Source organism: Chelonia mydas, chromosome 5 (genome assembly GCF_015237465.2).
Source record: "Chelonia mydas isolate rCheMyd1 chromosome 5, rCheMyd1.pri.v2, whole genome shotgun sequence".
NCBI classification, from domain to species: Eukaryota; Metazoa; Chordata; order Testudines; family Cheloniidae; genus Chelonia; species Chelonia mydas.
Genome location: NC_051245.2, coordinates 99692837 through 100269552, shown reverse-complemented (window position 1 = coordinate 100269552; position 576716 = coordinate 99692837). Strand labels below are relative to the sequence as shown.

The 576716-nt window shown below is 41.3% G+C and overlaps 3 protein-coding genes and 1 pseudogene across 6 annotated transcripts; 3 read left to right on the top strand and 1 right to left on the bottom strand.

Annotated features, from left to right (window-relative positions):
* The first annotated feature begins 6554 nt into the window (after positions 1–6554).
* LOC122465763 lies at positions 6555–7341 on the top strand (annotated as a pseudogene).
* Positions 7342–7487: 146 nt separating this feature from the next.
* On the top strand, positions 7488–91451 carry SPATA6L (spermatogenesis associated 6 like). 2 transcript variants are annotated; one of them, XM_043547209.1, is made up of 13 exons: positions 7488–7830; positions 9022–9159; positions 11474–11522; positions 11697–11738; positions 15864–15988; positions 22170–22247; positions 23382–23657; positions 25396–25507; positions 28234–28277; positions 31842–32035; positions 38639–38732; positions 41236–41352; positions 89846–91451. In XM_043547209.1, exons 1-12 carry the CDS (start codon positions 7519–7521, stop codon positions 41332–41334), a joined length of 1563 nt encoding a protein of 520 aa, XP_043403144.1. In that variant the 5' UTR covers positions 7488–7518; the 3' UTR covers positions 41335–41352; positions 89846–91451. The 2 variants fall into 2 exon arrangements, with proteins under 2 accessions (XP_043403144.1, XP_007065656.2); XM_007065594.3 differs by lacking the exon at positions 89846–91451 and adding an exon at positions 49377–49941 and having other exon boundaries at positions 7604–7830.
* On the bottom strand, positions 69226–139427 carry SLC1A1 (solute carrier family 1 member 1). Of its 2 annotated transcripts, XM_043547208.1 has the most exons (13): positions 139355–139427; positions 139199–139321; positions 114346–114486; positions 94250–94342; positions 92431–92545; positions 90004–90046; positions 88417–88524; positions 86731–86915; positions 85399–85506; positions 79836–79958; positions 79049–79243; positions 78172–78306; positions 69226–71304 (listed from the first exon to the last, which is right to left on the bottom strand). In XM_043547208.1, exons 2-13 carry the CDS (start codon positions 139287–139289, stop codon positions 71058–71060), a joined length of 1584 nt encoding a protein of 527 aa, XP_043403143.1. In that variant the 5' UTR covers positions 139290–139321; positions 139355–139427; the 3' UTR covers positions 69226–71057. The 2 variants fall into 2 exon arrangements, with proteins under 2 accessions (XP_043403143.1, XP_037757808.1); XM_037901880.2 differs by lacking the exon at positions 139355–139427 and having other exon boundaries at positions 139199–139346.
* Positions 139428–219649: 80222 nt separating this feature from the next.
* On the top strand, positions 219650–477036 carry GLIS3 (GLIS family zinc finger 3). 2 transcript variants are annotated; one of them, XM_043547249.1, is made up of 12 exons: positions 219650–220195; positions 220813–221284; positions 231388–231870; positions 274368–274575; positions 280432–281557; positions 392078–392239; positions 396325–396435; positions 418700–418841; positions 434927–435095; positions 458187–458368; positions 473864–474046; positions 475955–477036. In XM_043547249.1, exons 3-12 carry the CDS (start codon positions 231486–231488, stop codon positions 476089–476091), a joined length of 2805 nt encoding a protein of 934 aa, XP_043403184.1. In that variant the 5' UTR covers positions 219650–220195; positions 220813–221284; positions 231388–231485; the 3' UTR covers positions 476092–477036. The 2 variants fall into 2 exon arrangements, with proteins under 2 accessions (XP_043403184.1, XP_007065654.2); XM_007065592.4 differs by lacking the exon at positions 220813–221284.
* The last annotated feature ends 99680 nt before the right edge of the window (positions 477037–576716 follow it).

Below are 576716 nucleotides of genomic sequence, written 5' to 3'. Positions count from 1 at the left end.
TTTCAGTGTTTTTTGACAGGTGGGATATGAATTTGCTCCACAGTTAAGAATCGAAAACAGATCCAAAAATCAGGTGTGCTTCTTCCAGGTCCAGTTATAAAGTAGCCAAAATCTCATGAGCGGGTCTAAAAATGGGATTTTTTTTTCATGAAAGCAAGGCCAGGGCCGGCGCTGACTCTTGACTTTCTTGGTTTCCTGTAGATGCCAACAGACTTAACAACAACAGTCTATTTGGATTATCTCCATCAGCTTTTTCTATCCTATGCTTTTCCCAGGTTAGTCATTACTGATGGGGAATTTACATAAAGCCTCTGAAGACAGTTAGTGAAGAGTTAAAGAGAAGAGTTAAAATGGCCTGCTTGAAGAGAGGTTACAGCAAGTTACTTCTATGCTTTGGCTGGGCCAATATTTTTCTTGCCCATTCTGTCAAAGTAAAGTGTCTACACTTTATATGCTAATCTCTAGTGTTTTCATTAAAGCAATCTTCCCCCTCAGCAGGTCATCCAAGTTTGGGAATATAGAAAAACCATGATGCTACTTGTTTGTATTATAGTGTAATATACCACTTTTTTCAATTCTGTGTGGTACATTATCGAATGCAATAAAGTATGGGATCGTATCTGGGTTAGCCTCACTCCATATCGGTTTTGCAATTTTGACATCAAACTGATTTATCTTGTGCTTCAGAACAGCTAGCGTGCATTCTGCTTGATCTTTGCTTTAGAGTTAGGCAAGGAAAAATGGTCAGACAAAGGGATAAAATAAGATGGCATGGATATGGAATTGACAATTTTGCCATTTGTCAAACAAGCATCATTTTGTTCGGGGCCATGCACATACATTGTGCTTCTGTGCAGAAGATGACAATTACACCTCTACTCCGATATAATGCTGTCCTCAGGAGCCAAAAAATCTTACTGCGTTATAGGTGAAACCACATTATATCGATCTTGCTTTGGCCTCAAGCATTTCTATTATTAAAGCAGCCCCGCCCCCAGAGCGCTGCTTTACTGCGTTGTATGCGAACCCATGTTATATTGGGTCATGTTATATCAGGGTAGAGGTGTATGTATTAGCAACTTGGAATGCACTAGCTGGTGCATAGCTTTGCCCCCTTGTCGGTGAACCACATTTCCTTGGGCAATGTAGTAGCGTGGGGTACCTGGACTGAACCTTTTAACATTATCTTGAGCACTAGATAGATACCCCATATTTGGGAAAAGGATCACGACACCTTATTCTGGCCTTGTATCTGCCTAGTCCTGAGAACTCCCGAGTTATTGCTTTTTATTAGGTGGAGCACCTGGTTTCCATTGCTATTAGTCATTAAACTACCCTAATTATCCAAGGATCCAGGATTGTTCATTCTAATCCAATGTGTTCAAATAAATTCAAAAAATTTGGTAGAAGGTTGTAAATAAGGATTAAGAACAAATCAATACTAGGGCTTTTTTTTTTCCCTTAAGCTTGAGGACATACTATACATTGTACATCTTAAGTTCATCGACTGCTGCTTATCTACCACATATCACCACTGCTTATGACATTAGAAACAACTTGCTATGGAAGTTATGAGGTCACAGAAAAGGGAAGATTATGGTATGCAAATATCCTTAGCAAGAAAATGAGGCAAGAAACACAGAACACGTGCGGCCAAATGGTGTCACCTCTCATCAAAGCTCAAAAATCTCTCTTTCGGTGGAATATTTTGCCCCTTAGCCTGCTGGGTTGGCATGGAATAGCTGCACTGGTGCTCTACTGGTAGAGACAAATGGGGTTCCTATACACCTCATACATTGGTTGTCACCTACTGCAGAACAGACCTGTCTAGTGGCTACACCCACAGCCCTCCATTCTGCTGCAAAGAAAGGCACGACAGAGTCCAAGGGGCATAGAGACTTCCCAGCACACACCCTGCTCTCAGTACAGTACAGCAATTCTGCTTGTATTCTGGTTTTGTATATAAACAGAGGATAGGGCAGCACTTGTGACTTAATATAGTGGTTGATTAGTTTCTAAAATGTTTGGGAGGTTTTCTACTCTAGGAGGTCCTGGCTTTCATTCTGTTACACAGCAAAACTGAGCAAAATCGAAGGACATGACATCTGATCTTAGGAGGTCTTGCCCAAGAAAAGCAAGTATGTCTTAGACCACTTCACCTATTTCCATTGTAGAGACAGTCTCCCTTTGTACAGCTTCTAGCCGGTCTAGAATGTCTTATATCCTGAGACGCAGGTCTGAAGGAGATAGGCCTGGGAAATATTTCAGTAACCGCAACACATTTGCAATGTGTATATTTTCCTCACATAATGTGCCTGAACCGTTTTAAGCATTTTGCTCAATTTTACATAAGGTGGTTACATCTTTACAAAAGGAAATATGATCTTATGTATAATGTATATGTGCAATGTAGCACGTACAATATAAAGTGATGCTTCTTGGCCAATGCAATGTTATAACAAATATATACATGTGGTACTCGGTTATGGCTCTAAGAGTGGGAGGGGGAGTTGCACTGCCTGAGTGGTGGAGGCTAAAGGCATTCCTAGTCTTGGGAGCATACTCTCACAGTGCCCCTCAAGTGGCAATTGCTACATCTACAGACCAACAATAATACATGCTCTCTTTGGTGCAGGCCGACACACACTTGCCTGGAGGGTTATAGCCACCCCCCCACCACCACCACTGCATGTGCATAGAAGGGGTGTGCCTATGGTCATGCTCTTCACTCACCGGCCACACATGACCTTTTGGTGGGGCTGACGGATACCAACAGTACCTTCCTTGCACTCAGGCCACGCCTACACTATGGGCACTACAGCAGCATAGTTATGGTGTTGTAACTGTAAGTCTGTAGTGTAGACAGACTACCGCAACGGAAGGGGTTTTTTTTTCCTTTCTTTCCATTGCTGTAGGAACTCCATCTCTGAGCAACGGTAGCTAGATGGACAGAAGCATTCTTCTATTGACCTAGCTGCAGTTACATTGGGGGTTAAGTTGGCATAGCTACAGTGCTCAGGGATATAGCTCTTTCACACCTCACTGCCATAGCTATGTTGACCTATATTTTTAGTGTAGGCCAAGTCTCAGTTAGTATATGCAGACATATTATGGCTGCTTCCTCTACAGAGACTATGGAGAAGGGGTTGCTTTCACCCCATTCACCACTAGAAATAACCATGCTGTGTGGAGCTGCTATTGTTACATAAGGATGAGGGTGTAACTGCAGAAGCAGAGGTCATCCTGCATCTTGAGAACTGGAACAGCAGACCATAACTGCAGGCCCTGGTTACTGTGTTCCACTATATTTAAATGCAAATAGCTTGTTAAATACAAGCTCTCCCTGCCTTCCTGTGAAGTACCCCACAAGCAAAGATTATCATAATTTTGGCCCTTTTTATCTGGACTAATTATACTTCCATATTAGTTAAACAGCATTTCACCAATGGAGTTGTGTATACTATTGGGTGAAAACATATCACAATCACAATGAGAGTCCATGAAAATGTTACATTTCTTCTGGGAGGATTGCTCTTCAGCCAGGCTCTCCCCTTTGATCAGTGCTTCAGTTGCTTGGTGTGGTGTCTGTAGATGTAGCTGGAAGAGAGAGAGCATGGCAAACGTCTCTCTCTTTTATCATGTTCTTTCTTCCCTCTTGGCTTTGCCTCCCCCCCTTCAGAATCAGGTGAGCATTACCTCATCGCAGTCCCAAACTGTCCAAAGGAAGGGGGGATGGCTGACTTGAGAGTCCGACAGATTCTTTTGTTGCTGCCTAGGCCAGCGTCCTTTGTTCCTGTGAGGCTTGGCTGGGTTTGTCCCATACATGCCCTGATGAGGTGTGAACTGCCTCTCTGCTCTTGGAGAGTTTTCGCTTGGGCTTATTTTAAGCCAAGACGACACATTTTTAGCCTCACAACTATACACATGAAATTATAACCTCTAACATTACTCTAACATTGCTGTAACAACAATTACTATAACATCACTATGACCACAATGCTCAGTGCAGCATGAGCCTTCCAAAGACACCCGACATGACAAACTTTGCATTAGATATCACACAATCATATTATAAGGATGAACATGGGGGTGTAGGGTGTTCCTACGAAGTACAGAACGTCACACCATGAAAATGACACATTTCTTCTGGGAGGATTAGATCCTCAATAGTTGAACACATCTTTAGGAAACTTGCAGCCAGAGGCGGCACAGGCCCTGGCCTTGCAGCCAAGCAAGTCAGTATGTACAGTTTTCCTCTGGTTGTCTTCTTAGGAAAAGGATATCCACAGCTACATGCTGAAATGGAACCTCAATCCAACATTTAAAATTCTAGTAATAAACCTGCCAGTTGCATCAGATCTAGTGAGGATCCACCTCTCTACCAAGTTTGGTGTAAGTGGATAGTAGTTTCAAAGAGCTATAAGTCAAGAGTAATGCTGCCAACAACATATTTCAGTCACAGCCTAAACATTTGAGACTTATTAAACATTTATGAAAAATGTTTGGCCCTTTGTAAACATTTTCTGAAATATATATATATGTGAGTTTTTGTTAGAAAAGAACATCTCTGTAATGAGAAAGTATAACAAACACTCATATAAATACATATTTTAAAGAGAATTTTCTCCGGAAAAGTTCATGCAGATATCTTGAAAGCAGTTTTGAACTTGAAGGCAACCAGCCTGGGAACAGACACAATAGCATTGACTCAGGTGAACCATCATACAGAACAAGTAGCAAATGCATAGCAAATACTCATAGGGAAAAGATGTGGTGAGGAGGTCCTGAGCAATCAGAGTGGAATGTGTATAAACCATTTGTCAAATCATTTAAAATAAACACATTAGCACCTTCTGAATTTATTTGCAGATTATTTGCAAATAGGAAAAGGGGCTAAACTAATCTCTTATTTCACATTCAAGTTAAGCTGGCTGACACAGATGAAAAAATTCCAACAAAATTTCCTGCTATTTTCACTGAAATTTAAATATATAGTATTTCATCGAATTCAAGCAAATATTTCACCCAGCTGAGTCTGCATCTAAGCTTTCCCAGAAAACAGGCGAATGGCTGATGCAAATATGCTGCAAGACTATGTGCCTTTACTTCCATTGCTTTCTTATTTTAGCTTTTCTTGTTAAGATTCAGATTTTAAAATTTCTCTTTCATATAAATATTATCTCCTGAAGCTTCAACTTGCCAGGACTCCCACTCGAGTGAATGTGAGATTGGGGTGCAGAGCCTCTGGTATGATTGGGTCCCTTTAAAGTGATACTGCATTCTTTAAAGTGACACTTCCAAATAGTTTAGGCAGAACTCTAGATTATGATTAAAGAAAGTGCTTGAGGTGATGGGGCAGGGAGATGTAAAAGAAGTGACATGAACAGACATATGTTTATGTTTTCTTCTTTTCCTTTTTAAAAATTAATATGAAAAAATTCCTTTTCAATTTTTGGGTTGAAAACCATTCCCTTCACTGATGGAAACTCCAACATGACAGCCTAGTGCTATGGTATGAAAAAGAGAAAGTGAAACTTGCTACAGCATGCATACTTCATTCATCAGACCACTTGAATTTCAATGTCCAAGCTCAGTGAAATGCACATTGAGAAAAGAATAAAGCTTGAATGGTGAAAAGGCAAACACATTTGAAAGTGACATTCCTTTATGTCACTCGCTCTAACATATTTATTACCAACCACACAATCTTTCTGGACAACTCCCTTCCATGTCACTACACTACATCACTGGGAACTACTCAGAAGTGCCCGAGAAGTTAGCATGTTCACACCCTTCAACTGTACCTGTTCCTTGGGTGTTTCACAGCTGATATCAGTTTCTTAAGTAAACATCCCAGTTTCTTAGTGACCTCTGTCCATCCTCTGGTATTCCCTACACACATGGTTTTTCCTCTGTCATATTTCAAATGGCCAGGAAATTGTGTGAGATTAATAGAGACTTGTCTGGCCCCAATCTCTCATAGGAATTTTTTCCATGCTTATCAAATTTTAAGAGGTCCTTATAATGTTAGGTTGGAAAGAGGGAATGAGGCAGCCAGAGTATAGCAGGGTTTTCTGATTTTGAGCGCGACACCAGAGAGGGAAAGCTTTCCACCAGCTGGCAAAGTGAAGGAACAGCAGCTTTACACCACTTCACTGCTGTTATCTGCAGAGTCGAGCAAAAAGAAGCTCTGCAGTAGTTCCCCCCACCCCCGCCCATCTGCCAAAATTCATTGTTATCACTTAAAAACATGGATAGTCTTACTGCTGTAACAGACATTCAGACCTGCCTAGCAGTGCTAACTACAGGAACTTGGGAGTAGACAGAGAGGTCCCTGCTCTAACCTGTAACTGGATGACACTGTTAATCATCATACTTTTCTTACCCTTTAAATTTTTTTTAATCTAAAAGGGCGGGGGGGCCTAAGGAAAGAAATGTAGGGATTCTTTAACATTAAAAAAGTTAATGACTGTGGTTTTGTTCTTCTAATGACTTGTTCGCTTCCACTAAATAAAAAGAAGGAAACTGAAAGTGAAAACCTCAAGCAGGAAAAACCCTGAAAAGTAGAAAGTGACGAAAGAAAAATCTTTTCCTACGGAATACTTAAATTCAGAGACATGGGTCAAAAACATAAAAGTCTACGAAAAACCTTGAACAGGCACCAGTTGGTCAAGTTCTACACAAACACAGGGAATCTAAGACATCATCATGATCAGCAGGTGGTTGCTGCAGTGTTGCCTCTTGCTGCTCCTCTCCAGTGAAATCTCATGTCTGGACTGTAACGGGATGTCTGTTCTACAAGCCAGAATGACCAGCAAGAGTTTACAGCGTCTGTAGAAAATGGGTAGAAACTTTCCCTTCCAATGTCTAAATGAAATGACAGCTTTCAAGCCCAGAGATATCCTCAAGATCCGACTATCCCAGCAAGAGAATGCCAAGGTAGCCATCCAGCAGATCCTCCAAGAGCTCTTCCATATCTTTAACAACAATCTCACCCAAACTTCCTGGAATGGGACTTCCATAAAGGACTTCCAAAATGGTCTTCACCAGCAGATTGAGAAACTGGGGACGTGTTGGAGGGCTGAGAAGGGAAAGGAGATAACCTATCCACGAAATGAGAACCTCCTGCTCACCAGCCTGAAGCTGAAGCGATACTTCCAGACAACAGATGATTTCCTGAAAGAAAAGCAATACAGCCGGTGTGCAAAAGCATCTGATTCCACAGCACCTCATCTCACGCCAGACACACTTCCACATGGCACAGGTCAGAGCCACATGCAGAGGGCTCTATTCCTGCATGCACAGGCTCCAACTTTCCATTGTGCCCGGGGCGGGGCTTGACCAGCACCAGCTGTGCCCTAGGTCCCACCCCCTCTTCACCCCTTACCTCAAGGCCACAGCCCTGCCCCCACCGTACCCGCCCCAATCTTCATGCCCCATTCCGCCCCTCCCCCTAATGTGTCACATCCTCGCTCCTCCCCCTTCCCCTCCAGCCTCCTGCATGCTGCGAAACAGCTCATGGTGGGGGGAGGGAGGGAGGGGGAAGTGCTGATGGGGGGGCTGCTCCGGCCCCGGAGCACCCACAGAGTCACCACCTATGGCTCCAGGGGGCGCGCGCCGGCTGCCTCCGCGTTCCGAAGGCGAATGTTGGAACGTTTGAGTCTCCATGGCAACGCGACGCTTCCCCTGCCGGACAGCAGCGCGCTGATCCGGGCGGAGAGGGCCGGGGCTGCGGCCGGCCTGAGAGCGGAGGCGGCGAGAAGCCACCGCAGCCCCCCAGCGCGCCCCGGCATGCCGCTGAAGGTGGTGGTGGAGCTGCAGATCCACGCGGTGAGGCGGGTGCAGGGGCCCGAACTAGCAAGGGCAGCGAGCGAGGGAGGGGCAGGGCTCCCGGGGGCGGGAGAGCCGCCCCCCCCCCGGCCCCCACCGCACGACCTTCCCAGCTGTGTCCGCGCGGCCGCGCAGGGCCCCGACGTGCAGCACCACTCCGCTGCCCTGGCCAAACGCTGCCCCTGCTGTCCCCACCGGGCCGCGCGTGGGCTGCTGCTCCGTGTTATCCCAGCGGGGTCAGCGCTGTCGCCTCCCTTCTCGGGGGCACTGACAGGAAGCTGCGTGTTTAAAGGATTCTGTGCGGTAACTTGTAAAGAAACAATCAGTACTCTGTGAAGCACCACGAAATAACGTCCTAATGGCTTTTACATGGCCCTAGCCCTTCAGCCCTAGGGCACGCCCTGTTTTCACATAAGCTGTACACTGCCTGTCCCGTGGGAACAATGGGAATTACACCGAAGGGGGAAAGGGGCTTAATGGTAAAGGTTAGGGCAATGTCAGGACTCAGTTCTACAACACTGTGTGCAATATTCACTGTGTAATAGTCTTTTTCAGGATTATTGTGTCAGTTCAGAGTCTGGCAAGAGCAGATAATAACCACCTTTTGTGTAGTGCTTTTCATCAGATGCGAAATAGTTATTTTTAAGGGTTTCTCTTATCTCTTAGCCTTTGAATTCCCTCTTCTGGCATCCGATTAAAATATTTTAGTTTCTGTTCAGTAAAATGTTAAAATCTATGACATTTCATCACCAAGGATACAGTTATTGAAAAAAGAAAGTCCCAAATATATGAAGCATAAAACCAGCAAATGCACAACATATTAACACTTTTTTAAATAAAAGGAACAAAAAACTAAAGAAAACATTCTGGACCAGCTCACATAGGCCAGCCGTGGGTGTTTTTCTGCAGTGTAGACGTACACTTTTAGCCACTTTTGAAAATCCCACTCCAAAAACTCAATTCTGCCCTTAGTTATACAGCTGTAACTTCCACTGGTGTAACTGAAGATAGAACTGGACCCTACCTGGCACCTTTGTCAACAGAGAAGCCCAGGGCACAGACATTGTACTACCTACTTGACCATAATGGTAGTCCCTGCAGATTGTGCAACAGGCACATTGGTGGGACAGAGTGGGGAAGGCTGCCCTAAAAGAATTCTGATCACCATGATTGTTTTCTCTCTTTCATAAGGTCACTTGCCCTGGTGTGGTCCTGCCAGAGAAACATGACATTTACCTCAGTGTCTGCATCATGGGCCAATACAAGGAGACAGAATGCCTTCCTCCAATTTTCCCTCTCTTGTTTCATGAGAAGATGTGGTTTGAAAAGGTGATTCTCACTTATTACATGCTTTGGGCTTGATCCTCTACTGCCTTTCACCATGGATAGTAATTTACACTGTGCAAAGTGGGTGTAAAATGCTACCACCAGTGTACAGTTAGTAGAAGATTTTGATTTACTATAATTTTACACTTGCTTCCCATGCAAGGTAGCAAAGAATCAGATCTGTTTTATCTTTGACTGGGAACAGGTTCTAAAATTTAACACTTTGCTATCTGAATTTTTATTCATGGCAATAGCACTGGTGGTTGTGGATCACTGGTTAGACTGGAGTGTGCTCCAGGGAAACAATCCTATATAATCCTAGGAAGGACATTAGTGTGTTAGTTCTCTTGCTCGGGATTTATTTGGTTGCGATCCCATTCTGTGGAAACAAAATAACATCTCCTCTGTGGGATGACTATCATCTGATTTTCATGATACTGGCAGGCATAGAATTAAAGATAATGACAGATGAATGCTTTAACCAACATTTTACATGCCATTTTAAAATCTGAAATAACCAAGAACACAAGAATTCAGCCTGAATTTCCTTGGGAGTAAATGGTTTGGCTAACTCTAAAATGTTCATAAAAGATTTTTAAAAATACTCTCTCTGCTGATTGGCTATGATATTGATGAATGGTGATGTATGCTTGATGATGGTTTTTAAAAATGGTTTCAGCACAGTTTGGCTGTGACAAGAAAATTTTGTTGAAATCACTACAGGTAACATAGTTTTAATACATAAGTAGACATTTTTTAAGAGTACAGAGCACATCTGTTACCGTTATTCTTTCCCTAATGGCTCTTGCTCTGCTCTGTTAGGAGCATCTCTGCTTTTTGCAAACAGCTTTCTGTGTGGCTCTGTTTTCACAAATAAATCTTTCCACATCTCTCATAAGATTCCACTTTCTAAGGAATACGATTAAATGCCTTTCACTTCCTAGGCCTGTAGTGACAGTTGAAGATTACTTGACAGTGAATTGAGCCTTGTCTTCACTAGGAAAAAAGGTGTGTTCTTACCTTGTGTTAGCTAATTCGCGATAATGAACATGACGTAAAGTCCTGTGAAGACAAGGGAGTTATAGTTTTAACAAGTGTTAGGTCAAGATAAATCCTAGGCTCCCACATAGTCTTTACTTTGACTGCTAACATGTATGAAAAATACAAATTGTCTTTTTTTTGCTAAGATACGACCTCATTTTTATTACCGTGTGTTAGCTTACACGACATTCAAGACCATACCTTTTTTCCTAGCGAAGATGCGCTCTTTGAGTTTCCTTTCTCCAAAAAGGCTGTTACTGAAGTACTGTCCTGCAAGCTTCAATATTATCAGAGGTAGAAAGATGTTGACAAACTGGGTGGAAAACAGAAAAAATCCTTAATCCTATCAGCACGGAGGGATGGGCTAAATGACCTCCTGAGGTCCCTTCCAGCCCTACATTTCTATGGTTCTGTGAAAAGCAACAAAAATTATTAGGGGCTGGGTTAAAAGATGAGTCAGTGGAGATATAGCTGACCACAGCTGCTTGAAAGAAGTAAAATACTAAGGGTTAAATTCTGGCCCTATTAAAGTCAATGGCAAAACTCACATTGACTTCAAAGAGGTCATGATTTCACCCTAAGGCAGAGGAATCTCTTTTAAGGTGGACCAGCAAATTGTGGCTAGGAGTAATGGGATGAAATTAAGCCAAGTCAAATGTATTTATATTTATTTCATGTTCATAAAATATTCTGATTTTATGTATAGTCTTTAAAAATTACATAATAACAAATAGGATTGTCACCTTAGGCTCCTGAACTCCTCTCTTGTCTATATTGGGCTCGTCCTGTGCTTCAAAGTGGTGGCAGCCAGGGCACTGATGATGCTTTGTGGGTTGAGGCCCCTGGTTTGATCAAGAACCCTGTATTCTCAAAAAAACCTGTGCCCCCTTTACACTAGCCCTTCCACCACTGCTCTATACTAATGTTAGTGCAATAGTGGGAGATTTCCTGAAAAACTCTTTAGACTTACTTCTAAGTCTGACTCAGAGGCTACAGTGTGTGAAATTTCAGGTTTAAACAAGTAAGATTTTCAAGACTTTAATAACTTTTTAAACAAATTGTTACAGTACTTTACAGCTGAGATTAATAAACATGTAACACGCAGTAAAATATATAGTATTTTCACAGGTTTGTTTGTTTGTTTGCTTAATGACAGCACAGCATGGCTTAGGGAAATATTTGTTGAATATATAAAAAATGTTCATATAAATGCTAGATTATAAAAATGCCCTTTGTATTATAAAGAACAAATATACTCTGTATTACTTTCCTGTAGGTATTTGAAAGTGCTGTAGACCCTGCTGCTGTAACAGAGATGCTTGAAAGTAAGTATAATTTAAAGAATATTCAGAATGCATGTATAACTGAAGACAGTGTAGTTGCATCAGATCTATCTATCTATCTATCTATCCTTATTTTTTATTGTTGTGCTACAGGAATATTTTGAATATATCATAATTTTTCAGCCACCTTGACATCATTTATTTGTCTTCTTTTAGGCAATATAACAACGTTTGGATTACTTCAACTAGTATCTTCAGGTAATGGGCTAGTAAATATTTTACAAAATAGCGGTTAATTAGACATTAAAAGGAGCATCCCAGTGGGTGTTAACTTTGAGCCTTGCCTCCCCACTTTCTCCCTCTCTCCCATCTCCTCTTCCAGGGGCCTTCAAACATCTGCTGTCCCACCCCAACCCCAACTCTGCATACACTTTGATCATCTATCAGTGAAAATAAGATACATTTTCTGACTAGTGACTTACTGGTTGATTTGTTAGAAATATGCAAATTGATCTAATTTCTTTCCTCTAATTTTCTCATCTCTTTCGCTATTATTGTTCACCAATGATATTTAAATGTAACATGAATAATAATTTAGAGTTCCATTTAGCAGATATTAGCACTGGCACTATAACAACTTTTTATTGTGGTTTTTATAAGTTAGAAAAGTCAAGTGGACACAGGGTGGCAGAATAATCCTACTCTTTAAGGTAATCAAATATGGAACATTTGTATGTAGGGTAAAATCACTGGCAGTTTTCATTACTAAAAAATAGGTAGTGCTCTACCACTAATATAATATATTTTATGCATTTTTATATTACCGGTTGCTGTGTTAGGAATATTCAAATTACTTTAATTTCTTTTTCCACATTTTCTCATCTCTGTCACCATTGTTGTTCATCAAGGATATGTAAATGTAACATGAATAATAATGTAGGGCTCCATTTTCCATGATTTCAAGTTTCAGAGTTAAGCTGTTTTTTGTTGTAGCCCTGCAAAAATATGTAGTTAGATTTTTTTTTACAATGGGAAGTTTGTATATTTTTCACTCTTCCTTCACTCAAAAAATGGCTGAAGGGATTTTGCTCAACTTTTAAAAATCCAAATATAATGCTTGTTAGCGAAACCAGAACTGACTCCAGTTTGTCTTGTACCAGGGTCAGCACCAGTGCAGTGAAACTGATTGCTGCCATGTTTCTATTTTCTAGTGTAAGCAAGGCCCAAGAGGGAGCTCTAGAGAGCCCCTAAAAATGACCCAGCTATAAAGGCTCAAGCTGAGAAGGATTAAGAAGCTTGCTCTCTTTATTACCTTTTACTGAAGTTTTCTTTCTTTTTGACTTTTAGTTGTGCCAGCATCAGAGCTGCAGGCTCTAATATACCATTGCTACAATATGCAGTATCTTTCATAAGGACAAACTGCAGCGTATCCCTCACCCTAAATTTTGAACAAAAATAGTTGATTTTCATTTGACGCGATACATCTCTCTGTGTTTTTCCCAAAGCTTCACCACGTTCCATGAGAAGCCTGATTGCACATTCTGCAGGGTGAGAACTGGCAGCTGCTCATTAGACAGAAGTAAAGGCCAGATTTTCAAAACTTGCACAGTACCCGGTAGCTCCCAGTGCGGTCATTCAAAACGTTGAACACTTTGAAAATCTTACTATTTCATTTATGTGCCGACTTACGAGTTAAGGTCTTTGAAAATCTGTCCCAAGCCTTTTATCAAAACCAATAGGCCATATGTTGCCTTTGGAGAAAAGTCTGAAGTTTAGGGTGTTTTAGTTCAAAGGTTGTCTAAGGGTATGTCTCCACTGCAATTAAAAACGTGAGGCTGGTCCATGCCATTTGACTTGGGCTTGTAGGGCTCGGACTAAGGGGCTGCTTAATTGTAGTGTAGATGTTTGGGATTGGGCTGGAACACAGACTCTAGGACCATTGCAAGGTGGGAGGGCCTTAGGCTGAGTCTGAATGGCCAACAGCCCCTGAGCCTGAGCCTCGTGATCCCACGTCAGCTGGCATGGGCCAGTCACAGGTGTCTAACTGCAGTATAGACATATACTCTAGGTGGATAAGGTTTTGTCTTTAGTCTCATTATGAGTGGGCCAGGGCCCTTGTATCTGAATGTCACAGAACCCATTCAAGCAGGGGAGTAGCAGCTTTTGTGGCAGGCATTCAGAACATGTTCTTATGAGAAATTTGCAGGGCTTTTACTTGGGGTTCATGAGCTGGTATTTGCTTGACACTGCAACAAGTTTAGATTTCAGGAAGGCTGTGCCTCAGTCACAGTTTAGCAAATGGTGTGTCACAGTCCATCTCCTTGTTAGTCTGCTATCCTGGGGAAGCAAAGTGATGAAGGAGAAAAACGAGTTGCTTACCAAAGTGACCTTTGTCTCTGAATATATAGCTTATATAATGCCACACTGACCCGCCCTCTGCCCCTCTGCTTCAGAGCTCAATGTCATGGGCTTCTAGAAATAGAGAAGAACAACAGGATGGTTAGAAAGATGGGGATATTTATACTCTAAGTCAGGGGAATGCTGGACTCAGCAGTACTCATAAAGGTTCCATGGTTGGGTGGCTGGGTGTGTGACTCCTGCAGTGTGGCTGTCTGGAGGGAGTACATTCAAAGAACAAAAGTTACTTCGGTAAGTAACCCCCATTCTTTTTCCTGTCATCACTTTGTGATGAAGTAGTATCTTTTATTGGACCAACGTCTGCTGGTGAAAGGGTCAAGCTTTCAAGCTACACAGCGCTCTTCTTTAGATCTGAAGCAGGTAACCAAGTGTCCAAGATAAACACAAGGTGGGACAGGTTGTTAAGCGGGAGGGGTACACACATGCTATAGGAGACCCCTTAAAATGAAGTGGGCCAGAAAGGATTAGTTTGTTAAGCATAAAGAGACCACAGCATGTGTGAACCCTTTATACTTAACAGTCTAACCTTTTATTGCCCACTTATGCTTAACAGTCTGCCCCACCTTGTGTTGAGCTCAGACGCTCTGGTTACCTGCTTCAGACCACAGGAGTTCAGTGTAGCTCGAAAGCTTGTCCTTTCCACCAACAGAAGTTGGTCCAATAAAAGATATTGCCTCTCCCACCTTGTCTTTCTCATATCCTGGGATCGACAGGGCTACAACAACACTGCAAATCACTTTATGACGACAGCTATACTGAACAAACATAAGAATGTAAATATGATTTTTATAAGCACATTACAAACATGTCTTGTTTGATTTTATTTAAATAGACAATTAATTAGGTGAATTAGTAGTTTGTACAGTGCTTCAGAAAAGTAAAGCTCTCTCTAAATGCTAATGAGCTAAATCCTAGTGTTACAAGGATATTGAGAAAACTCCCAGTGTACATCTGTGGGATCAGGATTTGGCCCTGTATGGATAGACAGATATATGGATAGACTCTGCATATTCTGGAAGGGCCATGCTGTGTAAAGGCAGACTCTTGAATGCTTTCTTCTCCTAATCACATCAGTGAGATTGATGGTGCTCAGCTCCCCTAAACTTGGGCCCTAATAAAGGAAAAGCAAAGGACAGATTTGAATGTGGTGTGCTCTCCGAAGTTGCACTGCTTTGGAAATTCCCCACAATACATGTGGATTGTTTGTCTCTGAGGTTATGCAGTCATTCCGATCCCAAAATAGTTTGGGGTACCGGTGACAAACTGTGTGTAAAAGATGGCATCAAGCTCCAGTGTTGCTGTGCTAAGCCTAATCTTTCATTACAGATGGAGGTGTAAATGGACTCTCTCCCTTCTGCCTCCTTCATTTCACTTTCAAGATAGAGACATTAATCAGAAGCAGAGTAGACAGCGCAATGGAAATGAGACTAACAAGTCATTTGATTTAAAAGCAGTTATTTTCTCAGTCCCTGAGACCAAGTATGACCTTACTGGAGCCTTTCTCACAAATTAAAAATGAGCACACAGCAGAACAGAGAGTGTTCACTGATTATCAGTGTTTCTTGTTGTTTTCATTACACTGGCTGCTCAGGGCCCAAACTGCGGGTCCCCCAGTTACCATTTGGAGCTGGGCAATATACCAAAGAGGAGCAAGGTGCCGCTGTCCTGAAAGCTTCCTACATCGAGCCCCAAAGGGCTTGTGCGTCTCCTCATACAGATCTCAAAGCAGATCTACAGGGGATACCACCCTTTGTGGATTCCCTGTGACACTCCTGCTGGAGCACACCTATCCCAAAGACCTCCTGTACTTCTGACTGAGTCATTCCTGATGTGGAAAGAGGGGCAGGTCTCTTGGTGAGCCAGGTAGGGCTTGCACACTCTGCGAAGGGCTTGCTACAGAATGTGTGACTTCTAAAAAAATATTAACCATTTTGGAAACAGTTCTTCCTTTTTTCACTCTTTCAGTGGGGGACAATCTCGCTTTTTATGAAGAGAATACTCGAGATTTTCTCTTCCCAGAGCCCAAGCTGACTCCTGTGTATCCTGGTGTGGAGAGAGAGTTACTAATGAAAACGTCTCCTAGTTTCCCAGTAAGTTGTCTCCAAATGAGTGTTTGCCATGGGTAGCTGAAAAGAATAAAGTGGGAGAGGTCTGGCCCAGCTGGCTAGTGTAACAGGGCATGCTACTTTGTGAGGATCTCAGTTTGAGACATGAATTTATACGGCTCTTGAACAGAGAGACATGCTCAAGTACCTTGTCTGGCTCTGTAGCGTCCTGAAAAAAGTACAAGGCATCAATTGACTGAAGATTAAATCTACTAGCCAGAGGCCAATGTAAAAGATGGGTGAAGGGGCTCAGCCGCAAAGCTCCCATCCTCAGCTGCTGTGAAAGGGCAGGGTGTTGGGTAAATTTCCAGGGCACTGCTCATTGACTGTGTTTGGGGACACAGTCTTTCCTAGCCATTTATACACATGCACACACATACATACATGCACATACATACATGCACATGCACACACATGCTAACGCACACACACACACACTCTCTTTCTCTCTCTCTCTTCCTTACTTTACTCTTCTCCAAATCATCTTTTTTGGGGGTCTTCTGTCCTTGTAAATATGTCCAGTGCCTGTCTTTCCTGATGCTCTTAACTTTCTGAAGCAGAAACAGAAGAATAAAACTGACAAAATTCTCAGCAGTTTCACTGAGGCTGATTGGATTATGCAGTAGAAGCAATAAAATTGACCAAGGTTTTGTTCATTTCATTCCGTTACTGCTTGGGAAAGCTATGAGCAGCAATATTCTGCTGGAGCAGTCTTCCTGCGGACTCAAAACTGCATTGGTTCACATTTAGAAAATTATTTTCAATATCATAAGGGCTAGGCATGTAATTATTTTTAAATAAAACGTTAAATTCTGTATAAATTGCTGGCTTAGGTTTGCACATACCAGGAAAATTTTTCTACTCACCATGGGCAAGTTCTGCCTAATACAGAGATACTTTAATGGCTCCATATAAATATATAACACCTGAGTTACTGGTATACATTTAGTCCAGTTTTCTTTGATGAGAATGGAATATTATAAAACAGTGTAATTAATATCAGCCACATGTGTTTTAGGTAGGTCAAGGGCAGATTATCTGGAGATGATCATGTTGAGTATTTTGATGTGGTGTTGAAAATCTGAATATTTTATTAGCTTGCCACAGTAATGAGAGAAGAATAATTTCTCAATGTTAAGGCAGTCAGTGTTTCAGGTAACCAGGCTGTGAATGGCTTTATTAACCTCAGCTTCCTGATGTTTCCTGTAATTAAGATTAAAGAAAGTAAATTACCATTGCCTTGATTGAGAGTTTAAATTCATATACACATTTACTTCATGATGTTCTGTTCTTTCTCTCATTCTGATTGTCTGTTGAGAGAGACAAAAGTGACATCTACTTCAATCATGCAATTCAGTAAAACAAGTCTAATTCTGCTCACCTATTTTCTACTAACCAACTTGCCCATGCACATCCTGATATTTTTCACCAGGGGAGAAAGGGTCAAGCTATGATCCACTCTAAAATCCTGGTAATTTAGCTAACTCATCACTTAGAATATTAACAATACCCACTATTGCAGCAGATTCTCTTTTTCTAGATATCATTACTGTCTCAGTTAGTAAGTCTACTGGTACTGATGTTGTACGGCTCCCCTTCAAATCTTCTCAACTGCCCTGTAGGACTAGTGCTGGAACTTCATTTATAAAGAAGTATTTGGACTGCAAGGATTGAATGTGTAAAAAGAGCCCATTGTATTTCTTCATGCTAAGATTTCAATGTGGGCAAAAAATAGAAGGCAGCATTAGATTTAATTATCTAAAGTGGAGCTCCACTAATACTAGCTAAGATTACAGAAGCTAATAGCTAGGTTTTGATTAATGTTGTCTTATTAAGACTAATTCTGTTAATTATTATAATACATTACTATATTCTTGATACCACATTCATCTCTTTTGCTGTCATCCTTAATTTTTTCAATGTTCTAGTCCATGTGACATTCTAGGTTTATCTAACTACTCTTATTTGGTGTCTGCTGTGTCTGATTGTTTCTGTTAACAATGTATACATTTTTCAGTTTAGCTATCTTGATTTTCCAGGTCCAGTCTTGTGCTGTTTATAATTTTCTGCAGAGTACATTGCATTCTTACTATAATTGTGACATTATTTACTGCAATAGTCTAGATTTTCACTGTTATATTCATGACTTACTACTAACACAGTGGCCTTCTCTCACTCCCATTTATATTTTTGACAGGATGGTTTGATGACTTACAAAACTGGATGAGTAAACCCTTTGTGTCCTAGCAAAGCAAAAGTCAAAAGTCAAATGTACTGCGCTGGGCTCTCCAAATTTTCGGTCACATTGCTAAGTCCCATATTATGATCCTGACTGATTGAAAGTCTCAGTTCACAGTTTGAGTCTATTTTTGTACATTATTTGAATTTTATATTGAAACTATATGTTACCTAAGGGATCAACCTGCAGGCTGACTCATGTGAACACTTCACTCATATGAGCAACCACATTGAAATAACTGCAGCCACTAATATGAGTAAGGCTTGCAGGATTGGGCCCTGAATGTGCCCTTTCCTTCCTTTACTGCATTTCATGTGATCCATCTTCATAGGAATTTGTGTGGCCAGGTGGACTTTCTCGGAACAGAATCTCTGGAGACTGGGATTTTGATCTCATGCTGTTGTTACATTGCTGTAAATCCATTGAGTTCACCACATTTACTCTTGATTTACAGCATTGTAAGTGAGAGCAGAATCATGTCCACTCTGCATTTAATCCAGTTGACCCCCTTTGTGAGGTTTGGATTTACTGACAACTGAAATATCAAGAAGTAAATATAAGCATCTTCCTAAGTGTAGCTGTTCCTAGGGTTTCCCTACAGAGATCTCTCTGTCCTAGACTCAGGCTCCCTATGCTCAAAGCCTCTGTCACCTCCTTCAGATATAATGTAGAGTTAATGAGCCACATCTGCCACAATGACTTAGCAGGAATCAAGCAGCATATCCCTGAGGGGTCCACCATCTGCCAACAGGGTGAATCAACAGAAGAACCTTGCCACCACATTACAGTTTGATACTCCTAGACTGTCAGACTGTGTAATAAAGAAAAATACCTGTTTTTCAATGCTTTTACAGTTGACATAAAGCATTTATAATATTTAGAGATTAAATGCAGTAAAGCTAGGCTAGTGCAGTGTTAAGGTTGCACAGTTAAACCCTCAAATCTGGAAGTGCAAAACTTAAGTCCAAACATGCAACCTTAAAAACTGTTCTACTGTGGAAGTGAGCTGTAGCTCACGAAAGCTTATGCTCAAATAAATTGGTTAGTCTCTAAGGTGCCACAAGTCCTCCTTTTCTTACTGTGGAAAGTGACTCTGTAAAACACTAGTTTTTTAGGATTCCAGTTTATTGTCTTGAAATTAATTACATCTTCAGTGTCCTCCCCTTGGGCAAAAATTCTGGTCACTTGTCCACTGGTACCTAAGAATTCAGCTCTGGCTTTTCAATTAAAAAGTGGTTGATCCAGTTGTGGGACTGTATCTCTTTCTCTTAAGTAAATTAAAGTTAAATACTGTTGTTGCTGTGGTTGTCTAAGACATTTCTCTGCATTCTGCTTGTTCAGTTTTATGCTGCTGTGACCAGGTGTCCCATTTTTATTCTCTTATTTTTAGTGTGTCTGACTCTCACTTGGTGTCATGTGTTTTATTTTGTCCCTCCTTTAACATAAATGTAAATGCCACTGCCTCCAACAGTCTGAGACAATGAGTCAGAACTGAGCGTATGTAACAATTCATTTAGAAACGGAGAAGAAAATTCTAATAATCAATAATATTAAGTGAAGTGTCCAAGTGGACTTCTAGAAATCTAGATCTGACAGTAGGGCCTGATCCAAAGCCCACTGAAATAAATGGAAACACCTTGACATCAGAAGCTTTGGATCAGGCTGTACAGAGTAGGACAAGTGAAGTGCTCCATTAGCGCTACTTTTTATAACTGTGACTGAATCTGTAAATGTTCCCTGTCAAGCCAGAACAGAATAGCCTGATGGGGCTGGAAGGTCTTCTTCTCTTGAGTCATTTACATGTTTCTACATCAAGTCTTGGCATGTGCTTTGTTGCCTATATGTGCCTGGGCTTGTTTAGTTCAATTAAATTCATACAGAGACCCATGTTCTCCCACTGTAATGCAATTGAACAATGAAAACGGTATTTCCATCAAGGTCAATATGTCCTGAAAGCAGGTGGCCTGGTGATTAAAAGCTTTGTTAAATGTTCCTGCACTCTGTCATTTGTTGCAAATTTCATAGTATTTAAATGTAATTTTAGAGACAACAACTGACATGTTCCTCTCCTTTCCCTCCTCACTCAGCACCTGGGTAAAGTGGCCTAGCAGATAGTCAGTTTGTACATTGTCATAATGGGTTGATTCTTCTTTAGTCACTAAGCCACTATGTGGAGTAAAAGCACTGAAACAATGTGAATGCTGATTTCTATAGCCTGGTGAGGCTGCTGGCAACCAAATATTCAATAGCAGCTTCAAGCAGATACATCTGATTTTTCTGCAGTGTTGGCAACACAGTCCCAGAAGTTCTTGCCCCTTCAAATTTGCTACCCTTAAGGAGTTCAAAATAGTTTTCAGTTGGCCGTTAGTAGCAAGTGTCGTTGACCGGAGATTGAACCCAAGAATAAAATGTGCCTGAATGCATCTTGTAATCAAGGAAGCCGCTCACTGTGCTAACTTGATTATCTGGTTGTTAATTTTGTTGTTCTGATCCAGCTAAAGTCATTGTAGTTAAGCTAAAAGTCATGACGGGCTGAATGGATTTGGGGAGACATAACATAACTCAGTTTTGAAACCGACTAGATTGGAAGTTGAATGTCTCCCTCTAGGGCTAAATTGTGCCTCTTAGAGGTTAGAGTGATGTGAGGGAGGGGGAGAACTTTTGGAGAAGTGTGGTGAGCAGCAGAACTTGCTGCTACACATTTAGGCTCTGGCTACACTACAGAGCTTACAGCGGTGCTTACAGAGGCGCAGATGCTCTAAGCCAATGGGAGAGTGCTCTCCCGTCAACTTAATTACTCCAGCCCCCATCTGCAACGGTAGCGCTGTCCACACCGACGGTTAGGTCCGTGTAACTTATGTAGCTCAGGGGAATGGCTTATTCACACCCCTGAGCGACATTAGTTATACCGACATAAGTGGTAGTGCGTAGAAGTCCTCATAAAGGTATAGCCAGTGCTTCCCACACAGGTCCCTTGCTTTCAATTGCTGCCTGTCCACAGGATAGGGCCCTGACCCGCCTTTCCCCTGTGCAGATGCACTTTCTCTAGGGCTTTGAGCCTAGCAGGCACTGCTAGCTGGCACTACCCTTACACTTTCTAATACCTGCAGAAAGTTTATGGCTTCCTGCTCCCTCTCTCGCCATCTCAGTGCACAAATGTAGGAGCAGGTATAATTTGGTCCTTAATGTTTGTACAGTTACCGTGACTTCATAGTTACTGCTTTTAAAGAAATCGGAACTACATTAAATGCAAATTCCAAAGTGATTACAAGTTAACAGATTGTGTTTGTTAATTACAGATTATAATTGTCTTTCCGCAGTATTTGTCACCCTTTCACCTGCTTTGAAAGGAAAACTGAAATATAGATTCCGTTTTCACAGTTGTTTGGAGGGTGTAGTTTGGAGCATGAAGGGCCCTTTAGGAAGACTGGTGTTTAGTAAATACAGCTGTTAAACAGGAAAGAGCTGCCTGCCTTCTCAAATCTATAAAAAGAATTATTCTCCCATTTCATCCCAGCTCTTGTTCTTTGAGGAATGGGATATCTCTCTGGGATTGTGTTAGTGTCTTACATATTTTTCTACATTGTTGGCCTCAACCATCATCTTTCCCCACTTTGCAAAGATTAGGTCCATAAAAAGGGTCCGTTGCCTCCCTGCTCAATATTGTGTTACCTGAATATGCAATCTAAGAGCACTTTGCTTCTTTTTTCTGCCATATTGCATTGCAAGTTCATTCTCATTTTGCTGTCTGCTATTGCCCCTTTTTGGTTTTAGTGTTTCCTCTAGTCACTTCTGATTCTGAAATAATGATTAAGAAGCTTGAGGAAATGTCACTGAATTAGAGGTGCTGTTGCTTATCTCTGTAAAACTGTAACACCTGCACCATGACATTATTTTTAGTGATTTCACCTCTTTATTATTTTTAAGGGAATTGCACCAAAAATTGAGTTTTCCACGAGAACAACCATTACTGAGCTTCCACTTCAAAATAGAAAGCAGTTTTATGTAAGTATTTTAATTAAAGCACACAAACATGGACAGAAACATCAATGTTTGATCTAATCTGTCACAGTGCACCTGTCACCGTTGCATTTAAGTACCTCAGACAGAAATAAGAATCACACCGATTCTGCACTGAAAGGCAAAATCTCTTTATTCTTCTCTCAGTTCACCTGCTATGACAAGGGTCTCATTACTTGGTGATTGTTGTCAGGAGGATGTTGCTGATTATTCTGGAAAAGGGCAACACAAAAAAATGGGGCTTGCATTGTCTCCTAAAAGAGGCTAGACTTGGGCTGATCGTGATCTCTGGTGGGAAGGATTTCCCTGACTCATGGGCCTTTACTGAGAATGGTTTGCTTCTGGCTGTGAGTGTTTCATTTTTGCATGCTGTTGGTTGCTGTTTCTTCTGCTTGCTTCGCCCCCATCCCCCCCAACATAGCTTCAGTTTCTCTGGATTGTGCTATAACCAAGTAGCCAAGACACAATCTCCAGTGTCATTTGTTCCTCTGCACCAGCAGGGTTAGGTACATTACCAGATAATTATTCTTTATGGTCCAAATTTTGCAGTCCTTTCTGGAACAAAGTTCTCACTGAAGTCAAGGGAGTTTTTTCAATTAAAGGTTGCAGAATTTGGCTCATTCAGAATTACTGCTTCTTTGGAGCCAAATGCTCAGGTCCTTACTCAAGCAAGGTCTCATTGAAGTCATGACCTCGGGATTTTGATTTTGGGTCTCAATCCTTTGAGCTGCTGAATGCTTCTTTAGAGATGCTCTTAACTCCAGTTGAATTCAGTAGAAGTTGGGATTACTGAGCACCACACAGAGGGCACTCAGCATTTCACAGGATCAAGCCCTCGATGAGAAATTGTCAAACAAAGGTAAAATGAATAAAAAAGATAGGCATGAGTCCCTGCTCCCTTCTTTCTGTTATTGACTTTCTGTCACTTCTCAGCACAGTCACAGATTCCCCAGTTTTAATTTGTAGCCACATAGAGCCATAGTCTGCTCTCAGATGTGTAGAAGCCTCCTGTTGACTTTAAACTCTGCTCAGCCGATTGTCTTTTACAGAGAGGTTTGCAAATAGCTTGTACATGTTTCTGCTTGGATAATTATTTTATGAGACAATTAATTTATCTAGCAGGGCAGAAACAGAATGAGGACACAAAGATCTGCATCTGTATCACCCAGGCGAAGGAGCATTTCACCAGCACGATGTAAGACAACAAAGAAAAAGGATAATAAGATCTGTAAGAGCCTTACAAGATTATTAAGATCCCGCTCTCCATCTCCAAATGCTACAAAGCACCTATGTCAGCTCTGCAAAGAAAACCAACTGCAGCAGTCAAGGTTAAGCCTGGGGTCTGTTGGATACAAACTGGATGCTGAAACCAGGCCGCCATTTGTTGTTAGACATGTAAGTCTTAAAATCGCTGTACTGAGGGGTTTTTTTGTGTGTGTGATGATATTAGAGTAAATTGGGTGCTCCTGTTATCCTTCCTCAGAAAGCTAGATCAAGAGGAGACCCAAAGAAATTAACCAGCAGCAAATTTTAAATGTAAAAAGAAATGCTTAATTGATCTGTGGAACTCACTTCCACCAAATAGCATTGAGGTCAGCTAGTTAGCAGATTCAGTAAAAGATTAGACATTTGTATCATTAATAATTACATCCAAAGTTACATTTAGATGGGATAAAAATTATAAGAGACTTAAACCCTCATTCTTTAGGCCATAAACAAACCACTAGCTGTCTGGGGTTAGGAAGAAGCTGTCCTCCTGGGGCAGGTTTTTCCTTCATGGTTAATCATAAGGTTTCTTCCACCTTCCTCTGAAGCATCCAGTGCTGGCCATTCTCAGAGACAGGACATAGGACTAGATGGGCCATTGGTGTAGCAAGATATAACAAACCCCATTTTTTTCTATGTTGGACTTCTTAAATGGCGAATCTAGAGAACATTCAAGTCAGTGGGAAGACTTCCATTGATTTCCTTGGGCTTTGAACTGATGGGGCCTTTCATCTGAAGATCTCAAAGTACTCTACAAACACTAGCCAATTAAGCATCACAGTGCCCATGTGAGGTGTATATATATATATATATATATATATATATATATATGGAAAAGGGCGAGTGGGGGATTCAAAAGTGCTGTATCTCAGTATTTTTATATGTTAAGGTGATGTGCATTGTAGAGAAGCCTAAATTAGATCCTGGCAGAGAGAGACACACACACAGATCTATCTAAACACCCCAGCCAATCCACTAAATTATCTATGTATCATTTTCCCCAATTTGTAGTTTTACTTTATTTTAAATGGTCGTTTATAATGTTTTAAATTCCTATAGATACCCTGTTGCAATCCATGAAGGGCATATTGTTTGAGTTCCCTGTTCCATGAAGATGAAAGATTTTTTGAGTCCCCATGAAGATGAAAGCATTTTTCAAAACTGTCCTAACCACAAATTTAAAAGAAAACTCAAAAGTTCTAGTGCCACATCCACTACCTCTTTTATAACAAGATGGTATCTACGTACTAGTCATTTCCTTATTCTAAAAGCATCAGTAATGTCAGAATTCCCAGTGTTTTTTAGACTAGGGGGTTTTGCTGAAATGTCTGCACTGTGCTGTGTATATTGTTCTCCTCTTTTGTTTATTTTTGTAGTTGTAAAAGAAAGAAAGAAAGAAAGAAAGGGAGGGAGGGAGGGAGGGAGAGAGGGAAGAACATTTTTTTTTATTCTTTTCTTTATAGACTGTAAGAAGCTGCAAATATGTTCATGTCCAGTCCTAGTTTTCACAGAATAAAAATAGCAACTTCATATTATTCCTTCATTTTAGATAGTTGTTTGCAGTGTTTCTGATTGTTGTCACATGCTGAATATATGAATAGAGACACTGGTTTTATGGCCCATGACAACTGTTTGTGACACACCCTGCTGTCTAATAACCCTCCATTGGCCTACTTCATTTTAAGTGGTTTCCTACAGCATGTGTGAACCTAGCAATCAGTCCCACCTTGTATTTAGCTTGGACCTCTGCTAACCTTCTCCAGACCTGAAGAAGAGCTCTGTGGAGCTCAAAAGCTTGTCCCTTCCACTAACAGAAGTTGGTCCAATAGAAGATATTACCTCACATACTATATATCTTTCATTTTAGGTAGACAGTTCTAACCCATTTGGTGAAAAAACTTCATCACAGTTACCTTATCGAAATCCAAAACAAAATGTGAGCTCAGCAAGGAATTCGCTTGAATTTCAATTGAAACAAGGTACTTAAAATTTGTTTTTAATAAATTTATTATAGAAGTAATAGCACCATTTATCCTAATTGTAAAGATGTTTGCAAACTATGGACTGCATTCTGCCACTCCCATTTCAAAGGGGCTGTTTGCGGAGTGAAGCACTACTTGGAGTGAGTAAGGGGAGCAGAATCTGGCCTGAAATGCAGAAATGTGCTCACAGCTGAATTACAGCCATTGCTGGGGTAGAAGACCATGGCTGTGTTTTACAGTACACATCAGTACTGCATGACAGTTTAGCGTGGGAGCTGATTTCTCTCTTGTTTAGTAGTATGCTGTTTTGAAGGAAAGAGTTGTTGTCCACAGACCAACATTACCTCTTCTTCTCCATTATTATGTGCTACCACTGTCAGGAAGTCTTTTCTCTAAGGGACTTATCCAAAGGCCATTGAAATCAGTAGAAATACTCCGATTGTCTGCAACGTGCTTTGGATCAGGCCCCCTGAGGCCATGAAATCTATAATTTTTCGTATTCTTTGTTCTGATCCTTGTCACAAGCTGAATATTCATCAAGTAATCAGCACATTGGGCAAAGAAATAAAGCCATATACTCAAAGGGGAACTTCTTCAAATAGTCACTGATAGCAGTGAACTTCTACTCAGAAAAATGACTTTGTAAAAATGCTACCTTCTTACTCAGATATTTCCTTTAGTGTAGTGAGAGTCATATCTGTTGCATTTATTAACAATGCTATGTTTATAGTTCTCTTTGCTCCTGTTAGCCCTGCAGAGCCATCACAGGTAGGACTGAGGATATGACCCTCCAATGCATTTCACCTGACAAAACTTAAGTGCCGCTAGAGCCTTTCTCATTAGTAATAATTCACAAGATGGAGAGAACAAAGTCTGACATTCAGATCCCCCTCCCTGATCTTGGCAGCTCCTCCTCTCTGTGCCAAACGGATGTTTGAGAAGGAGCGAAGCTGGACCATAATATTTCAGTTTCTTGGTCATTTGAATTAACCTCAATATATCTACTGTCAGGGGTTCTCAATCTTTTTCTTTCTGAGCCCCCCCCGCACATCATGCTATAAAAACTCCACCACCCACCTGTGCCACAACTGGTTTTTGCATATCCCGTAGAGAAAAAGCCAGAGCTGGTGTTAGCGGGTGGCAAGCAGGGCAATTGCCTCAGGCCCCACGCCACAGGGAGTCCATGAAGCTAAGTTGCTTGGGCTTTGGCCTCAGCCCCAGGTGGTGGGACTCGGGCTTCAGCTTTCTGCTGTGGGATCCAGCAAATCTAACACTGGCCCTGCTCTCTGCTTTATTTTGGCAGACCCCCCTGAAACCTGCTCGCAGCCTCCCAGGGGTCCCCAGATCCCTGGCTGAGAACCACTACACTATGTATTACTTCTGCAGTTGGTGATCTAAAGAGACTAGGTCATCTGTTGCAATTCCTTTGATCGATGGGAGGTTTTAAATTACGACTGTTATATCAGGCTGTAGAAGATGTCAGTGGCAGTGAGTTACAGAGGGATCTCACAAAAATGGGTGACTGGAGAAGAAAATGGCAGATGAAATTCAACATTGATAAGTGCAAAGTAATGCATATTGGAAGAAATAATCCCAACTTTACAAATACAGTGATGGATTCTAAATTAGCTATTGCCACCCAAGAAAGAGATCTTGGAGTCACCATGGGTGGTTCTCTGAAAACTTCCTCTCAGTGCACAGCAATAGTCAAAAAGGCTGACAGTATGTTAGGAACTATTAAGGAAGGGATAGAAAATAAGCCAGAAAATACCATAATGCCACCTTGAATACTGTGTCCAGTTCTGGTTACCATAACTCAAACAGGATATAGTGGAACTGGAAAAAATTCAGAGTAGGGCCACAAAGATGATCAAGGGTATGGAATGGCTTCCCTATAAGGAGAGTCTAAAAAGATTAGGGCTTTTCAGCTTAGAAAAGAGATTACTAAGGGGGAATATGATAGAGGTCTATAAAATTATGGCGTGTGGAAAAAGTCAATAGAGAAGTGTTGTTTACCCTTTACCACAATACAAGAACCAGGGGTCACCCCATTAAATTAATAGGCAGCAGGTGTAATGCAAATAAAAGGAAGTACCTTTTCACACAGCACACAGCTAAACTATGGGATTCATTGCTTTGGGATGTTGTGATGGCCAGAAGTATAACTGGATTCAGAAAAGAAATGGATAAGTTCATGGAGGATAGGTTTAAATCTGTGGCTTTAAACCAAGATGGTCAGGGATAGAACACCATGCTTGGTGTGACCCTAAACCTTTTACTACCAGAAGTCAGGTGTGCAAGACAGGTGTGGATCACTCCATAATTGCTCTGTTGTGTACACTCCCCCTTCTTCTTAATGTATGTGCAACATGCCTCAAGTCGCACGTGACCAGGATTCATCACCAGATTTGGTCTGCTTGGTTGGATCATTTGTTTCCCTGGCCCAGGCTGGGTACTGACGGGGAGTGTGACATGAACGCTGATCCATGCCCCTCTGAACTCCCCTTGAAGCTCTGGTACAGGCCACTGTCAGAGACAGGGTACCGGGCAAGATGGTCTGACCCAGTATGGCAGCTCTTATATTCTTATGCTCTACCAGGAACATTTTTAGTCATCTTGTGATTACGTTCTGAGTTCAGTGCTAATATGTGGATGAACAGTGAAAATAGTAATGTAAGAGTAACTGCTAATAATCAGTCATTGAAATGTCTTTTTTCTTTTAGCTTTATCTTTTGATAGCTGTGAAGCATCAAATGCCTCAGTTAAGGTAATTTAAAAAATAACTGTAAAATTACATCTCTTCTGTTAGTAGTTTAATCTACATATTTTAAAAAGAGAATTAAATGAGGGGAGTTGATGGCTCAGGGGACAGTAATGGCTAAGTCTGGTTATCTGTAATGGGAAATGATGGGAAAAGCCCTGCTCTGGTTATTGCGAGAAAAAAACTCACAAATTTATAGAATACAATGTCAAAAAGTTACAGGTCACATTGTTTTCAGAAAAAAATCTTTATTTTGCCATAAAATAGGTTGAAACTATTTAAAAATCAGGCCAGTTACCCAGACATCATTACACTGGACATCTACGGAGCCAAATTTGTAAAACTCCTTAGAAGAATCTACCGCACTAGAGATCTGGCCAGGGTGACAAAGACCCATGACTTTAGATATCAAGGCTGTGACAAACCGACATGGAAATCTATTATAATAGAAATCATAGCCTAGACAAACATACAGTTTTAATAATGGAATATGGCGCCATTTGTCCTGAAGTCATCAATTCAATTCAATCTCAGAGCAGTATTAACAGGAAATCATTACTATCTGATAGCTGTTTGGTAAGCTACTGTATGTCTCTGTGAAATTAGTTAATAGTCTTAATTTGGACTGGTATTCACATAAAAAAAGCCGCTGCCACTCTGGTTGATATGGTTCTCAGCAACTTTAGCAGAAAGGCCAAGAAATAAATGTGAACTATCTCACTCCTACATGGTCTCTACACATCTGGGTTCAGGCACGTCGGTAGGATAGCACCGGAGGGTTTGCATTACTGTTCTGCAATACACATCTCCATCTCCGGTGCTCCCAATCTACCACCTTTCACCAGTACTAAATTCACTTTGAAATATTTAATCCTACCAATGTGCCAAAATCTAAGATCACATCGGAGGGAAAAAGGTTGCCCATTCTCCATTCCCATTCAATCATTGGCCACTGTAGTAGGTGTTTTACTTTGCCCATTGTGATTATATTTTTTCTGATTTTGACACTAGTTCACAAAAGATCAGACCAAATCATGTCACACAGACCATCAAACAGCCATCAGATACTGACAACTGTCAGTCATCACCAAGCTAGCCAGATTAACCGAGAGGTGGAAAGTTCCATATCCTATTACCAGTTCTAGGCTAGGAGTCAAAAAGTGCCCTCCAGTGTTCACTTTTTACTCTTCTCTAAATAAAATGGCTCTTGAAAAGTGATCTATAATATGAATAAAGTGTGGATTGTTAATAAATGCTGGTTGTTTTTCTCCCTAAATATCAATTTCATAATTCATGAGGTATAACAGATATTAGATCAGAGAACCCTTCCTCACCTCCTTGCTCTCCGTTGATCCAAAATGATGTTGTATGGATAGAGTATAATACAGCTGAAGGTTAAGATTCTGCAAAATCCCTAACCCAGAGCCATTCCTGTTCTTATAGAATGACTGAAAGAGAATATGAATGGAATAGAACATGGTGAAAGGATAACGATCTACTGCTATTAGATGAATGTTGAGGCATGGGAAAATCATTTATTTCCAGAAAAGGAGATGCTGATCCTATGACACTGTTCTCTTATAGTGACTTTATTTCTATTGTCCCAAGTGACTGATGTAAATGTAATTATTTTAGCTATTGGATAGTCATGCCACAGATAGGTGTACTAGTGTGCTGCACTCTTACTCACTTGCCGTGTTCTGGCTAGCTTAGAGAATTTGCCTGTTGTACTAAAGGGGAGAAGGGAGAGGTGTCCAGGGGATTAGCTGTATGTGTCCTTCATCTCTGGAGAGATAGCTTTAAATCCTGCTTTAGATTACTAGAGGAAATGAGTTTGTTGTTCTTACCCTGGTTCCCATCTGCCCATAAAACAAAAACACCAGGCTGTCTTGCACAGTCAGAAGTCTTGGCTCAAAAGAGATGTATGGGGTTGAAATAGATATGGTCATTTTGGATCAGGATTGAGGTGCATTATGGAAAGTTGCACCACATTTACCTGGTTTAATCAAGATAGCACTATCAGTGTTAGTTCCTAGCACTACAATCTACCCATAGAATAAAAAAGACTGTGATCAGAGACTAGCTTATCCATCAGCATCCATGACCAGGTGTCAGCACACAGGACCATGTGCAGGGGAGCAAAACGATTGAGCTGACTTGCCCTGGTAGCTAGGCTAGGAGGAGCTCATTAGCTTGACCTCAGGAATGTAGAAGACTAACGAGGAGTTCTCTGAGCCAAGAGAGAGTCACATGGGTTGACCAGAGCTATTACAGGGAGGATCCTGAAGCTTAGGCTGCTCAGGAAGGAGCTCGGGCTAAGATTTGCCTCAGCCCTTGCATTAGTTAAGAATAAATGCAAACGCCAGGGATGGGGTGAGTTTGGACCAAAATCTGTTGTGCTTGTGCTGCATTATGAGTGAAGTAAAAGTTTTGCCCTTTTACAGTGCCCCTGAGTCTTTCTCCGTAGCAGAATATCTGATGAGTGAGCTCATTTGGAAGTCACCCTGTCTGTGGTTGAATTGTGTTACACTGCTTCATCACTGACTTGTTTGAACAGTAAATGGGAAAGTGTCTTACAGGTACATTTTTGTGGCAAACAATTGAATGAGGTACTTGTGCCCTATGTGGCTCTTCTAGAGAAAGTGTGCCAAATTCTGTTCTCCTTATTACGGAGCAATGTCATTACTCCAGTGAGGTGTGTTGGATGGGTATAACTGGGACAGAATTTGACACATCACATTGCAACAGGTTTGGATTCTACAAGGTTTCTGTTGGGTTCTAGCCAGAGAACTGAAGAGCAGTATCCAAAGTCGGACTGCTTCAGGGACTGAGAGAATGGAGTTGTTTGCTTGGAGTGACATTGTTGCACAAGCTCTGGCCCTGTATTTAATTATAAGCTCTATAGATAGACCTCTTTGTTGTCCTATCACAAGCACCTTGAAGTCGATATTACAAAAAACTCCCAACTGGCAAATTCCCAACTGGCAGGTGCGGGTTGTTTATAGGCCTTTTTCACTGCCCCACTTTGTGTTGTTTTTCTACTTAATCTCTTGCAACATCAAAAGTTAAGATGACTGACTGTGTGGGAAGGAGCTTCATTCTAATACAGCACAATTAAGGTTTAGAGCTTTACGGTAGAAATAGCTTGCTTATCTGATCCTACGCTACGCTACATTTTCACAGATAAACTTGTTTCTGACTGGCTGAAATATTGACTTTTATTAGCCTTTGTTAGTGACTAATGGTTAGCTGTCCAACAGCGTGATAGATTCTGCTTATTATTAGAAAATGTGGCTCACAACTAATCAGAGCTTCTGTTTGGTCCAGATTTTTGAAGTGTTCCCATTTACCTGTCCAGATCTAGGGTTTGCTCATACTTAAAACTGTCCTTTTATACATATGGCATTATGAGTTTTCAACTTCAGCCTGATATTCCCCACCCCCTCTTCATTGCAACAAAATACTGCAGACTGTCACTGTTTGCTCCCTTCCTCTCCTTCTCTCTCTCCCCCCTTTCCCCTTCTCCCTATGTCCTTTCTAACTAAAGAAAAAGGTTTCTTTGTTCCACAGGTTATCAGGGAACCGGATGAACAGACCACATCTGAACATGATTCATCATCTCTTGAAACAGATGAACTTGTAAATTACCCTGGCAGTTCTCCTACTCAAGGAGATTTGACGTTTCACCGCACAGCATCATTTGCCACCTCCCCACATTACAGATCACCTAGTCCTGTTCGGAGTCACTCTCCTCTGCAACAAAGGTATTGATCCTTTATAAAAATCAGTAATTGAGTGACATGGTGCTGTAGGTAGGAGCAGAGATGTTGAATGACCAAAAACATTCACATTCAAGCTAATTTCTAAGGGTGTTGAGTTTGTGACTCTCAGATACGTTTCTGTGGATCATTTTGACAATACTCAGAGTGATTATTGAAAGATATAGACCTGTGAGAACAAGTGTGGGAACTTAGGAACAGCAATACAGCAACAAACCAGTGGTTCTTCGAGTCTAGTATATCCTGTCTCTGACAGTGACTAATACCAGATACTTGAGAGGAAGGTACAAGAACCGCATTATGAACAATTGGGGAAAAATACATTAATAGAAAAAGTTTCTTCCTAACCCCAGTCAATTAATGGTTAATGGCTTATGTTCTGATACGTGAGATTTATGTACTGTACAGATCTTTTAAATCATACCTAATGTAACTGGATGTTCTTATTAGCCTTAAAAATGCGCTTTTGACCTCAATAATATCTAGTAGGAGTCAGTTCCACACACAACTAATCCATTGTGTGAAAAACAAACAGACAACAAATGTATTTACTTTCATCAGCTTTAAATTTGTTGCCTTTAAGCTTCACTGACTGCCCACCTTGTTCTTATATTGTGAGAAAGAGTAGCTAGGATTTATCTTCTCTGCACCATTCACTAGTCTTTATACCTCTGTCATGGCCCAAGGTATTTGACTTTTAAAACTGAACAGTCCCAATCTTTTCAATCATAGAACCATAGAATCATAGAATATTAGGGTTGGAAGAGACTTCAGGAGGTCATCTAGTCCAATCCCCTGCTCAAAGCAGGACCAGCACCAACTAAATCATCCCAGTTAGGGCTTTGTCAAGCTGGCCCTTAAAAACCTCTCAGGATGGAGATTCCACCACCTCCCTAGGTAAACCATTCCAGTACTTCACCACCTTCCTAGTGAAATAGTGTTTCCTAATATCCAGCCTAGACCTCCCCCACTGCAACTTGAGACCATTGCTTCTTGTTCTGTCATCTGCCACCACTGAGAACAGCTGAGCTCCATCCTCTTTGGAACCCCCCTTCAGGTAGTTGAAGGCTGCTATCAAATCCCTCCTCGCTCTTCTCTTCTGCAGACAAATGACCTCAGTTCCCTCAGTCCTCATAAGTCATATGCCTCAGCCCCCTAATCATTATTGTTGCCCTCCGCTGGACTCTGTCCAATTTGTCCACATCCATTCTATAGTGGGGGGCCCAAATCTGGACACAATACTCCAGGTGTGGCCTCACCAGTGCCGAATAGAGGGGAATAATCGCTTCCCTCGATCAGCTGGCAATGCTCCTACTACTGCAGCCCAATATGCTGTTGGGCCTCTTGACAACAGGGGCACACTGTTGACTCATATCCAGCTTCTCGTCCACTGTAACCCCCAGGTTCTTTTCTGCAGAACTGCCGCTTAGCCAGTCGGTTCCCAGCCTGTAGCAGTGCATGGGATTCTTCCTTCCTAAGTGCAGGACTGTGCACTTGTGCTTGTTGAACCTCATCAGATTTCTTTTGGCCCAATCCTCCAATTTGTCTAGGTCACTCTGGACACTATCCCTACCTTCCAGCGTATCTACCTCTCCCCCCAGCTTAGTGCGAACTTGCTGAGGGTGCAATTCATCCCATCATCCAGATCATTAATAAAAATGTTGAACAAAACCGGCTCCAGGACCGATCCCTGGGACACTCTGCTTGATACCAGCTGGCAACCAGACATCGAACCGCTGATCGCTATCCGTTGAGCCCGACAATCTAGCCAGCTTTCTATCCACTGTGAAAGGGTCAGGCCAGATGGCTACAAGAGAGTGCTAGAAGGCAAATATATTAGCCCCAGGTTAAGTAGGTCCCTTTTCCCTGGGTAAGGTAACAGGGAAGGGTCCAGAACAATCAGGAACTTTCTGGAAACAATTAAGGCAGACAGGCTAATTAGAACACCTGCAGCCAATCAAGAAGCTGCCAGAATCAATTAAGACAGGCAGGCTAATCAGGGCACCTGGGTTTTTAAAAAAGGAGCTCACTTCAGTTTGTGGTGTGCGTGTGGGGAGCAAGAGACGCAAGAAGCTGAGATTGAGAAGGCATACTACTGGAAGACTGAGAAGTACAAGCATTATTAGACATCAGGAGGAAGGTCCTGTGGTGAGAATAAAGAAGGTATTGGGAGGAGGCCATGGGGAAGTAGCCCAGGGAGTTGTAGCTGTCATGCAGCTGTTACAGGAGCCACTGTAGACAGCTACAATCCACACAGCCCTGGGCTGGAACCTGGAGTAGAGGGCGGGCCTGGGTTCCCCCCATCGCTCCATCCCCCAACTCCCTACTTGATACCGGAGGAGTTGACCTGGTCTGTGGGTTCCACCAGAGGGGAAGGTCTCTGGCCTGTTCCCTGATCCACTAGATGGATCAGCGGAGACTGCGGGGATTGTTCTTCCTACTTTTCCCCATGCTGGCCAGTGATGAGGCTAACTGAGTGAACAGGAGATTTGAGCCACGAAAGTGGCCAAACTGAGGGCTGCTGTGAACCTCTGAGGCGAGCAAATCCGCCAATAAGCGCAGGACCCACCAAGGCAGAGGAGGAACTTTGTCACACCACTTTATAATCCATTCATCCAATCCATACTTCTTAAATTGCTCTTTCTTTAATGTATCTATCTATAAATAGAGTCTGAGTCTTACTTTAACCTGATAGTCAGAAGTTGTTTGATATCATTGCTGAGTTCAGTCCACCTATCACCCTGAAATATGTTAAGGGCTGTTGATTGCCTTGGCTGAAAGGGGAAATTTGTTGCCAAAAGTACATGAAGAATGATTTCTTTGGTGTCCACTGGTCCTGCATTGCAGAACATGCAGGTCAGAGGTTAGAACAGTTTGTTGGCAGCCACATGTTGCATCGGAGGAGGCTGCAGCTAGTTCGATATTATTTTGGAGAAGAAATGGAAAAAGCTCCACACTTCAGAGAGCACATGGGAAACTTAACAGGACAGAAAAAATGGTCTTTTTTCTGAGACAAATTGTGAAGAACATATCTTATTGTTTGTTTATTTGTATTGAACCAGAACCTTGTTGTGCTAGGTGCTGTACAAACACAGAACAAAAAGGCAGTCCCTGCCCCAAGATCTTAAAATCTAAGGAACAGTTGTATCTCTGGTTGGGTCTTTCCGAATAAATGATAATACCACCTTCCTCCCACCCACCCCCCACAGCCCTCCGTACACAGAGTATTTTGGATATCAATCAAAATAACTTTTAAATCATTTTCCATTTGGCATCAATCCAGCAAAGCACTTAAGCATGTAGTTAACTTTCAGCATGTGTGTAGTCTCAGTTTTGCTACAATAAAGTCACTGGGAATATTCATACGCGTTTCATTAAGCACATGCTTCAGTGCTTTGCTGGATCAGGCTCTTTGTCAGGAATGGCTCGTTGCTGAGTATTCCTTGTCCAGTTTTCACTGATTCTCTGACTGCTAGGTTCTATGTAGTATATAGGCTGAAGAGTCCAGAAAGATAATGTTCCATTTACTTTCTGTTTATAGGTCTGTGTAACGGATGGGAAAATAGGTGCTTCTGTGTGAAAAAAGAGGTGCTGACTAGCCTCAGACTTAGGATGGTTTAAGTTGGCTAAATTCCCCTCCATTGCGTGCCATGTGAAAATAAAGCACTGGTGACTCTTTATCTTCAAGAGATCATCAACAACAGAAAAACACAGGGTTGTAAGAGGGTTCCTCTAATATGTTTGTCTGTGTAGATGGGACAAATTGTATTGCAAAGGATTGTGATGAGGTGCTCAAACAATTTTAACTATACTATAAATGGACGATTAGGGCTAAACTTTCATATTCAGATGCCTAAAGTTCAAAAAGTTAAGTATCCAGTCCCTTTAGTTATACAACCCAACAGGTACGAAAATAGCTGTGGTGTTTTAGATGAATAAAGCATCCTTTTACATGCTATTTCTTTAATAAAGAGCTTTCCTTCCTTCATGCTGCTCCAATGGTTTTCTGGCATGACCAGTTCTCTGCTCAAGCCCCTATCCTACCCTCTCTTTCTGGGCAGACAACTGCCTAAATATCTGACTAAAATCATTGATACCTTCAGGGCAGCCGGGTTGGGTGGGAACTTAGAAAAATGGCAGCCCCTTATTTCACAGTGTAGTAGCATGATTGTTTTGTGGAAGAGGCCGTCTTCACCAACTCAGCAAAGTCCAAATCTCCAAATCTCGCATGAAACTCTTGATTATGGCCACAAGGGTAAGATGAACTTGTGGGGCCAAATTTTCAAAGTGGCTTCTTTTTGTGCACACAGTTGCCTGCACATGTGATTTTTGTGTGTGCATGATCTCTTGGATGTGTCAAGTGATATCATTTATATGTTCAAACCCAATGTAAGTGTATTTTATGCCCATTTTGCACATGCAGACAGAGCTTCCATTAGGAAATCACTTGCAGATGCCAATGTGCAAAAAAAAAAAAAAAATTGCATGTGTAGAGGCCATGTTTTGAAAACTTGTCCCATTATACGCAGCAGCGTGAATGTTATTGGTACATGCATGGTTTGTGTCTGAGATTGGTTATCTCTATGAGCAAACAGACAAATTAGGCAGCTTTTTCAGAATAGGATTTTGAAAAGTTTAACTCATTAAATCTAAGGGTGTTTTTTGTTGTTGTTGGAAAGTTGTGATTTTCTGGCAACTTATGAAATGGCAGCTTGGGGAGATAGTTTTGTGGTGCTATATACTGCAGGGCTAAACTGAGACAGTGGTATCAGAGTAACATTGGCGATCATGTGGACTGCACTTAAAGAACTGGATTCTTTCTGTTCATTATCATTATGTGCAGCCCTACAGACACTATGTTGGCTCTGCACTTTGTGGATCAGCGCTGTAAAATACTGTTTTCTTTTACTGGAGTTGCAAAGCACAGTTACGCTCTGAATTGCTGCACATAATGGAAGTATGGTGCTGAGAGCTGCACTTTGCTGACGGATACGTGTTGTTCCTTGGCGGTTGATGTTTATTGGCTATAAGAAGAATCATTGTCGTGCTTTTCATGTTCATTTACTTTAATGTGAGGTTTTGGACAAAAGAAAAATTCATCTTTATCCTGGACTTTATCTCCCAAGGAATAAAGGAGCAGTCTGGCCTTTGCTTATAATAGTCAAAGCAGGTGTAGCTGCGCTACTTCTCAGTAATGTTAAAGCACATTGATTAATCCTCACACCTCTTCTGTGAGTTAGGAAAACAGCATTAGGCCATGTTACCAAGTGGGTACCTGAGGCATACAGTGGTTAAGTGTCTTCACCTGAAAGTAAGGGAGTGGCAGAGCAGGCTAGAACCCAGAGGTTTGGCCTTCTGTTCTAACCTTTTGACATTGCCTGCAAATTTTACTTTACTTAGTCATTTCCTACTTGTTATCAATGCACTGGTCCTGCCCAAGAGAGTACAAATCCTGCACTGCAGACCATACTAGGCATGACTTAAACTGAATGTCGAAATTGCCTGGAGGCTTCAGTGATAATGTTAATTTATGCATTTAGTTACGTGGCAGAACCATCTATAATGCAGTCTTTTAAAGATGTTATAGTTGATTGACAGCACTTTGTTCAGGGAAGTGAATGCTGCCAGCAGGGGAGGGGAAGACTTCTTTGGATTATTTTGCTGTATTCAGTGCGGGGGAGGAGGGATGGTCCAAGAGAGCAAAAGACAGCATCAAAGGGGAGAGAAAAAGAATGATGGGGAAAAGGAAGATATTTGAAGAGACAGGGGAAAAGGTTAGGAAAAATGAGGAGAGCGTGAGGGAAAGAATGAGGTGGGGAACCTGGGGTGGGGGAGAGAGGAGAAAATGCCAGCAAAAGGAAAATGGAACATAATTCAAGGGAAGGCGTGGGAATGAGCAGTAAGTATCACCAAATGTGAGCAGGGAGAGAGGGTGAGTGAGCGAGAGATGAATGGAGATAATAAAAAGCTGAAGGAAATGGCAGAAAAAAAGAAAAATAGCTTGAAGGGGTAAGTGGGTGGTCTGTGAGAAACCAGCTGCCGGTAAAACGATTGCACGTTTGAAAATAATAAGTGTGAGGGAGACAAAAATGAAAATGAGAGAGGAAAATGTTCATAAAGATACAGAAGGGCAAAGATGGGGTGAAAGATCAGAAAAGGGAAAGAATGAGAAGAAGGAAGAAAATACCAATTGGGCTTTAGATCAGCAGGGCATGTAAATATGTGTCTAACTTTAAATATGTGAGTTGAAGTCAATGGAACTACTCACATGCCTTACTGAACTGTGGCCTTGGCCACTAATATCTGTTAAGATACGTTATTAGAATATGTCAGTTTCTCCTCTCTTCTTCATTTGTACAGTATTAACACATCCACTTAAGAAAAACACAGCCAAAAGATTGCTGAGTCCCATCTTAAGTGGATCCTTTAAATCGTGGGTCATATTCTCAATGACATGACATATTTTGTGTTTCAGGAGGGCCAAACACCCTCTTTATGAATTATGAATAAGGTACTTGGCGGAAAAAATAAAATGTCTTTATGACAGAGGAGAATTTGGGATGTGACTGTTTTGATACATTTTTGCAGGTTATATTCCAATCCTCATTTCAGTTGGGAAAAGATCCACAAGAGAGTGCAGAATCTCCTAACCTCAAACCAGGCAAAGCAGAGACTTTCCTTTGTGAGTATTAATATTACAACTTGAGAGCAGCTGGTGCCGATGTGACAGTGTCACCTAATTATCTGCACTTCCCAGGTTATAGGTTTCTCTGTCCACTCAACCTCCCACTGCCCCCGGTGACTTATAAATGGTACAGCTGGGTTTTCAGCATCCAGAGTACTCACCCAAAGATGTCTGGCTAGGTCTGGACTAGGTATTGTCTCATTGGTATTCACCCAGAGGTGAAAGTAAGCCTGTCCGGTTCGGTCCGGTGTACCGGCAAGAGCCAGTACGCCGTGCCGGACCGGACCAGCTTCCTCAGGCTGGTGCTTTAAAGGGCCTGGGACTCCCCGCAGCGGCCGGAGCCCCAGGCTCTTTAAAGTGCCCCAGAGCCCCGGGGCTCCCAGCCACCTCTGCAGCTGGTAGCTCTGGGTGTGATTTAAAGGCCCCGGGGCTCCCAGCTGCAGCCGGAGCCTGGGGCCTTTAAATCTTGATTTAAAGGGCCCGGCCCGCCTCTTCCAGTTGGGGCTACGCCTCTTCTGGTCGAGGCCATGCGCCCTGCTCAGGACTCCGGAGTACCGGTAAGTCCTTTAAGTTACTTTCACCCCTGTCCTCACCACCACTTCTGTACACTACACAAATGCAGCAGTGGTGTCCATGGCTGTAACAGAGAAGGGAATGAGAACGTAAGGGTGACTTAGGATAAAAAGAGGTGTAATAATGTTGGAACCCACACTCCGTAATGCATGGAGAGATGAATTAACAAAAGGAAATGGTTTCAGTACAATTGCTGAAGCACAAAGGCTTTTTTGATACCTCTTCTGCGGCGAGTCCATATGAATAGCACTCTGAACTATCTTGAGGTGTGAGCCACTGTACTTGTGTTCATGTATGAGCCTAACCTGCACAGTGGCCAGCTGGATGCCTTTATTAACAGGTATCTCTTTGCTAATATGGGGATCCAGCGTTCCTGGATCTAGCCTAGTGTCCCATGGCAATTTTAAATAAATAAATTGGCACTTCACAGCCCTGCTTTACCATGGCTGCCTTGCGCAAATACCTACCCGTTCAGAGGTACTCAAAGCATTCCACACTGTTTGGCCTATTTCTAATGTAACAAATGCACATAATACATTTCATTGATGCTAAAAGAGAAAGGATGTATATCTGAGCCATGATGCCCTCTCCCCAGGCCAACTATATGATCCTTACTGATAGCAATATCCCCACCGAAGTTACACAAAGGGTGAAATTGGTTCTCTCAGTCTCCCTTTACCCACCTGTAAAATGGGATTAATAATAAATACCAAACTCATAACAGGATGATAGAAGTCAACAGGAGAACTTGCATGAATAAGGGTTGCAGGATCAAGCTTTTCATTTCACTGGGATATTTAAGAACTCTGGATCTTAAAATTCAAACAGTTGCTGTCACACCCTGATGTCACAAAGGGTGCATCGGCCCTGCATGCTTCTTTTGGCGGCCTGTAGCGTACATCCCATGTACACTATAGCATAGTTATAAGTAGCAGTGTAAACAGTGAGGCATGGCTTAGGTGAGTAGAGGAAAGGTGCACCTGAAGGATGTGGGTGTGCATGTGAGTTACATACTCTACATGGCTCTCTCCATGTCCAAGCTGTGCCTCTCCTTCTACACTTGCTATTTTTAGCAGAGTAGTGTCCTGCTGCTGCCCCACTGCTGAAGCTTTTCCCCACTGCCTTGCCTCTGCCAGAGCCTTTCACTGACACATGGAGCTACACATCAGAGTGTGGACGTGGTGTTCTTTTCACTGTGGAGTATAGCTACATGTACACCACATGCCGCCAAAAACGGTGTGTAGTGTAGACATAGCTATAGTGCCATCCAGTGTAACTGACCTTAACTCCACTTAGAAAAATGTTTATCATGAAGTCAAACAGAGCCAACATTTATACTCTCTAGTGAGCAAATCCACTTCCCAGGGCCACATTAATCCCTGCTATAACTCCATATACTTTAGTTTAGTTACACCAGAGATGACTTTGAGCCGAACGTTTAAGTGACTTGCCACACAATAAATCAATGACAGAGCTTGGAGTAGAACGCAATAGAGCTTCCCTTTCAGTCCACTGAGCCACACTGCCTCTCTGGAACCCTACATTCAAAGTAGTCATGTACCTACAGCTCTTTTCTGGTCATAAAACTTCTGTAGTCATTTTGTCTCTGCTCTTCCCATTATTTTCAGTTTATACCTTGTATCAATCAGGAACTGTTCTTGTTGCATAATTTCAAAAACTTCCATATGGAGACATATTTCCAGTGAGTTTACTGAAGCTGGTGTTACTTGCTACTATCTCACTGACATGATTCCAGCCAATAACGCTGGGAAGTATAGAGGACAATCTCCTAGATTTATTGCCCTGAACTTATAGTAATAAGTAGTTTTAACTCCCCTGGAAACAGCTGATAGGTTTGCTTTTGGCTAGGTACATTAGCAGTGCTTATGAAGATGAACAATGAAATTAATCGGACAGGTTTTTTCAGGGAGCCACTGATTCTGAAATTGATGATGTCCTTGAAAGAAGGTCCATCTCTTTGAGGAGTTCCCCTCAGGATGACTCATTGGAGCAAAGATATTACTAAGCAGTTGTCATGAGAAAGGTAAGCTGCTTAAATGCTTCTCTTCACCTTTAGATTTATTGGAATTATTTCGGATCCAGGAAATTTATAAATTTCTAGTATTTCTGCAGGAGAATCTGTTGTAAAAGTATTGTGACAGGGTCGGGCCAGATGGCTACAGGAGAGTAATAGAAGGCAGATATATTAGCCCCAGGCTAAGTAGGTCCTTTTCCCCTGGATAAGGCAACAGGGAAGGTTCCGGAACAATCAGGAACCTTCTGGAGACAATTAAGACAGGCTGATTAGAACACCTGCAGCCAATCAAGAAGCTGCTAGAATCAGTTAAGGCAGGCTAATCAGGGCACCTGGGTTTTAAAAAGGAGCTCACTTCAGTTTGTGGTGAACATGTGAGGAGCTGGGAGCAAGAGGCACTAGGAGCTGAGAGTGAGAACGCGGACTGTTGGAGGACTGAGGTGTACAAGCATTATCAGACACCAGGAGGAAGGTCCTATGGTGAGGATAAAGAAGGTGTTGGGAGGAGGCCATGGGGAAGTTGCCCAGGGAGTTGTAGCTGTCGCACAGCTGTTCCAGGAGGCACTCTAGACAGCTGCATTCCACAGGGCCCTGGGCTGGAACCCGGAGTAGAGGGCGGGCCCGGGTTCCCCCCAAATCCTCCCAAATCCTGGTCAGACACAGGAGGAGTCGACCTGGACTGTGGGTTCAGAAAAACAGCCAAGCTGAGGGCTGCCGTGAAGCTCCAAGGCGAGCAAATCCGCCAATAAGCACAAGACCCACCAAGGTAGAGGAGGAACTTTGTCACAGTATGCTAAACAGCCCTATTTCCTGACTATACAACTGTAATTTACTTGTAATTGCCAAAGCAAGCTGTATTTTTTGTGTTCTTAAACTACCCAGTCACTTTAAGAATCATTATACCCAAAACAGTGACTCTAAAAGTGGCATCTTGGGTTCCTTGTTTGTCGTCTCTCTAGGATACCGTATCAAATTTCATTAGTTTACATGAAAAACGTTTCTCTCTCTCTCTTTCTCTCTCTCTGTGTCTTTTCCCAGCTGCCAACGCTGCAAACATCATAGTGGGATCTGAAAGTCATGACAGGTTCTTTCTGGTTAGTCCATCAGCACTGGCAGCAAAGATTCTGTAGCTGGAACTTTGTTTAACAGTTCTCGTTAGGTTTTTCAAATGGGTCTAGGCAAGTTAAGGTGCCCAACTTCCACTGAATTTCAGTGGAATTTGGGTGCCTAATTTTCTTAGGCTCTTTTGCAAATCTCAGTCACTGTTATAAGAGAGAACAGAATCCATCTCAGTCTCCCTTAGATGTGTTACCTTTATATTATTAGTAGGAGTAAAAAACTGGTCAATTATTAAATTAGGAAAAATTACTGAGGTCTCTAGTGTATGGTGACATGGCTCAAGATACATACAGGGAGCAGATTTGATGAATAAGAAGGTGGCATTTTTACACAGCCCCTTTTCTGACCATAACCACACTTTAATTTGTTTCTATTTGTCAAACATTTTTCTTCATTGGAGACCTTATTTTAGATCCAATGACTCAGTGTTAAACAGCAGTCTGTGGTTTCATTTCGCAGCCAGCAAATGAAGGGCCAAATTCTATCATCCTTACATTGAGTGAATGCTCCATGGTAGCATTCTCTGAGATGCTCCCAGCTCCACGCAAAGGGCCAGTTAGACAGGCAGAACTGCAGAGTCTCAATGCGTGGATGAGACAATGGTGTAGGGAGGAGGGGTTTAGATATATTAGGAACTCAGGAAACTTTTGGGAAAGGGGGAGCCTATACAGGAAGAACGGGCTACAACTAAACCAAAATGGAACCAGATTGCTGGCACTTAACTTTAAAAAGGTCGTAGATCAGTTTTTAAACTAAGGGCTGGGGGAAAGCTAACAGGTGTGGAGGAGCACGTGGTTCGGACATCCCTTAGTGGACGATCTATTAATAAAGAATCTCTATGTCATAATGAAGATGAGAGGATGGAAAATGATAAAATACAGGCAGGGTCTGATCAGAAACAATCAAATAAAGAAGAGTCCCATTCAATTACATCGTGTAATGGCAGACAGCTAAAAGGAGACAAATTTTTAAAGTGCTTATATACCAGTGCTAGAAGTCTAAATAATAAAATGGGTGAACTAGAGTGGCTTGTATTAAATGAGGATATTGATATAATGAGCATCACAGAAACTTGGTGGAATGAGGATAATCAATGGGATACATTAATACCAGGGTACAAAACATATCAGAAGGACACAACAGGTCGTGCTGTTGGGGGAGTGGCATTATATGTGAAAGAAAGCGTAGAATCAAATGAAGTAAAAATCGTAAATGAATCAAACTGTACCATAGAATCTCTATGGATAGAAATTCCGTGCTCTACTAATAAGAATATAGCAGTAGGGATATATTACTGACCACCTGACCAGGATGGTGATAGTGATTGTGAAATGCTCAGGGAGATTAGAGAGGCTATTAAAATAAAAAGCTCAATAATAATAATCGGGGATTTCAGTTATCCCCATATTGACTGGGTACATGTCACCTCAGGATGGGATGCAGAGATAAAGTTTCTTCACGCCTTAAATGACTGCTTCTTGGAGCAGCTGGTCCTGGAACCCACCAGAGGAGAGGCAATTCTTGATTTAGTCCTAAGTGGAGCACAGGATCTGGTCCAAGAGGGGACTATAGCTGGACCTCTTGGTACTAGTGACCATAATATAATTAAATTTAATATCCCTGTGGCAGGAAAAACACCAAAGCGGCCCAACACTGCAGCACTTAATTTCAGAAAGGGGAACTACACAAAAATGAGGGAGGTTAGTTAAACAGAAATTAAAGGTTTCAGAGTAGCAGCCGTGTTAGTCTGTATTCGCAAAAAGAAAAGGAGTACTTGTGGCACCTTAGAGACTAACAAATTTATTTGAGCATAAGCTTTCATTTTCTCTATGTATATAAATCTCCCCACTGTATTTTTCCACTGAATGCATCTGATGAAGTGAGCTGTAGCTCACGAAAGCTTATGCTCAAATAAATTTGTTAGTCTCTAAGGTGCCACAAGTACTCCTTTTCTTTTTAGATATTAAAGGATACAGTGCCAAAAGTGAAATCTCTGCAAGCTGCGTGGAAACTTTTTAAAGACACCGTAATAGAGGCTCAACTTAAATGTACACCCCAAATTAAAAAACATAGTAAGAGAACCTGAAAAGAGCCACCATGGCTAAACAACAAAGTAAAAGAAGCAGTGAGAGGCGAAAAGGCATGCTTTAAAAAGTGGAAGTTAAATCCTAGTGAGGAAAATGGAAAGGAGCATAAACACTGGCAAATGAAATGTAAAAATACAATTAGGAAGGCCAAAAAAGAATTTGAGGAACAGTTAGCCAAAGACTCAAAAAGTAATAGCAATTTTTTTTTTAAAGTACATCAGAAGCAGGAAGCCTGCCAAACAACCAGTGGGGCCACTGGACGATTGAGGTGCTAAAGGAGCACTCACGGACAATAAGGCTGTTGCGGAGAAACTAAATGAATTCTTTGCATCGCTCTTCACGGCTGAGGATGTGAGGGAGATTCCCAAACCTGAGCCATTCTTTTTAGGGGACTGTCCCAAATTGAGGTATAATTAGAGGAGGTTTTGAACAAATTGATAAATTAAACAGCAATAAATCACCAGGACCAGATGGTATTCACCCAAGAATTCTGAAGGAACTCAAATGGGAAATTGCAGAACTACTATCTGTAGTCTGTAACCTGTCATTTAAATCAGCTTCTGTACCAAATGACTGGAGGATAGCTGATGTGACGCCAATTTCTTAAAAGGGCTCCAGAGGTGATCCTGGCAATTACAGGCCTGTAAGCCTGACTTCAGTACCGGGCAAACTGGGGGTTGAAACTGTAATAAAGAACAATATTGTCAGACATATAGATGAACATAATTTGTTGAGGAAGAGTCAACATGGTTTTAGTAAGGGGAAATCATGCCTCACCAATCTGCTAGAATTCTTTGAGGGGGTCAACAAGCATGTGGACCAAGGAGATCCCTTGGATATACTGTCCTTAGATTTTCAGAAAGCCTTTGACAACGTCCCTCACCAAAGGCTCTTACGCATAGTAAACTGCCACGGGATAAGAGGGAATGTGCTCTCATGGATTGGTAACGGTTAAAAGTAGGAAACAAAGGGTACGTATAAATGATCAGTTTTCAGAATGGAGAGAAGTAAATAGTGATGTCCCCTAGGGGTCTGTTCTGGGACCAGACCTATTCAACATATTCATAAATGATCTGGAAAAAGGGCTAAACAGTGAGGTGGCAAAATTAAGACCCAGGCAGACAGTGAAGAGCTACAAAAGGATCTCCCAAAACTGGGTGACTGGGCAACAAAATGGCAGATGAAATTTAATGTTGATAAATGCAAAGTAATGCACACTGGAAAGCATAATCCCTACTATACATATAAAATGATGGGGTCTAAATTAGCTGTTACCACTCAAGAAAGAGATCTTGGAGTCATTGTGGATAGTTCTCTGAAAACATCCACTCAGTGTGCAGCAGCAGTCAAGAAAGCGAACAGAATGCTGGGAATAATTAAGAAGGGGATAGAAAATAGGTCAGAAAATATCATGTTGCCTCTATATAAATCCATCGTACACCCACATCTTGAATACTGTGTGCAGATGTGGTCGCCCCATCTAAAAAAAGATATATTGGAATTGGAAAAGGTTCAGAAAAGGGCAACAAAAATTATTAGGGGTATGGAACGGCTTCCGTCTGAGGAGAGATTTATAAGACTGGGACTCTTCAGCTTGGAAAAGAGATGGTTAAGGGGAGATATGATTGAGGTCTATGAAATGATGACTGGTGTAGAGAAAGTAGATAAGGAAATGTTGTTTACTGCTTCTCATAACACAAGAATTAGGGGTCACCAAATGAAATTAATAGGCAGCAGGTTTAAAGCAAAGGAAAGGAAGTATTTCTTCGCACAACGCACAGTCAACCTGTGGAACTCCTTGCCAGATGATGTTGTGAAGGCCAAGACCATAACAGGGTTCAAAAAAGAAGTAGATAAATTCATGGATAGATCCATCAATGGCTATTAGCCAGGATGGGCAGGAATACTGTGCCTAGCCTCTCTTTGCCAGAAACTGGGAATGGGTGTCAGGGGATGGATCACTTGATGATTATCTGTTCTGTTCATTCCCTCTGGGGCACCTGTCACTGGCCACTGTCAGAAGACAGAATACTGGGCTAGCTGGACCTTTGGTCTGACCCACTAGGGCCATTCTTATGTTCTTATCCCATTTAAGTCCAGGGGAACATTGCCCAATTAAGGACTTCAGAATTTGGCCCAAAGTGATTTAGTTCATTTGAATTTTAAAGGACAAATCCTGTGAGTAAACACACCTATCAGCAGATCCCTAAAGAGTATGTTAAATATTTTCTTTTCCATCACATGCTTTTCTTTCTTTCTTTTTTTTTTTAACCTAAATGTCACTCATTTTGATGGGATATTAACATTTTTTATGAATGGAAAACTGGGCAAAATTCTGCTCTCAGTTACTCATGCACAAGTTCAACCCTGTTAACTTCAGTTGAGTGGCACACATATAATTGAGGGCTTACCTACAAGGGCGAAAAGCTTGGAGCAGCTACTGCAGAAAAGCTATTGCAGGAAGTATTCATTTACACAAGCCCTCAGGGAGTGCCTTTCTCCACTTTCCTCTGCAGCTGAGGATGCAATACAACGAAACGGATAGTTCCAACCTTTGGATAATGGAGTTGATCCAATAAAAGATATTACCTCACCCTCCTTGTTTTATTTTACTAGGTTTTGGATAATCAGGGTCTTATTGTAATTCAAATGGGAATTTGATTGGGACACCAGGATTAACAACAATCATATTCTTGCAAAAGGAGCCAGAGTATCCTTGATGACCACCCTGCAGTCAGGACCCATCTTGCATGTCTCATCTGAAAGGTCTCCTCTCCGATAGCACAGTGTCCCCAACACTATACAAGGACATAAGTTCAGTAATACCTAGGGCCTTTTCTTATATAGGCACCTATTACTCCCACCCCTGTCTTGATTTTTCACACTTGCTATCTGGTCACCCTAGTAATGTCTCAAAAAGAAGTGTTCCACTTTTCACCGGCACTGATGCCTGCTGCAATAAGGGCATTGCTGGGGGTCCCCCATCCAAATATAAAGAAGATCTCACTCTTAGCTTATGACATCTGACAAGATCACCTCCTGACGTGGTGGAATTGCAGACAGCAGCCCCTCTAGTTCTTTCTCCTTTGCTATACATGGCATCCGTGTGAGCAGCCACCAGTGCTGGCAAGACTAGGGTGACCATAAAGGATGGCAAGAAAGGTGGAAATTCCCTACTTGCTTAATTTGCACCGATTCAGCCTATGTGATTATTTATAGAGGAACATGGGTTCTAGTCGTGCAGCTGCTCCTCAGCCTAGCACTACATTCTCTTCAAGGTGTGCAGTGACTTTAAGAAACGTTATGTAGATCCTGTTCTGTACAGCTGCTGTCACAATTGATGACACTCTTGAACCAGATGCTGCTTATAACTGACTCTGAAATGCCAAGTATAATTTAAAATGTAATTTTCACAGATGGCAATAACTGGTTTTCTTATTGCCTGAACTAAGAGGCTAAAGGCTGAGTGGGCATGGAGACTGTACAGCTTTCTCACAATCTACAAGTGTTCCCTCTAGGTCAGATTTGAGTCACATGGGGGAGCTTTGTGGTGGCACTTGCACTGCCACTGCTCATGCTGTATCTGGTTTATGGATTAACGAACTACCGCAGTCTCCACCCTAACCAAATTCTCCTATAGCCTATTTAAACCCATCTCATTTTTTAACAGGAATCCATCTCCAAGGCTGTACGTGGCTAGAGGTGCTTCTCTCAGTGAGAAGTTTCACAGAGCACTGATAGTGCTTCTGCTTGAGAGATGTAAAGTTGCACTAAAGACTTATTTTGGCTGGTAGAATTACACAGCTCTTAGGCACTTGAAATATTGACTAATTGCAATAGGCCTCCTGAACGTCCGGTTTAACACAGCAAATATTCTGTAAGCTGTCTTTGTGCTTACATATATACTGGTTATATAGTCAGTACTTAGATGGCAAATTTCATGTACTTAATTGCATAGTAATTAAATTTTACAACAGAAAATCCTTGTGACAGGTCTGGTGGTAATTACTATAGGCCAGATTAATCATTTCCATGGAAGATTTGTGGGAGCCAGAGAGACTGGGAAGTTTCCCCAAATCATTTTGGTGGAGATAGGATGGGCACAGTGTGTGCAGAGGGTTCAGCCCCAGAATTCCTAACAATTGATCCATAGGAAGCCAGGATCATCTATTCATAGACCCTGTGCCCCCCACACTGACTCCAGGGCCCTGGGTGCCCTAGCGAGCTCCTTGGCAGTACATCTGTAATGGCAGCTCTTTAACAGGGTTTCCCTCCGAGGCCACTCCCTCTTGAACATCCCTTCCAGGGATTTTGAGGTCAATGGCACAAAGGCGAGCTACAGAAAAAGTAATAAAGTCTTAGGTTCTCTTACCTTTTCAGTTGACTCTGTGCAGTTTTGAAGGGGATAATGTGCATAGTAGAGAATGGGAACTGTGCCACAGAGAGACTGAATCCCCTTCTTAGGAAGCAAGGTAAGATCTGCACAAAAGGATAATAATCCTGGTCCAAAGCCTGCAGACCTGACTCAGGCAAAAGTCACATTAGACTGGGCGGGAGTTTCACCCAAGTTAGGAGTGCAGAATTAGGCTCTCTTTGTTTATCCTTTAGGTATGGGAAACATTGTTCACTGGAGGTTAATTAGTAAGTACATTAAGAGGACTTAATTTTGTGTCCTGTAACTTAAAGTAGTTTTTCAAAATTGTATTTCTCCAAGATTAATTTTACAATAACAAAAAAAACGACTTGCCTGGAAAACAGACTTCAGAAATGATTTTTTAAACAAAAATTCTTGGAGCTATTTTGTAATATACACTCTAACTCCTTTAGCAGGGACAACTCAGCGCCTGCTGTACTCCAATTTGAAGAGTTGAGACCGACATCTCCATCTCAGAGTTGATCAGGGGTTCATTTTCCATGTGGTGTTATGTCTAATCTCTTTCTTAACATGAGACTCTGTGTTGTGCTGGATAAGCACAGCTGACTAAATGATTGCAGTGTGTGGCTCAGATATCATTTTCATAAGAGTGTGCATATATTAGCACATTAAGGACTAAAAATAATAGTAATGGTGCTGCAGATCTTTGGGCCTTGGTTGTTGGCTGAATTTTCTGCAAGTATCACGTTTGGAATTACTTTACCACTGGGACTGTTCCAGCATTAGAACTGACTATCTAGAATGAGTTACTTTTTTCAGAAGTCAGTTCTCTTCTCAATATATGCACATCATTCTCATTGGTGCACTTATATAGAGAGAAAAAAGACCCTTTGAACACTGAATTACTGTATGACATACATTTTTTCAGACAACCAGTTCAAATGAACCTGTGTTAAATGTGTATCCTTTCTTGAAACATTTCTTTTAATAAAATATTTCAAATAATTTCTTTATATAAAATAATTTTATTTAAAATGAATTTGTAATAAAATTATGACGATAGCATCTAGGACCTTTTCTGCATGTTTAACTGTAGGCTTGTCTGGTGAAGCACCATTTATGGTGTTATGCTAAATTATTATTCATAATAATAGCAGAGAATTATAGTGAGAGGTTTACCAAGAACAAAAAACCCACAGAGGGTACAGAGAAATAAGAGAAAGTCATAGATGTAAACACTGGAAAGGAATTAGAAGAGATCTTTGGAGGGAAACTAGAGGTTCTGCTATAGCCCCACTAAAATGCATTGGAGAGAGTCAGAATGAAAACAGTGGCATCATCCCTTCCAGTGCCTTGATCCTACCCAGATCTATGCACATGGTTAGCTTTATGCGGTGAATGGGACTGCTCAGAGTGAGTAAAGCTAAGCACATGCTCTATCTTTGCAAGATGAGAGCCTAACTAAAGACTGGTTTCAGAGTAGCAGCCGTGTTAGTCTGTATCCGCAAAAAGAAAAGGAGTACTTGTGGCACCTTAGAGACTAACAAATTTATTTGAGCATAAGCTTTCGTGAGCTACAGCTCACTTCATCGGATGCATGCTCAAATAAATTTGTTGGTCTCTAAGGTGCCACAAGTACTCCTTTTCTTTTAACTAAAGATTGTGAGTCCAGCTGTCCTCATAGACTCATAGACTTTAAAGGACCATCATGATAATCTAGTCTGACCTCCAGCTAACCCTTAAATGAACCATTCTAACTCATGTAGCTGGTAGGTTGTTGGCATCCTTTCGTCTGTGAGAGATGGTGGGAATTGCAACCTATGATGTAGATGTGCATGTGCATGTGACTGAATAGTCCAATCCGAGATTTGCATGATCTTTGGCAGTTATTGCAAATGTATGTATCTTGGTTAGAAGCTCCTTGCTTCCTACGGGCTCTTTTCTCTTCAAGCTGTAGGAGCCAGCTCCTGTCTTGCACTTTGATAGCTTGATGGAGATGATGGTGCCGCTTGTTACGATCACTTGCCAAGATTTCCCATTGGTCAGGATCAATCCCAAATTCCTTCATATCTCACTTGCATGTCTTTATACCGAAGCTTGAGACGTCCTGTTGTTCCCTCTGATAGCTCCCCGTATAGCATGTCCTTGTGTGTGCATGCATCTTCCAACCTACTCAGATGGCCCAGCCAGCGCAGTCATCTTTGCTTGAGCAGGGCTGTCACACTTGGTAAATTTGCCCTTTGAAGAGCCTCTGTATTGGTGACTTTATCCTGCCATTTGGTGTTGAGTATGCGGCATAGACGACATAGGTGGAAACTGTTTAACCTTTTCTCCTGCTGTGCATAAGTTGTCTGTGTTTTCACAGCATACATTAGAGTGCTGAGGACACAAGCTTGGTACACGAGCATTTTGGTTGTTCCATGCTCTTTTAGTTAGTCTGCTAAAGGTGGTGGCAGTCTTTCCAATGCAAACATTTAGCAGCCTGCATTTCATGCAGGTAGCCTCATTGAATGCAGCGAGCCTGGTTATTCTATAGCTGCACATAGGATCCTAAACGAAGCTGAGCTTTGTATAGGAAGGAGAGAATGAGCTGAGCCCAGTCAGGAGTCTGTTCTATAACAAAATCAATGTTATGTAATATTCCATTGAGAAGCACGCCCATTTCAGATAATAATTGAACCTTTTCAAGAAGCCCACTTTTGTTGGTGAGATCTGGCCTTTTCAGAGTTGTAATATGAACTGCCTTGTCTGGTCTCTGGGAACCAGCTCTATTGCCCTCGACTGATGGCTCCCTTTCGCTTCAGTCTATCAGCCCCATGGGTTTGTGTGAGAGTTTTAAACCATAGACTGACAAAGAGATGGTAAAGGGCAAATGACACCATCCAGACATGAGAACAGAATAAATAAATACAGAAAAAGACCATTTTCAGTTTCCCATTCATCTGAATGATAGTCTGCAATACTGTACTACATCTGCCACCATGGGAAGCTGTGTGAAGGCGTAAATCAGCAGCACTCCCAAGGGGATCCCCCACATGTGAGAGCACTGCTGCCTTCTTCTAAGGTCCAGGGTCAGACTGCTAGGACAGTAGTTTCCCAAGGAAAGTAAGTAAGTGCTTGAGTTTCCCTGCAAGACAGTGGGTAGGAGAATGGAAGGAACCAGCTCTGTAATGTGCATCCTGCCTTTAGGCATCCATATTAGACTTTATTATAATTAGAATAAGTGACTGAGATAATGCTTCATTATCTGTTCCCTGTAGGCTACCTCTTGCTCAGGGCTGGATTGTTGCATCCTAGGACTGCTCATGTGAGTAAGGGTTAACAGGATTACACTCACAGTCATGCTCATCCATCCTCAGGAGTGCAATCGGAATAGTAAAGTAGGAAAAAACAAAAACTATTTTTAAAGCCTTCCAGATTCTCACTGGAGGCATTTTATAGACTGCTGAGGTAGAGAAGTGTTAAGGATCACGTCATTTGCCGATTTCAACATTCACTTTGTTTAGGCTGTTCAGCTGCTGTGTGGTATTCATCCAAACCGCACATTGCTGACTTCTCTTTGGTTTTGAAGGCTTTTTCTTTGCAGTCCATGAAATGCTTTTCAGAAATAGAAAAGCCATTCATGAATTAATGAGGAGTTAATGAAAAGTCTGGGTAATGATCTCATATCTATAGAAATGAGCTCAGTCCCATGTCAGCTGCTGGTAATAACCAACACACAGCTTTTTCTTTACCAGCACTCCCTTATTTGAAATGTAAAAGTTTTGCATATTATTTTTAGCAGTGAGACGCTAAGTCTGGTACTGGCTCAGGGAGGGACTAGAAGTCTGATAAATCTTTTCCATCTATGACCCCGTAGGTTTGACCCTGCCTGGCCAAGACTAGAATTGACGAGTGTCCTGCAGTCCCCATCATTCCCACACTCATGGTGTCTTGTCTCTCCCATATAATGTCTCACTTAGCACCTGCATTCTATAGTAAGGATTCTGTTATGCCCCCTGAGGACCAAATCAGCAAAACCTGTTGTCTCTCTCTCACCTACTGTAAGTGACATGAGGGACACCCTGCCCCAGGAACTCTGTAGTAGTGCTGGCCATGGCTAGGCCAGAAACCGAGGGCCAGATTGACATAGGATCTGCACACATGCAGACCCGGAGAAGGGCCCCCTGCAGCAGAAAGTCGGCCGTGTGGGAGGTTGTGGAAGGCATGATATGCTCATAGTCTCCTCTCTGCTGAGGGCCATGCAGCCAGACAGCTAAGCCCCCAGAGTGATTGATGCCGGCCAGGGAAAGAACGTGCCCAAAGAAGTTTATTCAGCACATCTCCACTGCAGCTTCCACCTGCAGGGCTTGTGTAATATCTGCATGGAGATTAAAGAGCCCTTCCGTGGAAGAACTCACTTCCGCTGAGTGCCCTTCTCCAGGTTGAATCCCCACTCTGGATTCCCTTCACCAGCAGAAGTAAGTTTAGCCTGAACCCAAGAGTCACAGAACCACAGCAAGCAAACCTGGAGAAAGACAGGTCATCCATTCCATCCTTCTGCCAGTTTAGGGTTGTTCCTTCGGGGATGTTTTCTATATTTTGGCAGTGCTAGTAGTGGTTCAGTCTTGTTTAAAATGGAGTTTGTCTGACTTTCTTTAAGACTATTCCCCAGTTAAAATTCTAGCTTCCCATGTGGCAGCATTAGACCCATCCTCTGTCTAATGGGTTTTCCAACCTTGTTGATGTTCTGAACATTGTAAAAATAAGATTAACACAAGTACTGCAACACAAACCAAATGTTGGCTCTAGTTTTCCTTCATTTGGAGCCAGCTATTTGAAATGGCCTCTGGATTTGTGTGCTGATGTTTTTATGGACTTACTTTTTGCCTTTTAATTCTCAGGTGGGAAAAATTCCATTGTGGATGCACAAATGTATTTGCACATACAAAGCGGGTAGATTGGTGAGTTAGGTGCTGGGTTCTGAGTTCTTTCAACTCCTTTTGAAGTGAATGGAAATGAAGGGTGCTCAGTGATACCTCAGCTACTCACTCTGTGCATGCAAACACTTTGTGCACCCTTGTTCACATTTTGCACTATCTAAAAAGTAAGCACCAAAATACAAGTATGCAAATTTGAAGGATGGTTGAAACACCTTCAAGTATTTTGTCCTTAAGATGCAATTTTATTCTAAAAAAAAATTACTTCAAAATCATTAGATCTACTCCTTGTGTATATTCATGATAACAGATGCTTACTTCAGTGGGAAAATATATATTTTTATTACTTTTCATTCTCTGTGTACTGCAGAGCCAGCACAACTATGGGTGAATGAGCGGGATTATTTTCTGTCTCTCACATAATCAACAGGTTTATTAAAGATATTTTAGCTGCAGGGCCAGATTCCGCCTTCCCTTATTCCTGTGCAAACTCAGTGTCTTCAGTGTGGTTGTATGTGTGTAATCAAGAGCAGAATTAGGTTGGCACAATTTGTTACACTGGATAATGTACAAGTCCTCTCTACCCCCCCAAGCAAACAAAAAAACACCTCTTCCCAACAACAATAAAAACCCAGCTTGTCTCTCAGATTCCAGATGAAATCTTTTTGCCAGAAGCTGGGAATGAGCGACAGAGGATGGATCACTTGATGATTACCTGTTCTGTTCATTCCCTCTGGGGCACTGGCATGGGCCACTGTCGGAAGACAGGATACTGGGCTAGATGGACCTTTGGTCTGACCCAGTAGGGCCTTTCTTATGTTCTTATGGTAAACTGAATGAGTGATCTGTATATTTTGAAACAATACAGATAAATGATAAAAACAGCAGTGAGATGTTGCAGGTTTATTGTGTTTCAAAATGTATATCTTTAAGTCAGTAGTCAATTTAACTGGCAGGAAACAGTTTCCTGACTGTTTTAGAACCTAAAGAGCTCTAAAATTAGTCTTTAAGACCCTTCCTGGCTCTGAAGTCAGTTCACTTAAGATTCATAAGCATATGTTTTACTTTTGTAAATGAGATATGACAGAATATTACAGCAAAATATTTTAAATCATAGTTTTATATTCTGATTGGCGTCTGGTTCTGGGGTGTTGTTTCTTGTTCAGGTGTATTAATCTGGCAACAACTAATTTATTATTTCTTATGATGAAGTGTGCTTTGGATTCTCTCTAGTAAAAACGTGTAAGGGATACAATAAGTGTGGAAAGTTGGCATTCTGAATCCGAGCGGCAAGTTTCTCTTCATGATATATCGTAGCTAAGGCAGGAACTCACAACACTGGGGACCAGTTTTGACATTGGTGCAAAACTCAAGAGCATGTGCAGATCTCAGTAATCCATATTGATGTGTATCCTGAGTGAGGGTAAGCCCTTAGAGGTTATTGGTGGAGGTAACGCAGATTGATCTTGCAGAGTTGAGGCAGCATGCCCCGCCAAACATTGTTATTAAAAAGAGATTGCTGAGCCTCACTTGTACTGAGCACGTGCTGGGTGTAGTTAAGTGAGGGAAGGCAAAGATGGCTTATGCCTCCCCGGTCCTGGAGCTGCCCTTATTGACACTGTGTAGAGCAATTCCCTAGGGACCATTCCTTTATTTGGGGAGAGGCTGAGAGCATCACTCTGTGGCCCTGCTCCCTTCCACCTGCAGCCAGGCACAACACCCCCGGCTCCTCTCCCCCTGCCCACCCTGTGTGGCAGTGGGCATGTGTGTACCAACAGAGGCTGGTGTAAGAGCAACATAGCAAGCCTTCCCCCAGTCCCGGAGTCCCCCACACCAGGACAATCCTTGCTTTGCTTTGCTGACTGCCCAGAGATCTTGGTAGGGCAGAGGATCTGGCCCATAGCATGGAAATTGGGGGTTGCAGACTCACCTTAGTGGGGGCAGGAAGGATGGAAGCAAGTCACAGTTCTGCTCTATCATAAAAAGAATCATGTGTTTTCATTTAAATATTCATCACTGAATGAATTGAACCACGCTATAGCAGTTCAGGAAAGAATTACCTCTTACAACACATCCGTGTTTTTCTAAGAAACTCTGTGCCTTGCATAGTTCTGGCCTGCAATACATCTGTCCTGATCTGCTTCGCTTTGAGGAAGGAGAATGGCTTTGAGCTTCTAACTTCATCCCCTCCATCACATTAGCTTTGTGTGTGTGCGTTTGTTTGGTTTTGTGACACTATTGACACAATATCCCAGTCTTCTCTCATCAGGTGGAAATAAAGGGAAACCAAAACCATTCACCCATGAAATGACAAGTCAAAGGAAAGAAAAATAAACAAAAGCAGGGCTTATGCAACTTCCCATTCATCTCAATAGGACTCTGCACTACTACATTTCTCCCACCACGTGGAGCTATCTGAGTTTATAAATCAGCAACACTGACATGGGGTCCTCTCTCACCTGATGCCAAAATGGCATCTCCCAACAGTGAGCAAGGACAGCTGGTCTTCTAGTGTGCTCTTGGATCCAGAGGAGAGCTAAATAGGAAAGAAGTTTCTTCAGGTAAGCAAGTGCCCAAGTCTCACTCTATAATGTTGTGGGCAGGAGACTGGAAGACCCAGCTCTTCAGTGTGCTTCCTGTTTCCCTTATTGGGCTTTAGGGAAGAGATGTTACACCATTAGGATAATCTTTCGGGGTTACCCTTCAGTGACTTTCCCCCTCCTTGAGCTTTTCTTCTTCAGGGGTGATGGCTTTGTCACCATGGCTGCCTTTGTCAGACCATTGGACCCCTAATATGAATATTGCTTGTGGCTCATTAACTAGGGTGTGACCGCTTTATATACCCAGTATTAAAAGAAACCACATATACTGAGACTTATTACTGTAGATGCTGGCTATTTCATCTTAGCATATGTCAAGAGTGTTCTAAAATAGCTGATTCACAGCCTAGTCGTGAAGGCTGAGAGCATATAAAACTGTGTATATAAACCTGACCTGTCAAGGTATGCTTCAGGCTAGTTTACAGCAGGGTGTAAGTTTTGTTGCAAATTACTTGGTTTCTCTACTACTGTATGTTAGAGGCCCCGGACCTAAGACTAGCTATGCACAGAAGCAATGTGATCATTGTCTATATAAATACGTGCTAGAGTGATTGCTAGAGAAATCTGAATAATTATGTGAAATTATCGGAATAAATTGTTCAAATGTTATTTGCCAGCTCTAGTACTTATTGTACAGGGATAAGGTATTTGCATGTTAGTGGTATTAGGGCTATTAATTCTTTCTTCTAAATGAGGGTAGGTGCCATAGCAGTGTTGTTTGTTCTACTGTAATTGAATATAGAATCATCTGCAGGAACATGTGACTCTTGCTGTTATTACTATTTATTTAGAGTAATAACTAGGATCTTCTACACTTTCCACAGTATGCATCCGATGAAGTGAGCTGTAGCTCACGAAAGCTCATGCTCAAATAAATTGGTTAGTCTCTAAGGTGCCACAAGTCCTCCTTTTCTTTTTGCGAATACAGACTAACACGGCTGTTACTCTGAAACCAATCAAGGATCAGGCTCCGTTGTGCTGGTGTGTGCACCACAAGTATCAAGGAAGACAGTCTGTGCCCCAGAAAGCTCACAATATAAATACCAGACAGGACAAACTGGATAGGGATAAGCTGGGAGGATTAGGGAACAGAAAAACAAACAGTTCAGAAGAAAAAAAGAAGTCACATCTTACCACTTGCCTGTTTGCACAGGATTTAGCCATAACTTTTTTAAAAGACACTGTCAATCTGTTTCACTCCTTGCATTGATATTGCTTAAAACAAGGCAAATCCAAGCCGGTACCTTGTACATATTACAAAATATGCATTAATAGTTTTCAGTTAATGCTTGGTTCCGTGGCATTGTTTGGCTGGAGTCGCTAAAGACTCAAAACGATTATTTTTTAAATGTTAGTTGGTCTGTGTTTGATCTTACACTGGTATAACTCAGGAGTAATGGGGTCACGCCTATGTAACAGTGATGGAGAGCAGAATCAAGCTCATGTTTTCAATATTTAAACAGCTGCCTGCGATACTTCATCGGATGACATTCCTCTAAGGACAGTCAATTGTGGCCTTAAAAAAAAAATGATTGAGAAGCCATTCAATTACAAAGTATAGTTCAGAATTATGGTACTGCAAGGACATTGGAAAGAGAGGGGCCAATCATAATTTTGCCCTGCTTGAGAAACTGTAGTTTCTCATTCCCTAAAGTTTTTTTTTTATATGTCAGTTCACAACATCCCTGAAGTAATCTGCAGTCACTCATCACACTTTGGAAAAACTGGTGACAGCAACTGAAGATAATTAACTGAGTCTCCTGGACTCTCACTTTTTCAGAGGGATCTAGGCTCTTATTTCAGATATGCTGTTTCCATATTCCATGTGGAGCTGAACTCCTGACATAAGTCTTCACCTAATGAGAAGCAAAAAAAGTTTGGAATTTTGTCTCATCTCTCCTCTAAAAGCAGGCAAATTTCAAAGGCCATTCACTTCCATTTCATCGTTATCTGTCTCTCTGAGCCCGGAAAACTGTCTCCAAACTGTCATTTTCTGAGATTATTTATCACAGATCAGATTTATGTATCTCCTTGCATCCCAAGATGGATTGTTCCCATCTTGGTGCAGAGATGACCCTTTTATTTGGGTTAAAACTAAAACACCCTCTAAAGAGGGATGTCAGTGATTTGTAGTGGTGATATTCATCACCAAGGGAGATTTCTTCTCCCTGCATTTCTCTTGCACACAGAATGGGTCTCCTTATAGTTGAGAGGCTGGTTTTCAGACATTGCAAGTTATGGGGGAGTGAGTAAGGAGATGGAGCAGAGGACAGGAATTTATAACAGCTAATACAGATCACACAGGGAGGCTACAGTACTGACATGTTGCATGACAGGCATGTTGCATGTCAGTCAAATGTACATAGGCACCTGTTAGAGTAGGTCACACCAGAACTCACTGAGATTGTAGGGCTTCCTTTATATCACCACTGACCTCCATGTGCTGACAGTGTCTCCTCTCAGGAATGAGACCAAAGCTCTGTCCGAGTCTCTGTTCATGAAATTGTTGTTTTTGGGCAACCTGCTTTCTTTTCCTGCTCCCAAGAGCAGAGTTGCATTCATTCCCAGGGATGTGCAGATGGCAGGTGTATCCCCCAAATCAACCCCATTATAGTTGCATTTAAATGTGATACTGTTCAAACAAAAAAACCCCAAAGAAAAGCATTGAAACCACCTCAGCTAGGGAAGGGCATAAAAACCAATGCTAATATGGTCTGGAAAACATACATTCTGTCAGCCTCATAGATTCATAGGATTTAAGGCCAGAAGGGACCATTGTGATCATCTAGTCTGACTTCCTGCATAGCACAGGCCACAGGACTTCTCTGAATCTCTAGTGTGACATGGCAAATCTGTGACATTGGTATTTTTATGCCATATGTTACCTCATCGACTCTGAAGCCTATTGGGTTTGCTTGTAGCTTATGCAGTATTAATACTCCTTTGTTTATTCTCAGTTGTTAGCCATCTGAATCAGTCAGCGTGAGCAAGCACCTCTTTAGTCCCCTTTGTATGGATCTCTAAAAGAGAGGGGATGAAGCAAGTGCTTTCTCTCTCTCCTGTTATTGGCTGCCTCTGCTTTCAGTCATAAGAGCGGCCATTACAAAATAATAGGGAAAACTCTTTCCTAAATAAACCTTGTAGGCTAAGACTTGACTACTTCATTGGTGTCCTAGGACTTCATTTGGGCAGAGGGGGAAAGCTATCTTCAGCAATAGAATCAGATTAACTTTGGTTTTGGCTTTTTGGTGCTTTTTGCAAAGATAAAATAAGATGACCTTGGAATATCCTAATGTTTTCTTTCAAAGGAATCATAACTTTTACTTCATGTTTGATCAGTTGGAAGAAGATCAAAGTGATCTTCTTTCAAAATTGCTGCTTTAAATGTTTGTCCATGATCAGCACCTTGTAGGAAGTGATTTATAGAAATGAAAAGCAATGGCAGAACTCTTTATTTCCACTTTGATACTTCACGGTGCACAGCCACAGGGCTGTAGTTTTCAATTCATTTTGATCAGTGGTGTCACTTAACCTTGGAAGGAGTAAAATCCCACATAGCAGGAAAAGTAAGCAGCCTTTTCTCTCCACTCCCATATTTCTTGAATAAGTCTGCCACAGCATTTCAAATATTTTTCTCCTGTCTGTCAATTAAGAATATTTAACATGAAAATTCCAGTTGGATGCAATATCTGGAAGAGGAAAGGACTGGAACAATTTACAGGGTGCAGTGATACAGATTAGACCTATTGTAAAGAATTCTTATCTCTCTGAGTAAAGGGTATAGAAACAGATGCTGATATGCAGTCTGAAAAAACAGGAACTCTAAAGGGTTAAAGACAATAACAGAAAAGGTGGAAATGGCAGAGGTGCTTAATGACTTCTTTGTTTCGGTTTTCACCATGAAGTTGGTGGCGACTGAACGTCTAACATAGTGAATGCCAGTGAACGTGAGATAGGATCAGAGCCTGAAATAGGGAAAGAACAAGTCGAAAATTACTTAGACAAGTTAGATATCTTCAAATCACTGGGGCCTGATGAAATGCATCCTGGAATACTCAAGGAAGAGATATCTGAGCCATTAGCGATTATCTTTGAAAAGTCATGGAAGATGGGAGACATTTCAGAAAACTGGAAAAGGGCAAATGTAGTGCCCATCTATAAAAAGGGAAATAAGGATGACCTGGGGAATTATAGACCAGTCAGCTTAACTTCTGTACTTGGAAAGATAATGAAGCAAATAATTAAGAAATCAATTTGCAAACACCTAGAAGATAATGAGGTGATAAGTAGCAGTCAGCATGGATTTGTCAAGAACAGATTGTGTCAAACCAACCTGATAGCTTTCTTTGACAAGGTAACAAGCCTTGTGGATGGTGGGGGAGTGGTAAATGTGGTATATCTTGACTTTAGTAAGGCTTTTGGTACTGTCTTGCATGACCTTCTCATAAACAAACTAGGGAAATACAACCTAGATAGAGCTACTATAAGGTGGGTGCATAACTGGTTGGAAAATCAGTCCAAGAGAGTGGTTATCAGTGGTTCACAGTCATGCTGGAAGGGCATAATGAGTGGGGTCCCACAGGGATCAGTTCTGGGTCCAGTTCTGTTCAACATTGTCATCAATGATTTAGATAATGGAATAGAGAGTACACTTACAAAGTTTGTGAATGATACTAAGCTGGGAGGGGTTGCAAGTGCTTTGGGGGATAGGATTAAAATTCAAAATGATCTGGACAAATTGGAGAAATGGTCTGAAGTAAATAGGATGAAATTCAATAAGGACAAATGCAAAGTACTCCACTTAGGAAGGAACAATCAGTTGCACACATACAAAATGGGAAATGACTGCCTAGGAAGGAGTACTGCGGAAAGGGATCTGGGGGTCATAGTGGATCACAAGCTAAATGAGAGTCAACAGTGTAACAATGTTGCAAAAAAAGCAAACATCATTCTGGGATGTATTAGCAGGAGAATTGTAAGCAAGACATGAGAAGTAATTCTTCGGCTCTACTTCACGCTGATTAGGCTTCAACTGGAGTATTGTGTCCACATTTCAGGAAAGATGTGGACAAATTGGAGAGAATTCAGAGAAGAGCAACAAAAATGATTAAAGGTCTAGAAAACATGACCTATGAGGGAAGATTGAAAAAATTGGGGTTGTTTCGTCTGGAGAAGAGAAGACTGAGGAGGGGGACATAATAACAGTTTTCAAGTACATAAAAGGTTATTACAAGGAGGAGGGAGAAAAATTGTTCTTCTTACCTCTGAGGATAGGACAAGAAGCAATGGGCTTAAATTGCAACAAGGGTGGTTTAGGTTGTACATTATGTGATGGGGCAAGGCAAGATGGCTATAGAAAAGTAGTGGGAGATAGATATATTAGCTCCAGGCTAAACAAATCCCTGGTACCAGGATAAGTGAAATGGCAGCTGCTTCAGGTCAGTTAAGACACCTGGGGTCAATTAAAAACTTTCCAGAAGGCAGGGAGAATGCTAGGTTGATTGGGACACCTGAAGCCAATCAGGGGCTGGCTGAAACTAGTTAAAAGCCTCCCAGTTAGTCAGGTGGGTGTGCATGTCAGGAGCTGTGGGAGGAAGTTGTGCTGTTGGAGAGGCTGAGTAGTACACACCATATCAGGCACAAGGAAGGAGGCCCTGAGGTAAGGGTGAAGTGGAGCTTGAGGAAGTGAGGGCTGCTGTGGGGGAAGTAGCCCAGGGAATTGTACATACCATGTTTCTAAAAGGTCAGCTACCATAGCTGATGCTATTAGGGTCCCTGGCCTGGAGCCCAGAGTAGAGGGTGGGCCCAGGCTCCCCCCCTACCTTTGCCCCCTGATTAATTACTGAGACTGGGAGACAACAGAGACTGTGCAAGGAAGGATAACTTCTCCTCACATCCCTCGCTGGCTTCTGATGAAAATGGCTCAGTAGACTGTGACCCTTGTCTGCAGAGAGAGAAGGGTTATGTGGAGGGTCACAGTGAGCCTCTGAGGCTAGCAAAAATCTGCCAGGAAACACGGGACCCATGGAGGCAAGGACAGAGCTTTGTCACAATTAGGAAAAACTTCCCAACTGTCAGGATGGTTAAACACTGGAATAAATTGCTTAGCAAGGTTGTGGAATCTCCATCATTGGGGATTTTTAAGAGCAGGTTGGACAAACACCTGTCAGGGATGGTCTAGGTAATACATAGTCCTGCTTTGAGTGCAGGGGACTGGACTAGCTGACCTCTCAAGGTCATTTCCAGTTCTATGATTCTATGGCCCTTTGTATGCCCCCTTCCTCATTTTTAAAAAGTAAACTATGACCAAGGCTCTAAGTAAATCATCTTAGACTAAAAGAGTATCCAAGTATTACTTTTCTGGCTGCATTGTGTCTGAATCCTGCATGTGAAACTGTAGATTTGTTTTATGATTCGTTCTCAAGGATGAATTAAAGCAGCAACACTATTAAATTTGGAGAGCAAAGCTATTTCCTCCGCCTGCTGCAAGAAAGATTAAATATTTCATATATGCCTAATGTTCACTGTACCAGGTTCACGTTGTTTTATTGCTTCCTCGAACATCATAACTAACAGTGCAAATGAACTCTTAGTTCCTTAGAAATGGTTCAAAATATTGTGTACAAAACTAATGCCTTCAAATAAAAAATGGAAAAAAGTCATGTATGATAATGTCAGATTTACAGTGTATTACGGTAAATGTTTACACTGCATAATTTTTCCAGTAACTATTGTACAGTTTTCCACACTTTGTCATTCTCACACTGTAACTAAACAAGTTTATAAATCTGTATTGAATTTCCCATCGCCACAAGCACACATTTTAAGAAGCAAACAGGCCAACAGACGTCACTAGTATTGTTGAACTACTTTTTCTACATAATGGGGGGAAGGATAGCTCAGTGGTTCGAGCTTTGGCCTGCTAAACCCAGCATTGTGAGCTCAATCCTTGAGGGGGCCATTTAGGGATCTGGGGCAAAAATTGGGGATTGGTCCTGCTTTGAGCAGGGGGTTGGACTAGATGACTAGAGGTCCCTTCCAACCCTGATATTCTATGTCATGTTACAGAACTCTCAGGCTGTAACTTGCTGTCATATCAAGCCTTACGCTGTCTTATCTGACTCCAGGGCTAGTAGCCTACATTTCTTTTTTGCTGTTGAAGAAAGCAAGTGACATTTTCTGGTATCTTTTAAGGGCCAAATATTTGGCTGTGCCAATGTGCAGCAGCTAAGCATCTGACCATATGTTTTCAAATGTTCTAATTTGAACTGGGTTACTCTCTACTCTCCTGGATTTGTCTTTGAGTATTGTGGTGGGTGACATTACGGTTTCATGGTTTATTGATCACAAATCGTAATGCCAAGAGATAAATAGAAGATATTTATCACATCTACTTTTTATTACTTGAAATACCTTGTAACAGTGTTCCTGGGACTTTCTATTACAGTTGAAAGCCTGTAGTCTCCAAAAAGACACAGTGATTGCATTTGGGATAAAGGATTTGCTTATGTTTTTGGGGTAAATGAAAGTCCATGTCTGGTTTCCCTTGCTGTCCTGCTTCCCATGTGCACTGTAGTGCACGTGGGTTTTGCCTAACACCCTTCTGTACTGGGACAGACAACACAAAATGTTGGCAACAAAGACAAGGAATTACCTTGGCAGTCCCTTGACATTTTATTCTGATCATCATCTGATCCAAAAAAAAAAAATTGGCTGCATATACACATACCTGCTACTGAGAAGGCAGTTGGAAAATGAGGGAGATGGTCTGCCACAAAAACGTTAATACAAAAGAAAGTGTTTATTAATGGTACTTCTACTGGGTGTGTGTGGGTTAGGATTGCATTAATATGTGCTGCTTTCCTAGCAGTAGGCCCAGAAGAAAACACCCTAGGCCTGGGTTTGCTTACGCACGGTTTTATACTGGTATACCTCCACTGACGGCAGAGGGAACACTCCTCATTCTCACTCTTGTAAGTGAGAGAAAAACTGGGGTCCTGTGTTTCCCAAAGCAAGTCTGTCCCCTCATTTGTTTTCTTAGCTCAAACATGAGCTGGAAAAGCACTGAACATTGAGCATGGACATTGAAGTGTGCACCCGAGGAACGCTGATTTGCTTAAATGTATCCAACATGCTCCAAACAGGCAGCTTTTGAACAGGAGCAGGCTCTGTATACTGGCCTGATACATTCCTCACCACACAACGTAGCATCTCTGTTTCCCTGTGTTCCCATTCCCGCACTTTGTCCATTCTTATTCTTTTTCTGTATCGTGCATGGACTGGACAGCAACCCACACTTGATTCCTGATCTCTGAAATGCCAACAGATAGTGCCTTGGAGATCTAGGTTCTACAGAGTTTTGCTGCTTGCCCCAAAAGCTAGATGGGAAACCAAAACCCTCTGTTAGTATACATAAGAGGTTTTGCTCTCAAACTGGAGTTGCCTTGATGAGAGAGCTTTTCCCAAATGGCTTTCTTGGTCAATTAATTCTACAGGAGTTCAGGTGCCACACTGGCACAAGTGCCTCCAAGCTGTCAGTGTTTCCTTTCCTTCAGCAGCCATGACCCCACTCCTAGAATACTTGGCAGAGGAAGGATCTATAGATTAAGTCCTAAGTAATTGTCAAGCAGCAAGAGCATAGGCTGGGTGCCAAGTAAAATCCTTTACAAGAGTATTCACTGCAAGCTCTTTGAAGATGAGACTTACTACCTTCAAGTGCTGTGTAAAAAGTGGCTGTGTGTCAATGAATAATTCATCTGGCTTGTCTTTCCTAAGGATGTAGTGTCCCCACCGTTACATTATGGATAATGTGTGAAGACTAGGGGCAGAGCCTATGAACATTTACCCCAGCTGGGGATCTGCCCCTAACTCTTTCTCGCCTGCGTGGGTTGCTCAGAGTTTCATCTAATGAATACCACCATTGCTTTCTAGCTCATTTGCCACTCACTGTATGAGCCATTTGGTGACAGCAGAAAACTAAAGCTGCTGTTGAAATGACTCCTCAACCACTGATCTCAACACTGCTTTCAGGATTCTCATGCCTAAGTTCAGAACACTAGGAATTGTCTGAGCTCAATCCGCCATTTGCCCACTTCAATTATTGTTTGGGATGCACAAGAAATGCAGGACCGGGCCCTTGGGGGGTTTGTCCCCTGCGGGTTGCTGTGGCCGATAGCATGGCTATTATTCCTGTCCTGTGTGAGCCATGTTGGTTGATGGCTTTTAATAGGTGATGTGCCTAGTGTGGCAAATTGCCAACGCCACTGTGGTGGGGCCCGAGGTTTTCCTTGGTGTGATGGTCAGGGAGCTGCCCCTTGCCCCTATTCTTGGGCATCGACGGCTCCAGTAGTGACTGAGGCAGGTTTTTTTTAAATAGGTCTCTGGCAGGGCCTTAATTGGCTCCAAGTGCTCCAATTAACCTATCGTATCCTCTCCTCAGTCGACAGGGAATAAGGCCCTGATCATCCTGGGGCTTATATACCTCCCATTGCTCTCTTGCTGCCCTCTGGCCCTGCTGTATCACATTAGAGACCACAATAACACATATGTAGGATAACTAGTTTACGCATCTGACTGCAGATGTGTCGCTCTGAGCTGCTGCCTTTTCATTTTATAAAGACCAGTGGCCTAACCCTGTTACTGTTGCTCACACGAGAGAGGATTTCAGGATCAAGCCATCCACAAGTGCCTATACTTTTTAGGAATCTGTCCCCTGGTGCTTAGTAAATTGTAACGAATAATCATGGTTTTCCTTGCATGACAAATCCTTTTTTTTTAAGGATGTAGGATTCCATTTTGTGACTTTTGTATTCATTAGCACTCAGAGCCGTCCCTTGGGTAGTGCAAATCGGGGCGACCGCTCCGGGCCCTGTGCTTTGGGGGGCCCTGCGGGCAGGTGCGATTGGCAGGCACAGTTGGTCCTGGAAGAGACGGATCCATCACTTCTGCCCTGGGCCCCACACCCTCCTAGGGACGGCCCTGTTAGCACTCCAAGCTCAGAAAGAGAACCCTAGCTTTACTTCTAGTTAATATACTACCACTACAGGTGGGGAAAAAATCCCTGCTATTGCAGAAGGAAAACAATGAGCAAGCAGAACGGAGTGTTGTAAAATGCTCAGAGTCCATGCTATCAACTGAAGCGATGACGTGGGTGGAGTTTAAAGTATTCATCTGTAAGGCGCTGGGCCCAGATCTTTGACTGGGGTTCCTAGGTGCAACCTTAATACAAATAATAGACAGTAACAGTAAAATCTTTTCCGCCATCATAATGAAATTGCCATGGATTTACCCGCTGTAAGTGGGAGCATAATTTAAAGAATGACACCTGTTTGCTAAGAAAAAGAGACTGGACACAGAGTTACTCTGACTTTCTCTTTTCATTTAATAATTGCTCTCAGCATGTCGTAACTACAGTAACAAATCAAGTGCTTGATACAGAGGGAGACCACAACTGGTTATGTGGTGATACACTTACAATTTAGGGTTAGACTGAAATGCTCTATGCTCTAGTTCCACTGTGCTTCTCCCTCTGCCACCCTTCTCTGTGTACCCTGGAGACGTATTCTCAGGCAGAAGCAGTGCACAGACTGTGTGTGTGTGTGTGTGTGTGTGTGTGTGTTACTGTGTGAAAGTCTGTGGGCCTGATTTTCCTCCTGACTTACACCACCATACGTCACTGGCAATGCCACTGAAGCCAATGGAGCAATGTAGGAGTAAAAGTGGTGGAGATGAGAGAAGAAGCAGGCTTGGAAGAGAGAAAAAGGCTTTGTTTAGAATGGTATTTGCCACTTTCTTTTAGTTGTCAAGGCTAAATGGGATGAGCAAATTCCTCTGGGTCACATTCTGACCTGCTTTTAGGCACAACTCAGTTTCAACGGGAACTTCTGTATGAAAATGGAGGGCAAAATATGGTTCTTTAGATGGTAATTGCTGGGTTTCAGTGAAGCCGGTGGGAGTTACTCCTTTGACTTCAGTGGGGCCAGGAATTGGTTATAGGAAAATCCATGATAGCCACCACTCTTCTTTCTTTATTATTTAAAATATATTTGTATTTTCTTTCTATTATTAAAATAAAACAAAGCATGCACGGGCGCCATTTTGATGTTGTTGAAAGTGGTGATAATGATGGCCAGGCTGTAGAAATTTTGCAGTAATACTCTGTTTACTAACTCAAGGCTCTCTAGGTTATCACTCCACTTTCCATGCTAATTGTGGTTGGCCCTTCACAGGTGCACATGGAGGGAGGGTGCCAAGAGCTTTTCTCCCCTCTACTACACATCCAGACTAGGGATGTAAAAGGTTAGCTGGTAAGCATTAGGCTTACTGTTAACCGGACCTTAACCATTAACCCCTATGGCTGGCCACACTGGGCCAGCCAGCAGGACCATGGCCAGGCCAGGCAGGCTGGAGTGGCCCCAACCTCGGCGGGTTCCCAGTCCCAGCCTGCGCTGGCCTACCACCAGAGTGACATCAGTTAATGCTTAACCGGTTAAACGATATAATTTTAATTGTTTAACTAGTTAACTTTTTAAACTCATATTTACATCCCTAAGCCAGACCACCCCTTTGCATACCTGCTCAGGTACCAGCTGCAACGTAGGAGGGACAGAGAACCACTGCTCCATGGTAGAGCTAGCATTAGCCTTTACAAAGTAACATTAGGAACAGGGCCCCATCCCCTCAGCAGAACTGGTTAGGCATTGGTGGTGTGAGTACATGCACCCATGTGCGCACACACACACACACATACACAGCGTTCTAAAGGAGGGGTGTCCAGGTGCAATCTGGTGGTCCAGTGTGGCCTGAACCCCTGTAACCCAGAGGAAGGATAAAGCTGTTAGTTTGGGGTTTTTTGCTGGTGCACTTAAACAATAAGTGATTTCTGTTCTTCTCAAGGAAGATACAGGTATAGGCAAATAGCACGTCATGTTTGTGTGGCTTCATTTTTATCTTCTAAAATTTACATAAATGTATCATATATCCTAACTAGGTGCAGTCCCTTGTTCCTAGAAAGGTTTCCATTGAGACCTCCAGTGTCACTAAATTTGGACAATCCAGCCTGAAGGGTTTTAAGAGTTGTGCATGATTTTGAACATGTGACTCCCACTGATTTCAGTGGAAACAGCATGGCTAAAACCATGTGTGCCACTTAAAGAATGTTGGGTCCAATCCTGAGGTTGCTTGCGAAGCTGCATAAGGGCCTAAGGCAGCAGTAACATTCTGTTCCTCTTGTGTGGGGGGCCAGATCTGTGGAGAATCCTGGAAGAAGGAATCCACACCAGCACGCAAGGGAAATGATTTCTGCTGTGAAATCTCTGCAGGATAATGTGAAGGGAGAAGGCAAGCGCTTGACTCACACTTGGTGGTTCACACACTAAGAAGCTATGTGGCTAAAATTACATGAGGACAGGCATCCCTGGACTTAACAATATCTTCAGAATATGGGTAGATTGTCTGGTGCTGCAGCTTCTCATACCTAGCAGTATCAGTTGCAGATTGGCTGCACAGGATCCTTAGTGCTAAAGCATGTGTTGGATAGGAGGATCCTTTCCCCTAGTCCCTCTGTAGGTAAAGGCTTTGCTTGCCGTCTTAAGATTGGGCCCCTGAGGGAGCAGTCTGCTTTCCTTACTGAAAAGGGCAATCCATACATAGTAAAACTACAAATGTGTCGTCAGCAAAAGCGATTTAGTAGTGTATTAGCAGTTCATCTGTTTTTTCCTGCCATAACAGGAGAAATACAGAATTCCACAGAGGGATGAAGAGAGGATGGTAGGATGGAGAAAGAATGAAATAAATATTTATTTAGATCACAATGGGAACAGTATCCATAGTGCCTTATAAGAAGCTGGTTACTAAAAAGACTTTAAAATAAAAAAAATATATTAAAAAAAAAAAAGCAAAGCACACAATAGACAACTATGGAAACTGGTGGGTTTTTTTCTTCTATTAACAAAGCTGTACAAATGAAGATTTTATATACTAGTTCTGCACACGGTAAAGCATTGATTTACTTAATTTGTACACTCCTTTATTTTGTATAAACATATCAGTATTTTTACTTTAGAGTCACACTGTGTCATAGTTTACAATGTTTATTTTAAATACATACAGGATTATGTCTCGCTGATTTAATTTAAGGTGCAATTTATCAAAACCTACCGTAAGGATTATTTTCTTCTCAGTTCTCTTTGGCACATTTCCCAGTTTACGTAACTACAAAAGGGTAGGATTGAATTTACTATCTAACAATCCAGGAACCTGAATATTTTTGACAGCATGTAAATGCAATTTTATGTTTACTATAAGCTTATTTAAGAAAAAGAGACTCTTGGGTATAAATTTTAATTTGCCTTGCAAGTCAGATGGTCGACACGACATAGATGTGCAAGGCAAACAGTTTGTTCTTAACAGCGATTCCTCCCTCCGGGGAATGATGTTGCACCATGGAAATATCATATCCAGCATTGTATAGAATGCTTGACATTATGGAATGTGTTTATGAAGAAGCCCATGGTGATGTTGTCACTTTGTATAACAAGTCACTAGAACATATGGGTTCCTTAGTCCAGATACTTTGACAAGATAGGGCTTGGCACTGAAATGGTGGGGTCTAGGGCTTTTGCAGCTGCAAAATTACACATGCTCAACCAATAAATTAAACCAAGGAGCAAACAAACCAACCTCATCTACACTTGATATTATGTCCTTTTTCCGAACAGAAAAGATTTGGAAGTCACCCTATGAGTAGCTATTTTCATCTTCCTGATCTCCGCCTGCCCTGCAGCTGAGAAATACTAGCCTAAAATAAAAAATAGACAATACCAAAGCTGTCTTCTTGCTACTTCCAATGGAGATGTTTTAATAAACTGTCAAAGTGGACCTAAGTTGGCAGAGAGTTTCACTTTGCAATAATTTATTCAAGTATAAGAAGAGCAAACCTGTAGCAATTTGCTTTACCCGCAGAGTTCAGTTCTGCTCTCTGGTGGAATTCATGGGGCGGGGAAAATCAACTACATAACATTAGAAGCTTTTCCTTGACCAATAACGTCCAACATCCATAATGATTAAAGTAAAAGCAACGTAAAACCTCATAAACGTTAAAACACTTATTGCAGAACCCTTAAGGCCTGTTTTCTTTCTAAAACTGTTTGCCCCATGTGTTGTTCAAACTAGCTGCAGAAATGAACAATTTGGCACATTATCAAGTTACAGTAGGTGTTTTATATGCAGTGTCATTTGTAAAAATATGAAAGGCAAAAATATTAACAAGAACTCCATACACTGAGTGGTAGAATGGAAGAGAGGTGTGAAACACTGCAGTTTGCCCGAGAGAAGCACATTTGCTTCATTTCACTGGCCTGGTTCTAACATCCAGTTTATGAGCTAGATGATTCCAAACAGGCATTCCAAAGCCTCATCCATCTTACATGATTAAAAAATGACATATTTTACAACTTGCCTTAATGCCTTCTCATCAACTTGTCCACAGGGACCAAATGCTGCGAATCCAAACAGTGGGGGGAAAAAACGGAAGTCTGTGTATTAAATTAAATATACTCAAGTTTGTTATTAGCTTTTTCTTAATTATCCTTCAGTGTCAGTGGAACTGTAGGCTTCAGAACTGTGATGTCTGGGTGAATGATATGGTGTCAGATTTATCTACGGCAAAACCTCCATTGACGTAGGATTTCTTGGTCTCCGGTTCATCATTATCGAGTATTGTTGTTTCCAAGGCAAAAGGATTGACTATGTTGACTTCAGAAGAGACATCCATTTGCTCTAGCTCTCTTTTGGAGAGCTTCTCCACAATCCCTGCACCAAAAGCATCTCCAAGGACGTTTATCATTGTTCTGAACCGGTCCCTATGGAGTAAAAATGTTGTGTTAGACAGGCCAGGATTTCTGGTTCCATTGTGCTTTCTTAGAAACCGTATGTTATTTAAATAAAAATATTTTTTAGTAATCAGTTTAAAATTAAACTATACTGTAGACACTGAGCCAGATGCTATACCCGTGTCATTCTAGTGGGTTTACTCTGGATTTTCACTGGTGTAGGAACTCAGAGCAGAATTTTTTCACTCTTTCCTCTAGGCAATATTATTTGTAAAAACATGGAATTATTGGTACTAAAAAGGGATTTTTTAGAAACAGTAACATTACATGTCTGTTATGGCAGAAGTTATCAGGTGGTGATGTTACATGTAATTTTACCAACAGAGCTGGGCAAATAAGTGATTTTTTTTTAATTCTCTGTCCTGTTTCCACCCCTACCCCCCCCCCCAAAAAAAAAAAAAAAAAGAAAGAAAAAAAGAAAAGAAAAGAAGTTCAGGTCAAACTACATATAAATATTGTGAAACATTTTGGCAAATTGAAAAAGTCCATTTTAGGGCTAAACAAATTCACTCTCTCTCATATTGACAATGAAAAGGCAGTGGGGCAGGGAAAGTGAGTGAGAATGCCTCTATACCTGATTAGAATGCTACTAGAATGTGGGGGACCGAAGCTGAAGTCCCTGCTCCAATGACTGTTTATAAACAGTAGAACAGTTTCATCAGGAGAGATCCCTTTATCTAAGGGCCAGGACACTATCTTGCAGTTCGGGTGACCTCAGGCCAAGGGGGGGAGTTGTAACCAGGCCTCTCAAATCCCAGGTGAGTGCCCTACCAACCGGGCTAAAAGTTATAAGAGAAGCCACTGCTGCAATGCATCAGAGTCCTGAAAAGCCTTTTTGGGGGGAGAGTGGTCAGTACTATTTAGTGAATTGACACAGTTTGTGGTTGGCCAAAACTGCGTTTTTTTGGGGGGGAAACTATTCCTCCAAAATGTTTTGCCCAGCTCTACTTACAAGTTCTTTTTCATGTGAGCACTGTCCAGTCTTTTAAGGAATGCTATGCTGTTGCTTGTTTTATTATGAGGGAAGCTGTGGCGACAAGCTGGAGAGTTTGCTCTCTGCTTTAATCATTCCAACTGGAATCAATTTTCATTGCAGAGTTGCTCCCTGGGAAGTGGGCATTGGTATTTTGGCTGAGATTCCAGAAAGAGGGGATTGCCTGTGTGCTGTTTGTCTATCTCTGTCTAAAAACAGGTGTCTGAAGTGTACATAAAACAAACTACATGAAGAAATAGCTGGACACCAGGTCACTGGTTTCCCCTCCAATGGGAAACTGACCAGAAAGGCCCCAAATTTGCTAAATAAATAAATAATAATGCTACCACTTGGCAGAGGAGTGACAATACTTTGCCATGTAGCGTAGTTTGAAATTTGGGGCCAGATGTAAATTGGCACGGAACTGGGACAGACAATGTGAAAACTAGTGTGTCTGTTGTTTGTTCCCCATGCTGCCAGCCCTTGGAGACTGAAGACTTTCCTTCCATGTAACGTCTGCGTGGCTGGGGCTTTGAGGGATGTTGATGCCAGTGCCTGGGGTGGAGGCAAGAAGCTCTTCAAAATGGCCACGATAGTGCCTCTGGTGGTAATACTTACACAAATGTTTATTCATGGTGGTTTTGTGCTTATTCTTGCAAATAAAAAGTCACTCAAATGTTCCCAAATACAAAGGGATTGCAAATACCAGGAAAGTGTATCAATGTTTTACTCACAAAATACTCTTGTATGTATAACATGTATCACATGAGGAAGCGCCTGAGTTAACCCTGCAGTGAAGATGTACCCCTAGAGGTGGAGCTGTGCTGGGAGCAGGAAGGGAGAGGAGCAGTGGTAGCTGAAGGCATTACGCTAACATAGTGTAGGTGGAATGCTTCTGGGAAATGGGGGAGCACACTGAAGAGCATTAGCTTTTGAAGGACAGGCTCAGGTCCTCAGCTGGTGTAAGATAGCATAGCACCAAAGTCAGTAGAGCTATGTGATATACACCAGCTGAGGCTGTGACCTATAGCATGTGCTCCCGCAGTAAATCCTTCCAGGTGAGGTGGTGTGGGGGGGGCCTGGTTGCTAACTCAATCCACTCAGAAACACAGCCCTTTGCTGCCAGCTGGCTAGCAACTCTCCATTTGGGGAGCACAGCCGGAAAATTCTGGCTGCCTTCTGCACAGGAACGCTCCCAAAGCCCTGTCCTGCAGTAAACCCATGCTGAACCCCATCTGAACACACTAGTGGAAAAATCAGCCTGACGTTAATTACATTTTTAAAAATGAATTAATCTATTTAAGATGATTGAATCACAAATATTTTGTCTGGCACAGACTCATTGCCGAGCTAGGTACTGCAGAAGCAGCTGCCTCTTCTCTGCTATGCAGGTGCTATCATTAGTCATTATCATTAGAGCTTTGCTGATAAAGGGATTTTACTTGATGGATCCAGTTTTGTGGCTGTTATTTGTACTAAAACTGACTGTTGCTTAAGAGTGTTAGGAAATCAAATTTCAGTGCATATAAATGTCAGATTTCAGAATCCAAAGTTCAAGGGAGGAAAGAACCTGCATAAGACACACAACAGTAATTTAAAAAGAGGTGGAATATTATCAGTTTACAGGCACTGTGCGGTAAAGTTAACTGGCTGTAAATATCAGCACACAGGTTAAAAGCACTTTTGTGATTTTACTGAATCCTTAGGAACAGCCCATCTTTTCTTGTGCATGATGCTCTCTCCTTTAGAGTCTCTTCCTTTCAAGTAATTTCACATTGCTGATGTTAACTAGAAAATCACAGGTCCTGGTTTAACAGCTATGGCAACAACAAACTTCTTTAGGGGATTCCAGAATACAAAGGTATGGTCTTGAAAATCTGCCCTGTGAAATATATGGTATGTGGTACTATACAGGTTTTATGGTTCCTGAGTTTGGGACTATGGGTAGCATGGTAACAGACATCTAAAGAGCATCTTTAGCACTGAAAAATCTTTCTATTTAAGGGCATGGCACTTCCTATAGGAGGATTTTCTGGTAAAAGCATTCTGACCTCTTCCAAACATTTTTCATGTAAACAAAGGTGGGTTGTGTGAGTTGTCCTAGAGTGGCTCCCCATTGTGGGTTGGATGCATCTGTCCCTATCATCAGATAAAGGGTGGACTGAGAGAACAGTATATCAAGGAAAAGACTGAGTAGCATGACGAAGACAAAAACTTGCGGAGATGCTGTAACTCTGTGCATCCTTTCCCTATAATTTCTGAGTAACATCAGTCTGACTTGATGAATTGCCGTATTGAGATAAAAAGAAAGGTGGTCCCTCACTGCAGGTGGAGGTGGAAGAAACTGCTTTCACCCCCTAAAGTACTGGATCAGAACTTCCAAGGAAAATATCCGCATGGCTGCTTGGAAGCCAAAAATGATGAAAGGGCTAAAGAGCTGATGACTCAGAAGAGCAACAGTATTGCTCTCCAGTGCTTCCCTTTGAGCCTGTTGCACAATTCACTTCTGGTGGGCAGAGAGCCCAGAGTCACAGCCTAGTTGATGCTGTTGTCTTTTTCCTATATGAAAACTGGGAAAATCCAAGTTACCTAACAGTGGTTCTTGTGTCCTCCAGTTCTCCAAGAGTGGCATTTGTTTTGTCATTAAATTAGAGCTGTCCGCAGGAAGCTTTGACTTTGTTTGTTTGTTTGCATTTATTGAGAAAGTCCCAATATCTGGCACCAAGAGCACCACCCAACGTAAGCGATGAGACGATGGAACATTCTACATTGTTCTCAGAAAGAGTTCAGACAAATCTTAATCTCAGTGTTTTCTGGCCCTTGAGTCTTCCTTGTTGTCTCCCCTGGAGAAGATCAGTCACCAAAAGTTTCAATTATGTGCCAAGTTCCTTGGAGCTTTTAAAATCAAGGCACTGAAACTCAATAGCATGGTATATGACTAAGCTTTACTGATCATTTTGACACTGCATGGGTATCCTCATGACACTGACTAAACTCCCACACCGAATTTACAGCCATCAGGGAGAGAGGATAAAGAGATGGCCATGAGTCATCAGGTGAGAGGAAGAGGATGCCACAGCCTCCCTCATCCACTCTTCCGTTTCTGATTCAGAGCTGTTGTCACTCAGATTAATAGATTCAGTTACTTGGTCACTTCCTGGAGATTCTGCTCCCTTCTTGGGACATTTGGGGAAAAGAAAGAACATTGCATCACCCCAAGATCAGTCCACAAAGGACAGAGTTGGTGTTCATAGCCTTGTGAATCTAGCAGGAGATATCTCACACTCACACAAGAGAAGGCATTTGTTCTCAAATTGTCAAGGCGGTGCCTGACCACAAAGCCCTTTTTGACTTGTTGTTGCTTATGAACACCCAAACAGCAGTAACCAGAAGTGCTGGTTTTACATCTTCATCTAGCTAGGAGACTTTGCACTTACCTTTTGAATGAGGATACAGCCACAGGGGCCCATAATTTTATCATCACAAGACTTGATGATTTCAACATGCTGTACCTTGGACTGACCCTGAAGGCCATCCAGAAGCTACAGCTGGTTCAACATGCAATGGCCTGCCTGCTACGCTGGCACGAGCATATCCATTCTATACTCCACATGCTATACCAGCTACTTGCTTAATACTAGATCCGTTTCATTGTTCTGGACCTTATCAGTAAAACCCTAAATAGGCTAGGGCTCTTATTATCCAAGAACCTGCCACTCTCTCCATACCCCTCTATGGCAAGCACTGAAGATGACAGATACCAGGTCCTATCATGTGGGGGAGTCAATGTTCTTAGTTGGTGGGCCCTTAACTGTGGAATTCACTTCTGCCAGAGGCCAGACTGAAATGGAGTCCTGTGACCTTTTGAAAATGTGTGAGACTTGTACTTTTTGATAAACCTTCCTCTAAGAAAGAGCATCCCCTGTTGGGAGGTCTAGGAGATACATCAACAAGGAAATGGCATCAGTCCATTGGTGAGGGGATGAGAGTTTTGTTGAGGGGAGCTTTGTATGTCTACATTTAATTTAACGTGACCCTGACACTTCAGAAATGTACATAATAAAAAAACCAAATTACAATCGCACTGCCCTGTTCATTTGTTTTCTGTGGCTCAATGAAGATGGCATAGACCATCAGTGGTTCTTCCTCACTTGGATGCCTATGTCTAGACTAGGACATAGATTGTGTCTATGTCCTAGTCTAGACATAGGCATACAAGTGAGGAAGAGCTAAGTGAGCTAAGTTGTGTTTATAAATTATACTACTTTCCTAGTCTAGACAAGGCCTTAGGGAGGGGATTTCACTGTTCCCGCATCTGTTAGCCCACTTTGCAGATACTGATATACAACTTCAAAGAGTCTCAGGCAACATTAAGGCAGCTGACAGCAAATAAGATCCTGGAGAGACTTTATCTGTCTGTTTTGGGAATACAGGAACAGAAATGCTCATCCTGTTGTAACTCTGACAGCCATCAGCTGTCTGACCATGACACACAGGAGGAACGGATGGCTGTACAAAGTGGATGGCTCACAGATCAGAGATTTTTCCTGCCATGTTTTTTTTTTTTTAAGAGTAATAGTCAAACTTTTCACCTATAGGTCTTCAAGCCTCTTGCAAAGTGGGTAGCACCACTATCTCCATATGACAGAAAGGGAAACTGAGGCACAGAGAAGCTGCTCTGCTCCAAGTAACACTGAACATCCATGACAGTCAGGACCCAGGATCATAGTCCAGTCTCCTACTCCAGCACCTTATCATGTTGCTTCCCTGGGGCTTGGGTGTCTCGTCCTTAATCAGAGGATATTTTCTCCTCCATCAGTCCAGCACCTGGGGCCATTAGGGGTACCCCAAAATAACCAAGTGGGCAAGACCAAAACTTTTGAGACCTTTCTTCCTCGAGAGAGGTCTGTGAATAAACAAACCTCTAGAATCAGTGGAAAAGGCACATGACAAGCCCCCAGGAGATCTTTATCTCTCCTCTGGAAAAATGGCTTAACAGAATCAGGAAAGTTTTGATGAGCTGGAAAGGGGGAAACAAGGTGGGGGGGGGGCGGGCATGTCCATGTTGATCTTTCAGAGTGGAGAGCAGCTCATGCAGAAAAGAACTTGCCACTGCAGAAGCCCTGTGCGACTGCACACTGGACACATGCTTAGAACTTTTCCCCTCTAAAACAAAACAAAAATCACAGAAGTAAACTGTTTGCTTTGTGAAAATTAGCTGGAATGTTATGTTTGTGGCTTGCATCTGATTACTGCAAATAAATTATGCAACTACCGTGCCATTATTTTACAAATACCTCTGATTGAAAAGGATATTTTTGCTTACAGTTCTTTTCTTAGTTACATTTTGTAGTCTGTATATTTTCAGTTAGATTTTCATGAACTGAGGCCATTTTCTTGTGTACTCTGTATATGCAGTTACCATAACTGCATTGGTGAATCGGGGCACATGGGTGTACAAACAGGTATTTAAGCATAAGCAGGAAGTATATATGCAGTTGTAGTAATTGGTGTGAGTATTTTTGTATGTATAGTGTGTACAGGTCTTGGACCTTGTTTTTATCAAAATCTGGCCTTGTATGTCATCTTCACATAAAAGAATAATAAAAAGGGCCCGATCTGATAAGACTGTATCCTTGTTAATCAAAACAGGTAATTCTTTATATAATCGTATTACAGATCAGATGTGTGGCAGTGTTATCTCTAACCAACTTTTTTTCTAGTTAATTTTTAAACATATATTATTGAACAGCCCAGTTAGAAGGAGAAATAAATTCAGGGTTAAAAGTCCAGTCACAGATGTTCATGCACCATGTATAAAATACATTACTGAAATAATTAAATGCTGAATATATTAAACTTACAGAAGCCAGTCAACTGCTATGATAAGGGTAACATCTTCAGCAGGTAGCCCAACTGCACTCAGCACAACCACCATGGTGACTAGTCCAGCCTGAGGGACCCCTGCAGCTCCGATGCTGGCTGCAGTCGCTGTGACACTTAATTCCAGACAAATCAATGAAAAGACAGTTTGAAAATGTCCTCCTCCTGAATGGATTTCTCTGCTACATAGAATTGTGTGTTCATGGAAATATAAAACTAATTTTTACAAATCCTTCTTCATGACAATCCCATACTTCACTTGGAGTTAGACCCGCATAGAGGCATGTGGGATCCAGGGCCCCAGTGGGTTTCTATCATTTGCAGATGTTTTTATCAGCATTGTTGTTGACATAGTGGCTGATCACATTTAGGGGTAGATCCTGGCCCGTCCTTGGGCAGGCAAACAAGGTGTACAGGCTAGGAGCTGCCATGGTTCTGCGGCACAGGGCAAGTATATATACCCCCCAGCATGCTTTGGAGCGGTCTAAACAGCAGTACTGAGGAGGAACTTGGGAGGGGTGGGGGGCATGGCCAATGGGATTGCAAAATATGCAGATCCACTGGACAAAATGTCCAGGTTGGGCATGTACTGCAAGCCTCAGCTGTTACTGTAACTACAGCTTCCAGACACTGTGGCCCCATGCTCTGCTACCTCATTCCCCACCCCACATTCCTACATAGGTCCTCTGTGCAAGGCTTATTTACTGAGGGTTTGTGGAAGAAGTGAAAAATTGAGCCTTATTGCTTAGTGATGTGAATGACAGAAGCGAAATCAGCAAGATTTCATTAGGGTGCCTGAAGTAAATCCACAATTCAGTAACAAAAATAACACAACTCATGTTATGGTATCACCCTCACCTAATGGTAATTATTTTGCCAACATCCAAATCAAAGTCATTAAGCTGTGCAATAAACACAGCTGCCACGGCTTCATAGAGTGCTGTTCCATCCATGTTGATTGTAGCTCCGACTGGTAAAACAAATCTGGTAATTCTTTTGTCGACATGGTTTTTTTCTTCTGCACAGCGAAAGGTGACAGGCAAAGTTGCTGAACTGGGTCATAAATAAACAAACAAATAAGCAGCACACTACTAGAATACCTGTTCTTTTATTAATCTGATGTGCTTTTTTTAAAAAAAGCCAAACTGCAGTCAAATTCTGCCCTGGGGTGCGCAGGAGAGTTGTGCACATACAATGATAGTGCAGTTTGTCCTTCGGAATGAAATGGTAATTCCCATCTCTTCTCATTCCTGGAACAATAACTGAAAGTTTTAACTATCCTTAACACAATAAAGCAATGAAACAATTTAGCTTCAAATATTTTGTGAGCCATGAAATAATTTACAGCACTATTTCCTGGACTCACACTCAAGAGGCTAGACACTAATCTCAAAAGCATTGGTATAAATCCAGGATAACTCCATTCTAGCCAAGGGCACACTTTTGGGTGCTATATATATATATATAATAATTATAAGAGTAATACTTCCTCTAGGTTTACACCCAATGGATTTACAACGCATGGTTCATGTGACATCAGGATGAGAAACACAGGCATCAATAAAATCACAGCAACACATAAACTAAAGAGATGATGATTACAAAGTATATTAATGCTAGAGGGAAAAAAAATTATTGTGATTACCTGGAGGAGACCATGAGGGCTGTCAGAAGTGCCTGAGCCATCCCTATGGCAAACCGGAAAGGGTTTTTCCTTACTGTGATTAAGTAGATCAGTGGCAGAACTACAACGGAATGGATTGCAAGTCTGCAAAAGAAAACAGCCTGGTCATATACTTAGATCTGTCTGATCTCATGGTCTTAATGAGCAGGTGTTAACCAGTGTCCAGTTCTGCCCTCAGAGACCTGTGTGCAACTCAGATTCACTTCAGTGATGATTACATGCATGTATTCCAGGGCAAATTATGCCCAAATTTATGTTAATAATTTTTGGACAGATGCACTTCTCCTGAACAAATTTTTTTGGGGGGAGGCATTATATGTCTCTGTTTTCAACGTACAATATGAAATCAGTTGAACTAATTAATATATTAGGATCAAAGTCAAACTGAAGATGTTAAAACAAATAAAAGAAAACGAGAATATTTAAACAGAACCTGTTCTTCTGTGTTGAAAAAAATGTTGGCGGTGTTGAAAAAAATGAAAGTCCAAAATATTCTTATAACTAAGACTAGAGGCTAGAGCTAAAAAATGGGTTAGCGTTATTAAAAAGTATTATATCACCTTTGGAAATATTTTCTGATTGGGGTTAAAGGGAAATTTGGTTTACAGATCAGTTTTCATAATGGCTTTGATTACATCCATCTCAAAATCACATTTTTGTACTGTGGGAAATTGCATATGTAAATTTGGTTCAAATTCTACTCTGTTAAATTAGTGTAAATCTCGATTAAATTCAATTGAGTTATTCCTGATTTACACTGGTGTAAATGAGATGTATATGGGCCCTACAGTACTGAATGTTGTTAGATGCTGAAGGATTATCATTTAACACTGTTACTTAGCTCACTTTTATTTGTATAGATAGCAGAAGAACAACAAAATTCTCCCCTCAGATGTATGTGAGCAACTCTTGCTGAAGTTAATTGGACTTGTGGGCATGTATCTGATGGAAGAATTTGGCCCTGGGTGAGTTAATTACTATACTTGCCTAGCACACATCTGTTAATCTGAACATAGAGTTCATGAATGTGTATGCTGTAGCTCCTTTATGGGCATTGAGGCTGAAGGTATATAGCTTATGTTAAGTATATTTGAAGTGAAATGTTTATGAAAGGTCTGTGAAATACTTCCTGCAATCCAAGGTCACATGCCATCACAGCAACAGCAATTTGTCATAGATAGGAATCGTCACAGCCTGGAAAAGGCATACACTATATATGTGGCATGTACAATCTTGGAACTCCTAGAGTACCGTCACAGGATGTTCTTGGGAGCATGAGTGTGTTTGCAACACCATTTAATGATCTCACAGCAGCTGATAAAGATATTGAGAAAGTCTGAGACCACCTGTTCTGCCAGAATCAGGCAATTATCACAGCAATAGCTACCTACAGAACAAAAATTTACAGTGGCACATAAAATGGGCAAGTTATCAGACTGTAGGAAGAGAGATCTGTTTTACACTATTGGACTTTGTAGTTTTTCATCTGTAATGTGAGTGCTTGGTCCAGCAAGCAGAATGGAAGTGTTGAGAGATTCTGGGGGCTAATATTGGAAAAAGGAACTTTTTCACCATTCTGATAAAAGCAAGTATAATTATCATCGGCCTATAAACAGGACATAATTGGCAACAGCTCAAATGAAAGCAGAATTTTAGGGAGCTGGTAAAACCGTAAGTGTGAAAAACAAAACTGTAGTATATATCTAACCATTTAAGCCAAATTTGGACAGAATGGTTGTCTCTAAAAAGTCTGAACCATGTGTTTAACCGAAAAGAAATCAAGTTCTTTATGATGATGTGCAGAAAGATATTTTAGATCCAACACAACAAGTGAATAAAGGGAGAATGGAAAGAATGTTATGTGCTGGCGTTGAGACCTCTTTTACAAAAAGTTACTAAAGGTGAAATTTTCTATAGGGCCTAAGTGACTTAGGGCTTCACTCCCAACTGGCTTTAGGCACTTTTGAAAATTGTATTCTTAGGTATTGTTAGAATCAGTAATTAAACAGAATTATCCCAAGTAAATATGTTTGTGCTCATCTCAGTACTCATCCCAGTAATTTAGTCGTATCTTGCTTTACTATTTATGAAAATTTATTTTCATAAAAACTTCCTCTCTCAGTTGATTAAAATTTTTACAGTAAAAAAAAATGCCTATCAGCGGTGAGAAGGGAAGTCCTGGGAAATAGAGTTCTTCCTGAGATAGAAGCCTGTTGCCCAAGAACACAGATAAACACCAAGATTTAAGCAGTTCCTTGCTTTTTAAAGGAAGAGAAGGAGTAGATTACAGGGACACCACTTAGTCCCCTGTCCTCTCCTCCCCAGCTTTTCTTTGGGCCCTGGTTCCTCTGGCCTGCTCATGGTGCATTTTAGGTCAACTCCTCTTTCTTTAGGCTGATAAAGTGTCCCCATTCAGTGAGATGGAGAAGTACACACTTGAGTAGAGAGATACTGGGGAAGGCAGGGAGGGAGGGAGACATTGGGAGGAGGGAGACATTAGAACCAATTAGGGTTTGGGCATGGGAGACACTGGGAGCAACACACCCTTGGCGGACTTGAAGGAGAGACATTGGGGGTGAGATGCACTACAATCAATCTGAGAGTGAGACATAATGGGGTTCAGAAACACATGAAGACATTTGGGGATGTGAGAGAAATTATACTGGGATTTGGGGGAGTGGAATAGAGAGAGAGAAAGAGACACTATGGGGTGATTGAGGAACACATTAAAAAGTGGAAGGACAGAAGAAAAATCTGGGAAGATATGAGATAGGAGATTGGAGCTGGAGACAGGAGAGGGAAAAAGAGGATGGAGTGAAAGGAGTGTACAAAGACAGGGACAAAGGATAAAGGGCGAATGCAATGGAAGTTGAGGGTGTTCTGCATCACACATGGATAAAATCCAAAGAGAGGCATAGGAAAAAAAAGAAAAGATGGTTGCAGAAAATTCAGAACAGAAAGCTGCAGAGAAAGAGGAGGCCAAAATATAAAGACAGAGAAGAATAAGAAAGAAGGTCAAAATGGAAGAGATTAATAATAAAAACCCAGGCTGGGTCTAGGGGAAAATGTAGTAATGAGGATGGGGAGGGACAACTACCTTGCTCTCCTACATCGTAAAGGGGAGCTAGGCATTTAGCTGCCTAAAGATGGGAGAAGGAAGAACAGGGACCTTTCCCTCACCCCTGCTACCTAATGCCCATTACAAACATTGCCAACCTCACTTCTGTGAATCTGGTCATAAAACTCTCTCCCTTCTGTTTAGAGTTGCAGAGAATGTGCTGCCCTTTGCCTTTCCCCATGGCAGCTAGAGCATGGCTCTCTGCAGAGCTTCTCGTAAGTTCCTGCATAGTCAAGGAGAGGGCGTCACTGGGCCTTGCAGAGCGAGAGCCTATTCTCTGCAAAGCTGAAAAGCCGGGAGCTCTTGAAGGGGTGACCTTCGAAGGAGCACTTGGGAACTTATTTACAAACCGTTATGCTCCTGGGGCATCTGGCTGCTATCTAAACAGAAAGATAGTATGTGTAACAATACTTCATTTACAGTGTAAGTACTCCAGGGCAGGGAGTGTGTCTACCTATGTGTTTGTACAGCCCAAGACATGGGCCTGATTGGGGGCCTTAGGGTGCTACCACATAACAAATAATAATATTTAGTGTCCTTGATAAAACTGAAGTCAAAGGGCAGTAATAGTCCAGCTAGTGAATACCTTCTCTGGGCTATCTGGAGTTATTAATATACAAAACTGCTAGACTTACCCTGTTCTTTCGATATGTTCCTGCCTAATTTCTGCTCATGGTTTGGTTTATAATTAAGATCAGAAGAATTAGATTTGAATTAACTAATTATTGGCAATCATCAATTTCTGCCTCCTCTGTAAAACTGACAGAAAATGTTTCCACAACTAAAATGGAAATTTAAAAAAGTTTAAAACATTGTATGTTACACTTGTATGTAACCGACACACTCTTCTGCAGTGTAATATTTTGAAATATTATCAGAATCAAATATTCCATTTCTGAATCTGTAATAAATCTTAATTTATATAGTCATTACATTTCACTATTTGAAGTTTAAAATTATTTCTTGCTTGTCCCAACATGAAAGTGTACACAATTAAAAAAAAAAAAAAACTTTTGAAAGATTCACAAAAAAATAAAGATCAGATCTTTCCATTACTTTTTAGAGCGGCTTGTGTTAAACCCATTTATATCACCCTCCCCTCTGCTCAGTTTTCAGAAAGCTTGTGAAATGCTTTTGAAGAATAGTGTGTGCCTGTATACAAAGGGGGCAGAACCTCTGAAGCTGCTTTGGATCTGACCTCTAAACAAAACATGAATAAATCCTCAGTATGCTGAAGAAATTTTGTAGAGCTGAAGCTTAAGGCAACGAACCAACACAATCTGGATGCTATGCTTCAGTGCCTTGGAAACAGACATTTAAATGCACCTAACTTAATTGTACTGTAAGCATGTATTTATCTTTCTAACAGCATTCCTTGTGGGATATTCCTCAGAGATGTGGATTATCTATTGCTATAAGATAAATTGCTTACAACTATTAAACTGTCCTTGCTAAGGCCCCAGACCTGCAAAGGGATTAGTGTAGTGTAAGTGTCCACACACGAGGAGCACTTTGCAGAGTCATGGGGTCTAAAATAGATTTTTTTTTTCCTTCAAGAGTTGCTCTGGATTAAAACTAGAGAGTAAATGCTGCTTTTGTGGCTTTATCAGCTACTCTTGTCTTGAAGAACGAGTGTCTCAGATCATGCCTCCAAATCAATTCACAGAGTAGACTCTCTAGATGCAAACTGCCTGCTCTGTGTGGAAACGGGGCACAACTTCCTCCCTGGCACCATTTCCTCTCCCTCTCCCATACAGTGGAGCTGGGCAGAGGCTACTGCTGGTGTAGGGGCACAGGTCCTCGGTGCAGATCACTCTCACCTCCCAATGACCCCCAGGGAGCTACCAGATTTGAGGAGGGCAACACAACCTTGTCAATAGGTTGGCAAACCCAGGCCGCCAACAACAAGCTGGTGGGAGCAGCAGGGTTCTTCATGCCAGGAGACTTCCTTCCCAGCCCCATCCTTCCTGTGTTTAGTGGAGGCATCAACCTATTTTCTAAATTAACATTACCTACTGAGCAGCCGGCTGAGAGAGAGAGAGAGAAAGCACTGAGTTCCATATGCATCTTTTCATTTTATGCTGCAAGCACTGGTGCTGGAACTAGGGGTGCTGGATTGAAGCAGTAAGACCAAACACCAGGGTTTCCATCATCAGCAAGCCCCCAAAATAAAAATTGTTCCAGCACCTCTGGCTAGAAGGCATCTGACAGTTTAAAGTAAAGGGTGCACTTTTAGTGCAAACTATCCTCAAATGACTTTATAGACAGGGGATCTTTTCTCAGATCTTATTTTTATATCATTCTCTAAGTATAGCAGAGGCTGGTTTGTTGTAGATAATTAAAACCTAATAAAGTGTGGTCCAATCAAATCATACGTTTTCATTTTACCTTCAAGGAATGACATACCCGCTTAATACTGTAGCCATATAAAGACCCAGTTTGCGAAAGATTTCCCAGTCCTCAACTTCTATTATCTTCCCAGCAATCAAGAACAAAATGCCAAGTGGCATATACCTAGGGTGCACAAACAGCTTAATTAAAAATGCATCCTTTTGCAAAGCTGATGTTGCTACACAGATCTGGCACAGCATTTTCTTTCTGCAAGAAGAAAGATTTATTTTCATCACAGTAAAAATAAAGGAGAATTTGGGGTAGGATTCTGCAATATAGCTGAATTTACTCACTTTCAAAGGTACTATGTTAGAAGTGATTTTTAATATTAAAACATTAGTGTTTGCATGTTTAGGTGTCAGAGTAAATATAGCAGTAACCACAGTCCTACATGTAATGAGTAAAGACATATTAACAGAGGTTGGAGAGATGGGTGAGGGATTACAAACTATGCCCCAATCCTGCAGAACCTTATGAATGTGCATAACTTTACTCACATAGGTAAGAGTTTGCATGATTGGGGCCTATAACCTTACCCTGCAAAGAAAGTTCCCTTCTTCTCACATGGATTGCAGTGCAGAATCAGGGGGCTATATCTTTATATAAGAATATACATTTTAATATATCAGGACAATGCATTTGTCTTCGCTTTGTGTCATAGAGAACAGAACTACCATTTAATTAAGGCAAAAGTTATTGCTTTACAACCGGATTATGTCTGGCTCTGTTCACATGTGATCTCACATGCATACAGCCCAATCCTATAAACTCTTATTAGGGTGTACAGTGCACACTGCCAGGAGCGGTGGTGCTTTTTCAGGTCTCAGTAGTAAACACCACACTCTAATTATCAAGTGTTTTCAGGGTCAAACCCTATAAAGGCCTGGGTGAAAATTATGGCCCTGATCCTGCAATCTGATTTCCACAAAGGCCTATTACAGATAATGGAGTACTGAACAGCTGTGTGGTCAGGCTGCAGGATTTTATTCCAATTTCAAGATCAAGACCTGGGTTTGTAATCTGGTTTCCCTGTCCAAAGTGTATGTAGTATAATCTCACAAAACCTAATAATATTAGGTTAATGATGCTGAAGTTTTAAATTACATGACCACTTTGTATTTGTGAATACTGAATAAATGAGAGTTCAAATTCTAAACTGGCTCATGTTATTGTTTCTTATTTTGAATTTGCAAGCCATTTATTAGACTTACTTTTCTTTTAAAGTAGTTTGCTGTAAGAAGTGATATAAAAAAATAAACACAGAGCGTGATCCTGCTTCCATTAAAGTTAATGGCAAAACTTGCTTAAAGGAGGTAATAGAAAATATCAGGATATCATTGTACTCACCACATGATTATCTGAACAATTTTCATTGTAGCATCGTTCAGTGCATTGAAAAAGTCCACCAGAACTTGTCCCTTTTCTCCCATTTTCCCAATAACAATTCCAAAGACAATACAAAAGACAATCAAGCCCAGCACATTAATGCCATCGGAATACATGCCCACTATTTTGTATTCTTTGGTTTTGTTCTGTAGATTGAAACCAAGAAGAGCGTTACTGAACAGGAACAGTATATTTAGTTTACATGAGTCCTAAAATGAAAACACATCTTAGATCTTTTACTGAAAAAATAAGGCGCCTGATTCTCTGGTCTCACACTTACAGCAGGGAGTATGTGTGTGTGGGGCGATTAAGGTGGCTTTAAGATGCCTTTACGATCCTAAGGTTATGCAAGCAGGGGTGCTGGAACAATCTGTATAGTGGGTGTGCCGAGAGCCATTAAACCAAACTGTAAACCCTGTATATGATGGAAACTACTTCAAGCCAGCGGGTGCTGCCGCACCTCCAGCACCCCTAGTTCCAGCACCTATGAATTCAAGGACCTGTCCATACTGTAGGGTAAGTTACAGTGGCCCCAGAGCTGCTCTAATTTGCACACTGTTTCCCAGGTCCCTGGGAAGCAGAAAATAACTATAGCATAGTGTGCTTTAGCCATACCCCCAACATGAACATGATCCACTTCCTGCACTGGGGATTGAGAGCAGGGCTGATGTACAGCTCTTATGCCAACTCTGTGCCAGACAGGGAGGTCCTCTTTGCAGGGGCCAATATCCAGATCACTGTAAAGGGGCCTTAGTGCAATTGAGAATCATGTTTAAGGTATCCAGTTTTGCCCTTAGTTACATGAATATAATTCAAATGAAGTTAGTGGATTTGCATGAGTATAATGAGGGTAGAATCTGATGCACGATATTTCAGTGGAAGACCTAAGTTGTATTGTTCAACTACTTATGGGTCTCAAGTGCAGTATAATTGTATGAGGAAAAAGTTAAATAGACACAGAGCCTGATTCTCCACTGCCTTCCACTTTAGCATTTAAGTTAGGTAAATCTCCCCTTGCTCTTATATTGTGAGACGGCAGTTTAAAAAAAAAAAGAGCATCTGATCAATATTAATTATACTGTTCTGCTCATAATTCTGTGTTCGTCTATTAAATCCCTTCTTACTCTTTTCTCTTCTCCAGGCTAACCCTAGACTTTGCAAGCTGTTGTCATATGTAAGTCTTTCCATACCTCTGTTCATATTTGTTAAATCTCTTCTTTATTTTTCATTCTCTACTATATTTTTCTTGAGGAACTACCAAAACTCAAGAACATTTAACTACTACCATTTATCAGAATGCCATCATGTGGTCACATTCTTTTCTTTTCCTTTCTCTTTGTAATACCCACAGGTATTTTATTTATTTAATCTCTATTGCACATTAGACATATAGCTTGAGCAAGCCATCCATAATGACTATTTCCTTCAGTGAATCAGCAAGTTTAGAGTTCATCACATAAGACCTTTAGATTATTTTCCCCCATTGTGTATTACCTTATTTTTGTCCAAGATAAATGTCACCAACTTGCTGTTTACTTCCTCCTCCAGATCATTAATATATTGAACAAACCACATATCCGTGTACAAATCCCTCCCTATTTCTTTTACCTCTCTTTGTAACACAGAATATAATAATAAAAACTGCACCTCCAAAGCCTCTGTTGTCATGACAATTGTGACAGGCTCTTCTGTAACCGCAGTGCTGTTTTTTTCCAGTTCATTTGTAAGTTTCACTTCTTCACGTTTGGTTTTATACTGAAATTTGTGGGAGGAAATGATAACATTTATTTGGGAACACTTGGAAAATTAACAATGGCAAATCTACCCTGTAATTCTGAGGAAAAGGTACAGTTCTGACTTCCATAAAATTTTTGGCCAGCACTTACACACAAACATGTAAAGCTCTCAAATGACTTTGAGTGACTGAATTTCTCCATCTGAACCACTGGAAAGGGGCTCACTCATACACAGATACTATCATGCAAATTCTGTTCCCCACTCTTCTGGTGCACCGTGTGGAACTTGTGCAGTTCTGTGGGGACGGAGCAGGATTCCTGAACCCAGCACAAGAGAGCTGCAATATGCGGGTGTAGTGGAGCAGATGTTCAAAGAGGAATTTCTGAGAGTCACTGTTGAGAGATTGGTAGTAAAGATGGATCCAGAGCAACTCTGTAGCTCCACCAGCTATTCCCCATTCGCTGGTGGAGAACATATACTCCACAGGGGAGATGATGTAGCCATGAGGGTACAAAGATGGGTTCCTTCCCCTCTAGTCCTGCAGGGAAGCCTTTTGCAAGACTGGTGCAAGAAGCAGGATTTGTCCTTTAAAATATATATACAAATTTACTACTGCTGTAAACACTTAAACATACGGAACACACACTATTTTGTAGAGAAAGATTAACATCTTTTCTTGGTAAAAGTTTAGGTCTGTATTAGGTGAGTTTTATTGCCCCGCAATAACTCTGGTAGGCAACTGTTGAGGAAGGCAAAAAAAGGGAAGCAGATGACATCATGAGATACAACAAATATATTTGTGAATTTTCTCAAAGGTGTTTTCCCCAGTTTTAGATGTGAATGAATCAGGAACAAGACTGTTGGGTGGATGGATCTTTTTATCTCTGCTGTAGCACCAATAAAAACCTTAACTCTTCTAGGTCTCATTCTTTTTCAAGAGAGATCTTTCAGCTATAATCTGTGTTTATCATGCAGAGTAGACACCCAGACATCAGTTCCAACCATCTACAGCAGATTTGAGAGAGATGTTTGGGGTGTGTAGGGGACAAGTTAGGGGTGTGTGCATGCAGATTTCATCAGACAGAGGAAGAGTCTAAAGATTTTCTCAACGGAACTGTAAGAACAAGGCAATCAGATCATTACAAAATTATCACACCTCTACCTATCCATTATCTCTGAAGAGCAAACTTTATGCTCACATATTGCTTTGGTTCTTCTTCTATTTCCCAAAGCAGTGGGCCTTGGGAGGGATGAATACATTTTTTTGAGCTAGCAATATAAAGTCTATTTCAGTGGAAAGGAAAATGAGATTTTTTAACAATATAATGTTTTCCACTAGACCATCTGTCTCAATGCTGCGCAAGAGCCACCCTGATTTTTCATAACTAATTCCTACCACATTGCAACGCAAGGGAACATCCTCGGGACTTGGAAATAAGAAGAACTGCATTGGTGGGAATAAAAACTGCAACAACAACAAAAAATATTTGACCTTACCTGTTGAAAACAAGCCTGGACGAGGTTTTCTGGGAACATATTCCTGTTAAATAAAGGCTTTACAATGTTATGACATACTAAAAACAATCTATTTTCCAAAATAAAATAACCAGCTAGTCGAAAAACAGAATGGGGTGTATTGCTGCTGTACACAATCACTCTTCCCAAACAGTGGTGAATGTATCACTGTCAGCTTTGAAGCCCTGGCCAAGACAAAGCTTCAGGATTTATAATGCTCAGGTGGCTGTTTAATGTGGAATTCCAGGGTCACATTTCAGTATTTGACATTTAAATTGATGAACAGATACAGGATCCTTCTTCTATGCTGTGCTGTCTCCCTCATTTGCAGGAGGAGTATAGTAATGAGTCTAAACTCATTTTTATATAGTTCACCATGTATCAGGCAGAGACGTGCAGGAAGAGGAATGATGTTTATTAACATTGTGGTGGGGGGAACAGGTTTTTTGTTATAAGCCTGGATTCCGAAATGAATCTTGGCTGTTGGAAGATTCCCACATGTTCCAACATCAAGAACCATTTTCATTTAATGAAAAAATTAGGAACACAGAAATCACGATGCTGGATCAAACCAGAGGTCAATGTAATCCAGTTGCTTGTCTCAGACAGTGGCCAGTGCCAGATGCATCAAAGGAAGTGGCAAGAAACTTTGTAGTGAGCAATTATGGGATAACCTGCCCTGATGGAAAGTTTCTTCCTAACCCCATTATGTAGAGGTTGACCCGTGCCCTGAAGCAGGAGGGTTTATATCCCTTCCAAATCATCCTTAAAATCCTCTCTTTATTTTTCAGATTCTTAGTCAGGCAAAATTCCTTTGAAGTCTTGGGCAGTCTGCACAAGTGTGGACTGGGTGAAACCAGAACCAGGACATCAGGATTTGGCCCTTAAAACCAGTTGAGATGCAAAAGTTGCTATAATTCATAGTAGCAGAATTTTAGATCACCATCGTAACTTTTAGGTCATGGTGGTTTATGAGAAGGGTAGTCATGAAATTGAGACTAAAACTGGACAATTATCTAAAATAAAAGTAATTCAATTACTTTTTCTAAACCTGCATATGTTCCTCTTGTGCATTCACAGAATCACTGTACACGCCAGGCCTACATGATCACATACATTGCCGAAGTGGCGAGCAACAGGCCACCTTAAGTTTTCCAGCGTGGCTGAGCACGTGGAGCCTAGCTGAGTGCTTCTGCTGCAGCTATGCTGCAATAGGGAGAGATGGTTTTTTCCATCCACCTGCTGCTCCTGCTTTGCAAAGTGAAGGGGAACAGAGAGTGGGAATGGCTATGGGGTGGGGGACACAGAGGCACCAGTATGAACTATGGTGGTGTTGGTATCACACAGACCTCCTTGTGAGCTGTGAGGATGGTGGGGGAGGGACAGAGATTTTATGAATATCATGCCAATAAAGATTTGCTGTAATCATCAGCCAGTTTTTGGTTTCTTTGATAGTGAAATGTGATGAGAACACCTATCTTAGCTGTTCAGCTGTTGATTTTTACATTAGCAATTAAGCAAAAATGCCATAGAAAGAAAAGCATCCACAGATGTAAGTGATTTTGAGCAAGGACTAACTGTAATTGTGGGGATGAGGTGGGAAGCCATAAAACATTTTTATAATTACTGAGCCATTACTGGGAAAGAAGCCCATTGGTCTGATGTCTGCATTCCTCTCAACAAATTACATATTATTCAGCTGATGCCAGGGATGAAAAATTTTATTGGGGAGCCCAGTAGCTCAGGTCTTTTGTACATACTTCACCTTGCTGGTTTTTTCCTAACCACTTCATTTATCCATTGTTGTCAGTACCATGGTCAGGGAAGGGAAGTAACCAGATTGCTTTGAAACCAGATGACACAGCAAACCAGTAGACTAGGCAAGCAGAGGAAATATACATGCAGTGTATCTGTTACCGTCCTTCCTTTATTGAGAAGAGAAAGCACAGCACAGCTACACTATGCAGTCTTCTGTGCTCTAGGAAACAGAATTCCAGAGTTGCCATGGGGCAACTAGCCTTTTGACCTGTCTTTTTTGGATACTCTTCGCATACTAAGACAATAAGTGTAACATTGTTTGCATTGGAGGCAGAGGAAATAAACTGCAGGGGCAATGTTGATGCAGGAACCTTGGGTGAGTTACAATCGGAAGTGTCTCATGTACACAACCTCACTTGCAAAAGCAACCCAGGCAGGTGCTAGTGTTGGCAAAAGGGTATTTTACAAAACTGTTTTGTATGAATCCATCTTAAGCTATGTGATCATTTATCCAACCTTTGGGAACATAGGGTTTTTTCTGTATCCTTACTCTTCCAAATGATATTGTGAAGCATTTGTATGTTATGCACTTTAATCATTGCATTTATCTTTAGCCTTTTGAAGCAAGAGTAGGGAAGCTGAAAAACTCACCTAATCAGATCTAGCATGGCATCCACTGTCGTGACTTCAGGAGTGCTGCCCGTTCTGTCAATTTCATCAACTTTCTGAGATACCCCAGGTTTGATGGTCACAACTAGCACAATCCCTGTAATCAAGAGAAATACACGTAGTTGGAATCCTTAAAGAGAAGGTTCTCCCAATAGAATAGAGACTTGTCTGGTCACTGGCAGTTCTATGATGCTAGTGATAGAGTTAGACCCTTCTGACATTATTCTTCTTGTGTATATTATCTATTCAAAACAATTATATATATAAAATGTTCACCAAGAGCAATTACTTTAAGAGCAAATGGTTGCTTTTTCCTGTTGTGATGTTTTCAAGAACTGGTCTAATTTTTCTTCACACAGCTAGTTTTCATGACTAGCTTTCAGATGATAATAGGGTTGCCTCATTCCATGAATCCACAGAGCTGAATTTACTTTTGTAAAGATAGCCTAGAGCATTAGGTTCACACAAGACTAGGTTTCAGAAACAGACAGAACAAAAAATATCTGTAAACATGCTGTAAACATAGGGCCTGGTCTTGCTCACAGTGAAGTCAATGACAAACTTCCATTGACTTCAGTGAGATCAGGATCAGGCATTGTTACTGTGATATAAGAAAAGCTAAGCCCTTGTCATGGTATTCCTTATTGTTCAAAATAAATGAACAAAAATAAATCAAATTGTAGGTCTGTGATCCCTCAACACCCCTGTCAATGAATTACTTTTATTGATACAGGCAGAACTAACTTTGTGTAAACTCCCCTCAGAAATAGAAATTCTAAAGCAGGAGCTGGCAACTCCCAACTTATTCTGTATTTAATATTGGTTTGCATTTATTCATTGAAAGTTCCTCACACACATATTTAAACTAAATAAAGTATTATCCTAAGCTGTGCAAGTCACAGGCCAAATTTATCCTGGTATTTGACATCAGTGAAGTTTTGCTAGGGATGAATCAGGCTCATGCATCTACACTCCCGTTTTTTCCAACTGTTAAGTAGCTTTTTCATGTGCAAATGGGTCATTCTTGGAGCAAAATTCTGCCTTTACATGAATTTACACTATTCCCATAAATGGGAGATACCTGGGCCCATAATTTGATCTTGTGTTTGACTCTACAGAGAAGTTGGCATATAGGGGGTTAATTCTCTCCCCTGGATCAAGAAGAAGGGCTACTGCTGCCTTCCCTGAGTGCAGGGAATTTCAAGGTTGCTGGGCTGAGCTGCTGTATAGAACTAGTGGACTATAAGAGGGCTGTGCTGCAGGAAGGCAGGAGTGAACCTGGCAGTGAGAAGGAGAGAGCGGGAAACGCTCTGGGAAGAGGGAAGGAGCTGAGAAGGGAAGCAGCAGGATTTCTTACTCCCTGGGGAGGTGAGTCACACTATGAACTGTGGCTGAAACAAGTCTCAATTTATAACTTTGCTTTTTGGACTCTGGTTGAAGAAGATTCTATGTGCATTTTTGTCTGGCCTGCAAAAAGGCAGAATGCTGTTTAGTCAATTACATCATGCTGATAATTAAACTTTACCTGGGCAGAGAGTCCCGGAACTGAAATCCATAGCAAAACTCCCACTTATTTCAGAGGTATAGGATCAGGCCTTTAGATTCTTTCTTGAAATCCCCATATTCATTACAGGTTTGTCACAGGCCCCATAGAAAGATCTTACCCAACTTTAGATGTTGGACCACTGAGAATCGACTCAATTTCCATGTTAGCAGTGAAAATTCAGTATTTGCATGATACTGTAAACTTCTAGTTACATAATATTTTAAGGTTTCTAAAGGCTACAGTGTAGGATATTACCTAGAATTACAGCTATGACTGTAGTGCAGAAATAATATACAACGGCACGCAAACCAATCTTCCCAGAAACATTGGAGTCCAAAGCAGCAACACCTGGGTGAAAAAAAAGAAATTAACTGATTTTAAAGACTAAACGTATTGTGTATATAAAGTGATTTATTTCTATGAAGGAGATAGTTCATCATCCTAAATCTTCCCAAACAACTAGCAAACAGCCAATACTAATAATATCCTGGAAAACTTTCTGTAACAGGATTACAGTGTTTGCTTGAGACACTACACCCTGTCACATGTGTGGAGCTTGCAGGGAAAGCCTTAAGTGTTTTGCTGACTTGTTGAAGCAAGTGACTTATTTCCCCTATCTGGATATAATGGATTTTTCCCCCAAGCTGTTTTAATATTTACTTTTAAAAGACCTCAGATTTGTAAGCTGCCACTTGGCTTCAGAATTAGCACCCACTGAAAAGCACGAGGGCAGTTCATGCCACTCAGAGCTATTGTTTCAGTCTGCTTGGCTGCATACTCAGGCAAGAAACAATGCATTGGTTCTGCCATGGAAGGTTTTTCTTTGTAACCAGAAAAGTAAGAAACTTATTTTCTGTTTAAAAATGAAAACTTAAATTCTTCTGAAAAGGGGAGGAGTGAGTAGAGCTGCTTCTACCACTGTGCTTAGATCTGCCACTGCCAGTAAGAGAGAACAGCTTTTGTTGGTGCAGGAGTCAAGCAGGAATTCTGATGTGGTGGTTGTATTTGAAATTAGCTTTAAGAAATGTTAACCTCTGGCACTAATATATCAAATACCAGGCTTTTGAGAGGGGTTCTCTTACGTTCAAAGGAATTCTGCACCGAAGATTTAACTATTTCAAAGATTTACAGTCATGCCAACATATCTCAAGTTCAATAACCAGGGTACAATTGTAAAACAAGCACCAAAACAGGTTCTGAAACTCAATAATCTATAACCAGAGCTAGTTAATGACTCACTACTATCTATTTGTTATACCTCAGAGATCCCCTTATGTTTGCACTGATCAGTATATGTAGTCAGGTTCTCAGAGGTTGGTTGGCTTCCCTTCAGACGAGAAAAGAAACGATTTACTTAAGATGTCTAACCTCAGAAAAGTGAGTGGGTGTAAGTTTAAATATTTTCAAAGACAAAAATCTGACAAAAATCTTACATATGGACCCCTAACCACAGCAAAGATCGTGGCAAATGTACTTTATGCACATGCTAATAATAGCTTGAGCATCAGGTGCTTAGATAATACCCTGATAGTAGTGATCAATTGTTTTCCACAATATGTATAAACAACAATTTAAAAAAGTATGGAGAGTCTCTTAGTATGTTGTCTTCTTCTCATAGACTTTAAGGCCAGTAGGGACCATCATGATCATCTATTCTGACCTCCTGCACAGTGCAGACCACAGAACCTCACCCACCCACTCCTGTAATAGACCCATAACTATTTGACTACTTGGACTTTCATGGTATTACAAGACCTAACAGAGAAGAACCAGGCTATGTACAGTAAGACTTGAAACAAACCCTCTGGGCACAGTCATATATATATAGGATCTCAAATGGGCAGAACCCATTTCCCAGCATTCTCAGGTCATCTGCAGAAAAACCAGCACCACAATGAGTGCTGATTGCATCTTTGTGGTAGCAATCCTACCAAAGAAGCAAATGTGCATGGAGACCAGACTACTATTTTTCACTTTTCATGTCAGGAAGTTGGTCCAATACATAGGGTAGAGTGGGAGAGTTTGCACTGCCTCTGTCCATGCTTGGATATTATGGTTATAAGTGCTCTTGAGATATGTGTGATAATTAATTCTATACTTGCTTTATGTATAATAGAAGGAGTTTGGTTTCGCAGGTTGTCAATCCCACACCTCCCACAAACGATAAATTCACTTACAAGATTTTAAACCATGTTTTAAAAAGCAAATGGATAGATTTTTGCTAAAAGACAAATCACATTTTGGTAGAAAATACTCAAAGTTTAGAAAACTATGTATTTTGTCAGGTTTCAGAATAGCAGCCATGTTAGTCTGTATTCGCAAAAAGAAAAGGAGTACTTGTGGCACCTTAGAGACTAACAATTTATTTGAGCATAAGCTTTCATGAGCTACAGCTCACTTCATTGGATGTCACATTGAGTATCAGTATGGCCTCCAAGTGTGGCTCCAGCAGTGGTAAAATATAAACCCTACCACAAATACTAAAAGGGATGGGGTTTCTTAAAAACAAGGCTCTGATTTAAGATTCTCTTCAATCTGCCAGCCTTGCTAACTCAACCAGAGAGCTGAAAATAAAGCTATGTTATTTCCCTAATGTATTTAATAATAAAGATTCTATAATTAGGATAAGTTCCTGTCACAGCAATTCTACTGGCTCCAAAGTGATGTTTCTATGCAATCCCATTGTGTTCAATGGAGTTAGAGTGGTGTAACTTAAGGCAAAATATGGCCCTGCATTTTTCACTCATTTAACAATTCTGTTGCTGATGAGTAAGCCCATGCTAGAATTCAGCTTGCTCTCCCATTGCAATGTTAGGTGTGCTGTGTTAATAGCAGTAAAAAGTAGTCCAAACCTAAAAAGCAGTCCAAAAATATATTTGCCAGTAACATAAGCTGAGGTGATGGTTAGCTGCTCTGAGTAAGAACATGCTATTCTCATGCAGTCATTTTTCAGAGAAGAGCTGTTCTTTTAAAAAAGTATTTACAGAAAAATGTATTTTCTTCAGATTTTATGATTATACCACCAACCTCGAGAGCAAAGCACTATTTCATGACAACTCCCACAGACAGTGTCTAGAGACAGAGATCTATACCGTACTTCAGGCTGACTTTAAAAATGTGCACTTTTCCTTTGCTGGGATTTGTTTCACGTAGAAAAACGCAGGGTACACTTTATTTTTAAAAAGTAGAAAACAATCTCACATAAATGCATTAGTCCCCCATTAGCAAGGAGTGACTGAGTAATTCACCATACTGATATAGCACAAGGGTGTTGTACTCCCTCTCTCCCTCCCCCAAATAAAAAAACTTTTTTCTGGAAAAAAGACCACTCAAAAATCCCAGTGGAAAAAACTGAAGAGAGTCATGGAGGTTTTATAAAATGAAACACAGAAAACACACTACATGATTCAGTTCATAAGCATATTTATTGCTCAAATGTGGCAAACACATTACCAAAAACATAAAGCTTGCAATTCTGTAAGTAAAATATGAGAATACAATAATAGCCCTACCATGCTTTTGTATCTGCCCTAAAATACCATACATTTTTACCAGTTTTATTTACTTTTTAGCACCTTAATAGGTATCAAGTTTCGACCAAACCATCCAAATGTACTGGAGCAGAGTGTAAATGTACTGTACAGAGGAAAATGGTTGTGGTAGATTCTCAGTCACTGGAAGTCTTTAAATCAAGATTGGATGTTTTCCTAAAGATATGCTCTAGTTCAACCAGAGCTATTGGACTTGAAACAGGAATTAATTCCTGGAAGTTCTATGGCCTGTGTTAAGCAGGACGTCAGACTAGATGATCACAATGGTCCCTTCAACATTCTGAAATCAATTGTCCTATCTTCTGGGATTTTACTTCCACAATTTGTCACCATATTGGCATAATGGACTAAAACACAAAGTTCTTTGCAAACATAAATTTAGTGTAGAAATATGGATCTTCAATTTTAGAAGAGAAGGAAAGAATTTTAGTTTATAGTATATCAGTATTATAATAGTTCAAAAATAATAAGATTGAAATAAAAAAAAAATAAAATTTGAGCTTTTTTATTTACCTTCTAGTTTTTGAGCTTTTAGGGGAGGTGACTTTTTCTAGCTTTTCTCCTCAGTTGTGAGGGCTAGAGACTTAACTTTAAAAAAGTGAGATTCTTACATTATTACAAGAATCAGGAGCTGGGTCTTTAAGAAAAATTCCAAATATGGCAAGACTTGCAATAAAATCATGAGAACTGACAACATTGACAATTGCCATGTTTCTTCCTTTTGGGGTTCAATCTCTGACTTTTGCATTTGGGATCAGTGATGCTGGCTAAGTAATGGAAAAGATTCATAGCTTCTCTGGCCCATTTTTAAAATTTTGCATTTGTGTGATACCAGTTCTTTGTTAATTACATCAAGCCAAATTTCCACTTACACTGGACACTAGCGTCAGTCACCTGTAATCTCTCAAATCTCCCCAAAACTTTTTTATTTTCTTTTATTCAATTACTGCTGCTCCTGAAAACCCTTGTTGTATAAAATGAATGATGTGTTCTGATTAAAATCTTCCTTTTGCCCAGTGCAAAGTTGAATGCAAATGCAGAAACACAATGTTCCTTAGAGTGCCACCAAGAGTCATTGAGAAGCTGGGGCATCAATCGTTTCTTTCAGAGCGCTCAGTTTGTGCTACATTGAATGAGATGCGTTAGTATAAAAGAAACTTTTAGTTTCCTCAAAGTCAAGTTTTTGCATTGCATTTTACTTCAGGGAATAATCCTGAGTAATCTTTGCCATTCTTTTGGTACCAAGAGGATCCGAGATTGTTCCTGAATGAAGCTGATGTTTAAGAGCTACTTGAAAACTTTTAACATTTCATTGCTGGTATATTTTGCAGGATCGTTACTGTTTTGCTCTTCCATTTCAATAGACAAAGTTTCATCCAATAGTACATTTGATCTTGAAGAATCAGAAGAATTTTTGAGACGGGCACCAGTCTTTTCTGTCTTGCTGCTTGATCCAACTTTCAGAAGTTTCTAAATAATAATCCCTTATTATTTTCAGCTACATGCACTCCCCTCTTTTCTTCTTCCAATGACAGACAACGCTTTGCCCCTATTACCTACACAAGCCTCACTCTGTCCAATCACCAATGAACTCCACCTGTTCTCCTTTCCTCTAGGCTTCTGAATAGTTCTATAACTTTCTTATTATTTCCTAAACTTTGCCACTCATTCATTATACTGCCATGCCAAATTTGTATAACTCTGCTTTATTAGGACTCTACTTAGTTAATTCAAAAGTCCCTAGAGATTTGGAAGTAAACAGGGTGGAGCTATATAATAGGGATATTTAAGGTCTGAGCAGCTCTGTCCTGGCATGTTTCTCATTCCTTTCACCTGTCTCAGGAGCTATTCTGTTTGAGAACAAGGGGCTAAATTCTTGAGACTTCTTTTTCCATTGCCCCTTACAGACGATGTCCATGTTAATGCAACTGCTTTTGTAGTGGTCCCAGTCCAAGATCAAGTCTCACATCGAGCTACAACAACTTTTTTTGTGACTCTAGAACAGGGGTGGGCAAACTACAGCCTGCGGGCCACTTCCCGGCCCAGCAGATGTTTTTATCTGGCCCTCGAGCTCCCACTGGGGAGTGGGGTCGGGGGCTTGTCCCGCTCCTCCCGCTGGGGAGCAGGGTCAGGGGCTTACCCTGCCTGGTGCTCCCCAGTCCCCAACTCATAATTCCCTTGATGAGCACCATCTTCCAGCATGCAGAGCCTTACTGTGCAGGCACGACTTCACCGTGCTGTTTCCAGGATCAGAACCCCACCCCTACGTGGCAGCGCCCCCCCACGCTGCTGCGCACCCAATCCCCTCCCGGTCTCCTACGGCCCCACCCTCGAGAGCCTCGAATCTGCCCAGGGCCACACTCGTCCCAGCTAGGGTGCCTCCGCCCATGGTGGTGCCTGGTACGGCTGCCTTGGTGTCACTGCCAGCAAGACCCCTAGGAGTCCCCGGTACCGCCCCTGTAGAGCTCTCTTCCCTGCGCCACACCTCATGAGTCCTCCCTGCCCCCACTTGGTAATATCCCTTATAGAGCCCTTCCATGCTACACCCCACAGAGTCCCCCTCCCCCACCGGGCATTCATGGCCCGCCATACAATTTCCATATCCAGATGTGGCCCTCAGGCCAAAAAGTTTGCCCACCCCTGCTCTAGAAATAGGGAAAGTCATCATCAAATGCATATCTGCAGCATTTCTCATCAGTTCTCTTAGCAAGACTGAAACAAGTCAACTTAAGATTAGTGGAAACTGACAGAATCCATTTCTTCCACCATCCCACTTAGCCCACACAATAAATTGTCCATTAAGTAGAATCAGCAAAAGGCAGACTGTTTAACTGCGTTTTTCAATGGTGCCACATTTGATGACCAATACTTAAACTCTCTCTACACCGAGACTTTCATACTGCTCACTTGGCCAGTTCCCAGCCAGCCAGACAGCAAGTGGTTGAGCTCTGTGCGGAATTGACTGCTGAGACAAAAGACTTAATCAAAGGACCATCCCACTTCCTTTATTATTTTAATGAAAAGATTATGGTGTTTACTGCCTGGCCAACAACCACCAGCCACCCAAAATCCTACACGGTATTTGTATTTGATCTGTAGAGAAACCAAATCACACTGCTGCAGGGAAATAATTGACATTTACAGACATGCCCACTGGGACATCATAGGGGGCAACTACCTCCCTTCCTAATTTTCCATTGTAAAAGATAACAAATAAGAGCAAGGCCCCTTGAGGGGCAGAACGAGCTATTGCATCTGTTTGCATCATGTCTATTATGAGGAGTGTGCACAGGAATTTAAATTTAACTGCTTTTGGAGAGGCACGTTCTGTGCCCCGGCTGGGGCGGAGGAGCTGTCAGCTCCCACAGAGGCCCTGGGGCCGGAGGAGCTCATTCTCCCCACCACGGCCCCGGGGCCACAGGACCTCTGTGCCCCCACCATGGCTCCGGGGCCGGAGGAGCTCTGTGCCCCCGCTGTGGCCTCAGGACCCATGCCCCTGCTTGTCCCCCTTTGTTCATGCCCCTATTATCCATATTTGCATAGTAATTCAGAGGCTGATCCATAGACAAAATGCAGTTTAAAACTGCACCAAATTGCATCACTTCACTGCTTGAAATGAGAAATTTCTGCAGCACCTCAGGGAACCATTAGAACATTGTTCAGCTCATACCAGTACTACTGCTGCTTGCTGCTGCTTTATTTTATTTATTTCTTTATTTTAGCCATTCCCACTGCCACCTCCAAATGCTAAGCCTTGGAAATGCCACCATGGACATCCTATGTAAACAAAACCATACGTGTGAATTTTATTTATAGGCTGTCAGAACAGAAGCATGAATGGGAGGAAATACATAAGACATCTCAAGCTACAGTTAGTGCTTTCCAACAGGCCATAACAGTAACAAAAATGTAGTGTTGTTTTGTTAGTATGGGCATAGAATCATAGAACTATAGGGTTGGAAGGGACATCGAGAATGCATCAAGTCCAGCCCCCTGCACTGAGGCAGGACCAGGTAAACATAGACCATCTCTGATAGGTGTTTGACCAACCTATTCTTTAAAACCTGTTCTTAAAAACCACAACCTCCATTTGAAGCCTATTCCAGTCCTTCACTATTCTTATAATTAGGAAGTTTTCCTAATAAGGAACCTAAATCTCCTTTACTGCAAATTAAGCTCATTACTCATTATCCTACCGCTGGTGGACATGGAGAACAATTGATTACTGTCCTTGTTATAACAGCCTTTAACATATTCAAAGACTTATCAAGTCCACCCTCAGTCTTCTTTTCTCAAGACTAAACATGCCCAGTTTTTTTAAAACTTTCCTCATAGTTCAGATATTTTAAACCTTTTATAATTTTTATTGCTCTCCTCTGGTCTCTCTCCAATTTGTTCACATCTTTTCTAAAGTGTGGCACCAAGAATTGGACACAACACTCCCGTTAGGCTTCACCAGGGCCCAGTACAATGGGACAGTTACCTCCCATGTCTTACATACGACATTCCTGTTAATACACCCCAAAATTATATTAGCCTTTTTTGCAAATGTTTCACATTGTTGACTCATATTCAAATTGTGATCCACTATAACCCCCAGATCCTTTCCAGCAGTACTCCCACCTACCCACCTATTCCCCATTTTGTAGTTGTGCATTTGATTTTTCCTTCCAAAGGGTAGTATTTTGTACTTGTCTCTACTGAATTTCATCTTGATTTCAGACCAGTTTTCCAATTTGTCAAGTTTGCAACACCTCCCAGCTTGGTGTCATCCGCAAATTTTATAAGCATACTCTTCACGCCATGATCCAACTCATTAATGAAAATATTGAATAGTTCTGGACCCATGACTGATCCCGATGGGACTCCTCTAGATATGTCCTCCCATTTTGACAGTGAACCATTGATAACTACTGTTTGAGTACAGTCTTTCAACCAGCTGTGTACCTAAGTAATTTCATCTAGACCACATTTCCCTAGTTTGCTTATGAGAATGTCATGTGGGACTGTGTCAAGAGCCCGACTAAAAATCAAGGTGTATCACATCTACTGCTTCCTCTCTATCCTTTAGGCCAGTAACTCTGTCAAAGGAGGAAATTAAGTTGGGTTGGCATGATTTATTCTTAACAAATCCATACTGGCTATACCTTATACCTCCATTATCCTCTAGGGGCTTACAAATGATTCTTCAATAATTTGTTTCACTGTCTTTCCATCTACACTATGGGTGCTCAGCACTTCTGAAAATCAGGTCCCTTTAACAGAGCTGATACTACGTGTTTTGCTATCCATGGTGGGAAAAGTTTCTGGCACCCCCTGAGCAACTGAGTCAAAACACAAAAACAAAAAATGGCAGAGCAGCCAGGCAGTGTGCCTGGATATTGATTGGTGCCACTGGATGGTGATGACTAGGGTAACCAGCCTGATCACCCCCGAGGCTGGCCCTGTCCTTCAAGGCATTTCAAGTGGTTACCCTAAAATTGAGGAACTTGAAATTATTAATTAGTTTTGAAAATTTATCTAAAGAGATTAGTAAATTTTTAAGGGTGACCACTGGAACTACCCACACACAAAAGCCCTTTAAACACTCAAATCCAGGGGTTGTTCCTCACTTTTATCCAAATTTTAATCTGAATTTAATGAGAATATAAAATAATCAAATCTAAGGAAAGTTATTGTGCCTATTTGTAACTTGTTGACTGTTGTGTCCTCCTCTAGTGGCTAGTCTAATAAGGATCAACACTTACTACTGCTATCAGCTATGAGAGTTACTCCTTTATCTCTAAGAACTGAAAATCCAGGGGTTCTATGTCTAGTGTTGGAGTCTTATTACATATACTCTTCCTCCTTTTATTATATAAAAGAATTTAAGTTTATATTCATCTTCCATGGGACATTAATGCTAATCAGTAGTAACAAATTTATATGGATGTTGGCTGCCGTGAAATTTGGCAAATTTAATATTAGACTCTGCAGGCATTGTTTCTACTATGTTTTCATGTAATTCATGCTATCATACGTTACATCAGGCTACAGATGCAAATATTGTTTCACGTGGAGAGGGTCTTTTACACTATTCTGCAATTTCTTGAAAGGTCTATGATCTCAAATTCAGCTCTCAAGCGAAACGTGCATTCAGCTTGCATGTCATCATGCATGTGGTCTCCTTTATGACTGAGTAGAGCAGGATGAACTCAAAGCCATTTTATGAACAATACCACTGTATCTAAGTAGGGGTGAATGTTGTATTCACCTGCCCTGACAATAAAGAATGGGTGAATCAAGTGTTACATTACAAATAACACAAATATTTTTTCACCCATCTAGCCTGCTGCTGACATCAGCAGGCCCTCTATGCATGGCCTGGGCACTTCCCCCTCCTCATGATCATCAGTGGGAACAAATAATCCCAGGCCTCAGGCCCGCTGATTGGGGTGGGGTGGGGGAGGTGTCAAGGGGGCATTTGCCCATCCTCACTCCGCTGCTCGGTACTGCTCCTGGAAGTGGCCGACACGTCCCTGCCAGCCCCTGGGGAGGCGGTCTCCGTGCGCTGCCCAGGCACCAACTCCTTCAGATGCCCAGGTCTGGGAGAAGTCTCTGCTGACTCTGGAATACTCCTCCTGGAACAGGCCCCAGATTCTCCTTCTCCTTGAGAGGAAGGGAACCCACTCACCTCATATTTTCAGGGGTAGACGACCGGCCTGCTCCTCCCTACTGTTTCTACGTTAGCTGCCCATTGCCTTGCTTTTCCCACCCAATATCTCAGAGGGATAGCTAGTAAACCTGTTTCTGTCCAAACCCTCAGTCTAGCAGTATAACTTTGTCATCCTGCTCCAGTGGGGAGCAGAAATGCCGCTCACTGCAGTGTTTACTGGCCCTTAAACTATGGGGCTGAGAGATTCCCTAGAGTGCACGGAGCTAAGGGAACCCTGGAACTCACACAAGCACCATAACAGATTTTGTATAATATGTATACTTCAAATATCACATCATTCACGTCACAGTGCATAGCTTTTACTGTAGTAGTGATTGTCTTGCCATTCCAGGTGCTGAAGTTTAGCATGGTAATAATGCTACACATTGTATAGTATTCTTGTTACACAAAATCAGCCTTCCCCCCATATGCAGCATCTGAACCTCACAGAACCCCACAAAACATCCCCAATGGGTCAGAAGGAAATGGGTGAGCATGCTGCAGGGCTGATGCATCCCCACTGGTGCTCCCTGTGTCTGGCTCTACAATTGCAGTCTCCTTTCTGATGTGTTTAACTATTGCACCATAAAGGCTGTTCAAGCTCACACACAATTAAAAGATTCCTGCAGTATCTAGATATGGCCAGGATAAGCTGAGATGAAGAAGCAGCCTGAGAAAAGGATTCCCTGTATATAGTTGGCTTAACAACTGGTAGTGTTCGTTTCTTTAAAATTAGTGCATCTGAATCTACAATGAGCATGATAAAGTATTCAGTTTTGCAGTTATACTGAAACTCATCCTGTCTCCTTTCACAAACTCAGAGTGGATGAACTTAAAAAAAAAAAAAAAAAAAAAAAAAAAAAAAGGTTGTAAACTGAGTTTTGGAGTGCAACTAGTAGTTTAATTGTTATGCTTTTGGCTTGAGATCTCATTCTGGCAGCATTCATGAAGTTAGAGAAATTATTTCATTTACACTAAGGCCTCTTCACACCATTCTGGCAGTGTACCTAAAAATGGGTGTAATCTACACTTTTCTTTTAAAAGCATTTTATTTTATTTTACTGTAAATTAGAATTGCGTCCTAAATATAGAAGATATGGCTATACGAAGCTATACAAAGTTTCATTGGGCAGGAGTATGCGCCTGTGCTATTGCGTAAAGTGTCCTGAAATATTTTCACCAAATAGAGTGTACCAGCTCTGTAAATTGCACTATCTTGCAGGTTGACTTGAAGTAGAATGTGATTTTGCATGCCATAAAATGGCCAGTTTTCAACATTAAAAAACCAACCAACTGGTCTACATTGGTAAGACAAGTATGGTAAAGGAGAGAAGTAAATGTGGAAATATAGCCAGATTCATGACATAGGACGGCAGAGTTTGCTGTACATTGGAACAGCATAAAAGGAGTGTGGAAACAAACCCCAAGGACTACCCCTGCTGTAAAGTGATGCCCTCAGCAGCATGAAGTTGCCAGAATAGTTCTATGCTGCATGCCTACCACCCCCAATAGTGGAAAGGGTGTGGCTGGAGAGTGCTGTGCTCCAGTTAATCCCAGCCAATGTGACCCAGAATAATTAAGAGCAACCTACTCCTATCGTTCAATGATGCCAGTTTTTACCCTCCTGTCAATTTCCCTTTTTTCATTTCTGGCTCTGTCTTTTCCATACTGCCCCCATATTTGTAATCATCTTCCAGTCCTAGTTTACAATGACACCACTCTCTCTTTAATCACACCCCTCCCAAAACCTCATCTCTTCCGTGATGGCCATGAATCTTGACTTTATAAAGTATAATATATGAACATTTAATTTATTCCCTTATCTGGATTGCACAGTATATTCTCCAGGACTAGACGACGTAAGAATTATGAAAAAGCTTTAAAACATTGTCTATCTACATCTCGAGCGGCTAGTATAACCTGTACTTTAAACATTGGTGTAACTGTCACTACCCCACATTGTTAAGTGTTTTCACAGCAAAATTCAGTGTAAACCCTTCTAGTGTTGAGGCATTTTATGACTGCTAATAAAACACAGTTTACATTTGTGTGTAAAGGTTAAGTTTGGCCCTAAAATTTTAACTGTAAGGAAACATTGTATGATGAAGGTGGTGGGCTGCCAGATTGTGAGGTGTAGTTAATGGAAGCTATTGGGTGCTCAGCACTTTTCAAAATCAGTCCACTCTGTTAGGAATTTAAATATGGGCTTAGGAATCTAACCCAGCATTACTGAAAATCCTGGCACTTGATGTTCTCTGTATAGGACTGCTTACTGTTCAATGAATAATAATGGAAGTTTGGGGATTGTTTCAGTCCTTAGTTTAACCCCTCACCACCAAATAACTAGGAAAAAGGTAGTGTGCCTCTGCATATAATGTGGGCTGAGCAATTTGCACTAAGATGCTGATGAAGGGTTTTTGGCATATCTGTCAGTGAATGGGATCTCAACTGCAGTGCTGCTGACAAATAAATGCATAGGTAAGGATTATACACTCATCACATATTGGTTTCTGCTTGTTCTAGAATTAGACCCAAGAATGAGACCCATTCTAGCTGTCCAATCAAAAATGCACTACCTAGCTTTTTTTTTTTTTTAAAAAACAGAATGGAAGAATGCTGTCAGTTATAACCAAGCGGCAAGAGATAGTTTTGGTAGAGTATAAAGAAGACACTTGAATGTTTGTCATTTGCTCTGACAACTCATGGAAAGCTACACTCACTTGCTAATCTACTGAACATTTTCAGAATAAAAGACACAAATGAATTAAAAACAGACAATAGAAAAAGTGATCATAATTATTAGAAAAAGATAAGTATATAGCATTTCAAATAACTTTTTTCACACCTGAAAGATATGAGAGGCTAATTAGAAATCAGCAGTTTAATATGTGTTGAATACACAAAAATACCATTGCACACCAAATATGCAAATTCACCAACTTTCAAACTTCATATGGATGGATGGAAAGTAATTTGCTTTGAATGCCAAAACACTTGCTGCAAAATTTCAGTAAGTTGTCATTTCGATAATAAAACATAAGACAAAAACATAGACAGAATCCAACTTTAGAAGAAAAAAGAGAAAAAACGAGCACACTTGCAGGGACTTTTGATCAGGTCTTGGAGGCTAGATAAGTCCAAGTTAATGACTATTGTCCCTTGAAGGGACACAATAACTAAGTTAAGTAAAAAGTCTTTGATACCTCCTATGCTCCACAAAAAGAGATATACTTACTGCTTTACTGGCAACAGACATATTCCAAAATAGACTATTTCATCATAGCTAGTGACCTGGTTACCTGTAGTATTAATTCCCACATTGTTATATGGGATCATTCCCCAGTACATTTTAATGTTTAACAAAACTCTTAGTATAGTACTTAGCTCACACAAAACGTAAGGAATACATTAAACAAAACCAGATTTTACATGGCTCTGAATCCATGATGTGAACCTAGAACGTGGGATGGACTAAAAGTCTAAATTAGAGGGAGGATAACACATCACTGCCAAACAAAAAGGCTAACTGATTTCACAGGAAAACGTAGAGGTAGTTAATGGATACAGTAGACACCCAATCCCCAACTACGGCACATAAAATATGATGTGAATACTGTTAACGAGGCACACCCTGAAAATGCTTTATTTAGCCAGGTATTACCAGCAGTCAAAGGAATAGATGGGCAATTATTAGCTTACAGCTCCTACAAAGGAAACGCTAAGACAGTAAGTATTTTAACGGCTCGTGGCATTAATGTTACTACATATAAGGAAATACAGCAAAGGAAGAGGGTAGCTCATGGCACATAAAGAAAGTCAGTACAGCACAGTGAATTACTTTAACTTTTGGTTTGATCAGATTGCCACAAACAATAGATCCTCAGTGACATGAGTCGGAAAGAGATTGAAGGCTACAGATACTGCAGCATGCTTTCTTTAAACTCTTTGCCCTTGTGAGTTGGTGGTGATCATGCTCTGTGAACCAGAACAGCACTTCAAAATTTTATTATAATTAAAAACCTTAAATAATGCAGAGACTGCCTATGTTTCATGATGGCAACCAATATTGATGGGACAGGACTGGCTGTACAGTCTTAAGAGAATGGAAGCAAATCCTTGTCTATTAATAGCCCATGACACTGCAGTTCTCTCTGCCTCAGTAACACTGAACACCACGGGGTGTTTGCCTTTGGCATCCTTCAGCCCAAAATGTAAAGGTGACTTGCAAGGGAAATGTGTCTTTTTGCTCTTTACACAATAGACATGATGTAAAGTAACCACCCGGCACAGTGGGGTCCAAATAACAGTGTTTGCTAATGATATATATGTATGGCCTAGCTTCATATACACACTGCTGCTCTGCAGGGCTCTAGTGGCTTCTGAACTACAGAAGACTGTGAGGGCCACTAAAGGGTCAAAACTATTTAAAGGGATACTATCTAATTCCCAAACACTACAGGAAATAAAAATTGGCTTGTGCCTTTTATTTATTTATTGCTCCTTTATGATTTACAAAGAAGGTATAAACAATTTTACATATTTTTAAAAAAGTTTTTGATTTTTTTCCACATAGAAATGCAGGTCTTATTTGTTCTGGAGCAATCTGTGCTGACTTCAGAGCTAGTAAAATCATCACAATAAACAGTGAAAGTTGAGCAAGTGTAAGGAGAAAAGGATTTTTACTCAGGTCTAGTCTGCCCTTGGAATAGTCCCAATTCAGTCATCAATGGTCAGCAATCATTGCCGCTGCACTGATGCTGACCTGCAAACAAGGACAAGCTGGGGTTTGCACCTGTTGTGGTAATTGGGGTTTACACACTTACAAGGAAAGACAAATTTTGATTAGGTGAATCAGCACAAAGCTGACAATATTTACATTTTGCTTCAGAAGAATGACCTGTTTTCATTACTTAACTCAATCATTTGTTTCCTACCACTTCCTTTCTCTTAAGGCATATTGAGTCAGATGATTCTATGCACTGATGTTTGGCAGTCACTAAACATTATTCATGCATTTGCAGTATTCATCAGCAGCTTTCACATTTACTAGAGTTAGACTGTGAAACAACCACTTTGTAAATTTAAGTCTGTGAAGAATGGAAGCTGAAACTAATTAGATGAGCTCTATTTAGAAACATGTTTAATAGATGCCCTGCATCTGCATACCTTCTGAAATTTTTTTTAAATTCTAGTAAACCAAGCCCCCAATAGCACACAAACTGCCCATGTGCCCCCCTTCAACTGTTTTTCATCCCAATTATAACTGATTCCATCCATTAACCAAGTCCCTTTCTCTAATCACCAGTAAACTGTCTCTAGTCCCTTTCTAGACAGTTCTACAACTTTCTTATTATTTCCTATTAAGCATAATCACAACCTTTATGTGAAGAATTATTGCAGGTGAATGACACATTATTAGGCAAATCTGAGTAAAATATCATTCTTTTCCTCTAGCTGATTAAGACGTTTACGTCGGTATACAGGTAAAGTCTGAAATGTTACCAATCTTAGGGAACATTGCACTTTGAAAAATGAATTTTTCAGTGAGCACCAAAGGAATTGGATATTTTGGGCCAAATGATCTTTAATGGGCCCTTTGGACATAGTAAAATTTATATCTGCTAGCCAATAAAATTAGTTATGAGGAGATGGGAATAATTACAACTTGGTCTCTGCGGTAAACTAAAATTAATTAAAAAGAACACTGTACTATACTGAATCTCCTATATTCCCAGAGCTCTTGACAGCATAATAACCACATTTCTCATATTTTAATAAGATTTTCTAAAGCTTTATCAGGGGAGATGGGAAGACGTCACAAATAATATTTCCACCTAGCACTTACATTGACTAGTTACTAGGGCCTAGTCCTGCTCCCATAAGATCAAAGGCTAAACTCCCACTAGCTTCCACAGGAGCAGGCCCTTCATCCTCACAATACCTCTGTGAGGTAGCCATGCAAGTATTATTATCTCTCCTTTACAGCGTGGGAAACCAAGACAGCAGAGGAAAATTATCTCTTGCCAAGCTCTCCATTTACACAAGAGAGGGGGGATTTTGCTTCCCAATGTTGAAAATGCATCAGGTAAAATCCTTGCCTCACGGAAGAAATCATTGGGAGTTTTGCTATTTACTTCATTGGGGCTAAGATTTTCCCCATCATGGTCAATTTATTTTAAAGTGTATCCTGTATCAAGGGAAAATCAAGAGACCAGACCATAAATGATTTACATAATGGCATAGAAAGTACATTTATAAAGTTTGTGGCCTATACAAAACTAGGAGGGGTTGCAAATCCTTTGGTGGATAGGATTAAAATTAAAAAATGAACAAGACAAACTGAAGTAAATAGCATGAAATTCAATAAGGACAAATGCAAAATACTCCACTGAGGAAGGAACACTCACTGCACAAATGGAAAATGACTGCATAGCAAGGAGTACTGTGGAAAGGGATCTGGGGGTTATAGTGGATCACAAACTAAATATGTCTCAACAGTGTAACACTGTTGCAAAAAAGGTAAACATTATTCTGGCATGTATTAGCAGGAGTCTTGTAAGCAAGCCATGTAAGCAGGGGAGTTGTTAAGCAAGGCAATTTGTTCTAGTGTTTAACCACCCTGACAGTTAGGAAGTTTTTCCTAATGTCCAACCTGAACGCCCCGTTGCTGCAATTTAAGCCCATTGCTTCTTGTTCTATCCTCAAAGGTTAAGAAAAACAATTCTTCTCCCTCCTCCTTGTAACAACCTTTTATGTTTTCAAATTTTGCCACCTCACTGTTTACCCCTTTTTCCAGATCATTAATGAATATGTTGAATGGGACTGGTCCCAGTACAGACCCCTGGGGGACACCACTGTTTACCTCTTTCCATTCTGAAAACTGACCATTTATTCCTACCCTTTGTTTCCTATATTTTAACCAGATATCAATCCATGAGAGGACCTTCCCTCTTATCCCATGACAGCTTACTTTGCTTAAAACCTTTGGTGAGGGACCTTGTCAAAGGCTTTCTGAAAATCTAAGTACACTATATTAACTGGATCCCCCTTGTCCACACGCTTGTTGACGCCCTCAAAGAATTCTAGTAGATTGGCAAGGCATGATTTCCCTTTACGAAAACCATGTTGACTCTTCCTCAACAAATTATGTTCATCTATGTGTCTGACAATTTTGTTCTTTACTATAATTTCAATCAGTTTGCCTGGTACTGAAGTCAGGCTTACCAGCCTGTAATTGCTGGGATCACCTTTGGAGCCCTTTTTAAAAATTGGCACCACATTAGCTATCCACCACTCATTTGGGACAGAAGCTGATTTCAATTATAGTAGTTCTGCAGTTTCACACCTGAGTTCTTCAGAACTCTTGGGTGAATACCATTTGGTCCTGGTGACTTATTATTGTTTAGTTTATCGATTTGTTCCAAAACCTCCTCTAATGACACCTCAGTCTGCGACAGTTCCTCAATACTATCATATTGTACTTTCCATGTGGCAAAAACAGTATCCACTCAATGTCTTGCACAGCAGGATGAAGGAAAATAGTGATAGCAGTGTAAATGGCTACCTTGCATGGACATGCCTGTTCTGTTTTCTTAGCAAGCACTTCATAGCTATCTGGATACTGGAAGTTATTGTCAATATCTCCAGGAGTTACAGAACTTAAAGCGATACATAAATTACTGAACAGAATTGGAATGTTGATTGCCCAGGCAATGACACTGTCTGGTCTTTTTTTCTTTAGCAAAAGCTGTTTGAGTTCTGTGCCAAGAAACTGCCACATTTGTATGACAAATATGCACTTGTGTTCAACGGAAACCAAATCTGCCAAGGCAACAGCAAAACAGCTCACACAGGTCTCTTTTTATGAATTTAGGCCTTGCAGTCTATAGACAGTGAATTCTGAGTTCCCAATAGTAGTTACAAACACAGATTACTAATATTTTGGGGGGAAATGGTAGGTGGTAAGCATATTATGTGGGGGGAAAATTATGTCACTAACAGAAATGTTGGACAGGAACTTGTTTCATGAATAGGGTTCTATGTCTGCCATGGAGGTCACGGAAGTCATGGATACCGTGACTTCCTGCGACCTCTGTAACTTCTGCAGTGGCCAGTGTGGCTGACCTAGGGCCTTCCAAGCAGCTGGCCCCAGAGCCAGCTGCTTAGGCAACACTGGGAACAGCCACACCGACCACTGCTGGAGCAGCTCTGCAGCCATCTGCTTGGGCAGTCTCACAGCCAGCTGCACCAGCCAATGCAGCTGGCCTCAGGGCTCCCCCCTCCCAGCTGCTGCTGGAGTGGCTGGAGGCCCCCTGGGGCTCCCCTCTCCCAGCGGCAGCTGGAGCAGTGGCGGGCCCTCTGGGACTCCCCCTTTGCCGGGGCTGGAGCAGCAGCAGGCCCCCTGGGATTCTTCCCGCACAGCGGGCCCCCAGCTTTCCCCCTGCAGTGTGCCCCCCCCCAAGATTGAATCATGAATATTTTTAATAAAATTCATGGACAGGTCATGGGGCCCTGATTTTTTGTTTTTTGCCCATGACCTGTCCGTGACTTTTACTAAAAACACTCACGATTAAATCATAGCCTTATTCATGAATAATGAATTTGGATCCTCTGAAGCCTGTACAAATTAACTGGATTATATCACTTATTTTGAAAATCCAGGTCCAGTTTCATCCACCCACTCAAAGGAGTGAGCCTATTTCACAGCTTGTTTGAAAAGAGAAAAGGGCTTATTTCCTCTTGATAGCTTTTCCTGGAACTCTTGTCACTGACTCAAATTCAACATGATAAAAAATAGAACTCCTCTTTCCTTCCTTCTCCCTCCCATCTCCAGCACCATAAAATAGCCACCGCTCTCTCCATCATTTAAAACTTAGGGTATTTTTTCTCCTCTTTTTCTTCCCCCCACATCCTGGCTGTTGGGAAATCTCTAAAATCTCCTCTTTCATATTAATCACTTCTGATAAAAACCTTGTCTATGTTGTGGCCACTTCTCATCTTGATTCTTGCAACTTCCTTCTTGCAACTCCCTTTCATGTATCCAAAATAATGGCGCCAAAAAAACCCCCAACAAAAACTTTGCTGCTGCTGCTCTTGTTTCTCCTCATCTCAAATCCCTTCACTGGCTTCCTCTCACCTTTACACCAGAATCATGCCTCCAAGGCTTGGCCAGCTCCACTCCTGCCTCTATTGCTGCACTCATTTCCTGGCAATTGCCTCATAGCATTTGATCCTGCATCATGGAAATCAATGGGATCTTTGCCATGGACTTCAGTAAACTCAGGATTGAGTCCCTTACAGCGTACATGCCTCTGACTGCTGCTTTTATTCCTTCCTACCAATCGTGTCTTCAACCCTTCTTTCATGCCATCCCTATGCTCAGCATTCTCTCACTCACTCTCCAACCACAAGGTGATCTCCCTCTCCTCAGTCAAATCCTGTAGGCCTTTCCATGATAACCCAGCCAAACGACGAAGGGCATATTGAACACAAGCCAAAAGCAAAGACTGCGTGGAGATGATAGAGTAGAGCACTTTGGCAAACATGGGTGGGTTTATTATGGAGTGTTAAAGGAAGACTACTTGAGCTTTTGTTTCCTGAACAAAAAGTGAGAGAATAAAAAACAAACAAATGAAAAAAATACCACAACAAACTTGTAGTTAGAGCATATTTGACAGCCAGTTCTGCCACCTTCTGCATTTAAAGCTTGATCCAAATATTTTACTACTAGTTGTAGTACTTACTACTGTGCATTCACAGAGAGTACACAGAGTTAGTATTTGCAGATTTGGACCCATAATTGGGAAGCACTTAATCCACCATCAAGAATGCGGTGGGAGAGATGATTTACAAAACCTGCAAATGATCGTGGGAGAGTTTTATCATACATCTGGTTTTTAGCAGCATTATCTATCACATTCTGACTTAATCTTCTATTTCCATTCACATTCTATATAGAAACATTTCACATAAATAGAATTTTTATAATCTAGGATTGCAGGTAAGAGTTTAATAAAATATTCTTACAATTTATTTTCATAAAAAAGGAGAAGAAAAACCAAACAGTAGTTGAAGGAACATAACAAACAGCATATTTTTAGTCATACCTGTAATCATGCTTGATATGATCAAGGGTAGAATGATGAGTTTGAGCATTCTCATCAGAACCTCTCCAGGAAATGCAAAGTAGAACTTGTCCAGGTTGGAGAGCTTGCCATATTCTCGTACTAGAACTCCTACCCCAATACCTAGAAGGTACATTAAAAACATAACACATATTCAGGATTATGCAGTAGGTTGTCATAAATACATAGAGGTGGAGGAGAAGAAAACACAAGTATTAAAAAATGGGTAAAACAAAACTGACTACCAATTTTATTTTTTCCAAAGTAAGGTGACTTTTAAAATGACACCATGTAGCAACAGAGATACATACACCTCAGTCTTTTCTCTTGGCATATTACCATCAGGTAACAAATTAATACAATAAATAATAGAATAAAATGTCTGAGTTGTGAGGACCAGTAATTTAGGCAACCAAATAAGGACACAAGAGCTTAACTTTAAGCATCTCTTTTGAGAAATCTTAGCGTAGATCTTCTGAGGCTCAGCCCTTAACCACAAGGCCAGCAGGACTTTGTACAACTTACTCTATTTACATCTATCAGGAGGGTTTGCAAATGGAATTTTAAAAAACTTAAACATTTATCACAGTTAATTCTACTGGTATATTAAAAAAGAAACTAAGATGATCGATATGTAAGGAATTTTCTGATTTGGTTGATCCATATCAACTAAAATATATGTAAACTAGCAATATTTTTACTTCATACACTCCATGTCATTAGAAAGAAAAACATCATGTGAAAAATCAGACCGCATCATTGTAGTTGCTACATTTGTTTAATAATCACCAAGTATTCAATTAACCTAAACCACTATTCAAATCAAATTATGCTTGTATTACTCCATTTGAGCCACCCAAGTCACTTTTAGGCTCGTGAGGTCTGGTCTACTCTACAGACCTATATTGGTATAACTACGTTGCTCAGGGCTATGAAAAATCCACACCTCTGAGCGATGCAGTTATACCAGCTTAACCCCCTGTGGTGGACAGTGTCATGTCAAAACAGCTACCGCCTCTTGGGGAGGTGGATTAACTACGCCAGCGGGAGAGCTGACTCCCATCAGCTTACAGCATCTTCATTAAAGTGTTACAGCAGTGCAGCTGCATCAGTGCAGCCGCATTACAGTGACCAAATGTCCCGTTATTATTAGGACCATCCAAATATTAGGGGCTTTGTCTGATATATGCAGCTAAACCCCCACCCCGAAAAAAAAAAAGTATTCTAATTTTTCACACTTGCTGTGTAGTCACCCTAAGCTGCGCCGATGCAGAGTTTTAAGTGTAGCCTTGCCCTAAGTCAGGTAGGTGGTGCAATAAATAACTTTAAAAATCTAGGCCTAGTGTATATCTAAAACTACAAGCTCAGCAGCAGCACAGCTGCAGCTATACTAGTGTAGCATAGTAGCCATTTAGTGATGGAAGAGATTTGTTCATCGCTGTCATTAATCCACCTCCTTGAGAGGTGGTAGCTAGATTGATGGAAGAATTCTTTTGTTGACCTAGCAGTGTCTATACTGGGGCTTCGGTCAGCTTAAATACATCTCTCAGGAGTGTGAATTTTTCACATCCCAGAGTGACATAGGTAGGTCAACCTAAGTTTTAGGTGTAGACCAGGTCTAAGAGACAGATGTAAAGCCCATTGAAGTAAATGGATACTTGCAGGATAGGGACTTTATTTGGTTTGGGACTCTGCTGCTTCTGTGACAGCAGTAAGTAAATCAAGATTAATCAGTTGACAAAAATTGTGTACAAGGTATTTCCTTGATTCTCAGAAGGTTTGTTTCCAAAGTTATCACATTTCTTTGGGAGCAAAATGGTAGGTTATGGGATGAAACGGTGGGGGCGGTTCTGAGGAAGAAGGAGAGGGGAAATGAAAAAAGCCAGCTATAAATATGTAAAACATTAAGAACATATTTTTAAAATGTTGCTGCTTATTGGGGTTTCCCTTGCTTTGGCAGTTGCAAGCTCTGTTCTGGGCTACTGCATGAATATATGACCAAGCTCTTTGAAAATTACAGTGAGGACTTTCTGATCTAAGCACCAGATTTAAAATGCCTCAGCTGGTGTTCTGTGTCTTTTGGGAGAGGATGGGGGGGCAGCACAGAAAGGCACAGCTTTGAGCCACCTTCAACCTCTCCCTATTCCTGTCTGCTCTGGGAGCCAGTGTGGCACGTGGTGTGTTAAGTACAGCAAGAAGGAATTACTTTACTTTATGGCAGCATCCCCTGGGGTATGCCTATGGGGTACCCAGGCAGCCACAGCAGCGGAGCATGGGCGCTGTGGGGACTCCTGGATCTTCAGAACATCTTGGCCTCTTCCGAGCACATTCTCTATCCTTCTCTATGGCATCCCTACACAGTGTTTGCACCTGAATAATTTTTCCCTAGCTGGCTAAGGGTCTTTTATGGCCCCAGAAACCTCAGGTTCACATCCATTTAAGCTTGTCTCAGCTCTTCATTCTTCCAGTGCAGATAAACTGAGTACCACAGTCTTGCTATATGGGGTCTTTCATATGAGACCTTAAATACTTAGATCTTGTGTGCTCCACATGGAGACTAGAATCTCATGGTGCTTTATGTAAATTAAGGATTTGCACATGTATCACCACCCAAAAATTCTTTTTGTTGTGTTGTTCACTAGTTCAAATGCTATCTTCCACCCTTTAAGTGTCTGCATGTCTGTGTGCTCTTTGTAAGTACCATAAAATTTACCTCCCTCAAGTCTGATGATAAACCATCTTTTCTTCACTCCAAACAGAATAGCAGCAACTAGGCATGGGAACTTTATGAACTTCTACCTAGTTTGTATTGCTTCTATTAATGTGCAAGTTAACCTTTCAGCCAAATCCCAAGCAACTAAAAAGCTATTCCTGATTAATTTCTGTCAGTGAGCACAGACAGTTTAACCTTCCTGCAACACCCTGAATCTTATCCGCCTTCAAGATATTTGCAATATTATGCAAGTGTCCTTCATCAGTGGAAGGAGAGACACAAAACTCTTTGCTGTTTATCTAAGTGCCTAAATGAAATGTGTTGGAAAAGAATTAGTCTGAGTTCTCTGTTAATTCTAAAGAAGGCTCTTAAAGCCCTAAATGTAAAAAAAATTACTGAATGTGTACTTATCAAGCTAAGTCACTAAGGCCCTGATCTTGCAAACTCCTATGTATATGTTTAAATTTAGATCCCAGTGTTTTCAATGGAATTACTCACATGCCTAAAGTTAAGCACATTTATAAGTGTTTTCAGGACTGGAGTTTACATTTAAAATAAGGTGTTGTATATAAAGTACAGTTCCACCATATATACAAATACTTGTTAATACAGAATGGAACAGGTACAGTCTCAGAGCAAGGTTGGTCTTTAAAAATAATTCTGAAAAGCTTAGGGAAAAAGTCTTGCTATTTAACAGTTCTGCTTCTTACTTCCTTTACTCTAGGCAGGAGCTCTGGCTGGAGGACAAATGTGGCTAACTCTTCCAAAATGCCTTCAAGGGGAGAGATGGGAAAAGGAACCATTAGCTACCAATCTCCCACTGTAAGCATAAAGAGGTGCTAGCTAGGGAGTAGGAACTGATGTCAGGCTGAGTCACGAGCTGAAGAGAACCCATCACTTCTGCCAGGGAAATGTTCAGTGTTGCTAAGTATGCAATATTTAGGTGAGAGGGCAAATGGAACATTAAGAACGGAGAGTAGTTGGCAGCATTGGATTGGGGAGAAGGGAATGCTAGAGATAACATCTACTTAAAATCTAGTCAGTTTCAAAAAACAGAGTTCAAAGTAGCTTTGGGTGCTAGACTTGCTCTTGCACCTCTCGGACAATTTTTGTGGTTTCAAAAGCACATTTTCCTATTTTTAAAAATGTGTTTCTCTCCCACATTGCTGCATAAAAGACCAAGACAAACAGGAAAACTGATTAAGGCCTTTGCTCTGCAAAGACAATAGTGCAGGTTGACCTCTGCACTCACACACAGCCCCACTGACTTCAATCAGGTTCTGCAGAGGGCCCAGCCAGTGGGTTCTTTCTCTAGGATTGGGTCTAGTTGACTAGACGGGGGGAAAGGGAACAGATTATACCCAAAGAGCTGTCAGAGGCACATGGCAAGCAAGTTGAAAAATAGGGAAAATATTTATTTTCCCTTAATCTCTTTCAGTTCCAGTCATCTTAGGTGTTACTTGTAACAACAGTGACAAAAATGTCTTTGAACGGTGTCTTTTTAATTATTCCAGATGGTGACTTACTCATGAAATGATTATATACACCTTTTGACTTCCATGTACTGTAGTTAATAAGGTTACTGGAAAGTGGAATGGGTCACCATTCGTAAGTTGTTTTCCCTGATCTTCTGTTACCCTCTCCACTTTTTTAGGTACCACTTCTACATGCCATTTTTTCAAATTTTTAAGATGGGGGTGGGGTTTCCTCAGACTCTCACCCATGTAATTTGTTTGTTTGCTCTGGAAACTCAGACAGTGCCACAGATGAGGCTTACCTTTCTCAGCAGTATTTTGAAACAGCTGTGCTGCCACTTCTCTATTCAGTCTACATTCTGACAGGTAAACAGCAATTAATTCTTAATGACTTGTGTAGCACCTCAAAGCACTCTGGAGTTAAAATAGGACAGCCACTAAAAATGGAGCTAGAAATGCTACACTAGAATTTAGGACAGGAAGTGAGAAGAATATTTTATTCAATTGAAGTAATGGGGGAATTCTGGTAGGCAGCACATACTTGCCTATGTATTGGAATTTGTGAATCATAGGTTCCATTCCTTTCTGAGCTGTCATCAGCATCAATTATGTCAGTACCTCTTTTCTGACTGTGGAATTTTATCCTTGGGAAATGTAATGCAATATAGGAAATGTAGTCTAGTGTAGAACAGATTCCTGTACACACCAGTGTTTTAACACTATGCTGATTAGACCTGTTCTGAGCAATTTAGAGGACACAGTTAAAAATGTCCATGTTATTGCTGTTGCTACCATTTTTGAAACTGAACCAATATTAGGAACAGTAGAAACTCTCTAGTGTAGACAAAGTTTCAATCTGTTATTTTCTTCTTCTTGCCCTTCTTGTTATTCCATTTCTCCTGGAGTGGTTCCACTTTCTATAAAATACTTGAATAATCATTGGGCAAGAGGGCATGAAAACTGCTCGATAGCCTGGTTCTTAGGGCACTCACCAGGGATGTGGGAGCTCTTGGTTCAATTCCTTGCTCCACTTAATTTTTTAAATAAAAATGGAACAGCTTCAACACCTCTTCCCCAAAATACCCTATAGGCCAATGATTCAGGCATACTTAGGGTTTCCAACCCTCCAGGGTTGAGTTGGAGTCTCCAAGAATGAAAGATTCATTTTAACTAAGGATTACGTCATGTGATGAAACCTCCAGGAATATGTCCAGCCAAAATTGGCAACCCTAGGCACGCTCCGTGTGAGGTAGGAGACCGAAGTTCAAATCCCCATTCCACATCAGGCAGAAGAAAGAACTGAAGCAAGATCTCCCACATCCCAGGTGAGCACCCTAACTAGTTGGCTAATGGTTATATGATGGGCTCCTCCCCTCCCCCTTTTGTGACTCAAGCCCTTTAAAAATGCACAGGCACAGCACATTTCATTCAACCCAAAACAGACTTTTTTGATTTACCGATTTTTTTTTTTTTTAATTTCTGGATTGGGTTCAACCAGAATCAATTTCCCCCCCAATATTTTTGGAACTGCCAGCAAACAAAAAAAATCAATTATTTACCGACCCCTAATAGCAGTCGGTGTGATAGGAGAGGGTAACTACCCATCAATTCATCACAAACGAGTCTCCACCACAGAAAGTTGTATAGTGTCCTGCCTCTTGAAGAGGGAACCCTGTGCTTCTCCTATAGCTCTGCCTAATGGAGAGGAAGCAGGAAATGATGTGAAATGATAGCATCTAGAGTTAGCTACACTGCAGAGCAGAACTGCAGTGCTACTTCTATCAAATCTGAGGCCTCTCAAAATCCAGGAGGCATGGGAGCTCTCTAAGTAGGTGATAGTACCTGCCTGCTCTGTGCGGTCATGAACCTCAGAGACTAGGTAAACTGTGATTAGGGAACCCTCTAAATGGTACAGCTGCAAACCAAGTACTTAGATGTGTCTATCTCATTTGGGGCATCATGTAGGTGTTCACCTGTTTGTCATAATCTGACTCACCTGTAAAGTATGTCTCTGCATCTTGTTATTTATAGCTATTGTTTTTGAAACATTCACTAGGACTGGTGCATAACATTTGCAGGGAGAGAACTACACTTACAGTGCTTCTTCCCTTTAACCATGGTGTTATCTGGCAAATGACAGAAATTTAGGAATTATTAAAAAAATAAAATAGGTGCCTTGTCAACAAGCTCCTGCTTCCTCAGGACTCAGCTGTGCTGTTTAAGCACTAGCACATGGGGGGGTCTTTGTGGAGCTGCATCACGGCAGCCATGTGCCTTCATAACTCCACAGCCAGTCACAGCTAGCTCTCCTGGTGCAACAAAGCAGGGCCAGGGCCTCAGGGTTGCATGGAGGAAACAGCCCCTGCACTTCTTCCAAGCACAAAGACAATAGTTGGGTTCTACGAGGGCTACCAGCATGCCCCTTTCCCTCGTGGGGCGGGTCATGCCGTGCCACACATCCCACCTGCCTAACAACAGAACAGCCTTCCCCCTCACATTCCCTATGGCCAGAGCCCCCTTGGACCCGCTATGCTCAGCGCCCCTCCCCCCAGACCCTGCCACTAATGCACAGTGCCCTGCACGCCACCACCCCTGTCCAGTACCCCCTGCCCACAGCCCCACCACAACTGCCCAGTACCGCACACAGAACCTCCACTCCCTAGTGCCTCAACATACAGATCTTCCCCGCTCCCTCACAGCCCAGCACCTGCCCCAGGTCCCCCAGAGATCCACTCCCTCATGCCCTGCCTCCTGGCCGCACTCATCGGCCCTGCTGGGTGGCGACTATGTCTGCTGGGCTGAGCTACCAGTGCAGCCAGGGCTGGTCCTGGGGCAGAGAATTACTCTGGCCCCCCGGGAGTGGCACAATCAGCCAGGCCAGGGCCTGCCCCAGCCAGCCTCCTTCAGGACCCACTTGCCTGGAGGGGCCCAGCCAAGCCCCCCCAGTGCCCTCCATCAACTGGCTGAGACTGGCCAGGCTTCTGCACCAGTCCCAGGTGCCTCAGCACCAGGGAGACAGGTGGGGCTGCACAGGTGGTGGGAAGCAGAGACTGCCCCGGAGGCGGAGATGCACTGGGGTCTGGCCAGGGGGCAGAAAGAATCATAGAAAATTAGGGTTGGAAGAGACCTCAGGAGGTCATCTAGTCCAACCCCAGCCAGGCTTTGTCAAGCCAGGCTTAAAAACCTCTGTGGATGGAGATTCCACCACCTCCCTAGGTAACCCATTCCAGTGCTTCACCATCCTCCTAGTGAAACAGTTTTTCCTAATATCCAACCTAGACCTCCCCCACTGCAACTTGAGACCATTACTCCTTGTTCTGTCATCTGCCACCAATGAGAACAGCCTAGCTCCATCCTCTTTGGAACCCCCCTTCAGGTAGTTGAAGGCTGCTATCAAATCTCCCCTTGCTCTTCTCTTCTGCAGACTAAAAAGCCCAGTTCTCTCAGCCTCTCCTCATAAGTCATGTGCCCCAGCCCCTGAATCATTTTTGTTGCCCTCCACTGGACTCTCTCCAATTTGTCCACATCCTTTCCGTACTGGGGGGCCCAAAACTGGACACAATACTCCAGATGTGGCTTCACCAGTGCCGAATAGAGGGGAATAATCACTTCCCTTGATCTGCTGACAATGCTTCTCCTAATGCAGCCCAATATGCCATTAGTCTTCTTGACAACAAGGGCACACTGTTGACTCATATCCAGCTTCTCATCCACTGTAATCCTTTTCTGCAGAACTGCCGCTTAGCCCATCAGTCCCCAGCCTGTAGCAGTGCATGGAATTCTTCCTTCCTAAGTGCAGGACTCTGCACTTGTCCTTGTTGAGCCTCATCAGATTTCTTTTGGCCCAATCCTCCAATTTGTCTAGGTCACTCTGGACCCTATCCCTACCCTCCAGCATAGCTACCTCTCCCCCAGCTTACTGTCATCTGCAAACTTGCTGACGGTACAATCCATCCCATCATCCAGATCATTAAAGAAGATGTTGAACAAAACTGACCCCAGGACCTAAGTTACTGTAAGCGGCGCGGCCATGCAGCAGCATATTTAGCGCTGTGCAGGTGCTCAGGGAACCCACCTGGGGACCTACTGTGGCTGGGGATTGGCCAGGGGAGGGGTGCCCCTCCCCCAGCCTAGCCAGGCCCCCAACCTGCCATGGCCGGGGTGCCCGGTCCTGGCAGGGTGGCCCAGCCCAGCCCAGCCCGGCCCCAGCCACGGCCTGGACTCAGGCGTACCTCGGGGTGGCACAGACCCAGGAGTGGCCCGGCCTGGACCAGACCCAAGCATAGACAGAGCGGCCCGGCCCAGCCCAGACCCAGGTGCGGCTGGGGCAGCATGGACCCAGGTGCGACCAGAGCCTGGCTCTAGCCGCAGCCAGCGCAGCGTGGACACAGGTGCAACTGGAGTGGCCTGGCCCAGCCCCAGGTGCTCCCTGGGCAGCGTGGCCGGGCCGAGCCCCAGATGCGGCCAGGGCAGCCTGGCTCAGCCCGGACCCAGAGCCCAGCCCCGGCCTGGATCTGCTGGGGCCAGGGAAGGGGTGCCTATCCTGCAGCCCCAACCCCGGAGCTGCCACGGTGGGGAGAGGCGCCTCTCCCTCACAGCCCAGGTGTTGCTGTGGGAAGAGAGAGCTGGGAGGAGTCCTCTCTCCTCACCGTAGCCCTGGTGCCCCTTCCCACACCCAAACCCCTCATCCCCAGCCCCACCCCAGAGCCCCTGCACCCCAACCCCCACATATCACCTCCATATTGGTGCACATAACAAAATTAATTCCGCACATGGGTGGGAAAAATTAATGGGAACACTGCCCAGGACCAAGTTCATTCATGATGTAACTCCACTGAAGTCAATGACTTACATTTTCACTCTTTGTATAGATCAAACACAACCTGAAAATAGAACAAAACAAATGAAGCCCTATAAGTAAAATATCTATAGCCACAAAATAATAAACATTTTGTTTTTATTACAAAATAATTTCAAATATAATCTGAAAAACATGCTTATTTCTCAACAATCAGATCTCCTCACTTCCCATAATGAGTTAATTTGGATGGGTCAAGATAACAACTCTAGTGACCTCTTGGTTTCAGACCTCTATTTTTGTTGTTCTAAAAATCTGATGTCATTCACTGTGATATTTTTAAAATTTATTTTGGTCGTTAATTATTCTTGATTACTAGGACTACATAGCTGATAAATAATAAACCTGGGTCTTCTCAAGACATAATATTTATTCCAGGTTCCAGTCTGCAGGAGACGAGCTTATCAGCTTTGAGTCACTCACCATCTGTCTCTGTTCTTAGCCTTCTTTCCATCTCACTTTACAGCCTTTCTTTCGAGAATCTCCTCCACTCACATGGCTTCAACTGCTACTTATCCACTATTTTTTTTTTTTTTTAGCAAATCTACTTGCCCTCTCCCGAGTACAGCAGGGCAAAAATCTTTGACCGAACCATTTTTCAGTGAAAAATGCAGATTTGGTGACACCAATACATTTTGTGAATTCATACGGATTTCACCAAATTGTCTGTGTTTCTTAAAAAAATTAAAAAAAAACACCTCTCCCACAAAATAAAAACATTTTCTTTCTGACAAGTTCTAAATAAGCTGTTTTAATTTTTCACCTGGAAATGGCTTCTTATTTAGAAATCTTTAATGTCATGAAAAAACAATTCAAACATTCAACGCTCAAAATCAAAACAAAATGTTTCATTTGACCCTGAACTGTTTTTTTTAAACCTTTATTCTGGCTATAATAGTTGAGATTGGAAAGGCTGTTTAGTGAGAAACTGAAGATACAAGATAGTGACGTGTAGAGAAACTATTACTCTGAAACTAATCAAGACAACAATGTTGAGAAATCAAAGAGATGACCTAGAAATGGAGTTCTGATTAAGCAGGGTCAGGTTGCTTGTGATTCCTAAAATGTGTGGAAGTCTGAGAAATGTTTGTTTTGCAATATATTGTGAAAGTGTTAGGGTTGAATAATTTGTAATCTTTGTAAATGGACATGATGTGTTGCACTCTGTCTCTCAAGAAGCTAACAAGTAAGCATGGAATGTGAAACACTTGGAAAGAGGAACAATTTAAAAAAAAATGAATTAGACTCTGCCAATTTTTTATCTGTGTTATAGTTCTGCCCTTCAGCATTAGAAAGCAATTAAAGGCATGGGAACATATGTATTCATCAGATGTGGTATTGCTTGCAAGGGTCAGATGCAAGAATGCTACAGATGCTACAGTGTTTCTGGAAAAGGAAGAGGTAGATGTCATAAAAATAAAAGGACAGGTAAACACCTTTCTGTATACAGTGTGATAAAATCCCTCCTGGCCAGAGGCAGAACCCTTTCACCTGTAAAGGGTTTAGAAGCTAAGATAACCTCACTGGCACCTGACCAAAATGACCAATGAGGAGAAAAGATACTTTCAAAGCTGGAATATGCGGGGGAACAAAGGGTGTCTGTCTGTCTGTGTGATGCTTTTGCCAGGAACAGATCAGGAATGCAGACTGAGAACTTCTGTAAATTAGTAAGTAATCTAGCTAGAAATGTGTTAGATTTCTTTTTGTTCAATGGCTGGTAAAATAAGTTGTGCTGAATGGAATGTATATTCCTGTTTTTGTGTCTTTTTGTAACTTAAGGTTTTGCCTAGAGGGATTCTTTATGTTTTGAATCTGATTACCCTGTAAGGTATTTACCATCCTGATTTTACAGAGGTGATTCTTTTACCTTTTCTTTAATTAAAATTCTTCTTTTAAGAACCTGATTGATTTTTCATTGTTCTTAAGATCCAAGGATTTGGGTCTGTGGTCACCTGTACAAATTGGTGAGGATTTTTATCAAGCCTTCCCCAGGAAAAGGGTTGTAGGGCTTGGGGGAAGACATCTCCAAGTGGGCTCTTTCCCTGTTCTTTGTTTAACACGCTTGGTGGTGGCAGCATAGGGTTCAAGGACAAGGCAAAGTTTGTACCTTGGGGAAGTTTTTAACCTAAGCTGGTAAGAATAAGCTTAGGGGGTCTTTCATGCAGGTCCCCACATCTGTACCCTAGAGTTTAGAGTGGGGAAGGAACCTTGACAGTAGATTAACAATGCAAATACAGTATCTGTGATTAGCCTCAATTGGTGCATTATCTGTGTTTACTGGGGCATATGGACAGAAGGTGTCTTTATATTTTTGTGGAATGTGAAAATAGCACAAGGAGTCCTACAGAGGTTGTTTTAGACAGTCAGTGGGAAATCAGTGGTAGGAAATATTTTACTGATGGTCTTATTGCTTTTCAGGTGGGGCAGGAATGTTCCATCAATTTCAGTGGCTTTACTCCATTTTGGGTTTTATGGCATGGAAAGGCACCTAACAGTCATTCCTTTCAAATCTCCCTCTATTGAAAAATCCTTATAAAGTTCTTAATCTATATGTCCAAATTCCCCATCAGTTTGAACTGTGCACGTTGGTCTAGGCCTGAAGTTTCATGTACAAAATAGGGCTGTCAATTAATTGCAGTTAACTCACGTGATTAACCCAAAAAAATTAATAGTGATTAAAAAAGTTAATCGCAATTAATCGCACTGTTAAACAATAAGAGACTACCATTTATTTAAATATTTTTGGATGTTTTCTACATTTTCAAATATATTGATTTCAATTACAACACAGAATACAAAGTGTACAGTGCTCACTTTATATTAGTTTTTATTACAAATATTTGCACTGTAAAAATGATATACAAAAGAAAGTATTTTTCAATTCACCTCATACAAGTACTGTAGTGCAATCCCTATTGTGAAAGTGTAACTTAGAAATGTAGATTTTTTTTGTTAGATAACTGCACTCAAAAAGAAAACAATGTAAAACTTCAGAGCCTACAGGTCCAAGCAGTCCTACTTCATGTTCAGCCAATTGCTAAGACAAACAGCTTTGTTTACATTTATGGCAGATACTGCTGCCTGCTTCTTATTTACAATATCACCAGAAAGTGAGAACAGGCATTTGCATGGCACTTTTGTAGCTGGCATTGCAAGGTATTTACATGCCAGATATGCTAAACATTTGTATGCCCCTTCATGCTTCTACCACCATTCCGGAGGACATGCTTCCATGCTGATGATTTTCGTTAAAAAAATAATGCATTAATTAAATTTGTGACTGAACTCCTTGGGGGAGAATTGTATGTCTCCTGTTCTGTTTTACCTGCAGTCTGACATATATTTCATGTTATAGCAATCTTGGATGATGACCCAGCACATGTTGTTTGATTTACGAACACTGTCACTGCAGATTTGACAAAACACAAAAAAGGCACCAATGTGAGATTTCTAAAAATAGCTACAGCACTCGACCCAAGGTTTAAGAATCTGAAGTGCCTTCCAAAATCTGAGAGGGACAAGGTGTGGAGCGTGCTTTCAGAAGTCTTAAGAGAGCAATATTTCAATGCGGAAACTATAGGACCTGAACCACCAAAAAAGAAAATCAGCCTTCTGCTGGTGGCATCTGATTCAAATGATGAAAATGAACATGCATCAGTCTGCTCTGTTTGGATCATTATCGAGCAGACCCCATCATCAGCATGGATGCATGTCCTCTGGAATGGTTGTTGAAACATAAAGGGACATATGAATCTTTAGCGCATCTGGCACATAAATATCTTGCGACACCGGTTACAACAGTGCCATGCGAACGCCTGTTCTCACTTTCAGATGACATTGTTAACAAGAAGTGGGCAGCATTATCTCCTGCAAATGTAAACAAACTTGTTTGTCTGAACGATTGGCTGAAGTAGGACTGAGTGGCTCTAAAGTTGTATATTGTTTTAGTTTTGAATGCAGGTTTTTTTTGTACATAATTCTACATTTGTAAGTTCAACTTTCATAAAAAAGAGATTGCACTACAGTACTTGTATTAGGTGAATTGAAATATACTATTTCTTTTGTTTTTTACTTGGAAATATTTGTAACCAAAAATAAATATAAAGTGAGCACTGTACACTTTGTATTCTGTGTTGTAATTGAAATCAATATATTTGAAAATGTAGAAAACATCCAAAAATATTTAAATAAATGGTATTCTCTTATTGTTTAACAGTGCGATTAATTGCGATTAACTTTTTTAATCACTTGACAGCCCTAGTATTCTATTATTATTTAACAGTGCGATTAATCACGTGATTAATTTTTTGAATTGTGCGATTAATTAAGATGAATGCTTGACATCCCTAATTCAAAACCAATTTACATGAGAGGCGGGGAAACGTTTTAATTGTCAAATGAATGAACAAATCTTGCTTTGAAAAAAAAGTTTCAGAACTTGCTGTCAGACAGCAAAGGAACTGAGTTTAACTTCAGTTATCTTTGCTTTTGTTCTGTAGATATATTTCTAGTCTGAGGATGCTTGTCAAACCTCAACACTAGTGTGAAACTTAGAAATAAAGCCATCCACAGTCTGTTTTGTGTCTTAATAGTCAATCCAGAGTCTCTTTTAGAGATGCTGTGTCTTGTAACTCACAGCACGGATTCTGTCTTTCTGTGCTACTACGTATGAATGAATTGGATTGAATTGTACGGAGTTTTGGAGAAGGAAAAGGAGACAAGCATCACAGCTGTTTAAAGAGGTACTACTGCGTGTGTGACACTTAGTATCACAGCAGGAAGAAACTGAAACCTCTCATTAAATTTCCAGACTAATCGTTGACTCAGGATGTCTGGTTTGCATTCATTAAAAATTCCAAATTAATAAAAGATGTAATTGAAGATTTAAAGGACGGAAGTGAATATCAGATGTTTAATGGAGAACCAACATTATCATGAACCTATCAGACAGTAATTCACTTGCTTTATCATAATCTCTTTGTTTTGTCCTCATCACAAAAATAGGAACAGTTCAGTTTTCACAAATGTGTTTCCAAAGATGGTTCATCCTTTTTCATTTTTTATGCGCTTCATGCTGTGTTTTGCAAGTGCACAGAAATGGTTCAGGAGAAAAGAGCCACAGCCAAGATAAAGGGGAACCCAGAGATGACGGAACAAGGAAATGGAAATAGGAAACACTGAGCTCTTGATATTTTTTCAGAATAGCGTTTTGTTTTGTTTTCCTTACATCTCTCTGAAGCAGAAAAGTTTCTCAAGCCAAGCCTAAATACTTTACAAATTACAAATTGTGTCAGAGATTCCAGGCCAAATTTACATTTGAATCTGCCTGCCCAAAGGAGTCCAGTGTGCTCCCTGGGATTGCAGACATGAAGGCTGTCTTCCATTTCGAGGGGAAATACCAAGTTTCTATCAAAAGAGGGATGCCATGTTAAGTGTTCTGCTGCTGTCTCTTCCCCCATGTTGCAGTTACTCTCATAGGAACTACACCAGTGGGATCCCCAAGAGTGTTCAGCATTTCTCCAGTTGTGTGCTGCTTGCTTTGAAATGTAACTGTGAAAAAGTCATCTTATTTCTCAACTCATTTGCTTCCTGTACACGTTCAGTCATCTCTGCTCACTTGAGTAGTAAAAATAAATTTGTAGGATTTTTTATTCTTGTTAACCCTGCAGAGTCAATACAGTTAAGAGAAAGTATGATGGAGTCTATCTGTTCTTATGCATCATCAAGAGAACTGGCAATTAAGTTCCCACTGCGGGTCCAAATTCTTATTCTTTTGCAACCCCAGTGAAGGCAATGTGCTTTGTACAGGTGTCATGGAGGTCAGATTTTGGACTGTAGAATTTTTACTACTAGTGCCAATGTACAAGTCCAGGTGTATGTCTACACTGAAAAAAAAAAGGTGTTCTGTTCTTGGTTAAAATAGCAGTGTTGCCATGTCTTCACTGCTTTTAACTCAGGTTAGCAGCTCGAGTTAAAGCCTGTAGGGGAGCCTGAGGTTGAACTCAAACTACTAACCTAAGTTAAAAGCAGTGAAGACATGACAACACTGCTATTTTAACACAAATTAAGAACACACTTTTTTTTTTTCAGTTTGCAATGTAGACATGGATCTCCCTGTGCCATTTTTACAGTCAGTTTTCAGAGAACAACTCAACTTTAAAGGGTCCAAATATATGAAGATATTCCAAGCTAACAGTTCAATTCCTGTTAGCTGGAAAGAAGGAGGAAAAGGGGGGGTGGGAGGGGAATCTTGTTAAACAGATGCTGACAACAGACGAAAGTCTCACCACCTTTAAAAATAAAACACGAGAGATTGAGCAGGGATGGAGCAGAAAGGATTTTTCCCGTCCACCAAGACGGCAGTGGCTGGGACAAACCCATGCTCCCCATATTCAAAAACATACACATAGAGCTTTAAAATGTTTTTTAAATAAAGAAAACAGATGACTTAGCTTTAACTTGCCTGTAGCTCCACCCCAGCATCAGGTCAGGCAGTGAGTTTACTCCAGGTGTAGGAAGCATTCATGGCAGAATGATCCTTTCCCTGGATGGGGCTCTGGGGCCCAAACGTAAAAGGCTATTTTTTCATAGTCGATTGCTCCTCTTCCTACCTAGGTGGCCTGCCACTAATTCAGCATCTATGGCCTTCTGGGCTTGCTCAACTCATAAAGCCATGGTTATATTTTACTGCAGCAGGCCCTTCAATGATTAAATACGTAGCACTCCTACTAAATTTTGAAGAAGAGCTCTGTGTAGCTTGAAAGCTTGTCTTTCTTGCCAACAGAAGTTGATCCAATAAAAGGTACTACATCTCACCCATCTTGTCTCTCTATTTAATTAGTGGCATTTGTAAGAAAACCTAGTAGATATAATTACACCCAGAGGCAGAGTCTCATGCCCTTGGCAATGAGATTTTCACACTGTGTTTTCTTAACTGAACATGTCCCATGGAAGATTGCCAAACTAGTGTTTTTACTTTGAAGAAAGGCTATGTTTCTCCTCAAAACCTTAGGTAAACTCTTTTTTTCCCTCCAGCATCTGTTTAACAAGATTTCCCCCTTTTTAATGGGGACTCAGGAAATCTGGGTTCATTTCTCAGATCTGCCATAGACTCCTTGTGTAACCTGAAAGTCTGATCTGTAGCTCATTGAAGTCAATGAAAAATCTCCCTTATACTTCAGTGGGCTCTGGATTAGGTCCTTAATCTATTTGTGCCTCAGTTCCCAATATGTAATATGGGGATAATAGTGTTTCCTTTCTCCACCCATTTGTCTGTCTTGTCTAGGTTGAAAACTTTTCAGGACTGGAAAGATCTTCTACCATGTGTATATACAGCACCCAGCAGACTGAGACTCTGATCTTGCTTGGGAGCTCTGGGCACAACGGTAGTAAAAATAAATGATAAAAATATTGATAACAGCAAAGTAAAGGTTGATCTATAAAGAAATAATCAGAAGTTGTACACATTCTCAAATGCCTGTTGATACATTATCATCTTAAAGGACTGAGGTTGAGGAGAGTCTTGCTGACTGGCTAGACACCCCCATCACTTGCAGCTACAGAGGGGTTAAGTTTCTTTTTACCTTTAACCCTTCCCAAATCAAGGTGGAATTTTTGTGTTTCCTATCTCATAAATAAGGCTACGTTTTAGTCACAGGTATTTTTAGTAAAAGCAATAGACAGGTCACAGGCAGTAAACAAAAATTCACAGCCCACAACCTGTCCATGACTTATATACTATATACCCCTAACTAAAACTTGGGATGGGGGGCCACTGGTGCTGTGGGGGGGGGCAGTCCGGAGGTGCTGTAGGTGGGGTGTCCCGGGACCCCTGCTGGTTTTGGGGAGGAGGTGGGTGGTGGCGCACAGTCCAGGACCCCCTGCTGGAGATGGAGGAAGGTTAGCAGGGCTGGCAGGCTCCCTACCGGGCTCCGCGCAACTGGCTGCCGGCATGTCCCTGCAGCTCCTGGTGGGGTGAGGGAGGGGAGAGGGAAGGCCGGGGGGCTCCACACGCTGCCCCTGCCATGAGTTCCGGGCCCACAGCTCCCATTTGCAATGAACCGCAGCCAATGGGAGCTGTGGAGGTGGTGCCTCCAGGCAGGGGCAGCATGCAGAGCCCCCTGGCCCCTCTGCCTAGGAGCTGCAGGGTAAGCACCGCCCTGCACCCCAACCCCCAGCCCTGAACCTCCTCCCATACCCAAACTGCCCCAGCAGCAGCTGGTGCGACTGGCTCAGGGGCTGCCTCATCTGCTTGGGCAGCCCCGGTGCCAGCTGCACCGGGTGCTGCAGAAATCACAGAGGTCATGGAAAGTCGTGGAATCCATGACCTCTGTGACAGACACAGAGCCATACTCATAAATGAGTTGGTGAAGTTACACAGCTACTCTAAAAGTAAACTTCCTCATTGTAATACTTCCTTCCTTTATCAGATACAGCGTTTCTCAACCTTTTTGATACCAGGGACTACCTTGCTGCCTTCCTAAACTGTGTCAGGAAGATCTCAGGACAAAATATGTATGCCTACAAAGAGTGACTAATTGGCCAACGGAAAATGGAGGTTTAATAAGTGATGTGAAACCACACCATCTATTTAGTAATCTTATCCCTGAAAGATGAGGTCTCATCATCATCATTATCCCACAGATTATCCCTTGTCTGACTCTGTCTGTTATTAAGGGTTCCTGACACTTCCCAGTATAAGGCCCTATTTTCAGTTGCTTATAACTTTGCCAAATTTTAACTGTTAATGTTGTAATTTTCCATGTCAGGTAGCTGAGGACTCACTTCTGCAACTGAAGACAATGGGAGCTATGCTTTGATTATACAAAGTGCTATATAATGCTAAGTACTCTGCAAAACTGAGTCCTAAGGTTCTTAAATTGAGCACCCACAATTACTGGATATTTTTAACCTCCGTGCATTAGTTGTCCATCTGTAAAATTGGGATAATATCACCCCTTATCTCATTGCGGTGTGAAAATAAAGTAATGTCTGTGAAACACTGAGATACTACAATGAGTGCTATGGAATAACCCATGAGGAAATTATTAATTCTGCCTTCAGAGCAGGGTTTGAATACTGTGCAGTAAATAAGCGAAGGGGTCAGACATTATTCAATGAAAAGACAATAACATATTGACTCTCTACTCATTAAGAACTTACCATCCATCCTGTGCACTGAATGAGACAGGGGTCCAGAGGAAATAGTAATAAGTTATTGTGTAATTAAAAACTGTAGCACAATGCATACACACAAGGAGGGCAAATTAAGGTTGCACAAGCAGCTTTAGTTCTGGCACTTCCTAATTGCTGAGTGCTTGATTTTGCAGCCTTACTGTTCTTTTATTGTATTTTTGTACTATATCAGACAGACATATGTCAGTACTATGAAATATAAAATAATCATATTTTAATTTTAGACTAAATAGTGGGAAATGGTGAATTTGGGCCTATGATACTACTGAAGTGATACTGTAAAAAACAGAAATGGGGCTCCTGTAGTTTGTATAATAATTTAAATCCTGAGCAGGAATTATAGCTCTGTAATTCATTAATTAGATTGTTTTTATTTACTCCAATGTCTCTTCTCCTAGCACATACCCTCCTCCCAGGAGATGAAGGTGGGAAAACAGACATGGCACTAGTGATGTAATGCTTCCCATAAAGAGATTGGACAAGCTAAGACTCTGATCTCATGCTCATTGAAATCAATGACCAAATTCCCATTAGCTTCAATGGTGCAGGATCAGGCCTTCAATGAGCTCATTTCTCTCCTGCCTCCAGCATGGAGACGCCTTTCAGGCTACATGAACTAAGGATTCTCAATTTAGTTTTCTTTGTTTTTTCCCCTCTGACAGGATTCCATGGTTCTGGCTAACAAGTGCTTTGCAGAGAAGCATGTCTTCTTCTCTCTGCACTCGTCCCTGCTCCCATGGTGATTTGACTCAACCTTCTCTCCCCATCAATTATATTCCCCCTTATCATGCTGCCTTCCCCTCCTCCGCTTCCTCAACTCTTGTCCCCCTTCCCCTTCCCATTATCTATCTCTTTCCCATTGCTGTGCCTCCCTAGCCACCATGGACAGCTCCTGTTACTTCCCTAAACCCTACCACACCCCATTCCCAGCTCTTCTTTAACCCCTGCCATGTGTTTTGGCCTTCTTTGATCATCACCTTTCCTCACATGTGGTGACAGTGAGAAAATGTTAACTATTTAGTGGCCACCACTGTAGACTGAGTTCTGTTTGGGAATTCAGGAAGTAGTCTAAGTGAATAGGCAGATGTAGCCTGGAGAAAAGAAGGGAGTTAATGGCAGAGTACAGAAACACTGTTCCCCACCTCTTACAAATGCAGTGGTTACAGTCATTTTGGTAAATGGGATATCACATTGACCATGGAAAGGGAATCTTGCCATCCACAGTCCCGTCAACAGGCAGCACTGTCAATATAGTGATCATATTTTTAAAATCTGCTTGGCCATGTTCCATATAATGTTACAGTTTGAGAAGTGAAAGGATTTTTAACAGTGACTTCCATCATGGATACTCTTTGTTTACTTTTGATTTTCTCTAGGGTTAGAGAATGAAAATAGTCTGGTCATTTTCTCTTATAGGTTCTTTAGCTATTGGCCTTCAATTCTGTAAAATCTTATTTACAAAATCTACATTTGGGACAAATTTGACCTGTCAATGTTGCTTTGATTCTTAAGCAGATGTACAATTTGGAGGGGGTGAGTGGGACAGTTGCTTGTTTAAAAGTCCTCCAAACAAAATGACTGCATTCTCTTTAGTTAATATGCTTGGTGCCTCTCTTTATTTAGTGTATGTTGCAGGAGATGATGGGGGTGGAGGGGAAGGGCTGTTTTTCACTCTCAAGTTCAGGAGTGAATTAGAACAGATTGCCTTTTTTTCTTGGTTAGTTAAATAACTAAATATATAATGTCAGGTGCCCAAACACATAATCACTCTATAAATAAAACTGTAGTGTTCTAGGTTAACTTGCTTACCTACATCTTTGTGTAGCCTTGCAATTAGACAACACATATGACCATGAGGTTGCACTATTGACAACTGCTTACCCTGGCAAAGAAATATGAAATGCTAAAATGGAGGATATCTGACCTGCATTAATTCTTTGGTTCACCTGCAGAAACAAACTAAAAATTTCTGTAAACTTTCTTTTGAATTTATAAATGAATTCACTTTGGCCAGTCTTGTGCTCTTTCCTTGAACATTTGCATTTTACACACACAAATTTTTGTTGAAAGGAAATTTCAAAGTCACAAGCATGACACTCAGAGAGACAGTTCAGTCCCTTCTCTGCTCTTGCCCTTTGCTCAGTCTGGATTGTAAAGCTGTAAGCCAGTCCAGAAAATGTATTCTTTCTAAATAATCACTTCAGTCTGTTGTTTTAATTCAAAGGGTCATTTTCAAATAAAAACTAAAACATAAAAAATCCAACCAAAATTGTTCCAAAAAGTTCTTCTACTTGAAATATCTGAAAAATTACAGCATGTTGTCCATGTTATTTTACTGAATGCACACAGTATTTCTTAGAAACTAAGAATAAACAGTTCTGAACAGAAATCCTTTTTTAAAAAAATCCTTATTCTTACTCTTCAGTTAATGCAGATGGATGTACCCACACACAAAACAACATCAGGCTTACAAAATGCTTTTTGCATAAATCTTAAACCACAGATCATAAATCTGTTTTCAGATTGTAAAAAAAATTTAAAAAAAATTCGAAAGTACATAAGATGGGTTCTTAAAAATGAAAAATGTTATTCATATGAAAAGATGAATAGCTCAGGCACATAATTAAATGCTTCCCATATTATATTACAAGTGTGCAGAAGAAAATCCCACCAGAATCTTGAACCTTTCTTGTTTTTGTTTTTAATCTACAGAGATGAGTATGATATTGTTCTCTAGCTTACTTATCTTCCTTAGTTATGATGGGCAAAAGCTATATCAAACCACCATAAATGCTAGAGCATCTGAGCCTTTCCCAAATAGTTTAACAATTTAAACATTCTTTTGAGTAATTTGCAGTATTCTTCATATCCATCCCTTACCATATATATAGTTTTCTATAAAAGCCGGGTATTTTTTCAATCATCAGAATGATCTCTGAATTATATTCTCTTCCTCTCTATGGGATGTTATACTCCTCCTACAAACTAACCATCTTCATAAAGAAAAAAGCTATTTCCTAACTAAATTGTGTGCTCTAGAATGCACAAAACCAGTATGTATGCTAATTTAATTAAGAAGGGCTTACAATTCTGAGACTTATGGAGTTTTGGTATATTGCAGGGGTTCTCAAACTGGGGGTTGGGACCCCTGAGGGGGCCATGAGATTATTACTTGGGGAGGGAGGGTTGCGAGCTGTCAGCCTCCACCCCCAAACCCTGCTTTGCCTCCAGCATTTATAATGGTGTTAAATATATAAAAATGTGTTTTTAATTTATTAGGGGGGTTGCACTCAGAGGCTTGCTATGTGAAATGAATCACCAGTAAAAAAGTTTTAGAACCACTGGTATATCGCAAACACTTCTCAGACTGTAATAAACAAATGACATTTTATTATGACATGTAATTAAATTAAATTGTTCTGAAAAGGGTTTTATTGATGTTGTGGTATATAAGTTATACCACCACTGAGAAACAGTAGAAATATAGGAGATAACATGCAGCTTGTTGCAATAGGCAACTTTGTTCCTGAAGATTAAGATAGCTTTATCTCAATCTGATTTACTCTGTTAATATTGTGTCATTTTGTAACTAATCAAAAAAACATACTAAGGTTCCAGTTTGTTGATTTTCAAAGGCACACAGGGCACTTGCATTCCCATCCCCTATTTGTAATTTGAAAGTCTTCCCCATAATTCCGATGTCACTCAACCTCAATGTTTTGGCACCCCATTCAACTCTTGTACTGTATAACTCCCCTTGGAGTTAGCAGGCATTTTGCTTACCTGGTGTTGCAGTCAGGCCATAAATTTCAGTTCTGTTTGTTGAAGCTAATGTGAAAATGAATATTGTTTAACAAATTTATTTGAGCATAAGCTTTCGTGAGCTACAGCTCACTTCATTGGATGCATTTCCACTGAATGAAGTGAGCTGTGGCTCATGAAAGCTTATGCTCAAATAAATTGGTTAGTCTCTAAGGTGCCACAAGTACTTCTTTTCTTTTTGCGAATACAGACTAAAACGGCTGCTACTCTGAAACCTGAATATTGTTTGGTAGTATTTCTATAGTTAGGAAATAACTAGTCCAGTTCATGAAAAACACATCTGAGAACAACAACTGTGTATGGATAATAATAAAAATAATAAATAGTGGTGGTGTATGTAGTCCTTGAGGGCCAGATTTTCAAAAGAGCTCAGCATCCAGTGTAATGACCTCTTTTCAAAATCTGGCCACTTATTGTGATGCCTAACTGAGCACAGCTATTTTGAAAATCTAGCCCTTAGATGACAACACACACACACAAATATGCATGAGGACATAAACTGATTTTACTTCCAGATTATAGTATGGGGAGAGTTACAAAATAATAATAATCATCTCCCCCTCCCCCCCCAAAACACACACACACACTTCAAATCATTTAGTAATTAATCTGAAAAAAACAAAAAATGTCCAAAGGCAAATGTAAGTAACAAAACAATGGAAGCAACATATCCGTGTAGGAGCAAAAAAGTAAAGGATGCTGTCCTCATCTAAAAAGTCATAAAATAATAACCAGAAGAAAACAGGCAGGAGATATGCCAGTGACAAATATTATATTTTATGCAAAAATATCTTTAAATGTGTCATGCAAAACTTGAATAACCACCCTTTCAGCCACTCTGGTCACATTCTCTGATTTGCAGAAATTTGTGCCATTTTTCCTCAGGGGGAAAAAAATTATTATCCATCCCTAAAATATTGAAATCCATTTGAAACCACTTTACAGGGCACTAGATGGCACATTGGATTGGTAACAAAAAGCAGAATTTTTCACTGCCGGATGCTGGCACAAACTAAGCATCAGAGATTACCAAAAGTTCAGTGGCCTGTGACCTGGATAGGCAGATGTCCAAATACAAAAAACACCACCACTGTTTGCATCTTTGTTGACAGCCTCCGCCTACAGGCCTAACACTGAATGGCCTTTGAGAATGAATTCCCCTCTTTATCTATAGGAGGTCTCTCTTGTCAGATTTGAGGCATGCTGACAAGTCTGTATGCTGAAGCTGCTTGCAGTGTGTTGCACCTGTGGTGTGGATACACAAATGACTTCAATTTTGTAGGGTCTATCAGTCTGATACCACTAATGAGCATTACAGTCCCATGATATTTTAAACCCCCTATTGATACAGAAGTTTGCAGATTTTTCATGTCAGATTGAAAAAAATTCAGAGGCCTATTATTAATTATATTTTTATTCAAAGTTTGTGGCATAAATATTGGAGACTGTGATGAAGTAACAGAAAAGGCGGTGGGGGGGAGATAAGTATGCTATCAAATTAGGACTGTCCATAATACTACTTCTCCCCCACAATTCTATTTCTAATTGTGGCTATAACAGCAATTGGTTTATTTAATTTGCATAAAACTTCTATTTTTAACAAGCAGAACAGCGAAGTTCAAGTTGTGGTTTTATTTTATAGTGTAATGATTATATTCTGTCGTTAACACTGAAAACCAGTTTAACCAATAAGAAAGCCAATATGTAGGAACAGAAAAATGTTTATTCAGTCTAACATCAATTTGTCTCAAATTATTATTATTTTAAGTTTCTGACATTAATAGGTGTTAATATTTTATTAGAAGTGCATTGGCTACATAAGAGTAATTTACACTTCTAACAATCCACCATACCGTCTGTCAAGTAAATGAGATAACAAATTAATTATTTAGCAAATCCCGGCAGGAAAAAAACACTGAGGGTCTTCTATTTATTTATTTTACAGTGAGGCAAGTCGAAGCTGAAAGAGAGCCTGCCTACATGAGATTGAAGTGTCTGCCCTTGTAAATAATTACACTGAAAGAACTCTCCATCTTGGAGAAGGGGGGGGGGGGGGGGGGAGACACTATCCCTGATATATGCCAGGATGGCGAATTAAAGCACAAATGTGTCGATGCCAGACATTCAGGGCGGACTTTTAGAGCCGTGATCTTCCATTCCTTGTGTACCCACAGCTCCCTTGATTTTACTAGTAGCTTTTTGGTGCATAAAGAACGCAGGATAGGGCCCCTTGGTAGGTAGCGCTATAGAAATGAATCCTTGTCATTACCGGCATTCCAGCACTGGCCCTCTCTCTCTCTCTCTCACACACACACACACCGTGTGAACGTAAAATACGGCAATCGGATTGCTGCGCTGCGAGATGTTAACATTCATCACCATCATCACAAACGTGCCCCTGCCTGGCTAAACTAGGATGCTGATTCTCCTGCTGCTGTTTCCACGGAGACATGCTCCAGAAAGCCCCAAAGGGAGGTATTTGGGGCGGGGGGAGAGGAATCGGATGGCTGCGTGGATGGGGGATTGTTAGATAGAGCGGCTCTTCATCCGCCACCCCCAAATTTGGAAGACCACGATTAAGAGCAGGCCTGACCCACGAGACAGAGGAGGACTAGATGGAGGGAGGGGTGGGGCTGGGGTCCCTGCTGCTGGGGGGCGGAAATCACCCTGCTGCCTGCCCGCCCGGCTGGGAGCAGCATCCTCCCAGTCCCAGCCCCGGAGGATGCCGCAGCTCCCCCAGCCCCGGCTGCCCCGCAGCCCGGCCCCACTCACCCAGCACCACGGCGCAGACCGTGCTGAGCAGCAGCCAGTTGTTCCTCAGGAAGCGCTGGCAGTCGCAGCCCCTCCTGCCTTTCCTCGCCATCGCGGCGGCACGGGCTGAGCTGCGGCGGGGTGTGCGCGCTGCGCGGGGCTCGGCGGCGGCTGCTGCGCGGGGCGAGCTGCTGCGCTGGGAGCTCGGCGCCTCCTGCCGCTGCCGCTGCCGCTCCGCCCGTGTGGCTGCTGCCGCTGCTGCCGCGCTCTGCGACTCCTCGGCGCGGGAGGAGGGAGCGTGGGGCGGAGGCAAGAGGCAGACACACCTGGCCGCGCTCCCGCCTCGCCAGCCCTGCACCCAGGCGCCCCCTGGCAGGAGGCGGGGAGGCTGCTGGGCGCGGAGGCTCTGCTGCCTCTCCCGCCGGGGGGGCGCTCCTCGCTCCGACGCAGCCTGCTCCTCTCCCAGCTGCTGCCAAAGGAGGCCCTGTGTTGTTCTCCCCCGAGGGGCAAACTGGGGGGCCTGCCCAAGGTCACACAGCCCAAGCGCCCACCGGGGACAGCCGCCCGTTGTAAGTTATACAGACTGGCCGGAGAAGTTGGGGGCACCCAGGGAAGTTCTTTGGTGTCCCATCCCCCCAGCCTCTCCTCCTCCGCTCACAAATCTCTCCACTTCTGTTCCCCCACCCCTTCCAGACCTCTCAACCCCCTTCCACCCGTGGCCTTTACACCTGCATTGTCTTTCTGGGGAAGAAAAATAGGGACATGTCTTAAAGGCCATGACAGTGAGCTGGACTAGGGGAAAACAGTAAACATTTTCCTAAGGCTGGCTTGTCCTGTCTAAGGATAGGTCTGCACTGCCATTAGTCACATGCGCTGGCCTTTGCCAGCTGACTGTTGACTCCAGCTCCTGGCACTGGGCTAAGGGGCTGTTTAATTGCCGTGTAGATGTTCAGGAGCCTGGACTTTAGGATCCTGGGATGGTCCCAGAGCTCGGACTCCAGCCCAAGCCCTAACTCTACACTGTAATTAAAGCATGGGCCAGCCATGGGTGTCTAATTGCAGTGTAGATATAACCCAAGAGTCTGACCCAGCCTAGTGACACACAGTGATTACGCGAGTGTTGGCTGTAGAGCACTTCTGGTGACCAAGTGGTCAACACAGTGTAGTACTACTACATCCATCCATAGGGAACAATCAGTTACACCAGGAGTGAAGGTAAAGGAAAACCCCCACCCACTGTAAAAGAAAACCCCCACCCACTCAAAGACTGCTCATATTTATATATTGCACTCCATTACCAACGGCAAGCTTAGCTCTAGCAACTCCTGCCTGCAGTTGTCTGCAGTGGAGGCACTGGCAGCAGAGAGTGATGCTACCATCAAGCCGAATCTTTTCCATCAAGTACCATCAAGGCTTTTTCACACCCTTGAGTGAAATAAATTAGATCAACTTACTGCATCCATACAAAATTAAGGAATCATTTAAAAAGAGACTTATGCAGGTGAAATAGAGATGTTTTAAACTTTCTAATGAACAGGCTTTTAAAAAATTGATCTTATTATTATAGAATGACAGAAATTGGCTCTGTAGTTAGGGTAGTTAAGCACTGGAATAAATTGCCTAGGGAGATTGTCTAACCTGCTCTTAAAAATCTCCAATGATGGATATTCCACAAACACCTGTCAGGGATCGTCTAGATAATACTTAGCCCTGCCATAAATGCAGGGGACTGGACTAGATGACCTCTCGAGGTCCCTTCCAGTCCTACAGTTCTGTGATTCTATGATCTTGGATGTAGATTCAACTTGGCAGTTTCTGTATGGGGAGCTAGAAAAGAATCTGTAATAAAAGTATCCCAATAAAATGGAAAAGAATTACAGGCTCATAGATCATTCCTGAGATACTGAAGTTATTTGAAGAATGAGCACAGCTATGGAAAATGACCAAAATCCCTCCCCCAATAATTTGGGTGGTTATCAACCATATAGCTAGTGTAGCCAGTGATCACACTTGCTGAGCAAAACAAAAGGCTGTATGTTATTTAAACAAGACACTTTGAATTTTGTGTGACATTAAGACATTCTGGAATAACTATTAAATGTTGTGTGGAAGACTTTGATGAAATTTTCAATATGTTTAATATAGAGAGACAATAGGGAAATTGTAGATCTCTCTAATAGTTATTTCATTCAAGCCTGTCTTTTGGGGAAAATGTTCATACCTATAAAGATCTCCAGATGTACCAGATTGTGACTAGGTTTGAAGAGCAATCCAGACCAGTGAGGGGTTTTGTCACCACTTGCCCTGCAACCGTGAGTGCCTTAGAGTGCTTTGCTGCTGTAGCTCCCAGCCTGGGACGCTCACAACTAGCCTACAAGCATACATGTCAGACACTGAAGTGGCTGTGTGCTAGACTACCCTGGTTTAGCAGCTCTGAGCTCCGCAGCCTGTCTACAGTCCCACAGCCCCACTCTGGCTTCCACCACTCTTGTTTACAACCAGCAAGGTGACCCCAACACACCTCCAGTCCTGAATTTTCCCCAAACCATGTGATCTAGAATGTTCAACCCTCTCCTGGACAGTTCAGAGAAATAATGTTAGTTTTTTTCCTCTAATGACACAGAACACATCACAGCTTATTAATACTGGGGTAAATACACTCTTCCCTTCAAACACAACACTGAAATAAAGTAAAAATAAAATAACTTAAAAAAATAAAACAAAAGGCCCGCGCCGCTTTCCACAGCTCCCATTGGCTGAGAACGGCGAACCGCAGCCACTGGGAGCTGCGGGTAGCTGTGGAAATGTAAACAAATTGTCTGGCAACCCTCCAGGAGATTATCCTGATGGGCCGCATGCAGCCCACGGGCCACAGGTTGCCCACCACTGCTGTAAACCCTTTATATGATGGAAACCATTTCAAACCAGGGGGTGCGGCAGCACCCCCAGCACGCCTAGTTCCAGCACCTATGCTGGCACCTGGTCTGCCAGCCTCACACCCTGCTTAATCTCACTGGAGACAGGTAGATAGCTGCCTTCTCTCCTATCTGGAAGGATATCTGTTTCTCCCCATTTGGCCACAGATTTTCAAGCATAATATAATTAAGTATGCATATTTCCTCATATATATTACATACATTTCACAATTATATTAATCACCATTGTGTCTTTAGCTTACAGAAAAGACCTCAGTCTATACACTTTCATAATACAATACAATTGTATAAATTGACTCAATTGCTTATCAGTTGAGGTTCAGAGCCATTATCTTTATAGACCAGTAAACCCCTCAAACTAAAGTTTATTCAAGCTGTGAGGAAGGTGACATGGAGTCTAGTGGTGAAGGAAGCTCCATGCTCTTTCTTCCCCCATTTATAAGCTTAATAGCTTTGTTTACCTAATTTGTAAAGGGACCTTCATTGTCTTTGCCTGAAGATTGGGCTGGTTGGAGAATCAAATATCCTTTCCATTGTCTAAGGCAGACCAGTTTATCAACTCCCCTGACATGCGTGTTTAAACACACTTTAGTCATAATTCTACCATATATCCATAAATCTTAAAACCCACCACATATATACGTCGTGAAAGAATATTAATGATCAGTGAGTTAATTTTCAAATGATACCTTAAAAGGCATATTTTGTACAAAGATTATTATGAAAGTGCACAGGGTATGAATACAGGGGTGCTTAGTGTCACACACACAAAAACAAATCAGATCATGTAAAAGTGCCATTACTTTTTTGTTTATGCTCATGAAAAAATGGACAAATTGGAGAGAGTCCAGAGGACAGGAACAAAAATATGAGGCTTAGTAAACAGTACCTATGAGGAAATGTTGAAATAATTGGGCTAATTTAGTCTAAATCAGAGAAGGCTGGTGGGGGGACGGGACACATAATGAATCTTCAAATATGTAAAAAGTTGTTACAAGGAGAAAGGCGATCAATTGTTCTCCATATCAAGCAAGGATAGGACAAAAAGTAATTGATTTAGTTTGTAGCAAGGAAGATTTAGATTGGATATTAGGAAAAAGCTTTCTAACTATAAAGGTAGTTAAACACTGGAACAGGTTACCTTGGGAGGTTTTGAAATCCCCCTCACTGGATGTTTTAAAGAACAGGTTAGACAAACACTTGTCAGGGATGACCTTAATCCTTCCTCAGTATGGGAGTGGACTTGAATAATGTTTCTCAATGACCGGTCCGTGGATGAATGCCAGTCCCTGAGATTTCCATGACACAGTTTAGGAAGGCAACAATCTGGTCCCTGGTATCAAAAAGGTTCAGAAACAATGAACTAGATGACCTCTTGAGGTCATTTTCAGCCCTACATTTCTATAGTTTCTATGATTCTATGAAAGGTGCACAGACATGAGTCCTGGTTGTTAGAATGCTAACCTGGGACTCAGATTCAGCTCCCAGCTCTGCCACATAAGAACATAAGAACGGCCACACTGGGGCAGACCAAAGGTCCATCCAGCCCAGTATCCTGTCTATCGACAGTGGCCAATGCCAGATGCCCCAGAGGGAGTGAACCTAACAGGTAAATGATCAAGTGATCTCTCTCCTGCCATCCATCTCCACCCTCTGACAAACAGAGGCTAGGGACACCATTCCTTACCCATCCTGGCGAATAGCCATTAATGGACTTAACCTCCATGAATTTATCCTGTTCTTTTTTAAACCCTGTTAGAGTCCTAGCCTTCTCAACCTCCTCAGGCAAGGAGTTCCACAGGTTGACTGTGCACTGTGTGAAGAAGAACTTCCTTTTATTTGTTTTAAACCTGCTATCCATTAATTTCATTTGGTGGCCCCTAGTTCTTAAATTATGGGAACAAGTAAATAACTTTTCCTTATTCACTTTCTCCATACCACTCATGATTTTATATACCTCTATCATATCCCCCCTTAGTCTCCTCTTTTCCAAGCTGAAAAGTCCTAGCCTCTTTAATCTCTCCTCATATGGAACCTGTTCCAACCCCCTAATCATTTTAGGTTTCAGAGTAGCAGCCGTGTTAGTCCGTATTCGCAAAAAGAAAAGGAGTACTTGTGGCACCTTAGAGATTAACCAATTTATTTGAGCATAAGCTTTCGTGAGCTACAGCTCACTTCATCACATCACTTCATTCATCAGAAACCCATCTATCTATGTGTCTAATGATCTAATCTCCCATTACTAACACCTGCCTTTTCCTAATGACTGGAGTTCCCTCCCCTGGAGAGGTAACTTCAGTGTGACAGGGTACCCCCAACATCATCTGGAAGGAGGGTCCCAACTATGGGAAGGTTTCCCTCTGTTCCCATTGACTGCTCTCCTTCTCTGGGCTTTTCATCCTCCTTAACAGCGCAGGGGCTGTCCGACCGGAAATGGGACAAATCTACAGTGTCCCGGAAAGCCTCATCAGCATATCTCTCTGCCTCCCTTAGCTCCTCCAGTTCCGCCTGGCCTCCAAAGCCCGTACACAGTCTCTGAAGGCCAGGAGCTCCTTGCACCGAATGCACATGTACGCCACCCGCCCACTGGGCAGGTAATCATACATGTAACACTGAGTGCAATAAACAGGATATCCCCCACTCTGCTGCTAGGCTTCTGCCGGCATTCTCTCCTACAGCTACCTAGGTTAATGATAGGGTTTTTGTTTAAATCAAGAAGTTTTGATTTAGTTTAGTTTAAAGGTTTTAAAGAATGGCAAGTGTACCTTGCCCCCTTTCCAAACTCCCTCTCAAAACTCCCTGTTAGCAGTCCCTGGCGCAAAGCTCCCTGGTCGCTTGCTCACTACCTTATAAAGCCCTGGCCTTCTTGATAGCCCCCCCTCCAACTAAGGCTCAGCCAATGAACAAAGGCTTCTAGATTTCAAACCTTGTTTAGAAGCTCACAGCTTCCAACTGCCGGCCACAGCACACAGTCCTTCAAACAAACAAACAAACAAACAAACAAACACAAGCTCAGCACACAGCAAGTAACCCCCAAACACAAACACACACTACAGACAGCCACTTACCCCAAGGGTCCCGTATTTGCTCCTCCTTCACCTGGAGAACTCCCTCTTGAAACTCCCTGTTAGCAGTCCCTGTTTGCAAAAGCATACTTCCTGTGTGATCTTGTGCAAGTCACTTATCTTCTCTGAACCTCAGTTCACCATCAGTAAAATGGAGATAATAGTACTTCTTTACCTCACAGGGGTGTTGTGAAGATAAATGCCTTAAGGGTTGTGATGTGCTCAGGTACTGCAGTGATAGGAGATATACAAGTACCTAAGATAAATGGCACTGGAGATTTAAATCCTCTGCTGAGCCATAGAACAGGTATCACAACCTTTCCCACCAGTGTGCCTCAAAACTGACCTGAAGGCATCATCTTTAGGGGAGAAAGAACAATGGAGTCTTCTTGCTAATTCAGTCCTTGTACTCTCTCTGCCAGGTTTGCCAGTCGTTACCAGCTGAGATCGCTTTTGTGATGGAGACATGTCTTCTCAGAACTGGACAGAGACCACCAAAGTCATTTCACATACTGCAAGTCACCAAAGCACCATCAGATGGAACGGCGTTTAGTCATTACTGACCAGGGCTGGATATGAACAGCTGTCTCAGGGCAGTGCTGAATTCAAGGAGAATTCTTCCATTGTGAATATTAAATTTGTTGAAATACATTGATGCAACTAAAGCATTTGGAAAAAATTGCCAAAAATAGTTGCTAATATCCTACATGAGCCATTGACAGAATGATTTATTCTGCCTTTTTATTAATGGAAAGTCCGTTAAATGGGAATGTTGCATCAATTATTCTTATCACGAAGCCTGGCAACTTCTAGGAAATTTCAAATTATCAGATAATTTCACTTCTGCCTAATATAGCAAATCTTCAGAAAACATAATTTAATAAAAATTATGGCATTTGTAAGTACTCAAAACATTTCCAGTTGTCATCGTTTGGCATGAGTCCAGCTTGCTGCACTGGTTACTCTTCTCACGAAAGTGACTGATGATATTTTTTGGCTATAGAGCACGGTAAGAGGAAAGCTGCAATCTTTTGTAGAATTATCTAAAAATGAGCCTATTAAACACAATATTTTATTCTAAAAATTACAGCATTTAGCTTTCCTCAAAATAGCCTTGCATTGGCTCTACTCTTTTCTTTCCAACAGAAAACAGGCAGTGGAAATAAAAGGCCTGATCCTGGCCCTATTTCAGGAATGCACATAAGCATTCCCTGAACTGGGACCCCGATAGATGCTGAGCACCTGCAGCTCTCAGATCTGACCCAATTGGTGTGGACCTGATCCTCTCATGACATGACCTCAAATTTAACAATCAGCATAATTAATGACATAATCCAGTTTAAACCCTCAAGATAACTTTAGTGTCACATTGCCTATTTTTTTAAAAAAAACCTTGGGTAGAGTCTACCATTACCTCCAGGGGCAGAGATTACCCAAATGCTGATTATTACCTTTTGATGGGGGGGAAACGACCCTAAAACTACAGCTTATCTGCATATTGAGTTCCCATTTAAATCAATATGAGTTGCATCTGCAGTATCCTGTGTATTTAATCTATATTCTCTTTTTTAATTTTATAGGATTGTCTATGTATTTTCCTGTTGCTGCTTCTAAATTCACACAGAGATCCTTATTTGATTTTTGTGATCCCCTTTTAGGTACTTGTATACTGCAGTAAGATTTCCTGTAAGGACCTCTCCTCCAGATTGCATAGCTTCATCTGCTGTCTTAGCAAAGACCCTCCATACCCGTATCAGCTTAATAACCCTTCTCTGTATCTTCCACAGCTGAGTTTGTTCAAAATAGGTTGGCTGATCAGCATGTGTTTCAACACGAATCAAAACAGCAGGATTTGGCCTGCAATCAGCAATGAAAGGCTAAATAATATTTTTATAAAAGTCATGCCAAATTAATAAGGCTATGATAAAACATTATGAGCCAAATCCATCCTCGTTCAACTCCACTGAAGCCAATAGGGTTATAGCCGAGATACACTTGGCCCTATATATTAATGTATTCTAGGGTATTTATCTTTTAAGTTGCAAGTGTATCGCCTGGTGGTGACAGCTTCTGCTGGATAGCTTTTCTCTACCAAACCCACGCCACTTCCGCGTAAACTAACTGGCCACATCATAACAGCTTCTTCTCTTTGAGAGCCATGTCACAAAAGTGCCAACTCCTTATCTCTTATTAAAAAAACCCAGAATAATTAATTTACATATTGTTTAAAAAAACCCTCATTACTAATGACCCTACTATATCTTAAAAATCACTCCAAATCTCTCATAACTTTTATTAAGGCCTGTTCCTGCTGGCATTGATGCAAACAGGAGTATTACCATAGATTTCAATGGGAACTACAACAGGTCCTAGCTGTATAATAATTAAAATAATTTCCAACAGAGGAAATATTTTGAAATTTTTATTTCCTAATTTAAGTGGTAAAAAAATTGTACGTGCTGCTTGTGGGATTACCTGGATGCAGACTTTTTGCATTGGGCCTATCTAGTATGGTCCAACAGGGGTTTGTCCTGGGTCTGATACGATTCAATATTTTCATTAATGACTTGGATAACAGAGTGGAGGATATGCTTATAAAATTTGTGGATGCTGCCAAGTTGAGTGGAGTTGCAAGCCCTCTGGAGGACAGAATTAAAATTCAAAATGCCCTTGATAAATTGGAGAATTTGGTCTGAAATCAACAAGATGAAATTCAGTAAAGACAAGTGCAAAGTACTATACTTAGGAAAGAAAAATCAATTGCACAACTACAAAATGGGGTATAACGGGCTAGGTTGCAGTACTGCTGAAAAGGATCTGGGGGTTATAGTAGATCGCAAGTTGAATATGAATCAACTATGTGATGCAGTTGCGAAAAAGGCTAATATCATTCTGGAATGTATTAACAGGAGTGTCATATGTAAGACACAGGAGGTAACTGTCCCACTCTACTAGCATTGGTGAGGCCTCAACTGGAGTACTGTGTTCAGCTCTGGGTGCCACACTTTAGGAAAGATGCAAACAAATTGAAGAGAGTCCACAGGAGAGCAACAAAAGTGATAAACGGTTTAGAAACCTGGCCTGTGAGGAAATGTTAAAGAAACAACTCAGCATGTTTAGTCTTGAAACAAGAACACTGAAGAAGGACCCGATAATTGTCTTCAAATATGTTAAGGCCTGTTATAAAGAGGATGGTGGTCAATTGTTCTCCATGTCCACTGAAGGTAGGATAAGAAGTAATGGCTTTAATCTGCAGCAAGGAGATCCAGGTTAGATATTACAAAAATCTTTCCAACTATAAGGATAATTAAGCTCTGGAATAGGTTTCTGAGGGAGGTTGTGGAATCCGCACTACTGGAGGTTTTTAAGAAGAGGTTGAAAAAACACCTATCAGAGATGGCCTAGTTATACTTGTTGCTGTCTGAGCGCAGGGAATGCTCTTCCAGCTCAGAGCAAGTGTTGTTTAATAATAGCAATGGTGTTTAAGCTCCAGGAACAAACAGAAAATTTGGTCCTGCTTACGCTTGCTCTAAATTCTTTCCTTCCAAGAAACTGAGAAATAATAATGTGTTAAGCAAATATTGTTTTGCTCATGGAATAGCAAATTGTTCCACTAAAAAGATTATGCTGTTATGTTGCCGAATCAGGTTGGCATTTTTTCTTTTCCATAGTGTGAAATGTGCATTAACAATAATGATAAATGAAGAGTGAAGGACAGTATAATATTTTATTGCCACTCCTGCACTTTTGCAGAATGACTCATTATATAATATTGATGTGTCATACATGTAGCTACTTTAATATAATTGTATTATTACTGATTTGTGCAGGCAATGGGCTCTTTGCCACTCTTTACAAATGGCGTAGATGGAACTGGAGGGCTTTGTTCACCCACATGCCATTTGAAGGTTTATTTTAATGAAGACATAATATAATGAAGCAGAATGCTTTTCCTGCAGAAGATAATGATAGCGAATGACAAGAGGGTTTTAAAGCTTAAATCACTCAGTAACACATAGAAATGGATGAGTGGGTGAACATTAATCTGTATTGTGCTGAGCAAGTTTGACAAAACAGGTGAACTCACACTCCCAAAAGATCTAGAGGCCAAAATGGGGAAAGCTTTCAAAAATTCTGGACTGCGAAGCATACTAAAAATAATTACAGCCATGTGGCCAAACTTTCAATTTATTTTCAGTACTGGCCAGTGCCCATAAAATTCATGCTGGGCATAGCTAAGCAATGATTTTGTAGCCAACTTTCATGATTTTTATCATGAGTCTCGCAATATTTGGTGTTTTTCTTAAAACCTGAGCTCTTGGAGTTGCATGAATGCATGAGAATCTCAGCTTCCATTTTTTAAAAAAGTAAGTTTTAGCTCTTATGACTGTAGAGAAAAGTTTAAAAATGTAACCCCAGTGCACCTTAAAGACTGGAAAACCAGAAGGCCAATAAAAAGAACTCAAAATTTAGTATGTTTTAGAAATCTCATGGTTTTTAAGATAGCCTTATTGTTCTTTAGGGACTAACTCATGGTTTTGTTAACATTTGGCGTTGGCAATATTTTAATAAACACATCCTTACAGAGAAAGCTTTATTTGTTGTTTGTAAGCTCTTTGGGGCAGGGCCCATCTCTTTTTTTTTGTGCTTTTACATTGCCTAGCACAATGGGGTCCTGGACCATAACTGGGACTCCAAGCCATTACCACAATATAGCTAAATAAAGGGGAAATAAATTTGCACTGGTGTTGATGCCCAACATGACTAACTTTGAGTGGTGTCTGCAGCGAGGATTAAAAAAAGCATGCAACTCCATATTGTTTTGTGGGTAGCAGAGCCTTGTAATTCTCTGGGATGCTAACGGCTCAGCTACGTAGGAGATGTGAACATGACTCTTCCACTTTTTTCTTGACAAAGGCTGAGTATCTTAAAGAGGTGATGTACTCACTCTCTGGCAGAGGGAGAAGGCTGAAACATTGGCAGAAGTTGTGTGACTTTCTTTACTATTAAGAAGTAAAGGACTGTACAGATGAATGCTGACTAATAGCAGAGGTAGGGAAGTCTGGGAATAAAAATGGGGTGGGAGGAGAGAAATGGGGAGCAAGAGAAGAAAAATGATGCTGAATTGATTTGGGCGAGGGCCAGGTTTTCAGCTTGTGCTGCATAACCCATTTTAATTAATCACAGAGTGATTTTTCTGGTGAATATCTACAAAGACAAGTATTTGAAATGGCTCATTCTCAACTGACAGAAGCTGATACAATTTGGGAATGGTTGCACTGGTCATGTAATTAGGTTCTGACAATACCTGCTGCATACTGAATGCTCAGTGCTACCCGTGGCAGTGGAGATGGAATGCGTTTGTGAAAATTATGATTAGCAGAATATAGTAAGTGACTTGGGAGAGGTAGTTTTGAATCATATACTTGGTTGCCTACTTCTTAAAGAGATTGCAAAATGTGATATTTCCAAAAAGGATGAATTAGACAATGAAAAAGATTAAAACCTTATCAGGCAGCTCAAGTCAGAGAAGAACTATTGACAGTCTCCTTCCCTTATCGAGATATGCATAAACAGAATTAAAAGGCTCTTTTGCTGCTGGAGGGAAATGTAGTAGGATGATCTGATTGGGATTTGTTTGCCTAATATTTCCTCATGGAAAACACTCTTGTTACCAGCTATTTTTAGATGATGTTTAGGCCAATATACATTAGATGTTACATTGTGCACTATGGAAGATAATGTTGACACAGACAGCAATTTGGATGTATATTCCCCTCCATGCTTTGAAATTGCTCTTAAGAATGGATTTCTGGGGGACAATCTGCAGCTGGGAGTTCATAGCGGCCAGGCTGATGCTATAGGGAACACAATGTACCTGAGTACCCTATGGTTGCATTGGTCTTCTATGCAACTGCCTCTGCTTTCCACAGGTGTCCTGAGAACTGTGGGATTTCTCCAGACATCTCAGGACATCCATGAATTTAGTGGGTTTTGCCCCTGCCTGTTTAACTGCATGATGCTCTGGAAGAAACTCTGCAAATTGAAATTCTGTGATTTTCATTACCTCTATGCAGGTTTTCTACACAGATTTATCTTTGTCTGAAAGCACTGGCAATTGGAGAGAAAACTGGTTGTCAGTACTGGAGATGCCACAGCCTCAGCTGGTGGAGAATATTTAGGAGCAGTCCATTATGTGTTCCATAGTAAGAATCTCCTCATGAATTATATTGGAGCAAATCACAGATACAGTAGTTGGCTGTTCGAAGAAATGCCCCATAGGCAGAGGATACGCCTGCACAACTTTAAGAGGGATGAACGTATAGGCCATGTCAAATTCCATCCTTAGTGCTGAGAAGCAGGGGCTGGTGAATCTGGAAGGATCACTGGCATTTGGAAAGTTTCCTATGGTAAAGGAGACGAGATAACAATGACGCTTGGCACAAACCCTGACAGTCAGAACATAGGGATTGGTTCCTACTGACCAGAAGCAAAAAGCCAGGGCTAATCGCACTAGAATCACTGCAGTGGCTCAGCTGTACCAAGGTATCTGTGCTGCTGTAACACTGCTAGTGCAGATGCTCTATGCTGACGGGAGAGAGCTCTCCTGTCAGCATAATTACTCCAACTTTCTGAGCGGCAGTAGCTATGTCAATGGGAGAACTTCTTCTGCCAGCATGGCACCGTCACTTAAGTCTGTGAAACTTACATCGCCCAGGGATGTGACTTTTCCATGTCCCTGAGCGACGTAAGTTATACTGAAGTAAGCGCTAGTGTGTACAAGCTCCAGATTCCCAGCTAGTGTAAACCAGTGCAGCTCCATTATCTTAATCTAGACGTGATAAATCGACTCCCGAGCACTCGCCTGTCGACTCCTGTACTCCAGCTCCACAGTGTAGACCAGGACTTAGGAGATAAAGACCGGCACAGCTGAGGAACCGTCCCAGTGCAATTGCTCCACAGAGTGTCTACTGGGGATAAGGGAAGGTACAGAAATAAATGTAGTGTAGTACAATGTAGCCTGGTGAATGCTCAGTCAGTGTGGTAAGTAAATCTTTCACACAGCTGTTAGTATACAAAAGACTATATATTAGTGGAAATTATACAAGTAGTTATCTCAGTGGGATTGTTTATATTCATTCACAAGAGACATAGGCATCACTAGTGTTCCCCCTCTATCCAGTGATTCACTAGATAATCTTGGGGAAATCACTTCACCTCTTTGCACCTCTGTTTCACTATCTGCAAAATGGGGATGATGGTACTTATTTACCTTGGTAAAGCTCTCTGAGATTTACAGATGAAAAGTGCTATACAAGTACTAAGTGTAACTACTTTATTATTTATTTATTAGTGGCCAGATGATGGGAAATTTCAAGTCCCTTGGCTTTGCCTCAGGGCCTTAATCCATCTGGTAATTAACTACTGAGAAGTCCCTGACCTGAAGGGCATTAAAATGTGAAGTATAAAAATATAAAGACAATTAATGTAATTACCTTTGTACCTCTTGAAAGGTTAAAATTTGAGCTGTACAATAGCATGTTGTCATGGATTCACTGCTTGATTTATAGCAGTTATCTTTTCATAGCAGATAAAGACTGGCAGTTATCAATAGGAAACCAGGACTTCAACCTGAGCATTCTGATAGGTTTATAATTAACTTTATTGACTACAGGTTTATCATATTTTCACAGTCCTGACTTGAAATGCTTTGTGAGAATAAACAAACCTTTCTAAAACTCTGAACTGATAAAATAGTCTTTGTAAAGATAAAACACTGCAGATAACAGAAGAAAAAGCTAATGACAGGACTCCCTTAGGAGGCATAATATCTTGAGTGTGATCCCTGTTCCTAGTACAGTATTTGCTTTTGTCGCTTAGGAAAGTAACCAAAAGACTAAAATATGAACATCTGAGTCCATCCTTGTGCCAGTGCAGGAATTGAGTGCAGATGGCTTGCACCACTGTTCAGGGACTGTGAGGCCAGTTCAGCCCTGGCATAGGATATGAACAGACTCTGCATTACCATTATCTCCATGTGGCTTTTGGCAGCAGGGAATTTTCAGGGCACAGGACCACTCCAGCCACACCTCCAACTCCAGCTGACCTCCAGTATGCCCATGGATGACTTTGGAATGCCCCCAGCAACAGAAGCTACTGAGGGAGCAGAGCAGAGCTGCCTCTGTATTTGGCACAGAGGCCCTCTGCTGGTGCTATTCACGGGGTGGGTGGGGTGAGGGTGAGGGCTTCTGTCTGCCCTATGTCTCTTTCCACCAGCTGTGCTAGCACAAAGGGGCTGAAGGGCAGTAATGAATCTGGCTCAAAATGTGCAGTAGAACTTCAAGTGCTATGCCCATTTCAAACTAATAGGGACTGGTTAAACATTTTAGAAGGACAAACAGAGATGTCCTCAATGAGAAAACCAAACCCTGTTTCACAGATCTGCGACTGCATGAGGATATGTCCACTGTAGTTCTCGCCCACATTCTATGACCGTGTGATATGAACCCGCAGAGAAAGGCAAAACATGCCTTTTATCAGGGACAGGACTAGTATTATGGTGTTCCTCTTGAACATAATATGACATGAAGGAAGATCACTTTATTTTATAGCATGGGTGAGCCAGTTAAATTGTGACATATATCGTTACTAATTATGTAATCTGACTCCACCCTGATTAGGACTGAAGACCTACATTTAGGTCTCAGACCACTGAAGTGATTTAAATTAAAAATACATCCTGCATAACAAATGGAAATAGTTCAGGATATTGGTCTTTGCAGTATTGTATTGCATATGTCTAGATTTTCTGGGTGTGTTAGCAATGTGGTCGTGAATGACTTATTATCAGCTCTGCTGTGTGACACCATCTCAAGGACAAGTCAGTGAATCAGCTGTATCCATTTACGTGGTAGAGAAAGAGATATAACGTACATTAAGGATTGCCATAAAACAGTTCCTCCTTTTGTGATAAACGAATATGTGCATAATTCATTGCTGATAGTTTCCTTCTATTAGCTTGTTATGTCACCTCAAATATTACAGAGATGTAAAGAAGAAATTAAAAGATATGTGGGGAGAGATTTGTTCTGTCAAATGACTTTCACCGAGGCCATGGTCACTTAGTTTATAGTTTGTAGCACTGCACAAAGATCACAAGGTGCAGGAAGCTGCAGAGAATTTAACTTGGAGGAAACTGCAGAAAAATCTCAGAACATGAGATTTCAAATGTATAAACTGCATTGAGCTAAGGGTATCAGTTAAGTTCTGAAGATCTTCTATGTGCCAGTCTTACCAGGGAAATTACCCTAATTAGGCACTTTGCAAGAACTCTCTCTTTTATGAAATCTTGACATTAACTTGAATAAAGTAAAGATCCATACTTAGGCTGTTTTCTGGTTGTAATGTTTTTTCTTGCCAGAAAAATGCAACAAGTAAATCACCAGCAGATGCTACTATTCAGTGAGAAAGCTTTGAAATGGAGTGGTTTAAAAAGTACTTTGCAGATTACTGTGGCAGGTTACATTATCTATGAGTAAGATGTCCGGGAAGTTTGCTGCTGTATTTCTTCCAAATTCTGTAAGGGAAGCGGTAAGTGCAATGGCAGGTGGGTGTTGAGGCAGTCAATAGCAGCCTTGTGAGTCGTGCTGTTGCTGAAGTCAGGACCAGGGAGTGCATGGCTGCAAGTAAATGGTCCAAGATCCATGGGGACAAGACCTGCTGATCTTGGGCCACTGCACTTTGATTCAACCTGCTTGCTCTTTACTTTCCTCCCAGCTAGAGGGTAGATTTCACCATTCCCCAAAGGTATGGATTGTTTATGGTTAGGTCTCCATGTTTGGGACTTTTTACAAGGCAAGAAATATATTTTGTGCAGGGGGGGGTGCAGAAAGGAAAGAAAGAAATAAAGGTGTGGGCCATCCTTCTGGATAAGGGTGAGAGAATGATAATCAGTGAATCATTGTTTCAAAACAGAAATAAATTGCAAGCTCCTACAGATGTTCAAACTAAAAATACAGTTACAAATAGGGAAAACATTCATGGAAAAATACCTTTTCATTAAATATGAGCTCAAACTAGAACATTTGGTCCAATTTACCTCACATTGTAGGGAAGTTTAGATCTGGATGACCACAGAACCATCATGACATAGACCCATCTCTGTTTACAGTAGTCATAGAAGACTAGTTCTATAGAAACCTGTTTAAGCCTGCCTTCTAGTAATTCTTCACAGGAAGTAGATCACTTTTCAGGTTTTCTTCAAAAACTATTAATGAGAAATACCTGGAAAAATACATCTTCCCACCTTCAACCCAAGCCACTCCAACCCACTAGTTACTAATGTTACTAATTGACAAGTGAAGCAAGCGTATAACGATACACAGATCACTGTATTAACAGATGTGTCCCAAGTTTTGTTGAGGCCACTCAGTCACAGATTGACATGTGAGTTCCATAACCATATCACTAACTTTCCTGACAAGCTTGGCAACTTTTCTGTTCAATCAGGCAGAGCTTGCAGCTGGCACCCTACCATTGCATATATTACCATCTCAGACCATTTCCTGCACTCGCACCTTCTACTTGCCTAATGCCATAAACCAGAGCAGTCCTGAGTCAGGAGGTAGCAGAGCCTGACACAGGGGCTCCGTAGGAAGAGTAAAGTTAAAGGGCAATAAAAGATGGAAAACAGGAAGATTAAAGATCTCACACAAAATGAGACAGAAGGGGACTTACCTCTGAGCCCTCCTGGCTGCTGACAGACTGTCTTAGCTACTTTTCCTTTGTTGGTTTCTTAGCGAGAGAAAAGACCCACTGAGCAGGTGTCCAGTTAAAAATATTAACCCTCCTGTTATAATTATAGTGTATTATTACAGGACATATATTAATATAAATTTTGTTCTACTTTATTGTAATACCTTAATTAATGCTATGGGCCTAATTCTTGTAATCCTTATTCACTCTGAATACTACTTTCTCACATGTTGCATGGTCTCATTCCTTTCAGTGGGCTACTAAATTCTACTCAATGTGAATAGGGTTTGCAAAATCAGTCCCTGTGTGGTTTACAGCTTGATACAAGAGGTATTTCTCAGCCAGTTGTTCCCTCATGCCATTTATATACAAGTGTTTATGTAATATTATTATGACTTTTTCTGTGTTGCCCATACACTTTATAATTGTAATATTTTATGAATGAATAGGATTAGCATTGTGCTGTTCCTCATGAACATACGATATCTTTAAAGAAAGTGACTACTTCTAATAGTGTGTGTGATACTGTAGTATTTATAGATTTGGTATCACTGCATGCAAAATGAGCTAATCAAATAATTCAGTTCTTGGAGATTCTACAAGGCTAGACAATAAGGGTCAAATATTAAAAATGTTAAATCTGCTCCAGTTTTTGGCTCCCTAACATCAGACGCCTTGGGCCTGATTTTTCAGACATCTTCCACCTGCAGCTCCCTACAGTTGTTGATGTTCAGCACTTTGAAAATCAGGCCTAAGGTGTCTCAGGCTGAGCACCCAAAATCACTGGTTCCTTTTGAAAATGTTGGCCTGCATCTGTTAGCATCTCTCCCCTAGAACCAATTAGAATAGTCCTTAATGTTTTTTCCCCCCAGTCCTATCCCATCTTGTGTATTGATCATGCTGTCACTTTTTATTTACATATTTGTTATATTGTTGGAACATTGCTTTGTGAACTTGGACTCTCATGCAAGGCACTTTGGGCATCTCTGTCTTGGTCCCCCTTCACGCTTGGTGGAGTTGCCCTTGTACTCTTTAGCCCTGGTCTACACTACGAGTTTAGGTCGAATTTAGCAGCGTTAGATCGATTTAACCCTGCACCCATCCACATGACAAAACCATTTTTGTCGACTTAAAGGGCTCTTAAAATCGATTTCTGTACTCCTCCCCGACGAGGGGATTAGCACTGAAATCAACATCGCTGGGTCGAATTTGGGGTAGTGTCAGAGGTGAAAGTAAGCTGGTACACCCTGGTACGGCGTACCGGCAAGAGCCGGTGCACCATACTGGGGCAGCCCGGCTTCCCCGGGGGGCAATTTAAAGGGCCTGGGGCTCCCGGCAGTGGCTGGAGCCCCAGGCCCTTTAAATTGCCTCCAGAGCCCCACTGCTGGAGTCCTGGGGTAGTGGCTGCGGGGCTCCGGTGGCTATTTAAAGGGCTCAGGGCTTCCCTGCTTCTACTGTCTTGGCCCTTTAAATAGTCACCAGAGCCCCACCGCCGCTGCTCCAGGGGCTATTTAAAGGGCTGGGGCGGTAGAAGCAGGGGAGCCCCAGGCCCTTTAAACAGCCCCCAGATCCCTAGGGTGGGGAGGCTCTGGGGTCTATTTAAAGGGCCCACGGCTCCCACTGCCTCTGCCGCCCCGGTCCTTTAAATAGCCGCCACTTCCCCAGGACTCTGACGGCTATTTAAAGGACCGGGGCGGTAGAAGCGGGGGAGCCACGGGCCCATTAAATAGCCCCCAGAGCCCTGGGGTAGCAGGGGCTCCAGGGGCTATTTAAAGGGCCCTTGGCTTCAGCTGCCTCTGCCGCCCCGGTCCTTTAAATAGCCACCGCTTCCCCAGGACTCCGACGGCTATTTAAAGGGCCGGGGCAGTAGAAGCCGGGGAGCCCTGGGCCCTTTAAATAACCCCCAGAGCCCTGGACTGCTGCTGCTACCCCGGTGGGGAGGAGTGAAGGGGGCACTTACCTTACAGGGTGGGCTGGGGCTGGCTCTGACCCCCTCAGCCCCACCCCTTCTGGGGGCCAGAGCTGGCCCCAGCGTACTGGTAAGTCACTCTACTTAATTTCACCCCAGGTAGTGTGGACGCAATTCGACGGTATTGGCCTCCAGGAGCTATCCCAGAGTGCTCCATTGTGATCGCTCTGGACAGCACTTTGAACTCAGATGCACTAGCCAGGTAGACAGGAAAAGCCCCGGGAACTTTTGAATTTCATTTCCTGTTTGGCCAGTGTGGCGAACTCAGCAGCACTCGGCAGCACCGGTGACCATGCAGTCTCCTCAGAATCGTACAGCGTAGAATGTTTCTACGCTCCCCCTATCATCTCCGTCCCTGAAGTTATCGCAGATTAGAAGGCGAAAAAAACGCACTCGTGTTGACATGTTTTCCAAGCTCATGCAGTCCTCCCGCACTGATAGGGCACAGCTTAATGCATGGAGGCATTCAGTGCAGAGGCCAGGAAAGAATTGCTGTGTTTGCTTAACAGCAAAAGTATCATGCCTCGCTAGCAATCCTGCCCAAGCCAGGTTGCTGTGTCACATGCACTCCGCGCTGTGTCAGCCTTGGGCGGAGGCATGACCGCATTGTGAGCAGGAAGGCCATAGATATAGACATTGCATTAAGTAGCTTCTGTAGCTAGAGAAAACAATCCTGTGCATTTGGCAAAGTCTGTGGCAAAAAAAAGAGAAGCCCCAAGACACACCAAACTATTAATAATACACAACCACACGTTACATAAACCCGATCATCCAGGCAGGCAGTGGGCTGAGCGGGGCTGGCGGACAGGACCCCAGAAAAAAGGCGCGAAACGATTGTCTGCCATTGCTTTCACGGAGGGAAGGAGAGAGGGGGGCCTGATGACATGTACCCAAAGCCACCTGCGACACAGTTTTTACCCCATCAGGCATTGGGAGCTTAACCCAGAATTCCAATGGGCAGCGGAGACTGCGGGAACTGTGGGTTAGCTACCCACAGTTCACCGCTCTGTAAGTCGATGCTAGCCATGGTAGTGAGAACACAGTCCACTGACTTAATGCGCTTAGTGTGGACATACGCAATCAACTGTATAAAATCGAATTCTAAAAATCGACTTCTATAAAATCGACCTAATTTCGTAGTGTAGACATATGATTACAGTGCATGCCACCAAAGTTTATCCTGGCTATCACAGTTACAAAGCTGTTCTAAGAAATAAGTGGATAGACATTTAGCTTTAAAAAATGAGAGTGAGAGAGAGATAGAGAGAGAGGAGTTATTGGTATTTCTTCTGAATTCCTCTAAGAAAAGATTGTCCTATAATGACTCTGATCATGCTTTCTTTGAAATGAGTGGCAAAACTCCCATTGACTTCAATGAGCTGGATTGAGCTCTGATATTATTGGTACTCTATCTTTACCTATGTATTTAGCAGCTCAAGACAGCAAGAGGGATGTTGTTATGCTTCTAATTTCCAGAAGACCTTCAGAGTCTAACTTGTGGAACTCTTTCTCTTTATCTTGGAAGATATGGTACATGCCTCTAATGTTCTATCTGCAGCATAAGCCGTATGCCAGTTTCGTTACTTAAGGAAATGCAGGAGGTGTTGGTTGTGGCAGAAATAAACTAAAATATAGTACCAAATTAGGAAACTATTCTCACAGATCAATGAATACTTTAATGTTTCTGCTTGTTTATTTTCCATACCAAGATAACTGTGAAACAGGGAGGAGAATCTGATGTTGTATGAGCTCCCAGATAATAACTCATAAAGTTTGTAAAAGAGGGGCATCTGATTTTGGTAGAAAAAGGGTATATGGGGGGCAGAGTGTCCTATCAGGGAAGGAGAAGAAAGACTTGGAAGGAATTGTGATTGTGACTAGAGTACCTTTCATGTTGCTATCATCACTGATACATGAAGCATGACATTTATAGGTTCATTACAGCACACTGGTAATCTGATAGTCTATTCGCTGCAGGGACATTACCATATTTATAGAAGTATGTGTTCCAATGCGACTGCTGCTGCTTCTCCCTGCATTATATGCCATGTATCAGTTACTTAAAAGGTTATGTGATAGGACAACATGCAGTACACAGTTACAAATATATATATTCCTTCTTTCTCTCCTCTAGTTTTTTCTTCCTGTGATCAGTGTGCTGTTTATTCATGAGAAAATATTTGGTCTAGTCCAACAAAGTCATTTTTCAAGAGATTTCACTAAGTAGACCCAACTCATGTTTTAGGTGCCAGGTAATGATGGGCATTATTTAATGATACTTAGATTGTTGTGGTGTTCAAAGGGCCAAGATTGGGGCCCCATTGTGAGCTAAGTGCTATACAAATACATGTCAAAACATGGTCCCTTTCCTGGACAGAAGACAAGTGACATATGAAGAATGAGGGGAGAGAGATATAATTAAATACACGACACTTTAAAAAAAACCTGTAAAGATGAAGGTATCCCCACCTGTCCCTCAAGCCATCTTTAACAGGCATTTTTCTCACAGGCATTTCAGAAGATGTGGGTCTTGAGAAGAGAATAGTGGTTATACAGATCAGTTCATGGTGGGTGGTCAATGCACAAGAAATAGTGTGGAACATGTTGTGAAGATGTTTGTGTCCACAGATATCTGGATTTCCTAAGAATCTAGGCAATTTTATTGAAAAAGAAAGTAATAAATTTATTAAACAAACAGCATAAAGTGGCAAACCCTTTGAAGAATAGAAATGAAGATGACTTGTCATACATACAAAGACCAAACCCTTGGTTTTGCTGAAATATATTGCATCAGTACTCGTGTAAGGGTACTAATCTATTTGTTGAACTCAGGATACAAAGGTAGAAACAACATCCTCTGTGGCTGGATTTCTTTTTAGTAACTAGCCGTATGTTTTTCCAAATAATACTGAATAGTGCAAATCATTCCTTATGAAGATAGCAGCTATTCTCCAAACAAATCCGAAAGAGCTATAGTGAAAGGTAGGATACAATTATCTGAATTAAAACAGTCATCTTTGTTCAGTGCATCTTCATGTTCCCTTAGGTGAGGAGTGGGAAAATATACAGAAAGGTGTCAGGGCAACTGGACTAGAGAAACTGGTAGTGATGGAGGAGAAGGGGATGACCCTTAAAGGATCTGTCTTCATGGCACAGTTAACTCAGGCTCTTAGTTCAATCCCCACAGCCATCCAAACAGGAAAAACCTCTGACTTCAGTCTGGAGGTGCTTTAAGCCTAGGTTAGTTTACCCAGATGGGGGTGAAGGTTAGAACCTGGGCTTCAGTTTAATTCAGGCTAGAACCCACCAACTGTGCCGTGAGGACACAGGCAACATCACCTGAGTGCTGATAGTCCTCCAATTTCTTTCCCACAATTCCCCCTGGTGGATAAACAAGTTCTCCTGCAATTGGCACCATTGACTGGGAAAGAAAGTTTGAGTGTCTCAGCATAACAAACGATGGGACGTGCCCCCAGACAAACATGGGCGAGTGGAGAAACAGCAAGTACACTGTAACATGGGTAAAGCTTTGCAGTGGGGAGTTTGCTCTCAGCTGCTCAAGGCTACTTGGGGTGCTCATACCCAGGTATTAATCCCTTGGGTAATCTGTGTAGTGAAGACTTAGCCAAGGAAACTGCTGGCTGAATGGCCTCCATGATGTCTAGTAATTTGTAATAAGCAACTGTAATCTGAGAATCTTCAGAGTGCATCGTGTGGTTATTGTAGAGGGAGGGAATAATTTGTTTTGAATTAATTTGAAGTTAACAGCATTCTGCGTAGCTTTGTGTTGAGAAAAGCACTTTAAGAAGACAACTTAATAAAGGGGAAAATGAAAATATGTAAGCAGAAGTTAAAGGAAATGAGGAGGAGCAGAGCAAATTGGGTAACAGATTGGGTACTTTTCATTCTACTTCACTAGAATGCATTGTTATGCAACCCTAACAACTGCCACAGAGTATGAACACTTGATTATCTGGGGGTGAATTATAACCTGAGGCATGAATCAAGGATTCTTCATTCTAGTAAATATTTGACTTCAGAGGAATATGCCCATTGTCATGCCAAGAAACCAAAGCTGTGACTATAGGCAATGTTCAACATGTAATTAGGATACAGTCAGGAATGGATGCATCCCAATCCTCTTAAAGAAGAACTATTAAAGAGCTTGCCACACAGATGGGATTCCTCTCAAACAAGATTTAGTATAACAAGATAATCCACTGCTGACTTCAGGCTGTGATTAGATAATCCAGAGGGATGATAAATAATTGAAAAACAGTTGTGGCATGAAGAGTGTGAGCTTACAGGGTGGATCAGGGACAGGGGATCATTTTTTGATTCCTATAACAGTCTGTAAATGATGGCAAGGTCAGGTGTACATGTGATACCAACAAGGAAAATTATAGTTTCTGTAAATTTGATTTGAAAAACCAACACTGTCCAAATATTTAAAATATAAATCCTGATATATTTATTCCCAAGATGTCTATTACAGTGTAAAGAAATTATTGCACACAGAAACTGCATTTAGAAACATTATTAAGGTTGCTAAATTAAGCACTAAAAAGTAAGGAAATGCCAGGATTAATATTGCCTGTGCAACCTTAATTCAGCTCCCTTGTGTGTATACGTTATGCCATAGTTTTTAACTACATGGTCACATGCTATTTTTTCCACAAACTCCTGCCTCATTCAGTGCACAGCCTGGACAGTGCTCACTTAATGAGCAGCTATTCAATATTTTGTTTTTTCCTCATTGTTTAATGTGTGGCCCTATGCCTTATTTATCACACACTATTCAAAGCCTTCTCTGAAGAGATAACTACTATTTTTTTCATGGGCTTTTCTGTAGTGCTCATCACTGTAGTATCCAAGTGGTTCACCAATATTAATTAATTAATTTTCACAGCACCCCCGTGTGATGGGGTGTCTATCGAACAGGACATGGGAACAAGGAGTCTGAGAGATCAGCCCACCTTGCTTCACCTGGAGGGTGCTTCAGGTTTGATTTTTTATTAGACTCAGTGGGGAAGGAGCTGGGTCTTCATAAAAGAAGGAAGTGAAGGAGGAGGTCCAGGAGAGAAGAGGAAGGGAGTTCCTGCTTTCTGGGAAGGTAGACTGAAGAAGGGAAGGGTGTAGGGCACAGTTGCCAACTTTCATGTGGTAAATGAGCATCCCGACTTCCACAATAAGCCAAAAATCAAGCTAATTCCATTTCAAACCAAGGCCAAAACAAGCCAATCCCTAAGAACTCCAACACTCTATGTGACTAGATCCCCCCGGCATGCATTCTGGGACTGTGGTGGGCCCACTGTGCACCCCTGACTCTCTCCCCCCTTGCCCCTACTTACCCCTTGCCCCTGCTTGCCGGGAGCTGATCAAAAAAAAAAGAAGCAACAAGCTACAAGCCAAACAAGCACCAAGCTACAAGCCAAAAAGCAACTCATAAGCCAACTAAGCCAAAACCAAGCCCAATTTCTGTTTGTTTGTTTGTTTTTTTGCAGGTTTGGCATGTCTGGTGTAGGGCACAAAGGGGCTGTCCCAATGGGTTGGAGTTCCAGCAAGAGAAAGAAGGAGCTGGGAGGACCTAGAGTGAAGCCAGAGCCCTGGGAACCATAGTAGACCTATGTTATGTACATGCAGAAAAGTAGCAAAAGTGGCTAATAGATAGGAAGTAGCCCAGGGAAACAGCAGTGTATCTGAAATGCAACCCAGATGGAGCTACTATAAGGTGGGTGCATAACTGGTTGAAAAACTGTTCCCAGAGAGTAGTTATCAGTGGTTCACAGTTATGCAGGAAGGGCAAAATGAGTGGGGTCCCACAGGGATCAGTTCTGGGTTCTGTTTTGTTCAGTATCTTCATCATAGCATAGACAGTACACTTATAAAGTTTGTGGATGATACCAAGCTGGAGAGGTTGCAAGTGCTTTGAGGACAGAATTAAAATTCAAAATGATCTGGACAAATTGGAGAAATGGTCTGAAGTTTATAGGATGATATTCAATGAGGACAAATGCAAAGTACTCCATTTAGGAAGGAACAATCAGTTGCACACATACAAAATGGGAAAGGAGTACTGCAGAAAAGGGATCTGGGAGTCATAGTAGACCACAAGCTAAATATGAGTCAACGGTGTAACACTGTTTCAAATAAAGGCAACATCATTCTGGGATGTATCCGCAGGAGTGTTATAAGCAAGACATGAGAAGTAATTCTTCTGCTCTACTCTGTGCTGATTAGGCCTCAACTGGAGTATTGTGTCCAGTTCTGGGCGCCACATTTCTGGAAAGATGTGGACAAATTGGAGAAAGTCCAGAGAAGAGCAACAAAAATGATTAAAGATGTAGAAAACATTACCTATGAGGGAAGATTGAAAAAAATTGGGTTTGCTTAGTCTGGAAAACAGGAGACTGAGAGGGGACATGATAGTTTTCAAATACATAAAAGGTTGTTACAAGGAGGAGGGAGAAGAATTGTTCTTCTTAACTTCTGAGGATAGGACAAGAAGCAATGGGCTTAAAGTGCAGCAAGGGAGGTTTAGGTTGGACATTAGGAAAAACTTCCTTACTGTCAGGGTGGTTAAGCACTGGAATAAATTTCCTGTAGAATCTCCATCATTGGACATTTTTAAGAGAAGGTTAGACAAATAGCTGTCAGGGATGGTCTAGATAATAGCTAGTCCTGCCATGAGTGCAGGGGACTGGACTAGATTACTTCTCGAGGTCCCTTCCAGTCCTATGATTCTATGAAAGTAGTATAACCTCAATAGTATTCATCACCATATACATTTTGACAGGTTTCCATGCCCCATTTAGGGCTTATGTCCCGCCCTCCATTCCCATTTCCAGTCGTGTACGTTTTTGGATCGTCCAGTACACTGAGCAAGGCAGAGGTCCTGTGGGAAAAAATAGTATGTAAACATGTAATTAAAGAGTCTTATGAAGCATATACACAAAGGAACCCAGTTAAGGTTGCACAGGCAACCTTAATTCTGGCATTTCCCAACTTTAAGTGCTTGACTTTACAACCCTAACAATATACTTTAACGTGTTTTAAGTGTGCATATTTCCACGTGAGCTAATGGAGTAACTGATAACTGTTAGTTATAATATATCAGTTATTATAACTGATAACTGATAATGGAGTAACTGATAGCAGTAATTGTCATCCTCTGTGTGGACCAGCACTGGAGCAAGAGGGGGAACACATGCTTTGCTTGTGGGTTTCACAAATATTTGCTGACAGCAAAGGAATGGTGAGATTCAGGAATCTTGGGTTCCATTCCAGGCTTGGGAAGGGAGTGTTCTCTAGTGCGTACAGACTCTTCTGCACTTTCCCCCATCAAGCTTGACTCTTTCTGCCCTCATCCTCTCCATTATGAGAGAGGATATCCTTAATCATATTTCCAATCCTAACAGAAGCAGGGGAGCTTGGAAAATTAATCAGAACTCTTGCATCTTTGAGATTTCCAGCTTTTCTTGGCCACAGATATTTGGAATAACATGACAACTTTTAGGTGCTGATAAGTACCAAACTGTGAGCCTGATTCTTCTCTCTCAAACAATAATTCCATTGATTGACCTCAGTGAAATTATTTCTGTTTTTCAGTGGAAAATCAGGCTTGCAATGAGATCTAGTCGGGAATTTTCTGTTAGAAATTTTTTTCAACAGAAAGTGTCATTTCCACAACAAAATTGAGAACTTCCATGGGAAAACTTCAATTTTGCCAAAATGTTTGAATTTTCTCATGGGAAAAATTTAACAAAATATTCCATTTCAGGTCAGTTCAGTGTTTAACTGAATTTTCCTGTTTTGATACATTGCCTCATGGGACCTGTAGTTTGGAGGCCTGATCTACATCTCCCATGATGCAATAAGGCCTGCTGCTGACAGAGAAACATTGTGCATCATGGGAGTCATATGGCTGCAGATGCATTGTGGAAGATGTATTCCAGCCAGGGAGCCTGGCCCATAGGGAAGAATAGGGGCATTGAACCCATACTACAGCTCCCATGAGGCAATGAGCCACCATAGGTAAATATAGTTTCTTTACTACTGAACTGACTAAAAATGGAATGTTTTGGCATTTCTGAATCAAATTTTTTTGGAACATGTCATTCCATGAAAAATCCATGCTTCAATTTGTATTGATTCAGGACAAAAACATTGTGAAAATCTGATATTTCCATCCCAATTTTGCTCAGCTTTACCTGGAACAAATGTTTGTGCAGTGTCTATGCTAGAATTTAGAATTATGTTAATTAACACATGTTAATACACAGCTAAAATTGTAAACCATCTATAGGTCCATCAAGTGTAAGCCATCTATAGGGCCCCATTCTGCCCTTTGTTAGGGTCCCACAAATCCCATTTAAGTCAATGGGGATTGCGAACACAACTGAGAGCAGAATCTGGTCCATAATCATTACACTGCACATTGAATTTTGCCCTAACAACTTGTGGAAGTCAATAAAGCTGCATGTGGGAACAATCCTGCAATCCTGGCACACTCAACTCACAGTGAAGACATCTAGAGTTTTAGGTGCACAATGAATGCAGGGTTGAGACTAGGATATAACTCAGGCGGAATTCAGCCCAGTATATAAAAGCCTGAGTAAGGAAAATAAAACTCAGTGAGAAGGAAGCTAAGCACTTTGCTTTAATGGGAGACACACTGGCACTGATCTTGGGGTCTGGTATGGCTGCTTTACACTACATCACAAGATCATTCTGTCCATATAGCCAACATAACTAGCTGCGAGAGGCTCACTCCAGTAGACAGAGAGCCCTTAGTGGCATATAGTTGGCTTAGAGGCTTGTATGCCTCCCTCTCTGCTGCCCATGTTGGGAATATGGCCAGCAAGAAGGGGTTGTAGTCAGAGGATCCTAGCACCCTCCTGTCCCCCAGATGCTATATTGGTCCATTGAGACTGTTCATTGCTGGCAGTAACTTAGATCAATTATTGGGGTGCACTAATTTATGTCACGGGGATGGACTGGCATACAGTAGGTCCAGGACTGGATGAGCGCAAAAGCCACTTTTGCACCCCTCCTGCCATGACCTCCACTGTGTTCCCCTGTGCTGGAGATCAGGATCTGAGCCACTATGCCTGAGATTCCTTTAGTAAAGAAAATGCCTGGGAATGACATCTGTAAAACAAAACACATTTTTCTCCTAAATATGTAATACAACCAATAAATGACCAAAACATTCCAGGCTATAACCAATTACAGTAAGCAAACTGATCCAACATAGCCAATTAAAAAAGTAAGGTAACTGAACCATCATGTGTCATCTCACAGCCCAATACTGATCTCCCTGAAGTCCCTGGCAAACTTCTCATAGACTTCAGTGGGAATAGGAACTGACACTTAATACATATAGCTGAAATTGCAGTGTTGAAGTTCCTGCTGAACATGTAAGTTACTGGTTAGCTATGGCTGTGTCCCAAAAGATACACATTATTTTTCTCTTACCTTGAGAAAAGACTTGAAGCTTGTATGGCTAATCTATCTTCTAATCAGTAGCTGTCTTTCCATCAAGATTCAGTAACAGGGCTCAGATTTGGAAAAATAGACATTCCGTTCTCAGTATAGTAGCTGAGCATCTGTGTCTGTCTCTCATGTTCTTGTAAATCTTCCATTATGATTGCCTTCACAGCCCTGATTTATGGACAAGCATGCCAAGCATCCTTTAACTATTTTCTATATACACAGAGTCCTCCTTAGTATTGATTCCCAGTAGCTTTGCTAGCAATTCTTCCATAAAAGCCAAGATAGTTCTGACTTTGGTACCATGGGAAGACAGGGATTTCCAGACTAGATCAGACCCAAGGTCCATCTAGTCCAGTATCTTGTCTCTGACCGTGGTCAGTACCAGATGCTTCAGGAAAGGTACAAGAAAACCTGCAGTAGGCAATTATGGGATAACCTGTCTCAAGGGAAAGTTTCAGCCTAATACCCATTATTTAGAGCAGTGGATCCCAACCCACCAGTGGATTGTGGGAAAGTTCTGTATGGGTTGCCACATCCAGGGTTATATTAACCTGTCACTGGGCCCTAGGCAAATATATGCTTCTCCCTGCCCAGGGCAGAGGCGAGGCCCAGGCTGCGGGGGGTTGGAGAATGAGCCCTTCCCATACTCAGTCTGTCCCACAGGGCTAGGGCTGGCTCCCCACTCTGGGTGTTCCAACCTGGCGGATGGGTTTGCAGAGCCACTCACTCAAATTTGGTCTTGCTGCACCTTCATCACGATGAAAAGGCATCCAGACCAAATCTGCGTGACGCTGCAGCCCTGTGCATCAGCTCGCAAAGCCTGAAGCAGGACTCTGGGACAGGAGCTGCTGCTGCGAGGTGTCTGTGGGATGGGCTCGCTCTCCAATCCCAACCCCCTGAAGCCTCCCCTCTGCATGTGGCCAGGACTAAGGTTGCAGCATCGGGGCAGAGAGCAGTTGATGGGTTGTCTTAGTAAAAAGTTTGGGAACCACTGATTTAGAAGTTGGCTTATATCCTGCAGCATGAGAGTTTATATCCCTTTCAAAACACACCCTTCTTTCTCTCTTTTTAAAAAAAATCCTTTATTACTACTCTGGAAGTTCTTGTTATACTGACTAATATCCAGTCCTTCTTTGAATCCTGCTGAGCTGTGGGACACAATATTTTTTGGCCATGAACCTGTATCTCAATATCTAGCAAGTTCTGAGAACAGGCCTGGTTTTTTGGCAACTGAGTTTGTCTTTGGGAGTAGGTGTGTTTTGTAATTGCTGCTCTTAATATAATTACCTCCTCCACTTGAGTATCTTTGAGTTTCATTTTCCACACCTTCAAGGTTCTTGTTCAGTGTCAATCCGCCATTCAGCAGTTGTCATTCAAGTGGTGAGCAATTCAGTTTTGCCCTTCACTCAGGCAAGTTTTAATTCTTTTCAACTAAATGTAGTGCTCATGAAGTATGTCTGACTGACAGCTCTGGAGTGTGAAGCTCTCTTTATCCACATTAAAACTCCAGAACAAACAGAAGCAGTGCAAGCATCTCTGTAATACCCTGACAATGTTGCTGAGCCCTAACCTGTTGTGGGTGAGAGGGGAGTTCAGTTTCCAGGTCCTTGTCCTCCTTGCTGTGACTTGCTAACAAGGGTGCTTGTTGTGAGGTTTGTGATGTGGACCCTCTTTCACTAGCAGTTGTTCTGAGACCACCAAACAGGTACCAAAGGGCAACAACTCTTTTTTAGAACTAACCTGGGCTGGATTTGAGCCAAACATCTATAAATAAAAGCTTATTTTGTTAAGTACCAGAGAATTGCCTATAAATAAACTAATCTTTTTTTTTTATTGTGGGATATTCCATTATCAGCCCTATCCCCTTGTTGATGGGGCATACGGGCTGCACATTAGCAAGAAGGGGGTTAATGAGAGCCTGTGGATCCAATTAGCCCTGCTCTGTTACACCTGTAACAGAGTGTATGTGGGGAGAGAGGATTTAAAGAAGAAAACTAGTCAGTGGATGTCTGACTAGGAAGGAAAGTATAACTCTGCTTCCCCTTCTGAGAAAGAAGCCAGGTTGCAGCTAGGAGTCTGAGACAGTTTGCTGGTTGGATGATTCCTGGTGGATTGGATGACTGGGTCCTCAATATAACCAAATGAGTGGTTGTTTGAAGATAGGAGTTTGAAGATTGTAGTGCTGCTGTGGACTTATGGGACAACAACATTTTGAGTTCCTGGTTTCTCTTATTTTTGGACTTTAATATCTCAGCACTGGTGGAAATGAAGAGTGCATTAGTTGGAGAGCTATAGCACCACTGCATTGGACCTCATGGGAGGTGAGGGCTGACACCCTGCCTCATGGTCTTCAGGGAAGTGGCTGGCCATGGGGGCATGTTGCAGAGGCCTAACCTATCACACACCCCATTGTCCACTTTCTGATATAGTGTCTAAGAGTTCTCACAGAGATTTATTGAGTCAGTAGATTGATAAGTGAGGTGTCTATAGAGCCATGCCTCCAGCCTACCACCAAATGTGGAGAACTCTGCGCTCTTATGGGGTGATGTGACATTTTTTTCCAAGTTCTGTTTTTGTGGGCAGGCTCTTGCTTTAGACATTTTTTAGTACAATTCTGGCTCTTGTTCACTTTCACCAAAATAAATGTAGTTGCCCAAACAAAAAAAAAAAAATGTATTGGGCCATTCTGCAGTATCAACTTGTAAAGCCCTTATTCTTCTGTCATTTACACAGGTGCAAACGTGAAGTAACTCCACTGAACCTGAGAGAGTTGCTCCATGTGCTTGTGTATCTGAGAGCAGAATTTGGTTTGCAGAATTCTCCAAAAGCATGTTTGCCTCATGGCATGTTGGCCCTGCTACAGTTTGTATTTCATTTTGTGTTCAACCTTCTTTCCATTTATGTATGAAAGAAAATGTTCATTGCTGATTACTTACTGTTACCATGGAAATAAGATTGAGGCTGTCAATATTTCTAAATAGACACTACAGCTGTGAGACATTTTATTTGAAATTAAAATCATTCTGTAATCTGCCTTTCCAAGAATGCAGTGTTCTCTGCAAAATATGTCATATCAGCCACATTTTTCCAAGTTGGGCATGACATTTTCCCCCCTGCTATTTGGATGTCAGTGAAAATTTTGATAGTCTTTTATAGTGTCTTTTTGAGCTGGGTTAGTTGGATTTCATCACATTATATTTTTTCTTTCTTTCTTTCACTGGGTGAGCCTATTCCATGTGCTCTGGAGGATAAGAACTGAATTAGACTGTTTATGTACAGACCACCATTGGAATGTAGAATAGAAATGTAATAGCCATTCTGTACCGGGAGCATAAGAGAGCAGTGACTCCTATGCTGCAATTCTTATTCAGGCAAAATTCCTACTCACTTAAACAGGATTTTTGCTTTATAAGGTCTGAATAAGAACTTCAGGATTTGGCCTTGTGTTTTAGAGATGAAGGTACTTCCTAACTCTATCTAATAGACACTATGGGGGCATTTAGTAGAGGCCAAATCTTTCTTACTTACTCAGTCTCTGACTTAAATGGGAATTTTGCCTAAATGAAGATTACAGAATCGGGCCCTTATTTAGGCGTAATATAGGTATCTGATCAGGAATTTGATCAGATGCTAGTGATCTGCCACTGTTCACACAGGATGTGGTGATCTATCATCTTAACTCAGAAGAAAGCGTGGCCTCTATTGATTTAACAACATTTCCTATAACACCTAGGTTTTCCTTTTGAGACGGGGATGCTGGAACAACTTTTATAGGGCTGGTGCTGAAAGCCGTTGAACAAAACTGTAAACCCTATGTATGATGGAAGCCATGCATGCTACTATTACTTCAAGCCAGGAGGTGCCCAGCACCCCTGCTTATGGGTGTCCCATCCCATTACAAACTGAGACCAAAATGCTTAGTTGTTGATTCCGATGAAGTTACAACGCAAGAAAGATGATATGATTGCAGGATCAAGAGAGTATAATCTAAACAGAGCTGACATATCTGCCCATTACGTGGGTTGAAATGAAAGTACCCCAAGAATTAAATAGTGACACACAATGGAAAATCAGTCATATTGTAGACTTATTGTCCAGTTAGAGGTGAATGAGCATTGTATTTCCAGACTTCCTTTTTGTTTAGTTGTTAACATTATTTTAACTCATGTACATTTTGTCAGATTCTTATTATTCACAGATTTTGTCTGTGAATTTAAACCAGGCCATTAAGAAAATGTAAATGTTAGCTGAACTGAATACATTTTTCTGTTTTCTCCAATGGACATCCAAGAACATGTAGCACTGTAGTAAAAATGCAGGAAAGGTATGTGCCAGAATTTTTAAAATCATGATTAGCTGTTCGTTGAATATTTAGTGCAGGCACAGAACTAAATGTTTTGCACTCAGAGCTGGCACTAGGCATAAGCAGACTAAGCAATGCCCAGGGCCCTGCCTATTTGCTTTTTACTATTATTGGGCGGGGGGGGGGACAAAAATATTACTGCTGAGGGCCCCCAATGGGCTAGCACCGCCTCTGTTTGCACTCATGAAAATAATTAATCTGCTTAATGAGAGCCTTCTATAGCAACCAATGCCTGATATGTGCATCTCATGAATCCCATCCAGAAACCTGGGAAAACTAAATACACCCTCTCTGGAGGCCTTTAACAGGCAGAATGTTCTCGCTCACAAGCAAGCCAAGGCTGTACAAACAAGGAATATTGATTAGGGGAAAGGGAATGCAGTTATAAACTTGGGAAAACACAGCAACAGAAAACGTATGCGAATAAAGAGTAAAATACCCTCCTTCCAGTAATTTTGGCAGCATCTAACTCCATTCCTGTTCCCTGGTGAGACTGTCCCACAGGTGACAGTCTCTTGGCCATATCATCTCACTCACCCACCAAACACCACTCTGATTGGGATCAGTGAGTAACAATAGCCCTTATGTCTCTGTGCAGGTCTGTCTCTAGTCCAAAGGGAGCTGCTTGCCGGGAGGCACCCTCCCCTAGCCCAGCTTAGTGATTCAGCTTTGTTAGAGTACTGGGTAGATAGGATCTCACCGGAGTCCACTTGGCTCCCTTGTTGTTGTTCTCTGTGATTGCTCTTGCAGCAGACTCCTCATTCCACATTCCCTGTGAGAGGTAACCAAGAGCATTAGGACCCCGAACAGTGGCCTGGCTGCACAGAAGGGAGCTCTTTGTCACAAGGTAAGAGTGCTTTCCCCTTGATGGGAGCCCACTACCCACCCCAATCCAAGATCATGTAAATTATGGTGTGTCCCCAAGAGTGTTGCTAGAGAAACAGTGGGTAGGTAACTTAAGCAAATGAAGCTCTACTATGGCAGAATTTTTCCCTTTTCACCCATAGAGGCAGTGGAGAGTCTTTTCTCCTCTGGAGCACCTGGCCATAGGGCTTGTAAGGATGTTGTAACAAAGTTATAGTTAGTTGAATGTGACATCTTTTGCTTCACTTGCATGAGAGATGCTGCAAGGGAACATACAGCCCTGGGCTGTATTTTTTTAATGTATTTTTTACATACCTTTTTAATGAGATGCTTGTACTTTTTGTCAGCGGCGGATTAACCCCATTTGTTACTCTGGCCCTAGGCTAAAATGTCATCCCCTTCTGACTAGCTCATTCTAATGAGTGGGAAGTAAAAACTTGCTCCCAAGCCATGTAAGCTGCCTAGGCTAGTGGCACTACCCTCAGCTGATAGACAAAACCACAGATATGCGTGAGAAGGCATTGGATGCTGTTTCTGAGTGATTAGAGACCCATCATAGGAAAGCAAAAAGAAAATGGAAACATTATGAAAAATCACTTGTCCTTTATCTCTCTGCCTTTTGACCATAGGAAGTTGTCCCACATTTATTGTTGCTTCTGGCTGTGGCCCAGGCACCCCAAATGACAGTGCTTATGAAAGTACAAGTATGATACCACTTGTTCCCAGAGAAATTGATGGCTCCTTCTATGCCCAGATCTTTCTTCCATGTCTTTCTGCACTAGCTGAAATGTTCTTTTGTATCACTGCTCCTAGAAGAGCCAAGAGGGGCTGAATTTCAGACAAGGAAGGCTGTGCAATTTTGTACAGTGTTCCTAGAAGTGACTGGATATGCTTAGCCAGCAGTTTAAATTATAGTAACACATTGGAGGGGAAAAAAAGATAAGGCTACATCTATAATCACAATAGGCCAGTGAAACTAGTTCACAGTGTAAGTATTGCCCTTCTCCCAGCATGTCACTCAACTCTCTCTGCTAGTGACAGATGCGGGGCAGTGCTCTTGAGCCAGCATTTGCTCCCAATCCTCTTCCTGGATCTGGCTTAATGTACTGGGAGGGGGAGATTCCTCAACCCCGAAACTGGCCTCTTTTCCAAGAACTGACACCATTCTATGCCATGCATAGGAGAACCCTCCCTCCGGCCCTGAACTGGCTTCTTTTTCCAAGCCTCCTCCCACTTAGAGAAGTGGCTCCATGCATTGGTGATGGAGGGGGAGAGAATTGTGTGTGGACTCCTGTGTGCCAGTCAAGGAGTATTCTCCTGCACCAGCAACAAACAACATAAATGTTTTGTTAATGTCAACTTTGAAAACAGTGAGAGGTCTATCTCCTGATCTGGTAATATATAGCCTAGCCACTGGTCCCTGCTTGTCACCACAGGTACTGGGTAAATGGGCTTTCATTGGAACACAGCAGGGCAAAGGAATAACAGCTGGCATCAAAATCCTTTTGTGATGCTTAATTTCAAAGGAAAAAAGCAAATTGTAAATGGACTGTCAGGACATATAGGATATTGGGGTCATGCCATATTGACCTTTTGAAAGCACAACTGACCGCTTCTGTCATTCTCTTCTCCTTTACTGAAGTACAAGACAAAGTATTTGTGAACAGCAATTTTTTTTTAACGATAGATTGTTCCAGATACTGCCCAGTACGAGACATGGCAAAGAAAGAGGAATGCTAAGTGTAATATTTTGGGATGTAATCCAGACCAGTAAGGAGTTACCTCACTGCCTACCCTGCAACCCTGGCATGCTTTAAATGCTCTGCTGCTGTAGTTCCCATACTGAACACTCCCAGCCAGCATGCACTGAGTGTCTGTGTTTAAACAGCCCTAGTCCAACAACTCTGATTCGAACAGCCAGCTTGTTACACCACAGCCTGGTCTCCACCAGCTTTGGTTACTACTAGCCAAGTGATCAACACACTCTCAGTCCTAAATTTTCCCCAAATCCTCTACCCTGGAGGATCCAGCCCTCTCTTGAGCTACTCAGAGAAGTAATAAGGTTTGTTTGCTAATTTTAAAGAGACAATACCCAGCAGTTTGCCACATTAACTGGAGTCAACAATCACTTTAATTCAAATGCAGCATTGGGTTGCTTTAGATTAAAAGTAAAACAAGTTTATTAACAAAAGGACATGGTTAAGGGATACCAACTAGAAGTAATGAAGTTAGAAAGGCTTACAAACAGTAAATATGCTTTCTAATGGCTAAGACCAACTTCAGCAACTTACGATCTTTGTTCAAGGTAGTTTTCTATCCCCCTGGTGGAAGGACACATCTTTCTCAGCTTGCAAGATCTCTAGCTTCTTATGTATGTCTAGTGATGGGTGCCAAGATGGCGTCTTCTCTCTCCTTATATTTTTTCCAAACTCACTGCTTTGTCCCTAGATTCAGAATGACTTCATGCTGTTCCTTCCTTCCTGTGAACTTCCCATCACCCTGCTGATTCATATGTAAATGGAGCTTCCACTGTTTTGGTGAATTTCATTGGAGACAGATAATTGCTTTCCCTCCTATCTGGAAGGGAACCTGTTTCTCCCTGTTTAGTCACAGACTTCAAAGCATGATATCACTGAGTATTCGTAATTCCTCATAGTATTAATACATACATTTCACAATTATATTAGTCCAGTGTGTCATTAGCTTTTGTAAAAGATCTTAGTTGATGCACTTTTATAATACAGTAATATTGTATGCATGCAGTTGATTTGATTGCTTATCATTTGAGTTTCAGACCCCTGTATTTATAGCCCAGATAAAGCTTCTCTCTCCTGCTGGAGTGTAGACACCAGGCTGTCTTCTCTCCCACTTGTTAGCTTGATAGCTTTGTTACCTTATATGTAAGTGGACCTTCAATTTGTCTGCCTGATGACCAGGCTGTACAGACACATACACACACCTTTGTTGAGGGCAGACTGTGCTTATGAATTGCTTGCCAAGCAGATCTTAAAACATAATTCTAGGAGATATCCGTAATTCCTTGCACATACCCTGTACATGCATCATCCAAGGGTATTAATGATCCAGTGAGTTATTTGTTTTCCAATGATATATTACATGCCACCTTTTGGATATATATCATGACAACAGTGTGTTAGGTGTAGTGAGTATGTCAGGCCTGACAAGAGTTGCTGACACAGAGTAGTGAACCGCCAATGGGCCTGTGTCACACTAAGGTTGCAAAGTCAAAGCACTCAAAGGTTAGGATATGCCACAATTAAAGCTGCCTGTGCAACCTGATTCAACCCTCTTGTGCACAGACCTTATGAAAGTCTTTAATTAAATGATTACATATTATTTTTTCCGCAGGAGCCCGGACTCATTCAGTGCACAGGATGGACCTGCTTTGGGGATAAGTTAGAGTTGTTCAGGGAAGGAGACCGTTGTTTTTGAAACTGGAAGGTGTTCACTAAATGAAGCAGGGAACTGCAGCAGGAGAAAGCACGGTCTCCTGGCGAAGGCCGTTGAGTGCTGCCTGGGAGAGCTGTGCCTCTGCCCCAGAGTTCCTATGTGAGACTAGGCAAGTCACTTCAACCAGACTTTTCAGAAGTGGCCATGTGTGAGCCTCATTTTTTAAGTGCCCGCTTGAGACTTGGGATCTGATTTGCAGAAGTGCTGAGCACTCACTGCTGCAACTGAAGCAAATGAGCACTGTACTTTGACCATATAAAGTGCAATATAATGCTATGTACTCTGAACAGTCAGGCCCTAAATTTCTCAGATTGGGCACCCAAAATTAGCGGTCCCTTGTGACTTTAATCTCTGTCTCTCCGTTCCCCACCTGTAAAATGGTGGTTAATACCTTCATTCCCAGAGGTGTTGTGAAAATAAGGTTAATTTTTTTGATTAGCTACTCAGCTACTACAATGATGCGCGAGCACAATACAGAAAGCAATGAGGAAATCAATAAATCTACCTTCGGAAAGGGTTTTGAATAGTATGCAATAAATAAAGCACTAGGGCCAAACATTGAACAGTGAAGAGAAAACAAAATATTGAATAGCTGCTCACTCAATGAGCAACATCCATCCTGGGCACTGAATGAGCCAGGTGTCCTGTGACAAATAGCATATGATTATTGGATTGTATCAATGCGCGCACACATGCACACGCACACAGAAGCTGAATTAAGGTTGCACAGGCAGTCGTAATTCTGGCATGACTTAACTTTTCAACCTTAATGTTGTTTTGACAGTTTTTTGTGTAATTATTATATTGTACTGAACTGTATGATGCCTAAGGGTTGGCAAGAGCCATTTATTGTTTAAACAGAGCTGCATATTGAAAGGGCTGCTCAGACAATTGGCTGTTTAACTAAAAGTTTGTAAGAGCCTGATGCACATCATAAATGTGCTTACTCTTATACTGCTGATAAAGCAGTTAAATGTGATTTTAATAGTATACATGCCCAACTGGAGAACACAGGACTAATGTCCTATCTCCGTTTCACTTCCTTAAGAGTTCCTCATATAACTGATTCTCTTTTCCACTGGTGTAATTCAGAAGTAACTCCACTGAAGTCAATAGAGCTGTAGTGTAAAACTAGTATAAGTGAGAGGAGAATAAAGCATAGACAACCTTTGCACTAACTTGTGAGCCCATTTGCATGCCTATGCGGGGGTGATGTAAGATGTCCCCTTGCTCCTTTGTGTGGGCATTTCAGGTAGCAGTGAGAGTAGCCTCTGTAGGGCTGCTCCTCTACATTTCTGTCCATGTATAGGAAGTAGGTGGGTGGAGCCTTGGCTTCCTTCCCACCCTGAAATATTTCGGCCACCACAGCAGGAAGTGATGTGTGCCAAGCATAGGGCTAATTCCAATGACTTCTCCCCTGAAGCAAGTGTAAGAAACCAGGAACCAAATTGTGACTTTGGAGCCGCAGTCTGATTCTTGGACTGCTCCTGGGGCAACACATCTATAACTATGCACTGTCCTAAGTAAGGGGCTTGTGGCAAAGTCACAACTGAGCCTGAATCAAACCCATGAGAGGCCTGATCCAAATGCGAGTCGTTCCATTGACTTCAGGGGAACTTGGGTTGGGCCATTGCCCTGTTTTTGAAAGGGGTAATGAAGAAGTGGTGTTTATCAAAAGGAGCCTTAAGATTTTTTTCATAGACAGCAGCCTATGGTATTAGCCTCCTAAGTGTACACTAAGGCTTTCTTCCTCCAGTCAAACTTTCTTATTCCTTATCAGAAAATTGTAACTTAGCCAATCTCAGCCAAAACGTTGTCCAGCAGTTCTTGCAGTCAATGGGAGTTTTGCCCAAGGACTGAAGGATTGAGCTCATGCTAGTTAAATTTCTGATTTAATTGGAAATCACAAGACCTATTATGCCATCAGACATAGTGAAATAACCAGGTGACAGTTCTATATTTAATGATGAAGCTATTAATTTTCTTATGCTTTTAATCTGTTCTTTCATAACTGGCCATTTCTACCATTTCTTTCAAATTCCAAAGTGTAAAAAATTAAAGACAAGATTCTAAACTCTGGAGTAACTGTATTGGAGTTACTCCAGATATATATATGTGTGTGTACCTGGGAGTGAAATTTGGCCCTCTGGTAGCAAATCAATTAGGAAGTAGGCTTTTAAAAAAAGAGCTTCCTGTGGTGTTTTATTAGACTGGGACAACTATTCCAATTGAAAATGACTGCATGTAGTCCATGAACCTAATCTGTGATTGCCATGTAAACACAACCCATGAATTAATGTATTGGCTGGTGTAGATACTGTAGCTCAACTAAGAGGGGAAAGTGTCAGTTTTAAATAGAAGGATTAAATGCTGGAAAATTTTCTTGTGAAAATTCAGCTAGAGTTACAATAAATATTGCACAAGCATACTTCCTGTTCGCTAAGTAATACCATCTTTCACATTAATGATATAAAGCATGCTCTGTAGTGTATTAGAATGCTCATCACCCTTACTATCTGCCCTCAAGTTAAGTGGAATCCTCATAATTAGGAAGGTGATTAATATAAGAGAATATGCCAGTAGCTTTCTCATCTGTTTGGGGCAAATGTACTATCTTAGTAGATTCAGGGCCAAATTCTACTCAGTTACATTTATTTCAACAGGGATGAGATAGTGTGTGTGAGAATGGAGGCTTGGAGCCTTTGCCAGTCCTTCTAGCTGATGCTGTATGGTTCCCACAGTTGGCTCACTGAAAGTACATAATGGTCCATGCTAGCAGCAGGCAGGGCTTCTAACATGGAGTTACAACATAGATTTAAAATCATAATAAGCATACCACCATTAATAGTCATGGGATACAGCAACACTTGGAGGTAGGAGTGTGATTCCCAGCTTGTGTAGACATACTTGTTAGCTGTCATCTAGCTAGCATGCTAAAAATAGTCCTATAACCATGGTAGCATGGGCAGTGTTGAGTGGTAGCACAGGCTAGCCACGCAGAGTACAAACCCACCTGGGCCCCATGGGTATGTATTGGGGCAGTTAGTCTGTGTTGCCACAGACTGTGCTACCTCAGCTATGCTAGCTCAATGACAGCTAGTGTGAGTGTGTCTGTGAGCTGGGAATTGCACCCCTAGCTCCAAGATTAGACATAGCCAGGGTGTGGCTGTCTCTTGGGAGGCTCTAGTGCTAGCCCCTGGCCCCTGCCCCGCTCTTCCCCTTCCCCCGCAGCCTCTGCTCTCTGTGCCACCAGCGCTCTGGGCGGTGAGCTCCTGCCGGGCAACGTGGCTGCCAGTCCTGGTGCTCTGAGCAGCATGGTAAGGGGGTGGGGAGCAGGGGGGTTGGATAAGGGGTAGGGGATTCTAGGGGGCAGTCAGGGGACACGGAGCAGGGGGTGGTTGGATGGGTTGGGAGGTTCTGAGGGGGGCAGTCGGGGGGTGAGAAGTGGGAGGGGGCGGATAGGGGGTGGGGAGGCACAGCCTTCGCTACCTGGCCCTCCGTACAGTTTCGGAACCCCGATGTGGCCCTGAGGGCAAAAAGTTTGCCCACCCCTGCTCTAGTATCGTTTACTTCCTTTGCCATGCCCTTGCTTCCTCCTTATGCCCCTTACTCAGGGCTGGCCAAAGCAGTCTTTGAGCTTCCCTGAGTACAAAGACTGCTCCCTGGAAGCATTCTCAGAGGCACAAGAAATGGGGCTGTGAAAGAGGGGGGCACAGGGACACATGCTGCACTTCCTAGTGGAGTAGAGCATTGGCTGTGGCCTTACTAAATTTCTGGCAAGTAAGACCTCCTAGAGCTCTCCTTAAGGCAGTGGGGCCCTTCCCTCTGCCCAATATGAGACTGTCACTGAAGGCTTGAAACTTCCATTTGAAATGTGTAATTTCTGTAGTGCACTTTTTTATTGCATGGTGGCAAGGCTCATATGGCCCGTTAGTGCAAAGCACTGTATGTCCACATTCCTGCTGGCTGCGCACTAACTAGCTCCATAGACAAACCCTGAGACTATCCATCTTGGCTTCAATCAGCAATGTATGCAAGAAATTGGAGCTAGAGTGGTGATGAGGACTGATCCTTAATGCGGACTTTGATGATATGGTCACTAATTGTATGCTAAGAGGACTGTTTTAGCCAGCCACTCACAATATGGTATTCCTGAATCCAATTTTAATAGTGCTAGTTAAACAGATGAATTACAATGGGTTAAACATTCACTAATACCCAGGGGGTTTGGATTGAGAAACTCCTGCTCTAGTGGCATGATACTTTCCTTTTTAAGAGAATTAACGTAGTGATTCAGCTCTAATAACTTATTCAGAACCTAACTTGAAAAACATGACTGCTGAAAGAAGGCAGAGCAAATAGAGGGCCATATTTGATCATTCTTACTCCCCTAAAGTAGTACCTTACTCTTCAAGGAATGCCATTTAAAATCAGTGTGACTACTTGCTGAGTAAGATTCTACTCAATGTCAGTAAGGGAGTGTGATGGGGTGTCTACCCCAGATAGGTGAACAAAGAGTTAACAGGAGTCTTAGAGCTCAGTTTGCCCACTTGGTTGCACCTGTAAATGAAACCTAGCTGGGTAGGGACTGCATGGTTCTATAAACAGGAAGTTTGGAATAGAAGGGGCTGTAGGGAATAACTCTGTCCTTGCTACTGGGAGACTGAGTGAAGAGATGTGGGAAACAGGAAGGCACTTCTAGGGTGAGGAGAGCGTCTAGGAAAGAGATAACAGCAAGAAATCCAAGGTGGCAGCAAGGAATCTGTGGCGTAAACCTTGACTGCCTTTCCGGGGGTCCCTGGACTAGAACCCAGTGGAGAGGGAAGCCTAGATTTCCCCCTACTACCCACTGGTAAGGTGGTATGAAGCTGCTGAGAAGGGGACATGGGCTATGGGAAGCTCTGAGAAAAGGGCATACAGACCAGTGAGTATAGAATTGAGAGTGGCAGACCAGATGGTAGGATTGTTGGATTTGCTGTTACCCCAGGAGGGGTGGGACTAAACATGATCTGGCTGGAAAGCTGAGTCATGAGAAGACACAGGCCATGGCAGGGCTGGAACTGCTGTCCATAGGGGGGACTAGAGGAGAAAAGGTTGCTGTGTCATGCCTAGCTGTGAGAAGACATTCCAGCGGTGAGTTGATTCATCTACCTGAAGGTAGAATCACGCCTAGAATGAATATGAATATTATGCTGGGAGAGAAGTTCTATGCTTGATGTGGAGGGAAACAAGAGGGACATTCTTTACAGCATAGATGCAAGGAGAGGAGCAGAGAAGGGGAAAGCCTCTGTTAAGCTTAAAAAACAAAAATAAAAATACAAAAACCAAAGTAATGGGGAAACAAGCAAGTATGGGTTTTGTTTTTTTCCAAAAATTGAGAAGTTAGTGTTGGAGTACAAAAAAAGCCTACCAGAACAAATACAACAGAAAGGATTAATTTATAAAAGGATTACAAGCTTGTTAATGAGAAACTTTTGAGGTTTGTGTTTTAAAGAGTGACAGGCAGCAGCAGTACTTGTCACTTGTACAGCTTTCTGTTTGCTAAACACTCTTCTATATACAGCACACGTGCGATACCGTGAGTTAACAGCTGTCATAGTTGAATGCCTTTCTTTCCACTTCTGCAACACATTAACAGTGTTAATTTAAAATTGCCCAAAGGACAGTGCTGCTCCATCTATCATTAACATGGTACGGTAGCTAACTAATACTTATCTGGTGTCCCCAAATTGACTGTATTGGACTGTGTCCCATAGTTAACACACTGGAGTGATAAAGCTTCAAGAAACTGGCTCCATGCTCAAAGCATGAGGGGGACACACAGCTGCAGAAAATCATTGAAATGCCTTCACATAAATGGATGGTGCAGCTTCATCTGAAATACTGTGTGGAGTTCATGGTTACCCCACCTCAAAATAGATATTGCAGAACTGGAGAGGGTTCAGAGAAAGATGACAACCATGATCAAGGGGATAGAAAAAAATCACAGATGAACAGTGATTGAAAAGAATGGGATTGTTAACTTTGAAAAATGACAAGAGGAGAAACAATAAAAGTATAAAATTAAATGTTTAAAAAAAAAAAAGCAATCTGCGACTTCTGTTGTCCCTGTGCCATAACACAAAAGTAAGGCAACATTCAATGAAATTAAAAGGTGGTCAATTTAAAACTGACACAAGAAAATGCTTTTTCAAACAATTAGACTGCAATTAGCTGTTCAAATCACTTCCACAAAATGTTGAGGTCAAGAGTTTAGCAAGATTCAAACAGGGATTGGACAGTCATACAGATAACCGTGGATAGTCTTGTAACCGTAATTCATGCTAACATATTTTGGGAGGGATATTAAATCTCATGCATCAGGGTTTAAACTAATTTCTAACTACTAGAGTCTGAGACCAAAGGTGGCATAATCTGCTCTCACATTTGCCTACTGAGGAACGTTTCTTACACCTTCTTCTGAAGCATCTGGTACCGGGCACTGTTGGGAACAGGCTACTGGACTAGATGGGCCTTGGGTCTGATTCGTAGGGCAGTTCCTAATAAAAGCCTGCCATTCCCCCGTCCCCCTTCCACTTGTAACTAGCTGACTTGAGGAAGTGATACTTCCCTCAGTGACGTATCGGGGCCAACAACTCTGCATTTCCAGAACTGAAATACAGGGGCATGATTTGCTTCTGAGTGGCTTTATATCACCCTTACTCAGTTGACTTCACTGGAGTTCTGATTCTCGCCAGTCTGAGAGCAGAATTAGTCCCATAAATTCCAAAAATGATGGATCTGATTCTTCACTGTCTTGCACTGTGTGAAGTCACTAATACCGGTACCAAGTAGGTGTAAAAAGCTACCACCTCAGCATGGAAACACTTTACATTTAGTTTGCATAGGGACATATGGACAAGGCAGTGGAGAGCCAGGCACATATATGCCAATATCTAAGGAGATGACATATATCATATTTTGTTTTAAAAAAAAAAAAAAAGAAGCAAGAAGGCAATTTTCCATGCTCTGAAATGGCTTTGGAAGTTATCCTACATGATCTAAGAACCTCTCCCCCAGTGCCAAAAACAAAGTCACTGATAAAAGTCACAATGCTGGAAAATAAAGTCTGCATTGGAGCCAAAATGTAAATGACAATAAGAGAACTGGATTAGACAGACATCAAAATGGTAGAACAACTCATTTTTGAAATCAAGCAAAGAGTACCAGTATATCAAATGAGACGAATGTAATCACCTTCTTACATGAAGGTTATGCTGCAACACAACATTTTGAAAGATTGTGCAATTTATTCTAAGCAATATCTCTGATCTCCAGTCTGGCTGCTATAAACTGGACTATGTGGCTCCAAAGCTATATTTCCTGTGGAAAAGGAAAACTTATAGCAACCAGTAAAGTGAACACAATAACTAGGGGGAGGTTGGCACTGCTGTCTCCTCTCCTGAATCAGAGAAAACAGGCAGTAGCCTCATGCACATGCTTTCACTTCAGCCCAGCAAGCTAGGAGTGCTGAGCCAATAGCATCAAAGTCTTGTCTTGACATCAGACCAGCTGGCTGGAGCTGCTGAGCCAGTAACCTCACATAGGCCAATCCCTCAACATCATGCTGGTAAGCTAATAGTGCTCAGCCCATGAACTAATAAAGGTCTGGGCCTTGGCTAGCCCTCAAGCTAGAAGTGCTGAGCAAGTAACCTCACAAAGACGTGTCCCTTGACATCAGACCAGCAAATCAGAGTTGCTGAGTCACTGAACTTACAAAGACCTGCAACTTGACATCATACCAGAGAACTAGAAGGGCTGAGACAGTGACCTCTGAGAGGCCGGTCCCTTGCCCTAAGCCCAGGAAACTAGATCTGAGGAGCCAGTAACCCCACAAAAACCTGTTCCTTGACATAAACCCAGCAAGTTTAGAGGTACTAATCCAGTGACCTCAGAGGCCTGTAAACTGGCCAGCAACCTAGAAGTGCTGAATCAACAAGCTCACAGGGGGGGTTATCAGCCCAACAAATTCGTGATGCTGAGCAGTGGCTATATGAGTGCAGCTCCACTCCTCTACCTAAAGCAGGACAGGTTTCAGAGTAACAGCCGTGTTAGTCTGTATTCGCAAAAAGAAAAGGAGTACTTGTGGCACCTTAGAGACTAACCAATTTACTTGAGCATATTAGAGACTAACCAATTTATTTGAGCATCAAATGCTCAAATAAATTGGTTAGTCTCTAAGGTGCCACAAGTACTCCTTTTCTTAAAGCAGGACAGTCCCTGTTCCTCTTACTTGTGTGTGCTTGGAGAGCTTAGCTCTCCTAGAATGCTCCTTCTTTTTGCATCTTCACTAAATGGGGAAATTTGGACTCAGCAGTTGGGATAGTGTGAAGTAGGAAGAGCTGGTGCCTGGCTGGGGATTTCCTTGAGCTCCAACTTCCTTGAGTTTCAAGCCTTTGCACCAGTAGGTGAAACAGCTTCCTCATCTTGGGGGAGGGGGAGAGAGAGAAGAAGAATTCAATATAATTGTTCCCTATCTTCCTGGAGAAGAAAGGAGGAAGATGGACAGAGCATCTGCTGGTTCCCCCTCCCCTCCAGGGGTCAGAGAGGGATAGCCTGCCCCCTCTAGCCATCACTCCTTTTTCCAGGGGAAAAGGAAGACCATGCCCCTGGCTTGCCCTCCCTTATCAGATACCAGGGGAAACAGCATGGCTCTGTCAGTTCCCTCTCCCTTCTTGGCAATCCCTAGTGGGGTGTGTGGATGGGATGTTCCCCTATCACAGTTCCATATTCACCTTTTGAATGCACTCCCCAATACGCTTACTAGGCTGAGTGTGGACCTGGCTGGGGACATGGACTCTCCTATCAGGTACATTTATTTTCTTTTTCCTGTAACATAACCCATCCCAAATGATGCATTGACACTTTTTTCTTCACAATATCAACAACCATGATGAGAACTGAATTGCCCCCTCTGTTTTGGTCTATTTTAACCATTGCGGGAAATGCCCCATGTGAAGGCAGATTTACCTCTTAATACACCAGAGCCACCATAACCTGTATAAATCAGCATTCAGAAACAGGCTGCCAGATTCCCTCAATTAGCCTCCATCATTCTCAGGTATAAACTAAGGAAAATGCGACTGCTGCAGCCCTGACATGCTGATTTAATAGTTTTAGCGATTGACATAAAACTCTTAGGCAAGATCTTGGCAACTAGTGCAGAAACCACTATAATACAAATAAGGGGGGGAAACCCATCTTGTGTCACTGAGCTTATTTAATACAGTATTTTACCCACAAAGTAATGGAAAGAAGGTCCAGGCTCAGGGCATGTGTGCAACTAAGACCTATTCAACTTACAGTATTTTCAGGTAGTTCATTTTGTAAACAAGTTCCCTGTTAAGAGTGAGCAGGAAGGAGACAGAGAGGTTGGTGACCCACAGGGTATTGCAGACATCTAAGGGAGGGCATGGTTTGTTGAGGCAGGGGAGCAGGAGATGTGGGGTCCTGGTTCTCTTCCTGACTCCATCACTGAGCTTGGCAGATATCCCCCCCTCCCCACCCCTCCCTTATGAAGGGGAAACTGGCTTTACAATGGGAATAATATTACTTACCTGTTTACCTTACAGCGGTGTTGTGAGGCTTGTGCTAACTTGCCTTGCTGGACCAGGGCCTAAGGGTGGAGGCAACCCAGTTGCAAAACACCCAGAATGGCATGGTGGAAGCTATATGAGAGTAGGGATTCTTACTGACAGAACACACATGTACTTACAAAAGGACTCGATTTAGGCTACGGCTACTTTAGTGTTTACAGCGGCAGAGCTGCAGTGATGCAGCCGAGCCACTGTAAGCTCTCTAATGGGAGAGAGCTCTCTCGTCAGCTTAACAGTTCCTGCCACTTGCAGGTCTGGAGTAATGTCGGTGGGAGAGTTTCTGTTCACACCAGCGCTTAAGTCAGCGTAACTTGCATCACTTGGGCAGGTTTCACACCCTTGAGCAACGTAAATTATACCACAGCAAGTGCTGGTGTAGACATAGCCTACAGGTGGTTGGGGTGGGGTCTTGTCCTAGAGCTATAGCAATTGGAAGCCAACTGAAATGCAGTGGGCTGGGGGAATGGAAAACTTAGCTTCCATGTCAGAGAGCTTAGATGGATAGTTTGATCTCTGGGGGGTTTAAGTGATGCATAGGCTTTGTGCTGGCTCTCTTCCTGGGATGAATTTTACCCAGTATAGTTTAGAGGTGAGCTCAAGACAGCAGTCTGGGCCTGGATTTTGAAAAGACAGGGTTTGACCCCTTTTCACACCTATGTGGCTCAGACCCATCTCTAATGTGGATGTTTAGTTAGTGCTATTTTTAAGTAAAGCTGGCATTTTGTATCTTTACTTCCTTCACTGCATATATAGCTCTACTAACTTCAAGCTGTTGAGCCATGTGTAAGAGTTTGCTCCCACAACCCTTATACAGACAAATACCCTCACTGGCTTCAAGAAAATTTTCACCCAAATAAGAACTGCAGGACTGAACGACCAGATTTGGTGTATTTCTTATTGGCAAAGAGTAGCAACTGTTGGATTTATTCAAAAATCTTTTGGTAAAAACATTTTAACTTAAACTGGGCATCCTCTCTTTTCATCCCTTAATCCACTAGTACCACGTGGAATAACTCTCTTTTCTAATGTCAGTGGGCTGCAGAAGTGCACACAAGTTTTGTTAACTTATTTTCTACTAGGGTTTGGTGCAAATGACCTGGTCCTACTCTCTGTAATCATGTATCCGTCTGGACCCTGCTATCTGTTACCTAAGCAACAAGATGCCACAAGGCCTGTGTTATTGTACAATAATGGCATGCTGGAGGTAGGACATGATGAAGCAATAGCCAAGAATACATTATTACACAATAATCAGCCTCCCGGGGCGTTGAGATTTTTCTCCCATCTCACCCCCCACATTGTTTTTAAATGATGTAAGTGTAAAGGGTCAGAATCTGGTGTGTGGTATACTCATTTTACGCCACTCTGCCTAGGCAATCTGTCACTAAAGATAGTTTAATCAGCTCAGGGAAGATCACTACACCACCACTAGACATCATTCTTACACTGTAAAGTGACACTCACCCCTTGATACCACTGTAACAGAGGGGAAAAGGGAGCTATGATACTCCTGGTTATACTGATGTTCAGATGTGTGTTTTTCCCCCCTGTAACTGCTACAGTTAATGTTGGGGACAACTGCTGTAACACAGTGGAGGGGAACTGACCCTTCACAGAGCAGCAGTCCAGGGAGTAAAACTGTGGTGATGAGTTTAATCCCCCTTTGCACTATCTGGCCTGTGCTCTCCACAGCTCAGCTAACCCCGGCATCTGCTTAGTGATTTTAGTTGTTCTATTTTAAACAACAAAAAATATCCTAGGACCGATGAGGCAGAGATCAAAGGAGGTACCTATGTGTTCCCTCTGCTGTATGACATTTGAATGCCCCAGCTAATCCAGTCCCAAAAGAGTCCGAGGTGGCATTTGATTGTGGGCATCTTAATTTTTAGGTGCCCGACTCCAGACTTCTTGTGCCTAGTCTACAGAAGTGCTGAGCACCGGGAACTGGTCGAGTCACTTCACCTCTCTTTGATTCCAGATATCTTTTACTGACTGTACTGAGCAACTGTAAACACCTGAGTAAAATAATGCACAGCCAGGGCTGGAAACTTCTACACAAGAGCCTGTGTTAAAAAGAGTAGGGTCAATGAACAGAGTCTTAAGGGCATGCCCCAAAGTGTACTTTTTGAAGGAAAACAAATCAGATGCATCATCCTTTTGTGAAAACTTTTTCTTAACAAAATTAATGTTAACAAACAGCCCTTTATTTCAGCCCTTGGCACCTGTTGTGTGTGGTTCCTTCTCTGTCCTCCTCACACCCCACTCCAGGCACAAAGGGGAGTTAGGTTCCCAACTCCCATTGAAAGTAAGCTCCTGTTTGTGCCTTTGAAAATCTCGCATGTTGTTTTTGGGTTTCTACAGAACCAAGGCCCATATTTAATGATCAGTTACTCTAGTTAGAACAACACTGGAATTGTCCCAAGGCATTGCTCCCCAGGGTCAGGCACCACTAATGCACAGTGACTCCACCTTTACTATAAATTGTTGTGTTAGGGAGCTGCATGGCAAACTGGGGCACTGATTTGTGTGAATTTATGAACGATTATGTAGCCTTGTTAGACAAGCTGGGTGAGGCAATATCTTTTACTGGAACCAACTTCTGTTGGTGGAAGGGACAAGCTTTTGAGCTTCATACAGCTCTTCTGCCAATCTGGGGAAGGTAACCAGAGTGTCTAAGCTACATACATATTGGGACAGATTGTTAAGCATAATGGGGGTCTCGCATATTGTAGAAGACATCTTAAACAACAACAATACTGCAGATATATAAAGCCATGTGTCACAAGTAAACTATGAATTGGGAAATGGTTGATCTCGAACAGAAGGGCCCAGTTTTATGGCAATGGTGAGCTTTGTCCAAAGAACAGTGTGCATATTTTCTAAATCACTTTGCAAAAATTGTGCTGAAATAAACCTAATTTTTATTTCCTAAACTTTTATTAGGCGTTGGTGACATCTTGTGGTAAGTTAGTCTAACTGGAAGTAAATAGTCTCTGTAGCTATCCCAGGATTTTCCCATGTCTCCTTTCTTATTTTGAAGTGGTAGTCTGAATTCTTACACACTAATAAAACAGTACAGTAGTAAATATCAAGGGTATCACTCATCACTCCATAACACCAACTTTACATGGGAGGAAACTCCACTGATTCAGTAAAGGTAAACTGGAATACAACTAGTATAATGAACTGGTAAATCCGGCCCCTAGCTATACGTTTTGTCACTTTTTTTTTTTTTTGCTCCCCCACTTCCAAATTTCATTTGTATCCCTTGATCTCAATTCTTGTTTAAAAACTCTTGCCTGAATTCTGCCAGCAACTACATGAACCCTATTCAATAAGGCTCTCCATTTTTAACTTATTGTTCTCTCCCAGAGTAAAGGCAAGGGCATTCTGCTTTACCCCTTGAATTTCAAGTGTCATTCCAATTCAAATCCCCAACTCTCTATCTGATCCTATGGCTCTGGGTCTAAATGGCATCCAAAAATAGATTTTTTTTTCTAGATCTGGCATGGATGTGACCCAAGAGGGTCTTGTGAGAACAGCCACAATCACTCACTGGTATATTTGCATTTATGAAGAACAACAATTTCACATACTTATTTTAGATTGAGAAAAGCAACAATAAGAAAGAACAAATAAAGTCTCCATCATAGGGCGCGTGCTGTGTGTGTGTTTGCGCACGCGCACCTCCCCTCTGTACAGGCTGCAAACAAAATAGCTGATGCTTCTGTGCACTGACAAGTCTTCTGATTTTTAAAATAAATTTTGGCTTGTGGGAGGGCTGTGTTGTAGGTGGATGTGCCCAGCAGGAGATGCCTCTGGAACCTGCTCCTCTTCCAGTTCCTGGTCTGAACTTTACAGTTTGCTTTCTACCGAAACACTTCCACCTATAGTACATTATCATCAGGCCTGTAAACAATGCAACAATTTACCTTCCCTGTATTTACATCATCTTGAGTTTCTATTTCCAGGACCTCCCTTCCTCTGAACCTTTATTGTTTAACAATGTTTCCTCATTACTTCTCCTGTCACTAGCATGTGTGTCGCTGGTCACAGTCCTTTCTTGGCAACACCTTTACCCAACCCTTCTTTATTTTCTCCCTGGTAATTTCATACCAAGATCTTCTTGCTGAGCTCTGGGGAAACAAGGGTGCTCAGCACTTGCAGAAGAAGCTCAGCAAGTTGAGGATTTGAGCCCTTGCGTTCTTAGTAGTGAAAAGAGCTGGTCAGAATTTTCCAGCAGAATATTTTTTGCCTTTGGGGAAAAAACCCATTTTGTTGAAATCTAAACTTTCTCCAGAAATGTGATTTTTTTGATGAAATTTCATTTAAAAATAAGTAGAAGCAAAAATGTTGAATGTATGGAACACTTTGTTTTTGAGAAATATGGAACACTTTTTGTTTTTGTTTGTTTATAAATGTGTTTGTTTTTTATTTTTATTAAATTTGCTTTTACATTAACAATTATTAAGCCCTAATTTTAAAATGTAAAATTAAACAAAATATTTAAAAAATCATCACTGAAACAAAACATTTCAATTTTAGTCAAACAATGTTTTGATTGAGCCAAAATTATTTTTTTACCAAATTCATTTTGCAGGACATTTCAGAATTTGAACTCTTCTTTTGAATTTGGAGCCATTTCTTTTTGTGTGTCAGAATTTCCAGCAGAATGGAAATTCTGAGTTTTTGACCAGCTCTGGTCCTGAGCTCTGAGTATGATACACTGTAAATCCCAATAGAGGCAACCATACCACTTCTTTTGAGTGTATGCACAACTGCTTAGAACAGTGGCATGGGGAATGACCACAAAATGACAGCAAAATATTTCTAACAGATAGTGAAAGTGTGATATCTTCTGAGATTTCACAAAACCTTCGGGGGGGTTTTTGTTTGTTTTTGTTTGTTTTTTCTTTTTTTAAAGCCATGTCTTCTACTCAATCTTCTTATAACCATTTAATACAGTAAGACTGTGGTGGGTTTTTTTGTCTTGTTTTTTTGCTGTTGCTACCACTGGTTCAGCTTCATCAGTGATTGCAGTCATAGAAGTGCGAATGGAGACATGGTTCTGGTGGTTGCTGGCATATTGTGCACTGTCTTATACAGCATAGGGAGGAATATTCAGAAGGGCTCAGCAATGATTAACTCTGCTCCCATTGAAGTCCATACAAATTCTACTGATGACTTGAGTGGGAGAATAGTTTTAAATTGACACTGAACATCTTGGAAAAGACAACGCATAGTTAGGCTTTGAAGGATTAGATTTTTATTAGATCTGTTAGTTAATCGCAGTTAATGCATGCGATTAACACAACAAATTAACTAGGTTTTTTTAAGGAAGACATGATTAATAGCCATTTAATCACACTGTCAAACCATAATAGAATACCTATTACAATTTATTAAAAATATTTTAGATGTTTTTCTACATTTTCAAATATATTGATTTCAATTACAATACAGAATACAAAGTGTACAGTGCTCACTTCATATTTTTATTACAAATATTTGCACTAAAAAAAGCAAAAAATACTATTTTTCAGTTCATCTCATTTCTTTTGTTTACAAATATTTGCACTGTAAAAAAGATAATCTAATAATAGGTGAGCACTGTAGAATTTGTATTCTGTGTAACTGAAATCCATATATTTGAAAATGTAAAAAATATTTATAATTTTTAGTAGGTATTCTATTGCTTTACAGTGCAATTTTAAAAAAAAAGTTGCAATTCATCACAGTTTTAATCTCCTGATTAACTGTGATTATTTTTTAATCATTTGACAGCCCTAATTTTTATCAGTAAATTTTGGTAAACATCAATTTCACTGTACATGCACAAAATGACAGTGTTTCCAATGATCAAAATTAACAGGCAAAGCAAGGAAAAATGCTGCTTGAACTTTAGAATTTGACTTAAGACTATTTATTTTGTATGTTTTGACCTGCAATGTTGACAATTTGTGTCTGCCCTTTATTTCCCACAATTGTGAACATTTAAATGGATTTAAAAAAAATCAAGAATATATAGTTACAAAACACTGATTTCTGCCAAGGCTATCCCACATGTTTAAAATGCCAGTCGACACCTGAAGCTCTGTCTAGACTAGAGCGCTCTCTGCGGCTGCCACTGGTAGCAACAGTGGGAAATGGTAGCAAAGAACTCCAAGGAACAAATCCTCCGCTATAGCCATTTGCAACAGCTGCGGATTTGCCCTTGAGTATTGGTAAAGCCTTTGTCATTCTGGTTGCTTGTAAATTGTTAACTATTTCAGTTTCTAGGAAAATGTACTTGTGTCCACTGTGTTTCATGCTAATATTTTCCCAGTCTTGTTGTTGCTTTGTTTGTTCCGCTATGTGCCAAAAGAAATTTCGCTCTCTCGCCCGAGAAAGAAAAAAGCAGTTGCCATTACGAGTAGCCTGTGTCAGAAAATTCATAACTCACAGCTTGAGGAAACAAACACTCCTAACTGAAGAGATCTGGCTAAATGAAACTTCAGGATGGAAGAAAAAAATATGTAATAATCAGAATTAGGGGATCATAAATGTTAGGGAGCTAGCCTTGCTGTCCCATGCATGATATAGATACAGTGAGATGCTGCCAATATTTTGAACCACCAGTATTCCCTGTGACCTGTATTTCGACCTCATGCACCAGGGTGCGTGCACAACAAAGAAAATGGCTGAGAGGCTGGGGAACTGTATTCTATTTCTATATTTAAACAAAACTGTTTGCTTCCCTCCTTGGTCGTGAATAGCAGAAACACCATAGGAAACCAGCAGAGTAAGCCAGATCCATCAGTCTATGGAGCGTATACCTGCACAGCAGCTGGGAGCATGCCAAACTGCTATTTTTAGCACACTAGTTGAGTGGAGGAGTAGGAGTGTATGGTCGGAGCTCCAACGCCAGTACCTCTGCACAGTAGACAGCTGCATGCACACATGATGGTTCTCTTGCAGTTGGTCCAGGCAACTCACTCTCAGAAGAGGCTCCAAACAGCACAACAGCGCCACACACTGCCGTGACTTTGCCTCATCTGGCATGCTAAACCTAGTGAAGGTAGCTAGTGGCAAAACTGCTAGGGAAAGGGCACATCTGCCTCTCCAAGTGCATAAAGTATCCTATGGCAAAGCTCGCACTTCTACCAATATAGCTTGTTTCACTCAGGGATGCTGGAATACGCTATGCCAGTAGGAGCCACATCCATACTTGTAGCATTTTACCAGTATAGCTACACCAGCTCAGCAGTCCTAACCTAGATTTCGCTTAAGCAAAGAAATAAATCCCAAATCTGAGCCAGGAGAAAGAGAGGAGGTTCCAACTTCACAGACATGCCCCAGGCTACAATTGCAAAACAATTCATGTTTTTTACACTGCACTCATCACCTTGGTTTCTGAGCACATTTCAGTGAGAAATAAACAAAGCATTAATGTGTGAATCCCTCTCCATTGCTTTATTATTACTAATATAACATCAGCAGTAGTGCCATGACAGTTCTCATATGCATTGATTTTTGTTTTTTAAATCAAAATGTCTTTAGCCTTTCAGATCTCTGAGTTCTCTGAATGCAGTAGCAGCTAGTTAATTCATTTTACATCATCTTCACCATTCCCATTCTTCAGTACTAATCCTCCAAGGTGCACAAATATTTCCTCTCGTTCTAGTTCTTTGTCTCTCCAGTTTGATCTTTATCTCTTTCTTTTGTCTTCCAGTTGCCATAATTTGTCTTCTCTGTGCTGATCTTCAAATCAGAGTCTTCTGCTTTTCCAGACTACCTTGTGAGTCACTCTCTGTAAATCCTCCTTGGTCAATATTGTCTGTGAATCTAAGGTTATGCACTGTCCTGCCACATGACTCCATCCATTTTATCTCTCCATTCTACAGCCAAGCTGAACGAATCTGGCAATAGTGTGCATCCTTGTTTCATTCCTATGGTTGTCCTGCACAATTCCATCAGCTTCTTGTCTACCCTGACCAACTTGCTATAGATGTTTTCTAGCAGCTTGATCAATTTTTTAGGGATGCCATCCATACCTTCTCAAAACTTGTCATAAGCCTTTCTGCCAAATGCTATTAAAGCCTCTAAAGTCTGTAGAGTTGTTGTAATAGGTTTGGTTGTGTTCTGTATACTTCTCTATTTGTCTTATCACAAATAATAGATCTATTGTACTTTGTCCTGGTCTAAACACCTGTTTCTTTGCAAGCTGTACTTCCATGTATGTCGTCTTTCTCTCTCCTGTGGATCATTCTAAAAATTCAGCAATTTCTTCCTTGGGCGCTGCTGAGGTCAGCACATACAATAATACAAGTGTAACAGCACAGGATTTGATTCTGAATCTCCTCTTCAGCATACAAAGAGATATCAGGTTAAATGCCTTGAGAGTCAGGCTTGCCTTTAGCTTCAGCACCAATGCAACTCCACCCTGACATCCACCATCTTCTCTAATTTCCACCCCACCATCAACCTCAGCCTAGACCAGTCCACACAAGAGGTCCATTTCCTGGACACTACGGTGCTAATAAGCGATGGTCACATAAACACCACCCTATACCGGAAACCTACTGACTGCTATACTTACCTACATGCCTCCAGCTTTCATCCAGGCCACACCACATGATCCATTGTCTACAGCCAAGCTCTAAGATACAACCGCATTTGCTCCGATCCCTCAGACAGAGACAAATACCTACAGGAGCTCTATCAAGTGTTCTTAAAACTACAATACCCACCTGGTGAAGCAAAGAAACAGATTGACAGAGCCAGAAGGGTACCCAGAAGTCACCTACTACAAGACAGGCCCAACAAAGAAAGTAACAGAACACCAGTAGCTGTCACTTACAGCCCCCAACTAAAACCTCTCCAATGCATCATCAAGGATCTACAACCTATCCTGAAGAACAATCCCTCACTCTCACAGACCTTGGGAGACAGGCGAGTCCTCACTTACAGACAGCCCCCCAACCTGAAGCAAATACTCACCAGCAACCAAACACCACACAACAAAAACACCAACCCAGGAACCAAATCCTGCAACAAACCACGGTGCCAACTCTGTCCGTATATCTATTCAAGGGACACCATCATAGGACTTAACCACATCAGCCACACCATCAGGGGCTCATTCACCCACACATCTACCAATGTGAAATGTGCCAGCAATGCCCCTCTGCCATGTACATTGGCCAAACCGGACAGTCTCTATGCAAAAGAATAAATGGACACAAATCTGACATCAGGAATTATAACATTCAAAAACCAATAGGAGAACACTTCAATCTCCCTGGTCACTCAATAACAGACCTAAAAGTGGCAATTCTTCAATAAAAAAACTTAAAAAACAGATTCCAATGTGAAACTGCAGAACTGGAATTAATTTGCAAACTGGACACCATCAGATTAGGCCTGAATAAAGACTGGGAGTGGTTGAGTCATTGAATTGCCTCGTTAGACTGACCTCACACTTGGTAAGGCAACTCACATCCTTTTATGCATTTATACCTGCTCCTGTATTTTCCACTCCATGCGTCTGATGAAGTGGGTTCTAGCCCACAAAAGCTTATGCCCAAATAAATTTGTTAGTCTCTAAGTTGCCACAAGGACTGCTTGTTTTTTCAATATCCTGTGTTCGTCATGATAGAATTCTCCATTGCCTTCCCATATCATTTTGCATAGACGATTTCACACTCATATCTTTTCACTTGCATCATTACTGCAAGTGCTCTAGCCTAGGATAATGTTATGTTCTATGTTCAGGAATAATTTCTTATCTTTCAAGTACATCATGTAATTCCCTGTTCTGCATGTTGTTTTTATTTGTTCAGATCACATACTTTTCACTCCTGCCTTGGTTTCTGAGCAGCGACCATGGCCCTTGTTTAACCGGGTGATGACTCAGCCATTGTACTTTTTTCCTTTTTTTCCATTCTTCATTTGGTTCTGTGGTCCAATAATCAAGAGTTTGTCCATGACTACTCAGCTTTGTGGTTCAGTATATTGTAATCTGTCTGCAACATTGTTCTAAGCTATCAACTAGCTTGTTCCAGCATCATTTCCGCCAATGATACTTTGGAAGTTTGTTTGGTGGCTGACTATAACTGCATCTACACTAAAGGCTCTTCCCGGCACAGTTATGTTGGTCACAAATCAGCCCTGGCCAGCAATTCTGGCAAAAATCTGTAGTATAGACCTGGCCTTGATCCCTTGTTAGTAGCATCCATTTAGAGGGTCTTGCCAGAGGCTGCTCTGGCTCATAAGTAGGCAAGGAGGCTTCATGCAGATCATCTGATAGTTTGTGGCAACCTGGATTGGCCAGAAGTGTGTTGTGAGCTAGTGGAGATGGGAGGCCTATTTAGCAGTGTGGAAAAGAGCAAAATGTGGTCCTGCCCATTTAAGGCCTTGTCTACATGGTTACACTGGTAACTCCCCATATGGATACTCTGTTCTGATATAAGTGACTTTTTATTAGTTTAAACCCTTTCCCAAGTGATACATGCTAAACCAAAAAGGCATGTATGTCAAAATGAGTGTCTGTGCTAGAGATTATAATGGCATAACTAGAATATTTTAAATTCACACCTTAGCCTATATCAGCATAACCGTCTCTCCCTTACATTCATTAGTGCCCTGCAAAATCAAGTTCTCAGCTAGTATGGTGATCAGCATGATAAGAATACTTAGTCAGATACCCCAACCACAGTGCTGTTTAACACCATGCTGGCGCACTGATTAAATACTGATTCAGAGGGGAAGAGTGTCATCTGTTGGATCCACCAGCACACTTCCTGTAGTATTTTGGGTGTATCTAATCTTGTCCCATTGAAAGGCTGCCCATTTCCAGATCCAGCCCTGCTTAGCTTGTGAGATCTGGTAAGGTCACAGCACCAAATGCTATAGCTGTAGTGATAAATGGCTCTTCATTCCTCTGAATAAATTCCACAGAAGGGAAATGCTCTGAAGTCTCTATTATACAAAGGTCTCTTGCCTTGCCTAGACTTTCTCAACTCACATATAGGTACCATGTTTTCCACATGGGACGATATAACTGATTCCTTGTTAATTTGTATGGAAATTAAAACAATTAGAACAAAAAAAGTCATTCTTACTCTTTTACTGAGACATCACTATCTGACTGGCATTTGGATGTGCCCTTATTCTCCCTTCATTCGCTGTCTAGGCTGAATGGGTAAAAATCTTCCCTCTTTCCCGTTTTTTTTTTTAATGCTTCATTTATTTTAAGGTTTTTTTTTTTTTTTACAGTTGAAGGCAAAATATTTTCTACAAATTAAGTTTAGAATTAACGTTACTTAAAACATGCTGATGCTATGGTGAGTGTGACACTAGAACTACAGATACAGCTGGATATTCTCCTGTTGTCCTTTCTTCGTATCCTCTACTCTTGAAAGGATAGGCCCAACTACCTGAAGTGTCTTTTCCTTCTATACCTCTTTAAGATCCTCTCAGTGCAGGGTGACTCTCTGCTATTGTGAAGCAGCACCCAGACACTCCACTCTGAAGGTTGCAGCTGAGTTTCTGGTGAAGGTGAATTTTCCATCACCTCTAAACTCTACAGGTGGAGACAGATCAGCCTGAAACTTGATAGGCTAGAGTAGAGTGCATGCAATATGAAGTCATTTGAATAAGGGTTGAAGCACCCTGAAATTGAAGGTACTGTCAAAGCTGCAAAAGTCTAACTTTTTTGTCCAGAGTTAGGGGGAAAAGAATGGTAGATAGGACAGAGCCATATGAAGCTTATCCCCACCCTGGGCTCCTCTAGGTCAGATCTAATGCATGAATGTCCATGACTTTAAATATGGAGAGTTATCAGAGCTTGGGAGGGATTCAGCCCTCTCTCTCCACTCAGCCTGCAAGGAGCCATGGGAGATTTTCCCAGGCACAAACGCTGTTTTAGGTTGGCCCTATGCTACCCCTGGTATAAGTTTAGGTGCTGGGTGTGGGTTGCTGGTGATCTATAGTGTATGATGGGGATTGTGGGCTGCATCAGGCTGTGAAACAGACCTCTGCAGGCTGCTGTAAATTAGAGCAGCCCGGAATCCCGAGGGTGCTTTTCCTCTTGCTGGGCTGTTCCTCCTGGAAGCATGGCACACAGAGTGGAAAGATGATATGCTGGCAATTCACTAATGGGTCTCTGGTGCACTGTGCAGACTTCCTAGCATAGCTGTTAGCTGCACTCCTGCCAGGGCTTCAGTATAAACTCCCTCTCTCCAAATCTGATTGAGCTTTTCAAGGAACATAGGCCTTCTCTAGACTAACAAAAAGGTGTTGTTTTAATGTGAGATAAGAAGATTTATACATTTTACAGAACAAATTCTAGCCCCGTTGAAGTCAGTGACAAAACTCCTATTGACTTCAGTGGGTCCAGGATTTTCAGTTTAGCACCTAGCGTAGTCAGGGTTTAACACGTTTGAAAAATGTTAGGACTTGACATTGTGAGGAAGCCATTGCAAAATCAGCTAGGGTGTAAATTTAAAGCACAATAGCCATTCCATGCTTAGCATGGATCAGAAGTGCCCACATGGGGAGCTTACAGTGCCTTTGTACCATTTTTACTTAATCCACTTTCAAATAGCAATTCTGGGTTATACCCTCCCTCCCCCACTCCCCAAGCCTTTAGCTGCTTCATTTGCCACCAGTTCTATTGCTCAAAGGACAAAGGCCATGTAGTTACATGGTCTTTGCAGTCTTCAACTTCCTTACTGCAAGCTTCCTTGCTGCTGCCCAGAGATCAGATTCTGATCTCTGTTACACCAGTGTACATCCATTGACTTCAGTAGAGTTATTCGGGGATTCCAGTACTGTAAGGGCTTATCTACACAAGGGAACTGGCTGGTAGTACTATAGCTGTGCCACACTATACCAGCATAAGGTCACTCTTTTATTCGGGAGTAATTACTCTGTTTACTCCTTTGGAAGTACAATAATTACACCAGAATAAAGTCACTTTTTTGTTCTGGAATAGAGTGTCCACATGTGAAGCTATGCTGCCATAACTATATACTGCTACAGTTCTACCAGTAAATGTTCCTGGGAAGAATAGCCCACAGGCTCTCTGGTGTCCTGATACCAGTAGAATCCATTTACACTAGCTCCTCCAACCAGGTTTTTTTTTTCTATCCAGGATACTCTTAAAATACTCATATTTTCTCATTCACAGGATAAATGAGGGAAAGTGGGTTACAAATTCAGGCCCGGCAATGGCAGGATCGTACAGCACAAAGAATACATTGTAGTGTATGTTGCATTGTTAACTAGCTTTGTGTTATACATGTTATGAGCTTTCATGCTAACACTCTTAAAAGGTAGCATTCAAAAAATAATGGATACCCAAAAGAACAATTGTGTTCATTTGTTGTGGAAGGCTGATACAAATTGGACTAGCACAAGATAAATAATGTATCTCGTGTTAGAGACTGTTAGGCATTTCAAACATTTGCTAGCTCCTAGGACTGTCGACTAAAAGGTCATATAACCAATCCAGAGTTTTCTGGAGTGAGTTTAATAAGTGACAGCAGCAGCACCTTCAGCAGGATTGCAGCATGAAAACTGCAATATTACAGTAAAGTTTTTCTGACTCCCTATTGCCAGAGGTCAGTAACTCAAGTCCAGAGCATCAACTGGCTTCTGCTATCAAAACTTCCCCGCCCAAATTGTTTTGTCCCTGTAGAGAGTCTGATTGAAGGTGGGGCATTGTAACTTGTCTGAGCTCTACAGAGGCTCCTTAATTAAGTACACTTTTTTGAAAATGCCTTTCCATGCTATTTTGTGGCTGACAAGCTATTCATTGATATCCTGCAGCTGTACTGGAGCCTCTTTACCAAAATGCATGCTATACACTGTAGATACTAGAACAAGTGTGCCACAAGGATCCTTATCAGCATTAATTGCTGTCAAGCCGGGCCTAGACCAAATGGCACTCTGAGGAGTGTCTTTGGAAGCCCCCCCCCCCCCCCCACATTTGTTTAAATTTTTGAATATTGTATTTTTGATTGCATTCGTAGCCCATTTCACAACTTTGCATAATTTGCATGCGTGATTTATCCCTGTCATGAAAGATAAATTTGCATGCTAGGATCTGTAAATCTGTATTTAATCATGCCATATATAAGCAAATAAAAATTAGTTTCCTCTAAGCTTATAGACTTTTTAATTTTAAGAATAACTGAAATGTATTAACATCAAGAAATTGAATTGTGCACCAACATTGCGTGGACCAGTATTAAATAGCGTTACAGTTGGTGACAGTCTTACAATGTTAACCCTTGTCCTTTAGTTCAAAAGGTCGCTTTTCTCCCCTTTGCTCTTGCGAACTGAAGCACGTCTCATTAAATATGTCCTTTATTAGTCATTACTTAAACTCGTCAAGTCTTAAAACACAAGTACACTTTCACAATTACACAATATAATGTATCCGATGAAGTGAGCTGTAGCTCACGAAAGCTTATGCTCAAATAAATTTTAGTTTCTAAGGTGCCACAAGTCCTCCTTTTCTTTTTGCAGATACAGACTAATACAGCTGCTACTCTGAAACAATATAACAAGGTTCACAATATCGCAGCTGGGCTCTCACTTCACTTTGTTCCTAATCTCCCTGATTGACTTGCAGTGCCCTGTCACTTATATACCTACAAGGGCATGGCTGACAGCATTCTAGGAGGTTCAAGGAAAATGTAGTTCTCAGAAAGTCTGGAAGGTTCCTTGAGATTCTACAAACTTCCAGAACATTCTAGGAGGTTAGTGGAAAAACAAATCCACATGTGGAATACCTGAAACACTTTACTTCAAACATTCTATTTTCCCTTTTGTCGCTAACAACAAAACCAGCACACCAAGCGGTCGCCTGGGTGACCTGCCTCTAAATCTGGCCCGGGTTGCTGTGCTTATAGAATTAAGGTGAAGTAAATTTATTTTACTCTGAGGTTGACCACCCCCACCCCCCCGTCCTGATTTTTCACATTTGCTGTCTGGTCACCCTAGGTTGACCTGACACACACTAATTTTAAAAATCATTATATGCTACCGTGCTCATCACCAGTTAATGCCCTTGGCAACATCATTAAAGTAGCCAGTGGGAAAAAATGGACAATGAAAGTGAACATCTCTTTCACTCTTAGAAGTGACCTCTCCTGGGTGGGGATGAGGCACATGAGTGAAGCAGTGTGGGGGAAATTGTACAGCTTCGGCAGCAACAGCATATCTGTTCTGAGTTCAGTCTGTTCAGGCAAAGCTTGTGGTGGCTTTTCTGACTTACACAGACTTCAGTGGGTGCCCTGCCTGAAGAAGGCATGCACAAGTAGGCTCTGTATGGATGATAATGGCAGGACCTCAGTATCCTGGGTCATCAGTCTAGCACCTTTCATCAGCTGTCATTTAAAAATGTTTCTTCATTTATCTGAGCGGGGCTGTGCCTCCGGTGTATCCTAATTGTTAAGCCCTGCTGTGAGGTGTCAGTCGCTCTAAGCATTAAAGTCTAACTGAAGGAGACAGTGCCTCAAAATCAGGCTATAAAGCCACACAGCTGAGCCATTATCCCCACATATTAACTGTGAATAAGGCATTTCCCAATGCATTCTAATGGAGGACATGAATCACTGTTCCCATCGAACTCCTCGTCAGTACTTGGCCCAAGCTGGAGAAGCTAATGATCCAACCAGCAGACCAAATTCGGTGAGGAATTCTGGTCATGTGCCGAATGAGGCACATGACGCATATGCTATGAAGAATGCCTTCTAATAGAAGTGAACTCAGAACCTGATTGTAAAGAATTCTTACTTGCAGGGCATTCGAAGGGGAAGTGGGGGAAAAAAAACTAGTAGCTTTCGTTCCCTTTTGTCCTAATTCAGTCACAATAAGATGATGCATTGGTACCACTGCTCGATCAAGCACAGAACTAGCAGCCTGAAGTTCAGGATTCTAGTCCAGACTTGCAGTGCAATCTTATATTGGTAAAATGCAAGGATTTTTGTAAATATAGCCCTTTGAAATCAATGACTTTTAAAAAAATCAATAGGATTTCTGTATGCAGATAAACTAAAGGAATAAGTATAGAAGAGAATGAACTATAGTTTTGTGTGCTCTGGTGCTAATCTCCTCTTAGTCCTTAGACAAGTAACTAACCAGTGCTTAATTAGTAATGAAAGAGGTGCTGGGGCTCAAGCAATTTTTTTACTTTCATATCTGAAGTGGCAAGCCCAGAGGTGCCAGCGCTCAGCCCTGGCAAGCCCTGACACAAATTAAGCACTGTAACTAACTGTTCTGTTCTGAGATCTATAAATTGCCCCACCACTATTATTACTATCTAACATCAGTGTTTAATTTGTAATGACAGAGGTGCCAGGAGTCAAGCAATTAGGTGCTGGGGCTCAAGCAATTTTTTTTACATTCATAACTGATGCAGCAAGCCCAGAGGTGCTGGGGCTATGAACTGTCAAGCCTAGAGGTGCCAGTGCTCAGCCCTGGCACAAATTAAGCACTGCCTAACATTCAAGTGAACTGAACATGAAAAGTACTGAAGTACATATTAATGTTTGTTTTTCTTCAACACTGAGTCTATCTTTCAAGGTAAATACTAACCATCAGATTCAAGATCAATATGCACTTCTCAGTTCAATATACAGTAAAGTCCGAAAAGCTACCACAAGCTTTGCCTGAACAGACTGAGCTCAGAACAGATATGCTGTTGTTCTCCAGCATGTTGGGGGAATGCCGATAAGTCAAAAATTCTGGTTAACTAAGAGGGAGGGAGTTTGGGTGTGGGAGGGGGCTCAGGGCTAGGGGTTGGGGCACGGAATGGGGTGTGGGGTGCCAGAGTTGGGTGGTGCTCATCTCAGGTGGCTCCCTGCAAGCAGTGACGTGTCCCTGCTGCTCCTAGGCGGAGGCGTAGCTAGGCAGCTCTACGCACTGCCTCCACCCACAGGCACTGCCCCCACAGCTCCCATTAGCCGCAGTTCCCAGCCAATGGGAGCTGCAGAGCCAGCTCTCAGGACGGGGGCAGCGTGCAGAGCCACCTAGCTGCACCTCCGCCTAGGAGCAGCAGGGACACATTGGCGCTTGCGGGGAGCCACGTGGAGCCAGGTAGGCAGCCAGCCGGCCCCATGCCAACTAGACTATAAACTAGACATTCAATGAAGATCAGAAATGCTGGTTTATAGTGCTTTCCGGTTGGTAAAGTGCCGCATAACACAGCTTTTACTGTATCTTAGTGTTGTCTTCAACCAACTGCATATGTGGCTGCATATGAACGTATGACTGGGAGACATACAGCTGTATTGCTTTTTGATACTTTTGGTTTCAAAATTAATAGTGTCTAAAGTGTGGGCTTTTCACAATATAAAGCGCATATCCTCTGCCTATGAAGGATTTCTCCTCTAAGGATCTGGCCCTAATAATTAATGCATGGTTTATTTGTTCTAGACAGCAGCAAAAGCATGAGGTTCAGCTATGTGGTTTTTGGTGAAGTCTTTTGTAAGAACCATTCACCATTGTTTGTCTGGATTAGTGATGAGCACAAAGTTCAAAAGAGTCAGATAGGCATCCCCAAGTATGAATGTGCATTTGCAGTTGACTTTATCTATCTGGTTTAGAAGTGGAACTTGAAATCTATAGTGATTGGGGTCTGTGTTTATGTACCTTTGCTCCTCTCCATGATCTCTGATTTGAAGAACTACATTCTATTATTGCTCAGTCAAAACAGTCCAAGGGAATCAAATTAGCTCCTGTCTCTTGTCTCTACATGAAGAGTGCCTGCCACACAGTGGGATATCATTCAGTTCCACTGCTCTCCACCCAGAGTGTAAATTGAATCGAACATCCTGCAGAAGCTGGACTGTGGAATTTCCAGCCAAGTTCTGCCCCCCCTCCCCCGCATTATACCTGTGCTCAGCACCTCACAGGTGCTTACAGGATCAGGCCTTCTGCCCTGCACTTCTCAGTCTGGTCGTGGTGCTCCACTGAAACCTGTGCTCCACTTGACTTCTCCACCTGCTGCTGTCCCTGCAACCCATCCCAAAAAAGGGTTTCCCAGAGCAGAAGTTTTCTTTAGAAACTTTAATGCAGCCACAGGTATTACATCTCAGCAGGTTCCTTGTGACTGGGTGCATCTTGACATCAAGGTTGGTGATCCTCCTCCTTCTCCTCCTCCTCCTCCCACACAGAGATGGGAAGATCTGTGTGTGGAGGGTTTCCACTGTACGTGGACCTGTGGGGGCACAAACTGGTTCAGCATGATTATTATTTCATGTATCCTAGCTTGGAACACAAGTGCATCTATTTTAGGTCTATCCTATAGAGGTCACTGCAAACTCACTTGTGAAGAAGAGGCAACATTGTGTTTCACAATAGAATCAATGTTAATACTAAATGTAGGCTGAAGATTCCTTATCTGTCTCTAAGCAATGTTTATGCCTCATGCATGTTTGTAGAGTGACAAATGAAAATGACTTTTACTCCTCATAAATAAGTCCTACTGTACCAGAGAGGAGGGCATTAACAAAAGTTAAATTTTCAACTTGGTTTTTCCATGGAAGAAAACCTGATGCTAGTACCATGCATTTTATAGTTTAACCCTGATCTCTAAATGAGAATAAAATTCTCACATCTACCTTGCATTTTCCTCCATTTTAAGGTGGATCTGCAATTTCCATAGAAACAACATCATAGCTTTCTATGTATTGGCAAAGGTGGTTGGCAAATAATTTTCATTGTACTTAAATCATGTTCAAAAGTGTGCACATAATGGCTTAAAAAAATTACAAAGCCAGCTTGGCTTCACTAGTAGTAGCTGAGTGCTCAGGTAGACCAAATGAGGTAGACCAAACAGCTCCACCTTAACAGGAATCTGTGATTACTTTTATTCATGGATTTATTTTCCAAATGTATTTAAAGGGCTTATCTGCTGTATTGGAGTACAAAGGGGGATAAGGGATGTAAGGAACCTCTTTCTTTTGAAACAAGTGGGACATGATCCTCCTCTAGTACTCGAGCACTAGAAGAGATGGTTAATGATCCTATCTGCACCCTACGTTATTTTAAAATTTGTATTATAGTAGCAACTTGAGGCCTCACTGTGTTAGACCCTAGACAAATCTATAGTAAAACACTGTCCTGGTCAATGGGATTTTGGCAACTAAGTGCCTAGATCCCTTTTGAAATGAGACTTAGTTCTCTTAAATCACTGAGGTGTTGGCAATGGTGAGTGCAGCAATGCCTAAATACCTTTTTAAAAATCTGGGCCTTGCAGTCTATATAGATAAGGTAGACAGTGGAAATATTATTCCCATTTTACAGATGGGGAACTTACCAATTTAAATGACTTGCCCAGGACATATAAGAAGTCTGTAGCAGAGCTGGGAGTTGAATCCAGAGTTCCTGAGTTCCATGCCAGTGCCTTAAGTACCAGATCATCCTCCTTATAACACAGGTTTACATATAAGGGCCCTTTTCCAGCCTCCCAGATTATTAGCTGCTTGCATTTTGCATCTTCTCAGACAAACAACAAAATGAGCTCTACAGTGCACTCCAGCCTGCCAAGAAGAGTTCTACCCATGCTAATAGCGAACACCTGAGAGTAGAATTGATCCAAGAGTGCTAGGATAATTTTGGAAGTCAGTGAAAGGCACCTTAAAAATAGCTCAGGTGAAGCCTGGATGTGGTAGTGCAAGTAGAGGGGTAGTGCAAGTCCGTCCAAAGCAGGAAGAAATATGTTGTATTTTTCCCCCTTGGGGTCCTCTATCTCCTTTCTAGACCCGTATCTCTGTATTACACTCTCCACTCTCAAGACCAAAGCCCACATCACTTTGGTGGAAGAGGATTAGGATGGATTCCCTTTGGAGCCTATCCACACATTTTCTTACAAGTCTAGAGGTGTTCGTGAACTACTACATGTGACATGAACTACTTCCCACCTCAGAGCTTAAAGATGCTCTATCTACAGCACTCTAAGCATCTACCGTTCTAGGAAGCCAAAAACTCATGTCAGGAATGAAATTCAGGTCTTCTCTGCCTTAATGCAGAGCTCTGCCACTGGGCTAGCAGGATCAGCTGGCTTCAAATGTTATTGTAGCACTATTTTTATTTGCACAACAGCGTATCATTATTGATTTGTTTGTGTTGTAGGAGTGCCCAGAAGTCTGAATCAGTTAAGACATCCAATGGACGTAACAAACATCATGGGAGGAATGGAGAAAGGAAGATGAGTAACAGCAATACGAACAGGTGGGTTACATAAACTGGCAGTGTGTATACTTTGATGATTCCAAGACACTTACATTTTTATTATATAAATATGTCTCCGTATATGCATAACTATACGTTAAAAACTTCTGTAAGATATTTACATAGAGCCATTTTATAACAGCAAAAGGTCAATCCAGAGTGTATGTCATGCTTGACTATTAGGCAGAAAATTAATCCATTGATTTTTATGGCTGTTATTTGAGCTAATCAGTCTCTCTCATTATCCATGTATTGAAGGCAGTATATAGCATGAAGCAAACTAATCTCAAAATGGAGCTGATGTTACAATAGTTGCTCTGTCTTGAGCTGAATAATTAGAGGAACCTAAGAAATCATTTACTGATCTCAATATGACACGTAACACAAAAGCACTTAGGAATGATAACTGCGATGTAGTAACCCTAGGCGGAGGTGGCATTTTTTCCATGCCGTTTAAATTACTAGTTAGTAGTTTATGATTTTAAAAAACCCACAAAAACTGAAGAGCCAACTGACTTCGAAAATGATTAAGCGCATGCTTAGCTCTAAGTATTTGAGTATTTCATTGAAGTCAAACTACTTTGACTACTTATGCAGGCCTTATAAATGTTTCATTGTAAAAGCTATGTATTGAGCTGTAAAATGGCAGAGCTGGAAATAAAAAATCAACAGCAGTAACTGTACACACTAGCAGTTGCTACTTAACATACAACATTGTGGCATTGGTTTGTGTTTTGTTTTCAAGGGTAAACATACCTTTTGTTTTATATAGTAATATAATTTTATATAGTAATGGTGATTCCATTCTTTCAGCAGCTAAATAAATAACCTTTTTTTAGCAAGTCCAAAAACTCCATGAAGCATAAAGGGTTTGTTTTTTAATCTTGAGTAGTTAGAATCCTGTACTGACAACATTTTGATTGTATAAGTTGGGTGGGTGGTAGATGGGGCTATTTTTGTGTGTGTACATGCATATTCCCTCTCTACAGGTTGAGACATATTGCTTCTCTTGAAAATACGTTAGTTTGTGTCAAGGCTCAGAAAGTATTTGGGTGCTGATAAGTTAACAACATTTATTCCTTGCTAAGTAAATTACTTTAACAGAAGGAAACAATGCCATGTACCTATCAGTTATTCAGATTTTTCAATTTCCTATTCATAAAAGATCTGAATCTCTGTGCTCTATTTTTCTAAAATAAATTGCATATCTCTGGATTATGCAACAATAAGCAATCAGATTTGGCACACAAAAGGGGTGCTCTAGCAAACACCCCTTTTGTATACAACCCCAGCAACAACAGAGTTTTTGTTTGGATACAGCTTCCCAAGAATCATCTATCACTGTAGGAGAGCATTTAAAAAGATTAGGATAGTCATTCCCTTCTATATTGGTGTACTTGGGGGCAAGGAGACCTCAAGAAATCACTAGGGCAGGATCTCAACCTATTGCTCAAGAGCATTAGCAGGCTTTTTCTAAAGGTAACCTTTAAGGGGCTTGCTACTGTAGTGTTAATGTAATTGAACACTTTGAAGAGTGGTACTCATCCAAGCACATTCTCAGCTGAAACTCTGAACGCCAGTGGTTTTTGTGGAAATGCAAACTTCTCCAGCTATAGTGAATAGTGGATTAATTAAGAATTTCTTTTACAGCCAAACTATAGGCTTAGAAATTTTAAAAGAGGCTTTAACTGACTTTAATAGAGTGAATTAAATGGGGGAAAACTGCAGTGAGCAGGGACGAGAATACACTTCTAGCAATGGAGGGAGAACACTAGACATGTATAGGGCCAAATTATCTCTTAAAATTTGTACTCCCACTCCCATTGAAGTCAATGAATTGCAAGTGCATATCAGAGGGCAGAATTTGGTGTAGCAAAAGGAAATGCATTGAGCCAAGTCAGTGAGGGAGCATATGCAAGCTAAAATGACTAAGATGACTTAAAGAAATGTGTCATGCTCAATGAGCCAACTTTTAGTTCAGTGCCATTTTCTGGAAGTCCTAGAAAGTGTATTCCATCAGGGCCAATCAGAGTTGTATTTTCAACATGAACTCAGGAGTTTTAAATTCAGAAAGGAGGATTTGATCTATAGGTATTGTAACAGAAATTGCCTGCAACATTGTGATGGAGTATTTCTTGAGGGAGCGGGGGGCAGCATGGAAACTTTCTAGATAAATCATTCACAAAATATCATTACAATAGTTTTTACAGTGTTTTTAAATATATTTAATTATGTCAGGAAGACACTTTTCACTGATGATAGACCTGTTACTGTTTTTACAGTATCTGAACTTTTGCATATCTGCAGTCCGGAGTACCATGGTGCTAAATTTAATAAAAGCACTGAACTTGCTAAAGTGGCATTATATGATTCATTACTTATTTAGCTGTATCCATGCATTCGTTAGTCATTCACAGTCCACATCATGTGCCTGATCAAGAGTTTATAACCTGAACTGTTTCTACTATTCCTCTACTTAGAGCCCTATTTTAAGAGGAATAAAGATACTAATGTAAAGAATTATTGATAGGTACCATATCATATTGTTAATGTATTTTACAATTATTCTAATGTTTATATATGGAGCTTGGGGCACTTTTTATATAAATGTGAATGGGTTAAGCTTCACAACCCTTCACTGAAGTAGCTATTATTATGCCCATTCTACAGATGAGTAAACTGAAGCACAGAGATTTTTTTAATAACAAAATAACTTGACAAAAGTCGGAGGGTAAAGTGCAAATGCAGGAATACAGACTTCCAAACCACTGCACCCACCATGAGATAAACTTCTCGTGGTTCAGAAATGTGCGCATGCTTGTATGTAGACCCAAAAGCAATGTCGGAAGAAAAATAACATTCTGATACCTGTTTATCATCTTTCTTTCTTCAGATATGTGCAAACATAGACTTAGCGTGTGAGCAGCTCCAACCTGGGACCTGAGCTTGTATTCAGTGAAATTAACAGGAGTTTTGTCACTAACTTCAAGAGGAGTGGGACCTTTCTAGGAAATAGACATAACTGTGTAGGAACAAAAGACATAAACCTCAAATTGAGCAAATAATTCTAGGAATAAACAAGACATTTAGTCTACTAGAAATAATTGCCTACAAAATCAAATAATGAAGAAATGCACAACATTATTTAGGATGCATGGCTTTTTTTAACTTGTAGATGCTGTCTAGATACCACAGTGATGGGCACATACTTGCAGAAGCTAGATAGAATCTTTTGTAAAGGAATGATAGAAGGAACAGTCAATGTGTGTGAGACTTCTATGATCTGATTCTAATATTGTTCGGACAACTCTGAGTGATATTTAGTTAAAACAAGATCAGTCCCCCCACCATAATTTACAGCTTTTAAAAGGATTTTAATTCTTGTGTAATGGCCCAGGCCATGAAGCTTTGGAAATTGTAGCTGGCTGCATAGTGTGTGCATCTTCCCTATGATTCCATGATAAGTTAATGCAAAAGAATTTTCTGGACTGATTAGATGTCATTATCTTCCAACCATTACACTAGACATCAGCTATTACACTGGAAATCAACCTATTGAAAGTGATGGGCCCATCTTGCTCTCCTTACTCTGGACCTGATTGTCCACAATGCTACCTTGCATTGAGCCAGATTGGGTACATCTGAAGTGGATGTGGAATATGAAAGGGAGGTACCAATTTTGCAGCATTATTCCCTGCTCTCTTTCCCACCCCCTTCCCTGCCAAAAAAAAAGTGGGAGCTCTAGGAATTGGGGTCTGGACGCTGGTGGTGGTAGCGCTGAGGAGCAGCCACCACCCATCGATCAACATGCTTCCTTCCAGAGGTGGCAGAGAGCCAACACAATATCTGTGCCTAAGCACCACATCTGCATGCCGTTCGGAGCTGAGGGTTTTGCACAAGGTGATTGGCCAGTGGGAATACAACTCCTGCAGGAGCAGTGTTCCATGCAAAGGTGATTGTCTGGGCAGAGGCACTGGCCTCTGCATGGGTGGTCCTGCCCTTTATGGGTGTACCAAGATCCACGCAGATCTCTGGACAACTGCATGGTAGGGAGTTGAGTCCCCGGTCGCTCTAGGATTTTTTTTATTTTATTTTATTTATTTATTTTTTTTGTCCTTTAACATGCATTTTCTGGACCTTAGCTCTTCCTCAGGCAAAACTTCCATTGATTTCCAGGAATGGGCTATGTATGTGTATATATCTATAATAGACTATGAAAAAGAATTTGAACTCCAGAAAGTATGGTTAAAGTCTGAAGGTATAGAAACAAGAGAAAACAGAAGACTAACCATGTGCGTGCCACAGAGGTGATTAGAAAAATGCTGGTGCTCGCAAACAAGAAAAGTGAGTTTCAGTATTGCTTTTATCAGACAAACAATCTCAGGTTGCTGTGACTTACACAAGAAATAATTATTAATATCAGAGGATCTTAGTATAGGACAAACAAATGGTGGTTCCACTTTATCTCAGCATTTCCTTGTAATGTTTCTGTGTGGGCTGTGGGGAAATTACTTTCCTTGTTTCTTCTTAAAGTTGTAATCACTGTACTATATGTAGTGTCAAGACAGCATATACTAGGGGGTAGGATGAGTTCATGCCAGCTCCTGATATTGAAATCAGGACATACAAACCCTTTGGATGGTAATTAGGCATGTATGGCAAAGTATAAATTTTCCATAAGTTTTGCCAACTCAGATCAAAGCCTAAGGGCATGTCTATGCTATAAACTTTAGCCAACACAATTTATGTTGGCATAAATCTATTGCACTTGGCATATCGCTTGTGCGTGTGCATGCTTGGCTCCTTGTGTCAGTTCTGCGTGTACTCACCAGGAATGCGTGCACCGTGTGGTGCCCCATAGGTTGGTATTCCAGTGTACAGCTCACCACCATCCAGTGCACTGTCTTTCAGGAAGTTTTGTCAATGCATGGGGAGGCAGAAACAGGGGTGACTGGGAGAAAGGTGCAAAGTTCCTGACATGCAACTTTCTCCATACTATAAAGTCAACCATATCCCATAACTTTTTTGTACCTTTAAAAAAAAAATCCCATGAACCTGCATGGCATCCTCTGTCTGCCATCTCTGACAGAAGGCTGGATGCTGCACAGCTCTGCACTATTGTCATGAGCATTTCAAGCACAGGCTGCATTATCTTCCAGCATTTGCAGTGCTGCAAGAAGAACTGCATCAGTGGGGAAGAGGACAGTTTCATGGAGGACAGATAGATGTGGGGTACAGCAAAAACCAATTTAAGGTTGATGGTGGAGTTCATGGAGAAGATGCAGATGGTGGAGCACTGCTTCTGGGCTCGAGAAACCACCACTGACTGGTAGGATCACATAATAATGCAGGTTTGGTAGGATGAGCAGTAGGTGCACAACTTTTGCATGAGGGAGACCACATTCATGGATCTGTGTGCCGAGCTCACCCTAGCCCTTGTGCAGGGACACTAGAATGAGAGCAACACTGGCAGTGGTTAAATAAGTGGCATTCACACTGTGAAAACTTGCGATGCTGGATTGCTACCAGTACGTGGGAAATCATTCTGGAGTTGGAAAGTCCACTGTGGGGGCTGTTGTCTTGTAAGCGTGCAGGGCCATTAATCGTCTCCTGCTACACAAGACTCTGACTCTCAGCAAAGTGCAGGACATAGCGGATGGATTTGCAGCAATTGGATTCCTGAACTGTCGTGGTGTGATGGATGGCATGCGTATCCTAGGCCCAGCCCACCTTGCCCCAGAGCATCTAACAGAAAAGGCTACTTTTCCATGGTTATGCAACTGCTGGAGGACCAACAGGGATGCTTTGCTGACATCAGTGTTGGCTGGTCAGGGAAGATGCATGACACTTGCGTCTCTAAGAACGCAGGAATGTTTAGAAAACTGCAAGCAGGGGCTTTGCCCGTGGTAATCCGCTGGTTAGGAAAGAATGTTGAAATGCCAATAGAGATCCAGGGGGACCTGCCTATTCCTTGCTCTCTTGGCTCATGAAACTGTGCAAAGGCCACCTTGACAGCATCAAGGGAAGATTCAACTACAGGCTCAGCCAGTGCAGGATGACAGTTGACTGTCCTTTTGGTAGCTTGAAGGGACAATGACATTGTGTACTCATAAGATTAGATCTCTGGGATATTTTTCTCAAATGATTATAGCAGCCTGCTGTGTCCTGTGTAATATCTGTGAGGCAAAAGGGGAATGTTGCTGCTGGGGTGGAGGTGGGGCGATTGTCCTGCCAAGTTTGAACAGCCAGACACAAAGGCTGTTAGAAGAGCTCAGCACAGAGCTATATGGCTGAGGGAGGCTTTGAAAGAGTATGTTAACAGTGAGCCACAGTGATAGGTTGGGAACTGTGTGCTGTACCTGGCCTTGCAGTTTTGGGGCTTGTTAGGAATTATATGGCACTTGGTGTGCACCTCTGTCTATAACACTGTCAGCGCATCTATTCATTTTCTGGTCCTTGCTGTATGCTTATAACTATTACACTGTTTGTCACTAATCCTATGAGTTCTGTCACACAGTACAAAAACAAGTAAGTGAGTACTTTCAGCACTGCTAGGCATTCTGCAGCATACATTGTGATCTAATAAAGATGAATTATGTTCCAAAGAGTAGAATTTTATGGAGTAACAAAACCAGTGGAAAAAATCCATGGAATTTAACAACAAATGCATTCAAAACTTAAGTTCTGATCCAGTAGTAATTAACAAAGGGAAAGAAAATTCATATCCGTTTTGACTACACTTACAGCAACAGTGGTGCTCTCAGGTTAGTGTATGTGAATCTGTGGTTGTTCTTACTGTCTTCTGCTGTGGAGTGGTAGGGGTAAGGATGCAGCCTCTGGTGCCAGGAGGAATGTAGGGGTAGGAGAGGATTTGAAGGTGCTAAAGTGGAATACAAAGGTGCTAAAGTGGAATGCAAATGAAGGTGCTAAAGCTCCATGGAATGCAAAGGGAGACAAGCCTATGATTTGTGGACCTATAGGTCCACAAAAATGTGCAGCATCTGTGTTTACTGCCAGAGAAGCCCCCTAGTGCATCTTCCTCTCCTTTTCCTGCTGGGACTCCTGGGCCTTTCTCCTGTCCCCTCTTTCCTTCTCCAAGCAGCTTGAAAGATTCACCCTCCAGGCCCTCTGCTTATGGTCTGATGCAGCACTGGCTTGCAGGCTCACGCTGAACATCTCATCCCAAGTTATCCCCCTCTTTCTCCTCCTTATCTGGCTCAGGCATTCCATGGGGGAGGAGGGAGAACCGCTCAAGCCTGCAACTACAAATAAAACACACAGAGGTACCATTGTCAGAACAGTCAAAATGGAAAGCAAAAATTAAGGTTCTGAACTCCCTTCCCTTGCTCCCCAAAGTTTTAAACCAGACATGTTTAAGACACTTCTGCTTTGGAGTACCTGTGCACAGCACCAGCCATGGTGAGTATGGCCCATAGGGGTAAGGGAAATGAGGGAATTGCTCGGTTACATGGAACTGAATCTAGGGCAATGGCACTGAATACTGGCACCATTTTCCATAGCCAGGGATGATTTTACTGATATCTCACTTCTGAGGGTAACAAAGGCACAGAGCACAGCTAATGCTGGCATCCCAAAGTTGACCAGGCCTGTATTCCCCTAGCCTGTTCACAGCAACGGTGCCTGCCAAAGTCACCATGGAGTGGTGTGAGAAAGTGTTCTACTGCAGTGGAAGAAATAAGGCCACCATCCCTAGGATCCTTTGGGAGAGGACTGCAGAGTACCTCTATGAAAATTTCATTAAGATCTCTCAAGGATTCAATACGTACCATCTCTGTACATAAACTGCTCCCCATGTTCCCCTGCCTAACTCTGCAGGGGAATGAAAAGCAGATAACTGTACCTCTCTTTGTTGTACTTCTATCTCTTCTAGCTGTTTGCATCATTGTAAGGGGAAATACATTTACACACTTACCTGAGGTTCCTTCCCCTGAATCAGACTTGCCTGTATTTAACTGCTAGGATTGCGATGGAGTCTAAAACAGGTCCTGGCTTATGGCATAGCTAGACCCCCCCAAGCTCCACATCTCACATCCTCCTCCTCCTCCTCGCTATTCATGGCAGGGGCCTGTGACTCAGGCTCCTCAGAAGTATCTAGGTTGGTGTGAGGAGAGGTAGTGGGGTCCCTGCCAAGTATGGCATGCAGCTCTTTATAAAAGTGGTGGGACTGTTGGCCTCCCTGGCCTTCTGGTAGCCTGCTGCAGTTCCTTTGCTTTCATGCAGCGCTGCTGCTGGTCCCTCTCATACCCCCTCTCCTGCTTCTCCCGTGTAATCTGCTCATAGATGTCCATATTCCTATGGCTGATCCATAGCTGTTACTGCACAGCCTCTTCTCCCCACAGGCCCAGGAGATCCAATATCTCCTGTCTACTCCAGCCCAGAGTGCATTTAGAGCATGTAGTTGGCATTGTTAGCTGGCCAGTTGCACACAGCAATGGAGAGCTGCTAATGTGCTCGCCAAGCTGGGCAATCAGGAAAAGCCATTTCAAAAATTCGCAGGGTTTTAAAGGAGGGGGAAGATGGGCTTGTGGTCTCTGTGACCCCACGGAAGTGAAGTTCATGACTGTAAACAGAGGAGTCAGTGTCAGGCATTGTGGAACAGCTGCTGAAGGATGGTTAGGGTCGACATAGGTAATGCAGTGTCTAAACTTGGACTGCATTGACTTCAGTACATCAACCATAGCTCATTGCTGTTTGGGTAGGGGGTGTTACTGCGTCACCACAGTGAGGTTCTTACATTGGGGAGAGACAAATTTTAAGTATAGACACATGCATAATTAGGTCGATGCAAGGCGGCTTATGTCAACCAAACTTTCTAGTGTAGACTAGGCCTAACCCTACTTATGTTCAGACATACAGATTGAGAGTCTAGGCCAAATTTTGGTCCCCCTGTCTTCTTTCTCCTATTTGAAAATACACTTGATGCTCATACCTTGAGTTCTGCAAGCTTGTGTATTAAAAATTAACTTTTGGTCCCCCAAAGAGTATTGCATTGGCTATCCTGTCAACTGTATTTTGTTGTTCCTGTGTCTTTATATGAGATGTATAACTGAAATGATTGACACTCATGGTCATTAGAGATCTGATCAAACTTTTGTAGGAACTGAGGTGTTCATGCCAATGTCATGTCTCAATTCCAGTTTATCTAAGTATCTTCTATGAATCTAAAAATCCCCTGCAATTTCAGTTGGGTACAGTATTCTTAACTTCCTGTCCCTAAAAGGTCTCATAGGGTCACTGTATACTGTTAAGCAGCTGTTGTGTTTTTTCCCCAAAGGCAATTGCATTTTGTTGAAAAGATTCCTCTGTATGTTTGTGTATAATAGATAATAGGCCTGAATTTTAATGCTCTGATTGCTATGTCTTAGCAGGAGTGTTTTCTGAGTAAGAACACTGCAAAATCAGGCTCATAATTTGTCAAGTACTTTGTGCTTCAAGATGAAAGTGCTATAAAAATGTGTGGTGCTTTTTCATTTGTTTTCTAACACAGCTTTCTCGCATGTTGGGTTCTAAATGCATATGTCTTAGCTTCCACTGGTGTGTTCTGTTGTTTTGGTGACTTGTTTAGGTTTGCATGGGAGTGGAAGGGAGAAGAGGCTGGCTTTGTTGATGGTGATAGGAATTTCAGAAATCGTACAAAGGTATTCTGAAATAAAGTGGTTGCACTGTAAGGGGGAAAGAGGGAGGCAGGGAGGGAGATGTTGATGGTTACATAGCAAATAAGACTCTTTCTGATGGTTTTGTTTGTAAAATTGGGCCAGGTAGATGGAGAATAAAATTAGCAATCCAAATTCTGTAGCCCTTACTCTGTAATTATTCATGGGGAAACTCTCATTGATTTAACATAAGGACTGAGTCAGAGCTACAGGCTTTGGCTAGTACTTATCAAGCTGAAGAACAAGACCTTGACCCAAGAACTCACATCTAAGTGTGCCCCATTTGTAGGACTAGCTATTAGCTGAAAACTTACCACAGTCAGGTTGAATAAAGAGCTTTGGTTCCCTCTAGTCCTGCCACATCTAGGTGTTAAACATCTAAGTTCAAGGAACAGGAAGAGGTTTCTGGCTGAGAGCTGCTGGAGCGACAAACAATGGGGCGAAAGATGCATGTGCATATATGCTCCTCTCAAGCGTTTCAGTCTGTTTCCTGTGGTGAGACACAAGACTTGCTTTCACATTGAAAACTGGGGAATATAACCTCAGCATTTTGGAATGGATTTAACTTTAATCCTGGGTACGTGCTATTCCTTATTTTACATAGGGTGCACTTCAGTCTTTTATCATTTCACCTTAGTTAATGTAAATTGTATCAGTTACATTACTACTACTACTATTGAAACAGAAGATAAGATCAGAGATAAAATTCAAGAATTAGACTTTTGAATCAGCTAGCAAGATTTTTTTTTTTTTTTTGGTCAAGGTGCCACAAACATCTGAAAGAATAAGCAAAGTTTTTTCCAGCTTTGAGTGCAGAATGCTCAGACTTTACCCCATATTACACTGTAAGAACAGCACACAGGCATGAAAAGCCAGCTAAACCTAAACCATCTATCACACATATCTTTTACCTGGTCCTCTGGTGATGTAGCTACTTTCTCCATTTCCCCATTGCTAGTTTCCCTCTGGCTAAACTAAGCGCTGCCCTTTCCAGGGTAACAGAAGCCCACAAATAAAATGGTCAGTTTGGACAAAAGAATTCAACAAAAATAATTCACCTCCTCCTCATGTTCCTTCTTACCAGGTGCTTCTCCTGAGGGCACAACTCTCCTGGAGGCTGGTGTATAAGACATATCTGACAAAAGGGTCTACACTAAAAATACCTGGTCTTACGCGCTCTGATGGGTTATGACAAGTTGCTACCCAACAGCAACAGGGAATAGTTGAAGAGGGGCTTCCTCCTTCCTTCTAATGGAAGCTCCAATCCTGGGTTTGTGAAAGCACTCAGATGCTCTTTTGGCCTTCCCCAAACTCTGCTTCAGTGCCAAGGGTCATATCCATAACTTACACATACTTTCTGCATAAAACTACAAATGTCCTATATGGCAGTTACACTTAAGATCTAATCCACTCACTGCTGGGGCATCCATATACTTAGCAATAAGTAGACTGGATAACAATGTAAGATTATGGGAACTCTTAATGCATCAATATCTTCATGCAAATTTACTGGACCCAGAAAGCTTAAAGAAAATCGTATGGAAAAGTACATCTCCTCTTGTACATTTCCAGGCTTCTTTAAAATAAAATACAGATGTAAAAATGAGGCCAGGCTAATGGAAAAAGCGCGTTAGCTCTAATTAGGTCTCAGAAGCCATAGGCTCAAGGTTGGATGAAGGCAACTCCGTGTTCTACACACAGCATGACATGAGCATGAAGCTGCTCCTCCTGGGGCCCTGTTCCTATGCTGTGCTATCACGTCAGTGATAATATAAGGTGATGAGTGCACAGTACATAAAAGCAGTAGCACACAGGACTCTTGCAGAGCACTTCCCAATACACACTATGCATGACTTCCTGCTGAGCAAGCCCCAGAAGGAGATCAACACTGGCTCAGGGGTAAGTTAACTCTTTCAGATGAAAGACTGTCCAGATACTAAAGTGTTTTAACATCCCCTCCATTCTGTCCCCTTAGGGAATGAGTGGCAGAGCTACCTCTAGGGAACTCAAGTCTTCTATGCGCTGCTATTCCTGGTTTTAAGGAGAGTCCGTCTCCCCTCCCACAGGCACACAGTCCGTGGGAGTTACTATAGGGCTCTTCCATGGCCATTAAAAGGTGAAAAGGGAGTGAGGCTTAGGAGTGCTGGCTAAAGAGACTGAACTTTCCTAGTCTCATTCACATCAGGGTTATAAACAGTTAATTTCCCCATCAGGTGACAGGATCTTTATCCACAGACTCCAGTGGCTACTCTTACACTGTTTTTCTTAAAACCTTTGCTTCTAAATCCAGGCTGTGTTAGGTCCCAATCCTACACCCCCCGATGTCATTAGCAGCACTCCCACTGCCTTCAGTGGGTGTAGGATCCAGCCTTTAGTTACCATCGGTGAAACCCTAGCCCCACTGAAGTCAATGGAGCATGGACTTCACCCCCATTATTCCAATTGCCTCTCTAGGCCTAAGAGAGAAAAATTAGAACATGCATTTTAAAAAACCAAACCTCTTTTAAAATTCCTGAATTAGTGTTTTCATACATAGTTATGCTGTGCTGCTAAGGTCTGATATCTCTGGAACTTCTAGGACTCCAAGCAAATATTGTGTGTCCCGTTGGAAATCGGGCCATCTCCTCTTTCCAAAAGCTTAATGCTCCTCTTTCTCTCTATGAAACATTGTGATATATTAAATCTTAAACGTATCTCTGGTACAAGATTGTACATTGCCTGTCTGGGGCCTCAAGCCAGTGTAATTTTGGGGGCAAACTCCACATTTGGGGGGGAAAGGAAACATTTCTCCATGATTTTTTTTTTTTTTTAAAGGCAGGTGTTGGCAGCTGCTCAGCAGTTTGGAATGTTAGAAGTAGCCCTGGTGAAGATGGAGTAGGGGGCAGTGTGCTGGTGGTGATATATTTAGTGGGCATCGTACATAGGAGGAGACCATAAATTGCACAAATGCAATTTATCACATGGCTCTGTAGTTCTTTGCACATTAGTGGGCTTGATTCACCCTTGTAGGTGCAGAATTTAAAACCTCCATTGTCTGTGGCGCCAGCTGCATCCACAGTACCACAGCTACCCTTTCTTGGGGATTATATTTAGAGCAGATCCCATCACTAAGAATGCATGATGGTTATCCCTGGCTTCTGCTCTGATGTACTGCCCCCAGGATCCACAGAAGCTGATTTCATGCTTCTCTAAGGGGCTACCCATACAGGATAAAACGTGTGTTTTTAAAAAAAAAACATTAGCTAACAGGTTCTAAAAGCCTAGTGAAGACAAGGCAACTTGCATTTTAACAGGTGTTAGCAGCATATGTTCATGCTGATGTGTTAGTATGCCTTTTATCCTTGTGTAGGCAGGCCCTAATATAGACTGACACTACACACACACACACGCACCCAGATGGCTTTGTCCACGTCCTGAGATGCGCTTGCCTGCTCTGCCTTCCACAGTACCCAGCCACCTGGTTCCACAGGCGAATCCTAGAAGAGAATCAAGCACAGTGTGTGGCTGTGGGTATTCAGTATAAGATGAAGAGGATTTGCTCGAATACCCTGGCTACACTGAGAATCTGAACCAGAATTAAATTTTACAGCTGGATCTGGTTCTTTAATGGGCTGAACCATAACCCTGAGCAAATACCTCTGAACTCTTTTGGGAGGGGTGGTCAGAAACCAGCCTAAGTATTTGTCTGGTCCTTTCTGTGGGATTACGGGGCTTTCCATGTTCTCTGTCAATGTTTCCAGAACCAGGAAGCAGTGCAGGGGGATTACATGGAAACAGATCTACCCTTATTCACACCAAATCAAGTACAACCATAAAGAATGCCCAGGGAGGCAGGGAAGTGTCACCAGCCTGTCAATCGCCTAGTTTCTCTTTCCCAGTCTCCCCGTGTGTGTGAGTCAGAGTGAGTGCCGAGGGGGAGAGACACACTCTGCCTTTGAATTAGCCAACCGGCTGACCAGGAGTTACCCGCCCCCTTGCCCCCTCCCTCCCCTCCTAGGCTCTGGCACTCGGGAGGCTGCTGGCTGGCGGCCCTTAAGCATTCACCCTCCTTCCCTGTACTGCAATCCCCCTGTCCACACAGCATTGATACAACCAGCGGAGAGCACGGGCAGCCCAATTCCTGGCGCTTGCAGCCCGGACCCCCTTCTTCCCCAGACAAGCCTGGACAGACAGCACCTCTCCCATCACAGGAACAAAATTACAGCAGTGAGCTAGCAAGGTCACCAAACAAGTCAACTTCATCTTCCTCCCCTACGGACACTGATTGCGGGACACGGCAGTGAGAGGCGAGCCCCTCAAGTTTTGTAAAACCAGATTTCCCCACAAGAAAAAGCAACTTTCCCCACTCCTCTCTTTGTATGTCTCTTGCCGAGCCCTGATGGAAACTGTTCATGCTCAAGTGGATAGCCTCTCTCAAGTGTGTTTGAAGGGAACCAAAGTTGCTTTTCTTTATTCAGCTCTCTGCTTGCAAGTAGTTGCTGTCATTCTTGTTTAGAGGAGAGAGAGGCTCTGCCTGGAGAAGGAATATGCACCTTGGGCTTTGTTGTGGAAAACCTGGTTACCTGGTAAGTGGATGCTGCCATAGGAACTTTGCTTGCAGGCGCACGCACACAAAAGTTAAAGCTGACCTATCCTCAAACCAAGCTAAGAGACGCACATTAGCAAAAACACCACGGCAGCAGCCGCAATCCTGTGGAGTCTAAACTGTTTTGTATACACACTTTCCCCCTCTCCTTCTTCAGGGGGAAGTGTGTGTGAGAGGGAAAGGTAGAGTGAGCTTTACTGATCAGCTGGGAGGTGGACAGAGTACAGCTTCCCACAAGGAATCTGAAATGTAGCCCATGGCTGTATGTATCGTAGAACGACAATGTGTAAAAATGAAAGGGGCGGTGGCTGCTTTAATCTGACCATAGGTGGGTGTGAGATTTATTTGCAGGAGGAGGCGAAGGGTTAATTGACAAGAGATGAGGCTCGTGAAATCTTACAGGCAAAGCAAAGGCTTGGTAGTTTGTCAACTAGTAACTAGTGTAAACTTTAGACCGAAGGAGACTTTAGAGAAGAATAAGAACCGGGTGAATGAATGACGTGAGGAATGCTGTATATGTATATGCAGACAATTAAGTCTTCATTAGTTATAGTTTATTTTAAAGTGTAGTTGTAATATAGATTCATTGTTTTACAGAGTGTGTGTGTAAATATAAATGCTGGAGTTGGGGTATGTATACACATCCAACAATTATATGTAAGACCCTTCACCGCTCCGTTTTTGTCAGCTCTCCAGCAAACATATGCTTTTACATTTTATTCATGCCTAGTGTCAAATATTATTCCCATGTCTCATTCCCACTGTAAGGGACTACTATATCCTGCTTCTCAGCTCCAGTCCTATAAATTATCTGGTGTTTTTCTGCAAACTGCCGAGACAGCTTTGGAAAGCATGAGTCTGCAGCAATCTTCTCTCAGGCTTCAGTGTTTGTTTGTTTGCTTAAATCTTGTGGTGAAGTTACTTCGAAGTTACTCACTTTAACTGAAAAGTCTGCTGTAGCGATAGAGAAATAGCAATGTCTGGAACGTCGGGACAAGCATTCTCTGACTCCGCGGGATTTGTCATCGGGTCGATGATTAAGCCAAGATTTCATAATTTCCTCCTCAAGGTATTAACTCTGGAAAGAAAATGACTGTTTGATGCTCTCCCCTGCGTTTTTTTTGTGGGCAGAGAATAGCGTAAAGCGCTTGGTTGATATTCGCAAAAAGAAAAGGAGTACTTGTGGCACCTTGACTCTGGAAGTGTCCCTCATTTCCCCTTTGGCAGCTGACCGGTACCTGTATGATTTCGATATAGATGGTGCATTTAATAGATTAGTACACACGTTGGCAGGGATCGGCTAATTTGCTCTAAGCACGTCAGTGTCTGCTGTACTGAAGTGCCGTATTCAGAGCCCCGCAGAGAGGACAGGAGACCTGGACGCTCGCAGCCCGGTTGAGAAGCCCCGTGGTGCCCCCAGCGGTGTGCAATCCACCTGAGAGGTCATGTCAGTTTACCAGGGCGCCCTCCCTCCTCTAAGCCAGCCTCAGAAGCGAGTTCAAGGCTGAGCCCAGGTAGCTGGTGCGTTCGTTCGGTCGCCAGCGCTGCTGCTAGGGGGCCGCGGGTGGGGGGCTGACCAGAGGCAGCGTGGATGCCGCTCTGCTTGTACCCTCCCTGCTGCAGTCTCGGGAGCTGGGGATAGTCCCCCCACCCAGCCATTAGCCGAGGGCACTGCCCTTCCCCTCCAGCAGGGGACAGTGGAATGGGCGAAGCAGGAGGCAGGGGGAGCCAGGGGGTTCCTGTCCCCCTCCAGCAGGGAGGAGTGGGAGCTGGGGAAGGGTCTCACTCACTGCAGCCAGGGTTGGTGCTGGTATTTCGGCTGCAAACCAGAGCCAAAGGGTGAACAGCCACACCATGCACCAATGATTTTAGGAAAGGAAGGGGGCTGCAGCTGGTCAAAATAGACGGACAGGTTTCTTTGGGAGCTTTTGTGAATGCTCTCCTGAAAAAATGTTGTCAAAATCTTGAAAAGCTTCTCCCATCTCTCCTTAGAGCCAACTTCTGTCCCTTCCAGATGGTAGAAATCTTCCCCTTTAAAAACAAAATAAAACAACAGCTCTGCACTTTCTGTAGTCCAGATGCAACCACAAGTGTCACTCACGTCAAAGAAATGCCAGAGAGCTGTTTAATGCTCCCCAAAGTGACAGCTTAATCTTCAGGCCTTTTTGTGTCACTGGTAATTTCTCTTTGTTAAACTTCGCTAAGTTGTCATTTCTGTTCTAGGCTTCAACTGGATATTTTTTTTCTTTTCCCCTGAGACACTAAGATAGTTTCTGACCTTGTTGGAAACTGTTAACTCTTTAATTAAAAGCTTTGGAAAGAGAAAGTGAGAGCAGCTGTCTTAGGGTTCCCTCCTCACTCTGAACTCTAGGGTACAGATGTGGGGACCTGCATGAAAGACCCCCTAAGCTTATTTTTACCAGCTTAGGTTAAAAACTTCCCCAAGGCACCAATCCTTCCTTGTCCTTGGAACTATATCGCTGCCACCACCAAGTGAGTTAGACAAAGATTCAAGAAAAGGACCACTTGAAGTTCCTGTTCCCCAAAATATCCCCCCACCCAACCCCTTCACCCCCTTTCCTGGGGAGGCTTGAGAGCAAACAAGGTGAGCACAGACCAATATCCCCACTGCTGCTTTTCTTAATATTTCTCACCATTGCATTAGCCACAGTGGGAGATCCAGTGTAGAGGAGTTACCAGTGGTGCCTGTGATTCTATCACCTTGTCATCTAAGCGTGTTCTGAGTCGGGTAGATAACATGGGTGGCAAAACCATACACAGCTGCTGTTGTCCTTTCTGCACTGGAGCTCACCATAGCTAGCTCTGATGGTTGGCAATGGAAGACTGGGGTGGGGGGCACCGGTGTAGACAAGCTAATGGGACTGTGAATGGGGAGTATAGACTTTTCACATGAGTATGGATTTGCAAGACTGGGTCTGTGGCTGTTGACCTCTCCACATCAGAGATCCACAGTCTGCTCACTACAAGTGTGTTTGGAATTAGGTGTCAGACATAGTTCTGCTTAAAACTGACTTGATGAGTTTTCAAACAAGTGGCTGTAATTAGCACAATGTGTGCTCTAATGTGAAAAGGGCTTTAGAGAATAATACACTCTGTGGGTTCGTGTACTCTCTTCAGTACTTTGTTTTCTTTTCTTGTAATGATTATATCCATTTAGATGGAGTCTGAAAGTTAAGAGGACAGATTTTATTCTTAGGTACATCAGCGCAAATTTACTCCAGGGACAGATTCTTGGGTTATTTCAGATTCATACTAGTGTGAATGAGAGAATTCTGTTCTGGGTGATTTAAAATCATTTTTATTCAAATTAATACTTAAATGAATTAACATGGTTTAAAAGTCACTTGTAATGGGTAAGTTCCAGCCATTTAAGGAGGAAAAATGTGGATTTCAGTCTTTAATAGTGACCTAATAGCAATACTATTGTGTGATCCTTGAACTAGAGCCAGATAACCCTAGAAAGGGCTTTATCCTGACCTCCAATTCACAACACACATCCTCATATACTAAGGAAAATCAGCTTCTAAGTTTGGGCCTACTTTCAGCTAAATCTTGTCCCCAGCAGCATCTGTGACACAGAAACTGCAGGAGCCCGCAAGGACCTCTTGGACTCTGAAGCTTCTGCTGCTTCAGAGGAAGAAACCAAAAATTGGAGGCAGACATGTAGCACTTACTGGCATCCAATCTCTCTCCTGTTCAGGGTGAGTTCAGGATTCTAACCAAGTGACTTATCAGGTCTTGGAGATGATGTGAAGGAGGGTAATGACTTTTCACCATTTCAATGGGGGTAATATGTATGGGTTTCTGACTGACTGACTGTGAAAGACTGAGGCCATATTACCTGAAGATCTCTTATGGCTGACAACTTCAAGCTAAAATGGATAGTCAAGAAGCAAATAGGGAAGCCTGTAGGGTGAAGAACAGTGTTATTGTCAGAGGGGGAGCTTTGCTAACCAATTTGAGTGGCTATCATGACAGCTCTGTCCCCTTCCAACACCCCCTTACCCAAACATAAGTGAGTGGTGTTGGTTTTTTTTAAAGACCTGTGCAAAAAAGATAGCAAGGAGAGAGTCTGGAGGAAGTCTGGTTTGTGAGTGTTGATGAGGAGCTTAGGGAAGGGGTGCTGGAAAGCTGCATTCCTACAAGGGCAGAATTTTATGGTTGTGGGTGTTATCTGAGGTATATGTTGGTTGTGCCAGTGGTGAGATGTGTGTCTCTGGGTGGAGGAATAGAGAATAGGGACTGTTAGATGCCTTCGCTTCCAGTCTTCTTGCTTTCGTGGCTTTGTGTTAGGTAATGTTATGTGCAGAGCAATATAAACTCACACATTATGTAGTGGTTTTGTATATTAATACTTTTGTCAGGAAATCTTTGGTACATAATACTTCCTGGTTTGTTGAGATGCACTGCAAAAAATGCATAACATAAGATTAAAAGTCTGAATATCTCCAGAGAGAAGACACTTCAGAAAGGATCAGTCTTTTTTCTGAGTATCTTCCAAACAATGAATGGGGTACCATAAGAGCTGCAACAAAATGAGTCAAATAGCATAAGAATATGAACCCTGAATGTTCAATATTTCTGATAATTTAAGTTAGACCGATCAAATATTATTGACCTATTCTCTTATAGGGACCCGGTCTTGCACTTCTCACTCAAGCAAAACTACTATTGACTTTGTTGGGAATTTTTTTCTAAATAGGGATTATAGGATCAAATTGTACAGGTGAGATTTTCAGACACTCAGCATGGGTCTAACTCGACTTCTGTTGAAGTCAATGAGTTTTATCTTCCCATAGGACTATCCTCAATGTATTTATATTGCGTATGCATACTGTAGTAGAGGCACAGATATTTGTGAATTCATCTTTTGTTTCTCTTTATGAAGGGATTGATTCAGTTTTTCCAGTCCTGCAGCTTGAATTAAACTCCTACTATGTGGTTTACTGAGAGTAGACTCATGAGTCAGACATGTGGATTTTGAGTAACTGTTGTCATGTTGTTAGTAACAATGATGTCAGCTAAATAAAATACAGTTTTAAAAATAGTGGGCCTAATCATGTTTCTGCAGACATCAGTGGGAGGAAGGATAGACCCGAGAATGGACTTTACCCATTTTTAAATGTTATTTTCAAACTATAAACAAAATAAAATGCTCATGTTTATATCACATATCTGATGTTACAGTAAAGCAAAATCTGTCCAATAAATTAATACAATCTCAGGACAGTTTTAATTTTATTGGTAATATTTCTGTGTTTCTAAATTCTGAACTGGTAAGTCTAGTTGATTGAAGATATTACATTTAATACATTTGTATTTACATGTTTCAGTTATGATTTTGTATTCCATGATTTCTTTGATGCAGTGTACTTACATTTTTCATGATTAGTATGGTCAGAAGGATTTTTTTTTTTAAACCATGTTGCGGGTGGTTATGGATCTGATTCAACGGTCAGTACTCTTCAGCAGAACATTTAAGCATGCACTTAACTTTCAGCATGTGCTTAAGTCCCATTGACTTGTAGTTAAGCACATGTTTTAGTGCTTTGCTGAGTAAGGATGGTCTTAAGCACACACTTAAATGCTCTTCTGAACTGGTCCCTGTGTGAATAATAGATATGACTGAAACATCATGAAATGATAAAAATCAGTGACATATTATAATACTTGGCTATAATCTATCTGGATGAACAGACTAAACTGTATATAAAAGATTCCATAGCATCTAGTCAGATAATATTTCTAAGTGGTAAAGACCATACAGTAGAATGCATATGGATATAAATCTGAAGCCACACACAAATAATAGCAGGGTTATGCAATCATAGAAATGTAGGCCTAAAAGGGACCTTGTAAAGTCATCAAGTCCAGCCTCCTGTACTGAGTCAGGACCAAGTAAATCTAGTTCATCCCTGACAGGTGTTTGCCCAACCTGTTCTTAAAAACCTCCAGTGACAGGGATACCACACCTTTGCTTGGAAGCCTATTCCAGAGCTTGACAACATTTATAGTTAGAAAGTTTTTCCTAATATCTAAGCTAATTCTCCCTTGCTGCAGATTAAACCCATTTCTTCTTGTCCTACCTTCACTGGATGTGGAGAACAATGGATCACTCTCCTCTTTTCAATATTTGAAGACAGTTATGAGGTCCCACCCTCAGTCGTCTTTTTTCAAGATTAAACACGCCCAGTTTTTTTTATCCTTTCCTCAGAGGCTTCCTGATCAGAAGAGGGATACTGTACGCACAGTGTTGAGGGAGATCAAAGAGCAATTAAGGCATTATCTATATGGTTAATGGAACCAAAATAGCAATATCTGTTGTACTTTACATCCTTAGTGATTTCGGTTTAAGTCTCTTTGTGGACACTCTCTCTCTCTTATTTTTGTATAACAGTGCTTTTATAGCAATATAACTTGTTTCCTTATCAGTTTAACAAAATCAATGTAAAGACACTGAAATAAGAGAGTGTGCACACAAAGACTTATGATTGATATAACTTCATTGATTTAATTTGCCATGTACGCAAGCACTAAATGCAATAGAACTAGCAAAGGATGACTTCAGCTACTACAGATATAAATTGGTCAAATGTCACAATGGGGCAAGATTTAGAGAAGCAATTTCTCAGCTGCATAAATGGTGGCTTCCTGGAACGCTGATTTGAGTGCACACAAGGGTCCTTCTCCAAATTAGCCTGAAGTGACACACAAGAATTGGTCTAAGATGTAACACTTGTTGACTGATTATGTAATAATGACCCCAATAAAATTAATTTCACCATCGCTGAGAGAGAAGTCATAACAAAATCTAGGCCAGTGGATTTACCAATGAGGAAGGGAATTTAAAAATACCCTACAGTAAAAAGTACAGAAATTAAAATCCTTATGTTTGGCATGGAGGCTACAAAATTATATGTAAACAGTCACAGAAGTCATGTACACCATTAACCAAAAAAGGAAATAGGATGGGCTGGAGGAAAAAACAAACAACCACAACAAAACCCCCACCAGGGTTAAATGGCATAGTTCAGGAGATTATTTAAACCAAACAGGTATTCTGCAGAAAACAGAAATCCAGCCCCAGGGGAAGCCAATAGAATGCAGCATAAACTATGTCAGGTAAAGTGTAAGATGGAAATGAGGGTGAAGAGGGAATTTAAATAGTAAATAGCCAAAGACATTAAAACATTCTCAAAGTATATCAAAATCAGGAAACCTATGAGAGAATCAGTGGGTCTGCTAGGCTAGCTGGGAGTAAAGGGGAGAAAGGGTACTAGCCTGGGACTCAGGAGACCCATCTTCAGTTTCCTGCTCTGCCAAATATTTTCTTTGTAACCTTGGGCAAATCAGTTAGTCTTTCTGTGCGTCAATTTCCCATGTGTCAAATGTGAATAATAGCACTTTCCTATCTCACAGGGATGTTGTGAGGACAAATACATTAAAGATTGTGAGGCAGTCAGATACTATGGTTGTGGGGGGCAGGTAAGTACCTGTAACAGAAATATGGGGAAACTAAGGAAGAAATTGCAGAGAAGCTAAATGACTTATCTGCAATTGCCTTCTCCACAGAGGATATTGGGGACCTCTGCAGGTGCTGTAAATTTGCTGCAGTTCAAAATATAACTTATGTATATGTATGAAAAAGGAAACAGAGGCAGAGATGGTGAAAATTAGATTAGATTTTTTTAAATTGGCTTATTTTTGAAAATTTAAGGTGTTTTTAGTAGCACACATAATTATATTTTAAAATATATACTTATTTTGACAGTGTCCCTTTAATATTGTTGACTAATGGGTGTGTTTTCTTCCACGCACATAAATCTCAATCAGTACTAAAAGAAGTTACACATGACTATCAAAAGAAGAACATCAACTTAAGTATAATTGAAATGAATGAATTATATTGGTACAATGGTTAGCTTGAAATCCAGTGATGTATAGTAAATTTTTTCTGTAAGTGTGAAAAACATTAACAGATGATAAAAGTACAACAAAAACAAATCCGAGTATTGCGGTTTATTGTAGCATACAGTATTACAGAAAAAATAACAAGGAAATCAGAGTATTAAAAACACGTGGAATATATTGCCCTGGATTTGATAGGGCCCTTTAGGTGTGTGTATATATATTGTGTAGAAATATTCTTCCGTCAATTAATCTAAATACACTGTTGCTGAACAAAACTAATAAACCTGTCATGTATAATCTCCTCTTTATTATGTTTGTACTTTTCTAATGTAGTTAAAAATTATAGACAAGAATGATTTTGACTTGCTGCTGATTTATACTGCTGTAGTGTATAGCCTTGCCAACAGCATGACAGCTTTTTGTTTATAAGTTCTTTTCTAAAGAGCCAGTCACCTGTGTTAGGGCAAAGTACATTCTGCTTACTAAAATGAACCTTGGGAATCTAAGAACATTCAGCTCTGTCTGTCCTTGGTTGAGTTGCAAAATGTGATTTATGCTGCAGCCATGCATGAAAATAAATGATATTGCTTTTTAACCAATATGTTTTCTAATTTACATTCTTGTAATATAAAAAATAACAATGAAAAATAAGGGAATAGGATTAGATTAGACCCTTTGTTATCGAATAACAAACTGAAATATGTGTGTGCATGTGTGTATATGTGTGTGTCTAACTGATATATATTAAACGTTATGTATATAAAATACACATGCGCACACACATGTGCGCACACGCGCGCGCACACACACGCTTGATCTTCATGGAGCTGAGACCTAGGATCCCAATTCACCAAAGAAGTTAAGTGTATGCTTTTTTTGGGTAGATCAGGGCCATAGTGCTTAGACCTTGTAGGATTGAAGTTCTTAACTCTAAGCATGCGAGTAGAGTAATCAGCGATGGCTCTCTGGGTACCTGGCACTGAGAGTCACCTTGTTACCCCTGCCTCCAGCATGAGGGAGTCTTGATAGTGGTAACTGGGTGTTAGCTCCCTGACATCACCAGCCTTTCAGCTACTCAAACACTCTTCTGTGGCCTATGCCACCCCGTCTCTGTCTCGCAGGTTAACAAGAGATGCACCCGAGTCCCCTTGAAGTGTTCCCCTGTGATATCTAGCTCCTGACGCTGGCTACTCACAGAAACCCCAGAGCCTGTGCCCCAAAGGAGCAATATGCCCCAGTTTACTGGTCAGACTTTAAATCACCACTCCTGTATAACACACCTCACATATGAGCACTTATACTAAAACAAAAATAGCTTTATTTTAGAAAGAGTAGAGATTCAACTAGAAACAATACAGAGTGGTAGAAACAAATGGTTACAATACAAATCAAAATCCTAAAACACAAACCTGGGTCTACCCTTACTAACAGTTACATTTCCTACCTAATAAAGTAGTTTTCTCTTCAAAGTTCAGTCTGTTGCAGAGATGGTTGACTTTACAGAAACAGGATCCAAACATTCATGAAAACACCCTTTCTCCACAAGATATTTCCTCAGTGAATGAATTCAGAGTGTCTCTCCGCACTCTGTGATATACTGAAACAGTCTTTTGTCTCTGGCAGATTCCCTATCTATCGAAACATTCCTTTTTTATTTGTTTTTTTAACACTTCTAGCTGGTTTTGATTGTTTCCGGTTGTCTCTGATGCCTTTCCATTGGTAGTCTTGGGATGGAGTAAGGCTAGACAATTAGTCTTGCATTACACCACCAGCTAACCAAAGAGTGGTGAGAACTCCATTCTGTCTGAATGGGTCATCACCAAAAAAATATTATTCCATGGTGACTAATTTTTACTCCAAGACCATAAAGCATATTTTCAATATAGTTACATTATTCCTTAAATATTACCTGTACATACATCTTGCAATGATAATGAGTCTTCACAAGTTATGAGTTTTCTCTAGATACTTCACTTTATGGATAAATACCCTGAAAGACATGTGTTTGGTGTAGTGAGTTTGTCAGGTATGAGATGAGAGTTTGCAAAGAAAAGGGGGCCCTTTGCAAAGTGTCCTCTGTGTCACATAGTCCTATGGACTTCAATCATGAACCATCTAGCTCAGTGTCCTTTGATTTCAGTGGGGCTACTCATGTGTTTAAGTGTTTTGCTGGATCAAGGCCAGGGTTCTTAGTCATTTGCAAGATAGAATCCTGTGTGTCTGGATGAATATAAACGTGTGTAATTTGAGCCTCAGTTTTGTGTGTGAAAACTGCAATTGTGCAAAACAGTTAGCTAGATATCTAAGTCCTTAATCAGTAGAACACTTAAGCATATTCTTAAATTTAAACACCTGAATCTGGTTGTTAAAATTAAGCATGTGCTTAAGTGTTTTGCTGAACTGGGACCCAAATTATCCCATTTGTGTGATATCTTTAACAACCTGATTTGCATCCACAAATGCTGCTTCTGTTCACAGATCTGTTTGTGTGTGTGTATATATGAACATTCATAAAAATGTAAGTGGAAAAATACTCTGGGAAAAACTTGGACTTGTACAATTAAAAGGCTGCCTTTGAAAATTTGGCCCTATGCTTTATTAGGACATTAAAAATAATCTGAATCTATAAGATTTACATCTTGATCCACCTTTGCAATGATTGCAATTATTTTTTATGAAATTAGCACAGTAGAGCCCTCTTACAGTATTTTTTTCTAGTGAGTCCCATGCTGTGTAGTAAAGAAAAAGCCCTCTGCAATGTGTTCTGCTGTATTTCTGATCTTTAGAATGTCAACTGGCATCTCTTTAATGTCTTGTATGTGTCTGAATATTGCTTGGCTGCTGTGTTTTTGGTTTTCAGCACCTGTTTAATCAACAGACTGAAGAGCTGGCAGAATGGGATAGTGGTGCTCATCCTGGTGTTGACTTCCACTCAGCCCCTGCTTTTCACTCCAGGCTGACTTCCTTGACTTGCTCAGCATTCACTCCCTTTCTGGCTAGTTTATCTAGTATGAAGACAGCTGACCCTATTGTAAACTTCTGCTTTTGAAGGGGCAAGCTTTCTTATTACAATTCTGAGTCATCATTTAGCTTTGTCCTCTCTCTTTGATTGCCTGTATATTGCTCACACTTTGCTGATCATAATCAATATTTTTTCATATAGTTAAATATTGTGAACAGTCCTGTCATCATATATTATTTACTACAATGTAAAATATTTTTATTTATGTATTTTAACAGGCTTAATCATCACTATGGATAACATACTGACCTTGGCCTGATGTCATTGATACCTGTGGATTTGTATAACACATTTTGATCATTGCAACTATTTGACAATGAATGGGAGGTCATGCAGTATGAACCACCGGATCTCGGGTACTCCCCATGGTCCTGGGATGATCAACGGACAGCAAATTCCGCCTATAAGAGTTCATGCAGGAACACCCTGCCCATCTTCAAATAGCAGCACCCCAAGGCCAGCTATTGGAAACTTGTCTACCAGCCTCCATTTAAAGATGCCCCTTGGAGGAGGAGTAGCTCCTCAGAGCAACATCATTGAAAGTACCATCCACCTCCCTGCTTTAAGTCCCAGGAGACAAGTGGTTACAAATGGGAAGCCTTTATTCCAAGTCCCACAGCCTCCAGGGCTGCCAGCACCACAGTCTTTAAAACCAAAGCAGCAGGAGTTTGGGAACATCTTCTGCCCAAGCACAATTAAAGGTAGGAGCGATTTTTCTAATTATGATCCTTCCTTTGCTGCTATCTCATGCTTAACAGTATTGGCTAAAAATTTAAATAGTTCAGAGTTTGATTATTACCACAGGATTTCCAATATCTAGTGATTGCCCAGAATTGTTGTATGGTGCAGTTGGTAATTTTATTTGCTTTTGTAGCAAAGTTGTGCAAGTGCTACAGGAAAAATTCTATAGTGGATGTAAGAGCACAACTGTTCATTGATGGAAGCAGCAATGTTGTCGATGTTTTTGAAGTGAGTGTACTGCACAGTATGTAAAACTCTTTAGATACTTTGAAGGGCTACTGGCCACTGAGCACCCTTCAACCATGACTTACTGATTGGGAACCATTGTATGCGTCATGTGACGCAAACCTCACAAGGTGTGGAGTTCAGTTCTATTTGGATAGGCATTTGCTACTTCAGAGGCTTATCTGAACTACATGAAGCTCTGGAGCCTGCAAAACAAGGCTTGAACTGGGGGATTTGTTTCAGGTTGGAAATAGTGAGCACCATTTTAGGTATTTTGGCACCTTCCCTTCCTGTCCTGGAAGTTCAGAGAATTCCAGATTGAATGAAAGAAAAAAGTTACACTTTTCCAAACATCAGGAAAAGTTTTTGGGTTGAGAGGGGGTGGGGTGGGGTATCCTATTTATTCCAAGTGGGTTGCTTCAGCTGTCTCTTGCTTTTCACAACTTTACTCTAAGTATGTGGCTGCAGTATTTGAGGCATTTCTTGACTATAATGAATATGCCATGTCTACATCTGCTCATAACAGGCATATTGGGCATACTGGATTTTTTGGAAAACTTTCCCTGTTCTTTTACAGTAAGGGATAAAGTGGGTTGAAAAGTCAGGATCTTTTCTTTGGCATGGAAGGAAAAGCAGAAAATTTTGGGCTACCCAGGTATGTGAATTGCTTTTAGTAAAGTTATATAGGTATTGGTGCTGAAGTCAAGAAAAGAAAACGGTAACAATCTACATTAAAAGATGCTTGCTCAAGATACTAGTAGTTCTATAAAGGATACATTTCTATTTTGTAACTATGTTGAAAAAGTTCAAAAGGAAATGTTGTTCAAAATGGTACTCACCTTCTGTCCTATTAAGAGTAATGTTTTGTAATGCATTTGTGTATGGTAAGACTCCATAACATACAGTGTTTTTTTTTTTCTTATTCTCTGGATAAGAAAGGCAAGTCTGAACAGGCACTATTGTATGTCTCTTACTTTAGTTAAATATTACCTTACTTCATTTGTGGCACTGATTGCATAACATGGCTACAAGTACAGTGTTAAAGCATCTAATAAAGAAAATATTGGACATCATGGGATTTTTCAGTACATAAAAATATTACAAAATAGACAGAATTTATTGTTAGATATGTGTGTATTTAACAGCACTTTGTGAACAATCAGTTTCACTTTTTTTTTTTTAAATCTACCCCAGCTCTGCAAAAGGATATTCACTAGTAACAGCATCAGCAAAGCTGAAAGTGACACTTAAGAGGCAGCAGGCAGGAATGGGCTGAGAGAAAAGGGATTAGGGCAGGAGGGAAGAGAAGTGGGTCTGGGCCTGTTTGGTATTGCTTTGAGGCCTGCCTAAAAGACCCTTTGAAATATCAACAGGGAGTAGAAAAGTCTTATAATTAAAATAAATAATAATTACCAAAACTCCAGGATATATTCTTTAAAGGGAGTTCTCTCGGGAAAGTAAATTTTAAAAATGTATCGTTTTCACATAATCAAGTTGACCTCATCCCTTTAAAGTATAGTTATGCTCAGAAAAATGACTCTGTATAAATGGCATGCCATTACGTAACATATCTGCTCCCTACGTCTCTTTCAGTTGATTGCTGTTTATTTTTTTGGCAAAAATAAATATTTTCTATATTTTTACTCCTCTTATCCCTACATTTACATAGTCAACAGTTATGTGAAAATAACCTGGATGTTGTTCTGGCCTGTACATCAGCTGCAGAACTGTTAACTAAGTTGCAGACTCTTTGTGAATGGTAATAATGCAAGAACCAAAAATAAACAAGCGTGACTTTTATATCCCATGGTGAGATTGTAACACTGGAACTTAGAAAAAAACCTTTCAATTTGGAAATGTCATAAAGTTGATCTTGAAATCATTGTGTGACCATAATCATGAAACCCACAATGCCGTTTTTAGAGTTACTTCTCAGCATATAACCATACTGCAAGATTAGCCAATAATTGGCAACAGAATGCTGTGCTCTCTATTTGAGGAGGAATTACCTCAACAGCTAACCGTAATATAGTAGGATTTTCAGGGTAAAATCTCAGTAGAAAACGTCTATTTGGGAATAGGGAGACTATTTTTATGCTTCAGTTCTGCCCCTTATGTTGTGTGTTAATTTCACATTCTGCACGTAAACTCCTGTCTAGAAACCTCTGTATCAGAAATGTAATTAATGCCCTTACATCTACTCTGTAACCTTCTCGGAGAAGGAACTATCTTTATTCTATTGGTAAAGCATCATATTTGCCTATGGCACTGTTTGTGGATGTTCAAAATGCTGCTGCAAAGATCATTCTCCTGGAACATCTCTATGTCCATCTCACCCCCTTCCTTGCAGCCCTCCATGGGCTGCCTCTTCTCCATTGCAACAAGCACAAACTACTTGTCTGCACTTTTGAGGTCTATAGCCCCAACCCACCTATTGTCTCTTGGTATTGAGATATTAACTGTTGTTCCACTAATGATGCCAGTCTTGACTGCCTGTTTTTATAATATTCGTACAAGCACCTCCATGCTTTCACCCATGCTTCCCCTAATGCATGAGAGGAGCTCATTGTAAATACTGAAAAAGACACTTCATTATCCTCCTTCAAATCCCTCCTTAAAACTATGCTTTTCAGTGATGCCTCCAAAAATCTTGATAATGGTTAGGCAGCTGATTTGCTGTGACCACTGTTGTCATGCTGGACAGTGTCAACTCATTGGGCATGGCTAAACTTGCAGATGTAGAGCGCTTTGAGTTAAACCTGGCTTCGGAGAGCGCAGCAGGGAAAGCGCTGCAGTCTGTCCACACTGACAGCTGCAAGCACAATGGCATGGCCACATTTGAGGCACTTGCAGAGGCATATGGAGTGGTGCATTATGGGCAACTATCCCACACTGCACCTCTACCCATTCTGGTGCTGTGGCTTGTGGGAAGGGGGCAAAGGGGGACGGGGCATTTTGGGTCCTGTCCCAACACCCCGTGATGCATCGGTTCGCATCTCAGCAATCCTTGTGCTTCCGTCCAATTTGGTGCCATCTTTCAATGTTTCTTGTACTGCGCGCTCTGTCTTCCCTTTCTGTCTGTGGGAATGGAGCCTGAACTGCTGAGGAGTATGCTGACGAGTCTCACCAGCACGTCCCATTTGGCAGTCGAGTTACTCCTTATGATCCAAAGTGACAGTGAGAACTCCGATGATGATATAGACTCGAGTAATGCATATGACACAAGTTTGCTTGTGGCATTCACAGACATGCTCACCACCATGGAACGCCGCTTTTGGGCTCGGGAAACAAGCACTGAGTGGTGGGATCACATCGTCATACAAGTCTGGGATGACGAGCAGTGGCTGCAGAACTTTCGGATGAGAAAAGCCACTTTCATGGGACTGTGTGCTGAGCTCGCCCCCACCCTGTGGCGCAAGGACACGAGATTGAGAACTGCCCTGACGGTGGAGAAGCAGGTGGCTATTGCAGTTTGGAAGCTGGCAACTTGAGACAGATACCGATCGGTCGCTGACCAGTTTGGAGTAGGAAAGTCGACCATTGGAATCATGTTGACGCAAGTTTGCAGGGCCATTAATCGCATCCTGCTCAGAAGAACCGTGATTCTGGGTAACGTGCATGACATTGTGGATGGCTTTGCACAAATGGGTTTTCCTAACTGCTGAGGGGCGATAGATGGTACACATATTCCAATTCTGGCACCAGCCCACCTAGCCTCCGAGTACATTAATCGGAAGGGGTATTTTTCTATGGTTCTCCAGGCGCTTGTGGTTCACCATGGGTATTTCATTGACAGGAATGCAGGCTGGCCCAGAAAGGTGCATGACGCACACATCTTTCGGAACACTGGCCTGTTCAGGAAGCTGCAAGCCAGGATTTTTTTCCCAGACCAGAAGATCACTGTAGGGGAAATCAAAATGTCCATTGTGATCCTTCGAGACCCCATTTACCCTTTAATGCCGTGGCTCAGGAAACCCTACACAAGGAGCCTTGACAGCAGCAAGGAGCAGTTCAACAACAGGCTGAGCCAGTGCAGAATGACTGTAGAGTGTGTTTTTGGCCGTTTAAAGGGCCGCTGGCGCTCTCTGTATGGGAACCTGGACCTTGCCGATGACAGCATCCCTGCGGTTATATCTGCGTGCTGTACCCTCCATAACATTTGTGAAGGGAAGGGTGAACGATTCACTCAGGCATGGAACTTGGAGGTTCAACACCTGGAGGCTGAATTTGAACAGCCAGAGAGCAGGGCTATTAGAGGGGCCCAGCGCGGGGCTGCAAGGATTAGGGATGCCTTGAGGGAGCAATTTGAGGCTGAAAGCCACCAGTAATTTCTGGTGCCCTGCACGGGAGTGAAGTGCACTGGTTCCAATGTTAGTAGGAATCTGTGTTTGCTGCGCTGACTTGCAGTGCCTGTTGCTTTCCTGGGCTAAGGTATCTTTTACTTTATGCAATAATGTTTTCAAAGCCAAAAAATTCATTTATTGAAAAGAAACACAACTGCTTGGGAAACAAAAAGGGCAAGGGGGTGGGGTGGGGAATGGTACAATCACAGATTTGTGTATGGTCTTGTTATCATACTCAGCCTTCCTGTCTGGAGTGCTGTGCAATGAGTGCTGCACTTCAGGATGGCTATACTGCATGGTGATGGGGGTTGAGTGCAGTGGGTAAGGGTCGTAGTTTTCAGGGCTGGGTGGTGAAGCTACAGGTGTTGGAGGCAGCTGGTGGCGATAAGAACCTGGATGTTGGGGAAAGTGTGTTTGGAGGTGACATGGGGGCACAAGGGAAAGCGTTCTAGGACAAGGGCTGCCGGGGGGAGGGGCGGGGCGGCAGCTTGGTAGTGCTCCGCCTGCATGGCTACGAGCACCTGGATAGAGTCCCCTTGGCGCTCCATTATGCTTATCAGCTGATCCGTGCTTTGCTGCCGGAGCACCGCGTTTTTGTGCCGGCGCTCCTCATTCTGCTGGCAGATCCTCCTGTCACTGTTTTGCCACTCCTGCACTTTTTGATTTTCATTACTTGAATGCTTCATTACTTCATGCAACATGTCTTCCTTGCTTCTACATGGCCTCTTTCTGATTCTTTGGAGTCTTTTGGCTGGTGATAACATGGACGGCTGAGATCTCAAGGCTGCATCTGTAAAGGCAAAATGGAACACTTAACAGAGGCAGCATTGTTCATACCAGACATAGCAATGGTTCCCCCATACTTAAGAGCAAGCACAGTCTACACATAATTTGCCCGTCCCAAAGCAAGTGCACATAACCCACGGAGCCCCAAAATGGTGAGTAAGCACAGGGTCAAGCGTGACTGACCATTTCACGGCTTTACTGTCCTCTGGGTTTCTGTGCCTTGGGGAGAGCCAACAGCAGCAGGGGGCCCCTATACTGAACACTGTCCCCACATTTTCCACAGGAGCTCGTCCTGGAAGATATCTCACTGCTGAGGGTGACCAGGGAAGCAAGGGAGGGTCTTCTAATAAAATGTGGCTTCTGCCCGGGCCCATATGCAGCTTGCCTGTGTGCAGCAATGGTCCCCCCCGCCCCTCACGGCACAGTGGCACGGACAAGTTAGCCTTATTGGGACGAGGACCACAGTGGTTCTCCCAAGAAACCTGCCCAAGCGCATTGCCCAAGTTCTGGATGAGACCTTTGAAAAGATCACTGAGGCCAATTACCGTGATGTGAGAGAGCAATCAGCGCCCTATTCCGCATCTAGGCATGCATGCAGCCCTAACCTTCCGTGCCCCAAGAGCCCGCACCGAATAACTTCCTTCCCAAAATAAGAGCTGCTTACTGGGAACCTTCTCTGGTGTTTGTCCTTCCCCAAGCACCAGCCGCCACAACTGGCTACCTTCCTCCTGGCTTGAGAACAGCTCCTGGCTGCATGTATCTAGGGATACCAGGGTGTCTCCCTCCTCCTCAGCACCCTTGCTCCTGCTTTCCTCCTCCTCCTGCCTTGTTGAACTGGGCTCTGAAGTGTCCATGGTGGTACTCGGAGTGGAGATGGGGTCACCCCCAAGTATCACGTCCAGCTCTTTGTAGAAACGGCAGGTTGCAGGGGCAGCACTGGAGCATCTGTTTGCCTCACGGGCTTTGCGGTAGGCATTCTGCAGCTCCTTTACTTTAACCCTGCACTGTAGTGCGTCCCAGTCATGGCCCCTTTCCATCATGTCCCTTGTTATCTGCCCGAAGGTACTGTAATTCCTACGGCTGGAGTGCAGCTGGGACTGGACAGCTTCCTCCTCCCAAACACTGATGAGGTCCAGCACCTTGCCATTGCTGCATACTGGGGATCGCCTGGCGCGTGGAGGCATGGTCACCTGGAAAGATTCGCTGAGAGCACTCCATGCCTGGCTGAGCAAACAGGAAGGGGATTTTCAAAATTCCCAGAGAATTTAAAGGGCGGGTCTGACAGTTGGTCACCTGAGGGCAGGGCAGTGGAGTTCAAAGTGATGACCAGAGTGGCTAGAACAGGCATTGTGGGACACTTCTGGAGGCCGATCACAGTGCACTAATAGAGCTGGGGTCCACACTGGCGCCGCGGTGCTCCAGCGGGGGCGCACAAAATGTTATTCCCCCTCGTCGAGGTGGAGTACCAGGAGTGCTGTAGCCGCGGAGTCAGAGCGCTCTACGTGCCTTGCCAGTGTGGACGGGTAGTGAGCTAGTGCACCTGGGGCTCCTTTTAATGTGCTCTAACTCTCAAGTGTAGCCAAGCCCATTGTTTCCTTGTGCTCCCCACTTCTGTTTTATTTATCCACCTTTTGTCTGTAGTCTTGCAAACTCTTCAGGGTAGGAACTGCCTCTTTGTTGCATGTTTGTATGATAGTAGCTCCTAAAGGTGCATGTTAGGGTCTGAACCAAAGCCCATTGACTTCAGTGGGCTTTGGATAAAGCCCATAGTGTTTTTATTGTAGTGACAGTTTTTGAACTAGAAGGACATATACACATAGTTTATCACCAGCCCAATTCAAAGCACCATCAAGACACTAATAAAATAACTCAGAAGGAACACAAAGAATGTGGTCATACCACTACTGCTCTGAATAGCCTCATGGTTTTCTCTGGTCTGACAATTTTTATCATTTTTTGTCAGAGAATTTTGTTAGAGTCGAATGAGTTTGAAGAATAAAGTGAAATAAAGGTCTATTCTGGGTAGGATTTTCAAAAGGGTTCAGCTTTCAGGGCTATCTCTAATGCCACTGAATGGTAAAACTCCCATTGGCTAATAAAAACAGAGTTAGGCCAACACTGAGTGTTTTTGAAAATGCTCCCCAATGAACTTGGTTAGATGATGAGAAACAGGAGTCAAAATACTCAAAACAGTGAGGGGATTTAATTTACGCATCTTCTAACCGCTGGCCAGCTTTGAAAATCTCAACTAGAAACTTAATTTTTGTTGTTAACTTGGGCAAACCCAGGGCCTGCCCCACTGAAGACAATGATAAAACTGCCCCTTATCTTAATGGCAGCACAGTACTGAGCCCTCTGTCTTTAAACTCCAACAGCATCTGCCTTTTACTAATAAATGGGTGATGTAGTCATGGCTAAGACTTTCAGCAGCTCTGAAAACCAAGAGTCACTCCCAGCTCACTGAAAGCAGCATTTAGGGCACAAACAGTGCTTCATTGTGGGACAAACAAGTAAAAGAACTGGTTGTACACTGCTGCTAGAGGGAGTTCCATTTCCATAAGTTCCATGCTTGGAACCTCCTGTTCTTGGAGTCCCACTGGGCTTACAGTCATCAGAATGAGGTGGTACGTAAGCCCTATTCTGGCCTGGTAAACGGACCTGTGTCTTTAAGGGGATAGTCTCATCTTTTCATGTTCCAAGCAACAATCCCACAAGTACTCGAACTCAACAATGCCTCAATAAAATTATTGAGAAGATGTGCGGGTGAGACAGAAATCTTCTTAATCATGAATTTGCTCATTGATGCACTCAGATATCACACGGTACAAAAAATAAAAATCGCTCTGAAAATGATGAGTATTTAAAGAAAGGGTCTATGACTTTGCAGTTTTTCCTGCAATGCTGGTGAAAACTTTGCCGATTACAAACTTAGGGCTGGATTTTCCAGTCCAATCAGGCCAGCACAAAGTGGCCTTAAAGCAGCAAAAGATGGCTAATGGAGAATTCCCCCCAGGCAGGGAAGCTCTTTGCTGGCATACAGTTGATGGAGGTGGCTGTTCTGCTGCGACACCACCCTCCCCCCCTATGCCCAGCGTCAGAGGAAACGGGAGGTGCACAAGGGGCATGGCATGGGCAGGACCAGAAGGGGAGGGAGGGTATCAGAGTGGTGGTCTAATCTACTACATCCAATCCTCTAGGGATCTTAGGCCAGTGGTATAAGTTTGAGCTGCCCTGTGCAGCAATACTTTGCACAAGTGCGGAGAATGTCTGAATCAGGGAGTTGCAACCAGGTTCTTGTGGCCACCACACTGAATGTAGTGGAGAATCAGTGCTTTGGAATCAAATCTGGCTTTCAATCACACCAAAAAAACTCTGTAGAAATCAATGTAGTTGAAGTACAGGGAGGTAACTGAAGCTTGAATCTGGCCTTTAGAGTGTGACTTTGGAAATATTTGACGTACGTTATAAAAAATCATCCAAGTACACTTGTTAGTAAAACTACCAAACGGGAGCCATTTAAAAATAAACAAACAAAAAAAACTCCTTCTCCAGTGCACATAGAACAAGTTGTGCTTTAATTTACACAGCCACATAACCTCCAGCAAAGGTCTCTTCCATCTCTAATTCCTGTGATTCCAACAAGTTCTAAGCTTGACACATCTGACAGCTGTGGGTTTGATTTCTGTTGTAGTTTTGCTGAAAACAGTGTGCAATAAAGTGGGACGTGCTTGATATGAGATCATGAAGGGATTGTTTACATGAACGATTAGACCACGAGAAGCTGGGATGCGAATCTGCCCCATACTACCCTGCTGTGGTCTAACTGTCTCTGTTCTTTCTGCTGACGCATGGTAACAGTTCATGAGGGTACTTTGATCTAGTCTGCCACAATTCAGGGCAACTGCATCTATATTTCCCCTCAGTGGTTCAGCAAGGGCAGCCGTTCTCAGGCTTTTGGCTCCCCGGCTGTTGCCTTTCTTGTGTGCAGACCCTCTCTCTCCTCAGATTGGATTATCTCCAGGTTGAATGGTTCCCTGCCTTTACTGTGTTATTCCCAACAAAAGACAGGCTTCCTAAACAGGCTTGCTTTTCAGAGACTAGTAAGAGTGATAACTAACAGTTATAAGTTATCACATGGCATTTTCTATACAGTACAGAGACAACATATTAAAAACAATGAAAGCATGTACACACATGCTAATAAGCTTACCAGAGATCACCCCAACTTTAACATAGGCTCTGGCAGGTGATTAGTCATTCAAACCCCACCAAAGGGGTCTCTTCTGAGGTCACAGGTTTATAGCTGATAGCCGAAGGAATTACATTAGCACCCAAAGTTACATACAATCTCAAAATACTACATAAACAATTGCATTTTTAATACAATGGACCCCAAAGTTATTACATCTAATTCAGTACGGTTTAACTTAATTCCATCAGGTTTATCCAGGATATTGTCAGTCTGTGACCAGCTCATAACACTCGAACGAACTGTTAATATGTGTCAGCAAAGGGCACGTGAACAGTTAGACTGTGGCAGGCTGTTGTGGGGTAGATTTACACCCTAGTTTACTGCAGACTAATTGTTCATGCAGACAAGCCCTAAGACTCTTCCTCACTGTAAAAAAAAAAAAAAAGAAAAGAAAAAAAATTGTCAATCATGCCAAGGTTTTTGGACTAGTTGTGGAAAAAGGAGCAGCTCTCAAACTGTTAAGCTGTGTGAGAACTGTGAACTTGGTCAGCAAGGATCATTTGCCCCTAGCTGTCAACAAAGGCTTGTTTTACCAGGAACAATAACCGCACAGGTTTGAGAGGAGTGTTATGTGCAAAAGCATTAATCAGTAAGCAGCTTGAGCCACATTCAAAATCTTTTACAGAGTTATTTTGCTCTTTAGTACTGTTGTTTTTATGTGTGTGTTGGCACAATCTGAAAAAGAAGTTCATCAGTATGCTGTAGAGCTCCTTACACGGAAAGCTTAATGCTGTCTTACTTTTTTTCCAGTTATTCTCTTTAATCAGTTTTCAACAGTTTATAAGCCTGATTATTGACAATGTTTAAGCAGCAGTGAAGTGATTAAATGATACTGACCCTAGTTTGTATCCACATACTTCAGCAGACTTGACATGGTTAAAAAAACAAAACAAGACTTGATCACAAGGAGATCACAAATGGGGACTTCTGGCAATTGGCTGGGAGATGCATTTGAAGACAACAGAAAGAGGCCTGGGTGAATTCTTCAACCAGATTTGGTTTTTGCCAAAAGAACACATTTTAGTGCATGAAACTCCCAGAGCTTAATTACAACAACCCATACAATAGTATTTGTATGGACTGGTAAAGATGCTGGAAAAAATATAAGGTGAGGGAAAAATTCACTCTGGGGCTTGGCATACTGCAGATAGAGTGTATCTGAGGTATATTTTCCCTGATTTCCATTTAAGCTCTGGTAGGTACATTACTGTTGCAAGAGGTTCCTTTGGCAGAGGATGTTTCAGAATGCAATTTGTTTTGCATTTGTCATGCTTCAAATGTAATTCAACTATTAAGCCTCCTTAAGCATAAAATATGTATTTGATGTGCAGTTTTTCAAGTATACTGTCACACAATACCCATGTGAATCCCAGGAGTCATTTATGAGGAGTCTAAAAGAAATGATCTCAAGCATGAACTTCTGGTTCTTTTTGTTGTTGTTTGTTTTAAATTAAAGAAAATGTGAACAGACAAGGAAACTAGCAAACACACAGAGACACTCATCCAAAAGGCCCCAGGCAACTTACAGACGTCCCTCAAGAATATTAGGCCTTGTGCCCGAATGGATCTACTTTTATATTGGAACTCTAAAATCCCTCAAGAGTATTAGGCATAATTACAGCACTTATCCATTCTATGTTAGAATTTAATTTAACTCCTGTTATATTCAATCCCTCACCTTTTTTTCCAGTGCTTTGTAGGTTATGGCAATTAGGGTTGGGGTTTTTTTAGATAAATCACATGTATCCCAAATAAAGCATAACAGAAAAGTCCAATCAAACAAAACACATATCTGCAAACTTCTGAGGCCAAATTCTCCTCTGTTACAGTGGTGCAACCCAACGGAAGGCAGAGGGTGTTGTTCAGCACTGTTCTATGCCACTTTGTGGTTCACCCTGTGGGCAGGTTACAGCAGTGAAAAGTACCTGAGGACTGATCTGCAGGAGGCCTGCAGCTGGCTAATGAGGCCCCCAAAGTTGGCATTACTGGCTATGGCAGAGGCATGAGCAGGCTGCAAGGGGGAATGATATGCTGATTCAGCAAATTCTATAGGCAGCTCTCAGTGGTGGGGTTCTTAAAGAGCACTGGTTGTAAATTAGCAATGCCCTCCCCAGTATAATCTCTGGAGAATGATGACAATGCAGATGCCAGCTGCTCTCTCCTGGGGTAGCAGCTCTCACTGGTGCAGGGATGTGGATGGGTGTGTGTGCATTTTACATCCCTCTACACTACAAAGGGTGACTCAAGCTCACTGGATTTACACTAGTGTGACAGAGAGGAAAAATTGGCTCCTTAACTTTAAACTTTTTTTAAAACGCAGATAAAAACACACCAAACAAAAACTAACAAACAAAACGCTCAACATACTATTTATGTTGTTTCATTAGCCTTATTTGAGAATCTGCATATTAGCAAGAGATTTTCAGTTCTGCTTTTTCTCCAATAGGTGGCAACACCAATGTCTGTGTTCATACAGGAGGTACAAGGTACACATTTTAACTGTCCTTCCATTGGCTGAAATTTAGAACTGGTGTATCAGCAAATTCTTGAAATCACTATAATATCTACCTAGAAAGTAGCAAGGTCTAATGTAGAGGGCACCAGACAAGGACTCCAACATGTGTCCTATTCCCTGCTCTGCTAGAGGCTTGCTGTGTAACCTGGGTAAGTAACTTAACATCTCTGTGCCTCAGTTTCCTCATTTAGCAATTGGGGATAATATGACTCCTACACATTTTAAAAGCACTTCGAGATCTTTGGATGAAAAACATTCTATTAACACAAAGTATTAAGTACATTTCAGGACTGCATTTTCACAGGAAAGGGAAATAGGTGCACATGCTACTGCTGAGGGCATCCTGTGGCAAATAATTAAAAATTCTGTGCCAAAAAAATAAAAATTCTGCACACAATATTTTAAAATTCTGCAAATTTTATTTGTCAAATAAATGTGGAGGCTCCAGCATGGCATTGGGGAGCACAGGCCACTGGCTGCACAGAGATGGGAGATCACTGTGCAGCTCCCTCCAGGTCATGGACTCAGCGCTGAGGGTGCACCCAACCCTGACACAGCTCAAGGACCAGGCCTGCCCTAGAAACACCCCAGGGCCTTGCCCATCTGTGCCAGGTGCACCAGGTGTGGGCAGGCAGGCTCAGCAAGGCAGGATCCAAGTGTGGAGGGGCTTAGTGTGGGGGGATCCAGGTGTGGGTTGAGTGTTTTTTGTGGGGGGCAATGTGGGTGCAGGCGGTTCAGTGGGGGATCTGGGTGCGGGGACATCTGGATGCACAGGATCTTGTTGGGGAGGTTCTGGGTGCAACAGTAATGGGACTCGGGGGGGCAGGTGAAGGTGGATGGGGCTCAGTGGGGGGGGTCTGGTTGTGGGGAGGATAGAGCTCAGCAGGGGGGTCTGAGTGTGGGGGTCCAGATACTGGGGAAGTGGGGCTCAGTGGGATGGGGATCTGGGTGCAGGTGGCTCATTGGGGTGGTCCAGGTGCAGAGGGAGTGGGGCTCAGCAGGGAGGTTCTGAGCATGGGTGGTGAGGCTTAGTGGGAGGGTCTGGGTATGAGGGGATCTGGATGCATGGGGGTTGGGCGGATGGGGGAGCAGCTCCCCTGTACAGGGATCCCTCCCCCTGCAGCTGAGGAGCGATGGGTGAAGGAAGCAGGAGTGTGGGGGGTGAGGACGGGGCGGGGGAGACTTTGTAGATCTTCCTGCAGCTGGGGAAAAATCTGGGGGTGGGTCTGATCCAGCCCTGGATGCTGTGCAGGGGAAGAGGAAGTCCTGTCCTCCCTAACCCAGTGAGGACTAGCAGCTGAGCCCAGCACAGGGTAGGAGTCACTCGCCAGGTCTTCCCCAGTCCTGCCTCTTGCCCCACAGTGATTTACCTCTCTACAGGCTGCCCTAGGCCCCTGAAACATACTGCTGGGAAGGGTCATGTGACCGCTCTTGTAGTTTCCCTTTGCTTCCCCATCAGAAAGTCATTTTTCTGCGGGGAAGCAAAGAAATCTGCAGGAGACACAAATTCTGTGCATGTGCAGTGGCGCATAATTCCCCCAGGAGTAACATGCAAAAAATGCATAATTAGGCATGTGTGTATCCCAACTGAGTAACTGAGTGTCCACTAGGCAATTTTGTGCACAGTTACCCAGGCATGTGTGCAAATGCAGGTTTTTGGAAGCCACTATTGTATACACTTGTATTGTGCTTTCCTTGGACAATTTCAGTTTATTTAGCTGTATTATACCATGTTCTTCACCATCGTATCTCAGTGCTTTATTTGGTCCTCATTGTCACCACCATGTTTGGAGAAGACAGAGGGAAGAAATCCCAGGTTTCCCAGCTATTGCCTTTGCTTCAGCTGCTCTTAATAGGAAGTAAAGAGGAGCCATTCCTGCTACAGCTGCTCTGTGCTTGGAGTGCAAATATGGCCTTCCAGACCTCTCATGTATGCGAAATCATTCAGATTGTAGCAGTGCAAATGAGAACAAAATTTGGTCCAAAAATATGGGCAGTCCTGATAGACTAAGAGGTACATTCTCTATTCAGTATATGCCCGCTCCCGCTCCAGTTGAATTTGCTAGGGAGCCATGGACTTCAATGGGGTCAGGGTCAGGGTCTTGTGACTCATTTTTAAAACACCATGTTGAAATATTTGGGATTCTGTTTGGCTTGGATAATAACTGTCTTGTGAGATTTCCGGTGTGTCCTCTTTCTTAGTGCACTGGATAGTGCAAGCATGGCCTTTCTCATGGTATGTTAGCACCTACATTTCTGGACCATGTGGCTTTTACCCTCTCTAGGGGTTGCACCTAAAGTCCCATCCCAGCTGTATATGCCGTTTGGAGTTGTATATGCCATAACCTACAAAGCACCCTATTTTCAAAATGAACTAGAATGGTATGCTTTCTACTGCAGTTAGTACCTTTCTATATTTTGTTTTAATGGGCAAGCTTTTTTTAAGCACTTAAAAGAAAACACACACCTTCTCAGTGATAGTACAGATACCAGCAAGGCAGTGAGGTCTAGTGGATTGGCTACTGGGACCTGGTATGAAAATCTGGCCCCACTGAAGTCAATGACAAAACTCTCATTGACTTCAGTGATGCCGGGATTTCATCCTTGGTTTCTGTTGCTGGACTCCCTACTGACTTGCTGTGTGCCCTTCAGCAAGTCGTTTTACCTCTTTGTGCCTCCATAAACACCCACCTCTGCCCCTGTGTTTTAAAGTCTTCTCGAAGAGAACCAAACCTTTTGCTTCTGTTCTGAGTAGTTCTACATCACTATAGAGAAAACTTCATCTGTTGACCGTGGAACTAAATCTGTTTCTTCCTCCTGATCACTTCCATAATCTGATTTTACTCAGTAACTGAAGAAAATATGTAGGCTCTTTGGGGCAGCATATCATTTACTAATGATGGTACAGTTCCTAGCACAATGGGCTTTGACTTCAGTTATGGCCTGTAGACTGTAGTGTTATATAAATAATATGGTAATGGGTGTGATGCAAATGCTTATAGTAAATTAAATCAGAAGCTTATTTTATTTTGTACAATGAGCAAAAGTTTTACAACTGCTGTAAAAAATTAAGGTTTCAAATACAAAGTTATGTTCTGGTTAGCGTATTCCCTTAACTGTGCTGAAAAATGAAATGCAGAAGCAAAACGCATTTGATATATTTTCTCTCCATTGCTCTATTTGTTGGACAAATACAATGACGACAAAAAATGTTCTCAAGTTTTGACACTTTTATGTGCAAAACTGCTAGCATGTGATGAAACTGTGATACTTCTCTGCGATGGCACTTTTAAGGCATGTAAGTTTTGATTCGCCCTTTCCCACCCCTGGACCATGGGCAAGACTGCTCCAGATGATGTCCTTGTTGCCCACTTTGCCTTTGACCATATTTTACAGTAATATTGCAAATCCTCTTTTCTTTACTGAAGTGAAGTCCAGATATTCCTAAAGAGGACAAATGTGTGAGGCCGTCATTTATTCAATCAATATGCAACATATATTGGTGCATACACTTGGAAAATTAGCCTCTACATATGCATAGGCAACGATTAAAAATACAGTACACGGTGATCTGTACAATGAAGTGGAGTGGAGTCGGGACATATACATGAAAGTTACACATTTTTCCTTGAGGAACTTGGAAAGCTTCAAAAAGCAAATATGCAGCTCCAGTTTGTACTAACCCTTAAGCCCCACTCATCTAGGTCCACTGTGTTTTGTATGAAATTATGTGGAAAGATGAGCTACCATTTATTTTCTCCTCTTTGCTGTCAGGAATAAAGACAGATTCACATAAAATCTACCTATTTATTTCTGCTTCTCATGCCACGATATAGCCCAGGACCTTCAAGACAGCAAACTTGCCTGGATAGTTGTTTTCCTAACAATAAAAGTTGTGAACACTGCTTCTTTTCTACTGATTTCATATCTGTGTTCTTGCCAGCAAACAAAAACTCTGGTTCATTGTAAATTAACTTAATGCACAAAAATGCCAGGAGGAAGAGGTACAACGTGGGTGGGGTAATATCTTTTAATGGACAACTTCTGTTGGTGAGAGAGGCAAACTTTTGAGCTTATACAGAGCTCTTCTTCTATGTAAGCTCTAAAGTTTGTCTCTCTCACCAACAGAAGTTGTCCATTAAAAGATATTACCCCACCCATCTTGTCTCTCTAGTAGCCTGGCTATGACAACACTGTACAGGAGGAAGAGGTCTTTGTTTATCAAAATGTAAGTAAGGGTGTTATGACGCTCTCATCCTCATCCTTTGTATCTGTTATAAACAACAGTGTATTTGAAGGAAAAGAGACAATGGCAGGAGTCCAGCTGGTGTGTGTGAAGATAGACACTTCTATGCTCATGGTCATAATAATCATTTGCACTGCTTAGGGAAGACAGAACCATTGTATCTTACTGCTATTTGGTTAACTGATAGACATAACCCCCCCGAACCTCCCAGCACTGCCATCTTCATTGATTGTCCTATAGGCCCAAAAGATTGCACTGCAGGCTCAGATAAGATAAAATTTAGGGAGAAATATTCAAAATTCTGGTCATATGTTTCAATTATAAAAAATGCCCATGCACATAAGTAACAAGTTTGCATAAGCATACGGAAAGTACTTGAATGTGAAAAGATATTTATATACTGTCCGTATATGCACTCTCAATCAACTGTGTACTTGTGCAACATATGCAATCAGCTTGTTTGTACATGCAAACAGCTGTGTGGCTGTGCATATACATTTTTTTGTGGGTGAACCATAGACCTCAAGTTTTGAAAAATTCTCCTTTACTGTTTAGACCCAATCACGGAACAGACATGTAGGAAGGCACTCCCTATCTCCAAAATTATAGTGTAAAAAGATAGGACTTCATCATCAATGGAACCACTGAAAGAATAAGGTATGACTCATTGTGACTAAGGATGATGGAATCCAGCTCATAGAGTGCCCAATAACCAAACACACACCTGGGTAGCTGTTTGTTTAATTAATTGAACCTCAACTAAGGAGTGTCACTAAAACAGTCAGGTACATTAGCTTTCTTTTAGACAAGTAGGTTAATCACATGTAATGTTTGTCAATTTCAAACATTTATAGTGTGCAGTGAATAGAAACCTATTGTGGTATTCTTGTTTATTTCCTTAAAGCTAAATGATACACATCCAAGAGAGAAAATAATTTCTAAGACACCAAATTAGTAATGCTTTTTCCAGTGTCCTAACTGTCCAAATACCGGTTCTGCTTCAACACACATCCTAGTTCATGACGAAAGTTAAATGGAACAAATCCCAACACAGAATTGGGAAATTGCTCCTGTAAGAAATTTTTCTCTCTGATCATCTTGTCATAAAGGCTTTCAAAAGTGCCTTTTTTTGTGAAAATGCAGCAGTGGTAAAATTGACCCATATTCTGTTTCAGGCTATTAGTGTGTCAAATGGTTAGGCCAAGCAGGATGGATTTTCTGCAAATTCAGGAGAAAACAGCCTTTAAACACTGATTTCCTCTATTGTGCTATATCTGTTGGAGTGACCAGATAGAATCTGAATTGGGATCTTTATCGTACGAAAAAGCTTTCACTTCCTCTAGCTAGAGTAGCAGTTCTTACCAACTGGAAGTTTATGACCCAAACGCATGTTGTGTCATAAGGAGCCACCCACCAGCTCAGAGCTTCAACATCCTGGGCGCACTACAACTCACTTAGAGGCCAGGGCAGGAGGTGGTACGAGTATCTTGCTGCCTAACCTCTCCTTCCTTGTTGCTGTGGTCGCTCTCTTTGCCCCTTCCCTTTCCCCCCTCCACCTAACGCAGATGGGCTTATAATTCCCACCATTCCCACACTTTGAGGTGCAGTGGACTTGCCTTCTTTAGGCCTCCGAGCAGCATCTTCCAATTTCCAGATCCAAGTACTGTGCAACTCAGCAGTACACCCAGCTCACCATCAGCACCAGCTCCCTCCCCACACCTCTTTTGATCTAGATGCCACAAAATCGCTGAAAATTTTCCCTGCAACTCATACTATCACAGTGAATTACAAATGTCAATTAGAAATAAAGGCTGCAACATTCTAAATCAGTCCCACAAATACAAAGTTAAAATAATAAAATGTACAGGCTTAAATTAGAAATGTAGCACAATAGAATTCCCTGTTTTTTTGTCGAAGTCTCAGGAACTTTTCATTTCCTCCCTGACATTTTTTCCTCATATTGAGACAATCAGGAAATGCATATCCTCCTTTTCTTCCTGATCCTAAAAGATATACTGCTGGGGCTAAATTCTGCTTTTGGAGGCAACCTCCTGGTTACAAGAATTGCACGACAGTAATTTTAAAAAGAAATTGGCCCCTGAATGGATTAAAACAGTAAATGAACTAAAACTGATACATGCAGAGAGCCGAATCGATCACAGATTAATTTTTCCATTAATTTGAGTGGCTTTGCCTAGATTCAGGAAAGTGGAAGTAGAATTCTTCCATCGACCTAGCTACAGTGGGGGGGTTAGGTCGACCTAACTGCGTCACACAAGGTGGGAAACATAGTCCTGAACAGTATAGCTTGGTCGACCTAAGTTTTAGCTGTAGGCCTAAATTACCACTGATTTTACACTAGCAAGAAAGGAGCAACAATTCCATAGTGTAAACTCCAACTTTGTTTATGCACAAGCTTGAGACAAAAGCCATATTTTATTTTATATTTATTCTATGTGGAACAATGAATTTTTAAAATAGCTTTTAAGGTGGCACACAAAGTATCTACAGGGTGAGATTTCCAAAAGCACTCAGCATTGGGTTAACTCTGCTCCCACTGAAGTTAATATTTTTAACACTGACTTCAGTAGGTGCAGAGTCAGGCCTACTCTGAGTGCTTTGAAAAGCCCACCCATGCAACTTTACAGTATACATTTTTCAAGGTAAACCTTTTCTGTAGACTACGGGTAAGATTTTCAGAAGCCTCTAGGTGGCTTTCAATGGGATTTTGGCACCTAAAGGACTTTAGTGCTTTCAACATTTTTACCTCCTGGCTCAACAGTGTCCTTTTAAATACTTTTATTTAAACATATGATGTAGAAAACTGAAAATAAATCAAAGACTGTATTAGTTCATCTTCAAGGTTTTACTTACAAGGGTAGAAAAGAAGTCTATATTCTGACCATGGAGACATTTTAAAGAAGCCAGAATGATCTTTGAGCATTGACCTGTGTTCATGTTGTATTGAATAACAGTGCAGGATAGTCTTCTCCACTCTCTGACATTAACAATGGGAAATTTACTTTGGCAGCCAAGAATAGTGAATAGCCATATCAAAGTATACTTTGTTATATCCTATTATGACATCTCTAAAGCCTGGTTTCTAAGAACAGTTCAGCTGCAATGTAAGTGATCTACAGTATATATTTATTGAAGATTACTGTTGGAACATGTATTAATAAATCTGCAGTTGCATTGAAAATTACAGCTAATCAATTATAACTATTCTCTCATTAAGCAGCATTCTCAGAACATATAGTGCTTTTAAAAAAATCAGCTTAGCACTCGTGTCTTTAATTAGCATTGGTTCAGTTTAATAAGATCTGAAGTGTTACTTGTTAACCTTTGACCACTTTTGGCAGCACCGAGAGGACTTGCGGGTATTTGTTTAAAGTGCATAGCATGAAGGTCACCTAGCTTCCAAAGAACGGGAAAGATGTTTTAAAAATCTAATCAAGATGCAAAAACTTATGCTTCAGTCCTAGCAAACAGACTGAAGAACATTATTACCTAGCTATATTAGCAGAGACCAGACAGGATTTGTATTAAACAGGCAGTTAACAGATAATGTTCAGAATTTTAGACCTGATCCTCTTCGCAGACTCTATCAGTGAGTCCCATCTGTTTTTATCACTAGAAGCAGAGCTTTTGATAGAGTGACCTGGCAGTTCTTCAAATTACTGTAGATACCTTTGGTTTAGGCCCAAATTTGGATTTTCGTCTTACCGTCCAACCCACCCACTATTGTGAGAGTAAACGGATATTGATCAGAAAAACTCCCCCTTCTTAGAGAGACATACCAATGGTACCAATTTTAATGTCTTTTTTTTTTCTTTGTGGTAATGCCGTCATTCACCCAATGGATCAGAAATAATTCTCATATAAATGGAATTACAATAGGAAACAGGGACACAAGTTAGTTTTATACGCAGATGATGTCATGACATTTGTTACAAGTCCAGCACACGTTACCCAAATTGCAAGACAAAAATCGCAAAGTCTGGCAAAGTGTCAGGATTTAAAATAAGCTACAAGTCAGAACTCCTGATTTATAAGTGTGCTTTCTGATCTGCAGAACGATATAAAAGATAAATATAAATACAAATGGGTAACTACTTCAATAAGAGCCATGGGAATATACATTTTTAAAAGATGGCAAGGCTTATGTACAATTAATCACACTCCTTTGGTTTAAGAAAATCAAAACAGATCTGGGAAATTGGTCCAAATACGAAACTTTATGCAGAACTATGGCAGCTTAAATGAATATATTACCCTAAATTGATTCTCTTTTCCAAACGCTCCCAGGAAGTCTCTGAGATCAATGGCAATCCATGATAACCAAATTCATTTGGTTGAATAAAAAACCCAGGGTTGAGCAATCTAGGGTATGCCTACACGGCAAAGAAATATCCACTATGTCAAATCTCAGAGCCCAGGTCAACTGACATGGGCTCACAGGGCTCAGCCTGCAGGACTAAAAATAGCGGTGTAGATGTTCCTGCTCAGGCTGGAGCCTGGACTCTGAAACTCAGCAAGGGGGAGGGTCTCAGAGCCTGGGCTCCATCTCAAGCAGGAACACCTAGACTGCTATTTTTAACCCTTTAGCCCAAAGCTACAATTGACCTGGGCTCTGACACTTGGCACTGCGAGGATTTTTTGCAGTGTAGACTTACGCCTACTTTAAAAAGACCATGGCAAAAGGGCTGATTGGCTTTACCAAACATTAAGCACTCTTATCAGGCTTGTCAGATCAGAAACCTGATGTACCGAATAACACTAACCCATAGAGTGGGTACAGATAGAACAAGATTGTTGTGCTATCAACTCCATGTGATCCCCTGGACAAAGAAAACGCATAGGCCCGAATTAGTATATAAACCATCATTTTCTGAAAGCAAAAAAAGAAATTTGGAATAACTTATTTAGAAAACTAAGCCCATACTCATCACCTCTACTGCCCAGTGCAGACAATTAAGAATTTAACCCAAATAAAAGCTTGGGAAATTTGGACATTTGGGAATTTTTATAGGTATATTACAATTTGGACAGCTGTTTAGAGACAATACATTTAGATCACTATAAGAAATCCAACAACTCAAAAAAGACCCCAATATTCCAATATATCAGAACCTACATTCTTCCACCCACCGCCTCAAAAAGGCAAACCTTTGGAAAATTGACAGAATTTGAAAAACTACTACATCAGTGAAGCGTATACTTAGAAGAAATAACTATGTTCAGGAAAAGATGGAAAGTTGATGGAGACATAGACACGAAAATTGAGAAATGGGAGAAAATATGGGACAATGGTCTTCAACCTTAATAAACACAATAAAAGAAAATTGTGTTAAAATTATTTATCAGTGGCACCTAACTCCCTTTAAAATTAAACAATTTAGCGTACAGGGACAGGCAAATGCTGGAGAGAATGTAATGAAATGGGAGGATTTCTCCATGTATGATGAAAATGCCCCAAAATCAGATAGTAGGGAGTCAGCTGTCAAGATAATTCCTTAGTATTTTTGTTAAATTGTCTTGTAAACTCTGCATCTTATGTAGGCAATGAAGGAACTCATCACTCATCTCCTAGTGGCTGGTAGAATTAGCATAGCAAGGTGGTGGAAGAGAAGTGACAGGTTATGAATCTAAATGTAAAAAAACCCAGAAGTTTGGACCTAAACATGAGATATTGAAAGATTTTAACCAGCACTACCAACTGACAAGACAGAAGAGGAAGAACAGAAAAACATGACCACAATATGTGATCAATAACGCAAAGTTGAAGAAAGTATCTGATAGTAGGTCTCATCACTACAGCAGTGGGAATGTCCATAGGCCAATTCATAATTTTGTATTGTGTATATATTAAGCTTCTCTCTATTTAAGTTGTAAAACAAGTTTTATAAGATTTCTATTAGTAAATAAATTAAAAACTGTTGTAATGTAGGAGAAATTCTGCTTTCACTGGGAGCTCAGTGTATGTAGCAAGAGGACTGTTTGCATGAAGGAGTTCCTTTTCTGGCATGCTGCTGGATAGTGGTGGAAGCAAGAGCATTACTTGTCATACATGCACATTCTGTGATTGTGAAAGTGGACTGTGCCGGGGCGAGGCAGGGTGGGTGGGTGAAGAGTTATCCCCAAATCCTCCCACAGTCAGGATACTGCAGTCTGTCTGGAGATAGTGGCTCTGTGGATGAAAATATTGGAGTGTAAGTTTCAATAGGATGGAAGAAAAGGAGGAACTTTTTCTGTGTAATAGAGGAGATGTGGAGCATTTAGTCAGACCATGTCACTTGATTTGACCTGGACTGAACTTCCGGCTTCACTAACCCCCTGCTCCAGCCTGTAGAGAAATGGCTCAGAAGCCTCTTCCCAGCTTCAGAACCTCTTTTCAACCCATTTTCATGAGTGTTGGGAAGAAGTTTTAGGCAGAGAAGAATGCAGAGTTCCTTATCCCTTGCCATATCCATATCAGAGAGGTCAGCTCATACCCTCCATTAACACTAATGTTAGCAGGAGTAAAACATGCATTGTAAAGACAATATTACACTTTCATGTCTAACTATTAGTATAGTCTGAATCAGTTTAGATTATTATCCTTAAAAATGTAAAGACATATGTAAATATATAGATATCTGTATGCTGTATATTTTCAATAGTTCTTTTCTCTTGTTTCATTCTAACAATTGCATATTTGGTATATTTAAGTGTTCGTCTACTTCTGCTGCTTAGCCCCTCATCTGAAGTCTCCAGGATAAATTCTGTCTTCAGATGCAAGTGTAAGCAGGGGAATAGTCCCGCTATTGTGGGGAACTTTCTTGGCTTCTGTACTACCCCGGTGAAGTGGGCTAGCGAAAGGATCTGAGTCTTCGCTCCCACTTCCTTTACCCAGTGGCCTTCCTGCCCTTGAGGACTCCCCTTCCACTCTCCTGTCTGGCAGAGTCCTCGTAACCCCAACAAGGCTGGGCCCAGGATTCCTGCGGGGCTCGACCCCCAACCCTGCTGTGGTCACCTAGGACAGGGGCTAGGGTGTCCTCACTCCTGGGTACTCTCTCTGCACTGGGCACTTCTCTGACCCACTTACCATTACATACAAGTTAAAGCAAATGCAAGTTATTTAATCAACAATTAATTTTAAAAAGAATAAGGGAAAATGAGAAAGGTTAAAGGAAACACATCAACCTGCTCTGTGGCAGGGAACTTCACAAACAGTGTTTCTGGAATGTCAGGGCAGTTCACAGTCTGTTCCTTGTAAGTCCCAGGTCTTCTTCTCAGGCCCTGGCTGTGCTGCAGGGATGCTGTGGGTTGGACACTTGCTCTGGTGGTGGCCACACGCTCTCAGGCTCTAAGTGGTAGGAACCTTCTTCCCAGTGTCGCCCCCGTCCTGTCAGGGTTACGATCCAAGCCTGGCCTGCAGAGCCTCTTGGCTTGAGGCGTCTCCCTGTGCTGGGCCTGCTGCCCAGGGTCCCCCTCGCTCTCTCCAGTTGCTCACCGCACCCAGCTCCGGGCTGCTCCAGCCCCAGCTCCACCACTCTGTCTCAGCGCTGCTGCTGCTCTGCCTCCAGCTCCCTGGGCTGCTTCTTTGGCCCTTCTGCCTCTGGTTGCTACAGCTCTGCTCCCAGGACAGGTCTGCTCTGCAGGCTGCTTCTGTGACTCTGCTCCCAGCACTGACCTGCTTCGTGGGCTGCTTTTCTGGCCCCTCTGGCTCTGGTTGCTGCAGCTTTCTTCCCAGGGCAAGTCTGCTCTCTCTGGGCTGTGCCTCTGGCTTTGGGGCTGCAGCTCTGCTCCCGGGACAGGGTCTACTCTCTCTGGATCTGGCACAGCTCTGCTCCCTAGCTCAGCTTGGGCCCCTGCTTTCTCCTTAGCTCGGCCCCGCTCTGTCTGACCCAGGCAAATCCAGCTCACACGGAGGACGGGACCTCCCTGGCCTCCTGACTCCCTGATTAGCCTGCCCACCCTGTCATTCAGGCTGACCTGGAGCATTGGCCTCTCCTCATTGTTCCTGGGGATTGGCAGTCTCAGGGTCCTGATTCCCCATAGACCCTTCCCCCTTTTTAGTACTGGAAGCTAGCAACTAACACACAACACCCCCACTGAATGTTAGTAAGGGGGCAACAGTCCCCTTACACAAGCATGATGTTCTCACTGAAATTAAGGGAAGCTGCATGCATGTATCTGAGTAGATTTTGTCTAACAATGTTTTTTATGATATCGTAATTGGTTCATATAGAAATGATTATGATGTCATCAACAGGATGTTTGTAAGTGAGGGATAGTCATTGGTAGGAGCAGATGAAATCTTAATAAAAGATTCCTGATTGTATGCAAACCTTTAAAAATGCAGAAGGAAGAGATGTGGCCTCTTTTTTTGTGTGTGTGTTCATTTTTATGTATATGTATTTTTATGCATTTTATATTTATAACAGTTGCTAAACAGACTATTTCTATGAGCATAAGTAGCAAATGGGTGCAACATTTCTCTATTCATTTGTAAAGATGATGTGATCATACAAACTTTAGGCCTAATACAAAGCTCAATTAAGTCACTATTGTCTTCGATGGACTTTGGATCGGCCATGTATTAGCTGTTGATGGGGGGAGGGGGGGAAATTAACTGTTTCAGAACATAATTTTGTATATTTAACAGCTCACTGTAACTGGAGTCTTACGCAGAGTCTAATGCCATTAGTTCGTTACATTTTTTCCTCTGACTATTTTGAATTCCTCTCTCATTTAAAAAAAAATTGTTTCTTACTAAATATGGAAGCTGTTAAACTGAGACTTTCATTTACCTCATGGCATGTCCTATAGAGAAATTAAATTAAATAGGGCTGGCTTGTTGAATATCTCAACGTTTCAGACTATTATGAGCATTTTCACTGCTACTTGAAATGTGGAGCATTTTTTTGAGTCAGCCCCAGAAAATGTTTAAAAGACAAAGGGGACTAGATGGATCATGAATCTAATAAGGAGTTGTAAAATCTTTAACTTCTATTGCTGATCCAAATCTAGCCCAGTTTGGTAGTGACAGAAAGCTGCTTTCATCTCACAGCAGTCTGGTGGGCAATATGAAAGTCCTGTCAATCTCGATATTTCCCACTCTGTCCCTGTCCCTAACAGGCCTTCTCCCCATATCTTCCTGAGCCTCATCTCTCCCCACAGATTTTCCCCTGCCTTCCAGCCTGTTTCCCCAGGGACCAGGGCCCTTGTGACGAACAGCACTGATGAGAGAGGAAGCAGGCCGACAGTGTCCAAGAATGGAAGTAGAAAATAGAAATTGACAGTTTTGTCTTGCAGAGAACCAATATTGTAGGTTATAGTAAATAAGGAGAATAACTTTAAGTTTGTGAGAAGGGTTAATTTTTTACATCGTCCTTCTTTGAACTGTTATGAAAATGTCTGAGAGCATGAAACTTGGAGTTTGGAGAGACTGTGGCTTTTTAGTTAGAGGAGTTTGAAAAATTCAAGTTTCAACAAATACAATAGGAAAAAAATTCATAGGAAAACATTGTTTTTAAAAGGTGTCTTTGTCAGAGATAGTGAATATTTGATCCAGAACATATTATAGGGCCAGATTGTGAATCCATTATTTATGAAGAATATTACTTTACATCAAAGATAGTCTTATGGAAAGCAATGGGGCTATTAGTGGAGTAAAACACCACTCAGTGTGAGTAAAGAGCTCTCCTCTTGCCCATCAAAACATTCAAATGGTCCATATTAAAATCTGGAGACTAGGTGTAAATATTAAAATGTGAAATGGAGGGATTTTAGTTCTGGTATGAATTCAGTTCATAGTGCAAGCGTAGGCAAATATGTATGCACATTAACTTTAATCATGCAAGTATTCCCATTGACTTGAATGACTGTGCACATACTTAAGGTTAAGCATGTGCGTAAATGTTTTGTGGATTGAGACCTTAGTATCTATGAAGCTGCCAGGGTGTCTCCAGAGTTTATAAACAATTTATGGTCCTTTGTGGCCTTGGAATCTTGAATTTGCTTTTCTTTAAAGCATGAAGCAAAAAATCGTAGTTTTCCATTAAAGTAGCTCACCTTTTAGTCTTTGTGGAAAAGTCCTATAGAACTTAGTAGAAAATATAAACACTTTATAGAGTTTAAAAGAAAATTATATCCTTGCTGTAGAATTCTATGAAATGGTTTAAAAACATATATTCTGCATTATATTCTCTAGGTTTTTAGAATAATTTGTATGAAAAACTAGTTCATTTTATCCCAACTAAATTCTATTTTCAGACTTTTCCATAAGAGCGTCTTCCTGGAGATTCATGTGTTAAAAATATGTTTGAAAGAAGGTTAATTCCCAGTTTAGAGACATACTGCCAAATAGAAGAGGCATGTTAAATAAGCAGAAATAGTTTTGTAAAGAAGATGGAAAAATAACATATAGGAGATGCTTGTATTCTCTGAACATTCAAAAAGCCCTAGATTATTCTGGAGCGGAACATGACAACTCTGTTAGAAGTACGTTAATTACTAGAATTTCTGGCACTGTTATTTTTATGAACAATTAAAAGAAAAACTCAGCATGTATGCTTTATATGGCATCAATAGCAAACTATTCAGATGTTAAGGTGCAATATGATTTATTGATAATAGAGTTTAAATTATTTTTATCGCAGTAAGTATGTGGTTGCTCTTAACTCTGTATGCTAGAGTTTACTGTTTTTTTGATCCTCCTAAGAATTATTTTCGCCTCTCTTTCCTACAGAATATCTTAATTGCTTAAAATATTGCAACTTAGTATCCATTTATGTAATGATTTGCGTGGAGAGTCTAAATTTGTGTGGACATGACTGACAAAATGCAAATGAATCTTCACCATAGCTATCTAACTGGTGGCATTTCCAGGGCCATATTCACTGTGGTGTCTGAACTCCCTGCTTACTGCTGTATGTTTTGTGATAACACAATCACAAAAGAGACTGAGATTAGCCAAGATCCTTCACAGCAACTGTTCTCTTTGTACTAAAAGACAGAACCTATTATGGCAAATTTGCCCCATAAATAACAAAGAGCATATGAAATATGCATCCTCCTCAAATCTGTCTGCCAGTTTTTAAGAATTACTAGTTTTTTTCTGATTTCTCAGTGCCTGCTCTTCAAGACACTCAGTCATTGTTTGTTATTGCTCTGTGCCCCCCAGTCCATAGTTATTTCACCAAAAATGTGCAGCTACAAGGAACATTACTGTCTAGTAGTGACTGCCCAGTGCCTGTAGCAATACCTTTTAAGTACCAGACATATACCTTCAGTATGTCTCTTTTTGCCTGGAACATGCCTGCTTAGTTCAATTCAAGGTTCGATAATTCAGTGCTTTGCAGTATACCTCTATTTATACAGGTTTCAGAGTAGCAGCCGTGTTAGTCTGTATTCGCGAAAAGAAAAGGAGGACTTGTGGCACCTTAGAGACTAATAAATTTGTTAGTCTCTAAGGTGCCACAAGTCCTCCTTTTCTATTTATACATGCACTGTGAATGTCAGACAGGCCTGCATAGCACCTGTACAGACACATGTCAATGCCTGTAATAGGAATGATAAGTGTGTATATAACCTTAGCCAGTTCAGTGCTTGCACTTTGCCAGTGAGTACACAGTGTCTGAGCTGCTGATGCAGCAACTCCTTTGGGGAGAAGGGCCTTTCACAGACTCAGTGAAGTCAAATGAGGTAGAGGGAGCGGGATGTTTCAACTTAGGCTTTTACCTCTGCTGCTTTTCTTCTCCATCCCAATCTCTCCTCCCTTCCTCTTTGTAGTCCTGCTATCTCCCTCCCCCCCCGCCTCACTCCCCCTGTTACTGCCTTTGCTTTTTTCAAACATCCCAGTTTCCAAAGCACTGTCCAAACCAAGTGCTAAAACCCCTTGTCCACCTCCAGTCTTTTTAACGACATGGTGCTACTGTGCTAGCAACCATATGCTGCTGTTTAAAATATGTAATTTACAATGAAAAGTTTACATATAGCTATGTAAATAGATTTAGATAAGATAGGGTACCCTTCCAAGACCCTAGGCACATACTTGGGGGTCGGCTAGCCCATCCCCGGACTTGTGCTGCTCTACTCTATTTTTACCACATTAGCTGGATGAGAGCTAGCATGAGTATCTCTCCTCAGCTGGGAATCACACCCTCTGCTCATAGTGTAGACATCTGTAGATACAATGCAAAGCATCAACAGTGTGAATAGCTACAAGACTTACCTATGTGCAAAGATATGATTTTTCCATGCAGTTTTTTTTTCATTTTAAATTTTATTTCCCAGGAGAATGAAATAGATTGAAATTCATTTGAGCCTTAAAGCTAAAGGCATGTGCGTGCACATATGTGCAGTATTTAATTAACTGCCCGAGAGGCAAGGGTAACTTCTGTTTTGTGTCTTGTAGAATGGGGTGCATGTCATCTGTAATTAACAAACAATTTTTATATATATTTTATAAGCTGACAAGCTCTATGTACATTTCAAGTGCTATACATAATAAAATAATAAATTAATAGTAAAATTATTAACAGGACCTGATATTGAGAGATGCTGAGCCCCCTCAGCTCCCATTAATTTCAGGGAAAGTTATATGTGTCCACCATTAATGAAAATCAAGCCAGAATATCATGGTAAATGCACTATAAATCCTACAATGAAAGATGATCACATAACTATATAGGATAGCATTTTCAAATGTGCTGAAGTGATTTAGGATCCCAAGTCCCATTGACTTCCAAGGAGACTCAGGCTCCTACATGCCTAAGTCACTTTTGCAAATGGGACCTAGGCTCCTAAATCATTTAGGTACATTTGAATATTGTACCCAGAGTTGGCTACATTAAATTTATTTCAAGCTGCTCGTGCTCTTTATTTTTAGAGGCAAGGTTGAGAGAAACAAAATTCTGACTGCCCACAATCCATCACTGGTTACAGCACTTCTTTACAAGATTTCAGTCTCCATCAAGAGTACTTTCTGTCTTTTCAACAAAGGTGTTTTATTCTAGTGTAGCACATGCATACACCTGGCTTTTATGCACTTCCAGCCATGAAAAATTCTTGTAATCTTTCAGATTGTTCACCCTCCACCCCATACACATACGCACACAGTTGCTTTGGTATGCCAATATTGTTTCCTACTCTTTACATTAGATGTTATTCAGTAGCCAATTTCAGATCCCAAACAATGTAAACTCAGCAGCCTCCTCCTCGGTGAAATAAAAGCTGTGGTGAAGATGTCATTCTCCATAAATCAGTTTTGGCAGGAATGAAGACTGAGGGCAGGAACTGGAGTAGTCTTTACAGGGCCTGAGTCATTCAAGTGGTCTTAATCCTACCTCTTATTCCCACTAGCTTTGTGGAAGGTAGATGGACGCACTTTAACATGAAGGAATGAGCTTGCTTTTTTTTTGTCACAACAACAAAAGCCCTGGGAAATTGCAGTTAATTAGCATGCCTTGGGCTAATGAAAGAATAAAACTGAAAGAGAAATGCCCAAGTCTTTGGGATGAGTGGAAGCATGTAGGGACAATGCATGTTTTAAATATTTGTGGCTGTTTGTATAATTTTCCCAGGGTTTGCCTCCCTGTGACTTGATGGGATAAGAGTGGAAAGACAAGTGGAAGGTTTTGTGTGGGTCATGGTGTAGTAACATTTCAGCTTTTAAGGAACATAAATAGGTCATAAATTGAAGAATGCTGATAATGGCTGGCCTGTAAAAGTCAGTGTAATTAAGACTATCAGAATTAGACCATTTTCTGTTTGTATTAATATAATCTGCAGTAGTGACCACAAAACAACATGGAGTGTGAGGACGACAGTACAAACTTCAAAGGAAGGTGCAATAATCTCAGTGTTGGCAATTATGAAATAACTTGCCCATTTGTGAAGCTACTTCCTAAACCACTCAGAGGCTGGCATATGTCCTGAAGCACAACGGTTTATGTCCCTTGTATAAAAATTGTGCATCCTAACTAATGTCACTGGGAATGTTCTGATTGGCCACATTAACAGCTTCATTAAATCCTGTTAAATTCATGGCCTCAGTGATACCATGCAGCTGCAAATTCCACCGGCTAATTATATGTTGTGTAAAAGGGCTTACCTCTGCAGGAACTGAGCTTCTCTCTGATTTGTAGAAAGGAAAGCCAAGACTATCCTTCCTCCATGCAGGAATGCCAGAACTGCTAAGCTGGTATCATGGCGGGGCTTGAGGAGAGCATGTAGCAATCAGGGCATTGCTTTATTTAATATTGAAAACTATGCATGTCTTTATTTTTCTTTACAAAAGACGTTCACTTCTAAATCCCCCAGCCCATTTTAGCCTAGCCTGAGATTTGCCTACTGCTTCAAGATAGTGCTACTGTAGAATTCAAACTCTCATAGTGTCTGATAGACATGCTTGAAATGTATATATCAGTTAACAGGATTATCACTTGAAAAGACAATTGTATTTTTACTGAAAAGTTTTTTTGAGGCGATGAGATGTATTGATATTTAATGAAGCATGAAGCTTGTAAATGAACCATGAAAGCAATAGCTAAACTAATTAACTGAGCATAAAGCCCTTAGAATACATATGTTATGTGGGCTGCATGCTTATTATTTCTGCCTGGTTAAATTGACATCTAGGATAACATTCTCATATAATCTTTTAGGAGAAACAACATTAAATTTTGCTCTTAATGCTGGTTTGCTTTAGGCAGAGGTTCTGCATAGGTGATAACTATAAAAAAAGAGAATCTGTCTCTTTAAAATGCCCTGCTCTGTCCCTGATCCCATGTGGAACAAACATGAGCAGCACTTTTGCATTACTGGCATAGAGGAGGAAATCGCCACTTAAATTTCCTGCAAGCTCAGATGTGGAATATTTAACTCAAACTCCAGGTTAAAAGTTACAGCAATGTAGCATCCTTGGGCAATATCTTTAGTTTGGGAAGTAGGTAGGGATTTAGTGTAATGTCAAGTTATTTACGCATTCCTGCTTGCATAACACCTCTGCCATTTCCTGTAACTCTGTTAATGTTGAAATGTTCATCCTCTCAACTTATGTGGTAGCAGTTGGCCTGTTTTGTCCTACTTGTATATGTCAGTCTCTTGGGGGAAAAGAGAGAGAGAGAGAGAGACACTTTACTGAGAAACAATACTCCAATATTCTGGTCTATACTAAAAGACTCACTAGAAATTTTCTATTGCAATCACATTTTAAAATCTGACAAATCATTCATTGTATGCTTGTTCATTGCACACTTTGTCTAGCAGGACAGCAATGAACATGATTTGTGTTGGTAAGGTGAGAATAAGATTGGACTGTCTTGCTAAAATTTGAAGAGTGAGACTGGGCCTTGCTCTAGGTGAGGGAGGTGCAAGGAACCTCTCTATTTTTGCATCACATGTGCAGTAGCACTGCAGTGTTTTGAGGGTAGATCCTCAGCTGGTGTAAATTGTAACAGACCACTGAAGTTCTGCTTCTGAGGCTATGCCTACCCTACAGCTGATGTTGGTAGTACTTGTGTCACTCAGGGGTGTGAATAAACCACTCCCCTGAGTGACATAAATTACTCCAACATAAGCGCAGGTATGGACAGCGCTATGTTGATGGGATAGTGGCTGAAGCAAGGTCATGTCCTCCCCACACAGCCCATCTAAGCTAGTTGACTGCAGAGGGGAGTACATACTGCACTCTTTTAAAGGTGCTGCAACATGCACTCTCCCTGTGCACACCAGGGAGGCTGTCCTCACACTGGGTTGTACTTATTAGGCACAATCTTGACCTCTGGAGAGAGCAAGGAATCATAAGTTACTGTCACAGTCAGAGCTGTGTTTTTTCACTACCTGAAACTACAAAGCCTTTCAAAAATGAACTCCAGTTACCCGTGGCTGTACAAAAAGAGTGATTGTTCCAAGATGGAAAAGCTCTTGTGTCCCATTTCTAAAAGATTGGGATGCTGGCATGACAGAAATTGCCTCATATGATCAGCCTGTATATAAGATTAATGACAAACCTGAAGAATTTCACGTGATATTGCAAAAATATATCCTTTATCTAAAGAAAAGCACAAAGGTACAGTGAGAGGTAAATGTTATTGCAAGGGAGGTGTTGTGGGAGGTGAAGTGGTGTAGAAGTCTAAGACATTGTTTTTGTAAAGTGTTGGCTTGTTGTTGATGTCCATAGTCTGCTGTTCTTATGTACAAGATAATATAGCTTCACTTTGAAATTATTAAAGATATTTTTTGCAAAAATAATTCTTTACAAAAATGAGGCTGCCCATGGTCATTGTCCAATGTCCTAACATTGCTTTGCAGTGTCTTCCTGGTGATGTCGCATCAATACATTATGATGAATTCCACTGATGTGACATCTTCCAATACAACATCATGGCTACATCCAGCTTTATTTTGTGGCTATCTGCAACTTTCTTTAATTTCAAAGTGACTTTCTGGTACATGTTTCGCTGAGCTGTACTATTCAATATACAATATAGCCCAAAGTTTTCATGATATGTGTTGTATTTAACCGCTCAAGCAGTTTAAAGTAAAGGAGTCCTTGTGGCACCTTAGAGACCGACAAATTTATTTGAGCATAAGCTTCATGCATCCGATGAAGTGAGCTGTAGCTCATGAAAGCTTATGCTCAAATAAATTTGTTAGTTTCTAAGGTGCCACAAGTACTCCTGTTCTTTTTGCGGATACAGACTAACATGGCTGCTACTCTGAAACCTGTCAAGCAGTTCAGTTTGCATGAAAAATGGTGCACATATAGGTGAGCCCTGATACCGTACACTTGTTTTGCCCAACTTCAAACATTAAATCAGTAGCAGAGTCAGGAATGAGAACCATTGTCCTGACTTCCATTACACTTCCTTGTTCTTTCATGTGTGTTTGTTTTCATTTTGATGATATTCAAAGTTTTCCTTGTGTTGATATTGTAACAACTAAACTTTAAAGTTCTGACTAGTAATAAGAGATGAAGATTTGTAATTGTCCTACTTTTACTCTATCTAGAGATGGAGGGCCTGATTCTGTTCTTACACTGCTTTAACACCTGTATAACTCCCTTTACTTCAGTGGAATTATTCTGATTTATACTGGTGTATGTGAGAAGAAAATCAGGCCTGGATAGAGTATGTCATTAACAGGCGGGAGAAAGTAGTTTATTCACCTTTCAAGAAAAAAGTTCTTTATACCTGAAAATGTCTTGGTTAGTTGTGAGTGCATATAAAGTCACTGACTACTGTCTATAAAGCTCAGAGGGTACATATACAGTGGTGAAATAGGTGATGGCCTGGAACTGAGATGGAGGGCAAGAGATCTGCTGTAACAGAGGAATACAGATATTCCGTGCACTATGTCATGTCAAGCAGAAAAACAGGAACAGCTGGCAAATCAGTTTAGAAAATAAACTGATATTGCATAGAGCACATTTTATCCAATATTGCTGATAATTAATTAAGAGCTACTCATTGCAGCTTTACTGATAGTGAAAAATAAGAGCATTAAAAGATTCCCACTCCTTCAGTTAAACGTTGACTGGTACATGTAGTTAACCGATAACTTATTTGTCCTTATGCAAAATGAGAAAAAAATCCAAAACAAAACAACACTTCCAAAATAATTTTTTATCAGTGTGGGTCTTGCTAATGTAAATACCAATACGTAATTAATATGAAATGTTATAAATATATATGCGGACTCCAGATCTAAGTGAAAAAAGTTTCATACAAATTGTCTTTGTGCTACAGCATTTTCTCCTGGAAGCCTCACAAAGTTCACATTTTATAATACATTCTTAGTTTAGCCATTAGAAAACCCAGTGTTTTCATTTGTCTAAACTCAGCCACTAAAAATTGTTTCCAAGTAGGTGATCTCATTGCTGTCTGCTTTGAACCAGCCAAGTTAATTACCTGCATGGTATTGTTTGCACCGGTCAGTGCTGGATAATTTTTTACCCCAGTTCCACTTGAAGGGAGACATTGTTCTTCATGATGCTTTGTCAGTCTCTTTCGTCTCACATTTGCACTGCTGAAAGTACATGCCTGATTGCCTCATGGAACTGAACTGCAAATCACTTTGGAAATTAATGCAAGCTAATTTACAAAATGTGCTCTTGTAGCAGAGGAAGTTTCTTACTAACACAGTGTTGCCAGTCCTAAGTGTGCAAAATTCAGGAGTAAGGCCTCAAAAAACCCATCAGATTAAGAATCATGAGATTTTTTTTAAAATTCAGTTATTTTTATTTGTTTTCTGGTTTCTGAGTCTGTCGGATGCAGTTGGGTTAAATGTCAAGCTTTTCTCTGTAACTGTGAGGGCTAGAAGGTGAATGGGAGAAGAAAATAGAAAAGCAGAGACTTTCACATAATCACATAACTCCAGGAGCTGGATTCTTTAGGAGAACCTCCACCATGCTTCACGTGACATGTAGTAAAATTGTTTCTTGGCAAAGCAGTTAGTGGCCAGCTAGTACTCTGAAGTATTTGAGTATAAGTATCTCAGAAATGTTTATCAGATCAAATGAAATTTTGGCTAAATGTAGAGTAGTTCAGCTACAACTCCTGAGCTCTCCTGAAGTCAGGTTCGGTTCTGGGCACTAGCCCTATCTGTGAACCAGTCCCAAGTTCTCAAAGATTCGCAGACCTGGATTGATGCAGTAGGTACAGTCCTCGGGCTCCTCCTCCTCCTCCTCTCCTGCTTCTTCCCAAAAGGCTCAGGGAGACCACCACTCCAGTCTTAACATTGCTGTCTTCTGAGGGGCAGGGAGGGGAGGTGGGCTGACTCTTCCCTCCTCCTCTGCTTTATGAGGAAGATACAAGCTGCTTTCTGTCCCCTGAAGAGCCTGATGGGTGAGGAGGGCAGGCTGGTGGCTCCTGCAGCTAGAAAATGTCAGGGAGGGGGACACTGTGCTCAAGGAGGAAGCATGGGGATAGTCACCAACTCCCCAGAAGTCAGCAATGGTGGGGTTGTAGGATCTAGGGGAAGGACCTGACTGGAGTTGGTAGAGAGCTTTGAGGCACGGGAGTGGTCTTTTCCCCTTCTAAGTGACCCATCAGGGTTTTTTCCAGCCGCAACCATTGTAAAGGCCCAGGGCCTTTCTGTGTGATCCCTATGAACAGAACCTTGCAGGCAGTGTTTAGCTGTAGCAAAGGTGTATGCGTTAGACAAGATATACAACCCATGAAGAACTACGCTGTGGTGTGGGAGTGATGGAAGGTAGTGCAGAGGGGCACTGTTAACTTGAAATGTAGCCGATTAAAAAAATGTGTTCAAATAAGTTCAGGTACTACACTGGCTCCTGAGTCATTCCGCAATTTTTATGGTTTTACAATCTCATTCTGGAAAATGTTTTCCTCTCCTTTATTGATGGAGGAAAGACCCACACAAACAACAGGCAAAACTGACTGACTATACAGGGGGAAATTGTGAACGTGAGTATTCACAAAGTGGTATCAAGTGCACAAAGTAAACAGACTGAAGAAATAGAGAAAAAGTTTTTTTGTCTGTTGCAGTCATCTTAGGAGTCACTTCTACCAATATTAGGTAAAAGTATTTGACTGAAGTGTTTTTGGTTTTGTTTTTAAGATGATGCTATCCTTTCAGTATATACATTTTCATACTGACCAATTAAATTAACGTGAACATCTTAATATTGCATAACTCAGAAGTGCATCACTATAAGAATTGTTTGGGTTTTCTGTGATGAATGGACAATGCAAGAATAATTAATTTAAAAAAAGATTTCGAAGATAATACACCATTTATTTAATTGGAAGACTGATTTGGATTTTTGGTGTGGTGTCTAATTCAGAATATTGAACATTAAAACAGTTTTGGCCTAGTTGGACATTTTTGCTGTACTATCATTTGTCGATTTTTAAAAATAGTTTACAGTTACAAAAACAAGATAAAATAGTTGCATTGTTAGAGGATATGATATGGGTTACATTACACAACTAGCAGATAAGAAGACTTGGGGACAAAAAATTAACTGGCTTTTACATCAACATCTCCTGCTAGAAGAAAATATGTTTAAACAAAAGGTCTTCTTCTTGCCTCTCAAAATGGTATGAGAATGATATAAACAAGAGGATCTATTTATCTGAAGTTCAGTTTGTCAAAGTACAGCAGTTAGATTTTCTTGTATTCTGTGCATATTGGCCACATTCTTGGGAAGATTGCAGTGATGTATTATTGCATGTCAGAGATGAGGGAGGCTTAGCTATTAACCAAATACAAAGGGTACAGAAGGAAATAGGCTGAGGAATGAGGAAATGGATGGATTAAAATATTTCCATAAAATATTTTTACTGTTTACACTCGTTAATTATTAATGTTAATTATTGATGGGGAAACTGGTTTGATTTACGTGTAGTATGTTCATTTGGAATAAATTATTCACTACTTATCTGCAATTATTCCTTTCAGCCAATTCTGGAACAATTCTGCCCTTTCCCCAGTTTTACACGAGTATGATTCCATTGACTTCACTGGAGTATCTCCTGATTTACACCAGTATGAGTGAGAGGAGAAATAGGATCCTCTTATCATTTCAAATAATGAATATTATTCACTATTTTATAAATGTTAGTTTTCCTTAGAATTCGAGGCCTAATCCAAAACCCACTGAAGTCAATGGAAAGGCTCCCATTGATTTCAGTTGGAGTAAAGAAGACAGGGCTGAACCTCCACTGAACCTGTGTCGTCATTTACATCTGTGTAAAGGAAGTGTAAAATGCTACCTTTCTGCTTCAGTAGTATTTTATACCCACCGGTACACTCACTGTGCATTAACAAAGGAACGTAAATAGTGAGAGCTGATGATAGCAGATTCCTAGTTGATAACTAATGTTTCTTTGATGGTAGAGATTGTGACCCCACCCCTTCTTCATAAAAACAAAAGCATAATGAAAAATTTACCACAGACAATATTCACTCCGTTCCAGTTCTGAGTTAGAGGAATTGAAAGGCAAAAGTTTCCCATTAACAGTGAGGTATATTTATGGCGTAGTCCCACCACTAAAATTTTCCTAAAAACTTCTCTCTGAAATGTAGGTTTTCTCTTTTTTCCCTTTCAGAGACCAACTGAATATTTTGAACCTTATCTTGCAGTTATTACATGCTCTTAATTCCCATCAACTTCAAGGGAGTTACATGCATATAGGGATTGCAAGACCAGACCCTTTACTCACAAGTGAAAAACGTAATGTATTGTGGGGCTTGTGTCTCTTTGTTTAACAGCTCCTTTTTGCACCAATCACCTTTCTGACTTTTTTGGCAGGTAAATTCCAATGAGCTCATGGTTAATCATGTATAAACAACAGTCTAATTGTATGGTTTCAAATTTTCATTTGACCAGCTAAACAAAAATATGGCCTGTCCCCCAAAAGAAACCTGATAATCTCATAGTCTTTGGTTTCCTGCTTCTCTCTCCTTGAATTTAAGAAAGTGGATGTTGTTATTGTTTCTTAACATTTCTAGAGAGTGGCATAGGGTGTGTAGCACTGAGGAAAATATCAGATCACATTTGCCAGGTTTCTGAGGCAGGGCTCTTCTTTTCAAAGCTAAAAAACAAGTTCACCGAGCTAAACTATGCATTTTCTTTACAAATCACTTTGTCTATTTTTCTTTCTCCTATATACAGAGGCTATTCAAGCATTCACAGTTGTGATATACTAGCAAATTACAGTTGGTTTCTTCTGTTACTATAGCATGCTTTTCCAGGGTGCTGGTTTTTTTGTTTTTTGGTTGTTTTTTTTTGGAAACCCATTTGTCTCTTATGGTACAGAAAACTCGTTGGGCTTCCCCAGGATGGACAGACCTTATAAAATGACGGCAGCTGATGAATTATTTTTGGTGTGGGGCTTAAAGGTGCATATTATTGACAAGAGGACAGGGGGCAACCTATGTTATTTTCCTGACTTGTTTCCAGTTAGAACTTAGCCAAAACATAGGAACATCTATTAAATAGTAAGTTCTTTACTCTTTGTTTAGGACTAAGTGCAAATGATTAGCCAAGAAAGAAAAAAAATCCCTCTCTGTTTTCTTTGGATTTGGTTGAGCCTCCCTGGGAAGAATTCATAGTAACCCCAGAGGCAGGTGTACGTAAGAACATAAGAATGGACATACTGGGTCAGACCAATGATCCATCTAGCCCAGTATCCTGTGTTTTGGCATTGGCCAATGCTCGGTACTTCAAAGGGAATGAACAGAAAAGGGAAACCATCATGCGATCCATCCCTGTCTTCCACTCGCTGCTTCTGTCAGTCAAAGGATAGGGACACCTAGAGTTGCATCTCTGGCCATCTTGGTTAATAGTCATTGATGGGCATATCCTCCATGAATGTATCTAATTCTTTTTTAATTCAGTTATAGTTTTGGCCTTCACAGCATCCCCTGGCAAGGAGTTCTACAGGTTGATTGTGCGTTGCATGAAGAAGTACTTCCTGTTGTTTGTTTTAAACCTGTTGCCGATTAATTTCATTGGGTGGGCCCTGATTCTTGTGTTATGTGATTGAGGAAATAACACTTCCTTATTCACTTTCTCCACACCTTTCATGATTTTATAGACCTCTATAATAGCCCCCCTTAGTTGTTTCTTTTCCAACCTGAACTGTCCCAGTATTTTGAATCTCATTTTACATGGAAGCTGTTCCATACCATTAATCACATTTGTTGCTCTTCTCTTTACCTTTTCCAATTCTAATATATCTTTTTTGAGAAAGGGTGACCAGAAATGCATGCAGTACTCAAGATATGGGCATTCCATGAATTTACATAGTGGCATTATGATATTTACTGTTTTATTATCCATCCCTTTCCTAATGGTTCCTAACATTCTGTTAGCTTTTTTGGCTGTCGCGCACACTGAGTTTCCAGAGCACTATCCACAATGACTCCAAGATCTCTTTCTTGAGTGGTAACAGCCAATATAGATCTCATTATTTCGTATGTATAGTTGGGATTATGTTTTCCAATGTGCATCACTTTGCATTTCATTAACATTGAATTTCATTGGCCATTTTGTTGCCCACACACCCAGTTTGTGAGATCGCATTGTAACTCTGCTTTGGACTTAACTATTTTGATTAATTTTGTATCATCTGCCAATGTTACCATCTCACTATTTACCCCTTTCTTCAGATCATGTATGAATATGTTGAACAGCACTGGTCCCAGTATGGGACCCTGAGGGACACCACTATTTACCTCTCTCCACTCTGAAAACTGGTCATATATTCCTACCCTTTGCTTCCTGTCTTTTAACCAGTTGCTGCTTCATGAGAGGACCTTCTTTCTTATCCCATGACTGCTTACTTTGCTTAAGAGCCTTTGGAAAGGGACCTTGTCAAAGGTTTTCTGAAAGTTCATGTACAGTGTATGCACTGGATCACCCTTACTATATGTTTGTTGACCCCCCTCAAAGAATTCTAATGGATTGGTGAAGAATGATTTTCCTTTACAGCCAGAGAGCTGCTGTTTTGATACATGGAAGCTCCCTCACTGGAGGTTTTCAAAGGTTTTCACCTGTCTTGGATGGTTTAGATCCAACAAATCCTGCATCTTCACAGGGGGTTAGACTAGATGACCCTTGCTGTCCCTTCTAACCCTATGGTTCTATGATTCTATAGGTAGTGCTAAGATGTGCTATATGGAATTATCTTTAGATACTCACTTTCAGGGATTCCAGCCTCCTTTCCATGAATGTGATCCCCACCCATAAAGAACTGTATAACAGTTTCTTGTGCTTCAGTGTTAATTTTAACATTTTTACTTAGAGCATTTCAGGGCCTGTTTCATGCTCTTTGACTGTTAAGGTGGTTTTTAATGCATTTTCCTTGTTCTGTAGAGAACAGCTTGGCAGAGTATTAAACTATGGCCAGTCAGATCATTAGGAAATTACTGCCATTCTGCTGTTAGATTAAGGATGGAAAGGGAGTGTGAAAGCTGCCAGTGCTTGTAATTGATATGTAGCCCTGCTGCCTTGTGGATTGCCCCTTTCAGGTTGCACAAGCAACACAGTCAGGTCAGCTGTTGGTGAAATCCACAGAGCACACACAGGTGCTGCTGGAAATGGTGATTCAGTCGGTGGTATTGTGGAGTGGGAGATAAGATCCAGGAGCTTCCCGATGTAAGGGGACCAAGTAGTAATGTTGATCACTGTAGTAGTTTTGTTACTTCTAAAAATAGGTAATGTTGGCAAGGAGCACTAAACCAATGCTCTAGCTTTGTGGTAGGGGTGCTATGCTGATGGATATGGTCAGATGGGATGAAAAAACTTGTAGTTGTTAAAGATTTCATGTTATTTCTTGTAAGAAGAGTATTACTAATCCTTATATCCCCATCAAATTTCAGGTTAGGTTATTAAGGGCTGCCTGATTTCTTTCCCCTTGTAGTTCCAATGGGACACAGTATTCTTCACTTCCCTTTCTAAATAGTATAGTATTGATACAGTGTGTCTGCTTAAATGGCTGTCACATTTCTCTCTCACTCACTCTGCATTTTGGTGGAAGGTGATGTGCTTACTATGTAAGATTTGTACATTAGTTTAGGTTTATACAGCACATTAGGATCCTTAAAGATAAACGACCCTGTGTAAATGTAAGCTATTTCCATTATTATTACTCAGATAAAGAGAAAGGCAATAGTTTAAAAAGAAGTGTAGAACTGTGAAACTGACATAAATAAACCTTACTCACTCTTTTTTGAAATGTTTGCCACATCATGTGGAGTTTCTTGAATGAGTTTGCTTTGATTATTTCCTCCCAGTTTTAAAGGGAATCTAGTTTGATCAGGAGGAGATTGAAGGGTATGGATTTTTTTCCTAAGCCTGCCGTTGCTATGAATGCCTTAACATGCCTTTTTGTGAAGTTCTGAGCACTCTTAATAAGAAACATACATCAGGGTTATATGCTAGAACTCATAGACAGAAGGTAGAGAATAATTTAAAACAGTAGTAAGGGACTTCTCATCGTGTTCACCCTGTGTTCTCCTTTCTGGCTTGTGGAGGATTTGGAACAAAGAAAAAATAGAGATATAAATAATTTTAGTACTTATACCTAACCGTAATGTCAGTGGAATCATTTACTTTATATCATCTGCCTTTCATGTACTTGACGTATTTAAACTCATTCATCTTCTCTTCTATGAACAAAAGTGAGCTGTTAAACTTCCCTTCGGTAGTCTTAAATCGTTATCTTTAGGACACAAAATATTCTGAATGTTTTGTGGTTATGTCCCACTTGCCTACACTCTTGATAGTTTCCCATACTGCTGTATAATAGTCCATCAATTTGAATCATGGCAATATAGATGAAAGGCTTTTAAAGAACTAGCTATGTCTGTGTGGTAGGAGGGAGCTCTGGGAAGTTCTGCTCTGCAGTGGAAGCCCTATGAGAAACTCCGACTCTCATAGAATTTCTCTCAGGGCTCCAAACTTCCATTGGACTGCAGGCTGCAGCGGCAGGTCTGTCCCACTTTGCAGCGCATACAACATGCACTCTCCTCTACACCTCTGCTGTCTGTGCGGGCTAAGGAGTTATGCGCCTGCCTTTATGCCCGGTCCTTTCATATAGCTAATGATACTAGCGGTGCAGTGGGTCTTCAGATCTGGGAGCAGTGCCTCTCCCAGCAGGATTATGGATGCAGGGTGTGCATGTGAGCAGACCCCCGGAGCTCTGCAGGGATGGACTCAAACCGTTCCCTAATTATGGCTCAACTATTCCTGGGAGACTTATCTCACTTTGAATAACACCGTGAAGGTGATTGTGTAACCTTCTTCAGAAGCTTGCTCTTTACCCAGATTGTTCTTAAAGTGGTTTCCCCAATATTGAACCTAGATGGTCCCTCTTGTTATTCAAGCATGTTCGTTCTCATTCTGTCCTTGTTTGATTAGCATGCGTAATTGATTCCATTTTAGAACATCGCTTTATATATTTGCAGAAAATTATAGGGCCCTCAGTCATCTTACCTCCCTATTAAGGATGCTCAGTTCCAATAATTTCTCCTCACTGGTACCATAGAAATGGTACATAATTGTGAATTCTCTGTTCTTGTCATGTGTAAAAGGGACATGAAAACTAATCTGTCTGATTTATTTTTAGGAGGTCTTGGCTGTGGGCCTCGGGGCAAGTCCATTGGAAAAGGCAGCTGCAACAATCTAGTTGTCACCAGCAGTCCCATGATGGTTCAGCGACTGGGACCTATATCACCTCCTGCAAACCAGGTCTCAACAGCATGCAACCAGATCAGTCCTAGCTTACAGAGGGCTATGAATGCTTCAAACCTGAATATACCTCCATCAGATACAAGGTCCTGAGTTACATTTCTTCTCTTCAGTATTACAAAAGAGCATATTAATTTTTCTGTCATTTAAGTACTTACCCTCATCAGAACAGGTTGTGTTTAAATGGAGTTACTCTGATCCATTATATCAGTGATGCTAGTCTGGATTTACACCACTGTAACTAAGGCTACGTCTACACTACAGAGCCTATGGTGGCATAGCTTTGCCAGTATAGTCCCCTGGTGTAGCTGCAGCCTACAGTGACAGAAGGAATTTTTCTGTTGGGGTGGGATCACTGCCTCCCTTAGTGACGTTAACTATGTCGACAGAAGCACTCCTCCATCAACATATCTGCATCTGTACTGGGAGTTTTGTTGGCATATCTGTGTTGGTCAGGGGTGTGGGTTTTGTTTCACACCCCAGGCCAACATAGCTATGCCCATATAGCTTCTAGGTATAGACCAAACTTAACAGCAGAACTTGGTCCAAAGCTTCCATGCTTTGTCGTTCTTTTACTGGATGAAGACTTTCATAACTGCAAAAAAATTACTTTTTTTACAATGAAAAAATTATGGCTCAGTAGGTGAGTTGTGGGATGGAAACAGCAAAACTCCTAACAATAAATCCTATTGGTGCAGAGTTTCACTGTATTTTATGTCTGGTACAGAGCTTTGTATGTTGTGCCAGTGCTTACCAAATTATACTAATGTCAAACTCATGGTGCAGTGTCTCCATGAATTTGTAAACTAAAATATGGCTATTGACATTGCAAATGAAAATATTATAGAATCATAGACATTAAGGAAAGAAAAGAACTGTTGTATAGACCACCTTACTGCTAATATAGCATGTCCCTGACAGACTAGTTGTATAAACACTTGGTAGAATTTTCAAAAGTGCCTAAGTGACAGAGGAAGTTGTCCCATTTTCAGTAACACCCAAGTCACTTAGGAACTTTTGAAAATTAGACTTAGGCTCCTAAGTGACTTAGGTGCTTTTAAGAATTTTTGTCAGTGTGTCTAACCATTGTGTTCAGTGCTGAAATGTATTTTTTTTTATTTACAAAATGCAACTGTTACTGTTTTTTAAAATATCTCGTACTGTATCTCATTACTTCACTGCAAGTTCAGGAGTTATCTTGAAGTGGTTAAAAACAATACTAGTATTTGGCTAGGTTGAAACCTTGTTTCAATCTATTTGTAAGCTATATTGTGAAGAGGGGATTTCCATCATTTTACCACTGAAGATTGTGCCTGTAGGGCCTCCATATGTTTGCTGACTTGCAAATTAACTGCTCATCCAGTGTGTGTCACTGTGAGCCATTCAGATCCAAGGCCATGCCTCTGAGCCAAAAGCCATCATGATTAGTGTGACAGCAGTCATAATGTAGTTACAGTTAAAGCCACATATATGTGTGTTGTATGTGTATATACTCAGGTATTTAAATGTGTCACTTTTATTGAGTTTAAGCTGTGCCTTCCAAGTATCCATTTTTAGGCTCTTCTTTTGCCGAATTGTAATTCACTTGGGTGATTTCATTTTAAGGAGACATTTGCTAAAGATTAACTGAAATCATCAGCCTGTCAGAATTCAAGGTCCTGTATTTCTCCTTTTAATAACATGGCAGTAACTAGCACCAATGGATCTCACAGGAAATTCCAATATTTTAACATTTGTTTTTGTCCCGCATTGGAGTGAAAAGTCAAAATATTGAAACTTGTTCCAAAAAGTTTCAATTCAGAAAAGTTGAAACGTTTCATTTTGGGTTAGTTCAACACTAAACCGCATCTGCCTGAGCTGCGGCAGTGTCGTATGTGTGTGTTGTAATTGGGGGCCTCGTGACCGCATTCTTCTGTATGAGTTGGGCTGGCCTATATCCCTTGTGATGCCCCACAATGCCATAGTACACTCTGGCAGCTCTGCCTGGTGCAAATTGATGTTGAAAGGGACCAAAACTAAATGTTTCATTTTGATTTTCCCAATGGGAGCAGGACTGGGACCTAGGAAGTGCAGGGAATTCTTTCAGGGGAAACAAAGAATGCTGAACTTAGGTGATCATACATGAGTAAAGGAAAACAAGATTTTCACACTTGTTTCATGTTTACTCCTAAGGTTCAAATCAGCAGTTCATATTGCAGCACTGTTGCATTTCAAATTATAGAGAGAATGAGTAATTATATTCATAAATAGAAATGCCTTGTCGGTAAACTTAAAAGATTCTGATCCAAATCCTCAGTTGGTCTAAACTGAAGTAAATGAAGCTGTGCCAATTTACACCAGCTGAGGATCTGGCTCTCTGTGTTACATAACTATGTCAGAACCTCCGTCTTTACACTAGTACATAGAGTGTCCCCTGTAAGTATTTACTCGTCAGCGTGGGACAGATTTTCAAACGAGTTCAGCATTTTGGTTGCTGACAATCTGTTTCTAATTGTGAACACTGAACACTTGACAGTCTGGCCACAATCTAGTTTAATTTTATAAAGTGCAACTTAAAAAAAAAAATTAGCAGGAGCATCCACTTGCATTTAAACCAGTTCAATATCTTTCTGAATGAGCCTGAGCCGGACGCACACATTTCGGTTTGTTCGTAAAGGAGGAATAGCCATGCCAAATGAATTAAACTAAAAAATCCCCAATTTTATTTTCTAGAGAAATACTCAACCTACCATGTAAAAATCAAATGTTATTACACTTTACTTGCAGACGGTAAGTACATCTCTGTTTAGGGCCAGAGCATAGTAGTATTCAGGGCCACACTGCAGCCTAGAACTTTTGCCCTTGCAGGTGCCTAAACAAAAGCAAGAGTTCTCCCCTTACATGAGTGTGCTGACTACTGGACCTTGGGACTTGGCATGCAGAAGCAACTTCAGGATGCTGCACAGCCATTTACTCCCCACTCTGGAACCGCTGGCTGAGGAGTGGCTGTGAATAGGTAGCTCCACCTCCTACCCGAACAAAGCACATCAGCTAGCAGAGCTAAGACAGTCCCTGGGAGCGGCAACTTACTATCTCCTTGGAGCAGGGAGGCAATTATGACTCCCTGAAGTGAGCTGTAGCTCACGAAAGCTTATGCTCAAATAAATTGGTTAGACTCTAAGGTGCCACAAATACTCCTTTTCTTTTTGTTTCTTTCCTGAGATGCTCCTGGAGTGGTTTGTCCTTGTGATATAGTATAGCCCTCAATGAGCCCAAATTACTGTTAGCTGACGCTTTTGATCAATTGACTCCTGACCACTGTAAAATGCTTGTTATGTTAAGCAACAGGAGAACTCACACAGGCCCTGCCTCCCGGGTTAAGGAGAGTGTTTCAGTAGAAACAAACACAGTGAGGATTTTTCAGCTGTAAACTACATAACTGTGTAGAATTGAGCGTCAGAAGCCATCTACGCTTCTCTTGCCCAGTGTTTCATACACTCTTCAAACTTTACTAATCTGATCAAAAGTTCTACCAGTCTCAGAGGTGAAAAGTTGTAGTATCAAGCAGAATCATGTCAAGGACAGCCAGCATACAATTGCATCATTTGTGTAATCTTTGGTAAACATTACCTCGTTCACTGGAAATATCACACCAGCCATTGTTTAGAGTCTGCTCCTGCTCACGCTGAATTCAGTGATAAGAATCTTATTGATTTAAATGGGATTAGGATTTGGCCTTAATCAAAACTGATAGCAAAACTGTGAACTATATATCTATATCTATATCTTTTTCACATACATTCAGTACCGGTACAACTAAAGCTGGAATTTTGGCTTTATTTGTATTGAGTGTTGCTCCTACTGCTGACACGATTGTCCCATTATGACATTAGTGTTGTACCTCTACCAAATAATAGCAGAATTCTGGGGCCTTGTAAATTGATTTCCCAGAGGAGGAAAGATCAGAGATGTGGAGTCTGGGTATACTCTAACTGTAATTTTCTTTAATTACACACATACCCCAGTTCTGAGATGAGATGGTCAAAAAGCATGCAGGGCAATCTCAGCCCAACACCAGTGCCTGGTTCCTAGGGCTGAACTCTTCCTCAAGAATTGACTCTAATCAGATACCAAGGCAGAGAACAATCTTTCCTGCTGCTTGCACTGTTCCTTCTCTCTTGAAACTGTATCTACACAAAGACTGTGCATAACCCAAACTGAATGGCAACGCAGCATATCTTCCCAAGAGTCAAAACTTGCTTGTACTCTAAGAACAAGAACTTGGAAGACTATGTGTAATAGCTCCACCTGGTACTGCCTGCCATAGCAATATCTGGAATATGTGCAAATATAAGATGAGGTTTATTTCTCTTTTTGTTTTTGTTTTCTTACTGTAATTTTTGAACAATAAAAGTACATAGTAAAATAATATTAACCAATTGTTTATGGCAGTATATGTGCGTAACATCCAGGTAGGCATAGTTCTTTAGATTAAAATACAGAAAGAAATGCTTATCCCAGGGGCTAAGTGCTCTGACAATTTTTTTCATTATTTAGTAGTTTTATTATGGTGTTCATCACAGCCTGTAAATGCCCGCCCTCCCCCTGCAAGCTTTAATTAATTTAGCCTCTGCCTTGTGCAGTAGATAAGCTATTATTCTAATTTTCCAGAGGGGGAACTGAGACTCAGAGAGACTAAGTAACTTGCACACAGTCACACAAGAAGTGAGTGGCAGAACTGGGAGTAGAAGCCAGATCTCCTGAGTACTGGTCCAGTGACTTTGCTTCTTAAAACACAAAATGGGCAATGAAAGCAACAAATCCAGCAATTTAACTTGAACCCACATGCTATAACTATCTTAACCAATGATATCTGCCTGTATGTCTAGGTACTTATAAGGCCCCCATCACCTCATCTCTCTTTGAGTACTTCACAAATATTAATGAATTTATCCTCTTAACATCCTCAAAGTGGGAAGTTCTATTGTCCCCATGGTACAGATGGGGAACCGAAGCCCAGAAAGATTAAGTGACTTGCCTAAAGTCACCAGGAAGTCTGTGCTGGAGCTGGGAATTGTAGCCCCACCCTGCCTCTCCTCCTCCTGCCTCTTTGAGGAAACCAGCGCCATTATTGGCTTAAGATGTTAGGGTTACACTTAAGAAATCCCAGGTATAAGCAAATTTCCTGATATTTCTGGGAAGAATTTACTTGACAAGATTGGGAAGATGAGAATTTCTGAAACACTTGTTCTGACTTAGCTGTGGAAACATCATAAAAACAAAACTAAAACTCCTCAAACTGTTGCTCTTCTTTATTTTAATTCACTTACTGTGATTTTGTACAGTTAGATATTATCTGTATTTTAACCTTGAGTTATATCTTTAAAGAAGAATGATATTTACCAGCTTACCTCCATTACAGACTATAATTTCCTTTGAGTTTAATATCTATTTCTCTGCTTATTCATCGGCTTCCAACTTTTCCCACCAACACCTGCCACCAAAATGGATGGATAGGCAGGTCAACTCAACAGAAGTTAATATCTGTTTAATAAGAAGTGGAAGCATAATGTTTTGCACTCAGGGCCTGCTTGTGCTTCCGTTGAAGTCAATGACAAAGTTCCTTTGACTTCAGTGGTGCAGGATCCAGGGGCGTATAGAGTAACTTTCATCCAAGACTCTTAAAGTGCTTTACAGATTTTCAGTTGGCTTCTCAACTATCCAGTGTATGCATGCAGTGCCTGTGTGTGCCTGCAAGTGTAGTAACTGAGCAGGCAAACCTTTGAAAACATAAAATTAGAGGGCACTTTTTAAAAAATTGGCCCTGCTATGACACTTTGTGAGACTATGCCAACAGAGAGAAGATAGAAGAACCAGTACATTAGTAATATATAAATTTATGAACCGAACTTTTAAGGTGACTTTCTAAACCCCTGCCTTTCTTTTTCCTGCCTTTATTCCAGGTCCCTCATGTCACGTGAGTCTCTGGCCTCTACAACATTAAGCCTGTCAGAAAGTCAGTCAACGCTGAGTGTGAAACATGAGTGGTCTCATGGGTACAGGATTCTTCCTTCCCTTCCTTCCAACCAAGGATCCCAAAATGGCAGTGAGCTAGGAGACATACTGAGTATACCATCTGGAACATCCATGTCCAACAACAGTGTATCTAACTCATTACCCTCTTACTTGTTTGGTATGGAAAATAACCATTCCCCTTACCCGAGCCCTCGCCATTCTTCAACCAGATCTCATTCAGCCCGCTCCAAAAAAAGAGCCCTCTCTTTGTCTCCATTGTCTGATGGCATTGGGATTGACTTCAATACAATCATCCGTACATCCCCAACCTCTCTGGTTGCCTACATCAACGGTTCGAGAACATCACCAGCAAACATATCCCCGCAGCCTGAGGTCTATGGGCATTTCTTGGGAGTAAGAGGAAGCTGTATTCCCCAGCCTTGCTCTATTCCAAACACTCAGAAAGGTCTTCTTGTGGCTAACAGCAACATCACCCTCCCAGGTTATGGTGAAAATGGGACTGTGGAATACCAGCGGATGCAGCAGTTGGAACAAAGTAGCTTGCATTCGGCAGTCATGAACAACATGGTGGTTCAACAAGGTATACCTCTGATAGACAGCCAGCCAATGAGCATGTTAAAAAGTGAACGTGTGGATGATTTTTCAGGCAGCACAATTGACATGCCTCCTCCTCCCCCTCTACCACCTCCTCCACCACAAGGTCCACCACCCCCTTACCATGCACATCAACACCGACATCAGCATGACCTCATAAACCATTCCCATCAACTTGCCTTGCCTTCCTCTGCCCAGGGCCCTCTGTTGGATGAGGATGGTGAATTAGATGATTTCAATGGTAAACACTGCTGTCGCTGGATAGATTGCAGTGCTCTGTATGACCAGCAAGAGGAACTTGTGCGGCACATAGAAAAGGTTCATATAGACCAGAGAAAGGGAGAGGACTTCACTTGTTTCTGGGCAGGATGCCCTCGAAGATACAAGCCATTTAATGCCCGCTACAAACTGCTGATTCACATGAGAGTTCATTCAGGAGAGAAGCCAAACAAATGCACGGTAAGTCTAAAGTGACAGATCCTGTCGGGTAGAAGTACAGTTCACTGCTTATGAAAGTTTAGATAAGGTTCAATTCTGCACTAATTTCTGCTGGTGGACAGAATTTAAAAAAAATTAGAATGAATGAACGACTGCCCATATTTTCACCTACACAGTTAGGGAGAGGTGTTCTCTAATATCAACTCTTTACATTTGACCAGAAATAACTTTTTCTGCCTATCTGAATTATTTCTGAATCCAACCTGAGAAAGACATATGAGACTTTCATAAAGCAAGGAGTAGATGCCATGAGAGTGTGAACTTGCCTGCATGATAAGTACTGTGGCATATTTATTACTGGTTGTAATTAAATTGTCTTGCCTTAGGTTAACACTTTTTCCATGAGCAGTTAGCCAATATGCAAGATCTTGGTGGTTGTTTCTGTTAGGAGGAGAAATAGATGATGGAGTCAGGTATTTCTCTGATGCAATCCTGTGTGTTTCTAAAGCATGTACAAAAATCCTGTTTCCCTGAACACAGTAGGACTCAAACAACAGGAGATAGCTTTTTCCCTGACAGTTCTACATATCTTTCAGCCGGCACTCTACTCAAAAAGCATTCTCTCCAGGGGTTTTCGCAGGGTCACTCTACCAGTGCTTTTCGGGCTGCGTCTGGGGCTACCTTGGTGCTGCTCTGGGTGCTCCTTCTCCCTCTTAGAGATACACAGCTGCAGGCAAATCAATCCCCCCTACTTGCATTTACATTCAACCCACAGTGAAACCCTTCTGACATCATAGATCAGATTCCTGAGCAGCCTTATGTGTGTCCTATGTTTTGGGTGGTGGCTTCTAATCTTTCAGCTATCTTGAAACAAAAGGACAGTTAATTTTTCCCTCATCTAGCATGCATGGAAGGCAACTGTTATGCCTCCCAGCGTCAGTGAGGTGTCTCCCAACTTCCAGCGTAACACCTCACAACAAAAGAACATATATTTTCTAGGAATAACTGCTGATGGGTATTCAACTAGAAGGAACTTACTGGGTTTTCTCTATATCATGTGGAACATAAATCAATCCAAGGAAGCTATTGTCAGTCTGCTTCCAAGTAATTGTTTGTGGGTGTAATACGTGGAGAGGAATTCTTCACTTAACATTGTGAAAACCAGTAAAAACCTTACAGGGTGTAATAAAAACATTTGTAAGACTAGTTAGTGCTTTTTTGTCATTGTAAGGTGCCTGAACTTTTCATTGTGACTAAAAGATGCAATATTTATGTCACACCTATCAGAAACGCTAAAAATGAATTAATGTTTTACAAGCACAATGTAACCCAAAGGACAACAGGAAGGATTTGCTGCATTGCAGAATTTTTTTTTCAAACTTAAAATGAATAGCATTTCTTTTACCTTAGGATGATTGTGTATAGCAAATGTTCCTGAACCTGACGCACTCTGTGTATATAGCATATTCTTCTATGTCACTGGAAGCATGAAATATAATGTGGCAACACAAAGCACAGTTATCACTTATGGAAGAGAATAGGCAAAATGGAGACATGTTTTTTGGGTTTTTTTTTAAGTTGGTGCTTTCCGATTTTACAGGATTTCTGCCCTATGCATTAATGTATAATTGCAGGTGTTTTGAATTATGCCTGATTAATTTGAGAGACAAACATACCATGTCTCAACTTATTTTAGTTAATAGAGAAGGTGCTGTTCTCCTGTGCTCAGTCAAATGATCTTTGCAGCTGCATCCTGAATGGATGTGAGTGGGGCAAGATTGCATTTTTCAAGGCTAGAGAAAAGGATGTTGCAGCAATTGAGAACTGAGATGATGAGAGCTTAAATGAAACCTTTAGGTGTGTGGATGGATAAGTAAGGTCATAGCTAATGGACACTATATGGAAAGAATCTGCAAGGATTAGATATAGCCTGGATATGAAGACTTAGAAGTCTGAGTCAAAGGTAACAGGCAGGATATAGGCCTGTGTGAAAGGCAGGATATCGGAGTTGTCCAGAATGAAGTGACCAAGAACAGAGGTGGTGTGCAGGGTTTGGGGGAAAGAAAGGAGGAAGAGTAAGAGCTCTGTTTTAGTCATGTTGCTCTTGAGCTGATGGCTAGACATCCACAAGGAATGTCAGAGACAGGCCAAGATTTTAACTTGGACAGAAGGTGAAACCCTGGAGTAGGGAGGTAGATCTCTGAGTCATCAGCATATTTATGTTTGTGGAGAAATAAAGCATGGAGGGAAAAGTGAGGGTGACCAGGAACAGAGCTCTGTGGAACCCCCACAGAAAGTCAGGGAGTGCAGGCAATGAGGAGGAAAGGGGGAAAGGAAGGTGAGTTGAGGAGAGGGAGGAGGTCACATCATATTTTGTCAATTTTCTCTTGAAATAAATTGACAATATCCTGTGTTGAGAGAGAAGTTGAGGCAGGAGGGGCGGGTTTGAGGAGTGATTCTAAAGTGTCAAAAAGGTGACTGAGATCATGGGCATGGGATTCAGTGAAGCTGGATATTTAACTAGCAAGATGGCAGAACTGAAAGAGGGGGAGAATGAATTTGTAGCGGAGGAAGTCAACCTGGTCATGGGATTTCTTCCAGAGGTGCTCAGCAGCATGAGAGCAGGAACAGAAGAAGTGGGTGTTGAGGGTGAGCCAGGGCTGGGAGTCGGCAGACCCCAAAGAGTCAAGGGTGGAGAGCGACGATTGGAGAGAATCAACAACCATAACAATGGAAGAAAGGGAAGAGAAGGCAGGGAGGAGAGGACTGAGAGCAGATGAAAAATCTTCAACACCGATGAACTGGACATCACAGAAAGGTTGAGTGACACGATGTGGGGGCAGGGCACTGATGGGTGATGCTGAAAGAGACCAGGTGATGGTCAGAAAAAGGGAAGTCAGCAACGGAGAGATCAGAGAGAGAGAGAGAGCCGTGTGGGGTGAAGATCAAGTCAAGTGAATGGCCCTTTTGGTGACCTGGGATGCAGGTTGAATTAAGAGGTGAAGGCGAGGAGACATGCAGCTATGGGTTGCACAAGTCATCAACATGAAAGCTGAAGTCACTGAAGCTGAGTGTGGGAGATTGTGAGGAGAGGAAGAGAGAAAGCCAGGAGCTAAAATAAGAGGGAGGAGGAGGAGTTGGTGGGTGTAGATTACAGCAACATGGAGAGGGAGAGAAGAGGAGTGAATTGGAGTCTTGCTCAAAAGAGAATAAAGAATGGGAAGAGGAAGGAAGGGGGGGATTGGAAGCACCAAGAATGGAAGAAGAGAAGCCCGACGCCACCACTGTGGTCTGAGCAAGAGCAGGAAATGTGAGAAAAGGAGAGAGCTCCATAAAAGATGGCAACTGCAGATGGCATGTCAGACCAAGGGATCCAGCACTTTGTCAGTGCCAGGAGCTGGAGGAAGTGAGGTAGGAAGAGGCTGTGGATGAGTCTGATCCTTTTAGAGAAGGAGTGGGCATTCCAGAGACAGTAAGAGAAGGAAATGAAATAACCCTCAGGCAATAAGCTAACCACATCGTACTGCATGAACATTTCAGTGAAATAATGGTTCTTAGCACCAGGCAATTGTCTGCAATGGAGAAATATCCTCCTTTTATTCATGTGTCAGAAAAGGCCATGGTCAGTACATTCATCATCCCATATTCTGTGCACCTATCTATTGGAGTCCATTGTCAATGTAATATGTGATATATTTGACTATTTTACGGAATCTCCTAGTATTGTAATGACATTGCTTTTCAATGTACCATCAACACAATATAGGTTCAAAGATGCTTCTAAGCTATATTACGCCAATGCTAACAGAACTAATGCAGACTCAGATCCATAATTAATTGTTAAGGTTAAGATGAACTAGAGAATTCAGTTTTCCTTCCTTCAAATAACCTTTAATAATTCTATGCTAAGTTATACATCTGAAAAAAAATCAAGGAACTGCTAAACCTGCAATATTGTATCTTCCAGTGATTATAAGCATCTAAGTGCACAAGGTTACATAGGTAAGGTTAGGGCCAAGAAAAAAATTCTCCACTGAATTAAATGGATTTATACCAGGGATGAGCTTGTTTCTTTATGTTGATGAAATAGAGGTTTGGAGTAGTATGTAACATATCTCAAGACGAAATGACGTAGCCACTGATAGCATCTGGTCATGACTAAGCAGTCTGCTATGATTCTGAAAGATATAGTAAAAGTAGCGTATGCTATGAGTCAACCAGCTCACAGTAGATATGATGAGCGGCGAATGACTGTATTTGTTAGATTCAAACTTAGTGACATGCACTGGGGATTTCATTCCCGAGAACCCAGAATATAATTATACTATCATACCAAGAGCTAATAGCCATGAAACAGTGAAAGCAACAGTTACAGAAGTCTACATAAGAACACAAGAACAGCCATGCTGGGTCAGACCAAACGTCCATCTAGCCCAGGATCCTGTCTTCCAACAGTGGTCAATGCCAGGTGCCCCAGAGGGAATGAACAGAACAGATAATCATCAAGTGATCCGTCCCCTGTTGCCCATTCCCAGCTTCTGGCAAACAGAGGCTAAAGACACCATCCCTGCCCATCCTGGCTAATAGCCATTGATGGACCTATCCTCCATGAATTTATTTAGTTATTTTTTGAAACCTGTGTGACTATAAGGAAGTGATCATACAATGAAACTAGAGTGTAGCGGAAGAAATTTGCAGACTGGTCCTGACTAGACTTACTGCTAGTACAGTGAGTTGTTCTGCACCTGTCTGAGCTACCCAGTAAGTTAGGCTTCCTGTATAGATTTGGCTGGATCTACTGATGGAACTGCACATTCAGATTAGGCACTAGAGTTGGCTGTCCCTTTCCGGTACATTTTTTCAGTGCTACTAAAAATCCCAGTACATTTTTTTTTTTAAAGTTGGAGAATGCTTCATGCACGGGAGGGATTTTTCCCACTGTTGATTGTGTTTGGAGAAGGAATTCCATTCAGTGTTTGTTAACACTTACTCCATTCTCCAAAGGCTAATTAGAACTTCCGTGGGATTCTGTCCTAACATGTAAATCTGTGATGGATTTTTTTAGGGGCTCCTGTTGTTATTTGCCAATTACCTGGTTAGGAAACCAAAAGAATCTTTCCAGGACATTACAATTAGGACAGTAGATTGCCTTTATCTAAACTTATATCTAAATGTAAATGTTTCACATTTAAATTTGGCCAGTGTACTCCTTTATTCACTTTTATTTAGGAGAAAATAATTTTTCTGAATAAAAAAAATTCTGGTTTGATGGGTAAAGATAGACAACTGAATCAAAAATTGATATTGACATGCCAATGGCTATTATACCTGTGGTTGCCATTAAAACCCCCAGCAATGTTTGCCAACAGTTGCCACATAGCAGTATTTGAGGTTTCCAGTTTCCTCCGATATTAGAAAAGGCAAGTTCTGTGGTAACTGTACAATAGCACTTGGCAAATGCTGACTTTTTAATGACTTTTACTGTACATGTGAGTTTATTTCGTACCCTGTGTTTCTCCTACAGTGGATGCTCTTTGTACTTAGATGTTCAGCGGCCACGCATGGTATTTAATTAACTTTCTGCCAGTGTTATGCAAATGATAAGCTTAAATATTTTACCTTAATGTAATAATAGAAGTATGCAGTTAGAAATTTCAGGCTCTCTCTTCACATTTTGATACAGCTACAGTTGAGGTGCTCTCCCCCTTTGAAACAAAATACAGCCTTTCTGCTTTTAATAACACCTGAACCATCCTCAAGCACACTACTGCTCTGAAAATTAATCTTTCCCGTGCCGTCAGACATTGCTAAGGGCATGAACCAGGCTCTGCCATCCCTATCTGTCTTGGATCGCTCTTTGTCCTCTGTGTTGTTAAGTCCAACAAGTGTTCCCTCTCTGAGTAGTTTTTGACAGAGGGATTCTTTCAATCAGTCCCTTTTTCAAGTTTCTCCAGATGCCCAATGGCATGCCTACCATGACAGATGCTCTGGCTTCATTCTTAACACTTGTCCCAGACACTTTGTCTTCTTCTCTGGAAAATCTTTGGTGATAAGAGGTCATTGAACTCTGTGACAAATCTTGGCATTTGTTATAAATTCATTCAGTTTTTATACCTCATATTTTCCTGAGGCATTTGCTTTAGAATGCATTTAGATATCTGTGCCTTTTGGTGGATTTCCAGTTTTCACATCCATATAGTAAGGTGGAGATGACATTTGAGTTGATGATTCATAGTTTGGTCTTTAAATTGTAGATTTTTCAATTACCAAATCTTGTTTAAGCTGGTAAATACAGCTGCCATCTTGATAAATCATGACATTATTTCCTTCTGGATAGTCCCATGGGCTGCTATGGCTGTTGTTAATATTTTTGAAGTGTAGGATAATTACAAAAATGTTGAATTTTCCTTTTTATCTAATATGTTTGATATGATTTAAATAAATAAAATTAACAGTAATAGCCGCCTGTCAGGTCTGAAACAACATCAACTGAACATCTGTTAAATATCAGAAATATCTTGGCTTCCAGAATATATCACATGACACGTCAGTCTAGCAAACACATAAAACAGTTGATATGTTAACGAAGAGAGACTAAGATCTTAAAACACTTGAGTGATTACTAAATGAAACGCAAGGAAACCTCTTCTATGGTGTATTTATGTATTTGTCTGAATAATAGCTGCTCAGAAAATTTCCATGAAATGAAACTTTGATGAAAATCAGAAACAATTTTTTGCAAAATCTTTATGGAAATTCTTCCATTTTCTAATGAGATCCAATAATGTACCTACATGCATACAATATACATTATGTACAGCATATACCATGCATTCAGTGTGTATACTACGATATCTATATTATAGGGGGAGCTTGGTAGCAGCCCCTATATTGAGGTCATCTAACACTTTCCATTATAAAAGATTTCGGCGACCTTTTCTGAGATGTTCTAAGACCTCCACTGGACTTTTAAATTTGGCAGGGAGAAAACCCTCAGGCCAGAGATGTTCCTTTTCTTTGTCCCATGAAACTCTGTTCAAGTTTGGCAGAAATGTAAACTGTTTAAAAAACTGCTTTTTCTGTCTCATCCTTGCATTCCTGAGGAAAATGTTGTCAATGGGCCAAAATAACAACTGAACACAGATGTTGTTAAGAGTTGGACTCATGCTGCTAGCAAAGCCACAGGAGCTACAGCAACAGCAGACACTGCTCTGGGAATGCCTGGGAGCCCACTCCCCAAAGGTGAATGGACAGCAGTACATACCCTCTCTGGGGGTACCACGTCCTGCAGGCGCTTACCCTACCCCCCCAGGAGAAGAGAGAGAGTCAGTTCAGGCTCCCTGTGATCTGCCCATGAACCTAGCACATGTAGCCAGTGGCTCACCCTCAACTCTGTGATGGCATCCTTCTGCTGCTAATGTAGTTAGTTCTGTAGTTCAAGTGGCTGACGACGGTGCTGCGTTGCTGGCATTTCCGCATTCAAACCTCATTGAAGATGCACGATGAGGGGTTTATTACAATCATACATATTAGAGTTTGTTTATACCTTTTAAAAATTAGGAAATTATGTATGAAAAAAGGTTTAAAGAACGTTATTTAGGTTACACAGTCAACCATTTGAAAGTTCGGAAGTGCCAGGTTTATGGTTGCCCAGGCAACATTAATCCTGCCCCATATGCATATGCACTGGTACAATTTTCAATTATACGATCATGTAGTGTTTTTTCCACAAGGCCTCTGTCTCATTCAGCACACAGGATGGACATGCAAGGGACAACCGTTAAGGTTGCCCAGGCTACTGTAAACCTGGCATTTCCTAACTTCCAGGAGCTTGACATTGCAATCTAAATAATGTTCTTTTAACACAGTTTTGTTTGCTTGTGAAATAGATAATGTAGCCACAGAGCGGAACAATTAGTGAGACACTACAACTACTCCCAATTACTTGTGTTAGATGTTTTGGTGGGATTTTCAAAGGAACTTCAGGGAGTTAGTTGCCCAAATTCATTGTCAATAGGCACCTTACTCTCTAAAGTAATCTAAAAATCCCAGACTTGAGCCGCAAAGTATATACATATAGTTATCTATGCTATATATAAAAATACAGAAAGAAGTCCCAGATGCGGCACTGTCATCTTCAGAGTGGTTATTTGTGATATCCAGTTTCACATCACAGAACACACTTTAAGAATCTTCCATTTGGTGGTGTTTTAAATTCCATTTCCCAAAAGGAAGTATTTGAAACGGTTTACCTGAAAAGCTGTTCTCTGTTTTAAAGACTTTAATCTGTAGAAAATTCGTGTCCAAATAGGCTTCTTTTCTGTTTCACTGTAACTCAGAACATGAATGTAAAGTATCTAAAAATGTAAATGGAATTTCCAAGTAGTAACAACACTTTTTCTGTCATCAGTACTATATTTTTAAATAATTACTTCACTTTAGAAAGTGGGTGGGTAGCAGTACACCAATTTATATTTGTTGTTGGGTTTTTTCATTCCCTTGTGCTGTGTTTTAGAGGAATGTTCTCCAGATTTTCAAATGCTTCAATAAAGCTTTTGTCAAATAAAAGTAGAAATGAGCTTGAAACAAACCTTCAAATCATGAATTATGGATTTGGTTCTAGAGTTGGTTCCCAGTTCTGTCTCTCTCTCTAATGGGCCAAACAAAAACCCATTATCTGATCGCTCCTGAACATAGGGTTTGGAATCTGGATTCAAACTCAAACCTTCCCAGATTTCAGAGGACTTAGATTTGGAGTTTGGATTTGGCTCATTATAGAGTTAGGATTGAGCTACAAATTCTATCTGAATTTGGTTTTATATTTGAGGGTTCAGTTCAGAGGTATGTCTGAATATGCATCAAAACATTAGGATCCAACTGCCTATGGTCCTGCCACAGGATCCAAACCACCTGAATATACAAAATTGGGCTGGAGCTTTAATGAAATTAGATGTATCCATTAGTTTATGATGAAAACAGATAATGGGCCCAATCCTTCAAACACTTCATCTTGTGAGTAGGTCTTACTTAAGCGAGTAGCTCCATTGACTTCTGTGGGCTGCTCGATAGAATTGAGGACTAGTCATGCGAGTAAGAATTTGTGGAATGAGGTTTCTATTTCCTTGTAACTTCCAGTCTCTATCTGGGTTGCCAGCTTTACCTTGCCCTTGGAGAGCAATGCTTGCTTATAGCTGAAGTTGTATCAGGAGTGGCATGAATAAATGATGAAAAATAACCCCAAACAGCTTTTTCAACTTTCCATTTATTGATAGACATGTCTAATACATTTCTAGAAAGATAAATAATAAAAGCCATTTGGATAAATTGAAGCCCCAACTATGATACGCTGCTTGTATCCCCCAGATTCTGTTTGTTACACCAGAAACAGACAGAAGTGACCCCCACAATATAGATAGCATTTTTTAAAAAGGAAGACGTAAAAAATTACTAGTTAATAATACTGTGAAATATGTCTCTTACAGTTTTAGCTCAAACAAAAATTGTCAGCTTCTGCTCAGAGTACTGACAACTCATTTGCTAGGGATTAAGCTTTTAATTAAGAATTAATGCTCTATCCCATTGCAAAGAACCTTCTAGACATGTGACACTTTTGATTTATCCCAAGTGTTCAGAGTGAAATTCAGTGGTATGCACAGTGAAGGACAAATATGAAGGTTTAGTTGTGAATATGGGTCTTAAAAAGTAATGTTGAAGATCAAATCTTATAGAACAGCTATCTGATTGTTTGTATAGAATAGTTAAGAAGTGGACAGTTGCCATATTTTTTGTGTATGTGCACATGAATAACTTTCCATTAGTTAAATATGTTGCAAACCAAAGGCAAATTAACTGCTCATAAGGGTTTTGATCACAGCTCCTTATTTAAAGTTCAGGTAACCTTAAATTTTTTTTTCAGCATTCCAGTTTAGTTTAGACTGTTTCTGCTAATAGTGAAATGAATGTGTATAACATAGTGTTTAAAGAAATACAAGTGAGGGCATTGATCCTGCAGATTCCTACAAGAATACACTATATGTACATGAACAGTCCCATTGACTTCAATGGGGTTCCTCATGGGCATGATCCTGCAATCAGTGGCACACTTGTTTAGTTCAGTTGATTTAAATGAGACCACTCAAGCACATAAAATTAAGCACATGCATAAGACTTTGCATACGAGGCCCCTGTGGGTAATTCCATGCATGGATTAAAAAAATCTAGGGGTTAAGAATCCATAACACCCAGGAAATTCAGAACTCAGGGCAGAATGGGTCTCTCTGATCACGTTGCATCCCTAACTCACGTTGATGTGTCTACATTTTTCAGCTTGTATGGTATGTAATCTATCACCCACTCTTCTATCAGAGAGGATTGTTCCATCCTTAATTTCTTTATTGTGATGCTCCATTTTAGTAGCATGCCAGGGCTACTCTGTGATTGAAGGATTGCAGCACTCCCAATGCACAGCTTCTGATTTACAGTTACCTCTTCTGGTCCTTTCTCCACCCTACCTGTCTGACAGGTAACATTTTTTTCTGTTTCAAGAGAATTAGTAAAAACAACAAAAGCAAAACCCCAAACTTTGTTTTAGTGATGCATTGTCAATCCTTAACAAGAAGCTTCCACAAACAAGTTCTGCCTCAGACTGTGATAACCTTTTGAATCAGAGGTGGCGATCCCCACAAAAGTGGAGGAGTGAAGGACTGGAAAATGTAGGTATTTGTTTTCCTATTTAAATAAAAGATACATTCTTATTACCAAAACCAAAAATGGGAACAAAAACCATGTTGCAAACAACCTAATAACCTTCACTGGAAATATTTATTCTTTGTTTCTGAAAACTATATTGCATGTTGCAGTAGCACAGAGGTGAATGTGTGATATTTAAAATGCTGGGGGAGAAGACCTTTAGGGGATATCTTTCCCCAGTATATAATTTCTTAAATACTTTATGCTTGAGACAGTCTGAATTGGGAATGAAAGGAAATGGGAGCATTCTGGAGGAGGATTGTTTATTCCTCCTGACCAAGATATTTTTAAAGTATCAGTATATTTGTTAATTAAAAAGTAAGTCTAAAGTATTCTGAACAGTGAATTCTGTAACAATGAAATCTATTGTCTGTCTGTCTGTTTGTTTATCTTTGTGCAGAACAAATTCTCTTTAACAGGAGCTTCTCTAGAACCTGAGTTGCAGTTTGCACATTCTGAAGCATTGAAATAATTTGTGGTTTTCATTCTATTTCACTATACTTGGTCTCATTATTTGGGGTGGGCATTAGGCATAAGCTAAAAGCCTGTCTGTATAACAAGCACAACCATGTCAGTGAAGCAGGTTACAGTACTGATGCAGTTACCACACTTTTCCATTTTATAGTATAAATGGGAACTTAAGCATGTTTCCAAAGGATTTGGACTGTGCAAGGCTTTAGCATGGTTCATGGACATGGTTTAAATATCATCGATCCTACAAAATGGAACCAGGTTGTAATGGGATCCCCTGACATGGTTGTACCATAGTGTAGATAGGTCCTAAGCAGGCCACTACAATGGGGTGCTATAATAGCATTAAGACTGCTGCTGATTTCTCACTGTCATTCTTCTATTGAATTGCTGTCTACATGTCCTCTGTATTTCTGAGTAAGACTGAGTGGAAACAGGGTGCCCTTTTGGTGGAGGCAGTGATGGAGATACATATTAGGGCCTAGGTGAGTTGCTAAGATGAATAGGAGGCGGATAGTAGGGAGCTATGGTGATAGGGGGTGCTGAAACCACCTTCCCTTACGGACAACCGACATACCGAGAGCCAACTTTGTTAACTACATCTGAGTTCACTGTAAATGGGTTCAGCTGGATTGCCATAATTCTTTGAACTGTTTAGAGTACTTATTTTCCAGTGTCTTTTTAATATTGGTTTGGTACTTTGCTCACCATTTTCATTCCTGCCACCATCATTTATGAGGATGGACATCAACTTTGTCCCACATGTGCTCAGCTCTAGAGGATTAACACATCATGACAAAGTTCAAGTTCACAAGTGAATGGTTTAGAGAGATGTCATCATGCTAAGCAATTCTTTTTCTATGTTCTGTTTTGCTGCCTGTGGAACTGAAATGTAATATTCCCCATCCGTTCATAAAGCAGCTTTTTTGGTATAAAGAGTTGTTATGAATGCTTTCCCCCTCCTTTCCCTCATGGAATGCTTTCTTTTGGTCATGAAATAGCACATGCTTAAGACAAAAATGATAATAGGCCTCCCTGGGTACTTTTGGTACATTTCAATAAATACATTCCCACAAAATGAAATTGCTTTGGCTCTTTACTATGTTCTTTAGTGGTTTACACTTTCAAAATTACCCCAAAGAGATCACATGTAAACATCTGAAATGCCACGATTCCTGTTCAAGGTCGATCGTAGAGCACAGCTGATGGAGATATTTCCCTAGTAGCAATCAGATCTGTATTTTAAGAAAGTGCAACTATGCAAAAAACCTTATCTGGGCCAACAATTAAATATCATTGATTCTAATTAGAATTTGTCACATAATAGAAAGACAAAGTTTCTTTTGTTTGGTGAAAAGCCTACTTTGCCTGCTTACTAAAATGCATGGATTTCTTTCCAGTGGCTTTAGATAATCAGTATGACAGAGTTTCAGTCCTGTGATCTTTCAGCTCTCCTCAAGTGATTCAGCCTCACTTGTTGAAACTTGTTTAAGGTGTTTGTGTGAAGGCAATCCAGCACAGAAGTTGTTATATGGTGTGACAATGAGGTCTGCACTGTTTGTTTATAGAAACCTGTGACTCCATCATCAATGGAACTAAGGAACATTTATGCACTTAATAGATTGTTGGGTTTATTAACTTTATCTGTAGTACTCCTGTTAGTAAGCATGCCCATGGTGATACACAGGCTTGTTCCTCTCTGACCATCTGGCAAGGACTGGCTGTCTTTTCTGGCTGTCTGGGTCAATGAGATCTGAATCTATTGTATGAATTAAAAGAATTTGAGCTGCTAGTTATGATACTGATTTTGTTTTGGGCCAGTGAAATGGGCCCATTATGGCAGAACACGTCAAGGAAAGACACATACGGGTTGAGTGGATATTCCAGAATTCATTATAATTAGTAGTTCTGCAGAGGTAATAAATCAAAATATATCTGTGAGTCACCAGTACTTTCCCAGACTCTTAAATTCAGAAAAATGAATTTCTGTGACCCATTGGTCAAAAGCATAGAATATTAATGAAACAACAGGCAATTTAATGCAAACCTTAAAAGCAAACCTCAACCATCTGCAGTTTCATTGATTTATTTTAATTGTGGGAATTTGCTAAAAAGTGTATCATGTGTAATTTGTGTGAGTTGACATTTCCTTTGAATGTAGAGGTTTGCTAATTCCAATCTGTATTGGTAAGGGTTGGTTTAAAGTCACTGAATGAAATTCTAATCTCAGCTAGTGAAATTGCATCACCATGCATCTTGAAAAATCACTGCTGGGTGATAATCTCTGTAGAAACATGCCCCTCCCTCCTCAGCATCTAGCCACCTCTGGTGATTAGCCCCAAAGTTTAATTCCCTTATCTCTCATATGCTCCTCACTACCAGATATACAGTAGCCATATACTGCAAAGCAAATGGCTTCTGTGATGTATCTATCCAGGCCTGGAAGATAGCCAGACGGGAACTCCTCATAGATGGCTTAAATTTATTCTGTCTAGGTTTTTTTATACCTTGATCATCATCCTGCTGTCTAAACATCATTAAGTATCACTAGTAAAACTAAGACTAAAGGCAAATACACTTCTGATTTATGCCGTGTTTTGTTGGTATAAACCAAGGCACAAGGGCAACTGATGGTCGAAAGCTCACAAAGAGAAGGTTGCAATAAAGTAAGGCAGACACAAACTCCCCTTCAGAGGTGTTGCAGGTGATCAGGGCAGGCTGAAAAGTGGCAGTGATGACTTGGACTGACTTGTGTCCGGGGTACTGCAGACTGTGCTGATGGCAGAAATTAAAGTTGCCATCCCTTATTGGAACCCAGCAGGAGCTAATACTGCCTGTGGTCCTGTCACAGTGAACCCCGCCATGGGGACGTGTAGTGCATATTTATACACCCTGTCATGGGACAGAGAGGAGAATCTACCTGTTAGACAGCCTCCAGGCTTCCAGACACCATAGAGCTGACTTGCTGGGCTTTTTGTTTTGCATATGCCTGTCCTTTTAAATCTGTATTTTTAACTTTAAACTTTTTAAGGGTCAGATTAAGCCAACTTTGTTCACATTGAATAGTCATTGCTCTCATTAAGTAGTCCAATGGATTTTAGTGGGACTAATCAATCACATGAATAAGATGTTACTCAGTATAAATAAGGGTGGCAGAAACAGGACTACATTTTTAAAGTAGTGGAGGAGATTCTGAACTCAGTTATACTGGTTTAAATCTGAAGTAACGCCAGTGAAGTCGATGGAATTATTCCAGATTTAAACTTGTCTCAAAGGGATCAGAATCTGGCTCATTGCCATTCTTTTTCTGTTACTTGATCCATTCTTGTCCTTCAGTGCTGTATTTTGCATGATTCTTCACCTCAGCTTTGATTTAAAATAAATCTTAAAATAGAGGAAAATTGCTACTGTATTAATGCATGCATGTAAAGTACAGGGACTAAATAATGGCCGACTTCTCTGAAATTAAAATAGAGGCTACTGAAGATAATTTGAAAGTTTTTGAGAAATGAAAATGTAAAATTTAGTATTCATAATGTATAAAAAGCAACTCATACTCTCCTAGTTTACTTTCTCTCTTGTTCTGTTGCTTAAATCCAGTCAATATTTTGGCTTGATTATTCACTAGATCTTCCAGAAGAAAACACGCAGCTCTGCAGTTAAATGTACAGAGAAACACATAATTCTACTTAATACACTGTAAATCTAATTCAGTAACATGATATAGGCTTTTCTTTTTAAGTCCATTCAAATCTTTACAAGGAAAAAAAATAGCCTGAACTGACTCCCAGACCAATAATTTCTTGTTTCAAATCTCCAAGGGAATGTATTCATTCAAGGCTATAACTTAATAAATATCATCTATAATTAATATAACCCCCCGCACCCCCAAATGTTTAGCACTTGAAAATGTTGTCAGATAAATCAAGGCCTTAAAATTATACAGAAAGTCTGTGTAGTATTGGATTTCTATAGAAAATGCCAGCAAAATTTAGGGAGAGGACAAACAGAAAATGAAAGGCACCATGTCCCAGATCCATAATGGCAGTGACAGTGTATTGTATTTATTGTTTGCCTAGAATAGGGGTTCTCACAGCAACGTTTTTGGTGGCCTCAGAGTGTGATCACCATCTCTTACTAGTGGCCGCTCTGACAATTTTTCCTAAAATACTTAATTAACTTTAAGAAAAACAAATAAATATGCACATATACATGTCTAAATTATGACCTAAACAGCATAGAAACACAAATAAGGTGCTTTGCGTGTTTTGCTCTTTTTGGTTGATTTCCTTTTTTAGACTTGCTAGCTAGTAAAAAGTGATAGTTGTATATTTGTTAATATCCCTTTTCACAGCAGAGTTACTCAGCCCTGGGAAGCTGGGGGACAAATTAAGCCCTGGATGGGGAGGTGGGTAGGGAGGCTGGGGGGCTGCAGGAGGCAACAGGGGCCATGGGTGATGTGGGAGGAGGGGATGAGCCCAGAGCCAGAGTCCGAAGCCCTGCAGCTGGGGGACAGAACCTGCTGCCCACCACCCCCAGAAAGGTGGAGAACTCATACTGATCGCCTGCTCCAACAGTGTTTGTGGATCCAGAAGTGGGCCGGGACAAGCCCCTGCTGGTGGCGTTGGGGGAAGGATTGCTGCTTTGTTCCCCTCCCTCCCAGTCACCACCCGGGAGGTTGTGGCCGCAAGAAAAGCCCCTGGTAGCTGCATTTGAGAATTGCTGGCTTAGAATATTTTCATCCATATTAGCCTGGGGCTGAAGATAAAAGACCTTCCACTGAGGTACTGTTTTCTGTTGTTTCCAGTAATACCACAGGCAGTAACAACCTCAAGATTTTCCTCTATCATTTAGTTTCACTGAACTGTAGATAAACAGAGATCTGCTAGAAGACTGTTTAAACCAGGGAAGGTAGATTTTTTATTATTTTGGGGATGATTAATTACTTTTTAAAACTGATACCAAGCTTCGGTCTGCAAACAGTTTGTTGTTCGTAGAAATATGTTTATCTGACTATAAATATAATCGGAAATGTCCAAACACATGTTCAAACTGTTCAAAGGCATGTGCTTGTTTTTAAATAACTGAACTTGCTGCAGTTTGCATAGTGGCAGTGGTTTACTTTCCCCCCCAAAAATAAATAATTTGTTGATATGATTGCAGACAGGATTGTACAGCTGGGAGGATAGGGAAATGCTTGATATCTGATTGTACATGAGGGGAGGGAGCTTCTGGATACATGATTTTATGCAAGCTCCTATGTGTTTTGCAGCAAGCCTGATTTAAATTCTCCAGCAATCTTCACACTTCAGCCCAGTTTCTTTGGCAAGCCAGTTCTGGGGCACGTTGCAATTGCTGTGGCAACATGGAATAAGCTGGAAAAAAATGTGCAAGCATATGTTTTTATTTAATTAAATATTAAAATGAATAACCATCAATACAGCATGTTGTGTTACTAGCATTTGATCCTACTGAAAAACCCCTCTATTACAAAATATCTAGCTCTCATGCTACCGGAATGACAATTCACTATGCAAGGTAATATCTTTTATTAGATCAACTTCTGTTGGTGAAAGAGACAAGAGAAGTTGATCCAATAAAAGATATTACCTCACCCACTTTATTTCTCTAATATCTTGGGACCAACATGGCGACCACAACACTGCAAATTCACTGTACACACAATACTGATCACATCTAACTGCTCTGTGGCCAGTGTTGGGGCAGGAAGTGGGGTGGAAATAGAGGGAAACAAAGGATTTCACAGCTCTCCCTATGAGAAGGAGAGAGAAGCTGTTTCAGAGGTGTTCTCTGTGAAGCTCTGTTCATTTCACAGCAAAAGAAGAATTTTGTGGCCATTTCTGCTACACAACTGCTTGGGCCAGGAAATAAGTAAAAAAAGATTAGAAGAAAGTCATTAACTGCAGGAACAATTTATCAGTGGAATTTATTTGCTCAGATGGAGGTTTTGACACCATCACTGCAGGTATTCAAGAGCAGGTTAGGTTGTAGTCCTGCCAAATACGCAGGTGTAGAGTATGTGACCTACATGGTCTTGCAGTGTGTTTCAACTAGGAGCCTACCCCAGGAACTGTAAAGTGTGGTCTGACTTGATTAGCTGTACAGTAGAACCTCAGAGTTACGAACTGCCCAGTCAAGCACACATCTCATTTGGAACCAGAAGTACACAAACAGGCAGAGACCAAACGAAAAAAAAAAACGAAAAAAAAACCCCACACACACAAAAACCACACCACGGTACAGTACTGTGTTAAACGTAAGCTACTAAAAAAATAAAAGGAAAGCAGCATTTTTCTTCTGCATAGTAAAGTCAAAGATGTATTAAATCAATATTCAGCTGTAAACTTTTGAAGGAACAGCCATAACGTTTTGTTCAGAATTACAGACATTTCAGAGTTATGAACAACTTCCATTCATGAGGTGTTTGTAACTTTGTGGTTCAAGATATATTTCAGATTGCGAGTGCAAGTTTGCATCTAGGTGTGAGTCATTATTTTATGTGAAGAAACTCTTTAAACTCTGCTTTGCTTCACCAGCCATATGTAAACAGAGATTTATATTTCTAAGAACAACCATTTCAAAAAGTTCTGCTTCTCATTCGCCAAGAACATACCTTAATAATATATCTTCAGTCTAAAATGTGTTGGCTCTGTTTACTAATCATTCACAACAAAATATCAGTATCTTGGCTTTTGTACAAGAACATGGTCTTTATGGCTTATGTTAATAAAACTTTGTCAGTTTTAGTCAGGCTGCCCTCTGTTAAATAACGTTATTTCAAAGTCACCATATGTTGAGAGAGAGAGAGTCAGCAGATTTTATTCTCTCTTCTTATTTCTGTTTTTCATGTGTTTGTTTTTTGGATAATATGCAGCAGTGATACTAGGTGGTATACAGATACATGTGTATAATTTGCAGGGTTACTATAGGTATACATTTTCAGGACACAGCAAATAATCGAGTGATACGGTACTGATTCTTTTTCACAGAAACAGTAGATTCTGTTGAGAAATTGGATGACTCAGGAATGATACGTGAAGGAAAATCAGACAGGAAATAAAGCAATACACTTTGAGAATAACTAGAACTAACTGGTAGAGTTATAAACACATGAAGGGTCTGATCCTTCTAAACTTACTCATACAGAAACTCCAGTTGACAACAATGGGAGTTTTGCATAACCAAGGACTGCAGAATCAAGCTCAAAGTGAGTAAGGTTTTATTGTAATTTAATTTGGCATAATTCTAGCATCAGAGCCAAAACAACAGAATGCTAGAAAGGTTTTAGTACTATTATGGCATTTGGCTGACCTAACCAGAAAATGGCTGCCATTGCTTGGCAATTTAGCTTCACTCAGCCCTAAATCAATTCACTGGCTGGCTGTTCTTAGGGTACCTACTTATGTCTTGCTAAATCAAACAGGTGACAGGTTGTATTCTCTTACCTAAAACTGCCACCAGCTATATAAAAACAAGCAAGAAAGTTTCTTCCTTGTTCATTGTATAAGTACATCAACTTGTACATTTATTTTACTATTTAATTTTGTAAAGCTTATCAGTACGTTGTGGACAGGGGAAAATATCACATCGCTTAGACTGATGTTGTCTGTACTACTAAACACCAAAAATAATTCTTTTAACATAGGCAAGGAGCCATCACTAAAAAGGACAGCAGGGGGAATGGGTGATTTTTAACTTGTGACCCAATGTACAATAGTAAGTAGGACGTTTAGCAATATTGATTTCTGACCTTTTTAAAAAAAATAAAAGTCATGTCTGCATTGTGTTCAGTCTGTTGAAAGAAGTTTTGCAAAGGCCTTAGTTCACAAACAATTAATCTCCCAGAATAATTTGTTTACCTGATTCTGTTGCCAGATGTACTGTACACGTATGGGTTACTCTTTGTGGTAGGTAAAGAGACTTAGCCAATAATGCATTTTATTCTGTTTCTGCGTTGTAATGCATATTGATCTTGATCATGGAAAATGTGAGCAGTTTTCCTTTGTTTGAATCATTCATCTAGCTTTTTCAGTAATTGTTGTGTCACTGAAGTAGATCTCATTAAGAATATGCCAAGGTCATTGAATAGCATGTCAATATAATTACAGTGCCCTTCAAGCTGAACAATTCAGACCTGCAAATAGCAATTCGCAGTGAGGTAAGAGAATAATCTGAAATCTTCAAATTGGGGACTAGTAATAATATTTAGCTCTTACAGAGTCTGATCTGGAGTGAACCAGTGCAGTAAGTCTCCTTCAACTCCCGCTGATTTCAGTGGCCTTCTAAGGGCACTCAGCATGTCAGAGGACTGCTCCGCGCCTTGAAGGATTGACCCCATATTGCAGTTGTCATCTATACATCTCAAAGCACTTTATAAATGAGGGGAAAGTACCATTATCCCTGTTTTATGTTTGGGGAAACTAAGGCACAAAAGTAATGTGACTTGGGCCAGGTCACACAGCAGGGCAATGGCAAAACAAGGAATAGAACCCAGGAGTCCTGATTTCCAATCCAATAAGCTAGTAGTTCTCAAACTTTTGTACTGGTGACCCCTTTCACATAGCAAGCCTCTTGAGTGCGACCTCCCTCCCCCTTATAAATTAAAAACAATTTTAAATATATTTAACACCATTATAAGTGCTGGATGCAAAGCGGGGTTTGGGGTTGAGGCTGACAGCTTGCGACCCCCAATATAATAACCTCATGACCCCCTGAGGGGTCCCAACCCCCAGTTTGAGAACCCCTGCAATAAGCAATTTCCATGCTCCTTTTTCTAGTCCCTTCTTAAAGTCATTTTTTAAAACAAGTTTAAAAACCCCATGCTACACTCAGGAAATTATTTACAAACAAGACCTCTGTTTTCCCTACTCCCCAGTGAAATAAATACATATAGTAAAGTCTCCACAAAGATCATGGAACTAATAAGACATACTTCCATACTTCCTTATTCAATCACTCTGCTTTTGGTTAATGTTATTTATTTAGGTTTCAGAGTAACAGCCGTGTTAGTCTGTATTCGCAAAAAGAGTACTTGTGGCACCTTAGAGACTAACAAGTTCCATTAAAAGGTGCAAAGTGCCTTCAGCACAGTAGTATGTGTCTATAATGGAAGTTATATGGGGATTTCTCTTTTTCATAGGGATTTTTTTACTTTTCCACGCAGACTATTTGATGAGTGCTTTCTAACTGCCTGACACTTTTTCTTTCATCAATTCTTCCTATCTCTTCCTCCAGCTTCTCTCAGTCTTTTTCAAAGAACTGAGTTTTTGACTTTCACGTCTGCCATTACTCTGGTTCTTGTCAACTGAAGCAAATGTGGGTATTGATTTCAAATGGCTAGTGATTTAAGATCACGGGTATGGTATGACAGATGTCCAATTTCCACAGAGCAAAGTTGTCCTCTGTATATAAACAATGAAGGATCATAAATGTTTTAAATACAGAATTTAAGGAGAGAAATTTTGGTATCCCTTTGCCTGACTTAGTTATTATGAGTCCAGTTCTACAATACTCAAAGGAATCCAAATATCCCCCTAAAAACTACCTAAAATAGTTTCTATACATACAAATGCCATAATTTTAAGGTCCAATATCATAGGTCTTTCCAAAGTTAGAATGAGTGCTGCCAAGGTCCAGTTGAGAATTTGAGAATCTCCCTTTACTGTTGGATAAAGCTTCCATTTGTAGCTCTGCAGAGCCATGAGATCAGTTTGTAAATCTAGCACTACATTTTTTGATGTCGCTCTTTACTGAACTGACATCCACATAACATATATAAATCAATTGAATGTACATTTCCATGATACATTCAGCTTGTGCATTTACCCTGGACATCTGATTTTTCTTTTGTTGTGGTATCTCTTTCCATATATGTCAAATGAATCTGAAATAAAAATATCAGAACACCAAACAACAAAGCAGAGGCACTGCACAGATGGTTCTGAGTAGTTACATCAGTTAAGCTGTGTGAAACTCATTTAGGTATTTCTGATTTAGGTGTTTAACTTTTTAGTTTCAAAAGTGGCTTGTGTCTGAGGTGTTATCACTCTAGATTGTAGCAATTGTTGGCTGTTTAGCTAGAGGAGCCCAAAACAATGTGATAAAAACAGTACACATTTTTTAAAGAAGTGCTGGCATGCTGCTTGACTTCAGTTGGAGAAAGGAGCATTCTGCACTCCTGAGAATTTTTTTTTACTGGGGGGAAAAACCCTAACAAAATTCAGTTGTCCTATGAAGAGTTATTGTGGCAAATCTGAAAACTCAATTCAGTAATGAAATTATAAAATAGATGGATTATAGTCCTGCTTAAAGTCTATAGTGAGCTACCGGTTTCTATTGAGCATGTGCAAACTTTTTTTTTAATAACTTGGCCAACTATACGTGGGTTTTCATGAGAAAAGCAAAAAGCACATTCCTGGCACAAAGGCCACCCTCTGCCAAATTTCAACAGAAATGTGCTTGCTACAAAGCATATAGGCATTCGATTCTGTCAACAAAATGGTTGGAAGAATTTTTATTCCCATGAGCAAAACAACGTATTTGCCCTAATGTTGTTCTTAGAAATGGCTGAACCATTTTTGCTGAACATTTCCAAAATTATTCAGCCTAAGACAGACACATGAGACAGGAAATTTCAGTCCAAACAGTTAATGTTTGTTATAATTATGAGCAACTGAAAACAGGGTAATACGATTGCAAGTGTTGGGCAACCTTAACTGAAGGCAGAGCTAGCAGCTCTGTCTATAATATACCCAGATATGGCATTTTCCTCATTTTCTGTCTATGTTAAAACATATAATAGCTGAAGCACTAATGACAGCTATAGCCAAGGTTGTCTAAGCATTTCCTTTTTAACTCCCAGTTTTCAATTGTGCATGACTTTCAAAAGTTTCATGTTTCAGGCTGAAATTTTGCAGGCCTGGTGTCCATTGAAATGTGATCATTTTGGTAAATTTGAGCAAAAACAGCTGAGCTGATTTTGAGTATAAGGACATGTGTGTGGTAGGGAATACATTTTTCCAGTTATTAAAAATATCTTGTAACCTTTTTGATCATCTGCAGAACTGAAATGGCTGGTGCTGAGAAGTTGACATTTGGCAGGGAAATAGTATTTATTGAGAAGTACCCTTGAGTGTTCCAGTGAAAACTGGTTTTGATTTGGCCTAGTTTAGAAAGTATGAGAATCAGACTTTGCACAAGTGGGTTGTGGTTTCTTAGCCCTTCTATTCAATGTTCTGAGGGAGACAGGAGGCTGTACAGGAATTCTGCCATGTGCACTGCCAAGTAAGGTAAGCATTAGACATTTAATTTGCGACTTACCAAATCAGTGGGAGGTGCAAACACTCAGCACCTTGCTGGGTCAGGCCCAAAATATAATTGACACTATTGGATTTTATTTTTTTTTTTGAGGAAAAAATTGATGTGTTCAATTTGTCGCTGGTTTGGTCAACCCTTATAATTATTAGCAATATTTTGTAGACTCACAGAAGTCACAGATGGGAAAGACCTATTAAATCCAAGCCTATCCTTATAAGATTGCAGAATGTATTCACCAACAAATAAGTATTCTGTACTTGAACTTATAGCACACTTAGCTCTTCAATGGGCAACTTCAGGCTTTTAATATTAAAATTGTCTCCCGCCCAACTTGAAAGAGAAATTCTCTGCTTGTATTTTGAAATAATGGTTGAAGGGCTTCTTTATTCCAGCTCTACAGTGTCTTATGGAATTGGTGACAGCACATGCAGTTAACATGCAAGTCTTCCAAATGACTTGCAAAATACACTGTGATTACAGGCAATGTCGGCCTGAAACATTCTTGTCTTCCTGTGAAATCATATTTATAGATGAAAGATGTAACAGTTATCGAATAGAAAATGTCCGACTAGATTCCTGGTGCACGTTGTCAGAAGTGAGTGTTGATTTTGTAGTACGTTTTGCTAGGGGTGGCTTAGCAGAGCTCAGTAGTGAAAGATGGAAAATGACAAACTAATATTTAAAGCATGTGGGCTGATGACAGTTGATACTAATCAGATTTTATGGTTCATCTTGACCTGTTGCCTCATGGGACACTGATCAAAGTCTGTGAATTCTTCTAGCGCAAAGAGTCATTCATTATGTCTCTCAGTGCGTTATTTCTGGACTGCCAGAAGATTTTTGCTAATAAATCAGAAGCATACAGCATGACCATGGGTCAGAAGCACTAACCTAATATCTCTGCATGATGTTTTTCAGAAGACTTAGGGTGGTTGGCTTGTCTGCTTGGAGTGAGTGTTTATTAGTAGTCACAATGTTCAATTTGTTTCTAAGACAGAGTTCCTTTAGTCCCCTTTAGTGCTCTTATTTGAAGGATAACTTATGCAGTATCTTCATGTTATTCATAAACATGCTGTGTGTTGAAAATGTTGTGAAAATATATAGAACGCTAGTGAATTGGTGCTGACAACCATTGACACTGTGACATTGTAGTTTGTCCATGAATCCTTACCCATTACTCTGAGATGTAATTATTTTGTTGGATTTTGGCAAGATATCACCTCTGATATTCAGTGATCAAAATTAGAATTTATGGTAATGCAACAGCAATCCTTCCAGAGAATAACAAAATTGTCCAGATTCATTACTGGTATAAGTGGGAGCCATGACACTGGTGTTATACATCTATAGGCAACATTTTAATCCTGTTAGACAGGTGTTTGTACTCAACTACTTATCCAGATTTTGCAGCTCAGAACCATTTTGGGGATTATGTTTTTGTGCCAGGATATTTAAGAAGCAAGGATCAATATAACTGATTGTTATTAACTAGGGGTTTCATTAATATTTCCCTTGGTTTTTGATGCTAAAAAGAAAAGACTGCTTTGTTAAGCATAGTTCATTAAGTGTAGCGTTAGGAAGTTTCATCATTACTGTAACTGGTTAACTGATATAATACCATACAGGCACTGCAGGATATATAGATATAATGATAGGGTTCAGCTGTGTGAGTAGAGCAGACATGAAGTTATCGTGTCATTTCAAATCTCTGTTCGGATTTCTAAAGCATTTATCAGTATAGTATATGGGCAGAAGTGAACTATCCCCAGGCAAGCACCATGCGTCCAGGAGCACACCACCCCAAGGAAGGGTGCAACCAGGGGTGAAAGTAACTTAAAGGACTTACTGGTACTCCGGAGTCCTGAGCAGGGGGCGTGGCCTCCACTGGAAGAGGTGGGCCGGGCCCTTTAAATCAAGAGTTAAAGGCCCCAGGGCTCCGGCTGCAGCTGGGAGCCCCGGGGCCTTTAAATCCCCCCCAGCGCTACCAGCTGCAGAGGCGGCTGGGAGCCCTGGGGCTCTGGGGCGATTTAAAGGGCCCCGGGCTCCGGCCGCCGCTACCACAGCGGAGCCCCGGGCCCTTTAAAGCGCCCCCTGAGCCCTGCTGCCGGAGCCCCTGGGGTAGCAGCAGGGCTCCGGCCGCTGCGGGGAGCCCTGAGCCCTTTAAAGTGCCAGCCTGGGGAAGCCGGTCTGGTCCGGCACGGCATACTGGCTCTTGCCGGTACACCGGACCGGACCAGACCAGCTTACTTTCACCTCTAGGTGCAACATATTTCCTTATACTCCTGCAAGAGGCCAAATGCGGTGGGGTGGGTTCATGGGTACCACCTCTACATCCCCTTTGGAAACCCAAGTGTCATTATGTGTCCCAGGCTTGGGCAGTCTGCATTCAGAGGAGTGCAAGGACTATAACTGTGCCTGGGGATGGAAAGAGGCAAACTCCTCGTGTCCTTTTTCCCCAAGCACATTTGCTCCTTTGCAAACTATTCAGGCATAATCTGCTCTCTATTATAGGACATCCAATGTATGTATGTGTATATTCCACACAAAACACTAGAAGAGGAAATTAAGGTTGTATAGTTAAACACTCAAAAGTGAGGAGATGCAATATTTCTAGTTGCATGCATAACTTTAACATTATCTCCTTGCGCACATGCACTGGATAATGTCTTTAATTACATCATCATCGCTGTTGCCCCTTGACACCAGTGTCACTCCGATGGGCCTTGCAAGTCAGCTTCCCAGTGGAGGAGAAAACAGTAATGTGGAATCTGGGAATACTCTAAGTATAGCTTTCTTTACTCATACATTTACACCAGTCCTGGAAAAGAGTCTGTCTCAAACAGCATGCAGGCAATCCCTTCTTCCAGAAATCTTGCTACCTCCAAGAACTTCCTCTTTACAAATGGCCGTCCTTAGGCAGCATACACGGCTGCGTAGGGCACCTAAAAATTTGAGGCACCTTTCCCCTCGCTGGCTGTGGCTGGAATCCTCTCTTCTCTGGCCCCTCCCCCGTGCTGGGCAAGTGGGCTTCTCCCCACCCCCAACCCTACCCCCAACCCTTCCCTCCCTCCCTCCTCAGCTGGCTGGCTGAGGGCTCCAGCCTCTGGCTGTGCCACCCCAGCCCTGGGGAGCCCAGAGTGGCGCAGCCAGTCACTGGCGGCCCGGTGGCCTGGCCCACTGCCACCTGGAACGAGTCCCTCCCTGGACCCTGCCTGCGCCACTCGGTCTCCAGTGGGGGCTGGGCCGGGGCCAGGACAGGAGAAGTGAAACTTCCACTTGAGTCAGTGGGGGAGAGGGACTTAAAGTGACAGTGCATTCACCGTCTCTCATACTTCCCTCACACACACACACACACACACACACACACACACACACAGAGTCTCTCTCACACACAGACTGACTCTCACACCCACATACACTCTGCCTCTCATGATTCACAGTCCCCCAACACAGATTGTCACGCACACACAGTCTCACACTCCCTAACACACACACTGTCACACAGTCTCACACACACATACACACACGGGCTCTCTCTCTGTCTCTCTCACACACATTGGCGCTCGCTCTCTCTATCACACACACACACACACACACTTGTATTATTGTTGTTGTTGTTACTGCTTGGTACTTCCTGTCAAAATGCTCATGGTGAGCCAGGAGTGGCAAGGGGCTGCAGGAGGGCCGTGGGCTCTGGCAAGATGCAGTCCCCATGTGACAATGCGAAGCCTGCCTTGAGCCACTGCCGCAGCGTCCGCTGCATACAAAGCTCAGTGTGCGTCAGCAATGGGGAGGGTTTCTGGGGGTCTGCAGGCAGGGGTGGTGGCTGTGCCCCCTCGACACACGGTCAGCGGCGGCGGCAGGGGACCGCCTTCAGTGGAGCATAGGGGCACCAGTTTAATAAATCCTAAGGACGGCCCTATATACAAACATTGCAGCCAAACCAACAATAATACATGCATTTCTTCAAGGCTCAAACCTTGCTCACACACTAAGGGCTTGTCTAATAAGCTAAGCTACACACCAGGACTTTCACTGCACTGTAGCAGGGCCCACATGGGATGTTACTGTGTGGCAGGCTGGTGCTCTGTAGAGTCACATCCTGGATTGCAGTGTAGTAACTTTCCACGTACACAAACCCTAAGGAAAAAGAACTTAGAAGACTATGTACAATAGCACTACTTGGTGGCACCTAACAATATGCTACTTAAATACAGTAGAACCTTGATTTTACAAACACCACATTTACGGATGAGCAATTATGCAAACCATTTTTCCCAATGGGGGAAAAAAATCACTTCATGAAAGTAGTGTTGATGAAGAACAAGTCAACATCCCTTCCCATTCTGGTGCCTTCAGTGCTTTGGAAATCACTTTGTAGTTGTTTGAAGCAATGCCATGCACCCTACTACAACACCTGCACCCACTGTGATTTTGAGATATTGAATATTATGAACTTTTCAATATTCTGAACTCGTCAAGCCCCAATTAGTTTGTAAAGAGGGATCCTATTGTCATGCAATATATTATCATACTATTTTCTATAACTTACATACACATATTTATCATTATTCTGTTGCTATTATTTGTATTACCACAGTACCTTGGAGCCCTAGTCAAGCCCTTGTTCTAATTACTTTCATTCTAATGTCCTTGGGGCCAAATTCTCCCCTATGGTGTGGCCCCTTTATGCAACTCAGACTATGCAAAGAGGCCACAAAGCCTGTTTAACTGAGGGTTTCCCACCACAGGGGGAATCCTGTGCAGTGTGGAGCTGGCAGCTTTGTAAAAGTTTTGCATAGCAGTTCATTTCAAGATTCTGTGTTTCTGAAAATATACAGTAACAAACAGTCATATAATGTCACTTTTGTGTAGATGGGACTGAAGGAGATTCATGGGTAAGCTAAGTGATGCATCAGTAAAGTTGTACACACACAAAAACCCGAATACATAGATATATGGGTATATGCAATGTAAGTTAAGTCTCTGATGTTAAACCACAAGGTAACTCTGTTAAGGTAATACGAAGGGGGGTGAATGTTCAGTGCAAGGAGTTGTGCATTGGGCATCATATATCACATTGAAAATGTATCTTCAAGGGACTGACTTAAACAGATAATCAAAGACATTCAAACTTATATCTGAAATTTACTACATGGTACAGTGAGTCCAGAAATACCTGGGCCCAACAAAATAGGAGATGATTGCTGAACTGTATTTCTCAAGAAATCTCAGTTTTCTTTTGTTTGTTTTTTTAAGGGAACAAATACTGGCCAACCTACCCCAATCCTCAGGGACACTAGTTTACATCACAATCTAGCGACCTTCAAAAATTCAGGTTTAAAAGGAAATGTTTATACATTAAGAATACCAAAGAAACCAACCTGCCTGTTCCCCTGCCCTCCACATTTAAAACTACTTACTTATTTAAACATACAAGGAAGGATACAGAACTTATGCTGGTCCATGTTATTAATGGATTCATATCTGTAAACATGTACAACAAAAAGGTAGAGAAGATCAAAACATAGAGAAAAAGACTCCACCTAAAAGTGTTGACAGATTTTGAAACTTCAGCTCATGCACAGAAACTGTTGCAAAGGCAGTGTAATTGCTGTCTCCAGTTTCATACTTTTAATTCACAGGTATGATGTGATATAGCAAAACTGTAAAATGAACGTGCAATTATTTCAAGGCAACTAAACAAAACAGAGTTCCAACTTTGGTCTATAGGCATTTTAATGAAACAGATGAGTATTTTCCTACACTCAAAGAGTTTAAGGCCAGAAGGCACTGTTAGATCATCTAGTCTGATCACCTGTATATCTCAGACTATTACATTTCACCAAGTTACCCCTGTATTGAGCCCAGTACATGTCTTTGACTAAAGCATAACTTGCGTATGGCTCAGGCATATCTTCCAGTCTTGATATAAAGAAATCAAGAGATTTGGTAGTTTTGTCCAATGGTGTCAAGGTTCCTCCCCCACTCTGAACTCTAGGGTACAGATGTGGGGACCTGCATGAAAACCTCCTAAGCTTACTTTTACCAGCTTAGGTTAAAAATTCCCCAAGGTACAAATTAATTTTATCCTTTGTCCTTGGAATAACCACTGCCACCACCAAACTCTAACTGGGTTTACTGGGAAACGTAGTTTGGACATGTCTTTCCCCCCAAAATCCTCCCAACCCTTGCACCCCACATCCTGGGAAAGGTTTGGTAAAAATCCTCACCAATTTGCATAGGTGACCACAGACCCAAACCCTTGGATCTGAGAACAATGAAAAAGCATTCAATTTTCTTACAAGAAGACTTTTAATAGAAATAGAAGTAGATAGAAGTAAAGGAATCACCCCTGTAAAATCAGGATGGTAGATACCTTACGGGGTAATTAGATTCAAAACATAGAGAATCCCTCTAGGCAAAACCTTAAGTTACAAAAAAGACACACAGACAGAAGTAGTCATTCTATTCAGCACAATTCTTTTCTCAGCCATTTAAAGAAATCATAATCTAACGCATACCTAGCTAGATTACTTACTAAAAGTTCTAAGACTCCATTCCTGTTCTATCCCCGGCAAAAGGAGCATACCAACAGACACACAGACCCTTTGTTTCTCTCCTTCCTCCCAGCTTTTGAAAGTATCTTGTCTCCTCATTGGTCATTTTGGTCAGGTGCCAGCGAGGTTACCTTTAGCTTCTTAACCCTTTACAGGTGAGAGGATTTTTCCTCTGGCCAGGAGGGATTTTAAAGGGGTTTACCCTTCCCTTTATATTTATGACAAATGGTTAATCACCGTCACTGTTAAAAAGTTGTGCCTAATTTCCAATTTAAGTTTGTCTAGCTTCAGCTTCCAGCCTTGGGTTCTTGTTAGGTCATTCTCCGCTAGATTAAAGTCTCAGCTATCCACATGAAAATATTTCATAAATGTACTTATGGTATAAGGGCCAAGCTATAACAAATAAAATTCAATTATATTATGTGGTACTGCAAGTTGAATACATTTGTGTTCAAATGGAGATGTACAGATGAATATTTCTTCAAGATAGTTGACAATATTTAAGTTTTAAGTAGTTACACAGATTCACCCAGCTACAGTATGTGACCAGCAGCCTTTTTTAAAAGCAAGCTTGTAAGTCTTCAAGTATTCAGGGAAAAAGAGGAGTCTAGTGTGATGGGCACACTCGCATATATATGTTCCGAATTCTTGCTTTCAAGAGTTTTTTTTTAAAAAATAGTGCAACATCTGTTAAATGCTTTTGCCTGAATATGCTTTTTTAAAATTTGTTAAGTACACAAAGGAGATAACAAAACATTTAATTCTGACGCACATTTTACCTTTATCTGAAAATGAGGTTGCAATTGACTAATTGTTTAAAAAAAATACAAAAAGATGCTTGATAATTCTGCAACTGTGTTTAAAATAATAATTAGAAAGTTTCAGCTAATAAGAAAATATAAAGAGGAAAAGAGGTAAGAGCCCTTACAATTTAAGTTTATATCAAGGATGCCCTAGTGTATAGATAAGCACCTTTTAACATGTTTATAAATATAAATAAAGAAATAATACCCTGCACAGCCCTTTTGCATCCTAGGACCAAATTCTGCTCTGACACACATCTAACCCCATTGACTTTGGTCAGAGTTATACAGGTGTGAGGGTGGAATTTGGCAGTCAGATTATGTTCTGGCTAGAGTGGTAATACTGTGTTTAAAGCATTGTAATATTCAAATCAATTAAAGTCAATGGGGTTGCAGCAGCATATCTGGGGGAAGAATTTGGCCCTCTGTGTGCTTACTTTGCAGTTGAATTAAAATAATGTGGTGTTACAGTAGGTGTTCTTTGAATTACTTTCTTGGGTGCTTTCTAATAGTGCCTGAATACAATATGCAACACATTTGTCACACAACCTCTATTTAAGATAATTACTACCATATAGAGAGGTATATGAATAATTATAAAGTACACACACACTTTTCTTATGCGCAACGTATAATTAAATGTCCTTTGCTGTCACAAAACCCAGACATCTTGAGTAAACCTAATTCACCTTCATTATTCACTGTCTATTAGTTTCTCTAACTGTTAGCAGATTGAATTATGGTGAAAATCATTCTTCACCTTTTGCTTTATTGGGCTGTAAGAAATGTATCATACCAGTGTGGTATGAGGACCTATGTTAGGAGAACATGTCACTAGTTGGCATGACTTGTGTTTTACAAATTCCTGGCTCTTCAAGATATTAAGTATTACAGGAAGACATCGAAGTCCAGATTCATTCTCTTTTTGCCAGACTAGCTACTGTGCCCTGGTAGAGGCAGGGGAACTACTTGACATAAGCCAAGAAGTGGTATCAGATTCTGCCTTTCCTTGAGTTTCTGCTGATGGAAGGCAGGTTTAATATTCACAGTGTGTTCTACAGGAGCCCAGCCTGCGGAAACTGCCTATGGGATTTGCTGAATCAGCAAATCCATCAGCTGCCCTCTCTCCAGCCAACACAGTCCAGCTTTCGGGGATTGTTCCCTACTTAGTTTAACATCCTTCTGTTAGTGGTCTTTCCAGCAACACCCTCTTTTGCCTCCTTGGCATGTACATTCCATTCATTTTGCATAGTCCCTGAATGCCAAATTGGTGCAAGTCACACTACTTTACCTCTCGTCCAACCCACTGACATCACCATTTAAATCATCAATTAATTTGCCCGCAACTCCCCTGAGATTTGCACTGCTTACTTCCGGGATGCATTTGGCCCATTAACTTTATTTCTAGTTATGTGTGTTTGATAGTGGGATATATTCCTACCCGAGTATAAGTGGAACAGTTAAACAGATTATATGGACATAATCTAGTGCTGCTTCTGTGTCCCCTTTGATTTTGAAAGCAGCACCCAAAATCAATAGCAGCCCAAAGTGTACACTTCGCAAGGCCAGTCAATTTTTTTTAAAGGCCTACCTGCAATGATAGCAAAAGCAACATCAACAAACATTACTGTGGGAAAGTGAGTTCTGACACTTTCACATCTTTGCCATGGCATGTATCCAGTGCCATGAGTAAATATTAGATAGCAAACAAATAAGGAAAAATAGTTCATGAGAATTTCTTTCAGAGGATTTGCAATTTCACTTCTCAAACAAGTGAATTTAATCATTTGAGATTCAGTTTCCCCCTTCTCTCTGACAATTTCCAGCATCAACATTCAGATTGGATGTTTTTCTAGAAGATATGTTCTAGTTAAATCAGTTACTGAGCTCCATAACCTTCACTTACACAATAGGGAAGAATAATTTTGTTTGTTGCAGGCATTACTGGGTGAAATTCTATAGGCTATGTTATGCAGGAGGTCAGTCAAGATGGTCATAGTGGTTCCTTCTGGCTGTAAAACCTATGAATCACCCATTTCCTGTCCTCATTGAAGCAACTGATAGTGGCTATTTCTTAAACCTCTTTAAGCCTAATTTGCTTGCCTTATCTATTCAGCCATGCACAATAAAATATGTGTAGTCAGCAGATTCAGAAATTTAATGTTTTTGAATACTAATATCTTAACAAAAGATGTATTTATCTCAGTGATGTGTATATAGGGTGACCAGATGTCCCGATGTTATAGGGACAGTCCCGATTTTTGGGTCTTTTTGTTATATAGGCTCCTATTACCTCTACCCCCTGTCCCGATTTTTCACACTTGTTGTCTGGTCACCTTATGTGTATATTATACAAAAGTTACATTAAAAATGCAGCAATTTTACAGTATTTAAAAGTATGTAGCAGTTGTCTGTCTTTCCACTGAGCATTTTCACTGAACATCAGTTTTGTTTCCTACTTCATATTTTTGAGTTGTCTCATTGTCATGCCTGAACAAAACAAAGGTGGTATAACGAGGGAGCTGTAACGTTATTGTATGTTAAGATAATAAGCAAGAGGAGGTGGTAAATAATAAGAACATTTCTGAAATACTTTTACAATTAACTCTTAGAATGAAAAAAAATGATATATTGGAAGTCTAAACAGTCTTGCAAAATTAGACTTAAATGGAGCCAAGATTTCACCCACGATCTTTGTGGCATGCTATTTCAAGGAGAGCAACTCGTCATTCAATATGCATGCCTGTTCATGTTAGTGCCCATGAGTCCTGTCCACCCAAACAGATGTACAGTTTTCTGGAGAAGGTCATGACTACACTTTATGATAGCACAGAAAGGTGCAATTATTATCAACTATTTTGATTACACATATATGAAGATACAGGCCCTTTAACACCCCCGTGTAAAGCTCAAAGAGTAGGGACAGGGATGAGTGTGGGGTTAGATTCATGTGTGGGTGGTGTGTAGTTACTAGGGTTGTTGATTAATCACAGTTAACTCACGAGATTAACTAAAAAATATTAATCGTGATTAAAAAAATAAATCGCGATTAATAGCAGTTTTAATCGTATTTTTAAAAAATAGAATACCAATTGAAATTTATTAAATATTTTGGATGTTTTTCTACATTTTCAAATATGTTGATTTCAATTACAATATAGAATACAAAGTGTACACTGCTCACTTTATATTATTATTTTTATTACAAATATTTTATTACAAATAAAACAATAAACAAAAGAAACAGCATTTTTCAATTCACCTCATACAAATACTGTAGAGCAATCTCTTTATCATGAAAGTGCAACTTACAAATGTAGATTTTTTTGTTACATAACTGCACTCAAAACCAAAACAATGCAAAACATTAGAGCCTACAAGTCTTCTCAGTCCTACTTCTCATTCAGCCAATCGCTGAGACAAACAAGTTTGTTTACATTTACGGGAGATAATGCTGTCTGCTTCTTGATTACAATGTCACCAGAAAGTGAGAACAGGCTTGGACCTTTGTAGCTGGCATGGGACCTTTGTAGCTGGCATTGCAAGGTATTTATGTGCCAGAAATGCTAAATATTCATATGCCCCTTCATGGTTCTGCCACCATTCCAGAGGACATGCTGATGACGCTTGTTAAAAAAATAACGTGTTAACTAAATTTGTGACTGAACTCCTTGGGGGAGAATTGTATGTCACCGGCTCTATTTTACCCACATTCTGCCATATATTTCATGTTAAAGTAGTCTCGGATGATGACCCAGCACATGTTCATTTTAAGAACACTTTTGCTGCAGGTTTGATAAAACGCAAAGAAGATACCAATGTGAAATTTCTAAAGATAGCTAGAGCACTAGACCCACGGTTTAAGAATCTGAAGTGCCTTCCAAAACCTGAGAGGGGTGAGGTGTGGAGCATGCTTTCAGAAGTCTTAAAAGAGCAACACTCTGATGCAGAAACTACAGAACCCGAACAACCAAAAAAGAAAATCGACCTTCTGCTGGTGTAATCTGACTCAGATGATGAAAATAAACATGCATTGGTCCTCACTGCTTTGGATTATTACTGAGCAGAACCCCTCATCAGCATGGATGCATATCCTCTGGAATGGTGGTTGAAACATGAAGGGACATATGAATCTTTAGCACATCTGGCACATAAATATCTTGCAATGCCGGCAACAACTTTGCCATGAGAACACATGTTCTCACTTTCAGGTGCCATTGTGAACAAGAAGCGGGCAGCATTATCTCCTGAAAATATAAACAAACTGGCTGAACAAGAAATCAGGACTGCGTGGATTTATAGGCTCTAAAGTTTTACATTGTTTTATTTTTGAATGCAGTTATTTTTTGTACATAATTCTACATTTGTAAGCTCAACTTTCATGATAAAGAGATTGCACTACAGTGCTTGTATTAGGTGAATTGAAAAATACTATTTCATTTGTTTTTTACAGTGCGAATATTTGTAATAAAAATAAATATAAAGTGAGCACTGTACACTTTGTATTCTGTCTTATAATTGAAATCAATATATATGAAAATATAGAAAACATCTAAAATATTTAAATAAATGGTATTCTGTTATTGTTTAACAGTGCAATTAATCACAATTAATTTTTTTAATCACTTGACAGCCCTAATATTTACAACTCAGCATGAATGAGGGTGGCAGAATCTGGGACTAAGTCAGTAATACCTTTCTTTTCATTACATTCACTGAAGCTGAACCCTTGAAATCATGTGAGTGAGAGACCCACATGTTATGTAGGCTGACAGCATGCCATCTCTTATGCCAAAGCAAGAAAAACACACCACCCAAGAGAAGAGTAAGAAATAAACATCCCAGAACAGTCTGAGCTGTGAAATAACTATTCTGTTTACTGATAGCAAAAATGAGCAGGTGCAAAACAAGCAATATATCCAAAGATCACAAAAATAGAAGCATGCTTGTCCAGTGGTTAGGGCACTAGCTTAGGTTCGGGAGACCCACAGTCAATTCCCTGCTCTGCCACAGATTTCCTGTATGACCATAAGCAAGTCACTTAGCCTCTCTCTGGCTTGATTCCCCCATCTGTAAAATGCGGATAATATTTCTCTACCTCACAGGGGTGTTTTAAGAAGAAATATATTAAAGATTGTTAGGCACTCATATACTACTGTGACAGGGCCATGGAAGTACCTTAGGCAGAAAAATAATTGGCCAATGCCAAATATGCACAACATTGCACTAAGTACAAATCGAGAACCTGACCATGTTTATAAAGCTAGGTAAAAATAAAATAACTGTGCCCCCAAACCAAACTTTCACTTAAAACCTTCTCTTTCAAACCTATAACTCTATCCACTTTCTCACCCTGCCCCTGGGAGGGGGTCCTTTTTACACATCCTCACTGCTGACCTTTTAATCTTCCTGTCACTGGAATAGAATCAAATCATTTAACCAAATCTAAATATAGATTCTTTCTTTCTTTCTACTCTACAAGGCTGTGTTTCATCCCTCTGACCATAATTTCCAAGGAATAATATTCAACAAGTTCCATTAATACCTTATAATCAACACAATGCTGGTTAAGAAAAGGGGTAGATATGCAGCTTTCTCCCGCTCCCACTTCCTGCCATGCTGGCTGTTTTCCACCATAAAAGTTACATTGGTTTAGGCTGTGCCTTTTTTAAAGTTAATTTCTGTTTCCCAGAAAACTGAAGGCATGCTATTGTAATTCAGGTAAGCTTCTTCCACAGACTATTTAATCATGTCTCTGTCCTGAGAACACCTACTATTGTATATTTCTTTCATGTAGCTATTGAAACTTGTTATCAGCTGATTTGTTGTCTGTCAGCTGTGGGAGCTCTTGGTAACGCGTAATCTAGGTAATTTGATTATTTTTGGATGTTTTTATTTCAGTATGTATGTCCTTTTTTTAAAGAATTTTTTAGGTCCCCCGAACTTAAATCATTAGCCTGTCATCCTGAAAGTATCTTCCCTCACATCACACATTACCTCACAGAATGGGAAAACAATGTTAATAGAACTTATCAATATGTGTCAAAGACCTTTTGATATGGCATGGAGTTGAACAAATATTTAAGAAATTCAACATTCTTTATACTGTCATTCCAAAAGAGGCTGACCAATCTTCAGGCCAGTTTGTCCTTGACCCTTGCATGGTGTCCATATGTGTATGGGAAGGGCACAAAGCCTTTTTGTACTCTGTGCAAATTTTTTGTACTCTGTGAACAATTGCAGTCCCAGCACTAGCTGGGGTAGTTGTATTGGTGGGCGCAAGCTGACTGATTGTAAAGGATGGAGCAGCCACGTCATTCTCCCCCTGCACCAAGAAACGAGGAAGGGAATGTGCCTCTGTGAGATGCAATCCCTCCTTGAACTCTTCTAGCACAGGGCAGCTGCTTATATCTCCCTCTAAAAGGCTGTGCCTAATGCACATTTGAGCCCAGTTTCCACTATCGGGCATGGGTGAGCTAGTTCAGATACAATAAAAAAGCAGGATATTTGACCCAAAACTCCAACCCAACTTGAAGGGTGGTAGATTTGTTTGTTTGTTTGTTTTATGTTTTTAATGGTGAGGTTTGAGATGTTAGTTTGATTTGTGCATGCCTCTGCAGTTTCTTATTCTGGCCAGGACTGGAAGTAGAAGTACTGAAATACTGCATGTGACTTTTCTCCCAGAATTTCTGGCTCTGCTAGAACAAGGAAATGATAATGGCTAATATTTATAAAGCACCTTTCATGCAAAGGATCTCAAAGTGATTAACAAATTGTGTGTGGGGGTGTGTATATACATAATTATACATATATATAATATAGTAATAACTTTCACACATCCCTGAACAACACACAATAACACTATACCACAGGGTGAGGCAGAAAGCAAAGAGTAACATTGTATTAAAGTGAAACTAGAAGGGAAATTTACCCATATTTGCATCTGACCAGAACAACAGGGTTAATGAAAAATATCATGAGGTCTTTATTTAAAAAAAAAAGTGTTCAGGAAATCCCAGAATGCTGAGATCTCATCTTTCCTGCTATTGTGTTTTTGTTTTGTTTATTTTTGGTTTTGCTTTTGTTTTGGAGGATTTTTGGTTTGTTTGTGTTTTTCTTAATTTTTAAGTCTTTTGATAACTCATTAGGTACTACTTGCCAAGAACTGTTGGGTTGCTCTGCCTTCTCCAAGTCTGGTTTAAAACATAAACTGGTGACATTGTAATCTTTCATTCTAACCCTCACAGTGTTGTTTCATACACAGAACATGACATGTAAATACAAAGCTTAAATCACCCTCCACCCCAGGAAATTGTGGTTAAAGCTCATTCAAATCTCTCTTTTTAATTAAATGTATTGGGGCCAAGTTTGTCGTTGGTGTAACTCCATTTGTTTGAATTGTTTGAATTAAACTAGGGATGAATTTTCTGGGTGGGGGATGTGCAGCAGGAGTCAACATGGCAACCAGTGATTCTCTTCTCTGTGGTCCAGCATCCCCAGTAAGGCTATGAAGAATGTGCTAGAACAGTGTCTGGAACAGTGTCTGTTAGCTGCTGCTGCTGTTTTCTGTTTCCTGGTGACAAAATAGTGAGTGTGCAAACAGAAGAGGGTTGGCAGTCTTAAAAAGGAAGTAAACTGATTTACCCACTCCCATGGTTGCACTGTAGCATCCCACTGGAAGAAGACAGAACAACCCATTTACTGAAGGCTGGCGCTGTTTGCAAATGTTGGTCCTACTGGGAAAGGGCTAAGTGGGTTCTGGTGACTCAGAAGCCATTGACTCATTCTTCAACTGGGTATAAGGGAGATAGGAATGACCCTCTGGGGAAGAAGGAGTTAGGGTGTGGTCTGAGAAGTCTGAAGTAGAAACCCTAAGAGTAGCTAAGCCCTAAGATGAACTTTGATATCTTAAAGCTTGTTTCCGTTATAAAATCTTCTTATGTTTGAACAGGATTGTGAAGAATTCATTTAGCTGACATGATTCTGATCACAACTTACTGGTCAGGGTAGACCAGTTAGAGACTCTGGTTGGTACCAGCAGGTTTAATGACATGATCTCAGCTTGAATCTGAGTCTGAATTTTCAAAGTTCAGGGTTGTTTGGAATAGGGTTTTGGTTTAGCTCAGAGATAGGGACGGCCAGCAGGTTTGGATCTGAATGCAAATTTGCTTGTGGTTTTGGATGTGTTTAAATCTAGGGTTTTGGGTCAAGTTCAGCTGTATTTCAAACATTTATATTTTCTCTTGAAAGTATGGGCAAGGGGGTTTTCTAGGTCAGTGGAACAAGAGATGACTAGCATGCTGACTTAATCCAAAAAGCCAAAGGTTTGCATTCATTTTGGCTGGATGACAGAATTTGTGCCATGTGTCCCTGAATATTGGGTATTTCAAGAAAATGATGACACACTTTTAACTATAGATATGCTAACAGGTGCCACGTAAATGCAGCCTTTGTCATTTGTAGGAATTTGCAGTATTTACAGCTAGATTGCTGGCCCTATGCTCCAGGATCTGTGCTAAGATTTTAGGTACTCTGTGTTCTGTAGCAATCTGAATTACTTTAACTTGTAGTCGGTGATATAGTGCACAAAACTGGAGGTTATTGTTTCCTGACATTCCATACTCCTCATGATGTGCAGCAGTGAAGCAGTTAAATTGACCCTTTATCAGTGTGTGATGCAATTCTTTACTAGAGATGCAGCAAAATCCCCTACTAACGAACAAGTCATTTGACATTTAACGCTTACTTCATATGCTCAATCTGTTAAATGCTGACACTTGAAAATTCTAGAATGCCTGTCTGTGAACTCTTAAGTCATAGTGTATGTTTGACTACTTACAATGAAAGAATGCAATGAAGCAATTCAAGAGTGGCATTAACATTTTGATTAAAAGGATAACACAACCACATATTTTGTTCAGGAATAAGAAACTAGTACTGGGCAAGGAAGTTTGTGCAATAAGCCTCTTTAATATTCATCCCTGCAGTACAGCTGCCTGTTTGGTGGGTGGTTGCAGCTGTAACTTTCAGAGTTCCCCAGGAGAAAGAAAGTAGGCCATGCACAATGGTGAAATTAATCTGTGAGTATGGAGAAGGGCAATTTACTAGGCACGCGGAGGTGCAAGATGTTGAAAGAAATACTGCCACCTGTGGATCACAGGTCTGAGAAAACTTTTATACCACTGAAATACAGGCTCCCTTCCACTAACGTAACTTAAAATCGTTGTGAAAACAAACTGTGGTCTGACGACTGGGTGTTCAAAAAGTTCTTATGGTCTTGTAACTTTATTTCAGTTTTATCCCTGTTTTGCAGCTGCTATTTCCTTGATACATTTAATCTCTTTTAAAGTTTTTTTTTTTTTACCAGACTGATGTAGTATGTTACATAATATCTAAAAATACTCCAAATGTTGCTGTGTCTTTCTCTGCCTTAATGTATCCCTGTGTCTGTATGTAAGAAGCTTTTTGGTTATTTAAACGGATGATATTTTTCTTATTTTAGAAGGTACCGGTATTTCTTTTTCTATCGATGTTTGAGAGACTATTTAATTGTAGCCATGCCACCAGTGAGGAAGGGCTACAGAGGCCCTATGCCAATATATTGTAATAGTTAAAAAGGTCTCTCTCTCTCTTTTCTCCCTAAAAGTTCCTATATATGTGGGCAGAAATAAGTCTTTCTGGAGTGTACTTTTATGAGATTGGCCTTTTTAAGTGGCTTCATTTCATGACCTCACATGATTCTCACTGCTTCCCTCTGTTAGAAATATAACAACAGTGTTGAAAGTAAAAACTTCCTGAGTTTGCCTTTGATCTAGAGAGATTTTATTCTCTACCACTCATCCTCTATCTATGGCTCAGGCGGCTTGGCGTTTTGGGGAAAGTTTAAAGCATGGCTATGTCAAAGTCCTTACCTTTGCAAAAATATGGGGCCAAATTCTGCTTTCATTTACATGGGTGGTTTAAGTGGAGTTTCTCTGGGGTTACATCATTGGATCAGCGCAGAGTTGGGCCCCAATTGAGCAAACTGTAACAAGAACTGCAAGTTACATCTTTATTCTCATATTCTGCTTCCCTACAAGCACAGAATTCTCACTGATCAATAGGAGATCTGAGGATGTCAGGAGAGGCTATGGTTGCAGATTCTTGCCCCATGAATGTCCATGAGGATCATGAGTCAGATTCTGATCTCAGTTACATCCTTGTAAAATAGGAATCATTCCATGTTAGTCAAGTGAATTACACTGGTGTATAGTATTAAGTGAGCGGCCCATTCCTTTGTATGTATTTTAACAAGGTATTTATTTTAAAGATGAATGGGAAAATAGAAATTGCCATGCCTGATCAGAACAATGGCTCTTCATCCACATTATCCTGTCTCTGAGCTTGCAAGTACCAAATGCTTCAGAGAAAGGTGCAAGAAATCCCATAATAAGCAATTGTGGAATAATCTGTCCATTGGGACAGAGTGGTTTAGTGGCTTGCCTAGAGGGACACAGGGATGGAACCCAAGAATCTTATTTTTCAACAACTCTGCTCTAACCATGAGTCTTGTACTGCTTTAAGATGTTTTGTTCCCTCTACTCATAGTCATACCTTTAAAATGATTTCTGATTACAAAAAAGAAATCAGTGTAGCAGTAAATCTGCAGGGACTTTTGCCAATTTTAAAAAAAAGTTAAAACGGCTGGAATAAAGAGGTTTTTAAAACTGCGTTCTGCGGGGTAAATATATTTTTAAAATTATTAGGAATTTTAACATTTGGATCTGGTCTAACAACTCAATAATCTGCTGGCTAAAAAGAATTTACACTGTAAATAATACCAGGTTCTAAAGAGTCATTAAAACTTTCCGTTCTAAACTGCCCTTCTTGCAAAATGTTTAAATGTGAACACTTACAAAAAGATGGTCGTGATTCTGAAAGCTATTTGTGGCAATGGCATCAAAACTGGAACTTTATAAATATATATATATATATATTTAATCCAAAGAAAGTAGCAACTTGGAGCAAACCCTCCCCAACTATCTGGGTGATTTGGCTTCTCAGGATGGTTATAATATCTATCTAGAAATATATCTTGAATGTGATCATCAGAGCTACCTTTTCAAATGAGACCTGTGCTGTGCTCTCACACCTGGCAGCACTGTCGCAAAGCCTTTGTCAGTAAATTAATCAGATAAGACTCGGAAATCCTCAAGCTATTTAGAGAGCCAGCACTGTATGTATCATATCACGAAGCTATTTTACTAAGTCAATTTTCTGACTGCATCTCCACTGGAAGGGTCAGATTTTGAAAAAAATCAGGGCCAAAAATCAGGCCCAAGTGACTTGTGACTTTGGGTGCATAAGTTTTTGGGTGCCCCACTGGAGACCTGACTTTGACAGGGTGGTGGCTCATCGCCTTCTGAAAATGAGGGTCCTTTAAAATGTCTCAGGCTGAGAACCTGTAAGGTGATCAGTCACTCCTGGGCTAATTTCCAGCCAATCCACAAGCCAGAAAATGGTCTGGTGATACCCAGGGCACTGAAGGCAGGTATCTAAGCCCCACAGTAGAAGCAGCAGCAAAGTTTGCTTTACGTCGCTCCAGAGTTTAGGACTCTCTTCTGCATGATGGTGGCAACAGACTCCCCAAACCTAAGCCTGCTCCAGCCTCGGTCTTGCTCTCACTCCAGCCAGTTCCTAGTCCTGCTTCAGTCTTGCCCTCAGGCCAGCCTCACTCCAGCCCTGCTCTGGACTCCAGATTCTGGCTCTGACCACTTGGGCCGACTGCCATGGCTTTGACCACTAGGCCTGATCATCCCCATCATGGTTTCTGACACCCACATTCGCCAGTAACTTTTGAAAATCTTGGCCAAGGTAAATAACTTTGTGCAGAAAAATGCCTAATTTGGGATTACGGGTTACTGTGCCTGTACCTGCAAATCAGGTGTTAGATGCATAATGTCATTTTTGCACACACATATCCAGTTTGCACAAGCAATCACCAGTAATTATGTGCACAAAGTGTGCATGTCTTTATGCATCTAACTATGAGACAATCATGTCTTGGCTGATGTTTATTGAAGGGGAGGTCTCTAATTTCCTCCCCAGCTTCCTCTGCTTCAGCAAAGTGGGCCTGGATGTGACTCCCGCACAGCACCTTAGCATTGCTTCTGTAGAATGATTAGCTCTTTCCTCCCTTGAGGGTCTTGCAGCCTTTACTCCCCCATCAGCAGCTCAGATTAGTTTCTCTCATAGGATAATGAATATCTCTCACCACAAGGCAACCAGATCAGCCTTTTAACATGTTGTTTTATGGGGAATTTTTATAACTATATGCTTGATTCCAAAAGAAAGTCTCTGCATTTTTTGATGTACGAGAACATAGACAGGGGAATTGATCTCAGGAATGTGACTCACTTCATCATTAATTACACTGGGCTTCTGAACTATGTATGGCTTTTTGAAGCTTAGCCATAAGATTTTTTGAATTGGGCCCTTTGTGGGAAACATAGCCCTTGTAACATATTGGCTAATCAGATGAAACAGCTGCACTGTTTGAAGCTGCAAAGTAACGTACCAGGGAAGGGGAGATTCTATATACCTGTCTTCCCTGGACAGAAGTGAAATACTGAATCAGCAGCCGGCAGTGGGCCTCCAGTGAGATCAATCACAAAGGAGAAGTAGGGAATGTGATAAAAAAATTGTTACTGATGATTATGCGATTAGCTTCAAAATACAAACTTCAGCCAGAATTATGGATCTGCTTCCCACAAAGTTATTTGACAGAAAACAAATATAAGCATTTTCTCCTGCTGCTGGGAGGAAAAATTAGTATTCACAACATAACACTGACCTGTTTGTCAGGAAACTTTCTTGAACTATTTTGCTTTTGGAGCTAAATTTGCATTATTAAAATTCAGTGATTACATGGTCCATAAAGAGAGAAAAATCCAAGACATGGGTTGAAGATATAAATTTAAAAAAAAACCTATTCAGTGTAAAGATAACAGTGATTGCAGAACTACAAAGACAATTAAAATATACTTGTAAGTTTCTGTATGTGAATATAAGGAGCTCCCTTTATGATCAAACATTTTGCTCAGGCTTGGGAAAGTGTTTTCTAAAACCAGCCCAATGAACTGCTGTCACATTAAGTGACATACCCAGATGATTTCTTCTAATCAGATCTAGTCAGCTTGTCAAGGGCTGTATCACATTTCACCTTTAGTCTTTCAGTCATCAATTTCTTTACAAGCAGGTGCTTCACTTAAACAAGACATGAGTTAATAGTTGGGAGCATTCGGTGTCAGACTCCCAAGCAGCCGTTATCATTCCTATGACAATTTTTTTCCAATTTAGTTAACAGTTTATTCAGTTGTAAAACTACAATGACTCATATAATTAGAGGTTTCTGTGCGTGTCAACAAAAAGATCTTTATTGCTTGGTAACGAGTTGTGCAACTCTCTGCAGAGCTTCAAAAGAAACAATCAATCAGGGAATAATATTTTTGGAATGTCAAAAGTGGAAGATGACTGGATGCTAATCACCTTAAAATAAAACCATTGATTAATTACATAGCAAGTGATCCCTCTATCTGCATGATTTATTGAGTCTCACTTTCAGAGTTGCAAACCCCAGAGCATTACGAGTTAAGGGCTTAATTCATAAAAGCACCATGTACTATTTATACAGGTGATTTACAGTTTAACCCAGAAAAAAATGTGGTATGTGAGCTTTTGAGAAATGTATCTCTCCCTTGGTACCTCACTGTATAAATAGACCTGCAATCATTTCCCTACTGTGTATGTTTAGAGTAGTGTTTTTGAACTATAATCTACCTAGGTATTTATATATCCCTCATCACCATAGAATCTAAGTGCCTCACAATTATTATTGGATTTTATCCTCACCACTTCTGTGTGAGATCAGAAAGTATTATCCTCATTTTACAGATGAGGCACAAGGAAAATCTGTGTCTGAACCAGGAATTGAAACTATGTCTCCGGAGTCCCCATCTGCTGCCCTATCCACTAGACAAGTGTTTCTCAATCAGTGGGTTTGGGCCCAGAGGGGAGTCACAGAAAGCAATCTTGCGGGGGGGGGCGGGGGGGGGCGGCACAAGACATTGGAAAATTTATTACAATCTAAAGCAAAGAAATATTGCTCCTCCATTCCCCACATACACCCTCACCTTCAAGGTCACGTATTCTGTCAAACTCTCAACACACATTCTCTCTCTCTCTCTCTCTCTCTCTCTCTCTCTCACACACACACACACACACACACACACACACACACACACACACACACTATAGGCTTATCATTGTTATCATGTATACATTTTTATTCTTTCTTTTATAGGACATGCAAGGGGCTTGTGAAAATTTTTGACTTTGAATAAGGAGTCACTAGTCTGGATGACTGAGAGACAGTGCAGTAGACAATTCTTCTTACCCCAGTGATTTGTATTAGGGAATTGCTCAACTGTTCCAAGAGCTGTCTGTGAAATAATCCACTGGGTTCTGTTCTGTCACCTGTTTTTGTTCTCCAAGGCTGTTAGGACACACAGTTGGATGCAGTCTCATCAGTAGGCAGATGATCCTCTGCTCACTAAATTTTTCATTGGGCCGAGATGGCCTGGTTTCTCTAATTTCCCAGTGTCCAATCAAAGTTAGGACTTGGATGAGAGCTAGCTAGCTTCAGCTAAATCCAGCCCAGATGGAGACAATGCTTGCCGCATAATGGCAGCTACTGAAGGAGATACTAGGGGAAGGAGGATGGTTCAGTGGTTAGGGTGCATGTCTAAGATTCTCTAGACCTTAGTTCAATTCCTGCTCTGCCACAGACATCCAGTGTGACTGTATGTCACTTAAAAAGAAAAGGAGAACTAGTGGCACCTTAGAGACTAACCAATTTATTTGAGCATAAGCTTTCGTGAGCTACAGCTCACTTCATTGGATGCATTCAGTGGAAAATTGACAGTGAGGAGATTTATATACACACAGAACATGAAAAAATGGGTGTTATCATACACACTGTAAGGAGAGTGATCACTTAAGATGAGCTATTACCAGCAAGGGGGTGGGGGGGAGAAAACCTTTTGTAGTGATAATCAAGGTGGGCCATTTCCAGCAGTTAGCAGGAACGTCCAACTCTGAAACCTGTCTGTATGTCACTTAGTCTCTCGGTACCTCAGTTCACTATCTGTAAAAGGCTTATAATAGTGCTTCCCTTCCTCACAGAGGTGGCACGATTGTGAGGCACTGAGATACTACAGCGATGGGGCAGTATGACTAATTAAGATAAAATGGGATGATCCTCTGAGTGAGAAAGTATGCTCGTCTTGTATTACAATCCTTTCTTTTTCACTTAGCAAGGCAGTTGCGCTATTTCCTTTTAGATTCAGATTTTACCCCAAGTATCCATACCTGGGTCCACTCAAGACTAGATTCCTATGATGTGCTGCACTTGGAATCAGGGATGTGGACCACTGAAACTTCCCAAAGATAGTGCCCACTTAACAGTGTTTATGTTTGGAGGCCAATATGCCGGTGCTCTGTATATTATACTGTTTTCTAGTTTATTTCTGCGTTCATTTAAAAGTGTAGATTTCAATTTATAAAGCCGTGTATGGTTTGTGCTGGTTACTTCAGAGACCCTCTCTCTCAATGTCATGGCATCTGGGTTACTTGAGGTGAATGAAACACGTAGGGGTGTTCATTGGGGGCTGGGGACAGGGCACTCTCTGTGGAGGGCCTTCGTTTCTGTTTTCTTCCTCCATTGGTCTGACAGAGCCCAAATTAGTGATGCTGTAGGATGCATTACATGGCTAATTTATTCGCCCTGGCTTTTCCTGAAGGCTTGAGCAGAGAGAGTAACAACAAAGATTATGCGTGGGGATTTTTAAGTAGTTTATGTTTTTATATTTTTGAGCATTCTTCTAGAGATGGTGAGAAGGGCACAGAACTGGGTGTGCTGACCAGGGCTGGCCTTACCATGAGGCGAACTGAGGCGGCCGCCTCAGGTGCCAGACTCTGCGGGGGGTGCCACTAGGACCCAAAGTGGAGAAAATTGTGTCTGCTGCTGGTGCATGTGTATTCTCTCTGCTCTAGATGCACAGAGATGGTGGAGTGCTGTGCTGGAGGAAGGAGGGCACAAGAGACATAACAGGCAGGCAGGAGAAAAGGTGAGAGGGAATAACAGAAAGGAGCAGGAGCTGCAGGGAGAGAGAGGAGGAGGAGGAGCCTCTTATTTACCTCTCTAGCACCCCCATGAGCCTGGACTGATTAACACCAGCTTCTCAGGGAGCTTCCTGTTTCCTGCTGCTTCCCTGAATCCACTAGAGGAGAACAGGCAGTCAACTGAAGTAGTAGGAGCCAGTTAGACCCTTAAGACACTGATATCTTCCCTCACTTAGGCCCTGCTACCAGCCTGCTTATTTGTCCCCTTCAATTGCGTGTTGAGAGCCACTATAGCTGGCCCAGAACAGCAGTCGTGAGTGAAAGAAGAAAACATCCCTCTGGGGCAGCATTCAGAAAAAGAAAGAAAGCAAAGGAAGCTTTTCTATCTAGGCAGGAAGGAGCTCTCCTGAGATACATAGACACAAATGTTCATGGTGAGCCTTCCAGCCCCAGTGAGGATGTGAATAGTGAGGAGATGCCTGATCTTCCAGTTAGTCAGAGTGCAGGTGACCTGGCAGCTACTGCAGCATCCATATCTCCATCTCAAATGGATGTAACCATGCACATTCCTGAAGAAAAGTGTAGATCCGAGAAGAGTGTGGTAGAGGCGCAAGAAACAGCTGCTGCTGAGTTTAGTTCCTTAAGTCTAGATGATCCAGGACTGTGGACCCACTTGAGCAGTAGCCTGAGGGACTTCCTTTTGCTGCATGGGCCACAGCAAGTGAAAAACTTCACGTTCCCCAAAGACAATGAAAATAGAAGTTTCCATCCAACACATTACTGGTGTGAAATCCCCAATGGTGACAAAGTGGAGAGGCCATGGCTTATGTACTCAAAAACCCAGAATGCTGCACACTGTTTTTGTTGCAAACTCTTCCAGTCTAATGTTCCAGCCACATTGGGTTCTACAGGAACAAAGGACTGGAAAAATCTGGCTAGAAATCTGGCATGCCATGAGAAGACAGCAAATCACCAGAGAGCATTCTCTGGGGGGAGGGATAGCTCAGTGGTTTGAGCATTGGCCTGCTAAACCCAGGGTTGTGAGTTCAATCCTTGAGGGGGCCATTTAGGCATCTGGGGTAAAAATTGGGGATTGGTCCTGCTTTGAGCAGGGGGTTGGACTAGATGACCTCCTGAGGTCCCTTCCAACCATGATATTCTATGATTCCATAGGTGGAAAGAGCTTGAGATGAGACTAAGGTTAAAGGCCCATAGTGATCAGCATCAAGAGAAGATTGCATGAGAGTCTCTTTACTGGCAAAATGTTCTGAAAAGGCTCATTGCCATTGTGAGAATGCTTGACCCAAAACCTAGCATTGCGTTGCACTTCAGATCAGCTGTATGTGCCAAACAATGGAAACTTCCGTAAAATTGTGGAGCTGATGGCTGAGTTTGATGCTGTACTCCAGGAGCATCTAAGAAGAGTCACCATGCAAGAAATGTACATGCACCACTACTTTGGAAAAACAATTCAAAATGAGATCATATAGTTACTGACAACAAAAGTCAAACAGAAGATTGTGGCAGATCTGAAGTCAGCAAGATATTCCTCTGTTATTCTGGACTGCACACCTGACATCAGCCATAAGGAACAAATGACTTTAATGGTGAGTTTTGGAACAACAACAGAACCTAGTGAAAATGTCCCTGCAATGGTGACTGTCAGAGAGCATTTTCTAGAGTTTATTGACATTGATGATACTACAGGAGCTGGTATGACAAATGTGCTTCTTAAAAAGCTGGAAGATATGGGAATTGCGATAGCTGACATGAGAGGTCAGGGCTACGATAATGGTGCCAACATGACAAGAAAGAACAGAGGAGTGCCGACACAGATCCAAGAGTTAAACCCTCAAGAGTTAAACCCTTTTTTTGTCCCATGCAGTTCTCATTCATTGAACTTGGTGGTCAGTGATGCAGCATCAGCTTCTAGTGAGGGTGCTGAATTTTTTAATGTAATTCAAAGCATCTATGTATTTTTCTCTTCATCAACTCATCAATGGCAAATTTTGAAGCAATATCTGGGAACATCCTCTCTGACACTGAAACCACTGAGTGCCACACAATGGGAAAGTCGATGGGAGGCGATAAAGCCTATCAAACACCAATTTGTGAAGATAGATGTTGCCATAGTTGCCATTATGGAGGCTAATGCTATGACAGGTACTGTTCATGGGTGAACGGTGGCAGAGGAAAATGGAATCACCAGAAACATACATAACTTCAAATTTATGTGGGGTAGCATGACATACTGTTTGAAATAAATGTTGTAAGCAAGAGACTCCAAAAGTGTTGACCTTGATATATCTGGCGCAATGGAACAACTGGACAAAGCAAAGTCATACCTACAGTCTTCTCGGTTAGATGATGTATTTCAAAATGGTCTGAAGATTGCACAGAAGTTGGCAGAGGAACTTCACACTGAAGCTATTTTCCCACCCATTCAAGAATACAAGAGTCACCGAAGAAGACATTTGGATTGCGAGGCACGGGATAATCTCATAAGAGACCCCAAACAACAATTTAAAGTTGAATTCTTTAACCAGGTGCTAGATTGTGCAATACAGTCAGTTGAAGAACATTTCATGCAGCTCAAGGAACTCAGCAGTATATTTGGGATGTTGTATGATATTCCAAAACTCCTCACTATACCTGAAGAAGACCTACACTAGTAATGCAGGGCATTAGAGACAATGTTGACACATGATGACATGCACGATATTGTTGTGAGTGATTTAGGTGATGAACTGAAAGCCCTTTTAAGATACATTTCAGCAGGATCAACTCCAAAGGCTGTTCTGGAATATATGTGCACAAATAAGATGACCACCCTCTTTCCAAATGCTTTTGTTGCTCTTCACATACTTCTAACACTTCCTGTAACAGTTGTCAGTGGAGAACGCGGCTTCTCCAAGCTGAAGTGAATAAAAACACATCTACGCTCCACAATGACACAGGAGAGGCTGGTTGGCCTTGCAACCATCTCAGTAGAGCATGAGCTGGCCCAGACTGTGGACCTTCAGGAAGCAGTTCAAATCTTTGCAACCAAGAAGGCACGGAAAGCATCACTTTGATTATTCAAACAGATAAAAATGCCAGTGTTTACTATGCAGACAAGAAAAGTTACATTTGCTGTTCAGGCGTTTGAAAGTTAAATATTACTTAAAATTTTTGAACAAGGCATTTTAAGTTGTTAGTTCTCCTTTATTGGGGTAGGTAACAGAGAAGTACCATGAGAGGAGTAGAACAGGAAGAAGGCAGAATTGAGACCTTTCAAAGTTTTGGCCCAAGCGAGGGGGCGTCATTTGAGCTCCCCGCCTCGGGTGCCAAAATGTTGTGGGCCGGCCCTGGTGCTGGCCTTGGAAAGCAAGCTCACAGACCAGCAATTTACTTGCTCCTGTGTAGTGCAGAGGAACATCTGGGCATTAGAGGCTGGCAGTTATAAGCAGCCCTCTTCCTTCAGAGTGGAGTGAAGCTGGAAAGGGAGTAAGAAGCTAAAAAGCTTGGGAAGAAGCTTAAAGATTCAGCCAGATGTCTCAATAAAGTACACCAGCCAGGGGGTGAAGGTTGGCTTAAAGGAGCCCTGAAGGAGACCATTCTTGAAGGGGGGGCATGGCTAGGGAATTTCCAGGAGTACCTGAAGAGAGGCATCCGTTAGTTACGAAAAGCAAAGGGACTGCGGCAGCGCTAGAGGAAGAAGCCTTAGGGAAAGAGAAACCTGGAGAATTTGGTCTCATATTAGGAGCCTTTCTGTTTGTCTTGGACCATACAATATAATACTGACGCTGTTGTAATTTGAGGCTTACTTAAAATTGGTAAAGCATCTTGCACTTGTCTACATCACCTTTCATGAGAGGATCTCACAGTGTTAACATTGATTAGTAAGAGCCTGCTGTGGGAGCACCTCAGACTCCTGGAAAGACAATATTGGGAAACAGGCTGGATTTAACAGGAAACTAATGAGTTGTCAAGCAAAATTGCCTCAATGACTGATTTCAGTAAGAGCTTATCAGAATCCTGGAACAAGCACAGTACACAGCATGTTACGTAGTCATTCAACTTAAATGGAAACATAACTTGTCCTGTTCTCAAATGTTCTCTGAAATGTACTGGCCTATCAGCATTAGCTGAACCATTCAAATAAGACACATTAGAATTTAAAAAAGTACAGAGAAGGGCAACAAAAATTATTAGGGATATGAAACAGCTTCCCTATGAGGAGAGATTAAAAAGACTGAGACTGTTCAGTTTAGAAAAAAGATGACCAAGTGGTGAGTGATGACACTTGGTAGGGTTGCCAAGTGTCCAGTTTTGACTGGAAAGTCTGGTCAAAAATGGGACCTGGCAGTGTCTGGTCAGATGTGCTGACTGGACACCAAAAGTCCTGTTACTGTGGGTTGTCGGGAGAGGTGCCAGGTCATCAACCTGCACCAGCCCCTGCTCAGCGGGGGCTGCCTCCTACCTGAATCTCGTGGGTAGGCAGGCAGCAGGCTCCATGTCAGGCTGCAGCTCCTGTCTCAGCTCCAGAGCAGAGGAAGCCATCTGGAGTGAAGGGAGATGGAGAAGATCAAGCGATGAGGATGGGGGAGAGGGGAGAGCAGCGAGCTATCGGGGGGAGGATTGACCAAGAGTGGGGCCTTGGGGAGAAGAGGCAGAGCGGAGTGAGGCTTTTGGGGGGAAGAGGCGGAACAGAGACAGGCCCTTGAGGAAGAAGCGTAGCAGGGGCGGGGCCTTGGGGGAAGAGAGGCAGGGAGGGGGGCAGGTTTTCAAAAATTAGAAATTTGGCAACCCTATAAGGTTTTATAGACCCTCGAGGTCTATAAAATCATGAATGGTGTGGAGAAAGTGAAGAACAAGGAAAAGTTATTTATCCCTTCACATAACTCAAGAACCAGGTGTCACCCAATGAAATTAAGAGGCAGCAGGTTTAAAACAAACATAAGGAAGTATTTCTTCACACAACATGTGAGCAACCTGTGAAACTCATTGCCGGGGGATGTTGTGAAGGCCAAAGTATAACTAGGTTCAAAAAAGAATGAGATAAATAAATGGAGGATAGGTCCATCAACGGGTATTAGCCAAGATGGGACACAACCTCATGCTCTCAGTGTCCCTAAACCTCTGACTGCCAGAAGTTTGAACTGGGTATGGATCACATGATATTTGACCTGCTCTGTTCATTCCCTCAGAAGACAGGATACTGGAGTAGATGGACCATTGGTCTGATCCAGAATGACCATTCTTATGTTGTTATGAACAATAACGTTCATAAAAATCAACTACCAGAGGGAAAATTCAGTGAGCCTGATTCTCCTCTCAATTTTGGAGTAAATCAGGATTAACTCCACTGAAATAATTGAGTTACCCTGGTGTAAGAGAGAGAAGAATCTGGCTATAGAAGTTTAATTTCCTGCACAGCATGTCTTGAAAATATTAAAGTGAATAAAACAACAAAAAATAGCTTTTTTCCCAAAATGGTCATATCACATTTAATGTAATGGGGTAAAGGGCACAAGGGGGATTCAGAGGGCACAACATGTTTATCTACCTTAACATTTCTGTTTCAGCATTACTTAAAATTAGTTCATAGATTTCAATACTGGATTAGACCTTTCCTGTTTCATTCCTTGTCAAATATTTAATACATTGTAAAAGCTTCATATGCTGTTTCAAATATGGAAATATATTTGTACAGTATCAGGAAACAAACTTTAAATGGCTTTAAAATATTTCTCTCAAAACATATTTTGAATAAAAACCTATCTTTTGGAAATAGAAATATTGATACTATAACTACAAAAATATGTACTCTCTGATCTTTCTCTGCTGTAAGCAAAAATAAATTGGAAGTGATTTCAAAAGCCCATGGGGCTCATTAACTTATTGTAAATGAACCTGCCACCTTTTAACTGCTAGAGCCATTCCCAGTAGGTTAGTAAACTTAAAAACTATTTATCACCTTTTTTTGCCTATAGAATACAAAAACTGTAGTCATTAGAAGCCCAGGATTCTTAGAATGGGTATACACTACATAAAAAAGTCATTGCCAGGTTGTAGACTGCAAGGAATGGTGTGTCCTTTTTGTCCTTCTAGTGATTTTTGTTCTTGCACAGTTTAAAGCTGATTTTGTCCAGTGGTTCTGAAGCATCCAAATACAGTCCCTCCAACAACTGTGGTCATATCAGTGCATTATGTGCCACCTGCACTACTTATCTCATAATGCCCAACACTGTTTTTAGAAATGGGGCTTGTGAATAACTTCTGCACATAGGGCACTGCATGGTGAGATGGAGTGCAAATTACAAATGTAGATTTTTTTTGTTCTATAACTGCACTCAAAAACAAAACAATGTAAAACTTTAGAGCCTACAAGTCCACTCAATCCTACTTCTTGTTCAGCTAATCGCTAAGACAAACAAGTTTGTTTACATTTGCAGGAGATAATGCTGCCTGCTTCTTATTTACATCAACAGAAAGTGAAAACAGGTGTTTGCATGACACTTCTGTAACAGGCATTGCAATGTGTTTATGTGCCAGATATGCTAAATATTTGTATGCCCCATTATGCTTTAGCCATCATTCCAGAGGACTTGTATTAGGTGAATTGAAGAATACTATTTCTTTTGTTGTTTACAGTGCAATTATTTGTCATTAAAATAAATATAAAGTGAGCACTGTACACTTTGTATTCTGTATAGTAATTGAAATCAATATATTTGAAAATGTAGAAAACATTCAAAAACATTTGAAGGTGTTCTATTATTGTTTAACAGCGCGATTAATTGCGATTAATTTTTTTAATCGTGCAGTTAATTGCTATTATGTTTTTTTAATCGCTTGACAGCCCTAATTCTAACCAATGATTAGTTGCAATGCCTTTTGTCTATCCAGGGGCAATGCAACAAATCTGTAGACAGGGCCATATACAAGAATGTTGGACACCATGAACTAGGTGCTTTAAGTGTCCCGGATGTACAGTTCCACAAGCTCTGTGTTTGTGTATTGCCAAAATGGTTGTCAGAAGCACTGTTGCTACATGTATTTGGTAATGGAGACACTGAACAAATTCATGAAATATCTGTCCCTGCAATGCTTTCCTTGCCCAGTGTAAGATGTCCTGTAGATGGTTCTGTCTTTTCCATAGACTTATTGACTAGCAAAAAGGGGGAAAGAGGATCCTCAAGAGAGTTGTGTGTGAACACAGAGTGCTTAATCCTTTCTCGAACTTGTTTTTTCTAAGAAGTTCTGATCTAAACTGGACTAAATGTCTTTGTGTATGTGGGTGATCACATGTGTTAACTCAAAGAAAACTGTCATCCACATTTTCATTATCACAATTATTTTTTCTGATGTGATGACAGGCTTATTGGCTCACTGCTCTTGCCAACTTGTAATATGCAGTCGTACTAATTAGAACAACAGAATCACAGCGCTCCTGATTTAAATTGTTTTAACTCCTTAGGTAGCATTTATGCTTTTATGGTGGCTGCCATCTTGGAAGACACACTTGGCATTGTCCTGGGGCACTCTATAGCTAAACCCATGCATCTCTACAGCCTGAGCTAAAAAGCCAGGCTTTGTGACACATCCTCTGTGGATTGGGCACAAAGGAGACATGTAACTCACACCGACTAATAAGTTACATACTTTCTCTGGATACTTCCTTATGTGATGGCTGCCATTTTGGCTGACACACCAGCAGTTGAACCAGGCACCTTGTGACATTGCACCCCATAATGCTTTATAGAAATATGTTTATGAGTTTAAATATGACATAACTGGAATATGTTTTATGCTAGATATGCCATGTAACATATCTTTGCAAAGGTTATGATCCACTGAATATATTTATCCTATTTGTATGCATGTATCATTTTTATATCTGAAGTTATGAGCTTTGCCTCTATGCTTGTATTTAAAGTGTTTGCTATAGGAAGCACATAAGACAGATTTCATCAACATGGTGTGAAAGGGCTATTCAAATACTTGGGAGTACTTAACTGACAGTGGACTTTGGGAGATGCCAATCCACATCTGAGCTTTCCTGGGAACGTTCAAACTAGCATGTAAACAATGGCATCAGCCTGCAAAACACTGAATCTTTCATAGACGTGACTTGCCCAGGTGGCTAGAGACCCCATCTTGTGGCTGTGATGTTGCACGAGAGAGAGAATATAAAAAGCCCTGGAAACCCCTCCATTTTGTCTTCAGCTGGCTCAAAAGATAGCATCTCCACCCCAAAGAGATGCCTGAAAGAAACTGGAACAAAGGACAGTAACTATGGGGGTGTGAGTGATCGCTGGATCCAAACTAGGAAGGAGTCTAGTCTGTCAAAGAAGCTTATTGGAACATCTCTGAGGGTGAGATTTACCTACCTACTGTATTAGGCTTAGACTTGCGTGTTTTATTTTATTTTGTCTGGTAACTTACTTTGTTCTGTCTGTTAGTACTTGGAACCACTTAAATCCTACTTTTTATATTTAATAAAATCACTTTTTACTTCTTAATTAACCCAGAGCAAGTAATTAATTCCTGGGGGAGCAAATAGCTGTGCATATCTCTCTATCAGTGTTATAGAGGCAAACAATTTATGAGTTTACCCTGTATAACCTTTATACAGAGTAAAACAGATTTATTTGGGGTTTGGACCTCATTGCTACCTGGGTATCTGGGTGCTAGAGACAGGAGCACTTCTTAAGCTGTTTTCAGTTAAGCCTGCAGGTTTTGGGGGACATGGTTCAGACCTGGGTCTGTGTTTGTAGCAGGCTAGCGTGTCTGGCTCAGAAAGGCAGGGTACTGAAGTCCCCAGCTGCCAGGGAAAATGGGCCCAGCACATCAGGTGGCAATCCCAAGGGGGTCTCTGTGACCCAACCCTTCACAGAACTAAAAAGGAAGTGTTGCTACAGCTTGAGCTAAAGCACCAGCTTTTCAAGCAGAGAGCTGTAACAGACCTGTATCCTCTGTGGATTGGGCATAGAAGGGATACATAACTAAATCTGGCTGGGAAATAGTTTTTCTATCTTGTTAAAATTTTTGATATTTCAAAACAATTTCCTGTCCTGAATTGGGCCAAAAGTCAAAATCTCAAAAATGTTCACAAACTGAAAAATCTGGAAAAAAAAATTGGATCAGGTCAATCAAAATGTTTTGCCTTGATTTGTCTTTTTAATTTTTTGTAGTTTTACTATTAATTAGCAAATCTCAAAATGCAAAGTTGTTTCAGTGTGAAAAATGGATTTTTTTCATTTACAAAATATTCAAATATCCCATTTTAGCAATTTCCAAACTTTTTTTAGTTGTTTTTTTTCACAGTGGGAAATTCATCAAAACTACTAACCCTTTTCTGTAAACAGTTCCAATTTTGATTAATTGACATTTTTCCAATAAAAAGCTTGTTGGAAAACTCATGACCAGGTCTATACATAACACACATCAACCAGTAGGTTACACTTTTATAAGTCTATGGTCTGATCCTGCATAAGTTACGTGACAAAACTCTCATTTAAGTCAATGGGACCTTTGGGTGCACAGGGGATATAGCCTGTGTTTGATATACTAAAAGGATAACTTGAACAGGGTTTAGATTTACTGTACTGGGTTCAAGGATAAAAGGTTGCTGTTGATTTGAAAACATCAAAACTTTGGTTAAAAGTGCATGTGATAGGAGTTAGCTTGCCAAGTTGTGTTGCCTCCCTTCTAGATTATGAGACAGCATTTTTATTTAAACGGGAACATAAATGAATAGATTCTCCAATCCCTAACATGTACTTCTGGCATGTACTTCTGGGTTTAGCACAAGCCAAGAGACAAACTTTTTCAAAAATTGCTCTGTTGAAAATATTGGTTGGGCAATCCTGCTGTTACACTAGGGATAAATGCAACAGTACTTGGATTAGAGAAGATGAGGAGTGCTGTTCCTCACTTGGTGTAAACTTTTTTTTATACTGAGAGCCTTAAAGTTCTTAAGTAGTATGCTATTCTTGCTATCCTTTTACAAAAGAAAGGACTTCTGCTCATTTTTAAGTTTACTGTTTGACCAATGGAGTCTACCTATCGAACTTTGTTTCCCCCTGCCTCTTCTGTGGAGTGAAAAATGTTAGCAGGTCTATTTACATTCAATTTCTTGAACCTCTGATCCAGTGCTGTCAAACACCTGATTCGTTGGACAGATTTTCCCTCCCCCCTGCTGTTAATTAAGCTAACACTAAAGCCTGATGGCACTTTAAATGTCAGCATTATTTCAGGAGGTAGGATAGGGAAGTGAGAGTGAAGCCCACAATGGAAGAATTGTTTCTTTTTTAAAAACTTCCCCCCAAAGGGCTAACAATCACTTTGTAACTCATTGATTTAACCGAGGAATGATTTTAAAATATTTTACACATTATACAGCACATTTTATTCAAGGATCTCAAAGCATTTTTGAAAAGTGGGTCTGTAAAAAATAGTATCCCATTTTACCGAGAGAGAAATTTAAGATTTGACCAATACCATGCAATACGTTAGTGGTAGAAGTAGGCTTAGAATTAAAAAGTTCCTGAATTCCAATCCCATGCTCTAAACACTAGACAACACATCCTGACTGGATTTCTGGTAAGAAAAAAGTCAACAATAGAGCTTGTGAGTTGAGAATTTTCTATTTTAAAATACTGTATTGTTTATCTTGTTAACAATCATTACAGGTAAATGCTGTATTTATCCCAAATAAGATATCATTTAAAAATATAGTGTCCCCACTCAGAACAACATGTGTTCTTATTACCTAAGGAAATGAGTTGGTCTCTCTCTCACACACACACACTCAGAGACAGACAGTGTCTTTAACAGGATATGCCATTTTCAAACCCTGAAAAATGTATTTCTGGAATGGTTTCCTGGTTCCTAAAAGAGAGTGTTAGGAGAGAAGGGTCTGATCTGCCTCTTTCCCAGCACTCAAGACCAGATAATATGCCTGTGGTGGCCAATTGTATAAGAGTTCTTTGACATTGAATGTGACAATGTGTTGTAAATGTTGGCTACAGATCATGTATCAGAAAATCTCCTGGGCTACATTGCCCAACAATGAGACCCCAATCATTCCTTCTAATGTTTAAGTGTTTGTGTTCAGTGTAGTTATCATCTGCCATCTGTTAATGGGATTGTAGTAGCTTTGAACAACAATGCAGTCATCAAAGGACCTGAGAAAACATGACAAATTGTGAGTGGCAGTATTCTTGGATGTCTCACTTAATAAGGAGTGATTGAACACAGCCATGTGTAGGAGTTCTTAAAGTATACATAACAACAGTGCAACTGTAAAAATAGGTGGAGTCAGTGCTTGACAAAAGGGGGACTATGAAAAATGCATAGCACAGTAATCTTAAAAGCAGAGGGAGCCTTGCCCTTAGACTTTAGGATCTCCTCACAGCACAGACCACTTTTAGAAATTTATTGATCCCTATGGGAAGGCTAGTGTGGCTCAGCTCATCCAGTCCAGTACTTGGGTTGGGAACATTAAATGGAGGAGGAAGATTTAAATTGAATAAATTATCAACTGAACATTGAAAACAAAGTCAGCAATGATGTGAGACCTTTTTCTGGCAATGATGTCAAAAGGTAAAATTACAGACTATTGAGTGAAGTGTTCCCATATGTCACTGTGTGAAAAGTTACCCGCAGATCCACAAATCAAGGATGTCTTCCACGCATGGATTTCCCCCCAGCTGCACAAAAGAGGGCATGTTAGCTGCCTCTACAGAGCCATTCCAAAGCTGAGGGAGATGGGCGTGTGGCTAATGCACAGTAGCCTTTCCTGGCAACCTGTGAGAACTCCACAGGAAGGTTGATACAGCAGGAGGCTGTCTGGAAGCTGTGCTGTCAGGGAAAAGCCTCACAGGGCTCTGAAACAACAAGGGTGGAGGCACAACACCTTTGTGCAGATGGTCTTGTCTCCAGCAGATCCTTGAGATCTGTGCTCACCTCCACGGCTCTGGGAGCTTCACCTCTACTTCTCCCAGTGGAGATGGGCAATTCCTACTCTCCAATGGGAAGAATTTGAAGGAACCTCACAGACTATTTCTGTCTTCCTGCCCCACCTCTGGCTTTCCCATAAGAGGCATGATCTGGCCCTACCTTTGGGCCATATGCTACACTTGATTAACATGCAGGTAAGGACTGTGTGTGGCTTTTAAGTATTTTTTTTTTGTGGTGTGGATTTATAAGAATCTGTCATTCCACTTAATTTGTATCGACTGTATTCTGAACTGTAGGTCTAAATTATCCCTGGTAATGTGCGTGTACAATAACTTAACAACAACAGGATAAAAAAAATTATATATCTGAGCAGTTGTGGATTATTGGCACAGCCCTGCACTATTTATTCGGGGTAGAAGTCGTCAACAACGTTCGAGCAATGAGTGCAAATTTGGGCCATTAATGGGTTAAACCAAAAGCCTGGTTTACAAACAACTTTGAACTTTTTGGAAATTTGAATGCAGATCATGACTTTGTAGCTCATGCCCATCTATAATTTAGAATATGTTAGTTATGTCTTGTTTTGGCCCCTGCATTGAGTAAGATTCTTAAGAGTTTGAATTTCCCACTTGCTCTAGAAGTTGCTTGTTTCTGCAGGTTCTCCATGGCAAACCTAACAGGCAGATTTCTGGCTCACAGGGGCAAAATAGCAGAGATTTCCAGGGTTAAATGTGTGTGTGTGTGTGTACAGTTCTAGTGTATTCAATCCAATATCAGCAATCTTGTGCAACACTTACTGCCAGCACTGTGTTCCCTCTTTATTTGGAATTTGTTTATTTACAGGTCAGTTTTATAGTGTTTTTCTGTTTTATTTTTCATTCCATTTCTATAGGATGAGGTGGTATTGTGAAAGGATTTCACATTTACTTTTTTCACACTATCTATTTTAGTGTCTTATATAGCACCCTTCATTTTATGTATTTAATTCCTTCCAATCAGTCTGTAATCAGATTTTTAAAAAAAGACTCATAAACAAAGGGTGAAATTCAGTTCTTTCTTTGCAAAATTTGCACAAATGGAAAAAAATTGGTGCATATCTGTGTACTGTAAGGGGAGCACAAAGTACTTTGTATACTCCTGTTATGATAGGTTTCTGCATGTAGATCTGGCTGGGGTTTGGTTCCCATATCCATGTTTCTGCCAAATATAGTTAGTGTTTTGGCCTGCACCTGTGTCCATGTAGGGTGACAATATAGCAAGCGTGAAAAATTGGGACAGTTTTTTCGGGGGGAGAGGTGGGAGGATGCAGGGGAGGAGTATAAGACAAAGGCAAGTTCCTAATATCAGGACGTCTGATCACCCTATGTCCATGTAAAGATCTGTAGTTAAGTCAGGGATGGGGGCTGTCTGTCTACCATTTGGTTCTGTCTGCTGATTATCCATCCAGAACTGGCTTCTTATTCATTTCTCTGCCAGTCAAAACCTAGAGCAGCTAGTAGGTATGATTAGCCAACTAACACTTTGCCACTGAAATTGCAGGGCTCAAACAGTTTAGCCAATATTATGTAAGACTTAGGAAAGGAGGTTAGAAGCCAGAAGTATATATTATTTAGCCAAGCAATTCAGTATAAAATCTATTATAGCTTATATCAAACTACTGTGGATTAGGTGCATTTTGCTGTGGAGGCTGCAGCTGAAGCTGGGCTGGACACAGTTTTCTCGTCCTGTGAGAATTTTTGAATGTTTCACAGTGAACAGCAAGTCTAAGTCTCCCTGTTTGGCACATCTGAAAAGCCAGGTTACCACATATTATGAGATGCTGTAGTCCTCAGATCTTATATAAGCAATTTCCGTTCTGTGATGATTTCTTAAGTGTTCAATAAAAATGAATGGGTTAATTTATTGAACTCATACTTGGATTATTTAGTAAATGTAGACATATTAAAAGGGCTCTGTATTTGAAGATGTGTACAGTATATGAATGATTACTGTTATTTTTTCTATAGCAGTGGCAACAAGAGGTCCCAATCAGAGTCTGGGCCCATTGTGTTAGGCACTTGGTAAGCACAGAGGAAGATGCAGTTTCTACCATTAGTTTAGTAATTTAGTCTATCCCGTGCTTTGCTGCACATTGGGCTACCCACATTTGCCATCCTTGCCTGTCAACTGCCCTTCTCTCTAAATCTTCCCATTTCATGTTGAGGTGCTTAATGTCGTTCAGAACTGTTCATTTCCATGTTAATCTCAGTCTTTCTCTCTTTCTTCTTGCGTTTTCTGGCTTCCATTTAAGGGCAGTATTTGGTAAGCGTTCTTTTTCCATTCTCAGCATATATCCCAGCCACAGATATCTTATTTTGTAAGTTATTTGTGAGAGGGTACCTTGTCCAGTAATTTTTCTGACTTCTTCATTCATCTTCCTATCTCTATATGTTATTCCCAATAGTCTTCTCTGACATTTGTGATGAAATGCATCAAGCTTTTGCGTCATACCTTGATCTTTCCATCTAACGTCACAAAGTCCTAGGATGTCAATTTTATATTTATCCATTTCTTTGATTACCTGTGCTAATTTTCCTACAGTATTTAGAGTTCGTACATTCCAGGTAGATATGGATATACTCTTTTTGGCCGTGAATTTGGACCATTGAGTGGGTGACTTTGCGATGGATTTGATCATCCACTGTCATATGCACATCTGAATGCTTTCCATCCTCCTCAGGCCATGATTTTTGGTTTATGTGAGTAGTTTCTGTAGCTAGAACTTTTTTTTTTTTTTTTACAGTAATGGAAAGCTGCCCCATCGACCAACCCTCCTCCTTTTTGATCCGGGCTTGGGACTGGCACTGGTGGAGCTGGTTTCTACCATAGAGGTCTAATAATGTAATCTATGATAAATATGGGCAAGTCAATACAATCTAGTTGATTATGGACATAGAGTTCGTTCCACCTTTCTCAGAATGGGAGAGCCACCTTTCAGCCAGGCAAAGTCCAAGCTGAGGGCTATATTTAGTAGTCTGCAAACAGACATGCTCTAGAGGGGGTGCAGAGGTACTGTGATGTAGCTGGCATCCCCACAGGAGTTCACTCCCAAGCCATATCTATGGTATCCCTGGAGAGCTTCCCTGAAGTTCAGATAAAATCTGTATGAACACCATTTGCCTTCCTTCACCATTTTTGAGATTTTTTTCAAAAACAAAACAAAAAACAGACCAACACCACCAACAAAAGGAAGCTGAAAAATACATTTTAAAATGCATTTATTTTCTAAGAAATGAGATCAGTTTTAGACTAAACGGGTGTTAAAATTATTCAGAATAGAAATCAAGATTGTAACCCAGTATTACATCCTGCTGAGAGTGTTATAGTCCACACTGGAGACAGTGTAATATGCTGACTGCCCCCACAATACTGCAAGCCACCCCCCAAACCATGCCCTGGCAGTATGCCGTGTGTGCATAAAGAGGATATAAAAGAGGCAGGTTCAACATCACGATCCAGTGAGGCTTACACAGATCCCAGTATTCCCTGGAAAAGTCTATGTTCACTTCCATAATGCAGCCCTGAGCGAGTTGCTTGTCTCATCAGTGTGGCCTGGGATGGCTAGTGCTGTCCTTGGGCCTGTCCTTCTGTTTGCAAGAGGGTGCTAAGAGGGTCAGTTACCACATCCTGTGTAGGCTGCTGTGTTCTGTTCGCACACGGCTGGCAGAGTAAACTGGTGCTGGCTATGGTACCTGGGGCACATGTGCTGTTACTAGCACTGCTGCCATAGGGTCTGTGTGTGATGCTTGTTTGAATAATTCCACCTCTGTCTTGTGTAACTCTAACTTCATTTGCATATTGTCCCATGATTCTCTCTGACTGCTTCACAGGCAGGGGATCAGGTGCCTTACTACTTGCCACTGTAGACCTTATGCTCTGTGTGACCTAACGCACTAGCATAGGGTGGGTGACAAGTTCAACCACATGTGATACAGATATGAACAGGAGAAATCTAGAACAATTATTGTGCCAGTTTTAATGAAAAATTTGTGCAAATAGGTAAACTTGTTATTTTAAGTGATACCAAAAGATTGTGAAATCAAGCACAAGAGTTGGGAAGATGCTGAATATATGGAAAAACATGAAAACTGTAGGCTAAAATAAAGTACTGGTTTTTTGTCTGTTAAATCCCTGGTTTGAACTGTTACTTTTCTGTCTGAAGCTTGGGGATGGTTGATATGAAATTTTCAGACAATTTGTGTATTTAATTTTGATGTATGTGATAACTTTGTTGGGCATGATTGCCCATTTAAGATTCAATGCTAAGTAAAATGTTTTTTTCAGGTGTTCCTCTTATTATTGTTCTCAATATCTCCCCCACTACCAAAGTCAGTTACAACTTGATAGTTGCTTTGACCTTCCCTAACTACTTTTTGAAATAATATTTCTAATTAGCTTTTTGCCAGAACTATCAGTTTCCCTAACTAACCTCATTACCCATTGGCTAAAAGTTATTTTGCTTTTATACCTTTGGGCCTGGACTAACCTGGTAAGATCATCTTGAAGTTCTGCTGTTCTCCATACATTTCTTGATCTGTTCTGGTATGGTTCTAATTTCCTTCAGCATTTCTTCTTACTCCTCTGGGAAGTCTTATATCTGATTCTGGCCTCTGTTCTCTTTCTTAAATTAACACTGAGGCTAATACTTAATTTAATTCTCTAGCAATCTACATATTTACCTTCTTAGTCATTAAATTATGCTTGCAATTTTGTAGAGGTCCTACTGTTTTCTACACTGACCTCTTGATCTTTACATACTTAAAAGTAACTTATTTTTTTCAACTTCATGTGCAGTTTTTTCTTTAATACAAGAACTGTAGATGTCTCTTGGGAGCTGAGTTATTCCCTGTGTGGTAGATACATATATGGTTGACACAGGACTCTGTCAGGATATATATAACATGTGGTCCCTGATCTTTGTAAATTACCCATTGTGCATTTCAGCTGCAATCTGTCAATTGTAAGCAACAAGTGCTTCTTTGCAATAAAAAACAGCTGTGTACTTTGGGATCTTTTGGCTGTTCGTGGTACCTGATTTACAGTCCTATAAAGTCAAAGGAAGGATTTTGGTTTCAGGCCCATAATGCCAAGTTTTCAGCCATGGGCATGCTCATAAAAGTAATCAGGCATCTAGTGCACTTCAAATGAGTATAGGTGTGCACAAATTAGGGACCAGACTTTCAGGATCTGCCTGCACAGAGCATGCCCCCACGGAGCCAGTTGCAGAAGTCTAGGTAACTGCAAAACTAACTACCCAACATGGAAATATGATGGATTGTAGGACAAAAGGTAGGCATGCTTTTGGTGTATATGCTCACTGTACTCACGCATTATCAACATGACACTAAAGTCTATAGTTGTTTGGGAAATGTGATTTTAAACATTATTTTTGTGTCCTTAATTTTTAGAAAAGTGGTAAGATTGTTTTTAAACTTACTTTTAACTTACACAAATTACATTTACAGTATTTTCCATGCACACGTATTGGATACGTGCACTTATTGATGTGCATATCCATTTTAGCTTCACACACAGTCATAATATAACATTGAATATCACTCATACTGAATACTTGAGTTTAAATTAGTCAATCAGATCATATTCAGCCTTGTGCAGGAAGTGTTCCCTGAATATTCATTACATGATTCTTAATAAATAGAACTTTGATGTTTTCCCTTTAGTAAACCACATTCCTGCTTGATAAACACCTAAGTTATCAGGTTTAAAGTTTCCCATTAAAACGGGGGGAGGGGAGGGAACCCTAACAGTTAAAACAATCAGAACAAATATATTTTAATGGAAAAATACTAGTAGTGCTCCTTTATTTTATGTACATTCGTTATGAATTCTCCGTTCGTGGTAATAAACTCATGAGAAAAAAGCTCTATATGACACCCACTTGATGAATCCCATGTGAATTTGTTACAATCATGGCTGAAACTGAATAGGAAATGAATAAACTCACCATGAGGATTAGGCATTCAAATATTTCCTTGCTGAAATAGCTCTTTAGTCTTTGTGGTTAAAATATGGTTCATGGAACATTATAGCAGGCATATTCATGGTGTGCAGTTCCATAGTCTGACACTGAAAAGATGCATAGTTTGACACTGAAAAGATTAGGTTTAGAGAAGTTATTGACACATTTGATAAAGAAGCCTCAAAAAAAACCACGCATATCCCTGCCCAATGTTACTGATTCATTAGTTGCAGAGGTATGGGAAATGATTAATAATAAGTATAATTGGGATGGAGGAATAGACTAGTAAGCATAGGTCCTGGAACTAGGGGTGCTGGGGGTGCTGCAGCACCCCCTGGATTGAAGTGATTTCCATCATATACGGGTTTTACAGTTTGGTTCAATGGCTCTCAGCACCCCCGCTGTATGAATTGTTCCAGCAGCCCTGCTCGTAAGGGAGCAGCAGAGGCACCATCACTGGTTGAAGCTGATGTAATGAGTGCTCTCAGGGATTACATGGAGTCAGACCACATGATTCAGGTGGTTCCTCCCCCACACTGGCCTTTTTATCTCTGAGTATTTTGTGTAAAAGAAGGCTGCAACCAGGCAACTGCAGAGAGAGTTCACATCATTTCAGCTGACACTTCAACTAAACAGGGACACACACATGGCATCACACTGGTTAACAAATGTTTAACCTATACTTACCTTACGCTATCAATGTGGGGGTAGGGAGGGGGAGAAAGGGAGAAATAAAACATGTTCCCAGGGGCAGCAACTCTCGTCTGTTTTTGGTTTTGTTTTTTTTCCCAGTACCTGCATTTTCTTATTTGGGGCTCAATGAGCAGGTGAATCCAGATTTGGGAAAGGCTCAGATTTATGTACCCCTTTGTCCTGGAGCAATTTTTTTGCACTGTCACTATCACTTAAAAGTGTCCCACTCAAAGGGCCCAATCCTGCAAAACAGAGAGTGCCTCAATGAGGAATTAAGGGATAGATTCATATGCACCTAGGTCCCACATTCAGGTGCAACAGACATCCTCATAACCAGTATTCAGCTGCTGCCTAACCCCAAATGTGCTTACGTACCCTAAGTTTCCATTGGTGGGCCTGCACAGTGCTGCCTAAGCACTAACGCTGTCCTGCAGCTCTCAAGCTGCTCGGAGTCCCAACTGGATTTTCCCTGCCATGGTTCCCAATCCTGTAGGCATGCTCAGAGCACATCAATGGGATTCCACCCCTTCTCAAAAGATAGCTGTGAACAAGCAGATTGTGAACATTGGTGTGGGCGTGTCCTGGTCTAGTGGTTAGATGACCCAAGTTCAAATCTCTTCTCTGCCTGATACAGATCTGGACTTGATCCCAGGTCTCCTGCGTTCCCAGATGAGTGCCCTAAACTCCTGGCTATTGGGTATTCCAACTAATATTTAATGAAGTATAGGAAACTAGAATTAGGAAGCAAGTGTTACAGTAGCTCAGCATATTTCTTTTATTTAGAAAAGTCCCATTTCTCACAGGGTGAAAACTTCTAATACAAATGCACTCCCTTTGTTTGCAGTACAAAATTTATATTTAATTTATAAATATATTATGTCACATACCGTTCTGAAGAATGGACCAAATTTTCAAAATGGGGAATATGAAGTCTATGCAAAAATATGAATGCATATGTGACCCTGTTTGTGCATGAAATTATCACAACTACCCACTCAAATTAGGTGAATGCATATGTGGGGCCACCGCCTAACTAACATTTATTTGCACACTCCCTCAACCTGATTTGCATGCATAACCTTAGTAATTGCATGTTCAGATTTAAACATGAGAATGTGCACTTTTTCATTGAGACCTCAGGCATTTCACGTTTATAGTTCATACCCAGACATATATTTTTGCAAGTTCAATGAGCATTTTATTTCAAACTGAGGCTCGATATTGAAAAATAGCATGGGATTTTCAAAAGCTTTCACTGTTGGTCTAACTCTACCCCCATTGAAGTCAATGGAAATCAGTTTACCAAGTCAGTTTACTGAACACTTTTGAAAATGCTGAACACTTTTGCAAATCTTACCAAGACAATATGATGGTCCTTATTAAAAACTCAGCATTTACTAATAGTTACCATGCAGTAATATCTTAGATACTGGTTATTTCCCTGTATTTTGAATAGGAAACAGCAGGCTATCTCAGGTGATGTGGTAAATTGGTAAATATTGACTTTTTAATAGTGACAAATACACTGTATATGGTCTGCCTGAGTATTTTATATATTTCTATGCGTGATGCTATTCATTATTTTGATTAAACCCAAATTAATCCTTTTTTCAAACTGGGCACTTGTCTTTAGCCCTGCAACCATTCTATTTTCTCCTTTTGTAAAGGATTAGAACAGGACAACAGAGAATTAGTCCTCTTTTTCATAATGTTAATTTTCCTCAGAGTTAGAAACTAAAAAGAAATGTGCAATCTAAATTGTAATGATTAAAAATAGACTATATAAGTTCTAATTAGCATCTGAAAGGCAAAGAACTGAGAGAAAATATTTAGCAGCAAATTTGACTGTACAGAACTCTGTTGTTGTATCGTTCCTTTGCATGAGATTCAATATGTTGCTCCTAACTGAAATACATTTTCTTTTGCAGCAAAATATTACATATTCATAAATCTTGCATTCTTGGAACAATTTCCTCTCTGTGCCAAAAGACCAGAGCTCCTGGCATCTTTAGTAACATTCTCCTCAGTTTTTATCTTTCCTCTTATGTAAAAGATTTGTGGGTTGTTTGGGGTATTTTTTAAACAGACAATTGCTTGAACAAAAAAAAATGATTTCAACTGCTTTCATTGCAGTGTCTATTTACAAAATTTTAAAATAATAAAATAAAATGACACCTTCCATGTAGCAACTCTAAGGGAAAATTCAGCTGATGACAACTCATCTTGCACGTGATCACTGCTGGTTGGATAAACCTAAGTAGCCTTTTGGGTATATTCTTCTTTTGGATGTTATAGATTATATTGTCAACTCAATCCTGATCCCATTGAAGTCAATGGCTGTATGATCAGATCCGGTATAGTCATCAGATTTACAGTATGCAACGTACTATGTATAATGCCTCTCCATTGGCAATATGCAGTAAATCTTCAACCAGTTACTTCATCTCATGGCAGCACCCCACTGGTTCTAATTTTTCATATGAGTTGCCCTTGATTCTTGTTTCCAGAATCTCTTTTGTTTCTTCATCACATAAGGTCCTAGACTACTTCAGCCAAAGAAACAAAGGGAAACACTCTCCTTTGTTCTGTTACGAGACACTGTTACCAAAAAAGAATGGAACAGACCTATAAATGTTTCAGAAATGTAGCAAAACATTTAAGCCTTTACAAGTTGCTACAGTTCAGCCCTAGCAAGTTGTCCTGCTGATTGGCCACAAGTGTGCATGACTTACCAAGAACAGTCGCAAAATAATCCTGGAGGGGAACCGTAGTTTATATTCAGACCCTTTTACTCAACCAGATATACTAGTAAACAGTTTTATTTTATTATTTATGCAGCTGTGTTAAAACCTTAAGGAGACTTACCACATGCTGTTAGAGGCACTATAAATCATGGGAAAGAGTGCATTTTGGAATGTCGTGTTCTTTTCTGTTCTCTGCATTAGCAAGTAAATACAATAGCACGGCAAGAAAACAAAGGAATTTAAATGTGCCATTCTGTAAAGGCATAATGAGCTCACAGAGGCCAATCCAGGATTTTTTTTAATTTTTTTTTTTTAATAAGCCTTTGCATTGCAGGTGGAATAAGATTCAAGCTCTTGTGTGAACCCCCCTCTCTGAGTTAGAGCAGAAAACTCTTTGTAAGGTTTAGAAATGTTCCTACACTGTGTGCTTTTGCAGATACCCTATGAAAATCAGTTTTCATTCACAGTATTTCAGCCATGTCTAAAAGCAGAAGAGAATCTATTCCTATGTGATTTTCAGCTGTTTTGCTAATGTAAGATGCCCAAACCTTTGGATGTTTGAACCAAACCTGAACACAGAACATTTTGACATTTATCCTTTACTGGTTAAGAAGTCTATATTCACAATCCAGGAAAGTGGCTGGAAAACCCTGTTTGTTGCATGAACTCAAGGTATCTGGATCTCCTTTTCAATATTTTTTCTTAAATATGCAAAAAAAAAAAATAGGGATGCTGGGATTCTGTTTAACTTCCTCTCTTCAGTAATTATGCTCCGAAATGCTGATACACAGAAATAGCAGCCAGGAAGCATGTGTTCACTTTCCTATTATACCAGTGATGCAATGGAAGATATTGCAACTTTGTGGAACGTTAATGTTGAGGTTGCACACATCAGATGGGTGGAATCTAACACAACTTGCTTACTGGACAAACCATGAAGGTGGAGTAAATCAGAGAATTTAAGATTATGACTAAGTATGGCACTACTAATTATTAGTAATATCTGGTTGTTGGTTGAATGGATGAGTGAACTACATGAGTTTTAGAACAAAAACAGGCATAATGGCACCAGGGTGAGTGGTAGTTCCTCGACAATCTGCTTTTTATGTACAGTGGTGATATCTGCTGTACATGTATTTTAAAATGCCAAAGTACTTTTTTTTTCTGGTACAGTTCTCGAAATTGGTGACTATAATAATATCTTCTTGTGAATCTCATTCACCTAAAACATCACTTCTTGATTTTGAAAAAAATACACTTTTGGAGAACTTGTAGTGAAAATATACTATAATTTGTGAAAATATACATCTGGCAGAGATAAAAGCTAGTTGTTCTTGTAAGTAAGGTTTCAACACACATTAAAGAAAATTAGATCTTTTTATCAGTCATGATAATTTGGCTTCCACAGCAGCATTTGACATTTTGGAAGGCACAATATCAATAATCATTGTTATTCCACACAAAAGGGTACAAAAGACACAACAAATGGATTTAGAATTGATGAGAACCATATAAGGCATATTAGAGAGTGTCTCATTGAAGGAATTTTTAAGTGGCCTTATTTAATTCGTTCAGGAGCTTTGGTGCTTCCTTTTTAACCAGTAAATGCAAGTGTGAAATGGATGACAAATTGCCCACAAAGAGCATGTATCAAAATTAGTTATGTAATTCTATTGCTCCTTATTTTGACAATGTCATAAATATAAAGGGAAGGGTAACAACCTTTATGTATGCAGTAATATAAAATCCCTCTTGGCCAGAGGTACAGAATCCCCTTACCTGTAAGGGATTAATCAGTTCAATTAACCTAGATGGCACCTGATGAGAAGGACCAATGGGGAAAGAAGATACTTTCAAATCTGGGGGGGAGGGGGGGAAGGCTGTGTTTTTGTGCTGTGTGTGTGTTCTCTTGGGAGACAAAGAGAGAGACCAAGCAAGTAATTCAGCTCCTACTGAACGATACATCTAAAATTACAGGAATAGTAAGTAATAGCAAGGAAATGCGTTAGAGTATCTTTTGTTTTAGCTTGTGAATTTTCCCTATGCTTAGAGGGAGGTTTATCCTGTTTTTTGTAACTTTAAAGTTTTGCCTAGAGGGGAATCCTCTGTGTTTTGAATCTGATTACCCTGTAAAATTACCTTTCATCCTGATTTTACAGAGGTGCTTCTTTTACTTTTTTCTTTATAATAAAGTTCTGGGTTTTTTTTAAAGAATCTGATTGATTTTAATGTCCTAAAACCCCAGAGATTTGATCTGTGCTCACCTGTACCAATTGGTGAGGATATTATTCTCAAGCCTCCCCAGAAAAGGGGGCTGAAGGGGTTTGGGGGGAATATTTTGGGGAACAGGAACTCCAAGTGGTTCTTTTCCTTGAATCTTTGTCTACCTCACTTGGTGGTGGCAGCAAATACTGTCGGGACAAGAAGGGATTTGTGCCTTGGGGAAGTTTTAACCTAAGCTGGTAGAAATAAGCTTAGGGGGTCTTTCATGCAGGTCCCCACATCTGTACCCCAGAGTTCAGAGCGGGGAGGGAACCCTGATAGAGAAGCTGGTCAAAATTAACTTCTTCATTCCAAAGAATAAATCAAAAGGAAATTATTTAGTTAGTATTCAAAGAAGAGGAAAGAATTTCAAGGATTAAGTTCTCATTTGCTGAACTCCAAAAGAAACCCTGTCTGGTCCTCAGCCAGAAGGTTGAAGACTAAGAAGTGGGGCCCCAAAGGAAAAAGTGAAAATGGAGGAAACCTTTGGAGAGATTCTGACCAAGGGATGAAGACTTGTCCATTAGGATGAATCTCACAATGATATTCTAACTCTAAAGAATCAGTTTCCCATGATCACTTACCACAGATTATCAAGTTGTTTGGTTGCATAGCACAGGTCCATCATGTCTCAAAGTCATTTTTACAGTCACTTTTTGGAAGGATGCATATCATTTTTTGATTAGAGATTTTGAGAAATTTTACTCCTAGTTGTACATTGAGTGTTGGAGATTTCAAGATTAAATGAAACTCCAAGGCCTGAGGTTTTGAAAATGTGCAGTCAGCCCTGGAACCTCCCCTGAGCGCAGTTCCTTTAGAGTGCGGTAGCAGTAGGGCACCATGCAGATGCCGACTGGCAGCATTGTCACTCTCCTTAGCCCAGTGCTCACTTTGCAACAGTGAACAGTGTGGGGGCATTTCCCCACTTTTGAATGTTCAAAAAACTTGGTGGCTGTGGATGTAAGATCATTCATTCCTCAGTCCCTACTTGAGGATACTAAAAAGCCAAATTGTTAGTGGATGTCTTACTTTTTCTGCTGTAATCAACTCAAAAAATATAAAGGCTCAGAGGTTAATTGGCTAAAAAAAAAGTTGGATCTGGCCCTTCTAGCTGCCTGATAATTTGATCCCACTGTGCTAAAACAATATGAAGGCTATCTGTGCTAGTTTGTGGCAGCCTTAACTGTATGCAAATTTTATGTATAGGAAAAAGCCTGAAAGTTTGTTAGTTGTGTGTCGAGTAATGAGGTTTGGCCCAAGATCTTTGAGGGCCTGGAACAGTTCTTACCATTTCCTTGACTTTTGCTTAAGACTAAATCAAGTTCCTATGTGAACAGAGAGATCCTTGGTCATACAGTATCAGTGTATTCAACCTTGGGGGAATTGCTTAGCCAAATGTGTGAGGAAGGATGAAGAATAAAACTAAAATCCCATTCTACGAAAAGAAAAACAGTCAATTTAACTTGGTTAGGTTTTTTTGTTTGTTTAATATTGTGTCTGTTTCTTTAAAGTGTTAATATAATGTTGTAAATCTGTAATGTTTTATAAAATATCAAGGACATTAAGGTTGTGGGTAGTTTGGGACTCAAAATAACTAGCAGGTTCTTTTGCCACTTTTAGGGACTATGCTGATCCACCAGATCATCTTTCCATGGGTCTTCCCACATTTCAACATCAATGTTCCAGTGGGGAGGGACTAAAATTGGGCCCAGCTGAGGCTACCCTTCCCCCGCCCCCCAGCATCCCTGGACCAAAACTGTGCAGGAAAGACCCACACACACTTTGGGGAAACAAGGACCCAGGTGGTGTCCTCTCCCTCACCATGTGAACTTGGGGGGAAATTGCAGAAAGGAGCCAGACAGAGACTCCAGCTGATAGGAGCAGCCCTAGAAGGGCCAAAGCCAGGATCTTTGGATGTTCAGAGAACTCTTACAGTTCTGACTGGACTGCCTCTGTCTTGGGCTGATTGTCTGTTCATTCCAATCCTCTCCTTCACAGTCCCTTCACCTCAGCTTCACACCTGCCCCACTTACTTTCATCTCCCCTGTCCTGGCCCTGCTGCACCCTTCCCTTCAGTGTCACCTCTTCCTGCACTTTTCTTTCCACTTAGCAGATCCCTTGCTAACTAAACTCATCCCCAACCTTCCCTCCCAATACTATGAAACTAACATGCCATTTGCTACCATCACATCATTTGTTCTGTTTGTGTGTTACACCTTTTCCTCCACCTATGCCAGTCTTCTCTATTTAGACTATAAGCTCTTTGAGACAGGGACTGTCTACTACTGTGTTTGTACAGTGTCTAGCACAATGGAGAGCTATTCTTGGTTGGTCCTTAGGCACTACCATAATAAATCAGATTGATTCAATTCAGTAGAGCAGTGCACAACTTGTCTGCTGGCTGAACAGGAGGGCTGGAGAGAGACCACATAGAAAACCCATAATGGTCATTGAAATGCAGCGTAATCACCACGCTGGTATTTAATTAGCTGCTGTGATGGAAGCTGGAAACAGGAAAGTGAGAATAAAAACCTGAAAGCAAGTAATCAAGAAACAGAAGAATATGGAACCAGACAGTGTGTGTGATTCAGACAGATGATACGGTCTCTAGTATTTTCCATGAGCACATTTTTAAACCCTTGATTACAGTATTTTACTTAAGCATGATGCTCATTTTTAAACTGATAAATGCACTGACCCTTTACTCTATCCCCTACCCTTTCTGGTCTCTTATGCAAAACATGTTATCAGTGTGGGTTTGAGGGAGTAATAACAAAATACCTTACGTTCTTAAAACAAACAAGTCTCATTTCCTGCTACCCCCTGAGGTGAGAGTAAAACACAGATGTTGTTTAAATACGATGGCCTTAGTCCTTTCCCATCGTTTACTCCTGAAATGAACATGCAATAAGGTATCCAAATGATCAGAAATTACTCTTACAATGAGAACTTCCTGTTTCAAATATTTCAACATTTAAGTAGATGGACCTAGCCTGAGATGCCTGTTCTTTTTCCAGCCTATAAGTTGCTCTCTTGGAGCAAAGTTGATGTACTTCTGTTTCTGCATACAGAACTTGAAAACAGTATCCAATCATTTCCAGGCAGTTAGATGTGAGTGTTTTTTCCCACAGCCCCTTAAATCCACATAACTGTCATTGAAGTAAATGGGAGTTTTGCATGCACGGTAACTGAAGGACCAAAGAAAAGGAATTAGGGCCTGGTATTACAAGCCTTTATTCACATAAGTAGTCCCACAGAAGTTAGTTTTATTTACTAAATGTGGTTCATTTCAACTGGGAATATTTTTAATCTTTCGATGTGGAATAGCTTTAGTGAATGTTTCATAAACCCCATAAATGTTTAATTGTACTAGAGAACTATTGACGCAGTCTAACATCTCATTGTGCTTTGAACTAAGTTATTCAACTGTTGATTAAACCATTTTTAGTTACAATATCTAATTAAAATTGGAGTGACTATATGTAATCTAAGTGTGTGTTTCTATATACACCAGGAGAAAAAGAAAAATGAAAAAAAACCCCACCAAAAACCGCTAATGTGTCTTTAAAAAATCAGTTTCTCTGAACCTGGGACTATAAATAGTACTATGCACTAATCATACTTCTATGCATATTGCATGGTGTGCTTTTTTGGGTGCCTTTACTGAGCATTTCCATGCTTTAACATGTTTAGATTTCTTTTAACCTTAGCTCTGAATTTCCTAGATTTGTAATGCTTGTTTGGGTATAATAGCAAATCCTTCCAATGTTTTGCTACCCATAAGTTAGTTATATGTAAACACTCAACTTTAACTGCAGTTAATGTAGTTCTTATCTGGGAATTGATGTATTTATATATGGAAACACATGCACACTTTGTGTGTGTAGTCTATTTGTTTGGTATGCCATTTGCTGCCAAACTGCATTGGGTGCCAAAAATAATGCGATAAATCCCCTATTATCTCCTGAGAATAATTTATTAATCACTCAACCATAGCAGTTGCTAACAAATTCACTAAAAATGAATTAAATATGTTTTAGGATTTTAATTAAACCACTAGATAATTGTTTATTTTAGTACAAACTGGTTGCAAGGCTGGCAGATAGAAGACCAAATATATCAGAGGAGTTTTTAGGTAATGATTATGGTGGTAGTACAGCGTTTCCTATGCTCATGAAAGCTGAGCCCCCCCCACCCCCCCCGCTACTATCCCAGTCTGGGCAATGAACTCAGTTACAACCTCTGCAATTACCATATCTTAATTCATGCATCTTCTGCACCTCCCAGCTAGTTCTTCATTTACACTTTGAAAAGTGCTGGTGTAGGTCTCATGATATTTTCCTCACTTGGGGCCTGGGGCAGAATCTGAAATGGGCCCCTCACCCTTCCAAAACTTTATCACTGAGGGAGGCCCCAGGAGAGGAGGGGGGAGGATTGGACACTGAACTTTGGGGTTGGTCCTGGCTCCCTACTCCCATGGCTCCCATGTTGCGACCTGTTGCATGGGGTTGCACTGCCACTCAGCTTTGGCCCAGCCACTCCTCTGTCATGACAGAGGGACAGCCAGGCCAAAATTGAATGAGGGGCATAGTGCCACTCAAGTCTGGCTAGCTGCTTCTCCATCATGCCAGAGCGCTGGCCAGGCCACTCCTGAGCGGAGCTGCAGCCACGTGCACCAGGTCGCAATGGCACTAGGTTTGGAGGCCCTCTCAAACAGGAGCAAACTGCCCCTCTTGCCCTCTCACTGGGTGGCCCCAATTTTCCCTCCTTTCTTACATGCTTTGATCAGTGAAATATTTAACAATGGTGACATTTAAAGTGTCTACGTTGGCAGCCGAGTTAGCACCCATAGAGATGAATGGGGCAGTTCACATCTCAGAGCTATTGTATTAGGCTCTCTGAAAGCTCAGGCAGAAGTCTGCAATGGTTACATGTCACGTTTTGAAGGTGTCCTTTGCAATCTTACGTGAACCAATGACTCTTTAAAGAGAGGTTGGAGAGATTATTGCCCAAGGTCTTCTCTGTCTTCTGTGAAGTCAGGTTGCAAAGGTGACTTGGCCCTCCAGCTAAGCCCCGAAAGTCCATCACCTCTGGGTATTATCTCCTCTCCCTGCCACTGCACAGCTTCAGCAGCAGCATTTCTTCAGCCATAGCGCACCCTTCTTTGGCCTCCTCAGGAGCAACATCTTTTCCTACTCCAGCCAGGGGTGAAAGTAACTTAGAGGACTTACTGGTATGCCAGACTCCTGAGCGGGGGCGTGGCCTCAACCGGAAGAGGCGGGGCCTTTAACTCAAGATTTAAAGACCCTGGGGGTCCGGCTGCGGCTGGGAGCCCCGGGGCCTTTAAATCCCCCCGGGAGCTACCAGCTGCAGAGGTGGCTGGGAGCCCAGGGGTGATTTAAAGGGGCTGGAGCTCCAGCTGCTGCTAGCGCAGCGGAGTCCTGGGCCCTTTAAATCACCGCCGGAGCCCTGCCGCCGCTACCCTGGGGCTCTGGTAGCTGGGCTCAGGTGGCGATTTAAAGTGCCCGGGGCTCCAGCTGCTGCGGGGAGCCCCAAGCCCTTTAAAAGCGCCAGCCTGGGAAAGCCGGTCCAGTCCGGCACGGTGTACCAGACCGGACCAGCTTACTTTCACCTCTGACTCCAGCCCTCCTTTCAGCAGCAGCATGCAGACTCAACAATAACCAGCCTCCAGGAGTGGAAATATGTAATTGGGCAGCATCACCAAACCTTATACATTTCCTGGGTTTCAGCAAAATCTATAACCTTTGTTCTGTCCCTCCCAAAAGCTCTCCTGCTCTAATGAATTTCGACAGCGTTCACAGCAGTGTCTCTGCGTGTTGTCCCTACTTTAGCTTTAAAATCTTGATAGGTGCAGTATGCTTTATGATCAAAATTGGACCAGTGTCTGGCCTGGCCGTAGGATTAAGCGTATCTTATTCATTGAAGGTGCCTTATTTTTGCTTCTACATGTAGAACCCTTTCTGAGTGTTTATCCTTCCCAAAAGCACACTGATAGTCTTGCTAACTGGAAACTGCAATCTAAAGCCTACATAAAATTCTGCTGGAAACCATCAGAATTTTAACAACTACCCCAAATAAGGATTCCATGGGGGGAAAACAAATTCTAAAAATATCACCCACAACAAATGTTGGTTATTGCACCTTTTGGTTTGGTTTGGTTTTGGGAGGGGCTTATTGTGGGGGGCGGGGGGAGATGCAGGGGTGCTGGAACAGTTTTTATAGTGCAGGTGCTAGAACCATTTAACCAAACTGTAAACCCTGTATATAATGGAAACCACTTCACGCCGGGGATGGGGCAGCACCCCCAGCATCGCTTGTTCCAGCACCTCTGGGGGGAGGGGTTATCTGATGACAGACTTCAGTGGAGCTATGGTGATTTATACTGTTGTCTCTAATGCTGGCTTCCAAGAGAAAATGAGAGGTGTGACTTTTTTTGGCACGTGGAACACACTTTGCGCTGTATGATGCTACATTTGAAAGGCAGGCTTATGACATACAGCCTTCTCTCACATCTAAGCAGTTTCCTCTCTTATGTTTCCTCCAGAGGTGAAAGTAAGCTGGTACGCCCCGGTACGGGGTATCAGCAAGAGCCGGTGCACCGTACAGGGGCAGCCCGGCTTCCCCAGGGGGCAATTTAAAGGGCCTGGGGCTCCCAGCAGTGGCTGGAGCCCCAGGCCCTTTAAATTGCCTCCGGAGCCCCGCTGCTGGAGCCCTGGGGTAGTGGCTGCGGGGCTCCGGCGGCTATTTAAAGGGCCCAGGGCTCCCCTGCTTCTACTGCCCCGGCCCTTTCAATAGCCGCCGCAGCCCCGCCACCGCTACTCCAGGGCTCCCGGGGCTATTTAAAGGACTGGGGCAGTAGAAGCAGGGGAGCCGCAGGCCCTTTAAATAGCCCCCAGAGCCCTGGGGTAGTGGGGGCTCCGGGGGCTATTTAAAGGGCTAGGGCTCCAGCTGCCTCTGCCGTCCCGGTCCTTTAAATAGCTGCTGGAGCCCTGCTGCTTCCGCAGTGCTCCGGCAGCTAATTAAAGGACTGGGGCAGCAGAAGCAGGGGAGCCCCGGGCCCTTTAAATAGCCTCCAGAGCCCCGGGCTGCTACTGCTACCCCAGTGCGGGAGGGGAGGCAGCAGCAGGGTGGGCTGGGTCTGGCTCTGATCCCCTCAGCCCCGCCCCTTCCACCCTAGGCCCCGCCCCTTCCAGGGGCCAGAGCTGGCCCCAGCGTACTGGTAAGTCACTCAACTTACTTTCACCCCTGGTTTCCTCACACATGGCATTCTGGAACAGTTAGCAGAAAACTCTGCCCAGGCTGTTCATCCCAGAAGTTACAAAGGATGTCAAAGTAATTTTCATTACATATTTCTCAGTTCATTTTTAAAGAGAGATACTTCTCGGGGGATGCTCTCAGATCAAATTTGAACCAAAACTGAGGTAAGCTTTTCCAGAACTCAACAATCTGTTCATGGACGAAGGTATCAATATTCACTGATACCAAAGGAAGCTCCCCCATGGATTGAGAGTGTACACTGACTCTTAATACAGTCTTCTGTTAGCTGAAATGATTGAATCACAATCTGCCTTTGAGCAATAGTGCATCATCCTATAATATTAGTGGGAGTTCCACCTCAAACATATGCTATGTTGCCTTTAAACCACTTTTCAGAAATAAGATAGTGAAGATTTGTGACCCAGCAATATGGTATGACTATCTACATTTTGAAAGTTATTTTTTATCTGAGATAAATGGAGAGGGATAAGATATTTTCAAAATATCTGAATCCTCCTTTTGGAAGGTTAACTCTGCATATTTTATGCTTGCTTCTCCTACTATCTTTTGACCTAGAAAAGCCCTGAAAATAAACACTGTACCTTCCAGTTGGATAGATTGTAGTAATTTTACCCAGAGTAAGAAGATGAAATTGTCTCAATAAATTGCATACTTTTACTATCATGTTCTTTTTTTTCTGCTTCAGTCATACTGAGAAGTTGTAAACAAGGAGTTCCAAATTCTTATTCAAACTGTAATCTACACTCTTTTATCACTTTATATATGAAAAAAAATTGAGATTATTCTTTTAAACTTGTAACTGTTTCATTCTAAATTCCCTGTGAACTTTCCTGCCTTTCTATTACTGGAAAATTGCTTTTCAGAAAGGTGTGAATAGTGCTGATTGACTTTTAGAGAGCAGCATAAGCCAGAGCTATCAGCCCATACTAGCAGAAATATCATTTTTCACTAAGTGCATCAACCACATTAATAATAGGTAGTAAATAGGAATTTTGAGCAGAGTAGCATTCTTTTCAAATTCCCTTAGTGACACAGGCAGTCCTTGTTAATGGTAAAAGGTGAGTATGAGGTAACCCAGCAGTTTCTGTTGAGTATAAAGGCAACATTTTCTATTATTATGTATACATCATGGGAAGGCTTAAGTCTCAGATAATAAGATTAGTAAAAGAGAGCAAGTATTTTTAGATTACTGATGTATCCAGTAGATGGTATTCAGAAAAAGCAGTAGAAATCACGAGTTTCTTTAGACCTTCTTGGCTTCCCTTATAATCTAATTCATAAATTTTAATATTATGAAAAGAAGAGTGAAGTAAACCCATAACCCTTTTATCTGTTTTAATGAATTATAATTTAACAAAGGTCTTGAAGAGCTTTACACATTATATTTATAAATTTTTTTTAAAAAAAAGCAAAAATGAGAGAATTGGAACTCTCTGTGGACTTATTTTTGTATATATTTGCAAAGGAAATGCAAGTTTCTTAAATGGATACTATCATGATTTTAAAATGTATTTTCCATTATTTTTAGGTGTAAACATTTGTTATTGTTAATCATGACAGCTACTGTGCTCTTGCAGTAGAGCATACCTTTCTTGTACTATTTGTATCACAAAGCTTTGAGGACCCATCTTGGAAACCTTAACTGGGCAAAGGGCTATTGCATGGATCCAGAGTTCATGGGTGTTGAGATCTGTTGCTTTGCTTCTTCCATTTTTCCTCTTTGTTCTCTCCTCCCTCATTCTTTGTTACCAGAACACTTCCATTAAAACACAATCTTCATTTCTTAATTGTTCCTCTGCTATATCTCATTATATCTCACTTGAAGCCATGATTGTCATGGAAATAAAACCGAGGATTATGACTTCAAAGAAGATTAGCTCTTGGGAAACAAAGATTTGGTTTTCATGCAATTTCTCAAGTACTGCAGAGAAAATTAGAGAAAAAGTTAAGTTCTGCGCTATTATAACAATGCCATCCAGTGAATTCAGTGGGATTGCATTGGAGCTACAGAGTGTAGATTCTCACAGTAGCTACTGAGAAGTAACATTTTCTCAAAACAGAACATTTTCAAAGTGTTCCCTGAATGTCATTTCCTCTTTCTGGGAAAGCAATAATCTAGTTGGGGATATGACTGTATTAACAGATCCATCGATTCTTCCTCATGTAACAGGTGTTGTCTACCATTTCAGTGATTGAGGAGTATAGATCCTAAGAGTGAAATCTTGACTCTACTTGCCATTGACTTCAGTAGGGCCAGGATTTCACTCTAATTCTTTCTTCAGCTCCCAAGACCTATTGCATACATATTCCTGGTAGGAGACTGCTGTTCCCTGAAGCTAAGCTTTTACTGGCAACAGCAGTACGTCCATTTCTCCAACAACTTTTTGTCAGCATAGCAGTGCCACTCAAAATGGTATGCTGTCTAGTTGGGGTTTTTTTTTATAAGTACATACTTTATCTGCCTGTCAGCACCTGTATATACTTGGCATGCTAAAGAGGAGCATTCAAAGGTGACTGAATTCATTTTAGCCCCCAGAACTTAATAGTCAGGAAGGTAGCAAAACATTTCAGAAATCTAGAGTGTAATAGGTTTAATTGCTGAAGCAGAATAATCTGTTAAACACATGAGAAAATCCTTTTGAAAGTACTTTTATTACAGGCTTAAATGTAAATATACCAAATAAAGCATTTAAAGAGTGCCAATCAGATAACTGCAGGCCTATCATGCTACTGTGTGCACCACTGATTAGTGCTTATTATGTTTAGACTTTGGCTTTGCAACCTGGCACTTATGATCTCAACAGACACACATCATTTCATTTGTGGATATATCTTAATTACAGCATGGATTTAAAAAAAAATTATTTTCCATGAGAGTTCTTAAAATAAAACAATCATTGCTTATTTAGAAAGCAAGCTATTCTAGAGTGGCATTTACACATGCACAGGAATATAACTGATGCTTACTTTGCTGCAGAAAGCTCCATACATTCCTTAGGTGACCCAGCGTTACAGCAGGGCACCGGTACCTTTGTGAAGGAAGTGTTTAACAAGCTGATTAGAAAAATGAATATCAAGTCTCAGCTGCTTGATGGGCTAGAGGGATATGGTGGCTGTATCAACCTGGAATCTAGCACAACACACTAGATGTTCTGCAGAACTTCTGTCCATCGAGGAAAGAAAACACTGAAAATACCCAACATGGTATATGTGCCTTATGCACGTTAATTAGTCACAATGAAGCATATCACATTCTAGGGTGCGCACTGTCTCAGGCTGTGGCTGATAAAAAGAAAATGAGCTGACATCCCAAATATCTGTTTTTCTGCAATGTCAGTGTGTTACACTGTCCCCATTGCCTCTCCTACTAGGTGTGTTAACTTCAACACATCCTGCCTTCAGGTCAATTTTTGTCTTTAAATGTTTTTAAGAGGGGACATCACTTAATTTGACCAAGATGATTACAGAAAACAACAAATAATATGGGCCAAATAAGTATCTTGCACATTTTTTGTGTGCAGAATATTGATGTCTGTTTCCATTCCCAGATGAATAATATAAATGCTAAAGCTAGGGCATATTTCAGATTTTGGCTCAAACTACTGAGTTTGTTTGCATCTATTTCCCCCCTTTTCCTTATGGACACTAATGAGAGACACACACACACACATTCTCAGCTTTAGGAAATCTCTAAACTTACACAGAAGAACTGATGCCAAAAGCCATAGTAGTTCTGTTTGTGCTTATATGGGAAGCCAGAATTATAATGATTTTCAAATTACCTTAACAGCTAGCTCTTTGCACTTAAAATAGATGAAAACTAAAATTAAATTTGGTTTCCTGGCTGCTAATGAAAGCAAACAAGACTAATGACTAAATACAACACAGATAATGGATGTAGAAAACTTCACTGCAATGTAACCATAGTAAATCTTGGTCACATTAATCAGTTATCAACACAATTAAAAAGTATATCCTAAAATTACAGTTGGAACAGTGTGAATGTATGTGGTTACTATAAAATACCTGCAAACTTATGACTACACAATGGCTGAACTGTGAGCAGCTTTCTAGATACATCACTTTCAGATTATGGATGTACAGCTGAGAATAATGTTGCACAGTGTTCAGCTACTCAGTTTGTCCTGTGCTATAAGTCTTGTCCAAAACAACTAGGTTTGGAAGGGAGCAGAGCTCATGTTCTTGTCTTTTTAGGCTGTAAGTTCTTTGGGGTAGAAACTTTCTGTGTCTCGCAGACAGTTTAGCACAGAAGGGCTTTATATTGTAAATAAGAAAATATATCCCCAAATGCTAGTAAATTATTTATCTTTTGGTAATGTTTAATGATATCTTAGTCAAGCAAAGGCATTGCTATATCATATGGAGGAAGACATCTCATGCCATAGGATGGTAGCATGGTGCAGTGGATACAGCACTGGACTGGGAACCCAGTGACCTGATGTGAAATCCTAGTCTCACTGAAGTCTTTTCAGCTTTGTGAAAATGACCCTTTAAAGCCCCAAGTGGATATATTACTTGTTTGGACTTTATTTTGCTTGCGCATAACAAATGTAATCAACTCATGATCACTTGCTCCTCAGCAACTACTAATTCCTCTTTATCTGTCAAAATGAAATCTAATATCGCATTCCCCTATGTTGGAGGCAATATTTTTTGAGTTGGGAAGTTGTCAACTACAAATGTTAAAATTTCCAAGAATGTTTTAGTTCTAGCCACATGGGCTCTCCAGCATGTGTCCCTCAGATTGAAGCCCCCCATGATCTTTTTTCCCCTATACTTTGTAGATAGGAGTGAAAAGAGCAGGTCATCCTGTTCTCTAGTATGATTAGGTGGCCTGTCACCGATACCAGTTAGTACCCCCTTGGTTAGAACTTTAATCCATAAGCATTCAAAATCATTGCTTCAGATTGGTCAGTGTCTTGAAAACAGGTCATGCCATTTTCGACATAGAGTGCTGCTACTTTTTCCGTTTTGCCCACTGAATCCTTCCTAAATAGGTTATGACCAGTGATGAAAAGCACCACATAATTGGCAAATATAAGTATTTACATATTTTATTATAAAATGATTTTTCTATATTATACTTCTTCTTGGTGACAAAATGTAGGGGCCAACCAATGCAAAGATGAGTCAGATGCTTAACTTTGTCACAAAACATGGTTAACTCATCAAAACTAAAAGCAATGCCTTTGTAACAGTGTGGAAAAAACCACATAACATACTGGTGATGGAGACTAAGCTCACTTCAGTGATGAACTTCCATGTTCAGGAAGGTAAAAGTATGTATTAATTAAATATTATGTATTAAATGTGATAATATGTATTAAAAGTATGTATGTATGCATGTAAATTCTATTGCTGGTGCCAGGTTCCAACCTCAAGTGAGATGAAATTCTTTTATTAGACATTTGCATAATGAGAGTTTGGTAACTCTCACACTTGAACCTGTAGCTGGATTTTACATGTTCCCAAAAGGTTACATTTTCAACATTCAGCTAATTTCTGTTTGTGCTGTCCCACTCAGTTTTACCCTTTCATGTCCTATAGACATATAGGATGTGAGTCAAAGCCCATTGAAATCCATGTAAAGACTCCCTTTAATTTTACTGGGATTTGGATCAGGCCCTACATGCACACCTGTCAAGTAACAGGTGAATAGCCCTTTAGTTGTGTGCTGTTTGAATCAGAGCTCTATATAATTTTAGTATGCATCAGGGGCTCCTCAAGAGGCTAATAGGAGCCAGGTTGCTAAAGCATACACAATTCTTGGAAAATATAGGGTTAGATATTTGCAGTGTATAGTTAGAAAAAGACCTTCACCCACCAGGTGCCAGGTTGTGGTCTTGGAACTCTTCTACAATTAGGAAGGATGGGGAGCTATATAAAATTTTGGCTTCTTGGAGGTAATTCTCAATTAGACTTGCTGAGCAGTACGGATACATCTACACTTGGATAAAAAACCCACAGCAGGCCCAGGTCAGTTGACTCAGGCTTACAGGGCTCAAGCAGCAGGGCTAAAAATTGCTGGGTAGATGTTGGACTCAGGCTGGAGCCCAAGGTCTGGGACCCTCCACTGTCGCAGGTCTCAGGCTCTAGCCCGAGTCCTATTGTCTACACAACGATTTTTAGCCCTGCAGCCTGAGCCCCATGAGCCCAAGTCAGCTGACCTGAGCCAGCCGTGGCCATGCCTCAGGGCTTTTATCCCTGTGTAGATGTACCCTAGTACTTGATTCATGAATTGTTCAAAACTATGCAAATATGCTCTTAAAGTAGTTACTGGCCCTGTAAATGACTATTTAATGTACAGCATGATACTACACTGTTGTAGTCATCGGCTGTTAGTAAGGGTCCAAATACATAGAAAAGAGCATATCATCATGTTCTTCAGGAGCCTAGAGACAAACATAAGCAACTAGGAAAGTAAAACTCCACTATGAAAAGGACAATATTCAGAAATATTCAGTCACTTAAATGTGACTGAGCCTATACCTCCCAACAGCCACTATAATCTGTCTTGGTCTGTTTTCTGTACTACATTTAACTACATCTAGTATAATAATAAAAAAACTACCATGGAATACCCAAAATATGAAATTGATTAAAATGTTTATATTTGCAGATGAACTGAGTCCTATTTTGATGGCCACCATAGTTGGTGACCTGCCCGTCCAGGGTTCCTCTATTTTAGTCACTGTCCATTAGGTCAAATTCATTACTGACTTAACTCCATTTAAGCCATTAGAGCTACTCTGGGAGTGAATTTTGCCCTGTGTATTTTCCTTTTGCAAGAGTAAGTTTTTCTTGAAATTGTAAGTTTACAGGGTTAGGAGTTGGTTTTTTTTTGCTGGCAGTTGGAAATATAAGTAAACTTTCAGCCAAATCTCATTCATGTTTGTATCCAAAAAGAGTGCCACAAAAGTTTGAGGAGAAAAAGCAGTTAAATCATTGATTTTCTCCGTATTTGACAGAACTCTTAAATCCTAAATCTCAGGGAGCTGAAATTACTAAGTAAGTATTGTGCTTAGAGGCTACAGCCAGCTGATTTGTGCTTATGTATTTGAAAGGCTGAACAGCATCACCATAAATACAAATCTTCAGTAGGTGTTTTTAAAATTTGTTGAATGTATGTCACTGTTCAAGGGTGTGTCAGATCATTATGGTAAGTGTAGGTCTGTATACAGTGTTGGCTTTATAGCTAGAGCTGAGCAAATAATTTATCTCATAAATGTAACCATTTTTCTTTTCTGGGAATATCTATGAGCAGGTTATGATTTCCTCAGATGTATTTATTATTTGAAAAAAATAGATTACATTTTTGTGGATTTTTCAGCTATAGGGCTCTGATTCTCCATTGCCTTGCAAAGAATGCAGTCATTTTTAGTGCAACCAATGAAAAGTGGGTCCAAAATGCTACTTTTTTGATCTGGTAATGCTTTACATCTACTTTGCACTCATTTTGCACAGGTGTAAATGACTACACAAAGTGCAGAGCAATGTTGAATCAGACCCTACTGATCCCAGACATACATGCAAGTTTGAAACTGACTTTCCATAGACATTTGTGCCAATATAACTTGACTGAACAAATGTTTAAAGTGAACACATACGGGATTTAAGCTTGACCGAAGAGAATTCCTTAAAACGTCTGAGTGAACAATCAGATTTTTTTCAGTATTTACTATGCTGTGTTTATGCTTTTGTTTCAGCATCATTCAGAACTCTGCAATTTTGGCTGAGTTTCTCTTTCTGTCTGTTCAGACATTTCTAACATACTCATCATTGTGCTAGCTGGGTACCTGCCACATAGCAAACGAGGGATAGCGACAGTTCTTTGAACCTCTTACTCAAAGTGAAATTCAGGTGGTTAAAAGAACACAAAACCAAAATCTAAAAGAAAGTCATTGAACCCCATGTGAACTGAACCTTTAGGGTATGTCTTCACTGCCAAGTTAATTGAGGTGATAGGCATCCAAGTCTGAGCACGCAGGTTAGTGTAGCCTGGCTCTGAGCAGCATACACTACAACACCATATTTGAGTGACTGTGTCCTCACTGATGCTCCACTCACCTATGTGTGCTGCTAGGACTTCTGGGGACATACCCCATGTTTCTTAGCTGCAGTAAGATGAGCCACTGTGTGATTCTTTCCCAGTGAATTTCAGGAGAAAATGTCTGTCCTGGGCACACTGGGGGTATTTTGGGAAAGCACTGGAGGACTATCAGCACTCAACTGGTTTAGCTTGCATCCTCACTGCAAAGTGCGTAGTAGCCTGAGTGACAGCAGCCCTCTGGCTTTAGCTTATACGTCCAGCCAGGCCAACTAGCCTGGATGTAAAGCATTAGCACACTCAGGTCTGAGGCTTTTGTGCATGGACAGGAGCTGGGTTAGGGACAACACCTGAATAAGAACGCTAGTTAACTTTGCAGTGAAGACATACCCTAAGTTTTGCATGGTTCTGCAGCAGCTAAGTGGAGTAACTAGCTTCATTGAGGCTACACATATTTTTCTGTAATATGTATAATAGATATATTCAGATATTTGTCTCTTTTTGTAGTTAAAATATTTTGCAAAATTAACCTGAACATCTATTATGGATGTAAAGTAAATCAACACTGATGTGGGGATTAGCTATATTTGGTGATTTTGTTCTCCGTTTTGAGAATTTTGAGCTGTACAAGTAGCATTCTAGTAGCTAGGAATGGGAAAACTTTTGGCCTCACTTCAGGACAGCACTTTTAAGCACATGCTTAAGGTTAAGTATGTGCAAAAATGCTTCCTTGAATTGGGGCCTGATAGTATCCTTCAGATGTGCCCATTAGCTGTTGTTGCTTAGATGTTAATCCCATCCAATAAAACCGTCTTTATAAATAGTGATAGACAAACACCAAAGGTTCAGAATTTCAGGTTTTGGTTAATGTAAACATGGACAAATAATTCTGGATACTTATAAGAACCATCCAGACCTTCTGACTCTCCAAAATTTGTCTGTAAATCTCATGAGAACTAGTTATCATGAGATTTCTAATACTTCTTCCTTCTGCTTGGGACAGAAATTCCTGTATTCTCATTGTATTATGGCATCATCAAGTCCCAACTTCAATTTTATTGAATAAAAATTAAAAAAGAGAGAAAAAGTTCATCAAATTTCCAAAAGAATTGATTCAGTTTTAGAAATGGGCAGAATTCAGGGGCAAAGAGGCTCTGTCACCTCTCCCCACCCCCAAATTGGTTCACGCAGGCCTGTTTTTATCAGCAAGAGACGTTATTCAAAGAACACACATTTTTTAAAGCTTTTGTTTGTGGTGTTTGGCAAGTTGCAATATTTGGCAATTCTCCCATTATTCATACCACAGTTACCCTTGCCCTTATTTATTTTTCAGCTAGTGACGGTAATAGACATTTTGAAAGACACCATCCCAGATGTCAGTTAAAAACAACTTAAAATAATGATGTGGCTTTTTAAACATAATTTTTTGATTGTGGCTGCTCTCATATGTCACGGGGTGGGAAGTGGGGGGAGGTGGCAGGGGAACAACTTAAAATTCACATCCAGACCTTGGCTTCTAATGCAGGGCTTTGTTAACATGGGCTTTGCCAAGATTTTAGCGGTACTTTTGCTGAAAGAAGGGAAAAAGCCTCCTTGTCACCAGAGATTAAATGCTGAATGACATCATTAGGACTCAACAAAATGCTGGGCTCCTATGCAGCACTGCCCTCTGTTTCTTTCTTCTTTGTTTCTTCTCCTCTTCCTCTTTTATTCTACAACCATTTCTTAAATAAAAATACTGCTGTTCAAAGTCATTACATCAGTGATGAACTGTAAGTCATTCAAACTTGTGTGAATAAATGTAATTCCAACAGGCAAAAGGCAGGCTTTGTCTCTTAAGAGTGGATCCTGTTTGCAGTGGTGTTTTGCCCCTGACTATTTTCCGTAAAGAGATGTCTTCCCGAAGACTGAGGAAAAAAATATTGCTAAATAAATAAATAAATAAATAAAATTGAGGAGACTTTCATATGGGAGACCACGCAATTCTCCTCATCCCTGTGTTTGCAGAACTTGTCTCAGTTGCCCTAATCCTGCAAAGATTTACTCACATGATTAATTTAAGGCACTACAATCATCCCATTGAAATCAAAAGAATTGCTCACTACTCACCGTGTGTGAGCTTAAGTGTATACATAAATTCTTCCAGGATCAGGGCCTAAGGTTGTAAAACTGCTGTCTTGATCTCGCTCAGATAGGCAGACCGTGCATTTTGACAGCTAAAATGTTTCAACACTAACGATTGCAAACCATTAGAAATGCAGTTTAAGAAGACATTTTGAATACATTCTACTGTCTGTGCAAAATCACTTTTCCAAACTATATACTATACAGTAACTGAGGGCCTGATTCTAATTCCTCATGATTGGAAACCAGAAGGTTTTCTACTGAAGTCAATGACCTTGTATCAGTGTAAGTAAGATTGGAAATCAGGCCCTAAACTACTAAAGCCATTAAGATAATGTAAAGGGCCAGGTTCTCTTGCTAACACAGCTGAAAATATGGTGCACCTTCACTGAATTCAGTGGGGCTAAACCCAGGTTTACACCAGTGTAACAGATTGATACCAGTGTAACTGAGGCAGAATTTGCACCACCGTGGATAACTCTTGGCAAATATTTTTTTAATTGGTTCTTTGTTTATCATACTTTCTATTTGCAGCCCTTTATCAAGGCAAAATTCCCATTGTAAAGAATATGCAAAGAACTGCAGGGTTAGGCCCATATCTTCCACTGAAAGCTATCATGACTAAATAGCTTTCCAAAACTATTATTTAGAGCAATTAATTTCTTAAATACCTTTTTGTACAATTGGTTTCATAGTCGCCAATTCCTCAGGATATGAAAATGTTCCAAATATTGGTGACTTTTTTTAGAAATAGGACCTTAATAACATCGCTGCAGATCAGATTCAGTCTCCAAGTCTGTATTCATTTTGTTTGTTTGTTTACTTATTTTACAAAATGATTAGTACATGGCTTGTGTGACCTGTGCCATTTGACTGATACTGTTTCCACCTCTTGTGAGGTCAAAAGGCCACTGCATGCCATACAGTTGGGACACATGGTGGGCTCTGATCAGTCATTTACTTTCTTGTAATGCAAGGTCCTGTTTAGTGTGATACTTGTGCTGCTGTCAGAGGCAATGAGGGTCAGCAGTTGTGGTGACAAATTAGTTTTGACAAGCTTAATGACCCCAAGGAAGAAAAGTCTGCAGCCTTGATAGCAACGGCAGAATAATTGGCTAGCTCAGCCAAACAGGGAATGTGTTAAAAATCCCAGATCCTCTCTGGCAGGCCAATTACACCATTCAGCAAAAGGAGTGGAAGGTTGCCATCAGCTTCTACAGTCTTACAAAAGCATCAACAGGCTGTATTTCAATCAATTCAATTTTGTTTGGCGGGACATCAGGACATCAAAGGAAACAATTGGGCTTTTCAAGCAATGTTCATATTATAAACTCAGGAACAAAGCAAAGGGAAATCTTTTGTAAGAGCCCTTTAGAACTACACTGACTGTAGTAAGCTAGAGTGTTTCAGGTAAAGTGTGTGTGTTTTGAGACATTTATATGCAAGCCTTTTTTATCTTTCAGATTTTATCCAGGTTTTCAGACTATATAACAAAGCAACTAGAGTAAAATAATAGAGATCACGTATGTAAAACGGTAACAGCTGGTATGCACTTACCTGATACTGTTAATGCCTGGTCTATACATGGCACACATCGTGGTGACAAAATAGATATTGAAAATAGTCCTAACCTCAGCCAGTTATAGCAGATGTATTTGAGACTGCAGAGTATATAAGCAAGCTTGGAAAGGGAGAGAAAATGAATTGGACAAAAAGATGACGGTGACAGAGGTGTTAGCACTTTGGATTAGGGATCTTGGAATGAGCATACACCAGACTTGGAACATTTTAGGACAGTTTTCTTAAAAGGGAGAGGCCCTAATTCTGACCCTGTCTCTTCCTCTTATCTCTGCCTCCCTCCTCTATATAAAAAATGATACATAGCAGACTTTTACAGATGTTTATTAAGCCTGCAAACTATGTAATTAAAATTAAATTATTTATAAATAAATAATACTTAGCACTTACAGCATTTTTTATTTCATCTATGAATCTCAGAGTTCTTTACAAATGTAGAAACATTCTCCTAGTTTTAATGTTGGGGAAATTGAGGCACAGAACGGTACTTGGCTACGGTCACACATCAGGTCAATGGCAGAGGAGGGAATAGAACCCAGGAGTTCTCCCAGTCCAGTGTCATATCTGTTGGACCAGCTGTACCATTTAGACTGTCTGCAACATTGTAGCAGCACAAGGCCACTGCCCAGGCATTGTTATTGTCTCAAGGTTTAAAAAAAAAATAGAAACAGTGCTATAAATTGTCCTAATATTGGTGAAGAGATGGGTGTTCCTTATCAGTCACGTGAGTCATGTTGATGGGCTCCACAGGATACACAGTATTAAGGGAGTACTGTAATGGGTATAGTACCTCCTGGACTCCAGGTGATCTCTTTCTCATCGGTAGGGTCAGACTCTTGCTTTGGATAAGCATTTATAGTGTTATCTGGGACAAAACAGGTCATCCTTTCTGAAAACATCCTGAATTGCACAGTGTGCTATCATCAGCTTGTTTAGCTAAAATAAGAATGGACCTGGAGTGTCACCAAAAACCCCCATTGAACCCAATCTGAATCTTTTTTGAGGCTTGAAATTCAGTTAACTCTTTTAAAATTAATTTAATTATTGTGGCTCTTTGCACTCCCCGGTAGTAGCTGGTATGCAAAGGGGAAAGTGGAAGGTGTTTAAATGCTGTAGTTAAATTACTTTTGCAACATCACTAGCCCAAATGGAAGTAAGAAGGACTGAAAATCTAATGAGAGAACCCAGAGCCCAGATTCATGTGAATTCAAGCTTGGTTTTAGTGGACTGAGGAGACTGAGATAGTTCAAGGGAGGGTCTAAACTCCTGGGTGCTGATTCCCTTCCCTTCCCTTCCCTTCCCTTCCCTCTCCCCCCCCCCGCCCCAAAAAAAAAAAACCCTACAGACCCTTCAGATTTGCCCCTCACTTATACACACACAACCTTTGTCGAAGTTAATGCATAAGATAGAGAGAAATTTTCATAGGGAGATGATCACCTCTGTGTATACTACTGTTAGTGACCAATACCTATTAGATAAGTATACCCTGAAATGAATGTGTTAATATAGATACAAAGGCGTTCTCACTCAGCCACTCAATTCTACCAGGCCACACATTATTATGATCTCTTTCATAAATGTGTAAACTCAGAGTCATTTCCATAGAGTGACTCCAGAAAGACACAGCTGCAATGAGGATGAGACTCTACAGGTGTATTTTCACCTGTTAGGCTTGTTGGCAGTGTATTTGATCACCATGTGGGCAAAAATCCAGGTTCAGAGCTCATCTTCTGTCTTTATTCCCTCATGTGAGCTTCTTCCCCATTCATCTTTAATTAGATTGTGTGTGGTACTCTTATAATTATATCAGTAGAATCTTTATAATCTCACCTTGTCTCATTTTAAAGGTGTGAATCATTAAAATAGAATTAAGTATATATTGTAAATTAATAGATGACATACAAATCTGCCTTGCAAACTGTGTAAAAGTAGTTCTGCATCTTATTGTATCTTCCCTAGAACACTCCTCCACAGAAAGAAATGATATATTTCAAGGACTGTTGAATGCTGGGAATATTCACAGTGGATCTGCATGCAGTTACCTAGTTTAGGAGAGACACACTGAGGAAAATGTTCCATGTGGATAAAAGTAAAAAATAAATCATAACTTTACAGACTGGAGACTCATTTTATAGTCACTTGACATATTGAGCCATCCATTAATTCATTCTGTTCCACTCTGTTCCAATTCCTTATCATCTCCTTCAAGGACCTGCATAACTTAACCCTTATCTACACATCTGACCTTGTTTCCATTGTTCTCCCTTGTCTCCTAGATGTGGTTCATCTAGTAAGACAGGATATTATTTGTTCTAAGGATAATATTCAACCAGTCATAGAGCTGGATCTCAGTGGCGTAGCCAGGTGGAGAAAACAGGGGGGGCGGAGATAAAAAAAAGGCACCGCCCTCTAGTACTCACCCGGCAGCGCTCCGGGCCTTCAGTAGCGCTTCAGTGTCGGGAGCGAGTGAAGGGCCTGATGCCGAAGTGCTGCTGAAGACCCAGAGCTGAACCGCCGCCAAAGACCCGGAGCGCTGCCGGGTGAGTAAAAATTTAAAAGGCGCCAAAGAATTAAAAAGGAGCCACTTCTGCTCGGTGGGGGAGCGGCCGCAGCCCCGCTCCCCCACCCCCAGCTACACTACTGTTGGATCTATAGTATAAATAATTATTTGTCAAGTATCTTACTTGAGTGACAATATTCTGTCAGATGTACTCCCTTCTCTTTACCCAACCAGCCCCATTTCTCCTCCCACTTACGTGTCTGTGCCTTGTTCCATCTGGCATCCTTTGCCGAGAACCCTTTCCTGATGTTGTCTACTGTGACTCAATCTTCTCTTCTTTAAGTCTTTTTCTAAATGTTACTCCTTCTATGAAGCCTACAAACTCTTTCAGCTCCCCTCAAAGGTTCAGTGTCTCTCACAAGGTATAAACAAAATTCGTAGACCCTTCATGATTTGTGACTTCCGTACTAACAACATGAATTTGTTACCTTTGTCATAGTTCATGGCAACTGCACCTGAATTCCCCCTCTATGGTCCAGCAAGGCATCTACTTTCAGGCTTCTGGCTTTCTAGCTGTCATCTCTCTTGGGCACAGATCTACATTTGTCTCCCACTGACTGGGGGTATTCCCAGGCTGCACAGTTCCCTACCTACTGTGAATTCCCCAGCAAAGTCAGACTACCTAAGGATGCCTGCTCTGCCTTTCATTCTCTTTGACGGCTATGAACAGTGTAATTGCCACAGTTATAAATTACTGCACAACTCCTTTTAAGCAAATGCATTTATTATTCAGGTAAAAGCATAGCAGAGTAAAAATATTTTAAAAAAAAAACACAAAAACCTGCACACATGCTAATAAGCTTACCAGAGATCACCCCAACCCCAACAAGGGCTCTGGCCAATGAACAGTCCTTCAGACCCCACTGAGGGAGTTTTCTGTGATCACAAGTTCCTAACCGCTGTTAGCTTGGAACAAGCGCATCCCTGGATGTGAGTCACTCTTTATCCAGCTTAGGCCTCTGGTCTTGTCCTCATGTAACAGCTGATCAGCAGACAATGAATTCCTCCTCATGGGGCAGCTTCTAAAGAATCCATTGCAGGATCTGAGTTCTAGGGCAGGTATTCTCATAGAGTGTAAGGCCAGAAGGGGCCATTATGATCATCTAGTCTGATCTCCTGCACATTGCAGGCCACAGAACCTCACCTACCCATTCCTGTAATAGATCGCTAACCTCTGGCTAGGTTACTGAAGTCTTTAAATCATGATTTAATGACTTCAAGTTACAGAGAATCCACCATTTACACAAGTTTAAACCTGCAAGTGATTTGTGCCCCATGCTGCAGAGGAAGGCAATTCTGGTTGTTTTTATTTCTCTTTTAAGCACCATGAATATTTATTCCAATATATCGATTTGTAATTAGGTTTGCACACCCATAATGGTGCCACTTTTCCCAGAAGCACCAGTAATCTATATAGAAGGACACAATGTTCTTAAACTGCTGTCTGCATTGCACTATGGCTTACACAGGATCAGTTTGTACTTTTCTTATTGAGCCATCTCTCTGTGTTAGGTATTTCCAAGGCACCTACAGGTACAGAAGCTAAGTGCTAGGTGTAGGAATTCATTATTGTCTGTGTTTTGCATTTTGTTGCTAAGGTGAAAAATGAGAATGTACCAAAAAAAAAGGTTTTAGCTCTAATGAAGCATGGCTAGGTGTGACCCAAAAACCTCTTGTTGTCAATTGGCAAAGGGAACTGGGGTATATAGGGATCCCCTGGGTTATAAGTACAGGGATCCCCTGGGTTCATCAAAAAAATGTCATGTAAAGTCTCTAATGAAAGCCTGTGGCACACAAGTCGTCATAATCATTACGAGATGTGAGCACAAAAAATATGTGAGGAGTTAGATATATACGCTGAAAATTATGTTATCTGGGCCTTGTAGTTAAAGGTAGGTGACTCAGATGTAGCGTATCCTGAGACAAACTTCTCCAGACAGGAGGAGGGAAACACTTATTTCCCTTGTGGATCATTGTGTATTGTGTCTTACAATAGAAGTTTAATAGCATACTGAGTCAAATGCCAATGAAGAGCTTGCAGAGACTTCAGAAGGAAATTAACAAGAAGAGGTAAGCAGTGGGGGTGGGGGAGGAACCCTATTTTCAGGTGAACATCAGGGGTCTAGTCTGATATATCTGAGAGTGCAGAGAGACACCCTGGCATCCTTAAGTCTGTGAGGACAAGCCACCAGTAGGCTTAATCTTATGAAAGGGCGATCCCAGCCAACCCAGCCGAAAATGCAGGGAAAAGGACTTGGGGTAAGGTGTCCTGTAGGAAACAGGGGACTGTCTTGGGAGTAACATTTTGGCTCTAGAAAGTATGTTATGATTTTGTTTTACATGTAACCATTTGTTTCCTATTTTCTTACTACCATCTGAGCGGTTCTTTGATAATAAACAGACTCTTGGTTTCGCTATACATATATCTAGGTGCTATGTGTTAAGCAGAGTGGCGATCCTAAGGTGACTCTAGTGAACTGGTGTGCACTATTCCATTGGGAGTAGTGAATCTGAGAGTTCTGTGACTATTCAGGGAAGTAGGGGCTGAGCACTTCAGAGGGATGCTCAGAGGACTTGGGGGTTGGTGTGTTCCTATTGCTAACCTGTACAGAGAGCACGAGGCCTGCAAGGCAGTGCTTGTGCTGCCAGTAGCTGGTGGAGTCAGGGAGCTGTTCCACAGAAGGCACAGATAAGACTTTCTCATGCTGGGAAGCATACACTAGGGTTCTGCAAGGATGGATGAGCTGTCAAATAGCGTCTCAGCCTCCTTTGGCTCTCTGTAAATGGCCGTTGTGAAAATGGTAAAAAATGGTTCCATAGGGGAACAAAATTTCTGCTGAATTAGTCAAAATGGTATCCAAGCCACTTCCATAGCCATTTGTAGGCTACTGCACACAGGACACTTCTGCTGAATAAAGTCATGGGGTAGCTATTGAGCTTTCAAACCTAGTGCTGGTTGGTTAAAATGTTTTCATAGCCAACCCTGCAATAGCTGGCAGATCTTTGATGTGGCTTTTGATTTGCATTTTGGTTTTTGCTCCAAGTTGGACACTCAGTAAGTTGGAACTGAAAACATTAAAGTGACTTAAATTTATCAAACTGACTGAGAGAAATTTTCTTTTAGATACTTAATGCAAAACAGAACCACACATTTTCTCTAAAAGAGAGGCCAGATCATCTTCTCCTGTGGGATGAGGTTTGCCAGAGTATCCCCTTGTGAGTTCCTTCTCCTTGAGAATTTCACTGTAGGGAAGAGTTCACTTCCCTATTCCCCCTGCTCCCCCCCAACCTCCAGGTACAGATAGTGGGCCCAGACCAAGCTGTGGGTCCCTGAGGCCATTTACCCAGAAGCTTTGTGCCTCCACAGCTGCTTTGGACCCCAGCAGGCAAGCAAAGTGGAGGAGAGCTTTTGGTAGCATGGCATCTGCGGAGGCTGCCGAGTTGTGAATGATCTGGGACTAAGGTAATATAACCCAAACAAGCCACTTATTGAAAACCAGTGCATCCAGCTGTCTGCGTGGTGCCACTAAATGGAGTCTCATAGGAAAATGTACTCTCGGGTAAGAACCTGAGCCACCATCCAAAGCTCATACTCCTTCCCTCATGTTCCCCTAGTGTAAGAACTGTAAGAAAATACTGATTGCAGTTCTCTTTCCTTTTGTGTATGTTTCCTCCTCTGTGAACTCAGATATTGTCTCTGCAGGTCAGATTAGATTTCTCAAACTCCCACCAAAAACTGGGAAAGTGACTTTTTTAGAGTGCCTCTTGCTGTCAACCATAACTCTCTATAGTCCTGATTCTGTCTTGTGTACATCAGTGTGAGAAGAGAATCAAGCCCTTTGAGCTTCAACCAGGTCAGTTTACTTTTCATTTAAACAAAGTAAAACACCTCTGTGTCTACTTGTTGCCCTCTCTAGTGGCTCCCTTTTTTCACACAAATGTTCCTTATTTTAATGTCAAGCTGGCAGCGTGACCATCAAATTTCAGTTCATCATTCAACAAAGAAAAAGTATACAGTAGTCAATGGGGTCTCTCCAAAATCCTGTCCCTGGGTATCTTGTCCTCCCTGGATCATGCCTCTTACCCTACAGATGTGTATCTGATAGTCAGATTTGTTGGGTATTTTAAAAGTTATTGTCTTTCCAGGGCCATACACGTCTGCAGAACTGCTGACACCAGCACCCAAAATCTCTTCCCACTCTCCCACAATAGAAGTCCTGCTTCATGTCCTCACATTTTCTGGCCTCTCTTCTTTGCACTCACAAGTCTGGAGAGTTTGCTCACCAGGTGGGTTCCTTTAAGCTTTCACAACTCTGCTTTTTACTCAGAGGCTTATAACATGTGGGACTATTATCTGAATTGTCATGAATTTTGGATTTAGTTCCAGATAGTCAAAAGCATGTTTTCAGCTGAGCAAATCAAATGAAGCAAAAAAGCTTTTTTTCCTCTTTTATTCTTATTACACTTCCCAGCAGGGTAGAAGAATAAAGAATGCATACTCTAGATTCTAAAAGAATTTCTAATATATGTTCTTTCTCCATAAAATACACAGCTTAATCCTTTCTTTAGACTTTTTTTTTTCTAAATAAACGGGGCCTAATTGGAAAAAGCTGAAGGAGCTAAGCAGCAAACAATAGAAAACGTTTCCTGAGCTGGGAAGTGCATATTGAATGTTGCAGGAAATTTGCATATGGATTACTTATGGGGCAAAAAAGAAACATCCTTAGCCTGTTTGTTATTGTGATGGATTCCCACCTACTAGAATACCGTCCTTTGCCTTGTTTTCTCCAACTGTTCTTTTCTGCTTTCATTTTCTCTTAACAAACAGGATGAATAAGCATAATAAAAGAATAAAGAATAATGAAAAAGAAGAGCACTTGCACTTTGCAAAAGAAGACTAGAGCAAGAAAAGTAGCTGTGTCCAGAATAGGAGGAGACCTGTTTGGATTTTAAACACTAGGTCACATTGGAACCACACTCTGGTTCCCCTTTAACCAGAGACAACTGAATGTAGCTGAGACTGTATTTAATATCGAACTCATAAAGTACTTCACACCAAGTCTTAGGTTGTTTAATTTAATTAAGTTGTTACAGATAAGAGCATAGAGGCAAGATACTGATATGATATTTTAATAAATAACTAGCATCCCACAATTAGCACCTGGTAGGCACTGCAGTCTTGTTCAGTATGCAATGTTCTTTTGTGATGAGGCACCATAGTTATCGTGGATTCTGACCTAAAAAGAAAAATGTATTAAGGGACTGATTTGACATTCCCTGTTTATCCTAAATTCCCATTGACTTAAGTGGAAATGTTGCATGTACCAAAAAATGTAGAATTGGGCCCTGTTATGACAGAATCATTATAATATGAGCTGGCAACAATATGGACCAGAGCTAAAGTTGCCTAACTCTTTGCATGATAAACCACTGTTTTCAGTTGCTTATAATTTTGCGAAACTTTAACTATTCAGTCTGAAATTCTTCATGCTTGCTCTCTTCCTTGGATTGATTTTATTTTAATGTCTCAGTGAAAACAATTCAGCCATTTTCAAGGATGAGGATAGGGAAAAGTAAGCAGCTTGGCTAATGTTAATTTTTCCCCCAACTGTTTCTTTGAAGAGCTCTGTGGTCTGAAAGAATTTGAAAATTGTTAGGATTATAGCGTTGGTTTCTGGAAAGTGTTTTTCACTGTTTCTGCAAAAGTTCACCCTTGTTTGGCTGAATTTCATACCTGTGAAAATCACTGTTTGCACATGGTCATTAAAGGTTGCTGATATCTTCTAAAATTCCATCTGCACTGATTATATCCCAGGCTCATAGGGCACCCTGTCAACACAAAAATTGTAAGAGGTGAATTGTGATTGGATAGCCAATATCTGGGGAGAGAACATTTGAGATCAAAAAGGTCTGGCACTGGGTGCCAAGATTTTCCAGGACTCACTTTCAGTTGTGTGAATTACCAGAAAGTGGTGGCCATTTTGAGAAGGCTACCTTAACTGAGGGCAGCTTGCAGCCTCAGTCTTGCTAAGAAAAATGAGCAATAATGGAACAGGGCAATTCTTGATGTGTTTCTGCGGAGGAGAGCTCATGTGCCAGCATCGCTGGAAGAAGACATTTTCACTTATGAAGAATAATGGTGGGAAATGACTATTAATCCTAAAACTTTATTTAAAAAACTATCTGTTGCACTAGATGTACTCAGCAGAAAGGGGAGAAAGAAGAAACCAAAGAAGTGTGTACAGGGCCTGGAGGAGTTACAGGCAGAAGGAACAAACCTCTCAGAACCTATATTTTGTTTTGTGGGGCAGCACTCATTTTAGCCCCAAAGTTCCCTATGTTCCATACAAATTTGGCATCCCCTCACTTTCATCACTGAACATTGCTTACATCAGAAATAAAGAATCATGAAGCTGAGGTTATACAAAGACGAAGGAATCCCACTGCATTTTAAGTTTCCCACATGATTAATTTTTGTGTGTCCCCCTCACTTTGAATCTTTGTCATACATTTGGGTGTTGGCAGGTTGAAAGATATGGGGAATTTGTGGGGAGGTGTGCAAGGGAATGTGGAAGACTGGAGGGAGCAGGAAACTAAGGTGTACTTTCGAGCTGCTTTGCACCACCATGGTGATGCCAACAGCTGTAACCCAGATTAACTGGTCAGTATGCTACAGCTTTGCTTTATGCCTAACCACTTGATTCACTCAATAATTCTTTCTCTCTCTCTGGCCAAATGTATATTTATTTATACACAGGGGAGCAGCTTCAACAGAAGAGATTAAGAGAGACCCACCCTCGAATATCCCATAGTCCAGTGGTTAGGGCAGTCACCTGAGAGGTGGGAGATCCCTCTTCAAATCCCTACTCCACACCAGGCAGAAGGGGGAATTGAACTGGGGTCTCCTACATCCTGGGTGCCGCCTCAGGTGCCAGACTGTAGGGGGGTGCCACTAGAACCCAGAGTGTAGAAAATTGTATCTGCTGCTGTTGCATGTGTATTCTCTCTGCTCTAGATGCACAGAAATGGTGGAGTGCTGTGCTGGAGGAAGGAGGGCATAACAGACAGGCAGGAGAAAAGGTGAGAGGGAATAACAGAAAGCAGCAGGAGCTGCAGGGAGAGAGAGGAGGAGGAGGAGCCTCTTATGTATTTCTCTAGCACCCCCAGGAGCCTGGACTGATTAACACCAGCTTCTCAGGGAGCTTCCTGTTTCCTGCTGCTTCCCTGAACCCACTAGAAGAGAACAAGCAGTCAACTGAAGTAGTAGGAGCCAGTTAGGCCCTTAAGACACTGATATCTTCCCTCACTTAGGCCCTGCTACCAGCCTGCTTATTTGTCCCCTTCAGTTGCGTGTTGAGAGCCACTATAGCTGGCCCAGAACAGCAGTCATGAGTGAAAGAAGAAAACATCCCTCTGGGGCAGCATTCAGAAAAAGAAAGAAAGAAAGAGAAAGCAAAGGAAGCTTTTCTATCTAGGCAGGAAGGAGCACTCCTGAGATACATAGACACAAATGTTCATGGTGAGCCTTCCGGCCCCAGTGAGGATGTGAGTGGTGAGGAGATGCCTGATCTTCCAGTTAGTCAGAGTGCAGGTGACGTGGCAGCTACTGCAGCATCCATATCTCCATCTCAAATGGATGTAACCATGCACACTTCTGAAGAAAAGTGTAGATCCGAGAAGAGTGTGGTAGAGGCTCAAGAAACAGCTGCTGCTGAGTTTAGTTCCTTAAGTCCAGGACTGTGGACCCCCACTTGAGCAGTAGCCTGAGGACTTCCTTGTACTGCATGGGCCACAGCAAGTGAAAAACTTCACGTTCCCCAAAGACAATGAAAATAGAAGTTTCCATCCAACACATTACTGGTGTGAAATCCCCAATGGTGACAAAGTGGAGAGGCCATGGTTTATGCATTCAAAAACCCAGAATTCTGCATACTGTTTTTGTTGCAAACTCTTCCAGTCTAATGTTCCAGCCACATTGGGTTCTGCAGGAACAAAGGACTGGAAAAATCTGGCTAGAAATCTGGCATGCCATGAGAAGGCAGCAAATCACCAGAGAGTATTCCATAGGTGGAAAGAGCTTGAGATGAGACTAAGGTTAAAGGCCACCATAGATGATCAGCATCAAGAGAAGATTGCATCAGAGTCCCTTTACTGGCAAAATGTTCTGAAAAGGCTCGTTGCCATTGTGAGAATGCTTGCTACCCAAAACCTAGCACTGCATGGCACTTCAGATCAGCTGTATGTGCCAAACAATGGAAACTTCCGTAAAACTGTGGAGCTGATGGCTGAGTTTGATGCTGTACTTCAGGAGCATTTAAGAATAGTCACCACGCAAGAAATGTACACGCACCACTACCTTGGAAAAACCATTCAAAATGAGATCATATAGTTACTGACAACAAAAGTCCAACAGAAGATTGTGGCAGTTCTGAAGTCAGCAAGATATTCCTCTGTTATTCTGGACTGCACACCTGACATCAGCCATACGGAACAAATGACTTTAATGGTGAGTTTTGGAACAACAACAGAAGCTAGTGAAAATGTCCCTGCAATGGTGACTGTCAGAGACCATTTTCTAGAATTTATTGACATTGATGATACCACAGGAGCTGGTATGACAAATGTGCTTCTTAAAAAGCTGGAAGATATGGGAATTGCGATAGCTGACATGAGAGGTCAGGGCTACGATAATGGTGCCAACATGAGAAGAAAGAATAGAGGAGTGCAGACACAGATCCGAGAGTTAAACCCTCGAGCTTTTTTTTGTTCCATGCAATATATGTGCACAAATAAGATGACCACCCTCTTTCCAAATGATTATGTTGCTCTTCACATACTTCTAACACTTCCTGTAACAGTTGCCAGTGGAGAATGCAGTGTCTCCAAGCTGAAGTTAATAAAAACACATCTACACTCCACAATGACACAGGAGAGGCTGGTCGGCCTTGCAACCATCTCAATAGAGCATGAGCTGGCCCAGACTGTGGACCTTCAGGAAGCAGTTCAAATCTTTGCAACCAAGAAGGCACGGAAAGCACCACTTTGATTATTCAAACAGATAAAAATGCCAGTGTTTACGATGCAGACAAGAAAAGTTACATTTGCTGTTCAGACGTTTGAAAGTTAAGTGTTACTTAAAATTTTTGAACAAGACATTTTAAGTTGTTAGTTCTCCTTTATTGGGGTAGGTAGCAGAGCAGTACCATGAGAGGAGTAGAACAGGAAGAAGGCAGAATTGAGACCTTTCAAAGTTTTGGCCCAAGCGAGGAGGCATGGGGGCAACATTTGAGCTCCGTACCCCAGGTGCCAAAATGCTGTGGGCCAGCCCTGGGCAAACCTTACCTCCTGATGGAAGAATTCTAAAGAAATTCCAGTGTTTGAAACTTGCAAGCTTTCCTGTTTTACTGAGATTATTCCTGCATAAGGGACAATGTGAAATTTATTTTTGTCACTGAAAATGGGAAATATGCTTCTGCATATTCCTAGACAAGCAGACTTGTTCAGTAAAAAGTGGCCATTATTGCACAGTTACCATCCAGAGTAGAACCACAATTTAACATTTAGTATTTAAAGAAATGGCTTTATATGTATAGATTAAAATTAGGCTCAGGTAAGGAAACATCCTTTGTCCTCTCAGGTTCATGAAGGGGAAAAAAGTGCCAGTGCAACAGCAGTGGAAATAGTTATTTTAAAATGAGGAAGCACACCTAATTTCATTGTATAATTTAATGCGTTTTTCCAGCTAACCTTGAATCTCTAAGTAAAGGTTGAGGTTTGACTAGGTATATTTCTTTCTCATCCAGATACCTCGTCGTGTGCATATTGTGCTTTTCTATCTCAAGCATGTCAAGTTTAACATCAATGTACATAACCAAATGGCCAATTATACTGTGCCTAATGTAATTGTTTTAATAAGAACTCTTTAACCAGACCCTTTAATTAAAATCAGTGTCAGCTTGCCAAAAAAAATTGGAACCATAGAAACACATCTATTTTTCTTAAGTACATACATTTCCTGGTCACAAAGCTGGTGTTATGGACATGTTTTACTTTATTCCAGCATATTTTCTTTAAGCAAATACTATGCTCTTGAGAGATCAAAAGGAGCACTCACTGCTTTCATTTTGTTCTTGGCTCTGATCCATAATGGATTTTTTTAATTTAAAAAAAAATTATTTCCTTAAGAAAAATAAACAGTGACTCTGTGAATCATAACAAGAGTTCACTAATAGAGTAGGACCAGACTGCAGCTAGCTCTATATAGACATGTGGAGGGTGGAAAGAGCCTTCCCCTCACACACACACCTTGTGCAATTGTGCAAAAGGCTGCCACAGCCTCAGACCTTGGTGTACGCAGTGCTGAGCAGTTTGGGGAATCAAAACACTGCCAGCAACGTGAGAGTCCACCCATGGAGCCACAGCCACAGCCACGGTTCTGCTCTCCCCACCACTGACTAGCTCTTGGACATCAGGATTGATGCACAGGACTAGAGGGGAGGGAAAACACATGCTGCCTCCTACTAACGAATGCATGACCGAGGCAGCAAGAGTGCCTCTGTGATCTGGCTTTGAGGAGGGAGGCAGACTGTGACTTTCAAAGCTTAAACTGAAGTTATGGACTTGATGCAGATTCTACCGGGTGAAGTTCTTTGGCCTGTGTTATGCAGGAGATCAGACTAGATAATCATAATGGTCCCTTCTGGCTTTAAAATCTTCAACAAGCCACAACAGAGCCCTATATTTTAATTAGCTGTGGTTTCAAACTACTTTAATAATATTTACAGGAAAGCTTTCTTTCTTTTTCTCTTTCTTTTTCTTTTCTTTTCTTTTTGTATTTTCAGTTCAGGTTCAGTTCAGGTTCAGCGGAGTTACTTTAGTTTTACACCAGGTAATGGAGATCGGAACTGAGCTCTTCATGAGGCTCACTTTGTCAAAATGCTGTAATACAGAGAAGTTCCCCAACATGAACACCGTGTTCAAGCCCCATTGCCACCTGAACTTCAGTGAAAATCCATCTGGATTTGAAGTCTTGAACCCATCTCTTTCTTGGATACACTCTGTTGGGCCAAACCAGGACTTAACTTTGGATCCACGTTCAGCTCTGAACTACACTGCCTAGTTACATCTCTAATGTGTGTGAATCTTTAATGAGAAGCTAGAAAGCATTCAGGCTGCATGTGTTTTGTAAATCATTGTAGATGTTAGCGAGTGAATGTTATGTTCACTTCTCCTTTCCTTTCCTTGACTATATCATGTCTTTTATTTTCCTTTGAATCTTACTCTTCCCTTCTCTGATCCCATCTATTGTCAGGAAGAAGTGCTCCCAATTCTGCATGACATCTCCAGAGCTTAGCAACAGCAATATTAGCTGCAATAGTGAACAGGTTTAAACAAAGGGAGAAGATTTTTGGTAGGGGAAGCTGTATGAATACACAGGACAACCTCTGTTATAAAAGGGTTTTAGACACAAAGATTACATGTGAGCAATACCAAGGACAGCATGTTGGAAACTACTGAAAGTGAGAATGGGAGAAGAGTATCAAACAAAAAAGACTAGAGACACCGTCTACACACAGGGAAGCAATAAACCAATTCCCAAGTTCATTCTTCCTCTATTGGCTTCCAATCCATGTCTTTTGAATTATTATCAGATGATGTGTTCAGTAGTAGATTCTTTCCAAGAAACTTGTCATAATATTTACTTACTCTGCAACAACAGGAATGTCTTCCAGGGCTGAAATGGCCAGGCTTATTAAAATGAATGAAAACAAGAGCCATTTCCATGGTGGATGAGTCTGTGATACCTACGTTTTGTGGGATAAATAACATCCGATATACAGTACTTTGCTTCAGTTGAGCATATTTTATATCCTTGGGGTTCCCCGGAAGTGCAGTGCTTGTCTTCAAGTGTGAATATGGAGGAGGGCGCCATTACTAAGAGAGAAATATGAAGATCTCTGGAATATATGAAATATGAAAGAAGAGATTTGCAATTTCATGTTTGATTTTGTATTGGAAACATACTAAGTATAAAGGGTTGTCAGTAGAGAGAGCTCTCATGCAAAGAGAAATTTGTGGTGTGGGAACAGCCCTCTACAGGTACTGCCCTTCCATTGATGTGGATCCTTGCTCCCCTTTTTCTGTTTTTCCTTCCAAAATTGTTAACACCACAGTGAAACTTAAAGGAAGTATTAAAGGTGTATTTCAATGATACATTCAATCAGTCTATGGCTGGAAACATCTGAGGCAATCCACGGGAGAACGTGAACTTTTGTCCAAAGAGAAACATGGGAGGAAGCACTCAGCTGTAACTTGGCCAGCAAAAGTAGCACATTTCAAACATTCTAAACAATGTGCCATGTTCTTCACTGTGATTTCATTGTGGATGTGCAGGTATAACAGCAGAATATAACTTTCTGTCCAAGATCTAGCCACAAGAATTTTAGATTTGAAAATTAAAATCGCATTAGGATATAATTTATTAATCCTGTGTCTATTCACAGACAAAATCATTTACTTCTCAGGGGCAAAGCTCCTAAATGGTTTGGAGCAGTGACAAATTGGGTACATCATTTATTCTCTCTGACTCAGAGAAAGCATTGTTTTCTATGTAAATCTGTGTATTAAATATATCTATAATTACAGTGTATGAGTTCATGAAAGAGAAATATACCAACTATGATTTACTCCAAGCTTTCCTGTGGTCTGTAACTTTTTTCTCTTTGTATATATGCTCACGTATTCAGGGTCTCCAAATTCAGAATATGTCTGAAGCTGGAATTTGCAGCTTATTTCTGCAGCAGAGATAACAGAATTTATCAGCCATTTCAAGGGCTGATCCAAAACCCCTTGATGTCAACAAAAAATGCCCATTGACTTCAACAAACTTTGGATCAGGAACTTAGTGAATTGTCTGGCAAACACCAACTGTAGTCATCTACAGTAAGTGTACATATAGCCCACTGTTATTTACTGGAATTGATGAATTCCAGGAGCCATGGCTTTTTATGATTTCAGAGAGCCTAACTTGAAAGGGAGGAAATCTCCCAGCCTATGCACTGTTTGAAAATATAGTCCTATACAAGCACTGTGCATACAAAAAAACAAACAAGCACCATGTCATAAAATGTGCTTCCACTCTGATGGAAATATTTCCTCTGCAATGAAGTATAGCGTTGGATGTTATATTTTCCCCATCTATCTACTCTAAGGGTTAAAATCATACCAGACATTTTACATAAAATGAACCCAGACTTTCAAACCTCAGCTGTGGCATGCAGTGTCCTTGTTGGTGAGCACCTGATGACAGCGTTTTGAGTGATGTCTGACACTAATTATGTGTCACTCACGGGATTGCCAGGCAAGAGACTCAGGGGGAATAAAAAACTATTTAAAAGGTTTTGATATGAGGTCTTACTCTCAATTTTTTAAAAGCCCTCATGCCTTTTATAGAGCAGCACTCTGCTAATGCTATGGGCGAAGGGAAATGCTTTTTAAAAGGCTTTTAATTAATGTTTAAAATGCATCACCCATTGTTTGAAAGCAATTTAGGAGCAGTTTCTACATCTGTTCCCTCCATACTCTAAAAAAGGGGGGAGAGGGGGAAATCTTTAATTCCTTTCGTGCCACTCGCTTCAGTAGTTACACAGAAAAGCATAGTTGGGCAGTGTATCATATTACCTAAAATACTAATGGCAGATTGATTTTTAACATTGTTGGATTCATTAATTACTCCTTTATCTGCTGCAAAGGAAGCTTTTTTAAAAAAATATGTTACCATGGGACAATTCCAAGACAATCTCAGAGCCTCATGTGTATGGTATTGTGTTTATAAATACATATATGTATATCTCCTTTTTATATGCCTCTGTATTATATGCACCCTGTGTGTGTGTGTATTATAGCAATGCCTATATTTGCAGTCTTAAGCCTTTCTCAGATGTTTATAACTTTTCCAAAAATCTACACTGGAAACGTCTACAAAAGACTTCCATGTCTGTGGTGAGCCTAAGAACAAATTATTGCCTAGTATCGAAGTCCCTTGCCCTTTTCAAAGCAAGCTAAACAAGAATCAAGCAAAAACAGTCTCCAGGAACATCTTGCTTTTGCCTATATCCTCAGGCCAACTTCAAGCCAGCACAAGCTATAAAGACAGGACATGTTCCTTTGGTGGATGATCTCCGCTTGTCCACTGGCAGCAAAGTACTTCCACGCCTATCCTCCTGGACCTCACTGCTGCAGCCTTTGGTGCATGTTATCACCAGATAATCTTGCCCTGCCTCCAAGAGGCTGATGAGATGAAAGGTTCTTCCTCTCAGACCAAACACGTTCCATGAGCATCTCTTCCTCCATGTCCAAAGCCCTCATTTTCAGAGTCCCACAGGACTCACTTCTCGCCCTCATATCATTCAACATCTGTAAGAAGCCAAACTAACCAAGCTATTTACCCTATAGTCTGGAATGGGAAAAAGAGAAAAGCTGTTGTTTCCACTCATGTCTTCTATTTCTATTTACATTTCTTAGGCAGGATATAAAACATTTTAAAATCAGCAGGACTGGATAACTTGTATACACAAATCTTAAAAGAAGGAGTTGGCGCCTATGGAAAGTAGTATTTGATCATATAAGTTAACGACCATTGATCTGATTCCTAATTACACAGAAGCCTTTATGTACTGTTGTGGCAGGGTAAAGGGGTACAAAAAGGGGCATAAATTACACTTACACTCACTTTAAGGCCCCTTTACACTGCTGGATTAGTGTAAAAGGGTCTGAGTGTAATTGAGAATCAAGCCCAACGTTATAATGCATATGCACCGGGAGAAGAGTTAAGGTGACATAGGGACCTGATTTCTGGGTGCTTCCCTTTGAAAATGTAATGTTCTTTTAGACTTTGTTTTTTATGTATGCATACAGACATACAGTAAATAGAGGGCATGGGGCCTCTGTATGTGGGTATGTAAATTTCTTATTAAATCCGTGTAGATGTCATAAAGAAGTCACAATCCACTCAATGTTTTATTAATATGCTTTACCATTATTTTTAGATACACAATGTTTATAAACTTCTAATTTTGATAACTAATATACAATGTCTGTATAAAGAGAAACAAAACAATTGCATATATAAATAAATGGACAGTCCAATGAATTTGTTTTAAAGAAAACTCTAGGTCAAAATTAAGAAGCATGCTGAGCCAGGAAATTGTCTTTATGAGCTGGTTAATGGTTTCAATTTGCATGGAACAGTAAAAAGAAAAACACAGTAACTATGATTCTTTTATTGCAGATTAGGAAAACATTACAAAGGGCTTTTTTATTAATTCCACAAAACTTTAATACTTCCAGAAAATCTGGCTGAATCAGGATTATGTTTAGGAGTGTTATTCAGTTTTAGAATGTCAAATGCATGGCACCTACTAAACTGACTAATTGCGGTAAAGGTGTTACATCCTCTTCCACAACCACACTTAATAACTTGGAAACTATGAAGATTTCCATTTGAAAATACAACTACAGTCTACTTGACTTTTTGTTCCTTCAGGTTATCATGGCTTCTGTGGAATAATTTAACAGAAATCTTATTCGCAAGGAATAGTCCATATTATATATAGTTCTAAAGAATATCCTTCTCAAAGCTTTTTGTCTTTTAAAGCATGAGAGATTGCCTAAATTTCAGAATTTTTTTTTCAGCATTAACATTTATACTTTATTGTCTGAAAAAGGATTTTCCAACATTTCAGGCTTAATTACCTAGTAAAAGATAAAGAAGAATTCACAATATCTAGAGTTGTGAATGTCATATGCATGAATTAAGGTACTATGAGGGGAAAAAGCTTCAATATATTTTCATTATTTTCAAGTTCTCCTCAACAGTGCAGAGTTCTTAAAAATGTTAATGTCTATATCTTTTAGGGTGAAATTCACCTCATTTCTCAATTAACCACATAATCTGAAATAAACTCTGTGTTAATTCCCCAATCCTATAGACGCTTGCACACGTACTTAACTTTGCGTAATTATCTACAGGATCAAGGCCTAAGTCATTAACACAGGGCTGACGCAGTACAGAGGGTCTTCTTTGGAATCTCTGTAGTGGGGTGAATTTCACCCTATAAGATTGAAAGATACTTGAGAAAATGGAATTTATATTAGAGCTATATACAGTTTAATCCATGTCATTTGAATGGAAATTTGTTCTATTCTAAACTTTCCTCTTGGAACCACTAGCAACCTGCCAAAATAATATAATTTCTACTGTCAGTGATTTTCGCTGTTGCTACCACCTACCTGTTCTCGAGTGATTTTTTTTTTTTCAAAATACTGGCTATTCTTTCATACCAATCCTGTCATCCTTATGTTTTCCTTTCTCATTCGTTTTTCTCTCAAAATTTTGTTACAGTGGATGGAATAAATGTAAGGGAAATTCCATGGTACATGATTGTCTGATTTCTCATGAGTCTATCTTAAAATATTTCAGAGTAATGAAGTGCTATAGAAGAAGATTATGTTTTACATTTTTGACTTCTGTTTTGACTTTTGCCCTCAAGATTTCATTGACGTAGAACAATCAATATTTTTGCTTCTCTCCCCTCCCTCTACAAGCACAGTTGAATTTCTGGATGATGGTTTCTGACTGGAGAGCCTCAAAAGCTTTGGAGGTTTGGTTTGGATAAGAACCCCAAAATCTAGATAACCTGCTGCTCCCCCCACACACAAAAAATGTTCGGAACCATTGGGTTGTGAGAGTTGGGTTAGAAGTGTTGCAAAAACTTGTTTTTCTGAGACTTCAAAGACTTCCGACTTTGTGTTTGAACTGGGCCACAAATACCATTGAATAAAGCCTCTCATTTCAGTATTTCATCACTAGCATCTCTGGTTCTGTAAATCAAGGAAGCAAAGGCATGGTTTGGAAAGATTTCTGAATTTCTCTGACTCTGAAAAAAAATCGCATTGTGATTGAGTTTAAGGTGAAGGTTTGGGTTGGCTCACTCATCCCTAATGAGTATGCCTCTTCTTATACTGTAGCATTTAAAAATCAGAGTTATATATCTTGTCCCACCTCCTAAGTTTGCCTGGGCAATGTGTAGTCAGTTTTTTCTTTTCTACAGTTCAAAAAAAAATTGTGAAGCAAGGCCCAGAGATTCACCTCATTCTAGTTCTTTGTTTCCTTTCTCCATCCTTTCCCTATGTGTCTTCATTCTGTGGATTTTACCTGATCCTTTACTCATTATTCCAAGAATTAAAAGTTGGAATTCCTATTTTTCTCTTTTTTTCACATTAGTTCTAATTAATTACAACCCAATGCAAATTATGATCAGTCATTTTGATGTTTCATCTATCTCTACTTTTGCAAGCATTCATACAGTAAATAAAATATAACAAATGTTATTTATGGTACTCTAGAGTAAGTTAAAAATTGCCCCTATTCTAGTTATTGCTTGTAGACTAGATGAAATGAATTATAAAAGGAACTCTGGAAATAGCTAATTATATCTGCAATATTATAAATGCTTGACATTTATGCTAGTACATTTTTATCTTTGCAAATGTACAAGAACAGCAAACTAGCATGTCATTCAGGAGACAGGTTCTAATACTGTGCAATGAAACACACAGCAGCTATGATTAATTGCATTAATTGCTCTTGACTGATGGAGTCTAATTGAAATCAAATATATGTATAAAAAATGCTTGATGTCACAGAAATCCTTGTTTTTAGTTTCCCTAACATTAGAGACGCTGTGGAAGCCTGATCAGGAAAGAACTTGTGTTAGCACTTGGGAGGTGCACTTCTGTTTTGAGTAGATTAAGTAGCTGATTAGGAAAAGGAACAGTATTCCATTATTGGTTACCCGTATAGATTAAATCCTGTTTTGATGGAGTCTAATGATGAACTCTTTATTTTTTATACCTTATACAAAAACCTGTAATAGAAAGGTAAAATAATATCTTAAAGGTTATTTTAATGCCACTGAGGATCAATGATCTCTAATCAAGCAAATATTTGCCCAGTCATTATAGCTTAGTTTTTGTTTTTTTAATACAAAAACACTAGCAAGGCAGTGGAGGTTAGGGTTTCGCGGGGTGTGGTTTGTACGGGGTTTTTTGTTTTGTTTTGGAGAGGGTTTTTTTTGTTATTCAATTCTCCTGATGGATATGCAAGCTGGAAAAAACCTGTGAGGAAAGATGGTCCAGTGGTTAGGGTGCTAACCTAGAACGAGGGCAACTGAGGTTCACTCCCTACTATGCTTCCTTTGGTCTGACCCAGTACGGCTGTTCTTATGTTAATCACTTACACTGTCTGTGCCTCAGTTCCCCAGCTGCAAAATGGGAATAATTGTGGTTTCTGACCTCACACTGTGATATGAAAATAGATACGTTAAAAGATTCTGAGTTGTTCAGATACAGTAGTCATAAGGGTAATATAAGTACCTAAGGGCTTGTAGGCATAGCAATGGGTGTTAGAAGGATGTGATTTTCTAAAGCACATCACTATGTTGTGTACTAACTGGCCTACTAACAAACAGTACTATGTTAATGAGCACTAGGAAACTTTTAGTTCACATCAACAGGGTCTACATGGTCCAGTTAGTGCAAAACATGCTGGTGTGCATTAGAAATTACACCTCTTTCGTGCACACTGCCATGCCATGGGGGAGGGATAGCTCAGTGGTTTGAGCATTGGCCTGCTAAACCCAGGGTTGTGAGATAAATTCCAGCTCCATTTCCCAGAGCTATAATGTCTAAATAGAGGTAAAGACACATCGTAGTCACTAATGTAAGCAGAAATGAAATGGCCAGAGCTATGAAGTACAGACATGAACTCTCTCAAAATGTGAGGGTGTTCAGCTTGGAAGTTTGGTTCAGACCTATCTTTATGAGAAAAAACAAGAGTGGGACAGGATTTTCACAAGTGGTTAGTGTTGGCCTTACTCTGTTCCCATTGAAGTCTATGGAAAAAATTCCATTGACTTCAGTGGAGGAAGGTAGGTCAGTGCTGAGTGCTTTGGAAAATTCCTCTCAGTACATTTTGAGACAAATGCTTAATTTAGTAACTGAATATTTTTAAATTACAAAGTAAAAATTACACTTGGATTTTAAAAGATGAAGGCATTCAAATGTGGGTTTCTTTAAAGAAAAAAAATCTTTTCTTTTGTACAGTTTGAGGGATGCAAGAAGGCCTTTTCCAGACTAGAAAATCTCAAGATTCATTTACGGAGCCACACAGGAGAAAAGCCCTACCTTTGTCAGCATCCAGGTTGTCAGAAAGCATTCAGTAACTCCAGCGATCGAGCCAAGCATCAGAGGACACACTTGGACACTGTAAGAAATAAAAGATCTCAAATTTGATTTCTTGTTAACCTGTTAAATCCTTTTTCTCTTAGCTGATTGCATCAAATACTGTATATAATTGGAGATGGGAGGATAGGAAGAGATGTCAGTTAATAGAGTTTGAGCTGTGGCAGAGATGACATAGTCCAGGGGTGGACAAACTCTGGCTTGCAAGCAGGGGCGGCTCTACCAATTTTGCCACCCCAAGCAGTCGCCGCCGACTTGCCGCCATGCCCGGAAGAGCGGCGGAGCTGCTGCTGAGGGACACGGACTGCCGCCCCATTCAGAATGCTGCCCCAAGCACCTGCTTGGAAAGTTGGTGCCTGGAGCCGGCCCTGCTTGCGAACCACATGCGGCTCTTTTACCATTAAAGTGCAGCTTGCTAGGCCCCCCAGCTGGGGGTGGAAGGGGGACTCAGGACCTCTGCCTTGCAGAGGTAGGAGTTTCTATCCAGCGGGAAGGAGGGTCTTGGGGCTTCAGCCCTGCGGGGCACATCTGCCAGTGCTTGGGACTTCAGCAGGAGTGGGGCTGAAGTCCCAAGCCCTGGCTCCCGGCAGGTGTGCTCTGGGTCTCAAACTTCTGAAGACTGTCGTATGTGGCTTGGAGGGTCATTAAATTTGTCCATCCCTGACATAGTCAGTCTCAGTTAGGACAGTTACCAAGTTGTGTTCAGTTTTCTCCATTTCCTTTGCATTTAATAACACTGGGACTGACTGTGACAGAAACAGTCTGCTAGCCTATATGTTCTGAGGAAGCTCTGGTTACTGACTGAGGTATATAAAGGTAAGTAGTGGAGAAGGGTCAAGATTACAAAATTCAGATTTGGATTCAGATTTTGAATATCACAAAATTCTGGAGTGTTTGGAAACATGATAATGGACCACTGTGGAATTTGGATCCAGGTTTGATTCTGAAGTTTGGAGATTTCCAGGTCTGACGTTTCAGATCAGGGCTATCTCCAGTCAGTACAATTTGAAGTTGGAATTAAGGCATAAATGCCTTGGCCATAACAGAATGGTCTGATGATGAACGTATTAGCCTTTGCCTCCAGAGATACCATAGTGCATAAGAAAACCCATTCAGATAGGAGCAAGATTCTGGAAAATCAAAATGTATCTTCCACAAGAATATATCCCAAAATACAGAATGCATTAAGGGCAAAGACCTGTCTCTTTTAGTCACACTACTTCATTAACTTCAGTCTGACTATTCACTTGGGAAAGGTGAGCCTTATTTGGGCTCTTAACTGTTATTACTGGTAGATTAGTGATCAATGCAAATGTGGCATGCTACTTTTTAAAAAATGGTATGTTATAAGCAATTGACTTAGGGCCTGATTCAAAGCCTAGTAAAGTCAACAGGAATCTTTCCATTGGCTCCATTGGGTTTTGAATCTGGCCCTTAATGGTTACTATTTACTATGAAGTTCTGCTCTATTTTAAGACACATAGGTATTCATTATGTGATATTGCAGGTTCTGTAGATAAGAAGTTATTCCATGTCACAACATATAATGAATGTGCAATGAAAGACTGCTGAAAACATTACCAGAAAGCAGAACATTCAGCTAGATTCAATTTTACAAAACTACGTAGTTTCTCGTTTAGTGAACGGACATTTTTAGGTCTTCCTGCATCAGTGCAATAGTTGCAGGAGGGAGAATGGCTGGAGAGATCCGTTTTCAAGTGGCCTTCACTCTGAAATGCTTTCTGTGGGAGGGAACCATTCTTCTCAGCAGAAATGGATTTTTTTTCACTGCAAAGAGCCTGTAATTTCTGAAAGCCAGTTAAAATGCTGCTTAGAAAAAAAATAAATATCTAGAACATAGTGCTTCAAGATAATAAACAGAATAAATGTGTCACCTTAAAGTGATAAATATGCATACATAAGCCAGATAGGTAGTTACAAGGAGCTAAGCTGCAGCCGCACAACCTGCCCGTGTTTGAGGGAGTAAATGTCCCCCCTCTTCTACAATCCTCAAGACTCCAATAATCACAAACATCAATAATAATATATAGTTATCACTAAATAAAAGTTTTACTAAGATAAAGTTAAGATTGAGAGTACCTATCAGGAAGTTAAGGGCAAAACTCCGTTAGCAAGAAATAAAATAAAATAAAATGTTATGCAACCGTTAGAGAGCTTATTCCTTCACTCTCCCACTTCCCTGGTCCTTCTCGCATGAACAGAGAGCAACAATACCCGAAGTCCGAAGGTGCAAACAATGCGATATTTATTGGGGTGAACTTCCAGCAAGCTTAAATACAAGTTCCTTTTTCCTTATTTTCGAATCCCAACTTACTTCCTGTTTGCCCCTAATTTATATAATAATATTCTTAGCTATACCTTAACCAATCATTCTACTGAAATTTAACTAACCAATCCTAACATATTGTAACATGATTAGCTAACTAATTATATCCCACCACCTTAATTAGTTTACACCCAGCAAAATTAATTATACAGCAGACAGAAACGATCACAGAACCAGACAGAGACCATGCCAATAAACACTAGCAAAGTGGGAACTATAATGACAAAACAATACAGAAGTGAGGATTTCACATCCCAGCTATTGATAAGTGAGTTCTTGCCAGACAGGATGCTATCAAACTAAGTTTCCTTTTACATTTTCTAGGCACTTCCCTTTCTCTGGAGGCGATAGGCACTATCAGGACAGGATTGTATTCCTAAGAGCCCAATAGCACCTTCTTTCAATGTGACTAGTTTGGAATGTGAGGATGTGACCGTTCGCTTCCCAGCTTATTGCTGTCTCTGCTGCTTAGCCAAAGGCCTTAGCCTAAGAACAGGGCCTCAGACTGTCACAGTAAGAGAAGGCTCTTACACCAGCAGACAGTGATTTTGATTCTTTCTTTTATACCTCTATAACTAGCCAAGTGATAAGAATACACCTAAATTCTTAGAGTATAGGCCTTTACAGACAGGCCTGAATATCTATATCCTAACAGCAACCAAAATATTGTTTGTGAATTATGGGTTTTTAGCCAAGATTTATTTAATAAACAAAATTTGTTTTACAACAAAATAAAATTTAGTTTTAAGCAGAAGCAGACAGAGTTTACAAAAGACATACCATCAGGAAAAAGAAATAATAGCATGTGACTTAGCTGACCAGTCGCATAACTTAAATAGCAAATTTCAAATAATGAACAGAATATTCAGTACAGACAGTTCACAATTTCATAAAAAATGTGATGTGTTTGCATATATTCTGTGAACAAAGTAAAGAGTTAAATTTATCAAATAATTGTTTGCAACAAATAGTTGCACCAGTTCTAATATTTACATATTATTGACATTCCATATGGTAGTGCAACTACAATTCTGGAAATACCTCAAGGGGTGTCAGAGAGCAGGCAAGTTAGACCAAGTAGGTATGACTTTTAGTGAACCTAAAAAAACCGTACATGGTCATTTCAGGACTGTATATGTTAGCAATATTGTATATTTGTGATTGGCAATTAAGAGATGAAAAAAATTGTCTTGTCCTTTACATAAAAATACATATTCTTTGCATATTCCTTTTTATTGCGTTCAGTGTTTTAGAATTGTAGTGTTTAAAGGTTGCTTTGTTGTTGTTTCCTCTCTTTGTCATGTAGTAGACTAACCTGTTCTCTTATTCTCTGTCTTTCTGAAGCAGGTTTCCTCTATAACTCTTAAGCAGTCTGTCCAGGACTTTACTGCAGTTTCTTTACCTGACTTACTAAAGAATGTAATTTCTGACTAAGTCAAAGACTGCTGTGAGGGTGACGTAATTGTAAGTACTGCTGGAGATACTCATTCATAATGATAAAAACAATGATGAGGTAAAAGGAACTATGGCCTGGTAAAATTAAAAATAGGCATTTAAACATCAGAAAAGATTCTTTTACTTTCTCTTGCTTGCAAGCCTTCCTTTCCTCTTTACCATGCCATAAAGTTACTGGGCATTCTACCTGTGGTACTTCTCGGTATAGCCAATCAGTAGCAAGACTTCAGATGGATTTTCCCCGGGCAAAATAATATGTGGTTTAACCGATTTTTCTTTGTGCTTTTTTGATTTGTTTTTGTTTTAGAAACCTTATGCATGTCAGATTCCAGGATGTACTAAACGGTACACAGACCCAAGCTCTCTGAGAAAGCATGTAAAGGCACATTCTTCCAAAGACCAACAGGCCAGGAAAAAGGTAACTGTCCAAGAGGTTTGTTCTGCATAGGAATTATATTAATGTTGTAACGCTAGAAGTATTGAGACATCTTAAGTACCAGCACTTGTGAAACTGTAAAGCCGTGGTCTAGGACTGCTTGATTAAAGAAACCATCCATGAACAAATGGTAAATCCAGTGTGTGTATAGATGGTATTTTCAGTTTTGATTCAATAAGGCTGACTGTTTTACTAGAAGTCTAGCAAAGATTATCATCTGTTGGTATAATGATTAATCATAACGAATATATGTAACTCAGCATACGGAAGAATAATTTTGAGAAGGAAGATTTTATTTGTAAAATTCTTTCACCACACAAGTATATTGTGATGCAACATCCAGTTTACGCTGCCAACCTGAGATAGATAGATGTATGTTGAGGATTGATGGATGGTTGTTCAAACTGACCTGTATAGAAATATAAATTATATTTTCATACATGCCAGCCATTTTCAAACATCAAGCTATTTCACAATGCTGAGTCCCAGGTTTCTCAGTCCCATGGGAAAAAAGGTTATCTGAGGACATGATCTGATTTTTTCCCTACATCTCAAGCCCATTTTTACTATAATCCATGATATACTGTTTTAGACCAATGAGGATAAGTGCAATGCTTTCATTTAAAAAAATGATGATGGAGATGGCCTTATCTGCACTACTGGGGTAAGTTATGCTACTCCAGCTACACGAATAACATAGTTGGAGTCAACATAGCTTAGGACGATTTACTGCGGTGTCTACACCGCACTGTGTCGACAGGAGACTCTATCCCGTCGACTTACCTTACTCCTCTTTTTCCGGTGGAGTACCGGAGTCAACCAGAGAGTGCTCTGTGGTCAAATTAATGGGTGTTTATTAGACCCTGTAATCTACCCCCGCTGCATCAATTGCAGCAGCTTCAATCCCCAGTAAGTGTAGACATGGTCTTAGAATAATGTAGGGAGAGTTAAAATCCTAGAGTCATAACCCCTACAGAAAGGGCTATATTTAACTTGGGTGACAGCATGGATTGCCCTTGATTTGAATGGTAACAATTTTTGTTTAGACAGTGTCTGAAACACTAAAGTATAGTCTTACAAACTGCAAAATGTAGGGCTAGATTGTGATTTAACTGTTTGCCCTGAGCATGTAGCTGTGCTGCTCCCAGAGACCAGGGAACGAATTTTAATTCTTGGGAATTATAGTTTCCTTCCTGAATCCCCCTTGTGTCAGGGGAAAAGTAATCTCCTAGTGGTCATTACTGTGCTGGCTGGCACCTTGACCCACCCCTACCTGTCCTCTTCTTGCCCATGTGTGGAGGAGGGCTGGTGGTGGTCCTGTGCAAACTGGTTTCCTGGCTGCACTGTGAACCATAGGACACATAGCCCATGGAGAGCAGCAAAGGGGTGTTATATGCCCCCCACTTACTCCCTTGTGTCAGCTTGTGAGGCAAGCGGTGGTCATGCCTGAATGTTCTGTCAAATTTACATATGACACATCAAATAAAACTTGGATAATGTATCTGAACAGAGGGCATTAAACTCTTAGGTAACATTACATAATTGAATGTAAAATAATATGGTATGCTCTGTACATGGTTGTGTCAAATTGCAGGAGCATGGGAGGGTTCCATTCTTAGGATGGCATTTCCCATATGTTTTTGTTCATTTTCCATTCTTCTGTTATAACAGTTTAAAGCTGGCCCTTTTAACTCCTCACATGGTCATTTTTTTTAGAATTTAACTTAAAGTTGTTTAGTTTTTCATCCAGTCCATTTGATAAGGATTTATTTATCTGAGATGGGTTAATATGTGGAAGTGGAAATAAGTCAACCCAGCAAAAAAACAAAGGAAGAAATGTGGCATCAATCAAGCCAAATGTTTAAAAACATGCACTGAGGTTGCAGTGTATAATATTTACAAGGTACAGCATAGTTACTGGACCTTTGAGAACTTATAATTGCTAACTTGCATCATGCTTTGGTATTTGAAATATTTCCTGGCAGTAATAATAATAATAATAAAAAGTAAGAAACAATAAACCTTTTAAGGCAGTATTAAGATTATTTACGACTTTAATTAAAAATGAAAATTGGCTTAATGTCAAAAAAGCCTTTACAAAAAATGTGAATTCATCAAAAATAACCATAAAAATTCCAAGGTGATAAAGGCACAGTGGAGTAATAGTTCCAGCCCTAGGGAACTGTTCTGTTGAAAAGAATGAAACCCTTTGCTGTCACACCCTGTTAGTCATGGATTCATTTAATATATCCTGCCTGACTGCCTGTAATCCTCGTTTTAACCTCCCCCTGCACACTAAATGACATTATTTTGGTGTCTTAAGTTTCTAGCTCTCCAAGACTGCACAATAAAATATGCTCTTCATGTTACACAGATTTTAAATAGCAGGGGAAATGTATCTGTGGCAATGGAGATGCCCTGGAATAAAGTACTGTACTCACCATGTCAGTCTGAAGTTACACTGATTCTTCCACACAACTTTTCATAATCCATCCTCAAAGCTCCTTGCCCCTCCCTCTGCTGTGTAACGTAGACCAGAGAGATGTTGCAGTGAGAATCAAAATGGATTATCTATCTATCTATCTATCTATCTATCTATCATGTACTAACTTTTCACTGATGTGGTTTTGTGCTCTGTTGTGCAAGGCAAAGTGCCTGATTCTGCAGTTCTTTTGCAGGCAAAACCCCTATTGATGTAAATGGAAGTCTTTCCTATTAAGGGAATGAATTCCTGACCCATTGAAGTCAGTGGCAAAACTATGTATAATGTATGCAGTTCAACAAATGTGAGCAAGAGTTTGTAATTTATTTTTAAATACAGTATTGAAAATAAAACCCAAAAGTTTAGCAACTTCTAGTTTTTCACCGTGTGAAATTTCTAAGAAATTCCCCACATGACATCAGAAAGGGTGGGGGAGGGGAAGGGGAATCAGAACAGAGAGTGAATGCAAAGCCAGAAATGTCAAATGTCTGATCAAAGAAGTCTAAAAGGCCATCCAGATAATTTTCTATTTAAAAGGTCTCTAATGACTTTCAGTCATGCATAGAAAACTGTAGACAATAGCAACGTAAAGTATTTTCTTTCTACATGTTTTAATTGGAGATAAAAAATAACCCATTGTTTAATTTAAACAAATTAAAAATGCAGCCTCCATGGTTGGAGTCCATCTCCCTAAAAACGGTTTAGTGCAACTATCCCTAAGCATGGCCTATGGAAGTCAGTAATATGGAAGTACAGATAGTACTCAGATTGGGAGAGGATTGAATACTGGCTTATAATACCTCTGACCTATAATCAGCTGTAAGATATCCCCACTTCTGAGTTATTCCCTCCTTTAAACACTTCCTTTTATGCCAGCGAAATGCAGTGTAGTGAATCTGAAAGACAACAAATTTTACAACACTTTTTTACACAATGTGCAATTACCTTATGGAACTCATTGCCACAAGATACCATAGAGGTCAAGAGCTTAGCAGGTTTCAAAAAAGTACTGGATATTTATATGGATGATGTATCCACAATACATTCATTAAGATTTTTAAAAATCCCCAGATTTGTAAGGGATATAAATCCTCATGCTTCAGGACAGAAGTCAATGTCATAGTAATGAGATTAGAAAGAACCTTAGTTATTCCATAACTGGTCCCTTGGGGTTTCTCGCACATTCCTTTGAAGTATCTGGTCCAAGCCACTGTTGCAGACAGCATAGGACTAGGTGGATCTTGGGCCTGATCTAATTCAGCAATGTGAATAGTTCTAAATGGATTAACAAAAAATAATTTAATTCTAAATGAATGAACAAAAAAGTAATTCTCCAATCTGTGTTTTCTTGCTTTTTCCTTTCCCCCATTCCATTTTTATTCCTTTTCTCCTGTTCTCGCTTTCCATGTCCCTTCTCATTCTATCTCCCACTTTCACTAGGTATGATTTTTTTTTTAAGATATGCAACCAAAACTGTAATAGGAGGTTGTGGTGCATATGCTATAGTAAAATTGGTCCCAGTATCATTCTATCTTTGTTTCTGTCTCTTTAATAGACTCTGCTTTTCTCTTTTCTTTTCTCTCCTCCCTTACTTTTACCCTTCCTCTGTCCCCATACACATTCTGTATCTGAACTGTTTCTTCAGAAATGTATATGCTAAAGCAACTAAATGTTTCACATTTAATGTTTTTGCTAATCATTTTGTAGTATGGATAACATATTAATACAGAGTCACATGGATCATTTAGTCTCCCATTCATGATTATATAACAATCCTGTGGCATCTTGACTTCAGTGCACCTACACAAATGATGAGATTCTGGCCTTTTAAAGGTGAAAGCTCCAAAAATGACATAAAATCTGCTTTCTATACATAAATGTGTCCCAGCTTCAATATCCAATACTTCGGGCCATTCTAGGGCCAGAAGCAAGTGTTGTGCTTTCTGTTGGGAAGTTGGGAATCCCTCCATCCCAAAGGAATGAAGCTCCAGTTTCTAGCCCTGCAGTGTCATGAAGTAACAGATTTTTATGTAAAGAAAGACTGTGACTGGCCTAGGGTTGAATATTGCCCAGTTTCGACCTCAGGACTGTGTGAGTTTTGCAGGGAAAATTCTGCATTTGGGGATAGAAGTAGGGTTGCCAGGTGTCCAGTTTTTGACCGGAATGCCTGATTGAAAAGGGACCCTGGTGGCTCCGGTCACCACTGCTGACCGGGTCGTTAAAAGTACAGTCAGCGGCGTAGTGGGGCTAAGGTAGGCTCCCTGCCTGCCATGGCTCCATGCAGCTCCCAGAGCAGCGGCATGTTCCCCCTCCAGCTCCTATGCCATGGACAATGGGAGCTGAAGGGGCAGCATCTGTGGATGGGACAGCACGCCGCAGAGCCCCCTGGCCGCGCCTCCACATAGGAGCCAGAGGAGGACATGCTGCTGCTTCCGGGAGCTGCTTGAGGTAAGCACTACCTGGATCCTGCACTCCTGACCCCCTTCTATGCCTCAACCCCCTGCCCCAGCCCTGATCCCCCTCCCACCCGCTGAACCCCTCGGTCCCAGCCAGAGCATGCTCCTACACCCCAAACCCCTCATCCCCAACCCCACCCCAGAGCCTGCACCCCCAGCCGGAGTCTGCACGCCCCCATGCCCCAACCCCCTGCTCCAGACCTGATTCCCCTCCCGCTTTCCGAATCCCTCGGTCCCAGCCTGGAGCCCCCTCCTACACCCCAAGCCCACACCTCCAGACAGAGCCCTCCCCCTCCTTCCCTGCACATCAACCCCCTGACCCAGCCCAGAGCCCCCTCCTGCATCCTGAACCCCTCATTTCTGGCCCACTCCGGAACCCACACTCCCAGCCCTGAGCCCATACCCCCTGCCACACCCCAACCCCCTGACTCAGCCCCTCCCATACTCCAAACCCCTCATTCCTGGCCCCACCCCAGAGCCAGCACCCCCAGCTGGAGCCTTCACCCCCTCCCACACCTTCCTGAGCCAGTTCACTGAAAATGAGTGAGTGAGTGAGTGAGGGTGGGAAGAGCAAGAGACAGAGAGAGGGGAGATGGAGTGAGTAGGGGCAGGGCCTCGGAGAAGGGGCGAGGCAGGGGCAGGGCCTCAGAGGAGGGGTGGGGCAGGGGAGAAGCAAGGGTGTTGGATTTTGTGCAAGTAGAAAGTTGGCAACCCTAGGTAGAAGGAAGAAACAATTACTGTAATTGTTATTTCATTTCTTCTGACAAATACATAGTGGGTGAGATGAGGATTCATGCAAATATTGACAAAATGGGAGGTAGAAAAGTAGGAGGATAGAAAGTGCAGGATATTTGCCGCAGATAATGCTCATAATATTTGTTTTTACCTTACATTTCTTGAAATCTGGCAACCATTTCTATGACATTATAGATTATGATTATGACATTGTTCTATTACACTGCAATCTGAAAAGTATGAACTGTTGCATCTGATAATTTTTATATCCATTCATCTATATTAGTTAGAGGTAAATCCCTCTGATGTCTAAGGACCAAATCCTGTGGTCCTTATTCTGGGAAAATCCTGTCTGAAATTTATGATTAAGGGCCAGTAGCTGATACCTTTGCTCATATTGAGTAGTTCTTTATTCCTCTATTAGTTCCCTGAAGCCAGTGAGATTACTAAAAAAGTAAGGTACTACTCAACATGAGTAAGGGGGGTGGTTGTTTTTTTGCAGTCAGTAAGCTTAACATTTTCAAAGGAAGGTTCTGCACAGAAATTTCTTACATCTGTTTGTTTGATGATGATGTGCTTGAGCATGACCATTCTATAGCTCTTTTCTTTATTAGACTCCTATGCTGAAGTTACTTATGGGAAATGACAAAACTAAATCAGTAACAAAATCCACAGCTCATGCTGTTAACCCACCATTGACTCAAAGCCAAGTTAGAAAATGAATATTATTATTATTTCTTTATATGACAAATTTGTTGGGGAAACTGAACTACAGTCCTGTACAAACATAAGGACTTTATCCTTTCCATATAGACATACTCTGAGATATGATACGCTATTTCACCAGGAGCCCTGCTTAAGGAAAGTGTATTTGTAAAATGTATGATAATTCTTGTTCATTTTTATTGTTCCCACTTTTTTTTGAAAAAGCAACCCATGCAATAAATGGAGTCTGGGCTTCTTCAATTTGTGTGTGTGTGTAGATCATGGCATGAACCAAGAAATCCACTTTCAACTTCAAAGCTTTTGTATTGTTTTTTTTTTAGTCTTTTTAAATATATTTCTGTTACATTAAGGAAAACCTATTGGAGCCCTCCAGTGGCCAAAATAGTACCTCTAAATTTCCATAAATATTAAGCAGGGACAAGATAGCCTAGTTGACAATGTCAGCCTTATAATTCCAAGATATAAACTTCATTTCCTGCAGTGGCTGTACTTTTAATTACAATTTCCAATGTATTTATAATTATACCAATGGACAAATGTTATTCATGACACTTTTATTTAGCTAAGACAGTGATGTAACATATTTCTGCAAGAAATATTGAAAGGTTGTTAGCAGAGAAACAAATAAAGTTAGGTTAAGTTTGCCTATGTTGTGATATCAGTAAAACAGCCCCGGTAGTCATTTAAAAAGTTAAAGTAAACAAGACCACCTAAGATGAATTTAGAACCTCTCTTGGGGTTCATAAATCCACATGTGAGAGCTCTGAAGTGAAAAGTGAGAGCCAAGTTAGATTTAATACAGTCTTATTTATCTTGATCAAACATCTAGTCCTTAGCTATTTATATAGATACCATGTCTTTTAATAGTTCCTTATTTGCAAACTGTACTATTTTGAACATTAGACGTTCTAGTTCAGATTTATTATAAGGCAGTCTTTGAGAAATTGACCACTTCATTGCACTGATACTAAACAGGACTCTCTCTTATGGAGCTGTTTCTGCATCATTTTAGCTTGTTCAAATTGCTCTTAAAGAAACCAAACCTGGATTAATTCTGCCAGGTAATTTACCATCTTTACTGGTTCTGTAACATTAGTAGATGCAGGTTTGAAAGACTGCCACCTTTGCTGCTCTGGGTACTCCACTGTTATATACAATGTCATTCAGCTGAGCAGCTAAAGATTAGAACAACAGTGTCTAGTAGGGTGACAAGACAGCAAGTGTGAAAAATTGGGACAGGGGGTGGGGGCTTATAGGAGCCTGTATAAGAAAAAGACCCAAAAATCGGGACTGTCCCTATAAAATCGGGACATCTGGTCACCCTAGTGTCTAGGCTGACCAGATAGCAAGTGTCAAAATTCGGGACAGGAGGTGGGGGTAATAGGTGCCTATGTGAGAAAAAGACCCAAAAATTGGGACTGTCCCTATAAAATCAGGACATCTGGTCACCCTAACAGTGTCACTAGTGCGGAATGTGAACTTCAGTGAAACAGTGATACCGTTGGGCAGCTGTTTATTTATCTCTTTATTTATTTATTTATACATTCTTGTGTCTATCATAGCCCTCTTCCCCAACAATTGTGCTATGTGTCTACTATCTCTTCTTTCTCCATTTTAAGGCTGTTTATTGCTTCTCCACTGACTCCATACAGTCAGCATCTGACATGACACTTCAAAAAATTGTTCAAATGTTTTTAGAAGTTAGTTGGAGTTAGTTTATTGGATTTGTATATTAGCCTGATGGATGTTGCAAAACACCTGACTTTCTATTTCACCAAAGAGTCAGGGGTCTCCCAAATGTCACTATTAGGATGCTAGGGAGGTAGAACATCTTATTTGTCACAGGAGTTGGGTCTGGGGAAGGACTGAATATACAAACATTCGCCAAGTTTGCTACAAACATGGTTCAGTTTTTCCTGAAAATTCTCCCTTTTTGGTACCAAAATTAGCAACGTGAAAACTGGGGGCTTTGCACAGCTGCTCTCGGTGAGCTCATAAACCAAACAGATCCACGGAAAAAAACCCTTCAGACGCTGTTGTTTCTATGAAGTCCATCAAAAGGCTTTCTGAGTTTCTCTGATTGGCTCTGTCAAATTGTGGAAGTAAATGAGGTGGGGAGGGAGAAGAGCAGTCGTTCAGCCTGTTTTCTGGCGTTTAAAAAAACCGGAAGGAGAAAGTTTTGGCTGGACTCAATGGGGGATTTCCTGTCCTGACTCTCTCAAAGATGCATTTTAGTTGTTTGAATGGTAGCTCGGGCTAGCATTGATTGGAAATTTTTCAAATGAAATTTTTTGTCATTGAAAGAATGGCCTTTTTCAAAAGTAGGCATTTCCATCTTAAAATTTTAGCTTTTAAATTTTTTCAATATTTTTAACAAACCTGGGAAATGAAAAATTTAGTCTTTCTTGGTTTACTGTTTTTTCAGTGGCACATTGTAACAAAGGGAGGAAGAACAAGAAAACTGAAAAACATGGCGGGAAATGAAAAATTAAAAACTTTGAAAATGAAAATTTTCAAAATCAAATATTTACAATGAAAATCTACGATAAAAATGTCACAAACATGAAAAACTGTTCCTTTTCAAAATCTGCAGAATAAATATGACTTCAAAGTTTTTCATTAAAAATGTTTTCCATTTTTTTATTTATTCTAGTTGTGTACATAGTGTCCTTGTCTCCTCTAAGCTTCTACCTTGATTTTTATTGAGGAGTAAACAAGCTTAGCCTGACGTTGGTAAATCTGAATTAAGTGGGTTTTTTAAAATCTCCAGGTTGTTGAGATTGTGTCCTTTGTGAAACTAATGCTCTGAGATATGAACACTGTTATAAGGGAGCCTGAGAACAAACAGGAAGAAGATAAACAAGACTGAAATGTAGTGGCTCAGGGATCAATAGCATTTTTCAATATGGCTGATAATTGTGTAATCAGAAAAGGCAACTTCCTTCAGATCTGCAGGAAGCCTAGAATGGTTAGATAAATACTGCAGATGACCATGAAGAACAGAGGTAGCAAAGGTGGACTGGTGTGACGCAGAATATCTGGAAGGGAAATGTTGAGTCTACAGAGGTTTGGGGCCCTGTTCCCCTCTCACTTACACAGTTTCTATACATGTATAATTCCCCTGGGTTGCGTGGGGTAGGAATGTTTAAGTTAAAGTGGGGTATGAGCTACTGACTCACACCTTTCTACATGATCTTCCAGTTCCTTCTTGAATAAATTACCCCAATTCAGACTTCCTTACAGATCAGTAAAGCAGGTGTACATAGCCTCAGTGAGTGAAAGACGATTTCTTACTTATACTGCCATTCACATCACTTCTGAATTTGGCCCACTGTCACTAGGATTTGAGGCAATTCACTTTGACTAAAACCCTGTATAAACTCCAAGTATCTAGGCTCTATGCAGGTGAAGGGCAGGAGAGGTGAAATCCACCCTTCCAACCCTGAGATCAAGACACGGGCTGCATTGCAGCCTACCTTGTGTCTGCTATTTGTGTGGGCTGAAATAGTAGCCACAACCCTTCCACAATCCTTATGTGTTGGGGCCATAAGAGTTGCATCAACAAGGATTATGTGGCCACTCCCTGGCTTATTCCAACCATTGCCCTCCTTGCTAGTCTGTGCTGGCATTGGGTAAAGAGACCCCTTCTGTAGCCCCCAGATTTTGCAAAGAGGCACTTCCCAGCTACATCATCCCACAGCCAAACCTCTTCCCCCACAATGCATTCCTAGTACAAATGATATAAGTGATGCAGTGCCTAATTTGTGCACCATAGGTCAATTTCACCGTCAGGGACGAATCTGGATCACTGTTACGCCTCTGGACCTTGGCCATCCTGATAATCTCTGTATCCCCTAGCAGGTTGCCTTTTTTTCCCCTTTATGTCTGACTTACTCAAATATATAAGGCTGTCTGTCTTAAAATATGAAAAAAACAAGCAAAATAGGTAGAATAAAAAAAGGGGAGCCAAAAGATACTCCTTTTCTGAGCAATATTTTCTCAGGCAATGATAGTTCTACATTAGCCTGTAATGGGGCACTGGAACAATTTTTATAGTGGGGATGCTGAGAGCCATTGAACCAAGCTGTAAACCCTGTATCTAATGGAAACCGCTTCACGCCAAGGGTTTGTAGCATCCCCCGCACCCCGAGTTCCAGTCTGTAATTAATAACATCTAAAAAGGCTTGACAGATAGTTTACTTTTATTGTCTGCTATGGGATGCTTTGACAAATTCATCCTTCTCCCACAAATAATATAGATCTGGTTTTATAAATATGGGCAGCATATAATGCTGTGTAATGTCATCTTGATTGTTCATTGTTTACACTGTTTTACAATAGGACCAAGTTTTCTGTTTAACTTTTATGAGTATATGTTGATTTCACCCCAGTATGGCTGATGTTACCTGTTTGTTTGCATAGACTTTGAGTAAATGGAGTTTCATGCCAGTGTTTGGGTTTAGTGGAGAGCACAGATAGAGCACGGTGTCCAGGGTTTTTCTTTTGCTGAAATCTTTGGAATCTACAGAATTGTCTTGAGTTAGTTTTTTCATTCTCTTGCCTTAGTCATTTTAATCCTTTCCCCAGTATTTTAAAAGGATCCGTTTGCCTGTGGAAACAATGTTAGTGCCTTTTTGCTGAATGCCTTACAAATGCAGCAAATAAACTCATTCTTTTTTTCCCTCTCTCTGTCACTCAGAATGATTGCCAAGAAAAGCAGGAGCCATGAAGGGCTGAAACTTTATTCTATTGATATTCAGCAGTTATTAGTGTGTTGTGTTAGTGACAGCAAACAGCAATGTTGTAGATTATTAGCCTACATGTATCTGGAGAAACTGTTCACAACAAGGCGGGTGTTCAGAAGCAGGGCAAACAGCTTTTCTCCAGCTCCTAAAGTACCAGCCCTGTATAATTCTGAGTCTGTCTTTCAGTTTTAAGTTGCTCTTGTTCAAACTCTTAGTTCAGATTTCACTGTTAATACTGCAACAGGGAGAGAATTGAGTAAAGAGGTGAGGGGGGAGGAATCTATTTCCATGCTGTGAGAGCAGATGAATTTAAGGATATTTTTCCCCCACTTGTTTTCTATGGAGTCCATTTAAAATATGTCATTAATGCAAACAGAAGTGCATTCAGAGGGTAAGGGTCAGTGAGCAGTGCCCATGGCAACTAAGAAACTATTCTGCACAAAAAATGTGGTAAAGAGTAAGTGTTTTAATCCTCAACTTTAATCCCTTTACTTCCTGTTCTCAAAATGAAATATAAATCAGGCACCATGGAGTGCAGCAATTTTTCCTGAAAGGGACGTTGGCGAGAAAAGGATTAGTAATGGGCAGAAGTGTTTAAGGAATTTAATCACACAATTTGTTGTAAAACTTTTGAGACTACGAGTGACCAGTTCTTTTGAGCCTGGCCAATGAAAAACAACAAAACATACTTTGAAAGTGATTAGAGGGCTGGCTCTGGCTGACACCCCCATTTGTTGTTGTTGTTGTTACATCATTGCAGCAGTTGCTGTGACTTAGGAAACCATGGAATGTACTTGGTGTGCCCACTGAGAAGGCTCCGAGATGGGGGTGGTATTTTAATGGTGGTGTATAGAGGACTCTTCTGATCTCTAGGAAACAGAAACAATAGAGCAACCTGCATTTTTCATCTTGCTACTGGGGTTGCTGCAGTTGTTATAATCAGGAGATTAGCAAAGCACTGTGACATTAATATTTACAGATAGTCTGCTTTCTGCTACATTTGTCCATCACTGCTTTCAGACTGAGGTTTCCCTTGTGCTGCTATAGGCTTTGGCAATATGGAGTAGTGGTACATGTTCAAGGAGGAAGAGCTAGCATCACACTTGAAGAAATAAATATATTGTGAGAGCAGTATAAACAAACCAAAAAGAAACTGAATCAAAACACAACTGAAATATCCCTTATTTGACAAGTGCAGCAATGTTTGTTATGCCTGTATTCTACCTTTGTTATCAAACTATGCCCCTTTTCATTCATGCCTTTCACCTCTCCCTTCAGGATTTCTATGAGATTGTTTCCTGCTACTTTTATGCATATTCCTGTGACACTGTCGCAAAGACTTGTCAGTAAATAGTTCAGCAACTGTGTGTATAAAATGTATAAGCAGATATCAAACTCTTCCCACTGAAATCCTGTATCCTTGAGCTATAGAACCTGATGATCACTGCTGTATTAGTGCCATATACAGTCTCACAGACTATGCGTGATAAAGGTTCTGCAGGCCACATTAGGTCCTTGGTGTTAGCTGTGCAGTCCTTTTGCCTTCAGTGGTTTTACACAAGTGTAACTGATTGGAACTAAGTAAACAATTCTATTGAAGAATAGAATTCAGCTCTCACTTTCTTAGTTGTGTTGGCTATACAGGCTAACATGAGTTTAAAATGAAATATATTTTTGTCCTTAAAGAAAGCAGACCTGACTGAATGCACACATCGAGCAGCTCTGTTGAGTGCGAAGGTACCATTTTACTTAATCACTTTTCAGACTAGAATTGCACTTTTAGATAACAGACTGAGTTTCACCTGCTTTGAGCCTTCTCAAGGCATGTGCACATCGTTGGGTTTCTGTTTTTTTTAATGCATGTAAAGTAAGGATGATTAAGATAATTATAGATAAAGAATATAATCGACTCACTTTAGGCTTTGTGGAAGTAGTGAGTTTTCAAGAGCAATTTGAATAAAGGGAGCATTGAGGCTTAATGTTTTTTCTTAGAAACCCAAAACTTGGGACAGCTTCTCTGAGGCTTGTGAAATTTTGGGAAAAGCTGGCCCTGTTTGAGAGTCCCCAGACTGATTTACAGTTTCAGTAAGACTCAGGGGGTTTGGCTGTGTTGTAGGTTGAGATGTGAGTTTGTTAGAATCTGAAACTCGTAGCAGAATGTGTGTGTGTGGGTGGGGGTGTTATGGTTAAAGGGTGAACTGTACCTTTGACCCCTCACTCTGTCTCTCTATGGACGCATTTTGAAGCAACAGGCCCATATCTGTGCTTCTCTCAGGATGGAATCCCCTGATTTATGGGGGTGGGGAGGAGTGATAGCTCAGTGGTTTGAGCATTGGACTGCTAAACCCAGGGTTGTGAGTTCAATCCTTGAGGGGGCCATTTAGGGATCTGGGGCAAAAACTGGGGATTGGTCCTGCTTTGAGCAGGGGGTTAGACTAGATGACCTCCTGAGGTCCCTTCTGTGATTCACCCCATTTTTACACTGGATCCCCAAGTAAAACCCCTCCCCCCACCCTGTTCACCAGCTATATCCCAAGTCCAACTGGCTTCTGGCCCATGCTTAGGCTTCCATCTGGGATCTTATGACTAGGGCTCCGTGTCTGTCACAGAGGTCACGGAAGTCATGGATTCTGTTACTTTCCACAACCTCCATGACTTCTGCAGGAGGGAGTGTGAGGGGGCTGTTACTTGGGAGGCCCCCAGGACAGCCACACCAGCTGCTGCTGGAGCGGCCCTGGGGACAGCCACACACACCACTGCTCCGCTGGTCCTGGCAGCGGTCCCTGGGCCAGCGGCCGGAGCAGCCGCAGTCCCCAGCCAGCCAGCTGGAACAGCCACAGTCCTCTGGCCCCCAGCATCTGGTGCTGCTGGCTCCCCCCTCCCCTGTAACAGCCCCCCCCCACATTCCCCCAGTGTCCCCCCCCCCGATTTAATCACAGGTGTTTTTAGTATAGGTCATGGGCCATGAATTTTTGTATATTGCCCGTCATAGGTGCTGACTCCATGGGTGCTCCATGGCTGGAGCACCCATGGGGAAAAATTGGTGAGTGCTCTGCACCCACTTGCAGCCAAGCTCCCCACTCCACCCACCCTTCCCCAGCTCATCTCCGCTTTCTCCTCCTCCCCTAAGCGCGCGACGTCCCTGCTTCTCCTCCCAGGCTTGCTGCCATGAAACAGCTGTTTCATGGTGTAACAAACTGTGGGAGGGAGGGGGGAGGAGCGGGAACATGGCGCGCTCAGGGGAGGAAGTGGGGAAGAGGTGGGGCTGGGGTGGGGATTTGGGGAAGGAGTCCAATAGGGGCAGGGAGGGGGCGGAGTTGGGGTGGAGACTTTGGGGAAGTGGTTGGAATGGGGGAGGGGCAGGGGCAGGGGTGGAGTCGGGGCGGGGTCGGGGGGGGGGTGAGCACCCACCGGCACCAGGAGAACTTGGCGCCTATGTTGCCTGTGACCTGTCCATGACTTTTACAAAAAATACCCATGACTAAATCGTAGCCTTATCTGTGACCACCAATATGAAAGTGCAGTAACAGAGAACAACTTGTTCAAAGCAAAGCATTATTTATCCATAGAAACATCACAGAGATGAAAGTCTTAAAACAACAGCAGCCTATATTCTTATTGTCTTAGCTAAGCTTTGAAACCATTCTTTGAAAGTTTAAGTGGCCCTCCTGTGGCCACTTATCTGTGGTGCCCCAGCATCAGGGGCCATGTTACAGTCTGTTTCTCTGCAGACTGCCTCCCTTCATCAGGCTGCTTTTTAATACAGTTTCCAAGTCCTTTGTTAAAGACTTCCCGCCTTGGTTCCCCCAAAGCCTCCAGCTAAAACCTTCCCCTCTCCTGTCCCCACTCACATCCTGGGATTCAGCCAGATCCTGATTCCACATTAATGGAGGTGAGCTTCAAAGACCTCTAACACCTCTACTGTCCATTTGAGTACTAGCAATCCAGCTCTGTCTACAGCCATTGTGACCTAGTCTTTGGATTCCTCAAGGCCACAGCAACCTATGAGTGATTTAACCCTTTGTTACATATTAGCCAGCAACACAATAACCACCAAACACACACACACACACATATATCATTCTTACCATGAATACATATATTACCCACATGTTTCACAGGGTTACAAACCCATGAACCCAAAATTTATAAAAGGTTCAGGGGATCCCTCTCCTAAACAAAACTGCCAGGTTTTGTCCAACTCCAACTGTTTACTATTAGAAATTGGCCCAAACATCAAATTTAGATCCTAGTGCAAACCTCCCAAAGCTGGGGAGTGAGGATTCGGATACAGGGGTTTTGGTTCAGATTAATCTAGAAAGAGGGGACATTGTAAAATTTGGATCTGGCCATGAAATTTCCCAAAGTTTAGAAGTGATTAGATATGGGTTTTGGTTTGACCCCATCTGTGTTTCTGTTACTAAGAACATTCTTTATTTTGTACACAGATTTTCATACCAACTTTTCACAGATAAAGGAAAAAAGATGGGTTCACTCTCAATGGAGCCCCAGATGGATGTAGCATTTGTTCATTACCCTACTTAGAAGATACTCCACTCAGATGAAAAGAGAGATCTGCCAAGCACATCTCTTTTCAAAGGAGGAGAGCAATTATTCAGCATAACTGGGCTCTTTGTCAGGTTGCATTTATCGAGAGAAACTAGCTGTTAGACAATAACATACAGTAGCTATATATATTTCCAAGTCAATCTGACACAGAATAGTATAAGATGATTTTTTAAAATGGCATGGGCTCCACTGCTAGATTGCTGGTCACTATGAACAAAGACCAGGAACCTTTCTGAATCGCAAAGAAAAGCAGCTTGAATGGGAGGGATCGTACATATTGTAGGCAGTGTTTTACATAAGATGGTGGCAATATGAATGGGTTTAACTATCAGACATTAGCTCTGTAAGAAGCTGTGTGTGTCTGTGTGTGTTTCTCTCTTAGTTTTCATGTCTATGACTAGACTGCAGAGGAAAGGAATCTTCCTTTATGAAAATGTGAGCTTCTATAATACAGTGAAAGTTACACAAGAGACCACCCTTAATAGATAACTTCCTGTCTTAAAAGACTACCCCAAAGGATCCCCAGGCCTATGTAGTAGAATTCTGATCAACCTTTATTAGATGACAACCGCTGTTAAGCAAGCAATTTTGGTTGATCCAGTACATGGTTAATTAAGACAGATTTCACTGGATTTCTAATTGACTTCTCAAAAAGCAAAGCTTCAGTGTTATTTTCTGATTTTTGGAAAGTTGCACAGGCTCTGTTCCAGCTGAAATTTCTTCCTTCAAATGGTGTTCTTGCGTCTATATCATTTTCTGACAAGGAAGAATGTGAGTTGCTCAATGGCAGGTTTTGAATATATTGATCTATAAGAAAGCAGTGTTTTATATACACAGTAATAGTAGAATTCAGTTCAGTCTTTCTCCTTCCCAACATTCTTTAGTCTTGAGAAAGCCATGTTTCTTATCTTGCACCGCTATTCCAAAGCCAAAGTATTTTGTTACCTTAAAAAAAAAAATCTTCTAGTAGCCAATGATAACTTAGTGCACAGGTACCAGATGTTTTTAATTTTTAGATTTATCTTTAAGAAGTATCTAGGATGTTTTTTCTTGATTTAGGAATGATCACAAAAATGAATTATATTTTATCGTAGCATTCTACATGTTGTGGTCTTCAGTATGAGTTATGGGGCGAGAGTAGCAAATATAATGTGTTTTTTTATTTTATTTTTATATTGAAATGAATGCTCCTCTCAGTGGATGATAGACTAGTCTTATTTGTTAACTTCCATTCTATTTACTGGTCAAGTGTTTTAATTACAACAGATGACGAAAGCTGTTTAAAACAATGCGTATATTTATCTGTTAAAGCTGCACAGATTTCAGGTGATTAAATAGAGGCGAAGAGCATCAGGACAGAGACCCCTTCCTTCTATATTGTTTCCCAGCTCTCTGTTACTTCTGGGTGAAGGAATAAGGAGAAAACTTGGGAAGTACAAACTTGCAGAATTTCCACTGTCAGCATGATCTAGTCCTGTGCATGGGAGCATTAGACCTTGATGAAGTTGTTCTGTATGAGCAGCATGTGATCTACCATGCAAACATATAGCATGAATAAACACTCTTACATAGCTTTGGCTTCATGTTTAATTTTTATTTTTCCAGTGGTCAGATTGGTGTACTCTATCGGTGCCATTAGGCTAGCAGGGATTAAATTTGGCTCTGCAATAGTGCAGGCAAATATTAACTTCTGGATACTCTCCTAGACAAATTCAGAAAATGTGTGGAGGCAAAGACAGAGGATCGTGCTTTACTTCCATCACTACCATCTTCCAGGCAGACAGTGATAGGCATACTTGACCACCACTAAGCCTTATTCAGTCCTTGTCAGCTGGTGCTGTTATTGTTATTGATTCATAAATTATGCAACTCACTTTATATCTATACATAGAAAAATAGTTTTATAATGCTATGACATTTTAGTGTAAAGAATTCCCCCCGTTAAAAAATTGATATTCAGTTTTATTTTGCCATTTAAGACACAGCAGCCACAGTAGATCTGACAAGTACCAAAGACAAGTGGACACATTTGTTATTGGTACTTGACCCTATGTATGGAGATCTTCTGTTATACATACAAGTGTACATACAGCCCATGCAAGTTGCTTTCGGAATAATTAGATTGAAAATTCTTGGATATAAATTATATAGCTGGTAAGTTTTTGTGGTGAGAGAGGCCCAGTCTTTGTGAAGAAGCACTGATGTTAAAATGCTACAGTAATATTGAATGCCAGGCAGGGTTTTGAAGTTACTATGATCCTATTTTAAATGGTTTGGTAAAAACTAATCCTATTTGAAAAATCTTAAACTACTTTTCTCATGGCCAAGACTCTTCATAAACACACATTTTTGTGGCATCTGATTCCTGTTGAACAACAAGAAGAACCTACCAATGTTATGCAGAAACACGCACAACCCAGATAAAACACATTGGTTAGAGAAATGCAAAACAAAAGGTCTTTGATTCTTAGTCGTTTTCTTTGGAAATATGTCATGCATCAAACTAACGTAATGCCTCTGCTTTTAGACTCAAATATAATGAAATTGAAAATTGAGGAATCTGGCCCTTATTCCCTCCTAATTACTTCCACTTGACTCACTTAATCTTGGGTGATTATTCAATCATACCTGAAATGAGAAAATGACGGGAGTAGAATTTCCATCTCTTGTTCTGAGAGCTTATAAACATTAGCAGAACTGTCATGGGGAAAAAAACAAATGTAAATCGCTGTTGACAGTGCCTTGTTTTTATATATTAAAAAAAATCCCCAGATTGTGATGGAAGCAGCTCAAGTTTCTAAGTACAGAGCTTGTCAAGTCTTAGAATCATAGAATATCAAGGTTGGAAGGGACCTCAGGAGGTCATCTAGTCCAACCCCTGCTGAAAGCAGGACCAATCCCCAATTTTTGCACCAGATCCCTAAATGGCCCGCCCAAAGGATTGAACTCACAACCCTGGGTTTAGCAGGCCAATGCTCAAACCACTGAGCTATCCCTCCCCCCTTCTGGGTGATTTAATTATTAAAGATGAAAATCTATCATTTGGAAGAAATATTTCATAAAGGAAGGTTGTGCAGCAGCTCAGCAGCTGCGTTGTTTACTTGTACCTGGGCCAGCCATGAATTCAGGCCAAGAAATGGCACACCGGAAACCTCTGTGCTCAGTGTGTTCAGAATGTCTGTCATTGATTCCATCACTCGGCAAGGTAACTTGCTACAGACAGTACCTTTGCCTCTCTGCTCAAGGGTAGAATGATTGGCATGTTTTAAGTCACAACGAAATTGCACTGGTGACTAGCTGGATGCTCATATGAGATGGACTATGTCACAGCCAGGAATACAGTATATTTGATTTGCAAGTTTGAAGTGAGCCACATTGCATAGTCAAATCAAAGTCTGGTTATTTCAGAAACTACTTTAAGAACAGATGATATCCCTATAACCCAGCCTGAGTAAGGGGCACATGTAACTATGCTCTCACAGAAGCAAAGCGGAAATTAGATTGTCAACATAGAGCGGGTCAGCATTTTTTCTTAACTTTTTTCTATGAAAATAGGCTGGTTGACAAAAAACAGAAATTTTCATGAGAGAATTTCTGTTTTTATCAACAATTGGGGAGGGGGGGGCTTAATCAGGAAAAAATAACTCCAAAAACCAATTTTAGTTTTTGACAATGTAAACCAAAAAATTAGTTTTCAGGCTTTCAGTGAAAACCTGAAAATTTCTGTGGAAATTTCTGACTAATTTTTTAAAAATGTTTGCAAGAAATAAAATACATCTTTTTGACCAGCTGAAACTATGATGCTGAGAGTCACCATCTCTTTTTCTCCAGGGAGTATATAGTTTGTGCCTGCCCTTTTACTGGCACAGATAACTTCCCCCCTCTGCAATGGTTCCGGTGCATTGCCTGATGCATAGTGGGGTGGAGACTAGGCTGCCCAGACATTCTTACTAGTTTCCTAGCACCATCTTTGCAGGAAGGAAAATAGCAGACCAGCGGCAGCTGTTTCTCTTTTTCCCCTCACCCCTCACAGTGTAGGCTATATGGAGAAGAAAGGGTGCGCCTAACACCTTTATTCCAAGGGTGTGTAGTATGTCTCATGACTGACCTTTTTATAGTTTTGTTCTGCAGTTGTGCAACTGACTGCAGAATCCACCTCTTTCTACAGAATCTAAGCTTTCATTTTAAAAATAAATGTTTTTAGTCCTCATAGTTGTGAAGAAACCCTTCCAAATGTGAGCTGAATGTACTGAATTGCAGTGTGGTCTTTCTGGGAGATAATTACATGGGTTCAGAACCCTCTGCAGACAGACAATCAGAGCACAGCTTTCTTCCAGAGTTTTTTATGAGAATTATCCCTGATGGCTGGGCAGGTCAGAAAATTTTGTGTGAGCACTGATTGTCCTGAGGGAATCATTCCCAGTGCCAGATAGAAAACACATGTCACAAACAAAGCAAAATAGAGAGAAATGTGTGTCATGTACTTTGTGTATATTTGGTTGACATTTCTGTTTAACACGCATATCTAATGTGTAAATACCCAAACTACTCTTCTCTCGGTTCTGTTAACATACTTTTCCCTTAATTGTACCTGCCTGTGCTTCCTAAAGAAAAAGGTGATCAGTTCCATGCTATGAAGTAAAAAGGACCAATTAATTGCAGACAAGCAATTTTACACAGGAACCTCTGGAAATCTTCACTCTGTGTAAACATTTATTTGAAATCTTTCTTCAAAAAGGATGGTTGTCTTTGTTGTATTATTATTTAATTTTATATTATGATGATGATGATGAATCAGGTTTGATAGAAATTAGCACCACTTCTGCTTCTTATGTTAAGAAAAATGTAGATAAAAAGAATGTGAATATGTTTGGCCCCAGGAGTACACATGCACTTAATTTCATAAAAGGCCATATTACTGCTGGTATCAGTAAAGGCATAAGAACCAGTAAGTAATAGAAAGCAGACAGGAGTTCCTGGCTACAGTAGAAAAAACATCTGGGCCCTTGAGCAGATTGTAAATATGGGAGATAAATAAGAACTGATTTCCAGAACTCATATTAAACTTGATTTTTTTCTTTGAATTTTTCTATGCTTTGGGCTTTAGATAAACCCCAGAAAAACAAACATACATACATACAAACATACCTTTCAAACATCTTTTACCCTTAGGAATATTAAGCACAACGGTTGCATAATTTTTTTGTTTCAAAGAGAAAAATAATGTACAGTATACATGGGCTGAGCAAATGGTTTTAACTAATCACAGTCCTCATTTATTATTTCAATGTTATTTGTCTCTGTTATAGTTAATATAGTCACACTGCTTTGAATATATGGGCCTGATTCTCCACTCCATTACCCAGTTTTACACCATTGTAAATCCAGTGAAGTCAGTAAGTCATGCCAATGTAAAGCAAGAGTCATGCAGCTTAAAGCTGGTCTAACAGAGTGAGGAATGATTCAATGTGTTTTTAAGGCTTTGAGACAATGAAGCTTATCCTTGAAGAGCTGGGGAAACCCTAGACTCATTGCATGAAGCCACCAACAGATCAATCCCAGCACGAAATCCTGATGTTGCCTGACCTTCATGTTATGTCAGTTACTCACTGTCATCACGTAGTGGTGCAACATGATGAAATCACAAATTAATATCAGCATCATGCACCTGACTATTTTGTGGCTCTCCATAATTCTATTCAACATTGTTGCCTCTTTCCCTGGTTAACCATTCCTGAATGTGGAGGGACAGGGATGTTTCTCTCTTCCTCTCTTGCTTCTTCTCTCCCTATCTTCCTCCACTGGATTCTTGGAGGAATTGGGTTAGATCCTGGATTTCTATAGCCCACTTACCTAGCACTCTCTGTATGGCCTCTCATGAGACCAGGCAAAGTGAAAGATCCTCCAATTAGATCAATAGGGCCTCATTCTCATTTACATTAGGGCCATTTTACAGCTACAGCTCTGCAACTATAACTCTTTATGTCTACTTTATATTGCCAAAGTGGTCTTAGTGTAAATGAGAATGAGGCCCATAAACTCCAGATGAGCTGTATATGAGGGTAACAAAACCTTACATGTGTCTTTAGAGCTACAGGCTGAGATCACTATTTTAAGACGTCTTACAAATGTTTATACTGTATACATCACTTCCCTGCTCATAAAGGAAATGTTGGTCCCATTTGATAGTTTCTCTAATGTGCAGCAGTCAAGCCAATATTTCAATTCTGTGGAGCACTGTGCAAAGAAGAAAGCATCTTTCTTGGATTTCTTCTGCTCACCCTTCCCGCACTCCGTCCCCCTCCCTTGGTTCTCAAAATATTTCCTTCTGTGGGACATCAGGATGTTTTGTGGCCCATATTTTGAGAACCACTGCTGTAATAGAACAGTCATTTATCAGGATTGTATATAGAAGAATCTTTCTCTCTGTTTCCTCTTCTAACCCCTCAGCCTTTCTTCATTATCACTGCCCAATATCTTGGTGATCATTTTCCTGTGATGATGGTTTTTCCTTCTTATCTCTTGTGCTTCAGTTGCGATCAAGCTCAGAGCTTGACCAGGACATCCTCAACGATTGCCTCACTATTCAGCCTCTCCAACCAGCCCCTTCACCACATGATGCTGCAGACAATACCATGGGACGATCGCCAGGGCCTGTTCATGACATCTACACAGGTATAGTAAAAAGACAGGAAATGATCCCAGAACATTTAAAGTTAGGTATGACTGATGTATACTTCTGGGATTTTTAATGTGTGAAAAACTCTCTAAAATCCACCTCTTTTTCTTCCTAAACTACTCCTGAGAAGGACAGAACAATGGTATGTCTCTATCTGATATTTAAGTCTTTTTTTAGCAGGTCTCATTTTGCCCATGAAAAGACATACCACAATAAGGAATATGTTTGCTCTATGGGAATTGGACTCTTGCCAGAGGTTCAATTCACCCTTCCTTCTAGGCTCCTTAAGTTCATTAAATTCGATTTAGAACTGAAAGGGAATAGTTCCCTCTTTGCTATTCATCTATAATTTTTTAAATAAAGTTATATAAATTAGGTTAAATGTGGCATTTTGTTAGAAAGTATAATAAACCCTTGTCCTATAGGTAAATATAAATCCACCAATAAACATATCTATATTGTTTACATAACAAGCCTTTTATATAGTTTCAATTAAGTGTTTGGGAATTTCACTCTCAAATAATGACTAATGTTGGTTTGCAGTGGTTATAGCTGTTCAAATTTAAGAATTGATATTGAAATATTAAGAAAATAAAAGTGACAATATTTTCCAAAGTTCAAGATCATCTGTAACATGCAGTGGATGACATTTCAGCATTTAGTATGAAATATCTAGATAACTGCAAAAACACCTATTTTTCAGTATTTGCTAGAATATTGTTGCATCTCCCAACAGTCTTCATTCTCTCTTAGCTGAGAGTCTAATCGAAAACCTCATTGGCAAGTCAAAGAGTTAGCTGAATCTTACAATGAGGAGGAGAACAATATAAAGTGGCTATTTTAAATAATGTTCTCCTCCTCATTGTAAGATTCAGCTAACTCTTTGACTTGCCAATGAGGTTTTCAATTAGACTCTCAGCTAAGTGAGAATGAAGGTTGTTATATGTGTGAGTGTGTGTGTGTGTACACACTATCTAGTAGTTTCATTTTGCTGTAAGACATGCCTGTTCTCAATTTGTTTTTCCCAAGGCTGTCATTGAACTATATAGTACATTTAATGTCGTTTTTCTCATTTGTGTTTGATGTGTAATGTTATGATTGAGATTTACACAAAGAAAAGTCAGGAAATTGAAAGTTGTGGTTCCCACAGTGACTACAACTCAGGCCTTTTTCATATAAGAACTGTTTTGCCTTACTGCATATGATGTTAATTTTTAATGCCTTAATCCACGTAGTCTATTCAATTTCTTTCAATCTGAGTGTTGAGGGAAATGTCAAAATTCAAAGTTACATTTGTGTAACTATCATAATTACTTTACTAAGATAGGTTTGTGTACTTCTGATTCTCTTTTATTGCCCTTTGAGGAGGGGATGGGTACTGAAGAAGTTTGAATAAAATACTTGATGTGCTGGACCTTCATTCATCTGAATAAAAACTTAAAACTTTTTTCAGGAAAGAAAAAGGTTGGTTATTCCGCCCTCCCCCCCTCCCCTCAAAAAAAAAAAATATCTTTCATTGGTGACTTACTGACTTGGGGACAGACAGGGCCAGAGTTCCAGAAGACCTCAGCATGTTCTCACAAAAATGTCTCAGTGGGAGCTGCTGAGATTTTTACAGATCTGGCTTATATGTGCTGTTGAACTTTTCAGTTCTAGGTTGCTGATTCAAATCCAGCACAGGCTGGGAAGGACCAGAAGTTTCTAGGCCAAAAGAATTAGTGAGCTCAGTCCAGTTCTTAGTCAACAGTTGTCCACTGTATAAATGATACAATTTAGCACTCTCTTTGTCAGTCTCAGCAGAGAGATCAAGGACCAAATAGGCATGGAAAACTGAACTCCCCTCTCCCTTGCAACTGGTGTTTTAGGATCCTAGTGACACAGAATAGAGCTAGTAGTTCCCCTACACATGCTTTACTAGTGGATAAATAGATGGCCTCTGACTCCAGCATCTTTCATTAGATTTTTTGTTTATTTTTCATTTCTGCATGGTCCTATAGGGAGCAAAAGTGACAATATACTGTGAGAATTAATATTTCTAGACTTATTCAAATCAAGAAATATTAGAAATCTCATTAATTTCTAGCTAAGTTTTATAGACTCAGGAAGTTTGGATGAGGTTTGCATAAGCATCCAAACTTTTGTACTTTTATCCATATTGAATCTCAAACCTTTAAAGTAACTGTGGTGATTTGAATAAATCCCTCAGTTGAGCTCTTTGAGACAAGAAATTACTGACTAGTTACAAACTTTAGTAGGTTTTCAGCTCAGGACATTTTATATGCAGATCAGTTTATTTTCATTTAAATTCCAGTAATGCATTGGTTTTATGCTGAAATACAAGTTTGAAATACAACTGGGCCACTAAGGCCTGATCCAAAGGCCACTGGTATCAATAGACTTTAGATCATGCCCCAGTGCAGAAACTGGAAGCTCAGGAGGAAAGCTGCTAGGCAAGAAACTTAGTGTTGCCAAATCTCGTGATTTTTATCAAGGGTTTTTTTTGCTATTCAGGATAAGGGTTTTAGCTTTTTATGATCCTCTGCTGCTTTCTCATCATGAATTTTTGCCCCTATTGTCAGTGGCTGCCATCTCCCTTTATTGTTAATAGCACTGAAGGCACAGGTTGTTCTTAATCAAGATGACTGCTTTTCCTCTACAGTATCTGCATGTGCAAGAAGGGCTGCCAAAAAGTTAAAAAAAAAAGTTAAAGTGCCCCAGTGTTTCCAATATGATTGAATCCAGGCTGCGGGGAGGCAATATGGCCACCCCCTCTACTCTGTCACTGGGAAACTGTGAGGGGGATGGAGGGATACATTAGAAGCAAGAGAAAGACCAAGGACAGGGTATGTCCATTACTCAATTTGGCCGGGGGGGAACAATAACAGAAAAATGTGGAAATGGCAGAAGTGCTAAATGACTTTTTTGTTCCAGTTTTCACCAAAAAGTTTAGTAGCAATTGGACATATTACTTAATGAATGCCAGTGAAAATGAGGTAGGATCAGAGGCTAAAATAGGAAAATAACAAGTTAAAAATTACTTAGACAAGTTAGATTTCTTCAAGTCACCAGGGCCAATTAAATACATCCTACAATACTCAAGGAGCTGACTGAGGAGATAGCTGAGCCATTAGCAATTATCTTCGAAAAGTCATGAAAGACAGGTGAGATTCCAGAGGACTGGAAAAGGGAAAATATACTTCCCATCTATAAAAAGGGGAATAAGGACAATCTGGGAACTACAGACCAGTCAGTTTAACTTCAGTGCGTGGAAAAATTATGGAGCAAATAATTAAGTAATCAATTTGCAGACACTTAGAAGATAATAAGATAAGTAACAGTCTTCACGGATTTGTCAAGAACCAATAGTATAAAACCAACGTAATAGCTTTCTTTGACAGTGTAATAAGCCTTATGGATGGGGGGAAGTTGTAGATGTGGGAGATCTTGACTTCAGTAAGGCTTTTGATACTGTTTCTCATGACCTTCTCATAAACAAGCTAAGGAAATATAAACTTGATGGAGCTACTATAAGGTGCGTGCATAACTGGTTGGAAAACCATTCCCAGAGAGTACTTATCAGTGGTTCACAGGCAAGTTTGAAGGGCATATCAAGTGGGGTCCCACAGGGATCAGTCCTGGGTCCAGCTCTGTTCAATATCTTCATCAATGATTTAGATAATGGCATAGAGAGTACACTTATAAAGTTTGCAGATGATACCAATCTGGGAGGGGTTGCAAGTTCTCTGGAGGATAGGATTAAAATTCAAAATAATCTGGACAAACTGGAGAAATGGTCTGAAGTAAATAGGATGAAATTCAGTAAGGACAAATGCAAAGTACTCCACTTAGGAAGGAACAATCAGTTGCACACATACAAAATACAAAATGGGAAACGACTGCCTCAAAAGGAGTTCTGCAGAAACGTACCTGGGAGTCATAGTAAATCACAAGCTAAATATGAATCAAGAGTATAACACTGTTGCAAAAAAAGCAAACATCATTCTAGGTTGTATTAGCAGAAGTATGGTAAGCAAGGCATGAGAAGTAATTCTTCCACTCTACTTTGCACTGATTAGGCCTCAACTGTAGTATTGTGTCCAGTTCTGGGTGCCACATTTCAGGAAAGATGTGGACAAATTGGAGAAAGTCCCAGAGAAGAGCAACAAAAATGATTAAAGGTCTGGAAAACATGATCTGTGTGGGAAGCTTGAAAAAATTGGGTTTGTTTAGTCTGGAGAAGAGAAGATTGACAGGAGACATGATAACAGTTTTCAAGTATGTACAAAGTTGTTACAAGGAGGAAGGAGAAACATTGTTCTCTCTAACCTCTGAGGGTAGGACAAGAAGCAGAGGGCTTAAATTGCAGCAAAGGAGGTTTAGGTTGGACATTAGGGAAAACTTCCTAACTGCCAGGGTGGTTAAGCACTGAAATAAATTGCCTAGGGAGTTTGTGGAATCTCCATCACTGGAGATTTTTAAGAGCAGGTTAGACAAACACCTGTCAGGCATGGTCTAGATAATACTTAGCCTTGAGTGCAGGGGACTGGACTAGAAGACCTCTCAAGGTCCCTTCCAACCCTATGATTCTGTTTGGGAGGCAGGGAAGAGAAGTGGTAGAGGATCTGAGGGTCAGGGAGTGGGCTGAGAGCGTGTGCATGTGAGGAGCCAGGGGCAGACTGGGGAGATTGTGAGGAGGCAAGAGAGGAGAGTGTAGGTGCAGGATGGTAATGTAGAGTGAAGAGGAGGGAGATGAGAATCTAGATGCAGGAAATAATCACAAGAGGAACAGGGATGTGTGAAATATGAGAGGAGACTTAAGAGGTGGATGGGGAATAGGGGAAGAGATGTGTGTGAGGGATAGAAGAACATGAGGGGGGGAATGGAGAGCAGTTAGGGGACTGGGGACTGTGGAGGGAGTCAGGAGGGGAGAAAGTAAAAGGATAAGTAATGAGTCAATGCTAAACCAGATTGAGCGGTAAAGTGGAGTCCCCTGCAAGCTGGCAATTTTTCTGTGTGTGCATTTAAGTTTGAATTTTGAAACTGAGATCTTTTGGGGCAGGTAGCTTCTCCCTTAAGGCTTTAAAAAAAATAGAGGTATTGAAGAAAATAAATGTATTTTAATAGCTTGATTTCCAATCCTATTTCATGATACTTTACAGTCTGATTCATGATTTTTGCTTGGGGTTGGCAATATTGCATGACTGTTTGGATTCCTGGAGGAAATCGGTAATTTTTCATTTCTCACTATTTGTCTCTGCTTCCTACTGAAAAGCAATTCTTGTAAACTAAGAGTTAATCATCATGCTTTTATGAGCTGTAATTTCTCATTAGTTAATAGACTGGTTTCTCTAACGCATTTATTTATTTATTGCTGCATCTATCAATCAGTTCACACATTTATTTGCTTTTTTCTTGGTGCACAGAAGACAGGTAGTATTGTTTCCCATCAATTAGCTTGGGATTTTATGTCAGGGATAGACAAAGCCATGTCATTTCATTCTGACAACCTCCCAATCCATTTGGAAGAAATTATTTCATTAACTACTTATCTGGGCTACTGGATAATGAAAAAGTGAAATAATAAAGGAGAGACTGGATTTTTAGGGAATGGCAATATTAAAATTATTCATGCTGCAGAGAATGGAAAAGCATTATAAAGTTGGCTGTGGTGTCCTAGAGAAGCGACTGTTCCAGTTGACAAATGGAAGCAGCAAAAATGATCCCACACTCAAGTTGAGGAGAAAAAGGGTCGACACAATCTGAAGCAGAAAATAGATGATACTCACTTTTACTGTAAACTGTTACACAGGACCTATCACCTGAAATGTGTCTGTGCTGTTTTCCGATTATAGACATGAGCAGATGTCTCTGTTACCAGTGGCCTTCATCAAACTTTTTACCAATTGGAGATGTTTTAATAGTTTATACATATTTAAAAGCAAGAAATTTTTTTAATATTTTTCGTCTAAGGGATGCACAAAATATATACTTGAAGGGATACTGTCAACTTGAAAAATCACACTTCTCTTTGGAACTGTTGTACCCGCTCAAGTTACAAGTATTGCCTTAGAAAACTATAATTGAAAGAAATGAGTGGAAATATATTTTTTCTCTATTTTTCCCAGTTTACTTTGTGCATTTGAAAGCACATTGTATGTAGCCATTTTCACTTTTCTCCTGTATATACAATTTCTTCCATTCTGAAAAGATATTTATAACCATCAACAGAAGGAGCAGAAAAACACTTATATGTGTTTTTTTATTCAGAATGTAATATTTAAAGGGTTTTCTGTCAGAAACTGGAATCATTTCAGATAAGTCAATTTAAAAACTCCATGTTGAGGGTGTCCCTTTAAAGCTCTGAGCTAGCTTTCAGAGGAGCTGGGTATCCATAGCCCTCAGTGATTTCAGGTGCTTAGCACCTCTGAAAATCAGGCCATTAGTCACTAAACATTAATTTAGACGTGAATTGTAAAGCTAACCTGCATATTTAAAGGTCCTAAGTAGCCCTACATTTAATTAGCTTTAGAAAATGGGATAAAAGGATTTTTTATTTAAAAAACCACTGTAGTTTTGTGGTTCATAGTAATGCACTAGTAAAGTCATTAGTCTTTTTTTTAATTCAGAAACCTGTACAAGACCATTTCTTTTATTTTTTTCTTTCTTTTAAGAAATGGCAAAAATGAAAAACTTTGAGACTAGCACATTTTTATGGCTTAAAGTATAGTCATGCATAAAAGTGACTTAGGGCTTGTCTCTATAGACACTTAGTGCAAGAGAAGCCATTGTATGAATCTACAGTGCACTAGTTTTCCATGCACTACTGGCCATGTGGACCCTGCTACCGAGCACTAAAAGTTTCATAGCACACACCTCAGCTTGCTGTGCACTATGTTTTTGTGTAGAAAAGCCCTTTCCTTTGAAGAGCCTGATTCAGCAAACATGTACAAATGTGTGTTTAACTTTAAGTGTATGTGGTCCCTTTGATTTCACTGAAATTACTCATACTTAAAGTTAGGCACATGCATAAAAATTTGCAGTATCAAGGCCTAAAATGAAACCTATTCTGACTTGTGATATAAGAAGTTTAAATATAGCATAATCATCCTAATAATACAGTGGAGTATACTTATGGATCTTTTATTACCAAAAAAAGGTGAAAACAGATCCAAAAAATAAAATTAGCATTATAGATTAGAAAAACAGTTATAATAACAATAGTATAAAATATATAATTATAACAATGTTTTTTCATAAGCTATAATATTTGATAAATTATTAAAATGTAAAGATTTATTGTATTTTTATAAACCTTCTAGATTTTAGAAAAACTTGTTATTTTTACTGTTTTCTATATGAATTGCATGGTTAGGACTAACCTCACCACTAGGTATATATTTAATTCTTGGTCTAAATTCTGATCTGTGTTGCACTGGTGCAAGGCAGAGTAGACTTTGACTCAGAATAATTGAGGGCCTGAGCCTGCAAACACTTAAGCAAGTCCAAAACTTTACTCATGTGAGTAGTTCTATTGAGGTTGATGGGACTACTCATAGGTGTAAATTTAGGCATGTGCATATGTATTTGCAGGAGTGTTACTTAAATATTCCTTGGACCAGAATGAGAGTGAGACTCAGCCTATAGCCCCGTGGTTAGGGTATGCACCTGGGAGACCCAGGTTCCAGTCCCTGCTCTAATGAGTATGTAAGTATTTTATACAAAGTAGAATAGCTTCAACAGGAGAGACTGAGAGAGACCCACCCTAGTGGTGCGGGCACTCACCTGTGAGGTTAGAGACCTGGGTTCAAATTATTGCTCTGAATCAGGCAGAGCAGGGATTTGAACCTGGGTTTCCCACATACTAGGTGAGCACACTGGGTTTTTGGGCATAAGGGTGGCACCATCACTATCTCCTCCTCATTTTTTTTTTTTACAATTTTTTTGTGACAAAGGGCTGGCCCAGCTTAAGCACCTAACTCCAGGAGAGTATTCATGGTTGAGAATCACAGGTGGAGGGAGGCATCTCCTTCTGGACCAGAGTTAGGCACCTAATTCCTTTTGAGGAGCAGGGCTTAGGCTCCACCACTTTCTTCTGCATTTCCTACTGGCTAGCTTAGCCAGCTCCCCACTCAGCTTACTGGCTTTTGTGAATCCCATTCTTAGGTTCCTAGCTCTCCCCACACATCGTATAAGGAACCTGGGTGCCTAAATTGCAGCTGTGGAATCAGGTGGGCAGCAGAGTGCCTACATATTAGATGTTGCAATGCTCAGTGTAAGTACCCCTTTACGGATCTAGCCCTATGTTGTCATTTAAAAAAATCCTAGTCATTCTGGTTTATTCAGTATTATAGTATCATGAAATTTTCAGTCAGAATTTATAAATGATATATTTTCTACTACATCCCTATATCCTAAAATGTTTTGTGCCCCATCTCCTAGAATTTCTTATGCCAAAAAATCCTAAATGCTGTAATATAGAATATTTTTTTAGTTTTTAAGTTTATTATGCCATATGTGGCAAAAATTCAACAGTTTCACATTTTAAAATAAACCAAAATGTATAATTTATAAATTCTCTCTGAAAATGTCATGAATTGAACATTCTCCAGTGCTCTAAAATGAAGCAAGATAATTACTGCAGCTGTTCACATTTGCAAGTTTTTCTTTGCACCAGAAAGACAGAATTGTTGTAATAAGAGTTTTTAGATTCTGCAGAATATTTTTGCAACATTGCCCTGAAGACAGTGTTGTGAACCACTGTTCTAAGTAATATCATAGGGCCCAATTCTACAAATACTTTCGTACATGCTTAACTTAGGAACGTAAGAATGGCCATACTGGGTCAGACCAATGGTCCATCTAGCCCAGTATCCTGTCTTTGAACAGTGACCAATGCCAGATTCTTCAGAGGAAATGAACAGAATACAGCAATTATTGAGTGGTCCATCCCTTGTCATCCAGTCCCAGCTTCTGGCTGTTAGAGGCTTAGGAACACCTTGAGCTTGTGGTTGCATCCCAGCCCATCCTGGCAAATAGCTATTGATGGACCTATCCACCATGAATTTATCTAGTTCTTTTTTGAACCGGTTATAGTCTTGCCTTCACAACATCCCTGGCAATGAGTTCCACAGGTTGACTGTGTGTTGTGTGAAGAAATACTTCCTTTTGTTTGTTTTAAACCTGTTGCCTATTAATTTCATTGGGTGACCACTGGTTCTTGTGTTATGTGAAGGAGTAAACAACTCTTCCTTATTCACTTTCTCCACACCATTCATGATTTTATAGATTTCTATCATATCCCCTATTACCAGAGCCATCCCCTCAGTACGGTGAATTGGGGTGACTGCTCTGGGCCCTGCACTTTGGGGGGCCCCATGGGCCGCTGGTGCAACTGGCTGGCCTCAGGCACGGTTGGTCCTGGAAGTGACGGATTTCGTAGGATTCCTGGAAGTGACGGATTCCACCTCCATAGGAACGGCCCTGCCTATTAGGCATCTCTTTTCTAAGCTGAAAGTCCCAGTGTTTTTAGTCTCTCCTCACATGGAAGTGGTTCCATATCTCTAATAATTTCTGTTGCCCTTCTCTGTACCTTTTCCAATTCTAATACATCTTTTTTGAAATGGGGTGACTAGAACTGTACACAGTATTCAAGGTCTGGGTGTACCATGGATTTATATAATGGCATTATGATATTTTCTGTCTTCTTACCTATCCCTTTCTTCATGGTTCCTAACATTGTTTAGCTTATACATGTGCTTCAGTGTTGGTTTATTATTATTATTTGAAATGTAGAGTGCCTGGGTGCTCCAATCAGGGGTCATTGTGCTAGATGCTGTACACATATATAACAAACAGATGCCCCAAACAGCTAATAGGCATATGAGGCAACTGGTGGATACAACACACAGATAAGGGGAGCATTAGGTAACACTGAGACAATTATTATTATAAGCATACACAGCTGTCACAGCACATCAGAAGCCTAATCATTAGGCATCATGACAAAGGAGGAGTTAGAAGGAAATCAATATAGTGACTTTGTGGATAAAAGGCAATATGGGAGAAAGCATGAAGGTGTTGGTAGGAAAACTGGCCTTCTGAGTGATAAAGGCTGACATGTTGGCATAGCAGAGGTGGGAGCAATAGCTCAATGCCAATTAAAAGGTGGCAAGTGTGGTGTGGTTAAGCCGTGAAGGGCTATCAAAGTGAATACAAGTAGTTTGTGTTTGTGCAATGGAAAGGGGGGAGCCAGCAGAGGGATGAAAAGATAGGGGTGATGTAGTCAGGGCAACAAGTCAGTTGTTACCTTTTAATTACAATCAAGAAGAAACACTGTGTTTGTAGGACTTGCTATCTTTTGTGACCTACTATTGAAGAGGCAGGGAATGGAGCACACTTAACTAACCCTCGAGGCATTACAGGAGAGAACAAAAAGGTGGGTCACATCCGGGGCCTGCCAAATTCAACATCATCTTTACCTCTTCAAATATGACACTTCATTCTTTTCTGTTCTGAAGCTTTTCATGGGCGGCATTTTGAATGGGTTTAACGTGGGGCAAAATGGGATTTGTCAAGGTCGGGAATTAGGAGATTACAATAGTCAAGAATTCCTGCTAATATTTCATATTCACAAACATTTTCATGAATACCCTGCAGTTGTCCAAATACTTTCAAATTATGAATAATGTGAGCTATTAATGGTAGCAAACCAAACTTGCTGTGTTTATTCATTGCTATATATTCACAAATCAGGATTGTTTACTATTGTTACTATTTAGTGTGGTCTAGCTGAAATATTCTGGTAAGGCCAGGATCGTGCAAACACTTATGATTGTGCTTATATTCAAGCAGGTGAGTAGTCCGTTTAAAGTCAGTGCACTACTCCTGGGTATAAAATTAGGCATGTGCTTAAATGTTTACAGAATTTGGGCCTAATGCTACATTTGACCCTTATCCTTAGCGTCGAATAACATTTTTTGAGGTCCAGTTCTGAATTTGTCGAACACCTACGGTTCTCATTAAATGAACATTATTGTCAGGATCAGGCCCATTTTGTACATATACTTTACAAGGACTCACTAACTTTAATATCTTACATATTTTATGCAGAATGCAGACATTTCCTGCAGATTTGTCCCTTTCTTCCCCAGCTTTAGTTTTGAATTTTAGAAGTTTAGTTCTTAGTGTAGCTTTAAGGTAGCTATTTCCACTTGGATGCAATTTGCTGGTGCTATGTGAATTACATGCATGCATCCGATGAAGTGAGCTGTAGCTCACAGAAGCTTATGCTCAAATAAATTTGTTAGTCTCTAAGGTGCCACAAGTCCTCCTTTTCTTTTTATGGTAATGATTTTCATTCAGCTTGTGAGAGAAGGAAAGCTTACGTGTATTGGTGAATTAGCATTACCATTGCAAAGTAACAAGCGACAACTGTGTTATTTCTATTTCCCTTCTTCATGCTAAGAGAAAACCAAAGTGAAAAGAAACTACAATCTACTGAACAAGTAAGAGTCAGGCAAGGATATGATACAATGACCTTCAGTTGAAGCAAGAACCTCAGGTTTTAATCCAGATCACAAACTTTATTGCTTTGGGGATTTCACCATCTCTTAATCACAAAAGTAATAAGAATTTCCAATATGTTCAACTGCTGTGCTTAATCAATTGTTCCAGCTGCCAATCACTGGCAATATCAGAAAGTACTGTGGACTTAACAAATGCCTGCCAGCCAACAAACCAGCTGTGACCCTTTGCTAACACTGAAGGGTCTAGACAGTGAACTTTAACCTCTCCTCAGACTTCCCTGACATATTACATATTGTATCACAGCAGGCTCATAGTTATTGCAGTACGTACTGGACAGATTTTATTTTGCTACTCATATTATGTGTACACGGAAAGCAGAAACCCATGGCAGCAAGTCTCAGAGCCCACGTCTACAGACTTGGGCTCTCAGTATGGCATTACAAATAGCAGTATAGACTTCAGGCTCAGGCTGATGCTCAGAATCTGAAGGCTGCCTCCTGCCCTAGGTTTCAAACCCTGGGGACCTTTTTTGGCAACTAGCATCCTTCTCCAGTAACTTGCTGTAACACACTGAAACATCAAGTTGGCTTTTCTATGGTGTTGGGGAGAGTTTCTGCCATTTTATCTCTTCCCACACCTCCAAGGTGAAGATAGAGTTAACACTCTGCAGCGGGCTGCTACCTCAGAGACAAATATTCAAATGTGCTAGACCATCAGGTCAGGTGATCTGGAGTATCATTAATAAAGAAGGAGGTATGGCTTCATTTTCAGCTTGTGGACTGCCTGCAAATTTCTGGTGAGTGTTAAGATCTTTAGTGAAGAAATGCCAGGCACAAGCGTCAGAAAAAAGCAAAAAAGTCTCAGAAAGCTAGGTTTGTAAATCTCAGTTCATGTTGCTAGCTGTTATTTGATTTCCTTGATATTGTCTAGTGGTTTTAGGAAGCCCTGAGTTCTCACTCCACTTCTGCCAATGACTTCCTCTGTGGCTTTGGAAAAGTTACTTAAGCTGTCTGCCTAGTTTCCCTAGCTGTAAAAAGGTTAGTAAGTATCATTATCTCCAAACTCCCAGGTTGTGAAGATTAATGTTTGTAAAGGACTTTGACCCAGGTCTTCAAACATATTTAGGCACCTAACTCCCACTGAAATAATATGGGAATTAGGCATCTAAATACCTTTGAGGAGGATTTGGGCCTTTGAACATGGAAACACAAAAGGGGGAGCTGAAAGGAGGGAGATAGTCATGGGGAAGGGAGAAACATGGCCTGAATGCAGCCAGGTGGGCATGTCTGTTTTTCTCTTCTGATGCCAAATATCCTGTTCACAAGGATGATATAATTATTCCATATACAAATGGAATGTTAAATACAGTGATTTAAAAATAAAAAACACGCTAGCAAATATGCAACTTTAATTGAAGCTGAACCACAAACAAAAGGCTTATGCTGTCTTTTCTAAGTGGAAAGTATTTTCAACCCTGCCTCAAAATCTTTGTGGGCATGGGTAGGAGGAGAGGCATTTTGGGGGCAGAAGTAGATTGACAGAACACTGATTTGACAGTAATAAATCCATGGTAATAAATTACACCATAGTTGGTAGTTTGCAAGAAGAAAGGTGGTAATTCTGCATTTTAAACATGTTCCTTTAAATTACAGGGTTCTTGCTCCATTAAGAGAAGAAATTGAATTTTTTAAAGTATAAATTCTGTAATATTTTAAAATGCTATTTCTCTTTTTTCTTACTTGTGAATCAAGTTTCTTTTTCCCTCCATCCACTTCATTTTTATTGCATGTCAATAGAATGCATAATAATGCAGCTCCACAAAGAGAAAATCTGTAGGAAGAGAGATGCCTGTTGGATAATCTTTGTGTTGGTAAATCCTTCTGTGATGAGACCTCGAAAATGGCAGCTTGAATTTTTCCTATATAATTATCAAAATTAGATGACCTAAAAAGGTGTAACTCAATCTTAGGTTCACATTCAAGTCCAAAAGGCTATCTATCTGAAACTATGCCGTAACCTGAGCTTCTTAAGGATCATGGGGGAACAATAGCTTTTTCATGGTATTTATTCCTGGGAATTTCTTTTGATGGGTTTTATTTATGTTGGAGTATTATACAAACTATTGACTTTCATATTTATTGAAGAAACAGGAAAATACTTTTTTACCGAGGAACGCTTTGTTAAAAAAAGCCCTTTTTCATAATGTTTCTATGCAGATCTAGCTTATTATAAATTGGAGATAAGAAGAATGTTTGTTGTCACAGATGTTTACTAGGTTTCATGCTATTCAAACTATGTGCTTAACTTAGATCAGGCAGCAAAAGGCAATTACTTAAGAGAAACTGACAACAGAAAGATTTGCTTTCTCAAATAATGATGCTAAGGACCCTCCAAGTAATTTGGAAGTTACTATCATACTGTACAGTATATTGAGAAATTAGAGATTCAGATCTAAGGGTACGTCTACACAAGAGCTGGAAGATGTAATTCCTAGCTCATGTAGACATACTTGCACTAGCTCTGATCAAGCTAGCATGCTAAAAATAGCAGCATGGCTGTGGTGGCATGGGTGTTAGCTTGGAATAGCCATCCGAGTACGTACCTAGGACCTCAGACGGAGTTGTACTGTATGTCTACCCAACCTGGGAATACACCACCCAGCTGCTGTGTAGACATACGTGTAGATACTACAGCCATGAATGCCCTAGAAATGCACGTAAATATCTTCCTATTGATATGAATCTGAAATCATAGCTCCAAATGCTGGCCCCCAGCTTTCCTGTAGCATTGAGGCTGTCAAGGCTGTGTGACATAACATGGCATGACTTGGAGGCTGCTGTCTTCCATGGATGCTGATGGAAACAGTGCTCCATAGCATCCATAAAGCCAACCAAGCCCTTCTTCTGCCCACTTTTGGAGTCCATAACTCCACTGCACCCAGACATTGACAGCTGAGGTTAGCGAAGGGCTCTGTATTCAGCAGGCTTCCCTTACTCTGTGTGGGGAAAGAAGGGGTGGATTCCTTTTGGACGATCAAGAAACAGGGAAGACAGAGCAGGGGTGGAATGCAGAACCCATTTAGGGCAAAGAAGACACCACTATTGCAATAAATAGGGAAGGACAGAGAGAGAAAGACCAGATCTGTGGAAAGCTCCAGAGGGGAACATAGAATTTACTTGTCAACATCTGCACTACGTGTGTGGGTCAGGACTTGGTCCATCTATATGTCAATGGCTAATTGTTAATTGATAAGGGTTGTGTATGTGTACATCCAAAAGCAGAATTTGGCACACTAACAGTTATGGGAGCTCTTTATATGTGTGCTAAGGGGACATTATACATCCCTACATTACTCAGATGAAAACAAGCAGATTTTTTTCTTTGTCAGCAGATTAAGGTCTCTAAATAGAAACATAGATGTTGGAGATGGAAAAGACCTCTTAGGTCACTCTAGATGCCTGTCAGTGCATGCTTGTTCCCTACCGTACTTTCTCCAATTTCGCTTTGTCCCAAGCAATGTGGCTTCTATCAGTTCCCTTGGAAACTATTCTCCAGTTTAATTGATCTCACCTTTAGGTAGTTTTTCTTAATATGCAGCCTACATTTTAATTTTCTTAATTTCATCTAATTTCTCTGTCATATACCTTGTGTTATCCTACACAATTCCTCTGCTCAGAAACTTGGAAGACTTACCTCTCCTTTTTGTTTAGCTAAGCCATACACTTTTTGTTCTCTGTCTTTTTTGATGAAGATTAAGTATCTATGTTTTCACTCAAAATCAACTGCATGACGTGACACGGATGTCGGTAAAAAGCACCTAAGTTTGTCAGGAGATGTAAGGAGAGTGATCACTTTAGATAAGCTATTACGAGCAGGAGAGTGGGGTGGGAGGAGGTATTGTTTCATGGTCTCTGTGTATATAATGTCTTCTGCAGTTTCCACAGTATTCATCCGATGAAGTGAGCTGTAGCTCACGAAAGCTTATGCTCAAATAAATTGGTTAGTCTCTAAGGTGCCACAAGTACTCCTTTTCTTTTTGCGAATGATATTAAGTTAACCCTTCAGCATGTGACTAGTTTTTTTTATTTGTTGAAAAATTATGAAAGTATTCAGATTTTCAAAAAGTAGTAAACATTTGTTTTTAATTGTGATATTTTATATCAGTTTTTAGATCAGCTCCAAGAACTATGCTTTATAGCTTTACAACTTGTTCTGCAATATGAAACAATGATAGACCCCAGATTTGCAATATTTATTCAAGCAAAACTCCCAGGACTGGGTCCATAGTGTTGTCCTTTTTGATTTTAGACAATTGTCCATTGTGAACTGTCCAATCACATGCATAGTTTCAAAACTCAATCAGTGTTTCTTTCATTATAACATAATTTGGGTTGTTTTTTATGTGACATTTTTTCAAACAGAAAGCAAGACTTGAAAAAAAGTTGGTTTCTAAGAATTAGCATTAAATCATTCGTAGAAAGGGTGATCACTTACCTGGTAGTACTGACTGTTGTGCCTACCATGATACTGAATATTGCTCTCCCTCTGATTTCAGCTACAATGTTCTCCAGTACTCATTCAAGTCGGAGTGGAACAGCTGCTGGGGGTGGTCCACCATCACATCCTGTCAGTCACCCTTCTCCAGGGCATAATGTACAGGGTAGTCCCTGCAACCCACCATCTCAGTTACCTCCTCTGTCAGCTGTCGACGCCAGCACTGAGAGGTAAGACTATCTTTATTCATTTTAAAAATGAGAAGCAATTGACTTTGAACATTACTAAGTTTAGTAGTAGTTTTATTGTTACTCTTGTTTGTTTAGAATGTTGTTAACAGCACAGCCGGATTATGATGATACTTCAACATATATTTTGTGTTAGTGCACAAATGTAGAGTAAGTGACCACTATTCTTAGTAAATCCCAGAGCATATACTTGTGCCTCTGGGATTTACTTAGCTATATTCACTGGTAGTTTGAGAGAGATTCTTACTTTTTTAAAAATGTATTATTTGTACTATAGTAGTGCCCAGAGGCTCCAACCAAGACTGGAGTCCTGTTGTGTTAGGTGCTAACACATCGTAAGACACAGTCCCTGCCTAGAAGAGCTTATACTGTAAATAAACAAGACAAATAGTAGGAGGGGAAACAGGGATGAAGTGACTTGCCCAAGGTCACTCAGTAGATCAGTGGCAGAACTGTAACAGAACCTCAGGTCTCCAGACTGCTAGTCAAGTGTCCTATCCACAAGTCCATTATATGAAAACTATAAACAATAAGTAGGCTTGGAAGGATTAGATTTTCATTGGTTAAAGTCAATAAACATAAATTTCACTTTACATACACAAACCAACAAAAATATATTTCCATCAATGATTATCAAAATTTACAGAGAAGCAAAGTAAGCAAAATGTTGTGTGAGAACTTATTAGACTTTGATTTAGGGATATTTACTTTGTGTTTTTCGACATTTGATGCTGACAGTTTGTGTTTTGACCATTAGAAACCTTTAACTTTTGAATCTCAATGTCTACTGTCAACAATTATTGTCTGACCCCCAATAATTACCTGCAATTGTAAAAATTTAAATAGATACAATTTTTAAAATGCTTAAATCCTGTAATTTCTGCACAACCATGAAAAGTTAAACTGATCATCTTAAAAAAAAAGCTTTAAAGTAAACATTGCTATTATTGATTGAAATTACAAAAAAATAAAAATAATTGAATTTTTCCAAGCCTATGAATAAGGATAGTGTCTCTCCAATTTAAAATTGCATTGAAGGAGAAAAGAGAAGTTAGAGGAGAGATGGAGAAGCTTTCTTAATAAGAATGAAAATGCTAATTATTGAGTTGCTCTGTGTAAGTGGCTTGGGAGCCATGATTTTTAGAGCCTCACTAGCATTTATATTCTTGTCCTACTTGCCAATATGTTGAAGTGGGCAGGTTGTCAGTTTGATTATTGCTGACTGACTTGGCTTTCGAGAAGTGTAATACACATGGGTTGAACTCCTATTGCATGTGTTTGTATTTGTTTTCAGCATGTTTAGTAGGAGGAAGTTATTTAATCATGAAAATTTGCAGACTGAACTTGCAAGATGCTGCATGCCTCCAGTGAACTTATCAATGCCCCTCAAGCACAGTGAATTTGTAGAGTTCAGGTCACTTTGCACCTCTCAGGAGCAGATCAGCACCTTGCAGGACTGGGACCCTGATTTGCATGTTATTTGACATTTGCCGCTTTGAAAACTCTGGTGTAAACTAAAGCTGCTTTCTCGACTGAAATAAGCTCATATTTTTGCAGGAAGCTGATCTCTTCCATATTGTGAAACTAGTGTGCAATGACTGGACTTGACTTCTAATTTAGTAGCAAAGGAATATGAGTCATAGTCAGAAGTCAGTCATTGCTGGTTAGGGACAAGATCTCCCATCTTTATGGTTTCTATTACTTTAGATATTTCAGTGATATAAAAGCAAATCCTCTGAAAGGGATCCAGTTTTCATCTTTAAATATTACCTAAATGATTATTGATCAGAAATTGCATGATGTTAATGGTTTCCACTTAGTATATTAAATCAAAATTCTGACTATACTGCATGAGACCTAGGTAAATAGTTTTTCAGTAGAAACATATTTCTGATATAAATTCAATGGTACACATATTACACTTTAATTTTAATATAAATATTCTATTCTTACTGTATATCTATGGACATTTTTAAATATAGTTTTGCTGATTTTACATAATTTTCAACACACTAAAATACACACTTCTATATTTCACTAATGTATCGCAAGGTGTTTAATTTTCTTCAGGAATAGAAATGTCAGTAATTAGGAAAGCACAAAAAATCCAATTATAAACCTCAAAAGAACATTCCTGGATTTCAGTTGCTGATAAATGGACCTAATTCCCCCATAATGAAAACAGTACTACAGCTCTGCCTTTTATCTTGAAGGTGGAAGAATGGGATGGCTTGCGCGATTGGGCTAAGGTGTCTTTCATGTCTAGGTTGCCACTTTGAGTTCAATTAGTTCAGTCATGGCTGAAAGGGGTTAGAACCATCTGCTGTATGGAGGCAGTATCAGTCCACTTCTAGTGGAGGTGCCTCATCATAAATACAATCATCATTGCTGCTAATTGTTAGTATCCTTGTCAGGAGAAGGGCCAAGGAGTGAATGATATATAGATTCCTCTTCCCTGTAGAAGTGGTTCCTTTCAGTCGGAGTTGAGGGATATTGGCAAATGCTATTGGGAAGTTTCTGCTGCCTTTTGTTGCTAGACCACTAGCCGGCTCAGTCCAGTATTTATTACAAGCATTGAAATCACTGTTTAAAAAACAAGTCCGCATCCTCTTATTAGCACATTTCTGAGAAGATTACTGTTGGGAGACCACTGTTGAAACACTTTAATAGTGATGTGTATAAATAGTTCCTACCTCATTGGGGCCCTGATCCTGTTTGGGACCTCAGGACACTATGATGATACTGACAATAATGAATAATAATAAAGTTCTGGTCTGATACACTCCTTCCTTACAAGCCTTTTTTTCCCCTTACATGAACCATATACACATTTTCATAAACTGTTTCATAGTTATTCCCCATCTATGTTTGGGGCTTCTTTGGATTCAAGACTGAGGAAGTGCCAATAACTACATTAATGCAATGTTAAGAGGAAGCATTTAAATGCAGGAGAGTGAAGATTACCACAGCAGTGATAACTTGCTCACAGGGCACCTATATATATTTAGGCAAATATTTAACAGGAGAAATAATACAAAACACTGCATATAGCCAAGACACTGTATTCTGCCATCATGGAATTTTCCACAGAATTCACCCCTTGCTGCAGAATCTCTGTTTCCATTTAAAAAAAATTAAATGTCAAGCCTTCAGGGTTGTGACGATAACCTTGAAAATGTGAACTAAGTATAAACTTGTCTGAGTGTGCAAAGAGCCTGAAATAATGGTTCTGAGCGGTGTGAACTGCCTCAGCCATCTCACTCTGGGACCCACCGACTTAGACCTGGTCTAAACTGAAAATTTAGGTTGACATAACTATCTTGCTCAGGAGTGTGAAAAACAGACACATCTGCATGCTGCAGCTATGCTGACATAACTCCCAGTGCAGACACAGCTAGGTCAATGGAAGAATGTTTCGGTCAACCTAGCTACTGTTACTCAGGGAGGTGGAGTTCCCACAGCAATGGAAAAACCTCTTCTGTTGCTGTTATCTGCATCTACACTACAGGGTTATAATGGCATAGCTATGGCACCGTAGCCAATGTCGCACCCATAGTGTAGACATGGCCTTAGTGATTATGCAAGCGTGAAATGTGCCATTTTTTCCAAGAGAACACAGAATTCTGCATACAAAATTAATTATTTAGCTACAGCCAAGAGCCCAGCATTTTGCTTTGTCTCCCTGGCCTGCTGGGACCTGCCTGCAGCTGTCTCTTGCTCTGGACCATTCTGCACAAGGGGAAGTTAATTGGACTACAGTGCATGCTCACATCACTGTTTTATAGAACAAGGCAGGAGTGGGGAGGGCTGGTGCCAATGCTCGAGTCCAGGTTGCAGCCAGGGAGAAGGGGGAGGCAGAAGGGCAGGCTTGACAGCTATGCTGCCTAGGGGCTTGGGGAGCTGAGATGATGAACTAGGGAAGCAGACCACAACCTCTGCCTCCCCTCTTCCATGGCACACATGAGGAAGGGGAAGGATAATCTGTCCTGGACCACCTAGGCAATGTTGTAACTGCTGAGGCCCTTGGAGCTGGGCATGTAGTGTACAAAGTATGGTTGAGAATAATCATTGGTAAATTGTACAGCCCATTACGAGTCATAGTCGTGTGTTTGGTTGTGGAAGGGGTGAGAATGCAGGATATTTCCCAGAGATACAATAAATTAATACACGGAGATACAATAAATTAATATTGCCACAGAATTTAGGAGTTCTTACCGCAGACTTTGTTGCCACTGTGCCATGTAGCACATGAGGTGCTGTATATTCTGTATGAGCAATGTGGCTCCACTAACACAGTGGAACCTCAGAGTTACGAACACCTTGGGAATGGAGATTGTTCGTAACTCTGAAATGTTCGTAACGCTGAACAAAACGTTATGGTTCTTTCAAAAGTTTACAACTGAAAATTGACTTAATACAGCTTCAAAACATTACTATGCAGAAGAAAAATTCAGCTTTGAACCATCTTAATTTGAATGAAACAAGCACAGAAACAGTTTCTTTACTTTGTCAAATCTTTTTTTTTAAGCTTTCCTTTTATTTTTTTAGTAGTTCACATTTAACACAGTATTCTACTGTATTTGCTTTTTTTGTTTGTTTGTTTTTGTTTCTGGTGCTTCTTGCTTGCATACTTCCGGATCCAAATGAGGTGTCTGGTTGACTGGCCAGTTCGTAACTCTGAGGTTCTACAGTATTACCCTGAGAACCTTAACTACTGGATTTTCTGCATTTTGAATAATTAACTTCTCAACCTTAATGTTGCATTAACATAGTTCTTGCTTTTAATATTCAGTTACAAAAATTAAAATTTTAAAGGAAAAAAAACAAAAAATGGAGGCTGCTACTACCTAATTCCACACCCACCAGCAGAAATTTCTCTACCGCTATAACAGAACAAGGCTGTCGCTTGTTTTCCAGCTGCAGAAATACTCACATCCATCATCTCCCAAGGTGAAATGCCCCATTATAGGTAATGGTATGTCATTCAATGTAGAATCTACTGACCCATTCACATGCACACAAGTCTGCGTTGTTTCAACATTAAGCTCTCCCACACACTCTTTTCTCCTCTGTCTGAGTGATGGTTTCCCTGGACAAGGAGACTCCTCTTCGACCCTTACGTTTGGGCAGCAGGCTCAGGATTCTAGGGAAGCCATAGTGACTCCCATTCCTTTCACTCCCGTGGACAATAAGAAGGAGAAAACGTGGAGGAATCAGAGGCTTCTCTTCAACTTTCTCTTCCTTTGGAAAACGGGAAGGAGGCTGTAGAGAAGCTGACGAAGCCCTGTGAACCTGAGCCTCGCAGTTGTGGGAAGGGGAATTGAAAAATAATGCACACATCTTGTGCAAGTTTGGTTCCATGCCAAAAGTCAAAGCACCGAGATTGGTTTGGGGGCAGGTTTTCATATCCAAATTCTCTAAAATTCAGGTGGTGGAAGCAAAGTTAGGATAAAACTGGAATTCAAATCTAATCTCTACCATAAAATTCATTTTTTCTAATTGTTTTGTTTTTATTTTTTTTAATGCTCACCAAATTTGAAAAGATTTTGACTGTTTAATTAAGAGAGGGTATGATAAAGGTATACAAAATATTGTATGGTAGAGGGAAGGTAAATGTGGCCTACTGGTCATCCACTTTTGAATACAAGAACAAGGGAACATTCAATTAAATCAAAAAAGCAGCAAACTTAAAAACAATAAAAATGAATACTTGTTTACATGATACTTAATTAACTTGTGGAACCCACTGCCACAAGATCATTGTTGCCCAAATGCCCAGTTTAAAGGGATTAGCTGTATTTACAGTTATAATAATATCTGCAGTTACATTTTGCTTCTTAAGGCATGTTTCTGGACATAAATGACCCAATAACTGATTGGGTTTGGGAAGACATTTCCCCTATGGGCAGGCTGTTCTGTAATTCTCCACTATGAGGGATCTCTCATGTTCCTCTGAAGCTTCTAATACTAGCCACTATCTGAGACAGATAGATGTTGAGCTAGATGGACCTGGTATAGCAATTCCTGTATTCCTAAAGCATGAGAAATTTTAGCTTGAAAGGAATTTTTTAGGCTGTTATTAATGGCTGAATAGAAGGATTTAGAATTGAAGTATTCAACTTTATTACTGCAGTGCTATAATAAGAGTTGGAGCAGTGCTTTTATTTGCTTATTTGAGTATGTGGTTATATTCTTTTTATGGCTTCACTATAAAACAGCAAGTAATTCCCAGCCAGACCTCCAAAAGCAAAAGCCCCCAAGTGGTTCTAACTGAAGAGTCAGGGCAGCTAATGCTTACATATTACAAAGCTTCTTGTCTGTGGTATGAAACAGGCTGGCTCTAAGAAAGATTCCACTTAAAGCACATAACAATGTTGTTCTGAAATCAGTACAGTAATTTCCTCCCATGGTTTGGACAGCTGGAGATTTGTCTGCTAAGAGGCTGTATCTTTTCTGCTAGTGAGGAAATGTCTGCCTGTTAACAATGACAGACTCTGAAGGATGGAGGTGAGCAACTGATCAAACCTTGGGCCCTGCCTTAGCCAAGCTAGCAAAGCCTGATATTTCTCTCTCGTCTGTTTCCATGCTTTGTCTCTTTTTTAGAGAGGTTATCCGCCCTCACTTGCCTTTACCAACAGCTTAATTCTCAAGCATAGATGTAACCCACCAATCATTGTGTTACAGGTCCCCCTCTGTGCTGACCCACAAAGGATATGAGTTGTTACAGCCACAGTTAAGGAGCTCTAGCTCAAGATATAGCAGATTATACTTCTAGTCCTGGAGATCCTCTGTTCAGTTCCCACTGTGTTGGTCAAGGTGGCCGTTATCATATCAGAGTAGCCACTGGCAGTAAGAAAAGGCTCTTCACCTGCTGATGAGTAGAGTCAGTCAAGGGTGAATCTTCACTCCTGAGTCTAGAGTGACTACATTTTCTGACAAACTGAGACACCAGTCCTGGGGGCAGGAGTAGAAGTGTGCCATTGACTGTTCTGGGCACACCTCCTCATACCAAGGTAGGTTGGTCTTAGCAACAATGCCTCCTACTTCTTAACCAAGCAACAGTCTCTTTTCTATATGTGGAAAGACTATGGCTGCCAGCTTTTTGGAAGGAAAAATGTAGAAACACTTGCGTGCTGTTACATGTAAGCAAAAAGTCAAATAATTTGCACATAACCGTAAACTGCAGCTTTAACAAAAAAAAATGCATGGATTTAGTGTTGGTGAAGACATGAGCTTGACAATGCTGCTGAATGAAGTTTTCTGTGTAACTACAAATAAAGCATGCATCAGGGCAAGCTTCTCATGCACTGGCATGCTTCACACCTGATATGAGGGGAAGGGGATTTCCTTTACATGTAGCAAGGCTCGTTCAATCTCCATAGCCAGTGCAATTTGTGGCCTTTCTGCTGAGTAAGTGTAAAGTGTGTGTGTGTGAATTTGTGATGTTGGAGCTGGAACTGGACCAATCTGAGTTCCCTTCTGGCCTCTGTCCCCTCATTGGCCCCTTCCCCTCACAGGGGCTCAGGTGAACAGGCTGGGGAGGAGACACTTCTCCCCGCCCCTCTCACTTGTGGGGTAGTGGAGGCAGCTTTCCTAGTGGCTTGGCAACTGCCTGCCACAGTGTTGCCAGCTCTCCTGATTTTTTCATGTGTCATGGGATTTCAGCCAGGGCTGGAACCCGTCGGGTCATGTCACAAGAAGCACCAGCACCAATTTCAGACCTGCATGCGGGTGAGGAGGAAACACCTTCTAGCTGGCTGCCTTCCCCACTGCCCCACCTCCTGGGGAAGAGCAGCCAATCAGATCTGCTGCAGGAGGCAGGCAGAGCTTTTTCCCCACTCCCCTCAGGGGCCGACACCATCCTCACAGGAGGGGAGGGGGAAAGAGGGAGCAGCTAAAAGCTCAGCAGCTCAGGCTTCCATCCCTCCTTTCCTATGAGCAACAGGGACAGTTCCCCTGCTGCTCCCTCTTCCACTCTCCCTCCCTGTAACACCTGGCCTGGGAGGGGCAGAAGGTAGAGTGAAGAGCCACTGGAGGCTGAAGCCACTCCCTCCCCTGTCCTCCCAGATAGAAGTGGGAGAGGGGACCCTGCTGCAGCCTCCCATGTCTGGGAGAGGGGGTGAAGAGCCCCAGGAGGAATGCAGTTGAGGCTGGAAGGGGCAGAACTGATGTGGAGGCACAATTAATTGGTGGGTAGGGGAGGGATGAACAGATGTAGAGGTCAGGGTTCCTGCAGCAGGGGCCAAAAATCACCTCAATAAATCTGGGCGTGTTGGCAACACTAAGTGTCTCACACATGCACTGGGTGTGGGTGGGGCAGTTCGGAAATCAAAAGTCAGGCCCCAAACACTGTATAATCTTTTTTTTTGTAAAAAAAAAAAAACCTCATGGTTTGGTGGGATCTGACACATGGCTTTTGAACCTTTGTGCTTGGGAATATTGCAGCCAGATCAACAACATTGCTGCTGACACAAATCAGGGAGCCTCCCTCAATTGCTCAATGGCCACTTGAGCCTGCCCCAGCCCTGTATGTACACAGCAGGGCCCTGAAACTTTGCAGGACTCCTGCCACTCAGAATTGGGACACTCCCTGTTTTATGGGAGTGCACCATGAAAATCAGGATGGGTGACAAGGACTCATGCAGAAAACTGGCTTAACTGGAAACCTTATGAGGAAAAGGTGTCAACAAGTGATGGGCCTGGTGGGATAATCTACCTAGGTGTTTATACCAAGCTCATCGCTGTGGTATTTGCAGCTATAGGTGCACATATGCTTATCCATTCTGATGACAATTTCACCAGCTCAGCTGACTGACATTTCCTTCAGGTGGCCAGAGTCTGCCTGTGGTGCGCACAAAAATTGGGACAAAATCCTGGGACCTTTTGTATAACCATCAGGGACATTGGGACAGGCCCAGGAAACTGGGTCAATCCTGGGTTTCAGGAACACGTTTGCCTCACTTTCAGAGAGAGAAAACTATTCTAAGGGTCTTCTCTCCCCAGTCAGATAGAAAAGATACTGCTGGGGAATTTGTCTCCTCATCCCTGGAGGTTACAAGAAAGAGGGTTTGTCCTCCAGTGATGCAAATGCAGCCTGCTGGGCCAACCAAGTTGGAACAGCTAGCAGAACAAATCAATGTACCTGTAGCAGCTCAGTGACGCTGCCAGTGGAGTTGGTGACAGTAGCAGGCACGGAGGTAAGGAAAACACTCAGCCACATTCGGGTGACAGACGTTTGTGTGCTCAGTGGAAAATCTAGTTTTGATTTGCCCATCTTCTGGGGGTGAGGAGTGCTGTGTCACAGCTGCAAAATTTTGCTATTTTTGTCTTTGTAAAACCTTAGGCAAAACATGTATATTCATGACATTGTTAGAAAAACATTGAGTTTCACACAATTCTGTTTTGCAACAAATCACATTGTTCTTTAAACGTGTTTTTAAACAGAAGTTTTTTTATGTCACAGATCTGGTAGACACCTGGCATTCTGGTGCATTTCACTGGGGTATAGTAGACTGTGAGCTAACAGGACTTTTTACTCGTCCACAACGGCAAAATGTGGAGAGTTGGTGAAAGCCAGAATGTAAGGCGTCATGGGGATTTTTATTTTTATATGAAAACTGCCTTGGAACTTTGCCCAAAACTTCCTGGCTTTGACTAGAAATACTAACATATGTAGAAAAAGTCTGTTCCTGATTATTGTGTGCTGAGCACTACACAGAGCACTGAGGTAGACAACAGCTTGCCCTGTGCAGCTTACATTTTTTCCCCAACACAGTCAAAAAGAAGGAAGTTCAGGAAATCTAATAAGAGCCTGATCTTATGACCATACCAGCTCAAAGACATTTTGTTATGTTCAGAAAAGCATTGGAAATATTGGTTGTACAGCTGAATCTTCAATCTTTATAGAGTTTTACCCGTTGCTCTTGCACATCCAGTGTGTCAGTTACTGGGTCACTTATGCTCAGAGTAAACAAAGATATTTGGCTGTGCACAAGCTAGCTACACACCTCCTAAATTTTATTGCTATGTTGAGAAAAGTAGGCAGTCAAGATAAAGTGACTTCCAACATAGACTACATCTCCACTAGTGGTCACTGGTAATATGACATGTCATACTTTCACGTGAATAAACCATTGTTGAACCAATTTTTTCCCTCCAATTTAATAGTTACAAATAGGCATGCTTGCCTTCCCTTTCAACTAATTTGTTTTAACAAAAATACTTTTTTGTGGCCACGCAATGAAAGTGTTCCCTAGTGGCTAGAGCACTAGTTGGCCCCTGGCGTGCTGGATGACCCCGGGCAGGTCACCATACTATTTTGTGTGTCAGTTTCGCCATCTTTGAAACAGGGGTAGTGATGCTTATCCCCTTTGTAAAGCACTTTGAGATTTACTGATGAAACATGATATATAAAAGCTAGATATTATTACTGTTATTTTACAGGAATTTATTCTTGATTTGTCATCTCTTTTAATCCCCCACAAGATTTCCACAGTGCAGAATAAGTGGAATTGTGTATTTCAAACAGTAAACTCTTCTTGAGGGAAGCTAATTGCTGGGCAGGGTGAAAGGCAGAAGTTTAAGAGCTGGTTAGGATTGATTATCATTTTCTTGGCCTTGAAAATCCGTTTTTATGTCCCAGCTCTGAACTAGCACCAGAAGAGAAGAGTTCAGAAAAATAATAGGGAGTGAGAAGTGGTAGTGCCAGGATCAGTAAGTAGCTAGCATTTGTTACCTCTTGGCCTGAATAGTTAGCCAATATTCAGAGCCTTGCTGGGTTGTTTCCATTAGGAGGAAATATTGATTATGAATCAGGTTATTCTTTGGTGCAATCCTATTTATTTACAAAGTACACAAAGTCCTGGTTCCCTGAACACAGTAGAAACAAACACAGTTTCCAAACCTGCCTTTCCAGCCAGTCCTGTGCCTCATGGAGCAGGGCCATGCTCACCACTGCTTCTGTGGCTTTTTGCTGCCTTTCTCTTTCTTTTTGGTTGCTTTCAGCTCTCTGCAACGAATCAAAGACCCAGCCTCTGTGTTTGCAATCCGTCCCCAGGAAAAAAACTCTCAGCCAGCAGGGTTTAGTGTCTGGTCAGCCTTGCATATGGCTAGTGCCTTGGACAGTGGCTTCCATTGTCTCCAGGTATCTTAGTCCATTAAAGTAGCTTAATTGCTTCTGCCATGTTGCCTGAATGAAGGGTGGGTAGCACGCTCATCACTTTTAACCAGATCTGTGGTAGCCTAGAGATCAGACATGGCCAATGGCAACCATTAATACCTTCCAGCCTAACAATATTTGAAGTCTGTTCTGGCATCCATTTGCCCTGAATCCGTGCAACTTTTGTGCACACTTCAGGGGATACAGTTGACTCCCTTAGACTACAAACTGTGTAAAAGTGCACAACTGCTATTTGCTTTGTTCTCTTTTCTGGATGAAACAAAGGGAATGCATGTGACCTTATTTGAATGCATACACAATCAGATGCTTGTCAGTGCATGGCCACTAGCTCAGAGATTAATTGGTCTGAAACCAGTTCACTGTTGTAGAAGATTCACACAGAGAAAACAGAACCAGAAGAAGAAGGGGGATTCATGGAAGGGAGTTCAGTAGACATGACAACTCCAAGAAGATCAGGCAGTGAAGGTGAGGCAAACTCAGTGAGAGATTTCAGTTTAAGCACACTGTCGAATATTACTAGGCCAGTCATGTATTTCCGTGTCCCCATTGAGACTGGCAGTGTGAAATCAAATAAAGGAATGCTGGCCAAAAAGAACACTAGCTAAGAGAATTCCAAGGTGACAACTCTTTGAAAGTCTTTCGAATACTTCTATGAAGAAGTGGAGCACCATCAAAAAACCTTTAAGAGGTCAGGTTTACCCTGAATGATAATTTTCTTTCTGCTTTGTTTGATTCTAACCAGCTTGAATAAGGACAGTCAATTGATACCGCAGTCATAATACTGACATCGGGTTCTGTGAAGGGAATCCAGCAGCCTGGATTAACAATAGAAGTTCTGTTTTGTGTGGAATTGCAAGAATGAGGATTTTCCCCTCCAAATCACTTCTTAGAGTCTGTGAAGCACAAACAATTTAGCAACAGTCAATTCTCTGGCCAAGAATCTCAAAACACTTGTATGAATTCTTTTTCCAAACATATAAAAACTTCCCACTCATCACCACCACCTCCAAATAATCATTTTCAGTGTGCTGGGTCCTGCATGTCACTTAGCAAAAAACTACTAATACCGAACATGGTTTCTTGGTGATGGTGGTAGTGGTTTGGTTTGGTTTTTTGTATTGATGCTTGCTAGCAGTTTGCTCATACTGTACTCTTAATTTACATTATGTACAGGTCCAACCAACACTTACCATGACATTTATTTCATTTAGTGGTGATCCATATTGACGAATTAGAAATCATCTATGCATGTCACATTGTGTAAATTAATCTGGTCAGTTAAGCTTTTAAAACGTAATCATCTTGGTTCCCCCTATCAAATCTTGAAACCATTTCAAATCTAATCATTCATTTACAGGACACCTTTCCTAGCTCCCACTGAGGAATGGCATACTGTGTAATGGTTCCTAGAATATGCTAGTTCTAGTTTTGAAGACCCCAGACAGCATGGAGGAAGGCACCTCTGTACAAATTTGGCTATTCCTGTTTGTATGGGCTGCAGGGCATGGCCACAGTTCAGGATGGCAGTTTCCTAGCAGTTACAAGCTGGTCCTGATTGTTTTAGAAAGAAAATTAAATTTGCAGTTCCCCCAGTAACACACTGTGATTTATTCGGAGACAAATCTGGATTGAAACAGGTCCAAGTTTCTCTTTTGTGAAGCAGAAGGGAAGTATAAGTAGATACTATAGTCACTGATATGAGTAAGCCAGGAATTCATGAAGTGATTCATAAATCATTATAAAGACTACTAAAGTCTACTAAAAAGGATCCCTGTCTAGCTATACAAAGTGTTGTATTATCTTTGGGAGGTTTTTTAGATGTGAAATCAAATGTGAAATCTTTAAAACTGTGCTTTTCATTTTAAGTCTTTGAAAAGGATTTTTTCCCTGTTGTTGGCTGACGGTTAAAACCATTTTTCATTGATTAGTTTTCACAAATGAATTTTGAAAACACAGAGGATGATATCCCACGATTCTTTAAATAATAATGTAAAAAAAGACCAGTGTGTGCATTGTTGCTGATCTCTGGCAGCAAATCAATAATCTTTCTATGTGAGTGCTATCCAGAAAACTAACCCCAGTCTTTCCTCTTTCTTGGGAAACCTGTAATCCTGCAGTTGTAGCACTTTTTTAAAGCCCTCTTATATTTTCTTTCATAAACACTTACTGTATATTTCTTCTTTTGTTAGCCTCAATTGTTACTGCAAAATACAGATACCTCATCCCCACATTCCTTTGCATGTATTTTAAATGTATAGTGCAGAAGTTACCTGCAGCAGCAAAAATATGTGACGTGCTATAGACTGAGTTACTCATGTCTACACTACGAAATTAGGTTGATTTTATAGAAGTCGATTTTTAGAAATTGATTTTATACAGTCGATTGTGTATGTCCCCACTAAGCGCATTAAGTCAGTGGAATGTGTCCTCAATACTGTGGCTAGCATCGACTTATGGAGCAGTGCACTGTGAGTAGTTATCCCACAGTTCCACAGTCTCCGCTACCATTGGAATTCCATGTTAAGCTCCCAATGCCTGATGGGGGGAAAAACATTGTTGCGGGTGGTTTTGGGTACATGTTGTCAGTCGCCCCACCCTCCTTCCCTCCGTGAAAGCAATGACAGACAATCGCTTCGTGCCTTTTTTCCTGGTTTACCCGTGCAGACGCCATACCATGGCAAGCATGGAGCCCGCTCAGCTCACCGCTGCTGTTGGGAGCATTGTAAACACCTCGCGCATTATGCTGCAGTATGTGCAGAACCGGGCTAAGAGACGCCAGCATCAGGACGATTGTGAGGAGGACATGGACACAGAGGTTCCTGAAAGCCTGGGCTGTGGCAATTGGGACATCATGGTGGCCGTGGGGCTGGTTGATACAGTGGAACACCAATTCTGGGCCTGGCAAACAAGCACAGACTGGTGGGACCTCATAGTGTTGCAGGTATGGGATAATTCACAGTGGCTGCGAAACTTTTACATGCGTAAAGCCACTTTCCTTGAACTTTGTGAGTTGTTTTCCCCCACCCTGAAGCACAGGAATACCAAGATGAGAGCTGCCCTGACAGTTGAGAAGTGAGTGGTGATAGCCCTGTGGAAGCTTGCAATGCCTGACTGCTACTGGTCAGTCAGGAATCATTTTGGAGTGGGCAAGTCTACTGTGGGGACTGCTGTGATCCAAGTAGCCAATGCAATCACTGACGTTCTGCTATCAAGGGTAGTGACTCTAGGAAATTTGCAGGTTATAGTGGATGGCTTTGCTGCAATGGGATTCCCTAACTGTGGTGGGGCGATAAATGGAACGCATATCCCTATCTTGGCACCGGACCACCTTGCCAACCAGTTTGTAAACTGCAAGGGGTACTTCTCAACTGTGCTTCAAGCACTGGTGGATCACAAGGGACATTTCACTGGCATCAGCGTGGGATGGCCAGGAAGGTGCATGATGCTCGCATCTTTAGGAACTCCAGGCTGTTCGAGCAGTTGCAAGAAGGGACTTACTTCCAATCCCCATTACCGTTAGAGATGTTGAAATGCCAGTATTCAGAGTAACAGCCGTGTTAGTCTGTATTTGCAAAAAGAAAAGGAGTACTTGTGGCACCTTAGAGACTAACCAATTTATTTGAGCATAAGCTTTCGTGAGCATCCGATGAAGTGAGCTGTAGCTCACGAAAGCTTATGCTCAAATAAATTGGTCAGTCTCTAAGGTGCCACAAGTACTCCTTTTCTTTTTGCGAAATGCCAGTAGTTATCCTTGGGGACCCAGCCTACCCCTTGCTCCCATGGCTCATGAAGCCGTACACAGGCAGCCTGGACAGTAGTAAGGAGCAGTTCAACTATAGGCTGAGCAACTGCAGAATGGTGGTAGAATGTGCCTTTGGACATTTAAAAGCTCGCTGGTGCTGTTTGCTGACTAGGTTAGACCTCAGTGCAACCAAGATTCCCATTGTTATTGCTGCTTGCTGTGTGCTCCATAATATCTGTGAGAGTAAGGGGGAGACATTTATGGCGGGGTGGGAGGTTGAGGCAAATCGCTTGGCAGCCAATTTTGAGCTACCAGACACCAGGGCGATTAGAAAAGCACAGCTAGGCATGCTGCGCATCAGAGAGGCTTTGAAAAGCAGTTTCATGACTGGCCAGGCTACGGTGTGACAGTTGTGTGTGTTTCTCCTTGCTGCAAACCTGCCCCCTTTGTTGATTTTAATTCCCTGTAAGCCAACCACCCTCCCCCCTTCGATCACAGCTGGCAAAGGAAATAAAGTAACTATTGTTTTGAAACCATGCATTCTTTCTTTATTAATTCAAAAAAAAGTGAGATAACTGACAAGGTAGCCCTGGTGGGGTGGGGTGCGGGAGGAGGGAAGAACAAGGCCACATTGCTTATTGTAGCCACACTACAAATCAGAACTGTTTGAATGACAGCCTTCTGTTGCTTGGGCCATCCTCTGGAGTGGAGTGGCTGAGTGCCCGGAGCTCCCCCCCCCCCGCGTTCTTGGGCATCTGGGTGAGGAGGATATGGAACTTAGGGAGGAGGGCAGGCGGTTATACAATGGATGCAGCGGGGGGCTGTGCTCTTGTTGGCTTTCCTGCAGCTCTAACAGACGCTTCATCATGTCCATTTGCTCCCCCATTAGCCTCAGCATCGCCTCCTGTCTCTGCTCTTTGCGCTCACTTAAGGCTTTCCTGGCCTCCGCCACTGAAAGCCTCCATGCATTAAGTTGTACCCTATCAATGCAGGAGGACTGCATGAGCTCGGAAAACATGTCATCGTGAGTGTGGTTTTTTTCGCCTTCTAATCTGCGGTAACCTCAGGGACAGAGATGATAGGGGGAGCATAGAAACATTTGCACCTGGGGGGAGATAAAAAGGGAGAGTAAAATTTAAGATGATACATTTCTCAGAACAAAAGGGAGACTCTTTCACAGTGAATCAAGCAATTCACAGCAGACAGCATATGTGCTTTAGGTACAAGGTCGCATTTTGCCTTTTATATTGAGCGCCTGCTGGTATGGTGACACATCACACATGGCTGGGCAACAGAATTTGGTTTCCAGGCAGCCATGGTAAGCCTTTTGGTACACGGGGTTGGCTTCTTACGCCTTCATAACATGTGGGAATGGTTTCAAACTGCAGCACCATCCTTTCCCATAGCAAGCAATGCCGACTGGTTTTCACATTTAAAAGGAGGGGCTGCGGTTTTCGGGTGGATGTGCAGCACACACCTCCGCCCACCCCACCACATGGCTATTCTCTGGGATGATCCCTTTTAGCCATGCACAAACAACACAGCATGAATGGGGTCCTTTTACTGTTCCCTTACAAAAATTCCCCTATTTCAACCAGGTGACCATGAATGATATCACTGTCCTGAGGCTAACACAGAAAGATAAAGACCAAATGTTGCTTGAATGCGACCAAAACCCAGGACCATTTGCTGCCATGCTTTGTGCTGCAATGATAGACTACTTGCTACTGGCTTGGTGTGGTAAAGTATCCTACTGTGGAGAATGAAATAAGGCAGCCCTCCCCATAAATCTTCTGCAAAGGCTTTCAGAGTACCTCCAGGAGAGCTTCATAGAGATATCTCTGGAGGATTCCCGCTCCATCCTGAGACATGTTAACAGACAGCGGAGCCAAGAGGCCAGTGAAGAAGCTTTGCAATATGTGACCTCCAGAAGAAGAAGGGGGAATGTCCGGGTACCAGCAACGCAGACACAGGTAAGTAACCGTTTTCATGTTCTCTCCACAGGTACCATTACAGAGAGTGGACCAGATGATACGTCTGGGGGGGGGGGGGGGGAAGCAGAAGGAGACTCCACTAGTTGGAAGGCATGAGATGCGATGTCCTGAGGTTGGGGGTTCCATGACCACCACTCCCAAGAGAAGGAGGCGGGTGGTGGTGGTCAGGGACTCTCTCCTCAGGGGGACTGAGTCATCTATCTGCCGCCCTGACCGGGAAAACAGAGAAGTCTGCTGCTTGCCAGGGGCTAAGATTCGCGGTGTGACGGAGAGACTGCCGAGACTAATCAAGCCCTCGGATCGCTACCCCTTCCTGCTTCTCCACGTGGGCACCAATGATACTGCCAAGAATGACCTTGAGCGGATCACTGCAGACTACATGGCTCTGGGAAGAAGGATAAAGGAGTTTGAGGTGCAAGTGGTGTTCTCGTCCATCCTCCCCGTGGAAGGAAAAGGCCGGGGTAGGGACTGTCGAATCGTGGAAGTCAACGAATGGCTACGCAGGTGGTGTCGGAGACAAGGCTTTGGATTCTTTGACCATGGGATGGTGTTCCATGAAGGAGGAGTGCTGGGCAGAGACGGGCTCCACCTAACGAAGAGAGGGAAGAGCATCTTTGCGAGCAGGCTGGCTAACCTAGTGAGGAGGGCTTTAAACTAGGTTCACCGGGGGAAGGAGACCAAAGCCCTGAGGTAAGTGGGCAAGCAGGATACCGGGAGGAAGCACAGGCAGGAACGTCTGTGAGGGGAGGGCTCCTACCTCATACTGAGAATGAGGGGCAATCAGCAGGTTATCTCAAGTGCCTATATACAAATGCACAAAGCCTTGGAAACAAGCAGGGAGAACTGGAGGTCCTGGTGAAGGCAAGGAATTATGACGTGATTGGAATAACAGAGACTTTGTGGGATAACTCACATGACTGGAGTACTGTCATGGATGGTTATAAACGGTTCAGGAAGGACAGGCAGGGCAGAAAAGGTGGGGGAGTAGCACTGTATGTAAGGGAGCAGTATGACTGCTCAGAGCTCCAGTATGAAACTGCAGAAAAACCTGAGTGTCTCTGGATTAAGTTTAGAAGTGTGAGCAACAAGAGTGATGTAGTGGTGGGAGTCTGCTATAGACCACCGGACCAGGGGGATGAGGTGGATGAGGCTTTCTTCCGGCAACTCGCAGAAGCTACTAGATCGCACGCCCTGGTTCTCATGGGCGACTTTAATCATCCTGATATCTGCTGGGAGAGCACTACAGCAGTGCACAGACAATCTAGGAAGTTTTTGGAAAATGTAGGGGACAATTTCCTGGTGCAAGTGCTGGAGGAGCCAACTAGGGGGAGAGCTTTTCTTGACCTGCTGCTCACAAACCGGGAAGAATTAGTAGGTGAAGCAAAAGTGGATGGGAATCTGGGAGGCAGTGACCATGAGTTGGTTGAGTTCCGGATCCTGACACAGGAAGAAAGGTAAGCAGCAGAATACGGACCCTGGACTTCAGGAAAGCAGACTTCGACTCCCTCAGGGAACTGATGGGTAGGATCCCCTGGGGGAATAACGTGAGGGGGAACGGAGTCCAGGAGAGCTGGCTGTATTTCAAAGAATCCCTATTGAGGTTACAGGGACAAACCATCCCGATGTGTCGAAAGAATAGTAAATATGGCAGGCGACCAGCTTGGCTTAACAGTGAAATCCTTGCGGATCTTAAACATAAAAAAGAATGGACAAATGACCACGGAAGAGTATAAAAATGTTGCTCGGGCATGTAGGAATGAAATCAGGAGGGCCAAATCGCACCTGGAGCTGCAGCTAGCAAGAGATGTTAAGAGTAACAAGAAGGGTTTCTTCAGGTATGTTGGCAACAAGAAGAAAGCCAAGGAAAGTGTGGGACCCTTACTGAATGAGGGAGGCAACCTAGTGACAGAGGATGTGGAAAAAGCTAATGTACTCAATGCTCTTTTTGCCTCTGTCTTCATGAACAAGGTCAGCTCCCAGACTGCTGGGCAACACAGCATGGGGAGTAGGTGGCCAGCCCTCTGTGGAGAAAGAAGTGGTTAGGGACTATTTAGAAAAGCTGGACGTGCACAAGTCCGTGGGGCCGGATGTGTTGCATCCGAGAGTGCTAAAAGAGTTGGCGGCTGTGATTGCAGAGCCATTGGCCATTATCTTTGAAAACTCATGGTGATCAGGGGAAGTCCCGGACGACTGGAAAAAGGCTAATGTGGTGCCCATCTTTAAAAAAGGGAAGAAGGAGGATCCTGGGAACTACAGGCCAGTCAGCCTCACCTCAGTCCCTGGAAAAATCATGGAGCAGGTCCTCAAGGAATCAATCCTGAAGCACTTACACGAGAGGAAAGTGATCAGGAACAGTCAGCATGGATTCACCAAGGGAAGGTCATGCCTGACTAATCTAATCGCCTTCTATGATGAGATTACTGGTTCTGTGGATGAAGGGAAAGCAGTGGATGTATTGTTTCTTGACTTTAGCAAAGCTTTTGACACAGTCTCCCACAGTATTCTTGTCAGCAAGTTAAAGAAGTATGGGCTGGATGAATGCACTATAAGGTGGGTAGAAAGTTGGCTAGATTGTCGGGCTCAACGGGTAGTGATCAATGGCTCCATGTCTAGATGGCAGCCGGTATCAAGTGGAGTGCCCCAAGGGTCGGTCCTGGGGCCGGTTTTGTTCAATATCTTCATAAATGATCTGGAGGATGGTGTGGATTGCACTCTCAGCAAATTTGCGGATGATACTAAACTAGGAGGAGTGGTAGATACGGTGGCAGGTAGGGATAGGATACAGAGGGACCTAGACAAATTGGAGGATTGGGCCGAAAGAAATCTGATGAGGTTCAACAAGGATAAGTGCAGGGTCCTGCACTTAGGACGGAAGAATCCAATGCACCGCTACAGACTAGGGACCGAATGGCTAGGCAGCAATTCTGTGGAAAAGGACCTAAGGGTGACAGTGGACGAGAAGCTGGATATGAGTCAACAGTGTGCCCTTGTTGCCAAGAAGGCCAATGGCATTTTGGGTTGTATAAGTAGGGGCATAGCCAGCAGATCGAGGGATGTGATCGTTCCCCTCTATTCGACATTGGTGAGGCCTCAACTGGAGTACTGTGTCCAGTTTTGGGCCCCCACTACAAGAAGGACGTGGATAAATTGGAGAGAGTCCAGCGAAGGGCAACAAAAATGATTAGGGGTCTGGAACACATGACTTATGAGGAGAGGCTGAGGGAACTGGGATTGTTTAGTCTGCAGAAGAGAAGAATGAGGGGGATTTGATAGCTGCTTTCAACTATCTGAGAGGTGGTTCCATAGAGGATGGTTCTAGACTATTCTCAGTGGTAGAAGATAACAGGACAAGAAGTAATGGTCTCAAGTTGCAGTGGGGGAGGTTTAGGTTGGATATTAGGAAAAACTTTTTCACTAGGAGGGTGGTGAAACACTGGAATGCGTTACCTCGGGAGGTGGTAGAATCTCCTTCCTTAGAAGTTTTTAAGGTCAGGCTTGACAAAGCCCTGGCTGGGATGATTTAGTTGGGGATTGGTCCTGCTTTGAGCAGGGGGTTGGACTAGATGACTTCCTGAGGTCCCTTCCAACCCTGATATTCTATGACTTTTCCAGTAGCTGTACTGGCCACGAATGCATCCCAATTCTTCAGGACAAATCAAACATTAAACACTATTGCTTTTAAACCCTGTACTGTAGTTAAAAATGTGCACTCACCAGAGCTGCCTTCTCCAGCTTCAGGGTCGGGGATCCCGCCTTGGGAGGGTATTGGCTCCAGGGTGATGAAAAGGTCCTGGCTGCCGGGGAGAACTGATTCACCTCTTGCCTGCTGTGCATTCTCCTCCTCCTCTTCCTCATCCACAAAATCCTCCTCTCTGTTGCGTGAGACTCCCCCCTTGCAGGTGTCCACGAACAGTGGTGGGGTAGTGGTAGGGTTTCCCCCTCCCCCGAATGCCATGCAGCTGATCATAGAAGCGGCATGTATGGGGCTCTGACCCGGAGCGACTGTTTGCCTCCTTTGTGTTTTGGTAGGCTTGCCTGAGCTCCTTAACTTTCACGCGGCACTGCTGTGTGTCGCTGTTGTAGCCTTTCTCCACCATGCCCTGTGCGATTTTGGCATATAAATTAGCATTTCTTCTTTTTGATCAGAATTCAGCCTGCACAGATTCTTCTCCCCATTCAGCAATCAGATCCAGTGTCTCCATTTCGGTCCATGCTGGAGCTCGTTTGCGATTCTGGGAGGACTGCATGGTCACCTGTGCTGCTGAGCTCGCCACACTGACCAAACAGGAAATGAAATTCAAAATTTCCCAGGGCCTTTCCTGTGTACCTGGCTAGTGCATCAGAGTTCAAAGTGCTGTCCAGAGTGGTCACATTGGAGCATTCTGGGATAGCTCCCGGAGGTCAATACCATCGAATTGCATCCGCATTACCCCAAATTCAACCCAGCAAGGTCGATTTTAGCGCTACTCCCCTTGCCGGGGAGGAGTACAGAAGTTGATTTTAAGAGCCCTTTAGGTCGACAGAACGGGGTTGGTTGTGTAGACGCATTCATTTTAAAATCGACCTACCGCGGCTAAATTCGACCTAACCCCGTAGTGTAGACCAGGGCTCAGTAAGCACTTCATAATTTATCCCATTACTGGTTGTATTTCTATAGTTTTTCCTGTACAGACACATCTTTTTAGTAATAAATTTGAGTTTGTATGTAAATGTAGAAGCAATACAGAGACAAACTAAATTGTAACTAATAAGAAACAAAAGGACTACTCAATGAAAGCAAATAGAACAAGCAGTAAAGCATACACGGTTCACTATGAAATTTGCTATAATGTTAACATGAGCTATGGATCAGCCAAAAATTAGTAAATGGGTTCCATATAAGGTCCAAGTCATGCAGAAGATGTTTGATAGAAATCTCTTCTCTGTTAAATCAGAAGAACTCAGGTGTCTTGGATTTAAATATGCTTTCCCATGTGATGCAGGCGTATTCTGTGGTAAGATTACTATAATTATAGCTCCTACTGTATTATTTGTGAGACTATAGCCTTCTTCCATTGTTGCCTAGAAAATACTATTTGTTGCTGGGTAGGCAACATGGATTGAGCGTGTTCATGTGAGTCAAGGAAGCCAAGCCTTGTAACCTCTCTACACCTCGGCTTCCCATCTTCAATGGGAATATTACTTACCTACTTTGTAAAGAGCTTAAGATGTACAATTCAAAGGGGTTGTTGTTGTTATTGCTAACATGGCTCAAACCCTTCCAGGAAGCCCATAAATATATCCAGGTAAATAACCCATCCCCTTATAGTAGCAGAAGTAATCATATGTTTTAGGCCCTATCTTCTGGAGTGTTGCAGTCCTTTTCCCTGCTGAACCAAAGCCTTAGCTCAGGAAATGCCCAAGGTTTGGAAGTTCAAAAACTGGATCCAGATCCAAATTTTGATAAGCTCAGGCTCATCTCCATTTGAAATCATTTAACTCTGCAAGATCTTCATGAAAACTGACGTTGTCTGTTTTATATTGGTTTAAGATCATTTATTTCAAAATATTTGAATATAAAGTGGAAAAATTTCCAAGAGCTGTTAGAGCATCATATGCAACAGAAAACAATACTTAATAAAAGGACTTGGGACTGATCCTACACTGCTTCTGCCCAGCATTTCTTCTTTTAGGCAATGCCCCACCCCCCATCAACCACTCCCTGTGCCCCTTAGAAGCACTGGAATTGACTGGTTACAGCCCTTCTAAAAAGGAAGAACTGTCATTTGTCAACTGGCATCACATTGCCTCCCCACAATACAGTCCTGCAATTTAGCAGTGGCCCTGATGTCAGGTATCCCATCTAAGTATCTATATGACCCTCATCACTGGACTGTCAAACAGAACACATGTTCTGCCTGAGCTTCTCCCCTGGAAGTTGAGGAGTTTGCCTGGTAGAAGCTTCAGACTGGGTTTTCATTGTTGTTTATCAGGTGTAATTTATCCATCTAATTTGAGAAATTGCATCGTGACGGAGTGTTTAGGACTGCACTCTATTCTTTTAGAAATCTGTATCAGTGCCCATTGTTAAAGCACTTTGGTGATTTAAATAATTTAAAACGATCTTTTGCTCTTATTTTTTGCGGGCTTCATACTTCAATCTGTTTCGTGATTTTCAGGTTTGCAGCTCCTGCTCCGTCTCCCCACCATATCAGCCCCAGGAGAATTTCAGTTCCCCCTCCCATGATGCAGAGACGGACACCCCAGACTCCCCATCTCCAGCAGACTATGGGAACACATCTAAAGACATACCAGCCAATAACAAACCCCTCTTTTCAACCAAACAGCATCCACATCCAAGGTAAGAAAGTCATCTTGAATTTAGAAGCTGTTTTCATGTCACTGTTTACTCATAAAGCTGTAAATGAAGGATGGCTGAAAATAATTCTGTGTTGTACATACCCATTTTTATGCCCCTGATTGTCTTCCCAACTGCACACCAAGCCTGTCATCAGGTTTTCGAGAAATCAGACATTTTTTCTCCCTTGCAGTTGTGGAGTGATGAAGGCCATCTTGCTTATTAACATACATGTTCTTTCAAGTTTGTGTTCTCATTTGCACTATGTTAACAGCTTCTTTCTCCCTCTTTGTTCAAACATAAGCCTTTGTAACCAAGAAGAAAATCAATAGCAGCTGAAAATAAATTTTAACTGATGTTGAGTCAGAATGGTAAATACCTTAACATGTTGAAAATATGTTGATATGGACAGCTCTATTTCCTCTAAGTAAAACATGCAATTTCTCATTTTTGCATGCACAAATTGGGAGCATGTTGGTTTTTTTTTTAAAATGTCACACTAACTGTTCTGTGGTCTGTCATTGCTAGAGCTAATCACATGATGTAGAACAGTATTTGCAAACGTCTGTTCAGAACATCCATATAATTCACCCACTTTCGTGCCCTTTGTCATTCATGAGCATTCATGCTTTCTTCACCTGACTGTTTAGCAAATGGCCTGCATGTGCACATGAACAAAGACTTTTGTTTGAACAGGAGTACACTATTTGCAATCTCCTGACCATTACTCTCCAAGAGCTGGGCCTTGTTGCTTGCCAAGAAGGTGGTCAGACTCTGGATTAGCCTGATCTACTCTGGAATCTCATTTCACAGACAGATTTCTTTTAACTGGAAATACTCTGTCTCCAGCTTCATTCTGGGCTTTGAAAGCTGCACTGTGGCAGTTTCTAAGTGGAGATGAAGTCACTGATGCAGCTGGGGCCTGGACAGCTGATCTTTTTGAAGATCAGAACCAAGGTTTTAAACTAACAATAAGGCAATCTGGGAGCCAGTGCTCACTCTAGTGTTCATGTCAGCCCATCCTGTGGAGGAGGAGGGCCACCATGTTCTGCATAGAGCACCTCTGCAATGCTTTCATATCTGGTGCCAGATACAACAAGTTAAAGTAATCCAGTCTGGAGGAAATGAACCCCCGGATCATCGTGAGAGAGACAAGGTGCGTGAAGTAATATCTTTTATTGAATCAGCTTCTGAAATTGGTCCAGTAATAGATAGTACCTCACCCACCTTGTCTCTCTAATATCCTGGGACTGACACAGCTACAACAACACTGCATGGATCATCATCAACATTCTCACCAGGGAGGAAAAGGTGAGGAAGGAAGTACCTTTTTATAGGCCGTACAGCGCCTTACACAATGGGGCCCAGCTCCTCGATCAGGATCTCTTGGCAATATCATCACAATAGAAATAACAAAATCTTCCTAGCATGCTGCAGAAGGAACAAGGGGGCAATGGCTGCTACTTCTCCTTCTTCCTTTTTTTTTATGTTATTTGCCACTGATGGCACCTGATTGTCTGGGCTTGGTGATGACTCAGACAAAACCCCAAGGCGTTTTACTGATTTGATGGACGGATGCCTTCAGTGAAAAGGAAAGACAAAGTCCAGTCTAGTTCTTTGAAGCATTTACCCTTTCTGACCAGCATCACCGTGATCTTATATGGGTTCAATCTGAGCTGGCTTTCTCTTCACCCAGGAGCTAATCTCTTGTAGGCGTTGTGACATAATTGTAATAGTGCTGGTTACATCTGTGGAATATGAGGTATACGGGTGGATGTCATCAGCTTATTGTTGGGTGTTCTTCATTAGCTAATAAGCTTGTCCATTTATGGCCTATCCAGTACAAAATGTATTCATTGTTATAAGAGAAATGGACTAGTTATTCCACTAGATACCCAGGTATGCCAAAGCAGCTGTCATAAATTCATAGCATTTAAGGCCAGAAGGAATAAATAGATCATCTAGTCTGACCTTCTGTATGTGACAGGCCATTATGTTTCATCCAGTTATCCGTATATGTGGCCCAATAACGTGTATCTTCCAGAGAGATCTGCAGTCTTGATTTGAAGATGTCAAGAGATGGAGAGTCTAGCACTTCTCTTGCAAGAAAAGGGACTCTCAGTGGACTTGGAGTGTACAGATGGCTTTACTCCACTTTTCTAACTCAGGGGTGGGCAAACTTTTTGGCCCGAGAGCCACATCTAGATTTAGAAATTGTATGGTGGGCCATGAATGCTCACAAAATTGGGGTTGGGGTGTGGGAGGGGGTGAGGGCTCTGGGTTGGGGCTGGGGATGAGGAGCTTGGGGTGTAAGAGGGGGCTCTGAGCTGGGACCAAGGGGTTCAGATGGTGGGAGGGGAATCAGGGCTGGGGCAGGGGATGGGGCACCGGGGGATGAGGGCTCCGGCGGGGGGTGCGGGCTCTGGGGTGGGGCTGGGGATGATGGGTTTGGGGTGCAGGAGGATACTCTAGGCTGGGATCGAGGGGTGCAGGAGGGTGGGAGGGGGATCAGGGCTGGGGCAGGAGGTTGGGTGCAGGGGGAGGCTCAGGGGTCCAGGCTCCCGGCAGCGCTTACCTAAAGTGGCTCCTGGAAGCAGTGGCATGTCCCCGCTCTGGCTTCTACGTGGACGCGCAGCCAGGCTGCTCTGCTGCGCGCTGCCCCGTCTGCAGGCACCACCCCTGCAGCTCCCATTGGCTGCGGTTCCCGGCCAATGGGAGCTGTGGGGGCAGTGCTTGGGGCAGGGGCAGCATGCAGTGCAGAGCCCTGTGGCTGCCACTACATGTAGGAGCTGGAGCAGGACCATGCTGCTGCTTCCAGGAGCTGCGTGGAGTGGCCCCCAACCCTGCACCCTGGCCAGAGCGCCAGAGCGGGACAAGTCCCAGACCCCGCTCCCCAGCCGGAGCTCAAAGGCCGGATTAAAATGGCTGGCAGGCCAGATCCAGCCCAGGGGCCGTAGTTTGCCCACCCCTGTTCTAACTCCTCCAACCCCCAGGACTCTGGGAGCTTCCAGGGGCTAAGGCTGTCACCACAATAACTGGCATTAGTGGATAATGGTCTCCAAGAGGCCCTGATTTTGGCAAACTCCCAGCTCATCCTGGAATACCCTTTATGCTTTAGGGGCCTGAAACCAGCTCAGCATTCTCCTGTGGTAGGGAAATCCTCAGCAGCTGCCTTACAGCATCAAATCCTCATTGCACCTCTCCAGCAGCACAAAGAGCATTTAAGAGAGAGCAGAGACCTAGTCCATTACATGTATTGTTTATTAGAGATGGGCCTGAGCCAAAATCCCAGTTTTGAAACATCCAGCATATGGAGGAACTTTGGGTTTGTGAGTTTGAATCCAACTCAGGACCCACACTGTGCAGCTTTCTTCTCTCTCTCTCTCTCTCTCTTTCTCATGGGCTGGACCAAACCCCCTGATCTAGACACCCCCAAGTTTTGGAGGCCAGGACATGTTTCCAGATCTTTTTCAGACCCACCTCTGTTGTTTACTATATACTTTTGGCCTTGCTCAGTAAAGTTTGTGTGTGTTGAAAATTTTAATTTGTCAGTGGGTTTCATGTAGGAATCAATAGCAACTCATATTTGAGACCGTGCTGAGCCTCTCACTTAAAGTAGGTATCAATGAGATGTGGGTGTGATTTCATCAGCTATATATTCAAGAGAAACTGTAAGTTACAGTAACAACATTACAAATGTAAATTGTTTTTATTTCACATGTTAAGTAACTTTTTGTCACAGTCTGTCTTTTAGCATGGGGTGCTGTTAGCTGGGTGCTCCCTCTCATTTCAGCAAGAGTTATATACGGTTATATCACACTCCCTGCACTATACTGAAAGCTTTATCCTGTAAGTCTGATCTACTGGACTAAATTTTCCCTTTGGCACTTAAAAAAAAATTTTTTCAGGAGTTCATAGCTAAGTTTCCCTGTAGCAACACAAGGATTTCAATCTTCCTAAGTCATGTCATTATAATGTATTAGAAGAATACCATGGAGCTACTTCATCAGCCTGGGCTATTTGGTATATATCAGGTGGCTATGGGAAGCTCTGCTAGCCTCAGCCTTCTGCAGTTCATAACCTGCCTTTTCATGATTTAGATGGCGGTAACTATAGCCACTGAACTTTCAGCTCAATCTGCTACCAAACAATGGTGACATTTTTCTGTCTTAATATGTAGTCTTAAACTTGTCAGCTCAGTTTAAATTGCCTGTACCAAGGAAGAAAGGACTTCATTGCCAACAAGCCTCTTTAACAAAACAAGTTGTAAATGGTTTCCTTTGCTGAAAACTTGAACATCTTACAAGCTCATGGAAATCTCCGAGTGCTAACACTTAAAAAAGAAATGATGTGGCAGGTCCAAGATTGACTAGTCTTATATACTCTATCAACTACTTGCATTGTGGTACTGCTGTTTCTTGGAAGAACATTGGCAGCTGTTGAGATCTCATGCCTTGTTTCTTGGGATATCCAACATCAGAACACTACAGAGCTTTTCCTTAAAGAATATTCTTCGAGGGAGTAAATATTCCCTTTCCTTCCACAGGAAAGATAGTCATATATGAAGACTTTCTCTTGTGAAATAAAAAATGGGTAGAATTGCGTGCTGCATGTGGGTTTGGAAGTGCCTACATGGTGTTTAGGCAATGTATTGAGCTGAGAAAGTGTATTTTTTCCCTTTGATCACCTCTCTTTTTTTAAGATTACTGTATACAGCAAAACTGTGCACATGAAGCATAATGCTTGTGACGCAGAAATTATTTGTTTACTATTGATAGCACCGAGAGACCCCACAACTCGGTTAGGGCCCCATTGTGCTAGGTGTTGTAAAGACAGTCCTGACACCGGAGAACCTGCAGTTATAGGCCCTGATCCTGTGGCTAGTTCTGCTCTGTGAATCCCTGTACCCATGGAACCTCCTTGAAGCCAATGGGGCTATTGTAGACAAAGGGTATGTCTACACAGCAACTAGACACCCATAGTCGGCCCACACGAGCCAATTTGGGCTCACAGGGCTTGGGCTGTGGGGCTGTTTAGACTTCCAGGTGCAGGCTGGACCCCAGGCTCTAGGACCCTGTGGGGTGGGACGGTCACAGAGCTCGAGCTCTAGCCTGAGCCTGGAAGTCTATACAGCAATGAAATAACCCCATAGCCTGAGCCTGAGTCAGCTGTGGGTTTTTCTTTGCTGTGTAGTCATACCCACAAAGTTCCATTAGCCTGGGGGCAGTTGCAGGACAGGGGTCTTAGTTTAAGACCAGACATAATAGATTAAAGAAACTAACAAATGAGGTGGGGGCAATGAGGGACAGGAGCTAGCCATAATGAAAAGCCATGTCTTTGTAGTAAAAGGATCTTGTTGTGCTTACAATATCCAGTTAGCCAAAGTCCACTGGGGAGTAGAGCTGGCTAACGCTGTACAATGATATTTGCTGCTGCTGCTGCTGCTATCATTTTGGTCATTTCTGCAATAAGAACCTGGTTACACTTTAAGTCTGGACCATACTTGTTACCTATTTGTGGTTTATGGTGGTAACTAGAGCTGGCTGAATAATCAAAGAAGATGATGATTTGTGATTATAATTCAGTGGAGAAAATTGCCAACAGTGCAACAACGGGCTTGTCTACACAGTGTGGCAGTGTGCAGTCGTGGTGTCTGAATTGTTTCATGCTAACATGTGCATTAACTGATCTGTGTAGATCCTGCTGGCATGCACTAAACAGTCCCTCTTGCATGTCAGCGTAGCACTGTTGAAATGGGACTAAGTTAGTGCTCACTAGGAAACTTTCAGTGCAAGCCAGCAGGTTCTATGTGGGCCAGTTAGTGTGTGACACATTGATGCACATTGGAATTCACACTCCACTGATGCATACTACCGCACCATGTAGACAAGCCCAAATATTGCCTGCCATGAAGTATACAGTCAGCTACCAAAGTAACAATTATGCATTCTTTATTTGTCTTGGGAACCATCAGATTTTTAAAGAAAGTAAATTTAATTGCTACAAAAGTAATTTAAATAGTTAATTTAGTAAAGCAACCATCTTAAAACATCTGTCACAACTAGGAGTCCTTCTGGCAATACAGAATGTGACCCACTTCTCTTTTTTTAAATAGCATAAACATCACTAAATTGTCATTTCACTCTAGTCTGATAGCCTGCATGGTCTAATGGAAATAGTAGAAATATGCACCAAGAAACACCATTTTACAGCACCACAAGATGGGGTGCAGGTTTCCTTTGAGGATGAGGATTGATAGGTCAGATATAGAGTGATCGCATTGTGAAAAGTGTTCACCCAGCACTCTCAAATCAACTCACACAGGAAAATGATAAAAGACAAAAGCACCACATCACCTGTGGGTGAACATGTTTCACAAATGACAGGTTTCAGAGTAACAGCCGTGTTAGTCTGTATTCGCAAAAAGAAAAGGAGTACTTGTGGCACCTTAGAGACTAACCAATTTATTTGAGCATAAGCTTTCGTGAGCTACAGCTCACTTCATCGGATGCATACTGTGGAAAGTGTAGAAGATCTTTTATACACACACAGCATGAAAAAATACCTCCCCCCACCCCACTCTCCTGCTGGCAATAGCTTATCTAAAGTGATCACTCTCCTTACAATGTGTATGATAATCAAGTTGGGCCATTTCCAGCACAAATCCAGGTTTTCTCACCACCACCCCCCCACACACAAACCCACTCTCCTGCTGGTAATAGCTTATCTAAAGTGACCACTCTCCTTACAATGTGTATGATAATCAAGGTGGGCCATTTCCCTGGATTTGTGCTGGTTTAACAAGAACGTCGGGGGTGGGGGGGCGTTAGGAAAAAACAAGGGGAAATAGGTTACCTTGCATAATGACTTAGCCACTCTCAGTCTCTATTCAAGCCTAAGTTAATTGTATCCAATTTGCAAATGAATTCCAATTCAGCAGTTTCTCGCTGGAGTCTGGATTTGAAGTTTTTTTGTTGAAGAATTGCAACTTTCATGTCTGTAATTGCGTGACCAGAGGATTGAAGTGTTCTCCGACTGGTTTATGAATGTTATAATTCTTGACATCTGATTTGTGTCCATTTATTCTTTTACGTAGAGACTGTCCAGTTTGACCAATGTACATGGCAGAGGGGCTGGCACATGATGGCATATATCACATTGGTGGATGTGCAGGTGAACGAGCCTCTGATAGTGTGGCTGATGTTATTAGGCCCTGTGATGGTGTCCCCTGAATAGATGTGTGGGCACAGTTGGCAACGGGCTTTGTTGCAAGGATAGGTTCCTGGGTTAGTGGTTCTGTTGTGTGGTATGTGGTTGCTGGTGAGTATTTGCTTCAGGTTGGGGGGCTGTCTGTAGGCAAGGACTGGCCTGTCTCCCAGGATTTGTGAGAGTGTTGGGTCATCCTTCAGGATAGGTTGTAGATCCTTAATAATGCGTTGGAGGGGTTTTAGTTGGGGGCTGAAGGTGACGGCTAGTGGCGTTCTGTTATTTTCTTTGTTAGGCCTGTCCTGTAGTAGGTGACTTCTGGGAACTCTTCTGGCTCTATCAATCTGTTTGCAAATGCGGTTGTATCACAGAGCTTGGCTGTAGACAATGGATCGTGTGGTGTGGTCAGGGTGAAAGTTGGAGGCATGTAGGTAGGAATAGCGGTCAGTAGGTTTCCGGTATAGGGTGGTGTTTATGTGACCATCGTTTATTAGCACTGTAGTGTCCAGGAAGTGGATCTCTTGTGTGGACTGGACCAGGCTGAGGTTGATGGTGGGATGGAAATTGTTGAAATCATGGTGGAATTCCTCAAGGGCTTCTTTTCCATGGGTCCAGATGATGAAGATGTCATCAATATAGCGCAAGTAGAGTAGGGGCGTTAGGGGACGAGAGCTGAGGAAGCGTTGTTCTAAGTCAGCCATAAAAATGTTGGCATACTGTGGGGCCATGCGGGTACCCATAGCAGTGCTGCTGATCTGAAGGTATACATTGTCCCCAAATGTAAAATAGTTATGGGTAAGGACAAAGTCACAAAGTTCAACCACCAGGTTAGCAGTGACATTATCGGATACAATTAACTTAGGCTTGAATAGAGACTGGGAGTGGCTAAGTCAAGGGGAAATAGGTTACCTTGCATAATGTTTTTTCCTAGCCCCCACCCCTTCCTCAGACGTTCTTGTTAAACCCTGGATTTGTGCTGGAAATGGCCCACCTTGATTATCATACACATTGTAAGGAGAGTGGTCACTTTAGATAAGCTATTACCAGCAGGAGAGTGGGTTTGTGTGGGGGGGGGGGGGGTGAGAAAACCTGGATTTGTGCTGGAAATGGCCCAACTTGATTATCATACACATTGTAAGGAGAGTGATCACTTTAGATAAGCTATTGCCAGCAGGAGAGTGGGGTGGGGGGGAGGTATTTTTTCATGCTTTGTGTGTATAAAAGATCTTCTACACTTTCCACAGTATGCATCCGATGAAGTGAGCTGTAGCTCACGAAAGCTTATGCTCAAATAAATTGGTTAGTCTCTAAGGTGCCACAAGTACTCCTTTTCTTTTTATGTTTCACAAAGCAATCACTATATCTGACCTATACATTTCCCAGACCTGAAGAAGAGCTCGGTGTAGCTTGACAGATGGTCTCTCTCACCTACAGAAGTTGGTCCAATAAAAGATATTACTTCACCCACTGTGTCTCAGTTATGGTGATGTCCTTCAGAGAATGTGATCAGGATAGGCTTTGTGAGATTCTGCAGAGAGATGATGAAATCTGCATTACAAAATAGGGTTTCTCACAGAGGGAACTCCACTGTCCTCTGAAACTTTCAGGAAAACAGTGCTCACTGTGCTTGTGTGCAAAAAGGAGATCAGATATCTCCATTTTCTACAGGGCACGCATATGTATTTTCTTTTCACAGTGAAATATGGACCAAATCCGGGTCTCTGGAGTGTCGGCGATGAGGAGACATTGGCCTTCTGGGGCTCCTCTGGGCCCTGCAATCCCAGAGATCTCCACTTATACTGAGGTCACAGGACCCCTCCCCGCACACAACCCCATCACTGCTTATTACAAGGCCTGGGGTTAAATCCTAACTGCATTGAATTCAATGGGAGTTGCACCATGGGTGCCGATGGAGTCAGCATTTCACCCTGGAACTTTAGATGTGCTCAGTACGTGGGAGGAGCTCAGCACCTCTCAGGGTCAGCCCCTCAGCTTGGTACAAGATAAGTTTTGTTAGAAGACCTGTTTAAAGTATACAGCTATTACTTCTATTCTATTGACAAGCATTTCATTTTCCTCAGGAAAATTTTCCTCAGGAAAATTATCATGCCAGAAAATAACTGTTTTTGTGTCCAGAAGTTATCAAACTTTGACTACAGCACTTAAAAGAAAGGAAAAACAATTGAAATAACCGTACCTGGGTGTGTATGTGTGTGTGTGTGTGTGTATATATATATATATATATATATACACACACATATATATATTTTCAATCCTTATGTTGAACCGCCATGCCTGGAGGTATTAATGACACACTATGTTCTATAATTCCAATGTTTACAGCTTGGATTTGCCATGTCAAGTGGATGGGTAATTAATAGTATTGAATACATTGGAATAGAGGGAGGTGGTGGTTATTTAAAGTAAAACACAAAACTCAGAAACATCTGGTAACGAGGTTGGTGTGTTAAACAAATAAAACAAAACAAAATGAGGCTGACTTGGCCTGGACCCACCACACCATCTGGGGCACAGTGCCACAGTCTGAACCTTTGCTATAAACATTTGGAATGTTACAGTGGTTTGACAGGAATTGCGTTTGCTTTTTATCTTATCATATGTATTTTATTACATTCTTGAGTGTCTATTGGGAGCAGTAAATCAGCTGTCTCTTCAGCTTTCCCTGGTATCACCAAAGGTAATGCTTTGGGTCCATTATTAATCAGCGTTTACAGTACATGGTTCCTTTGTGTGCTGTGATAGGATATGAATTAGATGTTCATTTGTATGTAGATCAGACAGAGTTATTTTAACATGAGTCTTATTTGTTTCTGTGCTTGCTGTTTTATCAGCTTGTCTTGAGAACTTGGAGGAATGGCTAGAAATAAAAATAAACTATTCGTTGTTAGCTCCAGATTCCAACTTAAATTGCACTACTACTCTTATTCTGTTTAGTTGTAAAAAAAGGCATAGTGAGTTCTGTGCTTACTGTTCTTCAGTGACTTACACATTAACTTGCTCAGTATATAAAAAGATGTTTTTCCTAATTGTCAATCCTGCAAACTCCAGCTGGATTTGGAAAGTCCAACTGGTTTCTTCCAGTCTGATGCCTCATCACCAGTATCCCTCACTAAACTGAGGTGTGTAATAATTTTGTTACAGTGCAAATAATAGCGTCTACAACCATAGACCTAAAGAGTGATTCTGCTACTGGAACTTCATTAAACCTGTCTCTTTGACATTCTGTTAAAGACGCTGCATCACAGCACAGAAACCACTACCACAGTTTAGCTCCCTTGTGGGCAGGTCCAGCTGTGAGGCCAAGAATGGTAAAGGATTGAATTGCAAACCTTCTTGTCTGAGGTATATTGCTGCTGGACATACAATCTGCAAGGTCATGTTCATCTCACACTTTTTTTTTCTTACTAGCACTACATTTGCTAAAACAAACCAAAAAGCCTTTTTTGTCATTTTTCACTTTGCTGTTCTCCCACAATATATCTCCTATCTGTAATAACATGATGTTTCTTTTTTTTCCACCTAAACCAGTTTGGACAAGTTCAACCCTGATGTATACCCAATGATTTCCATGGAGCTGGGTTGGGTCTAAAATAGCTAAGTGTAAGCTGGAGACATAAAGTGTTCATATAAATACAGACATTTGAGTACTTGAAGATTTCATTAAGTCTTTTTTAACATTACAGTGTTTACTATCTACAGGCATTCCAAGATATTTTGAATGCTTCTAAATAGTGTGTGTGTACATTATTCCCTAATGTTCTGTTATTGTCGGTTTGATTCTCCATACAATAAGTTGGTATTCATAACCTGAATGTGCAATGGATGCATATTCATTGAACCAGTAGAATACAGCATATTTTTCTCTCTTTCCAGCTTAAAAATGATTGATGAATTTGTTAATTAATTAAATGCTTTGTGTGCTTTCTCTATTTTTTTTCTCCATTATGTCTGCACAAAACAGCAGTTCTCTTTACATTGGGCCAAAAGGTACAATGCTTTCTCAGACAAAATTATTTTGCCTCAGCAATGAGTGAGGAGGGACAGGAGGACTTGGCTCGTTGTGCTTACTTTGGGGCTTAGTTAGTGATTGCACCAAGCTATAATTTGCAATAGTCTATGTTATTGCCAGACTGTTCTGCATTAAGAATGGGATGCTGTGAAAAGGCACAAATAAAGAATGAGTTCAGAGCAATGAAAGAACATTTTCAGCATGTGTCTTACTGGGCCCTGCCAGCTGGCTCTGACTACTATAGATTGAAATGATTGTGTTTCTGGTAACTGGTCTGACTCAACAGTAAACTTTCACAATGTGGCCCAATGCTGATTGAGACAGCAGTTGTTTTTAAGAGCACTTTTTAAGTTTGTCAATAGTAATGGTCTAAATTGAGTTTTGGAAAGTATTGTTTTTCCTTTTTTATTTTACTACAGTTTTTTTCTTAAACGTCAGCGCTGTGCAGTGGGGAGATGTATTGTAAATAGCTAACATGCTTTGGAAGCTGACTCATTTCTGTTCCAATTAAACTTTTTAAATACAAAAGTATTCAAAACACTGAGCCCAGACCTAAGAGTTGCTAAGAACCCACAAGTCCTACTAAAGTCAGTGGGAGTTGGGAGTGTTCAGCCTCTCTTGGGATGGAGCCCACAGTATGTTAGCACTGCCTATAGCACACATTTGCTGTCTGCTTTAAGGGAAGGGTCAGATTTGTGCATTGTTTTTCTGCTTCTTTCAGGGTGAGCCAGTGTCCCTTCCGCTCCCAAAGAAAATAATCTGAGAGCAAAACTTTAAAGCAACTTATAAAACTGTATTTGCTGGCTTTTTTCCCATGTAACCTTTTACATGGACAAAATTGTGTGTGTGTGTGTGTAATGCATGCACACAGATTGGTTGGTTATCTCAATGTGGGCGAACCTAAGTTTCTTATCAAACTCCTCGCTGCTTTTACAAACTGACAAATAGCTCCTCTTCTGAATTCTAAGTGAAGGATCAGACTGCTTTCCCCATCCTTAATACTGGCCCATATACATCCACTTAAGTATTAAATTTTCCATTTTGAACATGTACACGCTACACATGCCAAGATTGGTATATTTCCTCAATGAGCCCACAGAATTGTAGACTCAAAGGAAAAATAATTAGAATCATAAAGTTCCTAAATTGCAAATCTTTTCTTCTGCTTGGCAGGAAATCAATTGTACCACACAAAGTGATACAGCACGTTTTCCAGTGTATCCTCTCTGCTGCTTTATCCACTAATATTTATGAAATACATTATCCGTGCATAAACACTTAGCACATGTCCTTTATAGACATTTTCCTAGGAAAGGTAATAAAAATATATTTGGATCGTAGTTAGACTACAACAGTTTTGTAGCGTGCTTTGAGCTCTTGCATGTAGGGTGCTATCAAAGTGAAAAGTATCCCTCCTGTAAAGCAATCCTAGATCGGAAGTGTTTTATTTTTTAATAGTCTCTGCAGCTTTAGAAATGCATTGAGTATTTATTTTTTTCAAATGATTCTTTATAAATAAGTTAGTGCTGGATGACTCAGGTTGGGCACTCTTTAATCATTAATAATGGACAAATAGGCTGATATTCATATTCAAGTGACCTATAATTTGAATGATATTTAGACACACCCCTCCCAAATATAAATATCATGAGAATGAACATCAGCCATCCAACCCTGCATGAGACAATGCCATCCTATAAAGGGCTACTCCCTTTACTTTCAGCTGTCTTTAGGTGGTCTTCTACCTTTTTCCATGTCATCAGGTAGCTGGCTGTTCATTTCTTAGTTATTTGGGGGTCAGCAACAGGCCCTCGCATCTTCTCTTAACCACTCAAGCCACCAAGATGGCTACTGTTTAGGGGGTAGACAATCCATAGACCTGCCAGGACTGACTAACTTCCAGGAAATTCAGAGTCTGCTATCATCCCTTGACATCAGCAGAGGCCAGAGACGGGTACTGAATATTCTCTGTTATCATGAATACGCATTTATAAGTGTTCGGTTTGGCTATGACTGAGACTAGCAGTGTCTGAATGATATTTGTGCAATATTAGGCTGCTGAACAGCACTGAAGTTTGCACTATTGGGCTAATGTATTTGACTTGCCTGTCCCTGGTAAGTACCCAAACTAAGATTTGTCCATCACACCAGGTTTAACGCTCCCTTATAATACCTTTTGCTATCTTATTCTAAGGAAAAGCTGCGGGGATTTTTAATGACCACAAGCTGGCAAAGTTGTCTTAACTTTACATCTCATCCACACTACAATTAACCAGTTTGCTACTGATTTTTTTTCTTCCGGCTTGAGAAGAGATTTGTCATCCAAGTTTGATTCATAGCCCCAAACCTGCAGCGATCACTTCATTTACTGCAGCTATGTCAAGAGATGGGCTTTTTCTGATTTTAGTGCCAGTAGGGGAAAAAAATTTAATCTATGAAGTTAAAAGAAAATTACTCTAGGAGGGCTGTGTCATATGACGGTTAGTTCACTGTACTAGTTAGAGGAGTCAGCCTCGCACATCAGCATTTCTGGTGATAGCAACATCTGTGGAAGAAACTTGAGATACAGGAAATTCCTTAAGGTGCTTTTTGAGATGGCGGTGATTTTTCATTGCAGTGGCTTTTTGGTATGACTTACTGTTACATATTCTTCAGCATGAGAAATGGCACACCAGCCCCTAGACAATGGACTGTTTGCTTACAAAATCTTCTGAGATTGTATTGCTCCTGGGCTTGTCTTTTAATGGGAAAGGAGATAGTCATGCACACTTTCTGGGTGAAGTTTAAAGATACTGGATTTAGACTATAAAGCCCTCAGTGGGTTTACCTTTCAAACTCCTCTTCTCCTTTTTGATTCTTCAGCAGTTCAGATCAGGCAAAGCACTCAAGCTAGTAATGTGTTGGTACAAATGAGAGAGGGGTGATAATGGGTGTTTTTATGTAGGGGTCTCAGCTTTGATATTTTCTTCCTGAGTCTGCCAGAGCCTAAATTGATTACCGTCAGAGCATGCTATAAGCCCTATCTGTTTTTCTAGGGGAGGGAGGGAGTGGAAAGAGGGGTCTTGCATCTAACAGTGGGGAAAAGCCTTTGGTTGGTATTGAGCCAATCTGTAAATATTTTTGATCCAATGGTGGTTTTACTTTTGGCACATGCTTTAAAACTTGTGATGAGCACATTTTAGAAACCTGAAATAAATGTCTTAGCTGTTCAGAACCCCAGCAAATAAGCCTGTTACCTCGACCTAACGTGCAAATCTGTAAGTGGGTGGGAGGAGCATGATTCCATGGGATAGCTCGTTCTGTTGTATGCCTTACTAAATTGTATGGCCTTAGGTTTGCCCTGTGTGTTGCCCGCTAAGAACTGCCATCTCACCCACTCTGTACTAGATTGTTTCCTCTCGGTTACTTGATACCCATATTTGTAGAACATTAACTCGCCAGATATTTGTATGCCCGTTATAGTCTTAAAATGTCAATAAAGAACATAAAAACTAGGCTTCTTTTTAAATAACCTCTGAGGAGTTTTCAAGTGATTTAGACATAATGGACCAGATTCTCGACTGGTGCAAATCAGTATAGGTTCGTTGAAGTCAATGGCGGCGTGTTGATTTGCACCAGCTGAGAATCTGACCTGATGTCTACATGCGGGAATAGTTAAGGGGGAGTGTGTATATGTTGTGAGTGCAGCCCCATCATTCAGAGCCTTGTACATCAGTCTCTACCATCTCCAACAGCTTGAGTCAATTTCAAGCACTTGGATAGGATTTAATCTGTCGCCTTAAACCCAGAGCCAAATCCTAGGGCTTTATGCAGTCCTTATTCGGGCAAATCTTTCCTTATCTTTAATGAGAGTTTTTCCTGAACTTGAAGCTAAGTGACATATGCAGGATGTCAGATCTTTGAACAGGACTGCAGAAGAAAGGGAGTGTTTTCATGAAAACATTGTCTCCCTATAATGACTCCTGATCAACTGCTGCCTCCACAAAGGTGGCGTTAGAACCAGGATGGTTCAAAGATGGATTTAAAGTAGTTAGGAGCCAAAGGTGACAAAATCTAATGAAGGAAGCAGAGAACATTATAGTGAATCGGATATTAAGGCAGAAAAACAATTGCAATAAATGGGAGATTTTGCCATTGACATCAGCGTGGGCAGAGTTTCACTCACTGTGCTTGTCATTGTTATTGTTCTTTGTCTCTCTATCTGAGCCATCCAGACAAAATATCAAGGTATCTTAATGTCTTATCTCGTCTCTTTGTTTTAGGCTTTTATGGGCAACTACAGACTTTCTGTCCTCCACATTACACTGACGCTCAGAGGAACATACAACATGGTGGCTCTTGTAATATGGTCCCTCCTTTTGAAGACTGTCTAGTTCCCACATCAGTGGGCCAGGCGGGGTTTGATGTTTTCCACAGAGCTTTTTCAGCACATTCTGGTATTACAGGTAAGTGACTGTTGTGAACTAGAAATACCTATACACCTACATTCCAGTTGTAAATGTTACCAGGCTTTGCTGATTTCTCAGTTACAACTAGAGATTATGGGCTTGATTTCCTCCCCCCCGCCCCGAAAATCTGATGTGTATCAGAACTTTGCAGGGTGTTAGCTATGGAGATCTGGTTTGGGCATATCTCTATAACATCTGGCATGCATACAGACTGTGTGTTGGCTGTATGTTTCTCTAGATTCTGAATTCCTGTACAGGGTCAGTCATGCACCAGCTCATGTATTCACGCTGAAATACTGTCCTCTGAGCCTTGTGAAGTCTTTCTGCTCCTGCAGTCTCCTAGAAGCATTGTCGCATCTAATCAGGATGACTCAACCCATTAGTTTTGCTTTATACCTTTTTGCCCAAGATAATTTTCTTAGTCAAGGAATTCATTTGTCTAGATGTGCATGACAATAATAGCCCGTGGTGCACACCAATTCTATCAAGATGTAATTTGCTCATTTACTCTCAGCTCCCTATAAAGATTTGCGTGCTACCCTGAAAAGGTCAAATTTACACCTGTGCAGAGGACCTGCAAAAGGCCCATGGTCTATCCTGGGTATGTGGACACTGCAATACAACACCTGCGCCTGCCCTGTGTCAGCTGACTAGGGCTCACAGGGCTATAAAGTTGCAGTATAGACATCCAGGCTCATGCTGGAGCTTTGGGTCCCTCCCCACTCACAGCGTCCCAGAGCCAGGGCCGGCTGCAGCGTTTTTGCTGCCCCAAGTGGCAAAAAAAAAAGAACAATTTGCCGCCGAACGGGGAGGCGGAATCCTGCCCGTCGAACGGGAGGCGGAGTGATGGTGCGGCTGCCGAATTGCCGCCGGCGACAGAAGAAGAGCCGCGTCCCCGCCGCCAAATTGCCGCTGAGTGCGAAATGTGCTGTGACGGACCTCAGCCGCTGAATTCCCGCCGCCACTGAGGGCGGATTGCTGCCCCAGAGCCTGACGTCCTGCCGCCCCTTTACATTTGCTGCCCCAGGCACCTGCTTGGTTCGCTAGTGCCTGGAGCCGGCCCTGCCTGGGCTTTGGCTCATCTACACTGCAATTTTATAGCCCCACAGCCCAGGTCCCGCAAGGCTGAGTCAGCTGACATGGGCCAGCCGCGGTTGTTTTATTGCAGTGTAGATACACCGCCTGAGGGCCTGAGTGGGACTTAATAAGTAATGCCTGGGCTATGTGCCATCCCTCTGCACTTAAAATGTGCTACACATCTAAATCCCGGTGTGAGGTGCTTAAAAGCCCAATTATATACCTAACTGCCAATTTTAAGATTCATGGCAGCCATCTACACAAGCATTTAAAAATCCAAAATAAGGACCCTGCTCTGCAGTTATTCTCCAGTATACACACCTAGTGCTGCACACAGTCCCATTGAAATTTGGTGTTTGCAGGATAGGGTCCTCTGCACTGCAGAATAATCCTGCAATAGTTTGTTGTTTTTCATCTTATATTGCATGTGTAGAAATCCCATAACCAAGGGCAGAAGGCAGATTTATAAAATAAAAGGAACTCAGCTAAACTGCACAGTTATGGGAAACTCCACAGTAGAGCAGCTGCAGGATCTGTCCATCCCTATATTCACGCACACACAGAGCGCATATAATTATGTGTGTGTGTGTGTGTGTGTGTGTGTATATAATGTGTGTTTATACATACAGTGGGTGAGATCCTAGTCCTATTGAAGTCAGTTGGAGTTTTACCATTGATTTCAATGGGGCTAGGTTTTCCCTCATAGTAAGCAATTTATCTGAACCTTTAAGTTCCCATGTATTATTTTAAAAGCTATTTACAGCTGTTTTTCTGTGCAACTATTACAGTTGGTCAGTGTAAATTCATGATTTCTGTATTCTTTTCCAGTTTATGATCTTCCATCAGGGTCAACAGGTATCTTTGGTGATTCGTTGCGCAATGGGTCTGAGGACGCCAGTTTCCTTCAGATAAACGCAGTGGATCGTTGTCCTAGCCAGCTTTCCTCGGTCTATACAGAAGGCTAAAATAATCTAATTAGAATCACAAATACTCTAGTGCATATCATCTTTCCTTTTTGATGGTCAGGAACAAATGTTACAAATATCATTCCTCCGTAAGACTGCTGTCTATCTGTAGGTTTCAGCAAGAGGAGGAAATGCAACCATCAGACACTCAACCTCACAGAAATAGCCTTTTCAAAGGGGAAAATGTGGGTAAAACAAGAAAACTTTGCCAAAACTTTAGCAAGTGTTACTTTTCTTTTGATCTGCGGCATGGCAGCACTCCTTTTTTTTTTTCAAAGGGAATTCAAATACTGAATAAGAACCCTGCTGCTGGCTGTCATCTTTTCACGCCGAATCGGCAACATCATTTAAGACTGCAGTTTTGCGGGGGGGGGAATGTAAGAACTAAAACCAGAGAACACTACAAACATTTTAAAAGGCTCAGCTTCTTGCACAACGTATTTGTCTGTGGTGCTTACAGAGCTAGATACACACAAAGACAAAAAGGGGAAAACAATCTGAGATGCATCATGGCACCACCAGCTAGAAGCATTCTTGGAGCCAAAGAGCATTGGTACTGGATTTCCTGCCATCCTTGTTTTGGTTTCCTGATCCATTCCACTAGAATATAAGCCTTCCAGAGTGGCATTTACTATCTTTTTCACTGTTACTTCCATTTTAACATTTTATACAATGAATAAAAAGAGTTTAACTAAAAAGGCACTAGGATTTCCTTTATATCTGAGCAGCCCTTATTAGTACTGCTATGGAGAATTTAATAAATAATGATAAACTTTCAATAGAATTTTAACCATACTATGCAATTTAAAAGAGAATTATATTCCTGCTGTAAAATGCTATAGGAAGGTTAAAAATAACCTGTAGAAAAGATATCATTCTCCATTAAATTCTGTAGCTTTTTTAAGCAATTTGTATGAAACCTTATTAAATTTATATTGATTCCTATTGGCTTTATCCTTATATAAGTCTATGGGCCTTTTCCATAAGGGATGCTATATTTAAGGGTTTGTTGATGTTTGTGCTAGGTTATTCAGAGATCTACAACTGAGTTGTTAAGTTGTGGGTTTTTTAACCTTTGGCTGGCCTGCAAGTTTTAGCTTGGGCTGAAAGCAAATCAGTTAGGCCATCTTAAAAGCCACAAGTGTTTAGGCAGGGCAGGGAATGAAGTTACGCAGTAGAGATGTGGATTTTGTCATTGCTGTGCACCCGTGTAATTGGAGAGCAGCTTTACTTATCACTTATTTAAAACTTTATTTTAAAATTATTCATCCATATTGTGAATAAAAGCTTTTGGGACTTCTTAATTTGCTTATTAATATCATGATGGCTTCATATTATGGCCTAACAAAATATGAAGGACTAAGGTCCAAAGAAATTTTTGCAGACCAGCAAGTTTGCATGCATGTCAAAGGATTATTCACAGAATAGACCAAAACTTTTCCAAAGGAGTCATTAGTTTAGAAAGATACATTTTAAAAAATTGTCCAAATATCTGTTTATAATGAGATGCTGTTATGATCTGTCAAGTAAATTCATTCCTCATTTAACTGCACTGACTTTGCTGGAGTTGCACCAGGGATGAATTTGGCAAAACACCAGGCCTCAGAGGACCCTCTAAATCAGGGGTGGGCAAACTTTTTGGCCCGAGAGCCAGAGTTGGAAATAGAAATTGTATGGCAGGCCACAAATACTCACAAAATTGGGGTTGGGGGGGGGGGTGGGTTCTGGTTGGGGGTGGAACCAGAAATGAGGAGTTCAGGGTGTGGGAGGGTTGGGTGGGGAGGTGAGGGCTCCGGCTGGGGGTGTGGGCTCTGGGGTGGGGCTCCGGATGAGAGGTTTGGGGTACAGGAGGGTTCTCCAGGCTGAGACTGAGGGGTTCGGAGGGCGGGAGGGGGATCAGGGCTGGGGCAGGGCTTTGGGGTGGGGGGGGTGAGGGCTCTGGCTGGGGGTGTGGACTCTGGGGTGGGGTTGGGGATGAGAGGTTTGGGGTGCAGGAGGGTGCTCCGGGCTAGGATCGAGGGGTTTGGAGGACAGGAGGGGGATCCGTCCAATGGGAGCTGCAGGGGCGGTGCTTGGGGCAGGGGCAGCATGCAGAGCGGAGCCCCCTGGCTGCTCCTATGTGTAGGAGCCTGAGGGGGGCCATACCGCTGCTTCTGGGAGCCGCGTGGAGTGGCCCCCATCCCTATTCCCCAGCTGGAGTTCCGGCGTGGGGCAAGCCCAGACCCTGCTCCCCAGTGGAAGCTTGAGGGCTGGATTAAAACAGCTGGCAGGCCGGATCCGGCCCCCGAGCCATAATTTGCCCACCCCTGCTCTATATTCTATCACATCTGCACATATACACTTAATTGGGAGAGTTTCCTCTAGTCTATCAATAAAAACTATACAACGTTTAAACAAAATTAAGTACTTACACACACAAACTATACAAAAGTAACAATAAGGGTAGGCCTAAATTTGAAAATTCTGTGTAAAATTAATCCCTCTTGTATTCGAACTTTGACACCAGGGATGAATTTGGCCCTTTGTCTTAACTCTCAACATTGTGCCTAGGCATCATATCATCCTGTTTGCAATGGTAAATGATGTTGCACGCTCATTTAAAGCATCTGCACTGAGCTAAAGTGCAGCACAGTTGGAGATACGCCCTGTTTTCATCAGCTGAACATCTTGCCCAACACGTTAACCCTGAGTTTTAGCCTTTGCTGGAGATTTCATTTTATCCTATATTAAGGCCACCTCTACGGTCATTGCAGAAACATAACTCACTTTGGCTTCAGCAGGAGTTGTAGGCATGCTTAAAGTTGTAATTTCAGGCTCACGGGGCTCCATTTTACACCACTGAAGTCAATGGGAGCAGGATTGGGCCCCTTGTGACTCTGGACCATCAAATCAGTTACGTTTTCCTCCTTACTGCAACCCTGACATGGTTGTCCATGATTTGTCTGTCACACACTGTGTATGAAAAGCGAAAAATAACTGCAGAGTTCAGATATATACCTCTTTGGCCTTGGAAACTACTGAAACCCCACTTTTTCTAATCTCTGAACATACAAACTATCCAGTGAGGAGGGCTTATAAAGAAAGACATGGCAGAAGTGGTAGAAGAAAGAAGACAAAACAAAAAAGGATGTCGAGAGTTTTCCTTTTTTGTCAGATAAGTTTGAAAAAAAATACTCCTGTAAGTCAATCACATTTTTTACTGTGCACAGCTTGTAAAGTGCCTTAAACTTAAAGCAAAATAGTTAAAATGCTGTCTCTGGAAGCACATAGAGATGGGCTACCATTCTGCAAAAAGGGTATGCCATGTTTACTTATATATCGAGAGAGAGAGAGACTTCACAATTATTTCGTTCTCATTCTCATAAACTTCAGGAGATCATCTTGCATCAGCTGTATACTTAACAAAAAAAATTCTTATGTGACTGTTTTCTTGAATATTTAAATAGAGAATTGCTTGTCCCATCACAAAGAAAAACTGGTGCTTGTAAAAACATACACAGCCTAACGCAAGTTACTGAATGACATGCAATACTCGTGCCTCAAGATTTTGTTATTGTTTTAGATTGCTGGAAAATATTAACTTTCTAAAGGGATTAAATCTAAAATGTTTTTATTTTAGAAAGTGGACATTAAACAATATTATAATGAAATAATTTACAATAATTCTTTTTATATTATTCTTTGTCCTCATATTCAAATGGTGTATTTATATCTACAGGAGAAAGGGGTCTACACTGGAATTAAAACGTAGTTTCAAATAGCTTTTTGTATCAAAAAATAAAGACATCCTAGTTTACTAATATCAGTTGCTGAAGTGTTGCAATGTTAATGCCGTCTGTCACATGATATTGTACTTTCAGATTTTCTTGAAACATTGTGAATGACTTTGTATAAACCGACATTACGTGTGTTCATTACCCGCGTTGGCTGTGTAATTTTATAGCAGCATTTTTGTAAACAGCACTTTTTGTTGTTTGAATTTTTCTAGTTTTGTTTTTTTCTTGGACCAGATAAAGCAAAAAACCACACATTTAAAATTGTGTGTTTTAACTTTTTATTGTGTACAGAAAGCAGAGTATCTTGTGTAATATTTTTACACAAAGCACTTTGGGGAGGAGAGGGAGTGAAAATATGTTTTCTGTAAGCCTTACAGACTCTTGTACATATTTATATATGCTCATATATAGAGATTTGAACTCCATATTCCATACTGTATATCTAGCTGATTTTATTGTACTGGCACATCTGCTGCACATTGCAAGGCATAATCTTTTAAAGAATTAGCTCTACTTTTTTTCTATTAATATGTATAGTTTTGTGATTTGTTACAGTTATGTTTCATATAATCATAAGTTATTTTGTCTTGTTTCAAGAAGTCTTTTTTATGTAAAAGGTAAAATGAAGGGTTTGTGCATATGATACAAAATAAAACTGGAAATTTATAACACACTGACATGACTGGTGGAATGCCTTAAAACAAGATTGCTTTAGTCATTGTTTTTCACCATGAGGCTACTTAGAGTTTGGACTAGTTAATGAAATTAGAAACAGATATAGGGAAATAAATCTCAGAAGCTTGTTCTAAAAATTCTTCCGGCTTTGGAACCAGAGTTTAAGTCTGGATTTAATAATATATAAGGGGATGAGGAACTGCAGAAAAAAATGGTTGTCTTAACGTGTGTTTTACTTGTTAGAATGATGCATAAATAAAACATGAAGTTTTGTTTAATTAAAACACTCATATTTTAATTTGTATTGTTTTTCCTATTCATGGCCTTCTCTGAGCAAATATGCACTGGGATTTTTTGTTGTTACGTTTGATACATCATATTTTTAATATGCCCATGGAGTTCAGCTCTCTGAGATGAGTTCTGAACACACTAAAATAGATCCTTGCTTCTTTTCACTATGTTGTGTGAGGGAAAATACGGGTCAAGACAGAAGCACAATCTAACCCTCTATCACTGCCCATCCTGTACAACATTTGTGCTGGAAAGTCCAGTGTGCTTTGGAAAGCAGCTGGTTATCTCTTACCCAACCTCATGTTATAACAGCAGACATGCCATAATTGTTTTTAAATCAAGCAGAAATTCTAAACCAAGAAATGAATCCGGTATGAAAAGACATCACAAAGGGAGTATGCTTCAAAACCTGATCGTTTCTAACGCCAGTTAAACTTGTCAGGGAAATGGCAGATAGGAGCTCAAGCTATAAATAATTAATAAGCCACTTTGAGATATTTGTGCATAAAGCTCCTAAAATGATGGGCCTGATTCTACTCCCATTAAAGTCAATGGCAAAATTGCCATTGAGTCCAGTGGGAGCAGGACCAAAACTAATGGGTCAAATTCACACCCTCACCCCTGAAATAACTGCAAACTTCAGTGGAGTTACACCAGGAATTAAATTTGCCCGATACTTTGTTGGGCTTGACCTTCAATTACTAAAGGAAACTCACCAGTTGGTTTATCAAATACTGTCTGACTGCTGTGAGCCACTTTGAAGTAATGTAACATGATTGAGCTGCAAGATTTTTGTAGTTAATGCTCCTCTGTCTGATGGCCCCAGCACTATGAGGCAGGCACAGTGGAGACAGTGGGATGAGACTTCTGGAAAAAAGATGTCAAATAGATTTTGAACGTACAGCATGGCAGTCCTTGCTCTAGTTCCTTGGCCGGGGAGCCAGGCTGCTCTTGCCAGGAATGAGAAAAGGGGATAACAGGGACACATGCTTCTGCCAGCCAGACACAGCATTCCCTCCCCTCACCCAACACACAGGGGAAGTGGGCGGCCATTTGCTTCCCATCTCCGCCCAGCACAACTTCATGGTCTGCAGCCATAGAACAGTCCCTTTAAGAGGGAGCAGGGTCTAGTGCACATGTGACTGATTAGCCACCTCCCAGTTGGGGTTAAAAGAAGGCACCTGGGCCTTGTAAAGGGCTGGCAGGAAGAGGCAGGTGAGGACAGACTGAAAGAGTAATGAAAGGGGCAGGTGACATCTCCCTGAGAGTCAGCCAGGAAAGGAGCTAGCCTGCTGACCTTCCTGAGCTGGACAGGCACCGCCAGGAAGCTGAAAAGGGCTAAGAGACCAGCAAAGGGGCTAGTTTGCTGACTCTCCTGAGCTGGAGAACTTGTAGCAGGAGGCTGAAAAGGGCTGAGTCATTGGACTGTGCCTTGAATAGAAGATGTGGAGTGGTTATAGAGTTCCTGGCCCTCCACAGAGAGGAATGGGATGTGTTGCAGCAGGGTAATATACATAGGATCTTCCTGGTTAGGAAGTTCTCTAGTTGCTGCTTAAAGCATGGCTCTTTTGTCCTCACACTACATGGTGTCATAAGCGAGTTACAGAAGGAGTAAAAGAAAAAACCGAGACCTGCCAGAGTGGTGAGTGAGTGGGGAAAATGGAAAAGCAGGGAGAAGACCTGTGAAAGCTGCAGCAAGAAGGAGGCAGTGCACAGTCTCAGCACAGCAATGGAGTCTATAGCACAAATGGATCAGTTTGAGAAGTTTGATTTTTGGCAACCCAGACAACTGGCCTTGCTGGATCCATAGATTTGAGCAATTCCAGATGGCTTCTGACTCAACAGAGCACAAGAATACCAGGTAAATGCCCTGATATTTGCCATGGGTGATACTGCTGATGATATCCTATGTACCTTACCCCTTTCTGCTAAGGAAAAGAAAGAATACTCCAGAATGAAGGAGGCTTTTGATGTTCATTTCACAGGCAGACCGAATATTATATATGAAAGGGCCAGTTTAATACGAGGTGCCAGGAACAAGGGGAAACAGCTGAGACTTCAACTACTGCAGTTCGTAGTCTTGCAGAATATTGCAAATATGGAATGTTAAAAGAACTCATAAGAGACATCTTACCTCATAGGCAGGCAGGCAAGGAGCGTTTTGGTGAGGGCAGCACACCTTCACCTCACTCTGCTTCCCCCTGCCATCTGTGAGGCAAATAGCAGCCTCCATCCCTTCCATTCATCAGTGAATGTTCAATGGCGGCTGCACCTCCTGTCCAGCCGCCCCTCCTTTCCTTGAAGTTCGTAAGTGGCTCAGTGGTGTTCCCCATCCCTGCTTTAATAAGCAGCTTGGGTGCCACTAAGGTTAGTACATCCGCCACCTCATCCTTGATTTCTTAGTGAGATGCTTGGAAAGGATTGCTCTGGATGACATGCCCATTCAGGACCACAGCTCCTTCCCACCTTGCTTTGTGACCCACTGCTGGTGTGTTTTTGCAGCTGCTACTCAAATATGACAGACTCCTAGGTGAGTGCATCCCCATCTCCAAGAGAGCTTTCCAAGGGTCTGCTGAGTGCCTAGCTGCTCCTGCCCCTTCCCCCCAAGTCCCTTTGGCTGGTCCTCCACCTAAGGCTCTTGTGTTTTGGGTGAGTCCTTTGGAGGACATGTGGTGGGAGTTTACACAGAGGGCCAACCAGTTGGGGGATAAGCAGGCAGTGGTTTCTAGATTTCTGGCTGTTCTTGGGGTGTGTGAATAAGACGGAGAATATCCTATTGCCCTTATATAAATCCAAGATGCTCACATCTTGAATACTGTGTACACATGTGGTCCCCTCATCTTAAAAAAAGATATACTGGCATTAGAAAAGGTTCAGAAAAGGGCAACTAAAATGATTAGGGGTTTGGAACAGGTCCCATATGAGGTGAGATTAAAGAGGCTAGGACTTTTCAGCTTGGAAAAGAGGAGACTAAGGGGGGATATGATAGAGGTATATAAAATCGTGAATAGTGTGGAGAAAGTGAATAAGGAAAAGTTATTTACTTGTTCCCATAATATAAGAACTAGGGGCCACCAAATGAAATTATGGGTAGCAGATTTAAAACAAAGAAAAGGAAGTTCTTCTTCACTCAGCGCACAGTCAACCTGTGGAACTCCTTGCCTGAGGAGGCTGTGAAGGCTAGGACTCTAACAGGGTTTAAAAGAGAACTGGATAAATTCATGGAGGTTAAGTCCATTAATGGCTATTAGCCAGGATGGGTATGGAATAGTGTCCCTAGTCTCTGTATGTCAGAGGGTGGAGATGGATGGCAGGAGAGAGATCACTTGATCATTACCTGTAAGGTTCACTCCTTCTGGGGCACCTGGCATTGGCCACTGTCAGTAAACAGGATACTGGGCTGGATGGACCTTTGGTCTGACCCAGTATGGCCATTCTTATGTTATGTGTGATCAGAAATGCTCCATCCAAATGATTTTTCAATAGAAAATGTAGTTTCTGCAAAATCAAAATGTTCAGTGGGAAAACTTCTGCTTCTGCTGAAATTTTTGATACTACTTTCAGGAAAATCAAAATGAAATATTTTGTTTTGGGCTGAATTGCTCCAAATCTAGTTAGCTTGGCTTTTTTAACTGACCTGAAATTTTGTTTAATCCGTTCAGCATTAAACTGCGTTTTCCTATGGGAGTTCTAGTTGTCTCAAGGAAATCGTAGTTTGGATTCCTGAAGCCCCAGTGCTCTCCTATGGACTGGGCTCCCTAGCTGGTCTACACCTTCTATGATGCAGGGCAGTCTCCCCTCCGACTGAGTGGCATGGTGCATCATGGGAGTCGCATGATTGCGGGGGCATCATAGGAGACACCTATTAAAATGCTATTTTGTATGTGATTTTTAGAGGGACTAGGTCTGTACAAAAGCACAACCATCTACTTTGCTGGGCTAGGATTATCAGGGAAATACCCCTGATACTCCACCATGTTCAGAGATCTTGCTATTTTCTAACTTGACTCCCCTTACTTTTATCACTGCAAACAACTTCAAACTCACTTTGAATCACCTTTTGCACAAACAGAATTTTAAACTCTCTCTAGAAAACACTGTTATTGAGCTTCCTCAACATCAGCTAAAATGGTTTCTACTTCAGTAGGCAGCCTTAAAGTAAACACTTTCCATAGCAAAGTATGTCCTCCTTACTGCAATATATACAGTAAGAACAGGAAATAGTGTGAGTAAAGTTACCACCACACTAAGGGAAATACTTGCTTTTTAAGTTCCCCACTGTCTGATCTCCCAGATTCTTAATTATATCTCTCCTCTATCCCCCTGGAAACTAAACTGTTCTCATTTCAAAGTTAGATATGAAAATCATTCTACCACATCTTCCCATGTCATTTATAGATTTACAGCTAAAGTAAATTTACCTGGCAGTCAGTATCATTAATGATTCACAAAGGAGATGGGCTGGTTTACTGAACTGTAACAAAGAACTCCTTTCTGTGTTCCTTGTTAAAAGTTCCAGCATACCTTTGAAATAACTAGCAAATGCCAACCTCATGCATGGTTGCAACTGTGTACACAGGATAAAGTGCTACAAGTACATCCCAGGTAGGCAGAAGGAAATATTTTTACCCTCAATATTGTATATATTTTTGACACACAACCTAGTCCAACCTCCCAGTCTGTGAGAATCCATTTTTGCACACTATCGTCTTGTCTAAACACACAAGATGTACTGCTTTAACTATCCTGGGATAAGTGGCACAACCCCTGTAGTGTGGACACAGTTACATTAGTATAACAGCTCTTACACTGCTATAGCGTATTCCTGTATGTGATGGGGAATAAACTATCCTGACAAAAGGCAACTTTATACTGGTATTATTGCTACAGCAGTTGTAACGATCTAATTGTATTGGTAAAAAAATCACAACCCTGACCAAAACAATTACATGTGTACAAAAACTGTGTATAGACTACGCCTAAGAAGTACAATGCTGTAAGCATAGTGGGTGCAATAATACATACATCTTTGCACAGGCTGGCTGGCCCTTAAGGGCTCAGCCTGTGATAGATCAACTCCCCCCCTGCCCTCCCACTCCCCAGTTTATCCTGATCGGCCAGAGATCAGATGGCTTAACTTAGTTATTAGACAGAGCTTGGGAAGAGCTGACAATTCTCAAAAAGAGCTGGGTAAGGCCAGTTGGAAGGGGAAAGCCAGAGGAGAGGAGGTGGGAAGTGTCCTGGCTCTGAGAAGCAGCCTGAAGGAAGGTTGAGAAGGAGAAAAGCAGACAGGCTTCTCCCAAGGTTTTGCTGGAAGCTTGATTGGAAGCAGGAACCCTGAGAGTAGCATCCTTTCTGAACCCCTGCAAGGTGGGGAGGAGCATGCTAGCCCCTGGACTGTGGGGTTCTTTGAGGCACAGGAGCCTGGGACTAGGCTTGGGGACAAACTGTAGTGGTCAAGGTGCCTTTGTGAGGAAGAGGCAGCCAGCAGAGCCTGGCTGGGCTGCAGATTCAGTTGTTTTGAGTATTTTTGTTGGACTTTTGTAAAGGACGCTGGCCCCAGAAGGGGCTGGACTTCATAAAGTGGTCTGGCTGAATGGCCAGGTCACTCCTATGCCTGGAGTAGGCTGAAGGACAGCAGGGGAAACTGAGGCAAAAGTTGTTGCAGCAACAAAGCCAGCCAGGAGGTGACAGCGTTGGGTGGCAACCTTGTGACAGTCTTAGGAGCAACTGTATTTTGTTCTAATTATTTAAATGAATTTATGCTGGGGTTTTGAGAGGACTCTAAGGGAGTGAAGTAGCCAATTTCCCTTGTAGTTCTGTTCGTCATCCCCTCCCCACACCTTAATTCTGGAATGAAACCCCTAGATATTGATGTTCTGATTTTCAAAGGTACTCACCGCCCATTGACATCGGTGGGAGCTCTGAGTGCTTTGAATATTAAGCCACAAAGTCCTCTAGATGCAGAACAGTAGCAGCAGCAAAGTAAGCTTCACCATGCTATTGTGCTCATGTGCCTCAACCCTGATTCCGTGCCCTTCTCCAGGGGTGAGAGTAGTTGTGTCCATGTCAACTTTCGCCTTGGTGTCTCTGCCAAGACTGTCAACAACAGTGCAAAACATGGTAGTTACTCTGTGATATGGACACCTATTGAATGGAACCTGGATTGAAATGACCAAAATTGTTTCAGGTGGCCCACCAAAATGCTATTAACAAATACCACTACTTTCTATTACTACCAACCTGGCTGAATCTGATTCACTGTCTCCTGGTGCATCTTCACTGGGAGAAAGGTGTGTTCTTACCATGTGTTAGCTAGCACGTGGTAACTAATATGAAGTAAAATCCTAGTAAAGACAAGGCAGTTTGTAGTTTTCACACAAGTTGGCAGGTAGAGTTCAAATCTAAGTGAAGAGCCTCTGGTTTATGTTAAAATCCATTAACATGTTAAAACTACAAACTGCCTTGTCTTATCTAGGATTTTACCTCACGTTGAATCTATGGGTTAGCTAACACTATGTCAGAACACACCTTTTTTTTTTTCTCCCCCCCACTGAAGACAAGGCAAAGGTGAAAGACTCTCCGTTCCATTAGCAAGCCCTGAAGCCACCCATATCAATCTGCCTTGTCAACACTCCTCAGGTTTGACCAGCAACATCTCTCTGTTCATCAAGGCCTGGACCTATCTGTATCAGACATTGCCAGACATGCTGCGTTATGGACCAATGACTAGTTTGAGACCACCAAACTCACATGAAACATCATTTAGGGTTTGGATCCACATCTCCAGAACAGAAAGGTCAGTGCACTAGCCCACTATGAAACCAATTACTTATTGCTAACCTTTTCCCCCTCTAAAAATAGCAAGATCTCAATTACAGGAGAGCCCTATTTATCAGAATAGATGGTTGGATATGTAATTTGTGCTGAGAAACAGTCTTGCTCTTGAAGAGAGTTTTTCATGTAAATAACACAGAGTGGTGAGCAAAACCCACACTTTGATAACAGGAATTTTTTTAAGATAAAAGATCTAGCTAATAGGTGCTCTACTGCATTTATAGAAAAATGATTTAGTTCCTTCTTTTGATCCCTAACCTATACATTATAGTCAAGGAAGCAGACACCATGCTCGCTGATTCAAAGAGAAAAGCAGTGTGCTCCAATCCCATTGTTCCTCATTTCATTTTCACATGATTGTGTGACCTCCAACAGGACATTTATCAGATGAGAACAAGCTGAAACCAAATTGATTGGCGCACTTAGTCTTTCTTGCCTTTTCTGAATGAAGCTGTGAAGCACTGTACTTTTCTTGTATGAATTATGGTTTTGTGGAGTCATTGTTCAATTTAAAACATAGGGCCAGATTCTCTCATTCACCCAACCTGCTCTCAGCACAGAAAACATGGGGGCAAGAGGGAAAGGTGGCTATAAGCCATCTTTGTTCCCCTGATCCTGGAACTGGTCTGATATCCAGCACAAGTTAGAGCAACCTGAAGGCCAAATGGCTATTATGGCAGACATAGATCAATGTGGAACAGGGATGGCCTAGTAGTCACTCCTGGTTTCTCCCTGGCTGCATCCCTAGCACCAGCCACGAGGAAGTGGGGTTGATGTATGAGCTGTTATGACAGTCCTGAGCTACCTGAGGATTCCCCTACACTTGGGGTCCTTAAATGGCTGGTTAAGATGGGTTTAGGCTGCTATGGAACAGCAAAGACCATCTGGGGCATGCCAATGAACTGAGCCATAGCTCGGGGGTGGCGGGGAGGGATAGCTCAGTGGTTTGAGCATTGGCCTGCTAAACCCAGGGTTGTGAGTTCAATACTTGAGGGGGCCATTTGGGGCAAAAATTGGGGATTGGTCCTGCTTTGAGCAGGGGGTTGGACTAGATGACCTCCTGAGGTCCCTTCCAACCCTGATATTCTATGATTCTATGGTCAGTTGTTTGGAAGAAATTGAAGAGTTGTTTTTCTTAATAACCACAACACGACTGGGGCAAATTAATTCCTGGTGTCATGTTTATGTCATGCTAGATCTAGCACACTTCATACTCTTGTTATCCTCCGTATCAACATTTATCTGGCCCCAGGGATGGGAAAAGGGCAGTTTTGTCTCCCATCTAGAATACTGTGTATAGTATAGGCTAGAAGGAATATTACCGCTCTGTAAAGGAGGCAGCCTAGGGCAGTAAAGGTGACAACGTTATTAAGGGAGATGATGAAAAAAGCTAACAGAGCTCAGTTTGCTGTAAGAAGTTCGTAAAGGGCCATATTTTAAAAACTAGGTTTAAACTGGGAACTCGGGTGGAAGTATTTAATGTAAGAGGTAAAGACTGATCAATGGAATATGTTACAGGGGAAGACATTTGAAACAAGCAGGGCCGGCTCCAGGCCCCAGCGTTCCAAGCAGGAGTTTCTGCCGCGGCAGCAATTCGGCGGCAGCTTCTCCGTTCCGCCATCTGCAACAGCGATTCGGCAGCGATTGGTTTTTTTCATTGCTTTGGGTGGTAAAAATGGTAGAGCCGGCCCTGGAAACAAGTTGTACAACTTGGTCCAAAAGATTCGTGATAGTGACTTGTTTCTGGGAAAGAAGGTGGCCAGAAGAATAATAAAGCAACAGTACAAAGTATGGGCAGGGAAACCAGGAACTGAGATTAGCTCCTTTATTTAAAGGCTCTGGAGGCAGACTACAAACATTAATGAATGAAGCCACTAACTGACAATCTGAAGTTGGTTTACTGTATAGCAACTCACAAAATATCAGTGAGCTGCCTGTACACCTTCGTCTTAGCTCAAGCCAAATGATTGTCAATTGTCACCAAAGGCGGCAATTATTGCTTGTTGGAATATGTACAAAATTACAAAAAGGACCCCTCGTTATCTGTCAGCTTCTGGACATAGATCAGTCTCCTTGACTTGACCTCCCTGGCTCCAGATAGATGGAGGCTGGAACAATGCTAACATCTTGGGCCTGATTCTCCATTGCCCTGCATGCCATGAAGTCATTGCAGTCACTTTGCCATTCTGAGTGGGTACTGCTACTTTGCCCTGCACATGGAAATGTGTAAATGACTGCACAAGATGTACAGTAATGGAGTATCTGGGCCCCAGTCTTCTCATGCTCTGTTCTACTCTGTCCTCTCACTTGACTCTTCCTTTTCTCTGTCTCCCACTCATGAAGGAGCTCTAGAGCTGCCTCAGAGGCAAAAGGTCTCTGTATATGGCCCTGACCACCCGTGGATACCCCCAGATACACAAATTCAGGGTAGGTGTCAAATCCCCAAACTCATTCCGCAGGGAAAGAGTGGGCAAACCTCACCCGATTCGGTCCCTCAAAGTAATGATCAGGAGAAAATGTCCATAGTCCATTTCCTGTAGGTTTCCCTGGGGAAAGTGATTGACCTTCTGTTACTCCCACACAGCTTGGTGGGGAGGTTTTCAAGGCATTGAACGTGAATAGCAGTTGGGTACCTAACTCCCATTTGTGCCTCTGAAAATTTCCCTCCAGAGAGTTAACTGGAAGAACTTTCATAATCCCCGTTACTTGTCACTCTTTATGCTCTCTGTCAGCCCACATTTTGGAAAACAAGAATTTGCCTTCCCAGCAACCTGCCAGTCTGTCATTAGCCCCCTATCTTAAAATAAAGGCAGGCCCTCTGCTTCCCTATTTACAGACATATTTTGTATCTAGAAAAGACTTTATTTACATATTTGCCAAGAGTTTTGGCACTTTCTTCCTTAATCCTCTGGTTTTTAGACCCATTGTCTGAGCTTTGGCTAATGAAAGAAAAGAAGCGAAGAAAAGTATACTAGAAGAGTGTTGGCCTTGCTATTCATTCTGAAGCATAAAGAGATTGGTCCAAATTCTGATCTCACCTGTGCTGGTGTAAATCAGGAGTAACCCCACTAAAATCAAAGGAGTTAAACCAGTGTAAAACTAATGTGAAACCCAAATCAGGCCTGTTAAATGCTGCAGCAAGAGTTAATCTAAGCTTTCTATTCTTATTTTTGGGTGGGCAGGAGAGAAAAAATGTGTAATAAACTTCGCTTTGCCTCAAGTGTCTGCCTGCCAAAGCTGTGGAGCGTGTGTAACTATAGAAATGTTGGCCTTAGTCCTATAGCCTTACCTCATCCTGCAAGCATTTAACAAAGACTGTGTTATTGAATACCAAGTTCCAACTAATTATCAGGAGTGAGAGAGAGAGAAAGGGGACAATGAACACCTGACTCGATGCCATGTTAATAATTCACTCAGCTGTCTTGGCTAATATAAGCCCTCCATGCACAAGAGTTTCATGAGATCCTGGAATGAGCTTTCATTTTCAGAAAGGTTTTCCCCTAGTGGTGGAGGAAATGCTATGAAAATGGAAGCAATCAAGGTCAGAAGTGTGTCTCCTGTTTGCACACCTTTCATCCTGAGCAAACGTATCTTGCTGATGCATATTTTACATGCAAAAGATCATCAGGCTCTTTGCTCCACTGGGTTGCCTTAGTACCTCCAATAATTAATCATGAAAATTGCACCCAGGAATTCCAAGCATGCAGCTTTCAACAGTGACACAATTTATCTATGTATAAGGCCACTAAAAAAAATGACACTGGACTGTACCTCCCCAAAGGTCACATTCTTTACTGAACTCTTTGCATAATTTAAATGTTATGGCCTCTGGATATATATGCATGCCATGGTAGGGGAAGTGATTTGTAAAGCAGAAAGGCTTGTTCTCCAAAACTGATTAAGAATAAAGATGTCTTCCTGTTGTGGGTTTACATTAAATAAATAAGCACACACGGGCAAATAAACCAATAAACAATAGATGAAAGCCAATTTTATCCACTATGTTCAGGTTGCTTTACACCAAACCACCAGCAAAAAGGAACCCCAAAGAGAACAGAGCTGGCCATGGGAGGATCATCCTCATGTTTTACTGGGGTTGGGTGCAACAGCTTCTCTTCATTCATGATTTGATTGTAAAAAGCAACTACACTCCTTTATTAAATAGGCAGCTGAAACAATTAGAGTCACTGCCCAAAACACAAGCCGTATGCAAGGCTGGAGTCAGATTCAAGCCCTGTACGTGTGAGAGAAAGGGGAGAAACACTACACAACACAGAAGGCAGCAAGGAATCCCCAGAGACAAGTAGAGAAATACTTGTAGTGTGTCTCTGCGAAAAAGCTGAGAGCACTTTTGGGTAAAGTAGCTAAAAAGAGGTTTGGAATGGTGAGCAAAGAAACTATCTCCTGTTGTTTGAGTCCTACTGCATTCAGGGAAAGAGGCCTTTATATACATATTCTTTGTAAATAAACAGAATTACATAGTAGCATAACTTCCATGCCCTAGAGCTGGCATACTGGCTTCTGTGACAGATATGGCAATTTCCTACATATCCTTGGGAGACCTTATTGATTTAAGTTTAACTATCTTTGGGGTCCATTGTATTAAATGCAAAATGTATGTATTATGGTGGGCCAAGGATCGCATGTAATTCCATGGGGAAGGGTACTCCCAGCTAAGAACAGGGGTGATTAGGTAAATTCACTCAGGTTGTAACACCTCCAGAGAGGTACTATTACCTGGAGAGGCTCATAGATACTACCTCAAACTGGAACCTCCAGAGATCAACAGACAAAGAACAGACTTTTGGAAAAACAGCCTAAATGTAAATTGACTCTGGACCTTCTTTCTGATTCAACAAACGAACGGAACCTTCTGTCCAAGAGAGGGCTCCAATCCTGGTGGAAGGGTTGGAAGGACCTACCAGACCCCCCTAAGAACCTCATACACTGTTCGCATGTGTATAGGAACGTCTATTGTTTTAATGTTTTCTCTGTAATAGTCTCACCTTAAGTATAAATGTGCTTGGTTAGAAACTGCAGGGTGGTGATTTGTAACTGTGGACAAGTACACTGTTCATAGCCTCCAAAGAGAAAGCAGAGCAGATGCTGGCCTATTTAGGCAGTCTGGCTTGATAGGAATATCACAATGTACGGCAGAGCACTGTGCAGCCTGAAAAACTCTGGTCAGGAGGGAGATGCAGGTCTCTACCCAAGAGAGATAAGGGCAAGAGCCAGAAACCTTTAAGTGGGTGCCCTTGGTAGACCATGGAAGGGGAATATAGCTTCAGTTCCCCTGAACTGTGACACCTTCCACTCCAGACTCTTAGCTGTAGCTGGAGAGGGGGAAGCTCTGGCAACTTCTAACTGCCATAAAAGCCCCTTGGCGGCCACAGGCACCTAGTGCAAGTTAGAAATGTTCACCTGGCCCAGAGCTGAGGAAGCACAAAGGTGGCTTAATGCTACAGCCAAGGATTTGAGCCTACAGGTATGTGCATTTAATTTCTTAGGGGGTGATTCTGCAATGCTGAGCACTCTTCATTTCTAGTAAAAGCTACAGGATGTGGTGGCACTCAACACCTCACAGAATCAGGGCTGTAAAGAGATTTTCAAGCACAAGGCCTAATCTTGCAGTTATTGAGTGGCTTTTTCAAGGTTAAAACTAGCTGGGTGCAGAGGCCCCTCGCCTACTTGCAAAAACTGAGCTTATCGTGAGTATTAAGAATAGAAAGTACACTTATGCTTCAGTTCCTCATCCTCTCCTCAGAACTCTGCCCTCCCTACAACTCCTGTTATATCACCCCAAATTTCCATCCTGCTCTTTTCACATTCCATCTCATACATGTTTCTTATGTCTCCTCCCACCCTCAGTTGCACTTGGGATAACCTGCTTCTTCCTACAAGCCAGGCACCCAGCTTCTCCTTCTTTCAAATCCCTCTCCAAAATCCACTTTCTTGGCAAACCTTTCTTTTGCTGGTCCCTTCCAATACCTCCTCATTATTCCTTACTTTAACTATTTTCTTGTATATCATATATTTCTGGTAGATTATAAGTTCTTTAGGGCTGGGACCTCGGGCCTGATTCTGATCTCACTTACACCAATCCTACACTGGAGTAACTCCATTCACCTCAGTGAAGTTACTCCTCAAATACGCTGGTGTGAAACTACAATCCCTTGGGCCCAATTCACTGTTACACTGCACCTTGTGTAGTCATTTGCCCCAACAGAAAGTGGATATAAAGCACTACCAGATTAGAATGGTGGCATCTTACCCTTAGGTTGCATAAATGACAATGCACAGTTGGAGCAATGCTGAATCTGACTCCTTCTGTGATTTGTAAAGTGTTTGTACACATTTGGGAACTACACAAATAATATGAGATATGGCTCCAATTACTGCCAATAGGACTGCTTGCATGAGTAAGGTGAACATGACTGGGCCAGTGGTGAATGTTACAGATATGGCAATTTCCTGCAATGACCTTAAACTTAATTCGATAAGGTATCTTTTCAAGTATCTTTGGAGTTCATTGTATTGAATGTAAAGTTTGTGTATTATTGCAAGGCCTGGATGATCAAAGGACACTATTGAGCAATGTGGCAGACAAGAACGGCTTTTTGAGACGATACATGTGCAGTGGATTTCCTGGGAAATATCTAGGTGGAGATGTATGTGAATTCCCCATCTCTGATTCTGCAGAAACCCAGCCTTTTCAAGCTATATCCTAAAGAAAGGCCCTTTTCGCTGCTGAATCACCTGGCACATGAGGCCAAGATCAAAGGCCCAACCTGGTGGTTCTGGTTCATTACTATTTCAGATTCAAAACTTGTAACCATGTGGAAAACAGAGTTGGGGGTTTTGAAGTACTGACACCTACTGGAGTCCAAGATTAGAGTTGGGGTAACCTCTGGTAAACTTGTTAGCATGCATGTAGGTTCTTTTATTATTTTTATATGTTTTATATGTTTAAGAATAAATGTGCTTGCTTAGAAAGAGCGGGGTGGTAAATTGTGGCTATGGCAATTTATGCTGTTCAGAGCCTCTGGAAAGGAAGCAAAATGCAGATGCTGGCCTGTTCAGGCAGTCTGGCTTGCTGTGATTATCACAATGTAAGCAGGGAAATTTGCAGCCTGGAAAAACCCTGGTAAGGGGTGGGGGAGAGAGAGAGGTGATGGCTGAGGAGCCAGGAGCCTAGAGTGGATGCCCTTGATGAACTAGAAAGGGGAAATACAGGTGCAGTTGTCCTGAACTGTGACAGTGAGGACTGGAGTTAACCTCATTTTTACAGCAATTGGTAGAACTAACTGCATGTCCACAAGGAGTAATGTTTTTAGAATGCTGTTTGGGAAAGGCTGTGAAAGTACCCTCCATTGGTTTTAAAATCCCCAAACTGTCTTAATCTTTGTTTTGAAAACTACATTTTTTAAAACAAAACAGAAAAACCAATTCAGAGCTGATACTGGCTGCTAGGTTACATCAATAGCATCCTGTAAACAAACAATGAGACTAGCAACAGGCACATCTCCAGCAGCAGACGAACTGCAAACTTTCATCCATTTGTTACTTCTGTTGAAGAAGTTTTATTACATATCAGAAAGAGAGAGAGAGAAAGAAAATAAAAGGTATGTGCATCAGCAAAGTCCAGTGCATGGTAGTTATACATTTTACAGTGACATCACCAGCACCATATACAGTAGTTGCCTAATGCATGAAAAGATATACAGAAAAAACCAAAATTCCCTACAAACCCAAATAAACTTGCTGAGTCACAGGATTCCAAGAAACTGAGCTATCATTCTTGAAACTGTTCATACATCTCACATAATTGGTATGTAATCTTTGTCTAAATTTGCTGAACCTCTACAGCCTGAATATTTCTCAACAATGCTAATTTTGTTTGCTCTCTTCCTCTCTCTTTACGCTTTTCGGTCCTGATTTTGATTTCACACTCATTTTATCTGTGTGTAATTTCACTGGCTTCAATGGAGTTACTCCTCTTTTTACATTATTATTATTATTATTATTTATTTATTACCATGGCATCATGCAGTCCTAGTAATGGAACAGGACTCCACTGTCCTAAGTACTATACAAACACAGAACAAAAAGACAGCCCCTGCCCCAGAGAGTATATAATCTAAGGAAAAGACAAGAGACAAAGGGTGGATATAAACAGATGGCAGAGCACAAGGAAACAGTAAGACAATAGATCAGCCTTAGTGGCAGAGGTCTCAGCACACCACCAGCCAAAAATTTGTCAAGAATTTTGTAGAATCACAAAAAAGGAGAGTTTCTTGAGGAGGGTTTTGCAGGGGGATAATGCATTTGTTCTGCAGATATTTAAGGGGCCCTTCGTCCAAGTGTGAGGGGCAGCAGAGGAGACAGCACAAATGTGCTTGTTGGAAAATGTAACAAATGGGCAATGGAGGCTGGCATCATGGGACGATCATAGGCAAGAGGCAACATCTCAGTAGTGAATGAGAGATGGTAGGTAGAGTGAGACTAGACCATCAAGGTCCTTGAAGGTGAAGACAAGAAATTTGTTTGATGTGATAGGGAAGGACGCAAAGAAAGGGGTGACACGGTCAAAGCAGTGGGCTAGGAAAATTATTTTTTCAATTCGACGAAGATTGCATTTGTCAAGGCCAGAAAACTGGATGTGAGAGTAATCAAGATGTGAGATAATAAGAGCTTGAATGACAGTTGTAGCTGTATAGCTGGATAGGAAAAGCTGTATCTTTGAGATGCACAAAGAATTGGCAAAATTTGGACGTATACAGGATATGAGGCTCTACAGAGAAGTCCAAGTCAAAGTTTATAGCTAGGTTATAGGCCTGAGTGACGGGCAAGAGGGTGGTGTCCACAATGACAGAGAAATGAGGTAGCAAGAATGATTTGTTGGGGAAGATTAGGAGCTCTGTTGTAGCCATACTGAGCTTGAGCTGATGACTACACATACAGTGGTAAAAGTGAGAACGGACTCAGACTAACCCTCTTAAAAAGAATGCTAAATTTGTGTGGAAACGTGTAATGTGCCTTATTGATATTCAAAAGGTTGTTCAAATAAAAAGATCTGGAGATCTAAGAGGCCCATGTGTAATATTAGTTTGAAACATCTGTTCACTTCCTCCCTTAAAGTGAAACTGATCAGAATAGTACTAATGACACTATAGTTAAGGATGAGAAGACATTATAAAACCTTATTCATGTTTGCTCAGCACTTCCTGAATATATTACCTTTTGGGCTAATACTTTCCAAACTTGGTTCGTCGTTCAAATGTCACACCAGTGTAAATCAGGAGAAATTCTACTGAAGTCAATTGAGTTAGTTGGGTGTAAAATCAGCCTTAGCAGGATTTGAATCAGGCCTACATAGAAAATTACCCGAGAAAATTTGAGCAAAATCAGCTCTTGTTGAGCTATGCGACTGAAAAGAATATTCTTCCATTATACAAATATTTGGATGACCCTTGTCCTTTAAAATAGCTGTCCATATTTGTCTATTTTTCTGAGAATTTTTCTCAGTGGTGGTGTGGAAGCATCTGGGAGAATACTATGGTACCTCCTCAATTTGGCTGCAGGCAGATACCCAGAAATGCGTGGTACTGGAGATTTGATGCTCTCTGTTTCCCTGAGCCCTCCATGAAGGTGTAGAAACAAAGAACTTGTCTACATGGGCCATTCTTGCATGGCAAGCCAAGGTTGACACTACAGCGCACTAGCACAGTTACATCCCACATGGACACTGCTACAGCACACTAAAAGTTCCATAGTGCCTTTTGATGTCGTCCTGTTTCAAACAGCCTGAGTGGTGTTAAGGGGCCTTAGCATAAATGAGAACTAGGTACTTTGTGTCAGGAATCAGAGCCTGAGGCAAAGCCAGTCTCCAGGCAACTTAATGAGCGCAGATGGCCAATAGTAGGCTGCCAAACTGGCTACACCGCCTGATTGGCTGGAAGAGTCAGCAGACTTGCTCTTAGCCCCACAGCAGGTGCAGTTCTGTGGTGGCTCAAAGCATTTGTCTACAGCTGTGATAGCGCCTGTGCCTGTTTGTTCCCAGTCTTGTTCCAGCCCTGTCTCATGCCAGGTAACCTGGGTCTGACCCTGGTCTCTGATTCCTGATTCTGACTCTGAACCTAGGCTCTGGCATCTGGTCTCTAACTCCACTTTTGACTCGGGACTCTAACTCTTGGCTATCAACACCTATTTTAACCACTGGGTTTGACTGCCCGCATCCCGATCATTGACTCTTTATAGTCAAAGGAAATGGAGATTGACTTTCATAGAGAAACGCCCATGGAAACTGCAAGCTGGATTGAGGTCATTATATGGTTCTAAGACTCAATTGAGAGATACTGCAGAAACAATTACAGGCAATAATTTTTCCCCACAAATCAAGATTTGTCTTATTGGCTATTTTTTTATTAGTCATGCTCCCTTACTTTATATTTGTTCCTGTTCTATAATGTCACACTGAATAGAAAATGGCTTTATAAAGTAACAACCAGAAGAAAGTTTGGCAGCGCTTTACAAATAGTGGCTAATCATTAAAGCTATTTGATGTTCATTGTATGGTAATAACATTATTCATAAGGAACTTATTCAATAGTAATGTGGCTGCATTGTGCAGTTCAACAGTAACCTCCTGAATCTTATCCTTGAATACCTTCCACTTATTGTAAAGATTTTAAGCAAAATTTTCCACAGATAATTTGAAAAGGGGCTATTTTCAATTATTTGAGAATCTGAGTGACTGTGTGGGCCAAATTCTCCATTAGATGTCTACACCCCACGTCCAGTGCATTTGAGGACAGAATTTAGCCCTTTAGAACCAGCCAACTCAGGTTCGCAGGGCTTGGGCTGTGTCATTGCAGTGTAGACTTCCGGGCTTGGGTTTAAGCCCAACCTCTGGGACCCTCCCACCTCGCAGGGTCCTAGAGCCTGGGCTCCAGACCAAGCTCAGAAATCTACACAGGAATGAAACAGCCCCGCAAGCCTGAGTCAGCTGGCATGGGCTAGCCACGGGTGTCTAGTTGCTGTTTAGATATAATCTGAGCAACAAAAACTAAGGCCATCTTCCAAGAAATACTTTGAAAATCCATCTCCAAATGGTTTGCATTGTAAAACAGCTAAACTGTCTACAGATATTGTATTATGACTATGATTGGAGAGGAATGTACATAAAGCAAAAATCTCCCAAGATGACAATCATTCTGAATAGTGATGAAATCATCTATTCTTGTGTCTGTCATGGGCTAGAATCAACCACATCTAGACAGGAGCCAGAAATCAGGCTTTTACCAGATTTGGGATCTGACAAAAACCAAGAACTATAAGGTCACATTAAATTTGAAGTTTAGCCTACTTCTATTTACTAGTACAGAACAATGAAGCATGTAAGTTTCCTACTATAACCTAGATAATTTTAATTTCATTCAGAGCACATGCTGTCAGATTTCAGCTGTTCATATTCATACTTTCATAGTGAAATCTGTCTAGCTAACTAACCAGCATTATCATGGTTTTTTCCCAAACACAAAAAACAACCATATTCTTTCAGATAATGTTGAGAGACTCTCTCCTTATCCAGTGCTAGAAATATCATGAGAACTGCTTGTAAGACTTTGGCACTGTTGGTGCAGAACCTAAACCCTAGTTCTGTCTAGGCCTGAAGCATGAATCGTAGCCTAAACTACATCTAGATCCCAACACCACTTTTATGGACTATCTCTACTAATAACCATTTTCTATTATGTTTGTTACTCTATTCTAGTTGTATGTACATTTTGCCAGTAAAATTATTTTTACATCATTTCATCAAGTACATTTTTTTCTCCATGGTAGATCTGTTCTTATTGGTTAAAAAAACCCAAATCGTCCCTCATTTCGGGTCAGATCCAGAACCCATTGACTCAATGGGATTCTTTCTATTGATTTTTATGGGCTTTGGATCAGGTCTTTACTCTCCCCTTTGTGCATTTCTTCTAAACCATTTACCAGCCTGATCTCACTGAGTCATTTCATGTTGCCAGACTGCTCAGATTACCTCTGAGAAAGAGGACAAAAGTTATGTGAGGGAAGGAAAAGGAAGAGATTAAAATAAAAATCCAAGTCCTACCACTTTTGAGGAAAAACTGCAGTGAAGAAAAGATTAATGCAGAGGTTTTAGATTCCTAAACTATTTAGTATTAAGATACATAAATATAAAAAATTCCCCTTCAGTATCACTTCCAAGGAATTTTTAGTTCTTGCCAGAAGGTTACAACACAACAATGGTTACTCAAGAAGCTGGTTAGTAGTCCATGAAAAAGATACTGGCATTTTTGTTATTTGCTGACATCACACAGAAAGAGGAAAATAAGCAAAAGCAATAAAACTTTCATATAATACATATTTGCTGTTTTTCCAGTAATTTTAACATGACTTTATGTCTTGCAGGGCAACCAAGCCCTGTAGTTTGGTCTGTGGTTAAGATGCCAAAACCCACTGATGCAGATCGCATTGTTCACTGTGGAGAGAGCTCCAGAAAGAATGTAACCAGCCTCAAAAACAGCCTTGTTTTTGTTTTGGTTTGGAGGTGTTTTTTGGGGAGGGGGAGATGGTTTGCAAGCTGAAAACTTCTAGTTATATCTTCCAAGAATGGCACAAAGGCTCAATAAAAAGAAGAAATAAAAACTCATTGAGCTTGATTCTGCTCTCCTATCGTAAATCAGAAATAAGTCTGTTGAAATCACTTGGATTAAACCAGTTCAAAACTGGTCTACGTGAGATAATCAGACCCATCAGCTATTAAAAAAGGACCATCATTCTCAGGTAAACTGAAAAGAGTTAGTTGTGACAGCTCTCATGAGCACAATTTCCCTTGCACAGTGCAAGCAGCACACTCTGGTGTAGGTGCCAATTGCAGTCTGTGTGAGCTGCCAGATAGTTAGTTGATGCTGTGGATTTCCCTGTCCTTCCATGAGACCAAACCAGATGACAATGTTGAGACAATTAAAAATGCTCCAGCTCCCTCTGAAGTTTCCCTTCAGGGAATTCCTTTCCCAGCTTTGTCTCTGGGTTGCTGACAGATGGAACTAAGTGAAGAGAGACAGTTTTCAATCTCAACCTCCAGAAGGCCCAATTTAGTTTAATTTCTTCCCCTACTCAGAGATGCCTAGGGAATTCTTCCCTTCCTCAGCATTCTCTGAAGCATCCGATTCTTGAGTCTTTAGGTAAGTGTTTTCTAAATCCAGTCCTTCTCTCCTCCTTATGCAATTCACATTGACCACCCTCCTGGAGGGATATTCACATCCTCCCCATATCACTGACCAGTGGATAACACTGCCAAAGAAGCTGAAGCAACTGCTGAAAAAGGTGATAATAAAACACTTTACCAACTCAACAAGGTTGTAACTGGCAAGTTTACACCAGCCATACCGCCTGTTGAGGACATACAAAGAAAGATCTCAACAGAAAAAGAGCAAAGAGAGCTGTGGACAGAACAATTTCAAGAGGTGTTAGACCAATACCACAAGATCTATTGATTTTGATACAGAATTTAAGCACCCAGATTAGACATCATAACAACACACATCACACACAAAGAAGTGAAAGATACAATAAAAAAGTTAAAATCTGGGAAACCTGCAGGTGAAGATCAAGTCAGGGGAGAAATGTTAAAAACTTGTGATGACGAGACCACCAATAAAATTAACAAACTCTTCTAAAAAGTATAGCACCAGGAAAAGCCTCCAGAACAATGGGAAAAAATGGCTTTATAGTCAAAGAACCAAAGAAAGGCAACTCACCAATTGCAATAACTGGTGATGTGTTACCCTCCTTTCAGCAATAGGCAAAATCTTCTGAAATATCATTTTAAGCAAAATAAAGGAAGTGGTTGAGGCAAAGCTAAGGGAAGAGCAGGCTGGATTTCAACCCAGAAGATCATGTGTTCACCAGATTTTCACCGGAGAATAATCATCAAAGAGCGCATTGAATGGCAATAACCATTCATAATAAACTTAATAGATTTTAAGAAAGCATTCAACAGCCTCTATTGTGATTCAGTCTGGAAAATCTTGAAGTGTTATGCCAGCAAAAATGAGCATTATCAAAATTCAGATTACACAGTAAAATAAAGGCAGAGTTAAGCGAATGGTTCAGTATAGACACTGGTGTCAAACAAGGATGCATTCTCTCATCTCTCCTGTTTGGCATTGCCTTTTTCTCATTATGAGAAAAAGTGTAGACAGATACAACACAGGGATCACATGGCTTAATGACAGTATACTAGGAGATTTGGATTTTGCTGATAACATAGCTCTTCTAAGTGTGTTGGGGGTGGGAAGGAAAAGGGCTGAGTACATCTGCTTTGTGAAGTGGAAGGCACTCAAGGACAATAAAATCAACCCCCAAACAACAAGTAAAGCCCAAAAGACTGTCCAGCATTACAAAAAAAAAAAGAGCAGGCTAATAATTAGTTATGAGAAACAAATTAAGCAGAACACCAGCAACTCCCAACTCAGACATTACATTAGAAGAAAAGGAATGCAAGGGGTGAGTCAGTTTATATACCTTGGCAGTAAAGTATAAACCAATAGGATTATCCAAAAAGAAATAATATCACAAATTGGCAAAGCAGTGGCTGCATTCACCAGCTTAAACAAGATTTGGTCATTGAGCATCTACAGTTTGAAGAGCAACCTATGAAACCTTAACTCAAATGTTATTTCCACTCTAACGTATCAATGTAAAAGCTGGAAATCCACCACAGGTACAGACAGATGTCTAAATGCCTTCAAAAACAAATGACTCGGGCAAACACTAGGTATAAAATGTAATTAATTTATAACAAATGCCAAGATTTGTCAGAGAGTTTAACAGGCCTTTATCTCTAAAGTTACCCAGAAAAGAAGATAGAAATATTCGAGACGTGTGAAGAATGAGCCAGAGCATTTGCCATTGCAGGTGTGCCATTGGGCAGCTGGAGGAACACATAAAAGGGGCCAACTGAAAGAATCCCTCTGAACACTGCTCAGAGGGGGAAAACTAATGGAACTTAACATAGAGGATGTTCCAAGAGTGACCCGGTATACACAGGGATGACAAAGTCTTGTTTGTGCCCTAAGGGATGTTTGATAGCTCAGAAAGGACTCAGATTCAGATCACTGACCAAACATCCCATTGGCACTACTTTGCTTTGTTTTGTTTCCCCTCCTCCTCACACATGCACGTGCATGCGTACACAGACTCTTGCCAAGTACAGTTTGGCTGGACCAGAGGATCCAATGCAGTGACTACTTCTGTAATTCTCTATATTTCAAGCAAAACACACAATAAAATGGTATTTGACCACATAGCAAAAAGACTGACATTTCAAGGTGAGGTACACAGATAACAGAATACCAACATCTTTCACTCTGAATGTATATATGAACTGTGTGGTACAAATCCTTCCTACAACCTCATGAAGTATTAATAGTCTTCATGCAAGTAACATAAAAACAAATGTACAAGTTTTTGAATGTTTGTTAGATAATGTTATTAATTTAGAAGTTGTGCTATGGATTGCTAATCTCCCCTAGACAGGCAATAAAGTTGTGGATTGTACTTCTGACCGCAATGCCACAAGATAATGATTGCTAAATTGCTTGATTTTTGTGCCTGTATATGTGGTAGAATTTTATTAATTTACGACGATAAATTCATTATTTTCTAAAATAATTTATTTACGCTTAGGATAAAATATTCTGAGGCCATAACTTGGCCTCTGAATGTGTGTTTGCAATTTTTGCGCATGCAGAAACCTGAAGGTGTTTATCTATCCTATTAATATGTACAGCATTGCAGAATAAAATTAGAGGCTGTTTTTGGCCCTAATTCCTTGGGTTACCCTGTGGTCTTACTGTTCCCTAAATCAAAACAATGGCCTTGTAATCACAATTGATTTTAAACCAGCTGTGTTTTGAAAGCAATCAAGGAAAACAGCAGACTCAGAATCAATACATTAATTAGGGCCTAACTTGGGCTCTGACAAAAAAGGCTGCAGTAGGTTATTAAAGGGCACAAACACAAATACTGACTTGAAAACTGCAGCCAAATTCTGTCTACACCAACTATGTTAGCATATATGTGAGGCTTCAGTTGGCCTCATTACTTATCTTACACTCTACAATCAATCTTTTGTCTTCCATCAGGTATGCATCTTCAGATCAATCCTCTCTTCAAATCCATCTTCCTTTCTAGGTTGTTTTCTGTCTGTTTCGGGCCTCCCCACTGCCTATCCTGCTTCTGACCATGAAAAACACTGTTGCCTGTTGAACAAGCGATAGCAGCTTTTGGGACCTTTTAGCTCAGTTTTCCATTAGAAAATAAATGTGTGATGCAGAGTCAAGGGATTTTCTCAGTGTCGTTTGTTTATTTATACACTGTACAAAAGTCCTGATTCCTGCAACAGGAATGTGGTGGATGTGGACTGTAATACTTTGATCGAGTTTCAGTTCAGTTTAGTGTGCAGATGCTGCTTGGTGTTGGTGCACTGTGTGAACAGGTGGTCAGGCTATATGCTCTGATGATCCCTTCTGACCTTAAACTCAGAAACCTCAGCTAACGCACCATGCCCCTATCCTAAAGGCCATTCTCTTTGGCCTCTGTCCAGGGGCGGCTCTACCAATTTTGCCGCCCCAAGCAGTCGCTGCCGAATTGCCGCCATGTCTGGATGGAAGAGCAGCGGAGCTGCCGCCGAATTGCCACTGCGGGACACGGACTGCCGCCCCATTCTCAATGCCGCCCCAAGCACCTGCTTGGAAAGCTGGTGCCTGGAGCCAGCCCTGCCTCTGTCTTTCCTGGAAACCCACAGCTTAATCGTTGTTTCCTGATCCTGCCTCAACCGCTGGGCTTGACTTGGGAAACCACCTTACCCAAAGTTGCTCGCTTAAGACCACATAGTCTGGAAACGACATTAATGCTCCTTTTGGCTTCTTTGCAACACATAGGAATACCAGAAAGGGTTTAACTGCCAATCAGAGAGTTCTTTAACCCATACAGCCCCTTTCAACAGCAGTCTGGATGAGACTACTGCATGGTTAACTTCAACTGTTTCTATGAGGAGTTTCATCCTGGGTGCTTCTACCTCAGTGACTCATAATGTGCATGATATTAACACCTGTTCCATAATACATTTTTGTTCTAAAAAATTAAGTAGTAAGACAATAAGTAGCAAATCCTAGATAAAGGAAAATAAATGAAAAATGTTCTCTCTTATTTTATTAATCCACTCCTCCCTTCTACCTTCCCCCTGCAATGTTCTTAAGTCTTATTCATGTAAACTTATCTAATTCAAATTGTATTCTGTAGTGATAATTGGGGCCTAGTAGCCCTATCGCAGTTGTGAGTCTAACTTTGGGAAAGTGGTTAAAAGTGTATAAAATCGTCCCATAACATATAATAATAGATGCAAAAGGGAGAGATTGAATTAGCTCCAAAAAAATTCTTACTGATATGATTCAAACATACCTGGAAAATAAAAAGAGTGGGACCACAAGTTAATTGACAAACCTGGTGTGTTGGACAAGAGGCCTAACTGGTGAACAAGATAATGAGAAGGTGGATTGTTTCTCCCATCATCCATCTTTCAGGGTCCTTAAAAAAGAGACTTTGGGGCAAATGCTGGCTGACTGAAAGACAGAACAGGAAGGCATGCTGGAAGTAGGGGTGCAGCAGCAGCCCATGGCTTGAAGTAATAATAGCAACCAAAAGTTTTACAGTTTTGTTCAATAGCTTTTAGCACCCCACCCCTTCACGCACCGTTTTGCCCTCTGTTGAATAAGACCGGCTTAGCCAGCCAAGACTGTGTATGTTTTAACATTGTTACAAGCCTGTGACCAAAGTGGTAGACTAACCCAAAACAGCCCAACACTAGTACAAGTTTGCCAGATCTCAGAGTAGCCGCTAAAACCCTGTGTTGTGCCTGTGTTTCTCCCACAGTGAGGCTGCAAGTGAGTCAACACCAGAGACAGAAGCTACATTTTCTATCTTTGCTGTTCTTTTTTCTTCCTCTTTTGTGTGTTTGTCTTGTTTTGTCTTACAGGAAGCCATATTGGGCTTTAACAAGAGCAACATCAGTAGCTCCAGACCAACTAACTTCTCTTTTCCTCAAAAAAGGACACTTATTAGCATCTTCAATACAGTCTAAAAGACTGTCAAAGAGGGTTTTTTTCCCCTTATAAAAGCTCACTACAGCTAAAGGGAACAAAGGATAGTGTTAAAGTGAAAGCCTTATTTAATACTCTGTATTTCAAATTCTTTAACTGATTTTCCTTTTCTGTTTTTTTAAGAAAAAGTTTTCAAAGAATTGTTCATGGTGCATTTGCTATAGTACTTAACAGCCAGAAGTCTCTGAATACCAAACCCCAAAATTCATTTAAAGTACCATTACCTCTGCTGCATGCCCTACCTCTCTATAAATGATTATAATCAATACTATACAGATTTGAACATGCAGGTTAAGTGAACATTAACAAAGGGACATGTTTGCAGGGAAAGGGGTGGAATTAGGTAGATACATAGTATCTAGCTACTTTCTAAAGCAGAACGGAACAAAATTGAATGTTTAAATTACTGCAGACTTTGTGAGGAATAAGTTATGTTTTTGGGTGTTGGCTAACATCAGTTACAATTTGCAACTCGCTTCTCCGTTGCTAGCCCCAAAAAGGTTGAACTGGGAGGTGAAATTTTAGAGTGGCAGACCCAAGGATCCTACAAAGAAATTCAGGATTTGTCTGTGTCCCTTAGGCTGTGATGCTGCAAACTTACATTAAAATTCAGGGCAGGTGAGTCCAATTACCAGTAGCTCCAGCCAGGAAATAATGGGTGAGGGAGTCTCAATCTGGGCTAGAAGAAGTTAGGAAAGCAGCTGAATTCCCTGAGAAAATATAGGCTGGGATTTATGTTGTGTTATTGATAAAGCCCGGGCAGTGTGTGCAAGGCTGTAATGGGGGGGTCCATCCCCACCCCTTCAGATTGGTCTCTAGTGAAAAACCAGTGTCACTCCACAATTTTGTTTTGCTTTGGGAGCAATAGACCCCCTTGGCTCCTCTGCTGGAAAGCTTCAAGCAATGGTGAGCTCTGGCCTCTTTGCCTTGTTCCCCAATAAGGTAAAATAATAGATTTACTTTCCCGTTGTTGTCATGCAGCTGCATGCCCAGTTCTGTGTACAGCTTGAACTCCATTCATCAGGCCATCACTGGGCTAGGTTTGTGTGTGCAAAACCCAGGGCTCCAGGGGAATTCAGAGTGAGTTTCATGGTTTGCACTGCAGAAAACTCACAGTTCAGCAGCTGCCACCATGTTTCATTCACAAGGAGGGAAGCTGAATGCCTGTTAAGTTGAGTAAGTGGAACTTTATTAAACCCCCTGCACTGCTCTGTCCACTTGGCTCAGTTGCTTCCAGCCTAACTACCCATATTCTCTGTTTCCCCAGTGTTCTTTCACTCACAGTCCCTCCAGGAAACATGAGCCCTTTGACTCCAGTACCACAGATCATGGTACAGGCACAAGCAGAAGAAGCACTAAGGGCAAAAAAGGAACCATCTGCCTGCTCTCGGTTTCTGAGCCAAGTACTAAGGCAGCTCAGGAGCTGCAATAGTAGGAAAGTCCTGCTCAGCCCCTGCAACCCTGAGCTGCAGCATGCTCAGTCCCTCTGTAAGGATGGGGTCCATGTGCAGTCCAGGAACCGTGGGGGGAGTGAAAATGCTCAACGCAGATAGAGTTTTCAAAGAATTTAGCTACCACACTCTTAACAAGTCTCTACTGACCATGCACAAACTGAGATTTTTTTCAAAGGCTTATAACATGGGCAAATTTTCACAGGGATGGTAAAAGGCACAACTCTCACAAGGTGACATCACTATCAAATTTCAAGTCCCTCCTCCAAAGCATTAGGTGCTAGAATTTCTCAATGAAACAGTTGTAAGATTTTTTTTTTAACATGGGTAAAACAATGTATATTCCCCTAATCAAATTCTCTGAAACAGCTTTAGTGTTTTCAAAATATTCAGCTTCATGTAGACACCCAGCATGGGAAATGTCATCCAAACAGCTAAAGTTTGGAAAAGCTTTAAGCACCTGAAACCCCAGTTTTGTAATAGAAAGTGTTGGGCCATCTAAACTGCAAGCTCTGCACCACCTATAATATGTACATGCGTGTACACACACACACACGTATATATAAAATGTATTAAGAATTCATATAAAGAGGGTGGGTTTTAATTTAGGATTGGCCAGAGGGCTAATCACTCAATCTTTGAATTGCCTGCCAGAGGGGGATGATGGCCCACTAGCTGGAAGAGCATTGGAAACTGAGGCACAGTTGTGAATCTCAATAGGAAGGTACAGCAGTTCCATGACAAGGATTTTACTTATATTGTATATCCATTCTTTTGCTCTCTGTATGTTCATGTCAGATTCTGAGCAGGAATTGTGCCTGTTTGAAAAGTGCCTAGCACATTGTGGGTGTTACTGGAAACCAGTAATAAATAATGATTATTAAGCAGGCCTAAGACTAGTTAGTTGATTGAGGAGCCAGTCATTTAGCTCCTTGTTTAAAGTTTTAAGTCAGTTATCCTTAGAGCCCTGTGCAGATACAAAAAGGTGGGTCCACATCCAATCTGCATCTGCCAGGATCGACCCACAATCTGCTAGCCGTCTTTTACCTGCATTTGCACTCGCATGCCATCTCACAAGGATTAGCAATGGGGGAGGGGGAACGTGGGGGAGGCGGGGTCTTGCAGGGAAGAGGCAGTGCAAGGGTGGGGACTGGGGGTAAGAGGTAGCACAGGGTCTCAAGGAGAAGGGACAGCATGGAGGAGGGTCTGGGAGGAAGGGGTGTCGCATCACGTGCTACTCCCAGGGGCTCACAAGCGACAGCACACGGCAGCAGCAGTGTGTGTTGCATCGCCGTGGCCCCACCTGCTCCAATCCCTGTGGCCCGGCCTGCCAGCTCCTGGGCAGTAGGGACTGGGAGCGCAGCCAGTGCTGCCGGGTCAGGCCATGGCGGGGACGCTGGCGCTGCCCGAGGGGCCTGAGCTGCTGGACAGGAAGCAGTGTAGCAAGCAGGTGCTGAACAGCCCCAACTCTGACCTACCCCCCAGCCACTGGCTACTGCCGCCAGTCCTGAGCATGCTGCGGCCTCCAGGCTGCCCAAGCCGGACACTGGCCAGGCACCGCCCGTGAGTAGAGCCTTGTGTGGTTGTATTTGCATCCGATCCGCTATCCACAAAAATGGTCTGCAGATATCCGCATGTGCGGATATAAAGGGGGCATCCTTGGATTTGCAGGGCTCTATTTTTCAAGTTCTATTTGTCTGGCTGCCTTGGATCTGTTATGAGAGAGACAAAGTGAGTGAGGTACTTTTACTGAATCAGTTTCTGTTGGTGAAAGAGACATGCTTTCGAGCTCCCCAGAACAGAAAAAGAGCTCTGCGGAGCTTGAAAGCCTCTCTCTTTCAACAACAGAAGCTAGTCCAATAAAAGATATTACTTCACTCACCTTGTTTCTCTGATATCCTGGGACCAACATGGCTACAAAAACACTGCAAACAATAATGGGTCTGTTATGGCAATCAGTTCTGCAGATACGGGATACCTTTACATTTTTGAAAATGAAGAAATGGACAGAATGTATCATAATTAGATATAAAATAAGGACCTTTGTGGGATGGAAATTTCTCAACAGACTTTGTGTTCCTTTAAATATGACCATCTGACCTCATTATTTAATATAAGACTGTCAAGTCTTCTGTTAGATTTTCCTTGGCTGCAGTGTTGGACTTCTCACTATAAAGACACTTCGATACGATGGTGAGGGAGGGTATATAAGTAGCTAGATAAAAATAGAAACATAAGGAAAAGCTGACTAGTATTCCTTGGACAATTGTCATCATTATATTAAATGGAGAGTAGTGCTGTCTCAGAGTGCCCTCCTTGTAGGATGAAAGATAAGTGTAGAAAAGTTCTCCCACAGGAATGAACAAAAAAAATAGGCAAAAATCTAAGGCCTAATCTGTTTTATGCCTGTAACAGTGAAATGGCATTTTTTAAATAGCTGGAATCTTTTCAGAGCTGATCCTAGAGCTGTGCAAACATTGCAGCCACCCTGGCTGCCCCTTGCTTAAGGCATCTCCCTGACACCAACGTCCTGGTACTGGGAGTGGCAGCGACAAAATAAACAGTGGGATTTATTATCTTTTTAAATGGGAGGAAGATATGAGAGGGGCTGGAGTCCCCTGATGGATTGCTGGGAATGCTCTGGTAGGGGTAGAGAGACTGAAGAAACTAGTATCCATGAGCTGCATCTAAATATGTTAGACTGCTGCTGAATTCTCTCATAAGGGGAAGCAGTGGAAATGCGTATCCATAAGGTAATGCCATCTCTGGCTATGGTGGGGGAATATGAAGGGATTTATTAGGGCCCTAAGCTCAATATCAGGAATTTTTCATATTAAATGCTATCTATGCACCTGAGGTTCTTAGATGGTTGTCAATAAGAACATAAGAGCGGACATACTGGGTCAGACCAAAGGTCCATCTACCTCAGTATCCTGTCTTTCGACAGTGGCCAATACCAGGTGCTTCAGAGAGAATGAACAGAACAGGTAATCATCAAGTGATCCATGCCCTGTCGCCCATTCCCAGCTTCTGGCAAACAGAGACTAGGGACACCATCCCAGTGCATCCTGGCTAATAGTCATTGATGGATCTATCCTCCATGAATTTATCTAGGTTTGGGGTTTTTTTTGAACCCTTGGCCTTCACAACGTCCCCTGGCAAAGAGTTCCACAAGTTGAGTTGACTGTGTGTTGTGTGAAGAAATACTTCCTTTTCTTTGTTTTAAACCTGCTGCATATTAATTTCATTTGGTGACCTGGTTCTTATGTTATGAGAAGGAGTAAATAACACTTCCTTATTTACTTTCTCCGCACCAGTCATGATTTTATCCAGTCAGATCCTCCCTTAGTCATCTCTTTGGCAAACTGAAAAGTCCCAGACTTATTAATCTCTCCTCAGATGGAAGCTGTTCCATACCCCTAATCATTTTTGTTGCCCTTTTTTGAACATTTTCCAATTCCAATATATCTTTTTTGAGATGGGGCGACCACATCTGCACACAGTGTTCAAGATGTGGGCATACTATGGATTTATATAGAGGCAACATGATATTTTCTCTTATTATCTCTCCCTTTCTTGGTTATTCCCAACATTCTGTTAGCTTGTTTGACTGCTGCTGCACATTGAGTGGATGTTTTTAGAGAACTATGCACCATAGTACCTCACATGCAGCTTATATTTACTCTCACAATACTCCTGTAAAGTAGGAAAGTGCTATTAGTCCCACTTTACAGATGGGCTAAGTGACTTGCCCAAGACAGTTGGGAAAACATTTTTCTTCACACAGGAAGTCTGCAGTAGAGCAGGGACTTGAACCTGTCTCCCCCCTAAGTGCCCTAACCACAGGACAATCCTTCCTCTCCCATGTTAAAGATGAGGCTATTTGGTGCACTTAATGGACACTGTACATTATATCAGTTTTATTACCCCCAAATTGCGATCTAAATGTTGGTAAGAGTGAAAGGTATTAGGAATAGATGACTGGTGCCTCCCCATACTGGGGGGACACAAGCTAAAGGGGAAGACACTTGACCACCCCATGTGTCTCCGTGCCCGCTCCCCGCCTGGGGCCCCCGCACTCTCCTCGCCCCACCTTAGCTGCGGCGGGGAGGGGCTCTGTTCTCCCACTGCACTGGCTCCCCCATCCCCAACACATTAGGCCGCTCTCCCTCGCAGCTGAGCCCAAGCAGGGAGCGGAACGAAGCCGCTCCCAGTCGCTGCTCTATGCAGCATAGCCAGCTGCCTGAGTGAGAGCCTGGCTGGAGAAGGGCCGCAGCGGCTGACTCCCTGCCCAGGCGCTGCTTCCCGTGATAGGGGCTGAGCATGCCGGCTCACTCGGCTGCTGTCCCCAGAAGCTGAGCCTGGGCAGAGGAACAGACCACCACGGCCACAGCAAGGTGCTTTCCAAGGCAGCTGCCGCGCTGAAGCAGGCAGTATCATCCCTGTGGTGGGAAGAGGCTCTGACCCTGCCCCTTCTACTCCGGCTCTGGTCATGCCCCTTCTGTTCTCCACCCAGGCCAGCTGCTGCAGGGGGCTTGACCCTGCCTCCCCCCTCCACCCGACACATCGCCTTTGTCACAAAGACATACTCATGCTCTCTCTCATTGAGCTAAGGCCCTTAAAACCAGTAGCATAGTCATGATACCGTGGGCAGCAGCGACACAGAATAGCTGTGCTGTCTATGTAACCATGGGGTCTAGGCAGACTTGTACTTACGGTGGCCCTGTGCTGCCACTCTCTGCTAACTGTGCTGCTGCAGCTACGCTGCTATTTTTAGCACTCTACCTCCATAAAAGCTAGCACAAGTATGTCTACTCAAGCTGCTCCCAGTGTAGATGTAGCTTTATGATGATAGGTTGTGTGTGGGGTGATGCCTGCCTCACATGCTACCTGAGTGGCCATATCCCTAAAGATAATAACGTATTTATATTGCACCTTTAATCCCAAACTGATACGCAAATTTTACACAGGGTCCATTCTATCCAGCACTGAGATTTAGTTACCTCTGGTGCTACACTAGAAAAGTTTGCAAGTGTTTTTCTGCACCATTGCTGAAAGCTGTAGGGTGGAAAGGGTCTGGCATCTACCTCTGTGTCATCAGAACATTCTGGAATATTGAGGAAGATTGGCTCTAGCTTCAGAAGCAAACTTTGCTGTTGAGTCCTGTCTTTATTTTACAAACATACACAAGGAACAACCAGGCACCATTGCCTCAGCATTCATTAATTCTCTTTTAAACAAGACAAAAAGAAACACCCAGATTCTCTAACAGAAAAAGAACAGTTCTCTTGGAAAAAAAATAACTTTCAGATTCAAGTGTCTGCCAAAATAACCCTTGTGGTGTAAATATCTGAAATAAGTCTTCCAAGAGCATTGTACAGTTACCACAGTCTCAGCAGTGGAGGGAAAAAAAACATTTCCAAAAGCCAGATCCTAAAGAAAGCTGTGCAATTTCAACATTCAATACATGTAAGAGTCAACAAGTAGACAAAGAAAATTCAGACCTTTGATGACCCCTGGTGAATAAACTAAGCACTGCATTGAAATGCTAGCTAAAAATTGTATTTGAAGCACAGTCCACGCAATTCTCACAATAGTCAAATAACAAAGAAATATTGTTCTTTTTTAAAAAATACATAGCTGGCATGCCAAAGAAAATAGGCTTTCTGCAGCTGGAGTACTATCAGAGCTTACAGTACAAGTTTTTAGGCAATCTAAGCAGATTTTCAGATAATGAAATTCTACATTCCTATATCATTGTAATACAAACTGGGCAAGCTTGTTGGGGGAAAAATTAGTTTACAGTGCAAATATATCATATGTCTCTTATGACCCTCAAACAAAAAAGTTTAATCCATACAGCAATTACATGGAGTATTAGAGATGGTAAACCCTGATGCTGTGGCCTCAGTTAGATTATCTATGTCTCAAGTCCTGTTTCATGGAAGAGTTAACCTTATTTACCTAAAATTTAAAGTTACAGGCGTGATCATTTTGCCTTTGGCTCCTTGTGAATCAAAATTCCTTTTGTGCAGACTCCTACTGTACCTTATCTATAAAATAAAATAAAAAAACCTTTTTAAAAGGTTGCATCTTGTACATTGATGTGTACATAGACTACACTGTGTATGGCAGTAGTAAGCTATCCTCATCAGTGTGGATTTTATCAGGTTATGAATGAGAAATAAATTATTTTAACTTTTGGAGAGGAGATCAAGGGTGGTAGGAATCTATCTATGCATGAGTCTTACTCATACTAATCATAAGAATACAATTATGTGCTAAATTCAAAGAGGTCTGATTTGGCCCTACTTATATATGTAATAATTAGTACTGTCTTATGTTTAAGATAAATAATCTTTCCCATTTATGTAGTGCTTTTCATTCCAAAAAGACCCCAAACTTAGCAAAGTAATATCCTGTACAGATTATGTACAGGGACCCGTGATGTTTTGGGGATTACCCAAACCAGTAAGGGGCTCTGTCACTGCCTACCCTGTAACCTTGGGTGCCTTTATGCTGTGTAGCTTTGGTTCAGATGCTTGACACCAATAGTATGCCCACAATCACAAGGTCTCACCCTGGCTTCCACATGCTAGTTACTCCTTGGAGGGTGACACCAACAGCACTTCCAGTCCTGAGCCTCCCCATCCATCTGCCCCGGATTCTTAAATATGAGAAACTTGGACTTTTCCCCTCTGGTTCATCACTCATGAAGGCATAAAACCCATTCCCCCATCACCAGCTTATTTTAAGCACACACACTCCACACCGTTTGTGCAACAGATACCTGCTTGGGATAAAAATAGAAAAAAGGTTTATTTAATAGAAAAATCGCAGATTCAAAGATAAAATAGTAAGGACCAGCAAACATTCACAAGCAACACAGAAAATAAACATAAAGATGCAACCTCAGGCTTTACACTTTCAAATTAGATAGACTCCCTTTTTTAATAAAAGTAACCTATTGGCTCTGAACAGATTTCCAGCATACCCCTTGCCATAGAAAGGATCCAGCATTTCATGGATGGCTCCCACCAAGCAACTGTACCTCAGTATCTGGATGCCTTTCATGTCAAATCCCTTACATTTTTTAAATGGTTTTTTAGGATTTGTTTATTTTTTCCTTTAGTCACTATAGATATGCAAAGTTGAGAAATCCCCAGTTGTCTCATTGTCGTTCCATTAACTTTAATGGCCCATTGTTGCCTTTTCCTGGGTTGTACAATGCGTCTGGTTTTGTGTAAACACCTGGTTTGAGAACCACCACCACCCCACCCCACTGTGAGGTGTATGTAAAATTGTAGTACAGGTTATGAGCACAGTTTTCTATATACATAAATTCAAACCACAGCCTTATACACATGTCCTAATCATCAAGTTCAGAACATTGCAAGCTTTCATAAAAGACCTTATTCAGCATATTTTCATACACAATAACATTACATACAATCAGCTGAATGAACTGCTTATTCTTTGGGATTCAGACCCCCTGTCTTGCCCATGGATTGTCTGGACCCTGACTGTCTCAGATCCCTCAACCACTACTGAAATAAAGTCATTCTATAGTGAAATCTGGCACCTATATAACAGTGCACAGCATTACTACTGAACAATGTGAGACTGGAAGTGAAGAACACCTTATCGCATTGGAAAAGCAGGAAGAATTTTAGGTAAGTGCCACATTTTAATTGCCAAATATTTTATAGCAGGAACATAGCTCTTCAATAGCACATAATTTTCTCAAAATCCTCTTGGACTGAAAATTTCCATCTTTAATTTTTGGCCAAAGTCTGTGTAGCCATTTTCTATGTGATATTCTTTCTTAACTTTTACTCCCATAGGTTTAAATCTAAAATCTTGTGCACAATTCAGCAATGGCTGAACAAATTTTCATCAAACTTAGATCGTTTTGTAAATCTCATTGAGTTCTAAGGAATAAACCAATTTTGAAGGAAAGTTGTTTAATGGCTTAAAGGTTATGAAATTTGAAGAGCAGGATTCGTACAGTCAGATTTTGTGTTCATATGGTAGTTCTAGTAACAGTGGGGAGCGGGCTGTGTCACTCCCATCTCCCATGTGTGTGCTCGTGGAGGATTGGGTCTGCTACCATCCCCTCCCATTGTCCCCTCCAAGTGACAATGCTGAATGAAAAGGGGTGTTGTCCTTGCATAGTAGTATCCCATTCCTCACTCTGAAAAGGTAGGTGGGGGGAGTAGTCAGACCACATTTCCTGAAGAGCCCAAGCATGTGTTGAATGCCTGTGGGCCTACCTTGTCAGAGGAAAGTAAACATGAGTGGGGACTCAAGGAGGAGGATGTTAGGGCATGTAGAAATCCCAGATTTCTGCCAAATTGGTACAAGTGCTGGATATAAATTTGTATCTGAACTGCTATTGATGTTTGGATTTAATGCTAATTTTTGACAAATCCAAATATGGAGTCAGCTCATCTCTCTCCAGCTACTCTGCCTATTTATTTAGCTATACTATATTGACTTGACAAAGACAATTCAGACATCTGAGACAGTGGCATGCTGTATAAATCAGTTTGGCACCAGTGTCTTCGTAGCTGGTTAATAACTTCAGATGCAGGTGCATCTCATGCTGCCCTATGAGAAAATGTTGGCCAGTTGTTCGATTTACATAAATCTGTGATGATTGAGCAATTTGTCTCATCTGAGAATGCCATTTTAACTGCTGAGGATCTAGGACCTTGTCACTTTTCTAACACTGCATGTAGAGAATATCCTCCTCCCAGAGCACTGTCCTCCCCTTTCCCAGAACCCAATAGAAGGCTCTTCATGGCCTCCAAGATCCACACATGCAAGAAGAGGGCAAGAGTTGTTGAGGCTGAGGGATCTGAGCTGGGTCCCATCTACAACCTTGCCAGGAATGCTCTGGTGAGTTAATACAGCTTGTCTCAACTTTCCTGTGGAGAACTGAGGCACCACAGAACCACTCCACCCCCATAAAGTAAAATGATATAGTATGGATAAGTTCTTAAAACTTATGTCTATAGAATAATATAAACACCCATATTAGTGCCCAGTATTCTTTCATACAACAAACACATTTTAACCGTACGTGTGTACGCACTGAGAACTTCATGTTTTCAATGAGACTTTAAAACAATTTGTTGCTATGAATGTTGGTATGATAGGGCACAATCCAACTTCCATTAACCTTTGTGGGCATTGGATCTGGCAAACAGCTAGGAAGCATTTTTATATAGTTGGACAGTTGGCTTATGGATAAAGTAAATCAAGATTCATCTTTATATGTACCTCTTCACCAATAAGGTAGGCTGGTTTCAGTTTAACACTTTTTATAGCACACTATACAAAGAATAAAAATGTTTCTTTTGTTTCTTGTTTTACATAGTAGTGTCCTATGTAGTAAAGAAATGCAAAGTTTATTATATTCCAGAGCTACAGACATTCTGTCTCAGCATCTCCTATACAATCAAATTTGGGAAACCATCATTTGCAAAAATAATGATCTACTTATCTTACCAATTACCACCCTGAAGGGGCACGTTAATTTTTGCTGATGTCTATTTATAAGGATGTGTAGGCGTGTGACGTTATTGCCTCAACTCACAAACTGAAAGGGACAAGGTCAGGTTAGAAATCAGATTTTAAAAAATCCTTTAGAATATTTTGCAGTATGAAAAATGAAATTTTTTTTGCATTATTTATGCTGGGTATTTCCTTCTTGTATTTCATTCATCTTGGACAATGAAAATAGACTAAGCAATTTCACTTTTGTTTGTATTCAGTCGCGCAATCTGTTTCATATGTACTAGCACAACATTGTGGAGTTTGACTTGTAACCCTTGACAGAAAAATGTTTAATTTTTTTTAAAAAATCATTTGTTGTAAATGAATTGTTTGAAAAAATCATTAAAATATTTTCATTACAGGGACACTATCAATTTTAAAATGGCACTTCTTTCTGAAATTGTTTATCTATTTTTGTTACAAGTAATGCTAAATATTCTTACGCTGAGAGTTAGAGAACAAACCATCTTTCTTTGTCTTTTCAGTTTGCTTCCTATGTGTATTTCTGTCTGCCTACAGCCCATCACTGAAGCATGTGTGCCTACTCAGCATTTGTGTATAGTCAGTTTCATGTTTTTCCCTGTACAGTGAGTCAGTTAGTTTCCCCTTCATTGTGTGGGTCTTGTGAGGGGAAAGAAGAACAACTTTAAAATATAGGAAACTGTGGTTGTAAAATCACAAAAAGCGGCTGGGGGACTCAGGGGCAGCTTGTAGTGCCTGAAGTTACTTTACATTCTTAAAAATTAATAAATTGGCTAGATATCTAGTTAATATACCCCTTAATTATTATTATTATTATTAATTTTTTTTACAAAACCTAAATGTGACAGGTGCCCTTTAAATATCACAGATGATCAATGGAATTTTAAAATTTCAGGACACCATGATAGGAAAATGATCACTTTGGGCTCAGTCATTGCTGTTGTATGCATTACCTTAGTACCCTAGTCATGGACCCTGAAACCTGTGCTAGGTGCTGTAGGATGACTCAGACCCCATAGAACAAAGAGACAGTCCCTACCCCAAAGAATTTACAAACTAAGTATACGATAAGAGATAACAGATTGATACGGACAGAGAGACGGGGGGAGTACAAGAAAAAATGAGACAGTTCTGGTCAGCATGATAGGCAGCAGTCCCAGCACATCCACAGCCTAACTATTGTCAAACTTTTTTTTTTTTGGGGGGGTGGTCATGTTGCTACTCTGCCCAGGACCAGGCTGGAAAGCACGTTGTGACTCAGATTCAGTTCAGTAAGAGTTGAGTGCATGCTTAAGTGCTGTCCTAAAGAGGAATGCTTTCCTGAAATGAAACCACAGTTCTACCAATACATGTTTATCTGGACCTGAAACATCTCTAGAACAATGGCGTTGGACTCTGGGGTTTTTATCATATTAGCACAGAAAAAGTTCACCAAATTCATATTTTCATGTGACAAGTCAAATTTTAACCCAGGACTCCAGAGATGAAATAAATCCTTAAAAAAAAGCTAAACTCAAAATATGACTTTTTTTCTTTTAGCTAAAACATTCCAGGGTTGGAGACCACATCTCCAGATGTAAGTTTGTTATTTAATAAATAATAATAATAATACTTAATAAATTAATTAACCAAATATCTAGGCATACCCTTAAGCAGCATAAATTCTTCATTCATCAAATGGAACAATACTTGGGAAAATAATCATACTGTGTTTACTTTTCTCCAGTTGCTGCCATTCACATTATGTTTTTATGAAACTTATACTGAGCTTATCAAATGTATGGTAGAATTGGCCAGTAATTCACTCGCATTCCAAGGTCCACACACTGTAGGATGACTCAGACCCCATAAATATACTTCACCTGTCTCACTGATGTATAATAATGATACACTTTGCATAAAAGGTGCAGGTAGAGGAAGCCTGTCATCACTGTAGATTGGGGGAATCTAAACTGTGAGTGCACATCTGTATCTGGTTCAAAGCTGAGCATGTAGGTCATTACTAGAGCTGATAGGAAAATGGGTTTTTTTCATGCAATAAATTCTTGACTTTTCTTAAAACAAAAAAATAGCTTACAGCCAGAAAAAATTGATTTCAGTTTTCTGATGTAAAAAAAGAAAGTTGTATGGTAAGTATCTGCTTTCTTTAATATTTTGTCAAAACCCTAATTTTCCGCTGAAAAGTTTTAATGGAAATTTTTTTGACTGGTCCTAGTTGTTACAGTTCTGTGCTGCCTGAAGTCACAGCATCCTCTCAGACTATGTCTTAGCTGGAGGAGGGGAGTGAGAGGAAAGCTAACTCAAGTTAGCTGTCTTGATGCAAAACCCTAGTGTAAGTAAGTCATGGGTAGTTTTGACCTCAGTGTAGATACTTGAGGTCAATTCTATATCCCCCTCCTGGAGCTGACTTTGACTAGCTGAGGTAAAAATTACCCATGATTTGTCTCCACTAGACTGACAGCTCTGGAAACTTGTATTCTGTTTATACACAGATCAGATACACAAGAATAGGCACCAGTGAAAGCTTTCCCACACATTGCCCTGCCAATGTTCCTCAGCCCTGATCGAGCGGGGAGGGTAATTTAATTGCTGTCTTCTTTATTGAGGCTGCTAACAAGAGTGCCAGGTGTCAGGCACTGTATATCACAAATACCAGTGATATTAGAGTTCAAATAGATACTATCCCTGCTATTTAGATTTGGAAAAGCAGTTGGCATGAGGCCTGCTGTGGTTACTGACAGTTTTTCTTAGAATAGGAGCACAGATCAGTGAGTTTCTCCTACCCCATATCAAAAGACCCAGTGGCATTTGTGTTGCAGCCAGCCACTCTCCTTCTTCTAAACCACTATAAAGGAAAAGGGGGGGAAAATCGTCTAGCCTCTGTTTCGGATGGTGTGGGGAAGGGGTGCAGTGCTTATAGCTCAGAAATGACTGGGCACTCTGAGGGTCCAGTGACTGATTTATTGTTGCCTGATCCTAGTCAAGGCTTGGTTAGATGAAGATAAAGCCTTTCTCTGAGTCAGGGTTCATGTTACAAGAGAGTAGTAAAACACGGTTAATTCTTTAGTATCCAGATACTCAGCAGGGGCACACAATCTTCACCTGCAGCTCTTCATCCTTTGGACTGTGGGGAAAAGGAGAATATAATGTCTAGTTCCCTGGGCTCCTGAGTGGGGAAAGACCATTTTTGACCACCATCTCATCTCTTTCAATATTGCCTATCTTCCTGTTGTCCCTTCATCTAGTCTTTACAAGCTGATCTGTGCCATCTCATGGTTTGCTCATGTTCTCCCATCTGTTTGTATCCATTTACTATCTCATTTTAGACTGTTAGCATTTTGGAGCAAGGACTGTTAGAAGTTAGGCAAACCTGTCTCTGTTATGTGTTTGTACAATTAATAATCATCATCATCATCATCTCTTGTTTCAGTGCTCCCACTTCTAGCTTCCAGGAGGAGAAAAGATGACAGCAGAAGGTAGGCCTTTCACCCCCTACTCCCTCATCTAAGTACCCCCATGTACACAGGCCCTGTATCTGAATAGGACAGATTCTGAATGCGAAGAGTTAAGCAGATCTCTCCAAACTGTGTTTTGTGCATTTCTGATTGATTTTGTGATGTAAAAAACCATCCACTAAAAACTGGAGTGAAGCCACCAGGGCTGGTCCCTGGGTAACTATTGGGCAGGGGTGCTGCAACAATTTTTATAGTGGGGGTGCTGCTGATGGAAATCAAGGAACCCATGTATTTGGTGTTTGTTATTACTACTTAGAGCCAGGGGGTGTGGCAGCACCCCCAGCACATACAGCTCCAGCACCATTGTCATTGAGTGGTGAAGACTTTCAGTTGACTCCAAACCAGTGACCCAGAGATCAAAGGCTATCATAATGCCCAGTCCTCTGCATGACCTGCACTATTAGGGTATGACTACACTTTGAGCCGGGGGTGATTTCCTGCTTGAGGAGACAAACCTGTGCTAGCTTGCTAAAAACAGAATCATAGAAATTAGGGACCTTGGGAAGTCATCTAGTCCATCCTCCTGTGCTAAGGCAGGACCAAGGCACCCTAGACCTTCTCTGACTGGTGTTTGTCTAACCTCTTCTTAAATACCTCCCAATGACAGGGATTCCACAATCTCTCTTAGAAACCTTTTCTAGGGCTTACTATCCTTATAGTTGGACAAGTTTTCTGAATATCTAACCTAAGTCTCCTTTGCTACAGATTAAGGCCATTACTTCTTGCCTACGTTCAGTGGACATGAAGAACAATTGATCTTGGTCCTCCTTATAACAGCCTATAACACATTTGAAGAGTGTTATTAGGTCCCCCCCTCGGTCTTCTTTTCTTAAGATTAAACTTGCCCAGTTCTTAAAACCTTTCCTCATAAGTCAGGTTTTCGAAACCTTTTATAATTTGTTCTCTTGTGGTCTCGCTCCAATTTTTTAGTGTCTTTTCTGAAGTGTGGTGCCTAGAACTGGACCCAGTATTTCAGCTGAGGCCTCACCAGTGCCAAGTAGAACATTACAATTATCCCCCAGGTTTTACATACAACACTCTTATTAATCCACCTCAAAATGATATTAGCCTTTTTAGCAACTGCATCACATTGTTGACTTTCATTCAGTTTTATGATCCACTATAACCCCCAGATCCTTTTCAGCAGTACTACCATCTAGCCAGTTATTTCCCATTTTGTAGTTGTGCATTTGATTTTTTTTTCTTTCTAAGCAGAGTACTTTGTATTTGTCTTTATTGAATTTCATCTTCCTGATTTCAGACCAATTCTCCAATATATCAAGGTCCTTTGAATTCTAATCCTGTCCTCCAAAGTGGTAGCAACTCCTTCCAGATTGGTGTCATCCATAAATTCTACAAGCATACTCTATGCTTCATTATCTAAGTCATTAATGAAAGTATTGACTAGTATTGGACGCAGGACAGATCTCTGTAGAACCCCACTAGACACATCCTCTGATTTTGATGGCAAACCATTGATAACTACACTCTGAATATGGTCTTTAAATCAGATTTGCACCCATATTATAGCAATTTTTATCTAGACCATATTTCCCTAGTTTGCTTATGAGAATCTCATGTGGGACTGTGTCAAAAGCCTTACTAATATCAAGATATCAAATCTACTGCTTCCCCTCATCCAGTAGGTCAGTAACCCTGTCAAAGGTGGAAATTATGTTGATTAGACCTGATTTGTTCGAGGAAATCCATTTTGGCTATTAGTTATAGAGGAAAAGAAAAAATCATTCCCCATGGACTGTGCCTTGATGTGGTGGGAAGGCTAGTGTGCCCCCATAACTCCGAGAGCTATGCTGGTGGGTGCATAACTCCTGGTAAGGTCACCTACACTAGATATGTTGAAGGGTAGGCCCTCTCTGGTAGGGGATTGGGATAATGATGACCTGCACCTGTTTAAAAAAAATAGCAAAGTCATTAGGGAAACCTACATGTAACTGGGTTGGCTGCTTCCTGTATGCCCCCTTGTGGCCTAGCTTCATGCTACAAGTAGCCTGCCTCACTTTCCCCTTTTGGACTATTCAAGAAACTGAAAAAATACTTTTATCCATACCCACCCCTCTGAGATTACACTTTATTAAATTATCAAACATTCAAAATAAAATTTTAAAGTCCATCCATAATCTACACAAATAATGGTTTCTCTTCCTCCCAAACCTTTCTGCTTTGGCAGGCCACTCCCAGGCCCTTTATAGCACAGGTGCAGCCCTTTCCCCTTAATTGGCTCATTTGGGAGCATGTTCTCTGGTACTGGGGAGCTGGACCTATTTTCATCACAGGGGCCAGCCACTCTGTGGCACTACGCTACTTCTCAGTTCAACAAACTCAATCCAACTCAACTCAATTCAAATAGACCTAGAAGAGAGATGATGCTGTGGGCAAACCCACAAGAAAGCTACTCTACTGAGGAATTTGCTCTCTCCTAAGTACATTAACAAAATTGTTACACGAAATGTGAAGACGCTATATGAACCTGGTAAAATAGTCCAAGTAACAAAAGAAATGGACAGATATATTCTAGGCCTAAGTGAAAGCAAGACAAATTACGTTGTCAACTGAACACATCCTGCTGCATTCTGGACTACCAAATGTTCACAGAGATATGGGTCTGATACTTTCAAGGAGGGCAGCCAAAAGCCTGATAAAATGGTCACTAGTTTTGGAAAGAGAGGGCAATCAATTGGTTAAAAAGTGGAAAGGCTCCAGGTCCAGGTAACATTCCAATTGAGATTCTTAAGAGAGACTTGAAGAACACAGTAGACATTTTGTTAGGCCTCTTATGAAAGATATGGGAAGAATAAAAATACCAAACAAGTGGAAAAGGATCATATAGTAAAGCAACCAAAGAAAGGGGACCTCAACTAGCGTAAAAACTGGAGGAGCATTCAATTGCTGTCTATTGCGAGTAAGGTATTTAAATGCTTTATTCTAGACAGAATAAAGAAGGTAGTAGATTTAAGATTATGCTAAGAACAGGCAGGATTCAGACAGGAGAAATCATGTGTAGATCAAATAGTAACCCAACGTATCATCATAGAACTGTCAATTGAACAGCAGTCACTGCTTTATATGAATTTATAGATTTCCAAAAAGTCTTTCATACAGTGGCTAGGACAGTTTTATGGAAGTTGCTACACCACTATGGAATCCCTCCAAAATTTGTGAACATAATTAAGAGCTTCTATGAAAACATGACATGCCAAGAAATATATAATAAACTGACTCAGCCATTTGAGGTTACTATGGACATCAGACAAGGATGTCTTATCGCCTATGATCCTTTTACTGGTAGTGGACTGGGTAATGAGAGAGACCACAGAACAACCAAGGGGCATACAATAGACTTACACAGAAGTCAGATGACCTTTACTTTGCAGATGACTTCAATTTGCTATCCCATACCTACACAGACATGCAAACCGAAACAACTTATCTCCTATGCACAATTAGTAGGGCTGAAAATCAACACTGAGAAAACTAAAACCATGAGAATCAACACACAAAAAAAGACACCAATAATACTTTCTGGGACTGACACAGAAGAAATCTGATATTTCACATATTGTGGTAGCATTATAAGTACAACAGGTGGAACAGATGAAGACATGAAAGGCAGAATAGCAAAAGCCACACATGCATTTGTAACTCTGAAGCTGATCTGGAGAAACAGAAATCTTGCCCTTCAAATTAAACTTTAAATATTTAACACCATTGTAAAGTTAGTCTTACAAAAGGGTGCTGAAATTTGGAGAGTTAAAGACCTTAGTAGTTTAACTCCAAGTTTTGATAAACAGCTGCCTTAGACACATCCTCAGTTTCAGATGACCAGAAAAAAAAAATCAGAAAGAAAGAACTTTGGAGGAAGATAAAACAGAAACTGATAGGACAGAAAATTAAGGAATTAAAATGGTGATGGCTATGACCAATATGGAGGAAAGACCTGAATAACATAAAAAACAGGCATTGGGACTTGGAACACCCAGGGCAAGAGGCAACAAGGTAGACCAAGGCTACTATGGTAATTCACAATAGAAGCAGACTTAAAAGCTATTAAAATTACATGGAAAGAAGCAAAGACTGCAGCAGGAGACTGTCAAAAATAGAAGGCAGTGGTGAAGACCTTATGCTCTGTGTGGAATAGAGAGGTATAAGATAAGAAGAACAAAAAAAATAAGAGTGTAGCCATGAGAACACAAGCTGTGGGACAGACTAGCCGCTGTATACATACCCATCCAAGACAGTAGGCACCTACTCAAGGTGACAAGTGCCCCTGCTTCTTCTCCCAGCCCTGCTCTACTGCTCCTGCCACTGCCAAAACCCTCTATTTTTAGTGCTCTAACTCAATCAGAGCTAGCACAGGTATGTCTCCTTGAGCTGGGAATTATGCCATCAGTTCAAAGTGTAGATGTATCCTAAGTCCCTTCTCTCCCCAGGTATATTTATAAAGTCATTATCTCCTGAAGTAATTTTAGTTCTGCTATATCGTGGTCCATAAGATTATATAATAAAGCAGTAGTGTTATCATCATTCATCCTTTAAGCACATTACAAAATATTTGCCCCTTGTATTCACATACTGTGATGAAACAACATAATTAAGTACCTTTTTCAAGATTAAAATATCCAGCCATCTCCTCTATATAAAACTTCAAGAGTTAATTTCCTTAAATCGAGTAATATGAAGCACTGGTAGATTCAGTAGGGGAAAAAAACGTTGAAAATACTCAATTTGCTTCAGGAGATATGCAAAAATGGCAACCCCCCATATAGTTAAAAGATCAAGGGAAGGAATGAAAGATTAAGCAGCAGATGAGATAATAGACAAGATAATTACAGAGCATTAAATCCTCCGATTTATTTTTAAGATGTTCAAGCTCTATTTAGAAAAGCCCATTGCTAACTTTTGTGAAGCTAAAATGAATTGTCCTCAAATATTGAACAGTAATGTGACTGACGGAGCCAAAATTTCATCATTTCATTTTGTAAAACAGCCCCTACAGTGACTGGGCATGGAGTGCAACAGTGGCACAACTGGGAGATGTGTTGTCTGAAGGAAATGGTATCTCAGGCTTTCAGGTAGCAAACCCCAAAATGCCACGTGGTGGGGGAGGGTCACCTTCAGTGAAGAATGTGGAGGGTGATGGAAGCCATGTTGCTCTTCAGTGTTCTCAATAATTTACAATAGGCATCATTTCACAGGCATCAGGAATCATTTCACAAGGGAGCCAAACAGACCCCCTTCTTACCCAGTGTCAAATTATCACTCTGCTGTTGTGTAGAAAAGGAAAAGAACTGTAATTCAGGGGTAGGAGCTATGGTCACAGAAGTATAACTGCAATGACTCTGATATGTAGATTGGTTTGTGTTTCCCTGACTAACAGGACTTAGGTGAGAAGGCAATGACAGATGCAGAGGCAAGTAGTGACCCAAGTAGTGGAAGACACAATGAAGATGACGGGATGTAGAAGCTGAGGCATGTACATGATCCTGGAGGGGGTACCTGAAAAGAGTTTAGTCTGCATGAAGTACCGCCTGATGAAGCTGATGGAAGAAAAGATCCGAGGATTGAAGATGCAGGTGGAAGCTCTGGTCGAGTTTAGAAGGTGGTTCAAGCAGATGATGGAGCAAAGATATGAGGAGGCTGAAGAGAAAAGCTCAGACTTGCAGATGGAAGCAGGACCGAAGAACTCTGAGGGGATACTGCTGGGTGAGGAAAGTGGACAGTGGAAGCATGTGATGCAGAGAAAGACAGGCTAGTGAAGGAGAAACAGAGGTCAGGAACAGGTCTGCGGAGTTGGAAAATGAAGAAGGGGCACAGCAAGTGGTCACTGAAAGAGAGAGGGCAAGGAAGAAGAGAAGAGCAGCTAGTCCTATAGGAAGAGGGCAAGAGTCAATGGAGATAACACCAAATATGAGCCCCAGGAGGATACAGTATGGGTTGCAGAGAATTGCAAAGGACAGTAGGAATCGAGAGGACTTGCAGCCAGAGGGAACAGGGGATAGACTGGAGAATCGCACCATCGCCAGGAAAAGGCTGGTCTATGTGATTGGGGCTCCTTACTGAGAAGAATAGACAGGCCTGTAACAAGAGCTGATCCAGAGAACAGAAGAGTGTGCTGTCTGCTGGGTGCTAAGATACAAGATGTGAACCTGAGGCTGAAGAGGATCCTAACGGGAGCGGGAAAGAATCCACTGATTGTCCTTCATGTGGAACAAATGATACGGCTAGATTCTTGCTGGAACGTATCAAGGGAAACTATGCAAGGCTGGGGAAGATGCTTAAGGAAATCGAGGCTCAGGTGATCTTCAGTGGGATTCAGCCTGTTCCTAGAGAAGGGCAACAAAGGTGTCACAAGATTATGATGCTCAACAGATGGCTGAGGCAGCGGTGCTATAAGGAGGGCTTTGGGATGTATGGCCACTGGGAAGCATTCATGGACAGAGGACTGTTCTCTCGGGATGGACTTCATCTGAGTAAGGAGGGAAATAGACTTCTAGGATGGAGAAAGGCACAACTGATCAAGAGAGCTTTAAACTAGGAATCTGGGGGAGATGGTTGGGAGATGTTCAGGTAATCTCCATGCCGGATTTTAACATTGAGAGGGAAGAAAACGAAGTAAGAAAGGATACAGCCGTGGGTAGGAGAATGGACATAAGGAGGAAGGGTAGTGTACATACCAGTCTAATAGGTGATACTGGCGGTAGAATGTCTTTGCCTAATCGGGTAAAGAATGTGAGTGAGGCCAAACAGCAAAAATTAAGATGTTTGTATACTAATGCGAGGAGCCTAGGTAATAAAATGGAGGAACTAGAGCTACTGGTGCAGGAAGTGAAACCAGATATAGGGATAACAGAAACATGGTGGAATAGTAGTCATGACTGGACTACAGCTATTGAAGGGTATGTGCTGTTTAGGAAAGACAGAAATAAAGGCAAAGGTGGTGGAGTAGCACTGTATATCAATGATGAGGTAGACTGTAAAGAAACAAGAAGTAATGGAATGGATATGACAGTCTGTCTAGGCAAAAATCACATTGGGGAAGAAAGCTACTAGGAACCTCCCCTGGGATAGTGCTTGGGGTGTGCTATAGACTGCCTGGATCTGATTTGGATATGGATAGACCTCTTTAATGTTTTTAAATAAGTATATACTAATGGGAATTGTGTGATCGTGGGAGACTTTAACTTCCCAGATATAGACTGGAGGACAAGTGCTAGTAATAATAATAGGGCTCAGATTTTCCTGGATGCGATAGCTGATGGATTCCTTCACCAAGTAGCTGCTGATCCAACAAGAGGGGATGCCATTTTAGATTTGGTTTTGGTGAGTAGTAAGGACCTCATAGAAGAAATGGTAGTAGGGGACAACCTTGGTTTGAGCAATCATGAGCTAATTCAGTTCAAACTAGATGGAAGGATAAACAAATATAGATCTGTGACTAGGGTTTTTGATTTCAAAAGAGCTAACTTTAAAAAATTAAGGAAATTAGTTAGGGAAGTGGATTGGACTGAAGAACTTGTGGATCTAAAGGCGGAGGAGGCCTGGAATTACTTCAAGTCAAAGTTGCAGAAACTATCAGAAGCCTGCATCCCAAGAAAGGGGAAAAAATTCAGATGCAAGAGTTGTAGACCAAGCTGGATGAGCAAGCACCTTAGAGAGGTGATTAAGAAAAAGCAGAAAGCCTATAAGGAATGGAAGATGGGAGAGATTAGCAAGGAAAGCTACCTTATTGAGGTCAGAACATGTAGCAATAAAGTGAGAGAGGCCAAAACCCATGTAGAGTTGGACCTTGCAAAGGGATTTAAAACCAATAGTAAAAAGTTCCATAGTCATATAAATAAGAAGAAAACAAAGAAAGAAGAAGTGGGACTGCTAAACACTGAGGATGGAGTGGAGGTTAAGGATAATCTAGGCATGGCCCAATATCTAAACAAATACTTTGCATCAGTCTTTAATAAGGTAATGAGGAGCTTAGGGATAATGGTAGGATGACAAATGGGAATGAGCATATGGAGGTAGATATTACCACATCTGAGGTAGAAGCCAAACTTGAACAGCTTAATGGGACTAAATCAGGGGGCCCAGATAATCTTCATTCAAGAATATTAAAGGAACTGGCACATGAAATTGCAAGCCCATTAGCAAGAATTTTTAATGAATCTGTATACTCAGGGGTTGTACCGTATGACTGGAGAATTGCTAACATAGTTCCTATTTTTAAGAAAGGGAAAAAAAGTGATCCAGATAACTACAGGCATGTTAGTTTGACATCTGTAGTATGCAACGTCTTGGAAAAAATTTTGAAGGAGAAAGTAGTTAAGGACATTGAGGTCAATGGTAATTGGGACAAAATACAACATGGTTTTACAAAAGGTAGATCGTGTCAAACCAACCTGATCTCCTTCTTTGAGAAGGTAACAGATTTTTTAGACAAAGGAAACGCAGTGGATCTAATTTACCTCGATTTCAGTAAGGCATTTGATACAGTTCCACATGGGGAATTATTAGCTAAATTGGAAAAGATGGGGTTCAATATGAAAATTGAAAGGTGGATAAGGAATTGGTTAAAGGGGAGACTACAACGGGTCACACTGAAAGGTGAACTGTCAAGCTGGAAGGAGGTTACTAGTGGAGTTCCTCAGGGAACAGTTTTGGGACCAATCTTATTTAATCTTTTTATTACTGACCTTGGCACAAAAAGAGGGAATGTGCGAATAAAGTTTGCGGATGACATGAAGCTGGGAGGTATTGCCAATACAGAGAAGGACCGGGATATCATACAGGAAGATCTAGATGACCTTGTAAACTGGAGTAATTGTAATAGGATGAAATTTAATAGTGAGAAGTGCAAGGTCATGCATTTAGGGGTTAATAACAAGAATTTTAGTTATAAACTGGGGATGCATCACTTGGAAGTAACAGACGAGGAGAAGGACCTCAGAGTTTTGGTTGATCACAGGATGGTATGAGCCGCCAATGTGATATGGCCATGAAAAAAGCTAATATGGTCTTGGGATGCATCAGGCGAGGTGTTTCCAGTAGAGATAAGGAGGTGTTAGTACCGTTCTACAAGGCACTGGTGAGACCTCATCTGGAATATTGTGTGCAGTTCTGGTCTCCCATGTTTAAGAAAGATTAATTCAAACTGGAACAGGTACAGAGAAGGACTACTAGGATGATCCGAGGAATGGAAAACCTGTCTTATGAAAGGAGACTCAAAGGGCTTGGCTTGTTTAGCCTAACCAAAAGAAGGCTGAGGGGAGATATGATTGCTCTCTATAAATATATCAGAGGGATAAATACCACGGAAGGAGAAGAATTATTTAAGCTCAGTACCAATGTGGACACAAGAACACATGGATATAAACTGGCCATTGGGAAGTTTAGACTTGAAATTAGATGAAGGTTTCTAACCATCAGAGGAGTGAAGTTCTGAAACAGCCTTCCAAGGGAAGCAGTGGGGGCAAAAGGCATATCTGGCTTCAAGACTAAGCTTGATAAGTTTATGGAAGGGATGATATGATGGGATAGCCTAATTTTGGCAATTAATTGATCTTCAACTATTAGCGGTAGATATGCTCAATGGCCTGAGATGGGATGTTAGATGGGGTGGGATCTGAGTTACTGCAGAGAATTCTTTCCTGGGTGGCTGGCTGGTGAGTCTTGCCCACATGCTCAGGGTTTAGCTGATTGCCATATTTGGGGTTGGGAAGGAATTTTCCTCCAGGGCAGATTGGCAGAGGCCCTGGGGGTTTTTCGCCTTCCTCTGCAGCATGGGGCACGAGTCACTTGCTGGAGGATTCTCTGCACCTCAAAGTCTTTAAACCACAATTTGAGGACTTCAGTAGCTCAGACATAGGTTAGAGGTTTGTTATAGGAGTGGGTGGGTGAGATTCTGTGGCCTGCGTAGTGCAGGAGGTCAGACTAGACGATCATAATGGTCGCTTCTGACCTTAAAGTCTATGATTCTATGAGACAGAGTTGTTTGTGAAACAAGTGATTGAAGCTTACGTGTTGAGAGAAACAGTTCTAACTCTAGAGAAATGCCTCCAAATAGCAAGGGCAGTTGAACTGTCCAGGAAAAGGATAAAAACAGTGACAGCCATTAGTGACACAAAAGTACACAGTATTAAAGAAACCCAGGAAGCATAGACAGACTGACGAAGAATGCAGGCATCATGGTCCAATGTACATACTGTAGAAAGCAGCAGGGAAGCCAGAAAGAAAAATGCCCAGCCTATGGGCAGCAGTACACAAGGTGTGTGAAACAGAACCACTTGATGACCTAAACCAACAGGTGCCTCAAGAATTAAAAAGCAGCAGTACATTAAGTGGTTAAGAATGTCCAGATTTCCAATGAAAAGGAAGATACCTGCGGGGTGACTTTAGCAGGACCAAAGACTCTTAATATACATGCACTACCAAAGAAGGTTACCAGCTATTCAACTGCCATATTTGCAGTTATACTTTTGGATCAACAACCAATTCAAGTCCAGCTGGATTTCAGAGCCATCTGCAATGTAATCCCAGCAACTCTGATAAACAGCAATATTAGACTGGAAAAATGTGACCAAATGCTGGTGATGTACAATAAACGATTCTGTGGCCAGTGGATAAATACAGGCTGTTGATAAGAAACCCATGAAACAAGAGACATTATTGTTTAGAGTTTATAGTAGTTGACATGCCAGAGTACCACCTACTGCTGGACAGCAGAGCAGTGCAAGCCATGGATATGATCGCAGTATAAAACCAGAATATCCTTGATGCGAGACAGGAGGGAGAACAGTCACGATGGGCTCTGTCCAGCAGTCTAACAGAATATAAGAATATATTTCAAGGAGATAGACACCTTGAAGCCAAGCTGAAGTTAGAAATAAACCCCCATGTGTAGCCTGTGAGACTTCTGAAACACAGAGTTCCATTAGCCCTCTTTGAGCGATAGAAGAAGGAGCTGGCAAGCCTGCAAAGAGGCGGCATCATTACATCTGTTGAAACTTGCACAGACTGGATCAGCAGTGGTGAGAGAACCTTCAGTTAACTGAGGATCTCCAGTGAGCCAAAACCATTTAACAGAGCATCGAAAAAAAGTCTCTACCCTCTACCAGTGATTGAGGATATACTACCTCATCTATTCAGGGCAAAAGTATTCGTTCTTTGTGATGTCAAGGATGGGTTGTAGCATATTGAGCTCAATGAGCCATCCAGTCACCTGACAACACCTGCCATACCTTTTGGCAGGTACTGCTGGGTATGAGTGCCTGTGGGCATTAACCCAGCCCCAGAGCTGTTCCAGTGTAAACTGAATTAGGCACTAGAGCGACTCCCAGGTGTCAAGATTGTAGCTGATGACGTTCTTATTGTAGGAGATAAGATACCAAGGAAAAGGCAATCCAAGACCATGACACCAAGCTGTGACAACTTGTAAACAGTTGCCAGGAGTGGAAAATGCATCTAAATGCAGACACATTGAAGATGAGGTCAAACTGGACATCTGTTCACTTCTGAAAGACTACAGCCAGACCCTGAGAAACTGAGAGACAATAAGGAAATGCCCAGACTAAAGGCTGCAAAGGGAGTCCAGCGATTTATAGGGACAGATGACTATCTTTCCAGATTCTGCGTATGCCTATGAGAAACCTGTGAACCCTGTGTATGCCTATCAGAAATCTTTGAGACAGTTAACATACAATGTTGCAGTGTGTAGATTGTCAGAGACCAGGAGCAGGCATTTGAAAGAGTAAAGGAAATCATAAGCATGAGACCAGTCCTAAATTACTACTACCCTGCAGAGCAGCTACAACTATATTGTGATGCTTCAGAAGGAAGCCTAGGAGCAGCACTGATGCAAAGCCAGCAGCCCATAGCATTTGCTAGTAGACCCTCCAACAGACACAGAAAGGGGATTTTCTCAGAAAGAAAAGGAGCTACTGGCTGTGCTCTTTGGAATGATTCCATCAATTAACCTTTGAGCACAAGGTAGACCTGCAGTCTGATCATAAGACATTAGAAAGTATCATGAAGAAGTCACTGTTGGGTGCACCTGAGTGCAACACATGCTATTGAGACTCCAGTGCCATGAGGTGAGGATAAGGTACAGCCCAGCAAAGTCACAGCTGGAGGCATATACACAGATGGCTCTGTGGAACACGAGAAAGTCTGTCAACATGTTACAATACCTGTGCATCTCTCATGGGAGGCTCCAGGCAATCCAACAAAACACTGAACAGGATGGGGTGCTGCAGGCAGTAAAATGATTCAGACTTCTAGTGTTGGGTCAGATCAAAAGGAGAAAGTTCCACAGGAGATTACCTCCTACTACCGGATGAGGGATGAGTTGGATGTGTAAGACACTATTTTATTTATGGGGAACCAAGCAGTAATCCCAGGAAATTTTAGAGCTGACCTCATGAGATGGATACATTCTTCACACCTGGGTGGAGGCATGCTTGAGATGATCCAGGAATGTATTTTCTGGCCAGGCATGAATTCCAACAGAGAGCATACCTGAAACAGTGTGAAGTGCATAAATGGTATAGTGGTCAACAACAGAAGGCAATTCTACAGCCTCATGAAATCCCAGCCCAATTCTGGGAAAAGATTGAGACAGACTCATTCACTTTTAATGAGAGGAACTCCTAAATTTGGGAATGGCAATATCTGATGCTTTTGCTAAACAGCATTTTTTTAGAGACTATTATAAATCTTCAGAGATAAAAATAAACATATGAAGGACTCATTGTATAAGTCTTGTAAAAGCCTGCAAAAACAGGAGAAAGAAATCAATTAGAATTACCATGGCAACAACCAACAATTTTACATGCAAGAAGGAAAGAAAATAAAACAAGGAAACAAAATAGAAAATGATTGAAATAATATGGGATTTTAAGTAAACATGGTAGAGCAGAATCTCAAGAATGTGAGAGTCTGTCATTCATTTAAAATATAATTTCAGATGAGGCAAATGTTTTTCATTCTTATTGACAATGGGTGAAATCTAAAATATTATTGATAAAGTTTAACTACGTATAGAAGGTTAAAAAGATTTTCAGGAAACTGAGGTCTGGCAAAGTAGAAACGTAATATAAAATGAACCTAAATCCATCCTATCTATGTGACTGTGTCTCTGTTTTTGTTTTGTTGTTTTCTCCTTAAATAAGAGCATAGAAAAATTGAATTATGAAAAAGTATATACCATATTTTATACCAACAATTTGAGAGTCAAATTAATAATCTATGGAATGTTAACATACTGTAGAGATTGAGTCTACATTCCCTGTCTACTCCAAACTTCCATTGGCTACAATGGGAGTTTGATATGCAGAGTTTGCCCTTTATATCAGAGGTTCTCAAACTGGGAGGGCACAGAATGTATTCGGTGGGGGAGGAGGGAAGAGGTTGCTGAGAATCTTTAGGGGACAAACTTACTGCACACATTTTACCTACAGCAATGAATAACTAGAAAACATGATTCTTCCAGACATATCAGGTCCTCAGATGGCACTGTACATTTTGATGCATTTCTGTTAAGCGTGTATAGCATTATACAAAGTTGTTGCCATCTGTAGGTTAATCAGTTTGCTACGACAGTGTGTACATTTAATTGTAAGCATTGACCACAATCATGGTTTTGCTTTTGCTCTTATTACAATGGATCATTAGCTCATTTGTGCAATTTGTGGAATTGCTCTTCTCCAAAAAACAGGTGCACCCATCACACTAACAAGAATAACTCAATGTTTATCAATTCAATTTAAAACTTAAGATAGTAAAATAAACTCAATTAAATCAATACAAGTGTAGTTTGATTATATAATAAAGTTTTACTTCAACCTAGTCTTATTAAAGATGTTTCTCGGTTTAGGCCTTTTTACTTGCATGTGGCTCATCCTTGAAACCTCAATAATAAATCTTAGAGTGGGGAAGAAAACAAGAAGGGACTAATTGTAATAAATTCAATTAAAAATTTCCCTAAATAAGCTGCCAATTTTTAACAAATGCTAAGCTCATGATTAAAATCCATTTTTTCTGTAAAGATGAAACAGGTAGCTTTTCCTGTCATCTGGGTTCAAATAAATTTCTCCTCTCAGCGCAGTCTAGATACCCATCGTTGCTTTCTGAACAGTTATCTCTGGCTAGTCTTTTGAACAATGCACAGTTTTGGGCTAACAGAACCTTCTCTTGTACAGTTTAGGTGACGAATGCTTCGGACTATACAGGGTTCTGAGCAGATGAAGAGCTAAATCTACTTTGAACTCCACTGCAGACAGTGCTTTGCACATCTAAATCACTTTGTTCAACACAGAGCATTACAGATATTCATAATATAAATTAGATAGACTAACAGCTGGGAGACGTGATTCACCTGTTTTCTGGGTAGGTCACCAGTTGCAAGGAAAGCTCAAGATTCATCCACAGCTAACCAAGAACTTGTCAGGAGTTCTCCAAAAAGGCAAAGTAAGACATAGAGTAGGAGTACATTCCTCCACCAAAGAAAACATTTTTATTTTGTGCTCTGAAGGCTATGAGGCTTGTAAGGCGGTGTTCCAAGGTATAAGTATTTCTATGTTGGTGAAAACCTCTGTTTTCCAATTGGGTTTAGCGGCAGCATGAAAACAATCTTGCTGCAGAGTTGAAGAAAATAGAAGTAAACAGGGTCGGCTCCAGCGTTTTTGCCGCCCCAAGCGGCAAAAAAAAAAAAAAAAATCTTGCCGCCAAACGGGGAGGCGGAATCCTGCCTGCCGAACACGGAGGTAGAGTGATGGTGCGGCCGCCGAATTGCTGCCGGCGACTGAAGAAGAGTCGCGTCCCCGCCGCCGAATTGCTGCCGAGTGCAAAACGCGCTGTGACGGAGTGGCCGCTGAATTCCCGCCGCCACCAAGGGCGGATTGCTGCCAGAGCCCGATGTCCTGCTGCCCCTTTACATTTGCTGCCCCAGGCATCTGCTTGGTTCACTGGTGCCTGGAGCTGGCCCTGGAAGTACAGCAAAGTTGAGGCAGTAACCCAAAGAAAAAAGAGAACAGAAGCTACCTAAGAAAAGTCTGAGCATCAGAGGGGAAGGACTAGCATTTACAACACTTGAGAGAAATTCTAGAAACTGAGGAAAGGGGATACACAACAGCCAGGGCAGTAACTGAAGAATAGGTAGCTAGTAAACCAGCAAAACCACTGGATTCTAAGGGAGGTTTTAGAGCCAAAAAGTCTAAATAAGGACAGTGGAATTAAGAAAAGAAAGCATCCAAGGGAGAAAAATCTCCTAAGGAGGTGAATGTTTGGCACAGGCTAAAGTTAGAGGAAATTACAGAACCTGTAGAGAGCAAAAGTAGACCAAGTAGAAGTCAAAATAAGGTGAGAGGCACAGTCAAGAAAAATAATATAGATCGTCCAAAAAGATAATAGAGGAATGTTGTGGTTAGGGTTGCTACTTTCAACAGTTTTGAAAATGAAACGCAGGATAATTAGCTTTTACATTAAGTTATAGGCAATCTGTACAAAATTTTCTTAACCTTACATTGCCTTGAGAATTTATTTATTGGGTAGCTGTGACTCAAGGACCCCTTGATGCCAGCTGACAGAGGGCACAGAGGTACCAGGGATCCAGTGTGTTCACCAAAAGGAGTCAGGTGAGGTCTCTAATAAAAGCCTGTGCCACACTGGTTATGTAAGGAGTTATGTATATACACTGAAAATTATATTCTTAAAGTCTGTGTCTAGGGACTGGTCATCAACAAAGGTGAAAAATGTTTTCTTTCAGGCCAAAAACATTGATCCATCTGTCTGTTTACACGTAAATTAAGGATTGTATGAGTCACAGTGGGCCTCCGTTCACCAGTCTGAGCTAAATGCTAACGAAGGATTGTGAAATCTTGAAAGAGAGAAAAGTAACAGGAAGGGGTAAACAGCAGGGGGGCCTATCTCAGGGTGCGTATCAAAGGCACGTGTTGGCATATTTTGAGGTGCAAAGACACATCCTGGCATGCTTTACCTAGGAAGTAAATGGACAGCAAGTTGCTTCATGAACAAAAGGTTCTCAGCCAGACTTGGTTGAAAATGCTGGAGAGAACTTCTGGTGAGATAAGCTTCTTTAGACAGGAGGATAATTTGCTAGTTACGTTTAGTATCTAGAAAGCAAGTTATGATTTTGTTTTATATGTAACCATTTGTTTCCAATATTCTTACTCACTATCGCTTGAATCTCTGTTCTTTGATAATAAACTTATTCTTGTTTGCACTATCACTATAAATATATCTAATTGCTGTGTGTTCAGTAGAGGTGTGTTCTAAGGTATAACTAGAAAGCTGTGGAGTACTGTTCCTTTGGGAACAGCAGACCTGGTAATTCTGTGAGTGTTCAGTGGCTAAGGGGCTGGACACTATGGGGAATGCTTGGCAGATCTGAGGGTTAGGGTGTGCTTATCACTACTTGTACAGAGGCATCCAGGACTGCAGCAGCCTGGAAGTCGGTGCTTGTGTTCCCAGAGGCTGGTGATTTCAGGGAGGAGAGTCGAGGCTGGGGGAAGGAAAGAGACTGAAAGAGAGGCTAGATGCAGGGGACTAAGCAAGCCTATGCAGGATTAGAGCAATCAGAAGAGAGTCCAAGGAGGTGAGCAACAGGTTGCTAATCAATCACAGAGAGAGAACAAATATTAAAGGTAAGGAGGCCTAGACAGAGGACAAAAGTAATGCTGTGTGGCAACCCACATTGGGAGTGTAAGGGAGACTCTTAATAGTCTCCTACCATTTTCTCTGAGAAGTTAGGGACTTTAGGGCTTTGCTTTTTTCCACCAGAAGCCCCATGCAGTGCACAGAAAACTTCACATGCTAAATCTGTTGTTTATGCCGCATAATATTTACAACACAGTTGTTGGTGCTAAGAGACTCTTTGTTTAATCCTTTTACAATCAAAGCAGTAGTGAGTGAAAAATGGTAGTATTTCTGGTTTGTTATACACAGTGTATGTCGTTAGAAACTGCATGTTAATGCAGAATAGCAATCTACTGTAAATAAGCAGTATGTCTTAGAGTGACCAGTCAAGGCTTTGCCATCAATGCTATCTACAGAAAGAGGCACACAAGGGGCAAATTCCAGTATAGGAGTATAGGCCTTGGCTGGCCCTTTGAACAGGAGTGAATTTCACCCGAGGTGAATGCATTCATAAAAGCCTTATTAAAGCCAAAGTATGGGATTTTCACCTGAAGAGTTTCTGGGAAAGAAAGATAGGTATTTTTTTAACTCAATGTGGCATATCTAGTTGTTTTGTTTTTGTTTTTAAATTATCAGTATTTTAACTTTTAAAATTTTTAAAACTATACTGAAATGAATGCAAAACCAAATGTAATACACAACTGAAAGAATGCAAGGATTGTTCATTCATATTAGTTTCTGTAATAGGTATTTCACAGTGGTCTGTGTATGCCAAGGAAAGTGTTCTTCCACTGAGTCTCAGCCGAGATTAGCTCTTAAACTAGGAATCTAGCAATGGCTAGATCAGCTAGGGTTAGGACAGCTTTGCACTGCAGCTAAAGATCTGGCCTAAAGTTTTGCAAATTTTCTAAAGTACAGCAGAGTATCAATAGGGACTGACAGTAATGGAGTGTCAGGGTTTTGCTAATTAACTAATCTAAGCCAGTCTATTAATAACATCTGCCACTTATACTTTTTAAATTGTGTTCTCCTTTAGTTATTTGTACTTGAAAACTCTGTCCCTGAATCATAGAATCATAGAATATCAGGGTTGGAAGGGACCCCAGAAGGTCATCTAGTCCAACCCCCTGCTCGAAGCAGGACCAAGTCCCAGTTAAATCATCCCAGCCAGGGCTTTGTCAAGCCTGACCTTAAAAACCTCTAAGGAAGGAGATTCTACCACCTCCCTAGGTAACGCATTCCAGTGTTTCACCACCCTCTTAGTGAAAAAGTTTTTCCTAATATCCAATCTAAACCTCCCCCGTTGCAACTTGAGACCATTACTCCTCGTTCTGTCACCTGCTACCATTGAGAACAGTCTAGAGCCATCCTCTTTGGAACCCCCTTTCAGGTAGTTGAAAGCAGCTATCAAATCCCCCCTCATTCTTCTCTTCTGCAGACTAAACAATCCCAGCTCCCTCAGCCTCTCCTCATAAGTCATGTGCTCTAGACCCCTAATCATTTTTGTTGCCCTTCGCTGGACTCTCTCCAATTTATCCACATCCTTCTTGTAGTGTGGGGCCCAAAACTGGACACAGTACTCCAGATGAGGCCTCACCAGTGTCGAATAGAGGGGAACGATCACGTCCCTCGATCTGCTCGCTATGCCCCTACTTATACATCCCAAAATGCCATTGGCCTTCTTGGCAACAAGGGCACACTGCTGACTCATATCCAGCTTCTCGTCCACTGTCACCCCTAGGTCCTTTTCCGCAGAACTGCTGCCTAGCCATTCGGTCCCTAGTCTGTAGCGGTGCATTGGATTCTTCCATCCTAAGTGCAGGACCCTGCACTTATCCTTATTGAACCTCATCAGATTTCTTTTGGCCCAATCCTCCAATTTGTCTAGGTCCTTCTGTATCCTATCCCTCCCCTCCAGCGTATCTACCACTCCTCCCAGTTTAGTATCATCCGCAAATTTGCTGAGAGTGCAATCCACACCATCCTCCAGATCATTTATGAAGATATTGAACAAAACCGGCCCCAGGACCGACCCCTGGGGCACTCCACTTGACACCGGCTGCCAACTAGACATGGAGCCATTGATCACTACCCGTTGAGCCCGACAATCTAGCCAGCTTTCTACCCACCTTATAGCGCATTCATCCAGCCCATACTTCCTTAACTTGCTGACAAGAATACTGTGGGAGACCGTGTCAAAAGCTTTGCTAAAGTCAAGAAACAATACATCCACTGCTTTCCCTTCATCCACAGAACCAGTAATCTCATCATAAAAGGCGATTAGATTAGTCAGGCATGACCTTTCCTTGGTGAATCCATGCTGACTGTTCCTGATCACTTTCCTCTCATGTAAGTGCTTCAGGATTGATTCTTTGAGGACCTGCTCCATGATTTTTCCAGGGACTGAGGTGAGGCTGACTGGCCTGTAGTTCCCAGGATCCTCCTCCTTCCCTTTTTTAAAGATTGGCACCACATTAGCCTTTTTCCAGTCATCCGGGACTTCCCCCGTTCGCCACGAGTTTTCAAAGATAATGGCCAAGGGCTCTGCAATCACAGCCGCCAATTCCTTCAGCACTCTCGGATGCAACTCGTCCGGCCCCATGGACTTGTGCACGTCCAGCTTTTCTAAATAGTCCCTAACCACCTCTATCTCCACAGAGGGCTGGCCATCTCTTCCCCATTTTGTGATGCCCAGCGCAGCAGTCTGGGAGCTGACCTTGTTAGTGAAAACAGAGGCAAAAAAAGCGTTGAGTACATTAGCTTTTTCCACATCCTCTGTCACTAGGTTGCCTCCCTCATTCAGTAAGGGGCCCACACTTTCCTTGGCTTTCTTCTTGTTGCCAACATACCTGAAGAAACCCTTCTTGTTACTCTTGACATCTCTTGCTAGCTGCAGCTCCAGGTGCGATTTGGCCCTCCTGATATCTTTCCTACATGCCCGAGCAATATTTTTATACTCTTCCCTGGTCATATGTCCAACCTTCCACTTCTCGTAAGCTTCTTTTTTATGTTTAAGATCCGCTAGGATTTCACCATTAAGCCAAGCTGGTCGCCTGCCATATTTACTATTCTTTCGACTCATCGGGATGGTTTGTCCCTGTAACCTCAACAGGGATTCCTTGAAATACAGCCAGCTCTCCTGGACTCCCTTCCCCTTCATGTTAGTCCCCCAGGGGATCCTGGCCATCTGTTCCCTGAGGGAGTCGAAGTCTGCTTTCCTGAAGTCCAGGGTCCGTATCCTGCTGCTTACCTTTCTTCCCTGCGTCAGGATCCTGAACTCAACCAACTCATGGTCACTGCCTCCCAGATTCCCATCCACTTTTGCTTCCCCCACTAATTCTACCCGGTTTGTGAGCAGCAGGTCAAGAAAAGCGCCCCCCCTAGTTGGCTCCCCTAGCACTTGCACCAGGAAATTGTCCCCTATGCTTTCCAAAAACTTCCTGGATTGTCTATGCACCGCTGTATTGCTCTCCCAGCAGATATCAGGAAAATTAAAGTCACCCATGAGAATCAGGGCATGCGATCTAGTAGCTTCCATGAGTTGCCGGAAGAAAGCCTCATCCACCTCATCCCCCTGGTCCGGTGGTCTATAGCAGACTCCCACCACGACATCACTCTTGTTGCACACACTTCTAAACTTAATCCAGAGACACTCAGGTTTTTCCACAGTTTCGTACCGGAGCTCTGAGCAGTCATACTGCTCCCTTACATAAAGTGCTACTCCCCCACCTTTTCTGCCCTGCCTGTCCTTCCTGAACAGTCTGAGAGCAAAGCCTGGTCCCTGGTCTGAGAGCAAAGCCTGTAGTTACCATTGCATACCTGTCAAGTGGCCCTTGTCTGCTTTTCAGTAGATATTTTCTCACCTTTCCTATTGAGTCTGTGAGGTTCCTCCTGTGAACTTCAGAGAATGTCTTTCTAAAATCTTTAAGATTACAAAACCTCTGGTTTCTCGGAAGCAGAAATCTGTTTGATCCAATGGACAAAACACGTAACTGTACAAATATTTCACTCTTATTCCTGCCCTCCTTCTGTTAAACATAGGTTCCTTGGACCTCAAGAACAGAAAAGACAGAGAAACAAGTCAATGGGAGGAGAAAGGAGTAATGAAGGGGTTATATTATGAGTAGACCATTCAAAAAGAGTTCCACTGATTGCAATTTTATGTAAGTAAGGGTTACAGAAATAGGTCCAATAGCTGGAAGTGAGAACCACATATGTTTATCTACAAAAACTTAGTTACTGTTGGCTCAAGTGCATTTCCTATCCAGTCAATCAGTAGAAATCAGGCCATCACTAGTTACAGCTGTATTAACATTCAGATCAACTTAGTCCACTTATCTTCCCACCCAAACATCACAGCACCAACACCCACTCACAGATTCTTCACCTCCACAACAAACTTCCCTTCACTTCTCACGTACTGCCTCTCACGCTGCACACTTGCAGTTCCTCAAGCAGACAGCAGTAGCCCCACCCCCACCCCTTTGTGAGCTGCTCCAATTCAAGTCTTGCACACATGGCACTAAAAGTTTACCTGATAGTTATTTATTTATTTATTTCTATAACCAGGGGCCAAATTCTGATCCTCTTGAAGTCAATGGAAATTTTGCCATTCATTTCAATGTGACTAGGATTCAACCCCAGTCTTTGTGTATCCTCTCGAGAAATGTATGCATATAATCTGAAGCTCTAAATTCAGTGGTGTTGTACTAAGAATAAATTCTACAGCTCCTTAGCCTCTGGGAAAATTCCTTTGTAAGAGACAGTATGCTGGGTGATGACTAGCTTCTAATGAAAAATATATGAGCATTTACAATGTAGACTGCTATAAAGTAAACCCAAAGTTTTATGCCTACGTCTAGTCAAATGGAAAGCAAAATGTAAACAAATTCCATCCTCAGAGAAATATAGAAAACTCCCAATGAAGTTAATAGGAATTGAAGGTGTGTCTCTCAATGAAGACTTAGGCACAAATAAGAATAATGCACACCATTTTATCCTTAATACACTATTCTTTACCGCAGAACAGTAAACAGAAGGGCAAATGCTGCATTCATGCCACCATGACATATAAGTCTTGACACATAACAATGTTACACAGTAGGAAATAGTTGTGACTACAGATTGAGTGCTTTAGAAGCAGCTAAGATGAAGAGAAAGGGGTCAGAAATTTAAAGAAATAGCACTTTACCTGATTCATTTGTGGTATTAGTGCAACACTGCTTCTGTATCTGCATGCATTAGGAAATTAAATAAAATCTACACTGTAGACTAAGAGATGGAAAGGTCCATGCTCTTGAAAATGCAGGATTCTTCTCTGCTATACATTTCCCACTGCTTTATCTGGTTTTAAATGTCTGAAGTGATGGAGCTTCCTAGGATTGCTTTGAATTCTTCTGTGGAGAGTTGAACTTCACTAGCTTCCTCAGAGGTGAATGGGTGACTTGACACAACTTTCTGACTCTGGATACAAGAAGGCACTATTTAAAATCAAACTCTTAGCTCAGTAACAGTATAGGAATGCATGGTATAAAGGTGCTATTTTTAGAAAGTGCACTATTCCCAGAGAGTTGTGTTTTTAACAATTCATGAATCTGAACTAATTACTTAGATGTTTTAGCCACCACAAACACATACACACTGTTTAAACCAACTAGTGCAATTTCAGCTTTAAAGCTGGTGCGGATCTGATTCTGACCAATATTTTGAAAACTGCACTTCCATTGAGAAATAATACTAGAAACCGCTGCCATGTGACTTATTTATGCATTTCATTCTTTCAGAGCAGGCAGACATAAAGTCAGCAGGTGGAGCTGCGATTCCCTCAGCAGGGCTGATATAAGTTTCTATGCTGAAAGATCATTCAGTTACATGTGCTCACTCTGACAGCCCATTCTAACTCCCCAGCCAGCAGAAGGTCATAATAAAACATGAACATTCAATAATGCAGTTGTTACGTCATGTTGTAAGTGCACAAGCCAGGAGAAGAAGAAAACACAGAATTGACAGTGTTTGTCCGCACAAGCTGCTTTTACTTTTTTTAAATTAGAGACAAATGGTACCATTTTAAAGTGATATACATGATTCTAGTGCATCTTACATAGTGCAGGACTGTGCCATATTACTCATGCATGGACTAAAAAGGGTACACTGATGTAAACACATTTTTCCATCATCTTCAACATTAACACATGTGAAGTACATCTTTATGGATGTGAATGACTTCATAGAGTGCTATTTATTTTTTTCATATAACATATAACGGCAGTCCCTCTAGATACTACTACTATTTAGTTAAATCAGGGGATCATGACCCCAGGTGTCACATGGTAGCAACTATGCTGTCTTTCCCATATTTTCAAATGGGTGTGGGTCCTAATTAGCTCCTGGCTAAATGGGAAGAGGGTCCTGGTATGGAAAACTTTTAGGACCACTGACCTAAGGTAAAGGAAGTAAACAAGATAAACATTTACAAAGTGCAAGTGGTACACTGCTATACATTTCTTTGTGACTATCAAACCTTTCTTTATTTTATTGCCTTGTTTAACTATCCCAAGAAAGTTTTCAGAGTAGCCGCCGTGTTAGTCTGTATTCGCAAAAAGAAAAGGAAAGCATAAAAGAAAAGAAAGCATAAGAAAGCATCGGATGCCTACGAAGTGAGCTGTAGCTCACGAAAGCTTATGGTCAAATAAATTTGTTAGTCTCTAAGGTGCCACAAGTACTCCTTTTCTTTTATCCCAAGAAAGCTTCTCTTACTTTGCAAATTTTTCATTTTAGTACTCAATCCATGCCAAAGTAATAATGATTCAGTTGCTTTCACATGACAGACAAAACACCCAGTTGTTTATATTTGCTATAGGTATAGTGGCCATTTTAATTAAAATCAATAAATAATTAACCCTGACTTGATTTTCTGTGTCTTGTAGCAGAACAAGTACACTTGGGTTTTTGTGAGGCAAGTAGAAAGTAACTCTGGTCTCATTCTGAATATTTTATATGTTCTTTTCCTTTCTCCCCCACAATGTTTCTTCTCCTTCCCCAGTACTGCTTTAAAAAACAACAACTCAGAAAGGTAGATTACCAGTTTGGTCTTTCGGTGTTGTACTAGTAGTAGTGCCAACCCCAAGTGTTCAAGCAGCTTGAGTGAAGCTGCCAAAATCACGAGATTGGCTTAAAAAGATTTTTTTTAAATATTACATTTTTGTTTCTTTTTATTTTCCTCTTGAGTTTTGAGGGGTCATGTTTTCAAGCTTTTCTCTGCAACCACAAATTCCAGACATTTTTGTAAATGAAAGCTGAGATAATCACGTGACTCCATGTGCTGGAACTTCACAGAGAACCCCAAATATCATGAGACTCATGATAAAATCAAGACAGCTGGTAACATTGTTACATCTTCACAGCTGCTCCCTGAATTGGCCTTTCTGGATGCAGCACTGAGCAGAGTTCTTTATTTCAGAGACAATATGCTAGCCCAACGGCAGACACTGGGGCTGATGGTGTTCAGCACTGGCAGAACTGTAGGAAAATGTTAGGTAAGATTTTTTTTGTATTAAAACATAGTTGAGTCAGCTAGTCACAGTCTGAACAACTCTGGATTAAGTCCATAGAAATGAGACATCTGGTCACTCCCATGATCAGGGGTGCAGAGTGGCCCATTATGGCCAGGATGTGTGGAAATATGCTTAGAATGCCATTTTAATTTACTATACTGGATATACACGTAATTCCTTTTATCTGAAACCTGCTAGTACCTTATTTATTCTACCATTTCTAAAGAAGCAATTAGAAGCTGGGTGATCAAATACATTTCTTATAAGGACCTGGCACACACAATCATGTGACAACAGATGGTATCTGAAAGCCTTTGTGAGAAGTATGGCCAATGTTAAATAGACTGTGAATATGCAAGGTTGAACATATATTCTTAGAGTACCATTCATCTGCTCAGGCATCTGAAACATGGTAAACAAAATTCAGTTTATTTTGGTATAATGCATGTTAATGTGGAGAGCCATACAAAAGACATGGAACACTCAGTCCATACTGCTGGCTGCTGCACAGCAAAGCATACAAAGCAAGGTTAATGATGTTAGCCCCAGAGGGGGACTGACTCCAGTCATGCACTAGAACGTTGGAATTCATCAAATTAGTGGACAAAAACTAAAAGCAGTATATGTGTTCAGAGCAGGAACAGAGACTCAAAAAAATCTAGTGTAGGAAAAACCAGAAGGTGTAGTATAGATCGGAAGATCCCCACTTTGCAGGGGAGATGGCAGTAGCCCTGCAGTCAACAGCAGGGGAAGACAGGTGAGCAATGCACTTGTGCTAATGTACTATATATTGTCCTAGCTATGGAGTATTAGCCCTGGATTTCCTTGTCTCCCTGATAGCAAGTTTTGGCTCTTGGTATTAAGATGACAGAAAGTGTGTAAGGCAGCACACTAATGAGAATTACCATTAAGCAATGTAGAGGTTGGCAGCAATCAACAACAATCGGCTCAGAAGCAGAAAGAGCAAAGGCAAAAAGTCAGAAAAGCAGCTTTTCTGGAGCGGATTTGTTTTGGTTGCTTTCAGCATCAGGCGAGGCCAAGTATAATGTATGTTTAACAAACGTGATGCACTGTCGGCTAATATGATCCACTCTCTTGTTAAGACTTCTGGGTTGGTTTCAATCATTTTTTTCTTTTCATTCGAAAAACATTCTAAAGACATCTTATGGGAAATGACTGTGAAAACAATGAGCCCAATCTTTGAGCTTGGTTTTTCTGCTCCACACACTATTGGTGAAATTTCTAAATGTTCGCACAGCCCAAGTAGCCTGTTGCATGCTCCAAATGGGGCCCAGCACATGTGTAGGCATTCTGCAGCTTTTCAGAACTGGTTTGCAGATGTACTGTTCTCTGAGTGCTCTGGATGCTAAGCCCTTCAAGATGGCAGTGTCAGGGCCGGGCAAGGAGCTGAGCACTAAAATGACATTTTCAAAAGCATTCTGCCAGGTGCTCCTAAGTTAGTTATGCCTGGTGCATGGTTCAGACAGGAGGCACAGTTAAGCCACTCATGCACCAGCAATACTGATTGATTGCTCTGCATGTCACACACAGGAAACAAACAGCGAGCTGATTTGAAAAACTCAAACACATAATAGAAAAAGATGAGAGGGTGATTCAGACAACTAGAAAAAGGCTCAGGGAGAGCAAATAGTAGCTTGGGGAGCTAGAATCAATTATTGCAGGCCTTCGGAGTCCATGACTTGCAAACATGGTTTTAATGTGCTTGACTTCAGCTGATATTATGGTAACTGCAAGTATCACTCTTTCTGAATAGTTTCTAAAACAGTCTGTCAGGTAGTACACGTGAATGGGGGGCAAGCATCATGTGTTGTGTCACCAGACATATGGGATGAGACAGGAGGAGGGAATAGCTAAGGATGGAAAAACATTACAAGCTGTAGGTAGTGGATGGAGGAATCAACACTTCTGATCTGTGGATTCCCAATATACAATGAGCTTTCAGCAATTTTAGGCATACTTATGAAAGATTAAAAAATAGGAGTTCCCACATTGATTGGAAGCCAGTGTTGGAAAGGATATATGAAGGGTGGGCACTCTGGAATGACTAAGTTAAACAGCAGAGCTGGGGAAGTTTTATTCAGGTCAAAGACAAACAGTAATATTGAATTCATTCACCCTGTCACAAGAGCATACAAAATCCATTTTGTGTATGCCAATTCTGATATACACAGCCCCAGCAAGTTCATTTGGTATGAATGGGACACAGTAGACTAGATGGGGAACCTTAATAGCCTAGTTATAAATACTAAGGCACAGTCAGGCTCAGTGGAAATATTAAAACCACTCATTCAGGCTGTCCTTCCACCAGATATATCATGTAATGGGGGACAGAAGAGAGTCCATCAAGGAAAATTATTTTGGGGTAAAAAAAGAATTTTCACCTAACAATTCCTAAAATGTTGGTTGTACGCTTCAGCACTGTATTAAATAACATTTCCATTCCCATTTAGATTTGTTATTGTCATTTAAGCATCTAGAAAAGCAGATGGGAAAATGTTTGGAGCTTTTTCATTCACAATTGTTCAATAGCCAAGTTTCACTTGAAGAACTGGTTTCTTGGCAAAAATCATTTTTAAATTGTTATTAAGGAACTGTTACATTTCATTTAAAATGCTAAGGCCTGGTTCTGTGTTCTTTACATACCCCAAACTGCTATTGACTTGCCTTCTTTTCATGGGAGTTTTGAGTATGCAAGGAATGCAGGATCAAGATCAGTATAACTGAATAGCAAAAAACTTTGTTGACATAGAGTTAAAGTTGTCCGGTGATAGTTTGTGCCCTTTTAGAATGCCTCATTCAGAAAAACTCAAGAGGAGAAAGTTTTTAATTATTCAGGGTATTTGCATGAATTCAGAAGCTTTGTTTCTTATGAATTGATACACTCTTGTTGCTGCTTATAATTCACCTGAAGTCACAGGTCCCAACCCTGTTCCTGTGTAAGTCAGTGAGAACACTCTCATTGAACATCATCCCTGCAAGACAGAAGCTAGGAACAGTATTTCACCTTAAATCCATTGGTCACATCATGGCTGCCTCCACAGCAGCACTTTTATTTGTGATATCACAAATGAAAAATTATAATATTAAATAAAGGAATAAGTAACTGAGCAGACAGAAACAAAAATTCTGCTTTCTTTAAATAAAAAAATAAGGGGAAACTCTTGTTTTTAGTACTGTGTATTCCATGAGATGTCAGCAATTCTTCAGTGGATTTCAGTTTTGTTTCATATCTAATCATTAATTTGCACCATGAATGTACTGTGTTTTTATCTGTTTTCCCTATGTTTGTTAAATCTCAATGCCCCATGCTAATATAAGGCGGAGTGTGTCACCCTTCCTTACAATGAGTAGTACCACACTCTGCAAGCAGTTCCAGTGATTTCAGTGGTAGTACTTGAAGGGGGATGCTGTTACTCAGCAAGAGTGAGCATGGCAAAATCTAGCCCACAGTAAAGGAACTAAGGGCACATTTACACTATGAGGATTATACAGCTCCGGAAGGAGTTCTTCCTTTGTTTTAGCTAGGTCTACATTGGCAGTTAGGTCAGCATAGCTACAGCACTCGGGTGTGAAAAATCCACACCTCTCTGTACTGTAGCTATGTCAACCAAAGTTTTAAGTGAAGATCAGGCCTAAATTATTCCCATGAAGAGCTAGAATAAAAGTTTAAACTTTGAAATTATTTTTAGGGATGTCAAGCGATTAAAAAAAATTAATCGTGATTAATCACGATATTAAACAATAATAGAATATCATTTTTTAAAATATTTTTGAATGTTTTCTACATTTTCAAATATATTGATTTCAATTACAACATGGAATACAAAGTATACAGTTCTTACTTTATATTTATTTTGATTACAAATATTTGCACTGTAAAAAACAAAAGAAATAATATTTTTCAATTCACCTTATACAAGTACTGTAGTGCAATCTCTTTATCATGAAAGCTGAAGTTACAAATGTAGAATTATGTACAAAAAATAACTGCATTCAAAAATAAAACAATGTAAAACTTTAGAGTTTACAAGTCCACTCAGTCCTACATCTTGTTCAGCCATTCGCTCAGACAAATCAATTTGTTTACATTTGCAGGAGATAATGCTGCCTGCTTCTTGCTTACAATGTCACCTGAAAGTGAGAACAGGCATTCACATGGCACTGTTGTAGCCAGCATTGCAAGATATTTACATACCAGATGCTCTAAAAGATGCATATGTCCCTTCATGCTTCAACCACCATTCCAGAGGACATGCATCCATGCTGATGATGGGTTCTGATCAATAATAATCCAAAGCAGTGCAGCCCGATACATGTTCATTTTCATCATCTGAGTCAGATGCCAAAAGCAGAAGGTTGATTTTCCTTTTTGGCGGTTTGGGTTCTGTAGTTTCCGCATCAGAGTGTTGCTTTTTTAAGATACCTGAAAGTATGAAGGGGCACAAGAATGTTTAGCATATCTGGCACGTAAATACCTTGCAATGCTTGTTCTCACTTTCAGGTGACATAGTAAATAAAAAGCGGGCAGCATTATCTCCTTTAAATGTAAACAAACTTGTTTGTCTTAGCAAAAAAGTAGGATTGAGTGGACTTGTAGGCTCTAAAGTTTTACTTTGTTTCTGAGTGCAGTTATATAAAAAAAATCTACATTTGTATGTTGCACTTTCATGATAAAGAGATTGCACTACAGTACTTGTATGTAGTAAATTTCTTTATCATTTTTACAGTGCAAATATTTGCAATAAAAATAATAAAAAGTAAGCACTTACACTTTTTATTCTGTGTTGTAACTGAAATCAATATATTTGAAAATGTACAAAAACATCCAAAAATATTTAATAAATTTCAATTGGCATTCTATTATTGTTTAACAGTGTGATTAAAACTACAATTAATTGCAATTAATTTTTTTAATTGCGATTATTATTTTTTAGTTAATCGCGTGAGGTCACTGCGAATAATCAACAGCCCTAATTATTTTCCAAAAGTGCTAAGCAAATGTATAAAACTCTTTTCTGGTTAAGAAATAACCTGCACTAATAATGAGACCATCTGTTTATTTTTAGACCATGATGTTAGGCCTTATCCCTCCAAAATGCTGAGGAGGCTCCTGAAAGACATACTACTTATGAGGGATAGGGTCCAATATGGTTTCACCTCCTCTTGCAGATGCATCTGAGGAGTTAGAAACATCTGACCCATTTTTATAAAAAGGGTACTGTGTGGGTAAGTGGCAATGCTTTTCAGGAGAGCTATAACTGAGGCAAAAGTAACTCATCCAGGTGTTAATGAGCATAACTAGGAAGAGTGAGAAAGTAGATAAGAGTAGATTTGATCTAAACAGACAGTGCCTACTTAGGCTCAGGTATGATTTAGGTTAGTACTCTCTATACTCTAGGAAGGAAAATATAGGTCTGTCCCAATCAAACCACAAAGTACATGTACAGAGTGCACAATCAGCTTAGGGTTTCTATATGTAGGCTATTTGTACCAAAGCACACAACAATTACAATTGTCCTTTAAGCATGAACCTTAGTCCAAATGAATGCATGAGGGGTTGAAGCATGAATTCTCCAGAGGCATTGCTAAGGATTTTCATTCAGAGGAGTGTTTCCCAATATTCAGTATCTTATAGACATGCACACGATTGCAGTGGACTATTAAAACATTAAATTATCTTTCTCGTATTTAAGCTCATTTTGGGTTGGTTCCATTTGAAGCCATTTGAAGAATGACTTTAACCAGTCCAAATGCCCAGTTCTGCAAACTCTTCTACTAAGTATAGCACTATGCCTAGCAATCCAATAAGTGTTTGCAGGATCAAGCCCAGGTTATTTTATAGATACCTAGCAATTAGAGGAATACTGTCAGGTATGGTATTTATCATTAAAATTGAAAGAATTTTTTAAATCTAATTTTACTTTTCCCTTTTTGCATTTTTCTTTTGTTGTTTGTTTTTCTTTGTTTGACACAAATGAGGGACCAACCTGGTGAGCTGATGAAGGTTTTAGTGGGGAAATTGTAGCAGAGGTGAGAATGTAATGCCTGATCTCATTTTTGCCAGCAAGCCAATGTACCTGGGGGCTTTTTAGATGCCATTCTTTCAAGAGAGATAAAGGATTAAACAATGAGTCATCAACAATAAAAAGACCTACAGGCCTTGATCCTGCAAACGTGCATGTATTTGATTTTAAGAACAGTAATTCAATTGTCTTCAGTGGAATTATTCCCATGCTTAAAGTTATAAATGTTTGAGGCCAGGTCTACATTTAAAACTCATGTCGACATAACTTACGGTGCTCAGGAGTGTGAAAAATCCACTTCCCTGAGCTCCATAGCAATGCTGACCTAACTCCTTGTGTAGACACAGCTAGGTTGACAGAAGACACAGTCCCTGCCCCAAAAAGCTTACATAGGCAGATATTCCATTAGAACCTAGAAGGTCTAAAAGCTTGTAATCAAACATGATTTAAATACTCTCTCCAGCAGTGAAATGTTAATTGCAATAACTCTTGAAAGTGCTACCTTCTTCACCCCAGGCTAGCAAGGGATTTCTGTAACGACAAGCAGAGATGGCAGATTGGTATTCCTTACTGGTTATATGCATGCTGAGTCTGAGTCAAGATATGAACGATGCAAACAGAATTTTCATCTAAAGAGTCATCACCCAAGGCTACAAGTTAGTGTGCAAACTTTAAATTGGTAATGCAAAACGAAAAAACCTTTATGTTAGGGAGGCACTGTACTGCTGGAGGCAGCATGTTTTTGGCCGGGATGTAAAATAATTCTTGATCACATCTCATTAAAGATCCTGTGGGCATTTCTTGCAAGAATTGCTGTTGGTGTTTTGGCTAGATTCCAATCTTGATAACTGCATAATGTTTACTTATTCTTCCCTTGCAGTTTCAATTGTGTTCAGTATTCTTTACTTCCTTTCCTAACTCTTGTGTGTTATTTTTATGCACTGAACACATGTATGAATACATATAAAAGTGCTTTAGGATCCTTGAGGTTGAAATGAATATGTAAGATATTTTCATTATAAACTTGACCAGTGCCTCCAAAGAAGATCTATAACAATGGAATTTCTTTAGAGCAAAGGTCCTGGGACTACTTTAAAAGCTTAGGGAGTTTTACATTTAGTATGATTTGCCTTTATGAAGGAAGGAACTCCATCACACTCTCTCATCTCTGAAAGCTCCACTCAGATCCCTAAAGTACAGACTTCACAGGATGATAAAACTCACAATGAAGACTTTATTGACTAGTTAGGAGCTGACTTCCCTGTTCTCCGCACTATTCTAACAGCTACCATTTTGACAGGGGATGATCTGCCAGCCTGCATTCCATCAGTCCCTGTAAGATGCACTAAAGACACAGTTAAAAGATACAGTTAAAAGAATGAGGAGGTAGCCATGTTAGTCTGTATCCACAAAAACAACAAGGAGTCCGGTGGCACCTTAAAGACTAACAGATTTATTTGTGCATAAGCTTTCATGGGTTAAAAACCACTTCTTCAGATGCATGGAGTGAAAATTACAGATGCAGGCATTATATAATGACACGTGAAGAGAAGGGCGTTACCTCACAAGTGGAGGACCAGTGTTGACAGGGCCAATTCAATCAAGTGGATGTAGTCCACTCCCAATAGTAGATGAGGAAGTGTCAATTCCAGGAGAAGCAAACCTGCTTTTGTAATGAGCCAGCCACTCCCAGTCCCTATTCAAGCCCAAATTAATGGTGTTAAATTTGCAAATGAATTTTAGTTCTGCTGTTTCTCTTTGAAGTCTGTTTCTGAAGGTTTTTTGTTCAAGTATAGCTACTTTTAAATCTGTTATAGAATGTCCAGGAAGATTGTTCTCCTACTGGCTTTTGTATGTTACCGTTCCTGATGTCCGATTTGTGTCCATTTATTCTTTTATGTAGGGACTGTCCGGTTTGGCCAATGTACATGGCAGAGGGGCATTGCTGGCACATGATGGCATATATAACATTAATAGACGTACAGGTGAATGAGCCTCTGATGGTGTGGCTGATGTGGTTGGGTCCTCTGATGGTGTCGCTAGAGTAGATGTGGGGACAGAGTAGGCAACGAGGTTTGCTACAGGGATTGGTACTTGGGTTAGTGTTTCTGTGGTGTGTAGTTGCTGGTGAGTATTTGGTTCAGGTTGGGGGGCTGTCTGTAAGTGAGGACTGGCCTGTCTCCCAAGGTCTGTGAGCGTGAGGGATCGTTTTCCAGGATAGGTTGTAGATCGTTGATAATGTGCTGGAGAGGTTTTAGCTGGGGGCTGTACGGGATGGCCAGTGGTGGTCTGTTATTTTCCTTGTGGGGCCTGTCCTGTGGTAGGTGATTTCTGGGTACCCGTCTTGCTCTGTCAGTGTGTTATCCCAAAAGCAGCTTTGCCTCTCCTGGAATTGACACCTACTCTTTTACTATTGGGAATGGACTACATCCACCCTGTCAACACTGGTTCTCCACTTGTGAGGTAACTCCCTTCTCTTCATGTGTCATTATATAATGCCTGCATGTGTAACTTTCACTCCAAGCATCTGAAGAAGTGGTTTTTTACCCACGAAAGCTTATGCACAAATAAATCTGTTAATCTTTAAGGTGCCACAGGACTCCTTGTTGTTTTAGTTAAAAGAATGTTAAAAGAAAAGTTAAAAGAATGTTATGGTTGCAAAGTCAAGCACTCAAAAGTTAGGAAATGCCAGAATTAAGGTTGTCTGTGTAACCTTAATTCAGCCCTCTTGTTCATATGAATTATGGTACAGTCTTTAATTACAAGACACCCCATGTTATTATATTTTCTTTTCCTTTCAATAATTCCTGTTAGCTGATAAATTCAACCTGGCTTCTGTCTAGTTGCCAGAGTGCTCAGCACAATATTGTCATGGTCCCTCAGCTTATACCATCCTCAAAATGCCTAAGAAAGGCACCAAAAAGAACCCACAGAGGCCAATTGCAAAAAATAGCTAGGGTAGGGAGGATAAAAGTAGGAAGGACTAATACACATACTATCTGCACACAAGGAGCACATTTGTGGAATAGGCATCTCCTTTTACGTTTCAGAGTAGAACTGTACTTTAATTAGTAACCATGAACTGATGATTTTATTTAGAACACAGTGAAAGGATCATACTCTGAAATTTACAACAGTTCTAAGTAAACTAATAAATTTGTACTTTTCCTAAGAGTGAAGCCTGTAGCCTTAATCTAAAGGGCTGACATCAGATATATTGCTTTTTAAAAATTTTGATTAAACATTATTTTTGCATGAACCGTGTCATAGGAAATTACAAAGGTACTAAGGGAAAAATCCAATAGAATAATATTGATTTTGCACCAATGTATTAAAATATAATAGTGTAAAAATATAAAATGTTTGTTTTCATTTGAATTATTATTAGGTAAAGGGAAATAATACTGAGCTCTCCAGGGGTTGCCCAAAAAGACAGAAAAGGGAAATAGAAAGAAAGAAAAAACAAAAGTAAGACATGCTGTTCATACACTGCAATATTTGTAGTTCATAAGGAGCTATGCTTACATGGGAACTGCATTTATAGAAAAGTAACTAATAAAAATAGTACACTTTTATTTTACAAGGGTATGGTCAGTAATCTCATTATTAAGTATCACCCTTGACTGACAAGAAAATACATAAATATGTAAAGTAGTTTGTCTGAGAACAATTTTCTTCATTCTTCAGTTTTACATATACACACCACATAGAGAAATGAATACTTATAATCAAACCTGTGCAACTATATTGAAGTCAGTGAGGATTCATGAGAGTAAATGACAACAGAATTAGACCTAATGCCGCCTTCTAAAAATTCATACAAAATCTATGCTAATAAAACATTAATATTCTACAGTTATGCGCTCAATTTCAGAAATGCCCAAATTTAGGTTGATTGTTCAGCCTTAACTCTGCCTCCATTGGCTCATGCATTATGATAGTCTTTCATTACACGAGAACTTACTGTTTTTCAAACACTAAAATAAAATATTTTTAAATGTTTACAATATTAATGTCAAGGTCATACATGTAAACCAAGATTAGGCATCTCCTGACTTCCAAGGGTTTATTGTACAACTTTAATATTCAATTAACTACAAAACACTGTATAAAAGAAAGTTAAGGTGCACTGAATGAGGCAAAAATGTGGAAAAAGTAGAGTTTGATGATGTAATTAAAGATGATATCGTAATGCATATGCACATGGGGAGCAAATTAAGGTTGAACAGACAACGTTCATTCTGATACTTCCTAGTTTTAAATACTTGATTTTGCAATCTTAATATTCTTTTAATATAGTTTTTGAGTATGGTTTTTTAAAATAAAAGCAAACTGAAAAACAGAATTTCATCCTGTGGAATCATGTTGACTACTATATGGTTCATCAACAGGGTTGGAACCTTTTGATCCACAGCACTGATCTCTGCTATTTGACGTTACAGAGTAACCGGTAGCAGTAGGAGGTTGTAATCCTCCATGTAGGTCAATCACTAGAGGGAGGTGAAACACACACTTTGCCAGTGGGTTTCACAATTATCTGCTGACAGGAGAGGAATGTTGATACTCAGGAATAATGGGTTCTATTCCAATTTGTGGAGGGGAGTGTATTTAGTGGTAACAGACCCTTGTGCCCCTATCCCTCCCAAACCTAACCCCATCCCATCCAACCTGTCCTTGTCCCCGTCTCCCAACAACATCCTCTTTGGCTACATGTCCCAATCTCCCCCTACCACTTCCACCTACCTCAACTCCTCATACCAGTCTACCCCATGTCATTCTCCTCACGCCTCTGCACTGAGGTCAGGTCACTTGCTCCTTTTCTCTGCTTCCTGCAAAACAGCAGGAGGAACATTCAGAGCACAGGAGAAGACAGTGTCCATGGTCTCAGTTCCTGTGCTCAGTGTCAGTGTGACCCTCACTTGTCAGGAGGAGCAATTGCAGCAAAAGTCCTTCTAAGCTCCACTGGAGCAGAGCCCTTTGATCTGGCAGAACTTATGTTTTCCACTAGCTCAGAGGCCTTCCCCAGCTGCAGCACTGCTGAAATATTCAGGAATTAAGCCAGGGGCTCCTGTAGAACTTATAAGGTTTGGAAGAGATTTTGACAATGCACCTGTCAACCCTACGAGGTCCACAGAAGGCCTTATTCTTTCCCTCTACATGATACAAGTTCCCAAGAACCCTTCTCTCTGCACCAGTTCTCCCTACCAATTTGTAGCAATTTAGATGATGAGCCAATTCACTGGGAAGATGGCTTTGCTCTATATGCCCATAGAGTCACAGTTAGTAATCTTAGTGCACACAATTTAGTGTGTATGTTCCATGTATGATTGCTAAGTGCTAACACTTAGTCATATAAAAATTTGATTTTGGCCAGAACAAATCTGTGCCCTGGTCTTCACTGAAGGCTATTGACATGCCAATTTTCAACTTTCAAACGTCAGCTGATTTGATTGGACGAACACACACACACGTCAGGAATTTTTTTATTATGGGGAAAGTGTTTTTTTACTCTCTTCATGCTTAAACAGCTGACCAGTTTTTGCTCAAGTTTACATGGACATTCATTTCAGGCAGAGACCACATGTGGAAAGTGTCAACCCAAAAGGGGGAAGATTCAGATAGTTAACATAGAAATCATAGAAATGTCTGGAAGGATGTTGTAACTGGAAATTATTAAATGTTAATCATCTCAGTTAATTTTCACCTGTTATAGTACAGCCACTATATTAACATTTCAGCTTTGCCACCTGCCAGATAATGTGTAAAACTGATGTCCTGATAACAGTGTTGTGTTGCAGACAATTCAGGTACACACAAACATACAGTTAAGGTTCTTTAATAAGCAGAGTACTAGCAATTTGCTCCACAATCAAACACCTTGTAAACTAGACTAACTCCCAATTATGCTGGGGTTCTCAGGTTACAATACAGTAGCCTTAAAATGAAACATCATTTCACTGATCACCAGTTTATTTCATGTTTTTATTTTTAACTTTCCCTACCAACCAGCATACCATGCAATTATACATTTTAATAACAATTTTTTAAAATATAAACATTAAAAAGACTCTCTTCATCAAAGGGCAGCCCCAAACCTAAGAAGTTCTCCCCAAGATACCACTATGTAATTTAATTTACTCACATTTTCTTGTGATATTTACAAGCTTTAAACATTGACCACAAACCCCAAAAGTCTTTTAAAAAAGATTCCTACCCCAACCACTAGATTTCTCCCATTAGTAGCTCCATTAAACATTCAGTCATTAGAGAGTCCATGGTACTTTCCAGAAGAATAGGACTGTTGGCCCCATATTGCTAAATTATACTTTGGCATTCTGCCTACCTACCATTCCTCTTTGAAGTTTGTTGAATTAGATACCACACATGCTTGAAAGGTGCCCATTTAAATGTGTTCCATTTTTTGATTTTCAGACCATCTTTCTTGCAAATGTAAGGCCAGATTCTGGCTGGCCCTTACTTGGGTGTCCACGGCAGAAGGCAGAAAGTGCCTTTCTCTATGCTTGCGTTGCCCAGATAAGAGCTCTCCACAACTGTAGTCCCCCACACCAGTGACTGTTATTTCAGGATGTAATCCACCTGAAAGGAGCAGGGAGAGTGTGGGGCCACAGACCAACTCTACCTTTCTGAACCATGCCACAAAGCAAACTGGTATGGTGCACCCCCAGAAGGGGAGTAGCAATAGGCATGCTCTTCAGCAATGTGGAGCTCAGGGAGGAATTCTGGAAATCTCAAAATGCATATTCTTAAATGAGTGCCTTATAAACACGTGTAATAATAATCCAGTTAGAGGAGAATGTAATTACTTCTGGACTGGGAGTCAGGAGATCTGGGTTCTAATTCCTTGTTCTTGCCCTGACCTGCTGTGTGATCTTGGGAAAATAATTTCATTTCTCTTTCTCAGCTTTCCCATCTATTTAAATGAGGTAATCTACACTTACCTTACTTGATAAAGTGCTTTGAGCTCTAGTGGATGAAAACACTATATAAGTGCAAATTTATTATTACTGTTGGCAGTGTGCAATTTGCACAATCTAGCCCTTACGGTTTCCACTAAACTTTACTAACAAAAAAAAAGGGTAAAGCATGCCACAGTACTTAAAAACTGATAACCTCTGATTTCTGATGTGTATGTTTAATTTATATTTATTTTAAAATGCACCCATCCAAAGCCTTAAGATATGAAACATCCTATAAAATACATATGCAAATACACAATTGTTATAATTTTTGTTGTTCAACAGTGATGGAAGTTAATGTTATACCAATAAAATAAAAATCAGCAGGATCTTATTAAAGGGGAAAAGGCAAAATGCCACATTTATTGTGAATACAGAAAGAATCATAGTAAGCGGTTAGTTATAGCTATAACATTCCATTCAATTTCATATTTATTCACACATTCATTCATACACACACACATACACAGGTTCTGCAAGGTTGTCATCATAGTTATCAGCCTTAGAGTTGCTCATGCCAAGCCACTGGCCAGGTGGCCTGGACATGAGGAGGGAGAAGGGCCTTGTCAGATGCTCATTCGATTCTCCTGGAAGTTGGTTTGCAGAATCGGACCCCAAAGTTCTCACTTTCTAGAGTCCATTTTTATAGGAATTTCTTCCTATGCCAGTCTATGGGAATTGCTTCATCATGCTGTTGCTGAATCAATCAGCAGATGGCACATTCCTGATGACTCCGTGCTGCCAGATGTTATCTTGTTCTTTGGTTCTCCCATTCTTGAGGCTGTTGGGTGGATTCCAGTCTGCCCTCTGGGGGTCCTCTGGTTATTTCCACTTGATGCCTTCTTCAGCCGATGGACACTGGATTCTTAGGCTGGCACCTCCCTGATCATTCAGTTATTATCCACACCAAGCATCCATCCACATACATCCTCTATCTCTATTTTAATCACAATTGTTAACAAAGCGAGATGAATACAGCAAAAGGGCGGGGAGTCTCTGGGTGCTGTTTCTGTTGTTACAGAGTATTGCTTTGAGTCTTTCTCTGTGTGAGTAGTTGTTGTTACAAAGAATTGCTTTGAGAACAGACTCTGTCTTAGAATGTAGTAACACAATTAGCGGCTTGCAAGTTTCACACAGAGAGGGAGAGAAACAGTACCAAAAACCAAGAGACCTCTTAATTAATAATACCCTGGAATTTAAACTATGGGGAATCAAACTCATTTGTGATTTTAATACAGAACTTCTTTAATATGATCCAACATAATGGCCATATCTGCAGTCTTAGGTGAGCTGCTTGCACTAAGTATCTTTAGAAATATGCTTCTGTGCTTTCAAATTCAGTAGCATTTTCTGAGATTCACAACTCAAAAGGAAACACCTCATCTGCCATAGAAGCACAGCCAATTTGGCTAAAACATGCCCTCTATTTAACAATGAAGAGCCACACTATGCAACAGGTTTAGGTATGGAAATGAAGACTAGGAACTTCAGGGGAAATTTTAGTTATACAGAATGTAATTGTCCAAATTGGAATTTGGATAGTGTGTTGGCTTTAACCATCTGCTCTTACAGAAAGAATCATGGGAATCTGAAAAGTATCAGGACCTTAGATTTATGTCTCACTTGAAAATCAGCAACTCCAGCAACGTAGTGCCCTCTAATACTTTGCTGAGAATTAGCATAATGCTGACCCAGAGTACTAGCATAAGGCAATATGTATCCAAGCTAAAACTATACTACAGACCTTTCAAATGGAGGATCCATTGTGTCGACTTCAGTGGGAGTTTCACCAATTGGTTTCTCCATCCGTTTATCTGGATTATTATTATTATTCTCTGTACAATGTTTTAATTTTCTTAGTGAATTCTAGGTTTGATTTTATGAAGAGTTAAATGCAGATTTTTAAAAATTCTCATTCAGAAGACAGACATGTTTAATAATTAACCCTGCTAAAAATCTTCTGCCAGGGACTACTATTTTTTACGTAATCTTTACTATTCTCATTAGCACTACCAATCTTTCATCAATCTTCAATTCAAATTAGGGTTCTTTCTTTAAAGGTTATTTCTTCTAGATGAAGAATGATATCACATTTTAATAAGAAGTCTATAATTATGGTGTCATATGTCTGCAGCTGCAAATAGGACATCCCTATACTGCAAACCAAATGTCTTTACCTTATTTTTAAATGCATTACTTCATAATTTCAGAGCCCAATCAATGTATTGAATTAAAAGGGACTTAAGTGATCATCTTTTAAAAATTGTCCTCACTTCTTCATTACACTTTCCCCCTAATATCTTTGTGAATCAGCAGTCCAAAGTTCATAATATTTTTTTCATGTTAGTGAAGTACAATTATTTTTGGATAAGTGCTTCCACCTCTGTGGGAGAAAAAATTCTTCAGTATATCCACTTCAAAATAATCATGTCATATATGTTTTCTAAAGCTTTCCATTTGAAAAGACCCTTGGGGTATGTTTGTTGTCTGTAGTGTGTGTTTTTGTGTTTGTGATGTGCTTGCTGCTTGACTGAAATTTTCCCTGGTGTCTGTTTGTTTGGGGGACTGTGCGCTGAGCCTAGCAGCCTGCTAGGCAAGGCTGGAAGCTTCTTAACGAGGCTTTGATCCCTAAGCCCTTTAGCACCCATCAACCTTTAATCAGGGAACCGGGATACTCAGGAAGACCAGTACTTTAAAAAGCCTGCTCCTAAGCAACCAGAGGAGCTAGTGAACAGGAGCAGCTAACAGGGGAGTTTTGTGAGGGAATTTAGAGAGAGAGTGTGTGTGTGTATGTGTGTGTGTGTGTGTGGAGGGCTAGATACACTTACCATTCTTTAAACTTAAAGCCAAAACCACCCCCTGATAAAAACAAAACAATGACAAAGGAATGAGCTTCAGGAGTAAAAAGAGAATGCAGGCAGAAGTCCAGCAACAGAGTGGGGGCTATCCAGTTTATTGCACCCAATGCAGCATGTATGACTACCTGCCCTATGGGCAGGTGGCATATGTGTGCATCCAGTGCAAGGAGCTCCTGGCCCTCAGAGACCATCATGGGCTTTGGAGACCAGAGTGGCTGAACTGGAGGAGCTAAGGGAGACAGAGAGATACATAGATGAGATTTTCTGGGACACAGTAGAACGGTCCCACTCCTGGTCTGACAGCCTCTGTGATGTTAAGGAGGATGAAAGTCTCAGGGAAGGAGAACATCCAACTGGAGCAAAGGAAATGATCCATAGTTTGGACCCTCCTTCCAGATTATGTTGTGGTATCCTCTCACACTGAGGATACCTCTATGAGGGAGGGAACTCCAGTTATTAGGAAGAGACAGATATTAGTATTGGACGATTCATTGATTAGAAACATAGCTGGGTTTGCGAAGACTGGGAAACTGCATGGTGACTTGCCTCCCAGGTGTGAAGGTTGCAGATCTCTCGCGACATCTAGATAGATTTATGTGTAGTGCTGGGGAGGAGCTGGTAGTCGTGGCACATGTAGGTACCAATGACATAGGGAAGGATAGGAGAGAGGTCCTGGAGGCCAAATTTAAGATGCTAGGTAAAAGACTGAAATCCAGGCCCTCCATGGTAGCATTCTCTGAAATGCTTCCAGTTCCACATGCAGGGTCAGTTAGATAGGCAGAACTGCAGGGTCTCAATACATGGATGAGATGATGGTGTAGGGAAGAGGGGCTTAGATTTACTGGGAACTGGGGAAACTTTTGGGATGGGGGAGCCTATACAGGAAGGATGGGCTCCACCTAAACCAAAATGGAACCAGACTGCTGGCACTTGAAATTAAAAAGGTTGTAGAGCAGTTTTTAAACTAAGGGCTGGGGGAAAGCCGACAGGTGAGGAGGAGCACATGGTTCAGACAGAGACATCCCTTAGGGGAGGATCTATTCAGGAAGATTCTCTATATCCTAGTAAGGAGGAAAGGATGGAAGATAATAAAATACAGGTAGGATCTGATGAGAAACAGTCAAATGAAAAGATTTCAGAGTGGTAGCCGTGTTAGTCTGTATCAGCAAAAAAACCGAGGAGTACTTGTGGCACTTTAGAGACTAACAAATTTGTTTGGGCATAACCTTTCGTGGGCTAAAAGCCACTTCATCGGATGCATGCAGTGGAAAACACAGTAGGAAGATAGATACACACAGAGAACATGAAAAACTGAGTGTTGCCATACCAGCTGTAACGAGACCAATCAAAAGGTGGGCTATGATCAGCAGGAGAAAAAAAAATGTTGTAGTGATAATCAGGATGGCCCATTTCAAACAGTTGACAGGAAGGTGTGAGTAACAGTAGGGGGAAAATAGCATGGGGAAATAGTTTTTACTTTGTGTAATGACCCGTCCACTCCCAGTCTTTATTCAAGCCTAATTTAATGGTGTCCAGTTTGCAAATTAATTCCAATTCAGCAGTTTCACATTGGAGTCTGTTTTTGAAGTTTTGTTGTTGGAAAATTGCGACTTTTAGAGCTGAAATTGAGTTACCAGGGAGGTTGAAGTGTTCTCCGACTGGTGTTTGAATGTTATAATTCTTGACGTCTGATTTGTGTCCATTTATTCTTTTGCATAGAGATTGTCCGGTTTGGCCAATGTACATGGCAGAGGGGCATTGCTGGCACATGATGGCATATATCACATTGGTCGATGTGCAGGTGAACAAGCCTCTTATGGTGTGGCTGATGTGCTTAGGTCCTATGATGGTGTCCATTGAATTGATATGTGGACAGAGTTGGCAATGGGCTTCATTGCAAGGATAGGTTCCTGGGTTAGTGGTTTTGTTGTGTGGTGTGTGGTTGCTGGTGAGTATTTGCTTCAGGTTGGGAGGCTGTCTGTAAGCAAGGACTGGCCTGTCTCCCAAGATCTGTGAGAGTGAGGGAATGTCCTTCAGGATAGGTTGTAGATCCTTGATGATGCGCTGGAGAGGTTTTAGTTGGGGGCTGAAGGTGACGGCTAGTGGCATTCTGTTACTTTCTTTGTTGGGCCTTTCCTGGAGTAGGTGACTAGTGGGTATTCTTCTGGCTCTGTCAATCTGTTTCTTCACTTCACCAGGTGGGTATTGTAGTTTTAAGAACGCTTGATAGAGATCTTGTAGGTGTTTGTCTCTGTCTGAGGGATTGGAGCAAATGTGGTTGTATCTTAGAGCTTGGCTGTAGACAATGGATTGTGTGATGTGGTCTGGATGAAAGCTGGAAGCATGTACGTAAGTATAGTGGTCAGTAGGTTTCCAGTATAGGGTGGTGTTTATGTGACCATCACTTACCATTCAATTACATCATGTAATGGCAGACAGCTAAAAAGTTCCAAGTTTTTAAAGTGCTTATATACAAATGCTAGAAGTCTAAATGATAAGATGGGTGAACTAGAGTGCCTTGTATTAAGTGAGAATATTGATATAATAGGCATCACAGAAACTTGGTGGAATGAGGATAATCAATAGGACACAGTAATACCAGGGTACAAAATATATCGGAAGGACAGAACAGGTTGTGCTAGTGCGGGAGTGGCATTATGGGTGAAAGAAAGCGCAGAATCAAATGAAGTAAAAATCTTAAATGAACCAAACTGTACCATAGAATCTCTATGGATAGTAATTCCATGCTCTTATAATAAGAATATAGCAGTAGGGATATATTACGGACCACCTGACCAGTATGGTGATAGTGAGTTTGAAATGTTCAGAGAGATTAGAGAGGCTATTAAAATAAAAAACTCAATAATAATGGGGGATTTCAACTATCCCCATATTGACTGGGTACATGTCATCTCAGGATGGGATGCAGAGATAAAGTTTCTTGACCCCTTAAATGACTGCTTCTTGGAGCAGCTAGTCCTGGAATCCACAAGAGGAGAGGCAATTCTTGATTTAGTCCTAAGTAGAGCACAGGATCTGGTCCAAGAGGTGAATATAGCTGGACTGCTTGGTAATACTGATCATAATATAATTAAATTTAACATCTCTATGTCAGGGAAAACACCACAGCAGCCCAACACTGTAGCATTTAATTTCAGAAAGGGGAACAACACAAAAATGAGGAAGTTAGTTAAACAGAAATTAAAAGGTACAGTGTCAAAAGTGAAATCCCTGCAAGCTGCATGGAAACTTTTCAAAGGCACCATAATAGATGTGCAACTTAAATGTACACCCCAAATTAAAAAACATAGTAAGAGAACCAAAAAAGTGCCACTGTGGCTAAACGACACAGTAAAAGAAGCAGTGAGAGGCAAAAAGGCATGCTTCAAAAAGTGGAAGTTAAATCCTAGTGAGGAAAATGGAAAGGAGCATAATCTCTGGCAAATTAAGTGTAAAAATATAATTAGGAAGGCCAGAAAAAGAATTTGAAGAACAGCTAGCCAAAGACTCAAAAAGTAATAGCAAAAAAATGTTTTTAAGTACATCAAAAGCAGGAAGCCTGCTAAACAACCAATGGGGCCTCTGGAAGATCGAGATGCTAAAGGAGCACTAAAGGACGATAAAGCCATTGAGGAGAAACTAAATGAATTCTTTGCATCGGTCTTCACGACTGAGGATGTGAAGGAGATTCCCAAACCTGAACCATTCTTTTTAGGTGATAAATCTGAGGAACTGTCCCAGATTGAGGTGTCATTAGAGGAGATTTTGGAACAAATTGATAAATTAAACAGCAATAAGTCACCAGGACCAGATAGTATTCACCCAAGAGTTCTGAAGGAACTCAAATGTGAAATTGCAGGACTACTAACTGTAGTCTGTAACCTATCGTTTAAATCAGCTTCTGTACCAAATGACTGGAGGATAGCTAATGTGACGCCACTTTAAAAAGGTTTCAGAGTAGCAGCCGTGTTAGTCTGTATCCGAAAAAGAAAAGGAGTACTTGTGGCACCTTAGAGACTAACAAATTTATTAGAGCATAAGCTTTCGTGAGCTACAGTTCACTTCATCGGGCATCTGATGAAGTGAGCTGTAGCTCACGAAAGCTTATGCTCTAATAAATTTGTTAGTCTCTAAGATGCACAAGTACTCCTTTTCTTTTCTCTTTAAAAAGGGCTCCAGAGGTGATCCCAGCAATTACAGGCTGGTAAGCCTGACTTCAGTACCACGCAAATAGGTTGAAACTATAGTAAAGAACAAAATTGTCAGACTCAGAGATGAACATAATTTGTTGGGGAATAGTCAATCTGGTGTGACAAAGTTCCTGCTCTACCTTGGTGGGTCTTGCGCTTATTGGTGGATTTGCTCGCCTTGGAGCTTCACGGTAGCCCTCAGTTTGGCCGTTTTTCTGAACCCACAGTCCAGGTCGACTCCTCCTGTGTCTGACCAAGAGTTGGGAGGATTTGGGGGGAACCCGGGCCCGCCCTCTACTCCGGGTTCCAGCCCAGGGCCCTGTGGAATGCAGCTGTCTAGAGTGCCTCCTGGAACAGCTGTGCGACAGCTACAACTCCCTGGGCTACTTCCCCATGGCCTCCTCCCAACACCTTCTTTATCCTCACCATAGGACCTTCCTCCTGGTGTCTGATAATGCTTGTACACCTCAGTCCTCTAACAGTCCGCGTTCTCACTCTCAGCTCCTAGTGCCTCTTGCTCCCAGCTCCTCACACGCACACCACAAACTGAAGTGAGCTCCTTTTTAAAACCCAGGTGCCCTGATTAGCCTGCCTTAACTGATTCTAGCAGCTTCTTGATTGGCTGCAGTTGTTCTAATCAGCCTGTCTTAATTGTCTCCAGAAGGTTCCTGATTGTTCTGGAACCTTCCCTGTTACCTTATCCAGGGAAAAGGGACCTACTTAGCCTGGGGTTAATATATCTGCCTTCTATTACTCTCCTATAGCCATCTGGCCCGACCCTGTCACACTGGCTTTTGTAAAGGGAAATCATGCCTCACCAATATACTAGAATTTTTTGAGGGGGTCAACAAGCTTGTGGAAAAGGTGGATCCAGAGGACATAGTGTACTTAGATTTTCAGAAAGCCTTTGACAAGGTCCCTCACCAAAGGCTCTTAAGCAAAATAAGCTATCATGGATAAGAGGGAAGGTGCTGTTCATGGATTGGTAACTGGTTAAAAGATAGGAAACACAGGGTAGGAATAAATGGTCAGTTTTCAGAATGGAGAGAGGTAAATAGTGGTGTCCCCCAGGGGTCTGTACTGGGACCAGTCCTATTCAACATATTCATAAATGATCTGGAAAAAGGGGTAAACAGTGAGGTGGAAAAATTTGCAGATGATACAAAACTACTCAAGATAATTAAGTCCCAGGCAGACTGCGAAGAGCTACAAAATGATCTCTCAAAACTGGGTGACTGGGCAATAAAATGGCAGATGAAATTAAATGTTGATAAATGCTAAGTAATGAACATTGGAAAACATAATTCCAAATATACATATAAAATGATGGGGTCTAAATTAGCTGTTACCACTCAAGAAAGAGATCTTGGGGTCATTATGGATAGTTCTCTGAAAACATCCACTCAATGTGCAGCAGCAGTCAAAAAAGCTAACAGAATGTTGGGAATCATTAAGAAAGGGATAGATAATAAGACAGAAAATATCATATTACCTCTATATAAATCCATGATATGACCACTTCTTGAATACTGCATGCAGATGTGATCGCTCCATCTCAAAAAAGTTATATTGGAATTGGAAAAGGTTCAGAAAAGGGGAACAAAAATGAATAGGGGTACAGAATGGCTGCCATATGAAGAGAGCTTAATAAGAATGGGACTTTTCAGCTTGGAAAAGAGACGACTAAGGGGAGATATGATAGAGGTTTATAAAGTCATGACGGGTGCGGAGAAAGTAAATGCAAAGAAAGGAAGTGTTATTTACTCCTTCTCATAACACGAGAACTAGGGGTCACCAAATGAAATTAATAGGCAGCAGGTTTAAAACAAACAAAAGGAAGCATTTTTTCACACAACGAAGAGTCAACCTATGGAATTCCTTGCCAGAGGATGTTGTGAAGGCCAAGAGTATAACAGGGTTCAAAAAAGAACTAGATAAGTTCATTGAGGATAGGTCCATCAATGGCTATTAGCCAGGATGGGCAGGAATGGTGTCCCTAGCCTCTGTTTGCCTGAAGCTGGGAATGGGTGACAGGATGGATCACTGGATGATTACCTGTTCTGTTCATTCCCTCTGGAGCACCTGGCCTTGGGCACTGTCAGAAGACAGGATACTGGGCTAGATGGACCTTTGGTCTGACCCAGTATGGCTGTTCTTACGTTCTTATGTAAAAAAAAATTATGTTGTTTTTTTTAACTAGATTTTTTTTTTAAAGGAACTGCCAAATGAAATTTTAGGAAATAGTTGAGCAAAAATATTTGCCCATGCAAATTATAACATACAATTCTAGACACAAATTATTTTAAAGCAATTCAAGAGAATAAAAATGACATAAACACATGCAAGTTTATGCAAAAATTGCATGCAGATTTTAAGTCCTATTTTCGGAAGTGGCATAAAAAATACACATGCAAATGCTTAGCATTTACAACCACAAACTATGTTTGCAGCTTCACATTTTACACTGTGTGCTTTAGCCAACTGGCTAAAGATATGATGTTGCCATAACCAAATGCTCAGATAAAGACCTCTCCTGCAAAAGGGACCACAAGTGAGGACTCTTAGACCCTGGCAGAGTCCAATTGGGATCAATGGGATGCCTCATTGCATGAGGGTCTACACACTTCTAAATCACTTTGGAGGACTGAGGTGTTAGATGCTACATGAAAATTATTAATATTAAACATTTTAGCAACAATTTTAACCTTCTGTATACAACAAACAGGTTTGAGTTTGATAGGTTTTTAGTGTACGAGTTAAGAGCAAGAATGAAATAATAGACCAGAAGCTTGAACAGATGTTTTCTCTAGGCTCCATACAATTGTTCATTAAATACAGAAAGAAAAATCAGTGTGCCAAATTTCACAAGAGTATACCAAAATCAGGACATAATGTTAACATTAAAAGTGAAAAGTTATTACAAGAAAGAAAAGAAAAAGGTAACATTCTAAATAAAAGGGTACAAATCTCTTATAGTTTTTCTTTCTATGGGCCAAATTCTGCCCTTCATTACATACTCAACTCCTGTTGGGAATTTTTTTTAACATTATACATGTTTGGCCAACTGACCACACATACGTAACCCACAAGCTTTATACTGTAGCCCTCAAAGAAAGGGACAGAAGCAGTGGGAGGAGACATGGATTTTAGTTGGAATATTCCGTCGCAACACATATACAGGGGAATGCAATTCAGCTATAAGGGTATAGAAACATCGGGAAATAGAGTGTGGCAATTACTGGACATGCTTAGTAGGTGCTTCTGAAGTTGCATAGAAGTTTTCACTGTAGGTAAGCACCTGGCGGGTCACACTCAGTTACCCTCTGAAAGCTGAACCAATCAGAGTCTAGGGGGGCATGGAAGGCAGGCAGCAGGTTATAAATATGAGTTAAGGATAGCCCTGTGGACCATCCATACAGGACTAAGAGTTGTGTTTGCTGTGAAGACTTGGGCCTTGTCTACACTACATAGTTTTGTTGACAAAAGGCAGCTTTTGTCGACAAAGCAGTGAATGTGTACAAACCGTGATGCGACTTTTGGCAGCAAAAATGCCATTTTGGCAGCAAAATTCAACCACCCCGACGAGAGACATAAGTTTTTTTCCTCTAAATTTTTGTCGACAAAGTGCCACTGTAGACACCAGGCTTGATTTTATCGCTTTGATTGGCTATGAGGAGTTGTCCCACAATGCCCATCATGACCGCTCTGATCAGCAGTTTGAACTCCACTGCTCTGCAGCCAGGTAAACAACCATCTGCCCCTCCCCCTTAGAAGCCCCAGGAATTTTTAAAATTCCATTTCCTGTTTGGTCGGCATGTAGAGGTCTCATCACATCTTCCCAGGTGACCGTGGCAGGTTATCGAAGCAAATGCTCTCCCACTTAGACCACTGCGGAGCTGCTGGATCTGCTCAGTATATGGGGAGAGGAGGCTGTGCAGTCCCAGCTGCGCTTGAACCATAGGAATTGGGATACCTACGGGCACATTTCTTGAGGCTTGTGCAAAAAGGGCTATGATTGGGACATGCTGCAGTGCAGAGCAAAGATAAAGGAGCTGAGGTAGGCGTACCCTAAGGCAAGGGAGTTGAAGCATCACTCTGGTGCTGCACCTAAGACCTGCAGGATCTATAAGGAGCTGGCCACTATCCTCAGTGGCGACTCCACTGCCAAGAGCCCTGTGGATACTTTGGCGGGCATGGATGCGGTGGAAAGAGGACCTAACCTGGAGGAAGAAGTCATTGATGAAGAGGTGGAGTTACATGACAATGTGGAGCTCTCGGCAGGGTCACCCAGTGGGGCAGCCAGACAGGAACTGTTCACCACTCCAGAAGTGTCTAGCCAGTCTCAGCAGTTCCTCTCCATCGAGCAAGATTCAGGAGAGGAGATGCCTGGTAAGTGGCTGTGGTTTGTGTAGTGCGGAGGTGGGTTCAGGGTATGAAAATGTAGAAGGCTGGCTGTGTTTCTGTGAGCTGGACATTTCCCTGTGTAGCTAATCAGTACAGTGGAACAGGGTGTTGATGCACACTGAGATCTCATGGAAATCGTTCAGAGAGATTTCTAGGAAAGTTTCCTGGAGGTACTCGGCAATCCTCTGCCGAAGGTTCCTTGGCAGAGCAGCTCTGTTCCTTCCCCCATTGTAGGAAACTTTCCCATGGGTGGGGGAAATGGCTGTTAACCTTGCTGTTGAACCTGACCCCATCCCACTCTGTGACAAGATCTATGCACTATATGCAGCATAGGCAAGAGCGGTAGCGCAAGAGGCCTACAGGCCTGCATCCTGTAAGACTTAGCTTAAGCTAAGAGCATTTGCATATGCTGGGCCGTAGTATTTTGACGCAGATAACGAACGAGGCCAACCTCTAGCCTAGCTCAAGTCCCTTGCTGTCCATTATAAGCAACCCCTGCCCCCAAACCTGCAAAAGCCCCTAGACAAAACGCTGCCACAAGCAAACCGCAGATCTTGATAATAACGAAGTGCGTCAGCACAGTGCTAATTATGAAACTGTTTACTTTGGCTCCTTATAAGGCTTTATTAACAATGCTTGAGTGATAAAAAAATTAAGGAAATGTATCATTTGACTTGAATGTAAAAAACTATATAAGACTGGTATTATAGGGGCAGGACAGAAAGAGACCAGGGTGGCACCTGCGTGTGGCCATCTCTGACTCCTTCTCCCTGCATGCTTGTATTCAAAAGAAGGACCTCAGACTGTTTGAACCAAACAGGTGGTGTGACTCGTTTTCCACAACACATGCCATTTGGTAATCACTTGTGCAGGGACCATAGCGGCACACAGGTGAGCAGCACAGGGAGCAGGGCAGAAGCCTCAAGCATGTGGTAGATGTACCCTAATTTCCCTGCTAGAATGACACCCACCTGTGGAAAAGGGTGGGAGAATTTTAGATTTTTCCCCCCTAGTTGGCTGCACCACAACCATTGCAGAGTGAGTGCTCTTTTCCCCATGTGGAGCGTCCCCCCACCACCAATACTCACCATGCTTTGGGTGTTCGCAGATATGTGCGCTTGCCAAGAATCAGTGAGAAAATGATTGTTTTGTTGCAAAAGGTGTATTTTACTGAAATGTTTCAATGCTGTGCGTGACTTTATCATGCTTCTGTGCATTGTTCCTTGTGCTTTGGCAGATGTGGCCTTCAGGAACACCCCCCACACACCAGCCGAGCGTCTCCGCCAGATAAGAAAGTGCCCAAGATGGAGTAAAGAACACATGTTCCGGGAGGTATTGCACTCCTCCAAAGCAGAGAAAAGGGAACACAAGGAGTGGTGGGAAGCCAAAAGGCAGGACAGAAAAGAAAATTAGGAGTTTGTTAAGGATGCTACTGAGTGGATGATTAAAGTAATGGAAGAGGAAACGCAAATGCTGAAGTCCTTAATAGTGCTGCAGACTGAGCAGATCTGTGCTTGCCCTCCCCTGCAGCATATTCAGAACTCTTTTCCATGCTGCCTCCAAACTCTGCCCAAACATTGCTTTCCACTTTCTGGGACTTCTGGGTTTCCCCTTCAGTCCACCCCCTCGGCAACTTTCATAATGATAGCTGGACCTACACACAGCTCTGAAAGTTACCTCCTTTCCCACCAAGCATCTATGTGTGTTTGTGTGGGTTGTTTCCTGTGCAACAAAAGCAACGTTTTTGAATGGTAACTCATCTTTATTTGTTCTCTACAAATTGAGATAGCAAGCACTACCAATACATAAACAAGCAGTTTATTCATGTGCTTGCTTGAATGTAAGGCCCCAAATGTCACCATTACTTCTAGAAAAACTACATGTAACATTGTAGCACCAATCACAGAGATATACATTACTGGTTCTCATTTTCAGTGTTATCTTAAAGCCTCCCTGTTTTGAATTGCCCCCCTCTGGACTTCTCTGATAGCCTTGGTATTTGGCTGCTCAAAATCAGCAGCCAAGTGGTTTGCCTCAACACTCCACCCGAGCAAACCTTTCACCCTTAGCTTCACAAAGATTATGCAACATACAACACACGACTATGACCATAGGAATATTATCCTCAGTAAGGTCTAGCCTGCCATAAGGGCATCACCCTTTAATCTGCCAAAGGCATATTCCACTGTCATCCGGCACCTACTCAGCCTGTTGTTGAAGTGCTCCTTACAGCTTTCCAGGTTTCCCATGTAAGGTTTCATGAGCCACTGCTCTAAGGGGTATGCTAGGTCTCTCAGGATCACTATGGGCATTTCAACATCCCCCACTGTAATCTTCTGGTTTGGAAAGAAAGTCCGCACTTGTAGCTTTCTATACAGGCCAGTGTTCCTGAAGATGCATGAGTCATGCACCGCCCCGGACCACCCCGGGATGTCAGTGAAACGCCCATTGTGATATACATATGCCTGCAACACCCTGGAGAAGTACCCCTTCCTATTGATGTACTCTGTTGCAAGGTTCTCTGGTGCCAAAATTGGAATATGTGTGCCATCTATTGCCCCTCCACAGTTAGGGGAAACCCATTTCTGCAAAGCCATCCACTATTTCACGTACATTTCCCAGAGTTACGGTCCTTCATAGCAGGATGTGATTTATTGTGCTGCACACTTGCATTAACGCAGCCCCAACGGTTGACTTCCCCACTCCAAATTGATTCGCGACTGAGTGGTAGCAGTCTGGAGTTGCCAGCTTCCACATAGCAATTGCCACGTGCTACCAAGAGGTCACCTCTCATTCTAGTTTTCTTGCACCCCAGGTCTGGGGAGAGCTCTACACACAGTTCCAGGAAGGTGGCTTTCCGCATCCGAAAGTTCTATAGCCACTGCTCATCATCCCACACTTGTATGATGATACGATCCCACCAGTCAGTGCTTGTTTCATGATCCCAAAAGTGATGGTCTATCCTATGCAGCTGTTCTGTGAATGCCAAAAGCAATTTAAAGTTGCTCCTATCCATATCACACAGTATGTCAGGCGACTGGGAGTCTTCTTCAGTTAGGAACTTAGTGATTAACTGCACTGCCATCCACAATGTCTTCATGACAGTTAACAATGCATAGGAGAGCAGTGCGGAATCCATCCCTTCTCACAAAGATGCCGGGGTGCATAGCAAAAAAGGGCCATTGAAAAAAAGCTGCAAAAGAAAGCCTGAAGCCTATTGAGTGCTGGGACACAAAGCAATATATCACGGGACATGGAGCCGGTCCCAAGATGCACAGGATAGGTACCCACAGTGCATTGCTCTCATTGTCGATGATAGTGCCCTAACTGTGGACGTGCTCTGCCGACAGAGGGAGCGAGTGTGAACATGACATTCCAATTTTTATTATGTAGATTTTTGATTTTCTACATCACTTTTGTTCACAAAACTTTGTAGTGTAGACAAGGCCTTATCTACATGTGCCACTTTGGATACAGGTGAGTGCTATTCCAGGGAAGCAGGAAGCGTTTGGTATAGTGTGGTGTGTATTACAGACCTAGCGGGAGAGTGGATTCTTGGATGCTAATATCTAAACCAGGGGTTCTCAAACTGGGGGTCAGGACCCATCAGGGGGTCACAAGGTTATTACATGGGGGGTTGCGAGCTGTCAGCCTCCACCCCAAACCCCGCTTTGCCTCCTGCATTTATAATGGTGTTAAATATATTTAAAAGTGTTTTTAATTTACAACGGGGGGGTCGCACTCAGAGGCTTGCTATGTGAAAGGGGTCACCAGTACAAAAGTTTGAGAACAGCTGATCTAAACTGTATTAGTAAATTTATTCACCAAAATTTGGGTTATTGCTTATCATGCACTATATGTATCTTCTGACTTTTAAAACAAACTTTGTATTTGTGGATAATCTAAGCACTATACCCAGATGTACAGACACTCTTTTCTTAACCTGTGTATTATACATTTTTTTTTAACATTAGCTTTAATAAAATTTTTAAATCTGTTCTTATCAGTTTGATTAATGAGGCAGAAACTACACTTCTAGTAGACCTAGAGGGAGAGTGGCAAGGAAGCATTTGGTACTCATAGATGCTACAGAGCCTATGGAACTTACTCTTAGCTATTAGCTAACTGCTTTAAACTGGGATTCTGTTTTGGTTAGAGAGAGAACAAGGGCAGTGTGGAGTGAGATGTGGGATTTTACATTCTTACCTAATTTAGCTGGGTTTATGGGGAGAACATAGTGTTCTACAGATTGAAAGCCTTATAGAAATTCAGGGAGTGGATCTTATATATACTGATCCCAGTACCTGTACTACTTTGGATATAGGCTACATCTTTGTTTCTCCAGAATCCGAGAATTGGTCAACTATTAACCCAAGGGCTGGAATACCACTAGCTGTGGAGACCACAGACTGTTTGAAAGCGTTCTGAAGTGTCCGGAAAAGGACTGAGATTCTACCATTCTTTTAAGTTCTGAAGAGTCCCGGTGCCAGACATTACATATTATAATCACACTATAAAGACTGAGAAATCATCTCTGAAAGAATACCGGAGGGGAATGTATTTATATGTGTGTGCTAAAGTATAGGAGTGTAAATGTTATGTTGAAACCTTACATTAAAATTTCAAATATGTAACAGCAACAAAGGATGGGTAGAGGCTATGTCGAGAACACATGTAGATTTGTCTACTAGCTTTTGTTTAAAAGCTACTCATAGTATTCTAAATACTATTTACAATTTTCATACTATTTGTATTTTGTGTGCTTTGAATGTTTGTTTACTAAAATGTGTGGTTCTTTCTTTGAAGTTGACTGGAAACCATTAACACCTACTTGTCAAGATTTTACATGCAATAGCCCTGCAGTTTAACTCTAATGCTTTCTGAAAAAATATCAAACTCTGGCCTGTGCTTCAGCAAAGAGTTATGCTGAGGTGCTGAAGAAACAAAATGTAATATTGCCTCAGCATCCCCATATTCTGTTACACATACAATATAAAATGCAAGCCACAAACATAGATTTTGGTTGCAAATGCAGAGGCTGCCAAAAAGGCCGTAGGGTAGGGATAAATTATGCCCTTTGATTTCAATGGAGAGTTGTATGTGTGTAATTAAAGGCGTAATTTGGCTAAAAATTGTATATGTTTACATGTTGAGTTTAAATTAAGAACAGCTATGTCTATTGTTCAGGGTGGATAGATAATTGTATTTAAAAAACCTTATTTCTATTAAAAGTTTGTTTTCTTTAACTATAAAAACTTTATCCAGAGAGAAGCTGTGATACTTTCCAGACAGATCACTGCGGGGACCATCCACAAATGACATTTGCCAAAAAGCTTCCTGGTTTTCTGGTAGCATGATGATTGCTTACATTCAGCTTGTATCCATATAATCTAACCTGGGTAATGGGAGGCACATAACTGAAACGCCTCAGCAGCTGACAAGAGAACAAATTTCTCCCCTGCTCCCACATTACTCTGGGGAAGGAGTAAATTATTCTATCCCTTCTATTTAAGCTCCTTAAGGTACAGCTATGCTGAACCTAGAGGTGTAATTTCCAGCTTGGGTAGATGTACACATGCTAGCCTTGATTGAACTAGCATGCTTAATATAGCAGTGAAGCCAAAGCAGCACTGGTAGCAACTCAGGCCAGCTTCCCAAATATGTACCTAGGATCTTGGATGGGATTGTATTCAGGTGGTTAGCCTGAGCCAAACTCCTGCACCATCACAGCTACATTGCTATTTTTTGTCTGCTAGCTTGATCAAAGCTAGTGTGTGTACATCTACCCAAACTGGAAACTATACTCCAGCTACTGTGCAGACCTACGCTTACTCTCCCCTGTATCACTCAGCCAACTAGTAGGTGGCAGACCCAGGGTTCCTCATATTCCCATCCTTCTCTATTTGCTTGCAGTGGGAAACAGGAGGTGAATAGCCACTCTTCTCTCCCCAAGAGTCGTAATGTCAGGAGGGTCACTTTACTTCCATAGGCTCTAAATTACACCAACAGGTAACAGCGTCAAGGGGCCTTTCTATCAGAGAGGAATAGTTGGAATGTAACTGTGCACTGGACACCTCGCTGCTGGGCCTACATGACCTGGGGATCCCAGTATGATGGACAAATCCTTGGCAGCCTGGAGTAGTGTAGAGAGGCTGTATTGTGGGCCACCATCTGACCTGTAAGCTTTATTGAAGATAAGCGTCTGTAGTGCTCTGCTCTATTGCCACCTCCATGCTGCAACCTGCAGCCTCTGAAGACAATAGGAGCAGCGTTTGCTCAGCATCTCACGATAAGGCTCTATTTTAGCAAATAATCCAGATGTCAATTCGATCACAGTGATAGTTTTACTAATTCTTTAATATTATTTCTTAACTGAAAAAGTCTCCACCAGTCAGTTACTGTAGGTCTTAGACCTAATCTACACTTAAAAATTAGATCAACCTAGCTACATTGCTCAGGGCTGTGAAAAATTTTGTACCTTGTTCAATGTAGTTAGGAAAAGACAGAGAATACAAGCTGAGTAAAGTGGATTAAAGTTTGTTTGGAGATGTGATGTGTGGAGATGCAAGATGGTAAAGGTCTTCTAAAGGGGTGTAATATGTTGTAAGGATAGGGGCTTTGTGTGGGGAGGGAGTAGGCGGATTACAGACTGTGCCTTTGGTATAAAATGTTTGTGAGGGTATAGGCTGGTTAGAGGTTATGCATAAGGATTCTGGATGTGTGTATTTGGGGGAAGTTATTGGAAGTTTCTAGGGTGTACCTGGTTTACAGATTGCATGTAGCAGAAATGTTAGAGGGACCAGTAGTTAAGTTACAGGGTAGATGGGTTCTCAGAAGGTGGATTACAGGGTGCATGGTTGGGAATGTGTGTAGGGAGTACCTGGGTTACAGGGCACAGGAGTTGTGCGCATAGGATTGTAGGTAGGTTACAGGAAGAGTAAGGGATATAGGTGGGTTACAGGATGTTTGTGTGTGGGAACAGGATGCATTTGGACTGTCGGTGAGTTACAAGGGGTGTGTACAGAGGGGTTGTAGGTGAGTTGCAAGGAGTGTGGAAGGCAGATGATATAGGTGTTGAACAGATGGCTACACGGTATGATATAAGTAGGGGCTGCAGAGATGTAGACAGGCCACAGAATGGGCATGCTGGGGTAGGTGCCATAAAGGACAAGGATAGGGTGGGGTTTGTGGGTTGCAGGATGGGAGGGCCTGGGGTGTAGGTACATTGAAGTGCTGCTGTAGGGGTGAGGTGTGTGTGTGGGGGGGGGGGGGGGGGCACTAGCAGGGCTGAAGGATGGTGTAGGGTCAGGGATGTGTACATTGGGATTCAGGTGGGAGTCGGGTAAGGGATGTGTATGTTGATTGCAGGACAAGTGCAGAGGTGGGGGATCTGCGTGGGCAGGTGAGTTGTAGGGCAGGGCTGGCAATGAATATGTGGATTGCAGGCTGGTGTATGTGGGTTGCCAGAGATAGGTGTGGAGAGTTGGGATGGGTGTACCACAGTCAGTGTAGAGTGACGAGGGTGTGTGTGCTGTGGGCAAGCTGCAGGGCGGGGTGAGGGCAGGATGGCTACGGGTGGGTTCCAGAGTTCCCGTGGGGGTGAGAAGCGCGCGCAGGCAGGCTGCACAGTGGATACAAGGGCTGTGTGTGGTCGGGGG

Coding starts and splice junctions, on each gene's coding strand:
- SPATA6L (XM_043547209.1), top strand. CDS start 7,519: ATGGTGGGGGGAGGGAGGGAGGGGGAAGTGCTGATGGGGGGGCTGCTC. Junction 15,989..22,169: donor AAACGTCTCCTAGTTTCCCA/GTAAGTTGTCTC, acceptor ATTATTTTTAAG/GGAATTGCACCAAAAATTGA. Junction 32,036..38,638: donor CACTCTCCTCTGCAACAAAG/GTATTGATCCTT, acceptor ACATTTTTGCAG/GTTATATTCCAATCCTCATT.
- SLC1A1 (XM_043547208.1), bottom strand. CDS start 139,289: ATGGCGAGGAAAGGCAGGAGGGGCTGCGACTGCCAGCGCTTCCTGAGG. Junction 88,525..90,003: donor TCCAGGCTTGTTTTCAACAG/GTAAGGTCAAAT, acceptor CACAAATTTCAG/TATAAAACCAAACGTGAAGA. Junction 85,507..86,730: donor ATTGTTCAGATAATCATGTG/GTGAGTACAATG, acceptor TGTGCACCCTAG/GTATATGCCACTTGGCATTT.
- GLIS3 (XM_007065592.4), top strand. CDS start 231,486: ATGAATGGGAGGTCATGCAGTATGAACCACCGGATCTCGGGTACTCCC. Junction 231,871..274,367: donor CTGCCCAAGCACAATTAAAG/GTAGGAGCGATT, acceptor ATTTATTTTTAG/GAGGTCTTGGCTGTGGGCCT. Junction 281,558..392,077: donor AGAAGCCAAACAAATGCACG/GTAAGTCTAAAG, acceptor TCTTTTGTACAG/TTTGAGGGATGCAAGAAGGC.